This window comes from Pan troglodytes, chromosome 8 (assembly GCF_028858775.2).
Source record: "Pan troglodytes isolate AG18354 chromosome 8, NHGRI_mPanTro3-v2.0_pri, whole genome shotgun sequence".
NCBI lineage: Eukaryota > Metazoa > Chordata > Mammalia > Primates > Hominidae > Pan > Pan troglodytes.
Window position 1 is genome coordinate 126,547,633 of NC_072406.2, and position 514,214 is coordinate 127,061,846.

Here is a 514,214-nt window from a genome sequence, read left to right on the forward strand (position 1 = left end):
GACAAGGGAAGGAGGCTTTCTCCATTCAAGGGTTGCAGATTCAGAGATTCAAGGAAAAGCCCATTCCATCTGGAAGCTGACTTCCTGACCTGTTTTCAGAACATTTTACAGGAGGTACTCCTGCGTCAGCAACAGAGAAAGAGAGGCATCCTTGGACAACAAAGCTACAGATCTAGCAGCATTTGGCTGTCTTTAGAGAAGGACAGAGAGCTCTCTCACTTGTGCTAGGTGTGCTAGGAGATGCTCCCTCGTGCCTCTGCTGATGTGTTTGGGCAAAGAAAAAACAATGGCCAAAGAAGAACAAATTTATTTCTTACCACTGGAAAGGCCTTTAGAAATTGTTTTCTATTAAGAGATAGGGTTTTGCTATGTTGCCCAGGCTGGAGGGCAGTGGCTAGTCACATGCACGATCCCACTACTGATCAGCATGGGAGTTTTGACTTGGTCAATTTCCGATCTGGGCTAGTTTACCCCTCCTTAGGCAGCTTGGTGGTCCCTCCTTTCTGGAGTTCACCATATTGATGCTGAGCTTAGTATAGGCATCCAATCAGCATAGTGGACTGCAGCCCAGAACTCCTGGGTTCAAGCCACCTTCCCGCCTCAGCCTCCTGAGTACCCAGGACTGCAGATGGGTGCCACCATACCCAGCTGGAAAGAGCTTAAAGAACTTCAAAGCTTTGACAGAACTTTTTTTTTTTTTGAGACGGAGTCTCACTGTGTTTCCCAAACTGGAGTGCAGTGGTGTGATCTCGGCTCACTGCAACCTCCACCTCCTGGGTTCAAGCGATTCTCCTGCCTTAGCCTCCTGAGTAGCTGGGATTACAGGCCTGCACCACCACACCTGGATATTTTTTGTATTTTTAGTAGAGATGGGGTTTCACTATGTTGGCTGGGCTAGTCTTGAACTCCTGACCTCAAACGATCTGCCCACCTCAGCCTCCCAAAGTGCTGGGATTACGGACATCAGCCATCGTGTCCTGTCTTTGACAGAACATTTTGTCCCAGAGTGGAAAGGATCCATTTAAATACTGTGTTGTTGTTTTAATTACAAAAATTGAGAAATGGTGAGCGTAAAGCTTAGCAATTTGAACTGAGGCATCTTCTGGGAGCCAGAACAGACTCATTACAATAAGCTTTATGAACTTGGCATTTTGTATTGCTTAAAAATAACCAATTACAGAAAATAGAAATGAGATGTCAGGATTTCTATTTTAATTTTAAAGCAAATATAGTCTCTTTCTAGTGATTAATAATCAAACTTACTTCATACTTCAAAGGAACAGCCTAATTTAGGCAGTGTTTTAAAAAATTAATTTTTGAATTGACAAATAATACTTGCCTATATTTATGGGATACAACGTGATGTTTTGAAACGTGTCCATTGTGGAATGGCTAAATCAAGCTAATTGATATGTGCTTTACCTCACATACCACTTTTTGTGGTGACAGAACTTAAAATTTACTCTCTTACTGATTTTCAAGTATATAATATATTGTTATCAATACAATCCCCATGTTGTACAAGAGATCTCTTGAACTTATTCCTCCTACCTAATCTCCTAGTTAAGATTTCATCTTGATTCTTTTTTTTTTTCCAACTTTTATGTTAGATACAGGGGCACATGTGCAGATTTGTTACATGGGAATATTGTGTGGTGCTAAGGTTTGCAGTATGGATCCCGTCACCCAGGTGGTGAGTGTAGTACCCCATAGGTAGTTTTTTAACCCACCTCCCCAACCTTCTAATAGTCCACATACTTATGTCCCTGTGTGCTCGATGTTTACTTTCCACTTGGAAGTGAGAACATGCCGTATTTGGTTTTCTGTTCCTGTGTTAATTTGCTTAGGATTCTGGCCTCCAGCTCCATCCATGTTGCTGCAAACCACATGACTTCATTCTTTTTTTATGGCTGCATAGTATTCTATGTTGTATATGGACCACATTTTCCTGATCCAATCTACCATTGCTGGGCACATGGGTTGATTCCCTGTCTTTGCTATTGTGAATAGCACAGTGAATAGCACACTTGAGTGCATGTGTCTTTTGGTAGAGTTACATCTGCAAAGACCCTTATTCCAAATAAAGTCACATTCTGAGGTTCCAGGTAGACATCTTTTGGGAGACACTATTTCGACCCACTACATATGCACTGATATAAAGGCTCAAAACTAAAAACAGCCACCTTTCTGTAAAAGAAGAGTTTGTAATCACAACTTCTGGCTTGCTTGCTCTTAATCTCCCTCCAGCCAGGCCCTGAGGACAGTCACTAAGTTTCCCTGAAGTGACTGTCTCCACAGAAAACTTAAGACCAGCATTTATTATACTCACCCTCCTAACAATAGAACGAAGAGAACGAGAGTACATTGAAAAGGAAATAAGTTGGTACAATAATAACATTTCTAGGCCATTTTTTTCAATGTTCAGAGGTTTCTCAAGATTGTGAGGGGAGAAAGGGAGAATAGGATACTGGTGGATTGCTTTTCCTTTAAGCAACTGTGCACCTAACTGATTCTCTCATCTCATACTTTTGTATTTTACAAGAGATAATCTCCTTGCAAATAAGGTGACACTTGAGCAGACTGCAGTGGGATGTCCCGGGGGCATTCCGAGCCTTGCCGAGCTGAAGGAAGATGTGGGTGATTTCCCATGGAGGTCTCAGCGAGGGCAGGTTTCCCAGGCCTTGTCTGACTGTGGTCTTGTGAATTAGGGCGACAGTGATAACAAATCCTGGCAAGGGATGCTTGGTTCATCACAGACCAGCTCTGCCACTGACCTGAGATCCTGGGATGTGGGGAAGGGTTCCCAAACTTGGTTGATCATCAGAATTATCTGGAGGCTTTTATATTTTGTTGTAAGATTCAACTTCCCAGCTCCTAACCCAGATCTACCCAATCAAAGCCTCTTTGTGGACTGAAGCCTGAGCTTTGGGGTTAGACTTGGGTCCAGATCTTAGCTCCTTCCCCAAGTCTCCCTTTGAGCTTGGACAAGCCAGGCAGGCTCTCATCTGTGTATCGAAGGGAGCAACATTCACCCAGGTGGCTCGTGAGGATCATAGATCACGTCTGTGCAAGTGGAAGCCATTTGATTGAAAAAATGGTTAATAAATCCGAGCAATTTACTCTTGAGTTGTATGAAGCACCTTGTTTTTATGTAAAGGAGGGGCGTAATAATTGTTTTTTTCAACAGGAGAAGCCAGCTGACCCTTGCTCTTATCTGATGGGAATGTAACTGGCATCAACATTTTCTAACTTTTCATTAAGAAGCATATGTTTTAAGACAATAGCAGGAACGAAAGAACCTATTCTTTCTGTGCCAGCATCCGTCCAGCTTAGAACAAAATGTTATTCATGGCCAGGCTCCACCTTGCTGAGAAAGCCTGGTATTTGTCTTTGTAGACAATCCTTTTGACATCCTTAGAAGGCCTTGTGGAGACCCCAGAGAGCTGTAATTGCCTTAGGAGGAAGGTGGCATTTGGACTTGATGGGAGGGGGCTAGAATCCTACCCACTTGTCAGTGGGGCTCGCCCAGCCTTGGGTTTGCCCTTCTCAGATTAAACAAAATAATCTACGTAGAGTATTTAGCCCAGCACCTGGCACTTGGAGGCCTGCAAAGAATGTTCGCTGCTGCTGCCATCAGACCCCTCTCTTCTTAGTGCCTGGACTCACACACCTGGGGGTCTCAACCCGGCTAGATCTGGGGCTAGAAGCCCCTGAGGCTCTGCCCTGCCTCCAGCCCCTTCGGGATACTCTGGGAGGGCCTATGGCTAACATATGCTAGGGGCAAAGCAGGAACAGCCTCTGCTCTGAAGGGGAGGTTTTCTAAGCCAACTTTTTTCTTTTTATCTGATGGGAAGGGCTGAGTTAAGAGTGAGCAGCAGGGGACAGCACAAATAAATACAGAAAAACCTCTCCAGGAGCTGTGATTGTGCTCAGCACAATAGCAGGCCCTGGAGAGCAAGTTTTATCCAGTGGAGATTGGAAAGTAAAATAAATGTGGTCCTATTACCCCCTCTTCTGCAGACCCGACTCGCTACAGCCTATCCCTGAGCTCTGCCAGAGTAGAAGGGAAGTGTTTGTTCAGAGTGCTGGTCTCCTGTGGGGAAGAAGGTGCGGAAGTGAGTTCTTAGGGCTGGGGTCAAGATTCCCTGAAGTTTTGGGTGCTATTCTCCCAACCACCCTGGCTTTCTCAAACGTTGACAGCTCCAAGTCCCCGCCCTTCCCAGTGCTTTCCGGCCCACAGTGGGCCACCTCCAGCAGGGTGGGCCTGACAGACACACCCTGGCAATGACCTGTGGGGAAGAGTAGCCTTCTTCCAGCAACGGGCAAGAGGGGCTGGGGAGGATTGGTGGCTTTCTCCCTCAATACTCTCAGGACCAGCAGCTCAACTTTTACAGCCTTTGGTTGCTTTGAAGTGAGTCATACCATTGAAAAGATCTTTCTGGAACAAACACCATCTTTCATGAGAATGAGTCTCAGCTCTTCTGCAGGGAGTGTTTCTAAGCACCGCTGGAGTAGGCTAGGACAATCCTCCCAACCCAGGAAAACCCTCTGGAGCAGCTGAGTCCCAACCTGGCACCTCTGAACGCTTCCAGTTTGAGGAGTCTGCCATGCTGGGTGGCCACAGTGCTTTGGGGGCACCTGTGCCCCTCTCGGCATGACACTTGCCCATAGGCAGTGTTTAGGACTGCCTCAGCCTCCCGAGTAGCTGGGACTACAGTCGCCCATCACCACACCTGGCTAATTTTTTGTATTTTGAGTAGAGTCGGGGTTTCACCATGTTAGCCAGGATGGTAGCGATCTCCTGACCTCGTGATGATCCACCCACCTCAGCCTACTCAGCCCCACTACTCAGAGAGTCTCTCTGGGTCTGTTTCCTTAACTAAAATGGAAGCAACCTAAGGAAGTATATGAAAGAAACCACAGAAATTGTTTAGTTCGGGGCTGGGCAAACAGTACTTATTACATGGCAGCTACTTCATGAATAAAAGCCTTTTTTTTTTTTTTTTTTTTGAGACGGAATCTTGCTCTGTCACCAGGCTGGAGTGCAGTGGTGTGATCTCGGCTCACTGCAAGCTCCGCCTCCCGGGTTCACGCAATTCTGCTGCCTGAGTAGCTGGGACTACAGGCGCCCGCCACCACACCCGGCTAATTTTTTATATTTTGAGTAGAGACGGGGTTTCACCATGTTAGCCAGGATGGTCTCGATCTCCTGACCTCGTGATCCGCCCGCCTCAGCCTCCCAAAGTGCTGGGATTACAGGCATGAGCCACCGCGCCGGGCCTGAATAAAAGCCATTTTAAGTGCTCGTTTAGTATCATGCAGGCTCTCGTCCTGCAGGAATTCTCATAATAACCTTTTGTGGTAGGTATCATTATTATTCCTCTTTTATGGACATGGAAATTGAGGCTTAGAGAAGTTAAACAATTTGTTAGTTATACAGATAGCTATTGGTGGAGCTGAAACTCGAACCCAGGCGGCCTGATGCTATAATCTGCACTCGACTGCGGAGTAATACTTCTGGTTATTATTACTACTAATTAGCACATCTTCAGGGGATCTCTATCTTAGACTATGCTTGGGTGGAGAGACTGCTGTTGTTGAGGTATGTAAAAGAGGTCGTGGGATTATTTCAATCCTGGAGTATTTATATAAAGACTAGAAGCAGAATCCATGAGGAAGGCCCTGTGAACACAAACAAAATGACTAGAGGGAGGGGTAAAAAGCCCAGAGTGAAAACTAATTCATTCTCAAATGATTATTTAAAATAATACTAGTCCTTACTCAACCACCTAAGTGCTCACGTGCTATAATTTGGCAACAGTCTTTTGGTGGATATTATTATCTTGTCCATTCTGCAGATGAACAAATTGAGGCTGAAGAGAGGCTAAACGGGCTCCAAGACACACAGACAGTGAGTAACCCCCAAACTGTTCATAAATGCGCCTTGGTGGTAGTGTTGGGGCTCATGGCCACACTGAAGGGCGCTGGCCAGTCTCACACTAAGAACCCACTCTGTGCAGTGTGCCCTGGGAGATTCAGAATGTGGGACACAGTCCTTGCCCTAAGAAAGTCACAGGGAATGGGATGTGGAGGATAACAGCATGGGATCTGAAAAGGGCAGACCTGGAGAATTCTAGCTCTGCTGCTCACTGGCTGAGTGATTGGGCATGTTTGATTAGACTCTGAGCTTTGGTTTCCTACCTGTATAGTGGAGATACAATTGTCTACTTTGAAAGGCTCTCACGAGCAATATAGTTATGCCAAGCTAGGGTGCCTGGCGCTCAGCACAGAGATCTCATTACAGTTCAACTGAAGAGCAGAAACCCACGCAGCTAGCAGTTCGAGGCAACACTTGCTAAATACCGACCTTGAGGTTCAACTAGAGGCATGCAAAGAATTACATGCAGATTGGGCTGGGCCCATTAAGACAGGCTCATAGAAAGGGTGTGAACTCGGACTTGTCTTTAATTTGGAACAAATGGAGCCCATGGGAAATTCACATGGGTAACTCCAAAGAGCTGATGGGTAGCTGTTTTTAAAGAGTCAACATTGATCATTACTTCCTTTCCCTGGGGCCAGGTCCTCTCTGCTCCACCACCTCCTTGAAGAGTTGAGCATCGTAAAGAAGAAATACCTTTGATAAAGCTGCCTGGGAGGGAGCAAGCATGGTATGTCCTGGGAACTTGCAGTGGTTTGGCAAGATCTGAAGGCAGGGTACTGGGGGAGAGGCAGCTGAGCAGTGGGTGAGGCGAGATCCTTCCACTCCCAGCAAAGGCGGTGTGAGATTCGCTGACTAAAGTCTAGCAACTGAAGTGAGGCACAGGTCAACTTCCATTGGAGAGGTGGCCACCAGAGCCAAATCCCACAGAGAGTTCATAAGGACTGGAGATGACCCCTAGCTATGGTAATTATGGACCACAGCAGGGATGCTTTCCCACGGGTGGAGGCAGAGGTGAGCAGAACACAGACCTTGAGCTGAGGTCTCCCGGCCTGTTTTCCATGGTGGTGAACTAAAGATGCCAACTGTCTTGAAAACAACCTGCATCCCGCTTCCAGGGGAGGGTCATGTGAATGCCAGTGTGACTGGGTCCTGGGTAGGCTCAGCAGACACAGAGCAGAAGGAAGGCTATCGTTGGAGTGGGCCATCTTGGACATAGATCCTTGTACTTTCTGGCAAGCCTAAAATCTTGGCAGTGATGATAACAAGGAAGTTAACATCTACAATTTCTTCATGTAAAGTTTGATCATGCAGGGGATGCCCAAAATTGGAAGGATGCTTTTCTCCTACTGCATTCTAGCTTCTTACTAAAAAGTGGCCCACACTCATAGTGGCTCAGAAGCTTCAAACCTCCTCAAATCCCCAGCTTTGTCGAAATGATGGGACTATCCCTGCTGTGTCACAAACCAAATCAAACACCTATGACACAGCACAGTGTAATGGCTCTACTAAACATTTCTTTCCTTTGGACAGCTTGGTCAATATGGTCTGGGTTATTGGACACACAGTCCTGGAATATCCTGTTGTTATTTGTTGCATTTTTCCACCTGCATGATAAAAATGCATTCCCACAGCCTTGGGTTCATTCTGATTTTGTTTTGGTTATCGGAAGTTGCATTGGTGCTTTTTAAAATGAGATAGACCTTCAAAGGGAGCCAGGGAACGAGAAATGAAACACAGGTATGGAGGCATCTACGAATAAAGCACACAACTTTATTCACGAAGTTGTGAGTATGACAGTGATGCAGAGTATATGACAAAGGAGTGCAGTGAGTGCTGCTGGCAACAGGAGCGGGGAGCAGGTAGGGATCACAGGCACAGCAGCGCGGAGCCGGCAGGGCCACCTCCTCCTCTGCACACAAGCATGTGGCACTTAGCGCGCCAACACACACCTGCTCAGTTTCACAGGGAACACGACACAGCTTTTCAAAAGGAATTCTTCTAAACATTTGCTTTCATATTTCCAAAAGGGGAGGGAGGGCAGGAAGAACCACACGCCTTCCAACATTTGAAAAAATTCCATAAACCCAACTTAAAATCATAGAACTCAGAGAGCTTCAATGCGGAGTCATCAGCAACTCGCAGGAACCACACACGTGATTGGACAAGTCTGTACATAAAACCCCAAAAGAACATCAGTTTTGTGGACAATGGTTTCCTCTGCTGTAAAGAAACGTATGCATATATGATCAGTAAGCAGCTCACATCTTTCTGAATGTCAAGGTCTACAGGATTGTCTCTGTCCACCTTTGGTCAATGGGTTAAGGAAGTGACTCATGGGAACTGCACTCTTAGGAGAAACACTTTTGGGAATAATTTTATTGAATAACAACCACCACTCAATTACACTAAGCTTCAGAAATTGTTGGATTTGTTTAATTTTGCTGTGTACCTATACATTGTTTAGAAAGTTTCTTTTGGCTTAAACTGACCATTTCCCCCCTTCTTTTTGAGTTTTCCATGATTAAACTTGCCCAAATAAAAACATAACAATCCATATGCAAAGCATATCTGCCACCACCTCCCACTGCTTCCTGGGCGGCAAACGGAAAAATAAACAGTGATTAAAAAAAAAGCCAAAATGAAGGTTTCTCTTTCTCCTATCACAACATAGTTGGGTAGTTCCCTTAAAGTACATCATTGCTATAAGTTGGTATCACTGCAAATCTCAAGTCCCAAATAATCTCTTTTTCTGCATAGAAAGTTATTCAAAAGGGAGCACAAAAGAGCAAGCTTTGGGGCATACTGACAAACACTTCATTGGTTAGAAGAGAATAATTTTAAAAATCAAATAAAATTGAGGCTGGCATAGGAAGTACAGATTAAATACAGGTTAAATAGCTACCAGAAACACAGAAGAGGTGGTTAATAAAAACTGAGATTGCTTCAGAGGACACAGGAGGGTTGATGAGACAGTCTATTTTCCTTCCACCATCTTCCATGAGAGTCAGGAAACGGGTTCTGTGAGCACCCAACCTGGAGCGGTCACCTGTCTCTTCCATACACAGGAGGATGCTAAGACCCAGATAGCTTTAAATGGTTTTTAGAAAGACTTACTAGTCAAAAGTGGTTAATTTGAATTTTTCAAACTTGCAAAAGCATATACATTTGATATCATCATCTGAGAAGCAATTCTTAGAAAAAAATGTTTGCTTCAATGTCTAAAGAAATCCAGTGAAAGTTTTAGAAACATTACCAGCTAGACGTCTCCGAGTTAGAGTTGATTGATATACTGGATTGGGATGGAGAGGATGAGAACTGAAAAAGAACTGCTCCAGCCTCTGCCTCAGAAGAGGAAACTCAGCTTGGAGATGACAGAATTGGGTAGCGGAGTAGATGCTAGAGCCCATGACAGATAGAAAACTACCCCCATTTAAAAAAAAACAACAACTCATTAACTCTATCTCTTTGAGGTTTTGGAGAACAGGAAGTTTATGTGAAGTTATCGAACACGTCATATTAAGAACATTTCATAACTAACCCCAAACCAAAATGTAGATGCATAGCTAGCTGTGCAAGTTTCCCAATGCTCTTCCTATCTCCTAATAAGTCACACAGAAAGACTATGTGATAGCCTGGATTTTCTTGAAGAAATTTTAAAAGAACTGATTTTCCTATCATCATTGAGACCCCTTTTACTTCATGCCATCAGTACGCACTTAAGAGTCCCAAGGAAGTCAAATGTTCCCGATGTAGTACATCGGCACCAGGGAAGCCTGCCATATATACAATCCCCTTCCTAGGGTGAACAAGCTCCACCAGTTTGAGTGTGTTAATAACTGGAATTTTCATGTATAGTACAGGGTAGGGTAAAAGCAGACCAATAGCCATCTTGTGTGCTGTGACCAGGGTGGACATTTTGAGGACAAGCATGCTGAGCCCAGTTTAACTAAATGCACAGGCATTCTAGCCCACACATTCAATCTGGCAGTTAGCAGGAACCAGGTTGCCCCACAACCCATCCCTCCAGCTGGAGCCTTCTGCTGGGAAATGGAATAGGGGGCCCACTCTGCATTATGGTTTCCAGTGACCCCTCCCCAGAGCAGAGCACTACTCTGCTTGCAGATAGGAGGCTACTGGTGCTTTCTGGCAATGCATTTCTGCAAGGTGCAGTTTAAATGAACTCATATGGTACTTGATATGGAAAGAAGCTTTTCTTCTTCTCAAGTTGGATGCAGAACTGAGTTTAAAAGATACAAGGAAAGCAGGGTTTCATTAGTGGGAGCTGATTTAGGGTTCAGTTCTTTATCACTGCAATCTTAGGCAGGCCCCTTAACTCCTAGTCTCTATAAAATAAGGAAGGGGGTTATCCCAGTTTTCAGTCTAATGTCCCCATTCTATGACAGACCCATGTCTTCTTTATGTAGACCAAGGAAGAGGAATTTTAGCAAAACTACCTGATTATGCCCATGTTTCCCAAATACCTTGATTTTTCTTATATTGACATTTCATCTGCACATGTCTGGGTGATAATTCATTAATCAATGTAAAACATAGGGACCCTTTATTAGCTCCATAATGAAAAAAATCTCTCCACCAGCCAAGTGCTGGGACCCACGTGGCCACCATTGTTATTGACAGGTAAGGAAGCATTGGAAATGCACCATCCTCTCCATCCCCACACTTTCCAGAGTAAAGCAAGGATGAGGACACCCAGGCATTGTGCCAAGGCTGCCATTGCAGGAGGGCACAGAGAGAGGATGGGATAGAAAAAGCATGGAATAAGCAAGAGGCCACTGAGACACCAAAGGCTAAACTGCAAACTGCAGTGTGGCTTCCAACCAAGCAAGAGCTGGTCTCATCTGCTCATGGCCACCCTGTCAGAGCCATTTGCTAAACATGTTAGTAGATCCAACACACACACACACACACACACACACACGAGAATAGTCCTCATTCAGTGCATAGCAATGGAAGGCTAGGACAATTTAGATTCCTTAGGTAAGAGCACAGGAGGATGCTATAGAACAGTGACCGTTCATTCCAGCCCCCAAATGACAGCAGTGAGCCACGTGTCAGAGGCTGCAACACAGACTCAGAAACTAGTCTACTTGCTTTTTTACCACTGGTGTCAGAGAGACAGCTTGTAATCCTAATATTTGGTGCCAGCAGGAAGAACTTCAGAGCTTTTGTTCTTAGTGGCATATGAAGGTAAATTCAAATGTTTTCTTCTTTGGCTTTAAAACAGAGCTTAAATTCTTAAGCACAGCCCCAAAGCACGATAATAAAGTGGCTTACCCTCCTGGGTGTGGAGTTACACAAACTCTCCCTCATCTAACTCATGTCGGGAATCATGATGTGGTTTCATATGCACGCACGTGTTGGGGAAACCCTAGGCTCATATTCGAATCTAGTGTTGCAGAGCCTGAGGGACTCTCGTGAGATGCTCTGACCTCCACATCCCACCTCATCCTTCCTCTGTGGTTCCCAGTCTGATCCTGCCATGAGCTACATCAGGGCCAACACCTTTCCATGAAGGAAGTGATGTTGGGGTTGCAGTTTAGCCTCACTCTTGATCTTTGAGTCACACACACTCGGTGAAAATGTCTTTAGAAGCTGCAACACAGTGGGACAAACATTCAAGCAGAAATTAAAAAGCACATGCATGCTCACAAAATTACTCTGGGTGAGTGAAACCAACATGTGCACACACACCCATGAATTCGACAGAGCTGGGCAAGAAGAAAGCTGAAAAGGCCAAATTAAATACGTTTGAAGGAGTCTACTTTGGAGTTGCAGAGATTTAAAAGAGCAAAACATGTCTTTCCTTAGCCTATTATTGAAGGAAACCTTAAAAACCAACAACAGCATGGGCTTGATCTGATTCATAGGATGCCAGAGAGACAGCAGAGGATAACGACTGGAAGAACTAGAGTCAGTAGGACATGGGACTTGTTTTTGTTTTTTGTTTTTTGGTTTTTTTTGGCCACGAGTGATATGGCCCCTACGCAAAATCACCTAATGGCATGCCACTGGGCCAATCTGGGGGCAATTTGTGTTTTTCCTTTCTTTGCAAAGGTGGAGCTCCAGACAGCTCCTGTCCTAGGCGGGGAGCAGGAACCAGACCTGCTATGGGAAGCAGAAAGAGTTAAGGGAAGGTTTCCTTTCATTCCTGTTCCTTCTCTTTTGCTTTCGAACAGTTTTTAAATATACTAATAGCTAAGTCATTTTCCAACCAGGTCCCGGTGAACAGTAGAGAACAAGGAGCTTGTTAAGAATTAATTTTGCTGTTATTCACCCCATTCAAACAGAGCTGCCCTGTTCCCTGATGGAGTTCCATTGCTGCCAGGGCACGGCTGAGTAACACGAAGCCATTCAAGAAAGGCGGGTGTGAAATCACTGCCACCCCATGGACAGACCCCTCACTCTTCCTTCTTAGCCGCAGCGCTACATAATAAATATATTTATACTTTGAAATTATGATAACCGATTTTCCCATGCGGCATCCTAAGGGCACTTGCCGGCTCTTATCCGGACAGTCAGCACTGTTGTTGGACAACAGATAAAGGAAAAGAAAAAGAGGAAAACAACGCAGCTCCTGTTGTATACATAAGGTAATGTGAAAAGGTCACATGTGGACACTACTCTGTGTTTCGGAACATAGAAATTTCTACGCCATGCTTCTTGGCAAGTGTTACTGTTGGCTGGCCCAACATTTGACTCATGGTGTTTTAACCAGACTTTCTCTTTTTGGTGTTGCTGAGCGACGGTAGTTTGCAAATTCTCCAATCAAGTTTGGGCCTCAATATGACATCCTACGGGGCACCGCCACTGTCAGTCCTTTCTCTAATTGCCATTCACGAGTGGGACTTAGAAGAGTTTTGCTTTTTTCTTCATGTCGTTGCGTCTCCAAAGAGGTAACCTGTCAAACTCCTGTATGGACATTCCAAAGATTTCCCGAAACACTTCAGGGGCTAAGTGGCGCTGGGAAGAAGAAAAAAAAAAAAAGAGCTGCTGTCAGTCCTGATGGCCACACAAATGGCCTTGAGCGTTGCTCTATAGTTTATACAGAGTCATTCTGAAGAACAAGGCAGGAGGACGGGAGAGGAGCCGATCTTTAATGCTCGTGACATCAGTATCCCTTACCTGGTTGGGCCAGGTGAGGAGCCCTTCCCATCAGATAAAAGAGCTGGCAGAGTATTAATGGGGATTATAATAATAACACTGACTGGTGATGGGACACAGAGAGGTGATTTATTACATTGGAGACAACTCCATTCCAGGTCCTTGGAACGTTGAGAAGATGCAGGGAAAATGGACTATCGCAATAGAAAGCCAAAGAAAATGACCTCCAGCGTGGCCCCTGGGGAGCCCCGGGGCTTCCTCCTGGCTGAGGAATAGGGGTAAGGTGGATGTCTGTTCTACTGAGAAGACTTCCCATCAGTCATTCCCCCCTAGAAAAGCTCCCCCAAGATCCTGCAGCCTTTAGTCTCTGTACCTCTACACCAAGGTACTGCCTTTTGTCAGGAAAAAGTAAGCATTCTTTCTGAGACTGGCAGCCAGGCTTTTTCTTAATTAAAATCATTGGGATGGAAAACTATAATACAAAAATTAGTCTTCCATGTCTAAGGAGATCTTGGGTTACGGGTACCCAGATAACCCTTCAACAAGGAATGTGGAAACAGCCAAGAAAGAAACTTGTCCACTATAAATCAGTATAAATGTCTCTCCTGAGAGCCTTTGCCGCTCCCACAGCCTCCCATGAACTCAACCCCAGCTCAGGGGAAGATAAGGATCTGAGACTATCTCAAGAGAAATAGCGACTCCCATTCTGAATTACCAGCCATAATTATGGCAACATCAAGTTTCAAAGAAAATGACTGAAATCATTCTGTGTCTCCTGGGTCATTCTTTTTTTCTTTTTCTTTCTTTTTTTTTTTTTTTTTTTTTTTAGACGGAGTCAGGCTCTGTTGCCCAAGCTGGAGTACAGGAGTACAGTGGTGTGATCTTGGCTCATTGCAACCTCCACCTCCTGGATTCAAGCGATTCTCCTGCCTCAGCCTCCCAAGTAGCTGGGACTACAGGCACCTGCCACCATGCCCCGTGAATTTTTGTATTTTTAGTACAGACAGGGTTTCACCGTGTTGGCCAGGCTGGTCTTGAACTCCTGACCTCAAGTGATCTGCCTACCTCGGCCTCCTAAAGTGTTGGGATTATGGGCGTGAGCCACCATGCCCACCTCCTGGGTCATTCTTCTGGATATTACCAGGCATTTTTATGCTGATCTAAGTGAAAACCTGGATATTTTTTTTCTCCAAAGTTATTTCTTAGTTCTACCTATGACATGAGGGTGATCTTTTTGATTTTTTTTTTGTTTTCACTGAAGAAATAAAACATTGCTTAGGGGAGAGTTGGGGGAGTGCATAGGGATCTGCAGTTGGGACTGGATTTTTCGGTTTTGTTTTACCTCCAGCCTGGTTCTGTCCACCTCTCTGAGGATTTTGTTTCGCCCTCTGTTGGTCACCATGAGCATTTCATATGGAAATATCTGAGAAGAAAGAAAACACCTCTTCTAGAACACCACAGTCCATTTTATTAACAAGCAGAATCCACCTAAACGCTAGTACTCCCAAGATAGAGCTTCCAAGAGACTGTCATGACAGAATCCGAGTGATGGGTCTTCCTTCTGCAAGGCCAGTGGAAGCTCCAGTTTCCAGGGGACAGGGACAGAATCTTAGACATTCTCAACTTTCCACCAGTGTCTCAGGTAGCACTGAGCCTTAGGGGGGCTTTGTTGAGTGACAGAACACTAACTTACTATGTATTGGGATGAAGGTAAACATTAGAAGATAATGGAAATTACAGGCACGTGTTTTTTGTTTTTGTTTTTCTTTTTTTGTTTGTAGACAGGGCTTGCTCTGTTGCCCAGGCTGGATGCAGTGGTATGATCACAGCTCACTGTAGCCTCAACCTATCAGGCCCAGGTGACCCTCCTATCTTACCCTCCCGAGTAGCTGGGACTATAGGCACATGTCGTCATGCCAAGCAATTTTTTTTAAGTTTTAGTAGAGATGGGATTTTGCCATGTTGCTCAGGCTGGTCTTAAATTCCTGAACTCAAGCCATCTACCCGCCTTGGCCTTCCAAAGTGCTTGGATTACAGGCGTAAGCCACTGTGCCCAGCCAATGTGTTACCTTTTATAGGATGCTGTTATAGGGCAGGGTGCATTTGTGCTGGGGTTAACAATCTTATCCCATGACTAGCTCATGAATCTATGGGGCCAGGCAGGCCCAGAAGCAGTGCTCTGGCAACTGCCATATTGAAATAAGCCCTGGTTATGGTCACCAGGGAGCATGAGCCCTTGGACAACTCTGAAGGTACAGGGTGCTCTGGAGCTAGGGTGGCCAGTCACCCCAGTGTACCCAGGACTGAGGTTCTTGAAATGCAGGGCTTTCAATGGTGAAACAGGGTTGCCTCACCTACATGGTGAGTCTGCAGCCACTCCACCCAGCACCGGATATGCTCTGTAATGCACATGGCAGAGGCCAAGGGAATACCTTGGTCATAGGCAGAGAGGGACTGGCACCTCACTGTAAACACACAGCATCATGCCCAGTAAGGGTTTAACCTGCTGACCTGATGTGGGCAAAACAGCAGAATGGCAAGGTGCATATTCATGACATGGCTCACCTGAACACACCAGCCTACACCACTTTGAGAATGATGAAAAGATAGAACATCAAATCTGTTTAGGGTTACGCCATTCCCATATGAGAGGAAAAAGAACAGCTGCACTTGCCTTTGGTTCCAACATGTTGGGCATAGACACTCCTCGGTCCATTCTCATTGCAGGCATGTGGCCATCTGGGAGTGTCTGCAACAGAAATGCCAGTTCCAGGTGAGGCATGAAATAGTCTAGGAAACTGAAGGGAGTACTCTCGGGCTCCCAATTCCCTGTTGGGTCTCCAATCCTAACCACTATTTTATTTGTGTCATCTAAATGACCATGTATTTTTCAAAATGAGATCCTTGCTGTATAAGAACAGGAATACAGCTCTTTTGCAATCAAGTTGGGGAGAGATCTTGGCTTAATGGTTATGGACAAATTCCTGAATTAGGCTCCATGAATGAAAGTATATAGTACATTTAAAAGATGCCCAAGTCTATTATTGTTAGTTTCTTATCTTTAATCATGATTTTCTATGCATTTTTCTTCTTTTCTTATTCTCCATCACATTTCTTTCTTTCTTTTTTTAACAAGATTTAGGTTCTAGTGAGAAAGGAATGTCATGAGGGCAAACTGCTCTCTCCTATTGGCTAAGACATCAGTGTCTTTTCATTTGAGAACACGCAGGAAAAGGGTGGCCTAAAGTACTGAGAGATTATAATTAAAAGAAGAAAAACTGTATATGAGCAGACCCTTGATGCTGGTCCACTTCCACCCCAGAGAGGACTCTCCAAGGCCAAAGCAAGAGAGACCCCCTACACCTGGCCTGGTTCATGCAGTGTCCCCAAGGCCTGCAGGGAAAGCTTGACCCAGGCACCAGGCATGTCTGCTCTTCACGGCTATAGAGTAATGACTAGACAGATCAACCACAACAAGCATCTTCTCAACAGAAACTGTTGCCTTGGAGCCAGCAGTCTGGGTTGGAACATGGCTGTTCTATCGGTGTGGCCAATTCAAGAAAGACAAAGTGTTCCATACCTGGTAATCTGAAAAGGAAAGGAAAAGAAAATATCATAAGGGAAAGACCATGGAAAAGCAAGGAACCATTCACAGACTATATTATATTGAAATTCCCAACATATTCTCCCTATAAACCATGTTCTTTTTCTGCTCCCAGACTCTGCACATGTTATCCCATCAGCCTCCCTGAAGCCAAGAAATGCCTGGCCCAGTGTTAGTTAACAGTTAAAACATTTTCCCCTGGAAGCTTTCGCTGACAACCTAAAGGTACTTACTGCTTCCTTCTCTGCATCTCTGATCCCAATGTTCATCACACAGACCTTCTTTCTGCCATATGCATTTTGAGGGCAGGGGCCATGTCTCACTTATTGTTGTACCTCCAGTTACTTTTTTTTTTAAGAGACAGTCTTGCTCCGTCACCCAGGCTGGAGTGCAGTGGCATGAACATAGCTCACTGCAGCCTTGAACTCCTGGGCTTAAGCAATTCTCCTGCCTCAGCCTCCCAAGTAGCTGGGACTACAGGCATGTGCCACCAGCTAATTATTATAATTTGTTGTTGTTGTTGTTGTTGTTGTTGGTAGAGACAGGCCCACTTTGTTGCCCAAGCTAGTCTAGAACTCCTGGCTTCAAGTAATCCTTCCGCCTCAGCCTCCCAAAGTGTTGGGATTGCAGGCATGAGCCACCATGCCTGGCCTCTAGGTATCGGATAGAGTGCTCAGCACATAGTATGAGCAATGAATAAATTCTCACAAACTCACTTCTTACAGTTTGATTTCATTAGATATTCTTTGAAATTTTGTAAATAATTGCCCTATTAGCTCACAGAAGACAGATGTGATCCTACTCTAAGGATACAATACAGCATGAACACAGCCAGTATACTTGACTCTCATGAACCTCAGCCTCGAGGGAAGACGTGGCCATGCTCAGCCTGGCCATGGGAGCCTCACCTCGCACTCCCCCGCTGACATCCCCATAGCTGTTATACTGAGCGAAGTCGGTAGAAACAGGCTGAAATGAGGAAAAACAATTATTAGGAAATCTCCATAGTGATCGTTTTGGAGTCAGGTGAAAAGGAAGAAACAGTTTACAAAATCCTAGGAATTCTTCCCAAGCTAAATGCCAGACCTTCATTTTTTTTTCCCCTATGATTCTTCTACTGCTATGCCATCTCTTTGTCTTTTTTAGTGTACTAATGCCACCACTCAGCAGGCTCTTGGTAAGCAGGGATCTCTTGCTGATAAATAAAAATGCATTTTCCTACATAGTTACATAATTGTATCTGTTCCATCTTTTGTGAGGAGGATGGTTATAACACACATTCTTATATCTTTTTACAGCAAAGATAATGGTTCAAGTAATTACTTTTTGTTTCATTGTAAAAAATATTTGCCATACAGTTTTGCAATTTAGTTTTCCCATAATCATACACAGGCCATTCTTTTATCTAAAGTTAATTTCTCCTTCTCTCAATAGAAACATTTTATTTTGCCTGTAACTCAAATTAATTTACTAGGCAACCAGGGAGGTTAAAATTTTCATTATGTTCCAACACTGAGATCAAGAGTCAGACGTATTCAGGCAATGTGTCAATACTTCAGCCAGGGCCGAGGTGGGAGTAAAGGCAGAAACAATGAATCGGGGAGAAATCTTACCCGGTGAAGCCCATTTCTTCCATAGCCAGGGAGAGATGCAGTTTTAGATGATGGAATATGTGAAGCTGAGTAAGAAAAAAGTAAAAAACCAATTGTTAGGAAATCAGAAGGTCCAATCCTTTAATGAAATTGGCAGTATCTTCTACCTCACAGGATAGAAATACCAAAAAAATTCAAATCATATTGGGCTCAAATGTTCAAAAATATGCCATCATATTTGCAAGGAGTGGGTGGACAGTGATATGACTGAGGAGGGAAGGGAAGGAAGTCCACGCGGTTGAGTGGGGGCTGAAGCTGGCTGTGCTTCCTATAGCTCTGGCATGGAGCTAAGTGTTCAGCATGCTTTATTTCTTTGAATCTTCAATATAACCCTAATAACACTATGATTATTAGTTCCATATTACAGAAGGAGAAATAGGGGCTAAGAAAAATATCCTGCCAACAGTTACTAAGCTTCTAAACAGCTGAGCAAGGATGTAAATCAGGGATATCTGAATACATTAGCCCATGCCCCAGTTGATGAGGTAGCAGTAACTGAACTGGAAGCCAACCCTGTATGTTATCAAGATCTACCAGCCATCTACAGCTGGACTCCTGGGAGGCCTGATACAGGGTATCTGTCAATGATATGGAAGCCTGATAAGCTGCTGGGCTTGAGAGGGAGCAGCCCTGGGCTTGAATTCTGGTTCTGCAACTTAATACCTCTGTATCTCTGGACATGGTGTTTAATCTTTCTGAAGTCCTCATTTCTTCATCTATGCAGGTACAATGTTATACATTCTTATAGAGCAGAATCTCAGAATTCCAAGGAACTCTAAAGATTTGTAAACCACCGAATCCAAGATCAATGCCAGTGAGGCATCTATGAACGGTAGCGGGAATTCCAGGTAAGGGTGTGGGCTCCGGGGTTATAATATGTGGACTTCTAAATCCTAGTCTTGCTAGTTATTGGCAGTATCACACTGGGTATGTTAACTCAATTTCTATACCAGTCTCCTGATTTCTAAAATAGAGATGAAAATGCTGCAGTTGCTAATAACAACCACATCTACTTCACTGGCATGTTGTGAACATTAAATAAAATGTTTAGCAAAAGTGCTTGCATGGAGTGAACATTAAATGCATTTTTTTTTTTGAGACAGAGTCTCACTCTCACCCAGGCTGGAGTGCAGTGGCGCAATCTTGGCTCAATGTAAGCTCAGCTTTCTGGGTTCACGCCATTCTCCTGCCTCAGCCTCCCCAGTAGCCGGGACTACAGGCGCCCGCCACCACACCTGGCTGATTTTTGTATTTTTTAGTAGAGACGGGGTTTCACTGTGTTAGCCGGGATGGTCTCGATCTCCTGACCTTGTGATCTGCCCGCCTTGGTCTCCCCACTAAATGCATTTTTAAAGGAACTCTTAGAGGAGAAAATTATGCTCTAGCTCAGAATATGAGAGAAGAAATCTTGTGGTTTAAGAGAGAATTGGCTTATGACAGATAGATACAGGGGAAAATACACTGATAGGCTATTTCAGCCCAGTGTATAAGTCATCTTCTTCAAAAGTATCAAAAACACTGTTCATCCTCAGTTCTTGTATTGAAGATTTTTTTTCTTTTTTTTTTGAGATGGAGTTTCACTCTTGTCGCCCAGGCTGGAGTGCAATGGTGTGATCTCAGCTCACTGCAACCTCCACCTCCCAGGTTCAAGTGATTCTCCTGCCTCAGCCTCCCGAGTAGCTGAGATTACAGGAGCCCACCACCACGCCTGGCTAATGTCTGTATTTTTAGTATAGATGGGGTTTCGCCATGTTGACCAGGCTGGTCTCAAACTCCTGACCTCAGGTGATCCGCCTGCCTTGGCCTCCCAAAGTGCTGGGATTACAGGCATGAGCCACCGCACCCGGCCTCTATTGAAGATATTAATGTAAAATCATAATGCTTAGAAAATGTCTTATTCATGTTATCTAAAAAAAAAAAAAAAGAAGAAGAAGAAAAAAAAAGCATCATGTTTTTTAGAGGATTTCCTTTTGCTGCTTCCCTTGGAGATGAGTGTTCTAGAAGACAAACCTAGTATATGGGGATTGGCCTTCATGGATTTTGAGAACCTCCAAGGGTTCACCCATTTCCAGAAGAAAGGAAACACACATTTATGGAAGACCCATGACATGCTTATGAGCTCATTTGACATGGAGTGGGTTTCCCACACTTCCTTTCCCGTGGAATACTCTGTAGGTTCCACCACAAGTGAACAGTCAAGGCAGGTTCCTTACAAGCAGGTGGCTGGCTCTCCAATCAGGGAAGGTTGGGGGTTTGCTGCTCACCTGAGTTGATGGGCGAATCATAGCGACTGGCTAACAGAGATGACCTTTCCCGGCTCTCTTTCTCCATCTCTTCTTTCAAGATCAACTGTCCCAGGCCTGAGTTAAGCTATTCACAGAAAAAAGGAAAAAAAAAAAAAAAAAAAAAAAAAAAGAAAGCAAAGCTTGCAATTACTTTCATGGAGCTGCAGTTTCTTTGTAGCAGATCCCACAAGAAGTTTCTCTTGCTGGAGGGCCTGAATGCATGTGGCCCCAGAGCCTGGTAGTTCCTGAAGAGGTAGGTCAAGTTTGGGACCCTAAACCCTCTTAGCCCTTTCAGTTTCAAAGCTCCATTTCCCTAAGTCAGGCTCTATGTTAGAAGAACGTTTTCCTTCCTCTGCTTTCCCTAAAGAGCCAGGAGACCTCAGAAGGCATGTGTGAGTGTGTGTGGATTTTTGATGTGGGAAGGGAAGACTGGGGCTGGTATCCTTTAAAAAGAAATTGCCTTGATTTGTTTAAAAACAAGAAATAAAGGTAATACATGCTAATTTTACAGATTTTGGAAAATCTAGAAGAAAAGAAGAGTAACCCATAATATGTCACTCAGAAATAACACTATCTTTTGATTCATATCTATCTAGTATTTTTGTATACACACATATAAAACTGAGATCATACTATAAATGCAACTTTGTATCCTTTGACTAATATCACGTGCATTTCCTATATGCTTAGAAAACATCATTTGAAAGGATTCAGCAGCCTCTTGATTGATAACAGACTGTCCTTCTGGGCTGCTGCAGGCCCTTGCTACAGGAAGGAGGGTATGAAGAGGACCCCTTCATGGTGGCCGTTCCTTTCATTCCTTTTCTCCTGGCCCATATCCTGGGAAAAGACTTGGAGAAATGTTCAATCCCACAGTCATTCCTTCAGCAGAACTGCATGAGGGAAGGAAGGTGTGGCACTACCTGGGTGGATACCACCTTGCTCTGCCTGGCCCTCCAGCAGCCTTTCAACACATGCACTGCACACATGCCCCCATGTGGTCTCTCTTTCCTTCCCACAACAACCCAAACCTTCCACACCCCTCTGACCTCCAGCACCAATGCCATCTCCTCTAGAGCCCAGCAGGTATTCTGCCATATTCTAGTTACTATTAACAGATACCTGTCTTGCCTTGCCTGCCAGATTTCAAGCCCCTTGAAGACTGGGACCACCTCTTGCCTATCTAGATGGTTTATATGTAGTAGTCATTCAAAAAATATAGATCTTATGTAACTAGCATTGAAGACAGCAGCAAGGTAGTTTAAGGACAAACCTTCATTAATTGCTCTTCTTGAAGCTGCCGACGTCTCAGAAGTTCCTCATCATCTTCCTCTCTGCCACTAGATCTGCGTTTCATGTCAGGTCCTAATTCCACAGCAAAGACAACTTCTCACATCAGCCCCAAGACAAGGGAATCTTAATGGGCTAGTCCATCTGTGTTCAGTTTGTTAGGCTGGCAAGGTCAGCAACGGTCTTTAACACTTTTAAGTAAACAATACAAGAGAAAACAAAAATGCCTGCCACCAACTCAGCACTACTGGCTGGTTTCTCAAGAAAATGGCCCTGTGTGACAAGCCAGGTCAACGTGCAATGCAAGGAAGGCCTGAATTTAGGCCTCCCTGCTCAATTAGAACTGGGTTTGCAACTTAGTCTAAGTTCACTGGTCAGAGATCACTTTAGTAAATGGAAGGGCATCTCCAGTTGTTATTTTGATGTCTTTGAAGTGAATTTCCTTTTTCCTTTCTTTTTTGAGACAAGGTTTCACTCTGTTGCCCAGGCTGGAGTACAGTGATGCAATCATGGCTCACTGCAGCCTCGACCTCCAGGCTCAAGCAATCCTCCCACCTCACCCACCTGGGTAGCTGCGACCACAGGTGTATGCCACCATATCCTACTGATTTTTAAATATTTTTTATAGAGACATGGTCTCACTATATTGCCCAGGCTGATCTCAAACTCCAGGGCTCAACTAATCCTCCTGCCTTGGCCTCCAAAAATGCTGGGATTACAGGCGTGAGCCACCAAGCCCAGTCTCAATTTTCAAATAGAAAGAAATGCAAATTTATCTACATACCAACAGATAGGTAAGATAGTCATTGTTTTGTGACATGTGTTTAAACCTTGTAGTTTTCTCTTTTTCTGAATATTTAGAATTTCATAATACTATCACTCTGTCTTCTACTCTTAGTAAATTCAATAAAAAGCATACTTTTACTATTTCTTTCAAGAAATGGGTCTCTAAGGTTTTCTTTTTCTCATCCTTTGAAAAATGGTCACAAAAGAGTTTTATACTAATAGGTAAATAAAAAGCATTAATACAGGTACAATTTTACTTTGGAACAATATAGTAAATTGTGTTCAGTTTTTTAGCTTTCTGGAAAGGGGAGACAGGGAAAGGAAAGGAGGAATCTGTCTGAATGGTTGGGAGGTTAAGATAATTATTGTTTTCCTAAATTGCTTGGATTAATCTGGCTGTGGGAGGAAACAGGAAAGTTTGCTAATCTAATCAAAATAAACTTTAACTAATAGTCTTAGTTTTCAGCATTTTGATTAATGGACCTGAAATTTCTCCTCCTTTTGGAATCTAAAAGAGCTTTAAACTACTTAGTGATAATAAATTCAACAACAAAAACTTAATTCTCCCTCTTTCCAAAATGTAGCTGCTTTAATGTCCCAGTAAGCAATTTACTAAACTAGCAACCTCAAGGCCTCAAGAACTTCCTGAAGGGCATGGATTGGCATAGAAAAGCTGATGATTGGTTCTTAGTTCTTACAATTATAAATGTCAGTGTGAAGTTTCTCTCTTTAGTTTACACTAATGAAAATCAATAGGCACAAGTTTGCAAGGACTAGATAAATTTCATTAATATAATGTACACAACACTTGTGAATAATGAACTTAGGAGGTAGATTTTTCCTTAAACTCTTTCTATAAATATCAATTGATTTAAAATCCACTTGTATTGCTTGTGAAAGATATTCCAAAAATAACTTATTAAAAATAGCACAATGAAGATTAGGACATTTTGGAAAATTGAAGGCCTTTTAGGTTGTTAACAGAAATGTGATAAGATCGTATCTTTGTAAAGCTGACTCGCTAAATTTTCAGTATTAGCTTCTGGGTTTGCTAATACTTCTTTTTAGGCCGAGTAGGTTCACTACTGATAATATAGTAAAGACACGGACATAATTGGAAAGCATGAAGCAAAGAATGAAACAGCTGAAATATGACATTTTAGCACAGAATTCATGAAAATGGTAGATGCAAAATCACATAACTTCACAGAAGTAATATTTCAGAACACCCACTACTCTGCAATAGCCCTTTTGCATGATGGACAACGTGATCTCACAAGAAAAATGAAAGTGCTTCAGTGTTAAGATTGGTTGTTAAGAATTATAACTACAATCCAGAAATAGTCTAAAACAAATTTAACTGAAAGAAGTCATGCTTCTACAAACATTCGGTAAATTCACCCACTAGACTCTAATTATATAGAACAATGTTCTTGCCATAAGGCTTTCACTCAACTATGTTCAACAGAGTTACTGATTCTGCAGTATTAACTCTGAGAGTCCACGCAAACCATTGGTTTTAGACCAGTTCTGGATCCCAGTGGGTTTGGTTAGAACAAGACTCTGGTGGATGTGTTTTTGTAACTTTTAAGCGTTTTGTACAACAAGTTAATACCACGTTAGTTCTTTTCACTATGCTACCTCTTGGTCATACTTTTCTTTAAAATCTTCATAATAGGATACATTTTCTTTCATGTTTTTAAGCATGTCATCTTGAGCTCTCCTAGCAGTTTGTCCCTTTGACTTAGCCGTGACAGTTGCATACCTACGACAGCAAATGAGGGGGGACCAGGCCAGTGGTCCGTCTCAATCTTTGGTGTCTCGCTGGGGTCTGGTGCCTGGGCTGCTGGGAACTTGGAAAACTTGATGATATCTTCTGAGGACTTGCTCTGGGCTGCCAAGGCAGCTGCATCTAGATGGGAATCAGGGGTTGCTTAGCTATTGGTCTGTAAGACAATGGTGGTACAACCCCACTTACATAGTTTTCTTGTTCTCTGGCAAAAGTTTCAGTTCCAGAAAGTTCTGTTTATTACCATTATCCATGGCCCAGTCACTCAGAGGTACCTATTGACAAGTCAACTCATTTTCCTTACTTTACGTCAGAAGCAAAGCTTCATTCTACATGTGTTCTACGTCTGAAAAACCCTAGAGTGCTGCCCAGCACTAGCTAGATGAGGCTATTTAAACAAAAAAAATTAATACAATTAAAATTCTGCTCCTCAGTTTCACTAGCCATATTTCAACTGCTCAGTAGTCACATGTGATTAGTGCCTACTGTCCTGGCCAGTGCAGATATAGAACATTTCCATCCTTATAGAAAGTTCCAGTGGACAACACTCTCCTAGAGTAATTAGTAATCTAAAATTAAAGAGCTAAGTTGAAAGCATGACGCTGTCACTTGACTGTAGTTGTTAATCATTAGAGGGTTGGCTGGCTTTGCACTTTGGGCAAGAAGCCACAAATATGTTGGTCCAGTTCATTCTTTTATTATTATTATTATTATTATTATTATTTGAGACAGAGTCTCACTCTGTCGCCCAGGCTGGAGTGCAGTGGTACAATCTTGGCTCACTGCAACCTCTGTCTCCCGGGTTCAAGGGATTCTCCTGCCTCAGCCTCCCAAGTAGGTGGGATTAAAGGCATGCACCACCATGCCCAGCTGATTTTTGCATTTTTAGTAGAGACAGGGTTTCTCCTGGCCAGGTTGGTCTCGAACTCCTGACCTCAGGTGATCCGCCCACCATGGCCTCCCAGAGTGCTGGGATTACAGGCATGGGCCACCACACCCTGTCTGGTCCACTTCATTCTAATCCTTATATACTAAATACATGTGTCCTTGAGTCCTAGGAGAAATGGAAATTGGAAAATCCACTTTCAGCTTGCAGGAATTTGGCATTGAAACTTATGTTTGCCGTTTCCACTCATTGTTTTGTTCAAAGGTCTGTGCACACAAGTGAGTTATCCAACTTTAAAACAACAAAAGCCAAACTAGCAGCAATATTAGTTCACAAAGTTCTTATTGGCTATGCTTAGAGGAGGAGTCACAGCGTAGAGCCCCAGATCTAACCTACAGAGATGGAGCAAAACAAACCAGGTTAAATGGACAGTCCCTGATTCTGGCTAATTTTGCAAATCGGCCAGGGATGTCACTAAATATTTCAAAATGTATTTATAATGCCTTAAATAACTTTTTTCTTCTGGGCTTACATATTTTAAAATCTGGAAATAACCTTTTGAATCTTCAGCTCTAAGTCCTCCATTTTTCGGGTAACCTTCTGGGTCTCAATTTGCTTAAATAACTCAACCAAGGTCACCCAATACAAAGGGGTAGTCTTTTTTCCCTTCCTTGGAGACAGGGTCTTGCTATGTTGTGCAGGCTGGATTCTAACTCCTGCACTCAAGCAGGTCTCTCATTTCAGCCTCCCAAGTAGCTGAGACTATGGGTGTGGGCCACTGTGCCCAGTTTAGGAGGTAAAGTCTTGGCCAGGCATGAAACAGTGTTCCTCTGAATCTCTAACCTCATGAGAAAACCATTTCAGCTTGGAAAACACTACATAGGAAATCCCCTTCTTAAAGATGGACAAAACATGTTAGCATATAAGAAGTTCTCAGAAGTTCTGCATTATGAAGAACAAATGTGACTTGATTTAAATCTAGCCTTTCTCAAACGCATCAGGGCACAGACACCAGTTTTGGGCATAATAACTATTTCTTTGGCATGGAATGGCTGTTTTGCAAAAACATCCTTTGGAAAGCGCTGCTCTGGCTGGGCTATTTTTAATTAATTATAACAGCCTGAAAGACTTCAGTCAAAGTAAATATTATGAAAAGAAGTCAACTAATTACTTCCAAACAAATAATCTAACATTATCCAATCTCTTTAAATTTTAATTATTTGATTATTTTTGTTCAGAGAGGAGGACCTAAAGATAGTATTTTTTAAAGTCTGTAAGTTGACAAATCAAACGCTGAGAATTTTATTCTTAAATTAACAACAAAAGGATGACTTCAAACAGTACTTACGCATTAGAATTGGTGAAGTCAGTAGTTAAACATTCACATGTTAATGAGTGTGTGGAAAGACAATAAACCATAAAAAAACAAAAACAAAAACAACGTTAACAAACTTAAAAAGCAAGCGTATGGTTTAAAACCTCAAAAAAAAAGATGAGAAAAAAATCATAGCTCTAGAACCATTACGATACATACATTTCTCTTTGTCTTCCTGATTTTGGTCTAAAATTTTTTTCCTTATGCATTTTCAATGTTATTTGATTTTCACATCGTCCTAATTCTTCTTTCTTTCTTTCTTTCTTTTTTTTTTTTTTTGGCAACAGAGTCTCATTCTGTCGCCCAGGCTGGAGTGCAGTGGTGTGATCTCAGCTCACTGCAATCTCTGCCTCCTGAATTCAAGTGATTCTCCTGCCTCAGCCTCCCGTGTGGCTGAGATTACAGGTGTGCGCCACCAGGTCCAGCTAACTTTTTTGGTATTTTTAATAGAGGAGACAGGGTTTCGCTACGTTGGTTGGGCTGGTCTTGAACTCCTGACCTCAAATGATCCACCTGCCTCGGCCTCCCACAGTGCTGGGATTACAGGCGTGAGCCACTGCACCTGGCCTCATGTTATCCTAATTCTTAAGGACTCATGAATGTCAGCTGAATTCTAAAGGCAGCCTTCAAATTTCCAGGCACAATCTGTGTAGAATTTTCTGAAAACGCCTGAAGACCAGCTTTAGATATCTTTTCACAAAGATTTATGGTCGATATATCTACAGAGACTTAATAATGGTGGAGGAAAATGTGATTTACATAAAGTCATGTGAGTTCCTGAGTTAAAAAAAGGAAAACAGAATTATACATCCACGTCAGTGATTCTTAGTTTGCAGGGAGTTCAGAGTCAAACTGATCTAACTAACTGGTTTTTACAGAAGAGAAAACTGAAGCACAGAGAAATGACGTCACAGAGCCATTTAGGGAGAAAGTGGGAGCAGAGCCTTGACCTCTGTGTTAGCCTGTATCCTGTCCACTCCACTGTGCACACATCTTCATGCCCAATAAGAAACTGGAGACCTGGACAGCCAAGTTGATGTAGGCTCAGTCAAATTAGTTTTTCTAGGTGGCTGGTTTTTCACTAGTTTAAATTAGTCTCATCAAAGTTATTTTAAAGGGTGACTATAAAAAAGTCTTGCTAGGATGTTTGTGAGTTGCTGTGTGACCAGTACTTCCCCTTCTCTAGGAACGGAATGATACATGGTTTGATGGGCTCAGCAACAGGTTAGAAGCTTTCTAATCAAGCTAAGTCTCTCCATCCAGGAGAATCAATTTTACAATATTTACATCTTAGTAGACCAGAAAGGCATAATATGCTGGATGCCCCAGTTTTACTCTCAAAAGCAGCAGCAGGAAAAGCCTTTCAGAGGACAGCAAGGAGTTCAGCTGACTTTGCTATTTAAAAGCTACGCGGAGGAAAGCGGGTTTTACCATGCTGTTTGTAGATGGGTGGCTTTCGGTAAATGTTGATTCCTTGATCTGTGGAAATGAAAAGCAAAGGTGTGTGATTATGGGAACCAGTTCAGCGATGGGAAAAACAGATCAACCAAGGGGCAAATCAAACTGAAGATCTTGAACAAAAATAACCCAGAAGGTTAATTTCTGTATTACAAAGATTGAGTTTATTGGAAGAAAAATTATAGAAATGAGTGGCTTACTGTAGACAAGTGTTATGGAAGCCTTTGTAATACATCTTAGGATATATAAAGATGTGATTAACTCATGAGCCATTTATTTCAAATACACACTTCATTGAAAGTGGGATTAAAACAGGAAGAAACGCAAGCAGTGGAGGTACTCTTATGGTGAGAAAGACATAACCAGCTTGGGGAAAATGCCCAAATTGCTATTGTCTAGAAATTGAGCCCCCAGTAGATACCAGTGGCTCAATTTACTTTTCAACTAATGAGTGGAACAGTGGAAAGCAATGTAGAAAAATCAAAAGTTTTTTTAAAAAAAACATAGAAACTTTTTATGTGCAAGGCTAGCCTGGTGTGCTGATGGGATGTTCAACAAATCCTAATTTATACAGGCCAAATTTTTTTAAAAAAGAATGAATGAAAAAGAAAAGAGATGCTAAACACTATGTATATATTTATACAAGACCCCCTTGGATTATGGAACCATTTTGCTTTAACTATAAATACTCAGGAAATTTCAAAAGGTTTCTGTTTCCCCAGAACCGTGGGCACTGTATCTTGGTGGGGCATTTTTATGTGAAAAATCCCAAATATAGAACATTAATTTTCAAGATTCAATTAAACTTTTTTAGAAAGGACAGTCCCAACTAAGTGATATAAATCTCAGTGAACTTTCCTCTGTTTTATTAGGTAAGTTTAGAAGCAAAAGAAAAAAATGATTATAGATTCTAAATATGTACACTTACATTAATATAGTGGGTAATTTATTAAACTACTTTCAGTAGCTAAACAAAGCAAAAAACAATATACTGCTGGTAGAAATATAGTATTATTACCTCTGATGGTTAATCCTGTCCTTACAAAGTGAGCTGATTCTAAACATTAAGATATTATATTAATGGGCTCTGATTATTTCAGTTTCTGATGTCAAATTACTATTTGCATTATGACAGCAAATGCTTGTGACTACTAGAGCAAAGCTTGCAGCACCAAGCCTAAATTGCAAGATATCTTCATGGGCTATGGAGATGGCTAGTCTGTTATGCGCTGCAGGAAGACCAACCAATTCACCCAATTCTACATCTCTCTGAAAAGTCCTTGGAGAAAGTCTCCACATTAGAGAAAAACAGGAAATATAAAAGTATTCTCTCAGGTGATACTGTGGTTCAGTCTTTAGGATGAGAAGATAACTAGATTGCCATTGCCATAATTAGTCAATGACAGCAAACCACAGAAAGATATCTCAGAAGGCAATGATAAAAAGGTACAATTAAAATTTTAGTAAAAAACAAAACAAAACAACCCAACTGCTTTTACCCATCACCCACACTCTTCAAAAATTATTTTAGAAAACATAAACCTTCAACATAATCCTGGCATTTAACACATAAAACTTTTGAAAGGCCCCCTAGGTCAGATCCTGCAATTTAGGGTTTGTTAACTGTGCATCCCAATTAAAAGAGCATGAGAGATGAGACAAGACGAGGTTACAAGGCTACATTCTACACTGTGACAGGACACCAAGACACAGACTGTGTCAGCTCCTACCTGGAACATGGAAATGTTTAGGGGCCTGAGCGTAAGTTGGAGTTAGAGGGCGGCTGTCTGGCCGGTAAGGGAGAGGGGAGTTCCGGCCGCTGGACGGCTCATTGCCTCCAATGAGAAGAATGGAAAAAACAAAATGAGAGAAGGGAGAGAGAAACAAAGAAAACAAAGCAAGTGTAATAAAAATTCAAAACAACAGACTGGAAGGAGGTTCATCAAAAAGGAGAAACAAAAGAAACAAACTCAATTTATCAACTTGACTTGCAAAGGTGATATCAGGTTTAGTTTTCCGTTGCAGAGATTTGAACTCAGGTGGAGCTGGGTTAGAAGCAGCTAGCGGTCAGGTGCGTCATTCCAATGGCATGCATTGAAAGCTGTGAGCTCACAGCAAACTGATTAGATGGAGGGGACATTGGGAGCGATGGAAAGCTGCTTGCTCATGATTCAGGATCAGTTGTCAGGTGGTTAAATCCCAAGCGTGTAAAGGAGCGGGCTAGGCAAATCCAAATACAAATCACTCTCAAGCATGATGGCAGCAGCTGGCAATTAGCAGAGGTTTCTCCGATCTGAAGGTTAAGTCTGGGAACCCGTGTGGTTACCAAGTCCTTCCCCTTAGGAATACAAAGTGCCTTCAATTGCAGCATGTTTGCATATGTTTCTGTTTTCCTCACTTTGAAATATATAAAATAGAGTCAGACGCGTGTCAGCCAGGTATTTCACGACCATTTATACCTCTCCCCATCTTTCACTTCAAAGATGAGGCTCAACCCAGGCCAATGATTCAATCACTGAAACATTTATTGAACACCTACTATGGCTGGGCACTGAGTACTACTGAGGACAAATAGATGAATGAGATATAGTCCCTGCCCTCAAGGGACTTAGAGGCTATCTAAGGAGACAAACTTAAATGCCATATAATGACATGCAATTGTTTACTCTGAGGTATAAGAAAAATGCTATGAGACTCAGATGAAGGTGCCACCAATTCTTCAAGCTAGGTTTGAACTGGGCATCAAAGAGTAAGCTCACCAGGTGAGAGGGTAGGTGAATGGGAGGGTGGGAAGCCCATATTCCAGACAGCTGGAATGTCATGAAAAAGGAGGGTGTGGAAGGGTGCAGACTGGAGGAGCAACAGGACTGGCCACCTTGTCTGGAAGGCATGGTGCTCTTGGAGGAGAGAAGAGGGACCAGGGCAGAAAAGAGAGCAAAGGGGTGGCTGCAAAAGCTTTAAGTGCCACCATAGCCACCATCACTCCCTTCTGACCAGGAGAATGGCCAAGATAAACTAATTCAGCTTGTGTAAAATTAGAAAGAGATTTGTAACTGGCCTAAATTGTCCTCCTACCCTATGTCTGGGCAAACATCTTGTCTCAAGAAGACACCAGAAGATGTAGGACTATTAAAGCTCAATAAATGAGTAGGGGTAATGACTTTTACTGCTGAGTTGTAAGAGCTCTTTATATATTCTGGATACAAGTCTCTTGTCAGAAATAATATGAACTTGCAAATATTTTCTCTCAGTCTGTAGGTTGTCTTTTCACTTTTTTGGTGGAATTCTTTGAAGCACAAAAGTTTAAAATTTTTGACAAAGTCCAATTTATTTATCTATTAACACTAATAATTTTAAATAAATCATAGATCATCAGAAAATAGAGGTCTGGCCACTTGCTTCAGGTCAAATTTTTCTAAATCTATCCAGTCAAGTGTGAAAGATGTCAATTGTTACAGTTTGAATATACATTTAAGAGAATTTTAATGTCTCAGCATGTACATTTTTAAGTAACCAGAGTACAGATCTACACTAAATGGGCAGTAAGATATTCCAAATATGGGATCTGTGTCTATTACTGAGTCAAATTTAGATTTCTGGCTTTTGGTTATTGGTGTTCTGAAACTTTTGTCTTTTCTTCTCAAGAGCTGGTTTAGCATCCAGCCCCAAATACGTTATAATGTTGACTTTATTATTTAAGTCATATATTAGTTCCTAAAAATTATGAAATATCATCCCAAACTATTGATCTATTAAAAAGCTAATTTATAAAAATGTTATCTCATTTATCCCTCTCCTAAAGAGAAGTAACTAGTTCCTATCGGGAAAAAATGAGTATAAAAAACACAGAGGAAAACAGGGGAAGGAAGATTATAATTTGCATTTAGAAGGAAATAGTGTTTTAAACCTGTTGCTGAATTAAAACTCGGTCTCATTTATCATCATCAGTGCTCAGGGTATCGCCTGGCCAGGAGTAAGTGCTTAATAAATGTCTGTGAATGAATGATTGAAGGAGGCCAGTTAATTACCTCCACAGCTATTTATTGGCCTAATTTAGCAAGCACCATGGCAAGATTCACCATCAATTTTCTCTAAATTAAAGGAAGCCAGATGCTAGTGCAATAAGTCCTCACTTAATATCAACAGGTTACAGGAAACTGCAACTTTTTTTTTTTTTTTTGAGACGGAGTCTCGCTCTGTCGCCCAGACTGGAGTGCAGTGGCGCGATCTCGGCTCACTGCAAGCTCTGCCTCCTGGGTTCACGCCATTCTCCCGCCTCAGCCTCCTGAGTAGCTGGGACTACAGGCGCCCGCCACCGCGCCTGGCTAATTTTTTGAATTTTTTTAGTAGAGACGGGGTTTCACCGTGTTAGCCAGGATGGTCTCAATCTCCTGACCGCGTGATCCACCCACCTCAGCCTCCCAAAGTGCTAGGATTACAGGCGTGAGCCACCGCACCCGGCTGGAAACTGCAACTTTAAGCAAAACAACATATAGCAGGTCCTTGAAGAACGTCGTTTTTTTCAACCTAGGACACTGATGAGGGGAAAAACTAGTTTTTTAAATATTTCAATTCACTTAAGTCACAGTTTCCAAGTAAATGATGATGATAAGTAAAGACCTGTGTACAGCACTGGGCTCACAACAACACCCCTTTTATAAGTTTCCCATTACAGCTAATCCTTGACAACTCCAATTTAAATGTTTCACTGAAGAAAAATGATTTAATCCTATGAACATTAGAAATTAACAAGAGTAATCCATAACTGAAAAACAGAATCATTCTTACGGTCTTTTCTCGAAAGAAAGTATAATGGGTCTCAACTTTTACTACTGCTTCTGAACCCCCCTGCCGCATGCTTTTGTTCTTTCACATAGACCTCTACTGTCCTTGCAGAAAATCAGATGTTTCCAGGAAAGTTCTCATAGGTTTTGGTTATAATACACAATCAAATGAACCCCCATTAAATCAGTTTTTATCATTATTAGCCAGTGTCACGCACACACAAAAATATCTGCATATGCAGGACACAAACTTTAAGGTTATTAGAATTAGACATCTGTCCAGGGATTAAAATATTTCAATCAACAAGACCCTGTGTTGGCCAGTGCCTGTAGAAGCCCCTCACTTCTTGAATATGGTCAAAGCCTCTCAAAGGTTATGGAGTAGCTGTCTGAATTCCCAAGGACTGGATTCTGGCTGAATGCTGTCACCAGTTGGGTGTGGTTCTATATTAGGCTGGATGTCTTCAGCAAACATTCACCTCTCTAGTTGTTTAAAAAAAAAAACTACTTTGTTCAAATTTTGTAAGTAGATTTAACTATAATCATTTAAAACTTCCCACAAAGCATTTTTAAAAATCAGGTAAAGAGAGACCCAATAACACACCCATCTCAGCAATTCTGCAGAATGTCCTTTTCACATATCACAACCGCTCATCGGGGAATAAGTTCTTGGAATACATAATGTTGCTAGGTACCAAATTCTTAGCCCTTGAAATACCAAAGGCATGACAAATTTTGGGCATTTTTAAAAGAAAAAGGAAAATTCTCAAGAAGAGGCCTCTTTCCCTTTTCTAAATTAAACACCTTATCTGTATTTATTTTGAATTTTTTTTTTTTTGAGACAGAGTCTTGCTCTGTTGCCCAGGCTGTAGTGCAGTGGTGCAATCTCGGCTCATTGTAACCTCCGCCTCCCAGGTTCAAGCGATTCTCCTGCCTCAGCCTCCCAAGTAGCTGGGATTACAGACATGCGCCACCACATCCAGCTAGTTTTTGTGTTTTTAGTAGAGACGGGGTTTCATCATGTTGGCCAGGCTGATCTCAAACTCCTGACCTCAAGTGATCTGCGGCGCCTTGGCCTCCCAAAATGCTGGGATTACAGGCGTGAGCTACTGCACCTGGCCAATACCCTATTTAAATGATATAACTTTGAACCCAACCCTGGCAGGAAATAACTTATGGGGGCCCTAAGAGGCCATCTGTGCATAGTTCCTTACTTAAACAAAGTAATGTGTGACACACCAGATGAAATATCATATTTGGAAGATATCATTATTTTCATCATCATCGTTGTCATCATCTATCAACCCTGAATAAGATACTGTTTAAAAATAATAGGCCGGGCATGGGCATGATGGCTTATGCCTGAAATCCCAGCACTTTGGGAGGCTGAGGCGGGTGAATTACTTGAGGTCAGGAGTTTGAGACCAGCCTGGCCAACATGGTGAAACCCTGTCTCTTCTAAAAATACAGAAATTAGCCAGGTGTTGGTGGCAGGCATCTGTAATCCCAGCTACTCAGGAGGCTATGGCAGGAGAATTGCTTGAACCCGGGAGGTGGAGATTGCAGTGAGCCGAAATTGCACCACTGCACTCCAGCTAGGGCGACAAAGTGAGATTCTGTCTCAAAACAAAAAACAAAACTACTCTGTGTGTGTGTGTGTGTGTGTGTGTGTGTGTGCACGCGCGCATAATACAATAGTACATATATATATATCATACTCATAGCTATTTTGTCCCTTTAGGTCCTCAGATTGGGCCACCCTAAGTTGTTAGTGTTCTCATCTATTGTAGTGACACACTACTATATTTCTATCTATGTTTCTATTTCTATTTCTTGGCCTTCATTTTTACCTCCTTTCCTGTTAGCCTAGTAAGCCAATTTTTTAGACCTCAGGGGAGCATTCACTCACAGGACTCTCACTGTACTTAACACATTTAAATGCCCATCTCCACTTTCATTCTTCTTTTTGGCACGATGAGAGCCTGAGTGACTAATTCTAAGACAAGCGAATAGAGATGGGGGTGTGCAATTCTGCTGTGGGGACCTGTTGGAGCACTGCCTAGCTTTCTGGACTCAGAGTGCTTACATCCCCAAATATAAATGAACATCTTGAGGGAACCTTAAGATAAGTTGGCAGCATCCAGAATTTTGTGACAGTTTTAAGATTGCCGGTTCTTGTCTAAAGCATCAATAAGAGTTACGGTTTCCTTCAGCAAGTGTCAAATATATATTTACATCATGGCAACTCATATTTATAGCAAAAGAGGAAAGATTCCTTTCAAAGAAACTTAATATATGTAACCCTCCTGCTCAGAAATCCAATTTATACTTCATGGACACAGAATGTCATGTCTAGCAGTATTTCAAAGGGGAAGGAAGAGAAACTTAGCAGACACTTCACAAACGAAGCCCGAAACAAAGTGAAAATGGTTTTTCCAAATCTCTAGGCATAAGGTTGTCCAAATGGCCCAAAGATATACTAAGATAGAATGAGGCTACAAGGAAGTTTGGAGGACAAAAATAAAAATACACCCAACCAACAATGGATGTTATGGAAAATGAATGGGGAAGCCAGTGAAGGAGAGAAACAGTCTGTGCCGTGCATCTCAGCTTTACAACCATGCAGGCGTCCTCAGCTCAGTGAGCCCCAGGCCTGGGTCACATGCTGCAAAAACAAGGAACAGGAAGTGGACTTGGGCAATGGAAGGCTGGGCTTCTGGCTGCCAGAGTGGCAAAGGGCGCCCCCTGCCTCTGAGATGGACATCCTACCTTAGGTCAAGCTCCCAGCTCACATCCATTAAAAACAAAACAAAACAAACAAACAAACAAAAACTCCCTCAAGTTCCAAGACAAACTCCAAGATAAAAGTCAATGAAGGGCCACAGAAAACCCTGGAAGACATTGACTTATCTCAAAGATATCTTGGATGTGTTATCAATGGCCATAGGCTCCCCCCATTCGGAAATTTCTAAGTGCTGGAGAGGTCTTCCATGTAAATGGATGCATGTTTTTCAAAATAACTAAGACGTAATTCCTTGGAGAATCCACATTTAGCCAAATACACTAGGCTTTTAAAGCAATATCTTTAATGTACAAAATCTCCACCACATATCTTTTTTTTTTTTTTTTTACACTGCTCCCTGTGGAGCAGGACTGCCCAATAGGCAGTGTGCCCAAAGCAGCCAATGATTTATCTTTAAGGTTGGCAAAAAGCTCATATGATTGAAAAACTAAGTATATACTGTTATGTACATTACACTTTGCATCTGAAGCATAAAGACTATTTCATATGAACAAACTATAGGCACACGTCTAGTAAAAAGAAAAGGGGAGAGAGACTATTAGATGTTTTTAAGTTCAGGGTCACTAATTCCTTTTGGATAATGCTTTTTATCATTTAAATCCAGAACACCTGACGGTGTCAAACACTTCAAATGCAGACTGAAAACAGAAAAGAATGTATATCTACATTTTTAATAAAGCACCATTTAGGAACATAGGGGTGCTATAATTTTTATAACCATTTAATATTTCTATGGAAAAGTAAATATTTCTTAATTTTGTGATCTAAATGACTGAGGATCATTCTGGTCTAAGAGTCAATAAGAATGCAATTTTCCGGCTAAAAGGGATGAAAAATAAAAGTGTGCTTTAAAAATTATTTTCACACATATTTATACTGAAACGCATGGCCCTCATATGAAGGAGCGTTCCTGGGGAGGAGGGTACTTGGGTCTAGTCCAGCACTGCCACGTCCTAGTGGTGAGCCCCTGGACAGTTACTTAGCCAGGACCTCTGTACTTGGTCTCCTCACTGAGCCCATTTCCCAAGAATGCTGTGAAAAGTGAACAGAATGATGGCATCAAAAATGATTTCAGGTCAGGCGCGGTGGCTCACGCCTGTAATCCCAGCACTTTGGGAGCCCGAGGCGGCCAGATCACTTGAGGTCAAGGGTTCGAGACCAGCCTGGTCAACATGGTGAAACCCCGTCTCTACTAAAAATACAAAAATTAGCCGGGCGTGGTGGCGCACGCCTGTAATCCCAGCTACTCAGGAGGCCGAGGCAGAAGAATCGCTTGAAGCTGGGAGGCGGAGGCTGCAGTGAGCTGAGATTGTGCCACTGCATGCCAGCCTGGGCAACACAGTGAGACTCTGTCCCCAAAAAAACAAAAAAAAGCAATTTAAGAGCACCATGCTGACCAAGGTGGGTGTGCCCCACACCAAGACACTTCACCTCGTGATGTAGGAGTCTCATTGTTCTTGATTTAGAGAGGAGTCAAGTGACACTCAACAGGATAAATAAGCAACCCAAGGTGATACAGCTAGCAAGTGATGGAGATCATATCTGAACCCAGATTCCAATGCCCATGGGCTTTTCAACTCTCCACATGGCTACTCATGGACATGAAGCAGTATTAGTCATTGACCATTTATGGACACTTTGTGCTGTGTTATTTGGACAAACTGTGTAACTTTATAGGGCCTGTGACACTTTTCTTTCTACAAAAAGTATCTCTCTACAAGTTGAAACATATAATAGCCAAGTGAGGAAGTTTACATTTTAATGAATCAATATTGTATTTTTTCTTAAATATCAGAAATAACCAAAATCTTTGTTTTCTTTCTTTTGTTTTTTTTTTTTGAGACAGGGTTTTGCTCTGTCACCTAGGCTGGAGTGCAGTGGCTCGATCTCAGCTCACTGCAACCTCCACCTCCTGGGCTCAAGCAATCCTCCTGCTTCAGCCTCTGAGTAGCTGGGACTTCAGGCACGCACCACCATGCCCAGCTAATTTTTTTTTGTATTTTTGGTAGAGATGGGGTTTCGCCATGTTGCCCAAGCTGGTCTTGAACTCCTGGGCTCAAGCAATCTGCCCACCTCAGCAGAAATAACCAAAATCTTAATTTGGCTAATGGCTGTTATATTAAAGTCTCTTTAAAATACACAACTGAAGGGTTTTTTTTTTTTTTAAGAAAAAAAAAACAGCATAATTTCTTTATGATTTTATAAACATTCTCTAAAGTATAATCTTGACATTTTATAAATAAAAATTTTCCCCCAAAATACTAATTAGCACTTATAATTTAAAATAATCTGTCGGCTGAGCATGATAGCTCACGCCTGTAATCCCAGCACGTTAGGAGGTCAAGGCGGGTGGATCACTTGAAGTCAGGAGTTTGAGACCAGCCTGGCCAACATAGTGAAACCCAGTCTCTACCAGAAACACAAAAATTAGCTGGGTGCGGTGGTGCACACCTGTAATCCCAGCTACTCAGGAGGCTGAGGCATAAGAATCGCTTGAGCCTGGGAAGTGGAGGTTGCAGTGAGCCAAGTTTGCACCATTGTACTCCAGCCTGGGTGACAGAGCGAGACTCTGTGTCAAAAAAAATAAAAAATAAAAAAATAAAATAAAGTAAAATAATCTGTCAAGAGTTTTAGAGAGTGTTGCACCTATCAAAAAATTTGCTAATGGCAAATGGCACGTGTACCTTAACTCCAGGTATGTGTGTCTTTGATAAGCATGATTGCTTCAATAAGCAATATAATTTTCAAAACATAGAGAATGCTGAAATTAGCAAATTTATAAAATCACTGCATACTGATAAGTACAGTACATGTACTTTTTAGGATTCAGCCGCTCAACAACCAAGAGCACAAAGAAAAAGCTTCGGTAGACTGACAACGAAAATTCAGTAAACCAGAACAAGCTCCTCAATGGAAGCATCAGGGCCATGACACGTGGAGCAGCACATGGTTAAGAGTCCTTTAGGACTGTTTTAAGACCCGTGATAACATCTGTGCTTGCCTCCTCCTTCCTCCTTCAGCTATTATTATTGGTTTATTTGGTTCAAATCAAGTTCGCACCATTCTGGGAACTCCTACTTAATTTTAAATTATGACCCCTTTGTAGCCTCTTCAGGGTTCTCGGCTCCCCCAGTGTGGAGAGTCCCAACTGAGGACGGCTGCAGAAGCATTGCCGACAATGATGAAAAAGAAGGGATGGGGCAGAAATGTGAGGCAGGAACAGAAAACAGAAGGCAAAGCCTCTTTTCTGCATCATGTGGGAGTTAGGACAAATCAACAGATGACTGCTCTGAGAGTCGGCTCAAAGAGAAACATTGATGTTGCCATAGATCTTTTAATGCTGCCCAAACATGTTAATATGGTCATGGTTTATCACCGGTAAGACGTCTTTTGGATATCTGTTACTAAACACTGTCGTGTTTTGCTGAGACACGTTGCGTATTGAACCCAGGAAAATATTCCAATTATATATATTATATTTTGTTTCGATGCATCCAAAAACAAAATAATAATATATATATATATTTTCTTTTTTCAAAGTAGTGGATAATAAATCTTATGGTCTTAAACATACTTCCTGCTTCTTCATCTAGAGCCCTTAGAAGTGACATATTTCTCCCAATGAGAGATGCTATGCCCGTTCTAAGATAACTGTTGGGTATAGTCATGACACACGCAGGCATGCTGAGAGCTCAAAAGCTCGGCACTAACTCTTGGAGATACACCTTATTAGCCTTCCCAGGGTGCTAATAAATCTCCACTATGCAGGGTGCTGCCTGGAGAAACCTGCCTCCTTACCTTTGATATGGGGAATGAAGTGGTGTCGGAAAGGGGGGTTGGGGCGGGAGTCGCTGTGGGTGGGGCTGAGGCTGCTGGTGCGCAGGTACGACAACCTCTGCACACCAGGAGACAAAAGCTCTGTGCAGCGAGGAGTCAGGGGCAGGGCACAGTGGAAACAGAAAAGAAGAACAGAAATTAACACAGGAGCAGGGAAAGTGCCATCGTTCCAAGGGAAAACAAAATAAAGAATGTTAATCAGGAGGCTGAAAAGGGAGGAAGGAGAAAGGGTTAAGAGTGCACCTGCTAAGGCTGAGGCAAAGTGGGGGAGAGTTTGCAAAGAGGTTCAGGTGGGTACAGAGTCACTCTCTGAGAATAAATGGCTTTGGTGGGAAGAAATGGTCACCCGGATGGTCTCTGTTCAGCCAGTAGCAGGCACGTCATTTAGACTCAACAACAGCTGTTTTTAAAAAGCACCTGACAAAACAGAACCCTCTGAAATGCTTATAAAAAAAATGACATTGTATTTATATGTAAGGGTCAGGTTTTTTTTTTCTTAAGCAAACATCCCACTGTAAGTTTAATTTTATTTTGCCTACATAGAAGGAAAACCTGTTTGTGTTCCCTGTGTGGCAAAGAGGTCTATATGATCTCCAGAACTTCAGCAGGAGGACTGGAGGCTGGAAACTCAGTTATCTCAGGAAGAATGGACCATTCAAATTCAACCCAGACCGAGGGGGTTTTAAATCATCATCTGGCATCTAGAACTCGTGGAGTGGACACTTTGGGGTGTTCTATATGGATCACAAGTATGCTATCAGAATCCCTCCAGCTTCACTTTGGAAGGGCAGACTTCAAAATAATAACTCTAAAGCCTAACAAGTGGCATCGGGCATACATGTAATATATTGTGAAAGGAGAGAAGGAGAAGATTCTAAAGTCTATTGGCATCAGAACCATGATTGGAACAGATGGAAACTTTCTCAGTAAGGACATGAGCTTTTTGGAGAAGGAGTGTTGACTGACCACTCCCCTCACTGTTCAGGGGTCTTTGGAACAACAATGCCCCTATAACCCCACGCCACTCCGGCAACTCCATGGCTGGGGTCTCAGTGACCTCAGCATATGTACATGAGCAGGGTGGCAGCATAAAGGATTTCTTTTTTTTTTTTTTTTGAGATGGAGTCTCGCTCTGTCATCCAGGTCGGAGTGTAGTAGCGCGATCTCGGCTCACTGCAACCTTCGCCTCCCAGGTTCAAGCAATTCTCCTGTCTCAGCCTCCCAAGTAGCTGGGACTACAGGCGCATGCCACCACGCCCAGCTAATTTTTGTATTTTTAGTAGAGACAGGGTTTCACCATATTGGTCAGGCTGGTCTTGAACTCTTGACCTCAGGTGATCCACCTGCCTCAGCCTCCTAAAGTGCTGGGATTACAGGCATGAGCCACCAACGCCTGGCCCAGCATAAAGGATTTCTTATTACCCAAAAGGACAAAGGCTTAAATCGGGACTCACGTCCTGGGCATGAATAAAATGAATATAATAGCCCATGAAATAAAGGAAAAAAAATTCCTGAGAACTTTCATTTAATGTAATTCAATAAATAGCACAAACATTTATCAGCGTAGAGAAAATTATACATTATCAAAGAATCAAATAGTTTGAATTCTCTACGATCATTAAATCTAGGGTCTTAGAAGATTGCAGCTTTTTATCATCCTGTTAATTCTTTTGGTTTTATTTCTTGTACAATTTATTTTAAAAAAGGTAGCATATGGGTTTGCTCTCATCTATGCGTCCAGAAGCAAGAAGCTTAACATGAAGTCTTCACAGATGCGCACCATCACCATTAAGTTTTATTAGAGGCCAGAATCTTCCTTGTGAATCTATTTCTCAGGGAATCTTGGATCTGTACTGGGATCTCCATTCTTCTCCCACTACACACAGGAGACACCCACTGGTAGCTACAGAGACTAAATTCTCTGCAGATGAAGGTCCACTAAAATCTGCTACTTTGTGGCATTCTCTACGGTAGTGATGCCTAATAATTGTATATTTTCCAAGTCTGATTGAAAATCTTAGGGTTGGAAATGATTTTGTTTTCCAAGTCTGAGGGAAAATCTTAGGGTTGGAAATGATTTTATGTTTCCTAAGAATGACTGAAAATCTTAGGGTTGGAACGATCTTAAAAGTGATCAAGAACAGCCCTGAGTCCTCTTTCTAGAAAGTGCTTAACCAAGCATGCTTACTAACACCTAGATAAGGGAAACATAATCCAGCTGTTAAAAATGGCTAATACTGAATTTTAGATGATGTTGGTATGCCTAAAAAGCACATCAAAATATTTTCTTTGGGAGATCTCCATTTTAAGTCCCAAAGTGAAGAGATTTTTGTTAATCCTAAAAAAATTTTTTAAAAAACCCCTTGCTTCCAGTAGCTCGCTGTCAAAATATAATTATTTAATAAATCAAAATGAACACAGGCTTAGGATGACTGATGTTTCAAGAAAAGATAGAGCATAAAATATAGTTGGATACCAGTTTTCATTTTGCTCTGGGAGAGGGATGGAAATGTTTAGTCGTTGATTTTTCAATGTGCTATCAATAGTAGGGGAAAAAAATCACAGAAACACAGTTTGTTATATAGAGTGAATCCAGGAACAGTCACCCTTACCAGGTCTGTGGAAATGCTGGGGAGAGCGGGACGTGGTTGGAGTGTAGCTGTGGCGGCTGTACACAGGGGAGTTGATGGAGCCCTGGCTCGTGGACCGATGGATCATCCGATCCCGAACATCCTGGTACCCCTGGAAACAAAGTTCAACACATTCAGGCTATCACCATTCCTCAGTAGGAACCACGCTTCACAAACACTGCCAAGGAACCATCATGTCTACTTGTTTATATATATTTGATTAATATATGCACTTATTTTTATGTGCAAATTTTGCAGGTATTTTATATGCAAATAAGCATTCTGTGGCTAATATATTTTGTTCAAAATCTGCAGTACTTGGGCTTATTACAAAATTTTAAGAGCCAGGTGTGGTGGCTCACACCTGTGATCTCAGCACTTTGGGGGGCCAAGGTGGGAGGATGGCTTGAAGCCAGGAGTTCGAGAACAGCCTGGGCAACACAACGAGACCTTGTCTTTACAAAAAAAGCGTAAAAAATTAGCCAGGGATGATGGCACACGCCTGCAGTCCCAGCTACTCAGGAGTTCGAGGCTGCAGTAAACTATGATTGTGCCAGTGCACTCCAGCCTGGACGACAGAGGCAGACACTGTTTCTTTAAAAAAAAAAAATTTTAAGGATGAAAACATATAAACCTTAATAGAGATAGGGCTATGGGACAAGAGATAATAATTCCAATGACCATGCTGACATTGTACTTTTCCGTTTCATAAGTATGTTCACATACCTACCAGATCTGCATAACAACAAGAAAAGGTAGGTCACATACTATCACCTCCCTCCCCTACTAATGTAGAAACATGGTTCCAAGCTGGTAAGAGCCCTGTGTGTAGGCATGTAGTTGGTATGGGCAGAGCCTGCTTCGGAACCAGACTCCTGACTCTAATCTCTTCCTTCGTTCTGACCACCAACCAAACTGTACTGTCTACGACATTGATCTGGTGGCATTTTAAATAAATTCTCCTGAATAACAAGTTGATGGTTGCCATAAAGCCGGTATTTTACTTCTCACTTTGGGAAACATATCCCAAGAAAATAATTAAAAATGCCCTTTAAAAGGAGGAATAATTTATTCAAATACTTTCATAGTACTGCTATTCATAAAGGCAAAAATTTGCATTACATGTTCAACAAATTGGGGCACAATTAAGAAATTATGACATACGGGCCAGGCACAGTTGCTCATGCCTGTAATCTCAGCACTCTGGGAGGCCAAGGTGGGTGGATCACCTGAGGTCAGGCGTTTGCGACCAGCCTGCCCAACATGGTGAAACCCTGTCTCTACTAAACATACATAAATTAGCTGAGCATGGTGGTGTGCACCTGTAATCCCAGCTACTTGGGAGGCTGAGACAGGAGAATCGCTAGAACCCAAGAGGCAGAGATTGCAGTGAGCCAAGATCGTGCCACTACACCCCAGCCTGGGCAACAGAGTGAGACTCTGTCTCAAAAAAAAAAAAAGGAAATTATGACATGCGAATTCAATGGAATATCACAGCACCACTAAAATGTCACCTGTCTCCAAATCTAGAAAAGGATATATTAGGTAATAAGTACAAAAAACCACATGCACACAAACACAATATAAAACTGTCTAAAGAGTTGAAAGAGTACAAAGAATATTTTACATTTTAGGAATCTGTTGTCCTATGAAATTTCTACTAGCACAATAAAAGGAAAAAGTTTGAAAGAATGCATTAATAACGACTAAATGAACACCTCAGTAACCATAGCTTTGTGGAATTTGAGAGCAAATGGCAAGGGGAAACTTTGGCTTGATACTGGTTGTCTATAACTATAAATTAAATAAAACAACAACAAAACAAAAAGTCCCCAGATTATGTGCTTCAAGCTTGCACAGTTGGTCAATAGAAATTAATTCTTCATAAATTCAATGCAAATTATTAGAATATAGGTAGAAATTAATAATTCATAGCAGTCATAAACCATGAAAATATTATGGTATTTTTACTACTTTGAATTACAGAGATTCCCTAAAAGTAGTCCAGTTTCATAATATCCAGAAAGTTGCTTGGTTTTAGGATCCGATGATTGATTTCAGACTAAACAGAGTAACCTCCCATCAAGATGGCTCTGCTTATAGAATACGCCATGACGGCTGTTGGCCATTTCAGTATATTAGGGTTCAGAAAAATTAATTATAGATGCGGACAAAGAGCCCCACATTGGGACAAGTGACTTATGTTCCCGCAGACACTTTCCTTCCACTTAGAGGCACAGACACAGATTAAAGTGAGGCCATTTTTACTCCCTGGTCTCCAATTTAAGAGAAATTTACTGCTGTGTCTTACAGTCTCCTCTCTCACGGAGGTAATCCCCAAAGCCACCATAATCCCACACGCAGTTTTTCTGTTCTTTTGTATGTTATGTTCTTTTTCAAAAATCCCAGTCTAGGGAAGGGCCAAGCAATTCTCAAATTCCACCCATTAAAATGATAAAAAGAAATGGTACTTACTTCTGCTGATGGAGTAGGAGACAAAGTCCTCGGAGACTAGAAAAATAAAAGAGAATTTAAAGTCACAATGTTTGTTAACTCTTTGCCGTTTTTTTTTGTTTGTTTGTTTTTTTGAGATGGAGTCTCGCTCTGTCGCCCAGGCTGGAGTGCAGTGGCGCAATCTCGGCTTACTGCAATCTCCGCCTCCCAGGTTCAAGCGATTCTCCTGCCTCAGCCTCCCAAGTAGCTGGGACTACAGGCGTATGCCACCACCCCCAGCTACTTTTTTTATATTTTTAGTAGAGATGGGGTTTCACTGCGTTAGTCAGGATGGTCTCTATCTTCTGACCTCATGATCCGCCCCCCTTAGCCTCCCAAAGTTTTGGGATTACAGGCGTGAGCCACCGCGCCTGGCCTCTTTGCCAGTTTTAATTAGAGTTGTTTATCAGAGTCAGCTGCAAATATTAGCCAACATGTACCTGCCAGCATCCCTCCCCATCTCCCTGTCTTCTGATCAGGTACAAATGCATCTGCCATGGGGCTCAGACAGGTAGACTCTGACAAAGTTCCGGGGAGATTCTGGTGCACATCTCTGCCTAAGAACCATGAATAGGCCGGGCGCGGTGGCTCACGTCTGTAATCCCAGCACTTTGGGATGCCGAGGCGGGCGGACCACAAGGTCAGGAGATCGAGACCATCCTGGCTAACATGGTGAAACCCCGTCTCTACTAAAAACTACAAAAAATTAGCCAGGCGCGGTGGCGGGCGCCTGTAGTCCCAGCTACTTGGGAGGCTGAGGCAGGAGAATGGCGTGAACCCGGAAGGCGGAGCTTGCAGTGAGCCGAGATCACGCCACTGCACTCCAGCCTGGGAGACAGAGCGAGACTCTGTCTGAAAAAAAAAAAAAAAAAAAAGAACCATGACTAGATATGATTGTGATACATACTTAGGTGATTAAGCTAGACAAGTTGGAACCATTTCCCTTATATATTCAAACTACGCTCATTTTACTATGATGAGTTACAGCATGTACTGAAACATAGGATCTTGTTCACATGGTTGTTGACTAAATTACAACCACAGCAATCACCATAAAATAGTTTGATAACTAAAATAGGACTTTGGTGACCAGGCATGGGGCATCCTGCCTTGGCTGCATCGCCAATCTCACTATCATTCACCTCGCCAATCTCACTATCATTCACCTCTGGCTTCCATCCTCCTAGGCACACAGGCTTCCTTGGGGCCATCAACAGGCCAAGCTTTCTGTCACCTCAGGGCCTTTGCACTTGCTGTCTCTTCTGCTGCCAGTGCTTTTCACCCAGACACCTGCAGGGCTCATTCCCCATCTGCACTGATGTCTCCGCTCAAACCCACTGTCACACAGCATCTCCGTGACCATTCTATCGAGAGGAGCAACCCAGCCCCTGGTACGCTTTCTCTTTACTCTGCTTCATTTCTCCTCAAAGCCCTACCACTCTGTAAAATTATATTACATATCTCTTTCTTTACTGTCTGTCTCCCACATGATGCCACAAGCTCCATGAGGGCAAGGACTGTTTGTTTACAGTTACATATTCCCAGTGATGACAGCAGCTCCTGGGACACAGTAGTTGCTCAAGTATTTTCCAAATGAATGAAATGTTTACAATTAAAATGCAAAAAGCTTTCAAATAGAAATGAAATTCAAACAGAGCTATGGAGAACACAGCCAGGGGTGGACTTCTCAGTTTTAGAATTTGCCCTTTTCCCCACATTCTATAGTAAGTGGGCGGACTGTCTGTATTCTAAGCCTTCACAAGCTCCACGGTCTCCTCTGCAGCTACAGCCTGTCTCTAGGGGGTCTCAGCTGGGTGAAGGCTGGTCTCAAGGTCAGGGCCCAGGTCTGCACCTGCACTGACAGCAAGGCCCTGGAGGCACCAATGGCTGCACAGAACTAATCTGACTCTTGCAGTGTTTCTTAAATGGCAATATGTATAAAGGCCAGGTGCGGTGGCTCACACCTGTAATCCCAGCACCTTGTGAGGCCAAGGTGGGTGGATCACTTGAGGTCAGGAGTTCACGACCAGCCTGGCCAACATGGAGAAACCCCAACTCTACTGAAAATACAAAAATTAGCCCAGCATGGTGGCACATGCCCGTAGTCTCAGCTACTTGGGAAGCTGAGGCAGCAGAACTGCTTGAACCTGGGAGGCGGAGGTTGCAGTGAGCCAACATTGCACCACTACACTCCAGCTGGGTGACAGAGTGAGACTCCACCTCAAAAAAAAAAAAAAAAAAGGCAATATATATATGAGGTCTATAAAAGAAGTGTGTTAAACACTAATGGAATAAATAATAGAACAGCTTGTAAATTTCTCTCAGTTGCAAGATGCAAGTATTGGGAAAGAGTTCACTAATATATCTATTTCTGATCCCAGGGGCACCCTCTATGCATAGAGAAAACCATGGGACATAATTCCAGGTTATGACAGTAAGTGTGCTGATTACGAGAGTAGCCAGCATTTTTCTTAAGCACTTATTATGTGCCCAGTACTGTTCTAATGTAAATAGCTCACTTACTCTTTACAGAAAACTTCTAGCATAGGTATTCTTGTTCTCTATCTTGAGTTTGCAGATAAGGAGATTGAGGTATATAATTTCCCCAAAGTTATGTGGTTAGTCAGCATTGGTCTGGTTTTTCTTTTTTGTGTGTGTGTGTGTGGTGGTGGTTTTTGTTTTGTTTGCTTTGTTTTGTTTTTGAGACACGGTCTCACTCTATCACCCAGGCCAGAGTACAATGGCATGATCATGGCTCACTGCAGCCTCAACCTCCTGGGCTCAAGTGATCCTCCCATCTCAGCCTCCCAAGTTGCTGGGACTACAGGCGTGTGCCATCATTCCTGGCTAATTTTGTATTTTTTTTTTTTTTGTAGAGATGGAATTTTGGTATGTTGCCCAGGCTGGTCTCAAACTCTTGGTCTCAAGCAATCCACCCACCTTGGCCTTGGCCTCCTAAAGTGCTGGTATTACAGACATGAGTCACCATGTCTGGCAGAGTCTGGTTTTAAATGCAGAGATTTTCACCTCAAAGCCCAAACTCTTGAGTGCTTAATGTTTTACTGCCCTGATGGAGCTGCTGGGAAACGCACACAGACACGTACACTGCACACCATGAACCCCAAATCCTTAACACCATTAAAAACACTCACATCCCCTTGCTAGTATGGGTTAAACATTAGTAAATTCTCATCCACAGGGTCCAAGGCCAATCTCTATGCACTTTGTTCAGGAACTTCCCCTCGCCTCTTATGCCCTATGAAACTCTGTGGGGTTCAATGGCAACTGACAACCCGGGCCAATGCACCTGCGCTTGAGAGCGGCCGCAAGTGCAGCTACAGCTAAGTGACCACTAGGTGGCACTACATGAAAATGGATATCACTTCCTGCCACAGGGACCTTTTCCACGCAGAGCTATGCTCTGGAATAAAACCCAGATTAGAAAGTAAATAAATAAAAGGAACAATATATATAAAATGACAAATAAACATAAATATAATTATCAAATAATATTATACATCTGGAATTGAGAACAATTAAACAGAATCACATTTTCATGCCTTTTCTTCTCCAAGACCTCAAAGCACTGTGAGATGCTAGATTGTTTATATTCTGTTTTAACCTTTGTTGAACAGCTGATTTGTCAGCTATTTGTTAACATCTGTGTGGACTAAAATCAGTCTACAGATGATTCTAATTTAAAAAATAAAAGAGAAAAAAATGAGAGTGAGCCGATTGGCCAGGGGAAACGGACTTGGGTAGGAAGTGACCACAGAGAACCTTCAACCCTGAGATGGGACCGGGGAGGGGAGGACCCCAAGGGGCTGAGAGGCTCTGGTCCCGCAGCAGATGGGTCTGCAGGCCGAGTATTAACGAGCCCCAAGAGGACAGGTAGCAACAATGGTAGAAATTGCCACATGCTCAGTATTTCCCCCAACTCTGGCCTCTGATAATTGCTTTACGTAGATTAGCTTGCTTAATCCTCACTAACACCCTATGAGGTAGATTCTATCATCACCCTATCTGTTTTACAGATGAGGAAACTAGGACCATTTTTCTTATTTTTTTTAATATATATAGATGAGGTCTCAACTATGTTGTCCAGGGTGGTCTTCAACTCCTAGCCTGAAGCAATCCTCCGGCCCTCAGCCTCCCAAAATGTTGGGATTACAGGTATGAGCACTGTACCTGGCCCAGGAAACTAGGAGCAGAATGGCTGTCACATGGTCAAAGTCAAACAATCGGCATGTGGTGATCCCTGGGTTGAGACCAGGTAATTTGATTCCAGAATCCTGGCTCACACTCCCGTGCTAGACTGTTGCCCCATGCGCTCTACTTTATTTTTTCTTTCACATGCTAACTTTCTTAAGTTGCTGAAAACTGTAGCTACCAAAATTTAGGGGGTGTGTTCTCTCTCCTCATGATGCCATGAATATACTTAAAGCTTATCACTAGACTAAGACCCCCAGGAGACCCTCACTCCCTTATTTGCTCTGCCCAGCTCACACAATCCCCACCCCCTCCCCACCTCCCGACAGCTTCCATCCCAGCATGCTAATGCTTAGCCGGTCTTCACTGTTGCTTGATGTGCCATTGTTCTGTTCTCCCACTTCTCATGATGGGCTTCTGAATACCTCAAAGCACCTGGTCTAGAAATCTGCAAATACTAGGCAGACAAAAGACCACCTGATTTACCTGAACTCCAAATGGTAGTTATTACAAATGTGACAAAAGAGAAGGTAAATTGTTGTACAACTCACAACCAGTAGGAATGTATTACCTCTCCAAGGCTCTGTCTCTCCTGTTTGTCATCATAGCCCGAAGTGTAGAAAGGCTCATAGGTAATAAGATCTGGACGTTCAATGTCATAAATTGCCTTGACCTTGGGAATGGCTGCTAAATCCTTGTAATCCAGGATCTCATTGTCTACTTTTGCCTGGCAAAGTTAACCAGAAAGAACAATTACCTTGTAGTCTCACTGCTTTGGGAAACTGTAGTTGGCGCATTTCCTGTTGTTTAAAAAGTGAAGGCCTTAAAATAAACAAAAACCAAAACATCTTGCCTAACACAGTTCTACTCTTCAGAAGTTGCCCTTTATACCATATATTAATCATGTTTTTTTAAAAAAGTCACTGAACGCTTAGGAAAAAATCTGTGTAGAATTCATGAAATAGATAAATGTGCAAACCTTAAGGATAATTTTCTGAATTTATGATAGTAAAGGAAAAAGCTCAAACAGATGGTCCAATAATCCTCTCAGATGGCTAAAAACAAGAACTGCATAATTAATAAACTAAATATTTAAATATCTTTGTGGTAGAATTTAGGAACACTCAGTATCAGCTTCATAAAATATATATTTAATCCCCAAATATCTATATGCAATTTAGGTGCAAGAATTTTTTTTTTGAGACGGAGTCTTAGGTGCAAGAATTTTTTAAGTCCCGCAACATATTACTACATTTTACAGGTTGTCTGATCACTCTGTTGATGGTCACATATAAATGTAATTACCTAAAGGTAAAAGTGATTGAGGAGACTGTTCTACAAAAATGAAAATCAGGTCTCATAACAGAAACAGAAATCACTTTGAATTAGTTTTTGTTTTGGATTACCCATTCTGCTATTACAATCCACTAATTTACCTGTCCCAGAAATGTCACTTCCAGAAGTAGATACTTACATAGATAGTATGACCTGGTGAGCCAGGAATACTGGAGCCTGGTCTAGAATAAATACTTTCCGAGGATGCCCTGGTAGGCTGTAAAATAAACAGTGACTTGTAAGACTTCCGACCCTGGCTTCAGAATCTAGACTGTCCTGGGCCCTTAAGCTTTACTAAAAACTCAGCTAGTGAAAAAAAGAAACATTTATCACCTTTTTGAATAAGGTAAAATACAACCTAGAAGGAAAGGTAAATGCAAACTAGTTGTACGATCCAGTTTTGAAAAGGCATGGGGAGGCCTTTCTCTGGCCCTTCCTGCTCCTTGTCCCCTACGAGAATTTCTGGTTTACCTTTGAGCACACCTCAAAGCTTCCCGTTTCTCTCCCTCTCTACTGCCATAGTCCCAGCCCCAGTCACCACCTCCATTCATCCAGATTATTGCAATGGCCTCCCTGTGAGTTTTCTGCCTTCTCCCCTCCCTTCTTCAAATCAAATCCACCTGGCGGGCAATGGATACAGAGACCTTTTTTTTTTTTTTTTTTTTTGAGACGGAGTCTCACTCTGTCGCCCAGGCTGGAGTGCAGTGGTGCAATCTTGGCTCACTGCAAGCTCCGCCTCCCAGGTTCACACCTTTCTCCTGCCTCAGCCTCCCGAGTAGCTAGAACTACAGGCACCTGCCACCATGCCCGGCTAATTTTTTGTGTTTTTAGTAGAGACAGGGTTTCACCGTGTTAGCCAGGATGGTCTCGATCTCCTGACCTCGTGATCCGCCCGCCTCCGCCTCCCAAAGTGCTGGGATTACAGGCGTGAGCCACCGCACTCAGCCGAGAGACCTTTCAAGAACATAAATTGGATGGTCACTACTCTGCTTTTGTCTCCAGCATTGATATAGTTTGGCTGTGTCTCCACCCACGTTTCACCTTGAATTGTAATAATCCCCATGTGTCAAGGGTAGGTCCAGGTGGAGATAATTGAATCATGGGGCAGTTTCCCCCATACTATTCTTGTGATAGTGAATAAGTCTCACGAGACTGATGATTTTATAAGTGGGAGTTTCCCTGCACAAGCTCTCTTGCCTGCCACCACGTAAGACATGACTTTGCTTCTTATTTGCCTTCTGCCATGATTGTGAGGCCTCCCCAGCCATGTGGAACTGGAGTCCATTAAGCCACTTTCCTTTATAAATTACCCAGTCTTGGGTATATCTTTACTAGCGGCATGAGAACAGACCTAACAGAAGCATCCATTCAGAATAAAATCACAACAACCAGAGCCTCAGGATTCTATCCCTGCCTTCCCCTCCTACCTCGTCTCTCACCTGTCATCACTCACAGAACACAGCGCACAGAGCTGCCTCGGAGTTCTCATCCTCGCTTACTGCTCCCTCTGCCTGAAATGCCCTAGCTCCCAATTTTACTTGGATGATTTTCTTCCTTCAGTCTTGGCTTAAATATCACCTCCTCAGAGAGGACCTCCCTGATTCAATCCAGAGTTGGTTCCCCATGTTGTTTTCTCTCATAGTGTCATTCTTTTTTCCTTCATGAGTAAAATGTATAATTATATATTTATTGGTTTCCTTGCATCGTGTCTGTCTCCCTCATTAACTTTAGTCATGCTCTCTGCCCTCATAGAGTTTATTTTTTAACCACTGTCTATACCCAATGCTTTCCACAGGTACATAGAAGGCACAAATCCTAGTTGAGGGAATGAGCTAGAATTTATTATTTGTAAACAAATACTTAGTTTGCAGACACCTGACTTATGTTAATTACACGATTTGAGCCTAACTATATAGAGAGTCACTGAGGTAAGGCTGGTGGGTCGGCCTTTGGGAAGGATGAAAGAAACTGGACTTCACAGTATATACCTGAAGAACGTGGAGAGTGAGAGGTGGTTATGTGAGCAGGAAGGAAACCTATGAACTAGGATCAGCTGCCTCCTGCTTCTGTTTAACATATTCTGGAAAGCTCTGCAGAGAAAACTCAAGGCCCCATTTTGGAACACTTCCTCGCCTCTGTTGCAGCCATTTCCTAAAGAGAGTAACTTATAGTTCTACAATAGGAATAAGACCTTGCCTTCTCAGTACTGTTTCTATTGGTGTTTAATACCTTGAATGTGGGCACCACTGAGCCAAAGAAACTCCTTCAGACAAGGGTGTTGTCTCACTATGCTGTTCACAGTTGAAGCAATGAAGGCAAACATATCTGGCCAATTCAGGTCAGGCAGTGATTAGACTCATCGCTGGAAGACTGTGATCAGTCTTTTTCAGCCAATGCCCCTGGTATCTTTGAGATGCTAGGGTGGAAGTGGCTGGGAGAAATCACACCACACCCAGGTGGAGGTACACCAGGTGCATCATTTCTGGGCCTCCTCCCCAGGACCTGGCGTGCACAAGCGCTTTCCTGGTAGAGTTATACCAATCACAGGCATATCTCAATATGAGAAAATTCTACCTCTGAGTATGTTGAAAAAGGAAAGACTCACATAACACTATTCAAGAAATGTGCAGGCTGGGCGCAGTGGCTCACACCTGTAATCCCAGCACTTTGGGAGGCCGAGGCGGGTGGATCACCTGAGGTCATGAGTTTGAGACCAGCCTGGCCAACATGGTGAAACCCCATCTCTACTAAAAATACAATAAAATTAACTGGGTGTGGTGGCAGGCACCTGTAATCCCAGCTGCTTGGGAGGCTGAGGTAGGAGAATCGCTTGAACTTGGGAGGCGGAGGGTGCAGTGAGCCGAGATTGTGCTACTGCACTCCAGCCTGGGCAACAAGAGTGAAACTCTGCCTCAAAATAATAATAATAATAATAATAATAAAGTGCAATTTCTAGATCCATTTCCTAATCAAAATATAGAAGTGGCACAATCAAAATGTATTCCTCCTTTACAAGGAGATGCTACCCCCTGAAAAAGCTGAACCTGTATCCATCTCTGTGAGATAATTATTAACCACAGGTAGTCCTTCAGTTTCAAGTGGCCAGGATCTCACATTTTCCAAACTTAATGTCAAAATGAAACCTCTTAAGTAGCAACCCAAGAATATCGATGGCAACGAATGTCTACTGCCCACTTACTATGTGGAAGCCCTGTGCCAAGCACTTCCCAGGCTTAATCTCATGTAATCTTCTCGGTAACTCTAGGAGGTAGCTTCCATTATTATTTCTATTTTACAGATAAGGAAAAAGTATCAGTGCTCCAAGCCACACAGGTAGGAAAGGGAGGAAGAGTCAGGATTTGAACTCAGACACTCTAGGTCCACAGCCCAAGCATTTAAGCCCTGCACTAAAATTTTGCTGTATTGCAGGGCAAATGTGATCATTTATTTCCTATCAACATAACTATGGGACAAATGGGGTGAAACTAAAAGAGAAATATTGAGATCAAGTAGCAGAAAAGAATGCTTGCTAACTGAAAATATTTCTGTTGCGCTAGCTCTGTAAGAACACTGCAATAGCTCACTGGGTTGGGGTGGGGAGAGGGTGTGCGGCAGGAGCATCAGATGTCTTCGGTTACTGGGGTTGCTATGACAAAGGCCTGTTTTCATTAACAAGCATCCAGGACATTGTGTGAACAGCCAAAGTGTACACTGGGGCTTTGGGGTCACTCGTATGTTACTCATCCTTATTTTTGCCAAGTGTGGGGCAAGGATACTTTCAGCCTTTGCTGTAATGATGCACCTGGGGATGGCTCTGAATGGTTTTATTTGCTCTTGTACTGCATGTACTGGTAGAAACAGAGCTGAAGAACAACGCACGCACATGTAGGGAAGGGTCTTTAACAGCATCTTCCAGGGATGAAGAGCTTCGTGGGCAGTAGAGGCAGTTCTCTTGGCAGAACTAGCCTATTTCACTTCAGTTTCTCTCTCCCTTCCTTCTCTGAGACAGAGTCTCACTCTGTCGCCCAGCCTGGAGTGCAGTGGCATGATCTTGGCTTCACTGCAACCTCTGCCTCCCAGGTTCAAGCGATTCTAGTGCCTCAGCCTCCCAAGTAGCTGGGACTACGGGGACTTGCCACCACACCCAGCTAATTTTTGTATTTTTAGTAGAGATGGGGTTTCACCCCATTGGCCAGGATGGTCTTGAACTCCTGACCTCATGATTTGCCTGCCTCGGCCTCCCAAAGTGCTGGGATTACAGACGTGAGCCATAACGCCTGGCCTCTCCCTTCCTTCTTGACTGGATTAGAGGATCCTGTGAGTTATGCAGGCTTTCTTGGAAACATTTATCTTTTTTTATTTACACTATTAATACTATTGAGCTAAAGATTTTAAAAGTTATTCAACAATTTGAATTTTTTCAAGTCCCATTTGGTTTTTTCAAAGTTTTCAGATCCAAATTACCTCCAATTTGCATACACTTACCCCGAAGTTCTCTGATTCAGAAATAAATATTTTAGGTTTTAATAGGCAGTTTTCAAAGTCAGGTGAACTGGTCATGAAATTTGCTGATGTTCTGGCTTGTCTTAGAGCCATCCCTCTGCTACTCGCATCTTCAAACTTTAGTGTTGAGAAATGCCCTGATGTATCTTGGAGATATAGTTTGGCTCTGTGCCCCCACCCAAATCTCATCTTGATTTGTAATATCCATGTGTCCAGGGAGAGAGGTGATTGGATTATGGGGGTGGTTTTCCCCATGCTGTTCTCATGATAGTGAGAGAAGTCTCACGAGACCTGGTGGTTTTATAAATGGTAGTTTTTACTGCATTCACATGCTCTCTCTTTCCTGCCACCATATGAAGAAGGTCTTTGCTTCCCCTTTGCCTTCTGCCACGATTGTTAAGATTCCTGAGGCCTTCCCAGCCATGCAGAACTGTGGGTCAATTAAACCTCTTTTCTTTATAAATTACCCCGTCTTGGGCAGTTCTTTATAGCAGTGTGAAAATGGACTAATACACTTGGAGATTTGGAAACTGCTTTTTCTTTCACTGAATTTACCACTGTTTGTTTTTGCTTCATTCTGACCTCCTAAGTTTATGGTAAAATTTACTTCCATGGGCATCTTGTTTTGCGGGTTGAGTTGCATTCTTGCTTGCTTATTTTCTTACAATGGCCCAATTCTGTTTACCTGTCTATATTGAAATAATGAGATAAAACACATCTATGTATTTTATGTAAGACAGTGTAATACAGTGGACTTAAAAGGCTGACTTTGGTGCCAAATAACAGTTCAAACCTGGGCTCTACTAGTTGTTTGATGTTACATGAGTTTTTCTTTTTTCTTTTCCGTTCTCTTTTTCTTTTAACTTCCTTGAGCTTCAGCTTCTTCACGTACAGAACGCAGCAAGGTGTACCAGCATAACTATGTCACAGGGTTAAATGAGAGAATGCATATAAAGCTCCAAGCACCTTACTGGGCACATGGCAAGTAGTCAACATTTTCTAGACACTTGGGATTAGACTAGGTTTCTCAGGCAGTTAATCTCAAATAATGCCTCTGTTTTGCTCTTCATGAATATTCCTTTCATACGTGAGCTACATAGAACTGGGCTTCCCCAGCGTTCTCTACAGCTACCGCACTTGGACTCCTTCCCATCAGAACTCAGATATGTGAAGCAATTCATCACAGTATATGGGGCAGCAGTCCCGCCAGGAGCTGACAGATAGCCTTCCCCTCCTTGAGAACTCTGTGAAGTGATTCCAAATGCTCTTGGAGACAGTGACTGTGTCTCCACTTTGGTAATTAATGCCCTTCCCATGCCGATGACGATGACCTTGCACAGTCTGTCTTATCTGCCAGGACAGTTCCTGGTTTGTTGCCTACTGAACTGTGCTCAAGGCTTAAGTGACACACATGGATTGCCTGCTTTTTGCCACAGTCCCTAGTGTCTCTCAGAGTGTATTTGCTCAACTGCGGGAGGTTAGAGGTCTCTCCCTTATGAAGGTCATAAAATTACTTTTTAAAAATTGAATGATTATTTTTGGACTTTTAATCCTAGATACTTAGAATTTTACATTTCAATTTGAAACATCTAGAATTCTAAACATGTTGAATTTCAAATTAACATCTTGTTTATTAAAAGAACCCTTTTTATTCTTCCAGCTGTTATTTTTCTTTTCCTAATGAATCCATAATTTGCTGTTACAGCTAAGATATCTTCAAAAGGCTCAGAGCTGTTCTCCAACACATTAACATACATCCACTCAGACAGAAACCATCTCAATCTTGAAAGCACTTAACTTACTGACATGCTGTCCCACTTTCAAAACACACTGACAGTTTCTTCTTTACCATTAACCCAACCCTATCATCACCACTTTGGTCATCACAGAATTTTACAGGTGATCCTGACATGTAACTGATGATCCTTACATGTAGTTATTTAATCTAAATTACCATTTCCACCCATTCAGATGTCCAGGGTAACAACAGTGACCCAATAATTATGAACTGAACTCAATAACCCAATGGGTCAGAAGCCTTGTTTCTGGAATTCTTTATGAGAGTTACAGTAAAAAAAATTACTCTCTGGTCTATGTTATAAATGCATACAATTTCAAATATTTATCACCAAAGGTAAGCTCACTTCTACAGAATAAAGGAAACAGCAAGGACTTATGGCTAACATACTAAAAGCAGGTACAATTTATTTACTTTCATTTAAGCACATTTTCCTTGCAGAAAAACCAACTCGAAAGTGCAGTTGGAGAAATTCAGTTCTTCCTTTTGATGCTATCTTTGGCATCTTCTGATGCCATCTTTGGCAAGGAGGTGGGGTGGGGTGGGATGAAGAAAGCAGGCAAGGTAGATAGATAAAGAATTATATATGGTAGTGATCGCTCAGAGTATTTTGCCAGTAAGATGAGGCAAGTAGTTGAAACCTTATTTTGGCAAAAGGAAGAAAGGAGCCTTCGGTAAGAACCTTCTTGTTGATATGGCTGTTCTCATTCAGTCTGTCATGATGAAGGGGTCCATTTACTCTATAGTTATCTCCCCAGCACACTTTCACGTCTTTACGTTTGATTTCAACAACAATTTTTTACTTTCCACACACACACACAAAAATAACAAAGAGATGCCTCATCGGAAGACTAGCAGTTCAACAGGAGAGATAAAACATGGCATTTAATTACAAATAAGTAGCCAAATGCTTTAAAAAGCACATCTTTTTGTTTTCTTCATGAAATCTCTTTGAAAAGCCCTCTAAACACCTTTCAGCTATTTTTCCCCTATGCCTTGATTTTGTCCATCTGTCCTGCCATTCAGAAGGCACAGTCACAGAACAAAAATTAATTGAAGACACCCTCTTCCGTTTCCATTACAGGTCTTATTATTCTTCAAATACTAACCATTAAAAACACTTACCAGAGCTCTGCCGGTTGAGTAAGTAGATAAATGGCATTTTCCACTTACTTTCCATTATGATCCACCATGCACATGGGTCGCCTAGAAGGACAGTGCTGGGAAGCACTTTGTAGCCCCTGCCCTCCCCCCATTCAGCAGGAGCAGGGATGCAACAACTATATTCATCTAATTTGCATTTATCCAAAGCCATGCTCTAAGGAGAGAAACTACAGGCATCTGGCAACTAGATCAGAATGATCTTACGAACACTGATGGGACAACTACTGATATAAGGTGACTGACACCTTATACTAAGTCCTGTTGATGTGGACAGTACCTGCCTTGGGTTTTTGTTGAAGTTCACCAGACAAGGTGGGGATAACAGCTGCAGAAAAAGGAATACTTTTAAAACCTGCACATACTGAATGCCCGCTGCTAAGCAAAGAAAGAGTGAAATCAATTCCTTTGGAAAAAAGAATTTTGTGTTTGGAGAGGAGGCAGGAGGATGCTGTGGGCACACACCACTTCTCTGGGGACAGTTTCACAAATGCCATCAGCCGTTATTACATGAAATCTTTCCAGTATAAATCTTTACACCTCTACATTCAGCTGTCTGATGAACTGTAAAGACACGCTCAAAAGGATGAAATACTTGGACGAAATGAAAGCTGGGAGTAAAACAGTATGTATTGTAGTGACATGAACAAAACAAAAATCAAACACCACTAACATTACTTGCTTGTTCTTGACAGACATAAAGCCTCAAATTAGCTCCTTTAAAAATATACACATGGTATTTGTTTGGTATATTATAGATTGACAAGTGCATATGTTATAATTGGTGAATATTAGTTTCAAAGAAAAAAGTCACACCCATTTTGCAGGTCAGTCAATTCATGCTTTAACCTCCAAAGGCATGGCTGAGAAAAACTCCCTTTTAGAATGAAAGCAAGTGACACCCCCCAGATTATTACAGACTTGGTCCTGGGAATACCATGTGCTTTGTGTATAATGAATTACACATGCTCAGTACTGAGTTTTACCTGTAGACAAAATTTGCTATTCATAGAAAACTTCCAAGTGAGTGGAACCAGAATACGTTTTTCTTAGGTAATTCTATTTTCATCATTTTCTTTTACCTGTAATTCAGGCAAAAGGAAAAGATGGAGCTCATTCTCAATATAGATAACAAAAATGACTTTCCTGCTATAGATTTTACTTTCCTCTACAGCAAAACCAGGACTTATTTCTGCAGCACAGAGTACTGAATGTCCCTGCAAGGAAGACAGTTTATCTAATAACTGAGGGTACTGAATTTTAAGTGGTGGAAAATGAGCTGCTGTGTAGCCAAAAGTACTTAAAAGATAAAATATGTGTGACTTGAGAACTGCATTGCTTTGGAGTTTTCCGGAATCTTAAAGGTACTGGTGAGCCATTCTTCGATTGCCAATGGGTGAAGGGAGACCTTGCCACACAGCCCATTTTCTCTGCCAGGTCCCAAGCTGTTTACAACTTTCTGCGATGGAGCTAAAGTTGACTTCATTGATAGTTACAGCTGGATAATAGGAATCAGATGTCCCTTTTGAACAACAAGATAGGAGGAGAGAAGTTATTGAAAACAGACCTCTCTCGCTCCCTCTCTGTCTCTCAAGATGCTGCAAATCTCTTAAGCTTAAAGGTCTGGGGCAAACTAAAAAATTTCACACTTGATGATGGCATTTTTCTTCAAGTCATGAAAATGTATTACTTGGTTGTAGACACAGGCTAACAAAATGTAATACTATTTAACAGTATACTACTGGAAAAAATAAGAAAAAAAAAACTATTGAAAAAGTGGCTTCTTGCCAAGTGGAAGCACTTAATTCTGAGCAACACTCATTTAAAGTGGGGACAATCTTTGGCTGTTCCTCTGGATTCATGTGACTTTGACTTCACCGTGTGTGGAAACTCTGCCACTGGAGCTGAAACTTTAGCACAGAATGAAGATTGTATGAAAAATACATCATATCATAGGAACCCAGTATCACGGGACAACGCAAGGCACTGAGGCCTGGGGTCAAGAACTGAAGTGTGCAGTTGGCTTGCTGTTTATGACAGCCTGTGCAGTCTCAGACATGCTGCTGTATCTGTGTGTTTTTGGTTTTTTTTTTTTTTGAGACAGGGTCTCACTCTGTTGCCCAGGCTGGAGTGCAGTGGCATGATCTTGGCTCACTGCAGCCTCAACCTCCCCAGGCTCAGGTGATCTTCCCATCTAAGCCTCCTGAGTGGCTAAGAATACAGGCACGCACCACCATCCCTCACTAATTTTTGTATTTTTGGAAGGGTACATATGGGGTTTTGCCATATTTCCCAGGCTGGTCTCAAACTCCTGGGCTCTAGTGATCTGCCCACATTGGCCTCCCGACGTGCTGGGATTACAGGCATGAGCCACCATGCCCAGCCCATCCGACTTCATTCTATCAATGAGGAAACTCAGGGGGTTGACCTCTAAAAGGTTCTCTTCTACTCTAAGCTTCTATACTTCTGTCTTTTCCATCGTGCAAAGAAAGAAGGTGAAGGTTTAACAAAAATGGAAACTCAGACTCTTCTTATCCTTAGCGCAGTTCTGACAGGCACAGAATGTACAGGCACACAGCCCAGCCAAAGTGCTGCAGTGCAACCCTGAATTGTTAGCAGAGCTAGAGAACAGGTTTCATCTGGGCTGAGATGAGATTGTAGAAAGTCGCTTCTAGTTTAACAGGCCAAGGTTTCCGCTGATTCTCAGAGACCCCTAAAGACGGTCAGGTCTGTGCATGCAGCATAATCTCCAGCCTGGCTGTTCCTCTGCCGGGCTGGTTGAGTCCTCTCCCTTCCCCTGCAGGATGCCCCGGGCAGGTGGTGCTGCTCTCTTCCTTACACTCCATCAGTGGCCCCCTGACAACAGCCTTAGCCAGTATTTAATGTTCTCCTTCTTCTGCTTCTTTCAGGTTTTTCTCTCACTGTCCCCTTGCAGTATAGCAGGACGAATATGAGTGAAGGGCTCACGGAAACATGGTTTTCAATCCTAGCTCTTCCACTTACCAGTAGAGTAACTCTGGAGAAGTTACCTAACTATGATGGGTCTCAGTCTCCCCATCTGTAAAATGGGAATAAGATTAGCTACCTCGCAGGAATTCTTAGGGAGAGCAAATGAGATTGTATGTAAATCCCCCAGTCTCCATAGAGTAGGTGCCTGTTCTCAGTTTCTTCCTTTCCCACTTCACTGTTCTTTTGTTTTTTTTCTTGAGACAGAGTCTTGCTCTGTCACCCCGGCTGGAGTGCAGTGGCGCAATCTTGGCTCACTGCAACCTCTGTCTCCAGGGTTCAAACAATTCTCCTGCCTCAGCCTCCTAAGTAGCTGGGATTACAAGCGCCCACAACCATGCCTGGCTGATTTTTATATTTTTAGTGGAGACGGGGTTTCACCACGTTGGCCAGGGTGGTCTTGAACTCCTGATCTCAAGTGATCTGCCTGCCTCGGCCTCCCAAAGTGCTGGGATTACAAGCGTGAGCCACTGTGCCTGGCCTCACTCTTCCTTTCTTGAGTGAAACCACTCCCTACCCAAGCACTGCCTTTCCCAGCTGCACACTTCACATCTCCTCATCAGGTCCGCCATTTTCTCCTCATCCCCTCACAGGCAAATCTCAGCCAGCCTGCAAAAATCAACTCCAAGACCACTTCTCCCAGGAAGCGACCCTGGAAACCTTTTCCTCATCTGACATTCCAAGGAGCATGGCCTACGCGAGCCATAGCCTGGGATGGGTTTCTGTACCACCCTTATAATTATTTATCATCTTTTCTTGCCTATGAGGCTGGATCTGCCACATCCAGCCCAACTCTATACCCGGGTGCTGAGCAGATACTTGTGCAGTGAACAAACGTGGCAACACGGGACCAAAAGGCAGCTTCTGATGTGCTTGCTTGAACAGACACAAAGCTTTAGCTGCTGCTCTGAATGAAAACATCCATCCAAGAAGACAACAGCCAGAGTCAGTGTGAGAGGCGCTTGTGGTGTGAGAAAAGCAACTGCTTTCTGCAGGAGCCGAAGAAGTTATGTGAGGAAAGCAGCCCAGGGGAAAAGCAACAGAAGCCTGGGCCCAGGACAGTGGCTTCGAGCCCCAGCCTAGACACAATGCCAACCTGCAGAGACGGAGACCGTCCTGTGCGTCGAATCAGACTTTTGGGATAAAAGAAATCGGATGAAGAATGCCGAATGTTTGGCAGCTGCCATGAAACATGAGAAAAGGGAAGAACGAACACAGAAATAGCCTCAAATCAGAAGAATTATTTTAAAAAATTAAACAAAACAACAACCACCTTAGGGAAAACTAACTTGAGAGTAAACATCAAGTGGGATTCTTTCAATGATGTACATGTGGATTTTTGGGCCAATGTTTAAAAGCATATTAACTGGTCTTCAAGTTACAGTAAATTTATCTAAGCTCCAACCTCCTTCAATTCCTCTCCATTTATTTTGGTTTAGACATTCTTACAATATATAAAGGGTAAGAAGCCAGTGAAGCCAACTGAGAGCCATCCTTGAGAATCTGTTGTTACAAATGCCCCATGAGTTCTTAAATATAAAAAATGTGGACTACCCAGTGGGGTTGCTGAAAGATTCTTAAAACATTTTCATTTTGCTATGGAAACTGCACTAATGTGACATGCAGTGAAAGGCCTGGAAATCTTGGCTCAAGATTTGTGATGTGTAGACACACCCTTAAGAGAGCACAAGATGTATTTCTCTGTTCAAAACGTATTCCCTTTAAACCCTACCAACATCAGTGTGAACCCCGGCTCTGGGTACGTGGGAGCCTCTTCCTCACTTCTGGGCTTTCCAAAGATAGTGACCCAGAGCACTGTCCTGACCTCCCACGTAGTGAATGCTGGGTTTAGGAGAAGAGCTTTAGAATTCTCTGGAAGGCTTACTAAAGGAAGAAAACAATAGCTCCTCTTGGCCAGAATGGGTGGAAGTATTTCACTAGTTGTTTTCATAAGCTTATCCAGAGAGTTTTCCATCAAGATGTTATCAGAGTGTTGTTGGTTTTTAAAAATCATTTTAGTCACATGATTTGCAAACTCAAGCAATCCTGATACAGAAAAGACCCACATTCCACTCAGTCTGGCCTCATTAGCATTCCTCTCTTCATCTCCCAAAAGACTTCATCAGAGATGAAGTTAAAATGATTAGAAAACCTAAAAGCAACACTGGAGAGAGAGTACAAACTACTATAGCTACTGGGGTGGTTTCTGGGCAGCATCCTCAAGCTATGCTGTGAACTTTACATTCTTACGATAAAAGTCACAATAAGGACGATCATTTATGTTCTCATATTTTATAAAGGTAACTCATTTCCAAAGCATCCATAGTTTCTCAAAAATCCCAGAGTCTAGAGCCCACAACCAGGTGACTACGCCTGTGTGTGACTATCCGGCTGATGGACTTCAGGACTCTGTGTGTCAAAAACAGAGCGCGAAACCACCCTAAGCTTGATGGGCGAATTCCTCTTTGGCTGTTCTTACCTTTATTTAATTATTCAGAGAAAAAGCGTTTTTTTTTCCCCCTCAACTTAAGTATGTTCACAATAATTGTGCATTCTAAAAGCATTGCATTTGTTCAGGGTCACAGGCAAGGGACAAGTTCCTAAAATATCCAAATGGTAAAATGTCTCCCTCTGATTGATGGATGCGAATTGAGGAGGAAAAGAAAAAACAAAAAACAAAGGAAAAATATCTCCTGTGCATACGTGTGGTTCATTCAGAGAATAAAGCAAACACACCAGGAAAATAAGAGCTGTAATTCCCAAGGCGGCAGGCAAAGGGATCTGAAAAAAGGCAGAGCGAATGGGTCTCGTTGATAATCATTGCTCCAAAGCCAAGTCACCCCTTCACAAGTCACACATCAGTGACTAGACCCCATCAGTAAACTGGTCGTGCTGCTGCTGGGGATTGCATACATAGCTTCTGATGCCTGCTAATGGCAGATCGAGAAGAGATTACACTACGCACTAGAATCTGGCCTCCAAAATAAATCCAGGCCATTCTTTTCCCTGAGACAGTAAATAGGGTGAAGTTAAACTCCAGTTTTTCCATGGGTACCACTAAGTTAGGTTAACCCAAGGCACTGGGATTCATTCAGTCTGATTATTGCACTGAAAAATACTTCCTAGCCTGTGTGAAAAATAGGGCATCTGAACAGGACAGAGATTATGATCACAGTTTTACAACTGTGTACAGCGCTTTGCTTCTGAAACATAAAATACTGCCATCTGGAGGTGTTCCGAGAATTGACTAATTTACCTATCTTGGTTGGTTATTATTTTCCCCAAAGGTTTTATCTGACAAGCCATCAGCTTTTAGAGTCTATTCTGGTGAATTTGGATCCAGTAAATGAGAGACCAGTAAAATGTGCCAATGTAGAGCTGGGGTCAGAGTAGTGCGTTATAGACTAAGCACCAAAACAGTCTGGTGAGGTCAGCAGATGCTGCACCTGGAACCTGATGAGTCATTGTTTTCCCATGTGCATGATTTGACTTTTCTCTTGAATGCTTTTCTAAGAAGCTGACTAGTAAGGCCAAGGCTTACTTTGTCTAACACAAGCATTTGGAACAAAAACCACAGTGCGTTTAAGGTAAGAGGGGAACCCTTTCCCTAGCCAAATGGCCTTTGAACTTAGTTTGCTATAAGGGAAAAAGTCAGTAAAAAGTAATTTCACCTAAACCCTAGCCCCAAGAATTAGTGACCACGAGCGTATGGCCTACAAATGCAGCTGGCATCATGTTTTAATTGTGTCCTTACCCGCAGCTTTTCCTCGGTCTTCGTAGATTGCTTACAGTCGGGATGCCAAACGGTGGAGCCTGAGAAGACAGAATGCACTGCTAAGAGCCAGGAAAATGGAAAGATACAAAGTCCTCTGAGACAGCACTTCTGAGAATGGCTCCTATCCCTCTTTCCCCATCATAGGAAGGTGTTATTGCTTTATGTCCAAGTGAATCATAACACAAAAATCAGACATGTCCAAAGCCTAAGCGAGTTTTCCTGATCTAGCCCAAGCTTGTTTGATAAAGGTCATAATTCTAGACCACAGAGACCATCAACTGAGCATGAGTCTTTTGATGCAAGAGATATTTAGTTCTTAATCGTGTCTTGTTATTTTTAAACCTTATTATCATCCTTTAAAAGGAATGCCTGAGTGCTTACTACAAGCTGCATTTAATTTAAAAAATAATAGCCATTGTTTATATAACATCAAAACAACCAAGCAGTTTAGTTGACGGGAATAAAGTCAACCAGATAGTCTATGTCCAGAAGCAAGACTTACTGAATTTTTCATTGATTCAATTATACACAGTCACCTACAGAGAAATGAGAAATTAAACCAACTAGTAGAAAGGGTGAAAGTTAAATTATAAATCCAAAAATTGCCTTTGGCCTTCAATCTTTTAAGTAATTTTCTAAAAAGTCTTTGCTTTTAAATAGTGAAGTAACTATTTAGGTGTTATTTTCTGTTCCTGAGTCAACAGTCTCACTTTCTCATATTATGAAGCACTTTAATGCGTGGTACCAGCATCACAGAATTAAACAAAACACTTATCTCCAACAGAAGCTCTTATAAGAATCCAATGCCTGCTCATATGATTTTGTATGACTAGATACATATCAAATATGTCATTTATATGATTATGAGTAAGGCTGATATGTCCATGTAAGGACATATTCAAGTGTGGGGATGGACAGAACTTAAATGAGCACTTAAGAAGACTTAAGAAAATAAAGTTACTATGTTGAAAGCATAAATTACATAAATAAAATTCACAGTATGAATATCAGAGTTTCCACATTTCATGACTTAAATCTTTACCTCATTTTTTTTTCTTTTGAGACAGAGTCTTGCTCTGTCTCCCAGGCTGGAGTGCAAGTGGCACAATCTCAGCTTGCTGCAACCTCTGCCTCTCAGGTTCAAGCGATTCTCCTGCCTCAGCCTCCCAAGTAGCTGGGGTTACAGGCACGCACCACCATGCCTGGGTGATTTTTGTACTTTTAGTAAAGAAAGGTTTTCGCCATATTGGCCAGGCTCTTTGGAACTCCTGACCTCAAGTGATCCACCCACCTCGTCCTCCCAAAGTGTTGAGATTACAGGCGTGAGCCACCACACCTGGCCAAAATCTTTATCTCTTTTAAGCAACAACCTGTGCATACTTGAAAAGTAACCAAATTAAAATAACTCATGAGTTATTTCACACCATTGAGTTTAACTAATATTAAATTAATGGCAATAAAAATACATTTTATATCAGCATAATACTTTAATCCTTATTTAACAATCATTTTTTCCATCTTCTTAACCCAGGGCCAAAATAAACAAACAAAAAAATCAAACAAAAAGCAGACAGATGTATAGGTCCCTTCAGCACTAACTCTGGCTCAAAGGCTGACTACAAAGCACAGGAAATCCTCTGAATGCAGAGGGCCCAGGGGTCAGGTGCAGGCTCAGGAGAAGCATTCGCTGTGAAGGTTCTGCTGAGCAGGAGTCACTGGCCAGGACACCGGGTCTGCGCACAATGGCACTATTGTTCTCCAGAGGTCAGGCACACAAGGAATGTGACTCGGACAGAACATCAGATGCTGAAGAAGATGAAACTGCTCTTTCTTCAAAGATGTGCCGAGAGGGCACGCAAAGGCTACGGAAGCACAACTCCAGAAGGTTTAGAGCAATCCCTGGAATTCCAAATGCAGCCTCAACAGATAGCCATTTATTCATAGCCCGAATGTGCTGCATTTGTGCACTGCTTGAAACCTTCTCTCTCCAGCCTCCAGAACCACTCTGAATTGCAGAGCTGCACCCGGAGCCTCTGAGTCTGTTTCTAGCAGAGACAGGGTTGATTGGCACTCCTGTGTCTTTGCTTTTGAGTGCTAGAATTGACATGCTAAAATCTAAGCCCACAGACCAAATAAAGAATAAATCTGCTTTGTGCTAAGAAATGCAAAGTGACACCTGCCTATTGCCACTGCAGATGTAAGGCCTGTTGTCCTTGGGAAAACGTGTCATATAAATCCCGCACGAGGCCACAGATGCAGGTGCTTGTCACTTGCCTTCATAAGGCCTTTCAAAATTCCGTGATGTTTTTAATCACAGTTTTTCAGAGTGATCATTCTAAAGCCAAAAAGAAGTTTGGGTTGTCAATTTCTCATGTAGCTAGCCTTTTTTAAGGGGAGAGTAGCCAGGCTTTGCTTTAATACTCAAGAATCCTTTCTGTAGACTTTCCTAAGTTGCCTAAAAACAAAATTGAGAGAGCAAAGCGAACAACTCATTACAGGTACACATAGTGCCATGTGCAAAGAGAAATCAAGAAATGACATGCACAGGTAGTTGAGACCCAGTAATTACCACAACGGAACGAGCAATAGCTCTTATGGGTTTTGCTAATTTTACTGATAAACCCTTGTTTGATTAACAACTCTTTTCCAGCTAAAAATAGTAAAATGCTTACACAGATGGTGCTGTTTGACTAGAAAAGAATCCTCTCTTAAAGCCTCTCTGAGAAGTTCCAGAATTTCAGAGAACATAAAAACTGATCATATATATATATATATATATATATATATATAATCAGTTTCATAAAAACTATGATCATATATATATGGTCCTTTATATATATATGTATGCTTATTTTTTTTTTGTCTTTTTTGTTTTTTTTTCTTCCTTTTTGTGGAGAATGGGGTCTCGCTATATTGCCCAGGCAGGTCTTGAATTCCTCAGCTCAAGCTATCCTCCCGCCTCTGCCTCCCTGAGAGCTGGGATTACAGGCGTGAGCCACCACGCCCGGCATATATATATGTGTATATATATATATGTGGTCTATTTTATATATATATATATAAAATAGAGTTGAGGATTCCCTATGTTGCCCAGGATGGTCTTGAACTCCTCGGTTCAAGCAGTCTTCCCAACTCAGCTTCCCAAAGTGCTGGGATTCCAATGGCTCCCTGGTAAAAAGTACCTCTTTGACACCAGAAATTTCTCTTTCAGAGAGTGGGTTCTCTCTTGTTATCTCCTATTCTTTCTCTGTCTCTCTCTCTCTCTCAATATAAGAGCTAATCATCTTAATGGGGTGAAACAAGTCTGTGACATAATTCATCAAATATGAGATTTTCTTTTTGAAAACCCAGAGAACAGCAGCCTGTGAGGCCTCAAAAAGCCCTTCTCACAGGAGAGTAAAAGGAGAAAAAAAGTAGCCATCAAATAAGTAACATTTCTAGAAATTTCTAGAGATTCTTTTAATCTTTTGTTTCCTAAGCATATTCCTGGGGAGAGTTGGAGAGGAGATATTGCTGATTTTCACTCTTCTCTCACATCCGAGCCATCAAATGTCGACTTCTATTCATTTGATTAAGGCAGCATCACAAGTTCATTCGTGAACAGCCTGAGGGGCTCACTGCCAGCATGTCAACTGCTTGGCTGATTAATACTAACTGATGAGGTAACTTTTGGCCATAATCTTCTTGGATTTGGGTAGCCTCACAGCTAATAACATGCCTCCTTCTCTAAAAACAATCAAACAAACATAGCAAGATTTCCTTTCCCCCAGCAAGGAAAACTTCTAGTGTTCTTGAGTCCACCTCACCTTGAAGATACATTTCCTCTCCTTCTGTGAACATCTGGTTGCATCTGCTGCATCGTGCACAGCTGGGGTGGTAATGTTTGTCACCTGCCTGCAAGAGAAAAGGTAGGGAACGTTGAGTCTGCTCCTTGTCATGGATTCCAGAATCTTTTCTGGACTTGAGGATTTAGAAGAAAAGAGAGGATGCTGAAAAAGGAAAAATAATTGTCTAATTGACCAAACTTCCTACACCAACAGCCCTGGAAGCTAAAGCCAACTTCACTGAAATCGGGAGGAGCTCCAAGGCCAGCTACTCGTGGCTGCCTGGTGGGGCTGCCTTGCCTCTCGGTGTTTCTGGCTTCTATGTCTCCCTCTTGACCTGGATGGCTGCCACTAACACACCATATGCCTGAGATGAGTCACTCCATCTCCCCAAAACCCCACCTTGTTGGGAGCTAATGCTGTTTCTAACAAACCAACCAAAAATAAATGACCCTTATATTTAGCAGGTTCTTGCTTTCTTGGCTAAACAATCTGAAAATAATAAAATCTACCCCAATGGCATCAAGCTGAGAAAAGCTATAGTAAAATACATCATCCACTGTTTTTATCTCAAGGGGGGCCCTAAGTCTCCTCTATGCAGCTTGCAACAATCTTTTGCCAGTGGCTTACATGAAGAGTTTTCTGGAGAAGGCATTTTACTAAGGTGGCTGTGCATTATTCATGTGCATTTCACATTCCTAAATATGACAGATGCCATCACAGCAGGTGTTGACTTCCCCAAAGCAAAGCGTCACTGGATACAGGGACAATTTTCTAGACAGGTGCCAAATCACCTTAGAGTCATGCTCCATATACATGCTTGACAAGAACAAATCCTTTCATTCACAGCCTAGCAAAAAATCATCACCACCTAAGAACTCTCAGATGGACTCTGATTAAATCATTTCCATCAATCCACCATCAAAACATTTATTCTACATTAACCATGTACAAGGCAGTGGCCGAGAAAGAGTTAAAAATGGCTGTATCCTGCATCAGAACCTGCATGAAACTGCAACAGGAAATCAGATGTCACGTGGTAATTCCTTTCTCATACTTTCCTGTAAAAACTACAAGATCCACTTAGCAACCAGCACGTGAGGTGGTGGTTAGCCCTTTAAGATAGTCAGGTGAAAAAAAAAATTGTATTTAAATTAGAAGTTAGGAATAAAAATCTTTTCAGTGGTGCCTGCCAGAAAATTCCAGAAGTGGTGCTCTTGTCCTCGTCCACATGCTACTTTTTATTTATTTGTAAAATTTTTTACTTTTCTGCAGAAGGAAGGGTAGGGCTGGGGGAGAGTGGCGAGAGAAGGCGGGAAATATCAACACAAAGTAGCTCCTGCCTGTAGGACATCTGAAGTCAAATGTGAGCAGAAAGGAGGAAGAAAGAAGACATTACTCAGTCCTAAGTGCTCAGTTCTAAACCAGGTTCGCTCAGCTAGGATGCCCGTGCTGGGAGGCCCAAGTTAGTCCGGGCAATCTCTGGACTCTTAAGGAAAATGTTAAGTGAAAAAATAAAGCCCCCTTGGCAAGACCATGGTGTCGTCTGCAGTGAAAAGCATACCTCTTGGTAAGCTACAAATAGAAAGAAATGTCTTCAAGCTGATCAAGTGTATTTATCATATTTAGTGGTGAAACGTTCGAGGCATTCTCATTAAAGACAGGAACAAGACAAAGGTGTACACTTTTACCAATATCATTCTACATCATTTTCCTCCTGGCCAATGTGATGTCAAGAAAAAGAAGTATAAAGATCACGAATACAAAAATTAAGTCATATGGCTAGATGAAAAATTAACATATAAAAACCATTATTTCCTATTCACTAGCAATAAAAATTAAGTAAATGTAATGGGAAAATGGGATCCCATTTGTAATAACAACTAATAAACCTTCCAATGCAAGATCTACACAAAGCAAATTATGGAACTTAACTGATGAACATAAAAGACCTAAATAAAAATGTATGATATTTCTAGATGGAGAAACTAAATATTGTAAAGATGCTGATTTATCAAAAATGAACCTATTAATGCAACACCCAGTCTAAATACCCACAGGAATTTTCTCTATAGACCTTGACAGGCTGCTTCTGTAAGTTTACGTGACAGAATAAATGCACACACAAAAAATACACTTTTTTGTGAAAGAGAACAGCAATAAGGAAGGATTTTCCCTTCCTGTCATAAAATTTTTTTCTAAGTCTAAAATAATTAAAGTACTTTAGTATGGGCATGGGAGTAGAAAATAAATCAACAATAGAGAAGAGAGGAACCAGTTGCATAGCCATACATACAAGAGAATTCAGTTTATGATAAAGGTAATGGTTCAAATGAGCCGAAAGAATTGATTAATAAATAGAGAGGACAACTGGTTCTCCACTTAGAGAAAGATAAATCTAGATTCCTAAGTCACAACCTATACAAAAATCAATTCCAGTCTGGGCGTGGTGGCTCATGCCTCTAATCCCAGCACTTTGGGAGACCTAGGCAGGAGGCTCACTTGAGCCCAGGAGTTCAAAACCATCCTGAGCAAAACAGTGAGACCTTGTCTTTACAAAAAAAATAAACAAAATTAGCCAGGCATGGTGGCTTACGCCTGTAGTCACAGCTACTTGGAGGCTGAGGTGGGAGGACTGCTTGAGCCCGGGAGGCTGAGGCTGCAGTGAGCTGAGATCATGCCACTGCACTCCAGCCTGGGTGACAGAGCAAGAGTCCATCTCAAAAGCAAACCAAACCAAACAACAACAACAACAACAAAACCAGAAAACAACCCCAATAAAGAAGTACTTACAATACTGAATCACATGTAGCCATTACAAGACTGATGTAAACTCATATGTACACACATGGAAACAGTTCAAGCTAATATTACCAAGAGAAAAAAAATCAAGTGGAAAAATCATGCCTATAAAATAACCACATAAGCTAGTGGCCAAAGCTGTTGAGACACTGGGGTAAGTCTGATTGGATTCAAATCCAGTTTCAGTATTGTGTGATCTTGTGCAGGTGACAATCTCTCTAATCCTCAGCTTCCACATCAATAAAATGGGTAGAAATAATAGAACTTACCCCACGCAGTTGATGAGAGCACTATTAGGAACCTAGTATATTGCCTGGCACCACGTTAAGTGCTTTAAAAGCCTAATTTTCTTCAACCCCCTCATCAATCCTGTAAGGCAGACACTCTTATGATTATTTACATCAACGAGGACAGACATGTATATGTATATTGATCTTATATGTGTGCCCTTCTTAGAGAGAAGACAGCGAGAATATACAACTAGTTTGCTGTGGTTAGCTTTGGAGCAAGAGGTGAGAGTCAGGAAGAAGTAAAGGAAGGGACCCTCACATTCTCCTTTGCAGCTATATCATCTCAACCCTTTATAACAAAAATATATTTTTGTGTTGCTGTGTAATAAAATAAAGACCAAGAGGAAAAAAAAGTCCATTTCTTTTGGAGCTGTGACACCTGAACTAGAGTGTTTACCCCAGCCCGTACTGGAAATGGGATCTTGGGCAGATCACAAGCTCTTGGAACCTCTATTGTAAAGTAGAGATGATGATGGTGATGATGGTGGTGGTGATGGTGATGATGATAATGATGATGGTGAGTGGTGCTGGGTGGTAATGATGATGATGATGATGATGATGGTAGTGATGGTGATGGTGATAATGATACTAGTGGTGATAATGGTGAAGGTGATGGTAATGATGGTGACAGTGATGACAATGATGAAGACAATGATGGTGATGATGATGGTAATGATGATATTGTGGTGGTGATGATGTGGTGGTGATGACGGTGATGCTGCTGCTGCTGCTGCTGACATTGATGATAGTGCTGATGATGATACTGTGATTATTCTGTGTCAATTACTCTTTTACGTACTCCATAAACATTTAGTCAATTTGTGTCACAATAACCTAAGAAGGCAGGAAGTATTATTATCCTTATTTTAAAGATGAGGAAGCTGAGGCCTGAAGAGATTTTATAACTCCTTTACAGTCACAGTTAGAACTGGTGGGACCAGGATGCAAACCCAGGCAGTCTGGCTTTGGAGTGAGTGTTCTTACCCAGTACCACCACTAATAACCATACAGTATGTCACTGCTGTAACTACCTCACAGTGATACTGGTGTGATGACCAAAAGACATTTTGAAAATGGTGTGACACATTGCACAAAGTAATAACAATAACGATAGGAATAACAATGTAATAACTCTCTGCTCAGAGACAGTCCCAAGGTCATTCACAAAAAGAAGGCACATTAGTGTGGTTTGGATGCCAGTAAAAGGCTCTCTGGATGCCCTGGGCAGGCATAGGAGAGTCACTGTGTTCTATTAACTCACAAGATGAAGGGAAGTTACATCAACTTATAAGAGTTCTATCAACTCACAAGATGAATGGAAGTTACATCAAGGCCCCATGTGGCAGGACTTCGCTGTATAAATCATTAGTAAAAACACTGCTACATATACACCATGGAATACTATGTAGCCATAAAAAGGAATGAGATCATGTCCTTTGCAGGGACATGGATGAAGCTGGAAGCCATTATCCTCAGCAAACTAACACAGGAACAGAAAACCAAACACCGTGTGTTCTCACTTACAAGTGGGAGCTGAACAATGAGAACACACGGACACAGGGAGGGGAACAACACACACTGGAGCCTGTTGGGGGAGGGTGGCGGGGGAAGAGCATTAAGAAAAAGAGCTAAGGTATGTTGGGCTTAATACCTAGGTGATGGGTTGCTAGGTGCAGCAAACCACCATGGCACATGTTTACCTATGTAACAAACCTGCACATCCTGCACATGTACTATGGAACTTAAAATAAAATAATTATATAAAAAGAAAACACTGCTAAAAAACCTAACCCTAGCCCATTGTAATGCCGGGGATGTCTTGACCTATGCATTTCCTTCATCCCAAGATGCAGATCATGTCAAGACATTCGGTAAGCCAGAGTCAAAAGGCATTGAGGAGTCGTTCTGTTTTTGCAGCAGTGCAGGCTTGAGGGGCTCCAGGGTCAGATGCTCCAGACAAAGGAGCCCCTCCTTCGCATGTGTGAGCCACCCTTCTGTTTCATTTATCCTTACATAGGCACCCATGATGGTTCACAGAGAAGCCATGTGCACAAGGCCAGGAAAAGTAACAGAGCTGAACACAGACGGCAGTGCATATGCAAATTTACCAAAAATCAGATGTTGCTGAATCAAAATCATTTAAATTGGAGTTATTTTTAGGAGAAGAAGAAGTATTTCAGATCATGAGCAAAATGAAAGACTAAATAGCGCTCATATAAGAAACAGATAATAAGCTTGCAATTCATTGCAGAGAGGATGCTGTTGACTATAAACTTTTAAAGCCCAGCAGGAGCTTTGTTGTAGCAGACAACGGCATGAAGGTTGGTTTACCAGATACCTGGCCCCAGGCACACAACTGGCAGCCGTCCTGCCTGAGCCTGAGTGGCCAGAGGTGCTGCTAGAGAGCTCACCAGAGCGCCATCACTGCTCTTCCCCATCTATCTTTGTACCCTGCTCCTTAAAAAAAATCACGTCCCCATTTCTGGCCGGGCGCGGTGGCTCACGCCTGTAATCCCAACACTTTGGGAGGCCGAGGCGGGCAGATCACGAGGTCAGGAGATCGAGACCATCCTGGTCAACACGGTGAAACCCCGTTTCTACTAAAAAAAATATTAAAAATTAGCCAGGCTTGGTGGCGGGCGCCTATAGTCCCAGCTACTTGGGAGGCTGAGGCAGGAGAATGGCGCGAACCCGGGAGGCGGAGCTTGCAGTAAGCCGAGATCGCACCACTGCACTCCAGCCTGGGCAACAGAGCCAGATTCTGTCTCAAAAAAAAAAAAAAAAAAAAAAAAAATCACGTCCCCATTTCTGCATTTTCACATATTCAAAATGCTTTTATAAAAAGACTACATTGTGGCTAGCATGAAACTCTATGAACAACTGACAATTTGGTTATTTAGGTGAGTTTTACAAAGTGCCTGCCTACACATTTGAAGTGCAAAAAATTGTTTGCCTTTAATAGTGCTGGTTAAATCAGACATCTGTAGTTATTATTGCTATTTAGTTAATCTCTAAATTGAAGTATGAACTTTAGCATACAAACCAGGATTCTGGGGAAATAACATCTACTCTAATGCAAAATTTAGTGTAAGTCACTACATTTTTTATGAAACCCTTTGTCTGGAAGAGCAGAAAGGAGTTCCGAATTCTTTGTAGACATGAGGTACAGGGAAAGGGCTACAAGCTTTGGAATCAGGAAGTCTGAGAATCATACCTCAATTTACTATCCATAGGGCCTCAAATATGTCACTATTTAATATCTCCAAGCCTCAGGACACACATCTGAAAAATGCAAAGGGCCGGGCTAGACAATTTCAAGCCCTCTTCGGCTGTAAAATTCTATGTTTCTGTGTGAAATCCCATACCCTCTACAAGCTCACATAGTAGTGCTAACAGAAGAGCAATTTTGGTAGAGAAAGAACATTCTTGATGGCAGAAAAATGGAGTTTAACCAATGATTCCTCCGTGTCTGTTACCCAGGAGAAATTCTAATGCCCTAAGCCCTGAGCCCATGTAATATGCTCCTGGGAACAGAAAAAGAGAATTGTAATTCTAGAACCCATCCTTGGACAGAAAATCTGCTCATCTGATAACCTGCTTAGCTCCTGGACTGCTGACAGTCCCTTTTAGTTTCTTTCCTTTACCGCCTCCATTTCTCTAGGAGTGCTCTACTTGTGGCATGAGCCCAGGAGATGGGAAGATGGCCCTGAAGGTCAACCTTAATCCACTTATAACTTATGTTCTGCCTACTTTCAAAAAGGACTGGCTGATTCTTATCAGAGAAGGACATGATTTTAAAACAATTGATCAAGAACCTTAAAATTCAAAAGACCCAAGCTCAGGCAAACCTGTTTGTTGTGATGTGAGCTTCTTAGCAGATGAGGGCAAAAGAGGAACTGATAGGCTGCCAAAGTCTCACTGTTTGAAAAAATGGCCACACACACTTGTCACTACAGAAGCTAGGTTTCCTGATTCTAAGTTAATAACAGTCATTGTGGGCTGAAGTTCTATAAGGTCTTGCTTTGTGTAAGGCTTTGTATCAAGACTTTAAATGATTCACAACAACCCTATGAGGTAGGTCGGTGCTATTTTCCAGTCTTGTTCTACAAGCAAGGAAACTAAATTGTTTTACCCAAACCCACCAGTGCTTCCAGAAGACAGAGCTAGGGGTAGAACCCAGGTAGCTGACTCAAGGTCCACACGTTAACCCTGTTAAACTACCTCCTAAAAGGACCAAAGGAATTCTCATACAGGGACCCTCAGTTATGGGACAGAAAAACATCTTCCACAGGAATTTCACTGATGATAGGAAGTATTTAAGTAGTTGTTTCTCATATAGACCCTTGAGAAATACCAAAGACGTAGCACTGAAAGATCACTAAATGAAGTCACTTCCATAGAGGAAGTTAAACTATCGAGGACTACGTGTGTAGTTTTGTTTCTTGTTTTATCTTAAAAGATCTAACTTGATTCAGAGATGGTGCTTAGAATCCCCAAAGGAATAAGCAAATTGTTTTCCAGTCCCTAAGACTCTCCCAAACACAGCTCTGGTGGATGGTGATTTCAGACTAAGGATATACAAACACCTAGAGGCTGGTGGGTTGCTTTAGATCAGGAGTTTTCTAACATTATTGCGCATAAGCAACACCCAAGAAGCCTTTTAAAAATGGGTTCGATGGCCTTAAGGTGGGACCCAGATATGAGTGTCTTTATTTTATAAGCACTGAAATGAGTCTATGCAGATCACCATGAGATGGGAAAACACTGGTCTGGGTGGTACCAAAACCACAAACCTGAGGGTGGATGAAGAGATGAGGAAGCCAAAGGGAGTAACAGAGATGTGCTGCTTACGTGGCAGGTGCATGGGTGGAAGGGAGAGGCAGAATCACACAAGTTCCCTGTTATGCTCCTGCAGAAAGGCAGTGCAGAGGCTGACTCAGCTTTTTTGCGTCTACTGGTTTTTTCACCCTCAATTGGGAGAGGTTTCCAATGCAACTGGACTGGCTTGATCTCTAAGCTAAACACTCACCTGTTCCAGGAGGCTTTTCTCCTGATGCAGCATCATGAACAGGCAGGATTATGAGGGCGTGCCTTGGCCGTAAATATGTATTCTGGGCAAAGGTGAATAAATCAGTCTGCCCAGGCAGCTTTCACAAAGCCTAGAGGGCTCTATACAAGTCTATGCAAAGCCAACCTGTACAAATGAGAACATCCTGTAGCCCTACAGCCTTACTGACTGCGAGGCTTCTGAGCTCACAGACACTGCTTTAAACACGTGTGCTATGTCAGAGGAAGGGTCAGCAGCTTATCCTTCTGAGTAAGGGTGCATAAACTAGTTTAGGGAGAAATAAACCATTATACTCTAACTTTCATCATAGAGTAGAAAGACATGGGCTTTGGGAGCAAGAGAACCCAGGGCCTAAATTCTAGACTGAAAATTGGACTTTGGGCACTTTTCTGGACTCATTTCTTCACCTGTAAAAACTAGTATAAGAAAACCTACTATGGCCAAAGTGCAATGGTTTGTGCCTGTAACCCCAGCAGATCACTTGAGCCCAGGAGTTTGAGACCAGCCTGGGCAACATGGAGAAACCCCATTTCTACAAACAACACAAACATTAGCTGGGCATGGTGGTACTTGCCTATAGTCTCAGCAGCTGGGGAGGCTGCGGTGGGAGGATCACTTGAGCCCAGAGGTTGAGGCTGCAGTGAGACATGATTGCACCACTGCACTCCAGCCCAGGTGACAGAGGAAGACCTTGTGTCGAAAGAAAACAAAAAAAAAAAAAAAAAAAAGAAAGAGAAGGGAAGGGAAAGGAAGGGAAAGGAAGGGAAAGGAAGGGAAAGGAAGGGAAAGGAAGGGAAGGGAAGGGAAGGGAAGGGAGCCTACTATGTAGGATTGTTATGAAAGTTAAATAAACAAAGGCAAGTTGGTAGCAAAGTAACTGGTGCCAATCAAAGCAGGTGAGCTTTCTTCCTCTCTTTCCCACTAGGTTATAAATTCCCTTAAAGAATTGGGCCACACCTGTATCTTCATAACTCTACACCTCTCATGCTTCCCACAAGAAGGTGTTCTAGAAGTGTCCAGTGAATTAATATGCCAACAGAAACCTCTAAATAGATTTGCAACCATTCCCTATACAATTACTTTGGCCAAAAGATGAGTAAAAGATCAACTTCTTCTGTGCCTCAGCTATAGTTTCAGTATTTGCTTGTTTCCAGACACCATGATAGGCACCTCACAAACTTTACCCCACCTGACTCTCCCAGCCACAATGTGAGGTAGGTAATATGCCCATTTCACAGATGAGGAAATCAAAACTTAGAGAGATCAGGAAATCACCCAAGGCTACTCAGTTAGCAAGGGATGGAGCTATGATCTGAATCCAGGTCTGTCCAACTCTAGAGACTGCCCAGAGCCACTGTTGTTTTCCCAGGCCTCAGGAGCTCAGTTAATATTGGGAAGGCTCTAGTCAAGATCTGCACTGGCAAAGCAGATCTCCCATGACTTTATATATCCTCTTTCAACTTTTTTAAAGGATACAAATAAAAGTTTATTATATAAAATCGAGCCTTCATATTTCACAGTTTGGCAAGGCTAACGACTAGATCATGTTGTAAGTCCTTAACGAAAATTTTACCCTTCCCATTCCCAACTATTAAAATGGCCTAATCAAATGTTACAAAAAACGAAGCAAAGTACCACTATAAATAACACCAAGTGCTTTAAAGACAACTATTCCAAATGTATTTTTTAAAATTTAGCAGACTTTGTTAGAGCAGTTTTAGCTTCACTGAAAAATTGAGTGGAACCTGCAGAGAGTTCTCATATATCCCTTCTCCCATACACACAGTCTCCCCCACTAAGAATGTCCCCCAACAGAGTGGTGCATTTGCCACAAATTATGAATCTACATTGATACATCATTATCACCCAAGTCCATAGTTGACACTGGTGTTCACTCTTGGTATTGCACATTCTATGGGTTTAGACAAATTTATAGTGACATGTATCCATCATTATAGTATCATATGGAATAGTTTCACTGCCCTAAAAATCCTCTGTGCTCCACCTATTCATCCCTCAGTATTATTTATTGACATAGGTGACCCCCATGGTATGGGATGCTGTGATCCTGAATTCTTGCAAAGCATCTCTGACAGCTTTGGCCTGTCCATCATTTTCAAATTCAACAACAGCAATGTCATGTCTCCCAGGTACCAAACATACTTTGTTGAAAGCGGGAACTGATATGATAGCATGAAACATCATCCTCTCATTAGTCTCTTCTGGTAAGTTATTCAGGAATACAACACAGTCTGGAGGGTAACCAGGGACCTGAGGATGTGGTGTTGAATTTCCTTGGGAGTTAGCTGAATCTGATGTTCCCTGACCAGGCATTTCCTTTGCACTTGCTACATCCTGTTCTATAGAGTTTTTTCTTTTCTTCACCAGCAAAAAAAAAGCCATAAATTTTACATGTTATATCAACTCTCTCTTACAAGGTAGGTAGAAAGTCTGCAATACACCTCCCCCCACCTTCTTTGCAGGGGGAAAGAGGTATGCCTTTTTAATTATTTTATTTTATTTTATTTATTTTTTGAGACAGAGATTCACTCTGTTGCCCAGGTTGGAGTGCAGTGGTGCGATCTTGGCTCACTGCAACCTCCTCCTCCCAGGTTCAAGTGATTCTAGTGCCTCAGCCACCTGAGCAGCTGGGATTACAGGTATGCGCCACCATGCCTGTCTAATTTTTGTATTTTTAGTAGAGACGGGGCTTTGCCATGTAGGCCAGACTGGTCTCGAGCTCCTGGCCTCAAGTGATCCACCCACCTGGCCAAATTTTTAAGTAAAATTATTTATTGCAGTATAGCATTGAGAAAAATGCACAAATTCTAAGTGCACAGCTTCATAAGTTTTCATAAATGCAACATACTCTATAACTAGCACCTAAATTAAAAAAGAAAAGAACATTATCTGCACTAAGAAACCCCCTTGTGTCCTCTTCCAATGATGACTATGCCTTCCAATCACTATGTTGACTTCTAACCCCACATGCTAGCTTTGCCTGTTTTCAGTTTCCATCAATAGAAGCAAATATGTCTGACTTCTTTCACTCGACACTTTGTGAGAATTATCCATGTTAGTGTGTGTAGTCATACTTCACTAAATCTCAATTCCTTTGTGGAAATATACTAGATTTTATTTATCCATTCTACTATTGATGGGCATTTGGGTAATTTAAAAATTTTGGCTGCTTTTCTGGGCATGGTGCCTCATGCCTCGGCAGCAATTTGGGAGGCCAAGGCAGGTGGATCGCTTGAGCCCAGAAGTTCAAGACCGGCCTGGGTAACACGGCAAAACCCCATCTCTATAAAAAATACAAAAATTAGCCAGGCATAATGGTACATGCCTGTAGTCCCAGCTAATTGGTAGGCTGAAGTGAGAGGATTGCTTGAGCCTGGGAGGTCAAGGCTGCAGTGAGCCGTGATCATGCCACTGCCCTCCAGCCTGGAATAGAAAGAGATGTCTCCGAAAAAAAAGAAAAAAAATTGGTTTTGGCTGTACTGAATAGTGTTGCTATGAAAATTCCTGCCCATGTCTTTTGGTAAATTATATACATATTTCAGTTGTATATATATACATATATATGCATGGGAATAGAGAGTATGTGGCAAGGTCATAGGATATGTTTATGTTTCGCTTCAGTAGCTACTGCCAAACCATTGTCCAAAGTGGTTTTTGCTTTGTATTACAATTTTAATCCAAGAGGAATTTAAAGGAATTAAGTAAGAAGAATCATATTAACAGCACTTTGCCAAATGGATTCTCAAAGTGTTTTTCTAACCTCTGTGAAGTGAATGATCTTTATAAAATGGTCTCTAAGTAAAAGCTGTGCAGTTTAATCTCATCAGGTATCCATTATTCTAGGACCTCCAGAGTGCCACTGAACAATTTTCAATCCTCCTTTCATCTTCATCCTTCTGTTGCTGGTATCCTTTGAACTGATGGAGAGACGTGGATGGCATGTGAATAACCTCCATATTTAATTCCTAAATTGACCTGATATTAGCAAGCAAGGGTTGACATTGCAATAGTTGGATAACTTTCTGTAAGTGTTTGCCATGAAGCCTCAAAATTGGCTTCTCCTAGTCAGGACCAAGGCTCACTGAAAACACAAAAAAAATTGGGTTTAGAAGTTTGAGGACTTTGGCGGTGGTTACCAAACGATCAACTTTTTCCTCTCCTGATTGAGCTTAAATATTTCTTCCCTTATCAATTACTTTTGTTAACAATACCCTTTGTACTTGTTCTGTAGTTGAATGTTTAGAAAGTATGTTCACATTTAATCCATCCAACACTTGGTGGGCCCCTGTTATTCTTATGCCTGTCTGTGGGCTAAGAAAAGTCTCCAAAGTTACAGAGCTAGAGTTCAAATCTAAGGTTTTCTCCTAAGTCCATTCCCCACTCCCCCAACATCCTGCTACATGTTAAGGCTCAGAAGAACTAGAAATTACTTTGGTCATTTGGACAGTTTAAAGTAAGTATTCTTTTTTTCCTTCCATAAATTATCATGAGGGAATACAGAAGCTAACTGCCTGGTAAGATCCAGTGGATCTTCCTAAGGCCATCCCTTGAAAAATAGCAAGTCACTTTAAGTGATGATAATTTGAAAATGTGGCCAGGAAAAGGATTCTGGTCCCTGGGACCAGAAACAATGGTTTGTTTGATTTTTGACGTGTTATAAGGGCTACCCCAGTTTCTGCATGTACATCAAGAATGATAAAAAGCGGGAGGTCTGATCAATCTGTTAGGCTGGACTTGGCACTGAACTTTCAGGATGACTGGATATACCTGGACTCAGCTGTTTATATGCCCCAATGCTATGTACTTTCTGAAAAATCCTCAGACCATAATGTTAAAAGGGTATAAAGTAGTGGTTCTGCCTAGCTTGCGAGGTTGCTGTGTAGATAAGAGAAATGTTAATTCTTTATAAATTCACTTTGAGTCATATGACACGGAGACAGGATGAAGTAGGTTGCAAAACACCAGATGACTCTAAGCCATGTTCTTTCCAAACACTTACCTAGACTTCTAAAGGGGTCTCTTCAGGAAGTTGGACCCCAGAGAGAGAGACCCCAAATCCAGCGGAATGTGACATTGAGCAGGCTATTAAGTCGGCTGGTGCTGCTCAGCGTGTGGTAAAAAATATTAGCATAGTTCCAGGGAAGGAACAATGAGAAATTCATCATGCTTCTGGCTTCAGACAACTGCTTTCCAAACTCAGACACTGCCCTAACACTCAAGGTCAAAGGTTTCACATCCTTTCCTTTCTTAACACCAGAAGATAAATATTTGCCTTCAAGTTCAACACTCTTGAAATCTAACTCCAATTGGATAATTTTTGTCTCTTGTGCAAGGGCAAAAACTTAAGGTTTCTTCTTACTCATGACCTCATTCCTGGCCTCCTTTCCAACACAATAGCATGTTGGAGTCAGGAATGCACAATAACAGCAATCCAAAGAATCGCTCCCATGCCAGCTGCTCTAAGGGAATCAGTTCTCAATACACATCTCCCAGTTGCCAAATAGTACAATTAAGTGCATTTGGTGGGAAGGAATAGGGCAGTATCAGATAACATAACAAGTCCCCTTTATTTAATATCTTAGTCATGACTTTGTAAGTTGCAATAAACATTCAGAAGCCAGGCTTTTTAAGTTAAAAATGTTTAAACTTGTTTTACAGTATGCAGCAAATGGCTGATCCCAATTCAGTGGGATTCTAGTTTGTCAACTGCTTTTCGTCACCATATTGCTATCTCTAAAGTACATTCCAGCTCTGTGATAGTCTCCTTCCCCCATGAATTATAAATATTTTCCCATCCCACCCTGCTCTTATTTTCTTCCTCAGTATTTCTATTCTTAAAAAGGTCTTGTTTTCTCTTGACTTTTATTTTAGGTGCAAGGGGTACACGTGCAGGTTTGTCACATACGTAAATTGCATGTTGCTGAGGTCTGGTGTATGAATGATCCCATCACCCAGGTAGTAAGCATAGTAACTGATGGGTAGTTTTTCAACCCACTTCCCCCCTCACCATCTCCCCTCCAGTAGTCCCTAATGTCTACTGTTCCCACCTTTGTGTCCATGTGTATTCAATGTTTAGCTCCTGCTCATAAGTGAGAACACGAGGTATTTTTCTGTTCCTGTATTAGTTCACCTAGGATAACAGCCTCCAGCTGCATCCATGTTGTTGCAAAGGACATGATTTTGTTCCATTTTTGGCTGTGTAGTATTCCATGGTGTAGAGATACCACATTTTCTTTATCCAGTCCACCATGAATGGGCACCTAGGTTGACTGCATGTCTTTGCTATTGTGAACAGTGCTGCAAAGAACATACAAGTGCATGTGTCTTTTTGATAGAATGATTTATTTTTCTTTGGGTATATACCCAGTAGTGGGATTGCTGGGTCAAATGGTAGCTCTGTTTTAAGTTCTTTCAGGAATCTACATGCTGCTTTCTACAGTGGCTGAGCTAATTTATACTCCCACCAGCAGTGTATAAGCGTTCCCTTTTCTCCTCAACTTCACCAACATCTGTTTTCTGGCTTTTTAATAATAGCCATTCTGACTAGTGTGAGACGGTATCTCAGTGTGGTTTTCATTTGCATTTCTCTAATAATTAGAGATGATGAGCATTTTTTCATATATTTGTTGGCTGCAAATTGGCTTCTTTTGAGAAGTATCTGCCCAGTTTTAAATAGGGTTATTTATTTTTTAATTGTTTAAGTTTCTTACAGATTCTGGATATTAGACCTTTGCCGGATATACAATTTGTGAATATTTTCTCCCATTGTGTAGCTTGTCTGTTTACTCTGTCGATAGTTTCTTTTGCTGTGCAGAAGCTCTTTAATTTAATTAAGTCCCACTTGTCAATTTCTGGTTTGGCTGCAATGGTTCTAAAATAAATCTTAAAGGACTTCATGGGAGCTGGGTAGGACCCGGTGCTCTGTGGGTAGTTGATGCCTTAGCTTTGGAGTCTTGGGTGATCCTTTACAAGTTATTTCCACTAAAACCATTCCTCTGAGTTATCAAGACTGTTTTACAGATGGTTCAGCTCTATAGTACACTATCAGACTAAAAATATTTTTTCTTCCCCAGGGTTAGAGGAGCCTTCAGGGTGGGAATGAATATTGGAGCAGTCAGAAAAACACAGCTTGCTTTTAAAAACATCCTTGTCTGATTTCCTCTCCTATTGTGGCTGGACTTCATCCCCTTTAATAAACAACTATGCCTTCCAGCCTGGAATTTACCTAGCACAAATTCTGTGATTTCACTGGGAGCAGTGAGGAGTGGTGTATCTAACAATCATTGAGTAGTGGTTCCAATCATGAAAAGGAAGCAAAAAACCGACTGAAAAATAAATCTGAAGAAGGAACGAAGACATATGAAAGAATTCAGGACCCCCAAGCTTGGCAATGCCCCAAATGAGAATACTTTTAAGGCAAGGCTCACACGTTTGGATGACAACCAAAGAATTTCTGTATCCCACAAAGAAAGATACACACAATTCACATTCCAGACCTCTACATGCTGGGTGGGTGCCTGCCCTGCCCCAAGTCGTCTGGATTCTTCTGAAAGGTCAGGCCTCAGAGACCTGAGCCAGGATAAGCAGGGAGTGCTGTGCAAACGGGCACCCTGCCAACCACACCTGCTGTACCAGGCGCCAGTCACAGTCAGGTGACAGGAGGGCCTGTTAGAGGAGATCTAAGGACCGTGCCATGGCTGGACACTGAGACTCAAGGGAGACAGCCCAACCCACTTATATCAACAGGTGATTTGTGAACTGTGGGTTCCACTGTGTACAGTCACATGGCTGTTGGGGTGACCCTCCAAGTGTTAGGCTGTGCAACCTGGGCTGATGAAAAGTCTGTGTTGTACCTCAAGGCAGCAGACCCCTCTGAGTTCTGGAGTAAAGGCATCCAGGTACTCCAAGGCAAAGTCTGCTGACCTTAGTCTAAGTTAGCTGGTTCCTCTGACAACAGAAAGAAAGAAAAGCCCAGCTTCCCAGCCAAAGCAGCTGCTCTGCAAAGAAATGCTGGGGTACCTCTTGGGCCAGGCTTCCATCCCCGCTGCTCAGCAGTCTGGACTCAGAAACCCTTTACTGAGCCTTAAGGGCATTTAATTGAAATACCAGGCTTTGTTGCATTTCATGACATTACAAAATTTTTTTTCTACCTGAGTGGGACAAACGTATCACAAATTTACCCTGTTTAGGAGATGGCCCCAGTGATAAAGGAAGAACTTTCCAGGTCAAAGAGCCCTAGGATGAAGTCAGGAAACCTGGGTCCTAACTTGTGAAACCTTGGGCTGGGTTAATATCTCCATTTCTCAGGCGCCTTATTTGCAGGAGGAGATGGTTACATTAAAGGACCTTTAAGATACATTCTAGCTCCAAAATTCTATTTTCCTGAAAAAAGATAAAAAATATTGGCCAGATGCAATGGCTCTTGCCTGTAATCCCAACAACTTGGGAGGTCGAGGCAGGATGATTGCTTGAGGCCAGGAGCTGGACACCAGCCTGGGCAACACAGCAAAGCCCTGTCACTACAAAAAGTAATTTCAAAATATTAGCCATGTGTGGTTGCGCACTTGCAGTCCTGGCTACTCAGGAGGATTGCTTGAGCCCAGGAGTTCAAGGCTGCAATGAGCCATGATCTCTCCACTGCATTCCAGCCTGGGCAACAAAGTGAGACCTTGACTTTATGTTCCCACAAAAATATTTTTAAAAATAAGAAAGAGTAAAATGGGAATGGTTTAGGACATCTTCATAGGCAGTTACTGTGAATTAAACAAGCCTTATATAGGAAAATACTGCATTGACAGAGTGGTCACCACACAGTGATTAAACTTTGTCCCTGAGCCCTAAACTGTTGTATTTAATTGAAAGTTCTACAAACAGATGAAGATAGCAACAGTCAGTATCTGTGCTATGCTTTTCAGTTTATAAAGTACTTTCACATATCTCTCCTCACTGGATACTCACACCAGATCATGAGATAGGAACATCAAGTACCATTACTATCCCCCTGTTACAGATGAGCAAAGAGACGCACATAGTTGTCTTTAATGACTGGGAAATTTAGAATGAGAATAAATTCGTATGGAGAATGCGGAGAGCAGCTCAGGAGAGCAGGAGGAAAAGACAACTCTAAACCCCACACCCTGGAGCTACCCAGGCTACGACAACCAGGGTCACATAAGGAGGGCAAACTGCTTGATACAGTCAAGTGCTGGTGAGGGAGCAGCATGGAGAGTGCGGTGTGAGAAAGGACTCCCAGGACGAGTCAGGGTGAGGCGCCAGCAGCCTCCAAGGTACTGGACCCTGGTCTTTGTGGCCATTCGTGTCTTCAAGCAGTCAGGGCTCAGGCGGTATTTGTTGAGGCAACCAAGGAGCTCTTTGCTCCCCTTGTCCCACCGGTCGGTCTCCAGGCTCTTATTATCCTTCCTCCCGTGCTGTTCTTCCCAATCCTTTGAGGTTCCTCTGCCTCGGGGCCTCACTTGGACCACAAGCCACAACCTCTTCCTCTCCCTCCCTCCCAAAGATGTGCATTCTGAACACCAGGCTAATTTTTATTAAATATGATGTAGATCACAATACTCTGGATAAAAAGACTTGAATGTCTTCCCATTGCCTACTGAAAAAAGTTAAGTTTTCTAACCTTGGCATTCAATACCCTCTGCAGTCTGGTCTCAATCTACCTGTCCAGCTTCGTTGCCTACCTGGTATCCACACCCTCATCCATGCCTTGGCCATGTGGGCTCTGCGTCAGCCTCAAATATGTTAACCTGCCTGTATTAGTCCGTTCTCACACTGCCAATAAAGACATAGCTGAGACTAGGTCATTTATAAAGGAAAGAGGTTGAATGGACTCACAGTTCCACATGGCTGACACGGGGAGGCCTCACAATCATGGCGGAAGATGAAGAAAGAGCAAAGGGACGTCTTACATGGCGGCCAGCAAGAGAACTTGTGCAGGGGAACTCCCATTTATAAAACCATCAGATTTTGTGAGACTTATTCACTACCACGAGAACAGCATGGAAAAGACCCACCTCCATGATTCAACTACCTTCCACCAGGTCCCTCCCATGACATGTGGGAATTATGGGAGCTACAATTCAAGATGAGATTTGGGTGGGGACATAGCCAAACCATATCACTGCCTATACCTTCCCACATCTTAAATTTCCTGAGAGAAGCTACTCTCAAACTTCTCTGTGCATTAGAATCAACAGGGTAGTTTTAAAAAAGTATAGTTGCCTGGGGCCCCTCTAGAGAAAGTGATTGCAAGGTGTAGCCCAGGTTGAAAACTTCTAGACTGAAATGAGCCTTCTCCAGCTCCCCTGGACTTAGGCATTTTCTTTGATTTGCATGTATTTCTTGACTTGAATATACATTTATATATTCATATAAAGCATATGCCATTTATATAATGCAATGAATTATAACTGCTGGCTACTTAACAGATTTTTCCCCACTAGACTTTAATTTCTTGGGAACAAGGACATTGTCTCATTCATTTTTTGTATTTCCAGAGTCTAATGGGTGTTGAACACATATTAGGTATTTTTTTGTATAAAATAGTCTATTTCATATAACAAAATACCAATGCTCCGAGCTTCTACTGCTACCTTCTCTAGGGATTTTATTTTTATTTTATTTTATTATTATTTTTTTTTCGAGACAAGGTCTCACTCCCATTACCCAGGGTGGAATGCAGTGATGCGATCTTGGTTCACTGTAGCCTTGACTTCCTGGGCTCAGGTGATCCTCCCATCTTAGTCTCTTGAGTAGGTGGGACTATAGGCATGCACCACCATTCCCAGCTAACTTTTTGTATTTTTATTAGAGATGGGGTTTCACCATGCTGCCCAGGCTGGTCTCAAACTCCTGGGCTCAAGGGATCACCCGCCTCAGTCTCCCAAAGTGCTGGGATTACAGGCCTGAGCCATTGTGCCCTGCCACAGGGTCTTTTCAGTCTTAGCTGAGTGTGTTCCCTCCCTCCTCTGTGCTCCTACAGCATTTATTTATTCTGTTCAGGTAGTGCCTTGAACTTATCAATATCTTTGAAGTCTTCCACTAAAGTTTAAGTTCCATTAAGGTAGGGGTTGTCTTTTTATAATCGCACATTATAAGTATAATTATATAATCAGTTAACATAGTACAAGAATGAAATGTTAAATTCTTGTTTATAGAATCAATTATACCTCAAACTAGTATACAAAAAATGTAAGTTTATCACTGAGGAAAATTCTAACGTCACAGAACAATGGCAGAACAAATTTTTAAGAGCAAGATGTATTGCTGAATCCACGAGATTTTATTCTATTCTAAGCAATGTTTTTCATTTTAATTTTTTTTATACCCTTCTCACCTCTTTAAAAAATTTTTTTTTTGAGACAGAGTCTTGCTCTGTCACCCAGGCTGGAGTGCAGTGGTGCAATGTCGGCTCACTGCAACCTCCACCTCCTAGGTTCAAGTGATTCTCATGCCTCAGCCTCCTGAGTAGCTGGGACTACAGGCACGCACCACCACACCCAGCTAATTTTTGTATTTTCAGTAGAGACAGAGTTTCACCATGTTGGCCAGGCTGTCTCAAACTCCTGACCTCAAGTGATCCACCTGCCTCAGCCTCCCTAAGTGCTGGGATTACAGGCGTGAGCCACCACACCTGGCCCCTTCTCATGTCTTTCTAGAAAAGTCCCATTTCCTATCATTTTGTTCCCAGTGTATATTTTGGCAAAGACTTGTTCTAATTCTTTCAGTTTGCATCAAACAGGTCATCTGTAGAGACTAGTCTCAACTCTCAGCAGAAAAGCCAACTGTCCATATTCTCCAGTTTCCCCTTCCAGCTGTTCGGAGCATCATTAAGTTTAAAGACCTCTCTTTCCTGTGGACCCAGAAGGTCTTGCTCTGCAGTTCCCTCAAACTTGAACACGGTGGCATCACTTTCTCATCAACAAACAATCTCAGGTGGACAGATGCTCTCTCAGTGTCTTCCTGGAGCAGAAAGACCTGGATAATCCCCATCCAAGACAAGTCAATTTCCTTCTGTCCAATTAGGACAGTAAAGCTGCTTGGTACCACTTCCTTGCTGCAGGCCAGTCGTGCTGAGCACAAGATGACTCAGGTGAACTTTCCTGGGGGGAAGCTACTTATTCCAAAAGTAATGAGTCTATTAAAGACAGGAGCCCAAACAAAAGGATGTTTTTTTCCTGTGCGTAAAAAGGGCTGAAATTAGCGAACTGGGGAAAGAAAATGTGTTACAATCCAATGCAATGTGCACTCACTGAGTACCTCTTATTCACTCGTGACATGCTGATTCCTCCGGGGACCAGTCTGCAGAGAAGCCAAAAGGCTTTACGTAGGAACCTTATTCATCTTTGCATTCTCGAAGTGTGCAAATAGTAAGTGGACAATAGACATTCATTGAGTGAAAGATCCTGCTTCTGAATCCAGAGGAAGGGACAATGTCTAACTATAATTCAAGGGGTCAGGCAGGACTTCACGGAAGATATAACTTGTAAATTGGGATTAGAAGGATAGCAGAATCCAGGCCAGGTGTGGTGGCTCACGCCTGTAATCCCAGCACTTTAGGAGGCTGAGGAGGACGGATCACTTGAGGTCAGGAGTTCAAGACCAGCCTGGGCAACATGATGAAACCCTGTCTCTATTACAAATACAAAAATTAGCTGGGTGTGGTGGTGTGCACCCAGAATCCCAGCTACTCAGGAGGCTGAGGCAGGAGAATCGCTTGAACCCAGGAAGTGGAGGTTGCGGTGAGCCGAGATCGTGCCACTGCATTCCAGCCTGGGTGACAGAGTGAGACTCCATCAGAAAGAAGGAAGGAAGGAAGGAAGGAAGGAAGGAAGGAAGGAAGGAAGGAAGGAAGGAAGGAAAGAAGGAAGGAAGGAAGGAAGGAAGGAAGGAAGGAAGGAAGGAAGGAAAGAAAGAGAGAAAGAAAGAGAGAAAGCAAGCAAGCAAGCCGAATTTTGCTTTTATTACTTATATACCAAAACTCGAGAGTTTTTTCCTATCACTTACACTATAGTCAAGAAGACAGTCACCTGTACTCTCCATCCATCCTCCTCCATCCATCCTCCCTTTCCCGAGCAAACCAAACCAAACCAGACCCAGAAAACCTAAACCTTTGAGAAACTTACCAGATACTTTCTCACCTAAAGTTACTTTTCTGTGTAATTTTTCAGGTACAACAATCTGCTGAAAATTCATTTCTTACCCCTTGTACATTTAACTGATAAACGTGATGAATTTAGAAAGAAATGTGATGAATTTAGAAAGAAAGCATATCAGTTCTTCATTCAGAAATGCAGCTATCTTAGGAGAAAAATGTGTTTCAAATGTCCGCAAGATATGCTATAATGGCTCAGAACAGGAAGAAATTAGCTTCATTTCAGTAACAGCCAGTATTCTACCACCTCTTAAATCAAGCAAAAACATGTATCACATAAAAGAAAATAAAAAAAAAAGAAACCCCACTGGCAAGCAACATCCGGCAGTAACAATTTCACACTCAATTTATCCTGAGCAGGTTAATACCACACTGTGGCAATTTCATCTAGTCGACATGCTTCAGCTCACCCCTTTCTAACCTATTGTAAATGACCAGCAATCAAAGCCCAACTTGGTCTGTGTGCTGGTATGCTCAGGGTCAAGGTGAATTCACCTTGTTGGCGGGTAGGAGCAAAGGGTATCCCTCATTAGCCAGGAATGAAAGAACCACCAAATGAATTCTTAGTGCTTCCTGTCTAGCACAGAGCTAGTAGATACAAGCAATCGATTTTTCCGTGAAAGGTGTCGATGCCAACACTACCAAGAAATCTATCTTTTGCCAGAGAGATAACAGGGATTTAGTGCCCCTGCAAATTCTTATTGACTATTAAGATGTGCCAAGTTTGAGTCATACTGCAAATTTCCAAGATACATATACTCCTGAAAATATCATCCAAGGCTGCAAAGTTTTCACATGACACCATCACTCAATGACTATACTCAAGGAATAACTGCATCTGTGCTACAGGCTCCACAGGCATCACTTTTAGGATCTACAGATTAGTTATCTCAGGTAAGTTTCTCTACTGCTGCTCACCTAAGACTCACAGAATAAAAAAGTTGCTTTCCGATACTAGCTGGAAGCAAACATAATTAAGTGAAATGAGGCCAGGTGCAGTGGCTCACGCCTGTAATCCTAACACTTTGGAAGGCTGAGGTGGGCAGATCACTTGAATGGGAGGGGGAAAGGGGAGCCGGAGATTGCAGTGAGCCAAGATCGCACCACTGCACTCCAGCTGGGTGACAAAGTGAGACTCTGTCTCAAAAAAAAAAAATAAAGTGAAATGAGCATTCTGAATTATCAGCTGTTTTTGTAATTTCTGCAGTCATTCCTTTGAATTATTGCTTTTGTGAGATAGGGTCTCACTATGTCGCCCAGGCTGGAATGCAGTGGCGTGATCACAGCTCACTGCAGCCTCGACCACCTGGGCTCAGTGATCCTCCCACCTCAGCCTCCCAAGTAGTTGGGTCTACAGATGCATGTGCCACCATACCCAACTAATTTAAAAAAATTTTTTTGTAGAGACAGGGTCTCCCTATGTTTCCCAGGCTGGTCTCAAGCTCCTCGGCTCAAGTGATCCTCCTGCCTTGATCTCCCAAAGTGTTGGGATTACAGGCGTGGCCACCACTCTCAACCTGAATTAATTTTCATAGTTGAAATAAAACTGTCTTTTCTTGCAGACTGCATGAAAACCTATGAAAAGGTATTCAAAGTACAGGAAGCAGGCCTCCCACAGGCCATTTAGCAGAAGTTAAGACTATTTCTACACTACTGTGATTCTTTTTGGAAGTTTAAAAGCTTCAGATTGAAAACTAAAAAAGAGAGGAAAAGCACCTGTCATTGAGACCTACCCACCATGGTGTCCTTTGAGACTAAAGATTAAATTATTAGTATAGTCACCATGAGTTTCTGCCCGAATGCAAATGCACTGACCTTCCAGAGAAATGAAAAATCTAACACAACTTCTGAGATCTCCCAGAACCTGAAAGCAGTTTAGTCCAGGTCAATGCAGCAGGGGATGGGTGAGAAGGAGCACGTGCATAAAATCACATTAAAGGTAAGTCACGACAAGGGTCATTTAAGTGACACGTGACTGCAATGCTGCATTCGAATTAGGTTAGTTCTGAGATTCACACAAATTGGACCAGCTACACTGAGCTCACAATTCCCGCAGCGGCCATGTCAAGGCTACCCTGCTTTTGGTGTGCGGCAGTGGGATCTTTCCCCAAATCCAGATGTGGAAGCTGCCATTCCCTCCCGTGACCCTCTCCCTGGCCACAGTGAATGGTCTAGAGCTGGACAGGTGACATTCCGATGGAATCTCTTCCTGGGACTTCAGGATGTGAGCTGGGGGTAGAAGAGCCCTTTCCACCACGGTTGAGAATCCCTGAGCTGCAGCCTTATGCTTTTCATGCAGAGTGAGTTCGTGAGTGTGAATGACACCACAGATAAGCAGACAGAGCTGACAGGATGCTAATGACATCTAAGGCCCTGTCCCCTCCAGCGGCTTGGCTATGTGAGCCTCTTTTCTGCTTCAGCTGATGTTACTGGTTGACTTGTGTCCCCCAAAAAGATATGTTCAAGCTCTAACTCCCAATACCTCAGCGTGTGACCTTATTTGGAAATAGGGTTGTTGCAGATGTTAATTAGTTGGAATGAGCTCATACTGGAATAGGTTGGGCTGTTAATCCACTATGAGTGATGTCCTTATAAGAACAGAAGAGGGAGGGAGACAGACCAGGAGAACTCCAAGCAAAAACAGAGGCAGAGGTTGGTGTTTTGTTGCCATAAGCAAGGGAACACCTAGGACTACCAGAAGCTGGAAGAGGCCAGAGTAAATCTTCCTCTACAGGCTCAGAGAGGACATGGCTCTACCCACACCTTGATTTCACCAGCCTCCAGAGCCGTTGGAAATTAAATTTGTCTTTTTTAAAACATCCAAGTGGTGGTGCTTTGTTATGCTGGCTCCAAAATACAGCTGGTTTGAGGTGAGTTTCTGTCCCTTGCGACCAAAGCCATTGTCTAAGGGAGTGAGGTGAGCAGGTATCAATTTTAAACATAAAAAACATTTTGCGGCCAGGTGTGGTGGCTCACACCTGTAATCCCAGCACTTTGGGAGGCCAAGGCAGGCAGATCACTTGAGGCCAGGAGTTTAAGACAAGCCTGGTCAACGTGGCAAAACCCTGTCTCTACTAAAAATACAAAAATTAGCCACATGGTAGTGTGTGGCTGTAATCACAGCTACTAGGGAGGCTGAGGCAGGAGAACAGCTTGAACTGGGGAGACAGAGGTTGCAGTGAGCCGAGATCGCATCACTGCACTCCAGCCTGGGTGACAGGGCAAGACTCTGTCTCCAAAAAAAGCCAAAACAACAAAAACTGTTTCACATCCAAGTACCCTGTGCAACACAAAAAACAACTGCTTCCTTAAAGAAACTATTGAAAACAGATCACAAACCCAGCCACAATTCTTTATTTTTGCATTAATATAACTTTCTCCTGAGAAATAAAACAAATAGATGGTGTTGGTTTTGTGAGCTTCACACTGGATTCAGTCAACCTTGGAAACTCTTCGAAACAATAATTAATGCCAGTTAATCCCAGGGAAAGGCTGCCATTCAGCTAAAACTCTCAGGGCTTACAAAAGCACATTTTTCTTCCTCTGTTTCCTTTCAGTTAAACTATCAGATATGCAAACACTCTTCTCATTAGCCTCTTATTTTGCTGAATTCAGTAAGAAATTTCCTAGAAGACTTGCAGTTCTGGCTGGTGCTTTTCTGGGACCTGCGATTAACTAACAGTAGATGCCATTCCTTGGGACTCCGTTTTTTGTTGTTGTTGCTTTTTATCCTCAAAGAGCAGGGCTGTTGATTACGACAAGAACAAGGCTTTTGCCCCTTTCCTCACCTCCAGGAGGAAAAACCTGAGAGGGAAGAGCAAGCACTCCGATTTTTAGATGGGAGGGCATGGGCTGAGTTGAACTGTGGTCCCCCAAAGATATGTCCAACCTGCTTTGCAGATGTAATTAAGGTAAGGGTGTTGAGAGAAGGCCATCCTGGATTCAGGTGGGCCCTGAATCCAATGACAAGTCTTTACAAAATACAGGACAGGACGGGACCAGACAAGACAAGGAAACTGACCAAGAGGGCAAGCTGGACCCACGTGAAGATGAAGGCAGAGACTGGAGCGATGCAGCTCCAAGCCACGCAGCACCAAGGATGCTGCAGCACTGGAAGCCAGGGGACAGGATGAAGCAGACCCTCCAGCAGAGCCCCCAGAAGAACCCCCACTCCACACCGACAACACTTTGATTTCAAACTTCAGGCCTCCAGAAATGTGACAGAATACATTTCTGTCATGCTTGAGCCTCCAAGTTTGTGGTGATCTATGATATCCTTAGGAACGAATTCAAGGCATCAACGACAGCGCATACTTTAAAGGGCGGGGACGGGGGCCACAGTACAATGTGGGTCTGTACTTTTTTGCTATAAACTGTGTTCACAGCAGGACAAAAAACTTGGGATTTTTAGGATTTCACAGAAATTGCCTCATAATCAACCACAATGTTGAACCTAAAGTTTGTCTGAAACCTTCCTCGTCATGCAAATCTTTTATTAGCTCGTCACTTGTATGTGGTGCTGTGCTGGCAGCAAGTTAGGCTGAAACAAAACCCCCTTTGGAAACATAGTAACGCTGCACGGGCTGACGTGGATCCCCCTGGATGTGCCCAGCAGACACATGGGACCATGTGAGACGAACAAGACATCATCTGTGTCTGCTGGTAGTTATTTACACACATACTTTTTTTTGGTATTTGTTACGTTTTCTTAGTGTACGGTAAAGGATTTTACCACTATGTGGTCATTAAAAAGAATGTCATCATCCTATAAGCATCAACACTGAGTTACTGCCAAGGGAAGGAAATTGTAGAACAACATGCAAAAAACGGTCCTATTTGTATAAAAGAATACATGCCCTCCCACAGGTATCTATGTGCAAGAAACAGGAGCAAAGCAAGATACAGAACTCTACATCCTATATGAAAAAATTTACATGATCCAACCCCATATTTGTAAGTATCTGCATGCCAGTGACACTATAGACCCAACTCTCAACAATAGCTACCTCTGGGAGTGGGTTTTTTTAAAGTAATGTGAGCTTATTGTAAATAAATAACTGAATAAGTACACTTATTTGTACTTCTCTGAACCACATGCAATGGGCCAGATAGTACATATTTTCAGCTTTGTGGACTACGCTGTCTCTGTCTCAGCTACTCAAGGCTGGTATGGGCTAAAGCAGACCTAGAGACTATGTAAATGAACAGACGCCGTCCTGTGCCAATAAAGCTTAGGGAGTAAGTGGAGAATGTTTACTTTTTACCTGATACCAAGATTGGCAGCCCCTAGGTGAAACCTGGCCCACTACCTGTTTTTTGTAAATAAAGCTTTATTGGAACAGAACCATGTCTGTTCATTTACATAGTCTCTATGTCTGCTTTAGCCCATATGTAGCTGAGACAGAGACAGCATAGTCCACAAGGCTGAAAATATGTACTATCTGGCCCATTACATGTGGTTCAGAGAAGTACAAACAAGTGTACTTATTCAGTTATTCATTTATTTATTTACGATGAGCTCACATTACTTAAAAAAAAAAAAACTTTTAGAAGTTGTCTGCTCAGACAGTGGCAGGGGATGCCTGGACAATCATCAACAATCTTCCTAGAAGCAGGTGGGAACTTGGGAGTTTTTAGGATGAGACAAGAAAAGCTCCATAGGCATGGGAAAGGGAAGTTGTTTAAAAACAAAGTGAAATAAAGGTTTGAGCAAAAATCTTTTGAATATCTACTCAATCCCCATACACCTTGCCTCCCTGTAATGGCTTTAATATTCCAAAAGACTTTGAAAGATAGCTTTGGTTTGTACAGCAAGCACAGAAGTAGTTCAAGAGGCAGCCTGGGGGAGGTGCAGAGGGGATAGAGAAGCACTGAGCTGCTCTGAGGTCTACTTTTGCCTTACTAACCAATGGGCTGTGTGTTCCTAGGAAAATCACTCAGGTTTTCTGGGTCTCAGTGTCCTCAACTCTCAGAGGGTTAGACTAGATTAAATCTGTGGAACTTTCCTGCTAATGATATTTCTGGGAGTCCTAAGCAGGTATCACCTTGAACACAGAAAAGGAGGTAGAGAAGAGATCTTCCTGGTTGGTGCAAGGCCAGGTCCGGGAACCAGCCGGCCAGGTTGCAGCCTTTTTCCCCGCCCAGCACATGTTGGGTGTGAGTGAGTGCAGATTAGGCAAGGCCCCAATCATCCCTCGGCTGGGAGAGGCAAGTGTGAACAATGAATCAGTCAGAAACTCCTTTCCAATATCCTCATCACACAGACAGTTAAATTGCAAACCACAAGACATATTTATTAGTGAGTACATCCAAGGCCATCAGGCCATTTAAGAAGTTGTATTAAAAGGGCAAAAATCCCTCCGATCTTGCTCAGGGATGGTTAAAGGGTTCAGGGGTCCCTGCTCTTTGTGATGGATAGAGGAGCCAAATGACACATCAGGGTTCGCCCACAGATCCCTCATACATGCCATGGCTGAGCACTTCTCACTGGTCCTACCCCCAGTGCTGAGGGCCTTTTGAGTTTTTGACATCCATAAATAACCTGTGGGTACTACCTCCCTGCTTAGCTCACCGCCAACCCAGGAAAAAAGGAACCAGCTGGGTTACCCCCAAACCTGGGTGAAACTGGATTATGTGCCAAGGAAAGCTTTGACGGACCAGTCTGGCAAGGCTGCAGCCTCTGCCCTGTTGGAGCTGTCATCTGGAGTTGTCCTGTGCTGGAAAATTCAAGCTGTAAGACAACAAGGGACTCCATCCCTAGAGGCCAGCACAGGCTTCAGGCTCATGCCTGAAGACTCCCACTGCAGAGGGTACACCCTCAGCTGCTGAAGCCTCTGGGCAGGGCCATAGTAAACAGTCTCCACCTCAACTCTCTATAGACAGAAGTCTTAATCATTTTACAATTGGCTCCATGGAGTCACAGCTCCAAGCCAGCTTATAGCATTACATTTATATGTCGACAAGGGCTTCTGATCTTGGCCTTCTGTTCTGCAGTGGAACATCCTGGGGCCAATCAAACTCACAAACACCGGTGTCAAGGCAGGTGATGAGCAGCACTTGGTTATATTAAAAATGTAGAAGAACTCTGTCAGGTTTAAAATTCTTAGGCATTTTCCTAGTCTTTTCTGCTTGAAATTGCTACCTACAGTTGTCATGGTGGTTTCCTTGGTGTAAATTTCATATTCTAGGGGAAATCAGTGCCATCGTGGGAGCTAAAAAAAGGAGAACTCATTCCCAGGGCTGCCAATTGTAACCCTGGATTAAAGTGCCATGTGACTCAGCAGCTGCTTAACTTTTGACTAATAGATTTGTTTACATAAGAAGAATGAGAGGGTTTAAGCAATCAATGACGTCCTATCAGTTAAAAAAAGAAAAAAAAGAAAGAAAGAAAAATGACGTAGGCTGGGTGTGGTGCTTCATGCCTGTAATCCCAGCACTTCAGGAGGCCAAGGCAGGAGGACCACTTGAGGCCAGGAGTTAAGAGAGCAGCCTGGGCAACATAGTGAGACCCTGTCTCTAAAAAATAATAATAAAAAAAAATTAGCTGGGCATGATGGCATGCACCTGTAGTCCCGGGACTCAGGAGACTGAGGCAGGGAATCTCTGGAGCCCAGGAGTTTGAGGCTGCAGTAAGTTATGACTGTGCCACTGTGCTCCAGTCTGGACAATAGAGTGAGACCCTGTTTCTAAAAAAACAATAAAAATAAGTGACTTAAGATACAGCAGCTAGTTATCCTTAGAGATGTCACTGGATTATGAACCGATAGGCTCATGTTTATGTTTATAAATAGTATAAATAATATGTATAAGCTCAAATAATAGGGATGAGAAGGGAGGAGGTGAGGTCTTAGGTTTCATTCATTTGGCAAAAGCCTGTGATGAACCTGTGGGTCAGGCACTGGACACCTGATGAGGAGGAAAGAAAGGCTGTATAATCTGCGCTACCAAGAAGAAATCTGTATTCAATTCCTGGCCCTGCAGTAATCATCTGTACGCCTTTCGGCAACTGCTCTGGGCCTCAGTTTACTTACTTGCAAAACAAAGATGAGAGTCATACTCAAGCCATAGAGTTGATGAAAGGACTTTGATGAAGTATGCTTATAAAGTGCTAAGGCAATAAGAACAAACAATAATTACAACCATAACCACCTTTATTACACATTCCTGTCCTCAAGAGCTTAGTATGCAGAGCTTAGCAAACAGGTGACTGTAACTGGATAAGATGGTTAGTGTAATGTACAAAGTGAGGTGGGTGTGGGGAGAAAATTCTCCAAGGCTACTGTCTTGGGGAGTCAAAGAGGAATCACTGGAGAGAAGCTCTTGGACTTAAAAGAGAGTAGAAATTTACTGGGTAGTCAACCCCCCTCCTTTCCCCGCTCCTTCTTTCCTTCCTTCCCTCTCCTTTTCCCTCCCATTCATCCATCCTTCTATCCATCCACTCATCCTCTTATTGGGCACCAACCTTCTATCAGATGATGTTTTAGTTTCGGGGATATGATAGTCCCTGTCATAAGCATACATTCTTGCAATGAGTGACAGATACTAGACATGGATACAAGCAGATAAGAATTCCAGGTAGTCGGGGAACAGTGCCATGAAGAACCTAAAACAGAACGAGGGGAGAGAAGATGGCCTAGGGGTTGGGCAGGTGGAAGCAACTTTAGCTAGGTGATTAGAGGATACCTCTCCAAGTCAAAAGAGGCAGGTTGAATAATGAGAAGGAAGCCAAGATCTGGAGGAAGAATGTGCCAGGCTCAGGGAGCAGTGAAAGCCCAGAGATGGGCAGTGTCTGTGCTTGAGGGGCAGAAAGAAGGCTAGCAGGGCTGGAATGAAAGAGGAGGGAAGATGTAGGTAATCAGAAACTTAATCTCAGAGGGCTGCATAAGCCAGGAGAAGATATTTCAATAGATTTTCAAAATTCCAAGGTTTAAAGGCAAAACAAAAACCCAGTCAAACACATTTTTTCCTTATGCTTTAGAACTCTTTTCAAAACACAAAGGAAACCTGGCAATCCACCCCACCCCCCACTTATTCCCTAAACTTCGTTATATAAGGGCCAACATCTTCTTTCATCTGTTGCCAGACCAGATACATTTGGCATCCTAAACAAGTTGCCAAAACAAAGCAGAAAGCTCAGCTTAAACTGTTAGAGGATGTTCTAAACTTCACAAAACACAATTCTCTATCTTTTCAAGTATGTTTATTTGGACAAGGTATACGGATATGAGCACAGACATAAGGAACCAGCTGCACAGAACCAAGACAATCTAGTAAAAAATTACTATTCAGCAGTAAGGAAAGATAAAAGCAGTCTTAAGTGTAAACAAGTATTTTTGCTTCATCTAGTGTTTATGAGCAACAAATGGCCTCAGTGTGAACCAACAATGCTGAGAAGGACACAAACACGTATTTGCTAAAAACATTCCAGGTTTGGCGAATAATAAAGCAGCAGGGTTTGTTTCCTCTTTGATGAAGGTCCCCTCCCGCCAAAGGCCGCACCTTAAGCCTCTGCAGCTTAAGGCACAAGAAAGGCTCACGCTTGCTCATTCCCAGGGCTCTGCTTAGAAGCATGTAGCTGGGCCAGGTGCGGTGGCTCACGCCTGTAATCCCAGCACTTTGGGAGGCTGAAGCGGGTGGATCACTTGAGGTCAGGAGTTCAAGACCAGCCTAGCCAACATGGTGAAACCCCATATCTACTAAAAACACAAAAAACTAGCCGGGCATTGTGGCACACACCTGTAATCCCAGTTACTCGGAGGGTGAGGCAGGAGAATCGCTTGAACCCAGGAGGTGGAGGTTGCAGTGAGCCAAGATTGCACCACTGCACTCCAGCCTGGGTGACAGAGCAAGACACCATCTCAAAAAACAAAACAAAACAAAAAAACCCATGGAGCTGCGGTTGGTTTGTTAACCAAAGCAAGAGATTGAGAGGATCTTTGGCTTCTCTGTCTCTCACTACGGCATCTTTACATTCTGCACAGTCTGGAAACTTCCAATTTCAAGACATCTGCCCCATCTGCACCCCCCTTGCCCTCATAACCTGGTTCAGAGAACAAGGTAGGTTCTCTGGGCAGCACCACCTGACTCCCCACAGGACACATAGATCAACAAGGGCCGTTTTTTCACCTCTGATCATAAGCTCTTTCAACTGGCGAGTTTTCTTAAAGAGGTGGTAAATACCTTGCCTTTGGGTCAGACCCTATGGTTAGTGTGCTCTTTATCTTATTGAAACCATGAAGCAGCATTAACCTGTGGGGTTTATAATAAGAGCAGAAATTTAATTTCTGGGCCTTATGAAGGCCCAAATTCTACAACCCACAAACCCACTCTTCCTGCATCCTTCAAAGAGTTTTCTGGTAGCCCCTCAGACATTAAAACCTGCTTAGATGGTGACTGGATTTGTCCTCTTAAAAAAATTACAGAAATATGGACACAGGCTGCAGACATGTGAGCTTGCTGACCAAGCTCCTGGGTGGTCTTTCCATAGAAATCATTGACATTCATTTGTCTGTTCATCAATGACTGAGCAAATAGTATGAGCAGGCACTGTGCTATATCCTGGGGGCAAATAGACCTAAAATGCTCACATTTGCTGCACTCAGGGATCTTTGGTCTACTGAATGGGGGGAGAGGGTGAATTTTAATTACGAAGAACTGTTACTTAGAGAGCACATGGTGTGTGTCACATTGGTACCTCCAGGTGGAGATAAATGCAAGATTTGCTTTGCAATCAAAAGCAGAAACCACAGCTCTCTGATAACATTATGGGCCAGTCCAGATCTGTCACCAAGAATAGACTTCAATAAGTCAAGGTGTTTCCCTATCTGTTCAGCCAATGCTAAGCACCGCTAAGCACTATGCAGTGGTACATCTCATCTGGTTACGGTGGTGGTGGTAGCTCCTGGAAGTCACGGTGCTCAGTGCAATGTACTATATTCTTGGAGAAACACCAAGAAAAAGCGGCACACGCAGCTTCATGCATTTTGTAATCTGTAAACCTTTGAGAGCAAACAAGCAGTAGCATTAATGCTAAAGGTGTAAGAAAAATTTTAAACGGAAAAAATCCCAGCCATTGACTTCATCGTTATCTGTAAATTGGAAAAAAGCTGTGATTCTTCAATCGCACTCACAAAACAAGGCCCAATTCCTAAAAAAATCAAAACAGTTTGAGACCCACTGGTACAGACGGCGAAAAGAAAAAAGAAATGAAAGCATTCACTTGTAGATTCTAGAAGAAAAAAAACTAACAGGCATGGCCAGATTTACTAAAAACCCACATTACAAACAAACAAACAACAACAACAACAACAACAACAAAAAACCCTATATTTACAGAAGGGAAAAGTATGGGTAACTATTTACTTTATAAAATGGATCACTATATAAACTTCTTTTTAAAAAAACACAAAATAGTATATCCCCAGAATGCACTTTAGAATTCAATTGAAAGAAGTTTGACTACTATACCAATCATAGCACTGTATAAAATAAGTCCCACAAGGGCACAGAAGGAAAAGGGGGATAGAAGAATGTATATCCGCACCAAGTCCTTGAATCTGATACCCCATTCCCAAGATGTGATTTCAAACAAAACCCAAACAAAATAAAAACCAAATGGTCAGGCAAAAACACCTGTCCTGCCACTGTTCCTTGGACCCCGCCAGACCTCCCTGGGACTCCAGCCTCCTCTCATAGCCCCTTCCCCCTCATTGGCAGCAGTAGGCCCCAAGATAGGTTTCCCTCTAGCAGTGATTCCCAACCAGGGGCGTTTTGCCCACAGGGAATATTTAACAGTGTCTGAAGATATCTCTGGTTCTCACAGCTGGGGAGGGAGTGCTACTGTCGCCTGGTGTGTAGAGATCAAGGATGCTACTAGACATCCCACAGACAGTCCCCTGCAACAAACTATAATCCCATCCAAAATGTCAATAATGCTGAGGTTGAGAAACCCTGGTCTACAGGAGCCAAAATCATGACCATCCCTCCAGAAAGTCAGGTTGCAAGAACTGAGTAGTTCACTTTCTGTCCTTTTAGGTGAGCTATTGTTTATTGAAGAGAAAAATCTGCAGGCTTCTGTTGTCAGGATATAATATTCCCTGAGCTTACTGGATAAGCCACTGATGCGAAGATTAGACTCACTGACACATGAAAATGCTTAGGCAACCCCCTTGAAAACATTGGTCAAAACATTCATTCTAAGTGTTATAAGGGATGCTTGGCAAGGCCTCATGCTTAGTCTTAAAAAGCCTTCTCAAAAGTAATTTATACCAATGAGCCGTGGCAAATTCACCTATTCTATAAGTATGCAGTGACTCAACAAGCCTTTTGATCCATTTATAGAATGGCAACAATTATATTTTAATGAGTTATTTTCACTTACTTGTCAGAACCTGTTTTGGTAATCTAAATAACTTCACATCCTCTTAACATTCCTTATGAGGCTGTCTCAGAGAAAAACAGGCTCAGTTTTCTTTTAAGTCTCCAATCTCAGCTAAGTGACAAATGAAGCTGCTATAGCGACCACACTCCTGCTGGGTTATGGCCAAACTCACGTTTTCTTTTTTTCTTTTCCAACATCATAAATCTATTTTTTTCACAGATGAAATAACTTTCTGGTCCCATTTCTTCTTTCATGCTAGTATAGCACATTTTAAAACACTTTTCCCAAAAAAAAAGTCTTTACAGCATGATTCGATTAATAACTGGGTTTTTAGGAAAACTATTTTCAATATAAAGGCCAGAATCTCTAGATTTCTTTTACTGCATATCAAAGGTGGAAAGAGAGGCAGTTATCAAGCTCTTTCAACCTAGAGCTGCAATAAAACATGAATAACATCTAAACATTTTGTTTCCTTATTTTCATTTATTGGGTATTTCTTAAAGAAAAAAAAATCTCATAATTTACAGTAATAGCTAAATTTACTCATTCCCACGTGCCACTTCCACCACCAAATCCCCCAAACAGGACTCAAATGTAAATTTCACAGAGCTCTACAAAGCACAGACAAAACAAAACAACCCCAAAGTCTGAAAACCATAGTCTCCTTTCAATCTTGCGGGTAGCAGCCTAAAAAAACATAAGCCTTGTTTAAAAGGTCAACGCACTACACTTCTCAGTGAAATGAATAACCAGCCTTTCCTGCCCTTCAGTCTAGTTCTGTATCGATGAACAAAAGCTCCTGTCGTTTCTTTTGTATCATCAGGAAAACAAAAAGTTTACATAAATGTATGTCAGGGCAATAAAAGTGACTTCTGTCGCCAGCATCCAGCCACCACATTTGGAGGATCCGAGCGGCCTCCGACCTCACGAAGGAAGCCAGAAATCTCACATCTGCCACGCAAAGCAAAGGACATAGGTCACCTTGTGCAATGTCCGCTTTACCTCAGGCCAGGGTTCCTTTTCTTCTAATTCTGTTCCTTGGCTGTGCTGAGCAGAGAACTCCTCCAGGCTTCAAGTTCAGAACACGGCCAAGAGGCTTTGTAGATGCCAGACCTCAGCCCGACAGACTGAGGCTCCCACCCGCCTGGGTTATATATCAGGCTTCTCTCTGAAGCTCGGCTAAGGCAACGTGCATCCCTCTAGAGACGCACTCCGGAAACCAGCCCCGTGTCCGGCGGGCAGGCACGCTCTCTCACGCCTCCTCTCCTCGCTTTACTTACTAGTTCAACACACCAGCAACCACAATGGGCCAGTCCATGTTCCCAAAAAAGGAGGGGGAGTAGATTTACTTTCTTTCTTTTTTTAAATGCAGGTAGGAAAGTACCATTTCTTTGCATTCACTCACTATTGTCTGCATGTGAAACCGACAGTGATTGTCCCTGAGGCATAAGCTTGTACTGAAACGAGATTCTTAGGCTTTTTGAGTTTCTTTCTCGGATTTGAGATGATGGAAAGGTGCCTAGCTGAGCACAGCCATCACATAGCCTGCAGCCTCCTCGCAAGTCCCTGCTTTTGAGGTACATGTAAGGAACCCCTTATGCAAAAGTATAACAAAACTGAGTTCAACTTTTTATTCCCCTTTGTTACTTCAGAATTTCCATATTATTCTGCAGTACTGTCTGAGACAAATATGATTGAAAAACCTCTTATCAAGCTTTCTTGATTCATATTTTTGGTACATTTTGTATTGTGTGTTTTTAATTGTAGCAGAAAATTACTGGCTAGCTACTGGCTATGTTGCAGGCATTTTATACACACAGCGTCATTTTCAACGAAACCATCCCTGCAGAAATCTCAGGTGAGCCAATGACTGAGGGGAAGCTGCAGGCTGTCTATGCATGTGAACAGAGAGGAGGAACTGGAAGTTTCTCCAGTGATGGCACAGCCCCTTTAATGTACTCTTTCTTAGGCTGATGGAAAGATTTCTGTAACAATTCTTGTCTTTTTTTTTTTTTTTTTTTTTTTTGAGACGGGATCTCTGTCACCCATGCTAGAGTGCAGTGGCATGATCATAGCGCAATCAGCTCACTGCAACCTCCAACTCCTGGGTCCAAGCGATTGTCCCACCTCAGCCTCCTGAGTAGCTGGGATTACAGGTGTGAGCCACCATGCCTGGCTAATTTTTAATTTTTAATTTTTTTTTTTTTTTTTTTGAGACGGAGTCTCGCTCTGTTGCCCACGCTAGAGTGTAGTGGCGTGATCTCGGCTCACTGCAACCTCCGCCTCCCAGTTTCAAGCAATTCTCCTGCCTCAGCCTCCCGAGTAGCTGGGACTACAGGTATGCACCACCACACCCAGCTAATTTTTGTATTTTTAGTAGAGATGGGGTTTCACCACATTGGCCAGGATGGTCTTGATCTCTTGACCTTGTGATCCGCCCGCCTCAGCCTCCCAAAGTGCTGGGATTACAGGCGTGAGCCACTGCGCCCGGCAATTTTTAAATTTTTTGTGGAGACAGGATCTCGCTATGTTGCCCAGGCTGGTCTCGAATTCCTCACCTCAAGTGATCCTCCTGCCTCAGCCTCCCAAAGTGCTGCGATTATAGGTGTGAGCCACCCTGCCCTGCCACATTTGTCATATTTAACAAGACTAGGATGATTTAGGAAATTTTTTAGGGAGATTATTTGCCCACAAAGATCAGGAAATGAAAAGACCCTTTTATATAGACATGTGGAATCTCTCTAAGCTGGTTTGGAAGAAGTCCCAAACAGTGCTGAGAAAATGTAAGGTTTTAGCAACAAAGCCGTGCTTCTAAAATGAAGAGGAGACTATTGGCTTATACATTATAATAATGACAGGGGTCTCACTAAATTTCTAGTGCATTTTTCTTCTGAGGAGTCAGAAACCTCCATCAATGTGTCCTCACCACACCCTTATAGGGCCAGATCCTCAAAGTGGCATCTGTGGATTTCCCTGTACCAGAATCACCCAGGGCAGGGGTGCATGTTCACATGCAGATTCCCAGGCCTCCTGAATCAGAATGTCTGGGGTGAGGCCTGAGAATCCATACTTCATTATTCTTTAAAAGCATGAATAACTTCATTTTTATTGTGGTGAGAACACAACATGAGATGTACTGTCTTCAATTTTTAAGTGCACAATACAGTATTGTTAATGATAGGCACCATGTTGTGCTGGGAATCCATACTTTAAACAAGATATACAGGTGATTGTTAGGCATAGTGGTTTTAGAACCTCAGCCTTAGATGGTAAGATCATTTGGGGTTAAGGATGGTACCTTTTACCTCTGTAACCCCTGCACCTCACCTCATGTTTAAGACATTAGCATGCAATGTCTGTCAGAGGAGTGAAGGTGTCCCCCTTTACAAAGGTAAAATGGGACACTTACCCAGGCTTCTAGTCACATGGCAAGAAGTAACTTGAGCGTTAGAATTAGGCTCACTACCCATGAGTCTTCATCCTCTTTTTTTTTTTTTTTTTTTCAGACAGAGTCTCATTCTGTCGCAAGGCTGGAGTGCAGTGGTGCGATACTGGCTCACTGCAACCTCTGCCTCCCGGGTTCAAGCGATTCTCCTGCCTCAGCCTCCCAAGTAGCTGGGACTACAGGCACATGCCACCATGCCCAGCTAATTTCTGTATTTTTAGTAGAGATGGGGTTTCACCGTGGTGGCCAGGATGGTCTCGATCTCTTGACCTCATGATCGCCCGCCTCAACCTCCCAAAGTGCCGGGATTACAGGTGTGAGCCACCGCGCCTGGCCTCTTCATCCTCTTTCTACTCTCCTATATTTGGATGATCAGTTTCTCTTTTTGGATTTTATTTATTTAAGCATCTCTATGTCTTCTGGGTTGGGGTCAAAGAGGATGGGTCATCTTCAGATTTACTGAGCAAATTTCCAAATTCGTGAGTTTCCAGATGAAAAGAGTGAAGAACGCCATGTGGAGTCAAGAGGTTCAAGTCACCTCCCTAGTTGGGCAGCCCTTGGTGAGCGACCTGAGCCACCTTTCCCATTGGCATGCCTCCTGTGCACATGCATGCACACGATTTGGGGAAAGAACCTGAAGAGGAAATAATCCGAAGGTGGGCTGGGCGTGGTGGCTCACACCTGTATTCCCAGCACTTTGGGAGGCTGAGGCGGGTGGATCACCTGAGGTCAGGAGTTCAAGACCAGCCTTGCCAATATGGTGAAACCCTGTCTCTACTAAAAATACAAAAATTAGCCAGGCATGGTTGCATGCACCTGTAATCCCAGCTACTTGGGAGGCTGAGGCAGGAGAATCCCTTGAACCCGGGAGGCAGAGGTTGCAGTGAGCTGAGATCGCGCCATTGCACTCCATCCTGGATGACAAGAGTGAAACCCCATCTCAAAAAATAATAATATTTTAAAAAATAATCAAAGGGTGGGCAGAGGGATGTGTTTGAAGTGATGGAAATGTTCTAAAGTAGGATTGTGATGATGGTTGCACAACTCTGTAAATTTACTAAAGGTCATTGAATCATACACTTAACATGGGTGAATTTTCTGGTATGTAATAAAGCCTCAACAAAGCTGCTACTAATCACAGGTGTTGTTGGCTAAAATCTGTTCCAAAGGGACTCAGTGCTAAGGCTCAGGTTCAAGGAGCTGATATAAAAGCCACACTTTGGCAGTCCATAGAAGTTAAGAGACCTCTTCACCGTCATACTAAATACTGATGAAGGCCCAGTCTGGGTAAATGTGCTGGGTAGTATACAGAGCAGTTAAACAGACAGCACAAATCCTCCAGGAGTTTATACTTAAACAGATTATATCCAGCTAGGTGCAATAAAAGAAACATTAACAGAAAAAAATCACTTGGGCCTTTATTTCATATGTGAGTGAAATAAATATTTATTTATTTATTTATTTATTTATTTATTTTGAGAAACAGTCTCACTCTGTCATCTAGGCTGGAGTGCAGTGGGGCGATCTCGGCTCACTGCAACCTTCACCTCCTGGGTTCAAGCAATTCTCGTGCCTCAGCCTCCCAAGTAGCTGGGATTACAGGCATCCGCCACCATAGCCGGCTAACTTTTGTATTTTTGGTAGAGACGGGGTTTTGCCTTATTGGCCAGGCTGCTCTCGAACTTCTGAACTTAGGTGATATGCCCACCTCAGCCTCCCAAAGTGCTGGGATTATAGGCGTGAGCCACCACACCCAGCCAGAAATAGGTATTTAGTAAAGGGATGAGAAGTTTAGGCCTAAAGAGTATGTGAAGTCTTTAACATTTTTGGTTAAAGGACATGGCAAAAATTCACCATGGGAAAAATAATCATTTATCCACACACCTTTATTGAGCAGTTATCAGATGCCTGGTAAAAAAGTAATTAAAAATACACCATGAAACAATGGTAGATTGAATTTATGGGCATAAATGTGTGTGAATGTCTAAAGTTAAGCAATTTAAGAAATTTTCAAACCCAAGCATCAACATGACTGTTAACTTGTGTATCTGAAATAATCCCATATAACTACATCAGAGAGTAAACAGAGATGGGTGAGCCTGACTCCTTCATTCAAATAGGAAGCTGTAAGTTCATTCCAAATATTGGGCTTTTACAAAATCTGTGTTTTATACATGAAGAAAATGGAAAAAATATTTCTTGAGGCCCGGTATGTGAGGCACTGTCTCAGATGACTCTTACTATCTGTTTGAAGCCTGTACAAGGTAAGTATCATTGCCCACATCGTAATAATAAGAGGATGGGACATCTTCAGATTTACTGAGCAAATTTCCAAATTTGTGAATTTTCAGATGAGAAGGGTCAAGACCTATCCCAGCTTCAGGTGCCGGGACTCAACATGTAAGCAACTTGCTGAGAATTACTCAGCTTCTGTTTTGTTTTGTTTTGTTTTGTTTTGTTTTAGACAGAGTCTTGCTCTGTTGCCCAGGCTGGAGTGCAGTGATGCGATCTCAGCTCACTGCAACCTCCAACTCCCTGGTTCAAGTGATTCTCTTGCCTCAGCCTCCCGAGTAGCTGGGATTACAGGCACATGCCACCATGCCCAGCTAATTTTTGTATTTTTAGTAGAGACGGGGTTTCACCATGTTGGCCAGGATGGTCTCGATCTCCTGACCTTGTGATCTGCCTGCCTCGGCCTCCCAAAGTGCTGGGATTACAGGCGTGAGCCACCGCCCCCCACCAGATTACTTAGCTTTAAGTGTGGCTTCTGGGATCAAGTCCTGGTGTGTCTATGCAGTGGTGCCATCTCAGCTCACTGCAACCTCCACCTCCTGGGTTCCAGCAATTCTCGTGTCTCAGCCTCCTGAGTAGCTAGGATTACAGGTGCATACCATCATGCCTGGCTAATTTTTGTATTTTTAGTAGATACGGGGTTTCATGATGTTGGCCAGGCTCATCTCGAACTCCTGGCCTCAAGTGATCTGCTCACTTTGGCCTCACAAAGTACTGGGATTACAAGCATGAGCCACGGCACCTGGCCTGTATCAGTTCTTTCTGCTAATCACTGTTCTCTCCCTTCCACCTTACCTATCCAGGCCACATCAAGCTCCAAAATTCCAAACTCTATCCCTGTTTCCAAGGTGCCTGCAGCTTTGTGTTTTGCTATGGAGCCATTAACATAGTTCATGAAGAGTTTTCATTTGCAAGGCCACTCCAAAGTTTCCCTTTTCGGGAGGAATTTCTGTACCAGTTCATTTCCACTGGGCTGGATGGGCACCAGCCCTAACTCCCTCCACCTGACTAGCTGGCAAACTACAAGCAAGTCCATCTGCTGGAATTGGCATCATATCCTCCCCAAGGCGGGAAGCCACGAGGTCCAGGAAGCAAGCACATTCAGGTGTGAAACAGACGAGGAAGCAGCCTGTCCATGGTGGCAGACCCCTCAACGCAGCATCACTGGATCCAAAGGAACAAAATGCTCCCATTTTCCCTGAAGCACATGCCATCTTCTGGGCCCTGGGGAAAATTTCATATCCTTAGCCTGGTAATACTGTGCCCAGAACAGAAATTATTCTGCTGACTTTCGGATGGTACCATTTTTCAACATAGACCCCTCCAAGTTAAACATTCATGGAGAGGCCAAGCGGGTGGAATCACAAGGACAAAATCGAGCCAAGGTAGCTTGAGATGCCATCTTTGGTGTGACTTATTATGAACCCAAAAGCTAGAGAAGATTGCTGGAGGTAGTTGCAATGCCCAGCAGAGGCACAACCCAGATTCCAGGAGTCAGGCTGGCTTGGGTGTAGAGACCCACTTGTCTGTTTCTCCACCACCATCAGCTAGGTCAGCAGATACAAGTGGATTAGTAGGGTCAGTCTTTCAAATGGAGATTAGGTCTAAGTGAACCCCAAAAATTCTGTTTCCCTCATGATTAAGCTAAAATTAGCCTGTAGTAGAAAATATTTTTAAAAAATTTTTAAACTGGCCAGGTGCAGCGGCTCACGCCTGTTATCCCAGCACTTTGGGTGGCTGAGGTGGGTGGATCATTTGAGGTCAGGAGTTTAAGACCAGCCTGACCAACATGGTGAAATCCCATCTCTAGTAAAAAACACAAAAATTAGCCAGGTGTGGTGGTACGCGCCTGTAATCCCAGCTATTCGGGAGGCTGAAGCAGGAGAATTGCCTGAACCTGGGAGGTGGAGGTCGCACTGAGCTGAGATAGTGCCACTGCACTCCAGCCTGGGCGATGGAGGGAGACTCTGTCTCAAAAAAAATAAAATAAAATTTATAAGCTGACTACTGGTTTGGAATAGAAAAGGACATATTATTATAATCTTGCAATTAAATCAAACAGTACAATCAAATCACATGCTTAAAATCAAAGAAACAAGGTTGGCAAAAAGTGAACAAAGCCTTCAGTAACAATAGCAAACAAAGATAAATTTCTCACCTTGACTACCCATTCTTTAAGAACCAAAGTTGACTTCTTTTTAGTAATCACCAAAAATCTCTCTTGAACTCAGGACATTTACTGTGTGTGCCCATTACTTGGCCATTTAATACGGTGGGTCCAAAATTATCGTGTTTTTGTTGTTGTTGTTGTTTTGAGACAGAGTCTTGCTCTGTCCCCCAGGCTGGAGTGCAGTGGTGTGTGATCATAGCTCGCTGCAGCATTGCAGCTTCAAACACCTGGGCTCTAGCAGTCCCCCTGCTTCAGCCTCCCAAATAGCTGGGACTATAGACCCTCACCACCACATCCAGCTAATTTTTAAAATTTTTAGTAGAAGTGAGGTCTTACTGTGTTGCCTAGGCTAGTCCTGAACTCTTGGTCTCAAGTGATCCTCCTGCCTTGGCCTCCCAAAGTGCTGGGATTACAAGCATGAGCTACCACATCTGGCCCTGGATTACCTTGTGCACTGAGAGACACCACCAAAGATTAAACTCTTTTTCTGCTCCCCCAAGAGAAGGTCATGAAAATTCCCGTGGAATTCATTGAAGATCACCTCTGTCGGGTAGGTGGGGCACCCTGCAATCAATCATTTAGAAGAAGGGGCATGATCACCCCTTTTATGTCTATAGTGGTAAAAGAAGAGGTAAGCAGAGCCAGGGATGGGAGCTGGGAGGGAACAGCAGGAAGGGGAAGGGTGCTGCTCTGGGTCCCTGAGAAAGCAGATGCAGGAGTCCTTCTGATGCCCTGATGTGCTGGGTTCTGGAGAGGAGAAAGGACTACTCTGGGGACATCATTTTGGTGCCCAGAATAGTGGCCAGTCCGGGAACTCTATCCCTTACTGCACTTGGTGGTAACTTGTCCAGGCAGGCTGTGTCTCTCTGCTATTGAATCCCAGCCATTTCTCAACTGCCATATGCCCTGGGTCTCTGAAGAAGCTGAAACGGCCCTGGGCACTCATGATCCCTGAGGCGGCGTGGGGGTGGGGGGTTCCTGGGACACTCCAGGAGGTTTTCAGCTTGGATACTCCATGACTTTTAAAGACGCATGCCTTATCTCTCTGAGAACAAATCCTAAATCTTACATTTTCTTTTGTGACCCACCCCCCGCCACCACCCCGCCACATGTGGGGCTCCTAGCACATGCTCAATAATCCTGGTTGACTTCCTGGAAGAGTCTCACTTGACCTGCCGGGTCAGTTACTCCCCTGCTCACACATTTCAGCCATGAGCTAAACTCTCTGAAGTTAAATAATGCTGAAAAAAACAAAACATCCTTTTAACTCAAGATAAATAGAAATTCTTTTCAAACTGTTATTTCCAGATAAGAAAGCCCTTCCATTTGTGCTGACAGGAAATGGGGTGATTTTTCCATAAATATTAAATCTTTACTGCATGGGAATGCAGTCTGCTGGTGCCCTGGCACAACACATTTCCTCCTGTTGTGAAAGTAAGAGAAAGTGGCCAGCTTCGGGTGAATCAGATAGATTTTCCTCAAATCATTCATTCAATCAATGTGCTCTGCCCTACTGGGTCAATTCCCAACCTGATAGCCATGAAGGGGACAAAATATTAGCACCAGGTTGTTCTTCTCCAGTAAAGTGTTGCAAAACCAACTCATCACAAACCATACATTGGATTTCAACTTGAGTCGACTTTCCCAGCACTGGAGAGGTTTTACATTCACTAAGCTACACTCTACAATCAAGGCCATGTCCTGTGCAGTGTAACCTCTTGCCACACAAGAAAACAAAATTTAGGCTCCCACAGAGGGAAAGAGCCTAGAATAGAATCTTTTTTTTTTTTCTCCCTGAGATGTTGTCTTGCTCTGTTGCCCAGGCTGGAGTGCAGTTGCATGATCTTGGCTCACCGCAGCCTCTGCCTCCTGGGTTCAAGCGATCCTCCTGCCTCAGCCTCCTGAGTAGCTGGGATTACAGACTTACGTCACCATGCCCGGCTAATTTTTGTATTTTTAGTAGAGATGGGGTTTCGCCACGTTGGCCAGGCTTGTCTTGAACTCCTGACCTCAGGTGATCTCCCACCTCGGCCTCCCAAAGTGCTGAGATTACAGGCATGAGCCACCGTGCCTGGCCAAGCCTAGCATAGAATCTTGCATTAAGACGTTTATTGACTTGAATGGCCATTCTTGCATAGCTAGCTAGATAGGTAGATGTGTGTATGTGAAATTGAGAGATAAATCACATACCATACAATTCACCCTTTTAAAGTATATAATTCAGTAATTTTTAGTATACAGTTGACCCTTGAACAGCATGGGTTTGAACCACATGGTTCCCTTTCTTTTAACCAAACGTGGATTGAAAAAATACAGCATTCAAGGGATGCAAAACCTCTGTACACAGAGGGTTGACTTTTCATATAAGTCAGTTCCTCAGGACTGACTTTGGGACTTAAGTCTGACAGATTTACCAGGGGGATGGTGGTCCTGGAACCAATCCCCTGCATATACTGAGGGATGACTATACTTATTGAGTTGTGCAGCCGTCACCACTGTCTAATTCTAGAACATTTCATTACTCCAAAAAGAAACCCCATACCCATTAGCAGTCATTTGTTATTTCCCCCTTCCCCCAGCCCCTGGCATTCTCTAACTTACTGCCTGTCTCTGTGGATTTGCCTATTCCACACATTTCATACAAATGGTATTGGACAATTATGGTCTTTTGTGACTTTTTCCTTCTTTCTTTCTTTCTTTCTTTTTTTTTTTTTTTTTTTTTTTTTTTGAGATGGAGTCTCACTCTGTCGCCCAGGCTGGAGTGCAATGGCATGATCTCAGCTCACTGCAACCTCCGCCTCCTGGGTTCAAGTGATTCTCATGCCTCAGCTTCCTGAGTAGCTGGGATTACAGGTAACTGCCACCACGCCCAGCTTATTTTTGTATTTTTAGTAGAGACGGGGTTTCACCATGCTGGCCAGGCTGGTCTCGAACTCCCGACCTCAGGTGATCTGCCCACCTTGGCCTCCCAAAGTGCTGGGATTACAGGCGTGAGCCACCGCACCTGGCCCTGACTTTTTGTTCACATAATGTTTTCAAGGTACCTCGAAGTTGTAGTATATATCAGAACTTTGTTCCTTTTTATGGCTGAATAATATTCCATTTTCTAGATATACCACCTTTTGCTTAATTCATATTTAAAATGAAGCAATTTCTCCAGTTTATTGTCAAGTGATGGTCTGACAATACACAAGGTGACCAGTGTCTCAGTACTGACCCTGTTTCACAGGGCCTTCCTGACTGTCCATTGAGCTGCAGAGTCCGAAACCAGAGCTTCATGAAGAAAATATGCTCTCAAACTTGAGACAGCATCATCCATCCACAACATTCTCTAAGGGCAGAGCCCGGTGGCCTGGTGGAGGCTACAGATGATTCAAGGAGGCCAGACTATGAGGCACAGAAACACAGCAGACTCTATGAGCAAAGTCACTGATTTTCAGTGACATTTTACACTGGTAAAAAGTAAACCAACCAAGCAGTACATGTTTATTGTCCTGAGAATAGGTATAAAAGGGACACTGAGACAGGCCTTTGCCATCCACCAGGAATGGTAACTTTTGGTCCTTCAGCAAGTTATATCAAGGGGCAAATTATTTGTTTTCTGTAATGATTATTGTCAGGTAGATAATAAAGTTCAGGCTCACTCACTCTCTCTCTCTGTCTCTATGTGTGTATGTCCCTATCTTCTGAGAATTTAAAGAGACCTATTTTCCTTATTTTTTCTTTTATTGATACATAATATTTTACATATTTATGGGGTTCATATGAGTATTTTTTTACATGCATATAATGTATAATGCTCAAGTCAGGGTATCTGGAGTATTTATCACCTTCAGTATTTATCATCTCTGTCTCCCAGCTACTTTGAAATATACAGTATATTGCTGGTTAACTGTAGTCACCCTAGTCTGCTACTGAACATTGAACTTCTTTGTTCTAACTGCATGTTTGTATCCATTCACCAACCTAAGAGATCTATTTTCTAATCATGGTTCTGTCACACCAATTAGCTCCAGAGTCTCGGGCACTCAGTAGCCTCATCTGTAAATGAAGGTGACTAGTAACTAACTGCCCTGACCAGCTTGCAGGCCTGTGGTGAGAATTAAATGTTTATGAGATCACTTGCAGATGTTAAAAATATTATACAAGGTCAGGATACAGTGGTGGCTTACTGTCCACTGGGACATAGACCATCTCAACGAATATACTCAGATAACTTGAGGATCAGATAACATGATCCTCAAAAATATTTGGGTCTACAATTAATTAATTGGATGAAAGCGTGAATTCCTCTGAGCACAGTGAGAATGAGAAGAATGCAATTAGCCTTCAGCATGGACACGGGTTATTATTTGTTCCTTGCAAGTGTATGATATACACAGAACAAGAAAAGGGGAATTGACATGTCAGCTTCTCTTTTGCAAATTACATCTCTGATGGTGACAAAAAGATTAGATGTCATGCAAGCATCCTAGGATAACCTATGTTTTGCTCACTAGAGAATAGCTTAGCCCAGAACAAGACCTACTCACTGCTTATGATTACTGCCACATAACATACTTAAAATACCTATGCCAAAAAGAAGGAAGGGGACAAAGGCCTCCAATTTATAATGTGAATTCACCTCAGAAACATCATAAACATTTGCCCCTCAGCTTTGTGAAAAAGCAGTTTTTTTAATCAGTCCAAAAGCAAAACAAAACAGAGCCACCAGTTTTTAATTCCTCTGACAGCCAAGGAAAAGGATTTGGCTGAATCCCATTGTGATTCCATTTCCTTCACCCCAGGAGTTCAGCAGGAGGGGTCTAAAAGCGAGTCTAAATCCTGTCCTGCTGTCCACCCTTTCCAAGTTAACATATAAAGACAGGGGAGGGTGGCCTCGTAGGGCAAAATGGACAGGCATTCCAGGGTCTAGAGGACTTCCCTCGGCTCTGTCTGAGGCTCTTTCTTATGTGGTGGGTGTACAGGCTGTCACAGACATCACTGCACGTTCCCAGAGAGCACAGGTGGCACAGTAAATACCACGAGACACAAGGACAGGTGCCACCAGCCTGCCCGGAAAGACCAGATGAACCCAGGCCAACTGATTTCTGGGTGCGGTGATGTGAGGAAAGGGAAATCGTGGGACTCAGAGCCCCGCCCTCTCCCTCTGTGGTCAGAATGCACATAAGACAACTTTCCTTTCAGGGAGGAGAACAAAAGAATGCTCCCGTGCAGCCTGGCAGGTGCCTGCTCAGGGAAGTACCACTCTGCAGTGTGGGCCGAGGGCCGAGCGCCTTTGTCCTGAGTGAACCAGTGCAGTGCTCCATGCACACAGGTAGCCCCTGGGGGCATAGGAATTGCATAAGACAGCTTGAGAGGCCAAGAGAAAGTCAAGCCCACCCTTCGTTAGTCTGCTGGTAAAACAGCCCAAGACTAAGGGAAAAACACATGGGACAAAACCTTTTCCTTTACCCTCCAGGCTTCTGTTTTCAGTTTGACATTTGCTTTTTTTTCCAAACACTTGTCAAGAATAGATTCAACCTCTATCTAATCCAAAGAGGTATGGGGCTGGGCGCGGTGGCTCACGCCTATAATCCCAGCACTTTGGGAGGCCAAGGCGGGCAGATCACCTGAGGTCAGGAGTTCAAGACCAGCCTGGCCAACGTGGTGAAACCCCATCTCTACTAAAAATACAAAAATTAACTGGGCATGGTGGCGTGCACCTGTAATACCAGCTACTTAGGAGGGTGAGACAGGCGAATCGCTTGAACCCAGGAGGTGGGGGTTGCAGTGAGCTGAGATCATACTACTGCACTCCAGCCTGGGCAACAGAGCAAGACTCTGTCTCAAACAACAACAACAACAACAAAAAAGAGGTATGGGAAGTATTACATAAGAGTGTGGTGTTCCAGAGAAGATTCCATATCTTAAGAAAGCACCATCAAAAACAATCTACTTTTAGCTATGTGCCTAGAGATGGTTATACCTTTGTAAAGAGAGACCAAGAAACTCAGTTGCTGTCTTACTTAAATTTAGGGTCGGAGATATGAGACTAACCCCCTTATAAATTTGGGAGTCCTTACTTGATTACACCCACCATGAGCTGCCTTCATTTTGAAACTAGCTGTTGCTGTTGATAATAACAACCATTTTGTTGCTGTTTCTTTTCTTTATGAGGCTAGCAGGTAACCACCTGTACCCTGGAAAGGATGTCTGCTGGAGTGAGAGCTGTCCTAGGGCTATCTACCAAAGATGGGAAGAAATGCATTCCAAAGAGATGCCCCACTCCCCCATGACATTAGTGACCTAAGTCTGAAGTCTCTTCCAGCTTCCTGTTACCATTAGGCTGTTAGGCAGAAAGAAGGTGGGGGCAGGGGAAGGGGGAGGAGGAGGGGAGAAGGAAGGGGGAGAAGTTTGGAGAAAAGATGGAGAGAGCAAACTGGAGTATCTCACACTCATTTGCCCCTGCACTTCTTAATTAGGAGGCAGGTTGTAAATATCTTCAGAACTCTCCTAAATTTATAAGTTAATCAGCAGAAGCATTTGAAGATGTACCATTTATAGCAAGATCTCCCTAAAAAGAGAATCTTGCTGTCGAAAACAAAACTGAAAACAAGTGATGAGAAATCAAGCTACAATTTGAGTGTATGCTCTATGCTGAGTGCTACGTGCTGGTTTCCAGAAAAAAAGAACCATTGGCTCTGTCTGATCCCTTACAGCCAAGACATGAGAATTCTAGAACTCAGATCCTTAGAGCCGAAGGGACTCCGGGAGGTCTAGCAGCCCAAGTCTTGGAATTACATGTATATTTTCAATTCTTGCACTTAAAGAAAAGAAAACTGAGGCTCAAAGAAGTGGCAAGCCTTGCCCAAGGGCCCCCAGCTGGTGAGTACAGATTCAGATTGGCTGCCACCCAGAGCCTTTTCAACTGAGCCGCTGGTGCTCGGGCCCGCCTCCCCACCCGTTCAAGCTGATGTGATTTTCAGGGCTTACAAGGATTAAGGAATGACAGAGACAGAGAGAACTCGAGGGCTGCTGGAGGTTACATGCCAGTCCCTTTACCTGGGAAATGAAGACAGCCCCAAGAGGCTGAACAACCTGCCCCAAGTCACTCAGGAATGAGTGACACAGCCAGACCTGGAGCGTCTCTTCTCTATCATTGTCCAGTGACCTTTCTCTTTCTCAAAGGTCCCTCAGGTGTCTGGTGGCATCTCTGGTGACACCACACCTAGAGAGGCCTTAGGGTCCTCTTAGGGCTCAGTGAGTGTTAAATTAAAACCACACAGGGTCTGCAGGCCTCGCTGGGATGATACGTGCATGATTTCCCAGGCTTACTCAAGCGGGTTGAATGGTGACCTGATCATCACCAAAAGAGACTCCCTATCAATTCCCTGGAACCTGTGAATGCTAGCTTATTTGGGAGAAGAGTCTTTGCAGATGTAATTAAGCAAAGGATCTTGAGATGGGGAGGTCATCTTGGATTATCTGGGTGGGCCCTGAATCCAATGACAAGTGGCTTTACAGGAAAGAGGCAGAGGGAACTGTAACAGAGAAAAGGAGACAACACGCAAAAGGCGGCCATATGAAGACAAAGCCAGAGATTGGGAGGCTGCCACAAGTCAAGCAACACGCAGAGCCATCAGAAACTGGGAGAGGCGAGGAAGGGCCCTTCACTAGAGCCTTCAAAGACAGCATGGCCTTGCCCGCACCTTGCTTTCAGACGTCTAACCTCAAGAACTGACAGAACTCAGTTTAAGAACTAACCTCAAGAAACTCAAGAACCTCAAGAACTGTTTAAGCTTGTTGTTTTAAGCCACCACTGCTACAGCTGACACAGAAAACTAATACATTTGTAAAGGGATAAAATAAATTCATCTGTGGATAAAATAAATATAAAAAACCCACAAAACCCCAAGGTTCACAGTATTTACAACAAATCCACCATCATAATATTTCACCACCACCAAGACCCAAGCATGAGAGGCCGAGGGAGGAGTGTGTGGAGACCGTCCTGCTTTGTGTTGGTAACCAAGCCAAACCGACTCACAAGCTGTCACACGTCAGTGTGATAACCCTGCAGGACATTTTTCTAGCTCACACGCCCATCTGAGGACTACGTCTGCTGGGTGGAGGCTGAACATGGTGCAAACTACTCCCAGACGCCTCAACTCTGAAAGCCCCGCATGGAAAGTCTCCAAGTCTTAAGTCTCACAAAACGGCCTTCACAGAAACCTGAAGCCAATTTGAGAAGAGGCCTCTGCAGCCATAGTGAATGCCAAATGACTCAGGTCTTGAAGCAGAAAACAGAGTAAGCAGATGTTTCTTCCAAATGGCATGTTCTTGGATCTAGCTTTATTTTAGATTTTCTTCCCCACAGCTGTTGAGCTAAATCTGAAGGGAATCAACACACACACATACACACACTCACACACACTCAGACACACACACACACAGAGCCCTTTTCCCTCCCCAGCATGTTTTGGGGGAACACAGCTCCACATGTGGACTAAGAAGACTGCAAACACGGCTGTCACAAATGTGGGGACCACGTTCAGTATTTTCTCGCCTCTCTTTGTACAGCTGGACATCTGGGAAATCATTCTGATGTTCTATTGTTTCTTTTTATGAGGGCCAGGCTTGGTTGCTCATGCCTGTAATCTCAGCACTTTGGGAGGCTGAGGCAGGAGGATTGCCTGAGGCCAGGAGTTAGAGACCAGCCTGGACAATAGAGTGAGACTCCCGTTCTTTACAAAAAATAACAAAATTAGTTGGGTGTGATGGCATGCACCTGTAGTCCCAGCTACTCAGGGGGCTGTGCAGAAAGATAGCTTGAGCCCAGGAGTTCAAAGTTGCAGTGAGGTATGATTGTACCACTGCACTCCAGCCTGGGCAACAGAGCAAAACCCTGTCTCTAAAAAAAAGAAAGAAAGAAAGAAAAAAGAAAAAAAAAAGAAAAGAAGAAGAAGATAATAAAGAAGAAGGAAGAAAGAAGAAGAAGTAAGAAGGAAGAAAGAAGAAAGTTAGAAGGAAGAAAGGAGGAAGGAGGAGGGAGAAGGGAGGAGGAGAAGAAGAAGGAGGAGGACGAGGAGGAGGAGGAACAAGGAGGAAGAAGAAGAAAAAAGAAAGAAAAAGAAAAAGAAAGAAGAAGGAGGAGGAGAAGGAAATTTCCAAGTTGCTCCCAACTCAGCAGGTTTATTTCAGTCCTCCACAAGAGATCAAACTCAGGAATCCCAAGGGAAATGGTGTCAGGCCCCAATCAGGGCACTTCTGAGAAGAGCTCTCTGGTGAGGGATGAGGGATGGACTCAGGGCCAGGAGGGGAGGCACCAACCTCCTGTGCATCACACTCTGAGCGCTGTGATGGGACCCCTCGGACTCCAAGCTCCCCATCAGGTGGGTCCCATCCACCTTCTCCAACAGCCTTCCTGGGGATATGCTTCTTTCTCCCTGGTCAAGACACTAGTTTTGAAGTGTCCTTGGGTCAATAATTAAAGCTTTATTGGAAAGGCTATGAGAGAACTCTTTCCACCCTTCCTGTGTGTGCGGAGGGTGGGGGCCCATTTCTCAGGCTCCACTCCAGCCAGCACCACCATCATTTTGTGCCCAAAGTTCTGTAGTAGCCTCCTAGCTGGCCTGTCTCCACCCCAACTCCCTTCCCAGCCATTTAAAAAACATCTGAGCTGAAATGCACGTACTATAAAATTAAACATTTTAAAGTGAACAATTCAGTGGCACTTAGTACATTCATTCACAATGCTATGCAACCACCTCCTCTAATTCCAAAATATTTTCATCACCCCAAAAGGAAATCCTGTATCCATAAAGCAGTAATTTCCTATTTCCCCTTCCCCCAGCCTTTGGCAACTACCAATCTGCTTTCTCTCTGTATGGATTTACCTATTCTAGATATTTTATATAAATGGCATCATACAATATGTGGCCTTTTGTGGCTGGTTTCTTTTACTTAAAGGCTCATCCTGTGGTTGGCAGCACTGCTTCAAGGCTGGATAATATTCCACTAGTTGGATACACCACATGTTGTTATCCATTCACCTGCTGATGGACATTGGGTTGTTTCTACCTTTCGGCTGATGTGAATAGGGCTGCTGTGAACACGTGTGTACATAGATTTGAGAACTCTCATACGTTCTTTACACAACAACCTGGTCTAATCACATGACACTCCAGCTACAAGCAGTTCAATGGCTTCCCACCGCTTTTAGGGTAACACCCAAACTCCAGAATATGACTCTTGGGACCCTGCCCACTTCTCCAGCATCATCTGTCACATCGGTGCTCCTGCCCAACTGACGTTTCTTATGTATCCTGTGCTTTTCCTCACCTCTGAGCCTCTGCAGGTATTGCTCCCTCTTCCCAGAACCCTCTTCCTCGGACTAAGAGGCAACTGCATTTGACCACAACCACACCCTTCTCTCCCAAATGCAATCAGCTGCCCACGTCCCAGCACACAGCCAATGCTGGCCCCTCTGTGCTTCATGGAAAGGGTTTACAGTGGGATTTAGGGGGCTACACTGGGCCTTTGCTGTGAAACCCCATGGAAGAGACAGCGCAGCCCAGAAACACCATGGTGGCGGGGAGGGGGGCCTCAGATCTGTGTCTGTGTCTCTGAAACGTGCCCTGCTGGGAAGGTGGAACATGGCTCCGTGGATTTAGCAGCCTGGTGCCTGACAAAGCAAGATGACAAGCTGCAGCACCTGTAGTCATCCCCCTAGTTGTGGGGCTTCCTGACCCACCTCTGCTTGGGCTATACTCTCCACGCTGGCAGGTGGGCCACAGATGAGGCAGTCTTACTTCTTCCTTGGACATGGCTGACACCCCACAGGCCTGGGAGAAGTAGGGTAGCGACTCCTTCTGAACTCTGGCCCCAGAATTCTGTGTCTCACCCCAGAGGAACTGGCTCAGCCCAGAGGCAGAAGCCTGTGTGGCAGCTGCTGAGAAAGCAGGAAGAAAAGCTCCCTAGCTGGAGGCGGTCGCACCTGAACTTGACAGGCTTCAGCTCAGCCCCGGCCACAGGGTGCTCTGGGTCACACAGGATGTGGTTTTTGAAGTTTGGGGAAGCCAACGCCTCTACCTTTCCCCCACCCTTCCTTTCTTAGCTTCCATTCTGAGCCTCTGCTCCCTGAATCTGCACACGCCCACAGATGCACGCATACACATATGCACACACGCACACATGGATGTATACACACATGATTTCACACCCTCTTCATTTACTCTTGTCTAACTTCTAAAAATGAAAATGGTCTAATATAGCCTGTCCTACATAACTCCTACCAGAACCTTTATCATTCTTTTTTTTTTCCTTTGCAAATTCTCCATCATTCTAATTTCCACGTGAGCCTTTGAGGAGAGTGCAGCACCTTAATTCTTGAAAACAGTCACCTGCGACTACTTTCTTTCTCCACAGGTGAAAAAAAGATGGAGGAGGTGGGAAAGGGTCCCCTCCTGTTTGTTTCTGAGGGCCGCTGAGGAAGATGGCGGTAGCTATGAGGGAGCCGGTCTGCCACTTACCTCCAGGACTTTCCCTGTGATAAACTGGTGACACGCCTCACATTTCACCCCAAAGAGTCCCTGGTAGTCCTTTTCACAGTACGGAGCACCATCCCTGCAAGACAAAAACGTGTTCGGCTCCTGAGGAGGTGGCCAGGGGCTGGAGAAGACACCAAAACCACATTTCTCCAAGGTCTTTCCACAGAAGGGCAGGACATATTTCTCCCCCGCCCAGTGTTCACATGCCTGGCAATCCAGTCAGACCTGGCCAGACAGGATCAAAACCACAAACAAAACGATCCAGAGAGCGCTCTGCGGCTCTCGGTGCCACACAGGCGAAACAGCCATGTCGCCATATGGTCACCCTTGCCGATTTTTTTACTGTCTCAGAGCTAACTAGCAGAAAGCCTGGCAGCATTCTCTCTCCACAGGCCCCCTGGGCACGTAGGAGCACTGAGCCCACTGAGCCCACATAACAATAATTAATAAACCAGAGAAAGAATGGTGTTAATGAACCTGAAGAAGATACTGGCAAATCAATAGGCAATATCACACCTGAAGGCAAAACACTAGCAACAATTTCATTAAAACCACAATAAAGGCAAAGCTATAAAATATTGTTAATGTATATAATACATATAGTTATTAATATGACACTGAGGCCCTGCACGGTGGCTCATGCCTGTAGTCCCAGCACTTTGGGAGGCTGAGGTGGGTGGATCAACTGAGGTCAGGAGTTTGAGACCAGTCTGGCCAACATGGGGAAGCCCTGTTTCTACTTTAAAAAAAATACAAAAATTAGCCAGGTGTGGTGAGGTGTAGCTGTAAGTCCCAACTACCCAGAAGGCTGAGGCAGGAGAATTGCTTGAACCCAGGAGGTGGAGGTTTCAGTGAGCCAAGATCACACCATTGCATTCCAGCCTGGGTGACAGCACAAGACCCCATCTCAAAAAAAAAAAAAGAACACTGAGCCCATCAGATGTGGGCTCAGCATTCATCCCCCTACAAGGGGCCCACATGCCAGAGTACAGCCTCTGAACAGCCTGCAGACACCACCTCCTCAGCTCTCAGGAGGCCTCCGGGGCCCAGGGCCGCCTCCTCCAGCTCAGTCAACCTCTTTGGAGCACAGGAAAAATATTATATCCTGTGTGTGATTGCATGGAAAAGCTATAGAGTGCCACCCTAGACTGCCAAGTTACCCACCCCCTCATAGCTTGCAATGTTCCGTTAGAAGCCGGGCACCTGTCTTATTTTGTCCATAATGGTCACCTGAAGAGCTTCTTGCCTTTTCTTTTCTGTCTTTTTTTTTTTTTTGAGACAGAGTCTTGCTCTGTCTCCAGGCTGGAGTACAGTGGTGCGATCTGGGCTCACTGCAACCTCCGCCTCCCAGGTTCAAGCAATTCTCCTGTCTCAGCCTCCCAAGTAGCTGGGGTTGCAGGTGCCCACCACCACGCCCGGCTCAGTTTTTGTATTTTTAGTACAGATGAGGTTTCACCATATTGGCCAGGCTGGTCTTGAACTCTCAACCTCAGGTGATCCGACTGCCTCGGCCTCCCAAAGTACTGGGATTACAGGCATGAGCCACCGCACCCAGCCTTCTTGCCCTTTCAGTGCAGGTGTTTCAGCCTTACCCTGGGCCTGTAGAATTAGATTTCTAGCGGGTGGGGCCCAAGCAACCTTTTGTTTGCTTGTTTGTTTCACTATATTTTTAAACTACATTCATTAATATTTTTGAATAGGTGATTTCATGTGGTTGGGGAAATGAATGAATGAATTTATTTGTTTATTTTTTGAGACAAGGTCTCACTCAGTTGCCCTGGCTGGAGTGCAGTGGTGCGATAATAGTTCACTGCAGCCTTGATCTCCTGGGCTCAAGTGATCCTCCCACCTCAGACTCCCAAGTAGCTGGGACTACAGGCATGTGCCACCATGCCTGGCTTGCTTGCTTATTTATTTATTTATATTAGTAGAGATGAGGTCTCGCTACGTTGCTCAGGCTGGTCTCGAACTCCTGAGCTCAAGTGATCCTCCCACCTTGGCCTCCCAAGTGTTGAGATTACAGGTGTGAGCCACCACGCCCAGCAGGAAAATTTTTTTTAAGGCATGAAAAGGTATACGGTGGAAAATTTCCCCTCATTGCCAGGCTACATTTAAAAAAAAAAAAGCCTCACTTCCTTAACTGTAGCTATTAACCACTATTATTGAACATGAGCCCATTTCCTGGCAGGCTGTTTTGTGCAGTCCTAAAGGGCCCACAACCTAGGCTTTGTGTGTTTTTGGGGAGCGTCTATGAATGTACTCCAGCCGTGGAAGGAGAACAAAGGCTTACTAGTTCCTCATAGGAGAATGAACAGCAACAGGGAAATTATTAAATGCTTAATTGGTAATGACATACAGTGTAACAGTGTCAGCTTCATTAATTGTTAAATTAGGCAATGATTAACATATCATTAGGTTTTTAGTAGCCAAAGCAAAAGAATACAATTCTTTTCAAAAGTTTTATAGCAACAAGTTCATTATGATGGCAGGATGTGAACAATTTCAGCACCATTGATGGGGTGGGGCCCCTGAGACCAGGACCTGCAGAAGAACCACAACGCCCGGTGCCCACTGAAAGGAACGCGTGCCCGCGCCCAGCCTTACTTGCTGATGTACTCCCCGGTGAGGACCTTCCCGCAGGACTTGCATTTAAAGCACCCCAAGTGCCACTGCTTATCCAGCGCCAGCAGCGCCTGCCCATTCTTGATATCTCTTCCGCAGCCGGCACAATCTGAAAAAGAGCAGCCGCCAGTGGTTACTACACATTTCCTTTGCTAAATCCAAGCAGGCAGCCCAATTTCAACCCCACTGTGTGCCCATCACACACTCAATCAATATTTACTCAAGCACCATCTCGGGTCAGTTTCTTTCCCTGCACAAAATCTTTCTTGGTGAAGGCTCACACGCTGCGTCCTCGGAAGGACACAGAACGGAAGCTTCATGAACCTCCGTGGATCTAAGGGGATGGATGTCCTTCATCCATCTGCTTACTTGGGGGTTTTTTAATGCATCCTCTGAGCTACAGATCGCCCAGAGAATACTTAATTATAGTGTCTTGGCTGTGATTTTAAGAAAGTGCGCATAGGCATTTATTAATTGAGGGCACTGTGAACAACTCAGCACTTCATGCTGATGCTTCGCCTAACACTATATACGTGATTACTCCTGGAGGCTGCCCGTAAATCTCATTTTTGTAAATGGGACCCTACTTCCTTATCAATCCAAACCAGCCTTTCAAAGATTTGTGATCATCAATTAAATGGCTCTTAACTCCTTAGCTCTCAATTCTCCTTGGCAGGCTCCTGGAAGGATAATAAAGGAGAAATTATTTCTTCATGGTAAAGAGTGTGGGCCTGGAATAAGACATCCCATTGCTGAACCCCAGCTAACTCCTCGTTGGCTAGCTATGTGATCAAAGCAAGTTACACCCTTTGGAAGCCTGGGTTTCTTCTTAGGGAAGTGGGAATGTTATCAGCACCTGGTCTCAGCCCTCTGATGAGGATTCAGTGCATTTAATAGATTTAGCAGTAGATGGCACATTGGAAGTGACTAGAAACATTTGCTGTTATTACAATTGCCATAATTAATCTGATTATCGACTGCTTCATTCTGTTAGGGAAGTTGGGTATTAAAAAGAACCCAGAAGACTGTAAATTGGTGCAACCTTTCTGGAAAGCAACTTCAACAACTACAGACATTCCAAATCAATGTACCTGAGAGAATGAAAGCAAGCACATGTCAAGTTGGCCACGTGTTCCCAGCTGATCAGACAGAACACACACAGAATAAAGCCATGTCCTGGCAAGTCCACTTAGTGGCCAGGTTTGGACCAAGACAGAGTCCACTTGGTACACAAAGTGATGAAACAACCCCCTCTTCTGACCACATCCGTGACTGCCACTGCTTTTTCCTAATGACGCTTCTAGCCCAACTTTAATTCTCTGACCATCCAGAAAAACTTGAGACCCAATCACTGACCTGGTCCTCCTTCTTGACAACACTTAACCTAGAACTGCTTCTAATCCTTTGAATCCTCTTTAAAATTACCTAGCACTTGGGCTGGGTGCGGTGGTACATACCTGTAATCCCGGAACTTTGGGAGGCCGAGGCGGATGGATCACCTGAGGTCATGAGTTCAAGACCAGCCTGACTAATGTGGTGAAACCCTGTCTCTACAAAATACAAAAAATTAGCTGGGAATGGTGGCGCACGCCTGTAATCCCAGCTACTCAGTAGGCTGAGGCAGGAGAATTGCTTGAACCCGGGAGGCAGAGGTGCAGTAAGCTGAGATCATGCCATTGCACTCCAGCCTGGGCAACAAGAACGAAGCTCCGTCTCAATAAATAAAGTAATTAAATAAATAAATAAATAAATAAAATTACCCAGCACAAGCCCAAATGCTGTGAAAACTCCTCCAAACTGCACCCAGAGTGGGCTCACAGTTCCTCTGGCTTCCCTCTTGCTGAAGCTAGTTTAACCCGTTCTTTTTTTTTTTTTTTAATGACAGGTATATTTCTGGTGATCTTGGACAGTGGGTGTTCACATAACCTTGAGATCCAGTAATTATTTTATGTCTAAGATTTTATTCTACAAATATATTTGCAAAAGCACATATGTGCATGCATATGTTCCCTACAGCATTTCTCTAATAACAAAAACTGGAAATAGGCTATATGGACCATCAGTGAAGGGCCAGTTAAATAAATTATAGTATAGTTGATAATGGAATACTATGTGCTGTTCAAAAGAACGAGGCAGATTTGTGCTCTGGCATGGAAAGATGTTCAAAATAGATCAAGTAAAAAAAGCAGGCCATAGAACAGTAAGCATAGCATAAGCTCATTCATAAAAAAGTAGTAAAGAAAATGGTGTGTGTGTCCTAGTCCCAGAATAGAACATTTCTGGGGGAAAACATTAAAAATTCTTAAGAAACTTCCCTCTCTGGAGGAGGACTTTACTGTTTAACTTCACATCCTCTGTGTTGTTTGAATTTTTAAACCATGATAATGTAAAAAATTTGACTATTTATAAAATTTAAAAATATAAGTTCTGAATATTGCAAATTAGAATTTCTTAATGTATGGCCCATTATCTAGTACACATATGGGTGTGTATTAGATGGTCATATGCATATGAGTGTATATTAGATGGTCATAAAAGATTAAGCATTTTTTTAAAAGCTGGGGTTTATATGAATTCCAACATCTGACCAAAATTTTTATAAAAGGAACCTCACATCTGGTAGTTTACTATAAAGACAAAAATGGAAGGCCACGATATTAGTTTAAAAATATAATTTTTAAAGGTTAGGAGCACAGTATGGATGTAAGAAAACTGACAGTTTTTTAAAAAAAAAAGACTATTTTTAGAGCAGGTGTAGGTTCACAGCAAAATTGAGCAGAAGGTACAGAGATTTCTGATACAACCCCAGTCCCTCCCCGTGCACAGCCTCCCCCATTAGCAACATCCCCCACCAGAGTGGAACCATTGTTATAATTGATGAACTGATGAACTGACATTGACACATCATGATAGCCCAGAGTCCACAGCTTACATTAGGGTTCAGTCTTGATGTTGGACATTCTGAGTTTGGACAAAGGTATAATGACATGTACCTGCTCTTAGAGTATCATACAGAGTAGTGTCACTACCCTAAAAACTCTCTGTACCCCATCTATTCATCCCTCCCTCCTCCTAACTCCTGGAAACCACTGATCTTTTCACTGTCTACATAGTTTTGCCTTTTCCAGGATGAAATGGACAATTTTTTAATCCAAGTCTAACTGAAATTTTTCTTTATTCTTCTAATTACATAATTCCCACTAGGTGGCAGCAAAGATTTTAATAATAAGGAAGATGCTGTTCAATAGAATTTTTAAAAGAGAAAATCAACTTTCAGAGATGGCTTTTCATTGCTACAAATGACAATGGATGGGCTCAGCGAGGTTGACAGAGCTGTTTGCAGTCTCTCTGCTGCACCAAAAGTGAGGTCCAGGGAGGTGGCTGGTGTGGGGAAGGTAGGAGCAGCATGGGCATTGGTGTCAGGAAGACTTGGGCAAGTTACTCTCTCCGAACCCTCATTTCTTCATCTGTAAAATGCGGACAACAGCCATTGCCTAGGCTGCTATCAGGAAGAAAAGAGATCATGCACTGTAAAGTGTTTTGCATAATACAATGCTTGGTACATGTGAGCCACTCAATAGACTCCCTTTTTCCTCGGTTAGGAGCAGTTAGGTCTTGGGCTCTTTACAAGCAACTCAGTGCCCAGACATCCCAGAGCTATGAAATAAGCAAAGACACAATTTGAAAATAAAGACCACTGTTAGGGGATAGAAAGTCTTGAGGGCTTGGCCTGCAGCCAATCAGAGGCTGAAGCGGAGTTACACTCTATACAAATGAAGGACTGGCCCACGGCCAATCAGAGGCTGAAGCGGAGTTACACTCTATACAAATGAAGGACTGGCCCATGGCCAATCAGAGGCTGAAGTGGAGTTACACTCTATATAAATGAAGGACTGGCCCAGGGCCAATCAGAGGCTGAAGTGGAAACTTGACCTGCAAACAATCACAGACTGAAGTGAAAGATTGGCCCATGACCAATCAGAGGCTGAAGTTTTCCTTTTGATTTAATTCTAAGAAGTCAACTTCAGATTCGCCTTAGGCTCCCAGTCTCTAGACCCCATTTTCCTGCCTCACCGCTATGATCATTCTGTACTGAGGGCTTTCTAGAATCAGGTACCATGTGAGGGCTTTGTAAACATGGTACCATTTAGTTTTCACAATCATTCTAGTCAAAGTGCCTTGCAGACTGGAAGCTCTCTGACTTCACAGGTGGTATCTATACCATTGAGCTCCTCCATGCCCTGCACGGTGCCTCATGGGGGACAGCCACTCTACATGTTTTATAGAAAAATATTCACTGAATGCTCACCAGCCAGCTGGTAGGGTTGGGCTGCAAATAAAGGCTAAGGTTAGGCCTCCTTCCTGCCAATCCCTGTGATACACATCAAGCAAATCAACAAAGAGCACCTCCTAGATAAGGGAATACCAGCCCACGTGAGAATCCTGACCCGAAGTATTCTGGTGTATTTCACAGAGCCTACCCACTCCTGTCTGGACAAAGCCATGGTCTTCAGTCAAGCCTGACATTGTGCTAGAGAGAGCGGAAAAGATGCAGAGACAAAAGATTCATGCTGGATTGCTCACTCCTTCCACGCTCACTCCAACTAAGCTCTTTCATAAAGAACAAAATGTCCTACTCTGTATCTTCATGTTTTTCAGCTGTTGAGAAAATTGTTTCCACATCACTGAAGCAGCTGCCGATAAATATAGAAAGCTGGTGATTGGCACTGGAATTATTGCCAACGTCAGAAGTAGGTGAATATGCAGTGGCATCGAGGAAATAAAACCCAGGAGGAACTCGCCAGTGTCCTACCCAGGAAAAATAATGACCTAACATGGGAAAAAAAAAAAAAAAGAGAAAAGCCTGACCTTAAACACTTGACCCTGAGCCCTTCACTCTTGGCATCAAAAGCCAGAAAAAAGCAGGGATTTGGCTACTCACGTCCAGGTTAAATTAACATCCATCTACATAGCCGCTTCCAAATTGATATCATTTTGTTCAAAGGCAATTAATATCCTTGACAATAGGGATATTGCCTGTCACTCTTAATATATTTTATTTGTTTATTTATGTATTTTAGCATAGGGCTATGGACACTTGGGCTGCAAAAGTAAGTTGAAGAAGGGGACACGTTGCTTTCAGGAAAAAAGAAAAGAGATCATGCACGGTAAAGTGTTTTGCATAATACAATGCTTGGTACATGTGAGCCACTCAATAGACTCCCTTTTTCCTTGGTTAGGAGCAGAGTTAGGTCTTGGGTTCTTTACAAGCACCTCAGTGCTCAGACATCCCAGAGCTATGAAAGAAGCAAAGACACAACTTGAAAATAAAGACCACTGTTAGGGGATAGAAAGTTAAGAGAGAAGTCATCTCCTGGGCAGCAATTAAGCTTCTCTCAGCCTGGGCACCTATGTTCTCCTTGAGAACTATTTCCGCCTTCCTGGAATTTCTCATTTGAGATGAATAAGGGCCCCAAAGATGTCTTACTCTGTGAAGACGCCTCTCTGGAAAAGAAGGCTGAGGACATGGGGCTAGCTATAAAAAAAGAGAACCATGTGCTAGCTAAACTCCCAGCCACCGCTACCTTCCCAGGCCTGCATGCTTCGAATGTGTAGAGTCATTTATAAAGGTAGTAATTTCCATTCAGAGCAACTACCTAGCCAGGATCAAAACTTCCAGAATACAGAATGGGACTTTTCTTAATGTCTTGGAATTTTTGGCTAAAACCTCCGAGCTGAGAACGATGGGGAGAAGTATCCCATCTTCCAAGGAAAGGTGCTAGGAATATCCTTGCAGGACTTATCAAAAGATGGTAGACTCTGCCTGATGACTATCAACCCTATGGCCTACCCAACTCTGGAATCAGACATTGGAAAACAGAGAGCTGAGAGTCAGCAGCGAGCTCTTCACACAGCAGGAGAGTGGTGTTCCCCTCTGCTCTGCTGCAAGGGTTACAGGATCCTGTTAGAAGGAGGAACAGCCTCCCACTCTCTGCCTAGATGTTTACTAAGTGGGGAAACTCAGGCCCTACCGCTGCTGTGCCAGCCAAGAGAAGCTTTTGATGTATCCTGGAGCTTAGAAGCATTCATGGACAAAAAGTCTGGAGCCTACTGAATTGGGAAGGCAGGAAGCTGGCTGGAGTCACCCTTGATGGTAGGTGAATGAGAAGACAGAAGTGATGTGGTGTGAATTTCCACTGTTCAGCTCACTGGAGGTACATGAATGTCCCATGGATGGTACCCACATTACTGGGGGTGCATGAATATCACATGGATGGTACCCACACCCCAGCATCTTGATGAGTCCACCTGAGAAAGGTGCCTGCTAAGTAGGGGGACTTCATTAGTAACAAGCTATGAGGAGACCACGAGGAAGTAGGGGCTGATTCTGGGAAATGGAGAAGGGTGGGCTGCAAGAGGTTAATCAGAAATTTTGGTCAAATAACTCAAAATGTATGCCCCATCCCCACTAAAAATCTCCAGCCAGTGTTAGCAGAAAGAAGCACAATAACGCCAGTTATATAACACCTTGTCCCCTCAACTTCTAATTCCCCACCCCCTGTTCAAAACCCCAAAGGAACCCTGAAGGACAGAAAGGAGATAAGAAAGACCAGCCTCATTGCAGGTCTCCAATTTGGGTTGGGCCTGACCTAGGAAATGGTGAAGCTCTGAAATGGATGGGGGAAGAGAATTTTTAATAGGACTGGACTTTGAAGAGCTGAAAGTGACAAGAAAGCTATGTAATCTAAGATATCATCAGACTGGGCACAGTGGCTCACACCTTAAATCTTAACACTTTGAGAAGCCAAGGCAAGAGGATCATCGCTTGAGGCTATGAATTCAAGACCAGCCTAGGCAATATAGTGAGACCCCCGTCTCTACAGAAAATAGAATAGCCAGGCGTGGCAGCGCTAGGACTGCAAGTCCTAGCTACTTTGGAGGCTGAGGTGGGAGGATTGCTTGAGCCCAGGAGCTCAAGGCTGTAGTGAGCTGTAATCACGCTATTGCACTCCAGCCTGGGTGACAGAGTGACAGAGTGAGACCCTGTCTCTAAAAGATATAATTAAGGTGGAAAAGGCAGCTCTGATAGAGGATAATAAAAGTAGCAATAGGGAAAAATAAGTCTTCACTGTTTTGTCCCCTGTGTGTCTTGGCCTATTCTAGACACTAATTGGGCAACTCACAGCAGTTAAGGATTTTGGAGCTGAAGAGCACTGGAGTCAAATTCCAGCTCTGACACTGAACAGAGGGACCCTGGGCAAACTAGGCAACCACTGGGCTTCAGTTTTTTCGTCTGTAAAATGAGTAGGTTAGCAATACCTGCTTTCCCAGGCTGCGTAATATGTGTAATTACCGAGCCGAATTTCAGGCACATACATGTAAACACTTGGTGTCTCTACTGTCCTGATACCTGCGATAATCTAACATAACTTACATTTCCTCTTCCCTTTAAAACATTGTAAATGGCCCACTGTCAGCTTCTGGGGAAGGCATTTTAGATTCTCATTAGTTTCATAATCATCATAAGAAAATTAACATCTTGTGCTCTGAAGTTTGCATGTCTGTTATCTCAGTTTACCCTAGGGCTCCCACTAACCTGGGAGAATAGAGATTATCTGCATTTTACAGACCACAGAATATCTGAGAGCCAGAGAGACTTTATAGACCATCTGATGCAAATGCTTCATTTTACACACCGGAAACTAAGGCCTGGAGTGGGCCCGGGCTTTGCCTGCCCAATTAACCACAGAGGACAAATCTTCTTTTCTCAAATGCCCTTGAACCCAGGCTTTGATGCTTACAGGACTGCTCTCACTTTAAATCTACGATCATGGGTTTGTTTCTCTGGTTCCTGCCTCCTTCATTGTAAAGGGGCAAAAACAGACACTACGGAACAAGAGCATGAGGTGTTCCTTCAAAGGTAAAGACTATGTAGAGAACTATTGTGAACTGAATGTAAATCATTACTTTAAAAAACTAGGGAGAAACTTTATGCATCTAACCCATGCTTGCTGAGACACTGAGATAACTGAGACTTAGAAAACGTCCAGAGGGATTTTAAGACAGTTCAGAGCATGCCCTTTACTATAAAAATTTTTAAATAAAGCATTTAAAAAATCAATTTTCAGTATTGAAACTGTTGCCCAGGTATGTTCAAGAAAATTCAAGCTTTCCTTGGAATGCTTTTTTACAATAGATCTTAAAAAAAAACAAAAAACCATATTTGTCATAAACAAAAGTACAAAATAAGTTCCTGGCTATACACATGGATAAAAAATAAATAGAAACAAAATCATTTCAGATTTAGGTTGTTATTAATAGAAAGTGGAATAAGACTTTGGAGACCTTATAAAATATCCTTTTAATAGACTGTTAACTACAGTACTTTATCCCTGGCCAGGACTCAAGCTAAGGAGCTCCAAGAAAAAAAAAAACAAATTTAAGTTCTAGGGTTTGGGTAAGTTGAGGTCCTGAATTTAACGTCATCTATCCTGTCATTCATTTGTTCCTAGAGAACATGGATTTCCCAGTCTTGTGTAATAAAATGGTGGAGGTGGAATGTGGGAGAATACTCGTTCTATCCGAAAGAGAAAGAAGGGGCACAAGAGAAGGGTGACCTGAACGTGGATCAGATTCTGCTAACAAGCTGCCTTTAACACAAGCCTTCAGCATGTTAGCTCAGCCCCTGACATGTGGATTCCACCACGGGAATCACTGTTTAGAGACACGTGGTGACTGCTCACTTTATACGGGACAGATAGTTCCAGTCGGCAAGGGTTTCCATCCCTCCATAAGTGTGTCAGTTGCCACCTGTTCTCATGCTTGAACTGACCACTTGCAACTGTGTTACTAGCCTGGCCTTCCTAGGACCATGAGTTTGCAACACATGGATTAAAAAACCCAGACTTTCCTTATGTTATTTTTGTATAAGAGTTGGGCAGCAATTTCGACATCTTTGAGGCAGAAATGATTCAGGCACTTGAAAACCTCTCCTTGACCAAAAAGTCCCCATCATTAGTAGTGATAAGAATGTTGGTCTAGCAAGTGTATATTGTTGAATGTTGACCTTCATCTTCATCCAGGCTGTTCAATGTTGCCAGGTCCCAAATCAGACACCTAGGAGTTGACAAATATTGACTGGCCACAGTCCATGTTTTTTATTTAAAGCAAGTCACTCAAATGAGTCCACAATTTTCTTTTTTAGCATGTCATGGCAAACACCATGGGTATGAGGTCAACATAAGAAAGAATAGAGTACAAAACAGAATGTGAAACCGCAAATTTGTTACGCTAAGCACTTTTCAAGGATTATTTTTAAAAACTACTTTTTAGCTTCTGAAATTCTATGCTGCCATTAGCCAGAAAAGCAATACAAGGTCAGAAGACACATACTGGGTGGGGAAGTCAAAACATTCATGTGGGTGCAAAGTCTTCCCACTCTGGGGAAAAGGGGGTCCCAATAGTATACATATTTTACATCTCAGATTTACGAATAATGGCTCGATGATTTTGAAAGGCTTATGTGGAGCCTGAGTATGTAACCTTGAACTAGACCGTGCATAATCATCCATGTCCCTGTAGGTCAGTGGCTCACCTTGCTGTCTTAATGGCCATGCTGGACACACTGAAAGCCAGGGCAAGCCTCTGAAGTGCTATTTTAAGTGAAGGTTCTTGTTGTCTTTGGAAAACAATTACCGCACAACAAACAAGTTTTAGCAACAGAGTGGCCCATAACAGCAACAGAGGGTCAGCCTTCATCAGGAAAGCAGAAGGCAGGCAGGGCAGCAGCCATTTTCTAAGTCCTCTACAACCTGGTATTTGGCAATAAATCTTATCTTTCCTCTGTTTTAAGTATATATCATATATACTTAGAGTTTTAGTTACTTTGGTCATAGTTTTCATAAATAGAGGCCATTGCACATTTTGAATTTCTAATTCTTATTTCTAAACCAGTCCCACAGAATTCTGTTAGAAGTGTTATGGACTTGAAACTGACCCAATAGTTCCATAGTGAGGTGTTTTTTTTTTTTTTGGATAAATATAGAAATTGGCCCTTCTGGTCTTAAAGCTTGATAGTTAGGATAGTTCTTAGTGAACTCCCCTTAAAATGTAACAAGGCCCAAAAATAATTGTTTTATCTGAGTTCCTTTCTCAGAAAAGGACCCTTATGACTCTCAAAAAAAAAAAAAAAATCAAAGAATTGAAACTCACTAGATAACCCATCCAGACAATGAGATGCCAGACCCCTCATTCATCATGATTGCTTCCTTACCCCCTCCTTAGTTCCTGTTTCATTATACATTGTTACATTTCTTCTGTACTATATAAATCTCTAATTTTGGACAGTCAGGGAGATAGATTTGAAACTGATCTGCCATCTCCTTGGCTGAAGCACCCGATTAAAGCCTTCTTCCTTGGCAATAATTGTTGTCTCAGTCATTGACTTTCTGTGCAGTGAGCAGCGGGACCTAGACCAAACCCCTGGTGTTTCGGTAACCAATTCTCAAGGTCAAGAACCCTTCTCCTTTAGCTAGTACTGAGTGTTCCCCCTCCCCCCATACCCACGACCAGGATGTGAACAGGAAACTAAAAGGAGTCAGGTTGTTTTCCTTTCCTCTGGATTAACTGATTAACAATTTATTACACAGGAATCCCATGGCAAATGCTTCTATGTATGATGGTGAGCACAAAAGAAATAGAAGATAGTCTGTTGTGGACTTTATACCAACTCAGACCCCATTCCCAGAAGTATTAGAATTGAGAGTCCGAGAACTTCTGCTAATGACGTTCACAGGATGGCTCTGAATGGCCCCCACACCTGCTACTGCAATCAGGGCTGGACTCAATGGCTGATCTGATGAGCCCATGAGGGCTGAATTTCTCAGGGCCTGCTTGGAATAGGGTGAAGGATGCGGGTGCCTTCTAGAGAGCAAGTACTCCAGCTACTTGAGAGTATTCATTTATCAAGCAGAACATGTACTTTGAAAGGCTGTTGAAAACTAGCTAGGAGCTGAGAAATTTAGTATCTGCTTAAAGACAGTGTCTACTGCCTTGGATAAGAATCTCTTAAACTGCCTCTCTTCCATTTCTCTGAACAATAAATAGAAATAGTAATAAGCCTGTATTTCCTGGGAATGTAAAAGAGATTCTTTTATGGGAAATAAAAATACTAGCATAAAACATTAAGACTGTTTTGTCACCTCCAATATTTAAGGTTTCAGGTCCTGTCAGGGAGAACTAGTGTGTGTGTGTGTGTGTGTGTGTGTGTGTGTGTGTGTATACATGTATGTTTTCAGAACTATAACTAAAAGGAGGGGCTATATGTATAGAATGAACCATCACCCTAATAAATATATTCTTAACTTCAAAATGACCAGGTAACAATTTCAAAAGCCCAGCTGATGGAGGACAGGCCTGGAGCATCATTGCTTTCCAGTCCCTCCTCCATTGGTCTCATGTGGTTGCTCACATCATTTCTGAGGATGTAAATATCATAGGGACTGACCTGAAATCAAAAGAAGGGTTCTCTTTTGCCTGAAAATGCCATTTGCATAGCAAGAGGAAAATGGGAAGTTATCAAAACAAAGCCAAGCACCACCCAATCATGGTATGCTCTCAGAAAAGGCGATGGTCACATGGCAACCTTGAAGATTCTGATTTCCAGTCGGGTGTGGTGGTACATGCCTGTAATCCCAGCTACTCAGGAGGCTGAGGTGGGAGGATTACTTGAGCCCAGGAGTTTGAGACCAGCTTGGAAAATAGAGCAAAAACTCGTCTCTCAAAAAAAAAAAAAAAAAAAGAAAGAAAGAAAGAAAAAAGAAAAAGATACTGACTTCCAACCTTCATGGGTGAAAAGTTCTGGCCATGGCTGTAGTGGACAGGATGTGCTCACCCTGGGGTCTCCCTCGGGGCAGGGCAAGTGACCACCCACCTAGCACATGGCTCTACCAGTGCTTCCCTGTGGGCTTAGAGCAGTTCTCCCTTCTGCTTACAAAATATAATCCAGACATGCCTTGCAAACATTATGTGATCCCTGAGCCACAAAGGACTTTGGATCTTTTTGCAGGGAGACAGAAGTAACATGGCTGAAGCTTGAAGGCTGTGTTCTCAGCACTGTTGATACTCTTTTTTCTGGAAAGTTTAGAAAACCTGAAGTAAATTTCTACCAGCAGGCTAAGCAATGGCCATATGGTCCTCTGCTCAAATTATGGCCAGCAATAGAGCAGAAGAAAAGCAGTAGAAAAAGGCAAGGATCTAAGAGTGGGAGAGAAAGCAAACAAGAGAGGAAGAAAGGCACCCAGATGAACTCTGCTACCTGCCATCACCTAAGGCCATTCAATGGTGCCCATGCCATAGCCTGCCATGCCATAAACATTAGTGAGCAGCAGCCCAGTAATTTCTGGGAGAGCTTAAGAAAACTGGCCACCAATGCTTTCAAGATTTGGGATCATTCTTAGCAAACTCCCCTTAAAATGTACCAATACCCAAAAGGATTAAAAACAAGTACTCAGACAAATATTCATACGTGAATGTTCACTGCAGAGCTATTCATAATAGCCAAAGATGGAAATGACCTAAATACCCATTAACAGATGAATGGATAAACAAAATGTGATATAGCCATACAATGTAACATTATTCAGCCATAAAGAAATGAAGTACAGTCATGCACCACATAATGATGTTTGGGTCAATGACAGACTGCATACATGACGGTAGTCCCATAAGATTGCAACAAAGCTGAAAAATTCCTATCGCCTTGTGACACTGTAGCCTCCGTAACATGAAGCACAATACATTACCTTTTCTATGTATAGATATGTTTAGACGCACAAACACTTATCGTGTTATAACTGCCTACAGTATTCAGTACAGTCACATGCTATACAGGTTTGTAGCCTAGGAGTAATAGGCTATGCCATATAGCCTCGGTGTGTAGTAAGCTATACCATCTAGGTTTGTGTAAGTAGAGGTCACACAATGACAACATCACCTAATGATGCATTTGTCAGCACGTATCCCTGTTGTTGAGCAACACAACCGCACAGACAAATGGTACGAACTGGATCAACCTTAAAAATCATGATACTAAATAAAGAAGCCAGACACAAAAGGCTAATAGTGTATAACTCCATTAATATAAAATATCCAGAATAGGTAAGTCCATAGAGACAGAAAGCAGATTGGTAGTTTCTAGAGACTGGGAAAAAGTGGGGGAAGGGGAGTAACTGCCTAATGGGTACAGGAATTTTCTTTTGGGGTGATGAAAATGTTTTGGAACTAGATAGAGGTGATGGTTGTACAAAAGCACATTTGCAGTGAATGCATTAAAGGCCACTGAAACGTTCACTTTAAAATGGTCAATTTTATGCTATGTGAATTTCACCTCAATTAAAACAAATTGTTTCCAGAAAATTTGCTCTTGAGCTGATTTCCCTAATGTAGGTGTAAACTTTAACCTGGCGAAGAGGTTTATGATAAATCTTTAACTGGCTATGTTCACCTAGCATACCCGGGCTCTGGCCAAAGAGGAAATCATACTTGAGTTCTACGTCAGCTTCTCAGATTCATACTCATTAGCAAACCTCAGCTCATTTACCCTATTCCAAAGATAGGAAGAAGAAAAGAAGGGGCAGAATGTCACTTTTAGTACTTTCATCACGTGACCTGTCACTTAATACACACATGGCTGAAGGTCACAGCAAGGGCAGGCGTCAGCAAGACTTTGGAATGAGTCTTATTTTATTTTGAAAAATGAACATTATTTTATTTTTAATACAGTTTGCTTTTAAATAGGTAAAAACATAGGGTGGAAAATACACTAAAAATCATTTCCCTTCTCTCCCTGTCTCCCAGCCACCCAGTTCTCTCTCTCCCTTCCTAGAGGCAACTACTAATAGCAATTGCTCAAATATCCTTCCAGGAACAATCTGTATAAATATACAATTATAGATATACAAAGCAGTGCTTTTAAACAGCTAAATTTTTACTGTTACTTAAACATTAAAATTAAACTGGGAAATGACTGCTGTTCCAACTACTGAAATTCCAGTTCTACTGATAAGTTTTTAGATGTGGGCTTTATCACATAAGACATATAACTGCTGAAAGAAAAACAGCAAATAACAAAATGCCACTAGCTTTCCACCTACTGAAAGCACTTTTAAATTAATCCCTGAGTTGCACCCATTCCCTATAAAGCAGAAATTTTTCTTCCTTTCTTGAAACTTAGATAATCCAGGCTCAGGATGAGGGAAAAGATGGATCACTCTGGGATCTTGATGTCTGGGTCATAATTGTTACAGATTTCAGTAGGAAAAATCTGAATATTATTGTTCCTCTTTGCACTATACCTTGTCTCTGCAATGAACCTTTGGCTACTACGTAAGATTCCAAAGCCTCTCAACACCTCTCTCAATATCCAGTAGAGCAACATTGAAATTGCCACACCAGGTCACCCCTCCTCCAGGTCAGGGGCTGGCTCCCTATATGTTCAGAGAAGTGCAGCTGCTCTCCAGTGTTATACTCAAAGTTGAGGAGATCCATTCCCTGACACCTCTACCTTTTCTTAAAAACATGTTTTGGCCTGGCGCGGTGGCTCACGCCTGTAATCCCAGCACTTTGGGAGGCCGAGGCAGGTGGATCACAAGGTCAGGAGATCAAGACCATCCTGGCTAACACGGTGAAACCCCATCTCTACTAAAAATACAAAAAATTAGCCGGGTGTGGTGGCGGGCACCTGTAGTCCCAGCTACTCGGGAGGCTGAGGCAGGAGAATGGTGTGAATCCAGGAGGCGGAGCTTGCAGTGAGCCAAGATCGCGCCACTGCAGTCCAGCTTGGGCAACACAGTGAGACTCCATCTCAAAAACCAACCAAACAAACAAACAAACATGTTTTGATTCTGTTATCAACAAATTTATCAGAAGCAATAACTGCTTCCCCTGTTAAGTAAGGGGAAACACTTGTGATTTGAGAAAATAACAGAGAGTTTAAACATGCCAGTACACCTTACTTCACATGCATGCAAACTGCATCTTCATTCAAACAGCAATCAGACCTCACCATTCAGACCTGGGAGCTGAGATTTACTCCCTCAGAGGCTCTCCTGGGATGGTATCAATTCACTCACTAAATGAACATGTGTGTGCTTGCTAGGTGCACAGTGCTGTTCATAAAAGCCAAAAAGAAAAAAACCCCAAACAAACAAAAAAACCAGTCCTTGCCGTTCAGTAGCTGACGGTCTGGTCAGAGAGAGAAATATACCAGGAGGTAACAGGGCTATATGGTAATATGTTCTAATGGAAATCAAAGCACAGCTTTACCAGGACACACGTGAGCTCACCCCATTGCCAAGCAACCCAAGTAAATTTAAGGGTTTCAGCCTTTTGTGTGACACTCAGACGAATAAATGATTTTGGAAAAGAAGACATGCAAACAAAATACTATGGGAAGAAGTTATGTAAAACCGTGTACATGTCCGTAGCACTCAGAGCGATATTCAGAAGAATGTTCACCAAAATGTTAACAGAGGTCACCTCTCAGTGATGGGATTTCGGGTGATCTTTATCCCTTTTGTATGTTTCTGTAATATGTGTGTTGTTTTTCAATGAATACTTAAAATGAGAAGACTGTAATTAGCCCTGTCTAGAGACAGAGAAAGCTTTGATTCAATTTCCGGAACTTTTATCTAGGACTTTAAGTGCTAGGCCTTGTATAAGAAAGACAGACAACAGAGTTGTCTGTCCGTGAGTTTTCATTTTCTTGGTAGTGGAGGTGGGCACGCATGTAAACAATTAAAATGCAATTGGTTATGCGCCAATGCGGTTTCCTAGTTGTGACAAATGTATAATAGTAATATAATACGTTAAGTATATAATAAAGAATTTAGACCAGGACTGGTGGCTAATGCCTGTAATCCCAGCACTTTGGGAAGCTGAGGTGGGTCGATCATTTGAGGTCAGGAATTTCAGACTAGCCTGGTCAACATAGTGAAACCCTGTCTCTACAAAAAATACACACGCAAAAAAAAAAAATTATCCAGTCGTGGTGACACATGCCTGTAGTCCTGGCTACTTGGGAGGCTGATGTGGGAGAATCACTTGAACCTGGCAGGCGGAAGTCGCAGTGAGCCAAGATTGCACCACTGTACTCCAGCCTGGGCGACAAAGAGAGGCTCCGTCTCAAAAAAACAAAAAAAAAAAAAAAATTAGCTGGTGCCTAGAACAATGTCTGGAACACAGTAGGTGCTCAATGAGATGTTTGTTGAACGAGTGAATGGCATCCTAGATCTTTATAAACATGAGATTTTCATTTACCTTCCTCATCTTTTCCCACAGCCATTATCAGTAATACAATCAATGGTCCCCCCAACCTTGATCCCTGATCCAAAATCAGTGATTTTGCATATGACTCTCTCTACCTTAGTCTTTCTAGAACATTGTTTTCATCTGGTCATCCTCTAGGTTAAAATGATCCTCAGGAACTCTGTGTGGCCAAACTCCTCCAGGCATCCCTGGACCCGGCCTCGTTGCTCTATCTTCCAATTTCACTTCTCAAGACACACAATAACAAAGCCTTTGTTCTGGGTGGGTTTCCTCCTGCGTGGGTTTTTTGTTTGTTTTTTGAGACAAAGTCTTGCTCCGTCACCCAGGCTGGAGTGCAGTGGCATGATCTCGGCTCACTGCAACCTCCGCCTCCCGGGTTCAAGCGATTCTTCTCCCTTAGCCTCCCGAGTAGCTGGGACTACCGGCGCGTGCAAGAACACCTAGCTAATGTTTGTATTATTATTTTTTTTTAATAGAGATGGGGTTTCACCATATTGGCCAGGCTGGTCTCAAACTCCTGACCTCATGATCTGCCCACCTCAGCCTCCCGAAGTGCTGGGATTACAGGTGTGAGCCACTGCGCCCAGCATCCTACATAGGTTTTACAGGTCCCCTCTCCCCATTTAGACTGCCTTTCCATGAAGTGTCTTACTTTGTCATCATAACAACTCTTTGAAGCAGAGATTTTCCAATTTATAGATGAGGGCGCTGAGTTTCTGAGATATCAAATGACTTGCCCAACCCTACATGACTAGGAACAGGTAGGACCAGGATTCAAACCTAGGCACATCTGAAATGCAGAGCCCACACTGTCAACTGTTATACTGTGCTCTTTTCTTTTTTGATTTCTTTTCTGGTCCTGAGTATGTCTAGGCTCAAGTTCCTGGCTCATAATTTCACAACTTCCTTAAAGAATAATGGCCAACACATATGTGCTTCCTATGTGTCACCAATTTTCTAAGCACCCAATTTTTATTAATCTTCACAACTACCTTATGAGAAAGGAACTACTATTGTTTCCCATTGTATAGGCAAAGAAACAGAGATATAGAAAGATTGATTTCTCAAGGCCACATATCCTTTAAGTGCTAGAGCTGGAATTAGAACCAGTCAACAACTTGTCCAGAACCCCTACTCTTCAGCAGTTCCCTGCCAGGCCTCCTCTGCCATTGCATCCTATAGGGAGAATGTGTCTAAAGAAGGAGAGGCAGATCTGTTTTTGGAGATGCTGTCATAAAAACTCATCACTATGAGTCAAACTCCAACAATCCATGTGCTACATGTGTGGACGCATTCCTGCCTTTGTCAGTTTTTATACTGGTAGAAAATATCAAATGAGCAGAGAAAGGCAGCTGTCATGACCAGCAGAGTGACAAGAGCAGAGTCACAAAATGTGGGAACTGTCCTCCAAGAAAATTCAGAAGTCAGTGCCTGAACAGTAAATTACTGTTTTATAAGTACATAGCATTTTATTTACTCATGTAATCCTACAATGTAGGGATCTATGACCATCCCATTTCACAGATGAGGAAGTGGAGGATGGGGAAGTAAAGAGGTTGCTAGTAAGTGGAAGAGCCAGGACCTGACCCTAGGCACTCGGAAGCCAGGGCAGATCTTTCCTACACTCCCTTGGCAGACAGTTCTCACTCAACCTGACAATGATTTTTTTTTTATAGAGAACATAAAGATAAAAGAAAGTTATCTTGCATGTATTAAAGGCTACTGGACTAAATAGAAAAGTAAAATAAATGGAAATGTCTGCCTCCCCTTTGGAAACATGCACGTGATGCTTTATCTGAAATGATTTCTTTCTTTTTTTTTTTTTTTTTTTTTTTTTGAGACAGAGTCTTGATCTGTCGCCCAGGCTGGAGTACAGTGGCGTGATCTCGCCTCACTGCAAGCTCCGCCTCCCGGGTTCACACCATCCTCCTGCCTCAGCCTCCTGAGTAGCTGGGACTATAGGCGCCCGCCACCATGCCTCACTAATTTTTTTGTATTTTTAGTAGAGATGGGGTTTCACCGTGTTAGCCAGGATGGTCTCTATCTCCTGACCTTGTGATCCGCCTGCCTCAGCCTCCCAAAGTGCTGGGATTAGAGGCGTGAGCCACCGCGCCCGGTCGAAATGATTTCAATTCAGTCAGACTAGAGCATTTGTCTTGATACCTGTAGGAGTTCCAATTGCAGTTAGAATAATGATGTTGCACACAGAGGAGGGAAAAGAGAAAGATGAGCCTGCATGTGTTTGTGTGGGTGTTCATCTTGTCAATCCCCGCAAACCCACACGCCATCAGACACTAGTCAGACACCCTTTGACATGGAAAGGGTGACTGTAGACAGCAGCCCACTTCTGCTCAGATGTCTGAAATACACAGGAGCCCTGTAGGAAATGACAACCCAAACCCGATTCCCTACACTCTCAGTTGCCACACACAGACTTTCTCTCACATCCCTCCTTAACCCATGGGAATCCAGCCCCTCTCTCCATTATTGGTAAATACATGAAGAAGGGAGTGGAATGAAGCTTTCGAAGATTGTACTTAACCTTCTTGTAAAGCATGTCTTCTGGGCATAATATTTTTTAAAAAATATGAATCAGCTAATAAAACAATCTAGTTAATGTTCGTCAAAACCCTGTGTGCTTTCACTACTATCTTGCTTTCACGTAATGTTTATTGCTTATTGGATTCAAATTGCATTAGACTGGATGCAGCAACAGTTTTAAATAATTCAAGGCAATAATCTTTCACTGAAGTTGTTTGCGTCTATGAATAACTTCCTAATGATTTTGGCCGGGCATGGTGGCTCACGCCTGTAATCCCAGCACTTTGGGAGGCTGACGCGGGCAGATCACTTGAGGTCAGGAGTTAGAGACCAGCCTGGCCAGCATGGTGAAACAACATCTCTACTAAAAATACAAAAATTAGCCAGGTGTGGTAGTGCATGCCTGTAATCCCAGCTACTCAGCAGGCTGAGGCAGGAGAATTGCTTGAACCTGGGAGGCAGAGGTTGCAATGAGCCAGGATCACACCACTGCACTCCAGCCTGGGCGACAGAGCGAGACTCTGTCTCAAAAACAAAAACTGTCTGGTGGTTTCCATTCACCAACACTTGATATAACAGGGAGGCTGCTGTGCCTCCCATGTAGAAAGTGCACAGCTCTTGGAGTCAGGGCACCTGGATAATCTGCAGACAAATGTGCCACTGCTCCAAGGCTCAGCACTCACGTCTTTGAAAATCAGAGAGTGATACCTACATCATCAAAGAAATATCAGGGACAGGAACATGGCATCGGGAGCCAGATCACCTGGGTTTAGATCCCAGCTCTGATACTGTCTATGGAACATTGGGCAAATTATTTAACCTCTATGGACATTTGTGTCTTCTTCTCTGAAAAGGGGATAGTATTAGTGCCAAGCTATAGGATTGTTATGAGGATTAAATGAGTTAATAATGTGAACCAGTTACACAGTACCTGATATATCATAAGTACTATGTGAGTGCTTGATGAGGGAAATAAAACATATCAAGGTTAGAAGAGTTACTGCAAGGTGGAGGAAGCACTGATCAGAGCACTCCAGTGGGAGCTCTTCCTAAAGCAGAACAATACAGACATGGCAGCTGCTGAGCAGCTGAAAGAAAAAGGCTGCATCTTTCCTCAATAAGGTCAGAGACTCTTTCATATAAATGTCCACTCCATCTACTTTGCTCGTATTTCTCTACCTATCTGCTGTCTTCCCCTCCTATTTAGAGATGATGGGAAACCAGTCACAGAATGTGAAATAAAACTGTGGTTCAGAAGAGCAAACTCATTTCTGAACAGGATATTTCAAAGGAGAAAGAGGACCTTGGCCTTGGCTTTCTGGTAGATTTCACCAACTCTGTGAACATTATCAAGGGAGAGATTCACATTTAAAAAAGGCTACTTTCTACTTCCACTTAGGAAGCTTTACTAAGTTTAAAAAGGGAAAAGAGCTAAGGCATGCGGGACTTAATACCTAGGTGATGGGTTGACAGGTGCAGCAAACAACCATGGCACACGTTTATCCATGTAACAAACCTGCACGTCCTGCACATGTACCCTGGAATTTTTAAAAAAACATTAAAAATTTTTAAAAAGTCATAAAAGAGGAACTAAAGTCACACGGGCTAGTTTTAAAGTATAGGGCAATTCTTGAAGAGTCACGAATAGCAAACAAGTGTTTTCTAATTATGCTCCAATGAATTTCTGAAACTTGCCAGAAATTCCCATTGCTCTAATATTTGTGTGCCTGTCTAGTCTGGGTAATTTGCAAGTGTGTATCTATATAAAAGAGCTTTCTTTTTTATAGACACCCACACACACCCCATAAATGCCATTTGAGTACTTATTTAAATAGACAAGTACTTGTTAAAAATAAAGATGTCCTGACCAAAGCAGTTGCATAGAAATGGGATTTCATCCACTGGAAGCAAAGGAGAAAATACAACTTGGCCCAACAATTTGCACATAAGCAATGATGGTTAAATATAATATTAAACATGCAATGGCTTTGAGTTAGATTATATTTTTATGTTTTTAATTTTCACTTACATGTGCATAACATGTATGCCATATAAAAACAAAATATAGATAAAGAAATTTAATAAAAATTAGAATCAACATTTCGGTAGAGCTGTGACTAGGAAACATGTTCCCAAATTACATGGCCAGAGAGGGTTGGAAGCCTTAAAAGATATCATGCTTCTATATCTTAAACCAAACAATGAAGAGTATTAGATTTAAAAAAGAGAGAGAGAGCAAGCAAAAAACCAGGAGCCAAAAGACGCGCATCTGACCCTATCTTATTAGATAGCTTATGTGACCTTAAGTATGCCCGTGGGCCTCAATTTCCCCACCTATCAAAAAACGTAGTTGGACTAAAGGACTTCACAATGAGGACACAGCCATTCCCATGATGGGCCTTGTGGACATGTTCTCTGCTACAGCTATCACCATATTCTGGAACTCATAAAAATCATAAAAGCCTCTTTTTCTTTTTCTTTTTTTTTTTCTTTGAGATGGAGTTTTGCTCTTGTTGCCCAGGCTGGAGTGCAGTGGCGCGATCTCGGCTCACTGCAACCTCTGCCTTCCGGTTTCAAGGGATTCTCCTGCCTTAGCCTCCCGAGTAGCTGGGATTACAGGTACCCATCACCACGCTCGGCTAATTTTTGTATTTTTAGTAGAGATGGGGTTTCAACATGTTGGACAGGCTAGTCTTGAACTCCTGACCTCGTGATCCGCCCGTCTCAGCCTCTCAAAGTGCTGGGATTACAGGGCCTCTTTTTCTTAACTGGACAAGAATTCCTTCAAAGTTTTTGGTAATGTACTTTCAAAGCAAGCCCTCCCAAATAATGGGGTGACAATTCCCACTGGAGGTTACCTTCCCAGTGACCAGAGGCTAACTGTATCTCTTGTGTTTGGGGCAGGGTAGCAAGAATGGTGAAGGACTTGAAACCCTACTAGGGGTCTAGGATGGTGCCTTGCTTTGTAGCTATCATCCTACCCAAGCTGCTGTTATTTGTCGGCAGGTCACATAAATTCACACGCCAAGGATCCAGTCATGTGTGCTGAATAACATGTGCTAATATGTGTATTTTCTTCTTTCCTCCCAATGGTCAAAAATCCAATTTCTATGCAAATGCTTTAGTCAGAACATTCTTCTTTTTAACAAGTATAACACTTCTCTCTAATAGGAAGATTTGGAATCACTATTATAAATTGCACTGAATTTCTCTGGTGCAGAAGTGGTTTATCTCATCCTTACGTATTAAGACTCACTTAAGGGCTTAAAGAGGTTTATTCCAAATCTCCCAAGGACTGGCAAAAGCCACAGAACCCAAGGCAAACCTCTAGTTCACTTCCTAATGTCCCAGGAAAGAGATGGGAGTAGAGCTTCCTTGCTTGGTGCCCACAGTTCATAATGCAGCAACTTAAAATGTGTGTTAACTGACCTACTCGATGTTATTTTCCAGAAGAAATGGTGCAATTGGCCAGTCTTTTTATGTGGGGGTAAGTAGGTTCTCTATGGATTCTGACAGGTCAGACAAGACCTTGTAAATAATGACAAGTCCCCAGATATATGTGCAGCTTTTTCCCACACTTTCTTCAAACCTCTCCTTAGGTGTCATATTTGAGAGAAGTCTTCTCTGCCCCATATAAGTGCAGCTCTTTTATTCTGCTTTAATTTTATTCCTACTTTAATTTTTTTCACATATTAGATATTTTTGTGTATGCAAAGGAATTTCTGGGTCACATGGTAGTTCTATTTTTCTGGTTTTTTTTTTTTTTTTTTTTTTTTGAGATGGTCTAGCTTTGTCACACAGGCTGGAGTGCAGTGGTACAATCTCAGCTCACTGCAACCTCAACCTTCGCCTCCCAGGCTTAAGCTATCCTCCCATCTCAGCCTCCCAAGTAGTTGGGACTACAGACGTGCACTATCATACACAGCTACTTTTTGCATTTTTTGTAGAGAAGGGATTTTGTCATGTTGCCCAGGCTGTTTTTAAATGAGGCTCAAGCAATCCTCCCGCCTCAGCCTCCCAAAGTGCTGGGATTACAGGCATGAGCCACCACACCTGGCCTATTTTTAATTTCTTTAGGAGCCTCCATGCTGTTTTCCATGATGCCTACGTCAAGAATCTACATTCCTACCAACAGTGTTCAAGGGCTCCCTTTTCTCCACACCCAGGCTGATGCTCGTCATCTCCTGTATTTTTATAATAGCTATCTTAACAGGTATAAGTTGGTATCTTATGGTTGTTTTGATTTGCATTTCCCTGATGACTTATAACATTGAACACCTTTTCATGTACCTGTTGGCCATTTTAATGGTCATCTTTGGAGAAATATCTATTCAAGTAGATAGATGACTCTCATTTCCAGCTAACAGCGTTTCTCAAAAAGGAAGGTACCTGCCTGAGCTACCTCTGGACTACATAGGTATTCACATCAGCGGGTCACTGGGGCACTTACTGCTGGAGAAGGTGGTTTCTTTCGGACTGGACGACATCGGCTGTGCACAGAGTTGACAAAGGCAGTCTCTCCCATTGAATGTGACTCGGTCTCCGGGTGGAAACGGGCGCCTGGAGGCAGAAAGACATCGCCCTCAAGGTTATTGCAGCAATTTCATTCCTTTTCCTTATTCCTTCTGCTTGCTGCCCTCCGGTGCCCATTTATTTCTTGGAGAAGCAGCAGCCAACATGTCTGAAATGCAGTCATAACCAAGCCAGCCAGCTGGAGACAATCCAAACAAATAAATGTGCCTCATTTTGAGAAGAAAGGGGAATGTACTGGTTCTAAGGGCAACCAGGTAGTAAAATGGAATGATTTACCTCCATTCATTAGTGAAGGGATATTCCAGCAAGTGATCTAGCAGGGCACACAGAACAGTAAGTTTCCAAATGGAAAGTCCTTCATGAAAAAATATTTTAAATACCATGAATTCCCAGTGAAGCTTAAGGCCCTGCCCCAGGAGACCTGGCTACAGGTCAAGCAGTAAGCAGTGGGTCTTTCAGTTCCCTGGGACCGTGCCTAGACCTCTGTGATGATTATGCAGAATTAGACTTTGTGCTGGACACCTACATGGGTGAACGGAACATTTCATGGTGCTGGAGACCCAGTCCCTTATAAACTGGGAGAAATGGGACAGGCTGTAAATATCTGTTTAAGAATTCATATTAGCTTCTTTTCAGAAAGACAATTTCTCTTCATAGTAGATATTCATCAATAGCAGCACATTTTGCAAAAATATTGCCTTCTGCATGTAGATAATCAGTTTCTTCTCCCAGGTCACCAGGCAGACAGCCCTTTAAACAAGTCATTAATGAACAGACATATGACAGTTTCCATGCCCACTCACTTGCCCTTGGCCTATGTGCCAATAATCTTCATCAAAGTGATTTTTCAAATGTGTGATGCTGTCAATTAGGAAACGTGAAACTCACAAGCTGAACATCACCACAAATCTTAGTTAGAAGCAATTACTTAAGAGCAAGTACCAGCTTTTTGACATTCATTTTTACTTCCACAGCTGCTACATTCCCTTTAAGTTGCCCCTCAGTAGCCTAACAATTGGCGATTAACTGTAATAAACAACACATAGGTAAATTTGGACTTAACCCCACAAATGTGGCTGGCTCCAGTCATCACAGAGAGTTTTAAATTCTTACACCCTTACATTTTAGAAGTCCCGAGGAGAGGTGGTGTCCTCTCCACTTGTGATGCTGTGTCACTTTCGGCAGTACAGTGAAGGCTCGGAGAGGTGAAGTGACGTGCCTGGATTGACCAGCTAGGGAGATCAAGCCATAGGCAGGTGCAGATGGCATCCACCAACTTAGAACTTGTTTTACTTTTAAGAATCAAAAATAACCCTCTGCTGGATGCCAGTAGCTCTACTGCTTCACACTCATTAGCTAAACCTGAACAAGTCTTAAATCTGTTCTGTAAGGAGGGAGTCAGGAAGTTAAGGATCCATTCGACACAACACGCACAGGTTCTTTTGCCTCCGACCAGGCCAGGAGTGGACCCGGACACAGCGTTTAAAGAGGCACTCATGCTCTGTGGGTGACCCTGCACTTGCAGGACCCTGAGAATAAGTGCCCTTTACCTGTTGCATGCCCAGAGGCACCTTGCTTACCCCACCCAAGCCCAAGCCTTCCTTCCCATCCAAGCTTACTTTTTTAGACCCGAGTCCCACACGGATCCTCTATGGGACAAGCCAGAATCCAGTTCTCAACTTGGGCTGGGCCTTCTGAAGGGTGGGTTTTGTTGTTTTGTAAATGGCCCTTTTCAGTAATTTCCTCCCTCCCTATATCCTCTGCCCATACTGGATAACTTCCTTCTTTTATTTGCATGAATGTTTATAATAGAAAGAGACCTGGATTTAGAGTTAGAAAACCTGAGTTCTAACGTTAACTTGGGAATGTCCCTTAAACTGTGAGCCTCAAAGTCACTCATAAATAGAGATATTAACTCCTGGTTCCCTTCAAAGAATTGCTAAGAGGGTGAAATTAACTTCTGTATGAATATAACTTCTCAACTAAAAAGGAGGCCCCCAATTCAGACAGAATTATTGTCATTCGGCAGCAGTAGAGGCAGTAGCAGTAAGTGCTCCTTTGCTGGCTCAAATGTCCAGGGACAGGGCCATAGTTAATAAATTGTTTTTTATCATTACACCAACTTCAAAGCAATGACATCTCAGGGTCAGGATCAGAAGGGCTCTTAGAGTTTACTGGGAACACGGCCTTCCAACCTGGCTGACTGACAACATACATGAGAACCCTCCAGAAACTACTAAATTAGCATGCAGGTTTTGGGGGAAAATAGGCTAGAAATTGATCTTTGTGGAGAGACTCCCATCTCTAGTCCACTCCCACCCATCCAGGAGATTCCAGTGACCAGCGAGGCTTGAAAAATGACTCGCATCTAGTTCACAGCTTCTCATTCTAAGGTGGAGGCAATTGTCTGGAAAAAGCTAGATCACATAGGTCTCAATTCAACCTGGGAAGTAAGACTGGGACTTGGGGCTCCATGCCAGCCCAGGACTCTTAACCAGGCTGTGTGCCACAGCTTGGAAAGGGAAAAATCAGGGCAGAACTTTGCTTTTGATTAAATACAGAAAAATATTCAGTTCATTCATCCAGAATTATTAAATTATGATTTAAAAAAATGAAATGGAGAAATGAGCTAATACATAGCTATAAAGTTATTTAAATAATTTTATTATGAATATTTTGTGTCTTATTATGATTTATCAGTATTATCTTGTTAATTAATCACACAATATTGAATCTTCCCTTCTAGAGCTTACATCTCTCTGGCTTAGAAACATACAATGCTGAAAAACAGACAACACGACTCCTCTGAATTGGGGTTTTTAGAAAGGCATAGCAAATAGATCTCCACTTGAAAAGGCACTGGATTGCAAAATTGCCAAATTAGAATTGATCAATAAAGCAGCTGACCCTTGGTGGTGAGTCTCCTAGTTATAGGAATCAAACCTATCTTAAGTTTTATAACATGCAGACCTCAAAACACAAAAACCACAAAAAGCCCCACATTTTCCCACTCACACTTCACATAGTTTTCTTGTTCTCTGACTGATCATTTTATTTTATTATTTATTTTATTTTATTTTTTTTGAGATGGAGTCTTGCTGTGTCACCCAGATTGGAGTGCAGTGGCACGATCTCGGCTCACTGCAACCTCCGCCTCCCGGGTTCAAGCTATTCTCCTGCCTCAGCCTCCCAAGCAGCTGAGATTACAGGCACCTGCCACCTCGCCTGGCTAATTTTTTTGTATTTTTAGTAGAGACAGGGTTTCACCATGTTGGCCAGGCTGGTCTCAAACTCTTGAGCTCAGGTGATGTACCTGCCTCGGCCTCCCAAAGTGCTGGGATTATAAGGGTGAGCCACCACACCCAGCCTGACTGATCATTTTAATCAAGCTGGTTTGCACAGTTAAGATATAACCTTGGTAGATGACAGATACATAGAGAGCAGGGTTGGCAAATATTTCCCCCCAAAGATGAGACTGTAAATTTTTTAAGACTTTGCGGACCATATGGTCTCTGTCGCAATGACTCAACTCTGTTGTTGCAGCGTGGAAGCAGCTATAGGCCACACACAAGTGGGAGTGGCTGTGTTCCAATAGAACTTTATCCACAAAAACAGGTATCAGGCCTAATTCAGCCCATGGGACACAGTTTGCCACCCCCTATTATAGACGAAAGAGACCATTTTAAACACACACACATGCCTAGGAATTTATACTTCCAAATAAGCTTTATCCTTCTAAGCACTTATGCCATTTCCCCCTGATGTTTTTATTGCTCCAAAATGTTTTGAGACCCAGAGCTGCTTTCAGAATTAGTTTCAATCTACTAAAAATCAGTCATATTACTTTGTAGAGGACATCACGCATACAGTTTCCAACTAATCTACTTTTTTACTAGGACTGATAGTACAGTAAGAAAGAAATCTAAGGATAAGAGTATGTGCTACTCAAGACAAAAGGTGTATAATCCAACCTTTAACAGCCCAAACCAGCATTTCTCTGTTGGAGGAAGGTGTAGGCTTTGGAAAGATAGGCTCACTTACTTGCAGATAGTACAAGCAAAGCAATTGGGATGGTAGGTCTTGCCCAGAGCGGTCACCACTTCACCCTCCACGAACTCCCCACAGCCATGGCAGCGTGTCCCGTACATTCGCTGGTAGTCCAGGGTGCAGAGATACTCTCCGTTCTTTATGAAGAAGCCCCCTTGTGCCAGGTCACAGCCACACACTGTAGAGAGACAAGTTCACATCTAGTCATTATCTGCCACACTGCCGGGCAGCACTGCCTTTGACTGAATACTGACTGGTTGCTTACCCTGTGATCTCAATGGTTTGGGGCTAGGGAGGGGATGGGTACAAAGAGCTATTTATTATTGGGCTCTGACCCTCCCTTTGGGAGCTATGCAATATCTCATACAAGTAAAATCCACTGGCTAGGTCTCAACAGCTTTTGTGATATGTCTAAAATTCTGAGATAATCAAACAGTCTTTGATAGAAAGATACCCTTCGTTCAGGCTGTCTCAAATATGAGCAAAGGTGTCCCTGGCAGTGTGCTATTTAGGAAAGGTGCCCACTGCCTGCCCACACAACCGCATGGTTTGGGCCAAGATTGTTAGGAGTTGAGTAATAAATTTCCATTATACCAAAGGCAGTAGCTGAAATTTCCGATAGCTATATTTTATCACACTCTGGAACTACTTTCCACTGCTATGAAAAATTCAGATGTTTCATTTTTTCTTTGTGCAGTAAATAAAATAAGCCAATTATTTATATATTATAGGGAGATAAAAAACAAACAGGCAAAAGAGGAAAGACCTGTTATTTGGATGCTTTATTGTGTCTGGATTTTGGCATCTCCTTCCGACTGTGCAGCTGTGGATTAGGGAGATGGTGCAAACAGGCAGTGGGAGCTTGGGCCTGGTCAACGTGTTCAGACAAGACCAGAGTAGGTCACAACAATTTGTCTGCAAATAAAGCCTAAAGCAGTCCCTGACAGTAAAGATCTCTCTCTGCCAAATGGCTGAGAAGCAACAGCCAAAGCTGGAAATCTCTGACCTTAACCTTGCTATCCCCAAGGTCAACTGATTCCAATTTATAATTCCTTAGGCAAAGAATCCAGGATTCTTCTTGATTATTTGGTATTCAGTTGGGGTGGGGACAAGGTGAGTTCAATCAGTAAATTGCTTTCCTAAGGACCTGCTCGAATGCTCCCAGGGTTCATCTGCTGAGTTCCCATGACTCCTTAATTCATCTAGATGAACTAGGGCTTCAGTAAGGTTCTGATGAAAGTCACGACTCCCCCACCTTCAGTCAGGACTCTTCACTAACTACAAGCTACGGAAGACGTTCAAGGTGATCCGAAACCCACAAACAAACTTTCCGTTGTGGATTCATCAGTCTTTGTTTAGATCAACACTCCACAGCCATGACCTTCTTCTTTGCAATTTACAATTAAGTAACCCAAGATTATGGCCTGAGTCCATCATGCCTGAAACTGACCACCCTATAAATACTCCTGTGATCATATTATCTGGAAAACAGCTCATTCACCACCTGCTGCCTCCTCTCACCTGCCAACCTCTCCTCTGCCCCCACTGTTCTCCCACCTGCTTCTTCTTCCCCAGATGAGTCCTGTGGGTCAGGGGAACCCACGTGTGGACTGGCCTCATTCTGATTGCAAATTCCTTCAGCAACAATAGGCAGTCTGGGGGTAGCGGGTCACAGAACCTTAGAGTGTTTTCTTCAATATCTGTCTATGTGCAGATCTTATTTTTCTACAAGATGGCAAGGTATTTGAGGGGTGAGAGTCTTCTTTTGATTCTTCTTCAGGAACCTAATTGTATCTAATATAAAACAAGAAACACAATGTTTGAAATAAACTGAATCCTGCCTGAAACTTGGCAGGTTCCCACTGATTTCACTCCTCAGTGACATCAAGTTCTGATGACTCAGTTATTTTTCCAAACTTAGGGTTTCTCAAAGCCCTGAGAAGTGACAAAACAATGCATCCAGACTACTGGTAATTCCCTAAATTCTCTCCTCCAGTCAGCTATGGCTTAAAAATGCAGAGTCATTATACAAAGATGTGGTGTCAAAAGGGTAATCTGGTGGCAATACACAAAAAATAGATTGAGATAGTTTCAAAGCTAATTCTAAATGTTTTAGAAATTATTTGTATTTCCTGTTTTCTTAGGGCACCTGTCTGCAGCCTTTTCCAGATCACGTGGTTTTGTGAAATTGACATATAGTATCCTTTATTAATAAAGTCCTAATTTCTGTGAACATAACATAGCCTTAAAAAATGAATTCTTAACACTACTGAGAGATGCCAAGCTACATTCAAACTGTGCCTTATTATGATTTGATTTGGCTTTTTCCTTAAAGTAGTGCTCAAGGTGGCTTACAAACCATACCATTATTTCTGGTGGTTTATACAAGGAAACCAGTGTTTGATGTGACTCCCAGAGGCAGGTGTTCCTAAAGGCATATGCAACAAGCAGTAAGAAGGGGGGCCTATGATGCCAGTACCTAAAAGATACTTAACATTATTACATTTCCTGAGAATGGACCAGCTGTCACATCATTTCAGACTCTTCCCTCTCTTGCCTCCCCAGGCTTTACTTTCCTGTTTCTCCTCCTCTGTCTACTCCTTCTCAGTCTCAGCGGCCAGGCCCCTAAATGCAGGTCACTCCTATGGGTGCCATTTCCTCCCTCTATGATGTAAGGCCTCCCTGGGAACAGATCTCATTCACTCTCACAACCTCAACTATAACTTTATGCGAGGGATGCTCAAATTAATGATCTCTCTCTGTGATGTCTTCCCCAAGTTTTAGACCCTGATTTGTAGCTGTGTGCTGGGCACAGGCAGAGCCCCATGGCTCTCTCACACCCAGCATTTTCCAAACACACCCTTTCCTCGCAGTTTCTCTGCCATCCCCCATAAAACCTTCTGCTGTTCTTTTTCTATTCCCTTTCTCATCAAAATGGTAGCTGTATCCATTCTCCAACTCTTACATCAACATCAACATTTTCTGTTTTTTTTTTTTTTTTTTTTTTGAGATGGATTTTCGCTCTTGCTGTCCAGGCTGGAGTGCAATGGCACGATCTCGGCTCACTACAACCTCCACCTCCCCAGTTCAAGCGATTCTCCTGCCTCAGCCTCCCAAGTAGCTGGGATTACAGGCATGTGCCACCACACCCGGCTAATTTTGTATTTTTAGTAGAGATGGGGTTTCACTATGTTGGTGAGGCTGGTGTTGAACTTGTAACCTCAGGTGATCTGCCCAACTCGGCCTCACAAAATGCTGGGATTACAGGTATCAGCCACCACGCCCAGCCAACATCAACATCTTCAACTGGACCCAAATCCAACCCATTTCCGCAATGAGGTGTTTCTTTTTCTTTCTTTCTTTTTTTTTTTTTTTTGAGATGGAGTTTCACTCTTTGTTGCCCAGGCTGGAGTGCAGTGGCATGATCTCAGCTCACTGCAACCTCTGCCTCCTGGGTTCAAGCGATTCTCCTGTCTCAGCCTCCCGAGTAGCTGGGATTACAGGTCCCTGCCACCATGCCTGGCTAATTTTTGTATTTTTAGTAGAGATGGGGTTTCACCACATTGGCCAGGCTGGTCTTAAACTCCTGACCACAGGTGATCCGCCCACCTCAGCCTCCCAAAGTACTGTTATTACAGACGTGAGACACTGCTCCTGGCCCAATGAGGTGTTTCTTTGATCCATTCCCTCCTCTGCCTTCTTGCTATCACTACTCAAAACCTGGCCTTCAGCATGGCTCTGCTGTAGTAAAACAATTTTTTTTAACAACATTTGTATTGGCAGGAAAAGAAAAACAACAGGAAACAATCTAAACTTTCATTAGTAGAAAAATAGTTGAATAAATTATGCTATGTCCAGTCTATGGAGCTGGTATTAAAAAGAATGAATTTAGCCCTCTGGATTGTGGATATTGACAGCCCTCTATGTTGCAGACATTGATCTGTCTGTGATATATTGTTCAGTGAAAAGAACAAATGTCACAGAGTAAACGATTTTAAAAATTCCATTTTTAGATAAGTCTAGTTATGTTTTTATGAACTAGGTAAAGTGAGTTAACATAAACAGAACCATTAAATTGGTTCTCTCAGGAGGGTAAAGAATTATTAATTTTTTCTTCATATACCCACGTGTCAGTCCATTTTGTAATTTTATTTTTAATTGTGACAAAATGCATATAACAAAAAATTTACCATCTTAATCATTTTTAAGTGTACAGGTCAGTGGCATTAGATACAGTCACATTGTTGTGCAACCATCACTGCTATCCATCCACAGAACTCTTTTCATCTTGCAAAACTGAAACTCTGCACCCGTTAAAATCCCTTTTCCCTCTTCCTCCAGCCCTGGGCAACCCCATTCTACTTTCTATGTCTATGAATTTAACTCCTCTAGGTTCCTCATATAAATAGAAGTTCACCTTTAATCACAGTAATGTTAAGAAAAATTATCCAAAACTTGTAAACAAGGTAAAGGGAAGAAGGCATGTTCTTTAAATGTCATACTGGGGCATTGTTTCACAGCTCATACAAGGATTATTTCATTATCCGGGGGGACTAGATCGGTGTTGGACAAGCCCTTTCCTATTGACGAAAGGCCCAGACTTTAGAAGTTAATGTTAACTTTTTTATTCTTGTCCAGTAGAGATGCAGATGACTTCTGTCTGGTTTTATCATCGTGTTGAACCATGAATCAGTTTTACATCTAGCCCAGCCATCTCATTCTGACATTCCTTTTTGAATGCCTTTATAACCCACTCCTTTATTTTAATATTATATATTACATATAATATTATATATATATATTATATATAATATATAATATTAAAATAATATTATAATATATAATATTATATATATTATATATTATATAATTTATTATATTATATAATATAATAAAATAATATTAAAATATATATAATATTATATATATATATATTTTAGACAAGGTCTTGCTCTGTTGCCCAGCGTGGAGTACAGTGGCATGATCATAAGTCACTGCAGCCTTCAACTCCTGGGTGCAAGAAAACCTCCTTCCCTAGCCTCCCAAGTAGCTTAGGACTATAGGCATGTGCCACCAGGCCCAGCTAACTTTTAATTTTTTTGTATACACAGGCTGGTTTCTTGCTATGTTACACAGGCTGGTCTTGAACTCTCAGCCTCAAGTGATCTTCCTGCCTTGGCCTCCCAAAGTGTTGGGAATATAGGCATGAACCACGGCACCCAGCCAACCCAACTTTATTTCTCCTTGGAACCAACTTTAACATCCTGCTGGTTCTGTCATTAATAAGTTGAATAAATCTTTGATACATGCTCATTCCAGATTTGTATAAGAGTCCTATACTTTTTGAAAATTATACTCTGACAAAGGCATTACTCTTTTTAACCAAAAATATCTAAAGGTGAACATTATTTTTTTTTAACAAAATTTTGGTCTGTTTGATATTAACAACTTAGCAAATACTCTTCACTGGTGGTACAAAGCAAAACTTTCACATCTAAATGATCACAAACATCTCAATTAGTAAAGTCAAACTTCAGTAGGGTATATTTAGATTTTTACTTTGGGTGCTCCATTAGTCGTTAGCTGACAGTTAACATACGCCCAGGGAAAAGCATAGATTCCTTTCATTAAAAAATAGGGCTTCTAGTGAAAGAGATTAATTGCTTTCTTCTGATCAATTATTTAAAACATTCCCCACTCAAGGTGCCAACTCAATCCTGCCCTTTTTTGCCACCACCAAAGCCTGGCTATAAAAAGTCCTGTGCCTTGTGGATGCTATGCTCTGGAATTCATTCTCTAGAAACCACTGAATACAATCAACTACTAAAGAAGAACATGTACATCCAAGAAATTTTATATAAAAGTTGCAAAATTAGTAACAGGCATATTTTAAAAGCTGAAATCTTTTTAAAAAAGTAACAGGAGCTGCCCATGTAGTAAAAATACCATGGAACAGGAGGGGAACAAAGTATGGGGGTGTCCAATAAGGGTGAAAACAGAACAGTATTTTAATGGCATGAACAGGGCTGCAGTAGCAACTATTTCTTCAACCTTCTAAAAACAGTAGTAACATTTTATGTTCCAACAAATTCACTGCAGCAACACTCCATCTGCCTGTTCACTAGTTCATACTGCCAAACATTTAAGAGAATGGGTCATACCTAAAACTCTACCCAATGGTGGGTTTTGGGGGCAAAATGTCAAAGACATTTTCTTCATCCATATCAGTAGACTGAACATCTCTTTCTTGTGCTACTGCTCTCATACAGGTTTTAATCAATTTGTACCAGTAAGAGAGAGGGGGATGCTAAGCAAACATGATCAATGTTTTCAATTCAGTTTTGAGCAACATGAGCATTTTAATTGGGGTGCCAGTAGCCTTGGGTGGGTCCTTTCTTCTCTTTTCTAGGAAAACCCATCTAGCATGCTGCCAGGTGGTCAGCTCTTCTCAGGGAAGAAAGAGCCCTTCTGAATTTGCCCCATGAAAGTTCTGGGACCTGTCTTACACCCTCCTCATTTCCAGTGATGAGGGCCATGTGCTCTAGATGTACTAATTTACCCTTAGGCCAAAATCCTGTTCCACATACTTCAAAATAATAAGAGTTGTCTAAGACAAACTCACAGCCAATATCACACTGAACAGGCAAAAGCTGGAAGCATTTCCATTAAGAACTGGAACAAAACAAGGATGCCAACTCTCACCACTCCATAGAACTGGAAGTCCTAGCCAGAGCAATTAGGCAAGAGAAAGAAAGAAAAGGCATCCAAATAGGAAAAAAAGTCGTCAAACGGTCTCTCTTTGCTGATGATATGATTCTATACCTGGAAAACCCTAAAGACTCCACCAAAAGGCTCCTAGAACTGACACATGATTTCAATAAAGTTTCAGGTACAAAATAAATATACAAAAACCAGTATAATTTCTACACACCAGGAAAGTTCAAGCCGAGAGCCAAGAATTCAATCCCATTTACAATAGCCACACACACAAAAACACCGAGGAATCCATCTAACCAAAGAGGTGCAAGATGTCTACAAGGAGAATGAAACACTGCTGAAAGAAATCATAGATGATGCAACAAACAAAAAACACATTCCATGCTCATGGATTGGAAGAACCAAACTTGTTAAAATGGCTATACTGCCCAAAGCAATCTACAGATTCAATGCTATTCTTATGAAACTACCAACATCATTTTTCATAGAATTATAAAAATCTATTCTAAAATTCATATGGAACCAAAAAAGAGCCTGAATAACCAAAGCAATCCTAAGCAAAAGGAACAAAGCTAGAGGCATCACATTATCTGACTTCAAACTATACTACAAGGCTACAGTAACCAAAAGAGCATGGTACTGGTACAAATAGAGAACCCAGAAATAAAGTTACATACCTACTATCAGCTAATCTTCAACAAAGTAGACAAAAATAAGCAATGGAGGAAAGGACTCTCTATTCAATAAACGGTGCTGGGATAACCGGCTATCCATATGCAGAAGAATGAAACTAGGCCCCTACCTATCACCATATACAAAAATTAACTCAAGATAGATTAAAGGCTTAAGGGTAAGACCTAAAACTACAAAAATTCTGGAAGAAAACCTAAGAAATACCCTTCTGGACATCGGCCTTGGCAAAGAATTTATGACTAACTCCTTAAAAGCAATTACAACAAAAACAAAAATTGACAAGTGGGATCTAATTAAACTAAAGAGCTTCTGCACAGCAAAACAAACTATCAACAGAGTAAACAGACAACCTACAGAATGGGAGAAAATATTTGCAAACTGTGCATCCAACAAAAGTCTATTATACAGAATCTATAAGGAATTTAATTCTACAAGCAAAAAACAAATAACTCCATTAAAAAGTGGCCAAAAAACATGTCTTCTTAAAAGAAGATATGCAAGAAGCCAACAGACATATGAAAAAATGCTCAACATCACTAATCGTCAGAGAAATGCAAATCAAAACCACAACAAGATACCATATCACATCAGTCCAAATGGCTATTACTAAGAAGTCAAAAAGAGACAACAACAAACAAACAAAAAAACAGATGCTCCAAGGCTGTGGAGAAAAGGGAACACACACACACGCACACGCACACACACACACACATACACATACACACACACACACACACTCACACACATATATATATATATATATGTTGGTGGGAATGTAAATTTGTTAAGTCACTGTGGAAAGCAGTTTGGAGACTTTTCAAAGAACTAAAAATGGAACTGCCATTCAACCCAGCAATACCATCACTGGGGATATAGCCTAAGAAAAATAAATTGTTCCACCAAAAGACACGTGTACTCGTCTGTTCATCACAGCCCTGTTTACAACAGTAAAGACACGGAATCCATCTAAGTGCCTGTCAATGGCAGATTGAATAAGGAAAATGTGGTACATATGCACGGTGAATACTATGCAGCCATAAAAGAGAATGAAATCATGTCCTCCATAGCAACATGGATGTAGCTGGAGTCCATTATCCTAAGCGAACTAATGCAGAAACAGAAAACCAAATACTGCATGTTCTCACTTATAATTGGGAGCTAAACTGTGGGTACACATGGACATAAAGATGGGAACAATGGACACTGGGGAATGCAAGGGTGGGGAAGTAGGCAGGGAAAGGTAGAAAAGCTACCTATTGGGTACTATGCTTATTACCTGGGTGATGGTTTCAATCGTACCCTAACCCTCAGCACCACACAATACACCCATGAGCAAACCTGCACATGTACCCACTGAATCTAAAGTAAAAGTCAAAATTAAGAAAAAAGAAAAGAAAAGAAAAGAAAGTCCTGTTCCTTTCTGCCTGACTACACCATCCCTGCACCTTCCTAGGCTGTCATGTGCCAGAGCTGGGCTGGAGCAAACGCAGGGTACAGAACTCTCAAACACTTCACCCCAATTAGCACTGCGAATACCAAATGCTTCCCATCTTCTGCCTCTGTCCTCCAACTAAATTTTTTTAAAGTTTTATTTCATCCAAGATGTTAGTCTATTCATCAAACCCTATCTTCCTAGAGAATACAAGAGTAGACTATGACACAATGTCTTCTCAAACCACCAAAAATTCCATTACAGTATGGGATCTGAGTTAATCCATTTTTGCTCTGAAACCCAGAGCAGTGTAGCTGAAAGTACCATACACGGCAGCTCAAAAGTACCATCCACTGTAGCCCAGAGCTCAAAATAGCTGAGCAGAGACTCATCAACAATAATGTGAGGGGGCAGCTTCCCACCAGAAATATCTTTTGCTAATGCATTGTTCTGAAAGCAAATACTAAGCCTCAAAAAACATATTTTAAGAGTGTTTTACATTAACTTCTAAATGCACATCAAAATCAATTATCATTTCTGGGAAAGATGATAGTTACGAGCTCAACCAGATGATAAAACGGGCCCCACAGCCAGGCATTTGAGAGTTTGTATTTAATTCAGAGTTTGAATTTACAATATTAAGTAAAGAGCCCTGATTGGAAAGAAATCATTTTGAAACCTCTATTTATTAATAAAATCTTTGACTGCACAGTAAACTTGTTGTTTAACCTGCTGTAGAACTTCATGTGCAAACAATATTAATCATAAACAGCTCAAGAAACAATGATATCATCCAGAAATAAATATTCTCACTCAGTTTTTTTGCTTTCTAAGATTTGGCCCATAACAGAAAAATAAGTATTAAAGTCTTCTACCATGGCACAGATTACTTTAATATCAGGCATTAGGGCTGAAAATATGCACAAGAAAGAAATGAATGGCTGGCTATGCTTAATAGGAACGACCTTGCTAACCCCAGGGAATTACATTCCAAACTAGGCCACACATTTAAATTTTGGACTCAAAGGTAAGTTTTATTAAGGTCTACATTCTCTACTATTCCTTTCCCTTTTTTAGTCTCCAGATACACGACCATACATACATGGATGACAAGATACATAAAAGGTCATGTATCTTTGCCTTTTATAAACTCCAGGCACAAGAGACAGCCCCAGCCATAGCTATATGTGTGTCTATAAACTGACCTTATAAAAAAACAAAGGCACAAACACAATTTTTTGTCAGCAACTACAGGAAATCATTAGCATGGGGTCTATTATCCCTCCTAATGGGCTCTTTTTCTCTAGTTGCTCCCCTGCCCGATCTCCCCTGCTTACCTCTTCCAAATCAATATGGTAAAGACGATGCTTTCATCAACAGGTTTTCCTGCTCTACTTTGCCAAATGCTTTGATCTTGCATGTAAGCCCCCCACATCTTCCAAACATTCATCTGACTCTTCCCAAACACCAGCACTTTACTCCAGTCAATCTCCTCAGCACCCCACTGACATTCTTTTCACCACTCTGGTGATGCCAACTTCACCCAGGCTCCCAGCCCCTCTCAGGTTCACGCTCATGGCAAAGCTGACAGCCTCCTCCAGTCCCCCAGGCCTCTGCATCCTTGAGACACAAAACAATGATTGACATCTGGCCTTTAATATGATATCTTGTGATACTCCATCCACTGTCACTATGATTGTCTCCTCGTCTTGACTGCAAGCTTACTGAAGGCAAAGACCACTTCTTATGCTTTATGTCTTCCACAATACTTACAGAGATGGACAATTATTTTTCTTAACCCCCTATTTCATACTACTTTAAATCAGGCTGGTGTCTGGACCCTGTGTCCAGAGCCAAGTTCCTCTGGCATAGCATCAGGTAAAGGGCATTTCTGCATGACTTTAAGCCAGTAATTCCATCTTTGCCCCTGAAACTACCTAATTGGCATCAAAATAGTGGTGCCAAGGTAGAAACTTCACTCATCTTCCAACTTCTCTAGTCTCTTAAGGCTCTTCTCAACTCTTTCAGCAACTGAAATTGACCACAACTCAATAACCTAACAGACAATTTCCATTCACATATGCTGTGTATGGTGCTGGGCTATGCTCTACTTTGTGTTTAGCTATACTAAGAAGGCCCTGATTACAGAGAACAAGACTGTGGCTAGTTAAGTGCACCACGGTTTAAGGTGAATGAGAAGAAACTAGAATGGGATCACAGGGTAACAACAGGAATAATTAAAGGGTTGGGAAGGAGCACTTTAAAAAAGTAGATAGGATTAGACCAAAGAAAAAGAAGTCAGGGTAATGATGGTCTTTAAGTGTATCATGGGTTCTTTTAAGGAAATCAATGATCAACTCTTTTCCATCTGAGGACAAAATGGGAAAGCATTTGTTTTACATGTACTAAGAGATGTGGGTTACATAAACTCTAAACTTGAAGGCAATTGCAAATGAGAGCAGGCTCCGGAAGAGAGCTATTCTATCTATTTGGTTCAGAAATATTTATGATAGAATAAATGGCACATCTATCCAGGACAGCCAGTACACTCATCCTTGCAGATATGGACAAGATGATCATGCTATTTTCCTGACCTAAATATCTAGGTGAAATCCCAGGGATTACAAGCAATGAAAGGAAGTCCAAACTCATCATTTTAACTACTTTCCAAAACTCCATTTCAGAAATGATATATAGTTAGTTCTTATACGTTAGGAATTAGATAACACAATTTTACCTAAAAAAAATGAAACACAGAAAACCCTTAATCTGTATCTTCAACTGCCTACCCCCATCTTCATCCACTTTACTCTACAAATATCCATGCACTTTATAAGTTCACATGTCCTACATAGAATGATCCTGACCTGGTAAACATCTTAGCCTAAAATGGCAAAAATGGAAAGTACGATTGGAGATGGGATACTTTTCCCAAGCCTTTCATAGAACACAATCTTTTAAAAAGGCTAATTCTTGAAAAATGTATTCCAACTCATTGTTGTAATCTGAATTTTCTAATAGCTTTAGATTAACACTTTTGATATTCATGGGCTGTCTTGATGGATTGAAAATTACAGATAGAGAAGCAAGAGATTAAAGAAGCTATCAAAAGATATCATTTCCCACACCCTCTACACATAGTTAAGACTCACACTGCTAAGTGGTAACAGACTCTATCAAAATATCATTCTATTCTATATAAGGATTTCTGCTGATGCTACCCTGAAAGAAGAGCTTACATGATCTGATTTTTTTTTAATTTTCCACAGATGCCCAGTGTTCAGAATTCTCTTTAAAATAATATGGCTATAAATAACATACAAAACTACTTCCATTTTTGAAAGGGAATAATGTTATTCTAATTAATGTTTAAAGTGCCATCTTTTCAATGACAATAGGAGCATCACGGTTCCATTTATTTCTAGTAGAAAGTTTGCTTGTTCAAATTAAGGTAACTGTCAACTCTAGCCACACCTGTGTCCTCACCACCCACTGCCCTGAACAAGGCAGCCCCCACACCTGACTATGCCTACCATGCTCCCCTCTTTAGTCCTGGGAAGGCTATTCAGTTTTCTGGAGGTTTATGTTCAAATCTTGTTTCCTGCTTGGCAACATCCCCAGACCAATGAGACTGAGCTCTAAGTGGTCTCTGATTCACTGGCACCTGGCATCTGAACCGCTCACCTGCACCTGTCCTGCTACCAGCTATGCTTCCACTAGTAAGCACCTTGCTCTCCAGCTCACAGGTTCTTTAGGGGTAGGTACCATGTTATGTATACCTTTCAACCCATCATATTTATATGACCATTTGAATGTCTGATTAATATCCCTATGAAGGCAGAGATCACGTCTGTATATAACTTGATTATGTATAACTTATTTTTGAGTGCCTGAGCACTCAGAATTTATGCTATGCCCTAGCTTAACCAGGGTTTTCATCATTGATGATCATTTGATTTCAATTTTCAACTTTGAACTTCTGGGTGCAGAAAAATTGTACGATAGGGAGTTTCTCACTCTTGCTCCTTTGCTCCTCCTCAGAACCACAGGGCACATCTGGGTACCAGGACGTTTCCCATCTCCCCATAGCCAGTCAGGTAAGGGTAGAGCATGAGTTCTGTCTATTCTTTAGTTGAGTGTTTCTTACCTACATTCTACATTTAATGAGGCTGTTTTGAAAAAAAAAAGCCCAATTCCAGGGAATTTCCTAGGCCACAAAGGCCATGATCAGAGAACTTTTATCTAGATGGAACGGAACAGGTAGCTGAAATACTCTCCTTTTTTTCTTTTTCTTTCTTTCTTTCTTTTTTCTTTTTTTTTTTTTTTGAGACAGAGTCTTGCTCTGTCTCCCAGGCTGGAGTGCAATGGTGCCATCTCAGCTCACTGCAACCTCTACCTCCACAGTTCAAGCAATTCTCCTTCCTCAGCCTCCTGAGTAGCTGGGACTACAGGCAGTAACCACCATGCCTGGCTAATTTTTTTGTATTTTTAGTAGAGATGTAGAGATGGGGTTTCATCATGTTGGCCAGGCTGGTCTCAAACTCCTGAACTCAAGTGATCCACCAGCCTCGGCCTTCCAAAGTATCGGGATTACAGGCATGAGTCACCGTGTCTGGCCTGAAATACTCTTTCTTTTGTCCTTTTCATGGACCTATATTTTTTCCCCCCTCCATCACCCCACTACCAATTCAAGCTAGAAACTTCCTGCCCTATGTCCAACAAAGCAGTGGTTCTCAACCTTGGAATATTTAATTTATGTACCGCATAATGATATTTCAGTCAACAACAGATTGCCTGTACAATGATGGTCTCATAAGATCATAATGGAGCTGAAAAATTCCTATCACCTAGTGACGACTTGGCCTAGGATAATGTGTACATTTATGTTTTAGTTTAACAAAAAAGTTCTAAAAGTTTTAAAAACACAAATTTTAAAGATAGAGAAAAGCTTATAGAACAAGGATATTAAAAAAGAAAATTTTTTGTATAGCTGTACAATGCGTGTGTGTGTCTGTGTGTGTGTGTTTTTTTTTTTAAGAGACAGGGTCTTTGCTGGGCACAGTGGCTTATGCCTATAATCCCAGAACTGTGGGAGGCTGAGGCAGGTAGATCACCTGAGGTCAGAAGTTTGAGACCAGCCTGGCCAACATGGTGAAACCCGTCTCTCCTAAAAATACAAAAATTAGCTAGGTATGGTGGTGCACACCTGTAATCCCAGCTACTTGGGAGGCTGAGGTATGAGAATTACTTGAACCTGGGAGGAAGAGATTGCAGTGAGCCAAGATCACACCACTGCACTCCAGCCTGGGCAATAGAGTGAGACTCTGTCTCAAAAAAAAAAGAGAGAGAGAGAGAGGGGCTTGGTATGTTGCCCAAGCTGGAGTGCAGTGGCTAATCACAGGTGCGATCATAGTCCATTACAGCCTTGAGCTACTGGGCTCACTTGATCCTCCTGCCTCAGCCTCCTGAGTAGCTGGGACAACAAATGTGTGCCACCATGCCTGGCTCTTTCTTTTTTCTTTTTTTAGAGTTTGTTTTAAGCTAAATGTTTTACAAAAGAGTCAAAAAGTTTTTAAAAATAAAGTTTATAAAGTAAAAATTACAGGGAGCTAAGGTTAATTTATTAGTAAAGAAAAACATTATTTATAAATGTAGCATAGTCTATGTGTACAGTGTAGATAAAGTCTACAGTAGTGTACAGTAATGTCCTAGGCCTTCACAGTCACTCCCCACTCACTCACTGACTCACATAGAGCAACTTCAGCCCTGTAAGCTCCATTCGTGGTAAGTGACCTATACTGGTGTACCATTTTTAGTTTTTATACCGTATTTTTACTATACCTGATCTATATTTAGATATGTTTAGATACACAAATACTTACCATTGGGTTACAATTGCCTACAAAATTCTGTCCAGTAACATGCTATACAGCTTCATAGCCTAGGAGTAATAGGCTATACCATATGGCCTAGCTGTACAGTAGGCTATACCAGCTAGGTTTGTGGAGGTAGACTCTATGATGTTCACACACAATGGAATGACCTAATGATGTGTCTCTTAGAACATACCCCCATTGTTGAGTGACATAAGATGTACTTACTTAAGAAGCTGGTTGAAAATGCTAGACCCCAACCACGGAGATGCTGACCGTGAGACTGGAGGTGAGAGGTCAGGAATGTGAACCATTAATCAGCGTCTGGGTCACTCTGGGTTAGGTTCTTCTTGGTCCACACTTTATGAACTCTGCACTAAAGAGTTTTAGAAGTTTAACCCCTCTCCAATTAGCTTTTAAACTGTATACATAGTATTTCCTGATACATGATATCTACTGAGGTTCTCCGTACTTCTCACTAAAGGTTCTGCTACTTGTAATGTGAATAAGGAGAAACCCAGGGTTTTAGTTAGTTTTAGTTCTGCAGGCATAGCAGAAAGCCTGTCACTGATGCTGAGGTACATTGTAAATACTCTCTCCTGGAAGGAAAGTGAGATCCACCCTTTGCCTTGCCCAGGCTTCCAGGCTTTTCATGGCAGATAGTGGGACATTGGGGACCTACAGGGAAAGGATGAAGAAGTCAATTTGAAGGTACCCCCAAAGGCCACTTCCATCACAGAGAAAGCCTACTCCAAACCCTTCTGCATGGGTTTAATATGGACAAAAATTTTTAAGGTGCTTATTTCATTTGGTCTTGGTTGATCTTATCAAGGAAGCCTCCTTTTGTCCTCTGCCTCCCACTTGGTCTAGAATACCTCTCTAGACACCATCAAAATCCCTTCTCAGATTAAATGGAAGAAAATCATGGCCAACATAGAGTCAACTCTTACATCACACTTTTCAACTACAATACAAATTTCACTAATTCAATCTAATTAGTGGGAGACCAATCTCACCATAATAGTTCAACTGTCTCACTATATTTATGTAAGTGCAGTTTTTCTACTTCTCAATAGATGTCATGGCTATAATATGGTAAAGTTGACTCTGAAGACTACATTGAAAATGACCTCATCACTTCAGATGCAAATTCAAGCATGCCATCAGGATGGGTGTTTCTTGGAATTTCCCAGTTTCACTCAGATACTACCTTCACTGTTATTTGCCATAGTTTTTATCTACCTATTCTATTTCCTTAATTTAAAAAAATCAGTTTATGTTTATTAAATATGACTATTTAAAAAGGCAAATATATACCACTGTCATAAGTCAATAGCCAGTTATCATTTCCTCTATATATAGTCTGTAGAAACAAATATTAAATGGTATAATTAAATTTGAGCTTTGATACCATTGTCTGATAAAATCCCTGGGCCTGAAAGCTGTTCTATCTTTGTTATAAAGATATTCTGCTTCATGAAATTAGAAGGATAAAAAAAGGATTAAAGAGAGAATACTTTCTCACTGTGTGAAAAAATGCTGTGTCTGGGAACCACAAAAAAAATTCTTCTTTCTCATACTTAACAAAAATATTAACTGAAACCAAGTCTTAGCGACCTGGATTTAATAATTTGTAAATAACTATCTATAAATAGTACAGGGTATCCTCTCTTATCTGAAACACCTGAGACCAGAAGTATTTCAAACTTTGGATTTTTTTTCAGATTTTGGAATATGTGCATTATATACTTCCTGGTTGAACATCCTTAATTCAAATATCCGACATCCAAAACACTCCCATGAGCACTTCCTTTGGGTGTCCTGTTAGCCCTCAAAATGTTTTAGAGTTTTGGAGCATTTCAGATTTGAAACTTTTGGATTGGGGATATTCAACCCATATATCACTCAATGATAAACATTTCAATCATTCAAGTCAATAAATATTATTGAGTGTCCCCTATAAGTTTGGCCTTTTTCCTAAGAATTGTTAATACAAACTCCCTGCCCCACTGGTGCCTATATTCTTGTCAGGGGACACAGGCAATACACAAATAAACCATACATAACTTATATAATATATAAATACATATATATGTGCACACACATACACAGTTATATACACATACACATATCAGATGGTGTCAAGGATGGCCTTATTGATAAGTGACATTTGAGAAGAAACCCAAAGGAGGTATGGGAGGGCACCAAGCACACATATCTGAGTGAAGAGCTTGTCAAGGCAAAGAAATAGTAAGTGCAAAGGTCCTGAGGCTATTTGGTACTTGGTTTGTTTAAGAACGTTCAGGAAGGACAGCAGAATTCAGCAGAGTGAACCAGGAAGAAAATGGTGGGAGATGAGCTCAGAGAGTAACAGTGGGGAGGGGATTTGAAGGTCAAATTGAGGTCTGTGGATTTCATTCCAAAAGATGAGAAGTTTACTTGGGAAAGGTGACAGGATCTGACCTTTTTCTAAGGATCATCTTAGCTGTTGCATTGAAAATAAACTGAGGGAAAAGTGGGGTGGGACTGCGGGTAAAGGCAGATGCAGAGAGACCCGCTAAAATTCTTAATCCAGGCAAGAGGTAATGGTGGCTTGGACCAGGGTGGTTATCTTTGGGATAATGATAAATGGTCAGATTTTGTACATACTATGAAGATGGGGCCATCAGGATTTGTTGATGGATTATTTGTGGCACATGAGAGAAAAAGAGAAGTTAAGAATGACTCCAAGGCTCTTAACCTGAGCAAGTGGAAGGAAAGTCTTGATATCTGCTGAAATTAGAAGGCTGAAGAAGAAGGTTGGGGTGGGTATGGGGCTAGTAATCAGGAGAGTTTGGTTTGAGATGTCTACTGGAAATGCTGAGAAGGCTGTTGAAGATACTAGTCTGGAATGCAGAGGAGAAGTACAGACTTGGGAATTGTCAGGGAACAGATGGTGTTTAAACCATGAGACTGGATGAGGTCACTAGAAAGTAGACAGGGAGAAGAGGTCTGAGCATGTGGTACTCAATGGTTCAGGGCCAGGAGATAAGAAGAACCAGCAATATAAGTGGTGAAATGCTTATTTTAAAAATGATTGATGAAAATTTCAATTTTCTTCCTTCTATAGTACAAACTGTCTCATAACCTTGGTTGTACTAATCGTTTTCTTAGATAATTTGTTCTTCCTTGATAAAGCTGGGTGAACTTTGGCATGCCTTTCCTCAAGAAATAAGCATTCATAGACATGACCTTAGAGTTGTCAAGAACTGTAAAAGAATCTGAGATTTTACCCTACTTGCAAGCTAACAAGTTCACCTGCTCCAGTATAATGGATACTGGCAGAAGACATGAAACTCCTGGATCAGAAACAAAAGAATCACAGCACAGCAGGCAGCATGAGTTTTGTATTTGTTACTGGTTTCTCCATGCTGCCCAAATCCCTTGGGGCAACATTAGTAGGCTAGCTGGATGCTGCACTCTCAGTGGGTTTGTATAAGAGCTGAGGAAACCTGAGCCTAGGAAGCCCCACTCTTGTATAATGAGTTGCAAGAAAACCTGCCCAATACTTCCTCCAGAGGCAGACATTATCTTTATTGTACTAGACAGCAAACAAATCTGCCCTTGACTCTGGAGGGAAAAACTATTTCTATCTTCCAGGGCTGTTTGTTGTGCAAATGACCTTGAAAAGATAATTCAAAACAAAAAGTTATCAGCACCTTAGCTCACAAGAGACTCATGGATAATTATCTCCCAACAAGAGTCAAAATCAGTAAGCAGTGTATTTTGGAAAGATTACAAGACCTTACCCTGTTCCAGTTTGGAATTCAAAACCTAAATGTTTTAAAAACTAAATTATATTTATTTGACAAGGTAACACTTCAACATGGCAACAAATTCAAAAAATAAAGTACTCAGGATCATCCTTTACTAAACAAAGACAGTATGAAAGTGGGTTCCCACTTGCAATAAGAAGCGAGCACATTTATATCACACTTATGTTTCTCTCATTTTGGTTAACCTGCCTTTTAATCAGTTTTGTGAATGACTAAGATTCTCTAGATAGATAATAAAAGGATGAGCTCTGCTTTTGGAGAATGCAAGAAACTACTTCTATTTTTCTGGTGTTTCATCAGTTTTCTAGTTTTGCCCCAAAATAACCCATATCCAGTCTGTCCCTGTGAGCCCAGATGAGAAAGCTAAGGGTCTAAACCAGAGTGAAATTAAGCAGCAGCAACAGTTTAACCAAGAACTGCCTGAGCATATGTTTCCTTACCTGTGGTATCTGCCAGGCAGGCTTGTAGCTCAGTCATCTGTGATAGATATCTTTACTTGCACTCTTTCTTTTCAGAAGATAATGTTACTGTCTAGTAGCCATTTGAAGACATACATTATAGCAAAGCAATTGATAAATCTTTGTGACTAGCTATGCCATTAAAAACATTTACCAGGCTGGGTGCGGTGGCCCATACCTGTAATCCCAGCACTTTGGGAGGCAGAGTCAGGTGGATCACCTGAGGTCAGGAGTTTCAGACCAGCCTGGCCAACATGGTGAAACCCCATCTCTACTAAAAATACAAAAATTATCTGGGCATGGTGGCGAGTGCCTGTAATCCCAGCTATTAGGGAGGCTGAGGCAGGGGAATCATTCGAACCTGGGAGGTGGAGGTTGCAGTGAGCCAAGATTGTGCCACTGCCCTCCAGCCTGGACAACAGAGTGAGACTCTGTCTCAAAACAAAACAAAACAAAACAAATTTATGAATAACCAAGTTCTAAATAAACATATGGTTATTGTTCATTCATTCGTTCACCTTATGAGTACCTGCCATATCAGGCATTGTTCTAGGCACTGGGTTTATAGTGAACAAAACAGACAAAAATCTCTGCCCTCAAAGAGCTTACTCTCTAGTAGGAGGTGAAGATAAATTAATACAATGTATTAAATGATGAAAAAGAAAAAAGATAAGGCAGGGACATGTGATATAGGGAGTAGTTGATTTTATATATGGGACAGCCCAGGAAAGGATCACTGAAAACAGACAATTTGGCTGAACAATCTTGATTCTCTGGGCAGTCTCCTTGGTCCTTGGTCTTTTCTAAATGGTCTAGAACTTTCTGGCAAAAAAAAAAAAAATAGATCTTGGTCCTTACCCTGAAAAATGCTCATGATAAATGACAATAGTTATAATGAATTATAGATCAAAATAATGAACAAAATATATAACATGTATACTTAAAATGAACTATAATTCACATTTAAAGAGACACTTAGAAATGCCAGACAGTGCTAATTTGTCCTTTGTTAGAAGCAATTCCCCCAGAGAAGAATCTGCACAAATACCAACACATTCAAATCCAAATAGAGATGAATGCTTCCCTTTTGTTTTCAGGTTTCTTATTCTCTAATACAGTGTAAAATACAACCATGATACAGACAAAGTAAAACATTAAAAACCTATCACTGGAACGATATGACAGAATGAACAGATCACATTAAAACAACTCCTTTAAGTTAGTGAGATGAAGGCTGTAATGGACAAGGATGAAAAACAAAGTGAATACTGAAGATAGAATAGCTCCACTCAGAACCCTGCAGCCATGTTCTACTCCCACTGGGTTATTATAAGAAATACCATAAGCTTTTGGGATCTGCTTTTCATTTAATTACAGAATCCATCCATCAATTAAACCACTTTCTTCATCTAATTACCACCCGGGTACATTTTCTGAGGTGACAAATGGGAATTAGGTTCTCCTTCCTTCAGAAGCTGGCATCTTCCAGTATTCAGTTCCTGCCTTTTGCTCTTTCCCAGGGAAATTTCACACACAGTTTTATATAGCTTCAGCCATTATCCACATGCCAAAGGCTTCTGAATTCTTCTTCCCAACATAGACCACTATCTCAGAGCCATACTGGACTCTGGATGTACCATGTTACTCAACCTCAATATACCCCAAACTGAACTCATCTTTCTCCAGCACTGCCCTGCAAGGTGCTTCTATATTTTCTTAGTTGGTGGCAACTCCATCTATCTACCCAGGCAGCTCAGCTGGACATGTGGATCCCTCTTCACTCCTCCCATTCAGTCAGTCATCAAATTCTATCAACCCTAACTTTGTCTCTTAAATCTTCTATTTTCTATTGCACCTGCTACTACCTTACACTATTCCCACCTGTGGCTCTCCCCATCTCCATTCGAACTCCCCTGTGGCCCTCCTGGCCTGCATGCTATGCATCTCTCCATCACAGGACTTATTACTTGGTCTCATAAATGTTGCTTACTTGTATGTCTCTTCTAATACCCCAGGAGTTCCTTGACAACCTGGTATGCTGTCTCTATTATTAGCACTTAGCACAGTGTCCTGCATGGAGTGTGTGTTCAATTAACATTTAGTAAATGGGCCTGGCGTGGTGGCACATGCCTATATTCCCATCTACTCAGGATCAATTGAGCTCAGGAGTTTGAGACCAGCCTGGGCAACACAGCAAGACCCCCCATCACAAAATACAACATGTAGTAAATGGATGAGTAACTCATGAACCATCAGATCCCACAATGTCAGGCATTTTAGAAAGTGAGATGAGTTAACCAACACAATTTCTGCTCACCAATCCCTACCTTGTCACAGCTAAACCTGTGAAGTCATGGGGTCTGAAACTGATCTAAGTTTGTGCTATCAACTCTAACTCCTCCATCACAACCCTTTCCCACCTTCATATTTGTTTAGCTCTTGTGTAAAATGTTCAGTGTCCCCTTTCTCCTTTTTTTCAAAACCTATTTTTAGCAAAAAGAGTTCATCCTTGCTTTTCATTCCCAAATGCATTTACATCTTTGGCCTTTCTTTCTAGGGGAAATCAACCTCTGCCCCCACTCAAGAAATAGAAGGCTTTGTCGACAAGGTATACATGTGAAGGAGAGGCAGGTGGGAGGGAGGGAAGGGAATTCCAGGGAGAAAGCTTTGCTGGACTCGAGGTCACAGTCAGAACTGGAATGTGCCTCCTGTGCACTCAGCCAGGTCTTGACCAAAAGCCCAGGCTTGTTTTGGCACATGCTCCCCACCCAAAATCCTCTGTCCCAGGACATCAGCTCAGTACCTGAACATCGCCACTCTAGGTGAAACAGGAAGAAAACGAAAATATTGTTTTAGGACTTGGCTGCAATTGGGTCACTTGGGCTAGGAGGAAGACAGCATTCCTCAGGTAAAAGACTGCTATTGCTGCTGGGACTTATAAAAAGTAAAGACGCTAAGGAAATTCAGAGTGCTGATCTGATTAGGATGGAGAGAGAAGGGTCTTTGGAGAGAGAAGCGTCTTTGGAGAGAGAGCAAGCCCTGTCAAGATGGTGCAGATGAGGTTTGGAATAAGTCTGAAAAATGGCCCTGGCTTGTACTTTCTGATCAATTTTCCCATAAACCTAAAACTGCTCTAGAATGAAGGAAAGAAATGAAAGAAGGAAATGAAAGAATGAAAGAAAAGAAAAGAAGGGAAGGGAAGGGAAAGGAAGGAAGGAAAAGGAAAGAAATAGAATGGAATGAGAAGGGAAGAAAAGGAAAGGAAAGGAGGAAAGAAAAGATAAACAAAAAGAAAAGAAAATAAATGAAAAGAAAAGAAAAGGCTCTAGCTAATGAGAAATGTCTCGTGTCAGAGATGGCCTGAGAATACGAGGGCAGTTGGTGCCTATTCTGTGCTGTGACCTCCCACCATTAGCCTAGACCTTCAGTAAGTCTGCTGAAAACAGCTGCCTTGGGGTAGTGGTACTATGTAAGAGGAGAGAGAGGAAAAACGTGTGGGATGAAGCGATGAAAAAGGCACAGCACTCACAGGAGGAGACCAAGACTTTGACACTGGCAAGAATTTAGAGTGAGGGAACCACAGGAATGCACACCTCGAGGAATCTTTAGAACTGTGCTGTCCAATACAGTAGCCACTAACCACATGTGGCTACTGACCATTTGAAATGTGTCTAGTCCAGGCCAGGCACAGTGGCTCACGCCTGTAATCCCAGCACTTTGGAAGGCCAAGGTGGGCGGATCACCTGAGGTCAGGAGTTCAAGACCAGCCTGGTCAATATGGTAAAACCCCGTGTCTACAAATAATACAAAAAAAATTAGCTGGGTGTGGTGGCACAACCCTGTAACCCCAGCTACTCGGGAGGCTGAGATAGGAGAATCACTTGAACCCGGAAGGTGGAGGTTGCAGTGAGCCAAGATCACTCCACCACACTCCAGCCTGGGCAACAAGAGTGAAACTCCATCTCAAAAAAAAAAAAAAAAAAGGAAATGTGCGGCCGGGTGCAGTGGTTCACGCCTGTATCCCCGTGCTTTGGGAGGCCAAGGCAGGCGGATCACAAGTTCAAGAGATAGAGACCATCCTGGCCAACATGGTGAAAACTCGTCTCTACTAAAAAAAATACAAAAATTAGCTGGGTGTGGAGGTGCACACCTGTAGTCCCAGCTACTCAGGAGGCTGAGGCAGGAGAATCCCTTGAACCTGGAAGGCGGAGGTTGCAGTGAGCTGAAATCACACCATTGCACTCCAGCCTGGCAACAGAGTGAGACTCTGTATCAAACAAACAAAACAAAACAAAACAAAAACAAAAACAAACAAAAAAAGAAATGTGTCTAGTCTAAATTGAGATGTGTTAAGGTAGCATGAAAAAAAAGAATGTCAAGTATCTCAATACTTTTTATATTACTTGTTGAAATGATAATATTTTAGATAGGGTTAAATAAAATATTTTAATGAAAATTAACTACACCTTTCCCTTTTAACCTTTTCAATATGGCTATTAGAATATTTAGAATTATACAAGTAGCTTGCATTTTTTTAATTTATTTTTTAAGTTTTGGGGTGCATGTGCAGGATGTGCAGGTTTGTCACACAGGTAAACGTGTGCCAGCTTGCATGATATTTCTACCTGAAGCACTTCACCATTGCAAGTCTCCCCACAGTTATAGCAGTGACGACAGTGCTGCTCTAGAATCTTGGGAAAAGTCACAGACTCCCTACGGTATAAGGCATGGGGAACCTAAACCACTTTCTTCAGATATTAAAGAAAAGTGTGATTCCAGAATGTTGGGACACAAGATAGTAGCCATTGCCAGATTAAGTGTCAGAGAATATAAATTTATAAGGATAGATGACCCATTTATTTTAGTAACATTTTGTTAAATTGAAAAATAATTCCTACAGATAGCAAGTATTCTTAAAATAGAATTTAATTTAAACAAAAACTCAACTTTTCAAGAACACATTTATAGCATGAAACAAGATATATGATACAACTTTCCAAGAAGAGGAATTTACATTTGGTCGATAGAATTAAACTAAAAGAGAAAAAAAGCAAGGAGCTTTCACCCCACAGGGGATAAATGAATGTCTCTTCAAATACCTCGATGTGTTGAACAGTGAGTGCCCAGATCTGAGTCTACTACTTCATACTTTCAAAGTAGAAATATAAAATATATATAGAGCTTGGTGCAGTGGCTCACGCCTGTAATCCCAGCACTTTGGGAGGCTGAGGCAGGAGAATCCCTTGAGATTAGGAGTCTGAGACCAGCCCGGCCAACATGACGAAACCTCATCTCTGCTAAAAAAAAAAAAAAAAAAAAAAAACACACAAAAATTAGCTGGGCACGGCGGTGGCAGGTACCTGTAATCCCAGCTACTTGGGAGGCCAAGCCAGGAGAATTGCTTGAACCTAGGAGGCAGAGGTTGCAGTGAGCTGAGATCACACCACTGCACTCCAGCCTGGCAACAGAGCGAGACTCCATCTCAAATAAATAAATAAATAAATAATAAAATAGAATAAATAAAATAAAAAATATATGTGGCTGCAGTCATTTATGGATTGTATTTATTTCATACCAAATCTATCCTTTGAGCCATGTCTCAATAAATTTATGAGAAAAAATAAAAATACAATGCTGACTCCAAGTTAGCTAAACTGGATATAACTAGAAAACATTTTTTCTCTGATATACCCCCTAAGAAGCTCTAACTGGGTTCTATATTAATATACAATTATCTGGTATATGGAATCTGCAAACTTCAGACCTGGGATGATACAAGTTTCATACGGTCTAGTCTCCTTATTTTACAGATAAGGACACTGAGCCACAGAGAGACAAGTAACTTGTCCACAATCAGACAGCTGCTTAATGGCAAGGCAGGACTCAAGCCACACAACGTGACAGCCCAGTACCCTGGGTGTGACCTTGATATTTCCTCATGGCCATCTTGGGTTGGGTGAAAACTGGGGTTTATCATACCTACTCACAGGGGTTTTCAGGAGGATTAAATAATCCCTCTCTGAGATGTGGACACAGCATTTGTAACGCTTGTCATGCACTGAGCATTGAGCTCATTTGAGGGAGTTAAGCTCATGCCCTCCACTCCTTCCACCTTCTTACCCTAGCTACACATGCTAGTGTTCTTTCTCCTGAAAACTTTACTCTCAGTGTAAGGAACAGCTGTGGACTCCAGGAAAGCACTCCCTCCTCCTTTATTCATGTATTTCGTGGTCACTAGGAAGACTGGAACCTACCCAAGAGCCCCCATGGCCATGGATAGATGGCTTAGGATGACAATGCTAAGTCTTTGTGACGTATGACACTCAAAATGAAACCCAGTTTCCAGAAATGAAGGTGCGTACCACAGGCAGGGCATAGGAATGAGGGTCCTTACCCCGTGCAGGGCACAGAGTAAATCTACAGAGTGCACTCCGAGTCTCTCCTCCCTTCCTTCTCTGACATCCTTGAACCCCATCTTGAGCTACCCAGACATGCCCTCAGCCCAAGTAACCTATTTATCAAACAAACACACAAAACCATTCTTCTTCCTGTTTTTCCCCAGTTGGCCATGCCCTGGCTCTGAAATAACAGGTTGGCATATTTCATACAAAGATGCCAATCTTTGTAAACCCCAAAAGGTAGGCTTGTTAATGGAAATCAACACCAAACTGGTAGCTTCTTGGATGGCAGGTCTTTTTCTGCTTAGAGGTCTCCCAAGTGTTGTTGCTTAATTCTCACATCTCAATACACACACACACACACACACACACACACACACACACACACACACACAGAAGCCAGTGACTTGGCACCCAATCTTGCAAGCTTTCCAGGCCTCCTATAACTAATGGGTATTAGGACAAGCTACTTTGTAGTAGGAGTTCTTCATTTCAGAGAAAAAGAAAAAACAAGGCAAAACCCACAGAACTGTATTTTTACTGCTCTTTTTTTTTTTTTTTTAAGACGGAGTCTCACTCTTGTTGCTCAGGCTGGAGTGCAATGACACAATCTCAGCTCACTGCAACCTCCGCCTCCCGGGTTCAAGCGATTCTCCTGCCTCAGCCCTCCAGAGTAGCTGGGATTACAGGCGCCCACCACCGCACCCAGCTAATTTTTTTATTCTTAGTAGAGACGGGGTTTCACTATGTTGGCCAGGCTGGTCTCGAACTCTTGACCTCAGGCGATCCACCCGCCTCAGCCTCCCAAAGTGCTGGGATTATAGGCGTGAGCTGGCCTTTTTACTGCTCGTTCTCAGTGTTAGTCCCTTCTTCCAGGAGAAGGGGCCTCAGTGAGCACCCAAAGGCCCATGAATCACTGGTTTTAGCAGGACTCGTTCTCGCCCTAGAGTCTAACTGAATCCCAAACTGGCAGTAAATGATGTCAGGGCTTCTGAGGGCATTCGCTTATCATCCAGTTACCCGATGTGGAGTTAAGGGGATGGGCTGGACCCAAGGCAAGCCCCGACCGTGGCATGCCACTGAGCCACGAAGCTGGAGGCACCATACCTTTGCAGGTGAAACACTTGATGTGGAAATGTTTGGTCTGGACCCGAAGCACTTCACCCTTGCAAGGCTCCCCACATTTATGGCAGTGAATGACAGGCTTCTCTGATGGGTGGTGAGGGTCCTGAGGGTGGGCCACTGAAAGAAAATCAACAAAAGATCCAGGTGAGTAGAGAGCATTCCTGCAAAAGGTGTCATCATGGTATCTCTGTAATTTTGGTGTCAAATGAGCCACAGAGATTGATTCGACAGTGTGAACAGAGCAGTCCCTCCAAGTCATAATCCTGGACACACAAAGACCCATAAGACAGTTGTGGCTTTGACAGTCCAGGGGGGAAAACACCAGGCGTGTTCCTCAATGGAGCCTGCTGTCTTCTCCCTTCTTCCCAAACTTCTCTAGGATGACATCATTGAACTATTGAATACACAATCTTGCTTAGTTCAATATTTTGTTATGTGGACTTGTAATATGTCTTTATATTGATTTAGAAGGCACCTTCAGAAGGAGTTCACTGTGGACTGTAGGTCCTTGAAGATGAGGACCATTTCTTAAAGTTTATCCTTTTTGTCTCACCAGTTGTATTTCTCCCTCCTTCTCCCAGCTTCTTGGGACATAGCAGAATGTTCATGCCCCAAAGGTGCTCAGTAAATGTTTCTTTACTTATTAATTAGTATGTGCTGAACAGTTTCTAGCCTGCTTTACCAGAGGGTCATTCCTGATCATAAATGGCAACTCATCTAACCTGTTGCAGGCCTATGATGAGCCTCCCATTATGTGCATAGTGTCTGATACACACACTGCAGGCAGTAAATTTTTAAAAAATAAACTAGGAACAACATGGATCTCTCTGAACCTCAGTTTCCTTTCCCATAAAACAAAGGGGATTGGCCCAGGGAATTTATAGGGTCTTTTCAGACCTTAACATCACATGATGGGGCTTACAAGGATACTAAGAGAATACTAAAAGAATACTCTTAGTTTCCAGAGTGTGGCCTTCAGAGACTAGAAGTTATTGTGACTGCCCAGCCCTGGGACTGGGATGTACAGCCTCCCCTTTACAAAGGCCCGGAGAGAAGGCTGTGAGGGGACACTTGTGGCTTTGAGCTCACCAAGAGTCTTCATTTAACTTGCAGTTTCTCCAGCTAGAGAATGCAGATAGGCAGTGTTTGCTACCAAATTCCTTTTTTGATGTGGGGCCTCAGAAGGAGGAACATGGTGATATATAAAAACATACTCCTTAAGGAATGACATGAGCGTTATATGGGACAAGAACATTAATCAACCAACACAAAGATGATTTTCTCTCCAAAGGTAAAACCAGGTTGAGCAGGGGGTAGATGTGGGCAGATATTGCTGAAACTCAGTTCAGAAAACACCTTACAACAAGGAGCTCGCTGTATACCACAATATAATAGTTCACTGTTTCTCTCAGACCTCAGCAGTGTTCTCATTTTGCCTGGCAAGAGTTTGAACAAGATAGTCCAAATAATCCATTACTAGCTAACTTCTGAGAAACAAGGTTCTTCTTGTGAGATTCTGACTAGGAGCAGGTGTAGTTTCAGGTTGAACACCTGATCTGTGTTCTCTGCAAGGGACCCTGGGAATGGCCACAAAGATACCAAGGTTGCAATTCACCTGCAATTCCTTATCTACCTCCTGGGATCTCTCTTGAAAACCTGTATTTACAACATAACTCAGTTATTATCTAAAGGAATTAAGGAGGGACATGCTCTCAAGATCTGTAAACAATGACTGACTTTTAAAGTGATGTGTATGAAGGCCAAAAAACCTATCCCTTGCACATTAAAAAAAAAAGAAGAAAAGTTTTCCTTGGCTGGGCGCGGTGGCTCATACCTGTAATCCCAGCACTTTGGGAGGCCGAGGTGGGCGGATCACCTGAGGTCAGGAGTTCGAGACCAGCCTGGCCAACACAGTGAAACCCCATCTCTACTAAAAATACAAAATTAGCCTGGCGTGGTGGCACGTGCCTGTAATCCCAGCTACTCAGGAGGCTGAGGCAGGAGAATCGCTTGAACCCAGGAGGCAGAGGTTGCAGTGAGCCGAGATCGCACCATTGCACTCCAGCCTGGGGGACAAGAGCGAGACTTTGCCTCAAAAAAAAAAAAAAAAAAGTTTTCCTTAAAAATATCTGCCTTAAGTCCTTGTGTTTTTTAAGTTAATTCCTGCTTCTTATAAGAAAGAAGACAAGTGGTATTTATTGGCATCTACTAAATGCCACGCATAGTGCAGGGTGTTTACATAAGCCACTTTATTCTATCCTCACCACCCCTCTCTCTCAGTGAAGTGAGTAATACTGTTCCCATGTGACAGTTGACAGATAAGGAAATGGAGCCGCAGAGCTGAACAACCTGCCCAAGAAGCAGAGGAAGCTGAAAGATCCACGCCCAGGCCTTTCTGACTGCTAAGTTCATGCTCTTTCCATGCTGTTTGTATAAATCAGAAAATTGTTGTAAGTCAAAAATAATTATTTTTATAAGTATTATCATTATGCCTCTAATTTACATGGCAAGTTCAAGTGCCATTCTAAAAGCAGCAGCTAAGGCTTGACTTGTAAAGGGGACACACGTAGCAATAAGGTTTTTGATAACTGAGCATGGCACCCAGGTGTTAACACTCAAGGCAACTCTATGGATCCCCCAGATCAGAACCTTCTGTACCATGTATTAAAAATGCAGGTTCTTCAGCCCCAATGACTAGGAGTGGGAGTCAGGCATCTACCTTTTTAGTAAACTACTCAAGTGATTCTTACGCATACTCCAATTTAAGAGCTATTTCCCTTTAGAATTCAGACAATATGAATACGCCAGCTACAGAGAAGAGCTAGAATTTCAAAAGTAATTCAAAAGACCATCCTCTTCAGCAACAATATGAGAACATAGTGAATCTCTTGACTACACAGGGGAATGCATTTTTGGATAAGAAAATGCACTGCAGTTTCTCTTGACACTTGAATTTCTTATTGCTAAGCAAGGCAGTCATGCTGAGTAATGATGAGGGAAGGAAAATATCACTTCACTTCTTGGCTTTTCTCTATGTCCAAATAAAGGAGCCACTGCCAATGCTGGCACCAGCTACCAAGGTCAGAACTGGGATCAGCATCTGCATTTTGCATGAGTTTCCCTTTGGAAATATACATTACACCACAAAGTCCCCCATGCCCAGAGATGACTTGCTTTGCCTTCACCCAGAGACTAGACTATGTTTACTTGCCTTTCCTTCACACAACAGCCTAGGCATCTCAGAACAACCTATTTGTAAAGAAATGGGCTTTTCTTACTAGAGAAGGGCAGCATCCAAAGAGCAAAAGATTCAGTTCTCATTTCATCCCAACTCAAGTCAGTGTCAAGAAAGGAATATCTCTCCTTTTCCAAAACGAATAAAGAGGTTAACTTTATATAACTGTCTGTGACAGTCTGGTTATTACCACATGTATGTTTGTTGACTCGATGCTACAATTTTGAAATATGCTGAGTCATTTCCAATACAGACATGACATTGATTCATGGCACTCCCCTTATCTGCCAACTGGCTGTGCTGCAAAATTTACTTGACTGTTCCATCTTTCAAGGCCCAAGCGGTCCCTACTTATTTTACTGATAGGGAAACTGAGGAGCAAAGAGTTTACATTCCTTGCCCAAAGTCATCAGGAGTTACTGGCAGAGGCATACTTAGCACTCAGGCTCCCAGCACTTTCCACTGTACCGACTAGTCAATGATTTACCCTGGAACTTGAGCAGACACAGTTCAAACCTTCCATGGCTCATCAACTTTGTTGCCTAAATAAGGATTGTACAATGAAAAACCAAAAGCATGGTTGCACACTCTCTGAACAATGAGGAAATACCTACAAAGAGCCAAGAGTCTACCTGCCTGAAAAGGTAACGGGATTCCTCCACTGCAGAATACCCAGTTTGGAGGAATTCTCACTACTCAGCTAAAGCAGCCGATTGCATAGCTTACTGAGGAGTTTCACACTGTCTTTCAGAGTCAAGCAAAGCAGATCAGCCACGTCTCTGAACTCCAGTGCAGGACAGAAAGCAAAAATGCCATTTTTGATGTGTTACTTTTGGAATGTCTATTAACGATCTCAGGCAATGAGACTGGGGGAATGAGACCATTAAAGAAATCCCAGTAACCTTCAGTGCAGTCAAGCAGAGGCCATGGCAGGTCATAAGAGGAAGTCCACAAAGCTAATCAGAGTCCCTCTTTCCAAATCCAGAACTAGCCTCATCTTGCCCAAGCTACCTCTCTCTGGGGGACAGACTGTGGAACTAGACTGCCAGAAACAGAACATCTGGGAAAGCATATTTGAAATAAAAATCTCCTTAGCAGTAGCAGGTAAATATCACAAACCTGTGACAGAGTCCAATTTTTTTTTTTTTTTTGAGACAGAGTTTTGCTCTGTCGCCAGGCTGGAGTGCAATGGTGCGATGTCAGCTCACTGCAACCTCTGCCTCCTGGGTTCAAGCAATTCTTCTGCCTCAGCCTCCCTAGTAACTGGGACTATAGGCGCACACCACCACGCCCAGCTAATTTTTGTATTTTTAGTAGAGATGGAGTTTCCCCATGTTGGCCAGGATGGTCTCGATCTCTTGACCTTGTGATCTGCCCGCCGTAGCCTCCCAAAGTGCTGAGATTACAGGTGTAAGCCACCGTACCCGGCCCAGAGTACTCTTAGTTACAGCTTGCTCTGGGTCATCTGAAATACTCAGTATCTTGCAGGTAACATACACATTCTCCCTCTCAAGCCCCCTTCCTTCCCCACTGCACCATCACTCCCTAACCCATAAGCCTTTGGAACAACACGGTGCTTGATGGCTTCCAAAGCCCTTTCCTCTTCTCTATCTCATTTCATTCTCACAGGAGTTCTCAGGTAGGAAGAACAGGTACTGTCAACCCCTTCTTAGAAATAGACAAACTGAGGCTCAGAGGAATGAAGTGACTCACCCAAGGTGGCACAGCCAAGAAATAAAGAGTTGGCAGTCACCTAGTGCAGTGACTTCTAATCCAGACCTCTTTATACCAGAATAATCCCCTAATTACCAGTGTTTGAACCTTGATTCTGCCCTCTTTTTCATTTCCCACCAAATTTTGTCCACCTTCACATCCCCTGTGCCTCAATCCCTTTTCTCACCCCAGCAGCCCAGGCCCTCAACTCCTTTTTCTCAGATTACTGAAAATTCCCTACGCCCTTGCCCTCTTTTTTATTTTTCGAGACTGAGTTTCGCTCTGTCACCAGGCTGGAATGCAGTGGTGCGATCTTGGCTCACTGCAATCTCTGCCTCCTGGGTTCAAGTGATTCCTCTGCCTCAGCCTCCCAAGTAGCTGGGACTACAGGCGCGCACCACCACGCTCAGCTAATTTTTGTATTTTAGTGGAGACGGGGTTTCACCATGTTGGCCAGGATGGTCTCCATCTCCTGACCTCGTGATCCACCCGGCTCTGCCTCCCAAAGTGTTGGGATTACAGGCGTGAGCCACCATGCCCGGCCCCTGGCGTTTTTCTCCAGATGCAAACAGCAAAGCGTATTCTACCCAAGGAGGTGCAGCCTAACTCCCCACTCCTTAAGTATGGGCTGTACATAGTGATCTCCTCCCAAAGAGTACAATGCGGATAGGAAGAAAAAAATGACTAACTTTACAACAGAGAAATCTTACAGACAATACCCCAGCCACGTGAGCAAGGTAAACATCAACAGTGATAAGTCACGTTGACAGAATGTACCTTTGATATGATGTGATGAAAATGGGCACTTTGCCTCTGTGGTCTTCCTCCCAAAAACAAAACAAAACAAAACCCATAATCCCTATGAAATCATGAGAAAAATCCCAAATGGAGGGACATTCTACAAAACAAAAACACCTGACAAGTACTCTTCAAAATTGTAAAGATCATAAAAAACAAAGAACGTCTGAGAAATGATCACAGCCAAGAGGAGCCTATGGAGATGTGATGACTAAACATAATGTGGGATCCTGGATGGGATCCCAGAACAGAGAAAGAACATTAGGTAAAAACTACGGAAATCTGAATAGTGTGGACTTTAGTTCATAACAGTGTGCCAATACGGTCCAGTAATTATAACAAGTGTGTTACACCAATGCAAAATGTTACTAACAGGGGAAACCAAGTGTTGAGTATATAGGAAATACCTGTATTATCTTCTCAATTTTTTTATTCATCTAAAATGGTTTTAAGAAAATAAAGCTTATAGGCCGGGCACCTTGGCTCATGCCTGTAATCCCAGAATTCTGGGAGGCCAAGGTGCGTGGATCATTTGAGGTCAGGAGTTCAAGACCAGCCTGGCCAACATGGTAAGATCCCACCTCTACTAAAAATACAAAAATCAGCTGGGCATGGTGGCATGTGCCTGTAGTCCCAGCTACTTGGCAGGCTGAGGCAGGAGAATTGTTTGAACCCAGGAGGTGGAGGTTGCAGTGAGGCGAGATCGCACCATTGCATTCCAGCCTGGGAGACAAGAACAAAAGTCTGTCACCAAAAAAAATAAATAAATAAGATGGCCAGGGGCAGTGGCTCATGCCTGTAATCCCAGCACTTTGGGAGGCCGAGGCAGGCAGATCACCTGAGGTTGGGAGTTCATGATCAGCCTGACCAACATAGAGAAACCCTGTCTCTACTGAAAATGCAAAATTAGCTGGGCGTGGTGGTGCATGCCTGTAATCCCAGCTACTCAGGAGGCTGAGGCAGGAGAATCACTTGAACCTGGGAGGCGGAGGTTGTGGTGAGCCGAGATCGTGCCATTGCACTCCATCCTGGGCAACAAGAGTGAAACTCTGTCTCAAAAAATAAATAAATAAATAAACAAACAAACAAACAAAATAAAGCTTATTTTAAAAAGAAAAACAAAGGCTGGGCACGGTGGCTCACACCTGTAATCCCAGCACCTTGGGCGGCCAAGGTGGGTGGATCAACTGAGGTCAGGAGTTCCAGACAAGCCTGGTCAACATGGCAAAACCCTGTCTCTGCTAAAAATGCAAAAATTAGCTGGGTGTGGTGGCAGGTGCCTGTTATCCCAGCTACTCAGGAGGCTGAGACAGGAGAATCGCTTGAACACGGGAGGTGGAGGGTGCAGTGAGCCGAGATCGTGCCACTGCACTCTAGCCTGGGTAAGACTCTGCCTCAAAAAAAAAAAAAAAAAAAAAAGTTCCAAATAGCTCTCTCAGTCCCAAATCACCAAGCCTAAAGTTCTCTTCCTAACTTCAGAGATCTTCAATAACATGGCTCATGTCAGCTTTTTAGGTGTTTAAGAAACAACTACCTCTGCCGAGTACTTATCCCTGTGCTAAGTGATGTGATCGCAGACAGTCTGACTTTGCAGACCAAGCACTAAAATACTCTCCTATTTATTTGTATTAATTTAGAAATCTCCCTTGAGCAAGGCCTTCTGACCACTTTCTGGTCTAGCATCTTCATTCTCGCCAGTGCCTTCACTCCCACTGTAAACTCACTTGCTGTGGTTTCTCTTCTTCCCATTTGTTTAAATCAAACTTGACCCATACGGCATAGCCCAGGTCCTGGTGCTTCTCTGAAGCTTTCATGCTGGCTTAGATTGAGAAAATATTTCCTTCTCCTCCATGTCCTCCAGCACTGAATATCTGTACCATCACCAATGTTTCTCTTGGTTTGTGTTTCTTTTGCTTTTATTTCATAATCCTGGCCCTACAAAACTGCAAGCTCAATGGTCAATTCCTCCAAATGTCTGAAATAGTTCTGATATTGATTTCAAATATCAAATAGCCTGAGTTGTCATCTCTGTACTTCTCAGTTCAATGTTTGGATTAGGGAAAATAGGGTTATCCCTAATAACACCATAGGGACATCTCCCATGTGAAGGTGCAGGGTCCTGAACTTCTGACATTTGCAATAAATCACTCCAGAACACTACTATATTATTATAACAAGTAAAATGCACTGAATACTTAACGATGTTCCAGGCACTATAACAATTAATTGCTACTCACAATCAAAATAACTGCGTCACAGTTGCCGTACGAGGGACTGTTGCACAATTCCTGTTTTGCAGAGGAGGAAACCAAGGCTAAGAAGAGTTAAAAACCTTGTCCAAAAAGATACAGCTAAGAAGAAACAGTCTTACTTTGGCCACATTTGGAAGCACTCTGTAAGGGATTTCCACAGGAAAAGATTATCTAGCATAGGAGGAAATCAAGCTAGTCTAATGTCCTCACTAGGCCCCGGGTGCATGGCTCAGAATTGGTGAATGCCCACCTGCGTCATCATTCCAAAAGCAACACCTGCTACTCAATATGCGGATGAGGAACAATGCTTGAAGTACAAACAGAAATTCTTCCAGGCTGCAGCCATTTATGGGAGAAGAACATGTACAGAGTCAGGGTGAGATAGCAAGGAAACACGACCCACCATTGGGAGGACCCTCTCGGCCACCTCCAGCCTGAGCTGAGGCCAGGATTGGAAATCTCTCTCTGGTTGAGACTGGTCTGGATTTGCAATCCTAAGATGCTCCTCTGTATGGTAAGGTTGACTTCTGCTTAAAGACAGGAGTCCTATTCTCATGGCAGTCTACGTTTGAGAGAGACTGCTTCATTACCTAGAATATTTTCTCTGCTTCTACCCCATTGGTTCCCACTGAATTGTAAACACATATCACAGAGATGTGCGCTCTCCCACCTCCTACTCCCTTTCTTTGTGCTAGACTGGCACTAGTATGGAGCCCAGAAAACAAGAAACTCAACAGTTTAAATAAATGCATAGAGTGCTTAATTTGCAGTTTACCTAAAGGCCCATTTCCTGCTGTGGCAAGTGGTAGTTACTTGAAGCTACATACACAGTTACCCAGTCATTAGTTGTCCAAAATGATCCTTCTCTTAAATTGGCTTCCACAACCTCATTTTCTTATACCATGTGAGTTCGGTAAACAGAATTATTAGTTGGCACAAACACTCCCGGGGGATGGGCAGTACAATGGTGGGCTTCCCTGCCACTTGTGGCTTTCACCAGTTAAGATACCCTGATACTGGCTGGGCGCAGTGGCTCATGTCTGTAATCCCAGCACTTTGGGAGGCCCAGGCAGGCAGATCACGAGGTCAGGAGTTAGAGACCAGCCTGGCCAGCATGGTGAAACCCTGTCTCTACCAAAAATACAAAAGATTAGCCAGGTGTGGTGGCACACACCTGTAATTCCAGCTACTCAGGAGGCTGGGGCAGAAGAACCACTTGAACCTGGGAGGTGGAGGTTTCAGTGAGCTGAGATCGTGCCACCACACTCCAGCCTGGGGACAGAGCAAGACTCCAACTCAAAAAAAAAAAAAGATACCCTGATACTTGGCTGGGCATGGTGGCTCATGCCTCTAATCCCAACATTTTGGGAGGCCAAGGCGGGCGGATCACCTGATGTCGGGAGTTCGAGAACAGCCTGGCCAACATGGCAAAACCCCTTCTCTACTAAAAATACAAAAGTTAGCCAGGCATGATGGCAGGTGCCTGTACTCTAGATGGCAGCTACTCGAGAGGCTGAGGCAGGAGAATTGCTTGAACCCAGGAGGCAGAGGTTGCTGAGCTGAGATCACACCACTACACACCAGCCTGGGTGACAGGTGAGACTCTGCCTAGAAAAAAAAAAAAAGATACTCTGATACTTCTGATACTTGATTTGCCTTTTCCGTGGCTACATGATAGGTCCTTGCTATTCCTCCAAACATAAAAGATGCTGTCAGCAACCGTCAGCTGGACTCCTGATTATAGAAACAGCCTCTGCTCAAATCCAGTTAATCTGATTCCCCCAAGGCAAAGAGGTACTAGGATTATCATAATTCAGCCAGGAAATTTCCTCCTTATAAATCACCTGGCGCACTTGCCCTGATGTGCTGCACCTGCCTTCTCTATGTGAAGGTTAAGCTCAGAAAGGGATTTTAAAATCGGCTTGGTGCCTTTTCCTCCTCCTCCTAAAACCATGACTCCTTTGACACATCTTTTGATTGAGATGACTCACTGAAATGACACCCTTCTTTGACCTCTCCTAGCCTTTCTCTGACCATGTTCAACCATTTGTATACAACTCCCACCTCTTCTAATTGTAATTAGAAGGGACCTCAGATTAGGGGACTGGATTCCCAGTCCTGCCTTTCCTGACACATGCCTCAACCTCCCTGAGACTGTAAAAGGGGCCAAGAATACATGCCCGACCTTCTAGGGTGGTAGCGGAGACAGTGCGAGGCCATATCCTCCTAGGAGTCTTCTATGGTTTCAACGTCCCCTCCAAAATCCTGTTGAAATTTCATTGCCATTGTAAACGTTAAGAGGGGGACCTTCAAGAGGTGATTCAGTCACAAAGGCTCTGCCCTCATGAATGGATTAATGCCATCACAGCAGGAGTGAGTGAATTATCACAGGAGCAGGTTGCTGATAAAAGAATGAAGTTCAGCCCCTATCCTCGCTCTCACACCCTAGTTTGCTCTTCTGCCTCCACCATGGGATAACGCAACAAGAAAGCCCTTGCCAGATACAAATGTCTTGACCTTGGACTTCCCAGCCTCAGGAACCATAAGAAATAAATTCTGTTTCTTTATAAATTATCCAATCTGTGATATTCTGTTCTAGCAACACAAAATGGACTAAGAGCCCCCACAGCCTCAGCCTGGCACACAGATGCCCATGTCAGCTGAATGTCAGGAAAGACTGTCACTAACCTGTATGAGCAGGAATTTCTGAAGCATTACAAAAATCCCTTCTGAAATTTGATTGAACCTTTTAAGGTCACCCAGGGATCTCAAACTATCCCGGCACCAGCAATTCTACTTAGAAATTAATCCAGTCTAACAAATGGGCATTGGCTTCAGTCTAAACTCTGCTGGCAGAACATCACATCTTTATGGACAACAAGAGAGCCACATCCATCCTGATTCTGAGAGTAGGAGGGATTGTGGTCCCATCTGAGCCATTTACAGAAATACAAGTTAAGAGAGAGGGTCAGAGTCTATTGTCACATGGCCTAGGGTCTTGAGACAGGGTTTAGCTTAAGCATGGTACCACCATTACCTTCTACCCTCTAATTCCAATTCCAGACACCTCAGAGGAATTTGAAAAACAAAAACCAAAAACCAAAGAACTAAGATATTGATTGAGGTGTCTCTTTGCGGCACAAATCTGTCTGTCTCCAGCACAGGAAGTCTCCCAGCTGTCCTTGCCTTTTCTTTCTGGCTGCTTCTACTTCCAGGACATACTCAGAATCATTAAGTACTTAAAAACAGCATTTCAAACAAATTAATGAAAAAAGCTAATATATCTGTGGCACTTCACAATTTATAAAAGGTATTCAAAGATAATAACTCCTGTGATCCCATCAACCCCAATTATACTGATTCTGCAGATACAGAAATTGCACTTCGAAAATCTTAAGGGGGTTTCTGGGGAGAAGAAAATAAAATTTTAAGGGATTCACCCCTGCAGTGGAGAGCTCTAACCTGCTTGGGAGAGCCGGCTATGCCCAGCCCTTCCCAACTGTATGGTTGACTCCACCTTGGTAGCTTGAAATTGGCTGCAGTGGAAGCATTTATACCATGGAAACTGGCAAACTTTACAGATCAGGGCCTTCCTCTTCCTGCCCTCTGGAGAGCTGGTTGTTAAACATTTACTGGCACACCATTGTGCCAAAGGTTATACTGATTCCAAACTGCAGAGTGAAGCTTTTCATTCAAGTGCTTATAAATTTCAGAAACAAGAATGTGAACCCTTTCTGAAAAGGCACTCTTGCTCTTGCACTGTGAATAAAGACACAAACCTGCCCTCACCTGGGTCTCTCCAGTGTCTGCACACCCACTGGGAGATGAAAGCATGAGACCTGTGTTCACAGCATCCAACTTGCAATGTCAGACATTCTAGAATGTGTAGCATTCTAGAACTACTCTCTAAACACCTAGGCTCCTGACTCCTCCCAGACCTGAACTTCAGGCTCGTTCAAGCTCTCTTATGACCTAATTTTGCTGGGTGTAACCTCTGCAAGAAAATGCAGACACATATAATCTGTCACCTTGCTAGGTATTCTTCTGTTCATCCCGGTGACAAGGGAGCATAACCCTGGTGGTTGATCATTCTCTTATTTACCTTCAGAATGGCCTCTGCTTGAGTGGAGAAGAAAAGATTATCTCCCAAAGTTTAACAAAGCACTTAGTGAAGACTATGGCTTGAAAAGAAAAAACATGTTAAAGTCCAACATGGGACTGGGAGGAGAAGGGAGAGGAAGAAAAAATTTTTAAATCCCTCCATGGAACTCCTAAATGTAACCTTCCAACACTTGGAAAATAGGCCGGGTGTGGTGGCTTACACCTGTACTCCCAGCATGTTGGGAGGCCGAGGCAGGTGGATCACCTGAGGTCAGGAGTTCCAGGCCAACCTGGCCAACATGGCGAAACCCAGTCTCTACTAAAAATACAAAAATTAGCCAGGTGGGATGGCACACACCAGTAATCCCAGCTACTGGGGAGGCTGAGACAGAAGAATCACTTGAACCCGGGAGGCAGAGGTTGCAGTGGGCTGAGATTGCACCTTTTACACCTTATTAATGCTTGCCATCCTCCCCACTAAACTATTAGACATGTTTTTCACCAACACATCCCCACCCCAGCAAATGTCCTCAATATCATTACATCTCTGCTACCTTTTTAGGAAAGAGCCCATAACAAGACAGATATAAAAAAATCTGAACGAGATGCCATCAGACCAGTGCCCCACTCACATGGGAGTTTTCACAAACACAACTTGCCTAGAGGAATGTCAACACCAGTGTCAGCACCAGAGATTTGCCAGAAAATTAGAAACATTAGGCTATCCCTATGAGTAATTGATCCCTCACTAAAGTAAGGTGCTAGGAGGGGTTCAGGGCACAGCTATGAAAAACACAAGTGTGGGCTGGGCGTGGTGGCTCATGTCTGTAATCCCAGCACTTTGGGAGGCCAAGGCGGGCGGATCACCTGAGGTTGGGACGAGACCAGTCTGACCAACATGGAGAAACCCCATCTCTACTAAAAATACAAAATTAGCCAGGTGTGGTGGTGCACACCTGTAATCCCAGCTACTTGGGAGGCTGAAGCAGGAGAATCGCTTGAACCTGGGGGGCAGAGATTGCAGTGAGCCGTGATCATGCCATTGCACTCCAGTCTGGGCAATAAGAGCAAAACTCTGTCTCAAAAAAAAAAAAAAAAAAGAAAGAAAGAAAGAAAGAAAGAAAGAAAGAAAAACACAAGTGTGTATCTTCAAATAGTGTGGACTGTCAACTCATTTGTTAAATCCCTTTGCCATGCAACAACCAGAATGATCTTTTAAGTGCATAATATAAACAGATCACTCCACTAATCCTTCTTTCACTGCCCTATGGAAGATGCGCTCTGGCCCCACCACCTCTTCCAGCCTCTTCTCACACTCTTTCCACATCCTCCCAAGCTCTGGCTCTTGCTGCTTCAAGATCTCCAGGCATGCTTTTCCCTGCCCAGAAGGCTCTTCCCCAGCTGTTTGCGAGCCCAGCTCCCTCTCCTCCTTCTGGTCACACCCTCAAGCTTCTAGGTCACCTCCTCTGAGACTTCTCCCTGAACTACCTTGTTAAAGGCAGTCTCCCTCCGACCCCCATCTCAGTTTCCTCTCTTTATATTTACCACAGTCTAAACATTCTATTTCTTTTTTCTTTTCCATCTTCTCCATTACAAGGTAACTGCCATTGTATTACCAGGGTCTGGCACCATTGTATGCACAAAGTCAGCACTCTATAAATGCATGTTCAATATGTTCATGTTTTGAATACCAGCCTGGCTTTCTGTCTCTTTTCCAGAGCAACAGTCTTTGGGTGAAACTGAAAGTCAGAAAAATACCTTGGGTTCACCAACAGTGTCTACTATCAGTTAGGTAATTTGAATGATGTCAATACCACTCAACCGATGACAAAAGATAAAAGACTCATTTAAGTCTCTGACTCAGAAAAAAAAAAACAGCTGAAGGAAGGAGCTGATGGACCAGTCTCAAACCAACCCTGGCTAAGCTCTCTGAATGAGAACCACACAACAAAGCACAATTTCCAGCTGACCTGACTTGCAGGGAGGAGTTTGGGTGGCCCCAGAGCCTTGGAAAAGCTAAGTGGCATGTCCCCAGAACAGGACATGATGAGTAGTGTTCTACTCATATTTATTTATTTTTTATCAAAGTTTAGGCTAAGTGTGGGCAGTGGCTCACACGTGTAATCCCAGCATTTTGGGAGTACAAGGCAGTAGGATCACTTGAGCTCAGGAGTTTGAGACCAGCTTGGGAGACATAGCAAGACCCTGTCTCTATAAGAAAAAAAAAGTTTAAAAAACTCAAAGAAACAAATATGCTTATAATGCATGATGGTAATTGCCTGCCCCACTCCTCCCAACCCCTATAGCCAACAGCCAGCAGGGACTGCTGCAGAGCAGGTGGGCAGCTTCCTCCAGTGGGTGTCCTGAGCACACATGGCTTCCAGCCTCAAACACTTTACAACTGTTCATATGATGCCATCACGTTCCCGCATCAAAGCATCATTAGCCACCTCATTTCATTCCACAACAAAAAGAGCAGTCTCATTAGCTTGCTTGCCCAAAGGATCTGGGCACTGAAAATCCAACAGGTCCAGTTCCTTGGTGAATTTCTATCACTGAACAGTAGAGCTTACTGGCCACAGGAAGCCACTGATGTGGTCCTGGAGTACTGTGGCATGACAAAGGTGACAAAGCGTTGTTCTACTTAGGCAAGCTGGAAGACACTGTCCAGTGGAAAGGAGTGGACCCTCCTGGGTTCCTTGACTCACCTATCTCAGCTCTACTTACTTTCCGGGATCCTCAAACTAATCTGTTACTAAACTCCATCTCATCGGACACATTGTCCTGATTTTACTCAGTCGAAAGGAATGACAGTAGTAACAGAAGGAATAGCAATTACTGAGCTACGTGCCAGGAGGCAATGGGTGACCAGGCGTTGTTTTAAATGCTTTATGTGGATTAATTGATTCAATTTTCAAAATTACCCTATTAATTGGTACTATTATTGTCCTTATTTTCTGATGAGGAAACTGAGGCAACAGGAGGTTAAGGGACTTGCCCAAGGTGGCACAATTAGTAAACAGGCAAGCTGGATTCAAACCCATGAAGACTGGTTGCAGAGCTCCCATTTATAAACACGACTTACTTTTTAGGCAAACCTATGAAATCCTGAAGCTTTAGGGAATAATTTTACAAAGCCACCAAGGCAACTGAAGGACAGCTGTACCACAAGGGGCAAGTGAGAAAGAGAAGGATATATACTATAGTGAAGGGCGTTCAGCCTCTGAAAAATCCTGGCGAAGGCAGTTGAACACTGTCTCTCCTTCTGGTTACAAATTTAATTCTTCTCACTACCTACTTTTTTTTTTTTTTTTTTGAGATGGAGTTTTGCTCTTGTTGCCCAGGCTGGAGTGCAATGGCGCGATCTTGGCTCACTGCAACCTCTGCCTCCCGTGTTCAAGCGATTCTCCTGCCTCAGCCTCCCGAGTAGCTGAGATTACAGGTGAGTGCCAACACGTCTGGCTAATTTTTTTTTTTGTATTTTTAGTAGAGATGGGGTTTCGCCACATTGGCCAGGCTGGTCTCAAACTCTTGATCTCAGGTAATCCACCCGCCTCGCCCTCCCAAAGTGCTGGGATTACAGGCATGAGCCACTGTGCCCAGCTTCTCACCACCTACTTCTTAGTCCTGTTTTATCTGCAAGGGACCTCGGACCATTCCTTTGGCTCTGGGCTGTGCTTCTACCCTGATGCTTAAAGAAACTCCACAGACCAACTGACTTTCATTAACATTTATTGAGCACATGGCACAGGCCACATTTGAAATTTTCGCACACTGTTTCACTTAAATTAACCCTAACAATAAAGATATGGAGTGGGAAGTATGGGTTTTTTACCCCATATTTATTTATTTTTTATCAAAGTTTAGGCTAAGTGTGGGCGGTGGCTCACACGTGTAATCCCAGCTTTTGGGAGTACAAGGCAGTAGGATCGCTTGAGCTCAGGAGTTTGAGACCAGCTTGGGCGACATAGCAAGACCCTGTCTCTATAAGAAAAAAAAAGTTTCAAAAACCCAAAGAAACAAATATGCTTATAATGCATGATGGTAATTGCCTGCCCCAGTCCTCCCAACCCCTATAGGCAAATGTGCTCAACTTTTGGTGTTTTTTCTTAACACTATGCTTATATCAACTCAGTCATTAGCTACTGACATCCTGTTTCTGCAGGTGAAGATTCGGCTCTTACCGATAGGCCTACACCACAAATTTTGGTTAAACCCATGGTCACTGTTTTACACTTTGAGAATGTAATTATTGTTCTACTAGACTCTGTAGTGCTTCCTAGGAATCGATTCCCTTTCTTGTGCAATGGTTTTTGTTCTCTTAGATTTAATCATTTCCCTTTCTCCCACTTGCCTAGCTCCTGATGAATAATCCATCATGTTTTCTACCTATTTTGTTGTGATCTACTAATAATTCTTTCCAATGCTCAAACTCACCAGATAACTTCTCAAACCTCCTGATGTGGAGAGAAAATTGGGTGTTCTCAGTATTGTTTTAACTGAAAAAAACCCTGACTCTGAGACAGGTTAGGAGCTTGGCTCTATGTCCTCCAGGAAGTGGTAGAGACGTGATTTGCCCACTACCAACTGCAGCGCCAGCTCCCTGGAAGCACACTGCCCCTGGGTAAAGATGTGCAGGCTGTGGCTGCACAATTCCAGAGGGTGCTGCCCCCAACTCAGATGAGAGCAGTGCCCTGGGGAGGCAAGGCACAGGCCCTGTCAACAAGGTGCCTTCCAATCTCGTCTCCAATGCTGCTCCTGGTCATCTTGCACCACGCTAGCCCCCAACCTGAAAGTACTGTGTTGACTGCCGACTCTCTGGCTGGCCTTGCTTGCCTGATTCATGTTTAGTAGTTGGCATCTTTGCCTACTTATTATGCAAAACTACCATATTAGTGTTGCCTCACTGTGGTCGTGTGGTTTTCATGGCAGGGATGGCCTTTCCCTGGGGGTGTCTCCATCATATCAACTCTCTCCAATGGCAAGAAGCCACTCCTGGGCTCTTGTTGCAAAAGTCCAAGTGCTTTTTGAATCCTGTTGTATATTGCAAGGGTGCTTTCAAGTCAAGATAGGGGTGATGACAGACATGCCCTGCACCCAAGGAATGGTTAAACCTTTCCTGCTGCATGGAAGGCCTGCTGACAACTCACCTTTTGGACATTCCTGAGGGAGGGGTGAACTCTCTCCAAAGCCCTTAAATTATATTTTTTCTTTTTTTTTTTTCTTTCTCTTTCTTTTTTTTTTCTTTTTTTTTTTTTTTTTTTTTGAGACAGTGTCTTGCTCTGTCACCCAGGCTGGAGTGCAGTGGCACGATCTTAGCTCACTGCAACCTCCACCTCCCGGGTTCAAGCAATTCTCCTGCCTCAGCCTCCCGAGCAGCTGGGATTACAGGCATGCACCACCATGCCTGGCTAATTTTTTTATTTTTAGTAGAGACGGGGTTTCACTATGTTGCCCAGGCTGGTCTCGAACTCCTGACCTCAAACAATTCACCTGCCTTGGCCTCCCAAAGTGCTAGGATTACAGGCGTGAGCCACTGTGCCTGGCTGAAATGATATTTTTTTTCTGGAAAAGCTCTTACACGTCAAAAATGAATGCTATCCAGCATGTAATGCTCGACAATGTAGATGAACAGCTGGTCACTGAGGGATGGGACGATGCATGGCAGATAGTCCTGGTCCTGATCTTGCTCCTCCCTCCCTGGCTGTGATACAAAAGCAAGGAAACAAGGTGAGCGTGGTGAACACAAAGAGGACAGGCAGACTCATAGGGAAAAGTGATCCCAACTGAAAAAGCAATTCCAGAAATACCAGGCTTGAAAGCTGACATGGGCTCTACGAGTGTTTTCTTTGGACTTCCAGCTGGAATTCAAACAGTATTTTACTCTGAATTTAACAGTTGGGTTAGTTCTTAATTGTATCAAGCACCCAAGACAGATGACACCAAATTCCGGCCAACTTCTGTTAAGGATAAAGTGGCAAATGAAAGATTCAGACATTCTTTTGTCAAAACCTGTCCCGTTGCAAGTGAAGAAACCCAACGTAACCCAAACATACCTATTATCACAATAACAGGAGTACTCAGAATGGAAACATGGTTGCCCACAGAAGTACCTTATTCTGTTTCATCAATAAAAGTTTAATTAGTTAGTGTAGAGGGTCTAAGCCAATGCTTTTCAAACTTTGGGTCTTGAACCACTGGAACATAAAATAAGTTTAATGGATCATCACCGGCATACTTAAAAAGTAGAAAAGAAACTAGCAGAGAGTAAAGGTAAGTATTGCTTCATGTGAGTTTTATTTCAGCCATTTATATGCATGTGTATATGAATCCTGGGTCTTGCTGTGTAAAAGTGTGTTTCTTCCTGGGGTAGGCGTGGTGGACAGGTCATTAAACTCCAAACCATAATCGAGAGGCCCTTTGACTGAGTCCTACCCACAGACATGTTTTGTTTGGCCCACACAATATTTTTTTTTCTTCAGAAGAAGTCTCACTCTATCGCCCAGGCTGGAGTGCAGTGGCGTGATCTTGGCTCACTGCAACCTCCACCTCCTGGGTTCAAGCGATTCTTCTGCCTCAGCCTCCCGAGTAGCTGGAATTACAGTTATGCACCATCAGGCCCAGCTAATTTTTTTGTATTTTTAGTAGAGACGGGGTTTCACCATGTTGCCCAGGCTGGTCTTGAACTCCTGACCTCAAGTGATCTGCCCACCTCAGCCTCCCAAAGTGTTGGAATTACAGGCATGAGCCACTGTGCCTGGCCACACACAATATTCTTTAAAGAGAAAGTGAAATCATTTGCCAATATTTAAACATCTGGAGATTTTACATAAAAATCCCTATTTCTGGCTGCTCTTAAAAACTGCAAGGCCTGGCAACTTGACCTGCATCCCTCCGTGGGACCTAGGATGAAGGACAAAGTAACTCTTCCCTTTAGGGAGGGCCATGCTCTGTAGTTTGCCCCAGGCTCCACTCAGGTCACCTGCCTGATTCTCGGGGCATCCATACGTCTGACCCCAGTTCTAATCATCCTTAGCTCAATGCGACCCACAAAACCCCCCTACTTACCTTCCTTATGTCCATTGCTGTATGATGTGGCCAAAATGCTAAACTGAGCTGCTTGCATCTCCTCAGACAGGAGGCATACTTTATTGCTTCTGTTTTACCCACTTGAGTCCCTTTCTCGCCATCCTCTTTTTATCCACTATTGCATTCCTGTTCATCCTTCAAAGCCCAGTCTTCCATGACCATCCAACAGCATTCATCACTTTCTGTCCTGCAGTCCCATATTACTTTCATAGTTCCCCTTTGAGTACATTTCACATTGTATCATAATGACTTATCTATGTGTGTCTGTTTCTTGCTAGAAAGTGAGTGCTTTCAGGTCAAGAACTGCATTTTATGTGTTGCTATATCTAGATGGCTTATCTCACATTAGAGTCTAAAAAAAATTTCCCAAATAAGAATAACCATCTCCCCAACCCATACACCTCATTCATTCACATATTAGTTCATTCAACATTCATTGAGTGCTTACTATGGAGCAGACACTGTGTAATGAATATAGGTTGAATCAAACACCATCCCCAACATTAAGAAACCTACAGAACTCCTGAAATACCAATCTTAAATGCCCCCTTTTTCATAAAGCCTTTTCTGATTCCCTTGGGACTATAGCTCTCCCTTCCTTAGAACCCCCATAGAAGATTGTTCACCCCCGTTCTATCACCTGGTGTCCCCTCCATTTTGCGTTCTCCATCAGCATCCCTCTCAACACCTGCTAACCCATTCATCCACTAAATGTAGGATCTTTCCAGTATGTCGAGTTATTCTCGAAGTGCCTCACAGATAAGAGACCTCAAGAAAATTGTAATGTGATCAGGCCGCTACTAGAAGCCCTTCGCTATGGCTCATTGCTATTTCTGAGTTTTAGGCTAGGACCTCTACACATGCCAGAAGTGGTAGCATTTTCCAGGTAAGCAGGGACAGAGGGGCATCCACTCCTTCTTTAGTGCTCAGCATAACTGGGCTCTCGTCCTGCGGACTCCAATCCCCATCAGTCCTAAAACTGCTCCTTGATGGCCATTCAGAAGGGGTCCCTCAAGTGGCACATGGCAGCAGTCCAGTGGACACCCAGCTAGCTCATGTGTCACTATGAGATGGTCCATGGACCCAGGGACCCATAGCCCCTATCATTTTTCCAGGAAGGGAGTACTCAGCCTTCTCTCCCATTCCCCATCAGACACTCCAATGAGGAACAACCTTGCCACCTTTTCCTATCATCCACTTTTCTATTTTTTTTGAGACAGGGTCTCACTCTATTGCCCGGGCTGGAGTGCAATGGCACGCTCATGGCTCATCGCATCCTCGACCTCCAGGCTCAGATGATCCTCCCACCACTGCAGCCTCTTAAGTAGCTGGGACTACAGGAACACACCACCATGCATGGCTAATTTTTTTGGGGGGTGTGGGGGGGAATTTTGTTTTTTGGAGAGACAGGGTCTCACACTTCCGAGCTCAAGTGATCTGCCTGCTTTAGCCTCCCAAAGTGCTGGGATTATAGGTATAAGCCACTGTGCCTGACCCACTTTTCTTAATTCTTCTTAAACTTTTCCCTTCTCATGTTTCAAATAGAGAACAACAGAAATAAACAGAAGAAAAAATACAGACTACTAGAACATAGACAGAATGCAGTTGACTCTTGAACAACACGGGTTTGAACTGCACAGATCCCCTTGCACACAGATTTTCTTCTACCTCTGCCACCCCTGAGACAGCAAGACCAAACCCTCCTCTTCTTCCTTCTCCTCACCTGCTCAGCATAAAGACAAGGAGGATAAAGGCCTTTATGATGATCTACTTCCACCAAATGAACAGTAAATATTGTACAGTGGTAGTAAATGAAACACTCCAAGCCTAAACAACATATTTCAATTCCTCAAAGATTAAAGAGGGAGTGGTAGCCTTTGTGAGCCAAGATAGCTGATTAACTTTTTTCCTTTTTTTTCGTTTGTTTTCTGAGACAAGGTCTGGCTCTACTGCTCAGGCTGGAGTGCATGGCGATCTCAGCTCACTGCAACCTCTGCCTCCTAGGCTCAAGCCATCCTCCCACCTCAGCTTCCTGAGTAGCTGAGACTACAGGCATGCATCACCATGCCTGGCTAATTTTTGTATTGTTAATGAACTTTTACCCCAAAATTCCAAACAGCTCTACGATTCCAGGTAAACATGCTCATCTAAGTCTTGGAGACATAGGAGTGATGCCTGCAGAATATGCACACCTGTGCCTTCATTCTGAATTAATGTTGCCTTCTCCAAGTCACACTAAGCCCCAACTCGCCCCCATGAAAAAGTAACTTAAACTTCCTGCCAACCTTTGCTCCCAGTATCATATACTGACAGCAGTTTCTTGGCCACTGGGATCTCACAGGTCTGCTTCATTATGAAACATGGCTTTGTTTCATCCTGCTGGAGAGCCAGAGTGACAGTGATGATCTTTACCTTCTTTTTGCCATCTGTGCATGGTGAGCAAGATGATATTTGCAAAAGGGAATGAAGAAGATACTTGTATAAAAATTTTGACTTACCCACCTGTAGGGCTGGTCATTTTACCCACAGAAAGGACAGATTACCTGCACAGTGTCAAAATGTGGTCCCTGAATCAAGAACATCAACATTATCTGGGAAGTGTTAGAAATGCAAAATCTCAGGCCTTCTCCCAGACCTACTGAATCAGAAACTCTGAGGGCAGGGCCCAGAAATCTGTGTTTTCACAAGCCTTCCAGATGATTCTGATCCCAGTTGAAATTTGAGAAGCACTGTCCTAGACAGTAATTTCCTTAGAAGTATTAAAAAAGCCAGGATCTTCATAGTTAAATGCAAGTATTCAAACAAGCCAGCCTGTTTGATTGCAACAGGGACACACAAACTCACCCCTGGTCCACCCCCAGGGGACACTGGACCATAATAACATTAATTATGTCAGTCTGAGCACAAATACAATGTTTCAGAGAAAAGAGGTCATGCATAACAAATTTTCGCTCTCCCCACTGTTAACAAAATTTGCCCTTGAATACACAGCTCCTGCCAGTTTGGGATAAACATACCTCTCGGTATGAGTCACCATCAGACAAACACACAATGAAATAGGAAGCTGGGCTGGTTTTTACTGTGGTGCGCCCAGATCAAACTCAACCACAATGGGAAGAAATCCTGCACCACTCACTGATCACTGAACCTTCTGAAAAGTTCTCTGGCTCTTTAATGCTGGCTCAGGAAAACACTCAGCACTTTGACTTTGGCATAGGAGAAGCCAACAATACCAGGATCCTCTTTCTTGACCCCTAGGGCTGTGAATGCGATGGCAAAGAGGGCCACCTCCTCAAAATGAATCAAATGCCAAGATATGCTTCTTGGTGGGGTGAGTCTCTTGCAGTACATCTTCTGCAGGAATTTGGAAAAGTCAATTTGTCGTTCTTTAAAAGAAACCCTCTGTGATGCAATACAAGTTGTTCATCCTTCCTGGTCATTTGGCCTGGCATGGGAAAGGCAAGAAGCAATACCACCTCCAAAGTCTGACAGTAGCTAACAGTAGATGAGGCCCAACCTCCATTTCAGATGCCCACTGTCTACATATTCTTGACTCCATTCCTGTCATCAAAAATTGCCCTCAAGAGCCTTGAACACATTCAAGTCAATGTATTCCTTCTCTCATATTTATTTATATTGTAGAAATGACATCTTTTTCTCTCTGGATAAACATTTTTTAGACATCAATTAGTTGGTGTTAGAGGGCAGGAGATTTGCTATGATTTTTTTTTTCTTTTAAACATGTGAAATCCTTTCCTTTAGCTTTGGAAATCCCATTATTCAGACAGTACTTCTGGAGTGAAGCAGAGCCACACTTCCTGGTAAGAGTAACACTTTCATTTATAAAATAGTACGAGCAATTCACACTTGGATTGCTTTCTCTCAAGCAGAATATGATGACAAAAGCTGGAGCACCCCTCCCCACAAAGATGGGAAATTCACAGTTGAGTAGTGTGAATGTCACTGATCAAGAACAATTTATTCTGAAACTTGTAGCCTTGTAGTGTCTCCTTTAATCTATCACTTCCCTTTAGACCTTACTTAGGAAATGACCTTGTTGGTGGTATCCCCTTTAAAAGACTGGGGCTTTTGAAGTTAAGACAAATCCAAGGGCAGGTAGGGGTGAGGCATTAAACTTCAACCCGTGGCTAGCATATGTGAAAGAAGATGCCTGGATAGTGACTCAATAGTCATCGCACACATGAGGAATTATTACACCACAGTGAAAAACCTACTGTTCTTAGCCTTTCCTGAGGATGGAATAGAAGTGGGTATTGACTACACCAGGCAGCGTGCATGCATCTGAGTGGGTGGTGTCTGTGCGGGTGTGTGTTTTGGGAAGGCAGACAGCATTAGAGGCAGCAACACTTCACAGCTCCTAAGGTTGTTTTACAAGACTGCATATGAAGTCCAATACTTGAGAAAAAGAGCACTGTCCTAAGTTGCACAGGTAACAACTGTTGTTTATCTGGTGTTTACTTAGATGCACAGAGTAATTCTAGAAGAATTCGCAGAAGGGATGCGCCTTCAAGGAGCTCTATAAGGAAGCCAAACTTGAGTTAGATCTTTGATAAACACATAAAAGGGGGGGGGTACAGTATGTCTCACAAGGCAGGTAGACAGTATGACTGAGGTTAGAGCAGAAAATACCACCCCTGTGGTCATTCAAAAGGTAAAAGGGCTCAGGGTGGACATTAGCACTGGTTTTGGAGCCAGATAGGCAGAAAAATGGATAGAAAATTTAGCTTTTCTACATGCTAGCTAAGTGATCTCTGACCTCCTATGAGTCTCCTTTCCCTCACCTATTAGGGGGAAGATACTACCTACCTTGACGGGTTCGAAGATTAAAGACATTGTATATGAAGCTCTGCCATTTAGTATGTGTTCAATCACTGACAGATTTAATAATAACATTAAAATGAAAATAAAATAAGATTGGCTTAGAAGAACATTTTTTTAGAAGTAAGCAGGGAGGAGGTATTTTAAGGACTTGAGGAGAACCCCGCATGACAAGCAGGAAGCTTTGAACCTTACCTTGTCATTTATTTGGGTTTTTGAGCTGGGAAATGATTCAGTGTCCTAAAAGGATTACTTTGGTTCCAGGGTATAGGTCACATTTGAGACACAGTACATCACTGTTCTCAGGAGCTGCCAAGAACAAGGCTGCAGTGGCTTTTGGATGTGGCAGGAAGAGGCTACTATCAAACCATAAAGGGTGCTGGACCCAGCAGCTTGAGGCAGAAAGGTGTGGTGTTGGCTTCCCTGTTGATGCCTTACATCTGAATGCCTCCTGTTATTCCAAAGGGAAAGCAAGGCCTGTTTCTAATGTTATCTTCCTTAAGGTAGATTGTAGCAAGTTTGTACAAATCGGCCAAGAAATCTCAGAGTCTGCCTAAGAGGTACGAACTGGACTACTCACTTCTGATCACTCCCCAGTCCTTTATCCCCAACGCTGGCTTAAGGTCTATAAAACTGAGCTCATCTCCTTCCTCCCACCAACCTCCTCCCTTCCTCTTCACCACTAGAAACTCTCTCCCATCCACATCCGATTCCACTCTGCTCCTCTTCAGTTCTCCTTCCCAAGCCTAGCCACATCTAACACTGATGCCTGCGTGTAATGGGTTGGACTGCATCACCCTCCAAACTCATCTATTGAAGTCCGAACCCCCGGTATCTCAGAATGTGGCCCTATTTGGAGATAGGGTCTTTACAGTGGTGACCAAGTTAAAATGAGATCATTAGCGTGGGCCTTAATCCATTGGGACTGGTGTCCTTTTAAAAAGGGGAAACATGGAGTCAGATAGGCACACAGGGAGAATGCCCTGTGAACATGAAGGCAGTTGCTTCTATAAGCCAAGGAACACCAAAGATTACCAGCAAACCTCCAGAAGCCAGGGAGAAGCATAGGACAGATTCTCCTGACAGCCCTCAGAAGGAACCATCTCAGCCAACACCTTGACCTCAGGCTTGTAGCTTCCAGAACAGTGAGACAATACATTTCTGTGGTTTAAGCCGCTCAGTCTGTGGTACTTTGTTGCAGTGCCACTAGCAAACTGATACCTGAGCTACTTGGACTCAAAACTTTAAGATCATTTGTTCTGAATCCTCATTACAATCACCCAACCTGTTGTCAGGCCCCATCAATTTTAATATGGTGGCTTCTCTCAAATCTACCATTCTCTTTTCATTTCAATTTATTATATGTCCACATATCCCCAATCTTTAAAGCCTCAGTTTAAGAGCTGCCTGCTTCAGGGAGTCTTTCCTGATCGGCATACTTGGAAGCTAAGTCTCCCACCTTTGACCTGCCAGAGCACTGTACCAATGCCTCTTTAAACATCTACATAATATTAGTTATTTGTGAGCTTATTTACTTCCTCGACAGGTGGTAAAGAAGCAAAGGGCAGCTGTTGTATCTTCTAAACCCTTGAGAGCTTTCTGAGTACCCAGCACTTTGCCTAACACAGAAAGGGCAAGCAGGAGATGATAACGGAATAGGGAAGTTTCCTGACCAGAATGGGGCTTACAGAATCCTAAAGGAACAGAAAGAACTAAGCTAGAACATCTCTGTAGACATATCTACTTTGATGAAGAGGATTCTTCCATTTTCAACAACTGAAATGAGCTGGGAAATAAGGCCCATAAATAAGGAGGAAGGCCTTTATTAGTCCTTCTGTAGCTTTATTATTTGAAGCATCTGTTTCTGCCAAAAGCTAAATGGCATCAAGGAGGAGCTGTGGTGGTCTGATTGACTTTCCATACAAATTGTTCACATCTTAGCCCGGGCACGGTGGCTCTTGCCTGTAATCCCAGCACTTTGGAAGGCCGAGGCAGGTGGATCACCTGATGTCAGCAGTTGGAGACCAGCCTGGCCAACATGGTGAAACCCCGTCTCTAATAAAAATACAAAATTAGCCGGGCGTGGTGGTGCACGCCTGTAATCCCAGCTACTCAGGAGGCTGAGGCAGGAGAATCACTTGAACCTGGGAGGCAGAGGTTGCAGTGAGCTGAGACAGGGCCATTGCATGCCAGCCTGGGCAACAAGAGTGAAACTCTGTTTCAAAAAAAAAAAGACAAATTGTTCACATCTGTCACCCTCTGTGCTCAAGGGAATCCATTGATCTAAACCTTAAAGAGAACTGTGACCAAGGTGTCTTAGCACCCCACTGCTCTCTACAGCTGTAGTTCTCAAATTGGAGCAATCCTGCTCCCCAAAGGGCATTTGCTAATGTCTGGAGACATATTTGATTGTCATGAGTAAGAAGTCAGTGCTGCTGGTATGTAGAGGTCAGGATTGCTGCTCAACATCATACAATGCACAAGACAGAATCACGAAGAATTATCTCTCAAAATATCAGTGATGCTGAGGTTGAAAAACCTTGCTCTAGAAAAACTACTTGCCTTGTGGGTATGAGTATGTGTGCGTCCCTACACACATGAATGTCAGGTGGAAGTTGAACATCCTTCCACTTAGACACTGGAATGAGTTTCACTGGGTCCCGCTCTATACCAAAAGCAAGTTGGGCCATCCAGCAATGTCAGAAAACTTCCAGGAAACAAAACAAAACAAACAAAAAATGATGTGCCTAAACGTAAATTTCTATTTACCTTGAAGTTTGTCTTGTGACTAAATTCTTAGTCTTTTCACATGGTTCCCAAACCATAAGCATTCTTTATTATTTAAAATGAGTGTTTATAGAGCTTAATCTCTAATATTTGCTTATTTTTATTTTCTGTAACAAAAATAAATAATAAATCCCTTTTGTATTCTTAAAACTTGCACTATAACACCCATTCGCTAGACATTACAGCTTTTTAAATGAGTATAGTGGGCCTCTGGAGTATAGGTTGACGAGCGTGGATTTAGGAAGGCAGTTATTGACAGATAAACCTGCAGAAATCTCCTGTGCTTCTTTGTTACAGGATACAGCAAGGGTAAGGTACCCTTGAAGACATAAGAGAAATAACCATTTCATCAAGATTCCGGAATCAATAAGTGTCTGCAGCTGGAAGTGAATGGGTGCCTGGTCAGGAGAACAAAAGATAATGAGGTCAAAGGATGTCAGCAAATGCCACTCCACACTAGTGGAGGCAATCAGCCAGCGTGCTTTCTCTCCTGCCCATGTCAGCCCCGAACCAGGTATTTTATCCTAGAGAGAAAACTATGAGGCAAGCCAGTGTGAGCTCTAAGTGGCAAGCACAACAGGGAGTCTATGCCACTCCTCCTTGGGCCGGCCATGTTCCTCGGGATGGACATTGCCAGGACCTGAGCCTCCTCGAGTTGATTCCTGACAGCTCCACAGGGAAGGAAGGAGCTAGGCTTTTCTGGGAACAAGAAGAAATGGAGAGGATTGGAGAAGTTTCTGAATCAAGAAGGCACAGGTTCCTGTTCTTGCTCTGACAACGGGCCAACCTGTTTTGGTTGTTTGAAGATCTACAGTGAGGGAAACACTAGGCTATGCACTGGAAAGTTAAAGATGGAGACACAGTGCCACTTCTGAAAGGCTCACCATCTTGTGACAGAGATAGCAGCTGTCAACACACTGGCAATTGTGGTCTCTCATCCACTACATGGTGTGATGAGACACAGAGAATGAGTACTTTGTCCACAATCTGCTGTGTGACCTTCAGCAACCTACTTACCCTTTCTGATCCCCAGTTTTCTCATCTCTAGGATGAATGCCTGGACTAAACGATCCCCAGTGCCCTTCTCACTTTAAGGACTATGAAGAAGTTCCCTTTTTCCTATGGAAACCCTTGTGTACCTACCAAAAACAAACAAACAAACAAAAATGAAACGAAACAAAACAAACCTGCCTTTCTCTGTTGATGGCTGAGGTCAGTGCAATCAGAAAGCAGTGGTGTGGACTGGCACAGACCTCAAAATAAAACAGAACAGCCTTTAATCAGTGTCTAAGGGTTAAGATAATACTAGTATGTGACCTCTTGGTGGCCTGTCCAAAGTGTTCCAGTTAGAAGGTGGCCAGCGACTTGTAGAGCAATGTGAACCCAGGCAATCTAAGCTTTGGGAAGTCTCCAAGACTTAGAAAAAGAGCTGCTATGTGAGGACTACTGATCTATAATATATACCATATATAGCAAGGCTAGGTCTTCCAAGAGTCCCACAAGAATGGAATGAAGAAATGGCTTTGTAATTCCCTTTCCCATCACTCATAAATTACTCATATCAGGGAAACAAACTCAAATCCATTAGCAACAGAGATGAGCGCCATGTCATAGTTGGGTGGGAGCTACAAATGAAGAGATCTGAACTGCAGTAAATGTCAACATCTGTGTTTGGTACTGAGGGTTCCTGGAAGCACCCCCAAAAGGTGGAAATATTATTAGAAGCACCTTTATTCACACCAAATCATTTCACTCAATTACCATTTACCCACTGAAAAACCAAAGCTACAGCATGTGATTACTAAAGATCTATAGGAGCAGAGTGAATAGAGCAGAATCATGTTTCTCTTTTGTCCTGAGGTGCAGCCTTTACACTGTTAAGCTCTCAGGATCCTGTATGTCAATCCATTCATTAATATAATAGAATCAAACTGAGTTTCAAGCAACAAGGATCATCTTGAGTTCCGCATTTTCATCTTAAATCTATTCCCTATAGTAGCTTTAAGATAAAGTAAACACAGATAATTCATTGAAATGGTTCAAGAACGCCCTGAAAGAGTAGATGTCCGTGTTTGGGGAGGAAAGAATGTCCCCACGGTAAGAAAATGTGACAATAAATCTAAGTGTACTAGACAGCAAAATTAAAGAGTGGTTATTTACATTATAAAATCATTTGGTGAAGGTCCCTAAGACATAATAAAAGAGAAAAAAATAAGTTACAGAAAAACAATCATAGAATGATTCAATTTTTATATTCATATGTGTCTGTCTCTCTCTAATTCTGGTCTAGAAGGGTCTAGCAAGATACACAGTAACTGTTAACAATTTTATCTCTAGAGAGGAGAGGGGAATTGAAGCTGACAAGGCAGAAGTGAGGGGCTTTCACTTTCCCTCCCTATCCTCCTGCAACATTTTACTTTCTTAAGACAAGGTGTGTTTATATATTACTTGAATCACTCAAAACAAGCACTGCGGTGTTCTTTCACATTTCCCGGAGAAACAAATCATTTCAACTATCATTCAATTCTGAAAAATGTACCTTCCATTTCAGGACCACGCCTAGTGCATAAATGATGTACACCTGTTCAGGCCACACCTGTCCTCTCCCTTTTAACACTCTCCTTGTGATATGATGTGGTTTCCTTTGCCATGTGCAGCATCCTTTAAGAAGGTGTTTGGAGGAGTGATTAGGGATAATAGTGAAATGACAGGTTATACACGCAGAGCACCTGAAGCCTTTGAAACAACCCAGCTTCTCCTTTCAGCCGGATCTAGCGAGGCCTGGGCATGTCCCAGCACCACACAGCCCAGCCGTGGCAGGAAGGGCCCTTTCATGACATATCTTAATTAACTTATTGATTGGTGGGGCGTGGTGGTAAGAGAGGAAGAGAATGATGGCTGGGATGGGGGGCAAGACGGCAAGTCTCAAACACAACAAAAAATTCAAAATGCAATAGCAATCAAAAGAGACACACACCCCAGAGCTCAGCTGTGCTCCAGAAACAGGATGTGCTCCCGATGCGGTGGTGAAATTAAAGATTCTGAACGAAGTCTGGGTTCGATGGAAACCCAGACTTCACAATACGGAGCTTCTCACACCGAGAACATGTCCGCCCGGCTTTCGATTGATCATTCCCCGTTAGGTGGCCGAGCCCTGCGGTGCCATTCCAACTTCTGCAACCATGCACAGTGATCGATATTTATAATTACCTTTTTCCTTCACCATGGCAACCGGGTCCTCCGACGAGCAGGACTGAAGAAGGAACGAGGAATAAACTCTGGGAGTGGAAGCGCGCCTCGGCAGACAGATACGCGGGCGCTGGGGCAGCCAGGAGAAGCCCCGGCATCCGCTTGTGAGGTCCGGGGCTGTGGTCTCCAGTCCCGCCCCGCCTCGGCGGGCCCCGCTCCCACGCCCGCCCCGCGATCGCCCCCGCGCTCTTCTCCGCCCGCCCGCCGAGCTGCAGCCGCGCCCAGCTCGGGGACTCTGCCCTGCGGCTGAAACCACTCGCTACAGCTGCTGCTGTAACAAATGCAAAATTCCACTGTCCTAATCTCTGGTCACTGACACCACCTTGTATTCCTCGCACCGAGGACGGGCTATGAAAGGCTCCCGAACGCTGGCCCCCTCCCACAGTCTGATAAATGATTGCCAGGAGGAGGAGGACCGAGCACCAGCTAGAGACGGTTCCAATAAGTAAAACTAGTCAATGGTTAGCTTATTGGCTCCCTGTTACAGTCGCTTTCAATTTTTACTACGGCTTCTTTCAGGCAAACTGGATAAATAAAATTGGCCTTAATGTAAAACAAAAACAGAATAATGATGCTAATGGCAATTTCAAGTTCACTTTCTTATGAAAAATGAATAATGACATTTGGTTTGCACGGCTGCTCCCCGCTATAATTTACCTGAATGGGGCTGGGGGAAGGTAGAGACTGAGAGACAGCTGGGGAAGAGGATCTTTCAGGATTCTATTCCTTATCCGGGATCCAATTCAGGATCAAAGTTAAAATCTGATTTATCCATTTAGGGGGGATTTTGACTTCCCCCTTCTCCCTCTGTTTCATCGGAGTTTTTAGACAAGCCCCTTGGATGTGCATATACCAGGGAGGAACTCCAGTCACAATTAAGGGACAAACAGCCTCATCTAGTTCGGTCCACCACCAGGATCAGCCTAAGCCTGACCCCACAGCAGCAACTCCTCAGGAGGCTTTTGATTTCTGACCCACAGGGTCACGGGCTGTCCTGTGACCTGTCCTGCTGTCCTGTGAGCTGAGGACTTCTGGTTCACAAAGCCAACACCCACCTGACTCCAGCATCTGTCTCCCAAATCCAGCTCACCGGGTCCCGACCGCATGCCATATACATCCACCATGTGTGAGAAATGGGATGAGCAAGAGACAAAAAGACAGACATCACAAGGCAGGGAGAGCAGCAGATGGCTAACACATCTTTCAGAACCAGAATGCACAGCCAGTATTAGATGGTATTTACTGCAAATATTGTAACATGTTGAGTCTAAGAGAGCTAGGGGAACCGAAAGGAATGAAGTCAATCAACCTGCCTCCTCTTTGACTCAGAGGGTGTGTATGGCTGAAATAAACTACATTTAGTGGGTCTGGGGAGAAGGGGGAAAAATGCCCATTTCTTCACATTCATCTTGGGCAGGTCTTCATTGCTGGTTTTCTGATGTGTAACAGTAGCACAGCTCAGGCAGCTGTGACATTCCTACATCTGTGACTCAGGGCTTTACTATTAATAGCTTGGGTGTCTCAGGCTGTAAGTAAGAGCTAAGTCCCCTCCAGCCCCTGGGTTGTCTTTTCTATGACAACATACTTCGCCCACACCACTCCCCGCACCCATGGCAGCCCCATAAGGTCATGTTTTTCCTAAGTCAGCAGCCAGCTGGAGTGTAAGCACTGAAGAGCGTTTAAGCAACTTCTCTAACCTCCATTCATAAATATGAGCCAAGCACGAGAGCAGCTCGACTTCCAGTCCAGAGGGATGGCAGAGTTCAAGAGCATCCAGGAAACAAGCCCTTCACGTTCCCCAATTTTCATGGCTAAAACTGCACTTGTCTACTTTCCCACTCCAAATCACCCTCAGAGCCTTTAAGGAGATGCTGACAAGCAAAATTAACTGCAGAGAGCTGGAATTAGGCTGTGTTGTGAGCCTAGCAGGTGAATCTATTTTATTATATTTTTGCTGCTTAGGTACATCGGCATCTCACTTAAGCACTTGTCTCCAAAGCTCTCATGTTATTCAGCCCAAAGCTAAGGAAGCAGCTTTCTTTCTCTTTCCTTCTCCCACACCAGCCCCCACTCCTCCTCACCCCTTCCTTGCTACTATAATGTGACAGTAAAACACCATTGGTTTCTAGAGCAAACCCGATCATATGTAAGTGTTCCAGATATCGTAAATGCCATTAGCTCAATTTTTCTTTTACTTGGGATGGCAGTTTAAAACTCTGAGATTTAAGTTTACTAACCAAATTGGTCTCTTATTACAGTTCTGAACCTACCTGTATACCTTGGTGGATAAATCACACAGAAACAGAATTTGGAAAGGCTCTCTGGCAGCTTTGGAGACTAAGTTGGCAGAGTAACAGCTGGTGCCTATTCATTTTCAGAGAAGCCTTTTCTAAAGGAAAATACTACATAGTGGTTCAGAGAGATTTTCCCCCCGCCTGTGTTTTCCATGGAAAGAATTTTTCTGTGCCACAGTCAAAGTGAATGAGTCACCAGCATTTAGTTGCTAAGTAATAGTCACACGGCAAAAGTCCCCCCGCCAATCAGACGCTGCTACTTTGCAATAAAAGTATCCACTCTGCACTTTTAAGATAACCAAAGAGTGTATTACTAAAGTTATTTTTGGAATGTGGGAGAGTAAAACAAATTGTTTTTGCCTCTTTGCCTCAGGGCAGAATTGCTAAAGAGCTTTAAGAACAGAAGCAAAGCATAGACATTTTCTACTTTACAGCTAACGCTGCAAGAAGTGCAGCAAACTACATCAAGAATAAAAATGAAATTTATAGTTCATAAGAAAGAACTTTTTATTCTTATATCTTGAGATGATTTCCAAAGAATTTATCTCAATCTCATTCCACTCAGATGACATAAGTCTTCATAATATGGACACCAACCCACGGTTTTATTTGTTGTTTTCTGCCCCATCAGACTGACCCATTGCCTCCTTCTAATTCACTTACACATAAAGCAAGGGTTGTCCACAAGTGACCAAAGGACAGAAACCATTTTGTTGGAGAGAAAAGCTTGTTAGCATACAGTCACTCTTGGCAAAAATTCAAGCGTACATCATTTCAGTAGTGATGCCAATTAGGAGGGAAATGTTACAGCTAGAAACAAGCAACCCGGCAGAGTCCACTTCCTCATAGCTTATTCTCCTCTACAGAGCCATGGGTCACTTACTGTACGTGCACCTGTAGTGCAGGAATTTCAGGATCCCTCCGTGGGACTGGAACATCAGGTGTCCAGTTGCTACCCCCCAACACCACTGGACTCATTTTTGTTGTTGTTGTTTTGAGACGGAGTCTCACTCTGTCACCCAGGCTGGAGTGCAGTGGCACATCTCAGGTCACTGCAACCTCCGCCTCCTAGGTTTCAAGCGGTTCTCCTGCTTCAGCCTCCCGAGTAGCTGGGATTGCAGGTGCGCCACCACGCCTGGCTAATTTTAGTATTTTTAGTAGAGACAGGGTTTCACCACGTTGGCCAGGCTGGTTTCGAACTCCTGAACTCAGGTGATGTGCCTGCCTTGGCCTCTCAAGGTGCTGGGATTACAGGCGTGAGCCACTGCACCCAGCCCCCACTGGACTCTTTAGCTAAAAGCATGCTCAGAATCCTTTCTAGCAGAATTCAGCCAAAAGAAACCTGGAGAATGAGTTCCTATTTGCTTTCTACTTAGTGTTGGCATCAATCAATCTCATTTCAGATATTTATGGGACACCTGCTGCGTGCCAGGTACTGGGCTGGGTATACAAAAGCAAGAAGAGAGAAACCACTGCCCAGGAGGTGCTCACCATCTAGCGGAGGAGATATATGCACACACATATTCTCAATGAAATGAGGAAGGTATTAAGACAGGAGTAGGCACGGGGTGCAGGGCAGTGCTGAGTCCAACCTGGGAAGTCAGGAGGGGCTTCCAGGAAGAGTAAGGAGGTACGTAATGATGGGTCAAGTGCAGAAAGAGGGAAAGTCATTCCAAGTGGAGGTAATAGGGCAAGAAGGCATCCAGTAGTTCACTATTGGTGAGGAGCAGGGAGAGGCTCAAGATGAGGCTGGGTGACAGGTGACAGAGGGCCCTCAATGCCACTCTAAAGAATGGACCTTAGAAATGTTGTGGTTAAAGTCTCAAACCTAAGCTATCTATTTCTTTCTAAATGGAGTTCAAAGGCTCTGGCTGCATTTCAAGGTACAGCATGATCTGTTTCCAACCATATTGCCTCCTGCCTCCATTTGGATTGTGTTGGTGTGTGCATTTCTGGTGTTTAGCAGACAGCTTGACATGGAATGGATGCATAGGAAGTGTGTATCCATTTATTTAAACATTTCCCAGGTCAACAGAATAAAAAGCCATACATGTCTCACACACACAGTATTTTAAGAAGTACAAGGCATCTGGGATTGGCTTATCCCTTCTATTGTAATGGCTTCAAGTTCACAACTAGGTTGTAAGCTCTCTGAAGGCAAGGAGGGTTTCATTCACACTAGGCTGATAAGAGTGTGGTTTGCAGGGCTCGGCGCAGTGGTGCATACCTGTAATCCCAGCACTTTGGGAGGTTGAGGTGGGTGGATCACTTGAGGTCGCGAGTTTGAGACCAGCCTGGCCAACACGGTGAAACCCCATCTCTTCCAAAAATACAAAAACTAGCCAGAGGTGGTGGCGTGCACCTGTAATCTCAAATACTTGGGAGGCTGAGGCAGGAGAATCGCTTGAACCCAGGAGGCAGAGGTTGCAGTGAGCCGAAATTTCACCACTGCACTCCAGCCGGGGCAACAGAGTGAGACTCTGTCTCTTAAAAAAAAAAAAAAAAAAAGAGTGTGGCGGTTTGCAGATCACCAGGGATAGAAATGCAAGGGGTGCTTCAAATGCAGACACCTGGTCCCCACCTCAGGTCTGACTGATAACTCAGATTCTCTGGGAAGGAGGCCTGAGTGGCAGTCAGCTTCTCCGGTGACTAAGGACCCTTGCTAATAAGCTGGCTTGCAAAGCACGAGGATAGACTGAGATTTACAAACAGCTATATACCATGCCATCAGATCTGAAAAACAATCCTTATACTCTCTGTTGGCCAAAATAACAATCAGCTGGACATTCACTGCAATCTTAATGAGAATTTATTAGAAGTGGTGATTCCAAAGTTTCCTACAGTCTAGGACAAATTCCTAAATATCTGATCCCTCTTGATCCTACTCACTCTCATGTCCTCAAACGACAATTCTCAGGATTTTTTCCATATGAATCTCATAGAATCAACGCCCGGCAAAGTTCTTTTCCTTGAGTTCTTAAAGTAGAACTATTTTATGGTTGTATCCAAACTTCTCCATGGTCTTTTTCAAAAGCCAGTTCTGAGTTTGGACCCAAGCAATAGGTTGCACCTCAAGAAAAATCGTGAAAATTACTACGGTATATTTAAAGTTCCCTATAAACAAATCACTAAGGATATAAATGACAGAGTGAACAAAAAATAAATCATTTTCCTACAAGAGCAGCAAAAGCTATTACTAGAATTATAAGGATCTTGGGATAGTAAAGAGTTTCAGAGATTTTAGCCTAACTTCAGACTCACGAGTACACAAGTACAAAAATAGTTCTCTGAATTATTTGGGAAAAGGCCATTTTTAGAAACAGTTGACTACCAGCTTTCTCTTTTATTGTAATATTTTCTAGATAGAAATCCAGTTATTGGGATATAAAAATGGTTGCTTTCTATCAGGTAGAATTGCAATGCCTTCCCTGACAACACTCCCCTCTTTCTGGTACTTACCACCACCAAGTGCTCTGAAGTTGACTATGTTGTAATGAAGGATGGACATATATATTTTCGCAAAAGGCTGTGGGCTCTCTGAGGGAAAGGGTCACATGTTATTGTATCTGTACTGTATTCACATAGTAATACACAAAGGCACAAAGTAGGAATGCAATATTTGATGAATAAATAAATATTCCTTTTCATACAAATAGACTGATTTCAAAATCTAACTCAAATAAATTAAGAGTAAATTCAGTCTCTTAGATAAAAATAAATTTAATAATTGCTTCAAAGTATTTGCCAAGATACAAACCAATAATTACTTTGGAGAGAAAGTAGGCCAAAGAGGAACTTCATCAGGCAGTCATTTTACAAAGTCCCCTTTATAACCTACCCTCACAGCTACTTTGGTCACCATTAGAGCCCAGTATGTGTCAGCCACCATTCTAGTCTCTACATGTATCACCTCATCTTGTCCTCATAACAACTGGATGAAGTACATATTATTATACTTTATATGTGAGAAAAGAGGTTGGTGAGAGGCCAAAGCCATGGGCCCTCTCTTTGGGTTACTGGGCCTTCCCTTCCGCAGAGGTTGTTAAAGAGCCTCTCGTCCCATGCCCTGCCTACACACACACACACACACACACACACACACACACAAGCATTTTTGTAGGCAAGGTGCACTCAATGTACATCAACAGGCATTTCTAAAAGGCCTGGCCTGATAGCAATGATGCTGCCCTTTGCCTTGCCTGTGTAAAGCAATCCTTTTTCCAGATACCTTATCCTTCATCGGTTCTTGGACTTCATATGGAAGGACCTGTCAGGTGAATAGCATCATAACCTTGGTCTGTGGCACTCACCGTTGGCTGCACAGGGGAAGATAATGTACCCAGACCCACATAGCAAGACTTCAAAAGTGCAGTGTAATCATCCACCCTGTCTAATCATTCTTAAGGAATGGCATTTCTGTGGTTTATGTAGACAGCAAGTTAAAATTAAAAACAATTTTTTTGCAAGGTTTACAAAGCCTACATTTGTTCCCCTACCTCATCTGGCCTTATAATAAATTCTCCTAATTATGCCCTGGAACAGTCCCAGAAAATAACCTCTCTCTCATACTCTTGGATTTGTCAGTCATCATCGGAGGAACTAGCCAAGTAAAACATGCAACACACACAACCATTACTGCATTTGCTACCACAGGAATGGCAGCTTTGTCATCTAACACATCTCAGCAAGTTTCTCTAGTTCTTAGTACAGAGAAGAGACCATGCAACCCACACCCTGGTTTGTGGAAATCTATAACTTGTATTCATAAATAGGCATTAATTAAGATAAAAGCAGAAGTCCTAAAGCAGACGTGTCCATGGTTACACAATTACTTAGAAATGGGTCAAAACCCCTCACATCCTGCCGCCTACCCAGTGGTTATTCTATCATGCCACACCGGCCACACAGGGCGCCTGATTAAACACAGGCTGGGTTTGAATTCTAGCTCCACCACATGCTGAGTGACCCTGGGCACATTGTTTTCTCTGTCTGGGTTTCAGCAGTCTCAGCTGTGAATGGTATGAGACGTTCCACTTGTGAGGTTGTGGTGAGGACAGCGGCAGCTTCGTGGCATGTAACCTGCAGCGTTGCATAGGGTCCTATGCTCAGAAGATGTCTCTATTTGGTTTAATGCTTTGCTATTGCCATCCTGACATTTGTAATAATTCAGTCTTTGAACTTGTGTTTTGTAAGTGAAGTCTGATGGGACAGCGGAGCACACATGTGAACAGATGAGATGCGTGCAGTTTGTGTGTTTGCTATTCCTGCTGCCCGTGCACACAGAGTGTTTGCAACACCCCGTGAGCACAGGATTCCAGTGCAGTCACAATGTGTAGGAATTCAGGGAGACTCAAAGTGAGGACAAGGTGTGTTATATCCATAACTGAGTCACATTCCATTCAAACCAGGATGCTTGCTTTGAATGCACGGAGAAGGCAATGATGTTCTAGGAAATACAAACAACCAAGAAATCTTATTATATTCCTTCCTATCCATGTTAGTTCCCTGTATTAGCCAACCACTCACACCAAAAATGATGACATAGAAGGAAAGGGAAAGACAGGGCAACTAGCACTGTCTTCCTTTTAGCCCTTCCTTATTCATCAATAAGTCAAAGGTAGAGAACATTGGTAAAATGTGCACGTATCAAGAAGTGAAATGAAAACAGTTGAGGGCTGGGCACGGTGGCTCACGCCTATAATCCCAGCACTTTGGGAGGCCGAGGTGGGAGGATCATCTGAGGCCAGGAGTTCGAGACCAGCCTGGCCAACATGGCGAAACCTCGTCTCTACTAAAAATACAAAAATTAGCTGGGCATGGTGACGGGTACCTGTAGTCCCAGCTACTTGGAAGGCTGGGGCAGGAGAATCGCTTGAACCCAGTAGGCGGAGGCTGCAGTGAGCCGAGATCGCACCACTGCACTCCAGCCTGGATGACAGAGCAAGACACCATCTCAAAACAAACAAACCAACAACAACAACAACAACAACAAAAAACAGTTGAGTCAGATTTGTGTATGTATTGTGTATTTCTACTGTTCTAAAAAGAATAAAGTACATAACATCTATGACCCGTGTAATACAAATTGTGTAATTTCAGTGATTCCATTGAGTTAAAAGTTGTTGTATTTGCACTTCAAATTGGCTTTGCACAATAAAAGGTAAAATTCACATTAATAATTTAAAAATTTAATTTTACTTTATTTAGGATGACATTAAATAGAAAATAAAAACTACTGAGTTGAGAGAATCTGGGGAATAAAGAAAAAAGCTTTATATTTGAGTACCACTAATGGCACTTTCTCCTGCATTTTAAACAAGGGGTCCCACCTTTTCCTTTTGCACTGGGCCTGAAAATTATGTATCCTGTGTTGGGTGAGAATAACAGGTGTTCTATCCCAAAAGAAAGTACCTAGCACTAAGAAGGAACGCAGTTAAGGGTAATAACTATTGTTATTTCATTTCTCACTGCCTCATCAATTCACAATAAAACAGGATAAGCTTGAAAACTGTAAAATTCAAGTTTTCAAAAGCATTTGAAGGTATAAGGAGCCTTTTAATAATATCGAAGCTGGGGGATTTAACCTGTAACATCTTAAAGAATTTAGACCCCCTCCTGATATTTTGTTATATGACCTCTGCTGCCAAATGAGAAAGTCACTGTGAAGCCAATCATAAAAAAAAAAAGGTGGACTTCGATGTTAGAAAATCTTCCCAGGTAAGACATGGTTGTTATCTTCAGCCTATTCATTCATGCAACACATATTTATCAAGTGTTTCCTAAGTGTCAGGAACTGTTCTAGGTGTTGGGATATCACAGCAAAGAAAACAGACAAAAATCCTTGCCATGAAGGAGCTATGTCCTAGTTGGGAAGGTTGAAGTTGACATAATAAAATACATGAGTAATATATACATATATACAAATCTGTATGATTATATATTAGAAAGCGGTAAGTACTATGAAGAAAAGCAAGGCCAGGGACAGAGACTGCTAGGGGGAGAAGCTGTGGTTTTAAGTAGAGTAGTAGAGGAAGGCCTCTTTGAGGACGTGCCATGTGAGTAAGTACCTGAAGAAGGGAAGAGAATAAGCCGTGTAGATTCTGAGGAAAAACCACCCCAGACAGAGTAAGCAGTAAGTGCAAATGTCCTGAGACGGGAGCCCACCTGGTATGTTCAAGGCAGTGGAGAGGCTGGTGAGATCAGGAGGCAGACAGCAGGAGGCATGAAGTTAGTGAGGTGGAGGAGTTAGGGCCTGCAGTCATTGTAAAGGGCCTTGGCTTTTCCCCTAAGTTGTTTTGTTTTGTTTTGTTTTGAGACAAGGTATCACTCTGTTACCCAGGCCAGAGTGCAGTGGCATGATCATAGCTCACTGCAGCCTCAACCTCCAAGGCTCAAGTGGCCCTCCCACCTCAGCCTCCCAAGTAGCTGGGACTACAGGTGTGCACCACCATACCTGGCTGATTTTTAATTTTTAATTTTTTTTTTTTTTGTAGTGACAGGGTCTTGCTATTGCACAGGCTGGTCTCGAGCTCCTGGCCTCAAGTGATCCTCCAGCCTTGGCTTCCAAAAATGGTGGGATTACAGATGTGAGCCCACTGCACCCAGTGCCACTGCAGGAGTTGAGCAGAGAAAGTGGCATGATCTGATCGTCAGCTCCATGGGATCCTCTGCTGCTCTATGGAAACTAGAGTTAAGGAGAGTGAGCACAGATGCAGAGTGCTGAATTACTGCATGAAATAAAAAAGAGCTCAAGGATGAAATGATGACACAACAGGATTAGATGAAAAAGGTTAGAGAAATTAAGAAATAAAAACCAAGGACAAAGATAATTTCAACAGTAAGAATGGAAATATCAAAGAACAAAACAAACACTGATAAAATATCTAATTCCTAGCATAGAGAAACTTTGAAATGATTTCAATGAATGCAGAAGAAAGAGCCTCAAACAATGAGAGAAAACAATAGATGTGCAAGATGAAGAAAGATTTTTTTAAATGTATATCCTAGAAGTAGAGAACCTAAGAAGCAGATGTATTCAAAGATTAAATACACAAGAATACCTCTGAAATGAAGAGACAGCTGAATTCACAGATTTAAAGAGTACAGATATAATATATTTTGGCAAAATTTGATACAGAATGCTGACTCCAAGTCCTAGACTAAGCCTTAGAACTCCAAAAGATATCATTCTCCATATGTCCAGGCAGAAAACCCCTACTGCTCACAAAAAGAGAAAAACTCAGGCTAGCCTCAGACTTCTCAACAGCAACACTGATACTTAGAAGATGATGAAGAAATACCTGGATGTCTTGAGGGAAAGAAAGAACCTTACACCTGCCAAAATGTCCAAGAACCTGCCAAAAGAACCAAGAAACTTACACCTGCCAAAACGTCATTCAGAGATAAGGGCAATGGGCAAACCACCACAAACAGAAAGGTGTTCAGGAAGCACAACACCATGAACCCTTCTTGGGAAAACTGCTGGAAAACAACATCCAGCCAATTAAGAGATGAATTAAAATAAACTCAGGAATGCAAACACTACTAAAAGTGCTAGCAGTGAGCAGTGAATTCAATTAAATAGGAAACTGACACCACAATTACCCGATTATAGTTAGAGAGGAATATGGAAATGTTTTGAGCAAAGGAAAATGTGAAAACAACATTACAACTAACAAAAATCGGAGGTGAGTAGGAGACAACTATGAGAGTGCTGTTGTTCTCGTGTACACAGTAGGGAGGTAATGACTGGCACCAGACTGTACAAGATTCTTCATCTAAGCATCTCACAGAAGCAACCTCAGATCACATCACACGATCACTTCATCTTTGCTTAGAGATTATATAAAATCTCATCACTGTGTTTATACCCCAGTTCCTGTTTCTTGGACTTGGTAAGGCAAAGGGTATCATAAGGCAAATATATCTTCAGGATTTTTTAAGAAAAGGGAGATGACATAGCTTTAACTTTTTACTGATTATATCCAGATTCTTTTTTTTTTTTTTTGAGATAGTGTCTCACTCTGTCACACAGGCTGGAGTCCAGTGGCAAGATCATGGCTCACTGCAACCTCAAACTCCTGGGCTCAAGTGATCCTCCCACCCCAGCCTCCTGAGTAGCTGGGACCACAGACATGCATCATTATATCCAGCTAATTTTTAAATTTTTTCAGAGAGGGGGTCTCACTACATTGCCCAGGCTAGATTTAAACTTCTGGGCTCAAGCAATCCTCCTGCTTCAGCCTCCCAAAGTGCTGGGATTACAGGTGCGAGTCACTGACCCTAGCCTATATCCAGATTCTTAGTGCAAGAACCAAAATTGTTTCTAATTCATTAACATTTAAGATTTCTACAGCATGTTTCTTTCAGACAGACTGATGAATAAATAATTTTTTAAAAATACCGTGGTTCTGGCCAGGCACAGTGGCTCACATCTGTAATCCCAGCACTTTGGGAGGCCGAGGCGGGCAGATCACAATGTCAGGAGATAGAGACCACCCTGGCTAACACGGTGAAACCCCGTCTCTACTAAAAATACAAAAAATTAGCTGGGCGTGGTGGCGGGCACCTGTAGTCCCAGCTACTCGGGAGGCTGAGGCAGGAGAATGGCATGAACCCGGGAGGCGGAGCTTGCAGTGAGCCGAGATCACACCACAGCACTTCAGCCTGGGCGACAGAGTGAGACTCCATCTCAAAAAAAAAAAAAAAAAAAAACATATATATATATATATATATATATATATAGTATATATATATTGTATATATACAATTGTATATATACATTGTATATATATATACACACACATTGGTTCTAAGGATAATCACTTGGGGTTTTATTTCATATTTCTAGTTATTTAACCTGTATATTCATGAAAATGCCATGGAATTCTCAGGACAAGATTTTCATTCAATATGGAATCATTGCCTAGGTGTAATGATCTTTCTTGACGGACCTTGTCGCATTCATTGCTCGTCTGTCCCTGCTCTACCCATCTTGTGAGTAGGCACTGAGCCGTATGACTCCTCCCCTTGCCTATGGATGACTAGGTTGTTAGCAGACACTGGATCAGAGAGAGGCCCATACATCAGCTGGCCAACAGCTTTTTATCCAGTTTTGAAAAAGATGAACTGGGCCAATTAGATTTTTACTCCTAAGAATCTGAAGTTAGAGAAACATATAAAAGTCCCAGTCAGTGATGGATATTCACCTTAAAAGATAAAGGTAGGCCAGGCCAGGTGCAGCCATCACAGAACCATGTGTAGACCAAAGTCCCAAGGGACAGAGTGTCAGAGGAAGCCAGACAGGCGGGAAGAGAATAGGGCCTCCCCTCAAACTAAACTGCTGGTCCTGGAGCAGCCTGGAATTCTGTACTTCCTGAGGCCTGGCTGTCCAGCATTTCCTGGGTTCCTATCCCCCATCTCTCTACCTATTTTGATTGGGTTATTGAAAAGTATAAGTGGATTTCTGTTCTTCAGAAACAAAAGATCCTCCATTAGAATGGAGAGGGAATTTTTACCAAAATAATACCTCAGTTGGGATCATTTGCAATGGAATCTGTCAGCGCCCTACCCATACCTCCGTGGCACTCGCCTCTACAAGTCAGATGTGATTACTAGAAGCATCAAAATGCATGAGTTAATGTACCTGAAAGCAGCTATCAAACAATGGTGATGGGGAGGTGGTAGATAAATACCCCAGCTTCCTCACCCCTTGGTTGGGATATCTCTGCAGCACATCCCACACTACCTCTTAGACTTCCCAATGGATTGAGAATTGTTGCCTACACTGGTAACTGGCTTGATATTGCACCTTTTATTAGCCTCACTCCTCTACCAGTGATTCCTAGGATCACCTTCCAAATAAATTACTTGCTTTTAAGTTTTCCTCGCAGAGTCTCTTTTTTTTTTTTGGCAGGGAGTTCTAAACAAAAGAGAATCTAAGATCCATATTTTTATGCTAAAAAAATTTTGTCTTGAGTCACTGATCACTTTCATCTAAAGATAACAGAGACAGATTCTAAATAGAACAATGTCCTGAAAAGACCAAGCATGTTCATCAGACAGAATGTATTTTTTTCTCAAGAAAATCAATCATTAATAGGATCATCTTATTATAAGAACACAATGGAACTTGTATGCACACAGACTATGCCAAAGTACTTCTTCCTTTAAAATATGTAAAGGAGACAACTTAGATTAACTCTGGTAGCAGAGGTCAGAACTACCAACTGCCTCATAAATAAATATGCCCCCAAAATGTCTTTTTGGCCTGTGTTTATGTTTTAGGCAGAAGGATGTGACTTATGACATTTACCAAGCTCTATAAAAATGAGTCATTTTATAACATTTACACATATATTACATGGGCTCTCTTTTTACCATTTTAAACAGCTGCATATTGCTACAATTCGACCAAAGATTGTGCTAGTACTACATGCCATATGCCAAGTTGGCTGTACATTCGAAAGAGATACAGAAGGTAGGTCTCTTCCTTTCCTTTCTCTCACTATCTCTAGCAAGATGAAAACACTCCGCATATGTATTGGATTTGTTGGGATTTGGAGGAAATTAGAGGGTGGACAGGAAGGAAAATATTTAGAACTTAAATTCTTCTTGGTTTTGGATCTGGATTACACAATATTTCCTCTTCCTGAATAACATATACCAAGAGCACTGAGCATTTACCAATATGCTTCATTGGCCATTAAATTTGCACACAGGAAAAAAAGCAACTAAGCCACAAGATGAGCATTCAGCCATAGTATCCACAATTGAGAACTAGGTGGGCAAAAATCAAAGGAAAAAATGAAGAGAAACAAATGAATGTTGACCCATTAATGAGGCTAACAATATTTACTGAGCCTCTGCAATATGCGAAGTATCACCTTCAAGGAGCCAAAAGTGGTATAGAGATCAAAGATACCTAAACTAAGCCCTCAACAACCTTACATCTAAGTAGACCAAATAGCACAAGGACCTAAATAACTCTAAAACAAGGCAGAAAGGGATTGGAATCAGAGATACTGACCAAACGGTATGAAGATTCAAAGGAAGGAATGCTTGCGGCTCAGCAAGAGAGATAAGGTGAGCTTCAAGTCTAATGTGGTCTTCACAACTACAGGAAGAGTTACAGGAGGTTGGCTGGGCTCAACATCTTTTCAGCAGCTGCTGCCACATATAGAAAAATGAACTGGATCACTCTTGGTATGTAGATATAGAAGTTAACCAGGAAATGTGTTGGATCCTGTTTGCATCTTCTTTAAACTCTTAAAATAGACCAATTGAACCACGATCTATGTGAAATCAAGTTCAGTTGAAGTATTACTAAACAATTAACTTCACTTAGTATTCCCATCATGGATAGCACTGGACCAATTGGTGACCTCAAAGATTAGACAGTTTTTTAAATTAATTAATAAATTAATTAATATTTATTTATTTATTTTTGAGACAGGGTCTCACTCTGTCACCCAGACTGGAGTGCAGTGGCACGATCTTGGCTCACTGCAACCCCTGCCTCCTGGGTTCAAGCAATTCTTGTGCCTCAGCCTCCCAAGTAGTTGGGATTACAGGTGTGTACCACCATGCCCAGCTCATTTTTTTGTATTTTTAGCAGGGACAGGGTTTCACCATGTTGGGCCAGACTGGCCTTGAACTCCTGACCTCAGGTGATCCGCCCACCTCAGCCTCCCAAAGTACTGAGATTACAGGCGTGAGCCACCGTGCCCAGCCTAGGCAGTTATTAAGTAGCCACTGCCCCTATAATGCCACTGGCTACCAAGTGAAGATAGAGTCTGTGCCCTTTAGGGAAAAGAGCCCAAGGAAAGGATAACAGAACATATCCAGCTACACACTAGAATCACATGATAGCACTTCAGGGAAAAGACCAATATGAAACAGAACTGGGAATTGTCCCACAAGGACAGCAAATATTAAACACCCCAGAATATTCTAGTGATGTCAAAAATGACCTTACAAAATGATCCAGGTCGTGATGGACAGAAAGGGAGCTGGCTGAGTGCTAGCTGTGGCCCTAGCTATTTGACTTTTCTTCCCCAGCTCATCTTTATCCCAGGAGATCCTACTCTATGTTATGAGAATTCTCCCTCTCCACTTGGGCTGCAGACAAACCTTTGTGAGCTAGGTTTTTCTGGGCTCTGTGAGTCATAATGTCTCTGATGTCCTCTGATTAATTTTGGTTGTTATCTATGGCCACAGAACTTGGACGAGGAAAGACTTCTACACAGCAAACAAACAAAACTGGGGGGGGCCACAGTAAGGCACTTACAGAAAGTGAATTTAAAAGCCAGCTAAATGATTTCTCAAAGTAAAGGCCCCAACTTTCTTTATATAATGTTTGCAGACCTTTATGTTGTAAAGATATAAGCAGTTTTGAAGATTAAGATATAGGATGTAAATAGACATGAATGTACATATAGGATTTGTGTACATATGGGAAAACTGGTTATTTCACTTTGAGGGAATAGCTTTAATTTAATTTGAAATTGTAGTAAGTGATGGGAATGTAAAATAGTATAGCCACTGTAGAAAACAGTTTGACAGTTTCTCAAAAAGTTAAACGGAGAACTATCCTATGACCCAGGATTTCCATTCCTAGGTATATACCCAAGGGGACTGAAAACATGTTCACACAAAAACATGTAACAAGTGTTCATAGCAGCATTATTCATAATAGCCAGAAAGCAGGAACAACACAAATGACCATCGGCTGACGAAAAGATAAAGAAAATGTGATATATCCCTACAATGGGATACTATTCAGCCATAAGAAGGAATACGGTATTGATAAATGCTACCGCCTCGATGAGCCTTAAAAACATTATACTAAGTAGAAGAAGCTAGACACAAAAATCACAGGTTACATGATTCCAGTCAGATGAAATGTCTGGAATAGGAAAACCCACAAACACCTAAAGGAGATAAGTCGTTGCCAGCAGCTGAGGAATGTGAGTCATCGGGGATGTTTTCTAACGGGCACAAGGTTTCTTTCTGGGCTGATAAAAATGCTCTGGAATTAGATAGTGGGATGGTTGCACAACTTCGTGTTTCTACTAAAATGCACAGGCTCGTACATGTTAAAGTGGTGAATGTTATGGTGTACTACATTACATCTCGATTTTAAAATGTATGAAGTACCTTTACTTACCAAGCACTGTGTTATAGTCTGAAGAAACCACAGAAACAACTGTCCTGCCACTAAGGCACTTACTACCTGGTAGGGAGACATGGAAACAAACAGATACAAATAGCCAAGCATAGAGGTGCTTGGATGGGCATTTGTGTGGTACACAGCAGAGCCCAAAAGAGGAGAGGTCTGGAGAGACTCCACAGGAAAGTTTCACCCGAGCTGAATGTCCAACTAAACTTAAAAAAAAAATTAATAATCCTTTGGTCTTCTCATGTAATATCAAACAGGGAGAGAGGAGAGCTAGGGTCTTAATCTAACACTACCCTCTAATTATACCATAGACCTTAGGAAAGTCATTTACTTCTCTGGACCTCAGTCTCTTACTTCCTACAAAAATAAGGTGTTGGCTGGGCATGGTGGCTCACACCTATAACCCCAGTGCTTTGGGAGGCCGAGGCGGGCAGGTCATTTGAGGTCAGGAGTTCAAGACCAGCTTTGGCCAACATGGTGAAACCCCATCTCTACTAAAAATACAAAAATATTAGCCAGGCATGGTGGTGCATGCCTGTAATCCTAGCCACCCAGAAGGCTGAGGCACAGAGAATCGCTGGAACCCGGGAGGCAGAGGCTGCAGTGAGCCAAGATCACACCAGTGTGCTCCAGCCTGGGTGACAGAGCAAGACTCTGTCAAAATAAATAAATAAATAAATAAATAAATAAATAAATAAATAAATAAAGGTGTTGATATCAAAGGTTTATTTCTACCTTTGAGGAATATCTAGAATCCTCGTGCATATCATATCATAGTCTATCTAAAATCCTGACATACTTAAATCCTGATTCTGCAAAGGGTTTCTCTAGTATATTCTGGGTGTGCTGCTTTCTGAGATTGAGAAAGGAATCTTCCTGCTGGCTACCTCTACACACCCTAACAAACAGCACACAGACTATGCTTCCTTCCTGTTGGCAGCCTTCATCTTCCACCCCAGGGACAGAATCACCCATCTGCTGACCACGTATTCACCTTATATTACCTTCCTACTGATAGCCTTCGTCTTGTAGTCCATAGACAAATCAAGCCTGTGCTGGCCACCTGTCCACTCCAAGGAGTAACACACAATCCATATCCCCCCTCTTTTTTTTCTTTCTTTTTTTTTTTTTTGAGACAAAGTCTCACTTTGTTGTCCAGGCTGGAGTGCAGTAGTGCTATCTCGGCTCACTGCAACCTCTGCCTTCCAGGTCCAAGCAATTCTCCAGCCTCAGCCTCCTGAGTAGCTGGGACTACAGGCGCCCACCACCATGCCAGGCTAATTTTTGTATTTTTTAGTAGAGATGGGGTTTCACTATGTTGGCCAGGCTGGTCTCGACCTCCTGACCTCGTGATTCACCCATCTCGGCCTCTCAAAGTGCTGGGATTACAGGCGTGAGCCACTGTGCCCAGCCTCCACACAATCCATATTCCCTTTCTGTTAGCAGCTTTGTCTTGTACCCATGGCCGTCACAGGTCCATGGCTAATTTGCCAAGTTAACAGGAGTCCATCCATAATAATCAGCTCTGGGTCATGCCCCAGAATCATTAGGATCAAAGGATGGGAAATCAGGGATTTCTTTGAAAGTAAGCCACTCTTAGTAAGATTCAAATTTGTTTAAAGCCTGGATTAAAACAATGCCAAACAATAAACTTAAACAGACTGCTTTACCCTCTGACTTTAAATAAGATTAGTTTTTAAGTACATTTAATTAAAACGAATGGGGCATTGCAGCATATTTACTCACTCAAGGAAGTAATTTACATGGGAACATTTCATGTGAAAATAGTTACTTGCCCACATTCCTAGGACTAAAAATAAAATAAAGAAACAAAACAAAAAGCAACCATAAATAAAACAAAAAAAAAGCTGGACGAAGTAGATTCAGCCAGTGGAACTAGGTGAAAAGTGTCTTACTTCTACCTTTTTCTTTCCACTCTCAGATCATTGGGCTATTTTCCTTTTACTCGTATTTTGGGTAAATCATATCTATTTTACAGCTCAAATCGCAAATCCTACTTTCTCTTTCCCATCAGTGATATTTCTTTCCTTTGAAAACTAATTGTATTTGTTATCTAGACAATTATTCAACTTCTCACACATTTGGGTGAGAAGAAGAGGGGGAAGAATTTATTGAGCTCCAACTAAATGCCAGCATTTCTAAAATACGTATTTTCTCTTAGGGCTCATAATACCGCTGCAATGTGGGTAGTATTATCCACATTTTATATACGAGAAAACTAAGGCTCGGATATATTAAGTAACTTGCCCAGGTCACAGAACTGCAAAGAGCAGAGCTGGACTTTGAACTTGGCAGCGAGGTCTGACCCCATAACCCTGAATTTGCAACCAGTTTGCTTTGCAGCTTCTCCTGGCCTCAGCTACTTGAAGGCAGGGGGACAATTTAATGCCGAATTGTATTCTTCGAACATAGTGATTTGATTTCTGTGAACATTCACTCATTCATTTACTCATCACTCACAGCTTTTTTTCCATGCCAGGTACTATAATGGAATAAAAATAAGAGCACAGCTCTCTCCTTGCCCTCAGAGAGGACCTCAGTGATGAAAAGGGAGAAGCTTATAAACAGGCAACTTGAACAAAGATGTGCAGAGGATGCTATGAAAACACAGAGGAGGACGAGGCAAGAGGTAAGATCAGGCCTGCCCAGAGGAGGAAAAGCTTAACCTGCAGCCTGCTGGGCCTCAGAGAAACTGGGGAGACTATGCCAGGCAGCAGAATTGCACATACAAAGAGAGGCCCAACGTGAAAGCGTCCTTCAAACATCTGTGACAAAGAAGACTGATGCGGGTGTTTGGGGGTTAAGAGTGGGACGTGATAGAAAGGCTTAACCGTCAAGAGCTTGAAACGTATGATTCTGGGAAATATGATTAAACTAATGGAATGAGAAGCCTAGGGAATTGAACAGGGGTTATTGGTAACTATAAATAAAAAAAAAATGCAAACTATCTAATGCTTTCCCAAATAGCTGAAACCTCAAATCCCTTTCCATTCATGCCCTTGCAAGATGTAGAAGTAACTGGCCACCACCTATCATCTCCATCCTCAGGAGAACAAAAGTTAAAGTAAGACTGCTGTTTGGGGGGAACCATATCCCATCAACAAACTGGATGAGGCCCTGGGGACCCAGCATGCTGGAGGAACAGGAGGCCACAACACAGTGTGTCTCCTTGCCAGCAGCAGACGCCGGTCACTACTTTGCCTCTCAAAGTAGCCTAGTCAAAGCCATCAGTCAGGAGAGCAGGTCTGAGGGCAGGAACCACATGCTGGTCCTTCTTACCAACTTTCCCAGGATGTATTTTTCATGGCTAGCTCAAACACTTCTCTCAAATGTAATAGAGGGCCTTCACAGCTGAGTTTCAGGGTTTGCAGAGAATTAAAACCTTTTCCCTGACACAGACTCTCAATGTCACCAGGAAGATGCTATAGAAAAGCTCCACAGCATCTTGAAGAATACGCTGTCTTTTTGACAACAAAGCCATTTGGGGCCTATGGCCTACTATACCCAAGACGCTTCCCCTAGCCCTCTGACATACAGGTCTGGGGTTGTGGATTAGTGAATGGGGTAAGAAGGGCACACTAAAAGAAAAATATTATAGTGTTATATGTTCTGCTTAGTTTGAAAACAGGTTGGTATTGCTTTAAGAAACAATAATGTACCCAAGAGGCTCTCTCACTTACGTGATACTCTGAGTATCTGGGTCTTGGGAGACCATTCCGAGTGAAGACAACCCCTGGTGTGCTGCACGTAACAGAAAGGTCTCAGCAGGTGCCTGAATCAGACATGAACCACCTTTCTCTCTTCTGGGATATGAACTGCTTTTCCAGGGAGGGGACTGCCAAGTCTACTTTGGTCCCTGCTCTCCAGTCCAGAACATTCTGCTTTAGGATTTGGACTCAGCTGACAACATAATCACTGAATCCTCTCCAGGTATCCTTGGGGCTTTTGATAATAGTGCCAGTCTCTTGTTTGTTTGTCAAGAAGGTAATTGCCCTAAATATGTTCTTTCGTTTGTATGAGACCCAAAAGCTCCAAAGGACAGAAAGAAACACAGGTTCAAAAACTTCACTCTAATTTCCTACAGGAGAGTAAGGGAACATTCCATACAGACCGCTTGTATTTATGAGCTAGAGGAAGGAAATCTTAGCTAATTTTCCTGGCAACAGCAATTTACTTTATGGGAGTCTTCAAATTTGAGCTGCTGAAGTACATAATTAGCAATATTATTTACAAACTTTAGTTGTGCCAGTGTTCAGCGTACCTCATGAATGACCCACTCTTATGCTCCTCAGGCTGAGGCAGAGTGACATCATGGTTGAGACCACGAACCTGGGTGTCAGGCAGACCTAAGCCCAAATCCAGTACTTATGTGACCTTTGGCAGGTCTCTTAACTGCATATGCCCCAGTTTCCTTCTCTGAAAAATGAGATAAAAGTAATTCCTGCTTTGCTGAGTTATTGAGAATATCAAACATGGAAAAATCATGAAATACTTGGCACAGGCGAGGTATGGTGGCTTGCGCCTGTAATCTCAACACTTTGGGAAGCCAAAGCAGGAGGACTGTTGGAGGTCAGGAGTTTTAAACCAGCCTGGGCAACAAAGTGAGACCCTGTCTCTAAAAAAAAAATCAAAGAATTAGCCAGGCATGGTAGCATGCGCCTGTGGTTCCAGCTACATGGGAGGCTGAGGCAAGAAGATCACTTGAGCTCAAGAGGTGAAGGCTGAAGTGAGCCCTGTTCTCACCACTGCACTCCAGCCTCAGAGACAGAGGGAGGCCCCGTCTCAAAAACAAAACCAAACAAAAAAAGACACTTATCACAATGTTTGAGATATAGTAGGCCCTCAATGAATGACAGCCGTTCTTCAAGAACAGTACTACATCTACAGTCAGAAGCTGCAGAGGCTGTTTCGTACGTTTACTGATCTATTTCACTGATATATGCTCACTGATATATTTTTGCAGAAGCTATTTTGTATATTCACAGATCTATTTCACTGATATATGCCCACTGATATATTTTTGCGGAAGCTATTTTGTATGTTCACTGATATATTTGTTTTGCCCACTTTTCCCATCTTCTTGCTAACTCATTGCTGTTGTTAAGTGGGGGAAAATAATTTCTTCCCTTGCAACATCCAAGGGTTGTTTTGAGCTTTACAAAGGACACATACGCATGGGGACACTTGGAAAATCATGGAGTCCAGCACAACTCAAAGCAGGGATTGAGCACCAGACAACAACAGGAAGCTGCAGCATCGTGAGATCTTTCTGGCAGCTGGAGGAGACCTTTGCCAAATATTCCCAAGCACCCTGCCAGGAGCTGCTCCTGAACACTCTGGGGCTTCGTAGCACAGGAACATGCATGGCTGCAGGAGGGCGCACTTCCTCCAAGCACCTGTCCTAAACAGGATGCTCTGAGCACACAGTGGCTTTCTGGGAATCCCACGTCCTGTGCAGCATCTATAGTTCTGGGCCTCTATTGTTTCACAGCATGGAAGGCAAACAATAGAAATTATTTTTAACAATAATAAACAATTTTTTCTTCTTTTATTTTTTTAATTCAGCCTCCGTAGAGACTGTCAAAAATGACTAATGCTGACTATATTGCAATTCTATTATTATTACTGAAATTAACATTTAGTGGATGCTTTTGTGTGCCACTATACCAAACACTTTGATATGCACGTTCTCATTCTTTAAATTTATTTTTATCTTTTTTTACAATTTTTAAAATTGAGATAGGGTCTTGCAAGTTTGCCCAGGCTGGTCTTGAACTCCTAGGCCCAAGTGATCCTCCTGCCTCAGCCTCTCAAGTAGCTGGTACTATAGGCCCACACCACCATGCCCAGCCAGGTTCTCATTTAGTTCTCATAATCAATACTGTCCTTAGACACACGCAAGCAGGGCCCCTGCCCTAACCCCATTCCTTCCTCAAAAATGTCTAAGTGTGCTCTGGTACCTCGGATCGCTGGGGCCAGCAGTGCTGTCTGGATGGGGAATCTGAGACTCCTCTTCACAGATCTCTCTAGTGATCCTCTGCATCCCTCCCATACTGTGCAAGGGGTTGGCCAGGTGCCCCAAGGAGCCCCAGGAGTCATGCCAATGGGTTTCTTGGGGCCCTGGAGCTGGCTCCATTCTAGGGGACAAGCCTAGCAAGCAATCACTTCCTCAGGCTGGTGTGGCATTTCTTTCCCAAGACTGAAACAGATTGAGCTGTTGACACACTGCTTTGGGTGACTCAAATTGTTTATATAGACAGGAGCCCTACAAAAAAAATCTGCCCAGGGCCCCATCTACTCTAGGGATAGGCCTGCTCAAAGCAATCCTATAAGGTATGCATTCCCTGCCTACCTTAGGGACAGAGAAACGCACTTGGAATCACTAACTTCCCAAAGTAACACATTTAGTGAGTAGAAGAGCTGGGAGTCAAATTCTGGAATGTCCAACCTCAAAGCCACACTTAACTAATCTCCCAGATTTCCTTATCTGCCTCCACTAAGATATGGATATCCCAATGATGATTACCTTTCCTGTATCCAGAACTCTCTTGGATACTGTTAATTCTCTTGTTCCCTCATGAGGGAATCTGCTAATAAGTCATTATCCAGCATGCTTTCATTAAACTACAGTTTACCTGGCTTCCCCTTGCCTTCCTGCCTTCTCCTCCCAACAGATCTTATCTCTTTCAAGAGCAACAGTGGCTCTTTCCAAAAATATCTGATTTGAGTCTCTTTGAGTAGAAACATTCCATAGAAGCATCGAAGTCATTCAGAATGAAGTGTTAGCTCCAGCAGAAATCTACATGTTTCATTTTTATTCCTATTTGTGGAATAAAACATTTTTTCCTCAGTAAAGGGATTCTAGGTATCCACTAGTATGTGGATCTGATTTTTGAGGGAGGTGTCATTTGCTACAATAGGCATACTCAGCTGGTTCTGAACAAAGTCGTCTTAGCAGAGCTTGTAAGGGGACTGGGCAGAAGGCATGGCTTCTTCATCCCCGCTCCCTGCTCCCCTAAAAAGGAATGTGCCTGGAATCATGAAGAGAAGACTGTTAAGAGTAAGAGACAAGGAGCTGTCACCATCAGCAGCTGTTGAAGCCAGTATCCTGTCTTGCCTGAGCACTGATCTGCTTGTCAGCCCTCTCTGTCCCAGCCAAAGCTCTGTATAGGCACAGTGAGATACCGCTTCACACCCACTAGGATGGCTAGAATAAAAAAGTCAGATAAGGCCGGGCGCGGTGGCTCATGCCTATAATCCCAGCACTTTGGGAGGTGGAGGCAGGCAGGTCACCTGAGGTCAGGAGTTCCAGACGAGCCTGGCCAACATGGTGAAACCCCATCTCTACTAAAAATACAAAATTAGCCAGGTGTGGTGGCACATGCCTGTAATGCAAACTACTTGGGAGGCTGAGGCAGGAGAATCATTTGAACTCAGGAGGCAGAGGTTGCAGTGAGCCGAGATCACGCCATTGCACTCCAGCCTGGGCAATAAAGCAAAACTCCGTCACAAAAAAAAAAAAAAAAAAAAAAAAAAAGGCAGATAATAGCAAGTGTTAGCAAGGATGTGGAGGAACTGGGACCTTAATATGCTGCTGGTGGGAATGTAAAATGGAGTAACTGCTTTGTGAAATAATCTAGAAGTCCTTCAGAAGGTTAGACATAGAGTTATTATATGACCCAGAAACTCCACTCCTAGGTATATACCCAAGAACCCTGAACATATCATATGTCCACATAAAAACCTGTATATGATGATCCTTTTGATGTGTTCACACATGCGTGTGTGAGGTGAGCCACCCTCGAACCTTGTTATGACATTGGCACATTACCCATCTGACATGAAAAAAGAAAAAAAAAACCTTGTATATGGATATGCATAGAGGCATTATTCATAAAATCCAAAAGTTGGAAACATCCCAAATTTCCATCAGCTGGTGTAAGCAGAAACAAATTGTGGAATATCTATACGGTGAAATAGTATTTGGCCATAACAAGGAATAAAGTACTGACACGTGCTGCAACATGGGTGAACCCTGAAAACATGCTAAGTGAAAGAAGCCATAAACGAAAGACCACAGATTATAAATTCCATTCACATGAAATATCCAGAATAGGGAAATCTAAGAGGCAGAAAGTAGATTTTGATTTCTTAAGGCTGAGAGATGGGGATGAAGAGGTTGGGATGGGGAGGCGATAGCTAAAGGGTACAGGGTTTCTTTTTGAGGCAATGAAAATATATATGTAACATATCAGTTGCATACTAAAACTCGCTGAACTATAGACTTTAAATGGATGAATTTTACAGCATATGAATTATAACTCAATAAAGCTGTTGAAAGCTGATTGCAACAAAACAGAACATCTTTTTTTTTATTATACTTTAAGTTTTAGGGTACATGTGCACATTGTGCAGGTTAGTTACATATGTATACATGTGCCATGCTGGTGCGCTGCACCCACTAACTCGTCATCTAGCATTAGGTATATCTCCCAATGCTATCGCTCCCCCCTCCCCCGACCCCACCACAGTCCCCAGAGTGTGATATTCCCCTTCCTGTGTCCATGTGATCTCATTGTTCAATTCCCACCTATGAGTGAGAATATGCGGTGTTTGGTTTTTTGTTCTTGCGATAGTTTACTGAGAATGATGATTTCCAATTTCATCCATGTCCCTACAAAGGACATGAACTCATCATTTTTTATGGCTGCATAGTATTCCATGGTGTATATGTGCCACATTTTCTTAATCCAGTCTATCATCAAAACAGAACATCTTAACTCCAGTACTTCAGCTAAACTGAATCCAATTCAATTCTGGCTGTCCAAGAATGATGAGGAATGTGTTATGCTTCCTGGCTTATTTGACTTAACTTCATACATTCGTAGGGACCATGGTTAATCACCTTCTGCTTCCTGTACCAATTCTAGGTCTGACTTTGACAAGGTGTGAGCAGTTGGGTAGGTATCATCTTCATTAACAAAGGCACCATGATAACTTCAAAGTCTGAAAACTCCCAAGTGCAATAACTCTATCCTCAGAGTGGGCCTTCTCCACCTCTTTCCCAGGCAGAGGGATGAGTGACACGTTTTAATGAGCTTCACTGAAAAGAAGCCTCAACAAGTTCTCTCAATATTAAAACACTTTCTTTTTATTTTATTTTTTTTTAGAACATTTCACAAGACGAGCCCTCCCTACACAGTGACACAATTTGGACCTCAACTTTACTTATCTTTTGCTAGCCTCCATCTCCCTCCTTGAATATTTCCTTTCCATTCATCCTTTGTCATATGGAATAATAACATCTACAGATAGAGATCTTTCTTTTCCATCATACTTCCTATTACTGACAATTATTCATACCAAGTTTGGAAAGAGATACATTTGTTACTGAAGATCATAAAATCCTGGACAAAAATATCCTCGGGATTTAGCTCCGTAGCTATACTTATGTTACATTCTCCATCTCTCCCACCCTCACCCCCATTAATTATATATTAAGGATAGTGTTTCCTTTGAAGAACACATTACAGAAGAATGATCTGGATAGTACTCTCTTAATTATGCCAATCACAAAACACAAAACCATGTCCAGAGAGGGTTATTTTACTTACCAAAAGGATCAACGCTGTTACATACACGCCCACGTGGGCAGTAGTCCTTGGGACAGAGATACAGCAAATGAGTGATAGTGGCACGCCTATGAGCGGTGAAGGAGGTCCCAGAGACCCTCCGGTCCTCAACAATCAGTCTCTTTCTGTTCGAGCCCCTGGCACTGGTTCTCTCAGATGAGGTGACTTTGCTTTTCTCAGAGCTGCACAATTTCCCCAGACACTTTAGACCAAGGAAGGCAGGCATCTTGGCATGGATTTCCAAGCAATGAGAAATGGGGAGTGGGGGCCCAAGGAGCAGTGCTGCCCCACAATTCTCTCTGTTCCCCTGGCTCCTTACTGTCTCCTTTTCTCACTGCCCAGCAAAGAAGATTAAGGGAGATGTATTTAAGTGATTACCCTCAAGAGCTTAGGGCACCATATTTTCAGTCAGATGACTAGGTATAAAAACAGCCACTACCAGGAACTCGAGACTTTCAGTCTCAGACATGAATGCATATTTGAAAATCAGATTAATATCCAGAATAAGAGAAAGAATATAGCTGCAATATCTAAAAGAATTCTCCTGCAAATACTCCTAGAATATTCAGTATCATCTGGTAAGAGTACTGAGAATAGGGCTAGGGATATATACACATATTTTATATAATCTAAAAATGTCTATAAGAAAAATCCCAGGGTAATAATTCCAAGTTTTCCAGTATTTCAGATCTCACAGGTGGAGGTGGGGAAGGCTCGATAAAGATCCTCAGCTTCAATTCGTGACAAATCCAGCTCTCAGCCATAGTAAACAATCATTTCCTTTCCATTTTCTAGAAGGGGACCCCTCCCCTCAGTACCAGGAAAATCCTTCTGCCTCATTCCATTAAGCCAATGTTTACTGTCTTAATGTTTCATGGGTTTTCTGTGATGGCAGAATCATATGATGGAGACAGAATTAACATGTAGGTAGCTTCAGCTTTACACAAAGTTACAAGCTAGAAGGACCTTCATGGAATTAGTGTATTGATATAAAAAGGACAACCCCAGTAATTATCATTTACTCTTTAACATCCACACAGTAAGATGCAGTACAATATGTGACCGTCTACAACCATACAAAAGTCCCAGGTCAAAATGAATAAACTCACACTCCTTCTCCTGTCATTGGGCTATTATGTTCTAATATAAATTCCTTTTCATTAAAACCCTAGAATAGAATTATAGAGCTGACAAGGCCATCAAAGGTAATCTAGTCCAGTAGTTCCCAAATATTGCTGTGCATAAGAACAATCTGCAGGTGCGGTTGCTCACGTCTGTAATCCTAGCACTTTGGGAGGCTGAGGTGGGAGGATTGCTTGAGGCCACTTCGAGACCAGCCCTGGCAACATAGCAAGACTCTGTCTCTACAGAAAAAAAAAAAAAATTAAAACATTGGCCAAGTGTGGTGTCATGCATCTGTAGTCCCAGCTACTCGGGAGGCTGAGGCAGGAGGATTGGTTGAGCCCAGGAGTTTGAGGTTGCAGTGAGCTACAATTGTGCCACTGTACTCCTAGGACCAGGCAAGACTCTGTCTCAAAACAAAAAATCTGTAGAACTTTTGAAAAATACAATATATATATATGGGATTCTTGCACGTAAAGGTCAGGAACTTACATTTCTTTTCTTTTTTTATACTTTAAGTTCTAGGATACATGTGCACAATGTGCAGGTTTGTTACATATGCATACATGTGCCATGTTGGTGTGCTGCACCCATTAACTCATCATTTACATTTCTAAACGTTCTCCCAGACTAGTGCCAGCACTCAGGAAGCACTGATCTACGCCAGCCTTTAAGATGAGGAAGGTGAGTCTCAGAGAAGATGTGACTTTCTCAGGACAATGCAGAGAGCCTAGGGTGGAGCCAGGTCTTCTGCCTCCCATGCTGACTCTTCCTATCCAATAGTCAGGTCCTTCCACAAAGGCCCCAGGCAGATGAAGCAGAGAAAGGAAATTCTTGCTTATTTTGTTACAAGTTCCTAATCTATTGGCAACACAATTCAAGAACCTGAGAATTCCAATTTGCTAGAATTATTCTATGCCAATGCGAAGCACGGTGGGAATGGAAGAAACAGACGCTGTCTAGAGGCACTCAGACTGAGGTGGACTTGGGGAAAGTGGGAACATGGGACTTCTACCACTACCGAAGTCACACCTCAAAATTTCTGCTCCAAAATTCTGGGAATTAAGCCCAACACCAACCTCCAAAGTCTTCCTCTAAAAACAGTTTACAAAGCAGGTCAAACAATCTGTATGTGTTCTTTTCCCTGTTTGCCTATTTTGAGGAACCTTCAGATATACAATGTAAGATGTTCTATCAATGTTTCTCAAAATGAGGGTAAGGGATAAAAGACTACACATTAGGTGCAGTGTACACTGCTCGGGTGATGGGTGCACCAAAATCTCAGAAAGCACCACTACAGAACTTACCCATGTCATCAAACATCACCTGTTCCCTCCAAAACTATTGAAATTTTAAAAAAGAAAAGAAAAGAAATACAACTGGAAAAAAAAAGTGGCATTCATCCATCAAAAAAAAAAAAACCCCGTATTTCCCAAAATGTGATTTCTGGGCCAATTTGTTTAAGATGGAGATCCCCGAGGGCCACCTCAGCCCTACCAGGTTCTTCTAGAGTGTTTTGTAATAAACATCGTAGTGTGGGAACCCCTGCCTTTCACTGTTAATTCTTTCTTGCTGGGTTTCCTGGAGCTCTGCTCTTTGCAAACTGAGAACCTGAGCAGCTACTTGCTTATATGTGCTTACATGGTCTTTTGGTGAAATATAGATGTGTTTATATAGAGGAACATGATACAGCCACTTTGAAGGCAGGCTCTGGAACACAGTAACAACGCACAAACATAGACTTTGGACAGAAAAGAGACTCTTTCCTTCAAACCCAGCATCTTCCTGACCTGGAGAGAAGGTAACTCTTCCATAACAAAGCTGTTCAGCTTTCTTGGTCCCTAAACTCATCAAGCATTGCCCACAAAAACTATTTCCACTGCATTAACTCTACCTCAGTGCTTAGCCATTGTAGCTGCAGAGCATGCACAGAACACTCCTAAATTTTTTTTTTACAAGTTTACAGATCCATATATTTAGTTCAAGATGCAACTGTCTTCTAAGAGACTGCGAAAAGGAAAAGAAAATAAATTCTTATTCAATAACGGAATTATACGTAAGAATTTTGATACTTTTTTAGGTCAAGATGCAAAGCAAACTACATATGGATCATGAAGACGGCTAATGAGAAAAACAAATGGTTGCTTGCTTTTAAAGACAACCGAACTACATATAAATGTGAGGGGGCTGACTCCATTCTCAGGCAGTGGAGAGGGATGAGAGTTCAGATGCTGGCAGCAGTGACTGCAGACACCTGTGAACTAAGTTCCGCTCCCCAAGTGCTCAGAGCTTTTCACTTACCCTCCTCCACATGGCTCCAGTTAAATACCTAGCAGAGGCCAAGCCTCCAGTCTTAAAAATAGACTTGCAGTGGTATCTGCCTGACAGCAACCTCTTCACCCAGGAAAGCACAGTTGGGGAAGACCCTAAAGAAGCACCAGTGGATTCAGGTCTTTCACTGCTGCCTTCTGCCACAGCCCACATAAAACTACAGTCACAGCAATCACAAAGGAGTGCAGTGGGTTTTGTGACCGTTTCTATGGTTCTATGATATGATATCACAATGCACCACATTACAAAGCTAATGATAATTACAAATGTTGAACTTCTGCCCAAGATTTTGCTGGCCTGTGTATCTCATCAGATAGGAAATTCCTAATCTTTCTAGAAGCAGTTCCACTGTACCTACTCAAGCTCTTCTATGATAGACTATGAAAATGAACCATCAGTGGGAAAATTCACCAAGGGGCACTGAGGACACCCAGCCTTTGCATGCTGTAGGAGCTCAATAAACACCTGATGTGATGAGCCCCAGCCCAAAGCCAGGCGTTTTGGGGCTACACAGTGCTCAGCGAACAGATGCCTCAATTACTGCTCTTTCTTCGTCAGTCACAGTGATTCTCCACAAATGAACATGGACTTTATTCTATATAGTGATTTAAGTCTTTTTTCTCAGACAAGTATCCCCTCCCTGCTTAAATCATCTGCTAGGATCTACTTGCTTCTCACTAAAGAATAAAATTTTCTCAGAGAGCAAATTGCCACCTTATGACGCCAATATTTCTGGAATTTAGTTTGCTAAGGAAATATTCTGCAGTTAGCCTGTGGCCCCATCAGTGATAATGGGGTGACTTTTCATTTTTGTTGTTGCTTTTTAATCAAAATGAAAGAACAAAAAGAGCTCAGCATGCCTTCCAAAAACACCTGCAGTTGCTCACAAGTCAGGATGATCTTTGCTGCTAAACAGAACAGATTCAGTGGGGAGGCTTTGAAAAAGGGGTGCAATTGGACTTCCAGACAGCGACGACTCGGCCCATTTGAGGTTCTCCTGCTCAGCAGCGGCTATCCCTGCTCCCTGCTCCCCGCAAGTCCTAAAGTTCAGTCCTTCTGCATGGTCAGCCCTGGGCATCTTCTCTGCAAAGCCCAATGTTTAAAGGGTCTTACCCATCCCTCCAAAGCAGGCTGTGATTTTCTGAGCATACTGGCATATGCTCCGGTCTGGGCAGGTCTCCTCTGGAAGGCCTGCTTCCTCCATCCCTCTGCATGCAGCTGCTTCTCTTCCCGTAATGCCACTTGCCCAAGACCTGCTCAAAATGGAACAAGCAGCCAAACACCCTCTTCCATATCTTCTCCATTAATAATTCAGATACTACATAAAATCTGCTGAGCATTCAGGATTGAGAGCACTATGGCACTCTGAGGACTGAATCATAATTAGTTTAACAGGCATCAAGTGTCTCAAATTACTCTCTGACAATACTCTGCATAGGCAACGTTCCCAAAGAGGAATGAGAGGCAGGCTTGGAATGACTTCAAGGAAGCAGCCACAGATGAAGATCAGCTCAGAGTGGGGTCACAGGCACCCCCTGAGCTCAAACTCCATATGTTAGACAAGACTCTCCCATGAATCTCCTCCGTAGAATCAGAGCACTAAGTTGCTGCCCACACATCACAATCCACCAGGCTGCAGTCTTTGTCAGCGGCCAAACCTTCTCTATGCCCTCAACACATCTCTTCATCCTTCCCCTGCTTCTTTTGCTTTTCCTGAAATTCCTCAACCTCCTTCCCATTGGAACTTTCTGAAAATCGACCTGTGCTTAAAAATGCAGCTCAAACATTACCTCCTCCATACAGGCTTCCAGAATCACTCTGGCTAGAATCAATTTCTTTCAATCTTGTCCCCAGATAGCAGCTCTCCCATGGTATTTGTAATCCTGCCTTGCAATAAGGTTATCTATAGACTGTCTTATTTCCCCTGCCAGCTGCTAAGCTGCTGGAGTGCAGGAGCCTTGCCTTTGTCACCCTGTTTCCTTTACATGAGGCTCTGTACATACTTGGTGCTCAATGCCTTGTAAATAACATTTGGTAATTCTCTATAAGTCACTGTGAAAAGAGTAGCCAATACTTGAAAAGGCAGATATCAAAGACAAAACACACTCTGGCCATTATTAATGCTCTGCTAGGAGAGGAAAATGTACACATTCTATACCATGGTGTCTAAGAACTTCTATACCACATATACAGCTGCAAGATATAATTATCATTCCTCCTGGTTAGAGCATAGCTAAGTGCCACTGAACTGGAAGGCACTAAGTGGCAGGCACATGCCTGAGAGGCCCTGGCCAGCTGTGGACATAGCAAGCTGTCCCCATGGTTGGTAATTAGGAGACAGGCTGTCCTTGCTGGTGGGATAAATAGCTGAGCGTAGAACCAGAAACACCAGCATCAGCATTTCTCTGCACCTCCCCTGACGGAGTTGCTGACCTTGGAGCAGGTGCACGGTGCCTGCCTGCTCCAGGTTCCCCACCGTGGCTCTCCCAGGAGGAAAAATGCAGAGGGAAGCGTTTCTAATGGCACCATTTGAAGTATTTATAATTTGTCTCTCTCAACACTGAAAAGCTCTGACTCACTCTGGCAAACCTCATGTTCACTGTCAATTTACTAGGAAATCTCCAATACCCCAGATAATCTATTTTCTGATTATGCTATTGTCAGGGCTTCTCGCTCACTGGCTTCCTTTTTTGAGATGTTTCACCTGTGGACTTCAGCTTTAGCTTCACAGAACTCCTGTAGTTTATGGTCACAAGAAATGTAAGCTAGATAAGGAATAGAACAGGAGACTGGTTTAAAATCAGTGCCAGGCCCTTCTCTACTCTTTGAGACTGTGAGCCCACTAAAACATTCATTAAGTGCGTACAAAAGGATGGGCCAGGTGTCACCAGCCTTAATGATGAATAATGTAGGGGCCCACAAACAGCACACGAATTAGCAGGAAACCAGGCGTGGGTGTGCCTAACTACAGTGCAACTTGGTAAATACCATGCCAGTGTATCGTTACAGCAGTAAAAGTTTGGGGGTTTGGCTTAGAGTTTGGGGATATGGTTAATGATCTCTTTTAATTTTCTGTCTTTTAAATTTTTTTTAATGTTTCTCTTTTTAAAAATTTTTTTTTTTTTTTTTTGAGACGGAATCTCGTTGTCACCCAGGCTGGAGTGCAGTGGTGCGATCTTGGCTCACTGCAACCTCTGCCTCCTGGGTTCAAGCAACTCTCCTGCCTCAGCCTCCCAAGTGGCTGAGATTACAGGTGTATGCCACCATGCTTGGCTAATTTTTGTATTTTTAGTAGAGATGGGGTTTCACCATGTTGGCCAGGCTGGTCTCGAACTCCTGGCCTCAGGTGATCCGCTCACCTCAGCCTCCCAAAGTGTCGGGATTACAGGTGTGAGCCACGGCCTAATGTTTCTTTCGTAATAAAAGAAAATGTTCCACACTTTGGGAGGCCGAGTCGGGCGGATCACAAGGTCAGGAGATCCAGACCATCCTGGCTAACATGGTGAAACCCCATCTCTACTAAAAATACAAAAAATTAGCCGGGCGCAGTGGCAGGCGCTTGTAGTCCCAGCTATTCGGGAGGCTGAGGCAGGAGAATGGCGTGAACCCGGGAGGCGGAGCTTGCAGTGAGCCGAGATAGCGCCACTGCACTCTGGCCTCGGCGAAAGAGCGAGACTCTGTCTCAAAAAAAAAAAAAATGTTCCAGAACAGAGATGTGGTGTATGTTTCACATTTTACATGAACAACTTTATGTATTTCTATTGCATTCCCAACGATGACACGCACACACACAAGGCTTTCAGTCCACAAGGGGTGTGTCAAATGTGCTCCCTTGCATTCCCTCCATGCTGCATTCTGATTTTTTGAAAGAGCATGAGAGGGAAAGATTAAGTCACCCTGGTGCTGCTAGGATTGTGAAGATACTGGTGTTCCATCTGGGCCTTGAAGACAAACTAACTAAGGGAATAAAGAGGTTAGGGGAGGGCAGAAAAGAACATTCCAAACAGAGGATGCTCCAGAAAAAAGCTTCACTCAGATCGCACAAGTTGATGGGAAGGAGGTCAAAGGACATGGAGAAGCTCTTAGAAAGAAAAACCTATCCTTCCACATATAAACAACTCTATTTAGAGAGATAACATGGCATGACCTTTGAGCAGGCACAAAGCAAGCCTTTAAAAGCATACTCAAGTGTCATTCTTTCTTTAGAGTACCAGAATTCTGGGAAAACTGTTGGCATGGATCCACAAATACATTTCACACTGATTCAATATTAACAGCCTCTCTCAGCGCTTGTTTTTTCCAAGTACTTAAAACCACAAATATGTTAATCATAGCAGAAGTCCTGTGAGATGGAGCCCCCACATCTCAGACTGAGAAACTGAGACCCAGGAGGGTACTGCTTTTCTCTGCATTAAATCCACAGTCAAAATTAGATGTTTGAAAAGAACCTAAGCTTCCCAAAAGGGAATCCCAGGCCTTAATAGGAATAAAAGATGCCTTTGGCTATTTTGGAGTTCACAGTTATAGAAGGTTTTAGAATACAGTCTTTTAAATGTGGCTACAGAGAGACAATACCTTTTCTAACAATGGAGAACTTTCTGCTGTCTTCCCATAGCGTGGGCAAATCAGGTGACCTTTTTCCTGAATCCTTTATCTAGAAAGGACAATGTATTGGACACAAAATTGGCAGTCTCTGATATGAAAATGCTTTTGGGCAGAATCATTGTCCAGGCATCACTGAATCTATTGGCTGCCAAGACAGGGTATGCAATACCTACAACATAATTTTCTGCAGTGTGGAGAGAAAATTCTGGATTTCATATATATATTCTTATTCTTTAAGACTTTACCTATATGTTTAAAAGTGTAGATAATGGTAATATAGCACAAGTTTATTATTTACCAATAAATAATATACATATATATTATGCATTGTTTTTCTTTTTTACTGCTAGGGATGCAAAATCAATAGAGTTTGGAGACCAGGGATTACTCTACCAAAATAAATCACAAAGAAACTAATCAGAACTCAACCAGAGGTAAGTACTAAATTTTTACTCAACGATAGATGAAACTAAAGTTAAAAGTAAAAAAAAAACAACAACATGGTCAGTAAATCTAGGCTCTGGAAGTAAGAATAACCTAGTTCAAATCTTGGTTTTGCTACTTGCTGCTCAGCAACCTCAGCTGGGTTCTTATTGAAGCTTGGTTACTTCATCTGTAAAACAGATACAAGAATATCTCCCTCATGTATATATCAAATAGTTCCTGATATCCTTGATAGTTCCTGGTACATAGAAAGGGCTTCATAAATGTTAATCCAGAGGTTGCAAATTAAAATAGGACTGAAAGTAGAATTTTTTTTAATGGAGGCAGCAGATTGGTCCTGAGATAACTGTGAATGGTGGCATATATATAAAGTAAATTTTATCTTAATTTTATAAAAGGAGGAGCCAGTACTCAGATCCAAGCAATTATTGCTGTTTTAGAATCCAAGCCAGCCAGGTATTGCCAGATGTTCACATTTTTATAGGAAATTTCCCAAGTTTCAAACATTTGCAACTCATAAAAAGAAAAAAGCACCACTCTCCACGTCTCCACCCTCCAGCAAAACAGAACAAAACATGTTCACAGGCCTACCATGGCCTTTAGGCTATCAGTCTGGGATCCACATATTAGTTATTACAAAAGCTGTGATTTAAACCCTCCTACTCACCAAGTTTAAACCAAACAGTTGTGATTTATTTTGGGTACCGGGGGAAGGTAGCGGGGTGCAAGATTTTTAGAAGCATTGGAAGTTTCCACAGAGAAAACCTATACCTTCCCATTTCTAAAATCAGATTTTAATCTGCTGTGAACCACTGCAAAAGTGACCATGTAGTCCCAAAAACAGTGTATGATATTAACTAGTAGCACTTCCAAAGCAAATGTTTCCTAATAACAAATACAAGAGCATGTCTGCTCCTCTCCCTATTATATTATTTTGTTTATTCCTACACATACAGTCTTTTCTCTTTAACCACTAGTAGGATACTATTACACATTTTACTCTACAATTTTTCCCCTTGAATTAATTTTCTGTTTCTTTGATTAAATTAAGGTATAATTTACATACAGCAAAAAGCATAGATCTTAAGTATACAATTTGATGAGTTTTAACAAATGCTTTCACCTATGTAAACCACATGTCTGTCAAGATATAGAACACTTCCAGAACTGCAGAAAGTTCCTCTGTGCTCCTTCCCAGTCAATCCCTGCCCTCACACCATAGCCACTGTTCCCATTTCTATCATTTTTTGCACATTCCAGAACTTCATATAAATAGAACCATCCAATATGTACCCTTTCACCCAGCTTCTTTCACTCAGCATGTTTTTGAGACTCATCCATATTCTCCCATTGAGTTTTACCTCTAGCATGTATCCCAGTGCAAAAATAATCACTTCTCTCCAGTGTGTTAGAAATCATCATCTGGGTGCTATTACTTTGCAGTAAACATCCATTCCATGAGATTTTGGAAATGAGAACAAATGCAATGTCTACCTTTGGAGCCCCAAAGCATGCCAGTGTTGACACCATGTCATTGACTGGGAGGGGGTATGGTTGGGAGTCCTTCAAGGTAGGCAGTACTAGGGGATGGGCAGACTTCAGGTTGCATGAAATTGAAAGGGGGCAGTGCTTGGGGGAGGGAATCCATTGGAAGAGCTGTTTCTACAAATACTGAATAAAAAAAATTGTAAATGGGGAAGTAGTCAATTATGCATCAGCATTTGAGAGGAGGAAGAAAGGAAAGAACACCCAGCCTAGGTGGAGGTGGGAGGAGAGATGGATAAGTTTGATGACCAAGGGACAAGTGGAGTGAGACAGGGATATTAGCAGATAAGGAAAACAAGATCTAAGATTGTCTCACAAATAGTACCCACTGGGCCATTCCTTTCTTACATGGGTTCATATTCCCAGCTAAACTGAGGATGGGCACTATTTATAGGAGACAGCCCTAAGAGAAAAATGGCCAGAAGAAAAAGGACATGGATACTTGATAAGGGGGAAATCAATCTTTCTTTCTTTCATTTATTTATTTAGTTTTTAAGAGATGGGGTCTTGCTATGTTGCCCAGGCTGGACTCAAACTCTAGAGCTCACAGAATCCTCCCACCTTAGCCTTATAGGTAGCTAGGACTACAGGTACACACTGCCATGCCCAGCTTGAAATCAACCTTCAATGTAAGGGGAGGCATCAAAAAGAATCCCAAAGATTAGAGACTGACTGCAAAAAAGTAGAGCCATTTAGATAAGAAACACAGGAAAGACAATGAGTTTTGGTGGAAAGAGGTAACAATGAGCTAATTTCAGATATAATAAGAAGCTTAAGAGGTCATCAGAACATCCATGAAGTGGTGTCCAGCTGGCAGCTGAGAATGCTGCTCTAGGTCTCACGGAAAGTCAGAGCAGGAGGGATAGCTTTCGTAGTACCCATCCACCTGGAGGTGAGAGCTGAGCCACAGGCATAGATGAAAGAGAAAAGGAATCACTGAACTGTGAACTTCTTAAAAGCAAAGCTAGTCTTCCTCATTTCTATGTCTGTTTCAGGAGAACTGCTTTCCCAAACATTTATGAACTTCAGACATTAAAATGAATCTTTCATTTAGGTTATCTTGGAAAAAATATGAAAACTGCCCATCTAGGCTCAAATTTACTCAAATTGACCCTGTGCACATAAATGCTTGAGCCTCTTAGCTCATTGCATTAACTAAATGATCTAACTCAGCAGTACTTCCTAGCATCCTAATTAAAGACAGGTACATTTTATTGATTAAAATTTCCAGTAACACAGCATAATGCTATTACTTACCCTGTCAAGGAAAGGGAGAGAAGCAGTTTGAAAACAAAACAAACACAACAAAACAAACAGCACTCACAGAAGGCTTCCAGCCATCCTTGGATACCACAGAGAATTTGAAAATTTGGTAATTAACCTCACCTAAGAGGATGCAGATTTGCAAAAAACAGCTCCAGAAAATATTGGATTCCAGGGAATATTACCCCTTTCATAATCCATTTTATGATTATAAATGTGCAATCATCAGTAAAAATGTGCACAGAAAAATCTAAAATGTGGCACAGACCATGATCTGCATCAAGGCAATTCAATCAGCATTTATTGAGCATTTCTTTGTGCACAGCCCTGCAATAGGTATGAAACAGGAGAACAAAGTGCTTTGCTTTTCATTTTGTGATGGAAACCAATGTATTCTTTAAAGCTTACAATATAGGAATTTTCAAGACAAAGCTAACAAAAATAGCCTGCCTCAGGATGAAGTGGGTGGTAGATATCTTCAATAGGACAGATGGATCATCTGGAGCGCCGTGTGTGTGTTGTGGCGGGAGGGAAGGGGGATCTGGGGATCTGGGGTTATTTATTTATTTTGGGGGAGGAGAGAATGGCTTGGCACAATTAATTTTTAAACTCACTTTGGCATATGGTGCAGCCGGGAAGAAAAGGCAGCCTCAAAATAGAGAACAGAGCAAATGGTAATGCCTAAAAATGTAGAAGGCTAGGAAAAGAGCTTGTTAAGGATACAAATCATAAATGGTTTCAAATCACCATGTTAGAGTGTAAGAAAAAGCTAGTACATCCTTGAAGGCCCACAGAAGGGACTGCAGAACTCATGAACTAGATGGAAACAAAGTCAGACCAGCATAGGCTGAAGAACGCGGGCCAAAGGAAACATCACACAAGGTTCCTTGACCATCCCCCATTCCTGCTTTCATTCATATCCTTCCCAAAATGCTGTTCCAGTTCCCCTTCAGGTCTACCCCTCTGTGATGCCTTCTAAATTTGCCCATCCCTGAATTGCTATTTCACCCCTAAAATTTCAAACTTGATTTACAATTTCCTGAAATTATGTCAAAATCAACTCAGTGATTCTTTCTCCCATTTCAATTTTTCTGATATGGAAATAAGATACATATATTAGAGAAAACTTAAAAAACACTGAAATCTATTGAGAAATGGAAATACAATCCCTCCATCCAGAAACCACTATTAATTATTCAGCCAATTTTCTTTTTTTGTTTTTTGTCTGTTTCAGACAGGGTCTTGCTCCCTCATCCAGGAGTGCAGCAACTCGATCTTGGCTCACTGCAACCTCCGCCTCCCAGCTCAAGCAATCCTCCCACCTCAGCCTCCCGAGTAGCTGAGACTACAGGCATGTGCCACCACGCCCAGCTAATTTTTGTATTTTTTTGTAGACATGGAGTTTCACCATATTACCCAGGCTGGTCTTGAACTCCTGGGCCCAAGCGATGAGAAGTTCAAGTCAATCTCGAAGTGTTGGGATTATAGGCGTAAGCCTCTGTGCCCAGCCTTTCCACAGATTTTTTTCCATGAATTTTTAATGGAGTTCAGATCACATTACATATGCAATTTGTAACTTTGCTTTTTTGAAACTTTCCCCCATTTATTCAAATCTATTGTAATATTTTTAATGTTAAATTTTTTATTGAAATATATATCTTACCTACAAAGTTCACAAATCTCCAGTATATGACTTAGTGAATTTTTACATGTGTGTACAACCGTATAACCACTTCCCAAGTCAGATCAAGATCTAGAACATACCTAACACCCCAGAAGGTTTCCTTACACCCTTTTCCAGTCAATACTGCATCCCCATCCCTCCAGATAGCTACTATTCTGACTTAATCTCATGAAAGATTAGTTTTGCTAGTTTTGAACGTCATGCATGATTCATGTGACAGTATGTTCTCTTTCATGTTTAGCTCCTTTGGCTCAACATAATGCCTATGTGACTCATCCATGCAGTTGTGTGTATCTGCAGTTTATTCTTTTTCATTTCTGGATAATATTCCATTGAAAGAATATACCACAATTCATTTGTCCATTCTCCTGTTTGGGGACATTTGGGTTTTTCTAGTTTGGGGCTATTCTGGATAAAGCCGCTATGAATATCACTGTACATGTCCATTGGTGGACGTTCATGCTATAGATGTATAGTGTTTATGTTTATGCACACACACGGATGTATCATACAGGTGTATATAGATGTATAGAAGATGCATGTTTTGCTTCTGAAGGTGATGCCAAACACTTTTCCAAAGTGAGTTGTTCAGTTTATACTCCCACCAGCAATGTAGGAGAATTGCAGTTGTTTCACATCCTTGACGATACTTAGTATTGTCAGACCTTCTAATTTTACCCATGCTGATAGACATATAAAAGTTTGTAAATAAAGTTTTATTGAAATGGTGTCTCATTGAGGTTTTAATTTGCATTTCACTGATGACTAATGAAAGTGAGACTTTTTTCATATGCTTATTGACCATTCTGGATATGCTGTTTTGTGAAGTATACACCTATGTGAAGTATGGCTTATCTGCCTTTTTCTTATTGATTTGTAGGAGTTCCTTTTTCAGATTTTTTTTTAGAGACAGGTTCTCTCTCTGCCACTCAGGCTGGAGTGCAGTGGCACGATCATAGCTCAATGCAGCCTCCAACACCTGGGCTCAAACAATCCTCCCACCTCAGCCTTCTGAGTAGCTGAGACTACAGTTGAGTGCCACCACACCCAGCTAATTTTGTTTCATTTATTTATTTTTAATTTTTTAGGATAGGATCTGGCTATGTTGCCCGGGCTGGTCTTGAACTCCTGGCCTCAAGTAATCCTCCCATCTTGGCTTCCCAAGGATCTGGATTACAAGTATGAGCCACAACACCTAGCCAGGAGTTATTTATTTATTTATTTATTTATTTATTTTTATTTTTTATTTTTTTAGATGGAATCTCACTCTGTTGCCCAGGCTGGAGTGCAGTGGTGTAATTTCTGTTCACTGCAACCTCCGCCGCCCAGGTTCAAGCAATCCTCCCACTTCAGCCTGCCAAGTAGATGAGACTACAGGCATGTGCCACCATGCCCAGCTAATTTTTGTATTTTTAGTAGAGATGGGGTTTTACCATGTTGGCCAGAGTGGTCTTGAGCTCCTGACCTCAGGTGATCCACCTGCCTCAGCCTCCCAAAGTGCTGGGATTACAGGCATGAGCCACCCACGCCTGGCCAGTTCTTTTTATATATTGGATATGAGTATGTTTTCAGAAAAACATAATGTAACTATCTTCTCCTAGATGATAGCTGGCCTATTCATGTTCTTAATGATGTCCTTTGATGAACAACTCCTAATGTTAATGTAATTCAATTAGTATTTTTTGTCTTTTATGGCTAGTGTTTGGGTTTGGTCCTGTTTAAAACGTCTTTGTTTAATCCATGGTTTTGAAGGTATTCTATGCTTTATTCCAGAAGCTTGTTTTAGCTTTTATGTTCCATCTCAAATTAAATTTAATAAACAGTATAAGATAGTGATCAAGGTTCATTTTCCCCCCACATAGATATCTCATGCTCCAGCATCATTTACTGAAAAATCCATTCTTTCTGCACTGAATTGTAGTGGCACCTGTGTTGTAAATAAGATGACCGTATGTGAGTGGTATTGTTTATGGATTCTACTCTCTTCCATTTTAATATTTTAAAAAATCAGCCGGGCTCAGTGGCTCATGCCTGTAATTCCAGCACTTTGGGAGGCTGAGGCAGGTGGATCACCTGAGGTCAGGAGTTCCAGACCAGCCTGACCAACATGGAGAAGCCCCATCTCTACTAAAAATACAAAAATTAGCCAGTCGTGGTGGTGCATGCCTGCAATCCCAGCTACTTGGGAGGCTGAGGCAGGAGAATCACTTGAACCTGGGAGGTGGAGGTTGCAGTGAGCCGAGATCGTGCCACTACACTCCAGCCTGGGTGACAGAGCAAGACTCCAGCTAAAAACAAAAAAACAAAAAAAACCCAAAACTCTTTCCACCAACACCACACTGCCATTCAAGTTTACTTGTAATCATTTTTTATAATAGTTAAGATATCTTTACCCCATTAATTTGTATAGCAATGAGCAATGCTAATCCAAAACCCTTACTATGGTATGCAATCACAGGCAGGCCCTTGTTCATGTCTTCTTCCTTATCTCTGAAGCCTTCCTTCTCATTCACTAAGCTGCAGTCACAGTGGCCATCATTCATTCCACGTGGCACAGACCTCAGACACACTCTTCCCTCTGCAGGCAGTCTCTGTGGCTCCCAACCCCACCACACACACTCTTATTTATCAGCCAGGCCTCCGCTTCAGTGTCAGCTCCTTGGAGAGGTCTTCCTGGATGCCCCAACTAAATTAGATTCTCTTATTATCCTATATATTTTCTCATGGTACCACAATTTATAATTATGCAATTGTCTGACTTCTCAAAAGCCTGCAAGGAGCATCACATGAGGAGGGACCATATTTATTACATGACCAATTATTTGGACACGATGACAGGCTTCAGTAGTTGTTCAATTACTGATCTGAATCTTTTTTGTTTTCAATAAAGATGAAATCCCTAGAGTGACTTAAAAAAATAAAAGACTATTGAGAAGAGAGACATTAAGGGCAAAATTCAGGCAAATGTAATCAGAGGAAAAAAAAGTGGGGGGAACCAGGTTATCTAGTTAGCAAAATAGAGTTTAAGAGGGACCATCTGGTCCCAGTGTGGTGGCTCATGCCTGTAATCTCAGAACTTTGGGAGGCCGAGGCAGGCAGATCACTTGAGGTCAAGAGTTCGAGACCAGCCTGGCCAACATGGCGAAACCCCATCTATACTAGAAACACAAAAATCAGCCAGGCATGGTGGCATGCGCCTGTAGTCCCAGCTACTCAGGAGGCTGAGGCACCAGAATTGCTTGAACCTGGGAGGTGAAGGTTACAGTGAGCCAAGATCATGCCACTGCATTCCAGCCTGGGCCACAGAGCGAGACTCTGTCACACACACACAAAAAAATTAATTAATTAATTAAAAAGAAGAGAGACCTTTTGTACACACCTTTGGTCTCAATTCCTAAGAATCAGTTTAGCAGTTATTATTTTAAATGTACATCATAACTGTAAAAATGTTTCATATTCTCAGCCACTTGGTGTTCAGGAATTCAGAAGGTAGTGAGACATAAGTTCTGCAGTCAGAGTTGGGTTCAAGCTCTGGCTCCGCTATTTACCACGAAGTTGGGCAAGATTTACCACGAAGTTGGGAAAATGTTTTGTAAGTAACAGTTTCCTCACCTCCTTCCTAGAACTGTTAAGGCAATTAAATGAGATTTAAATTAGATAATACAATATGTAAAGACATAGCACAGTGCCTGCCACAGAGTGAGGACTCAAAAGATCTGAGCTATCTTAATAATTGTTATTCTTTTTTTTTTTTTTGAGATGGAGTCTTGCTCCATCTCAAAAGTGGAAGTGAAGTGAAGGGACACTGTTAAACCTTCAAAATCAGAAATTTATAAGAATGCTCTGAGAGTCATGAAGAGACTAGAAAAAAATTTTCTTCTTCATAAAGATGGAAAATCTTTAAAGATGAAAGTTTGTGGGAGGCTGGATCTCAGGCAGTTTCTGCCCAGAATTCCCTGACCTAATCTTTCTCCTTAGAACCTCTCTTGGCTCTCTTGCTATATGAACACATGGCTCTTTCCACGGCCATCATAAAATGGTAGAAAGTCCTCTGTATCAGCATGGTTATAACCAAATGCTCCCTATGTCCTGAGATGGAATATCTTGCCCATCCCTATGTCCCAGATGTTCTCTATGTTCCCTATGTTCCATTCACCCTATGTTGCCAAGTATCCACAATCATTGAAGAGCTGTCCTCATTGGGTAGAGAGCCCCATGTTGATGACTCCCAAGCTGAAGCCTACATTACAATAAGATGACAAGTATGTACCAGCTGATATGGTTTGGCTGTGTCCCCATCCAAATCTCATCTTGAACTGTAGCTCCCACAAATCCCCATGTTACTGGAGGGACCCGGTGGGAGGTAACTGAATCGTGGGGGTGGGTCTTTTCCATGCTATTCTCGTGATAGTGAATAAGTCTCACAAGATCTGATGGTTTTATAAAGGGCAGTTCTCCTGAACATGGTCTCTTGCCTGCCACCATGTAAGAGGTGACTTTGCTCCTCCTTCGCCTTCTGCCATGATTGTGAGGCCTCCTCAGCCATGTGGAAATGTGAGTCCATTAAACCTCTTTCCTTTATAAATTACCCAGTCTCAGGTATGTCCTTATAGCAGTGTGAGAACAGACTAATACACCAGCCACTAGCCTTTGCGTGTATTTACATATACAACTCCTGTCATGCTTACCAGGACCTTATGCATTAGCTAAGATGTACTAGTTTTCTGGGGCTTCTATTACAAAGTATCGTAGACTGGGTGGCTTACACAACAGAAACTGTCTCACAGTTCTGGAGACTAGAAATTCAAAGTCAAAGAGCGCAGAGTCGGTTCCTTCTGAGGGCTGTGAGGGAGAATCTGTTCCATTCCTCTCTGCTACTCTCTGGTAGGTTCAGGCCTTTCTTGGTTTGGAGATGGTTCTCTTGTTTCTTTATGCCATTTTTACCTATGCATGTCCATCTCTGCATCCAAATTTCCCTTTTTTTAACGACATCTCATGTTAGATTAAAGCCTACCCTCATGACCTCATCTTAACTTGATGGTCTGTTAAGGTGATCCAAATAAGGTCACAGTCACAGGTACTGGCGATTAGGACTTCAGTGTCCTTTGTGAGGACACAATTCAATGCATAACCAGAAGAAAGGAAATTACCTGACAGTGGGGCAAGATGACTTCTCAAGAAAAGAAGGAAACACAACTGGTATAACAACAAATGAAAAGAAAATGTGACTGGGCGCGATGGCTCACGCCTCTAATCACAGCACTTTGGGAGGCCGAGGTGGGTGAATCACGAGGTCAGTAGATTGAGACCAGCCTGGCCAACATGGCAAAATACCGTCTCTACTAAAAATACAAAAATTAGCTGGGTGTGGTGGTGCGTGACTGTAATCCCAGCTACTCGGGAGGCTGAGGCAAGAGAATGGCTTGAACCCGGGAAGCGGAGATTGCAGTGAACCGAGATCGCGACACTGCACTCCAGCCTGGCGACAGAGCTAGACTCCATCTCAAAAAAGACTCTGTCTCAAAAAAACAAAAAAAAAGAAAATGTAAGAGAACAATCAGTAACCATGAGAGTGGATTTATACAATTATGTTTCTTGGGGAAATGGTATTCCCAAGAAACTCGGGGGATTTCAGATTATTGTGTTCTCAAAACCCCTCAAGAATTCCTTTAAATTTTATTGCCAATCTCAGGTTTAATGACTAGGAATGGAGACTCCTAAGTCCTTTCACTGTGCGGTTTTATTTTAATCATATGTATGTAAAATCAGTAGGAAGTTTTTTTCTTTGAGATGGTGTCTCTGTCATGCAGGCTGGAGTGCAGTGGCATGATCTCGACTCACTGCAACGTCTACCTCCTGGGTTCAAGCGATTCTCCTGCCTCAGCATCCTGAGTAGCTGGGAGTACAGGCGTGCACCAGCATGCCTGGCTAACTTTTGTATTTTTAGTACAGATGGGGTTTTTCCATGTTGGCCAGGCTGGTCCCAAACTCCTAACCTCAGGTGATCCACCCTGCCTTGGCCTCCCAAAGTGCTGGGATTACAGGCATGAGCCACCGCGCCTGGCCAAGTTTATCTACCTCAAGAAAAATCCCTCTTACTTCTGAAAAGCCTGGTTCCCTCCCTCTGGGGGACCCTCCTGGAGCCCTTGGCATGCTATGGTCCACTTGTCTGCCACTGCTGCTGGCCTATGAGCTCCACAAAGGGAAGACTCATAGCCACCTTTCTCATGACTGTATCCCCAGGTCCTAGCATGGTGACTGGCACATAGTAGGAGCTCAGTAAATAATAGTGAAATGAATGAAATAAAACAATCCCCCTCATGCCCCTTCTTCTGTGTGTATTATGACATTGCCATCAGGACAAAAAACCCAGAAACACCTGAGAAAAGTATAAAGCCTGAGAAAAATCTTGATAGAATTAAGACTTTTATCCAAGGAGCATTCTGCCTTCCCACCTTTCCTAAAGCTACACTCCAAACTCTTCTGTATCTGGGTTTAATCAGCAGAAATCTGGCTAACTGGCTAGGTATAGTGGCTCACGCCTGTAATCCCAGCCCTTTGGGAGGCCGAGGTGGGAGGATCACTAGAGGCCAGGTGTTTAAGACCATCCTGGCCAACATGGCAAAACCCCGTCTCTCCCAAAAGACACAAAAAATGAGCCATGTGTGGTGGCACGCGCCTGTAATTCCACCTACTTGGGAGGCTGAAACAGGAGAACCACTTGAACTTGGGAGGTGGAGGTTGCAGTGAGCCAAGATTGCGCCACTGCACTCCAGCCTGGGCAACAGCCAGACTCTGCCTCAAAAAAATAAAAATAAAAAAGAAATCATCTAACTACAGGTTCCCAACTACAAGCTGACTGTAATTGAGTAAATTGGTATTAAAGATTTCTAGCAAAAAACTGTTCATTTTGTAACAGTATTCCAGGCTTCATTCTATCTCCAAATATGGAGAGGAAACACACGAAAGTTGGTGAGTAAAATCTAGGTGAAATACAACTGAGAATAGAAAAATACTCACTTGAATTTGCATGGTTTCCTGATGGTTAAAAATCAACCATTCTTTTTTAATTCCTTTAGTTCCTTTACACACATCTAGGTCATATCAATCAAATAAATGTTTTAAAGTGGCATAAAATCAAATCACTTTAATTAGGCATTTCTTTCATTTTATTTCTAATCCTTTTTTTCCCTCATTCTCCAGCTAAGCAAAAACATGAACGTTCTTAGCAAACAGGTTTTCAAACAGGGTTTTAGAGCAGAAATAATTAGTACCAAGTAATATTTTGAAAGAATGATGAGTTTTCATTATTGTTTTCATTCTGACTGAACTAACTACATTAACCTGTTAACAAATTTATTGAACAATCATATAATTGTTTTCTGACTTCATTTCTAAAGCATGTCTCATTAAGCTAAACTAATCTTTATCGCCTTTGAAACCACGGATTCTTTTTCAAGAAGTCTTCCACAGCTGACTCTTTCTTATTTCTTTCAGTAGTCTAGGGCAGTGGTCTGTAAACTAATGCCTGCTGCCTGTGTTTGTAAATGAAGTTCTGTTGAAAGCAGCCATGTCCATTTATTTATGTATTGTCTATGGCTGCTTTTGTGCTATAATCTCAGACTTGAGTAGTTGCAGCAGAGACCATTTGGCTCACAAAGACTTAAATATTTACTATTGTGCCCTTTACAGAAAAAGTATGCTTTAGGCTAATCACACAAAGCATTCAAATCTTGTATTTCTTAGCTTTTTGCTCTATAAACATCTTATTCATTGGTTTCATCTGTGTACCATTTCCTTGAGTTTGTTAGAAAGTTCCCTAGGGTTAGATTGTCTTTTTATTTTCTTTTTTAAACCAAGAATAAAGTATTTCAGGTTAACTGAGCATAATAATTTTATTTCACTGAGTCTCAGTGCGTGTCTATTCATGCCAGTACCACTGCTACTGCATAGAAACTATGGTGGATTATATCATTGGCTGAATTTATCACCCCTCCTTATATCCATGCCCTTTGCCATGTAACTTTGAATGCCCTCTCACTTTGAGACTGGAATTGATGATGTGACTCATCTGGCTTATAGAATAAAGAAGTGACAGTGTGCCAGTTATGAACTTAGCCGTCAAGCGGTCACGCATATTTCTACATGCTCTCTTGCCCTTCTGTGTCAGCATGATGAAAAAGAAAGAAAGAAAGAAGGAAAGAAAGAAAGAGAAAGAAAGCAGCATGACACCAACCATATGTCTCATCAAACCTAAAATCTTACTATCTGGCTCTTTACAGAAAAAGTGTGCTGCCTGCTCTTCTGAGGGCTTGCCAGACCCCTATTGTTTACTATTAATTTTCTCCCCACCAAACAGGCCAAGTTAGAAATATCTTAAACCTTGCCGGAAGTGGTGGCTCATGTCTGTAATCCCAGCACTCTGGGAGGCCTAGGCGGGTGGATCACCTGAGGTCGGGAGTTTGAGACCAGCCCGACCAACATGGAGAAACCTTGTCTCTACTAAAAATTACAAAATTAGCCAGGCGTGGTGGCGTGTGCCTGTGGTCCCAGCTACTCGGGAGGCTGAGGCAGGAGAATTGCTGGAACCCTGGAGGTGGAGGTTGCAGTGAGCCGAGATCCTGCCATTGCACTCCAGCCTGGGCAACAAGAACAAAACTCCGTCTCAAAAAAAAAAAAAAAAAAGAAATATCTTAAACCTTTTAATAAATTGCATGTTTATTCAACCATGAAACATAAAAATGCAAAATGTCTCATTGGGAAATGCCACATTCTGGAACAGAAATGCCCCAGTTTTCGTCATCCTAAGAAGTCAGGCCAGAAAAACTCTATACTCTTTGGCTCTCTCATTCCTTTGTCTCCCATTCATGCGAGAAGACACTATCTGCCTTTTAAAACTAGGAATATGGATTACTTTGATGAAAATAAAATAGATAAATAAAACAGCTAATGGTTGTTATCCCCTAAGTTTGGGCAGCGGTCAAAGGGAGCTTTTGCCTCTCATGTAGTGTTCGAAATTTTTACAATGAAAGCCTATTCTTACATGATTTTTATAATTAAAAATAAGCAAAACACACAGACATAAAACTAAAATAAAATTACCAAACTAGAATCAAGGCCTTGGATTCATAGCACTATTCAACGATATAAATAATTTGCAAGAATCTGAATCTCCCAGATGGAACTCTAATTGCCAATTATATAACCCATTCATTATTACGCGGGAGGCACTGTGCCATGAGTCTTATAGATATTCTCACTTCATCCTCACAATCTTATAAAGCAGACAGTATTGTTATCTCTATTTTACAGATGTGGAAACTGAGGCTTAGAGAAGTTGAGAAATTTGGCCAAGATTACACAGCTAGTAGGTGTCCAAGCTGCCATCTGACCAAATCTCTCTGCTTCTAGAGCTCAAGCACTTCACCAGTGCATCATGCTCAAAAGGAGCACGCTTTCCTTCTACAAGTCCATAATTATGCATTTATATTTGTTAAAATCACTTTGAAATTTACCAAAGAACAATCATGTTAGCAAGGGGAAAATAAATCCCCAATCCTCTGTGGCTCTGGCAGTGTGGAAGGGGCAGAAATGGTTTCTGAGGACAAGAGGCACCCTTCCTTCATACTGGAGCCATGGTGACCCGTGCTCAGATGTGCCCCTTGTAACCAGCGAGGTCATCTATATCCCGAAGGATCCCGCGGGCCTTCCCCAGCCAGCTTTCTAACATCTTTAGATGATGACACCCTCTCACATCGTTTATCCCAACACTTGCATTCTCCACTCTTGCTCAGGTCACTACATAATGTCTCGTGTTGGTTAGTTGCCCATATATGCCAGTGGACCTTCCAGGATTATCATTCTAAATGACAGAGATTTATTCTGAACAGTCCCTAGCATGGTGCCTGCCACCTGTTGAAAAGTGCTTGTAAATTAATTACAGCAGAATGTTACTTAACAGCTCCAATGCCAAGTATAGGGATGGCTCTATGACTCATCAGCAGACCCTCCCTGATGAAGCTACCAATTAGAGACAGACTATTACAGTGACAGTCACTCTAAATGTAAAAAAATAAAGATGTGGGTGGGGCCAAGAGCCACAATCAGTGAAGTGGCTGATTAATCCATGAATCTGCAGGTACATTTAGCTAGTCATACAACCAGCATTACCTTATATATGGAAAATGGGGCTACCAGACCATTTTAGCCATTTTATATACTTTTTATTTTAATTTTATATTGAGAGAGAGAGTTTCGCTCTTTTTGCCCAGGCTTGAGTGCAGTGGCACGATCTCAGCTCAACGCAACCTCCGCCTCTTGGGTTCAAGTGATTCTCCTGCCTCAGCCTCCTGAGTAGCTGGGATTACAGGCGTGTGCCACCATGCCTGGCTAATTTTGTATTTTTAGTAGAAATGAGGTTTCACCACGTTGGCCAGGCTGGTCTCGAACTCCTGACCTCAAGCGATCTGCCCACCTCAGCCTCCCAAAGTGCTGGGATTATAGGCATGAGCCATCACGCCTGGCCTAAACCATTTAAAAATAGTCACCAGGGATGTGCTTCCCACAAAATAATGCCACCCCATGAACATGCTGGCATTTTCCCAAGAGCACTGTGTATACTACATCCCCTTCTAACTCTCTACACCACTTCAATTCACATGACAGCAGGACATATGTTTCCCAGGCAAAATATTACAAAGAAGAGTAATAGCAGGCTTGGGGAGTTCCTGTTCCAGGAAGATATTCAAGGTACCCTGGTGTGGTCACAAGCCTGGGGAGCCTATGACTCAGACAGAAGCTCCCAAGACTCAGTCTATTGCTGACTGTTTTATGGAAATCCAGTGCCCAATTCTCCGAGCATGCTGCCTGCTCCCACTCCTGGGGCACGTTCCTGGCAATGTCATGCTCTGATTGACCCACTGGTCACCGACTGTGGCAGCGCTCATTTGCAGTGGCAGCTGTGACTGCCTTTGGAAGCAGGAAAACCTGTCTGGCATTTCCATTCTCTCATATGAAACCTAAAAGTAGTGCTAATCGGCACGATGCATTTTCCCTCTTTTTGGAAATGAATGACATTTAGTGATAAGTCTTGTAAAATCCCAATATTCTGAATTGCTATCCTGGCTACCACCCCAATATTTAAACTATGTTAACGATGGAGACATACATGTCAGCAGTCAGATTTTAATATAAAATTAACGGCTGACTATCTCAAAGTCCTAAATTACTATTAATTGTAAACAAACACTAGCTCTAAGTATATCCTTTAGAGCAGAAGGTTGTAAGTCACTGTATCAAAGTCTTAAATCAGCAGCCACCTAACTAGCTAATGCTTTCAAGGTGTGCCAGGAGAGAAAGGACAGGATGATCTTCTCTTACTAAAGAGAGATGGATGAACAGCTGCAAGCTTTGCTGTTGTTTTAAAACATCAGGGAACCAGCTACTGAGAATAATAAATAAAATGTAAGCAGGGTCAGACTTATTTATTACATATCCTTTCAAAATATCCTTTTGTTTAAAAAAAGCTAATTAAAAGTATTGCCCATATTCCCTATAGAGAGTACATTTAAAACAATGCAGAGTAGCAAAACCCCTAATGTTCCAAACATAAGGTGTGCCTGTTTTTAAGTCTGGGAATAATTTGCCAACTTCCAATTTAATTATGACTGAGCTTCAAGTCAACTGTTGAGTGTTCTAGAGATACGGTTTCTGTAGATTCCAGCTGGTAGCAAGTGGAAAGACTCCAAATACCTTAAAAATATGCCACGGAGTAGAAGGGAGGAGAGTAGTTAAAAAACAAGGAAGAGAAAGAAAGTTGTTCTTTCTGGCTTGACCACTAAAAATATAATTAGATGTATCACTTACTCTGTTTACTTACAGTCTCTCTGCATGTAAGATTTCTTCCAAAACCTGCCCTATCTTTCTGGAAACCCAAACTAAAATCCACTCTTTGTACAGTACAAGAAAAACAGAGGACTTTAAATTCATTTAAATAAAGACATCTAGACATCTTGAGATATTCTAATTTTATCACTAGGACCCCATTCAGTTGGAAAAGACATAGCATCATAGTTTTCCACTCTAAATGTATCAGGAATACACGAATGCATTCTAATTAATATGCATAGTGTCCTTATTAAAATTCAAATTCTATATTTGAGGAAAGTCCAGAATGTCAAAGAATCTTGTGTAAACCTGAGGTGACGTTATCCTTTAGAAAGAACGGGGGGGGGGCTGTTCTTGGCTGACCACCCACGTGGGGCCATCGTCCACTTTAAGTTTTCCTATTCTAATGTTTGTCAACTTTCGTCTTTCCAGTAAACGTCCAAGGCAGGTCAGTGAGGAATAGGAAACCACATTACTGGACTTTTAAATCAGCATAGTCTTTCAAAATCATGCTCATTTACAGGAGAAAACTGTGTGGCATAAAAAGCCACCATGAATTATTCATCAGTTACAGCGTGTGCCAACCTCAGATTCCTTTGTACCTCGTAACAAGTGTATACATGTGAAGTGTAGCAGACCCGGCTCCCCAGTCCTACCAGTCCTGGGTACAAAGGCAAACCCAAGCTCACCGGAGGTCCTGCGAAACAGAGAAGAGTGGCGAGATTGGAAGTGAAGGAGGGAGGGGGCCCAGCCTACCTGCCGTATCTGGAATTACCCACGAGTCTACTCTCCAGGAACCAAAATAAGTTACACTCTCTTATCTTAAGGGGTCCAGTATCAAAGGAATCAGCAACCGATCGCCACAGTCCCTAGGTTTCAATGGAGCAGCCTGTGAGACTGCGTGGGGCCACCCTCTGCAGTTGTGTTGGACGTGGTGTTGGCTGTCGGCCCCTGGGGATGCTGAGCAGGACCAGCCGGGGCACTCCTGAAGCCAGCCAGCCTCACCACGGAACAACCTCTCCCATCAAACACAACTGTAGGGAAAGCATCCTAGAGATGACATCCAAACTCAAACAAAATGCCCAGAAACAGGATCACAGGTGTTTGCCCACAGTCACTGAAGATGCCTTTTAATGTGCCCAAAGGACCAACCTACTCTTGGTTGAGTTGAGCTGGGCTACTGCTACAAAAGAGTCATGTCGATTTTAACATCCTATTATATTAAGAATATCTGTAAATATGTTGACAAATAAGATGTGCATTTTATACAGATATGTACTATCACAGAAATAGATTGTAAAACAATCTTTTACTTATTATCATAAGTGTAAAACAATTTTATCAAATGGAAAAGCCCTGCATCTTTCCTCATCTTTAAAGACACGGTCGACCCCAGACAGAATATATGCTGACTTTACAAAATGGACGGTCTAACCTTTGTAGTCTCCCATGGTGTGATGAGGGTCCGTGAGCTCAGTCATTTCCAAGGTCATTAACATGCACAAAGCTCCAGGGTTTCAGCTTTTCTTCACTAGGCATCTGGCACACAGAAAGGCTGCAACACTCCTCAAAGGAGAGGCTGGGGCCCTGGCTCTCCTCCCAGGAGTCTGTGGGCTGAACTGGACCCGAGGGAGGGGTGTGCCACCGGTGGGTGTGCCACAGCCAGCGCAGGAAGAATGAGGAGTTTCCTGAGTGACTCTGGCTCCTTCCTCATGTACAGATTCTGCATCCCCTTCTTCTCTCGACCCTGCCCCTACCACTTCTAAAGAGACCCCTTGCAAAAGCACATCAGCTCAATGACGCCACACCCACTGAAAACACTCATTTCTGGGAAGCCACTATTAGAACACGCCAAGAATGTTCCTAGGATTTTCCTGCATTCTGCACAATCCAGAATCCAGATTTTGATCACTATCATTTCACAATAACTGAAACACATGAAATAAAGAAAGAAAAGGATCGATTATTCCCCAGCCTTCCGCCTCCTCTTTTTCCTTAATGAATTACTATCTCAACCAGATGGGCTTTTAATTATTTTCTTCACTACTAGAATTTTTAAAAAATGCTATCACTTGGAGAGGCTTCTTTTACTAACAGCCTGATTATTCATTATGGCTTTGGAAACAGTTCCCTGACAAACTCCTGGTATGAGACGAGCCGTGGACTTTGAGCCTTTTTATATTAGGTATACAAGCTGTCTGAAAACAATGACCTCATCCGGAAAGACTCAGGAAAGAGGCATTTTTTTCCTTTCATCAGTAATGCCCTGATGTTGGGCTGGATTATCCACCACCCACAATCCAACTTTTCTCACAGTTATTTTTGAACACCGGGAATTTTGCATATTGGAAAAGTTATGAAGACAGTTTAAATGGAAAAAGACCCTTAGGACAAATATCCTTGGCATCAGATACACACATTGGCTAAGAAATAGGAGGAAACTGGCATAATTGCTTTAAACATGAGGGTAAAACATTTAATTCCTACAATAAAGATGTAACCAGCAGCACCCATTGTGAGATATTAATTTAATGTAAGGCCTATAATCAATCCACTGGAAAACAAGACTATTTGAAACACATTGGCCAAATGCAAAGTTTGATTAATTGAAGAGTCCTGGCTTACTCTCTTCCCCAGCGAAGTGGCTTTTTTATTTTGTTTTGAAATGACTCGGGTAGACAGTCATCCTCATGGGTCACCCTATGTGCCCTTCCCCTGGTCCAGGCTACTGCCTGGAACTTGGTGCCTCTGATAATGTCCTCCTGACTTGGCTGTAGCACCAGGCGCCAGACAAAGAGTCACAACTGGATTGCTCATTGATAAAATGCTTGCCATTTGCAGAGCTGTCATGTGTCAGCTGCTGCCAAAGGCCAGTCGCATCAACTGAAATCTTCTGATTACACCTAATGCCTTGCATTCTCATGATAGTGATTCCATATTTTAGCCTAATGTGTTTTTTGTTAGTGTCTTGGGATTTTTACCATAAGGATGGAAGTCTTTCATCGTTGCATTCTTTATTCTTGTTAGCCTGCATTTAAAATGTAATGGAGGCTAGTTTTTCCTACTCCTTTAAATCTCGAAGTATTATTCCTACTTGATATTAAATGAGAGAAGAAACCAAGTACAGAGCTACAGCTATTTTCAGGGGCTAAAATAGGGTGCTAGTTTAAAAATAACCTGCATTGCATTGGTTCCTTGCCTTTTACAAGGCAGGACAGGGGCAAAGTGGGGGAGCAGGCAATCCAATATTGAAACTTTGATTTTTTTGAATGTTAAGCAATAAAGTGATTCTTTCCTAATCATAGTCCTCCAAATTTGACTTGTGTTAGTTGAACCACAATTTGGTTGATGATTTATTATAGTCAAGAAACTGGCCAGGTGTGGTGACTCATGCCTGTAATCCCAGCACTTTGGGAGGCCGAGATGGGAGGATAGTTTGAGCTCTGGAATTTCAGACCAGCCTGGGAAGTATTGCAGGACCTTGTCTCTACTAAAAATTAAAAAAAAAATTAGGCAGGCATGGCGGCCTGCACCTATAGTCCTAGCTACTCAGGAGGCTGAGGCAGGAGGATTGCTTGAGCCCAGAAGATTGGGGCTGCAGTGAGCCATGATCACACCACTGCATGCCATCCTGGGTGACAGGGTGAGACCCCGTCTCAAAAAAAAAACAAAAACAAAAGAGGTGAAACCAACTGCCTAGAAACTTGTTTAAAATGCACAATTTTCTTTCTCTCTTCCTTCCTCTTTTCCTTTCTCCCTTCCTTCTTCTCTCTTTATCTCTCTTTCTTTCTGAGATAGAGTCTCACTCTGTCACCTAGGCTGGATTGCATTGGCACAATCACAGCTCACTGCAGCTTTGACCTCCTAGGTTCAAGTGATTCTCCTGCTTCAGCCTCCCGAGTAGCTGGGACTACAGGCATGTGCCACCATGCCCGGCTATTTTTTTTTTTTTTAATAGAGACAGAGTCTCCCTATATTGCCCAGGCTGGTCTCAAACTCCCAGACTCAAATAATCCTCTCGCCTCAGCCTCCCAAAGTGCTGCGATTACAGGCATGAGCCACAGTGCCCGGCCTCACACAACCACTTTCTAATTAAATAGCAATGGAGCTTATACCATGTCATTTTGAAATCAGAGACACGGTTGTGTGTTCCTTACCTTATCTGATTCAGTCATCTTAAAAACACAGAGCAGAAATCTTTCCCAACCACGCTTCTAGAACCCTTCACAGGAAAGTGACTGTCACTTAGCAAAACAAATACAAATGCTTAAAATTGCATCTTCACCTGTATTTGAGAAATGCTTAATTAAATATTGTTAAACAGTTTTCTTAACCATGGACTTACTATGTATTAATATGCAAGTGTGCCTGTAACTAAGAGATAAATAAGATAAGAAGCATTTCCTGAATTTATTCAACCAGAGAACCCCCAACCCAGTACAACTATGAACTTTTCACAAAACAGAGCTTGGAAAACATTTCTCTGAGGAAGGAGAGGGCTAGAAAGGGTTTTAGAGATAATTTCCATCACAGTTTCAAAGATAAGAAGTTTCAAAGCCAAAAATTTAGGGACTTGCCCAAGGCCAGCAGAGGATATATAAGGAGAACAATTCTCTTCTGCCTTGCAACATTTTGAATGGCTACAATAGGCCAACATGCTTGGCTCTGTTTGCAATTAAGGTATGACCGATAGTGATGCTGTCATACCCTGGTAACACAGATGCTGCTGTGTTCTTAGGCAAACAGGATACCTTACAACAGATTATGTTAAAAGACCTCGCCTAGGCCTGCTTTGCAATTACAGAATAGGAGACAAAGCTTACCACCATGTAATTTATGACAGGGCTGAGAGTGAAAAATAGCAGATATCAGTAACAAAACATTCAGAGGGCCTTGGCCTCATCTTTTAAACTAAGCAGAAGAGACAGAAACTTGAAGCAAATTGAATTCCACATGAAAAATGATTCCTTTGGGAAAGATAAAAACTAAATTTCTTAAAAGGTCAGATTCAATAAGGAAGAAGAAACTTCTAGACTTTATCTAGAAAGGCACAGGAAAAAAGTAATGATTTGGCATTTTCCCTGAACTTGTCTTCCAATTATATTCAATTATAAGCCCAAATCATTGGTCCCATCCCAAGCTCAGCTATACAACTTTGTTGGAGAGCAGTTTCCAGAACTATTAGGTTGGGGCAAAAGTCATTGTAGTTTTTGCCATTGAAAGTAATGGCAAAAAATGCAGTGACTTTTGTCCCAACCTAATAAAAGGAGTGTGCAGTTCACCACACACTTAAACAGAAAGCTTAACCTAGAAATGGTCCTTATAGGACACAACTACGTCCTCCGTGCTACTATTCATTCCAATTTCTGCTTATAATTTCCAGGTGGGTCCCGTGAAATTATTTTTGTGACTGGAAATGAAACTTCATGAGCTTTTCTGTTATCAACCCCTATTACATACGGTCCCTAAGTGCATTCCGCTTCTAATTATTCTTTTTATATGAAAAAACTCATGTAATCAAGAAACGTCTAGACTTTATCTAGAAAGGCACAGGAAAAAAGTAATGTTTGTCATTTTCCTGAACTTGTACGCCAATGATATTCAATTATAAGTCCAAATCATTGGTCCTATAAACTTCATAAACTGCAAAGCTTCATAAACTGCAAAGAGAATGGCCTCATTATTGTTCATAGCTCACATTGACCGAGGGCTCACTCTCTGTAGGCATTGAACAAAGATTCCCTCATTGATTTCTTATAACCCTCTAGGACAGGGACCATCATCATCTCCATTTTAAAGATGAGGCAATTAAAGAAAAGGTGAGAAGTTAAAGAAATTGCCCAAAGTCACTCCGCTAACAAGCAGTACAGTTGGGATTTGGACATAAGCAGCTAGAATCAGAGACTGTGCCCAGGATGCTAAAACTATTCTCAAGAATATTAAAACAGCTCTGGATGAATCAGTAATCAGAGAAGATGCCAAAGCCATTTTCATGCCTGAAGTAATGGTAGGGTGATATAAAAGACAAGTTCAGCAGTCCAAAAATTTAGCGTATACCCAAAGGCTGTTTATGCTTTTTCCAAAAAGTCTGAATACTCAAAGACTGTATGTGTGCAGGGAGGGGTTCTTATTACTGACGTCAGAAGAATCATTTTTCTGAGTCACATTCTGCTTTCAAGAGATTTTCCTGAATTAATCTCTTTCACAAAGACGGCTGATGGGTAGTCCCTGTCTCTACGGAGGCTGCAGAGAGGGAGGCCATCGTAGCAGGCTGCTTCTCTCACCTCATGGCTACTGTACAGGGCAGTTTATCAAGTTCAGGCAGAAGCTGCCATCCAGCATGTGCCAGACCAGGAAGAGGCAGAAGACCCAGCTTCGTGTCCTGGTCCTATCATCAGCTCACCAATGATCCTAGGCAAATCACCTGTCTTCCAAATCTGTAAAATGGGCCAATAATACCCATCCTATCTACCTTAGAATAAATGAAGATGACAGAGTTCACCCACCATTTTTGTTTTTTGTATATTGGTTTTTTTTTTTTTTGACAGAGTCTTACTCTGTTGCCCAGGCTGGAGTGCAGTGGCTCGATCTCGGCTCACTGCAGCCTCCACCTCCCGGGTTCAAGCCATTCTCATGCCTCAGCCTCCTGAGTAGCTGGGATTACAGGTGTGCACCACCACTCCCAGCTAATTTTTGTATTTTTATTAGCGACGGGGTTTCGCCATGTTAGCCCGGCTGGTCTTGAACACCTGGTCTCAAGTGATCCACCTATCGTGGCCTCCCAAAGTGCTGGGATTATAGGTATGAGCCACCGCACCTGGCCGCACTTTTTCTGTTAATTCTTTTTCTTTTCCTTTCCTTGCCTCCTTCCTTCCCTTTTTTTTTCTCTTTATGATCAGTATCTTTCAAAAAAAGATTCGAGGTGAAATTTCTAGCACACAGAAAACTGGACTCTCTACATTCAACAATAAGCTGGACAGGGAAGAGTAGTGAGTACATGGGAATCCATTTCCTGACTTGATGCTTATCCTAATCACTGCTTGATGCTGCCCCTTAGCATCTGCCACCACCACCCCAAAATGGGGCTAACTTTTTATAGTTATTTAGTTTTAATTTCATAATCATAAACTTAACTCAACTCTTCAATTCAGCTAGGCATAGGGAACAAGGAAAACATGGAACCCAAAGGGAACTGCAGCAAGAGCACAAAGATTCTAGGATACAGCGAGCAAATGGGGTGGAGGGTGCTCTCCTGAGCTACAAAAGGAATGGTCTGGTGGTTAAGATAAAACACAAGTCAAACTTACTCAAGTTGTCCACAGTCAGCAATGGTGATTTTCTTGCTGGTCTTGCCATTCCTGGACCCAAAGCGCCCCGTGGCCTCCACAATATTTATGCCTTCTTTCATCTTGCCAAAGACCACATGCTTGCCATCCAACCACTCACTCTTGGCAGTGCAGATGAAAAACTGGGAACCGTTTGTGTTGGGTCCAGCATTTGCCATGGACAAGATGCCAGGACCTGTATGCTTTAGGATGAAGTTCTCATCATCAAATTTCTCCCCATAGATGGACTTGCCACCAGTGCCATTATGGCATGTGAAGTCACCACCCTGACACATAAACCCTGGAATAATTCTGTGAAAGCGGGAGCCCTTACAACCAAATCCTTTCTCTCCCATGCCCAGAACACGAAGATTTTCTGCTGTCTTTGGAACCTTGTCTGCAAACAGCTCAAAGGAGATGCAGCCCAAGGGCTCACCATTGATGGCAATGTTGAAGAACACCGTGGGATTGACTATGGCTGATACTACAGGGCTCCTGGCGGCGGCAGCATCTGCAAAAACCTATTTTTTTTTTTTTTTTTTGAGATGGAGTCTTGCTCTGTTGCCCAAGCTGGAGTGCAGTGGTGCGATCTCAGCTCCCTGTAACCTCTGCCTCCCAGGTTCAAGTGATTCTCCCACCTCAGCCTCCCAAGGAGCTGAGACTACAGACATGCAACACTACACTCAGCTAATTTTTGTATTTTTAATAGAGACTGGGTTTCGCCATGTTGGCCAGGCTGGTCTCGAACTCCTGACCTCAACTGATCCTCCCGCCTTGGCCTCTCAAAGTACTGCAATTACAGGTGCGAGCCACCTCACCCGGCCCTGGCTAATATTTTTCAAATAGTTATTCTGAGTATAGTAAACATTTCTGACATGCATCTTTCAATTGTTCCTTCTAACAACCTTAGGAGATAAGGACAATTATGAATCCCTCTTTAAAAGATGAGAAAACTAAGCCTAAAGACAGTAATTTTTTTCAGAGTCACATCTTGTATGCAGAAGAGCACAGATTTGAACTCGGGTCTCTATGTCTTGATCTCTGTGCTATTATGAGACGCGATCAATGGCTCCACCTCAACATTCTCACAGCTTCTTCTTGTAGCTCTGCTGAAAGAATACACGTGGATGCCAATTAATTAATATCAATGCTGTTATTTGCATGAATTTTTTCATATAAACGAATAACTAGAAGCGGAATGCACTTAGTGGTATCCATAAAACAGTTTTTACATTTGCATACACAGCTAAGAAGTTTGCAGTGATGGACTTTCTATGTCTCTCTCCTCTCCCTTTTATCCATTTCATTCTGCCTCTCACTCCCTCCCAGTCTGCTATGTTAGAGAGGATTAAAATGCATGCTGTATTCCCTGCAAAAACAACAGGCATTTCTCTTTGGTGACTCATTTGATGCAAATAAGTTGCAGGAATCAGGGGATTCCACTCTTGGTGCCTTTGAAAAAGTTGTAATGATAAAGTCTAAAAGGAAACAAATTACTGCAGAACAAGGAGATTCTATGTTCTTTCATTGTAAACAGATGAAGCATTGGGTTAAATCATAATGACTTACTTTAGTGTGGATTTTTTATAACTTCCACATTCATTACCATTTTCATTTGGCACATGAGTGATACATGACCACAGCAATTGCAAAATATTCCACACATAGCTTCACCCCCAGAGAATGAAAGAGGATATTTACTGACTGTGCTATACCCAGAAGGCTACATTTAATACAGATTTTTGCTGTTGTGAAAGGGTAGGAAAACAGAATAAACACCTAGAAGACACATACCTGCCCAAGAAATGTTACTACATCATTGTCTCTCTCCTGCACTGTTCACTCAGTGTGTATTACTTCTAAGCTGTTCCACCACCTTCTCCATGGAAGCTTCATTCAAAGTCAGTGGGAAGAGAAAATATGCCATATTCTACTGAGAATAAGAATGCTACTCCAGATCATTGACTTCAATTCAGCTCTCCAGTTTAATTTGGGAGACTTCAAATTTATTTAACATTCTGTATTACCCTCTCTAGTTAACAATTCTGCTGACAGTAAAACATTCATACCTAGTCTCCAATGAAAGCAAGCATTTTATTGATGGTCTCAAGTGAACTAATTATTCCAAAGACTTTCAAAAAGACTTTCAAAGATTTCAAAGATTTCTGAAACTCTTCATGTCTTGTGTCTGCCTCCTTTCAACTTTTGTCTCTTCCAAGATTATTGCCTCAGCAAAGGAAGATGGGCTAGTCTGCTCAATACGCATCACAACATTACAGAGCTTGTCAAAAACAAACAAACAAACAAACAAAACCTTTCTACTCTGTTCCTTGCAATGATCTTCCATATTTCCCCAAAAAGCCTTTCCCCCATCATCCCCAAAACAAGAAACTTCCAGTCACAAAAGTCTAAATTCAAAAGGATAAAGTATTTTTAATAATAGAGTAAAAAAACGGGTCAGGAGTGGTGGCTCATGGCTGTAATCCCAGCACTTTGGGAGGCCAAGGCGGGCAGATCACAAGGTCAAGAGTTTGAGACCAGCCTGGCCAATATGGTGAAACCTCGTCTCTACTAAAAATAAAAAAATTAGCCGGGCGTGGTGGCGGGTGCCTGTAGTCCCAGCTATTCGGGAGGCTGAGGCAGGAGAATTGCTTGAACCCGGGAGACAGAGATTGCAGTGAGCTGAGGTGGTGCCACTGCATTCCTGCCTGGGCAACAGAGCAAGACTCCATCTCACACACACACAAAAAAAATGCATTTAAACCTTGCAAAATAAATAAGTCAACACCAAGGACACCTTGCTGAATCATTTTAGGGTTTATAATAACCAGCCGCTGGAGTTAGAAACAAAACTGCCTTTAGCAAATACTCCTCCCTAACACTGGCTTTCTGAAACCCCATGTTTTATTCCTTTGAGTGCACAGGCACAGTGTGGAAGCAAAAGGGAGGCTTCCTATTATCTAGGCCAGCTGTTTTCTAGCTAACAGAAGAAGGAGGCTGTGTTGGGATCGGTGAGGGATGCAGCGCGGGGAAGGCAGAGAGTTGGTTCTGGGTCCGACTTCCACCAAAGAAAATTCAGCTCTTATGCTTTATTTTCTGGGCTTCCAGGTGAGCCTTCATCTGAAGAAAGGGTTCCATAGCTAAAAATAAACACACATGTTGAAAAATCCCCAACCTACCCAATCCTCTCATTTTAGAAAGGAGGAAAATGAAGGCCTGTGAGTGTAAGTGACTACAGCAAGTGAGAGAATGAGTAGCCAAGGCAGGAGTGGACCAGCCACAGGCTCTGAGCAACGTGCTCTCATGCGTGCACTCTCTCCAGATCGCCAAGTACATTGCCCCTACAAGACGTGTCCCTGTCATCCATCATAGGGTTCAGGTCTATCCCCTGCAGCTCTTCCTCGCACAGCGCACAGCCATATAAGCGCAGGCTTGCAGGGAGGGTGTTGTTGCTGATATAATTTTAAGCGTTTTTTCTTTCTTTCTTTTTATTTCTTTTTTTTTTTCTTTCAGAAACAGGGTCTTGCTCTGTCACTCAGGCTGGAGTGCAGTTGCATGATCATAGCTCACTGTAACCTTGAACTCCCAGGCTCAAGTGATCCTCCCACCTCAGCCTCCCAAACAGCTAGGACACAGGCACATGCTACCATGCCTGGCTGATTTTAAAAAAACTTTTTTTTTTTTTTTGGTAGAGATTGGGTTATTGCTGTGTTGCTCAGGCTGGTCTCGAGCTCCTGGCCTCAAGCCATCCTCCCGCCTTGCCCTCCCAAAGTGCTGGGATTACAGGCATGAGCCACCATGCCCAGTCTATTTTAATCATTTTTAAAGTACTAGACACAGAGGCCACAGGCAGAATAGTAGCAAAAGCCCTGCCTATGTAAGATGAAAAATAAAAATATTCTGAAGTTTTCAGAAGTCAGTACTCCAGAAGTAAATCAATAGAAAATAATATTCGGTTGATAAAAATTGAATTTATACTCAAATTGTGAAAGAAGCAGGTGGAAAGGATGTGAACACACCCTACAGGATCTGTCTGCTGGCTGTGACCTTCATTCTTACAGCCTTCACTCATAAGGTAGCAAACCACAGCTGAGCTGTGTGGGTTCTGGCCCGGGTGCCACTCTGAGAAAACATCATGGACTTCCTAGACTCTGCAGTCACCTGGGGTTGCATTCTGGATGAATGCCACAGTTGCTGGCTCCTGGAAGGGAGGCTCTACATTTTCTAAAATGTGACAAAAACCTAAAGGGGCATAACAAAAACTGGTAAGGGGGGTGCACTATGCCAGCTATCCCTGGGGATTCTCATTTACAAAAGGGCTCCTTTAAATAAACTCTTAAAATAGTCCTGGTTTACCACTCACTAGTTGGGTGATTTAGCAAGTTATTTTATCTATACGTATCTCCATATTCTCACCTGTAAGATGGGGATAATTATGATACCTACCTCATGGGATGTTGTGGAAATTTAAGGAAACAGTTCCTGATTCCTGACAAATATTAGTCATTATTGTTATTATTCTTTAAACAAGAAAAAAAAAGACATTAAGTACTAAATAGAGAGGCCAGGGGCAGGAAAGTAGCAAGAGCTGGGGAATTTGACATGAAAAGCCAAAATGAAATGTTTCTGAAGCTTAATGTAAGTTGATAGACAATAATAACTGGTTGATAAAAAGTGGAACTTACAGATTGGGATCATAGCTAGCTCTACCATCTTCTCTGGGACCTCGCCGCTCAAATCCCGGCCATTGAGTCGCAGCAGCGCCCTCACCTGGGAACTTCTTAGAAATGCAGAATGTCAGCACCCAACCCGGACTCTCCAGGTACTGAATCAGAATTCGCATTTCGACAAGATTTCCGGGGAATTTATGTGCATGTTACAGTTAGAGGAAGCCTGCTTGATGGTATGTACTGAGAGTTTAGCATTTGTAGGTCAAAGGAACAAGACCTCATTCTCTAGTTACATCTCCATTCATTATCCTAAATCTTACACTGCTTTCCATTAGCTAAATGGTCAACTAACCATCTGTTAAGCAGATGCCCCTTTAAGGGACAGCATAATACTTAAGTATCTAAAGCAACTAACTCATCTCTTGTTAGTAATTTCAATAATTTTAAAATATCATCATCAAGTGCTAACATTTATAGAGCCCTTAAAACACGCAGGAATCAACGTAAGGTGCTCTCCATATGTTCTCATTTAATACTCACACCCCCCCACTGGTTACTCCATTACTATCCCCATTTTATAGAGGAGAGGACTGAGGCTCAGAGAGGCTACATCATTTTCTCAAGACCAAATTAAATGGGGGAAAGAAGGCCTTTTTGAAATCCATTCTCTTTCTACAAATTCAAACCCCACTCCCACAACATCAAAATAATGTATCTGTGCACTGGGGAGCAGCAATAATTATCCCCCTTTTCAGATAAGGAAAACTGAGACACAGAGAGCCAATGAATTATACAAAGTCACTGACCTGAAACTCAGGTTAGAACTGGGTCCATTACAATTCAACAACTTTTTCAAATTAAAGAATTCTGCTGCTAGAAATGGCAATGATAATGCAATGGCATTGGAGACAATGCCATGACATTTTATTTCTGTTGGAAATAAAACACATCCAACAGAAAGAAGGATTTCCATGTATGAAGCTTTGTACAACCAAACCAAGGCACCTCAAATTTTGATCTCTGATCGTAAGAGATTATTAGGATGTCAGTTTCTTTGGGAAAACAGAGTTTCCAGACTCTTATTGCCATCGCTACATCAATGTGGCAACTGATGCTTATCCACACATCTCAGCTAGCATCCTACATGACATTAGTTCTGCATGCCTGTGAAATTCTCCTAACTACAGCCTCCCTGATTTCCTCACTAGGTCTTTACCCAAGTTTGATATCCAAATAGTTTAGAACTTGGCAAGATGAGTCAAAAATCTTTCCTTGATAGCCCCAGTGTCTATGGAAAATCAGAGACACAGGTTTTAGGATCCAGTGATGAGGGCTCCTTGCCCAGCCTCCACCCAGGGAATGCCTCCCTCCTCCATCCCTGGAGAGGGCAGCAGGGAACAAAGCAGGATTTCTTGGCTAAAAATGCTATATTAGTTGCTAAGATGACAACAACAAAATACCACAGGCTCTAGAAGTCCAAGACCAAAGTGATGGCAGGTTTTGTTTCTTCTAAGCCCTCTCTTCTTGCTTGCAGATGACAGCCCTCTTGCTGTGACCTCACATGGATGAGCTTCATTGCACAGATGTGTCTGGTCTCTCTGTCTCTGTGCCCAGATTTCCTCTTCTTATAAGGACACCATTTGATACGGTTTGGCTGTGTTCCCACCCAAATCTCATCTTGAATTATAGCTCCCATAATTCTCATGTGTTGTGGGAGGGACACAGTGGGAAATAATTGAATCATGGGGCAGATTCCCCCATACTGTTCTCATGGTAGTGAATAAGTCTCATGGGATCTGATGGTTTTATAAGGGGTTTCTCCTTTTGCTTGGCTCTCATTCTCTCTTGCCTGCCACCATGTAAGACATGCCTTTCACCTTCTGCCATGATTGTGAGGCCTCCCCAGTCACATGGAACTGTGAGTCCATTAAACCTCTTTTCCCTTATAAATTACCCAGTCTCGGGTATGTCTTTATCAGCAGTGTGAAAATGAACTAATATACCATTCATACTGGATTAGGCTATTTTAACTATATTACCTCTTTATAGATCCTGTCTCCAAATATAGTCACATCCTGAGATACTGGGAGTTAGGGCTGCAACATAGAAATTTGGGGGACACATAATTCAACTCATAACAGATGCTGAACGGATCACTAAGTCCTAGGGCTATGCTGAGGCCTTCTGGTCCAGTCTGGGTTCAATAAGAACTAGAATTCACAGTAATCTGAATCTCTCGGCCTCATGACTCAGGACACTCTGGGGGAGGAAGGAAGAGAACAAAATTCCAGGTCAGACACAAAACACGCCCCTTCCCTTCTCATTTCTGCTCCATGGGATCAGAGAAAAACAATTCTCAGCCTCACTGTCCACCAACCCAACCCACCTTCCTTCCCACACTCCGCTCATCACAGCTTAAGTAAGGCCACTCTGGTTTTTTGAGAATTTAAGTGGCACTCATAAAACAGTCTGAGTCAGAGACACAACCAGTTACTCAAAAGTACAAACTAAAGAACTCAGATCTGGCAGCCTGCAAGGCTTCTCCTGCCCTGGGGCAAGTGGTGATCAGCCCTCAGGAGCTGGCACACGGTTTTCCGAGCAGCTGATCTGCCCAGCAGTAGGGGCTGGGGACCAGAGCCAGCCTCCGGGCCAGCCCACTCAGCCCGGGGCAGCGGCACCGTAAATGCCAGCGAGTAGGAGGGAGGAAAACCTGCACAGCGTGAACCTGTCAGGAGGTGCTCACTTCACAGAGGGTGTGTGCCAATGGCTTCTAAAAACAAATTAGGTATTTGGGGTTTATAGGTATCCAAACCATGACACAATAGAAACAGAACAAGAGTGATATTTGCTGTTAAAAAGAAAACCTATGCCCATCAATAAATCCATTAACTTAGATAGCCCTAATTTTCAATTTTAGTAATCTAGCTATTCCTCATATCATCAAGTTTTAAACTTGGTTCTCAAAATCTTCTCATATTAATATAAAATTATATCATCTTCCTTAGGGTTTTAAAAGATCATTTTGCCATTTCATTTGGTATGTGATAAATAAGTGCTTTAAAGTAATGATTTTAAATCAATGTATTATTGAATATACTGAAGATTACATTTTAGAGATCTCTTGTGGTTGCAAACTAATACAACAATAGAGGAAAATTACACCAGCAAAAAGACAGAAGGAAACATTAATCCCCCACATAGAAATCTCTGTATTAATCCCCCTATTAGTCAATTAACATATACCAAAAAAAAGAATCACTAAGACATTTAAGGAAAACAAAAGCACAAAATTGGACCAAGATGAATACACAAACACATGATTCTAGAGAAAATAGATAATTTAAGCAACAGAAGAAAAGAACTAAATAAAAATTCAAATTGATATCCTCTAAGGCATTTGAGAACAAACTGTATCCATGAAGCTAATCCGGGACAAAATTAAAAGAGCAATCAGAGAAAAAGAGAGTTTACAGAAATAAAAAAATAATAATTATGAAAATAAAAAGAAATGCAACAGACAGGCCAGAAAACAAAATGTCAAGAAATTCTCCCATAAAGTAGAGCAAAATAAAGGAGATTAAAAATGTAAAAAAAAAAAAAAAGAATTAAGAGATATGGAAGAGGTCCAATATCTATTGAATAGGAGTTCCAAAAAGAGAGGACAAAGAAAGTAAAGCAGAGAAACTGAAAAAAACAGAATTCTCCAGTCCTGAAGGAAGACACAAGTTTCAGAATGAAAGAACAAACTAAGTGCTGGACAGGATGAAGAAAAATGACAAAATAGCTAGACATACACTGGTGTAATTTTAGAACTCTGAACATACAGAGAACACCCTAAAAGCTATCAGATACCAGTTCAGGTTACCAAGAAGGGAAAAGGACTCAGGCTACCATGAGGCTTGGCAGTCACTGTGAAGTCAGAAGAAAACAATTCAGCATGTGGAGAAAATAAGAAATTTTCAGACAGGGAAGGATTCCACTTACCTCTTATGCACCCTTACTGAAAAAAATTACTTGAAGACTGACTCACACAGGAGAAAAAACTAATTCCCAAAAAGAAAACTGCAGATTCCAAGAAAATGTGGAATTCATTTAGAAATAAAATGGGATTAGGGGGAATCCCACAATGACAGCTATATAATAGATCTAGAAGCCAGTGAGTCCAAATTAGAAGATAGAGTCTCCAAGAAAACATCTTCAAGAAAGTAGATTTCATTCAACAAGTTATGATTCAGAGCCTGGACGATCTTAGTAATGCTATTAATAAATTCATTTTGCTTAGCAAAAAAAAAAAAAAAAGAATTGGAATTAAAAGCTTTATGTAAATTAAAAATCTGTATAAAAAACCATAATCTAAATATGAAGCAAACTAAAGAGTCATAAAATTTTGAGAAAAAAAAGGAGGTTGTTGGAAAAGGGCCCTTGGATGATGCTTTAATAATGCTTAAACATGTACTTTGAGCAAGACAGATTTAATGCTCAGAATAATTCCTTCTCTAAGGGTCCAGTCACAGTATCTGCTTCTGCAGTGAAGAATATTTGCATAATTTTAATGTTACAGATAATTTATATCGGTTTTCAGCTCTAAAAATCAACTTATAATAAAAAAGAAAGCATAAAAGTTAGATTTAAAATACATAAACCTTGACAATGTAAAAGTAAGGTGTCTTCTGACAGCAGTCAGAAGACAGAAAGTGTGGGTAGGAGAAGAGAAGTGAGGTGTAAGGGTGATAATGTCCTCATTCTACCTAATAGGGGTAAGAAGGTATTATGTAGAGTCAGATAAAAAATAACAGTATATTACTTAGAGTTATAAAATGGCTCTATATCAATGGTAGATTTAAAACTAATAAAACTCTGGAAGTGAACATTAAAACCAATTGAGAGACATTGTTGAAATAAATATAAATCCAAACATATTATTTAGAATTATAGTATTACTATCCAGAAGTAAAAAGTAAACTTTTATAAACAGTTATGTCTGCTATAAAAGGGCAGCCCAAAGGATCCTTGTGGTGATGAAACTGTTGTATATCTTGACTGAATTGGTGTCAATATACTGGTTGTGATATTATACCACAGTATTGCAAGATGTTGCCCCAATCCATGAGAGAATTAAGCAAAAAGTTATTTTAATGATTCTATTCTTTGTTTTTTTTTCAGATGGGGTCTCACTATGTTGTCCAAGCTGGTCTTTGAACTCCTGGACTCAAGCGATCCTCCCACCTCAGCCTCCCAAGTTGCTGGGATTATAGGCACAAGTCACCACATCCAACCTGTGACTCTACTCTTGATTCTACCAAAGAAGTCTAACAAGCTAATACATTTCCAGATGCATAAGCAATAAGTTAATTCATTACATATGAAGGATGCATTCGAGCATTATGGATTACTTCTCTTGTAAAACCTCACTGAGAGAGAATGATCTACATAGAACACTACAAATAATCACTGAGGTAAATTAAAGAAAACCTAAATTAGTAAAGATATATATCATGTCTATGGATTATAAGTTTCAATATATAAGATCCTTATTTCTCTGAAATTAATTCATGAATTCAATGTAACCCTAATAATATTCTCAGCAGGTGTTTTAGATAAAAGTTGACAAACTGGTTTTAAAATAGACATGAAAATGTAAAGGGCCTAGGATTGCCAAAAACAATTAAAACACACACACACACACACTCACACTCAAAGTTGGAGAACTTACTCTACATGGCATAATTAAGATGATGTAGTACTGCCATAATGAAAGACAAATTAATCATTGAAACAGAATAGGAATTCCAGAAACAGATCTACACTTACAAATGATTGACTGGTTCTTTGCAAAGGCCCCAGTGCAATTCAATGAGGAAGGGAATCTTTTCAACAAATGAGGCTGGAACAATTATATATCCCTGTGAAAAAAAAAATTAACCTCAACCCCTACCTCACACCATACACAAAAATTATTTTGAGAGGAATCATAGATGTAAACTTAAAATCTAAATCTATAATAGTGTCATAAAAATATAGAATACCTTTGATATCCTGGGATTAGGCAAAAACTCCTTGGATAGGATAATAAAATCACAAAAATGTATAAAAATTGATACATTAAACTTCACCAAAATTAAACATTCCATTCATCAAAAGACACTATTAAGAAAATAAACAGGCAAACCTCAGGCTGGGAGAAAAGTATATGCAAAACATAAAGCAGACATATAACCTGTATTTAGAATACATTTAAAAAAAAACTCCTACAACTCAATAAGAAAAATAATACAGGTTAAAAACAGAGGGGTAGAGAGACTTGAATAGATACTTCACAAGGTTAGATATGCAAATGACCATTATCCACATTAAAAAGTTCTCAAATAATTAGCCATGAGGTAAATGCAAAGTAAAATCACAACAAGATATCACCATGCCAAATTAAAATACCAAATATTGGTGAGGATGTGAGACAACTGTAACTCTAATACATTTCTAGTGAGAATATAAAATGGTTACAACAGGTTTTGAAAAATGTTTGACAATTTTTCTTATTATAAATATACACCTACCCTCCGACCTAGCAATTCCACATCTAGATCTTTTACCAAGAGAAATGAAAACATAAATCCACAAAAAAGACTTTTCCAAGAATGTTCACAGCAGCTTTATTCATATTAGTAAATAGCTATAAACAACAAGAATGTCCATCAATAGAATGGATAATCAAATTGTGATATACCTATATAATGGAATATTACTCAGCAATAAAAAGGAATGAACTACTCCCATACACAACAAAATGGAGGCATCACACAGACCTTACACTGAGTGGAAAAAGCCTTACACGAAACAGTGCATAGTATATAAGTCCATTTATGTGAAGTTCTAGAAAAGGCTAATCTAATTAGGACCTTGATTGTCTGGGAGTGAGAGGATTCACTGACAAAGAACACAAGAGAATTTCTGGAGATATGAAAATATTCAATATTGTGATAGAGGTCTATGGGTGACATAGGTGTATCTATCTGTAAAACTTCTATAGCCAAGATTCATACATTTCAATGTATGTCAATTATACCTTAAAAACAACTGTTAAAAATAAGAGAGGGTGTAGAAATTTAGAAAAAATAAGAATGGCAGAGTGTTGAAGCTGGGCGATGGGTACTTGAGGTTCATTATACTATTTTTTTATTGTTTATCATAGAAATATTCAAACATATGCAAAGTAAAAAATGTACACTGAATTTTAACTATGCATTACAGCAACATGACCAGATGTTTAGAATTCTAATAGTTTGGGCTTAAAAAATTCAGCTGGTCGATTTTCATTACTTTAAGTCTTTATGAATAGTAAGCTAAAACATAAGATTTCAGTTGTCTATTTGCAAATATTTTCTCTATAAATACCACATTGCAAGTGAAAGCCTATATTGCTAATAACGAAAAAGACAATCATTAATACATGATCTTTAAAAAATGTTGGCTTTTGAAATACTACAGATATTCTAATGAGTTGCAGAATTTTAATGAGATGAGTGAAACATACAAATCTGGAGAAGATCAACTTGAGAATAAGAATTTGCAGAATTAAAACAATTTCAACGATAAAAGTGATTTATTTGTATTTTAACATCAGTGTTTTTTTGTTTCTTGTCATTAATCACTGGTCTATCATGATTATACACTGAACAATATATAAGTAAGAACACTTTTTTTTTTTTTTTTTTTTTTTTTGAGATGAAGTCTCGCTCTGTCGCCCAGGCTGGAGTGCAGTGGCGCGATCTCGGCTCACTGCAAGCTCCGCCTCCCGGGTTCACGCCATTCTCTTGCCTCAGCCTCCTGAGTAGCTGGGAATACAGGCGCCCGCCACCACGCCCGGCTAATTTTTTGTATTTTTAGTAGAGACGGGGTTTCACCGTAGTCTCGATCTCCTGACCTCGTGATCTGCCCGCCTCAGCCTCCCAAAGTGCTGGGATTACAAGCGTGAGCCAATATTTTTTAATGACATAACACATCATAGCTAGAATTATTCATATAAATAATAAATCAACTCCACCAATCATAATATACTTTCCCTCGCTAGACATTTAGAAGCTCTCAAGTCATTTGTTCTTAAAAAGAAAAATATTTAAATAATTATTTTATTTGTTGATGTTTTCAAATAGAAAGTATATTAGAAACCACTGTCCCTTTCAAATACATAAACTTCGGGAGTACCTAGATGAATTAACTCAGACATTTGGAAACCTCTTAATAGGAAAATTCTACACTACATATAATTTTTGCTGAATGAAACTTAATAGTTTTGATACATGGAATCGCCTTTGTAAAATACTCTGAGTTTTACAGCCTTAGACATAAATAAACAAAATGAAACTGTCTATGTTCCTTCAGTTTGGAATGCCCTTCATACTCTTACAGACATCCTCTCCATCCATTGATCAAAAGAATTTTAATTACCTTCAACACTCATCTCAAAGGTTACTTTTTCCTTGAATCCCTTCTAATTACTAGTCCGAATGCATCACCCTACTCTGCTGCCACAGCAGCTTATCTAACCTTGACTATGGCATGTTCGTCTTACGGGAGTATTTGTCTGTGTGTGTGCCTTCCAGCAGGTCCCTGTTTTTAGTTTAGTAGAGGTGAAGTAAATGGTAGGCATAATTGTACCCATTTTACAGATGAGAAACCAGAGACTGAAAAAGGTGAAATAACTTCCTCTAAGATCACTTCACCTACAGTGGCAGCACCAGGATCCCAGTACAAGGTGCCCACCTCTCCAGCCCATTCTCTTAAAGACTACAAGTGGCACTGCCTTCAGGAACACCTCAGGAGGTCAGCATTCAGTCATCTTCAATGCCTCCAATGCACCCGGTCTGTGCTCCACACATTACATGCTCTATAAATGCTTTTTGGCCTTTGTTTACATTATGTACTGTGAGAATAAGATATTCATTTAAAATAGTTTATCAGTTCATTCATCTGAACAGAGCCCAGAAGGGTCGCAGATAGAGGCTGGGGGCACAGAACACTACCACCCTCTACTGGAGAATCAGTTTCTTACAGGAAACATTCACGTTTCTCACTACACGTGAGCTTCACTCCTTTTCAGCGTCAATGTAAAGGAGTGAATGTACTCACTAAATCTTTATCCCGGGAAAAATGTGTGGATTCTCTTTGTGGAAATAATATGCAAAGTGTAAACTGACATGCCCAGGAGTGCCAGAAATAAAGATACTGGACTTACGCTCTCATGAAACAGGAATCACTTTTTATTTTCTTTATTTTCTTTTTATTGGTGTGGTTAGATCAACATGGAGTGACTTTTGAATAATACAGAGAACCTATGTCTAAATTCAGCCGGCCACCTGCCAACATAATTTATTTGGCATTTGTGTGATTAGGCTTTGCTAGTTAGTGACTCGAACAATCTCTCTCTCTCTGACACTCTATCTGTCTCTCTCTCTCGCTCTCTCTCTCTATATATATATATCTCACGTGCGCGCGTTACATCTGTGAGGTATCTTGGAATAACAAGAGCCTAAATTGTTATCACATAAACTATTAAAATGTAACTGCACAGTGGTCTCAGTAGAACATTTTCATAAATGGGGATTATCTATAAATCTGCTTTGGCCAGCTACTAAGCCAGAATTTAGTAAGAGTATTACATATTGGCAGAGATTTCCCAATGCCCAGTTTCAAGCTTTCCTTAAATTGGTTATAGCTCATTTATGCTTCATATCACTTTCTATAAAGTGATTCGCAGCCAAAGCCTGGCTTTGGTCATTCTAAGGGGGGTGGGGGCGGGGAGAAAGAGAAAACGGGCAGAGCAAATGTCTCTCCCTTCCTGGGAGGCTGTGGGGTCCAAGGCCTTTTCTCTGGCATGCATGGGAGTGTGAAAGTCCTCTCTGTTATAGGGTATTGCTACAAAGAGAATCCACAGATTGTTTCCAAGGATAAAGATTTAGTGGATCATTGACTCTAATAAGGCATCAAGCCCAACTTCAGTGCATTCTGATTCTCAAAGACAAACTCATGAATAGTTCATCAGCTTAAGGAGAAAGACTACTTTAGAATTCCCTTCATGTATACCAGTCTTAAGACATTTTCAAAGGATTCTGTAGTCATGCCCCAAATTTCCAAACCCATGGCTGTGCCTTGACATGGTGAGGTTTAAGAAAGGGAAGTTCGAGTTCTTTTTTTTTCATTAGCATCAGGTCTAGTTCTTAGACTAAGCAAGTGTGGAGTCAGCTCCAAGAGGGGCCTGAGAAGTATCTGTTCAAGCTCCAACCCCAGGTAAAAGTGTACTTAAACTATCTTAGATATTAGGATATTTAAGACTTCTAGGGAAGAGCATAGGACATTTTTAAATGCTAAAACACAAGAAGTACGAAGAATTCTGACTTGACTAGAACCAACCAGTGTGAGGCATATTTTAAAGCAGTTACTAAAATAAAGTGTATTGATAAAGACTTGAGGTTAGGATACAAAACCCATAATAGTTGCTGGGCATCATCCCATATCCTAAAGTGAAACATGGGCACCCACAGGGATCTTGCCATGGCTCATGAAGGGATAGGTCACCAGTGGGCAGGATGCAAATGAAGAGGGCAAGGCGAAGACCTCAAACAGTGGAATCTGGAGGGGATGTTCTGAAAGCCACAGTTCGCAGAGGCTTGACATAACGAGTAAGGATGAAGGAAATGGGAAATGGAGATGGTTTGGGGATGGGCAAACACAGGAGACTGACAGAAAATACAAGAAGTCATTCATTCAACAAAAATCTACTCAGACCCTTGGTGAGAAAGGCTGGGCACCATGATAGGCACAAAAACTAAAGCAGTCTCTCTAAAATTCAGTGCAATGCCAAAGCAGAAAAGGTTAAGAAACTGTATCCCTACCTTCCAAAGGAAGTTATGTAAGATATTTTCATCAACAAAGACAACTTCAATAGAGAAAATCATAACAAAAAATTGAAATTTGATGATATATCTTGTTTTATGTGGAGAAGACTACAGTGCAAGGACAGAGTAGCGAAGTGGGAGTATGGATCAAATTACTTGTTAATACATTTCACCAGGTTAATTCCCAAGACAAATAGGCAACAGATCAGGTTTATCCTGAAACCTCTAATACAAGGCAGTCATCATTCTTACCCTAAAGAACTGGATCCTTTGAAAAATCACCAAGTCAAACTCAGATCTTTAAACCTCAATCTCAAGTGCAAGAAAGACTACAATCCTTCTTGATGACAATCTCAGAATCTGACAACCATGCAAAAGAATCTGTTGAGTATCTGCTGTGTAAAAAACAGTAAGATATAATTAGAGAAGGAGAAGGGAAAACTACATACAAATCAGTATAGCAAAGGCCAAGAGTTGGGAAGACTTTGGGAGTTCAACTGATTTAGGCACAAGTCCTCTTCCTAGGACAGACTTTGTAGCATTCTTTCACAAGGTTCATTTTATCACCCAAGTTACATAAACGATATTGAATTAACAGGAGTAGTACCAGCTCATCATCAGCTGATTGTCAAAGTTTTGTGGAATACGCTTATCAATAAATAAATCCTAAACTACGAGTTATTCTCACAAATTTCTGCTGGCAATGATGATACCAAAATTGACCCTGAGAAAGAAATTAATGCACAGTCCACATGCTGGAAGCACAAACAATAGACAACTATAAATCCCAGCACCAAATTTTTCCCTGGAGGCGGATGCCAGGTATGATTTAAGAGTCTGAAGGCGGAGAGAGAACTACATATTTCTCTCTCTCCACACCAATGTAATGAAGCCTGAGGCTAAAGACGTCCACAGCAACTGCTGAATTATAATCTGTGGAAGCAGGGTTACAAGAGATAACCTTTCAGGGCAATATTTTCCTAAAAGCTGAGAACTTGTTTTGTTGTTTTTGTTACATCCCCCAAGGGGTTTCATAATCCTAATACTCATTTCTTATAATGAGAACGGCCTGCTACTGTGATTCATTATGTTTCAGTTTTCTTCTACTTTAAAAAAAAAATTAAGCCCTGCCCAGTCCTAAAGAAAACCAAAACAACCTCTCCCGAAACTTACAGGGAGCCTGGAAGGCATCATTAATACACTTTCAGGCATACAGAATGGTGTATTGTAGACCAGCATTGTCAATGGAAATAGAATGTGATATACAAATAATGTAATTTAAATTTGTCTAGTAACTACATTAGAAAGGTAAAAAGAAACAGGTAAAATTAATTTTAAGATTTTTAAGATTTTTATTTAACTTAATATATCAAAAATACTATCATTTCAAATGTGCTCAATGACTACATATGATGAGTGACTACCATACATACAGTGCAATTAGAGACCATCATATCCCAAAGTTCTCCAGTAAGGGTTCAGTTTTTCGTTGTTGTTGCTGTTGATGGAGTCTCGCACTGTCACCCAAGATGGAGTGCAGTGGTGCAATCTCAGCTCACTGCAATCTCCGCCTCCCAGGTTCAAGCAATTCTCCAGCCTCAGCCTTCCAAGTAGCTGGGACTACAGGCGCACACCACCACACTCAGCTAATTTTAAAATTTTTAATAGAGACAAAGTTTCACCATGATGGCCAGGCTGGTCTTGAATTCCTGACCTCAAGTGATATGTCTGCCTTGGCCTCCCAAAGTGCTGGGATGACAGGCGTAAGCCACCACACCTGGGCCAGTTTTGTTTTAATGACAAATTTGCTAAACCATCAATCCCACTGCTCCTGGCTTCCTGAGTACTAGTCATAAAAAACTAATTACCGGCCGGGCACGGTGGCTCACACTTACAATCCCAACACTTTGGGAGGCCGTGGTGGGTGGATCACTTAAGGCCAGGAATTCAAGACCAGCCTGGCCAACATGGTGAAAACACTGTCTCTACTAAAAATACAAAAATTAGCCAGGCGTGGTGGTGGGTGCCTGTCATCCCAGCTACTTGGCAGGCTGAGGCAGGAGAATCACTTGAACATGGGAGACAGAGGTTGCAGTGAGCGGAGATTGCACCATTGCACTCTAGCCTGGGCGACAAGAGCAAAACTCCATCTCAAAACAAACAAACAACAACAACAACAACAAAAAAAACCTAATTACCAACAGTTTTCAATTTTGTACTAAGCCTTTATGCTAACCGCTGTTTTTCAAAGCCTGTCCTGGTGGCAGATCTTTTATTTGTTTACATGTGGTGCTGCAGACAAAACAGGTGCAACTCAACGGTCTTGATGATGGAAAACCTTGTTAAAACCAACCTTAGTCACTAAGGAAAAGAGCGTTTTAAAAAGGAGCCCCCATGAGAACGATGGCAAGCGTGAAATGCATGCCGAGCTACCTCTAGACAAAGTGATCCAGCTTCTGGTACATTCTGAAACAAAACGACCTCAACAGGCACCATTCCAAGGCTGTAATTATGATGGCAACACAGCTACACCCTCTGAAGGCCATCATGAATCTCTTGGCCTAAGAAAAATAGCCGCTGTTTCCCTGAAAGAGCTTCCTCCAGTCCTCTCCAGGCTACTTCTGCCACAGAAAAAGGAGTGTCCCAGTTCCCTCCTCCCTGCTTGGCAAGGAGCATGGAGGAAGGGACAGGTACCCTCCTTCCATGGGACCCCAAAACTATGTGGGGATGGTAACTAGAGGTAGACATGACACCCGTGAAAGTAAGTTGTGTATTTCTGGCAAAAGAAAGGAGCAAGGGGGGTAGAGGGGAAAAAATGGGGAGAATAAGAAGACAACAAAAGGAAAGCAAATGAACTGAGTAATTTTTAAAGGAGCTGCTATTCTCCATCTATATTTGGGGGATAAAAGCAAAGTTAAGAAAGAGGAAAGAAGAGCAGAGAAAATAACCAACTGAATAATAAAATCTACGTATCCTAAAAGTCAATTCTAGGTGATAAAATCCAGGGTCAGTTTTTTAATGCTTGATAAACTTTGCACAAAGCTGATCATACTTAATGTTCAGGGACCCCCTTCAAAGTCCTCATCTTTATCCACATGGCCATAGGTTTGTAAAATCTGTACCAAAAAGTGATATTTTAGTCACCATCTTTTAAGACTACCATGTCTTTCCATTTTGACCTTCCCTCTTGCAGGTCAGCATTGGAATGGCACTGGTATTGGTACTTTTTGAGAAGTATTTTTTAAGAACTTGGCTAAGGGGAAGTTGATTAGGGCTATATTTAGTTTTAGCTTTCATGGACCACATGTATGGCTGTATGGTCACTTCCCTGCATAGTTAAGTTACTGCTAGCTATTACTGCAAATTGTGGAAATGATTTCCAGAAACTTTTACTATTTACTATGGTGACTCATCTAGAGTCATGATATGGAAATGCAAGACCAGAAGCCATGCCGTGATAGGAATGTGTTCCTTAGCACCCAACACTGGAGTTAGATGGGAATGTGTTCCTTAGCACCCAACACTGGAGTTTGTTACGTAGTGGAAGAGAAACAAGGTTTGAATCGTATAAAGCAGAAAGCTGGTTTACAGAAAAATCTTCCAGCCATCAGACCTGTAATATTAGGAGCAGAGAATCCTGTTTTCATCAACATAGAGTCAAAACGGAAGTTCTCTCCTGTCATAAATATGCTTAAAACAGTTATAATTATAAATGCACCATATACATTTTTAATGGCCACCATGTGAAATGGAGATGATCAAAATTCCTATATTTTGATCTAAAATTCCTATATATGATCTAAAACTGTAGCAGTGAGTACACTTGTGTATGAGATTGTTTTATGTAAACCAGCTACCAAAAATAAAAGATAAATTTCAATAAACTATGCTAGAGGAAAGACGAAAGGTTCTTTTCTCTACATAGAAAAAACTACAAAGTTATTGTCATATGAAGAGGCAATCAAGGACTATGCTGTCAAAAATGTAGCAGGGAAAATATTATACAGGTGCGTCAGAACATGTTTATTAATCAGCTGCTTGTTAGTTTTCTGTATTTTATGATATTTAGGAATTACCACTTTTGAAATGTTGTCATTTGTTGTGACTTTTTTCCCTTCCTAAATATTCACTTTGATGTCTAACTTTGTGTTCATAATTTTTTATGCTTTTTCTAAACAGGGTTCTCAAACTTACATAAGCCTCAGGGTCCATAAAACCTTGACTTTCCCCTAATCTGTGATAATAACTACATATACCACCACCCCCACCATGTGCACACATGTGTACACACACATATTTACTTGGGCAAGAGTTGTCATGCAACTAAAATCTCCTATTCTTTGAAGTAAATGGTTACTCAGGTCCAAGATTTCCACTGGACTTGCTATCCACTTCTTTTACAGCTCAACTGCCCAACAGATCCAGAGTTAGAGTGACTCAGTAGGGCTTTGGCAACTATCAGAATTGTATTACAATGCAATCTTTACCAGCCTCGGCAACATGGTGAAATCCCATTGTATTAATCTGTTCTCACACTGCTAATAAAGACATACCCAAAATTGGGTAATTTTAAAGGAAAGAGGTTTAATTGACTCACAGTTCGATAGGGCTGGGGAAGCCTCACAATCATGGCAGAAGAGCAAGGGATATCTTACATGGTGGCAGGCAAGACAGAATGAGAGACAAGCGAAAGGGGAAACCCCTTATAAAACCATCAGATCTCCTGAGACTTATTCACTACCACGAGAACAGTATGGGAGAAACCATCCCCATATTAAATTATCTCCCACCAGGTTCCTCCCACAACATGTGCAAATTATGGGAGCTACAATTCAAGATGAGATTTGGGTGGGAACGCAGCCAAACCATATCACCCATCTCTACTAAAAATATAAAAATTAAACAGGCTTGGTGGCTTGCACTTGTAGTCCCAGCTACTTGGGAGCTGGGGTGGGAGGATTGCTTGAGCACAGGAGGTCAAGGCTGCAATAAGCCATGATGGTGCCACTGCACTCCAGCCTGGGCGACAGAGCCCACTGTGTCTCAAAAAATAAATAAAAATAAAATAAAGCAATCTTCACAGAACACATATTTTGGCTTTCCAGAAAGAAACACAAGGGACCATATTTGCACACTAAGTATTTGTGTTCCATTCTATCAGTAGAAAAGGCAAGGCTTTGGAGCATTTGCTTATCCCTCACGCATTCCAAAATCCCAAAGACATCTGATGGGTTCCACTCAAAGATGACCTATAAGCTCATGCTGGTTTATATGTGGGCCTAAGAAGGCCACTCCATGACTAGGACAATGTTCAGGATATTCCTACTCTTTTGAAGAATCTGTTGTCCCTGTATGTCTTCTGTTTCTGTCTGAGGATCTATGTTTTCCCCTATCAATCACAAGAACAAAAGAAGCAAAAGTCATCTTATTTCTGGTTGTTACACGTAAGGAACGGAATGGCTTCTGCTTTCCAGGCTCCCATTAGAAATTGTGTTTCACTAGGGGTTTGCATCATTTTCTTTTGCCATTTGTCTGCAGTCATCCCACTTCAACTTACCAAGAGCCCTCCTGTTGCTATACAGTGGCTTTTATAGGGTACTGGGTATGTCTCAGAGCCTCTTCATCCATAACCTTCCCTTGTCTTTTGATGTTCAGTTTCCATGGTGACAGTGTTAAGACCATTGAGAAGCCAACCGTAAAGCTTACGATAGACCCAAATCTCACAGTCACAGACACCACTCTAACACCAGGCGTGCCAGCCCCCACGCTAAACCTGCATATCAGCCAGAGTCTTGGCAGGTGACAGATGTTACAATCAAACTGGAGAACTTGAAAAAGGTTTAACAAAGGGGATATTTACAAAGGTGTGGTCAGGGTTCAGGTAAACCCACAAGGGGCATGCACTACCCTGAGCCAGCAACAGTGGGGAGCTGTTGCTTAGCCCTAGGCCTAAAGAGGCAAGGGGTGGAGTCGAAGCTAGAACCTGAAGTCAGTAGCTGAGTGGAGAGGGAGGGGGGCTTGTCAGGACCTGTGGCCTTTCATAGACAGACAACCAACGGTGACCTGGTAGAGAAGGAGTCCAGGGAATAAATACCCCAACCACATTCTCCTCCCACCCTCAGATATCCTGCTAAGTGCCCCCCGCACAAACTGGGCCCAACTTGAAGCAGAAGTCAAGGGAGCCGTTGCTGTAGCCATCGGGGTTAGTCTCTAGGAGCACAGCAGGGCAAAGGGTGGAGAATGGAATCGGAGGAGCATGTGGAAAATATTCAGCATATCCTGCCTGTGGGTCCCCAGGGTGACAGGGAAAAGATTTTCATTACAAAGTGCATTAATGGCTGGGCTCGGTGACTCACACCTGTAATCCCAGCACTTTGGGAGGCCAAGGTGGTTGGATCATTTGAGGTCTGGAGTTCAACACCAGTCTGGCCAACATGGTGAAACCTGATCTCTACTGAAAATACAAAAATTAGCCAGGCATGGTGGTGGGCACCTGTAATCCTAGCTACTCGTGAGACTGAGGCAGGAGAATCACTTGAACCCAGGAGGCAGGGGCTGCAATGAGCCGAGATCACGCCACTGCACTCCAGCCTGGGTGACAGAGCGAGACTCTTGTCTAAAAAAAAAAAAAAAGTACATGAATGCTATAATTAAAAGCCATAGTAGTTCCTTCATAAGACCTGAAAATTACAATATAGAGATAAAAGATGGTTTTCAAGCCAACATAATAAATGCATAAGAAGAAATTTAGGAACAAAAAAGACAACAGCCTATTATGGGCTACCCTCAGTTACATTAGCTGTATTTATCCAAGGTCACCTCCTATTTACCCAGCTCCCCGAAGCCATGCTGGCTTTCTTGGTTTGGTTTTCCTCTTCGTTGTCACCATATTGTGAGACATGCCTGCTAAGTGGATGGAAGAATTAGTTGACAGTCTGAGGCTACTAGTGAAAACTTTCAGTGGTATGTAGAACAACTCTGGTACAAAATGATCTATGACATGGGAATATTTGGAGTTTCTTCAAGTAATGTTGAACCTGCTCAGCAAAACTGTCAATGATTTTCTATAATTACTTCTTATTGATTACAAATAAAACCATAGGGCAATGGATTGCCCCGACTTAGAGCTCCATCCATTAATGAAACACGCATCTTCATGGCCAGGCACAGTGGCTCACACATGTAGTCCTAGCTACTCAGGAGGACAAGATGGGAGGATCCCTTGAGCCCAGGAGTTCAAAGTTGCAGTAGCTATGATCATACTACTATACTCCAGCCTGACAGACCGAGCAAGACCCTGTCTCTTAAAAAAAGGAAAGAATATACATATTCTGGCCCAGTTATTTCTATAACATAGCTGGGCAGAATATGTTGATATGTGGTTCATGATTTAACAAGGAAGAGAGGAGCAGCTAAAGAGACATTATCCTGGTATGAGAAAATGCCTGGGAAGAAGGAATTCAATTGCTACTGTATTGTCCTCTTCCTAGAGCACATGAGTTACTGACCAAGGACATCAGAAGAGCAGGAGGGAGGTCTTTGCTCTGGAACCAGGATAAATGGAATGGCAAAGATCCCACTTTTCATAAAATCCTTGCATTTAAGGGGAGCTATGTCCCTAAGAGACAGTGGAGCTGGGGTGGCAAATAGCATAGTTTTTAAGTTCACAGTAGTAAGATCCAACAATAAACTATACAACCCAGAGAAATCAAAATCAAGTGCAAGATGAAGAGAAAGGGAAAATCAAAAACAGGGATTGTCCGGAAGCTATCCCTCAGTGTTTTTCTTACCCAGTGAAGGGAATAAAAAGGCTTCTAACCTACCATTTCCTACCACTGGTATTTACTTAGAGAAAGCATAACATTTTCATTTGTGTTGGTCTTTTTTTTAGTAGCACTGAAGAACTTTCAGGGAGTTACGGGCTGCTCCCCATTTCAATCAGCCAATTTCATTCAGTAGGATTGTTTCCCATCAGGAGGCAGCCTTAAAGAACACTTCACTCCTTTCAGTTACAGAATAATAAAAACAGTGAGGAATTCACATACATCTTTCTCTAAATGCAAACAATAGTAAGAGCTAAATATCACAGTTGTAGAGAACATCGTGCCTCCTCACTCAAAAAATTTACACAACAGATTGAATGGCAACGAAGAGGGAACCAAGTGAGACAAAAACGGGAAGCTGACTCCAACCCTGTCTGTGTTAACTGCATTCTGTACTGGGAAGGTGTTGAATTCACAGGGTCTACACACCAACCTGGACTTGAAAATCATCTCCCAGAAATACCTAGAGAGAAACAGCCATGAAAATAATCAGTCCTCCCAAATATTTTACTTTGTAGAACATCCTTCCCAAAAGAACACTGTCTGAAGTGGCCCTTCTATGTTGTTTAGCCTGGAATTGAATGCCTTCTCTTCCTGTTTATTAATCGCAAGGCTGGAACTGGTTTTTTAATTAACTTCATTTAGATCATGAAATCATCCATTGGGGACCTCAGACTGAACATCTCATTTTACAGATGAGAAAACTAAAGTTCACGGAGGTTAAGTGACCTGCTGCAGATCAGGCAGCTAATCAAATTGAGAGCAGAGCACAAGTCTATGGACATGGAGTGTAGAGCTTTTTCAGCCATGGCACTCCTGGGTCGCCAGCCAAACACAGCCATTTAAAAAGAGGCTGTCAACAAGCAGCGCTGAAAGAAGCCAGTGATCCTGACATCTTAAGTTGAAAGCCGCACTTGAGAAAGATTTGGGAACTCTGGCCATGTGATGTCATTGTGACTGAGGTTACCAACAGATTCCCACATCAGAGCTGGATGTGTCCAATATCCATGTGCTACCAATGCTGTGCTATTCTTCAGCCTGTAACCAGAGCAGGCAAACTCCACAGAGGAATGCAAAATGCCGTTTGTTTACCTTGGGATGATACATACACTCAGAAGGGTTGATCTGGCTTGGTTTCAAGCAGGCTGCACGGAAGTCAATAGCAGATTATGGTATATAAACTACAGATTCAGAAAACTAAGAGAAAGCCTTTAGAAGACAATTATGCAGTTGCTGTAACAAGAAGTAAAGAAATTGACCCTACATATATTCTTATAATATATCTAGACGAGGGATTGTTATTTTTTTAAAAAATCAACTTCTGATTATCGCTCTCTGTCTCCCTTCTTCTCTCCCTTGTCCCATTCCATCTCCCTATTATGCCATGAAGGCAAGAGTGACTCCAATGTCAACTTCTAAGCACTCTCAAAGAAAGAAGGAGAGAAGGAAAGAAAAATAAAAGGAAGAAAAGTAAAACCCCCAAATCAAAGCAGAAAGTACATCTAAAATTTCAATAGGTTGAAAAGTTACTCATTTTTAATATAATATTATCCTTAATAAACTCACTAACTTTCATGTAAGTACAGAGTTTCTTCTTTGATGCAGGGAAAAAAGGCAAAAAGATTTCCCAGACAGGCTAAGGGCCAAAGGAATTAAAAGAGCGAGCCAAGAATGAAAATTCCAGTCATCTTAGTTGCTCTGCTTAGAGAATGTTACCCTTTCCTCCTAATTAGCTAGCCAAACACCATTAATTTTTACAAACACACCAAAGATCAGTATCCGAGCCCCTTCCTTCAATTCTTTCCAAGTAAAATCAGTCGCTAGAAAAGAACAAGCCTGGAAGTTTGGGAATCTTCTGCTCTTTCCTTAGTAAGAACCCATTTAGTGAAACCAAACAAAAACAAATTACACTTCTTAAAAGACACGTATTTCCTAACAATGCCTCCTCCCTGATAAGCGATCCAGGCTAACGTTGCAGCGCAGATTACCCTCCCTTGGCACAGTGGGTAAAACTGCCTGGCTGCTCACACACAAAGTCAGGTCGCCAAGGAAAAGAAGGTGCAGAGGGAACCAGCAAGCAGTTCAAAGAGGTCAACAACGTTCTTCCTGACCTCAGCCCTCACCGTGACTTTTCCTTTTCATAAGAAACATACAGCAATATACTTAATACATAGAGCGTTTGGCTATTGAAAGTTAAAAATTGAAGTACATATATCTAAAAAAAAATTTCTTCTGAACACTGATTTTTCATTTGCAATCAAAGATTATACTTCCATTTGCAAGAATTATTTCATTTGCATAAGGAAAATGTTACTAGAAATATACATGGAAATAAACCTAAAAAACATCAACATGTTATACACTGCCCTAGACATTTGTCCTAAGAGTTAGGGACACAGGTCAGCACAATCAGATTCCACTAGGCCATCATAGGGATCCAGGTCGCAGAAATTCTGTCTGTCTCTACCTTCTCCCGCTATTTGCTAACCCAAACAATCAAGTGTTTCCACAAAATGGTATTGTGAGAATAGGGAAGGAAATCTCTCTGGCACTCTGAGAAACACACTTTCCACCCATCCCAAGAGCTGACATTATATGTCTCAGACAATGATCTGGAGTCCTCCAGGCCAGGGAAGTAACTATCCAATAAGAAGTGGAGAAAATACAGAAGCTTTTGTCATCATCTGGCATGTTCCTCCACATAAGGAAAACTCTATGTTTTGCAGCCAGTGTTTCTGCAGCTCTGGTTGCCACTCTTCTGCTATATTAGCTAAGTAAGGTAGGTAGATGCATGAGAGGTATAAGAGTTTTTCACAGTTAGTGTTCTCAAATTGGCAGAGAGAAACACACACACACACACACACACACACACACACACACCCCTCCCCACAGCCTCAAAGAGAAAAAAAAGAAAACGGGTGTTAAGGTAGAACTTTTCCTCTGATTTGTCTTATGTGGGGACCACTATCTCCTGAACTTACAAGGGATGTTTTCTTAAGGGTAGTAAGTTTTCTTCCACTTGATATACTTCATCTGAACACACATGCTAACTGTTAAGATCAGTACACTTTTCAAGTTAGAATCATCTGGTCTAAATAATACTACCAAAGATTTGGGAATCTGAGGCAAAAGTGAGTCCTTTAAAACTCCAAGAACAAACAACAATCTACTTGAGAGGTTTCGTGCAGGTCTTCAATATTGAGTTCATGCTAGCTGCTTCTGCAGATGCCAATTATGTATAAATTTTACTATAATTGCTTGCACTGCCTGGAACTGTTAAAAAAAAAAAAAAGCAGCAGAGCAGGAAAACACAGGAGAAACAGTTAGCTCCATTAATGAGAGCTGCCACATGAACACAGAGCTGACATGGAAGTTATATTTACCATAAAGTCAAGTGTACATGTGTGCCAAATTTCTGCTCAGATCACTGCCCTAAGTCCATCCCACTGATGCCAAAGCATCATGGTATCTCATTCATTCATTCATTCATTCAACCAATGTCTACTGAGCCCCTAGTACTGCCTGGGGCTGGGGAACCTACAGCAAATAAGACAGGCCTCCTCTGTGAATGATTCACCAGTGAAGTAATTTTACCATTATCATTTTTTAGGAGCAAGTGAACTGCTCTGTGCTGATGTCTTTGCTTCTACTCGTGGGAAGAAATTCTGAGAATCTTACAGCTGGACGGAAAGTCTATGGTCTTCGGAAATATTTCAGCATTATAATAAATTACTTGTGGTCATTCCTGTCTATCACCCAAATACAAAAACAATAAGACTGAAATCATGTAGGGAGAACACTGGACTAACCTGTCAGCTAGGATTCTTCAATTGCAGCACTTTTGACATTTGGGGCCAGATAATATCTTGTTTTGGGGGGCTATCATGCACATTGTAGGGTATTTAGCAACATCCCTGGGCCTCTACCTAGTAGATGCCAGTAGCGCCCCTCTCCCAGTTGTGATAAAAACATCTTCAGACATTGTCAAATGTCCCCTGAGGGGACAAAACTGCCTCCAAATAAGTAAATAGGTGAAAGTACTCATTGAAATAGATGATCAGCGGGGCACAGTGGCTCATGCCTGTAATCCCAGCACTTTGGGAGGCTGAAGCGGGTGGATCACTTGAGCCCAGGAGTTCAAGATCAGCCTGGGTAGCATGGCAAAACCCTGTCTCTACAAAAAATAAAAAATAGTCAGGCGTGGTGATGCACACCTATAGTCCCAGCTACTCAAGAGGCTGAGGCAGGAGGATTGCTTAAGCCTGGGAGGTTGAGGCTGCCATCAGCCATGTTGCATCATGGCACTCCAGTCTGGGTGACAGAGAAAGACCCTGTCAAAAGGAGAGGAGAGAAGGGGGGGAAGGGGAGGGGAGGGGGAAAGAGAGAAAGAAGGGAAAGAGAAAGAAAGAAAGAGAGAAAGAAAGGAAGGAAGGAAGGAAGGAAAGAAAAAGAAAAAGAAAAAGAAAGAAAAGAAAGAAAGAAAAAAAAGAAACAGAAAGAAAGGCAGGCACTAATGCCTCTTTAAGCTAGGATTCTGTAATATTAAAAATGGCAGGTAACTAACTAGATGGTGGAGAAATAAGTATGTACAGTGTCCCTTCAAATAAAACTTCCAAATTATCAGCAGCCAGCCCGAAAGAGTTAAGTGATTTACTGCTCTCTCCATAGCCCACCCGCCCCCACACACACGTTTTCTCTACTGTATAGTAGTAAGCCCAATACATAAACACCTTCCTAATCACCTGCTGTATATTCTGAAAAGAATCATATGTGGTTCCATTTTGTTCAAAAATTTTCCTTCTCCAAAAACTATTGGTAATGAGGACAAAGAATAGAGCATTCTCTCCTGATTCAGGCGGGGTGATTGATTACCTCTGTAGAACAGCAATGCAGCAGCTGTGTCTGCCAAGTGTCCCTGGGACCCATAATTAACCCAGAAGGTCTTCCGGGGGGAATCAGACTAGAAGCCAAAGGAATATAATTAAATCCCTTGCAGTTTTAAAGGTGCTCAAGTCCTAGATTCTTAAACAAATTCATTTTTTGCATTGAACCAACAATGCTCTCATTTTTGCCCAAGACCTTCCAAATAATCTGGCTTTGTATCACTCAATATTAATTTAATATAAATTCCATGACAACAACAAAAAGCAAGGTGCAGAAGAGTATGTATGGTTGCTCTCATGTATGAAATGAATAAGATAAATATGCGTATACATGTGGGAAAAGTTACTAGAAGGTTTCCGAAACCAAAGAAACTATTAACAGTGGCTACCTCCAGGAGTATAAGTGGGGCCTATAGTCAGAGGATACCCTCATTGAAGAGTCTTTTATGCAGTTTGATTTTTGTTCATGTATGTATGTTATTATATAATAATGACCAACCGTCATAGGGTAAACCTGGCAAGAATGGCCTGGGTTACAGTGAAAAGTAGGGAGGATAATGTGAAGCCAATGGATTAAAAACAAAACCAAACAAAAAAAACACCATTGATCTCTCTGCCTTAAATGATAAAATTAATATTGGCTATAGTTTCATAAGAGTCTGAAAATTAAATATCTAAGATTTCTCTGTAAAATGTGAAATAAGCATTTTTTGACTGCCTGCTGTGGCCAAGATACTGTCCTAGTCCTAGGCAGTTTACACAGATGATCTCAGCTGAATTTTGAACAGCCCTGAGAAGGAGGATCTCTATTCACCTACGAACGGAAGGACCTTGTCCAGGGTTACTTCGTTGTTTAAACAGCCACACAAAGGCTTGGGCTGGATGCCAAATCCTATCCTTACACTTCACCACATTTCCAGAGTGCTAGGTGAAAGTACGCTATCAAGGTCACTGACCTCACCCTCTTCAGAATATTTGGGAAAGATTCGTGACCTTTGGATGGCTGGTGTCAGGCATACACTATACAGTTCTAGATATTGCAGTTATAAGGGCATCTCTCCCTGTGCCCAGGTTTAGATGTCACGCGGCTGACCTTAGGAAACAGAAAGGCTGATGTCTGTGCTTTGCTGGATGATCCCAGCAGCTTTGTGCTGGGTGTTCTGGCTGAAGTCAGGCTCCCTGCTTTAGCATTCTGGTGGCCTCTATGAAAAATCCCGTCTTCCCAGGGCTAATTAAACATTTTCAGAATCCCCTCTCTTTAATCAAATATGCCTGCCTTTTCCTCCATTCCTTCAGAATAATTCTCAATAATTTATCTTATAAAACTAAGCCATGAAGAAGTGTCTATGAGCATAAACAATCCAATTAACCTTTCTTAAGAAAATGTGTGCCACAGTGGTTTGCTGCACTTATCAACCCATCACCTAGGTATTAAGCCCAGCATGTATTAGCTATTTTTCCTGATGCTCTCCCTTCCCTCACCCCATGACAGGCCCCAGTGTGTGTTGTTTCCCTCCCTGTGTCCCTGTGCTCTCATTTTTCAGCTCCCATTTATAAGTGAAAACATGCGGTAGTTGGTTTTCTGTTCCTGCATCAGTTTGCTAAGGATAATGGCTTCCAGCTCTATCCTTGTCCCTGCAAATGACATGATCTCGTTCCTTTTTATGGCTGCATAGTATTCCATGGTGTATATGTACCACATTTTCTTTATCCAATCTATCATTGATGGGCACTTGGGTTGATTCCATGTCTTTGCTATTGTGGATAGTGTTGCTATGAACATACATGTACATGTATCTTTATAACAGAATGATTTATATTCCTTTGGGTATGTATCCAGTAATGGGATTGTTGGGTCAAATGGTATTTCTGGTTCTAGGTCTTTAAGGAATCACTACACTGTCTTCCACAATGGTTGAACTAATTTACTTTCCCAACAACAGTGTAAAAGAGTTCCTATTTCTCGGCAGCCTCGCCAGCATCTGTTGGAGAAACATGTTTTCACAGGACTCCTAGGAGATCCACAGACTGCTTCAGCCAATGAGAAAACGCAGAGAGAGATCTTTGGGAAGGAATGACTTCCAGTATCCTTTGAATCATAATCCTGAAACCTCCTTGTTGACGATTTTTAGCCAGGATCAACTATGGGAGTAACAAGACAGGGAAAAATGCATTGAAATAAAAAAAAAAACAGCAAGCATAAAAACAATCTTAAAGAAGAGAAGACAACCAAACCTGGTTTCTGCACAACATGAACAACCAAACACGGTCCTTATGTTCAATGTCAGACATTTGCCTGCCACTTACTTTCAGTCTTCACCACTCCAACTGTGCAAATAAACAAGCAAGAATAACTACTGGTGTCTAAATAAAGAAGTTATTCCCAGCAGTGGCTCAGAACCAAACCCACAAGGTCTGAGACCCCAGTCCCTACTTTGCTCTCAAAGATCCTAAGCCAGGGTCAGCACACCTGGTAAATCTGGCTAACATCAAATGTCACTGATTACTACATAAATGCCTGACCTGGAAACTCGTTGGCACTTGTGCTCAGTTGAGATAAGGAGGGCTGCCACACTGTTTATTAATAGACTGAGTAGCTTTACAAAGTCTGGTTTGGTGGCACTGGAGGATTAACTGTGTTTTTTTTCCAAACACGTTACTGGCATGATCCCTTTGGGGGCAGCTTCCCTAGTTAGCAGTAACTCCCTGACAGGTGAGATTCACCTCTGGGAGTGGAGGCAGCACAAGGAAATCTTGGCCTCAGGAATAAGTCCTTTCACAGCTCGTGGGTGATGGCTTATGGACTCAGCCTGGCCAGCAGGGCCCCATTGAGCATGTATGACTAAGGAGGGGCCCAGGTGATCGCTCCCTGCTGTTCCCAGACATATCAGTCTGGAGGGGCATCCTTGGTGAATGGCCAAGCAGGCCCTGAGAATAGCTAAATGCCCTGAGCAGATAATTTTTCTTTTTTGAGACAGAGTCTCCCTCTGTCACACAGGCTGGGGTGCAGTGGCAGGATCTCGGCTCACTGCAACCTCTGCCTCCCAGGTTCAAATGATTCTCCTGCCTCAGCCTCCCGAGTAGCTGAGATTACAGGCATGCACCACTACGTCTGGCTAATTTTTGTATTTTTAGTAGAGACGGGGTTTCACCATGTTGGCCCTTGAACTCCTGGTCTTGAACTCCCGACCTCAGGTAATCCATCTGCCTCAGCCTCCCAAAGTGCTGGGATTACAGGAATGAGCTACCACGCCCGGCCAAGTAGATAATTTTTAAGTCTTATAATCAAAGTTCCATGTTGAATTAGTCTGTTGTTGCAGTGCTGTAAAGAAATACCTGAAAGGCTTTTTTTGGGCACCAGTGGGATTCCTATAACCAAAGGCTTGGGGAAAAAGAAACACCAGGAAAACAAATTTTCTTCCTCACCTTGTCCCTTAAAATGTGTGCATGTATGTGTGTTTGCATGTGTATATGTGAATATGACATGGAAACTGGGTAAATGAAGACAATTTTACTTCTTAATTAAGGTTAATGGCTTGATTTAGAAGTTCAGATCTCTGGAATTTTATTTTAAAATGTGACTAGACATGTGATATAGTTTATAAGGAAAGTTTATGATGATAATTTATAATGAAAAGAGGTTTAGTTGGCTCATGGTTCCATAGGTTTCCATAGGTTGTACAGGAAGCATGGCTGGGGAGGCCTCAGGAAACTTACAATTATGGTGGAAGGCAAAGGGGAAGTAGGCACGTTTTCACATGGTCAGAGCAGGAGGAAGAGAAGGGGGAGGTGCTGCACACTTTTAAACAACCAGATCTCAAGAGAACTCACTCACTATCACGAGAACAGCCAGGAAGAAATCTGCCCCCATGATCCAATCACCTCCCACTAGGCCCCTCCTTCAGCATTCAGGATTACAATTTGAAATGAGATTTGGGTGGAAACACAAATCCAACTATATCACATGTCTAGTCATATTTTAAAATAAAATGCTAGAGATCCAAACTTCTAAATCAAGCCATTGTCTTCATTTACCCTGTTTCCATTTCATATTTACATATATACACACAAACACACATAAATGAACACATTGTAAGGGACAAGGTGAGGAAGAAAATTTGTTTTCCTGGTATTTCTTTTTCCCCAAGCATTTGCTTATAGGAATCCCACTGGTGCCCAAAATAGTCACTCTAAGCAGGTAATGCTTTGTCCTTGCCTGGGCAGATGCAGAGCCATGAGTGCTGCTAGCTGGAGAGGCAGGAGGACTCAGTACCTGGATAGTTCTTTTCCCTTTTTCCCTTCTTCTCTGGCAAAATCCCATTTATGCTTCCAGACCAGCTCAATGACATTTTAGGCTAGATAATTTTTTTTTTAAACCCAGCTCAAGCTGAGCTACTCCTTCCTTCTGTAATCATGGCTGGATGTGTATATAGCTCGCTTGCAGACTGAGCACATTGTACCATAATGATTATTTACATGTCTGTTTCACCAGTAAACCAGGAATTCCTTCCTGAGCTATTGTACCTCCAGCACCTAGCTCAGTGCGCAGCCACAGAGCAGCACAACACATATCCACTGAATAAATGAATGCATACCGGAATGTGGATTTGCTTATTCAATCCTTTCTAAGTGCCTGACCAGATTTTGGTGAGGGAGAGAAACTGACAGAACCAAAGCACAGGAGTACCCAGGAGAGGCCGGCTTAGGTGAGGACCAGAATCTCAATGTGCAGTGGTCAGAGGACAGCTATGGGTGCTGGAGGGACATACCGTGTTAGAGGGACATGCCCCTGTAAATATCCTCAGGTTATCTGAGAGAGGAATCTGTAACCTGGCCAAAGTCTGGGTTCTTTGGAAATGGAATAAAGGGGCAGGGAGATTTTAATGGCTGAAAAGGGAATAAATAAAAGCATGGGCTACTACCTTGGAGGACAAATTTAGGTGGGATTATACTGGGGGCACTGAGCCAGGCCAGCATAAAAGGGCTGAGGGGAAAGGGCAGAATGCACCTTGAACTTGACAAAACCTTGCAAAATGTCACCAACCTATTATTGGCTGACTCTTGCCCATCCTCCTCCTCTCCACCACCTAACATGCAGGCAGCTTTCACTGCTTTTGCAGCCCGCCTGACATGCCTACATTAATTGAGTAGAAATAATTTGTGGTTCAGTGGAAAAGTACGCTTTGTCTACACAGCACACACTTGAGGGTTATCTGATTCTAGCCCTGTTCATTGTCTGTGAGCTCTTTTGTACCTCTTTATATTGTAGGTAACTAACTGATAAATATGCAATCTTTGTCTTGCCTGGTAGAGATTCAATTATCTTTCCTCCTACCCTGTGGAAAAATCAGTTTGCCTCCATTTACATATTCATTTCAATATTGTGATCTAGAAATGTATGTTTTTCAATTCTCTTCTGAACTGGTTATAACATCTGCGTGGTTCCTTCATTGGTGGAGTAAAATAAAATCTTTGACCTATGTTCATTTTGATATCTGCAGGAGAGTCATGATTTTATTTATTTATGAAAAGCCTTTTAACAATTGTGATTGCCTCTACTCCAAAATTTTGGTTGCTTTATTAAAAAGAAGCTTCCTCATTTTGTATCTGGAAAGTGATTGATGATATTTACATTGCACATTCATTATTATTGTGCAACAGAAAAAGCCTGTAACAAGAGACTCACAGGGGTCCTCAGTGCTGCCACTTACTAGGTGTTGGTCCTTGAGTAAGTTGCTTAATTTATTTGGGGCTCAGTTTCTCCATCTGTGAAATGTGGCCACTGCAAGGATCAAGAGAGAATATAGATGAAAGTATGAGCAAGACTACGAAGGCTCTCAAATGAGAGCTATCCTCACTGTCATTACCACCTTTATGGAAGTAAGGAATTCCTGAAATTAGGTAAACTCGGCCTCTCCTGTTTCTGCCTCAGGCCATGAAACACGCAAAGTTGTCTTTGGCAGTGGACATTCCCTTGCACAAGGCCTGCCCTGAGAGTCACCCTGTCTTGCCCAACCTGCTCTCTCCCTCATCCCATCTCCTTCCCATCATTCCCTAGAGGCTCTACTGAAAGGTATTTATTTTGTAATTAATTCTTTCAAGGCCTTCCAAGGTGAAGATGGTCCCACCCTAATAAAGGCCAGGAGAGCTCTGAGAAGTCCTGCCTTCCTCTCACGAGAACAGCAGGCACCTTTCACAAAGACTTTCCAAGGGCCAGGCCCTCACCTGGACTGTCCGGCCCTAAGGACAGACTCAAAGAAGGCTATGAGGCCAGGGGACAGCTTATGTAGTTTCCCCACCCAGGGGAAACAGGTGAGTTGGCTGCAGGGTGCTCCTTGACCACACCAGGCAGAGCCACCAGATGCCCAATGTCTGCCTTGCTTCAGGCAGTAAATAGGCCTGCTTATTCTCTTACAGCCACGTGCAGTACATTCAATTAAAAGAATTAATTTAAACAAGTAAAATGATGTTTCTCTTTTCTCTTTTCTCCCTCCATCCCCAGCCACACAAAATAATTTAATACCATTTTTACAAAGGGAAAGGAAATCTTCCTCAACAAGCATCGGGCCCTCACTCCAAAACTAGCATTTAAGAGTGTATTTTTAAAACCTCCAATTTTAAAATTGATCAATATCCCTCCGAATTTAAAGAGCCCATAATTTGTGAACTAACAAATTCCACAACTAGCAATTTACCTGGTGGATATACCAGCAAAAACAGGCCAAAGATGTATGTACAAGGATGTTTCCTACAGCACAATTTGTAAACACCAAAACCGAACAAGAAACAGAGACAAAGACAAAATCCTAGAAACACTGAAATATCCATTAGCAGGAAATGTGGAGCTGGGTTTTATAAAATGTAGACCATCTATACAATAAATTCATATTTATGAACAAGGACCCAGCATACCTGTATGTGCCAACGTGACAAAACCCCAAGGGAGATTATCAGATTTAAAAAACAAAGCACAAAATGGTGCATAGAGTATGGTCGCTTTTGGGAAATGAAGTGTATTTCTTCTGGAAGAACACAAGAACTTGAAGAAACTGTTTTTGAGGAGATGCACTGGGAGTTAGGAAAGGAGGAACTCTCTGCAAGAACCATTCAGATGGGAGCTATGTAGGTATCAGGTTGGTGCAAAAGTAATTGCGGTTTCTACCATTCACTATACATAATATATATATTTACATATGATATATATAAAATGTGTGTGTGTGTGTGTGTACTTGCTCTGTCATCCAGGCAGGGCTCAGTGGTGCAATCACAGCTCACTGTAGCCTCAACCTCTCAGACTCAAGCGATTCTCCTACCTCAGCCTCTCAGAGCAGCTGGAACTACAGGTGCACACCACCATGCACAGCTAATTGTTTTCTGTTTTTTGTAGAGATGGGGTCTCGCTATTTGGCCTGGGCTGGTCTTGAACCCCTGGGCTCAAGTGATCTTCCCGCTTTTGCCTTTGAAAGTGGTGGGATTACAGGCATGAGCCACCATGCCTGGCCTTGTGTGACTTGAGTTCAAAATAATTTTTAAAAGCGTTTCCATATTTTTAAGAAACTAATAATTATTTTTAATACCTCCAAAAGATATGAGTGTGTGACTTGTAAAAAGTTTTAGGGAATAGGTTTAGAAATTTGTTGTTGTTGTTGTTACAAAATGAACCTGAGTAAGCAGAAAGTAATTTTCACCAAAATGTTCAATTTTGCCAGTAGGCAAAAAGGTTTTGTGAGTTTGTTAGGCTATTCTTGCATTGCTACAAAGAAACATTCGAGACTGGGTAATTTATAAAGAAAAAATATTTAGTTGGCTCACGGTTCTACAGGCTATACAGGAAGCATAGTGGCATCTGCTTCTGGGGACACTTCAGGAAGCTTCCAATCATGGTATAAGGCAAAGGGGGAAGGAACAGGCACATCACATGGCAAAAGCAGGAGAAAGGGAGACTGGGGGGAGATTTTAAACAACCAGAGATCACAATAGTTCACTCACCACTATCACAAGAACAGCACCCAGTGGATTACCTGAGGTCAGGAGTCCCAGACCAGCCTGACCAACATGGTGAAACCCCGTCTCCACTAAAAATACAAAAAATTAGCTGAGCGTGGTGGCGGGCGCCTGTAATTCCAGCTATTCGGGAGGCTGAGGCAGGAGAATCCCTTGAACTGGGAGACAGAGGTTGCAGGGAGTGGAGATAGCACCACTGCACTCCAGCCTGGTCAATAGAGTGAGACTCCATCTCAAAAAAACACACAAAAAAAGAACAGCACCCAGGGGATGGTGCTAAACCATTCATGAGAAATCTGCCCCCATGATCCAATCACCTCCCACCAGGCCCTACCTCCAACAATGGGGGTTACATTTCAACCTGACATTTGGGTAGGGACATACATTTAAACTATATCAGTGAGTTAGAGCAATTCAACTTGGTCTACCTTGCAGAAACAATGTTCAGTGTGAACCCATACAAAGAATAGCAATAAAGCAAGCCAAAGAATTCTACAGAATCTCAAAATGTCATCATCAAAACCTTTACCTTCCTTTGGAAATTGACATGCACCAAAGTATAAACAAATCAACAGGCTCATTTAATCTCCCTGCCACCTTTTCTGAAGTGAGTCTGCTGGCATACCAAGATAAATGTATGGTGTCACCTGCCAAAGCAAACAAATGCTTAAAAAGCCTTCACCCAGAAAGAATAGTTTCACCTTAGGAACAAGATAAAATTTCAAGTGACAATTCAAAACTTTCTGTTTGTGTCTTGATACAATATCAAAAGAGTATAATACGATATCTAGGAAGATGTGAAACAAATGCAAAAAAGTATTTCTCGGTCATCCAAGAATTGAGAATTTTCCCAATGTTAAAGTGGCCTCTTATCAATGGATTGCCCATGTCATAGAAAAAAGGCTGGATAACCACTTTACAATATACAAACAAATAAATTCCAAATGCATTAAAAATCATAATAGGAAAAGTCAAACTGAAACTTTTAGAAGAGAATACAGAATAGCTTTAATGAATTCATAGCAAGAAAGAATTTCTTAAACAGGTCAAAAAACTGAAATCATAAAGAAAATATTTAATAAAATTGGCTATATTAAAATTTAAAATTTCTGGCTGGATGTGATGGCCCACGCCTGTAATCCAGCACTTTGGGAGGCCAAGGTGGGCAGATCACTTGAGCCCAGGGGTTTGAGACCAGCCTGGGCAACATGGAGAAGCCCCATCTCTACAAAAAATACAAAAGTTAGCCAGGCATGGTGGCTCATGCCTGTATTCCTAGCTACCCGGGAAGTCAAGGCTACAGTGAGCCATGATCATGCCACATTGCACTCCAGCCTGGGCAACAGAGCAAGACCTTTTCTCAAAAATAAATAAATAAAATTTCTGTTCAAAAACAGCCACCATAAAATCAAACTGGGAGATGTGTAAAATATACAACAAAGAATGAACATCCAGAATTTACAAACAACACCTACAAGTCAATTTTAAAAAGACAGAGTAATCTATTGGAAAATGGATAAAGATATTAATAGTCAGTTCACAACTGAGGAAAAGCAAATGACTGTAATCATACGAAAATGTGTTATTCAGACTCATTAGTAATCAGGAAAAGGAAAATTAAAACTAAAGTAAGATTTTGCATACTCAAACTTGACAATGGCAAGTGTTGACAAACTTGTGGAGAAATGGGAACACTTTTATACTGCTGGTAATATAAACCCACACAGGCACTCTGAAGAGGAAAATTTTAATATCTAATAAAGCAAAGATGCACAAATCCGAAACCCCAATAGTTCCTCTCTGTTTACGCACGCTGCATCAGGAAGACACATGTAAGCATGTTCATTGCATCATTATTGTAATGGCAAGACATTGAAGGGAGGGAGTATCTAAATATCCATCAACATCAAGAACGGGTAAATAATGACATAGTCATAAAATATGATAAGGTAGTAAAAAAAAAAAAAAGAGTGAGCTATAGCAACATGTACCAACATGAATTACTCTGAAAGACATAATGGAGAGCCAAAAAAAAAAAAAAATAGAAAAAACAAAAAGCAAGCTGTGGATGCTTTTATATTAAGGGTAAAAATGTGCAAAGCTGTGATGTGTATTGTTCGTCTACATATATATGTGAGAATACTCTAAAAGCATGATAGTGAGAACACCAAATTCAATTACCTCTGGGCAGAGGAGATTAAAGCGATTTGGGAGGGGCCTGTAGGAGAATTCAGCTGTATTTGTAACATTTTATTTCTTAAAACAATCTGAAGTATGGCAAAACTGTAACATTCTATATAGCAGGGTGCATATCATGCTTTTTCTGTTCTTTTCTGTATGTTCCAAACACTTTTTATTTTAAAGTGCTCATGAAGTAATGTTTTCCAATATGCAGTTAAGGAGTCCATCCATGCATTCATTCATTCATTCAAATATACTGAGCATAAGCAGGCACCTTTCTAGGTACTGCAACAGTAACATTTACTCTGCGTAGCCAAGTTACAGGCCTGTGCTAAGCATCTTACATGCTTTAGCTCTTTTGATCCTAATTTCATCCTCATGCTCTCATGAGGAAAGTGAGGCCTAGGGAAAGTACTTGACCAAGGTCTCACAGTGAGCAAGTAGCAGAACTAAGATATGACCCAGAAGGACTCCAAAGCCAATGTTCTCCACCATGATGCTCCACAGCCAGAGGCTTAAATGCATGGATACACCCTGAGCTCCAAAACATGCTGGCCCTTCCACTCAGCCTGGCAGCACCACCCTGTTCTCACGCTGACCACACCATCAAACTCTAAGGCTCCAGGGAAATGAGGACTCTATTTTAAAAAGATTAAGGGCTTCTGGTCTCTCATGACCAGAGCTAATTATCTCTAGTATAAAAATACCCCAAGGGCCAAATCTGGAAGTAATTTGCACAGTCCAATTCCCAAATTGAAACAGAAGCTACTGAATGAGTGTTTAAGTTCTTTGACTGTGAATGACCATGACTGCCCTAAGGACACAGGACATAGGAAACTGTGCGGCGTGGGTAAGGAATGGAATCTGGACACAAATCCAGGGTGTTTCTGAAACCCACGACTGAGAAAATGAGACCATACAACCATATTTTGAGAAATAGGGAAAAGGCAATATTCTGATGGTACTGAAGTTTGCTAGGCAAAACTCCCTTCTAATGGTTTTGCCTGTGGTCTACTGCTCTGCTAATAAAAAGCCATATTATTCAGCTTGGCCAGTACAATTACTGGGTAAAAAATAAGCCAATGAAGAAACAACAGTTTTCTCACTCTTTAAGCCACTTCACTAGAATACAAACGTTTTGAGAACAGGGGCATTATTATGTCAGTTAACTTTCATTTCATTCAAATAAGTCAACCTAATTCAGTGGCTTTCTATTCTTCATCCAAAAACTCCTTTACTTTTCATACAAACGGTTGTATTTCTTTTCTGAAATAATGTGAACACAAAGAATTTATTCCGTAAAAGGAAAATGTAGAATATAAGTAGCTGGAGTGCTGTTTCCTATAATGAAGTACAGAATTCCACTTAGGAGCTGGGTGTGGTGGCTCACGCCTGTGATCCCTGCACTTTGGGAGGCCAAAGCAGGTGGATCCCTTGAGGTCAGGAGTTCCAGACCAGCCTGGGAAACATGGTGAAACCCCATCTCTACTAAAAATACAAAAATAAGCCAGGTGTGGCGATGCACGCCTATAATCCCAGCTACTCAGGAGGCTGAGGCAGGAGAATCGCTTGAACCTAAGCAGAGGTTGCAGTGAGCCGAGATCGTGCCACTGCACTCCAGTCTGGGCAACAGTGTGAAACTCCATCTCAAAAAAAAAAAAAAAAAAAAAAAAAAAAGAATTCCATGTAGAGAAGAAGGGCTGAGTAAGCACTATGATCAGTCACTAAGAGAAATCTGGAGCCACTGGACTTAATGAAACTATTGATGGATTATGTAACTGATCCCTAAATTACACAAATTAGAGCTAAGTTCATAGCCAACCAATGGCAAGTATATGGATCTTTAAAGAATAATACTGGTTTTATTCGTAAATCAATTAAATATCTATATGATTGTTTCAACTTTCTCATCGACTTTGTTTTTGAGATACAATGTACATATCAACTCACCCTTTTAAAGTGTACAATTTAGTGGTTTTTGGTATATTCAAGCAGTTGTGCAACCATCACTACTACCTAATTCTGTAATATTTCATCACACCAAAATAAAACCTGTGTCCATTTGCAGTCACTCCTCATTCCCCCTCCTCCAGGCCATGGCAACCACTAGTCTACTTTTTGTCCCTAGGCATTTACCTATTCTGGATATTTCATGTAGATAGAATCACACAATATCTGATCTTTGGTGCTGGTCTCTTTCACTTAGTGTGTTTTCAAGGTCCATCCATATTATAGCATGCATGAGCTCTACTTAATTCCTTTTCACTGTTGAATAATATACCATTGTACGGATACACCACATTTTGTTTATCCATTCACCAGTTGATGCATATTTGAGTTGTTTGCAATTTTGGCTATTATGAATAATGGGCTGTACACATTTGTGTACAAGTTTTTGCATAGATTGTTTGTTTGTTTGAGCTGGAGTCTCACTCTGTCGCCCAGGCTGGAGTGCAGTGGCACGATCTTGGCTCACTGCAACCTCCGCCTCCCGGGTTCAAGCAATTCTCCTGGCTCAGCCTTGCGAGTAGCTGAGATTACAGGTGCCTGCCACCACACCCAGATAATTTTTTTTTATTTTTAGTAGAAACAGGGTTTCACCATGTTGCCCAGGCTAGTCTTGAACTCCTGACCTCAGGTGATCTGCGTGCCTCGGCCTCCCAAAGTGCCAGGACTATGGGCGTGAGACACCGTGCCTAGCCATGTTTGTTTGTTTGTTTGTTTTTTGGAGATGGAGTCTCACTCTGTCGCCCACACTGGAGTGCAGTGGCGTGACCTTGGCTCACTGCAACCTCCACCTCCTAGGTTCAAACCTTGGCTCACTGCAAACTCCACCTCCTAGGTTCAAACCTTGGCTCACTGCAAACTCCACCTCCTAGGTTCAAACCTTGGCTCACTGCAACCTCCACCTCCTAGGTTCAAGTGATTCTCCTGCCTCAGCCTCCCAAGTAGCTAGGATTACAGGCGGGTGCCACCACACCCAGCTAATTTTTGTATTTTCAGTAGAGACAGGGTTTCACCATGTTGGCCAGGCTGGTCTTCAACCCCTGACCTCAAATGATCCACCTGCCTCAGCCTCCCAAAGTGCTGGGATTACAGGCATGAGCCACCACGCCTGGTGCATAGTGTTTTCAGTCCTCTTGGTTATACAGCTTGGAGTGGAATTGCTAGGTCACATAGTAACTCTATATTTAACTTTCTGAGGAACTGCCAAATTGTTCTCTAAAGTGGCACACTATTTTACATTCTCACCAGCAATGTATTAGTGTTCCAATTCCTCTATATTCTCATCAACACTTGTATTCTCTGTCTTTTTTTTTATTACAACCATCCTATTGAGTGTGAAGTGATATCTTTTGGGTTTGATTTGCATTTTTCTTTCCTTTTCTTTTTTCTTTTTTTTTTTTTTTTTTGAGACAGAGTCTCGCTCAGTCACCCAGGCTAGAATGCAGTGGCGCCACCTCGGCTCACTGCAACCTCCACCTCCCAGATTCAAGCGATTCTCCTCAATTTGCAATTTTCTAATGGCCAATGATGTCGAACATCTTTTCATGTGCTAGTTGGTCATTTCTATGTCTCTTTGTAGAAAGGTCTCTTCAAGTCCTTTGCAAATTTTAAAATTAGTTTATCTGTGGGTTTTTTGGTTGAGTTATAACAGTTCTTTATATATTCTGAAAAATAGACCCTTATCAGATATATGATTTGCAAATATTTTCTCCCATTCTGTAGGTTGCAATTTTGCTTTCTCAATAATGTCATTTAAAGCACAAAAGATTATGATTTTGATGGAGTCTATTCCATTTATTTTTTTCCTTGGTTGCTTGTGCTAAGAAATCGTTGCCTAGTCCAAGGTCATAAAGATTTATACCTATGTTTTTTTCTATCTCACTTACTTTTAGTTATGCTACCATGGTATCTTTTATACATCATTATAAACTGCCTTAAATTATTTCCAGAAAAAAAGGAAAAGATTAATAAATTAATTTTGAAGCCATAGTCACTGAAAAGGCCAACTATATAAATTACTTTAATACATGGAAATATCTACGACAAAAAATCCTTAAACACAAAACTAAAGAAGATAAAACTCAAAATGTAGAAGTGAATTTTTTGCATTGACTCATGCTCCAACTGAACTTCAGGTGATTTAAACCTCATTTAATGTTCAGATTCTCTCATCTATATTATTATGTCCATCTAGCGTAAATATAATAATTAAGAATGTGCTGGAATCACTGATTCCATATTATGAATCCTAAAAGTGGCTCGATTATGTTGTGGAGAGCCATGAGTGTAGTTACAGAATTTGGACTTTGCTCTGTAAGCAAAACTGCTTAGAAGGGTTTTCAGCAAGGAAGTGACACAATCTCATTGGTAAGTTAGAAAGATTGGGTGGGATGCCAGGTACAGTGTGAATCAGGTACTAGTAGGTGATAGGTGATTGATAGGTCCAGGGTGGAAGAACAGAGGGAACAGAGTCCTAATCAAAGACCACAGGGAAAACAGCAACTATTCTGAATCCTTTGAATTTTTATGCAATACAAAGTAGGACCAAAAAAATTGCCCTTTAGAGCAAAATAACCTAATGCTCATGTGGCTTGAGCATATGTAATTCAGCTACTGTAATGCTGTACCCCGAGCAAAAACATGCCCTTTGAAGATTTAAAGTTTAGTCTCTGAAATTAATTTAATCAGACATGCTAAACAATGTAAAAGTCAGCCTTCTTGTAGCATGCTGAGCTAAAGTTATTTATTTATGTTCTGAACTGGACCCTACTGAGATAAATCCTTCAAGATGTCACACCCCATTTTCTTCAGTACCCAGGAACACAGGTAGTGCCTGGGGAAATCAATTAATAACAACCAGATTCAGTATTCTTATAATTAGATAAAGGATGTGTTTGCTCCCAATAAGTCGCAGACCAGGTACATCTGCCAGATACTACCTGTATCAGAAACATACGCCTCCACTGCTGATTTGTTCTATAAAAATGTTTCTGGCATTTCATTCTTCTTTTATATTTTAACCAACAACTCCAGATTTGAGAACCTTGCAACTTTATTTTTTTTTTTAATTATTATTATTTTTTGAGATGAAGTCTCACTCTGTCACCCAGGCTGGATAGAATACAGTGGCACAATCTTGGCTCACTGCAATCTCTGCCTCCCAGATTCAAGCAATTCTCCTGCCTCAGCCTGCCGAATAGCTGGGATTACAGGGGTGTGCCACCATGCCCAGCTGATTTTTGTTTTTTTAGTAGAGATGGGGTTTCGCCATGTTGGTCAGGCTGGTCTCAAACTTCTGACCTCAGATGATCCGCCCACCTCAGCCTCCCAAAGTGCTGGGATTATAGGCATGAATCATCACGCTTGGCCATGACCTTGCAACTTTAATAGCTGGATTCAGTAACTCTAACCGGTCTTCCTGCCTTTGTTCCCTGCCCCAGCTCCTTGTCACCTAATCTAATTCACCCTATAACTGGTTCTCCACCAAATCTCCCTAAAATACCACTTAGATGATGGCACTCCCTTGCTCAAAACCTTCAAAATGGCTTTCTGTTTACACAGCTAAATCCATAACCTCACATTTGTGCCCTCCATAATGTGGTCCTAACCCAGGTTTCCAACCTTACTCCAATGACACTCTCCCAAAGTCTCCATTCTAGCCAAATTGGTTTCCTTCAGTTTCTCCCAGACACTTCTTCAACACAACACCCCCCCAACTCTCACACTTTGTTCCCCCAATCCTCCTTCTCTGGAAGGCCCATCTCACCCTCTGTTTTCCAAATCCTTTGCAATGATCTGCAAATATTTTCTCAGCTGAACTCCTTGGGGGAGGAAGACTTCCCAGACCACTGGGCACATAATAAGGTTGTGTGCTTTCCTGCCCGTGACATGATTTATCCTGGCACCAAATCCTCATCTGATAATTTTACATGGATTATTGAATTTTCAAAAGGGATAAATCCTCTTCACAACCAAACGGGAAGTTTCCTGAGGGTTGGGTTTCTTTGGTATGTATCTCACACTGCCCAACAGAATGCCCCTCATCTAGCGATAACTTAGTAAATAACTAATAAGTAAATATATTCAAAATAGGCTTACTAAATAGCTAATAATTAAGTAAACGTAGGAAAGTTCTTGGCTGGAAGAGCTTTTAAGTGAGAACATGCTACCTACACTGGTTCCAGCATGGACTTAAAGGGGCTTATGTGACTACATAAAATGCAGCAAGTTAGCAAGTACAGCCTTGGAATTCTTTTCTTTTTCTCTACCATGTACAAAATGAAATTCTAGGCACTTCAAAGGTTTACAAAGACAAGACAGATTCTTGAGTCCCTGACCTCAAGAAGTCCCCAGTCGAGTAGGCTAGCACAAGCCCCTGATTACTTACTGTAATATGTTTCAGACACTGGAATAACATGAAGAGAGGAAGGCAGGCAGATGCCTGGGCTAATGATGAAGAGTCTCAGTCTAAATAGCAATGGTTTCCTCAGGTATCTAAGATTATTATTTTGTAGCACAATCGAGTACAGATAGGCCTCTAGTGAAATGTCCTTTATTTCTTTGAACACAGATAAACAACAATAAAAAAATTCTAATTTCTGTATGTTAGAGGGATTTGGGAGCAAACTGGGAGCCAATCCCATGGTTTTTTTGTTTTAGGTTAATAAATGTGCTGGGTTTTGTTGTTGTTGTTGTTTTGAGACGGAGTCTCGCTCTGTCACCAGGCTGGAGTGCAGTGGCGCGATCTCGGCTCGCTGCAACCTCTGCCTCCCAGGTTCGAGCGATTCTCCTGCCTCAGTCTCCTGAGTAGCTGGGACTACAGGCACACGCTACCACGCCCAGCTAATTTTTGTATTGTTAGTACAGACAGGGTTTCACCATGTTGGTCAGGATGGTCTCGATCTTTTGACCTCGTGATCTGCCCCCCTCGGCCTCCCACAGTGCTGTGATTACAGGCGTGAGCCACCATGCCCGGCCAATGTGTTGGTCTTATCATGAAAAATGTTTCGGTCAAACTGTTGTTGTGGTCAAGTCAAAGTTATATTTATTATACAAAGCTGGAACAGGAATACAATAGTCAAAGAAATATTACAACATAGCATGTGTGCCTCTGTCACTAAAGAGACTAGGTGAAAGAATATGAATATGTGATCACAAATTTTTGTATTATTCTCAAAATATCTGACCAAATATCCTTTGAAGGGCCAGTAGATCTCCCCACATCACCATTTGTGGAGCAATATGACATCTAAATATGCTGGCAAGGCAATGATTTTATGTAATGTACCCCCAAAAGAGAGCTAAACTTCCTGCAGAAGAGATTTAGACAGGTGGTGATGTTTTTCTAGAATCATTTCCATAACCTTAAAGTGCCCCCCAGGAACCAGAAGGCATTGGTTTTGAAGTCCACTATTATACCATCTGTCACCTGTAAAGAATAGCCTGGCCCTAGAATGTGAAATTTAACACAGATACTGCTTGCATTAAGCAAAGACCTCATAAATAAGAATGTAATAAAATGGGCCATAGTGACTTAATTTTCACTGCCATTCTGGGTTTGATTATCAAGCCAATCCAAACAGGGACAAAGAATTAGATGAGTATATTGGCTGACTGGGTTGGATATTAAAAAACAACAACGCTAAGCTACCATTTCAGTCCCTACTTAAAAAGCAATAAAAGCAATGATTATACATATTCATTTACCATTGTTTAAAAATAACAAAGGAGATATTTATGCTGGGAAAAATATAAATGGTACATCCAGTGACAGCTATCTAAACATGAATCCAGGGACAACATTGAGATTAGCAGTACACTTGACAGGGTAGTCTGAAAATATTAAATGCCCTGAAATCTAGTGACCAACATATAGATAGAAATATTACTTCATATATTTCTGCTTTTTAAAACCCGATGTAATGCAATGATGCTTTAAATTATATCTATCTGAAATAGTTTGCAAGTATGTGTTGCTGAACATCCTACTAACTCTGGAAGAAGAGGGCACACCTGCATACCCTAGATTCATCTGTGGGGCTGTGGCAGTTAACATCAGCAGGAAATAAAAAAGAGGGACAGAAAACAGACAGGCTATGATCAGAATTTGGGAGAATTGGCCCAGTGCGGTGGCTCAAGCCTATAATCTCAGCTCTTTGGAAGGCTGAGGCAGGCGGATCACTTGAGGCCAGGAGTTCAAGACCAGCCTGGCCAACATGGGAAAACCCCATCTCTACTAAAAACACAAAAATTAGCTGGGTGTTATAGCACGCACCTGTAACCCCAGCTACTCCAAAGGCTGAGGCACGAGAATCACTTGAAACTGGGAGGCAGAGATTGCAGCGAGCCAAGATGGTGCCACTGCACTCCAGCCTGGGCAACACAGCAAGACCTTGTCTCAAAAGCAAAACAAAACAAAAGGAAAAACAAACAAAGAATTTTGGAGAACCACTTTTTCAAATCATCTGGCCTGTTGAACTCAAGGCCTTTTCCGACCTTGACCTTTGAGACGACATCACCCTCAGTGCTTCCTGACTCCTCGGTTTCAACACAATGGCAGCTCTAATTCCAAATCCCTCCCAACCTTCACCTTGCTCTCCTCCAGACCCCAAGTCCTGATCCTGTAAATGGGCCTGCTCACGTCCTGCCGAGTTCTTACCCCAGCTGAAGCAAGATTCTAATGTTGTGTGATCAACAGGTACAAATATCACTAAATTTTTTTTCAAGAACTTTTATCTCACACCTCAAGATGATGTACTAAAGGAACTAAGAACAGAGCATGTTCAAAGCTACCTAGTAAAGAAATCTCTTAATCTGTTGCTACCTAACACAGAAAACATTCGAAGAGTTTCAAATGATTATGGTCTCAGCAGACAGTGGCCAAAAAAGGAATGATTTCTCTCTTGCAGATTCACACAGGAAATTAATGTTTCACCAGCATCAGTTCAGCCTCAGAACCACTCTAGTAAAAAAGGCACTACTATAACTGTTCATTCTGGATGATGGATATATGGATGTTCACTCTACTACTACTTTTGTGAATATTAAAAAACTTTTACTAAAAAAATTTACTAAAACCCATCAAATTGTATGCTTTAAAGGTTGAAATTTAAAGGGTGAAATTTGTGATATATAAATTATTATTATTATTATGTATTATTTTAACAGGGCCTCACTCTGTCGCCCAGACTGCAGTGCAGTGGCGCGATCTTGACTCACAGCAATGTCCGCCTCCCAGGTTCAAGTGATTCTCACGCTTCAGCCTCCCAAGTAGCTGGGACTACAGGCAAGTGCCACCGTGTCTGGCTAATTTTTTGTATTTTTAGTAGAGATGGGGCTTTGCTATGTTGGCCAGGCTGGTCTCAAATTCCTGGCTTCAAGTGATCCACCCACCTTGGCCTCCCAAAGTGCTGGAATTACAGGCGTGAGCCACTGTGCCCAGCGGATATGTGAATTATATCTCAATAATCAAAAAATGATGCTTTCCAGAGAAGAGATGAGAGAAATTCAGGCATCTAGAGAAACAAAGTAACTTGTCCTAAGCCAAGTAGGACATTCATGGGAAAATGTACAAATGTGCACAAGATCTAAAGCAGCACTTTATACTCTCTAGTCATTCAATTAAGGAGAAAAAATAATGACAAAATCCATTTACTCTCATGCTTTAAAAAGAAAAACTGCAGAGACTACCAAAACAGAGCTCAAGAGATAGGCCACAGCTTTTGGTGATTTAGTTCGAGTAGAAATGGGTCTTTGCTAGCTCACTTACGCTTTAATAGATAGCTTTTACTGTGCCTCAAAACCGAAACAAATAAAATGGCAGCTTCATTCATAAACTCCTTGTTGGATCTATAAGAGATGGAAACTGAGGCACGATTAAAAAAAAGTAGGGAGTGCTAGTTGGTTAGAGGAAGGAAAGATAGACTTCTTGTTTTTCTAGAGTGGTCAGGATGCACAAGGACATGCTCTATTTAAGACAAATAAGCGAAATGATTCCCTTCAAATGATAGCACAATTAAGATGCTAAAATGTCTTAGTAATGGGGGGGAAAGTATTGTTTCTTCTCACGCACACAAAAAGAAAGGCACTTAAAATCTCCAGAATAGGCAGAGAAGTAGAAGAAAGTCATTAACTGAATAGAAACAAATGAAAAGGTGGTGATTTTAAGTAACTGGAATGTAACAAAAGAAAATCCATTGGATTTTAATGCTTTGAACAGTCTCTTTTAAAAACTACAGGTTTGGACACACAGAATTGCATTTCTCTAGTTTCTGATGTTTACAAATTAGTCTACAGACAAAGCAAGACAAGCTTAATTATAACATGAAAATGTAAATGTCAAATTTTGATTGTGTAAAAGTAGTGACAGAACTGATGGAGCTCAAGAGGTGGAGTGAGAGAGAAGCTGGGAATAATTAGGGACATTCTTCATCTTACATCCTGGCGAGTCCATAGAGTCCAGGGTTGATAGAACAAGAAGGCAGGACAGGGTTGGGAGAGGTAGAAGTTGAGGAAGTATGCTAATCTTTATCTTTCACCATAAGGAGTCTGAAGTTAATCAATGAAAAAAAGAACAATGTAGATTTTTAGGTATTACCATCTAGAACAATGCTTTCAAAAGCATTGTTTGAAAGTATTAATTCTGGTATGTAGAACCATTGAGGCTGGATTTTTTTTTAACTTAATACCATCCAGTATTTTTTTTAAAAAATTTCCCATCATATATGCATTGCTTTTATCATGATTTCTTGATTTTTTTTAAATCACAGAATCCAGAAAACAAAATAATTGCATAACAAATGAACACATTAAACACATCTTTCTGCCATCAAAAACATGAATCCATTGGATATAGCAATTTCCCACTTCCATTCAGATGGTTAAATGCCAACTTGACTAGCATTCAGGCAATGTTACATCTTTGCTTCAGTGCTAGAAAATAAACTGAAAACAGCCCAAAAGGATTAAAGGAAGCTCAACCAAGCTCTTTTCTTGTTAGGGCATATTTCTATTAATAAAACTAAAGTAAAAAGAAGCAATAAATGTCCTGGCCTTGAGTATACTAGATGGATTCCCTATTTTCAGCAAGAACAGAGATAGCCATTTCTTAAATAACAGCAAACCTGTTGGCATCAATTTTTAAGTCTTAATTTGAACATACAATGTGCAATTATAAGACGCAGAGAAAGAATGTTCGCCAGAAGTATCTAAGAGTGTGTCTAGGCTATACATGGAGAGTCTCTTACAATATAGCAGATGATAATTTAACATGCATTGACCTGATTCTTAACTAAGACTGGGAAATGCTAGTATGTGCCTCAAGATTTTAAGAGGACCCATATTTGTTAGTTATAAGAAGGACTTTAAAGAATAGGCATTTTAAGCTTTTCCTACTCGTAGCATATGCTACATACAATCAAAGCAGGCGCACTAACACAAATGGACAGTTACAGATTTGAAGCTGAACTTTCTTCCCCCTTCCCTACCTTCTCTTCGGGAATTTTTTTTTTTTAATTTTGCTTGGGACTGTGTAGGGGACTTCCACCACTTCCCTCGGAAATCTTTCTTACTCTACCCAGGAGGAAATCTGGGCATTATTAAATCCTGACTCCTTCACATCCTCCTAGGGGACTCAAAATGGAAAATGTTTGAGTATGGAAGGAAGTGGCTGCAGCCTAAAATTTAAATTTACAGGAAAATTAGTACTATACTGATTAGATACAGTAACTTGAGACAGTAACTTGGATACTATTAGATACAATAATTTCAATAGTATATATATACTATATTAGATATAGTAACTTGGGATAGCAACTTGGACAGAGCCTATATGAAAGCAGTCTTTAGAAATAATAAAAAGTTGGCTGGGCGTGGTGGCTCATGCCTGTAATCCCAGCACTTCGGGAGGCTGAGGCAGGAGGATCACTTGAGGTCAGGAGTTCGAGACTATCCTAGCCAACATGGTGAAGCCCCATATCTACTAAAAATACAAAACTTAGCTGGGTATAGTGGTGCGCACCACTCTCAGGAGGATGAGGCAGGAGAATCGCTTGAACCTAGGAGGCGGGGATTGCAGTGAGCTGAGATCACACCACTGCACTCCAACCTGGGTGACACAGCGAGATCCTGTCTCAAAAAAAAAAAAAAAGAATAAAGAAATAATAAAAAGTTGTGTTTCTGCTTCTCTGGGGTGATACATAGAATGAAAATCAGGGAAGATACTGTCTTAAGTACTTCGGAAACCATTTACCATAGTGGTATAGTATTTACAAGTCACCCTAAAGATTCTGCTTGATAACACCTTGATAGGACTATTCTTCTTCTTTTTTTTTTTTTTTTTTTTTTTCGAGATGGAGTTTCGCTTTGTCGCCCAGGCTGGAGTGCAGGGGCGCCATCTCGGCTCACTGCAAGCTCCGCCTCCCAGGTTCATGCCATTCTCCTGCCTCAGCCTCCGGAGGAGCTGGGACTATGGGCGCCTGCCACCAGGCCTGGCTAATTTTTTGTATTTTTAGTAGGGATGGGGTTTCACCATGTTAGCCAGGATGGTCTCGATCTTCTGACCTTGTGATCCGCCCGCCTCAGCCTCCCAAAGTGCTGGGATTACAGGCGTGAGCCACCTCACCTGGCCAGCCTATTCTCAATATGAATCCTTGAAGGTAATGAAAGAGCACTAGATCTAAAATCAAAAGAACTTCCAATAACTGAGAAGAAATATGTACACCATATGTTAGAAAAAATGGTTAATATCTTTAGGAAGAGAAAGGAGGAACATTCCCCGATCCCTCTACCCCTCCTCAAAATAATCAAGGAGTTCACAAAATAAGTATATGGATAAAGGTCAGATTTATGACTAATCAAAATCCTGCTAGTTCAAATAATAAGATTCTTTTTGTTCACCACAAGTAACTGACAGAGATTGTTTGTTGTAAGTTAAAATCCAGAAGTAGTGAAGGCACCATTACACATTGCTAGTGGAAAACAAGTTGGCAATGCCTTTGAATTATGGTATATTCACTCATTGGAATGTTATGCAGTCATAAAAAGAATCCTGTAGAAGTTTCTAGAGACGTGGAGAGCTGTTTATGGAAAACCATAACAAAACATAAGTACAGAATAATTACCTTTTTGTCAATTACATGAAACAAAATCCATAACTTATGGACTTCGATACTTAAGAATTTTTAGGGTAAAGCAAACCTTAATTCTCATAGATTTTGCTAACCTTGGCAGAAAGCTAGCTTTGACTCTCAAAGCTGACTTCCTTTTAATGAAATATGAATGCTCTAAGATAAATAAAAAACTACTCTTTTGCGATTTTGCATTATAAAATAAAGGCTCCATTAAGTATCCCTGAAAGACCCTGGATATTTTTAATTGCTACGTGTTAATTTCACTTTAAACATTATAAAAGCAGTTAGCTAACTGCAAAATGCCAAAGTCTCTCTAAGGACTAAAAATGGCCAAAAGTACACTTTGGATACTCCATCTACAAAAAAAGAGGGAAGATGCAATTGATCTTTGTGCCCCATCACTGCATTATTTGAGTTCATTTCCAACAATTTATAAGCAAAACAAAGATGAAAACATTCTCATCTGCACTCCTCATATCACCTACTTTCACAGGCAGAATACCCAGACCAGCAACTTGAATAAGAAAACAAATCTCTTCCTGATGCAGTGACTTGACTTAACTTCAGTGTGCCGCAGTTTTCTCATCAGTCAAATGGAGTAATAATATTATCTACCTCAGCCAGGCACAGTGGCTCATGCTTGTAATCCCAGCACTTTGGGAGGCTGAGGCAGGCAGATCACTTGAATCCAGAAGTTTGAGACCAGCCTGGCAAACCTCGAGAAACCCTGTCTCTACCAAAAATACAAAAATTAGCTGGCTATGGTGGCACACGCCTATAGTCCCAGCTACTCAGGAGGCTGAGGCACGAGAATCGCTTGAACCTGGGAGGTTGTAGTGAGCCAAGATTGTGCCATTGCACTCCAGCCTGGGTGACAGAGCAAGACTGTGTCTCAAAAAAATAAAAAAATAAAAATCTACCTCAAGGACAGATGTGAGGATTAAATTGGTTAATCTGTGTAAAAGTCTTAGAACATTGCTTGGCACATTGTATCTCAAAAAATGTTAGTTTGTTTTTGTAATTATTACCATTACTACTACTACTAATAAGTAGTATACGTTTAAAATTAATATGGTTATATTTGAGGGTATAAGTAGTAGCATTAATACGGTTAAAGCAAATTGCAACTAGAAAAAGCAACTTCAAGGTAATTTGCCTAAAAGTGAAGATTTAGAATAGCTTCTAGAATTAATGGTTTATATTCTACTGGTGTTGATTCTGGGGCAATGAGGTTAGATATTATTAGGGTTCTGGACAGTGTGCCCTCAGTAAATGGAAGAACTCTCAGAGTAAGTAACTCAATTAGCTATTAAAGGTGTCATATATTTTGGAACTCAGAAACATTAAAGGTCACTAGTAGAACCACTTGTACTTTTTGGAGTTCAAACTGCCAGATTCAGACACACTGCCAGATTTCTTGCATAAATTAGATATAACCATCTTGGATCTTTCTGTGGAGTAATTTGTTTTTTAAACTCAATTTTAAATCAGTCCAAGTGGTAGATAATAAATATTTTAGTTATTTGTCTTCTCTATTTTTTTTCCTTCTCTCAAGCATGAGGAGTTCTTGAACCTCTAAAAATCAAATCATTCCTCTTTCAAAACTTTTCTGGGGAAGTTACTGTGTTAGTCAATAGTATATCTCAAAAACGAAAACCTCAAAGTTGTGTTAAAGATCCAGCCTGGCTGAGCGAGACTGTCAGCTGTGGCTGCCTCCTGTTCTCCATCACAGCTCTTCTGTTGTAAGGGTTGATATGCAGGGGAGAGGATGGCTCTGGTTTTCAGCCTTGCCACATGAACAAGGTCTAACCTTCATAAAAAGATGGGCTAATGTAAAAGAAAAAAAAAAGCTGCCTTCTGGAGGGACTTTCCAAAACATACAAAACATAAAGCACACATAGGGCTTCCCTGGGAACCCAAGACAAAGTGAGACAAGAAGTTGGGGAGAAGAGTCTCATTTCTGTATGAACCACCAGGAATGCAGCCTGTAATGGCAGCCTAAGTTGGCCTCTTGGGAGACCATGAGATGTGGCCTGGGCGTAGAAGCAGAAGTTTCATGATGGGACCACAGTTCTGTTGGTGTTATATCACAGGCCTCATTCTGGGAACACTCTCTAGGGAGAAAGCAATATAAAATTGCAGTGAAGCACCTGTGCTTTGGAGGTAGACTCAAACTTAGTTAGATTGGATTCAAGTACAAGGAAAATCAAGGTTTTCCTGCTATCTCACTGGCCATTTATTCTCAGGCTCTATTCTATCTCTTCTTCCCCTGATCCACCTCTAAACTTTACAGCAGTGTTTCTCAACCATCTGGGGAGAAGAACCCAGGCACTGCTTTAATTTCCAATCCACCGCAGACTGATACGACCGGAAAAATGCAACAAAGAAACAAGGTATCAAGACAATGAAATCAAAGGCATACAAAATTAAAGTGATCATTTGCTGTAATTGCTATAAAAGTTTCTAAATGTTAGCTGAGCATGGTGGCATGCGCCTGGGGCCCCAGGGACACAGGAGGCTGAGGCAGGAGGATTGCTTGAGTCCACAAAGTTGAGGCTGCAGTGAACCATGTTCACGCCACTGCACTCCAGCCTGGATGAGAGAGTAAGACCCTGTCTCAAAGAAAATAAATAAATAAAAGTAATAAAGTTTCTAATACTTATTCTCGATTTCTGTTTTTATCATATTGGATGGGAGCAGGCAGGGCATGAAGCAACACCAGGCTCTGGGCCATTTTTGGGTAGCATCATTCTTTTAGAGAATGTGTCCCATCTACATGCTCTTCCTAGCTGACAAATTCCCAATTGAAAGCTCCCACCTTGACCCTCCCCTGACATAAGGACTCGGGTGTCCAGTTGCTGGCCTGACCACCCCCTTGGATGTCTCAGAGGCATCTCAAACTGGCATGTGCAAACAGAACTCTTGATGTTATTTGCACTCCAAAACCTGTTCTCTCTATTGCCCCTCTCCCCAGATAGGGAGAAACAGCACCACAACCCCTGCTTCCCTCTCCCAGGTGCTCTCTCTCTCCTTCAGTCTCTATGCACTCCACCAGCAATTGTTGTCAATCCCCCCTCCAAAATATGCCACTAATTGGTCTGCTTGTCCTCCTCCACTGCCCCACCCTCCTCCAAGCCACAATCCTACTTCCTCTCCATCACTGAAAAAGAGTCTATTCTCTTAACTACAATGCTATCCTGCCTGACACGTAGTGAGGACTCCACAAATGGTTAACTTAAAAATATTTCCTGGCCAGGCGCGGTGGCTCACGCCTGTAATCCTAGCACTTTGGGAGGCCAAGGCGGGCAGATCACCTGAGGTCAGGAGTTCAAGACCAGCCTGGCCAAAATGGTGAAACCCTGTCTGTACTAAAAATACAAAAATTAGCTGGGCATGGTGGCATGTGCCTGTAATCCCAGCTACCCAGGAGGCTGAGGCAGGATAATCGCTGGAACCTGGGAGGCAGAAGCCCCAGTGAGCCAAGATCATGCCACTGGCACTCCAGCCTGGGTGACAGAGCAAGACTCTGTCTCTAACATATATAAAATATTTCCTAATTGGCCAGGCACAGTGGCTCATGCCGTTAATCCCAGGACTTTCAGAGGCCAAGGCGGGCAGATCACCTGAGGTCAGGAGTTCAAGGCCAGCCTGGCCAACATGGTGAAACCCTGTGGTGGTGGCTTACGCCTGCAATCCCAGCTACTTGGGAGGCTGAGGTAGGAGAATCACTTGAACCCAGGAGGTGGAGGTTGCAGTGAGCTGAGATTGCGCCATTGCACTCCAGCCTGGGGAACAAGAGCAAGACTGTGTCTAAAAAAAAAATTCCTAAGCACCAGAAATACAATGAAAACATGACGTCAATCTCTATAATGCAAGGAAGATTATTACTGAATATTAGAGGCTCCAAAACAGCAGAGGAGGTCTCTCAAAATAAGAGAAAGGTCTTCTAGATATAGACAAATCATGTTTGTATATGTTTACTGGGTACTATGTGGTGTTACAAATTTGAATACAGTGTGGAAAGATTAAATTAAGCTATTAACATATCTATCACCTCAATATTTAACTTGATAAGAACATTAGAAATGTACTGTCTTGGCAATATTGAAATGTACAGAACTCAATTATTAGCTATATTCACATGCTCCGCCACTGATCTAAAAAAAAAATCCAACTGAGGCTTTGTACCCTTTGACGACTATCATCTCCCCATTCCTCTTACCATACCCCAGCCTCAGTAACCACCATTCTACTCTCTGCTTCTATGAGTTCAATTATTTTAGATTCCACATATAAGCAGGAACGTGTGGTATTTGCCTTTCAGTGTCTGGCTTATTTCACTTAGCATTGTGTTCTCCAATTCCATCCATATTGTTGCATATGACAGAATTTCTTCCTTTTATAAGGGTGAATAGTATTCTATTGTGTATGTATACCACATGTCTTTATTCATCCATCCCTTGATGAACACTTAGGTTGATTCCATAACTTGGCTATTGTGAATAGTGCAGCAATGATCATGGGAGTGAGGCTATTTCTTTGACATAGCGATTTCAAATCTTTTTGGTTCATGTGGTAATTTTATTTTTAGTTTCTCGAGGAACCTCCATACTGTTTTCTATAATGGTTGTACTAATTTACATTCCCACCAACAGCGTACAAGAAAGGGTTTTCACCACATCCTCACCAACGCTCATCTTCCGTCTTTTTGATAACAGCTATTCTAACAGGTGTGAGGTGATATTTCATTGTAGTTATAATCTGCATCTCCCTAATGAGTAGTGATGTTGGGCATTTTGCATCTGGTAATCATTTGTATGTCTTCTTTTGAGCAATGTCTATTCATATCCTTTACCCATTTCTTAATTGGATTATTTCTTTTCTGCTTATAGAGTTATTTGAGGTCCTTATATATTTTGGATATTAAACTCTTATTAAGGGTATTAATAAACCCTTATTTTGGATATTAAGCCCTTTGTATGACTTGCAAATATTTTCTCCCAAACCATAGATTGTTTCTTCACTCTGCTAATTGTTTTCTTTGATGTGTAGAAGGAAAAGTCTTCATAGCATATCAAATGATCCTTAAAAAACAGACACTATTTTTTCACAAATTGGTGAAGAAAAGGGCATTCCAGGTGGAAACAGAATCAAAAGCACAGTTTGGGAAAGATGAACAGTCTAGCTTGACTTAAGCAAAGATTCCAAAGACAGAAAAGTAAAGTGGGCCATCCAGGCCATGAAGATCCCCAAATGCTGAGATTGAGGAATCTGGAGGCAGCTCCACAGACCACGGGGACATGGAAGCTTTCTGCATGGGAGAGCCAGGCAGCCACAGCCAAGCTGTAGGAAGGTCGTATCTGCTGTGTGTGCCTGTCTCTCCGCTCTGCTCTATGTGTATACGTGCCCAAAGAGTTCATCTCTTCCCTCCTGGTACACATCACAAAAAAGCCCTGAATGCCAGAGTAGAAGAATCTGCAGCTAATTCCAGAGGCAATGGGGAGTTGTAGAAGCTTTTTTATATAGGGGAGTCACATGGTCAAGGCTAAGCTGTCGAAAATGGATTTGATAGTTATACACAGAATAGACTAGAAAGGGAAGAGACAGGTGATATTGATAACAGTTGTGCATGTATACAAATGATCCAGTTTACAATTCTAATTGCTTTCTTTATATGTCCTCAAAGTCTACAAAGAGCATTACATGAAGTTAATTATTTAAAAGCCATTGAAGCCTGGGCACAATGGCTCACACTTGTAATCCCAGCACTTTGGGAGGCCAAGGCGGGTGGATCACTTGAGGTCAGGAGTTCCAGACCAGCCTAGCCAATATGGTGAAACCCTGTCTCTATTAAAAATACAAAAATTAGCTGGGCGTGTTGGTATGTGCCTGTAATCCCAGCTACTTGGGAGGCTGAGGCACGAGAATCGCTTGAACTCAGGAGGCAGAGGTTGCAGTGAGCCAAGATGGGGCCATTGCACTCCAGCCTGGGTGATAGAGCGATACTCCATCTCAAAATAAAATAAAATAAAATAAAATAAAATAAAGTCACTGAAAACAATAGCATATAACATCTGAATCACTGAACCACCAAATGGATGGGAAAAAAATCACAAACCATAAGAACCCCTGTGTTTGAATAATTCTCTTTTTTTTTTCCTTGCTGTCTTCAGGAAAAAGAATAATTCTCATTTTAATAGGACTCATGAACTAAGTTTGGAGAAGTAGGCTGACTAGATTTATCTCTAATATTTTTGAGCTCTTAAAAAGCATACATAATGGTAAACAGACATGAAATTAGATACCATCTGCGGTTGGCCAGCTTATAATATGCAATCTATACAAAAGTGACCCAGAAGGAAGAGAGCAGTTCAATTCTGCAAGTATGCTTCTACTGTCAGACACACAGAGCCTGACACAAAGACAACAATGAAAATGTTATCTGTGCCTGTTTTAATATAGCCCTGAGTCTTCAGAAGGCTTATCTGCTGTGTGTGCCTGTCTGTCTGCTCTGTTTGATGTGTATGCATGTCCAATAAGTTCATTTCTTCCCTCCATTTTGCCTGTTTCAAAAAAAAAAAAGTAAAACATCCCAGAGCATAACACAAAATACCATGCAAGAACGGCAACAGAAGTTTTTTTTGTTTGTTTTTTTTTTAGTGATGAGGTCTTTCTTTATCACCCAGACTGGAGTGCAGTGACATGATCATAGCTCAGTGCAGCCTCAAACTCCTAGGCTCTAGCAACCCTCCTGTCTCAGCCTCCTTAGTAGCTGGGACTACAGACATTCACCACCACACCCAGCTAATTTTATTTTTTAATGTTTTTTGTAGAGACGGGGGTCTCCCTATGTTGCTATGTTGCCCAGGCTGGCCTCGAACTCCTGGCTTCAAGCGATCCTTCTGCCTTGGCCTCCCAAAGTGCTGGGATTATAGCCATGAGCCATCTCGCCCAGCAAGCGGCTGAGATTTTTGACAGCAGACATACCTGCACGTAATCTCTGTCCCAGGGGATTTATGTCTAGCTCAAATAACGTGCTAGAATTAAGAATGCCTAATAATTTAATCTATATACCATTCCAAAATTCATGAGTATACTGAAAACATAATGATTTATGGTCAGACACCTTGCTTTCTAAACTTAGTCACATACTTCACAGGGTGGTTATCTCACTTCGCAGCTTTTCCTTTCTGAGGCCAGAAAAGGAAGGGGTTTGCCTTCCTCTAGTATTTATTCTTCTGGACTACATCAAGTGCTCTAAGCCTGATGTTAGGCAATAACTGCCCATTAGCCATTGGCTACATTTGCCTCTTTCTTGTTCCAACAATATTAGTGATCTGTGGTACAGGACACACTTTTTGTTTGCTAGCTACAAATTCTAACAAAGCTAAGTTTTATTCATGTAGTTATTCACAAATTAAAACAACACACACACACACACACACACACACACACCACAAAACCCAGAGATCACCAAATACTATATAAACAAGCCCAAAGTCACAGATCAGGGGTACTCGTGATTTCTTTAAGGAGATACTCTCTTCAGGTCAACATTTAACCAAGTGGATTCCTCTGCTCAACACCCTTGAGTGGTTGTCGTGTCACTCAGTAAAAGCCAAAGTCCTCAAGGTGGTTCACAAGATAGCACATGACTGCTCCCCCACACCCCACCATCTCTCTGCCCTCCCCTCCTACTGGCCTCGCTGTGCCCTAAACACTCCAAGCACATTCCCAGCTCAGGGCCTTTGCAATTGCTCTTCCCTCTGCCTAGAATACTCTCACTCCAGATACTCCCATAGCTCGCTTTCCCCGCTCCTTCTCTTTGTTTAAATGTCACCTTCTCCATGAAGCCTTCCCTGATCATGCCCATCCCAGACCCTCCATCCCCGATCCCTGCTTTGTTTTCTCCATAGCACCCATCACTATCTGATATGCTATGTATTTTACCTACTTATATTTCATAAATATAACTGTTACATAAATAAAATAAAATAACTCCAAACATAAGCTGCCTAGAAACTTCCACTGGCAAGGATTTTTTTTTAAAAATCTGTTGTGTGCACTGCTACAGCTACTGCTCCTAAAACAGCAGGTGCTTAATAAATATTTGTGGAATGAATGTAGTAGGTGGTAGGCATACAGAGATGACTAAAATAATACTGTTCCTACTATTCAGGTGGTAACAGTATCCACAAATATTGCTCCCTAAATAAAATCAAGCCTGTCAAATTATCTCCACTATGGTCTTTGACAGTCTGGTGATACACTTAACTTGACTGAATCGTTACCAACCATTCTTTAGAGAAATAAATTTAAACACTTTCCATAATCTCCATAACAAGTATTCATATACGAATAATCTAGTTTAAGCAGAACACAAAACCCAAGAAACACTAGGAAATAGATTTGATAAGGACAGCTTAGGAAAGTAAAAAGGTTGTTGATAATATTCTCAACTGGGCTGAAGGTGGATAGAATATATCCTTTCTGCCATAGCTCTATTTGTCAATGTTCATAACCTCCAAAAGCAATCTACTGAATTTTAAAAGTATATTACATATGACAACAATTCCCTATAAAACATCTTTCTCCCAGCATTTTAACAAATGAAATATGTGTCCACTCAATGCCATCCCTTTTTTATGACCTAGGCAAACAGTAAGATAGTAAAAATATTTTTTTCCAAAGAAATTGTCCTAACAGGCATTAAAGTCTTATTTTATAGATTTCATTTAACATCTCACATCAAAATATTCATAAAGAACATTTTTCCTGCAATGAATAATACAAAAGTAGAAATCACTGTGTTTATATAGAACAGCCAATAAGTGTGTAAGAGCATTTTCCCCTGAGTTCTCTATTAATAATTCCTTTTCTTAATTGAGTAGGATGTTGTATAATTTGCCTATCAGGATTCTGAAGACTGAAGTGCTTAATGAAGAATCTGCCTTAACTAACAAATTTATCAAAAGGAAGAGAAAGAAAAAATATTCAGTCGCTGATGCTTTATTGCAAAGTCAAAAAACTATAAACAAGTGCTGCTTGGAATGTGAATGAATACCCAAAGAGGTAATCCTCACTTCCAAAATTCTCATTTTTGCCATTTTCTCATTGCTCTTTGCCAAAAAACGTTGGGGAGTTGTTTGTACCAGAAACATTAGGAGGCATGGGAAGAAAAAGAGAAGATACTGACATTTTTCTAGTCCTTTCTACTCCATACAAAAGATGTAATTTTTCAGGAAGATAGAAGTCTGAGAAAAAGAAAGAAAAATAAATAAATAAAATATATAATTTAAATTATTTTATAAATTACACACGATAGTCTTATATTAAGTCTCATCGGCCAATGCTTCTAAATAAATTCATTCAATAAACTTAATGAATATCAAACAATACTCTCCAAGAGAAAATTGGCCCTCTGTTAGTTTTAAGTTTGGACTCCCTAACTAGAATATGTCACAAGCATCATTAAAAATGGCATACAACACTTTGGGAGGCTGAGGCGGCAGACCACGATGCCAAGAGATTGAGACCATCCTGACCAACATGGTGAAACCCCGTCTCTACTAAAAATACAAAAATTAGCTGGGCACGGTGGCGCACACATGTAGTCCCAGCTACTCGGGAGGCTGAGGCAGGTGAGTCACCTGAACCCAGGAGGTGGAGGTTGCAGTGAGCCAAGATTACACCACTGCACTCCAGCCTGGTGAAAGAGTCAGACTCTGTCTCAAAAAAAAAAAAAAAAAAAAAGGAAAGAAAAAAAAAGGCATACAACAAACAAACTCATGCACAGGGGGGAAATGGAAAGACCATGATTACAAGTGCTCCCTTTCACTAACAAACTTTTCATTTCATGGGCTTGAGAATACCAAATCCATCGCAAGCTACTTGGAAATTGCATCAACTCTCCTAGTAAATCAGGAGTGCATTTAATCACACAGCAGAAATGTAGCCCAAAACCTTCGAGCCATGAATTAGGATGGAGCCAGCACCTTCCCCAACCCTTTGCTCAAGTAACATTACATAAGAGGCTGCCAGTCTCTCTCCTGTCTACTGGAACTCCAGCCAAGATGATGCATTACAGGAATTGAGTCAAAGTAAAATTGAGTCATCTGATCTGGAAATTCATTTTTAGTTTCAGGTCTTGTAAGTGGAAGAGTCTTCTGAGGTCATCTAAGGAATAGAGGGGACTAGGGATGGGGAATGGAGGTCCCGGAGGGCACTCTGTTGTATGGTGTGTCCATGACCACACAGCTGGAGGAGAAGAGCTCAAGCTAGAATTCAAGTCTCCTAACTCCTTGTCCAACTCTTTCCACTAGAACGTACTGTCCCCTGTTGAGTATGTGCCATTTTGATTATTTTTAAGTAGGGACCTTTGGACACAACCTTAAAAAGAATGAATTCTCAGGTTTCATTTATTTTTATTTTTATTTTAAGTTCCGGGGTAAACGTTCAGGATGTGCAGGTTTGTTACATAGGTAAACGTGCTCCACAGTGGTTTGCTGCACCTATCAACCCATCACCTAGGTGTTAAGCCCAGCATGCATTAGCTATTTTTCCTAAAGCTCTTCCTCCCCAACCCCACCTGCCAACAGGCCCCAGTGTGTGTTGTTCCCCTCCCTGTGTCTATGTGTTCTCATTGTTCAGCTCCCACTTGTAAGTGAGAACATGCAGTATTTGGTTTTCTGTTCCTGAGTTAGTTTGCTGAGGATAATGGCTTCCAGCTCCATCCATGTCCCTGAAAAGGACATGATCTCATTCCTTTTTATGGCTGCATAGTATTCCATGGTGTATATGTACCACATTGTCTTTATCCAGTCTATCATTGATGGGCATTTGGGTTGATTCCATGTCTTTGCTATTGTGAATAGTGCTGCAATGAATATATGCGTGCAACAGATTTCATTTTTTAACTGAGAGTAACAAGTGGCTGTGAATAAGAATAAATAATCCAGCCTTTGGGAAATATATCAGCATCAGCCTATAATGTGATTGTTTTGACCTAAAAGCCATAGATCTCTCGCTGTCCATCATTCTGGAAAAAATTAATCCTGTAACAGGCAATGAGGTTGGCTTTAAATGAAGTGAGGGGGAGTCAATATTCTTTTTTCTCTGGTATAGAAGTGGTCTCTCCCTTGGTAGAAACAAAGGAATCATCTATAATATTTTATAGTGCTGGAGAAATAAGCTGTTCCCAGCAAGGCAGAGACTACTTGGGAGCAAAACAGGAGATGGTACACGAAGAGCGCATAGGGCAAGACAGCCACAGAGGGGCGTTTGAGGAATTCTGTGCACCATGCTCTCTTTCCGTTATTTCTGAATCACCAGTAAAGCTCATTAAAAGTTACAGACTAATACTTATGGCTATGCTCTAAAAACCTCAAGATATATACACAAAGACATTCAGTGCAGCATTGTCTATAAAAACAAATGAGCAAAGATTCTATCAATAAGGGACTATTAAATCAGGTATGCTACAGCCATATGATTGAACATTATGCAGTCATAAAACATGAGCGATGTCTGTACATACTAATACAGAAAGATCTCAATATATATGTGAAAAGGCAAAGCAGCTTTTTTTTCTTTTCAGTAGGGGGGTTAGGAGATAGTAGTTTTATAGATAGTTAAATGGATTCATTTTCTACTTACATGGTATATTCATAACTTTTCTGTACATGGAATCTCCAGAAACTTTTTAACAGTGCTTATTATAAATTTCTACTTGGATAAAGAACCCAGCCCACCAACGAACACAATGAACAAGGTTAGAAGCTGCATTGTCCAAGCTGAAAAAACACAACTGTTTCTCTGGTCAGTTTGTTTTTTTGTTTGTTTGTTTTGTTTTTTGAGATGAGATGGAGTCATGCTCTGTCGCCCAGGCTGGATTGCAATGGCACAATCTTGGCTCACTGCAACCTCCACCTCCCAGGTTCAAGTGATTCTCCTGCCTCAGCCTCCCAAGTAGCTGGGACTACAGGCACATGCCACTAGACCTGGCTAATTTTTTTGTATTTTTAGTAGAGACGGCGTTTCACCGTTGGCCAGGCTGGTCTCAAACTCCTGACCTCAAGTGATCTGCCTGCCTTGGCCTCCCAAAGTGCTGGGATTACAGGTGTGAGCCACTGCGCCCAGCCCTCTGGTCAGGTTTAAGAGAACAAACCTATAAGGAAATGAACTTCTAGGTCATGTCTAACTTAGTAGAATTCAACTGAAAGGACAGAGAAATTTGTAGACTGTACCTTCTATTTTACCCCCTTCACCCTTTGCATAAATCTTTCTACGCCAGCAAACCGTGAATTTCTTAGATGGCAACGTTTCTCCTCCCATTTCTTTCAATAATTGCTTATTAAATATCTACTCCACTTCAGGACAAGGATCTGGAAATACACATGTAATATTTGGTCCCTGGCTTCACAGAATGCAGTCTAGACGTGGCTGGGGCCACCTAGACAGATGTCTCCCTACAGTTCAGTGTGTTGGATGCTAACATGAAAAAGTTTGGGTGGGAAGAAATGTAGTTATCAGAGGAAGAACAGAGTCCAATGACCAAGTTCAAAGTGTGTTTATTAGCAATGAATCAGGGGGAAAGGTTGCCTCCAAAGCAAGGCTCTGATGTAATCAAAGGAATTCAGAGAACCAGGGCAGGCTAATCTCCAAGAAACACTAATAAAAATGCTCACTTAAATCACATGTTCTGAACACGGCACATAAATACCCTTCTTTTAGTGTTTATCACTGTAGGCAGCTTTGCTATGAAAAGAGAAAAGGTTGAGATAAACGAGTTAATTAAGCTGCCAGGCCTAGTCCAGCCCCGAGAGATTCTTTATCCTCCTTTCTGGCAGGCAGTCCATCTCAAGTTTCCAGGAGCAGAGCACACTCACTGCATCCCCTTTTTTTCCTGTGGTAAAGGTGTGACAGTGTCATTCCTGAGTGGTGACAGCAAATGACTAAGAACTGCTCATTATTCCTACAACTATCCAAAAACCTCAGGCCAGACTACCCTAAGCAGTGTGAATGTTCTAGAACAGGGGTCCCCAGCCTCTGGGCCACGGACTGGTGCCAGTCCATGGCCTGAGGAACTGGGCCACACAGCAGGACATGAGCAGCAGGCAAGCAAGCATTACCACCTGAACACCACCTCCTGTCAGATCAGCGGCAACAGATTCTCATGGGAACACAAACCCTACCGTGAACTGTGCATGCGAAGGATATAAGTTGGGCTCCCTATGAACATCTAATGCCTGATGATCTTCTGAGGCGGGACAGTTTCATCCTGAAACCATTCCTCCCCAACCACAGTGCATGGAAAAACTGTCTTCCACGAAACCAGTCCCTGGTGCCAAAAAGGTTGGGGACTGATGTTCTAGAAGGCAGGAGAAAAACAGGAGTGACTATGGCCTTCCAATTCTGAATATTTCAGATACCAAGTGGAGGTCCAATATGGACTCTCTGAGGCAGGGACTATACCTTACTCATTCCTGTGCCTCATGCATGTGGTGCTAAAAGCTCTCCCATTTGTGGAATGAAAAATAATAAGAAAAGCTCTACGCGTTTGTGGCATGAATGAGTGAACACCACCCTCAGTACTTGTCTAGCGGCTTTGTACGGAGAGTAAAACTTCAGTGAGGTCCTCAGGTAAGCCATGACATTATCGGTCCAATTATCTGCCAAGCTTTCTGAAGGCACCTTAGTCGTATCCCACACCTGCCTCTGGCTCCGCTCTGTTATTTGCTGACTTAACTGTCCTGGGGCAGGTGGCCAGGTTCAAGCCAGCTCTGCTGGGGCCTTGTGAGAATCACAAGCCAGAATGCTGAATGTGGTATTTTTTAACCACATAGAAGTCTTATTTTTGCATAGTTAGATGTATCTACTTTTTATTTCATGACTTTCAGGCTTTGTATCCTGTTTAGAAGGTCGGGACACTCTCACTTATAAATTCACCCATGTTTTTTTCTAGGATTTCTATTGTTTCATTTATTATACTTAATTATTTAATCCATAGGATTAAATCCATTTATTAAATACTTAATTATTTAATCCATAGGAATTGTGAGTGTGTTTGTGAGTGTGTGTTTGTGTGTGTGTGTGTGTTCTAAAAGAAGTAAGAAAAGGATCTAGATTTATCTTTTCTAAATAGTTAGCTAGTTGCTCCAACATCGATTACTGGGGATCTTTCTTCTCACACTGATTTTTAAATGCTACCTTTACTATAAATAAATCCTATGCACATTTGTTCACTATACTATAACTAGACATTACTCTGTCTAATTTTTTCCAACACTAAACTCTTTTAATTAATATAGTTTCATATTGCTTTTTAAGATCTGATAGGGCTAATCTCCCTTAATTACACTTTATTTGTTTTTGGATTTCATATATTTCATTTTGCAAAATGAATAATAGTATCATTTTGCCATGTCCCTAAAACAGACCTTGTTGCCATTTTAACTGCAATTTTATTTCTTTTATGCTGAGATTTAGGGGAGATGAACATTTTTATAATATTGTGTCTTATTATCCAAGAGCCTAGTATGTCTCTCCAATGACTTAAATCTTTTATGTTTCTCAGTAGAGTTTAAAATTTTTCCTCATATTGTGTCTGCATGTTACATTTAACTTCAGATGTTTTATTCTTAATGTTTAATATATTTAATTACCATTTGTAAATTCTAAAATTTCCAAGCACCATTTCCTGTGCTTAGAATGCTTTTCAACCACTTCTCCATTTGGCAAATTCCACTTGTTCTTCAAGGCCCTATTTAAATATCACTTGCTTTGTAAAGTCTTCCTTGGCCCCATATCCAATCAGGATGCACTGGTATCCTTCCTCTGTTCTCCTGAACATCTTGTATGTAACGCCATCGTGCCACTGGACATGTTGTAGTGCAACTTCTGCAGACAGGTCTCTCACCTTCATCACTCTGGAACTCTATAAGGAAAGGAGCTAGGATCCCCTGAGCCTGGCTCATACCAAGCACTCAGTGCCAAATCATAGAGCATGCGTCTTCATATTTCAATAGTGTTTTTGCAGTGCTAACAATGATAATGTTGATAAATGGTATAATTTGGAATAATGTGATTATGGTTTATTTTTTCTTCCTTAAACATAAGCCATGTTTAAAAATGCAGAAAATTATCCCATAATGAGAAACCATAAATAATTAAGAAATGAAAAATAGATAGATTCTTTTCCTGGTATATTGCAGCTGAATGTAAAGAGGCAGCATTGTAACAGTAAATAGAGCATCCTCTGGCATGAACAAGACCTGAATTTAAATCCTGAGTCAACCACTTATTAGCTAGATGATGATCTCAGGCAAGTTTCTTCATTTCTCTATGTCTCATTTTCTCTAACTGTAAAATAGGAATAATAAATATTTTCATAGAAGGCTAAGAAACATTTCAAATGTCCAAAATACTTGATCTCCTCCCCAAACCTGCCCCTTCTATACTCTTCCTCATTGCAAGAAATGACATGCTATCCTCCCAGTTGCTGAAAGAATTGGAGAGATCTAAGATTCCCCTCTTTCTTCTACTTCATGTTGCCAACTCATCAGCAAGTTCTCTAAGCAATTCTTTAGAAACATTTCCAGAATCCAATAACTTCTCAGCACCTGCTCTCCTCCCATTTGGTCCAAGCCACCATCTTCTCTTATCTTGACCATTACGGTAGCCTCCTAACTGTTCTTCTTGCTTCCACCCTTGCCTTACCATCTACATGTTGACTGAATGATCCTTTTAAACTACATCAAATCATGTCACAACTCTGCTCAGAACTTTCACCTAACTCACTTAATCTAACTCAGGGAAGAACTCAAATCATAACAGCAGTCTCAAGGACTAACTGGACACCCTCCTTCCCCCAACTACCTCTCTGACTTCATCTCCATCCCTCTCCCGTACTCTCTGATCCAGCCACACAAGCCTGCCTCCTGGTCCTGACAGCTCTCAGGGCCTTGGAATTGCTCATCTCACTGCCTAAAAAGCTCTTTACCAGATATCTTCATGACCCCTCACTTCCTTCAGGTCTCTGCTGAAATGTCGCTCTATCAAAGAGGCCTTCCACTATCGCCCCATATGCAATAGCACATTCCCCACACTCTCACCTCTCTAATATTCTCCATTCTACTTTTTAAAATTTTTTTTCACAGTACTTTACACCACCTATCATATGTTTATATGGTAAGTGGTTGTCACACTCCAAAACCTAGACCACTTAGTAGGTGTTCAACTCATACTTATGGAATAACTGAAGAAATGAATACGTTCTTGACAACTACAATTCTACAGTTTATATAAAGCATCTAACCACAGAATAGATTCTCCTAAAATAAGTAGTCACAAGGAACTGGTGAAAAAAACTCACCCATCCCTGATGCCCATGCTCATTACTCACTCAATGCTTAAGTGATTCAAAATAAAGATTCCTTTGTTTTACACCAGAACAACAAGAACAAAAAAATTCTCCCTGGAATCCATTAGAGATTGCCAACCCCAAACCTCTTTTCTGCATTTTTTTGACTTTTAAAAATTATGGCTCTGTCCCCTCCCTCCTTCCCCCAGACTCTGGGACTCCTCTCCTTCTGTTCATTCCTATTTGGAGCTGAAAGCCAGAAATAGCTGTTTACCTCATTGTCCTCGTTTCCCTTCATTGTTACCATTCAGTTCTCTGGTGGCTTCCCTGTTGTGGATGTTTTTTAAATGAATTCCCAATAAGTTGAGAAAGAAAAGTATCAGTAAAGACCCTGGACACAGCCTAAAGTAAAAATATATTATGTGATATTTTCTTTAGGAAAAACTATTTAAAAATTGACCCTAACACAGGTAAAGTTTCTTCATTTATACATATATCATCTAATATTATTCTCAAAAGTAATAATGTTAAAGAGCTGGAGAAAGAACACACCATACAGAAGAAAGGACTAATTGTGTTTATTTAAAATATGAATAATAATAATTATGCATGTTCAGCTCTTCCTCCTACAAGCAAGCCTATAAAAATTATCTAACAAAGGACGAAAACAACATGATCGCCAATCAATCAGCAATCATTTTTGCATGCTCGACCCACAACTCCTGCTTTCATGTTTATTTTAATGCAGGGTTCAATAATACAAAGGCTTTTATAGGTTCATCAACTAAATAAGGATATACCATCCAAAACTAATTTTTTAACGGGCAATTTCCTTATAGTGGTAAATGCAAATTAGATAATTTTCCCATTAAAATCATACAATATGCTGGAAAAGATAAATCTCTAGCACATTGGCATAAAATCAAGTAGGTTGTGAGTCCAAAGATAACCACAGGTAAACCAAACTATACATTTTAAAGCTTATGTGAAACTATATTAACCAGAAAAAATAGAGCCTTTCCCATGATAATGAAGGTCCCAAAGGCACTAAGCATTTCCTTCCCATGATAATTGTATCTGGATAATTTAACCCAATAGAATAAAATCATCATGTGAATTACCTAAGAAATAAAAAACAAATATTCTAAAATTTTATTTTGATTTGACTTTATGCTAAACGTTGTTAGTCTCTGATAGTAATTATACCTCAGCACACCAACTTGCCATTTGGGAAAATAGCCCAAAAATGTGCTGGATTGAAGGGGAGGAAATAGGCAGCCCAAGATTTAAGTTTAAATTTTGAGGTAGATAATCTACAAAGTAGCTAATACTACAGGCAGATATTCAGCTATTGATCAAAAGTCGATCTTTTAAGGCCAAGGAATACACTGACACCATAAGGCATGCTGGCTAGAAACACTACCAGTTAGAAAGGCCACAGTCTCAATTTTCCTAGGATAGCCCCAGTATACACCTATTGTTCCAGTATCTCAGCAGGTTTAACATTTGTCCTAGATAGAAGCATCCCAGGTGGAATTATAACTTATATAGTATATGTAAATATATACTTAAATGTGAGCCATAAATGTCGATCATCCCATTTGTCCCAACCTTAACCACAAATTCTAATGTCCTTTAATCTTTTTCCACCCAAAAACCATGACAATCTTTACTGCGGAGGGCTCAATAACTATTTGTTAAATGACTACATTAATTAGTATATTAGCATCCTCAGCCCAGGAATAGACAGGATTTGAAATTAGTCTGGATGCTGCAGGAGAGAGGTTCAATAAATACTAGCTGATTGAATCTCGGTGAGAAAGGGTGACAGATTAAGAGTTCAACACTGTCTATTATATTGTTGTCTTGCTTGCTGTTAAGATATTTTCAGATATATGGTTGCCAGCTCTGTTTTGGGGAGGAGGGAAGAGAAAAAGCATATTGTTTCTTAATTGTTGAATCCCTTTTATATCTAACATAAATTACAACCCCACTGCCTTCTATTCCATTCTCAGCAAGAAGAAAATTTCTCCTTCACACACACACACACACACACACACACACACACACACACACACTGACTTAGTGCTTATAGCTCAAGAACTGATCTAAGAATTGGTTTTACTACAAATTCAAGGACACATATATCAAATGTATAAGAATAGTTGCCTATGGCAAAAAGGTAATGAAATTAAATAATGGAGATAAAATAATCAATATATTAGACCACAGCAGGTCCTGATGGACTGACAATGATAGTAAACCATTACCTGAGAAGTGTGATTAACTCAAGCTTGTCTACACAAGTTCCCAAAAATTAAAAAACAAAACAAAATATAATGCAGTTCACAGATACAATGTGGGAACAATTCAACCTTCTGAAAATCTTTGCTGAAACATATGACACTCCCACATGTGAGATATTGATGTCCAAAATGATCTCTCTCATGTAAAAAAGAAATCTGTTTATTGAATCAGAACCATTTATTTTAAATGCAAAAAAGAACTTCCAGGAAATGTAGTGTTTTGCTGCTTTGATATTAAATACTAAATCTAATAATGGCTAAACTTGGCTTTCAAAGATAGTTTCTCCTTTCCTTGATTTAATAAACTGCTTGGGAGCCCTGTAACTCAAAGAGAGGAGAAACTGTAGTTGATACAGGCCAGAAACATGGCCCCCATATCACACCAAATAAGAACTCTTACTGCACTAATCTTTACAACATCACCATGAAAGAAACCGATAAAGCTAGAGTGATGCTTGGGACAAGAGGCCCAGAGTGGTGGGCAGAAGTAAGAGAGAAGAAAGATGAAATGAAGAAGTCTCCCATTTATCAACTAGCAGATACATTTTAGGCTCTGCTATAGGCATCAAAGCTCAAGAAATCGGCAAAAAAAAAAAAAAAGTGTGGTTCTGATTCCTATTGTCCCTCCGCCCACATTCTAACCTTGGCCCCAACCCCATGAACAAGCCATGCTTAGCAGACAGCTTTGCTGCTACTCGAGGAAGCAGATGGCAGCCCCTATCACCTCTCTGCCCCAGCTTGCTACTGCCCAGGCTCTCGGCTCAGTCTGCAACCAAATTCCTCATGCCAAAGTTAGGACATTTCAAACTTGTCATGCGCAACCATCTCTCTCATTTCTGCAGTCTCAGCCATGGGAAGAACAGAGCCCTCCTCTCCCTTCTCATCCCGTTCTGCCCTGTTTCTTCCTTCCCACTGCACATCTCTCACCACTGACAACCTTCCACTGTGCTCTGGAACTGCAAGCCCTTGTCAGTGAAAAACCCTACATCCTCAGCCTTTCCCCAAAGTGCCCTCTCCATCTCCCAACTCCACTGAGATCTGGTTCTCCTCTCCCTGAAAAATATGTCATCTGGCAGCAACAGGCTTCCTAGGTTCAGTACTCACCATGCCACTTCTTTTCATGCCCTTTTCCTTGGAAAGGCCTTCCCTCCAGCCTATTCTTTTTTACCTGGCTAAGTCCAACTCATTCTTCAAGAAAACAACTCTACTTTCTTTAAGAAGCCTCACCTGATATGGTTGTCATGCCCACAGCTAACTCAATGCCACTCTTTGGTATTACCATAATTCTCACTCTATCCCATATGCTCTCTTTCTCTCTCTCTCTCTCTCTCACTCGCTCTCTCTTTCTCCACTCAGGATATCCTTTTTTTTTGAGATGGAGTCTCACTTTGTCGCCCAGGCTGGAGGGCAGTGGCGCATCTCTGCTCACTGCAAGCTCCACCTCCCAGGTTCACACCAGTCTTCTGCCTCAGCCTCCCACATAGCTGAGACTACAGGCGCCCGCCACCACGCCCAGCTAATTTTTTTTATTTTTTAGTAGAGATGGGGTTTCACTGTGTTGGCCAGGATGGTCTCAATCTCCTGACCTCGTGATCCGCCCGCCTCAGACTCCCAAAGTGCTGGGATTACAGACGTGAGCCACCGTGCCCAGCCAGGATATCCTTTTATAAATATGTATGTATTTGTCTTCCCCATAAAACTGTGAGCTCCTTGAGGGTACATACTGAGCCCTATTAACTAATTGCTGGCATGTAACAATTATTCAATAAATGTTCATCAGATAAATGAATAAAAATCTATGTCCCTGACTCCAATAAGTGAAATGAATGAGTAGGGATTAAGTGGACATTTTTCCTTTATTGGATTTTTCTCTCAATCTATTAAAGCTGTTCTTACTTACTACCAAACAACATAAAGATATAGCCAAAGAAAAGCCAACCACCTTCCCTCCTCACCCTTACCTTTGAGGTAGCCACTGCTAAATGCTTGTTATGTACTGTTCTATGATTTTTTCTCTGCTCGTGGAACACACACATATGCACACATAGGGATTTTTCTCAATTTACAAAACTGGGGTCATTTATGACATAGATTTTATTCTAAAACACACTCTTTTCACTTAACAATGTATCATGGCCATCCCTCCAGACCAGTGCATATGGGTCTCACTCACTCTTTCCAATAACTGTGTAATAGTCCACATGTATGCGCCACAATCTGGTCACTCATTCCCCCAATGGATGAGCAGTTAGGTTGCTTCCAGTTCTGTGGAAGTTCCGAAAACAACGTTAGCAAAACTGGTCTAAGATTTCGACAGCACACAAGAGTTATTTCCCTGCCAGTGCAATGGAATCTATCCACACACACCTGGGCCTTTTTCCTCATGACTCAAGCTTCTGAAAAGCCAGCAGTTTCATTGAGTGATTGCTTCTTTGTAAAGTGTTTGTTTTCTGCATGTGTCTTGCATGGTGTATGTATTTACTATTTATTGAATTGGACCGAAAGCTAACCAGATAGAAAATTGTCTGGAAGGGTTTATGGGATGCACTGTTTGCCATTAATTCTGAGGATTTGATAGGAAGGGAGAAAATAGGAGATTTTCATTTTTAACTTTGTATAATTCCAGCCTGTTTGAATTTAAATATACTGTATTAATTTATAATTTAATATTTTAATGTATTATATAGGTATGTTAACATAGTTTTGTTGTATTAATACATTGATAGTGATTTTTTTTTTTGAGACTGTTGACCAGGCTGGAGTGCAGTGACATGATCTTGGCTCACTGCAACCTCCACATCCCAGGTTCAAGCAATTCTCCTGCCTCAGCCCCCGAGTAGCTGGGACTACAGGTGCACAACGCCATGCCCACCTAAGTTTTGTACTTTTTTTTAGTAGAGACGGGGTTTCACCATGTTGGCCAGGTGGGTCTTGAACTCCTGATCTCATGCTGCCTTGGCCTCCCAAAGTGCTGGGATTAGAGGCATGAGCCACTGCACCCAACCTGCTTTTAATATATTACTTTTATAACTTAAAAATAACTTTTTTGAAAGCTTGCAGGATGATCCAGATCCGGCATTAGAGAAAATAAGCTCTAATTCAATGGCTCCCAAGTCTGCCTGTACATAAGAAATAACTGGGGCTTATTAAAAATGCAGATGCCCAGGCCTAACCTGAATATTCTGATTTAGTAGCTCTGAAGAAGAGGCTCTGTATCAGTACCTTTGATAAACACTCCAGATGAGTCTTATGATCCTGCCATAATGGGACACCACTGTAATCTAGTGGTCCTTAGAATCACTTTTCACATGTTTTGGGACTCTATCTTTAGTGTTTAGAAACCATTAGATCTGGAATGAGGCCTGGGAATCTATATTTTCAAAAGGTTGCCTAGACAATTCTCCCCAGGTATGGAAACTCTATTCCAAGTGTTATAATTTCCTCTAGCTGGTAATTCAAAAATCAAAATAAAATGGATCCGTTTTGGTCTCTAGTGGAAAAATACAACACCAAGTTACAAGTCTTTGATGAGAGTATCCTAAAATACCACAAGATGGGAATGTCTTAGCTTGCTCTATCATAAAATTAAAGAATGCTTTTAATTGTTAGCTTGAATAGAGAACTGGATTTTAATACTTTTGTCTTAAAATTTTAAAAATAAAGTTGCTTTTCTTATGAGATTAAATTGATTTATTTGTTTGTTTGTTTTTTTGAGATAGAGTCTCAGTCGTCACCCAAGCTGGAGTGCAAAGTCGCAATATCAGCGATTCTCATGCCTCAGCCTCCCGAGTAGCTGGGATTACAGGCGTGTGCCACCATGCCCGGCTAATTTTTGTATTTTTAAGAGTGATGGGGTTTCACCATGTTGGCCAGGCTGGTCTTAAACTCCTGGCCTCAAGTGATCCATCCGCCTCAGCCTCCCAACGTGCTGGGATTACAGGCGTGAGCCACCGCACCCGGCCAATTGATTTCATTGTTTTCTTTTCCTTTTTTTAAACCAACCAGGGACATTTAATTAAAAAAAATACAAGCAAATTATCCAGGACCTAATCTGCTAAGCAGAGTTCTCCCCAAGAGGATGAAGCCCTGCTGGCTGGCTCTGACATTCAATTCAGACTGAAAACACAGTAACTCCTCTGGCCCTTGCTGGGAAATGTCCTGCCCAGGCCATGGGCAGCACTCCAGCGCAGCTGACCTCCCACAAGGCCCCCAAACACATGATCCCACCAAAGGCTTGAACAGGGGAACCTCACAAGCAGGCAGAGAGCACACCTGAGACACAAGGACAAGTAAGTCAAGCAAATGGGACTGAGGTAGGCAGCCCCAGCCCCTGTCTCCATTCTGTGCCCCCTTAAGGGGGGCTGTTTTCTACTTTTTTCTTTTCTTTTCTCTTCTTTTTTTTTTTTTTTTTTTGAGATGGAGTCTCGCTCTGTCTGGCACAATCTTGGCTCACTGCAACCTCCGCCCCCTGGGTTCAAGCTATTCTCCTGCCTCAGTCTCTCGAGTAGCTGGGACTACAGGCATGCGCCACCATGCCCGGCTAATTTTTGTATTTTTAGTAGAGATGGGGTTTCACCATATTGGCCAGGCTGGTCTCAAACTCCTAACCTCATGTTCCACCCGCCTCGGCCTCCCAAAGTGATAGGATTACAGGTGTGAGCCACTGCGCCCGGCCATTTTCAACTATTAAAAAAAAAAAAAATTCTATTATTCCTACCATAATCTACAAGCCCAGATATTAGAAATAAGTAGAGATCATTTTAAGAATCAAGAGCATTTATCTTTTCAAGGATCTAAAGGACTTCCTATTGATAAGTTAGGTACTTAAGTAGACACATTAAGCTTCTGGTCCTATAAGCTTATTTCCCCTTTCAGGAGTACAGACAAGAGCAGATGACTGAATCGAAACACCATAGTGAAGCCCACAGTTTTGAAATCTTTTAAAAAATTAATGACAAAAATATACACATTTCTAGACAAACTCAACTCAGTAACTACTAAGCACTCTACTAATCTTTTAGAATTTTTTTTCAAATTCACATAAATAAAAGTGCTGCATAAAAAGATACGTAAAATCCTCAGTCTTTGGTAATGTCTAGGAAATTCTGGTTCTCAACACTGAAATAGGAAGAAAAAACTAGGAATATCAAATTAACAACATCTAGTATCAGTGGCCTTGTTTTCCACACTTTGTCATTACCAAATGCCTACCAAGATGTTTCTAAATGTATTGGAAATTCCAAGTTACTTATCAAGGCTATTTCCTTTCAATGCCATGTCTAAGCCATTCTCTCTCTCTTCTTAGCAAATCAATGATTGTGATGTCTATTACAATATTTGAAGGACTAATAACAGAAGTAGTAAAACAAAGTGGATGTGATCAGAATCAGATAGATTTGGGTAGAAATCAGGATCTGCCATTTACCAAGCTTAGCTCAGTCAAATTTTATAATCTCTCAAAACCTCAATTCCTTCATCTGTAAAATGGGGAGGTAATAACAATAGCTACTTGATTGAGTCATTGTGAGGATTAAATAATGTAACACATGTAAAGTACCTGACACCTAATAAACATACAATAACTGATATTTATTATTATAGATATTTTTCCCTCTACAAGATTAGTCAGACTTCAAACTGTTAAATGCAAGATGACCAACATGAAGTTTGAAGGGGAAATAAGACAACTGAATGAAATGTCTATAGCTGACTCCAAACCATCCTGCTTGAAACTGGGTTGAAGAAGAAATGTTTGAGAACTCAGCCCCATTCCAGGGCTTAGAGCCCCTTAGAATCTCTGGGGCCATCTTCATTTCACATCCTCAGATAAACCCGAGACCCTGGAATAGGAGGGGCCAGAGACTAAATGAAATTGTGTGACGGCCTAACAAACTTGATGCTTCCTAGGGCATACCAAGATTCCACATAGTTACTTGGCCCCTACAGTGTGCAAGGTTCTGCACTAACAGGTTTGGGTGCTGTAAAGCTGAATCAGAAGTGGACTCTGACCTCAGAGAGATTTACAACTTATAAGAGATATTCTCCATATGTTCCTTGTGGTACTTAGGACAGCGGTCAGCACTCAAAGCCTCAGTCTAAGAACATAGTTCAGAGATTGTTATGACTCCATCCATATACACACCAAGTCCCTTATGGTGTTATCTGTTCCATGCTCTTTTTTCGTTCTCTAATATACGTGAATAATTAGGCATGAATAGGCAGGTAGTATCTCAGAGCCCTATGTCACCTCTGCATCCTGGTATCTACAATATAAATTCTGTCATTCCACCAAGTCCTTTCCACCCCATTTCTAGGTACAGATCCAACCAACCATATCGCCAAAGCAATCATCAACAAAGATCAGATTGCTTGAAAAGGAATTAAAACACTCTGGATAGAGATTACTCTATTCATTATATGCCCCAGGATGAACTCTGAAAAGCAGCGCTTAATTATCCAACACATGTTATCAAATTCCTAAACTCCTTCCAAAAAGCAGGATTAAAGCTTCGGAGTTTAAAAAAAAAAAATAAAAAAACAACTCTGCAACTCCTCTTACAGGTTGCCTTCAGGGTATCAAAAGGGGTGGCACTTACTGCTTTGCAAATACACTTTCTAAAAATAATCAATATTTTCTTTAAATGCTTACGGCAAAGCAACCAATTCACTTCATTTTAATTGCTCGCAAGCTGCAGAATGACTTGATCTCTTTAATATTTCACTCATACTAGCAGCCACTGAGCTATGACTAACCCACTCTCCCCAGCATCGTCGCTGGCTCCAGATGGCAAGAAATACATTCCCTTTATTCTTGCCTGAAAAGCAATTCTGATTTTTTTTTTCTTCCACCCATTTCACCTGCAGTAATTGTTTTACTCCAGAAAGAAAATGGGTGGGGAGTGGAAGGGGAGATTCATGCAGAGGGTAGTACAGGTGGGGAATTTACTTTTTTTTTTTTTTTAATGGGGTGTAAGCACTGCAGCTTTAAATCGTGCTGCATCAAGCCCTGGATTTCTTCCATAGCCGAGCTGCAAAATGGTAACTAGAAAGGAGGAAAAAATACCTCTTCCTCTCTCCTGGCCAGCCCTTCCACAGCTCCCGGCAGGGCAGCCAGCGCGAGCCCATCCCCCACGCCTCCCAGCCCAGACGCGCGGCGGGCACAGGTGAGCGGGGCGCCGACTTTGGCCCTTAGGCTCGCCCACATCCGGGGATCAAGGTCAAGGGCGAGGGCTTCCTTCCCCTGCCCCCGGCCCCCGGCAGCCCCGAGCCCGGGGATCCGCTGCCAAAGTTTCAGGCCGGGCTGGGGCCGGCGCGGCTGTCGCAGCCCCCCCGCCCTCCCGCACCTGTTCGGCCCGCCGGGGTCAGTGGACGGTGCCCACCTGGTCCCCACTCACCTCTGGCGGACATGGTGCAGGCAGCGGGAGCCGGAGCTGGAAGGCGTTGGACAGCCCCGCAGGGCGCGGGGAAGAAGGCAGCCCCGGAGCGCCCGCCCGGCCCCGGCCCCCTCCAGCTCCCGGTGCGGGGACGCCGCCCGCAGGACACCTGGCCGCCCGCTCCGCGCAGCAAGGCCGACGGGCGGGGACGCAGCGGCCGCAGGGACCCGCCGGGCGCGGCAGCGCTGACACCCGCGGCCGCGCTGGGCGGGGCGCGCCTCCCCCGCCCCGAGCCGCCGGGGCCCACCCGGGTCCAGCAGCCGCTCTGCCGCGGCGCCGGGCGGGGCTCTGTCCCCGAGGAACGAGGGTCTGCGTCCTCCCCTCTCCCCGCCCGGCTTCTTAATAAGAAGAAAAATAACGTGGGTGCTCCGAATGGCTCTCCAGCTCTCTGGTCCCAGAGAGAGAAAGCAAGAAAGGGCCGTTCGTTCCTTCCCCTAAGTGATGCCCTTGACAGGAGAGCGAAGACCACGGTCGCCTGAGGGGGCTCAGCCCGCAGTCCACACGCGGGGACCGACCCACCAGCCCCTCCGAGTCGGCCAGGCTCTCGGAAAGCCTATGGGCGGGGTGGGATGGGGCGGGACTTTTCCTCCAGCGACCCTCGAGTCAGCGCTGGGCGTCAGGGTCCCCCCACCCAGCACCCGGTCTTGAGCCAACAGACACTCAAGGGGGGTCTGTGCATACACTTGATTTACTGCATCAACTCTGAAGAGTCGGGGCTGGGCCGGGCTGGTGACCACTCTGAACAAATCCCCTTTTTCTATATGTCAGGATAAAAAGGAGAAAATACAACAAAAACCTCTTAGTGCCCTGGAGGTTTATCAACTAGCGCTTGATGCTAATAAGCAACATAATAAAAAGCCACCAGATCCAGAAATTCTAACTAAAAAGGTGGGATTCCACTCTCACGCCCTGTCCTCTCTTCCTCTGTGCACTCTCAAAACAGATGTTCTATGGCCGGGTGTGGTGGCTCACTCATGTAATCCCAGCACTTTGGGAGGCTGAGGTGGACGGATCACTTGAGGTCAGGAGTTCAAAACCAGCTTGGCCAACATGGTGAAACACTGTCTTCACTGAAAAAAAAAAAAAAAAAAAGCAAATTAGCAGGCCTTGGTGACCGGTGCTTGTAATCCCAGCTACTCGGGAGGTTGAGGTATGAGAATCGCTTGAGGTGGAGGATGCAGTGAGCCGAGATCACGGCACTGCACTCCAGCCTGGGTGACAGAGCAAGACTCCATCAAGAGAAGAAAGAAAGAAAAAGAAAGAAAGAGAGAAAGAGACAGACAAGAAAGAAAGAAAAGAAAGAAAGAAAGAAAAAGAAGGAAAGAAAGAAAGAAAGAAAGGGAAGGAAGAGAGAGAAGGAAGGAAGGGAAGGAGAAAAGAAAGGAAGGAAGAAAGAGAAGGAAAGAAAGAAAGAAAGAAAGAAAGAAAAGAAAAGAAAGAGATGTTCTAGTTGTTTTCTATGTTGGCACTGCCCAAATCCATCCTGATGTGATGGGAATTGTATGGAATTGTATAATAGTTCTGACAATTCAGAAATATTAAAAAATAGGTGAACGTAATTCTTTCAGAAAAAATAATTGATGGATAATTGAGCATTGTTGAAAAAAACCCAACCAAATGATCATGTGGGAAAGGAAATACTAGAAAAAAGATTTCTAATGGGAATAGAAATTCTCAAATTCAAATGCCAACTACAAAAATCAACTCATTATTTATCCATCTTGACAACATCCCTTTCACTGTCTTTTAGGCAGAAAACTTGCCGGTGAATCACAATTCAGTTGCTTCAATCTCAAAACAACTCTCCTCTCCCACTATCGTCATTCCACTCTTAACCTTTCTCACCTAAAGCATGATCACAGGAATAGCCTGGTTGCCCTGCCTACATCCAGCCTCCAGCCTCCACTGCCTCCCTACCACCCACCCCCCAGGTTTATTTTGCCCATTACCTTGAGAATAATTTTTCTATTTATAACATGACTAGTTCATGTTCTACTATGAGGTTATACTCCAAAACCTCTAGTGGGTCCTCACTGATCTCCAGATACAGACTCAACATTTCAAACTGTCTTCATCCAAGCAATTAATTCATCCAGCAAAATTTTATTGAACACATATTATGTACCAGTCTCTAGGGTAGATACTAGGGTTACAATGGTGAACAAGATAGACATGATCTATGCCCACACAAAGCTTAGAGTCCACTGAAATTTTAAGGTCCTTCATAATCTGTGCTTTCCTACCTCGCCAGTGCCATCTCTAGCTACTCCCTACTCAAACATTTTACTGTAGACAGACTATTTTTCCTTCTGTTTCTCAACAAGATAATATGTTTCCTGTCTCCCTGCCTTTACTCATTCTCATTTTTCTTCCCCAATGTCCTCCTCCCCACCCAAGTTAACTCATATAACATCTTATGAAAGGTTCTCCTTCTACCTTAACCCACAGTGATCTCGTTCAATCAACTTCTGTGGCATTTACTTTCAGAATCACCTGTTTTTACTTAACACACTGCTTTCTGCTGCTGTTCAATGGTTTTGTTGTAAGTCTTTTCTATCTCCCCAAATCTCCTTGAAATCAGGGACTTGGCCAGTCTTGTCGAATTGAATTTGTTCTGGAAGTATACAGAACATATGTTATATCAGATATCACACTAGTAAGATAGAGAGGTCCCAGAACTGTGTGCCTTCTTTTTAATATTTATATATTTATTTGAGACAGAGTCTCGCTCTATCACCCAGGTTGGAGTGCAGTGACACCATCTCGGCTTACTGCAACCTCCACCTCCCGTGCTCAAGTGATTCTCATGCCTCAGCCTCCTGAGTAGCTGGGATCACAGGCACGTGCCACCACACCTGGCTAATTTTTGTATTTTTAGTAGAGACGGGGTTTTACCATGTTGGCCAGGCTGGTCTCGAACTCCAGGCCTCAGGCAAACTGCCCGCCTCGGCTTCCCACAGTGCTGGGATTACAGGCGTGAGCCACCGCACCCGGCCTATTTTTATTCTTTTAAGTAATATCTAGTCTTTTTCTCTAACTGCCACAATAGTTCTGGTTCTTATAACCTCATAGCAGAATTACAGATACAGTGGCAAATTCCTAATAATGAACAGATCTTACTCTTGTCCTTAAGATGCTTGTAATAGACTACACAGATGATTATAAAATTCACTCCTAGATGTAAGTCTCAAATAAGGCACCTTTCCCAATACTGTTAGGCACATAGCAAGTACTCAGTGCCTGCCTGACTGGCAGGTTGCAAAATGGTAAGTTTGCTATCAAAGGTCATCTTTAGCTAAAAAGAGGTTTCCCTATGTATTTAGCTTTAGTCTTCTTCAGGTTAAGTATATATTTTAAAATATATGTGATTTTCTTACATTTTGGAGTTGTGATATATGGCGATGACATTTTAGGGCCACTCACATCATCTCAGAATCTCTTTCTATAATCTCAGAAATCTGAAACCAATTCTTCCAATCATACAGCAACCAAGTTTGTTAATGGCTTGAATCTCCTAACAAATGTCTCATCTGAAATAACTGAGAATACTTTAGAAATCATTGTAAAAGCAAACTGTAAAGTGCAAGGAATTTTAGGAGACATAGTAAATGCCACTCTTTAAAATCAGGAAATAAAGTACAGTCTATTGGTTGAAACCAGAGGAAAAATTTATATAGACCAAAGGGATGAAACACATTCCAGTCTGTGTTTGAAAAAAAGAGGTTCCTATTTGACTCTTGCCAAAAATGCTCTTTTAATTTCTAATGGAAGGAAAGGTAATGTACATTATTAACATTTTTTTCTTTATTGATTTTTTAAATAATTGAATATTGAGTCTTACTCCCACAGCTTTTCAGCTGCCAACTCATCATCACTTCTCATTCTGAACCTAAGCTTCTCATGAGTAGCATGAGAATAATTCTTCTTTCTGCATAACTTCAAGCTTAAAGGCACACTGAACTACTCAATGGTTTTTAATCAAATACCTTTATAATACCTACTATGTAACAGGCAATGAGGAAGTCCTGGCAAACAAGTTAGAAAAGCAGTATACAAGGTGGAGAAGCTAAGCCTGAGACTCTTCATTAAGCCAGGCCACTAAAGGGGGATAAAATGACCCCAGATTAGTCATATCCCTGGCTCCCGAGAGAAGCAAACTAAAATTCTTTTTAAATACTTCTTTTTTAGTAAAAGCATCCAACAGTGGCTCATGCCTGTAATCCCAGCACTATGGGAGGCCAAGGTGGAAGAATCATGTGAGCCCAGGAGTTTGAGACCAGCCTGGACAACATGGCAAAACCCTAACTCTACCAAAAAAAAAAAATTTAAATTAGCCAGGTGTGGTGGCTTGTGCCTGTAGTCCCAGCTATTTGGGAGTCTGAGGTGGGAGGATCACTGGAGCCCAGGAGAGTGAGGCTGCGGTGAGCTATGATTGCATCACTGCACTCCAGCCTGGGTGACAGAGTGAGACCCGGTCTCAAAAAAACACAAAAATCTTCATCAGTGTAGACCCCAAGGATTCCACAAATAAAGATCAAGCAAACATGAGGTCATAATAAAAGATGCCAAAATACACAGGAAAAGAAGCCATGCTGAGTGAGAGTCAGCAGAAACAACAAATAGATACTAAGTAGTTTGGGTATTATAATTCCCAGATAATACATAAAAAACAAGAGATAAAATATATATAAAGTAACAAAAAAATAACAAAAGATACACATCACAAAACTAAGCCAACACCAGACTATCAAAAATGACCAAGTAAATTTCAAAAAGAACCAAATAGAAATAACAACTATCAACTATAGAAATTTTAAAACTCATTGGATAGATAAAACAGACAAACAGAACCAAAGATTTAGTGAATTGGAAAGTAGATATTAAAAAGCCACTAGAAATACAGCTCCAAAATATTGGGAGATGAATAATGCAAAATAGAGGTTAAGATATATTGACAATAGGATAAGAAGATCTAATTTGTAAATAATAGGAGTCCTAAGAAACAATTTTAAAATGGAGAAAAGACTACATTTGAAGGAAAAACAACTAAGAATATTATAAAATACATATATCAATAAAGGAAATACAATATATACCAGGTTGGATGAATAAAAAGAAATCTAGACCTAGACACACTGATACTGAAACTGAACAACACTAAAAACAAAGATAAGATCTAAAAAGCAGTCAAAGAGAAAGGACATAGCCTAGGAACAAAACAGATTGATAACAGACTCAAGGGAAAGGATAAAAGCCATGAGACAACAGAATTCTGATTAGCCTATAATTGTTCATTTAAAATTTCATGAATAGGCCAGGCGCGGTGGCTCACGTCTGTAATCTCAGCACTTTGGGAGGCCAAGGTGGGTGGATCACTTGAGGTCAGGAGTTCAAAACCAGCCCAGCCAACACGGTGAAACCCTGTCTCTACTAAAAATTTAAAAATTAGCTGGACATGGTGGTGCATGCCTGTAATCCCAGCTACTCAGGAGGCTGAAGCAGGAGAATAGCTTGAACTCAGAAGGCGGAGGATGCAGTGAGCTGAGATTGCACCACTGCACTCCAGCCTGGGCTACAGAGAGAGACTCCGTCTCAAAAACAAACAAACAAAACAAAAAAATTGCATGAACAGCAAAAATATCTTTCAAAAATGAGGGCAAGATAGATATTTTAAGACAGATATTGAGTGTACCACTAATAAAATTTCTGTATCATTTATATATAAATATATATGTAAATATATAAATATATTTATGTAGAGTAAAATGACCACCATTAAAAAGTATGAGATAGAAGCAAGAATGAGGAAAAAAGAAATTTGTTTACATAGAAATAAATCCAACTAAATATCAATACATTTGAAATGAAGAACTAGGATAAAATGTGGTTCTTTGAAAAGAATTAACAAAATGAATGACCTTTAGTGAAACTAAGAAAAAAAAGAAAGAATAAATAAAGAGTATTAGAAAGACACACTTAACTACAGTTAGAAGAGAGATTTAAATGAGATTATAAACTGGAATTCTGCTTTTGGCCATGATGAAGTAATAATTAGACTTGTCTTCCCAAATCAAACAACAAAACTGAAAAAAATACATGAAACAACTATTTTTAGGTATTGGACAACAGGCAGCCCAGGACAGTGGTTCCTGAGAAAACAGAAGCAAATAAAGTGAGTCCTATGAATGCCGTGGCTTCTGACTGGAGGAAACTCCCAGGCTACAGGTGGAGGGAGGAGAAACCCAGACAGAGCTCAGTGGTCTCACTGAGTTTAGGAGAAAACAAGCATGGTCCCGAGAGGCCATGGTGGATGGAAGTTGTGGGATAAGTGCCTAGAGGAAACTACGTGGAGAAAGAGCTACAGGAATCTACAGAAGAGTGCTCTTGAGACCTTACTGATTCCTAAGCTGCACATATACCAGGTGAAGTTCCACGAGGATAGGTAAAATGAACAAATGTTTGAAAGCTGCCCATTGGTAGGGCTCCTACAACTGAGAAAAAAGTTGGGCTGAAAAACAAGAGACAGAGTTAAACAGAGTAATAAGTAATCTAGTCCAAAGCCAGGGCAGAATGTGAAACTTGGAAGGACCTCTAACCTAGACATGAGGGCTAGGGGCAGCATATGGTAGAGCAGAGCAGAGATGTTAAATATTTTAGATGTAGGCTCTGTCATAAAGGAAATCAGTACAAGGGAACCAAGGCGGAGATAAGAATGAATTCTAGTCCTTAGCAGAAGCCAGGGGAAAAAAAGTACTAGGTGTCCAAAGGTGCCCATGCCAGGAACTAGTTTCCTGAAACAAAACAAAAAACACAGGTGTATTGTCCGTTCTCACACTGCTATAACGATACTACCTGAGTCTGGGTAATTTATAAAGGAAACAGGTTTAATTGACTCACATTTTGGATGACTGGGGAGGCCTCAGGAGACTTACAATCATGGAGGAAGGTGAAGAGGAAGCAAAGACCCTCTTCACATGGTGGCAGGAGAGGGAAAAATGCAAGCAGGGGAAATGCCAGACACTTATAAAACCATCAGATCTCATGAGAACTCACTATCACATGAACAGCATGGGGAAACCGCCCCCATGATCCAATCACCTCCCTCCCTCAAAATGTGGGGATTACAGGTCCCTCCCTCCACACGTGGGGATTACAATTCGAGATGAGATTTGGGTGGTGACACAGAACCAAACCATATCAATAGGGTATTTGAGCAGTTTGAGAATTAGATATGTGGGAGTTCAATGGAATATTTGAGGGATCAGGAGACGCAACTGGTTTATCCTCATCATCAAGGATTATTCCTCTGTTGCTGGATGGTGTCTCTTTAGTTCCAAGAGAGAGGTGAGGCATATTTTAGAAAATGACTGGATTATCATTCTGAATACCATAGATAGACCAGGAAGAGCACATTAGCCACAGTAAGTTCTCAGTGTTCTGCAGATGAATCTATGGGATTATTGAAAACACACGTTTTACAAGCCTTCTCAGTCATTTAGATACATCAAATCATAGTGAATGGAACCTACAACCTAGTGATGGCACTGATTCTTATATTATTGAACTGCTTCATTTAAATTCTTAAGTGACATACAGGATATATCATTTGTGACTGAACTCCAAATCTAACATTTGTAAGGCATGAAACATTTCTCTAACCACTAGGACATCAACACTATTTTACCCAAAAAAATCAGAAAAGAAGCATCTAATACAAATTATGTTCCTAATATATAGGCAGAGGGCTGTTGCTAATAGTCAATGGAATGCCAAACTCCTGATGGGATTACATTAACATTTTGATTTGATTGCAAATTAAAGCCAGTGAATAAAACTAAAGGTCACTTTACAGGAGTATAAAGCTACAGTGGACATAACGTGGCATAGGTGATCTTGACACCACAGAACTGTGAAGCCTGCAATCCTACAATATAGAGGGGTATGAGGAAGACATCTCAGGATACTGAAGAGTGTTGCAGAGGACCCACAAATAGTCCTGAGCATGAGATGGTGGACAACAAACCCATTTTTGGTGTGGGTAAAATCATTAGCGACATCTTTTTCTTTTTTTTTTTTCAGCAGTTTGAAGATGTGTCATTCCATTTATTTTTTCATAATTTCTGTTAAAAAGACTGCAGCTGCCCTTACTGTTGTACCTTTGAAGGTAAAGCATATTTTTTCCTTTGTTAAAAAACGTAGTTTTGGGCCGGGCGTGGTGGCTCATGTCTGTAATCCCAGCACTTTGGGAGGCTGAGGCAGGCAGATCACAATGTCAGGGGTTTGAGACCAGCCTGCCCAACTTGGTGAAACCTCATCTCTACTAAAAATACAAAAATTAGCCGGGCGTGGTGGCACGTGCCTGTAGCCACAGCTACTCAGGAGGCTGAGGCAGGAGAATCGCTTGAACCCAGGAGGCAGAGGTTGCAGTGAGCCTAGACTGTGCCACTGCACTCCAGCCTGGGCAATAGAGCAAGACTTAGTCTCAAAAAAAAAAAATGGATTTTTATAATAGAGTCACGTTCTCCCTCTTTCATCCAGGCTGGAATGCAATGGTGTGATCATAGCTCACTGGAACTTCACTCTCCTGACCTCCCGCCTCAGCCTCCCAAGTAGCTTGGACTACAAGAATGCCAGCTATGGGATGCCCAACTAATTTTCCTTTTCCCTGTAGAGGCAGGGTCCAACTATGTTGCCTAGACTGATTTTGAACTTCTGACCTCAAATGATCCTGCCACCTTGTCCTCCCAAAGTGCTGGGATTACAGGTGTGAGCCATCACACCCAGCCTAAAATGTTTTTTAATTTTTGGTTTTCATCAGTTTGACTATGATATACCTATGTATAAGTTTCTTTTATTCTACTTAGGTTGCACTTGTCTTTTAAATCTTTTAAATATTTTTTCTGCCCCATTCTCTATCCCCACCCTCTCCAATTATAAATATGTTAGACTGCTTGTCTATGCCCCACATGTCTCTTTTGCCCCATTTTTTTTCTTCCATGATTTTTTCTGTTTCAATTTGGATCATTTTTATTGACCTGTCCTCAAGTAGATTAACTCTTCCTTTGCTGTGTTCTGCCTGTAAAACTCACCCAAAGTGTTCTTAATTTCAGATAGTGTCCTTTTCATTTCTAAAATGTGGTTGTGATTCTTGCTAGTAGATTCTACCTCTGTTGAATTTCTCTCTTTTCATGTTTTTCCATATTTTTTCTATTTTGTTTAACTTATTAATCATAATTATTCTTAGAGTCCTTGTCAGTTAACTCAAGTATATCAACCATCTGTGGCTTTGCTCATATTGTCTGCTTTTTCTCTTGGTTATTGGCCATATTTTCCTGCCCCTTCACAAATTTTGTAATTTTAATTGCATGCCAAACATTGTATATAAAAGAATTCAGAGGTTTCAGCTAATGTCATCCTCCATGAAACTGGCCGATCACTTCAACCCAAATAGGGATCCTTTTTGTCCCTGTTCCTCAAGTGTGGCCCTCCTGGCCTTTGGTTAAAAGCCTGCTGGATCTCGGGCTCTTCGGCTCTTCAGAGTCAGTTCTGCTCTTCGGAGGTTTTGAGTTGAGCTTTTTGCCCTCTGATCCCAGTCAGCTTCAATATTTAAGAAATGCCTTGAGGGTAACTGGCCATGTATTTATGGCAGGATGCCTCCTCCTAGTGGGACTTTGTCTCTTAAGTACCATGAAATTGGGATATTTCTGGCCAAGTCTCCCAGCCTCCTGCATCACCCAAGCATCAGCATATGCTCCTGTGTGTTCAGTTCTACACTAGTTTATAATCTGTCAAGCCAGCCCCACGCAAGCACCAAGAGTCCCTCCTCCTAGTCAAGCATGATTCTTAGTCTTCACTCAGAACTGACAAAAATCCCCAGGGAGGAAAATGGCCAGAGATTGTCAGCTCCCTTAGGAAGTACTCCCCTCTCTCTGCAATGTTAGTTCATATGGTGTTCATTGTTTCCACAGCTCTCTCACTAAGGTCTCTCACTAAATCTTTTGCACTATGATTTTGGTAACTTATCCTTCTTTTTCTTAGGTGTTGCAGCAAGAGCACTGGCCTGCCATGATCTGCTACATTCTACCTGGAAATACAAGTCAGAAGTCAGCCTGTCATATTTTTTCAAAAGGTGACTTGTCAAAATGAGACTTCTTTCATAAAATCAGTCTGGTTGGGCATGGTGGCTCACGCCTGTAATCCTAACACTTTGGGAGGCTGAAGTAGGTGGATGGCTTGAGCCCAGGAGTTTGAGACCAGCCTGGGCAACATGGCAAAATCCCATCTCTACAAAAAAATACAAAAATTAGCCGGGCGTAGTGTCACACACCTGTGGTCCCAGCTACTCAGGAGACTGAGATGGGAGGATCACCTGAGCCCAGGAGGTTAAGGCTGCAGTGAGCCAGGATTGGGCCACTGCACTACAGCATGGGTGACAGAGTGAAATGCTGTCTCAAAAAACAACAACAAAAAATCTCTCAATCTGTCCAAATAGATTGTCTTCAGTAATCTTTCCATCGCGATCTTGCTTTGTTTCTACTACTACTCTGATGCTACATAATTAAGGTCACCAATCGTTGTCACTGTCTTTCCAAACCTGTTGTTCCTTACTTCCTCCGGCCATTCTTCCTTGTCCCCCTCCCATTCATCATCCAGACACACACACACACACACACACACACACAAAAAAAAACATACATTTTAACAATACCGAACTCCTTGTAGTTCCCCTAAATGAATCATGTTGTTTCCCTTACCTGAAATGCCCAATCCCTTTTTTATTTTCATTGCTAACTCCTCTCATCTTTCCAGAGTGTTCATGTCTACCAGGAGTGTTCTTGTCCCTCCCATTCCTTTCTACTCTAGCTCCACTCACAGTTCTGTGTAATCCCATCTTGTGGACTACCCCGTGTTAAAAAGATTTGTTTACTGATTTGATTCTTCCCTCCACTACACCCCCCCATAACACAAAATGAGCCCCTTAAAAGCAGAAATGTTGCCTCACTGGTCTCCAGCACCCAGTGGAGTATTTGGTATGAATGTCGGTCGAACTGTACTCTCTCCAGTGTGCATTTTGTTCCAGGAAGACTAGGTAATAGCAGGACCATTAGAAGCCTCATCTTCAGGGCTGTTTGACATTGATTTTTTAAAAAATACATTTCCTGAGGTCTCACTAGTGCCAGAATATGAAAAAAATAATCATTCTTCTCTGACTAAAGTGGAATCACCAGTGATTTATTCTCTCCTTAATCAGTAATACTAGCTAACATTTATATAGCCCTCACTAGGTCCCAAGCACTTTGAACATATCATCTTAATTCATGTCTATAACCACCTGCAGGTAGGCACTGTTGTTACCCTCCAATTTACAAAGGAGGAAACTGAAGTGCAGGGAGGTTAAGTAAGTGGCAAGCTAGAATCTGGATACAGGTTGTCTGGTTCCAGGGACCAGGCAGTTAGCCATTATGCTATGCGGCATGATTTCTTGCTTTCCTTGCCCTTTTTTCTTAAATGTTTAATTACATAAGTAGCATATCAATACATTTAAATTGTCAAAAATTCAGAAACAAAGCAAAAACTCACTACTATTTGATGGGTATCTTTCAAGATCTTTTTCTTTGTTTATGTACATATATACATTATGTGTGTGTACATATACACAAAGAAATATGTATTTTTATGTAACTGGATTATGCTTTATTTTTCTATAGATTTGTTTTCATTTAACAATTTGTCTTAAAGGTCTTTTCATATCGATGCATATTGATCTATTTTATTCTTTGAATGTTGCATAGTATGGATATATTCCATAGAATGGGTGTAATATAGTTTAGGTAACCATTTTTCTTTTGCGAGTCATTTATGTTGTTTCTGATTTCACTGTTACAAACGAGGCTGCACTGAGTATCCTTGAACATGTCTCTTCACATTCATGCAACTATATGTCTAGGAAAGATCCTCAGAAACAAAATTGTTGGGATGAAGTTTGTGTTGATTTTTTTTTTAATGGTGACTCACATCCTGCCTTCCAGGGAGGCTGTGGCTTTTATTGTTTCATCATTCACATATTAAAAGGGTTGTGTACACTTGGTTGAATTTATGGCAGAGTAAAAAATCATAATAAAATAAATAAAAGGGCTGTGGCTGGAGGTTTTCCAGGAAATCAACTGTCTATAAAAGCACTGCTCACACCCTAACATGCCAAGGAAAGCAAAGGCCTTCTCTCTTCTCCACCTCATCTTTAGGAAAAAGGAATTTTGGCCTGAGTTGCAGAATAAACAGGGTCCTTGAGAGCATACAGTGGGATTCCTGAAAAAGAAGGTGGCAGGCAAGAGGAAGGTGAAACTTTCTGTGGGAAGAAATCAAGTGGCTCTGTCAAAAGACAAAATTACAACCCATTTAGTTAAAGATCTTAATAGGCTTTTATCGGTGACTCTTGAATCAGGCAACAACTCAATCTGTAAATGAGCTGAACAGAGAAGTTTGGCTTTATAGACAAAAAGGGCTGGGGAAGCAGACATAGAGAACAAAAAGTGGATTAGTCATTTTGAAGTTGCTTTCTTCCTAAAGGTTAAAGCAGAGGGGACTTCCTTATCATGCCGGGTAAAACTGGCCTGTTTGGGGATTTGGCTCTCTCTCTCTCCCTGCCACCCCCAACCCCCTGATTCCTTGGAAGTTCAGATAAACACCTTGGTTTTGGTTTGGTGGTGTGAAACTTCAGCAGGAATTATTCCATTTTGCTTTGGTCTGTTGGGCCCAGTGCAGGAGCTCAGTACAAACCAACGGCCTCCTATCAATTTTCCTTCACAGGTCAAAGCTTTCTTACTTCTCTTAAGTTGTTCTTTTCTGTTTTTTGACTGCATGGTAAAACAAGGCCTAGGAGTTTGAGCCCTTACCCCTGAAAGACCACAGTGGACAGGGCAGGTTCAAGGTTAAAAGATCATGGAGTTCAGGAAAATTTTGTTCTAAGTCTTTAAGGGAGACCAAGAGACTGGAGAGGGTGAGACTACAGGTTTGGGAAGAAGTAGAAAGCAATTGCCTGGAGGGGGCTCCTTGAGCAGAAATCCTCAAGGCTACAAAAAGGTCACTCTGGTAGCCCCGTGGTTGTTAGGGGCAACAGAATCACTTCTCCTGAGAAACAACCAACAAGTATTTGAATAAATGTCTTGCCTTTAATGGTTTTAAAATTTGATGCCAGTACTAATGTTATATAAGTTGTGTATTGTTTGTGTGTACTCTTCTTAGTATTGTAAAGTGATGCTACTCCCTAAATCACCCCCACTTAAAAAAATATAATGGGCCGGGTGCAGTGGCTTAAGTCTGTAATCCCAGCATTTTGGGAGGCCTAGCTGGGCATATCGCTCAAGCTCAGGACTTAAAGACCAGCCTGGGCAACATGGTGAAACCCCATCTCTACCAAAAATACAAAAATTAGCTGGGCATGGTGGTGCACGTCTGTGATCCTAGCTACCTGGGAAGCTAAGGCAGGAGGATCACTTGAGCCTGGGAGGTGGAGGTTGCAGTGAGCTGAGATCATGCCACTGCACTCCAGCCTGGGTGATGGAGTGAGACCCTGTCTCAAAAAAAGAAAAAAAAAGAAAAATATGTGTGTGTATATATATCCGTGTGTGTATGTATATGTGTGTGTGAATATGTGTGTATATATGTATATATGTGTGTATATACATATATATGCACGTGTGTGTATATATATATGTGTATATATATATAAAATTAATGCACCATCCTTCTACTTGCCCTAGGTGCTCTAATGATTGAAAAGGTTTATTTTTAATAAAGATTAAAGTTGCAGAACTCTCTGATATCAAACTGACTAAATTTAGAAGCATATAACAAGAGCCTTATTAGTATCACAGTCTGACTGACCAATTAAATTGCCAAAATCTAAACATGCTCTTTCTGTATCTGTTTGATCAGGAAAAACAAAAGGCACTGTGGTCTGATAATTTTATTAGTGCTCTTGTCTTTTATCCTATTTGGATCTCCATAAATGTTTCAATTCCTACCAGCAAGATTCACTCCTTTCTTTACTAGTATATTCTTAATAAACCAAAGCATAAAAACTAGGGATGTTCTGCTTAAATCAGGTTACCCATCTGTGAAACTAGGAAGTGAGAATATCCTGAGCTTTAACACAGCCACCTTCCAGACACAAGTCTTCATTTAGGAACTACAGAATGCTATAAATTAAATTAAAGTGAAAAATAGTAGCAAAAAAAATTCTGATTTAACATATACCCTGCACCAGGCCTCATGCTAAGAACTTTTTAATACTTTTTCATTATTTATTCCTATTAGATAAATCCTTAGGAATCTTATAGATTCATTTATTCATTCAATCAGGAAATAAACAAGGGGCTGGAATAAAGAACAACAGAAAAGGCAGATTTAAATTGATTGGGTAATTAAAGGAACACAAGGAACTACCCACAGAAAGAGCAAGGAAAAGATCATTTCAGACTAGGAGTGTACCTTCAAAAGCTATACGTGAGATGGAGGGCAAGCCTGACACGTTCAGAGACTGGAAAGCCAAAGGCTTGAACAGAACATACATGAGCTTAAATAATCACACTTCAAAAGTTGGAGAGATAAGCAGAGACCAGTTCGAAAACCTGAAATTTGTTTTTTAAACTAAATGTAATGAAAGATCATTTAAAGACTTTAAGCAGACAAATGGTGTGATCTCCACATTTTATGATCAATTTTTACTGCTACATGGAGAATGGATTCGAGGGGAAGAAGAATTGAAGTTCAGAGATCAGTTTGGAGCTGTTACAGTAATTGGGCTGAAAGATGATGGTAGCCCAAAATGTGATGGGAATACAGCTGAAGAAAAAAAAATAAGAAGAACAAGATATTTTGGAGGTAGAATTGACAGGATTTGCCGATGGATTAGACATGAGGCTGAGGAACAGGGAAGAACCATGGATGATGCTTAGGTTTCCGGCTTCAGTGATCAAGTATATTGCGGTTCCGTTTCCTGAAATGGAGGATGCTGGGATGGGGAAGATAAGAAAGGGAAAGGTTTGGCCAGGCACAGTGGCTCACGCCTGTAATCCCAGCACTTTGGGAGGCCGAGGCAGATGGATCACTTGATGTCAGGTGTTCAAGACCAGCCTGGCCAACATAGTGAAACCCTGTCTCTACTACAAATACAAAAATTAGCTGGGTGTGGTGGTGGATGCCTGTAATCCCAGCTACTTGGAAGGCTGAGGCAGGAGAATTGCTTGAACCTGGGAGGCAGAGGTTGCAGTGAGCCAAGATTGCACTCCAGCCTGGGCAACAGAGTGAGACTCCGTCTCAAAAATAAATAAATAAATAAATAAATAAATAAATAAACATTAAAAACTAAAAAAAATAAAAGAGAGAGAAAAAGAAAGGGAAAGGTTTTATGGAACTAAGTTTTGTCAGTGAGTTTGAGATGTCTACTGTAAGATACCCAGTACAAGTTTAAATGAGTTGTTCCGTGTTTGAGTTTGAATCTTAGAGAGGTCTGGGCTACAGATACAAATCCAAAATTGATCCACATAGTGGTAGTATTTAAATCCATGGAAATTAGTGAGATCATTTATGGAGCTAGTGCATGAAAGGAAGAAGAAAAAGAAGAATGCTAACATGTAACGGTGGGATAGGGGAGCTAAGACAGAAAGAAAACCAGGAGGAGGTGGTATTGAATAAACAACAAAAATAGCATCCTGTGAAGGGAAAAGTGGTCACCTATCTCTCTCGGTGTGCAGGTAAATGTTTAGTATGTGGCTGTCAGGAAAAAAGGCCCTGATTTGTAGCATTTGCTGATTTTTGTGGTGTAAATACTGTCACTGTGGCTAATAATTTCAAGCTACCAACACTCCTTCACTGAACTTGGAAAGAAATGTTTGCAATAAGCTGTCCAGTATCACTCCTGCAGCGTGCCAGGGCAACACAGCTGCTGAGAGGGAGCACAAGATAAAGAAGGAAAATGTGCACTGAACTTGGCAACACGGAAGCCGTTAGTGACCTTCATGAGAGTCGTTTCTGGACAATGGGGACAGAAGCCAGATTGTAGTAGGTAGAGGAATGGAATGAGGGTAAGAAAAGACAATGCACACTTTTCTAAAGAAACGGATGGGCCGGGCACAGTGGCTCACATCTGTAATCCCAGCACTTTGGGAGGCTGAGGGGGGCAGATCACAAGGTCAGGAGTTCTAGACAAGCCTGGCCAACATGGCAAAACCCCGTCTCTACTAAAAATACAAAAATTAGCTGGGCTCAGTGGTGCGCACCTGTAGTCCCAGCTACTCCAGAGGCTGAGGCAGAAGAATCGCTTGAACCTGGGAGGCGGAGGTTGCAGTGAGCTGAGATCGTGCCACTGTACTCCAGCCTGGGCAACAGAGCAAGACTCTGTCTCAAAAAAAAAGAAAGAAAGAAAGAAATGGGCCGGGCATGGTAGCTCACGCCTGTAATCCTAGCACTTTGGGAGGCCAAGGTGGGTGGATCACTTGAGGTCAGGAGTTCAAAATCAGGCTGGTCAACATGGTGAAATCCCATCTCTACTACAAATACAAAAAAATGAGCTGGGCGTGGTGGCGGGCGCCTGTAATCCCAGCTATTCGGGAGGCTGAGGCAGGAGAATTGCTTGAACCCGGGAGGCAGAGTTTGCAGTGAGCTGAGATCCGGCCACTGCACTCCAGCCTGGGCAACAGAGGGAGACTCACCTCAAAAAAAAAAAAAAAAAGAAAAAGAAAAAAAAAATGGATGGTAGCTGGAGAAGGAAGACAAGTCAAAATTTGAAATAAACTCAGTGAGATTAAGAGGTTTACTGCAAGGTGCACTGAATAAGTGGAGAGGGTAGAATCTGAACCCAGATTTGTTTGATTCCAAAACATATGCCTTATTATGACTTTCCTGGACCATAAAGGAAAAAAAAGTCGTAAGCTACCTAAACATTGAATTGCAGATGATTTTTCTATTTACCCTTTTCTGTGTTTTGTAATTTTTTCATTGAGACTAATTTACTTTCATATTCATAAAATGATTAATAGATCTTATACTTGCAGAGTAAGTACCAGAATAGAGCAAAGTATAAGGAAACATTACTTAGTCAATTTCAAAAGAAATAGCATATTGCCAAACAGTGCCACCTCGTACAAAGTTTATTTTTCAGATTAATATTTAAACTTCCATTCTATTTTACAGTTTACAAATCAACACACATTAAAATATCTGTGAACTAAAACACCTAAAGGTGCTACCTTCGAAACTCATGTTCATAGATTCTAACTCCTAGGTGGCTTCTCAACATCAGATGTGGGAAGGCACTGTGTCCTGTGTTTTGTGTAGTACTGAGTACACTGTCACAGCTCAAAAGATAATGAATAATGGTATGAGGTGATGTAACTTTCTTTTAAAAGATTGAAGTCTCTTGTATTGAAATTCAAAAGGAATTATAATTATTCTTTTTAGAATCCAGTATGTAATAATGGAATAAGTTACTTAAAGACTTTATTGGATCTCATGGGGATGTTTTTTTCCTTTGGCTTTGTAAGAAAACAAATCTGTGATAAGAATAGCATTCTTAGTATAATGGGTAGGGGGGCATGGGTGTAGATGAAATAGATAATTGAGGTCCTATTTTTACATAATTCTATATTATTCATGTATAAATACAACTATAAGGTTACAATTATCTTTTTGGATTATAATTTTATATTGTTATAATAATAGTTTTGAGTGAATATAAAATCTCATACTAATGGAAATAGTTTTTGTTTGTTTGTTTGTTTTGTTTTTGTTTTGAGACCGATTCTCGCTCTGTTGCCCAGGCTAGAGTGCAGTGGCACGATCTCAGCTCACTGCAACCTCCACCTCTTGGGTTCAAGCCATTCTCCTGCCTCAGCTTTGCGAGTAGCTGGGATTACAGGTGCATGCCACCACACCCAGCTGATTTTTCTATTTTTAGTAGAGATGAGATTTCACCGTGTTGGCCAGGCTGGACTTGAACTCCTAATCTCAGGTGATCCACCCGCCTTAGCCTCCCAAAGTGCTGGGATTACAGGCATGAGCCACCGCACCTGGCCAGAAATAGTTTTATAAGAGTATCAATATAATTATTTCTTTTTATTCTTAATACCTGCATCTAGCAGAATTAAATTTAGTTTTTTAAAAGAGATTTATTGCTATTTGAAAAAGAGAGAAAAGTAAATTATTTGCAGATCATTTAATTGTCTACTGGAAAATCCAAGAGTATTTATGGTAATACTATTTGAACTAACAGAGTATGGTCTGAAACAAAAATAAACATACAAAAATCAATAGCTACTTACACAGCAGAAGTAGTCTGTTAGAAAATATGAGGGGAAAAGACCCCATTTACAATATCATGAAAAGCTACAAAATACCTCAAAATATCCATAGAAGTATAAAAGCACTGTACTTCACTAGAATGAGCTATCTAGATTTGAATATTCGATGGTAAGTTGTATAAAAGATGAGGACTGAATTATATTTAGTTTTGAGCACCTTCAAATTTATTTTTATTTTATGTAAACATTTATATAATTTTAAAAGCCTTATTAATAGATGGATTAAACAGTATTAAACTTGTACAGCACAATATTAAACACTTTTGTCATAGGTCTCTTGAAATTATTTGATAAGACTGCCACCTACAGGTGGCAAGAAAAGCAGAGTGGCACTGAAATGTATTTACCACTGACCATGTATCATCATCAGGCATTACATTAAGAAATCTAGTAGGGACTGGGCAAGGAGGCTCACGCCTGTAATCCCAGCACTTTTGGAGGCTGAGGGGGACGGATCACCTGAGGTCAGGAGTTTGAGACCAGCCTGACCAATATGGTGAAACCCCGTCTCTACTAAAAATACAAAAATTAGCCGGGCGTGGTGGCGTGTGCCTGTAATCCCAGCTACTACAAAGACTGAGGCAGGAGAATCACTAGAACCTGGGAGGTGGAGGTTGCAGTGAGCCGAGATTGCCCCACTGCACTCCAGCCTGGGCGACAGAGTGGGACTCCGTCTCAAAAAACAAACAAACAAACAAACAAAACAAAACAAAACCTCATAGGCTTGCCAGATAAAATACAGGAGGCTCACGTAAAGTTGAATTTCAGTTAACAACTAATACTTCTTAGGTAAGTATGTACCAAATATTGCATAGAATACACCAGTACCAAAAAATTATTCATTGTTTATCTGAAATTCAAATTTAACTGGGCATTCTGTAGTTTTATTTGCTAAATCTGGCAACCCTTAAAAATGAAGATAATGGCCAGGCACAGTGACTCATGCCTGTAATCCCAGCCCTTTGGGAGGCCGAGGTGGGCGGATCACGAGGTCAGGAGCTCAAAACCAGCCTGGTCAATATGGTGAAACCCCACCTCTACTAAAAATACAAAAATTAGCCGGGAGTGATGGCACGTGCCTGTAGTCCCAGCTACTTGGGAGGCTGAGGCAGAAGAATCGCTTGAACCTGGGAGGTGGAGGTTGCAGTGAGCGGAGATCATACCACTGCACTCCAGCCTGGGCGACGGAGCAAGACTCCGTCTCAAAAAAAATAAACAAGAAAAGAAAAAAGAAAAAATGCAGATAATAATGTTGACCATACTCTGCTAATTAAAACCTTTTGATGGTCTCTATGGCCTCAGGAGAGGGTCCAAGCATCTTAATAGGCATGTACGACCATTCATGTCTCTGCTACCATCTTGCTCCTTATTGCCTTAGTGTGAGCTTCCCGTTGACATCAAAATCTTTTTTTATAACTTTTACTTTAGACTTGGGGTACATGTACAGGATTGTTACATAGGTAAACTCGTGAACTAATTTACACTCCCACCAGAAGTGTATAAATGTTCCCTTTTCTCTGCAACCTCATCAGCATCTGTTATTTTTTGACTTTTTAACAGCCATTCTGACTGGTGTAAGATGGTATCTCATTGTAGTTTTGATTTACATTTCTCCAATGATTAGTGATATTGAGCATTTTTTCATATGCTTGTTGGCCACATGTATATCTTCTTTTGAAAAGTGTCTGTTCATGTCCTACGCCCACTTTTTAATCGGGTTGTTTTTTGCATGTATATTTGTTTCTTTTTTTGGATACAGAGTCTCACTCTATCCCCCAGGCTGAAGTGCAATGGCATGATGATCTCAGCTCATTGCAACCTTCACCTCCTGGGTTCAAGCGATTCTCCTGCCTCAGCCTCTGGAGTAGCTGGATTTACAGGTGCATGCCACCACACCCAGCTAATTTTTGTATTTTTAGTAGAGATGGGGTTTCGCTATGTTGGCCAGGCTGGTCTAGAACTCCTGACCTCAGGCGATCCACCTGCCTTGGCCTCCCAAAGTGTGGGGATTACAGGCGTGAGCCACTGGCCCGGCCTCAAGTTTCTTGTATATTCTGGATATTTGACCTTTGTTAGATGTATAGTTTGCAAATATTTTCTACTAACATCAAAATCTTTCTTTTGCTTAGGTAGTTTGGCCTGGAATATAGAGGTTCCTATATGTCTATCTTTTAATATTGTTTATGATAATTTTAATACCTAATCACATCTTCCCTTTGGAGTTTTAAAGTGAATGTCAAAATTATAAGAGCAGATTGTGATTAATTAATACATTACCTCAAGAAGAAAAAACTAGTGAGAACACACAACTTATATAAAAACATTATCTTTAAAAGACATTGGAAATTGTATTTCCTGTTTACTTTGTGTTCTTGTTTAAATGTCAAAGAGAGAAAAACCCTAGTGAATTTAAATTGTGTGTCTATGTGTTTCTCTGGCCATATAATTTTCAAGGCCCTATGGAATACAAAAATAAGAAGCGTCTTGCTCAAAAATTACTAAAAATTTCAACATGGTAACAGAACAGCATTAACCTAGGTGTGGACCCTTCTGAGTGCAGGGCCCTGAGTGCACAGGTCACATTTCCCATGAATCATTTTATTTTTCTCTCCAACTTAATTGGTTCAGAATTGAGGTTTCTCTAAGGGAAATTCCTTTTTGTTTACACTAGAAGCATGTGAATGACTTAAAATTCATGATGTGTTGAGAGCTTGCTAAATGGACCTACTAAAGAAGAAGAAAATAAAGCTTATAAGAACGTGGACTTTGCAGTCAATTCAAAATCTGACTTCATGGTTGCCTTGGAAGACTCAAGGGTTGGCTTCAAGGACACACAAATGCCCTCAAACTGTAATTAAAATTGTATGTATTTGTAAATGCATTTTTCAGGGAAGAACTTTTATCTGATTCTCAAAGGGATCAGTAACCCCAAAAAGCTTTAAAAACACTGTTCTATGAAATTATTTATCCTTTCTTAAAAAAAATCTGCCAAATCATGATCTGCTTTTATTTATTCATTTATTTATTTTACAGATGGGGTCTCACTCTGTCTCCCAGGCTGGAGTGTACTGGGGCGATCATAGCTCATTGCAGCCTCGGACTCCTGGGCTAAACTGATCCCGCCACATAAGCCTCCTGAGTAGCTAAGACTACAGGCCTGTGCCACTACACAGGGCTACTTAAAAAACAAAAAATTGTTTGTAGAGACAGGGTCTTGCTTTGTTGCCCAGGCTCATCCTCTGCTTTTAAAGGCCTCTGCTGGTGGCTGGTTTAAAAACTTTAAATACAGCAGGGCGCGGTGGCTCACGCCTGTAATCCCAGCACTTTGGGAGGCCGAAGCCGGCAGATCACGAGGTCAGGAGATCGAGACCATCCTGGCTAACATGGTGAAACCCCGTCTCTACTAAAAATACAAAAAATTAGATGGGCGTGGTGGCGGACACCTGTAGTCCCAGCTACTCGGGAGGCTGAGGCAGGAGAATGGCGTGAACCTGGGAGGGGAAGCTTGCAGTGAGCCAAGATTGCGCCACTGCACTCCAGCCTGGGCGACAGAGCAAGATTCCGTCTCAAAAAAAAAGAAAAACAAAAAAACAAAACAACAACAACAACAACAAAACTTCAAATACAAGGAGTTATGCAGATTTTTAAAATTACTCTTATTTCAATATATAAAAAGGAAAAACCATGAAAAGAGAAATACAGAATACATGAAGACCCCAATCAGAGAAATGAAATCTAAAAGGAACCCTTACACTCTAGCTGCTACCATCAGAAAACTTGAGAGATAGTAAAATTGACCTTTCATTGCAGTATGCCTTATGTAATAACATGTAACATGTATTAAGCACTTACCATGTGCCTGGCACTGTCTCAATAATCATTTACAACTCTTAACTTACTTAATCCTCTTAGCAATTCTATAATCCCCAATGTGGAAATGAGGAAACAGAAGCAAATAGAGGTTAAGAATCTTGGCTGGGTGCAGTGGCTCACACCTGTAATCCCAACATTTTGGGAGGCCAAGGCGGACAGATTGCTTGAGTTCAGGAGTTCAAGACCAGCCTGGGCAACAAGGTGGGACCTCATCTCTACAAAAAAGACAAAAATCAGCTGGGTGTGGTGGCACGTGCCTGTAGTCCCAACTATTTAGGAGGCTGAGGTGGGAGGATGGCTTGAGCCTGGGAGGGAGAGGTTGCAGTGAGCCAAGATCACACCACTGCATTCTAGCCTGGGTGACAGAGCCAGACCCTGTCACACACAAAAAAGAATCTTGCCCAAGGACACAGAGTGAATGGTGGAGACAGGTTTTGAATTGGTCACAAAGTCAGTATTCTTACAAGCTTTATTTCCTTCTTGATTATTTAGTAGGCCCACTTAGCAAGATATTGATACATCAGATAACTTTCATTTAATAGATATCAAGAATAAAGAAGTAGAATAAAGAACAGAGAATTTATCCTTTCAGACAACTTTTTCCTTTGGCTTCCTGGACACCACTGCTTTGTGGTTCCCCTACCTCCTGCTGGCTGCTCCTTCTTCTTTCTGTGGGATTCTCCTCTTCTCCTTCTCAGGTCTTGATCCTCTTCTTCCCTCCATCCATGAGGCTCCTTGGGTAAACCAATCCAATCCCATGACTGTTAATACTGTTCATATGTTGATGATTTTCAAATTTATATTTCCAGCTTGGACCTTTCCCTTGAACCCAGATTCTATATTCAGCTGCTTTATCAATGTCTCTATGTGGAGATCTGATATAATTTGGATCTGTGTCACCATCCAAATCTCATGTTGAAATGTAATCCCCAGCTGGGTGCAGTGGCTCATGCCTGTAATCCCAGCACTTTGGGAGGCAGAAGTGGGAAGATCACCTGAGGTCTGGAGTTCGAGACAAGCCTAGCCAACATGGTGAGATCCCATCTCTACTAAAAATACAAAAATTAGCCAGAAGTGGTGGCACATGCCTGTAATCCCAGCTACTCAGGAGGCTGAGGTATGAGAATCACTTGAACCTGGGAGGCAGAGGTTGCAGTAAGCCGAGATCGCGCCTCTGCCCTCCAGCCTGGGCGACAGAGTGAGACACCATCTCAAAAAAAATAAAAAGAAAAAAAGAAATGCAATCCCCAATGTTGGAGGTGGGGCCTGGTGGGAGGTAACTGGATCAGGAGGGCAGATTTCTCATGAATGGTTTAGCACCATCCTCTTGGTGCTGTCCTTGTGACAGTGAGTGAATCCTCATGAGATCTGGTTGTCTGAAAGTGCGTGGCACCTTCCCTCACTCTCTTGCCTTGGCCATGTGACGTGCCTGCTCCCCCTTTGCCTTCCACCATGACTGTAAGTTTCCTGAGGCCTCCCCACAACCAAGCAGATGCCAGCACCATGCTTCCTGTACAGCCTGCAGAACCATGAGCCAATTAAACCTCTTTTCTTTATAAATTACCCAGCCTCAGGTATTTATAAAAGCAGTGCAGCTTTATGCTGCACTTTATGCTGATAGTGCAGCATAATTGACAGTGGCCCCAGCTCCTGCACCTGAAATCTTGATCCCTGTGTTCTTGCTGAGGCTGGGTGTCCCAAGGGCTACTCCCAGCTAATGACTGAGTGTGGCAGGAACACAGGAGCAGGCCCATTACTGGGAGATGGGAGACTCCTCTGATGGGTGGTTTGGGCTCAAGGACTCCCCATTGGCCTTGCCAAACTTTCACAGAGCTGTACTGTAGTCTCCAAGTCTCCCGTCCATCCTTTTGCCCTCCCTCTGTCTATTACCAGGGTCAGACCTGCATTGCAGTCTGAAAGCTCTCAAACCCTATTCTGGCACCCTCTCCATCTCCCCTCACAGGTGTTCCTCTTAATAAATCTCTTGCACATCTTCTAGTTAGTTGGACTGCTTCTGCAGTTACAGTCCTGTAGTCTCTTCATGCAGCAGCCAGAAGTGATCAAGCTAAAACCAAATTCCTTTCCATCTCCTGTAGGCACCATGCAGTCTGGCCGCTGCTTCTCCATGGATCCCATCTCCTCTTGGACTCTGCTGTGGCTACACAAGTCTCCTGGATGTATCTGGACCTACTAGGTTTGGTTAACTTGCCTTTGCACTAGTCTTCCTCTCCGGAATATTTCTGTCCCAGATACATACATAGCTTGACCCCTCTCCTTATTCGTGTTCGCTATCCTCTTATCCTGCTTCATTTTCTCTTCACTACATTTAATCACCATTTGATATATCTCTTTTGTTTATTGATTCTCATCCCCAATTACAACGCAAGTGCCATGAAAACATAGACTTCGTATGTCTTATTTATTCCCATATGCCCAACAACCAAAAAATGTACCTGGCACATAATAAGTACTCAGTAAGTTTTGCTGAATGAATGAATGAATTTTTACTAAGAACCATTTATAGGTTCATTTAAAAAATCAAAGGAATTTACAAATGTAAGTTTGATTATGAACATCTGAGGTTTCTGAAAAATGAGACACAACTAGAAAAATGAGTAACATCAGTAATTGAGGATACATATTTGTGTTTTTTGGGGTTTCTTGATGCTGATGTTTTTTAATGCTGAAATTTTGTAAAATAAAATTCAAACTACATACTAATCACTAACCTTTTTAATATAAAATAGTACTTTATCTAAAGCAAGCTTGACCCACAGTTAATTAGCTGGATCATAGCCAGGAAAGTGCTAAAATGTCAAGGAAGTGAAAATTGTCTTTCTATGACTCTCAGGAGTACAAGTAAAACCAGGGAATAGCTGGCAAATCTATTTTTTTCAAGTATAGTGAGAAAAAATACAGGAAAACATTCAAGAATCTCCCTAATGCTGAGAATATATGACAGCAAATTAACTTCCTGGCTGTAATGAGGAATAATTGGACATACATCTGAATTTTTATGAGATTTAAGGAAATTGAAAGCTTGAACACACTTGAGATTAATTTTTTAAAAAACTCCATGTTCTAATGAAACTTAAACTGACCCTCTCACTTTTCTAGTTCTATTTTTAAGGAAGAAAAAAATAAAAATATCATATAATCACATTTTTAAAAAACTGAGACCCAGATTATAAATCAAAGGGTCACATAAACATTCTTTGACGTAATAGTCATGCGCATACAAATGGTAGCGTCTATGGCATGCAAATGGAAGACATAAAGTGCCTTTCTGGCAGTCTGCCCTTCTCTGAATATTACATTTAGAGGGAATAGGCAGAATGCAGACACTAGACCCTGTCACTCATTCACCGCACAGAAAGGTCAGACTTACATTGAAGTGCTTAAATGGGATAACTAATATCAGGTCCACTATGCCATCCTTGTCAAGTGGTCAAAAGAAGCCTAGTAGAAATTACACTTCTGGGCTGGGTGCAGTAGCCCACACCTGTAATCCCCGCACTTTGGGAGGCCGAAGTGGGCGGATCACCTGAGGTCAGGAGTTTGAGACCAGCCTGGCCAAAATGGTGAAACCCTGTCTCTACTAAAAATATTAAAAAACTAGCCAGGCGTGGTGGCACGAGCCTGTAGTATCAGCTACTTGGGAGGCTGAGGCAGGAGAATTGCTTGAACACGGGAGGCAAAGGTTGCAGTGAGCTGAGATCACGCCATTGTACTCCAGTCTGGGCAACAAGAGCGAGACTCCATCTCAAAAAAAAAAAAAAGAAATTACATTTCTGGTTTTACCACTCAGTGGTCGCACAAACCTGAATTAATCCTCTCAATTCTTCCAGAAATTGTGGCAAAAAGATATAAGCCTGCCTTAGAAATACTTGCATATTACTATATGGTAGGGATGTAAAATTACTTATCATACTAAATATTATTCCATATTCCATGAGAAAGCATGTCCTTGTTTTTATTTTATTTTGCCTATAAAAAAGCCAAACTATGACCTATTCAATATTTTCAGGTAGTTATTACCACCTCCTGAATTTATGGGCATCCACTACAAAAGGAGGCCAAGATATCCTCAGATATGTGTGATCTTACAGAACCTTGACTTGAGAGGCAGGAGCCCTGTGTTCTCACTTCATGTTGGCCACTAACTAGCTTTGTGACTTTGGGTAAGCTTCAACATTTTTCAGTATTATTTATCTATTGCTGCTTAACAAATTACCCCAAGCATAGAGGCTTAAAACAACAAACATATTATCTCACAGTTTCTGTGGGTTGGGAATTCAGGAGTGGCGTAACAGGTCCCACAGGGCTCAGGGATTCTCAAGAGGTTGCGATAAAGATGTCAGCTGGGCTCTCCCTCTCCCTCTCCCTCTCCCTCTCCCCACGGTCTCCCTCTCCCTCTCTTTCCACGGTCTCCCTCTCCCTCTCTTTCCACGGTCTCCCTCTCCCTCTCTTTCCACGGTCTCCCTCTCCCTCCCTCTCATGCTGAGCCGAAGCTGGACTGTACTGCTGCCATCTCGGCTCACTGCAACCTCCCTGCCTGATTCTCCTGCCTCACCCTGCCGAGTGCCTGCGATTGCAGGCTCACGCCGCCACGCCTGACTGGTTTTGGTGGAGACGGGGTTTCGCTGTGTTGGCCAGGCCGGTCTCCAGCCCCTAACCGCAAGTGATCCGCCAGCCTCGGCCTCCCGAGGTGCCGGCATTGCAGATGGAGTCTCGTTCACTCAGTGCTCAATGGTGCCCAGGCTGGAGTGCAGTGGCGTGATCTCGGCTCGCTACAACCTCCACCTCCCAGCCGCCTGCCTTGGCCTCCCAAAGTGCCGAGATTGCAGCCTCTGCCCGGCCGCCACCCCGTCTGGGAAGTGAGGAGCGTCTCTGCCTGGCCGCCCATCGTCTGGGATGTGAGGAGCCCCTCTGCCTGGCTGCCCAGTCTGGAAAGTGAGGAGCGTCTCCGCCCGGCCGCCATCCCATCTAGGAAGTGAGGAGCGTCTCTGCCCGGCCGCCCATCATCTGAGATGTGGGGAGCGCCTCTGCCCCGCCGCCCCGTCTGGGATGTGAGGAGCACCTCTGCCCGGCCACGACCCCGTCTGGGAGGTGAGGAGCATCTCTGCCCGGCCGCCCCGTCTGAGAAGTGAGGAGACCCTCTGCCCGGCAACCGCCCCGTCTGAGAAGTGAGGAGCCTCTCCGCCCGGCAGCCACCCCATCTGGGAAGTGAGGAGCATCTCCGCCCGGCCGCCATCCCATCTAGGAAGTGAGGAGCACCTCTTCCCGGCCACCATCACATCTAGGAAGTGAGGAGCGTCTCTGCCCGGCCGCCCATCGTCTGAGATGTGGGGAGCGCCTCTGCCCCGCCGCCCCGTCTGGGATGTGAGGAGCACCTCTGCCCAGCCACGACCCCGTCTGGGAGGTGAGGAGCATCTCTGCCCAGCCACCCCGTCTGAGAAGTGAGGAGACTCTCTGCCCGGCAACCGCCCCGTCTGAGAAGTGAGGAGCCCCTCCGCCCGGCAGCCGCCCCGTCTGAGAAGTGAGGAGCCTCTCTGCCCGGCAGCCACCCCGTCTGGGAAGTGAGGAGCGTCTCCGCCCGGCAGCCACCCCGTCCAGGAGGGAGGTGGGGGGGGTCAGCCCCCCGCCCGGCCAGCCGCCCCGTCCGGGAGGGAGGTGGGGGGGTCAGCCCCCCGCCAGGCCAGCCGCCCCGTCCGGGAGGGAGGTGGGGGGGTCAGCTCCCAGCCCGGCCAGCCGCCCCGTCCGGGAGGGAGGTGGGGGGGTCAGCCCCCCGCCCGGCCAGCCGCCCCATCCGGGAGGTGAGGGGCGCCTCTGCCCGGCCGCCCCTACTGGGAAGTGAGGAGCCCCTCTGCCCGGCCAGCCACCCCATCTGGGAGGGAGGTGGGGGGGTCAGCCCCCGACCCGGCCAGCCGCCCCGTCCGGGAGGGAGGTGGGGGGGTCAGCCCCCCGCCAGGCCAGCCGCCCCGTCCGGGAGGGAGGTGGGGGGGTCAGCCCCCCGCCAGGCCAGCCGCCCCGTCCGGGAGGGAGGTGGGGGGGTCAGCCCCCCACCCGGCCAGCCGCCCCATCCGGGAGGTGAGGGGCGCCTCTGCCCAGCCGCCCCTACTGGGAAGTGAGGAGCCTCTCTGCCCGGCCACCACCCCGTCTGGGAGGTGTGCCCAACAGCTCATTGAGAACGGGCCAGGATGACAATGGCGGCTTTGTGGAATAGAAAGGCGGGAAAGGGGGGAAAGATTGAGAAATCGGATGGTTGCTGTGTCTGTGTAGAAAGAAGTAGACATGGGAGACTTTTCATTTTGTTCTGTACTAAGAAAACTTCTTCTGCCTTGGGATCCTGTTGATCTGTGACCTTACCCCCAACCCTGTGCTCTCTGAAACATGTGCTGTGTCCACTCAGGGTTAAATGGATTAAGGGTGGTGCAAGATGTGCTTTGTTAAACAGATGCTTGAAGGCAGCATGCTCGTTAAGAGTCATCACCACTCCCTAATCTCAAGTACCCAGGGACACAAACACTGCGGAAGGCCGCAGGGTCCTCTGCCTAGGAAAACCAGAGACCTTTGTTCACTTGTTTATCTGCTGACCTTCCCTCCACTATTGTCCTATGACCCTGCCAAATCCCCCTCTGTGAGAAACACCCAAGAATTATCAATAAAAAATAAATTAATTAAAAAAAAAAAAGATGTCAGCTGGAACTGCTGTCGTCTGAAGGCTTGACTGGGGCTGGGGGATCTACTTCTAAGCTCACTCATGGTTGCTGGCAAGAGGCTTCAGTTCCTTGCCATGTGGGTCTCTCCAGGGTTGTTTGTGATATGTCAGTTGGCTTTCCCCAGAGTGATGACCCAAGAGCAAGAGGGCAACTAGACAAGAGTGAACACTAGCCTTTAAACCTAATCTCAGACATAACATACTTCTGCTGTATTCTACCCTTCACATAAACTGACCCTGGTACACTGCAGGAGGGTACTACACAAGGGTGTGAATACCATAAAGTGGGGCTCACTGGGGAATATCTTGGAGGCTGGCTACCACTCTCTGACCCCAGTTTCCTTATCTATAGAAGTCTTTGAACTACATGATCTTTAAGGTTGGTAATCTCCTCCCTCCCCACTGCTACTCCCAGACCTTGCTTTTCCACTGTCATGTCAAAATTCCTAGTCCTTTTAGCTTTAAGCCATTTGGCTATACCAACCTCCACCCCACCTTGTTGCTGTTACTTGTAGACTTCTGGGCCATGGGACAGTTGTTCTCCTCACTCCAAGTCCTGCCATCATCTTACGACCTGCATATCCTCATGGGTGACCCATCCCAAACCGTGAACTTTCAGCTTCTTGACCTCATCATCTCTAATGCCTTTCCCATACACTCCATTTCAATACCCATCCTCCACATCAACATCCTAAATTTGCCATCAACAAAACTGTCCAACTTCATAAACAATAAATCCAATCATCTCACTCTCTCACTGTAACTTCCTATTCTTCCAATTCTCTCATCAACTATTCCCAAGAGATGGGTCCCCAGATGTTGTTGGAACCTCAAAAAAATTGTCACATCTACTTTCTCCATATCAACTCCCTCCTGTTTTCATTTCCACTTCATATTAGATTTTAAGTTCCATCACTTGAGCCACTTTCTGAATAGATTCTTCAACTCCTTTAACTCATAGTCCCTTCTTCATACCTGAATGGAAAAACCTTAGTTCTGATTGATTTCAAATGACTATCTTTCTATTACCTACAACCAGGTTACCGAAGGTTGCTGGAGAAAATCACATAACAGTATAGATTGGATACATAGTCATCAAATTCCAAAGCTGCCCACTAGTTCCACAGTCAATGTTTCCCTAGGTAGCACTCTTACACACACTTAGTGTCTCTCTCATTCAATGGGCTCAAAATTCCATTCCCTTGTATCTTCTCAGAAACTCTGATTTTTTTAACCCAGTGCAATCTCACTTCCACCTTCCTGTCTTTCCTGCAGTAATCCCTTCCTTATTTTATTCCTCTATTGATTTCCTCCTTTGAAAAAAACTATGCTATTCAATATGGTAGCCACTAGCCACATGTGGCTATTGAGCACTTGAAATACAGGAAGTCTCAACTGATAAATACTCAGCAAGTTTCAAAGACTTAATATAAAAAGGTAGATTAGCTCATTACATGTTGATTTATGGCCTTCTGGGGCTAAAGTGGGACAGGACAGTTAGATTGGCCTATAATTCCTAAATATTCCACTCTGTGACCTGGTATTATGAAGTTATCTTATCTACTTTATCTGAGTAACATAACACATTTTTGTCCATATATACACAAGGTTAAATTTCTCACAAAGTTGAACTGACTATAAAAAAACTGTCATTATTTGTGAAGTAAAATAAATTACTTATTTGCTATTTTACTATTAACTATGTCCACAAAGCAGGTAACTGTGTAATGACTATGTTACTATGTTTTTATCCAACGAAGTTAAGTGCAACTAATTTGCCTTATATATTTTTTATATAATAATGTGCTATTGGCCGGGCGCGGTGGCTCATGCCTGTAATCCCAGCACTTTGGGAGGCTGAGGCAGGCAGATCACCTGAGGTCAGGAGTTCGAGACCAGCCTGGCCAACATGGCGAAACCCCATCTCTACTAAAAATACAAAAATTAGCTGGGTGTGGTGGTGCACGCCTGTAGTCCCAGCTACTTACTCAGAGGCTGAGGCAGAAGAATCATTTGAACCCAGGAGGCAGAGGTTGCAGTGAGCCAAGATTGCACCACTTCACTCCAGACTGGGCGACAAAGCAAGACTCTGTTTAAAAAAAAAAAAAATGGTAGTACAGGCTGGGCACAGTGGCTCACACCTGTAATCCCAGCACTTTGGGAAGCTGAGGCAGGAGGATTGCTTGAGCCCAGGAGTTCAAGACCAGCCTGGGCAAGATGATGAGACCCCCCCCCGACCATGTCTACAAAAAATTAAAAAAAAATTAGCCAGGCATGGTGGTGCACATCTATAGTCCTAGCTACTTGGGAGGCCGAAGTGGGAGGATCACTTGAGGCTGGAGTTCGAGGATGCTGTGAGCTATGCTCATGCCACTGCACTCCAGCCTGGGTGACAAAGCAAGACCCTGTCTCTATAAAAAACAAACAAACCAAAAGATAGTAGTAGTACAGTATATATGTATTTTTTTTTATTGATTTTTTTTTTTTTTTGAGACGGAGTCTCGCTCTGTCACCAGGCTGGAGTGCAGTGGCGCGATCTCAGCTCACTGTAACCTCCACCTTCCGGATTCAAGCAATTCTCCTGCCTCAGCCTCCCAAGTAGCTGGGACTACAGGTGCGTGCCACCAAGCCCAGCTAGTTTTTTTATTTTTAGTAGAGATGGGGTGGGTCTCACCATATTGGCCAGGATGGTCTCAATCTTTTGACCTCATGATCTGCCCACCTCAGCCTCCCAAAGTGTTGGGATTACAGGCATGAGCCACTGTGTCCAGCCAGTACAGTATACATTAAGTGCTTAAAATAGGCTCGGCACTAGCAATTATTATTGTATTACAGTCAGAAAACATAGTGCAGGTCAATGTTACTCTCCTATGCTGGCATCTCTGCCTCTTCCCAGCCTCCAAATCTTGGAGTACCTCTGGGTCATTCCTTGAACCTCTTCTCTTCCTATGAAGGAATGTGATCACCTCTTCACTCCCTTGGTGATGGCATCCAGTTCATGTAGTTAAAATTCCATTTAGGTCCTGACTACTTTCTCATTTATATTTCCACACTGACCTCTCCCATGAGCCCTAGGCTGGTATATCCAACTGCCTCTTCAGCATCTCCATCTGGATATCTAATAGGCATCTGACAGATTGAAAACAGAACTCTTGATCCCCCCCTCCAAAAATCCACTCCTTACCAGTATTTTCCATATTTACAAATCGCACCACCATTCACAGTTGTTCAGGCCAAAAATCTTAGCATCATCCTTTGCCTTGCTCTTTCCTCATTCATATCCAATTTTTCAGCAACTCCCACCTGTTCTACCTTTGAAATATATCCAGAGTCCAACTGCCTATCACCACTTCCTCCACTAGTCAAGCCACCATCACTTCTTACTGAAGTAATGTGAGCCCCCTATCTGGACTCCCTGCTTCCATTCTTGCCTTTCCCACAGTCTATTTGCCACATAGCATCATCTGGAATGATTTTTTTTTTTTGAGACAGGGTCTCACTCTGTTGTCCAGGTTGGAGTGCATGCAGTTGCATGATCTTGGCTCACTGCAACCTCTGCTTCCCAGGCTCAAGTGATTCTCCAGGCTCAGCCTCCTGAGTAGCTGGGAATACAGGCATCAGCCACCACACCAGACTAATCTTCGTATTTTTGTAGAGATGGGGTTTTGCCATTTTGCCCAGGCTGGTCTCGAACCCCTGAGCTCAAAGCAATCCACCTGCCTCAGCCTACCAAAGTGCTGAGATTACAGGTGTGAGTCACCGCAGCCAGCCCAGAATAATGTTTTTAACGTAAAAAAAATTGAGTGTGTTTGTTCAAAACCCTCAAATGGCTTCTAGTTTCACTCAAAATAATATCCAAAATTCCTATGCCCTTACCTGATGGTAAGATCCTGTGACAGTCTTAATGGAGAGGATACTGCCATATCCTAGGAGATGTTTTGGAAATTTGTGGAGGACTATAGGATTCAGGAGACAGTATTCGACATCCTGTAATATACAGGAAAGTCCTATAAAAGTAAGAATTCTCTCTTGTCCTATATAACTTTTACATCTCTGGCAGGATATCCATGTAGGTGAAGAAACCATTTACTATTAGGTGAGTATTTAATATGCAATACAATTTCCAGGAATGCACCATTCTGTAAATTAAGGGGAAATGGTACATTATTTTTTGGAATATTACCAAAAGTTGCTCACTACTTTGGAAAATAATATTATTTTTGGCAACACCACTCTTATTATTTGCATCACCAGTATAACATACCTGAATACACAGTTGACCCGTGAACAAATGGGGGTTAGGGGACAGTTGAAAATCCACATATAAGGCTGGGCATGGTGGCTAATACCTGTAATCCCAGCACTCTGGGAGGCCAAGGTGGGCTGATCATTTGAGATTAGTAGTTTGAGACTAGCCTGGCAACATGGTGAAGCCCCATCTCTACTAAAAATACAAAAATTAGCCAGGCATGGCGCATGCCTGTAATCCCAGCTACTTGGAAGGCTAAGACAGGAGAATTGCTTGAACCAGAAAGTGGAGATTGTAATCAGCCGAGATCATGCCATTGCACTCCAGCCTGGGTGACAAGAGCAAGACTCCAACTCAAAAAATAAAAAAATAAAAAAAAATAAAAAAAAAGAAAAAGAGAATCCACATAAAACTTTTGACTGCCCTGAAACTTAACTACTAATAGCCTACTGTTGACTAGAAGCCTTACCAATAATACAAACAGTTGATTAACACACATTTTGTATGGTATATATACATTACATACTGCATTCTTATAATAAAGTAAGCCAGAGAAAAGAAAATATCATTTAGAAAATGATGCCAGGCGCAGTGGTTCATGTTTGTAATCCCAGCAGTTTGGGAAGCTGAGGCGAGAGGATCACTTGACAACAAGAGTCCTAGACCAGCCTGGACAACATAGCAAAACCCTGTCTCTATTTAAAAAAAAAATTTTAAATCAAGATCATCATAAGGAAAAGAAAATATATTTACCATGTATTAAATGGAAGTGGATCATCACAAAGGTCCTTGTCATCTTTACATTGAGTAGGCGGAGGAAGAGAAGGGGTTGGTCTTGCTATCTCAGGAGAGGCAGAGGCAGAAAAAAATCCACATATAAGTGGGCCCACACAGTTCAAACCCATGTTGTTTAACGGCCAACTGTATTTACAGCTGCCCCACCTATAGATATGCTGACTCCACATATAAACATCTGTTTCACCACATCCTTTACTGTAACTGAGTCTCTGTAGTTATGTGTTAAAACACTCATAATTGTATTCCACCAGCTCTAAATCCACCCTTGTAAATTCTGCTTTGTGGTCTGGGTCTGGGAGCCTGCAAACTATTCCTTTTTTGCCAGGTAGTTCTCTGTTTGGTTCTGCCCATACTGGGTGCTAGAGTAGAAGGCAGAAGCCGGGACTGCCTCTCCTGCTCTATGCTGTTCCCATCAGTGTTACCTCAGCAACAGCACTTTCCTCTGTGCAGTGTTGGCTTTAGTCTCTCACTTTTTTTGGCACTTCCAAAATTAGCTTTAAGGTGCCCCCTCTGAGGTACCAGTACCAGCAGGGCAGGACCTCTTCCTCAGGGATCTAAGTCCTGGCTCTGTGGGGCCCTCTGCCGAGCCTCTAGTTTCTAAAAAACACTGCCTGTCACTTTTTTAAAGCAAAAATCCCATGGAACTCTTTTTTTTTTTTTTTTTTTTTTTTTTAGATGGGGTCTCACTCTGTCACCCAGGCTGCAGTGCAGTGGCACTGCAACTTCTGCCTCCTGGGCTCAGGTGATCCTCTGCCTCAACCTCCTGAGTTGCTGGGACCACAGGTGTAAGCCACCATATCCAGCTAATTTCTTTGTGTGTGTGTGTGTGTGTGTGTAAAATAAAAATACATTTTGCCATGTTGGCCAGGCTGGTCTCAAACTCCTGACCTCAAGTGATCCACCTGCCTCGGCCTCCTAAAGTGCTGGAATTACAGGCATGAGCCACCGCGCTCAGCCCATAACACATTTCTTATATTAAATTCTCTCTGCTGAAATGACTAGTGTGGTTTCTGTTTCCTGAGTACACCCTAACCAATGTGGTACCTGGTGATAGAGTACTCCCAGGAAATAAACTCTCAAAAAATGGGATTTAGGATTGTTTGGTTATGTCTTCAACTTTGAAAGCAGTACTGAACTCTTTGTTAATTGGAAATTGGAAATTGGAATCTAATGGTCTGCAGATATGCAGGGCATATGAGGAACTAAATTATCACCTGTAGTGGTTTGTGTGAAGTTTCTACTGAAACAAGTGGCTTGAAAGACCAAGTGGCTATGGCACTTGATGGCTATGGTAGTAATAAAGACTGTAAGAATCATGGGGTGGATTCGCTGCTTCTGACTACACTAAAGAGAATACAGAAAAAAAAATAACACAATCAGGGTTAGTGTTTTTTGTTTTGTTTTGTTTTGCTTTTTGTTGTTGTTTTTTTTTAATGGAGTCTTGCAACATTGTCCAGGCTGGCCTCAAACTCCTGTGCTCAGGGGATCCTTCCACCTCAGCCCCCTGAGTAGCTGAGATTACAGGTGTACAGCACTGCACCCAGCTTAAAACCAGGATTTTAAAGATTCATCTCAGGCTAGGCATGGTGGCTCACACCTGTAATCCCAGCACTTTGGGAGGCCGAGGCAGGTGGATCACTTGAGGTCAGGAGTTTGAGAGCAGCCTGGACAACATGGCGAAACCCCATCTCTTCTAAAAATACAAGAATTAGCCAGGTGTGGTGGCAGGTGCCTATAATCCCAGCTGTTTGGGAGGCTGATGCAAGAAATCACTTGAACCAGGAGGTGGAGGTTGCAGTGAACCAAGATCAGGCCACTGCACTCCAGCCTGGACAACAGGATGACACTCTGTCTCAAAAAAAAAAAGATTAATCTCAAATCACAAAGAACTACAGAGGATCCATGGTGGCCCTAAGATAATCTACTATCTTTTTTTATAGCTACAGAGTCAAACTTACTGAAAATCAGACTCAAAATTTAGTCGTCTGGGTTGCAAAATGATAACTTCAGTTGAATTCACAGACTTGTCATAAGACATGCTGTCTTATGTTATACTTATGACATTCAGAGGGAGTAGACCAGAGATTTGGAATGGGGTCCTCTCGGTGTAACTGAACAAAGTTGAAAATCTTTAACTCCCAAGTCTCTCCAAGCCTCTCTTGCAGGAAGAAACAGTCTACCCTCCTGCCGGGCGCGGTGGCTCACACTTGTAATCCCAGCACTTTGGGAGGCCGAGGTGGGTAGATTATGAGGTAAAGAGATCGAGACCATCCTGGCTAACACGGTGAAACCCCGTCTCTACTAAAAAATACAAAAAATCATTTGGGCGTGATGGTGGGCACCTGCAGTCCCAGCTACTCGGGAGGCTGAGGCAGGAGAATGGCGGGAACCTGGGAGGCGGAGCTTGCAGTGAGCCGAGATCGCCCCACTGCACTCCAGCCTGGGCAACAGAGCAAGACTTGTGGGGTGGGGGGAGGGGGGAGGGATAGCATTAGGAGATATACCTAATGCTAAATGACGAGTTAATGGGTGCAGCACACCAACATGGCACATGTATACATATGTAACAAACCTGCACATTGTGCACATGTACCCTAAAACTTAAAGTATAATAAAATAAAAGAAAAAGAAAAAGAAACAGTCTACCCTCCTGTGTGTCTGAGGAGAAGAGGTTTCCTTAAAGATCCTGTATAGCTTAGGGAAGACGCCTTGCAAAGAGATGCCTATCCTTCTCAAGACCCTCCCTGACCACCCCTGAATGACTCTAGACTCATAACTGGAGTCAAATATCAGGATCCTCTAAGGAGATGAGTGTTAAGTTTAACCCAGGAAGACATAGCTTATATGCTGAAAGAATTTCCAGATTTTTCTAATATGTAGAGAGACTGGGAATTATGTAGAGAAAACCTAGGAAATATGTTAGAAATGAAGTTGACAAGTGTACTCGAAAAGGAAAGACATAAAATTAGATCATATCAAATGTACTCACATGAATGCATTTACAAGAGATTCTGGGTTTAAGGTGCGTGAACTAGCACAGCTGGAAGCGGCTCTAACACTTTGCTTGGTTGACTGATTGAACTTTGGGCTCAACGTTCTAAAAGTTGACCTGTTAGAATGTCCTTGGCATAGACATGGAGGAGTGTACCCACAGATCAGAGGAACAGAATGCGAAACTCGTTTATCATTTGCAACATGCATATCCATCCCCCATTATATCCTTCTGGAAGGCTAAGAAGGCACTCTGTTCATTTGCCATAAGAAATGCATTAATGAAGTGAGAGCAAGCATCCTTGAAAATCTCCATGATGGTGAGATGATAGTAGGAGAGGCTGCCAATGAGACCGTGGAAACGATGGGATTCAGAAGAGATACAGGCCAAGTGGAAGCACTTAACTAACAGAAACATGGTAGAGGAAATTACTGTAATGACAGCAGAAAGTACTGGAATATAATCAAAATGTCTTAATCTAGCAGACTATGGATCATGATACATCTAGGAATGAAATAAATGGTCAGCCTACTGAAGTATCACTTGATCAATACAACAGTAAGAACTCTAGATCTGGTGGCTAGAAATCTGAATCAAATTACATTAAAGTCTTGGCCTCTTACCAAGTTTCTAGATGTTAGGCAGCTCTTGAATCCAGGGTCTCTTGAGTGATGGGGAGGCTAGGTCCTCTTGAGGAAAGACTGTACAAAAATGTCAAAGGAATATACTATACACCTTCCTCCAAGTCATTCCCAAAGGGGCCTGTGGACATTTTTCTAAGGTTACCATACACTAGAGAAAGAACACCCCAGTCTTTTGAGAAATTCTAGACACTAGCCCTAAACTGATACCATTTCTTGAAGATCTATAATAATACTGTATTCCACCAAAGTGGTGAACTTACAATGTTCATGTAATAAATAGTATTTTGGCCTAAGTTCATCTACATGCCCATCCTATGGTGATTTCCCCAGTCTCTGGCTGTATAATTAGAATAGACATCCTTGGCAACAGGCAGAATCCCTGCAATGGTTCCTTGACTGGTGAAGTAAAGACTGTTATGGTAGGAAGGTTGACGTGGAAGCCCTTGAAACTTTTTCTTCCCATCAAAATCATAAACCAAAAGCAAAACAGCATCCCTGAAGGTAACTGCAGAGATTTATGCAAAAATTAAAGATGTGATACAGGTCTGGTGATTACTATTATATTCCCATTTATTTCACCTGTCTGGCCTGTACAGAAGGTAAATAGGTCTTGGAAAATGACTGTGAATAATCATACACTTAATCAAGTGGTAACTCCAACCTCAATTGTTGTTCTACTCTGTTTTCTTTATTGAAGCAAATCAACAGAGTCCCAGCACCTGGCATGTAGCTATTGCTCTGGCAAGTGCTTTTTATTCTCTATTACCAATTTGCGAGGACCACTAGAAGAAATATGGTTTTTAGGGGCATCTTATGATTTTATCTTAGGGCTATGCCAACTTTCCTGCTGTCAGAATTTTTTTTTTTTTTTTTGAGACAGGCTAGAGTGCAGTTGCATGATCTCAACTCACTATAACCTCTGCCTCCCGGGTTCAAACGATTCTCCTGCCTCAGCCTCCCAGGTAGCTGGGTCTACAGGCATGAGCCACCATGCCTGGCTAATTTTTGTATTTTTAGTAGAGACAGGGTTTCACTGTGTTGGCCAGGCTGGTCTTGAACTCCTGACCTCAAGTGATCCACCCGCCTCAGCCTCCCAAAGTGCTGGGATTTACGGGTGTGAGCCACTTTGCCCAGCCTCCTGCTGTCAGCTTTAATCTCGTCTGCAGAAATTTCGATCATCTTGACACTCTATAGAACGTCACAATGATCTACCGCATTATGCTAATTTTACCTAATAAGCAAAGTGATGGCATTATTCTGATTGGACTTAATAAGCAGAAAGTAGCAAACACCTTAGATGTCTTATTAAGGCACACTAGAGACAGAGGGTTGAAGGTAACCTCCATGGGTATTCCAAGGCCTACGCTGAATTTCTAGGGATTCAGTGGTTTGGAACACGTCAGGATATCTCCTTCAAAATGAAATATAAGTTACTATACCTCGTATTGTGTATTACTAAAAAGAAGACACGATGATTTGAGGGCTTTCTTGAATTTTTGGAGATATTATGTGCTATTATTGTACGCCACTCCAACCCATTTTCCCAGTTGCCTATAAGGCTGTTGGTTCTGAGTAGAGAATAGAGCAAAAGAAGGTTATGAAGTAGATCCAGGATGTAATGCAGGCTGCCTTGCCCATTGGGCTTGATGACTCAACAGAGCCAGTGATGCTCAGTGTCTGTGGCATATAGGGATGTTATATGGAGTCTACGACAAACCCCAGTAGGAAGGTCCACAGGTCTCTGGAGCAAAGTCACACCCTCTTCTACTATAATGATTCCTATTTTGAGAAAAAGCTCCTGTATTACCACTAGGCCCAAATATGGGACATTAAGTAATCGTGCAACCCAAGCTGCCATCATGAACACTGGTATCTGACCCACCAAAGCATAATGTTGAATATGGATAACAGCAATCCTTCATTCAGTGGAAACAGCATATAAGAAATTAGGCTCAAGTAGGTTCAGAATGTACAAGTTGCATGAGCAAGTGACTCAATATCTTACAACACTTACTCCTGAGGTCTTGCTGCCTCTCCTTCAGTCCATGCCTATGGTCTCATGAGAGGATTCTTCTTCATCAGCTAAGAGGAAAAAAACTAAGGCCAGGTTTACAGATACTGCTTCATGACATGCTGGCACCAACCAGAAGAGGACTCCTGCAACGTTTCAACACCAAGGAGTGTCCTTAAAAAAGAAGAGAGAAATAAAATCCTCCCAGTGGGCAAAACATCAAACAGTACATTTGGTTGTTTTGCTTTTTCTGGGCCAAGAGATGGTCACAGATATGGATCTATACTGATTTATGAAGAGTATGAAATAAGACTGGAATGTCTTCTGCCAGAAAGCAAGAAAATGCTCAAAGAAGGATGGTGACATGTGAAAAAAAAAAGCCAGCCACCCTGGAGGGACTCCCACTGGCTAAAATTTGAATAGCAAATAATAACATGAAGACAAAGAAGAGGAAGAGTGCAGTGGCTCACGCCTGGAATCCCAGCACCTTGAGAGGCTGAGGCAGGCAGATCACTTGAGGTCAGGAGTTTGAGACCAGCCTGGACAATATGGTGAAACCCCATCTCTACTAAAAATACAAAAAAAATTAGCCAGGTGTGGTGACATGCACCTGTAATTCCAGCTACTAGGGAGGCTGAGGCAGGAGAATTGCTTGAACCTAGGAGGTAGAGTTTGTAGTGAGCTGAGATTGAGCCATTGCCCTCTAGCCTGGGTGACATAGAGAGACTCCATCTCCAAAAAAAAAAAAAAAAAAAAAATTACAAAGAAGAAAAAATAATAGTAATGGTTTATAACCCCTTGATTAAAACAAGAAACTGTAAGTCCATAGTGATAGAATTAAATTGAAAGTTTGACAAAGGACAGGATACTTACATACACAGGAAAAGCGTAATTTAACAGTGGAGAAGTCTGGCGGTCTCCACTTTAACCAAGAGATCAAATTGAAAATAGGTGGCCGGGTGTGGTGGCTCACGACTGTAATCCCAGCACTTTGGGAGGTCAATGAGGGCGGATCACTTGAGGTCAGGAGTTCGAGACCAGTCTGACCAACATGGTGAAACCCTATCTCTACTAAAAATTTTTTAAAAATTTAAAAATTAGCCAGGTGTGGTGACACATACCTGTAATCCCAGCTATTTGGAAGGCTGATTGAGAAGAATCGCTCAAATGCAGGAGACAGAGGTTGCAGTGAGCTGAGATCATGACAATGCACTCCAGCCTGGGTGACAAGAGCAAAACTCCATCTCAAAAAAAAAAAAGAAAGAAAGAAAATAGGTGCCACCTGATGGGATGTACAGGAAGAAAATATTTCTCTCTGATAGGCCTTCCAGGAATGCACATCTGGATCTAATTATGAGAAAACACTGGGAACCTAAATTAAAGGCCATTTGACAAAATAACCAGCCTATAATCTTCAAGAATGTCAAGTCATGAAAGTCAAGGAAAGACCAAGAAACTGTTCCAGACTGAAGGACGCTAAAGAGGCATGACAACTAAATATACCATGGGATTCTGAACTGGATCCTTTTACTATAAAGGATATTGAAACAACTGGTGAAATATGAAGTGGGGTCTGCAGATCAGATAACAGCAATTTCAACATTGATACTGATTTCAATACACAGATGCTGGTTATTGTAGTGCGTTGAATGGTGGCCCCCGAAAAGATATGTGTTCATCTTAATCTCTGAAACCTGTGACCTCATTTGAAAAAAGTATCTTTGCAGATGTAATTAACTTAAGAATCTTGAGATGAGATCATTCTGGATTATCTAGGTGAGCTGTAAATCCAGTGACAAGTGTCCTTATAAGAGACACACAGAGAAGAGAAGTCGCAAGATGAGAATGCCACGTGAAGAGGGGGGCAGAAATTAGAGCGATGCAGCCACAAGCCAAGGAGCGCTTGGAGCTACCAAAAGCTGGAATGGGCAAGGAAGGATCCTCCCCTGGAGCCTTGGGGCTTAGGGGAGGCACAGCCCTGCTGACACCTTCATTTCAGATTTCTGGCCTCCAGACTATGAGAAAATAAATTTCTGTTTTTTTAAGCCATCAGGTTTGTGGTAATTTGTTATGACGGCCCCAGGAAACTAATATAATTGCATTGCGGTTACGTCAAAGAATGTTCTTGTTTGCAGGAAATACACACTAAAGTACATAGGCGTGATAGACATAATGTCAGCAGCTTACCCTCAAATAGTTCAGGTGTTTTGAACTGTATTTACACCTCTATTATAATTTTTAAATTGTTTTGAAATTTTAAAACTATTTTAAAACATTACTAGAGCAGTTGCCAGATCATGGAGGTTAGCAAGATTGCAATTTCCCAAGACCACTCCAAGCCATGCCTTGGTGATGGCCCAGACTCCAAAGGATATGGGAATCACAGAGTATAAATAAAGAGTAATAAATCAAGTGTTGGAGTTTGCCTTCCAATATGTGTCTGCAATTCTAGACTACGCAAAAATTTATTCAAGCCATCCTAAGAAACCTCCTCTCGAGGGAGATAATGTGAGACTAGTGACCCAGTGTTGCGAAGACCTATTTCTCCCCCCAAGACATTCTTTACCAGATATTACTTTTGGCAGGCAATTCTCCATGGCATTTCAACTTACCCTGGACTAGCTTTACGAGGATGTGTGTGTAGCATAGTGTCTCTTTCCAGGTCAGAGGGCCGATGTGTTTCCTGACCAGGATAGTAGAGATAGAGACACCCAGAGACATTCCAGGATAGAAAAGTTTCCTTCTCCTCAGGAAAGATGTGCTTACATTCCAGAATACTTAAAGATAATGTCTCTCTCCAGAGAGGAGGATGGGCAGGTTTGCTAGCAGCCCCCTTATAAGACTGGAGGATTCCTATGCTTAGTGTTTCTCAGTTGTGACACAAACTTGTGTATGTGGCATCTACCTGAGGTTGATCCACACTGACTCCTGTGGGACTTGAGTGCACAGGAAACTGATGGAAGCATGAAGCCTGTTTTAGTCTGTTTTGTGTTGTTACAACAGAATACCACAGACTGGGTAATTAATTAAAAAGAAATTTATTTCTCATAGTTCTGGAGGCTGGGAAGTTCAATATGAAGACAATAGCATGTGGCGAGGGCCTTCTTGCTGCATCGTCCCATGGCAGAAGGTGGGAGGGCAAGAGAGCATGAGAGTGTGAGAGAAAGGGCTGAACTCCAAATCCTTTTTTTTTTTTTTTTTTTGAGGCAGAGTCTAGGTCTGTCACCCAGGCTGGAGTGCAGTGGCACGATCTCAGCTCACTGCAACCTCTGCCTCCTGGGTTCAACCAATTCTCCTGTCTCAGCCTCCTGAGTAGCTGGGAAACCACAGGTGCGTGTCACCACGCCAAGATAATTTTTGCATTTTTAGTGGAGACAGGGTTTCACCGTGTTGGCCAGGCTGGTCTCGAACTCCTGGCCTCAGTGATCCGCCCGCCTCAGCCTCCCGAAGTGCTGAGATTACAGGCGTGAGCCACCGCACCTGGCCTGAACTCCCTTTTATAATAATCTCACTTTGACAATAACCTACTTCTGCAATAATGACATGAATCCATTCATGAGGACAGAGCCCTCATGACCTAATCATCTCTTATTAGGCCCCACCTCCCAACACTGTTGCACTGGGGATTAAGTTTGCAACACATGAACTTTGGGGGCACACATGCAAACCAGAGGAAAGCTCATACTTCCTGCTGTGACCCAAGTAATAAAGTTTCTAATTCCCCCTTGGACTTGTTTCCTTCCCAGCCACATCTATGGAAGTATGACAAGCAAACCTATCAGCCTCCCAACACCCTGCTGCTTAGGAACCGCTTGACTTCTTAACCACTACAAGATGGAAAAATCAAACCCCTTTATTTATTGATTAAGCCATATGCAGAACCTAGATTGTTACCTGACAGATACTGCTTAATAGCTCCAAACTACAGACTGAAGTCCTCACTTTAAAAGGGATCATTCTGAAGAAGATCAGTTTCACAGCTAAGGGTCAGTGCTGCTAGTAGCACACCTACTACTGCTGTTATCTGTACCATAGCTCCTTAAACAGTGACAGCATCAATTCGAAAGTTCACAGTATAGATTTCACTTTCACAGTCCACACCTGTGAAGTCACTTCCTGCAACAATGGCAGTTCAAAACTGTTCTCATTAAGCCAACGGCAGTTCAAAACTGTTCTCATTAAGCCACCTAATATTGGGACCCAAAAATTCTTATCACCATCAACATAGTTTCAGGATAAAATGCAATGAATGACTCAAATCCATTTGAAAAGAAAATTCAATAAAATACAATGATAAGTACTCTACCACATGTAAAAACTATGGTCTCACCTTGATGCATTTCAGGGTAATAAAATGAAGCATGCTAGATCTCCTCAAGCTGTATCTTAGAAAACTTAAACGTAACTGCCAAAACCTATGACACTGGTTTTATAGGGTATGAGTGGAAAAAAAAAAACCAGAAGGAATAACGGAAGGAAAAAATCACACTTCCCTAAATACAATTTTACCATTTTGTATAGGTCTATGTTAGTCAATATTCAATTAGAGATTCAGAACTATTAGGACCACACATGTGCAGGTGGATTTATAACCGGGATTTGACCATATGCAGTAATGGGGGCTGATAAAGTCTAGAAGGCTGTTGCCTTCATATCTAATGCTGCAGCTTGAAGTCTGCAGGGCAGGCAGTTGGGAAGAAGGCTGTCAGGGGGTGCAAAGCAGCAAGGACAAGATGGAACCCATCTCAGGCTCTCTCTGTCTCCAACCTTCATGATGTGGGTATCCTGCAGGAGAACCTGGTGCTCTTTGTCACAGAGATAAACACACATCTGGTTGAGGATACACAGTCAGATGAGGAGTCAGTGAAGCTGAGGGAAGACCCAGCGAAAGATGGAACAGCTGCAGCCTGCTTCCTGCCCCACACCAAGGAGATAAGCCAGCAGATAAAATAACAATATGCATGGGCCACAAAAGCACCTGGAGACCTTTCCCCAGCCTCTGAGCACAAAAAACAATACTCTTGATATAGTTGCTCCTCCACTCTGTCCTCCAAATCTCACACAAGTACGTCTCTTGTGGCACACCCTTAACTGGAAACATAGGGAAGGGAATTATGGGAAATGTAGTTCAGCCTAACCAGATCAACACATTACAAAACCTCCACAGTCCAGCATTTGTCATCTTGGCATGTATCACTTTAAATCACAATTTCCATATGAAGACAATTCAAAATTTGGGCTTCTACTTAACAGAGTACAACTATCTTGTGTACAATTAACAACACATCAACTGTTTTTCCAAAAGAGGCTATAAAATCTCTCTCTTGGTCTTTGGGTGTTCTTTGAGCTAATTCATACTCTCCCTTTGATATTTTGTAGCTTAAATACTGAGAAGATAGGGAAATAAGAGTGGGAAGAAAACAAGTTTTTGAAAAAAATACAATGACAACTACTCTACCACATGTAAAAACTATGGTCTAGCTTTGATGCACTTCAGGGTAATGAAATGGAGCATTCTAGATCATTGCAAGTTTCTACATACAAACAGGCCAAGCATGGTGGCTCATGTCTGTAATATCAGCACTTTAGGCAGCTGAGGTGGGAGGATCACTTGAGCCCAAGAGTTCAGAACCAGCCAGGGCAACATAGTGAGATACCATCTCTACAAAAAATTAAAAATTAAAAAAAGTATATAGACAAACATATCCATATCAAAATAAGGAAGAAATACAACTGCACTAGCTCTCATTTCTACAACTGGTCATGTGGTCATATGGTCATAGCTAGTATATACCACCTTCCTTTTTTTTTTAATTCTTTTTTTTTTTTTTTTTTTGAGATGGAGTTTCACTCTTGTTGTCCAGGTTGGAGTGCAATGGCACAATCTTGGCTCACCGCAACCTCTGCCTCCCAGGTTCAAGCGATTCTCCTGCCTCAGCCTCCCGAGTAGCTGGGATTACAGGCATGCACCACCATGCCCGGCTAATTTTGTATTTTTGGTAGAGACGGGGTTTCTTCATGTTGGTGAGGCTGGTCTCGAACTCCCGACCTCAGGTGATCTGCCCGCCTCAGCCTCCCAAAGTGCTGGGATTACAGGTGTGAACCACCGCGCCTGGTCCATATACACCATCTTCTATCACTCATTCCACATCCCTTTGCCCTCAGCGAGCACTCAGCAGGCTGTGATTCCTTGGACCCAAACCATTAGGAGAAAAGCCTGAATTGCATTGTTATCATAAAAGGGACACACATACATAAGAATAAACAGGTCAATCCACCAGGAAGAGACCAAAAGTCAAAATCTGAACATACACATAACATAGCTTCAAAATATTAACATATAAAGCAAAAATCAGCATAACTAAAAGTAGAAAAAGTCACAATAGTGGCTCCACCAGAGTGGGAGCCAATCACACATCTCAAAAGCTGATAGAACAGGCAGACAAATAATCATTAAGGATACAGAAGATCAGAACAATATTAATAAACTTGACTCTGAGAACTTTGCCTCCGACAATGACAAAATACATACCATATGATCCCATTTATATAAAGTTCAAAACAAGGCTGGGCGTGGTGGCTCACACCTTTAATCCCTGCACTTTGGGAGGCCGAGGCAGGCGGACTACTTGAGGCCAGGAGTTCGAGACCAGCCTGGCCAACATGGCGAAACCCCGTCTCTACTAAAAATACGAAAATTAGCCGGGCGTGGTGGTGCATGCCTTTAAACCCAGCTACTGGGGAGGCCGAGGCATAAGAATTGCTTGAACCCGGGAGGCAGAGGTCACAGTGAGCTGAGATCGTGCTACTACACTTCAGCCTAGGCAACAGACTGAGACTCTGTCTTGAAAAATAATAATAATAATAATAATGAGATATAACAGATGAGGCAAATTAATCTATGGTGTTAGAAGTCAGAATATCCAGGTGAGATGTGGCACAAAAAGAGAAAAAATAATAAAATTAAAAAATAAAAAATAGGGCTGGGCACAATGGCTCACACCTGTAATCCCAACACTTTCGGAGGCTGAGGTGAGCGGGTCACCTGAGGTCAGGAGTTGGAGACCAGCCTGGCCAACATGGTGAAACCCCATCTCTACTAAAAATACAAAAATAAAAATAAAAAATAAAGAAGTCAGAATAGTGGTAACCCACGGCAAGTGTAATTGACCAGGAAGGGGCACAAAGAGGCTTCTAAGGTTGTGGTATCCTCTCTTTCTTGATCTGGGTGCTGAGTGCCCAGGTGGTTCACTTTGTAAAAATTCATTAAGCTGTACATATATGAATCTGTGTATTTTGTTACACTTCCATTGATATTTTTACATTAAGAAAAGGGGACTTTTGGATAGCATTGAGAATAAACTGCTCTACATGATCTGACATGGCTTCCTCTCTACCCGTATATTCAACTAATTTTTCTCCTCAATCACTTATCTACTCCAGCCACACTGGCCTTCCTAAGACATGTCAAACTCTTTCCTATCTCAAGACACTTGCACTCACTCTTCTTCTGCCAGAAATGCTCATCTCTTTCCTATTCACACAGCTAATGTCCTAGCTTCATTCAGACAGCACCTCTTCAGAGAAGACTTACCTGTCCACCTAATTTAAAATAACACTTCCCCAAATCATCTTCTATCCCCTTATTCTATTCTCTTCATAGCATTTATCACTACATGCAATTTTGTGTTTGTTATTGATTTTTCCCACTAGGATATAACTTCCATTTGTGTGGGCAGGTGTATGTTTCACTCAATTAATTTTGTTAAAAAAAGAATGTGTTTTTAGAATTTCCTTAGGTTTCCTTTGTGGCTTGATACATAATCAAACTTTGTAAATATTCCCTGTATGCTTGAAAATGTGATTTCTTTGATGTGTATAAATTTCTCCATAATGTCTACTTTGAGTTTATTACTCATGTTATTCAAGTAGCCCACATTTTTGCTTATTTCCTGAGTTTGATCTGTCTGATTATATGAGGGGTGAATTAAAAACTCTAAAAATAATAGTTTATTCATCTATTTCCCTCTGCAGTTCTGTCAGTTATTGCTTTATAAATTTTGCATTTATATTAGTAAACATGTTTATGACCATAAACATTACGTCTTCTTGATCTATTATTATTTTACTAGTATGCTATATCTGTCTTTATCCCTTGTGATGTTTTACATCTTCAACTCTATTTTGTCTGATGTAATTGTTATTCTAGTTTTTCTTTGATTACAGTTCTCTGTATATCTTTTTTGATTTATTGATTTCAGCCTTTCTCTTCCCTTTTAAATGTGTCTCTTCTAGAAAATATGTCATTTTAAAAATCTAATGTATGTATCTCTGCCTTTTAATTGATGAGTTAAGCTCATTTACATTTATTATATTAGAAAGACCTATTTTGTGTTAATTTTCCAGGCTTCTTTTTTTAGAAATAGAGACGGGGCCTCACTATGTTGCCCAGACTGGTCTTGAACTCCTGGGCTCAAGCAATCCTCCTGCCTCGGCCTCCCAAAGTGCTGGGATTACAGGTGTGAGCCACCATGCCTAGCATCAGGCTTCTTTTTCTAGTATCTTTTTTATCTTCTTATTATAGTACATTGGATTGAGCAAAAATTTTTGTACTAAATTTGAAAGTTATACTATGTATTTTTTATTTTTCTGGTAGTTACATAGAATTAAACATTTCATTTCCCAGCTTTCTTTTTTAACCATGATGTATGATTACATAAGTTCTGACCAATGAAATGTAAGCAGAAGTGTAGAACTTTCAGAATGGATTTGTTCAAAGGAAGAAGGTAATTCCTCCTTTCTCTCCTTCCTCCTACTACTGCCCTAAAAGTGGTAACTAGAGCTGTAGCACCTACATGGGACCATGAAGTGATCCTGAGTGTGACAGCACTGGACAGTGGTGCAGAAAGCTAAGAGTGTGGCTCTGTGATGATCTCATGGATTTGTCACGCTATAGTCATGACTACTTACAAGGCAAACTTCTTTTATTTGAAAAAGAAACTTCCTTAAGCCACTGTTATTTGGGATTTTTCTGATATGCAGCACTGCTCATTTCCAAGAGATGCTTCCTTTATTGTAATTTCCTAGCCTGTGGTGGGGGCAGGGGGCAGTGCTGGTGTATCTTCCTTAGCCTATATCCAATTTGTGGCACTCAGCCTTTCCCTCTAAGTTTCTCCCACTCCAACTCCCATACATAGTGGGTTTTCTCAAAATTGGAGCCTAAGACAAAGACTCAACTGTAGGAAGTTCACTGCAGATCACAGAGTGAGGAAGTAAGGAGAATGAGAGCAAAGGAGAAAAAGCGTACGAGGTCACCACTGTGGTCAGTGGGTACTGATCCCACAGGACCTCCTGAAGAGTGTTCCGGACACTTTCTAGATTTGCTTCCCACAATTGCCCACCAGGAAGACAGGGCACTGCAGTGTTTATCCATCAGATTCCATCCCCTATTGGCTAAGAATTGCCCCTACAGGATGGGCATGGTAGCTCACACCTGTAATCCCAGCATTTTCGGAGGCTGAGGCAGGTGGATCACAAAGTCAGGAGTTCGAGACTAGTCTGGCCAATATGGTGAAACCCTGTCTCTATCGAAAATACAAAAATTAGCCGGGCATGGTGGCACACACCTGTAATCCCAGATAGTTGGGAGGCTGAGGCAGGAGAATCGCTTGAACCCGGGAGGCGGAGGTTGCAGTGAGCGGAGATTACACTACTGCACTCCAGCCTGGGTGACAGAGTGACACTCTATCTCAAAAAAAAAAAAAGAAAAAGAAAAAGAAAAAAAAATTGCCCCTGCAGTGCTAACTCCATTGTGCTTTTGGAAAGAGCAGGCTTGTCTATACAGAGAATTTCCAGTGGCAAAAATTCTACAAAGGGATCATGGGATTAAGGTGAGACACTGTCACCATGAGGTGGGTCTGAACATGCACAGAACACACCAAGAAAATATGACACTGAACACCAGGGTTTTCATGGTTTTTATGAAAGGTTCTGAGATCCATCAGCTTCCCTTTTGTTTCTGTGGCAACTGCAGAACTGAGCTAATTTATCATCATACCTTGAACCAGCCTCTCAATTTTTGAAACTCACTTCTCCCTGAACTTCTTTACTATATGTTTTCCTATCTCTGACTGCTGTTTCTAAATGAGCTCTTCTTTCATTTCCTACTCTTTAAATGCAGGGAGTCCTCAAGTTTGCATCCATTCTGTCTTTTTCCTTCAACCACACCATCTCACTAAACTACCTCATTCTTTTCTTATATCTCCATTACCATGTTTAAGAAATGATCCTCCAGCTGGGCGCGGTGGCTCACGCCTGTAATCCCAGCACTTTGGGAGGCTGAGGCAGGCGGATCATGAGGTCAGGAGGTCGAAACCATCCTGGCTAATATGGTAAAACCCTGTCTCTACTAAAAATACAAAAAATTAGCTGGGCAGGGTGGCGGGCGCCTGTAGTCCCAGCTACTCGGGAGGCTGAGGCAGGAGAATGGTGTGAACCCAGGAGGCTGAGCTTGCAGTGAGCCGAGATTGGGCCACTGCACTCCAGCCTGGGCGACACAGCGAGACTCCATCTCAAAAAAAAAAAGAAAGAAAGAAATGATCCTCCAATCTTTATTATCAGCCCAGATCTCTCTCTTTACTTCCTAATTCAAACTCATCACCCAATACTCTATGTCTCCACATAGATGTAATTGTATAGATAATCAAATTCTAACATATTAAAAAATCCATCTCATCACCTTTCTACATCTCCATGGTCCCTATTCCAATTAATGGCATCTTCAACTAACTTCTTCCAAGCTAGAAACTCCAGCAACATCTTTCACTTCACCAAATCACTCCTTTTATCACTTGGAAAATTTGGTTGATCACATCTCATCTATCAAGACTACCATCTCCTTCCTATTTCTACAGGGATGAACCCTTATAATCCTTGTCTAAACTTATACAAAAGCATCAGAAATGGTTTCCTGCTCCTAGTTTCTCCCCTTGACAAACAAACTTTGTGTTACACCAGCATAGGGTTTAGTTAAGAGGTTTTACAAGGTGTGTTATGAAAGCTTCTGTCCTTCCTCCCAAACTCTCAATTTCCTGTTCCACAGAGGCAACCTCTTTCAAGACTTTTGAAAATATTTCGGGAAAAAATTGTATCTGTACTGAACATGTACAGGTTTTTTCTTGTCATTATTCCCTAAACAATAAAGTATATCAATTATTTACATAGCATTTGTTGTATTAGGTATTATAGAAACCTAGAGACAATTTAAAGTATATTGGAGATTGATGCCTAGGTTATATGCAAATACCACACCATTTTACATTAGGGACTTGAGCATCCTCAGGCTTTGGTACCCTTGGGAGGTCCTGGAACAAAGCCTCCATGGAGGATACCAAGGGATGACTTTTGATTCCTGACTTTCTTCATTGTTGGCTTAGGATTCAGCTTTCTTAGGTCGGCCACATCAGAGTTAACCCATCTTATGGCTACTTTCTAATTCTGAAAATGCTATTGCTGTTCTCTCCTAACTTATCCTTTTGGGCATATGCTTTGGAAAATCTCTTTACTGTCATTTTAGCGGGATTTGAGGAGGGAATGTTGCTAACAATTGATGTGTTCAACTCACAAATTCCAGAAGTCTGCCAAAATTTGGAAGTAGGTATCATCTAACTCTATTTCTCTTTCTTTTTTAAACTTTTATTTTAGGTTCAGGGAGACATGTGCAGGTTTGTTATATAGGTAAAACTCATGTCATCAGTGTTTATTGTACAGAGTAAACAGACAACCTACAGAATGGGAGAAGATATTTGCAAACTATGCATCTAACAAAGGTCTAATATCCCAGTATCTATAAGGAATTTAAACAAATTTATAAGAAAAAAACACAAACAACCCCATTAAAAAGTGCACAAAGGACATGAACAGACATTTTTTAAAAGAAAACATATATGTGGCCAACAAGCATATGAAAAAAAGCTCAATATCACTGATTAGAGAAATGCAAATAAAAACCACAATGAGATACCATCTCACACCAGTCAGAATGACTATTATTAAAAAGTTTAAAAAAGAGAGATTTATTTTTATCTCTTTTCTCAACACCATCCCAAATGGGTTCCAATTTTCTAGATTTTTCTGTGTCTTCACTAATTAAACTTCATTTTAGAAAAGGATTTAACAAATTCATTCCCCCTGAGGTCTAATGAATGACAGAGTTTGATGTGTTACATCTCCCAAGAGTATTTTCATTTTAACAAGGACTAAGTTTCTTATTTGCCTTAAGCCAAAGGGATAAAGGCATTAAGTTCTAACTGAGAAATTTCAGGTACCCACACCTAAGTGGTTTGGAGGCTAGGGGAAGGTTTTCTTGTGTTTTCTCAAATCACAGGCTTTGGGGCAGGTCTGATTGTGCCCATGTATTAAGCTAATTGATAATGTCAGAGTCACCGCAGGCATTCTAGGATGACAATCAGAAATAGGAATATCTGCTCAGTTACAATTCTAGTCCAACTTGTGTGTCTTGAAACCTAGACAGCAGGTAGATGAATCACCATCCTAAATATTGATATTAATCTAGAGCAAAACATATATTTTATTGTGTTTATAATAAGTACACAAAGATAGACATCATCAAATACACACAACTCTAAGTAAGACCTCCTCATACAATTAGTGGTTGTAAGGCATTTTGGAACTACAAAATGCCATATAAATGCATGATAATTAGATCATGAAACTAATTATGGTTAATAATATGACTAACCATCTTAAACTGTGTATGAATATAATAACAATAAGCATACATACGTGCTCTCAGTTGAAGCAGACACAGCCAGAATTTGGTAAGGGGCACAAAACAACAGAGGATGCCTCCAGCATTCTGGGGGTAGTATGTAGAAAATTAAGGTCGTATTTATCTGCCAAGGAGCACCGCAGGGATATAAACCACAAAAAAGGAGGGAAAAGAAGCCCAGTTAAGATCTCCTCCTTAATTCCTGATTTCTGGCCCTATTATTTTGCTAAATACCACTACCACAACTCAGAACAAGTATAAGTGTCTGTGCATCTCTTACTAGGGACTGGGCATTGTTAAAGTGTTTTACATATATTAATTAATTCCCACAACAACCTCAAGAGGTAGGTACTGTTCTCCCCTTTTGACATATAAGCAAATTAAAACACAAAGAAGTTAAATAACTTTCCACTGTGGGTGGCAGAGCTGGGACTTAGGCTACCCAGCCCCAGAGCCTGGCCAGTTACCACCACTCCATATGACAGCCACCTTTTCTCTGTTCCATGAATCAATTACAGATATATATACGTGTGTGTGTGTATACATGTATATATACGTATGTGTATATATACGTTTGTGTATGTATAAACGTATGTGTGTATATACATGTATGTGTGTGTGTATGTGTGTGTGTGTATTTTTTTTTTTTTTTTTTTTGAGATGGAGTTTTGCTCTTGTTGTCCAGGCTGGAGCGCAATGGCGCAACCTTGGCTCACTGCAACTTCCGCCTCCCGAGTTCAAGGATTCTCCTGCCTCAGCCTCCCAAGTAGCTGGGATTACAAGCATGTAATCCCATTACACCACCATGTTCGGCTAATTTTTTTTTTTTTTTTTTTTTTTTGGTTTTTTAATAGAGACGGAGTTTCACCATGTTGGCCAGGCTGGTCTCGAACTCCTGGCCTCAAGTGATCCTCCCGCCTTTGCCTCCCAGAGTGCTGAGATTACAGGCGTGAGCCACCGCGCCTGGGCCAGATATGTATTTTCAGCACTGGTTGTGCAAAACTCACTCCCCACCTCATCTTAAGAACTTAATGATCCTTTTGGTAAAACGCCAATACCAGCATAAAACAAATTTCTTCAGGATACAAATATTTTCATAATTTGTATTGACTCAACCAAAACTTTACCAGCCTGAACTGCTTCTTCAAGGCTTGATTAATACACTGTTAGGGAGTATTTTAAGCAGCCTCCACCCAAGGGCTTACCTTGTAGCTCTATTTATCTGCCTTAGGCATTTACTGGACTCCTTTCAGATTCTTTCCCTCGCTAATGTTTTCCGGTATCATCTGATAACTGAATAGAAAATGCTGTTCTGAATCACTACACCTCACTATCAACCATATCACAAATAAATTATGTTATATATTATATATAAATATTATAATGGGCTATTTAAACTAAGCCAGCCGTCTTACCATGTGCTCATGTGGGATTTCCTGTTTCAATGTTGAATAATAATATATTTTAAAGTTAGCAAAGCCATTTCACCTGCAGTCGAGTTGTTCAAAATCTGAGCATTTAAATCCATTGCCAATATTTGCTTAAAGAACACTGTTTTCTTAACGAGTCTTCCAAATCGGTCCTTACAGGAAGAACCTCTGAATACTATACGCATATATGGACGGCTGCGTGTCCCTACAAAGTCAGCCTGTTACTTCCACTGGAGAAACAAAACTCTTGAGAATCGCTGAGCTGTAAAAATGTCAGAAAGCCGGTGTCCCAGGCGCCCTGAGAAAGCCGGGAGAAGGCGGTGGCTGCCCACAGGCCGCCTCCAGCCCCGCGCGAGGCCGAGGCCTCAGCGCGCCCCCCGCCCCCGCGGCGTCTAGCGGCCCCGCCGCAGGGCAGGCCTGGCCGGGCCTCCCCGGGCTGCGGCGGCGCCCCCTGCAGGCCGCGGCGGGCAGAGCGGGCGGAAGGAACCCGAGCCGGGCTGCCACCGTGTCCCAACCGGTGCCGCCGCCGGAGCTTCTCCGGGCCCCGAGTCCGCGCCGAACGCCCTCCTCGCCGCCCGCCGCGTCCCGGCGCCCTCCGGAGCCGCCGCGCCGCCCGCGCACACCTGAAGCGGCCGGGCCAGGCCCTGCCTCGATCCTCAGCTCGTCCTCCCCGCCCCGCACCGGCCTTCACTCTGGAGCGGCCCCGGCAGCCGCAGCAGGGGCGGCGGCGGCGGATCGAGGAGCTCTCCAGGTCGTCCCGGGAGAGGCTGCTGCAGTCCCGGGACAGGATGTTCTCCAAGTTCACCTCCATCCTGCAGCACGCCGTGGAGGCGGTAAGGCCGCGGGCTGCGGGCGCACGGCAGGCCGGGGATGGCGGCGGCCTACGCTCCCCGGCGGCCTCGGGGACAAGCCGGGCGGCCTTGGCCCGGCCCTCGGAGGCCCTGTTCCCGGTTGGGGTGAGGCCCCAGGCGGGCGCCCTGGGTGGCCGCCGGGTCGTGGGGGCGCCCGGGGCCTCGGGCCTGGCTCTGCGCGGGTCCCGTCGGTCCCTGGCTGCCCCAGGCCGGCAGTCCCTGCCCTCCTCCAGGAGCCGGGGCGGGGGTGCCGGGGAGGACCCGGCCGCCCAACGCCGCTCGGTGGTCGCCTCATTCCTCTGATGGGGCCGGGGGTTCGGGGAGCACCTGGCGGGGTCGCAGAGAGCTCCCCCGGGCTCCCTTAACGTTAACCTTCTCCGGAAAAAAAGTGGTCAGCGTTGAGCAAGACAAAAGAAACGAGCAAGCACCGCTTGGGCTTGGTTCTGTTTTGTTTTGGTTTTCGGGGGTAGAGGTGGGAGAGGCATGGTCTCGCTGTGGGGCGTCCCTGGCGAGGGAGCAGCCGACCAGCCCCCGGGTTGCTGGCTTTTGCTTTCTTGGGCCTGGAGGCTGAACTCAGCTGAACCTTATGTATTGATCTGAAATAGGAGTTTGGAGGGTCCAGTCGAGTTTGCTTTCGACAGCTTCCAAGCTCACCGAGCACAGAGACCATCTGTTTCCTTTCTTGTCTAGCTCTCTTCCTGGACACTCTTCGTTTATCCTGCAATTGTACTCTCCTTTGAGGGTTTTAGACACCAGCATAGAGACAGTATTCAGGTATCCTAATAGACTAATAAGTGAAAAGAAACTAAAAAGAAAATGCCTTGTCACTGTTCTAGTAAGAATGCTAGTTGCTTCACTTGTTTACTTTATTCTGGGAGAACTGTCCAAATTGAAAAATGCATTCTGTGCAGAAACAATTACTTTGCTAATTTTTAACATGACATTCTCTTCCTATGTTCATATTATGTGATAGGGCACTTTAAAATGTACACTTTAAAAATGTCAGATACAACAATGATTTTTTATGGGCAGGCAAAAATGGAGTTTTTGCCTTCAGTAATAAAAACAAACTTTAGTACAATTGTTATTTAAGTGATACATGGGAAGCGTTAAAAAAATTTAGCTCTAGGGCAAGCTCTTGGGAAAATGTATCAAACAGGAAAAACAGGGTTTCATAAATGTAGAGCAGTATTACACGGAGGGAAATGACAGTGGTAGACTTCAAGACAACTTTTAGTTTTTTCTTGCTTATACACACTCTACTTTTGTGGAAAGAATTTAACTGCAGTTTATTAAAACATTTAAATTTTGTTTTCTTTAAAAATACCAAGAATCATTTAATTTTATTTATTTATTTATTTATTTTTTGAGACCGAATCTCATTCTGTCACCCAGGTTGGAGTGCAGGGGTGTGATCTCAGGTCACTGCAACCTCCGCCTCCCGGATTCAAGCGATTCTCCTGCCTCAGCCTCCCTAGTAGCTGGGATTACAGGCACCCACCACCACACCCGGCTAATTTTTTTTTTTTTTTTTTTTTTTTTTTGGTAGAGATGGGGGTTTCACCATGTTAGCCAGGCTGCTCTCGAACTCCTGACCTCAAGTGATCGCCCGCCTTGGCCTCCCAAAGTGCTGGGATTACAGGTGTGAGCCACCACACCCGGCCCGAATCATTTTATTTTAACCTTGAATATATGAGATACTTGGGAATACTTAATGAGATACTTGGTAATCAAAATTTACTATATTGCAGTCAGCTGTCTTATCCGTAGGCTCTGCACCTGTGATTCAACCAAACTCAAGTAAAAAAATATTTGAGGGGGAAAAAAATTCTGCAGCGTTCCAAAAAGCAAAACTTGAATTTGCCATATTCAAGTACTGCCTTGAATCCATGTGAATGAAGTGATGTGTAGGCATTGTATTAGGTATTAGAAGCAATCTAGAGATGATTTAAAGTATACAGGTATGCATAGGTTATATGAAAATATGCCATTTTATAACAGGGACTTGAGCATCCTCAGATCTTAGGGGTGGGAAGAGAGGTCCTGGAACTAGTCCCCCACAGATACCGACTATATTTATATCCTTTACCCATCAGGCTAGTATTTACAGAAATAAGTACTTAGAAAAAGAAAAACGGCTTTCCTGCTCTCCTAGTAAAGGCTCATTTTTATCCGGAGGCCTGTGTTTTCTTGTCCTCGTTATCTTTTTATAATTGTATATATTAGCATCTGCCAAATTATCTGGCTCCTGCTCTGTAATATCCTTAGCCTACTTTGCTGAGGTTAGTGAGAAAAAGTTAGAGTGGCTTGTGTTCACCTAGTCCTGAAATTAATGCATTGCATTTAGAAGTGTAATGTTTTCATTTGCTTAGACCTAATGTTTTCATTTGTGGCACCACCCATCTTATCTTGATAGGAGGTTAAATCTCATGAAAAATGTTTGATGTTCTATACTAACCTTTTTTCCCCCCTTTTAACATTCTCTCTTGGGAATGAACTCATATGCAATGATGAATAAGCCATCCTTGTGTATTTGGATAGTTTTTTCGTAGCCCAAGGTTAGTTTCCAGTTATTCAGTTCTGTTTATTAATTTGCTTGATATTTTCCTCTATGAACCAATCTTACCATTCCTCAGTTCATTTCATTAGCTCTTCTTTGTGTTCCTGTTCATGTGTATGCCCAATTAGCATTTCCTGATGCAGTATTCCAATTAACATAGTTATCAGGATTATACAGAGACAGAAAATACCTGGATGCTGACATGAGCTTTTTTCATTATTTTGTTGGATCAGTCTGTGGAGTAATGCTTTTCCAACCATTTTGGTATGATTACTTTCCGGGTTTCCTTATTTAATTGGTAAGCCTTCAAATGGGTTTTTAATTTTTAATTAACTATTTACTTATTTTTCGAGACAGGGTCTCTGTCACCCAGGCTAGAGTGCAGTGACATGATCATGGCTCACAGCAGCCTCAACCTCCAGGGCTCAAACGATTCTCCTGCCTCAGCCTCCTGAGTAGCTGAGACTATAGGCCAGCACCACCACACTCAATTTTTGAAAAAATTTTTTGTAGACACTGTGTCTCACAATGTAGACACTGTGCCCAGGTTGGTCTCACATTTTTGGGCTTGAGTGAGCCTCCCACCTCCATCTCCTAAAGTGCCAGGATTATAGGGATGGAGCCATCATACCTGGCCCAAATAGTTTTTTTAGTGTTGACCGGATGTATTCATTTAAGTGAGGCTTAAACATAGAGTTTTTCTTACTGTTTAATTAATGGTTTCTCCACACTCCCTGGCAACTACTTACAACGTGAAAAATATGACTAAGATATTTTCCAAAATTAAAATTTGAAAATGTGTTATTAAGCTGATAGACTGCATTTTGAGTATGGAAGATAAGTTCACACCTTCTTGATTAAAAGCAAGAACTGTAATGTAACTCCTGCCTCCCTTTTTAGAAATGACAGTCTTCTCTCAGTATAGAAATGATTGGCCAGTAAGAGTCTTATGAAATGAATCTGTTCGTTAGCCAGTTGCCACATGTCACAAGTCTGAATTCAGGCCTTTCTTGTAGTTAGTTCCGGGGTTAGATTGGATTGTTTTAACACAACTTCTTCAAAAGATAGATAAAACACTTTCCATGTAGTACAATTTGGTATTTGTTGAGAGCCTAGTCCTCACTAGGGAATGTGCCAAGGGCATGTTCCTCTTAAATTCCAACCAGTTCCACCCTTGCGGGCAGATTTATTCCAGAGAGGATAAAGGACAGTGTCAGGGAAGAGTTTTATCATTTTAGCTAATTCCTTTAATGGAAGTCATCTTTCAGAATGTAAGTGCAATGTTTTCTTTTCAAATTATAGTTAAGAGTTCATGATGATTGTTGAGACTAGCAATTCCTTAAAAATCTCCTGTGCCCTGGAAATTCAAACCACAAATCAAATGTATCTCATGTTTTCTCAGGCATATTCTTTTCCAACAAGTGATCTCTAGGTTCAGTCCTTCACTCATTCAGCACATGTCTTCTGAGTCACCACGAAAGCATGGCTCCAAGTGAGGGAAACAAGGTGGACTTGGTGTGCTTGTGTCCTTGGTCACAATGCTTACAGTCTCATATGGGAAACAAAACAAATATACACGTTAGATTACAGAATAAGGAATGCCTAAGAATGTGTTCTAGCCCATAGAGCCAGACAGAATCATGTTCCATTCCTGCCTCTGTCCCTTCCTTCTACACTTGGACAAGTTACTTGATATGTATACATTTCCATTTCTTCATTATAAAGGGAAATAATTAAACCTATCATAGAATTGTTGTGAAGATTAAAATGAGATAATGTACATGAAGTGCTTAGTGCAGTGCCTGGCATATAGAAAGTGCTCAGTAAAAGTCAACCATTATTGTCATTTGGATGATTGGTTTAGCCAGTGACCTCTATAGGAGAAGGGAGCAAGCATTTAGGATTGGAGTTGTTATAGAAGGCTCTCTGGAAGGAAGTGAGCAAGACTTTAGAGAGGCAGAGAAGATGGGGAAGGTCACTAGGAAAGCCGGGGGCAGAAAGAAGCATTTAAAAAATCTGGGAGTGGCGTCAGGCACAGTGGCTCACACCTGTAATGCCAGCACTTTGGGAGGCCAAGGCGGGCGGATCACCTGAGGTCAGGAGTTCGAGACCAGCCTGACCAATATGATGAAACCCCATCTTTACTAAAAATACAAAAATTAGCCAGATGCAGTAGCATGCGCCTGTAATCCCAGCTACTTGGGAGGCTGAGACAGGAGAATCGCTTGAATCCGGGAGGCAGAGGTTGCAATGAGCCGAGATCACGCCATTGCACTCCAGCCAGGGCAACAAGAGCAAAACTCTGTCTCAAAAATAAAATAAAATCTGGGAGTGGAATGTTGATGATACATGAGACACAGTAAAAGCAGAGGTGGCTTTTAGAACACTAGTTTTCATCTGAATTATCCATCTAGATACTTTTGTGTGATGGGTATATTGGACACAGTCAAGACTCCCAGTTGAAGGCAGTGTTTCCTTGGGTAAGTCAGTTAACCAATTTTGAGTCTTCAGAGTTTGAGCAAAATAGGTTTATCACAAGAGTTTAAGATCATACAGTATGTGCAAAATTTGCAGTATTACACCTGGCACATAACTACTCATTAAAAGGCAGTGACTTCTGTGTTATTTATGTATTATGTATTAGTTAAGTATTATCAAATACTTAACTCTGTGTCATGCCTGAGTTGGAAACCAGAGATTGAGTGATGAAAAAGATGATACAGTTCCAGCCCTCATAGAGCTGACAAGCTAGTGGAAGAGATGAATAATTAAACAATGACAAAAGTGGGATATGGGATAAAAGAGAGCAAGCCAGCTGGTAAAGAGTATCAAGGCATAGGCCGGGCCCGGTGGCTCACACCTGTAATCCCAGCACTTTGGGAGGCCAAGGCGGGCGGATCATGAGATCAGGAGATCGAGACCATCCTGGCTAACACGGTGAAACCCTGTCTCTACTAAAAATACAAAAAATTAGCTGGGCATGGTGGCAGGCGCCTGTAGTCCCAGCTACTCAGGAGGCTGAGGCAGGAGAATGGTGTGAACCTGGGAGGCGGAGCTTGCAGTGAGCCGAGATCACGCCACTGCACTCCAGCCTGGGTGACAGAGGGAGACTCTATCTCAAAAAAAAAAAAAAAAAAAAAGGAGTATCAAGGCGTATATAGGGACTCCATCCTAGGCAGGAAGAGCCTGGTCAAGCTTTGCAGAGAAAGCGAAGTCTAGTTAAGGGTTTCATGTCAACTTGGGGTTGAGATAGTCATTGCATGCATTTTTAAAAATTTAATTCTCTGTGTTGTAAAAAATTAAATTGGAATCTCTTGGTACTGATTCACACTTTTTTTTTTAACTCAGAGCATCAATATTTTTATGCAATGATAAAACAGGTAATTTGCATGTTAGAATTAGTAATGAAAGTTTACTAGAAAGTTTTACATAAATAAGGACATTTATTCATGTTTGAACAAGATTGTTACTAATCTAAGTTATTAGCAATTGAGAACTGTTTAACTCTCTAGTTAAATAGGTTTCTTATTTAAATCTAACTCCTGGAGGGAGGTATTCACAAAGTAACACCATTCTGCTTTGAATTTGACTGTAACCTACAACAAGGGTCCTGACACAAATGCAGTAAGACTTCTCTGTCTGGTGACCAGAGAATACAGTTTCAATTCCCTTGAAATACAGTTAAATCCCACTCCTGAAATAATCTGGAAAAAGGATACTGTAACTCCTCATATACCCAGGAGGTTGCCTTGGAAAAATTTAACAAATCATAGCATTTACACTTAAGAAATTAGGTACAGTTCCTGAAACAACAAATTTCATTTGGGTTTCTCCCACTCGTGAATGCACTTAACTGTATAAAGGTAGTCTATAGAAGTCAGGTCCAAAAAAATTAGGAAGAGGTTTTATTATTTTGAGAACATTCTAAAAACAAGTGGCTGATTAAAACTTTTTTTTATCTAAACATTTTAGGAAGATGATACTGTTTTCCCAAGTTAATACTTTGATTCTTAATTTTCTTCCTAATTTTTTCCCTCAATCTCCCGTAAGTTTTTTTCTCCCCATGTTCTCCTTGAAGTTAAAGTACTCCCAAAGATTTTAACTCCTTTCTTGCAGTCTTTTTTATTTTTATTTTCTTGAAAATAAGGTGAATATTTTATTCTCTTAACACAGTACGATTTACAGTGGAAGATATTGATAATTGTTGAAATATTTTCAGGTCTATTTTATTCCATAAATACATTTCATCTTTTTGATTGAAACACTTAAGGTGTTTATGACCAATATTTCTAATTTGGACAATAGTTCGGAAATTGTTTCGACAGGGTTGCCAGCTCTGAAGTGGATGCTGAGGACACCAAGAAATCAAAATGGTACCAGTAGAAGTGCAAGAATAACATGACCTCTTTTAGGTCATCTGTTTAGAGGAAGTCTATGAAAATGGACTCTGGAGAAGTAAAGAAACAAAAGAATGGGTACTCCATAGGCAGGGCAGCCCCAAGAGCTACTAGTTGGCTATTTTTCTAGTTATTAATTGATCATATGCTAAACAAGGGATGGCTTATTCATGAACTTTCTGGGGAAAGGGGTGGGCCATTCTCAGCCTTGAGAGTTCCTCCCCTTTTTAGACTATATAGGGATGGCTTATTCATGAACTTTCTGGGGAAAGGGGTGGGCCATTCTCGGCCTTGAGGGTTCCTCCCCTTTTTAGACTATATAGGGATGGCTTATTCATGAACTTTCTGGGGAAAGAGGTGGGCCATTCTCAGCCTTGAGGGTTCCTCCCCTTTTTAGACTATATAAGGATGGCATCTTTCAGACGTTGCCATGGCATTTGAAGGCTGTCATGGCACTAGTGGGAGTGGCTCTTAGCATGCTAATGCATTACAATTAGTGTATAATGAGCAGTAAAGACAACTGGAGGTCACTTTTGTGACCATCTTGGTTTTGGTGAGTTTTGGCCAGCTTCTTTACCGAATGCTGTTTATCAGCAGGGTCTTTATGACCTGCATCTTGTGATATCGGACCTGTGACCTCCAGTCTCATCGTGTGACTAAGAATGCCTAACCTCCTGGGAATGCAGCCCAGCAGGTCTTAGCCTCATTTTACCCAGCTCCTGTTCAAGATGGAGTTGCTGTGGTTCAAAGGCCTCTGACAACACTAGGACTAGGGGAGCTCTCACTTTCTTTCACTCTTTAAGGAAAAGAAATGTAGAAAGTGTATGCAAATCTTTTTCTATCCATTTAACACACATTTGAAATACTTGTAGGTTTGCTATAAGATGGCTGAGGGGATATAATTTTGGGCATAAAACTTCTGGAGTAAGTTTTAGAGCTAAAATGTTGAGCATTTTTGACTTTGTGGAATTTAAATTGTTAGTATCTTGTTCAAGTAGTTATTTTGCTAAAAATATGCACTGCCTAATCCAAGCTTAAAAAAGAAAAGATTTACATTTGTATGTCACTGAATGTAGGGTACAGTTTTAATCTGATTACGAAGTTGACTTTGGTATATGTTTTAGTAGTGATGATGTGGAACTAATTACATAGCAGCTTTTTACTGTTTTGCATTTCAAAGTCCTAGGTACAAAGATTCCTGGCTATTAGTAATTTCATTTACTGATATGTCAGTAATAGAATATTGTTTTGTTTTCATTTAATATACCTCTGAAACCTACTTTTTTTTTTTTTTTTTTTTTGAGATAGAATCTCGTTCTGTCATCCAGGCTGGAGTGCAGTGGCGCAATCTTGGCTCACTGAAACCTCCACCTCCCAGGTTCAAGCGATTCTCCTGTCTCAGCCTCCCCAGAAGCTGGGACTACAGGCGCACGGCACCACGCCTGGCTAATTTTTGTATTTTTAGTAGAGATGGGGTTTCACCACGTTGCCCGGCTGGTCTTGAACTCCTGACCTCAAGTGATTCACCTACCTCAGCCTCCCAGAGTGCTGGGATTAGGGGTGTGAGCCACTGCCCCCAGCCTGAAACCTACTTTTAAAAAAGTGTCAGGGGAGGAAAAAAAAGCTCGATACTGTAGTTTAATAATAATGTTGATAAATATGTTTTTCCTCTTCTTGATAACTCATTTTTACTTTCTTGGATTTGACTTATTTTGTTTCTCTTTAATATCTGACATATAAAAACAAAGTTCACCCCTTATTTTTATGCTACCTTTGCATTGTAATAGATAAATACAGAGTTATAAGTTATGGGAAACTTTCAATGCCATTTTCTTAATTGTTGTGGTCTTTTGTTTGTGTAGCTTGCACCTTCTCTTCCTTTACAAGAAGATTTTGTTTATCACTGGAAGGCAATTACCCATTACTACATAGAGACTTCAGGTAAGGAACAATGCTGATATTAACTGAAAATTTGTGAAAGTTAAACAGAAAATTTGTGAAATACTAAAATATTTTTAAGTAAGTCTTCAAAGTTATTTTATATTTAAGTTTATAGACAATCTTATCTTTGTCTTTAAGATTCAGTCACTCATTTAAAAATATACCTGTTGATCACCTACTACTGTGTGTCAGGCATTGTTGAGGCACTGGGGGATAGAAGAGTCAGTCAAACAGACAACACTGCTGTCCTCACAGAGTTTATGTATTGATTGGGAGGAGGCAGACAGTGTATAGACAAATACGTATAGTGTGTCAGATGATAAGCATCAAGGGAAAATGAAGCAGGCTAAAGAGTACGTTGGGGTGGTGGGAGTGGACAGTTGGCTATTTTAGGTTAGAGAAAACCTCATTGCCCAATATGACTTGTGAGCTGAAATCTAAAGGATAAAGGAACCAAGCCTGCTAGATATCTGGGGGAAGGATGTCTCGGGAATGAGACCTAATTCACAAACCCTCAGGCCAGAGCATGTGGCACGCTTGGCACATCCCAGGAACTTTAAGGAAGCCAGTGTGGATAGAGCTTGAACATTCATTCTTTCTTGGAGCGTTTGTGTATATAAAGGCTACAATTATGGGGAAAACACATTTTTAAAAAGTAAATTACAAGTAAGCTTACAAATCATCTTTTACTAGTGCTAGGCTACTCATTTTAGAATATGAAATGAGACATAACATTTCTTGAATTCTTTGTGCTAAGGACTGAGCTTTATTATTACATTGAATTCATATAACAGTACTCACTAGTGTTTATTAGTTCCATTTTATAGATGTTGGTGACTGATGCTTACATAGTTTGCACCAGTTCATCCAGCTGAAAGTGACAGAGCCAAGATTTGAATCCAAGTTGTCTAACTCCAGGGCCCATGCTTTTAACAACTGTCCCATACCATATCAAACTTGAGACATATGTCCTCCTGAAAACAAAGGTGACCCTTCTCTATCCATTGTTTTCTCCATAAGGCTTAGTGTTATGGTTTTCTGTGTTAGTATACATACAGACAAAGCAGCATATCAGTACATAGCATACCAGAATTGTGTTGTTCAAACTATAGAAGTACAAAGTAAATGAAAATAGAGACATAAGTAAAGAATTTGGCGCTTCCTAATGTATTTTGTATTTAAATGTTCTATAAAACTTCACATTTTTAAGAGTAATTTAACCTTAGTATAATAAGGATGGGTTGATAAAACCGTGGGATGTTTGAGTCTAACTGTGATATGTTAAAAAATATCACTAAATTTTTATTTTATTATAAGAAATTAATAATATTTAATAAAAATTCTCCTGAGAAGCAACTTTGAAAAACAGATTTTGGAAAACAGCTATACGTTAATGAGAGATGTCAGTAATTTTAATAGAGGGTTTTCCTTTTGGCTTCTCATTGTAATAGAAGAAAATGAATTAGGGATATTAAGTGACAGATTTCCCAATCCTACAAAGTAATGTAGTAGCAATCCAAAACAGAATCTGTCCTCTTCATATATCCCAGGTTATTTGCCTTCATGTTCAAGGCCAACCTATTTCTATTTAAAGAGACTTAAAGTTCAGATCTTCTGAACTGGCTAAGTGAAAAAAAATATTTTCATTATAAATACACATAGAACATTTTTGATGTGACATGTATTTTTCCTGGTCATGTTCCCATTTCCCACATAAATAGCTCTTATTTCTGAATTACTGTGGATAGATGAATGTTAGCTTATGGAATATATTTCAGACTTTTTTTTTGAGATGGTGTCCCTCTCTGTCACCCAGGCTGACGTTCAGTGGTGCGATCTCTGCTCACTGCAACCTCCGTCTCCTAGGTCCAAGAGATTCTCCTGCCTCAGCCTCCTGAGTGGCTGGAATCACAGGCGCCCGCCACCACACACGGCTAATTTTTTTGTATTTTTAGTAGAGAGGAGGTTTCACTATGTTGAACAGGCTGGTCTTGGATTCCTGACCTCAGGTGATCCACCTGCCTCGGCCTTCCAAAGTGCTGGAATTACAGGCGTGAGCCACTGTGCCTAGCCATATTTCAGAATATTGATTCAGTTTTGGGGTAAGAATATGACAAAATGCATCATCTAAATTCTAGCAGAAATAATCATACTGTGTTTATAAACCTCACTTAAGTGTGTAGTTCAGATTTTTCTCAGTTTGAATAGGAAAAGGGAAATACAGAGTATTTTAGGTGCAAATATGCAGTTTAAAAATGTTTAAATATTTGATGAGTGTTTTTTATTGTTTAGATGATAAAGCCCCAGTGACCGATACAAATATTCCATCGCATCTGGAACAGATGTTAGATATACTGGTTCAAGAAGAAAATGAACGGGAATCTGGAGAGACGGGGCCATGTATGGAATATTTGCTTCATCACAAGATCTTGGAAACATTATATACCTTGGGGAAAGCTGATGTAAGTTCCTAATCCACACCATGTTCTTGGGCATTAGTACATGCATTAATGTCTTATGAATAAAGAAGCTGCCAAATACTTGATTTTAAAGGTACGTATTGAACATGGCAGGATTCAAGTTAAGATTGTAGAAAAAAGAAAATTGTGTAGCCTATACAAATATGTCCATAGAGATAGAAAGATTCCAAACACTCTAGACAACAACTTGTACTTGGCTGCTTAGAATTCCAATGTAAACATTTATGAAAATAAACTCAAGTACATGAGCTCAGAATAAAAAAAGAGATAGAAGGAAGTCAGTTAAAATAGGATTGAAAAATAGGAATTATTTGTCATAGTCCTGAAAGAGAATGTCACTGATTATTTTGACACTAACTAAACTGTTAAGTGGAGCCAATTTATATTTTTTAGGCCTGATGAATTTTGAAAAATCTTTACAAAGCTGAAATTATGATATCAATAATATTTTATATTCCAAAACCTTCAAATTACTTATAGAGACAAGTTTTCCAGCCGTGTGGCCGAGTGAGGGAACGGGAGAGCCTTGGGTTCAGATTAGGGGCCCAGGCTTCCAGTCCTGACATCATTATTCACACACTGTGACCATTGTAAGTCTCTTTGGTTAATCTTCCTCCTCTTTAAAATCCAGGAAGTGTTTGCTAAGGGGCCTCCCCAGCCCTAAAAGTCTATATAGTTCTGTGAATTTCTGTGATATATGTGAAAAAAATTAGGCTAAAACAAAAGAAACCTGTAGACACATTTTCATGACAAAAAGAGTTATGAATAGTAGCATGCAAGATGATTTCCTTTTGTCTGTCTGTAATACTCTAATTTACTTTTAAGTTAAATTCACTCAATTTATGTTTTTTAGGAAACACACCTGCTCCCTAATATTCTACAACTCATTCTTCTCCTCCTTTTTCCTGTCCTTTGGAGAGAAGGATTGTTAATAATAAATTGATTAATTGATTTTTGAGCAGAAGTTAGTAATTGTACGTCTAGTAAATTTATTTTAATACAGGTGATTGTAAATATAATTTAGTGGTTTAAATAATGTAAAGTATTTGCTAGCTTAAAAATATTGTGCATAAGATTATAGTTTATACTATTTCCAGATAGCATGTCTATGATGATGCTTTGGAAATACTTATTTTGTAACTGTATTTGAAATGTGAAGCAGTATAAGCAGCTTAATTAAGGAACTTAACCTTGTTAATTCATTCTCTCTTAATCTGCAGTGTGAGTGATCATTGGGTTTACCTACTTTTCAGCAAATACATAAAACAACTGGCATGTTATAAAAACTAATTTATTAAACATTCTTTGCCTATTATAATCATAATGTAAATAATTTGATTTATATTATGATTATAATAGGCAAAGAATATTTACAGTTGACCCTTGAGCAACATGGGTTTGAACTGTGTAGGTCCACATATAGGCAGAATTTTTGCAACCAAACATGGATGAAAAATATAGTATTTCCAGGATGCAAAACCTGTCTATGCAAAGGGCTGAATTTTCACATATGTGGGTTCCACAGGGCTGACTACCAGAACTGAGTGAGTGCAGATTTGGGTATAACCGTGTATACCGAGGCACAGCTCTAATTTAAAATGATGTTAGGATAAAATCACAACAGTTTACACCACAGGTTTCCTTTTATTTACATGTATGTTAGGAGGCTTTATTTACTCCTACATATATATGATGGAAAGTTGTTGATGACATGTCTGTCATTAGTGTAAGTAACAAGATTTTGCCTTTGTTCCGGCGGGGTGTTAACTATTACAGTTTCATGTTACCCCAGCATTTAGAATATAAACAGGTTGACATTGACTGCACCAAGCTCTAATCTCAACAACATATTATCACCATGCTGTTTGTAACTACATGAGCCTGTGGTCTCACATGCTGTATTATGGTCTCAGATATACAATATTATTTCTAGAATACCTGTCATTAATATTTGATTGAAAATTTTATTCTGACAGTTATTAACTGGCCAGTTGCGTTGTCTTTTCAAGGTGGAATACATTCATATACATTGTCTCTCCAATTTTTTAAGCTTTTCAGTAAATGTGTTTGCATTGTCTGTTGTTTTCCTGTTGGCTTCCTTTTTTCCTATACCCAGTGTCCTCCGGGAATGAAACAGCAGGTTTTGGTTTTCTATACGAAACTTCTGGGAAGAATCCGGCAGCCACTACTTCCACACATTAACGTGCACAGGCCAGTGCAGGTATTTTGTTCCCCCTACATAAAATTATTTTGTTTGATTTCTTTTAATGTTGAAATAATTTTATATTATTTTTCTGAGAGTAAAAATAATGAAATTATTCCAAAATTAACATGCAAATTAGCAAATACTTGAGCTTTCTTTATGCATCACATAGCATTAAGTGTATTTACAGTGTACTTACAGTCTTTCTAATTCTCTTTAAAATTTTATACATGAATTTTCCTTGGATTTTACCTCCATGACATCTGAAGGAGAATTTATTATATAACTCGTTAATTATTTATGGTAATGAACTTGAAAATTTTACCACTAGTAAGTTTATTTTGATATAGATAATTATAAATATCATTAGTGTTCTGATTAATGCAGGATATTTGCATTATATGAAAAATTTAAATATCCTTAAGGTAAATGAATGGTTATTTTACAAATTTGTAAAAAGTAGCCTAAGTTTAAAAAGTTAAAAACAATTGTTTTCACAGAAATTAATTAGACTCTGTGGTGAAGTCCTAGCAACACCAACAGAAAATGAAGAGATTCAGTTTCTTTGCATTGTGTGTGCGAAGCTGAAACAGGACCCCTACCTGGTTAACTTTTTCCTAGAGGTATGATACACTTTTTATCAACTTTCAAACTGTAGTTATATTAAGATCATTATGAAAATTGAATTCTGTGAATAATATTAGAAGGAGCTCTGTTTTGCAGGTTATTAGCTTGTTTTACTTCCCAGAATTATTTTTCCTTTAATATCACTATTTTATTCTCCTGGGAGAAAAGAATTTCAAAGAATGCAGTTGAGCCAGATATATGAGGTGGTACAGGGACTGGACAGATACAAAGTCATGGCTTAAAAGAGGGCAGCTTGAAGGTTGAATCAGAGATAGACAAGTCACAGAAGTTGATATGCTATCATATTTTCAGCCAAGCTTGCCCTAGTATGTAACATGGGAAATCTAGCCTGGGATAAGGATGGCATGTGCAGATTTGGACAAGATGGAAAAAAGCACGAGTTATCTCTCCATCCTCATAGCAGTTGGGATTGCTGTAGTATTTTGTACTGTTTTGATAGCCATAGTCACCAAATCATAGTTTATTTAAATCAAGTGATATTTTGGATTTTACTCCTAGATTTAAAGTAAAAAATATATTTTTGTACTTTTTGCCTTCATTCACTTCTTTTTTTCAGCAGTGAAGTCATTTTGGAATATTTTAGAAAAAATGATTATGTTGTTTTTGTCCTTGTTTGTAATTTATTTTTATTTTTATTTTTACTTTTTTGAGGCAGCGTCTTGCTTTGTAGCCCAGGCTGGAGTGTGGGGGCGCGACCATTGGTCACTGCAGCCTTAACCTCTCTGGTTCAAGTGATCCTCTTACCTCAGCCTACCAAGTAGCTGGGACTACAGGTGTGCACCACCACGCCTGGCTAATTTTTTAAGTTTTTTTGTAGAGACAGTGTCTCCCTGTGTTGTCCAGGCTGGTCTGGAACTCCTGAGCTCAAGTGATCCTCCTGCCTCGGCCTCCCAAAGTTCTGGTATCATAGGTGTGAGCCACCACACCTGGCCTTCTTTTGTTTTTTAAAAAATATTTTTCTGGCCAGGCGCGATGGCTCACACCTGTAATCCCAGCATTTTGGGAGGCTGGTGCAGGTGGATCAGTTGAGGTCAGGAGTTCGAGATCAGCCTGACCAACATGGTGAAACCCCGTCTCTGCTAAAAATACAAACCTTAGCTGGGTGTGGTAGTGCACGCCTGGAATCCCACTTATTTGAGAGGCTGAGACAGGAGAATCCCTTGAACCCGGGAGGTGGAGGTTGCAGTGAGCCAAGATTGCAACACTGCACTCCAGCCTGGGCAACAGTGTGAGACTCCGTCTCAAATAATACAAAATACATAAATAAATTTTTCTTTTTCTTTTTTTGGATTAAGATATAAGTTACATACAATAGAATTCACTCTTTTCAGTCTGCATTCTGTGAGCTTGATGAACACAGTTGTGTTACCACCACAATCAAGATGTACAACAGCTCTGTCACACTACCCCATGATCCTTTGTAGTCATCCCTTCTCCACCCCTACGCCCTAGCAGTCACTGATCTATTTTCCATCCCAATAGTTTTCTCTTTCCCAAAAAGTCATAGCAATGTAATTAGCCTTTTGATTCTGGCTTTTAAAGTTAGCTTATTGCATTTGAGATTCATCCATGATTTTGTTCCTTTATGTTGTTGAGTACTATACCATTGTATGGATGTACCACAGTTGTTTATCCATACACCAGTGAGGGACTTCTGGGTTGTTTCTAGTTTTTTACAATTGTGAATGAAACCACGAAAAACATCACACACAGATTTTTGCGTGGATTTAGGTTTTCATGTCACTTGGATAAATACCTAGGGTAGGATCACTGGATCATATGGTAAGTGTGTATTTTCATAAGAAACCGCCAAACTGTTTCCCAAGTGGCTTTGTCATTTTGCATCCCATCAACAGTGTACGTGAGCTCCTGTTGCTCCGTGTTGTCGTCAGCACTGGATGTTGTTAGGTCTTTGTTTGTTTTGTTATTTTTAAATGTTAACCACTCCAATAGATGGGTTTGTTTTCTATTTTACATTACTAAGTAAATTAGGATTCTATTCTGGACTCTTAACTCGAATTAGGTAAGCAGTTCAGCTGTAAAATTTCATGAATTTAAATTTCTAGGTGGTGGTAAGGACTACGCATGCCCTTAACACTCATCATGCGCATCGTGTGTTGTTTGTGATGTGCGTTATATTTTGTATCATCTTTTGCAAATTTGCTTCAAAAGGGCTGGAACAGTCTTATGATTTTGGATTTCTAAAGATTTATAATGATATTAGAATTTTTTTTTTAGTTGTTTGTGTACTTATGAGAAATATCTCAGTTTTGCTGAGATTTTTCTTCTCAAGGTTCATTTTTGCTAAAGCTTTCTTAGATAACCTTAGTGTACTTGGAATGCATGTATTTTTTTCCCCAAACTTAAGCCTGGAGAATTTCTTTCTCAAAAATTTCTGAAACTTGTTTTCTAAGTGCATAGCATAGATCAGAAGCAGACGAAATATGTAGGCTTATGTATGTTCGTGGTGAGGTACACTGTATGTACCTGTCTTCGGAAAAACATTTACATTTAAACCTCACTACAGACAACACCCCTCAGAATTAGTGACACATCTGCTTTGTGCAGTGTTTTTATGACATATTTCTCCAAAGCCTGAAGTGGTGGGTGTCTGCATTTTTTTAACGAATAGGACTATTCATATGTGTTTAATGTCAGTTACTACAGTCCCCCAGCACTGGTTATTTAAGTGCATTTTATTTTCTCCTGCTAGTCAGTATGTTCCTTGAGGACAAGGATTCTGTCTCATTAATCTTGGGTCCCCACAGGTTCTCTAGAATCTAGCACAATGCATAGGAACTGCTCAGTTAACACTAAATGAATGAATCTTTAGGGAGACGCAGCGTTTTGTTTTTGTTTTTGCTTTTTTTTTGAGATAGTCTGACTGTGTCGCCCAGGCCGTAGTGCAGTGGTGCAATCTCGGCTCACTGCAGCCTCTGCCTCCCAGTTCAAACGATTCTCATGCTTCAGCCTCCCAAGTAGCTGGGATTACAGGTGCGCACCACCACGCCCGGCTAATTTTTGTATTTTTAGTAGAGATGGGGTTTCACCATGTTGGCCAGGCTGGTCTCAAACTCCCAACCTCAGGTGATCCACCCACCTCAGCCTCCCAAAGTGCCAGGATTATAGGCATTAGCCACCATGGCCAGCAAGAAATGCAGTTTTATTACTTATAAGTATAGAGAAGAACAAAAGTGCTTTGCAGTTCTCAAGCATATATTCCCTGAAATGTCATCTTTCTCTATTCATTACTGTCAGCCAATATTTGCATCTCCTATTGGTTAAATATATATGGTAGATGAGTTAGAAACAGTCTTTGCCGGCCGGGCGCGGTGGCTCATGCCTGTAATCCCAGCACTTTGGTAGGCTGAGGCGGGCAGATCATAAGGTCAGGAGATCAATCAAGATCATCCTGGCTAACACAGTGAAACCCCTTCTCTACTAAAAATACAAAAAATCAGTCGGGCTTGGTGGCCCGTGCCTATAGTCCCAGCTACTCAGGAGGCTGAGGCAGGAGAATTGCTTGAACCCAGGAGGCAGAGGTAGCAGTAAGCCAAGATCACGCCACTGCACTTCAGCCTGGGCGACAGAGCAAGACTCTGTCTCAAAAAAAAAAAAAAAAAAAAGAGAAAAGAAACAGTCTTTGTCCTAAAGGAGTTTACAGTCTGGTGAAGACAGTAAATGAATGTTCAGATACTGTAATCTAGAGTAGAGTAAGGTGAGAATCAAAGGAAAGATACAAAGTAAATTCCTTAAGTACTTATAGGATGGAGAGATTCATCAGCTCTAGGTCATCAAGAAAGTCTTCCTGGAAGAGGTCATCTTTGAAATGAGGCTGGGCGCGGTGATTCACACCTGTAATCCTAGCACTTTGGGAGGCTGAGGCAAGCAGATTGCTTGAGCCCAGGAGTTCGAGATCAGCCTGAGCAACATAGCAAGACCTCATCTCTATAAAAAATAAATAAATACAGACAAATGAGCCTTGACATGTTTAGAGTGGGTGAACATAAGGAATGAAGATATAAAAGTTTGTGGTGTGTTCAGGAAACAGTATAATTAAGATGTGTGGCAAGAAGCACCTGAACAGATAGACTAAGTATTGTCAAAGGCTTTGAATGACAAGGTGAAGAGTTTATTCTTACTTGTAGATACTGGGGAGCCATTAACTATTTTTGAGCAGGGATGTTATTATGTGATGGTATCTGTGCCTTAAGTTAAATTGGCAGCAGCCTTTTATATGGCAGATTCTTTGAGAGGAGAGATAAAATCAGGGAAACTAATTTGGAAACTGATGGAGTAACCCAGGCAAGAAGTAACAAAGACTACGACCAAGTTGGAAGCAGTGGGTTGGAATGAAATGCATAACTTCAGACTAGAGGTAGGCTCTATATGGCCTTGTAACTGCTCAGATGCAGAAGCTGGGAAAGGATGATTTGAATGCTGGAATTCCTGAACCAATAAGGCTGCTGCTAGTAGAAAAACAGGGGCCCCAAGGGAGCTGATTTTGAGGGGAAGATGATAATTTTGGTTCCAGATGCTTTGAGTCATCATGATTTCCTGATGGAGATAATTAGCAGGTATTCGGTATTGCAAATCTTTGATTTGGGAAGGAAGCTTAAGTTTAAGAGATTTAGAAGCTATGTGTGTGACTATGTTGTGGGTACTGATGAGATCCCTAAAACAGAAGGGCAACAGTTTTAGTAGGAACCAAAGTGTTAAAGCCACAGTTCCTCATCACCTAGGAAATTTTTCTAAAATGCACATTCCTTGGCTCCACCTCCAGATATTCAACAGGTCCGGATGGGACCCAGGAATCTGCATTTTTATCAAGCCCCACAGAAGACCAGGATACCAACAATCTTGAGTCTTACTTTGAGAAACATTGATTGAAGGACGGAGTGCTATACTAACATCCTTCCTCTTGCTGTTCTTATTTGAGACGCCTCTCCCAACAATATTACTAGTATTTTAAATTGAATGAAATGTTTTACTTTCATAAAGAGTATGATATGCCATTGGTTTTTTTTTTTTTTTTTTTTTTTGAGGTGGAGTCTTGCTCTGTTGCCCAGGCTGGAGTGCAGTGGCATGATCTCGGCTCACTGCAACCTCTGCCTCCCAGATTCAAGTGATTCTTCTGCCTCAGCCTCCCTGGTAGCTGGGATTGCAGGCACATGCCACCACGCCCAGCTAATTTTTGTATTTTTAGTAGAGACAGGGTTTACCATGTTGGCCAGGCTGGTCTCGAACTCCTGACCTCAAGTGATCCGCCTGCCTCAGCCTCTCAAAGTGCTGGGATGTGAGCCACTGCACCCGGCCAATATGCCATTGATTTTGTTGGAAATTGGCAAATTGTTTGGAGTATTCATTGAGTCCCATAGAGTTGTTTTCTTTTAATAAATATGTTCTGTGAACTCAATTCCTCAAGAAGATTGGTCTAACCTATGCTTTTAACAGCAATAAAAGTGATTTATAATTAGTATAATATAACTTTGGAAGTAGAACCCTGAATTCATTCAGCCTTTAATATGTTTCTATGATGATAGGCCCTGGGAGAAGTTAGTTTATGGTGAATTTTAACCTACTTGTGTAATTTGATTTCTGCTCTTATGTTCAAATGGAAAGCAAGATACTTTTGCCTTGAAGCTAATAATTTGCTAATTTGCTTCAGTTAAGAGTCTCTTTGTGTTTTGGTATGTGGATTGGGGGAGGGAGCACCAGCATTTCAAGCAAATCTTATTTCTATCCTAAAGACACTGGTAAAAATGTCCCCTGAGTAGTTTCTTGGGTTCTCTTTTTTTAAATTTTTTTGAGACAGGGTCTTGCTCTGTGCCCAGGCTGGAGTGCAGTGGCATGATCACAGCTCACCACAGCTGTAACCTCCCAGGCTCAAGCAATCTTCCTGCCTCACTCAGCCTCCCAAGGCCTAGGACCATAGGTGCAAGCCACCACACCCAGCTTATTTTATTTTATTTTTTTAGTAGAGACATGATCTCACTATGTTGCCCCATCTAGTCTCGAATTCCTGGGCTCAAGTGATCCTCCTGCCTCGGCCTCCCAAAGTGCTGGTATTACAGGCATGGGTCACTGTGCCCAGCCTCCTGTGTTCTTATAGAGTAGAGGTTTAAGGAAAAACTTAGAAAAGATGCTTATATATTTGAGAGAATTTGGGAGCTTTTGCGGAAACCTTCAGTCTAATGCTGGTAACTTTTGAACTTTAAAATATTTTTATTTGTAAGTTTGTACTTCCTTCCCTGCAAACCCCCCCCCCACCCTATGATCTTATAAGAATTAACATTAAGACTATGTAGTTACAGTAGTCCAGTGATGAGGAAAAGGTTAACTGCAATTGAAACCTCCTGAAACTTTTTTCCTCACTAACATTAGTTGTTTTAAGCAGTAGTCAAATTATCAGTAATACTGTTCATTGCTTATGGTCAGTGTAAAACATTTTGTAGTTAGTATGAGGAGTGTGATAAACTCCTATGCAATGGTAAAATCATTCTAAAACACAGTTTGTTAAAAGTCAGAATATTTTCATGTGACATAACATCTATTGCTACTTTGGCTAGGCATGTGGAATGTTATAGAAAAATCCATTAAAATATTATTTTTGGCTTAAAAAGTTATTGATGTGAATTTTATAAAACATATATTCCTTTTCAGAATAAGATGAAATCATTGGCTTCCAAAGGAGTACCAAATGTAATTTCAGAAGATACATTAAAAGGTCAGGATTCCTTGTCAACAGATACAGGACAGTCCCGTCAACCAGAGGAACTATCTGGTGCTACTGGAATGGAGCAAACAGAATTGGAAGATGAGCCTCCTCATCAGATGGATCACCTGTCCACAAGCTTGGATAACCTCAGTGTCACCTCACAGCCAGAGGCCTCGGTTGTTCGTCCAAATCAGGATTACAATTTAGTGAATTCTTTGTTAAATCTTACTAGAAGTCCTGTGAGTTATGGTCCTTACTTTTTTCCCCCTAACATTATTTCAATAATGTGCATTTATTTATTTTTTTAATTTTAATTTTTAATTTTTTTTTTGAGATGGAGTCTTGCTGTGTTGTCCAGGCTGGAGTACAGTGGTGCAATCTTGGCCCACTGCAACCTCCATCTCTGGGTTCAAGCAATTCTCCTGCCTCAGCCTCCCTAGTAGCTGGGATTACAGGTGCACGCCACCACGCCAGCTAATTTTTGTATTTTTAGTAGAGATGGGGTTTCACCATGTTGCCAGGCTGGTCTCAAACTCCTGACCTCAGCTGATCCACCCGCCTTGGCCTCCCAAAGTGCTGGGATTACAGGCGTGAAGCTCCACAGTTGGCCAATAATATGCATTTAAAATAGACAAAATCTATTTTTCTTTTAGTGTGAAACATTAAATCCTTTTATGTTGAATGTTTTCAAACAACCTGATGTATATACAATTCAAGAATTGAAGGGGGATTTTTTTTTCCTTTAGGATGGCAGAATAGCTGTGAAGGCATGTGAAGGCTTGATGCTGTTAGTAAGTTTGCCAGAGCCTGCGGCTGCAAAGTGCCTTACACAGAGCACTTGCTTGTGTGAACTACTGACAGACAGACTTGCCTCCCTGTACAAGGCCCTACCTCAGTCAGTGGATCCGTTAGATATTGAAACCGTGGAAGCAATTAACTGGGGGTAAGCACCGTTACTTGTATTTTCCCATAAAGGTGACTTCTTAACACCTACATTTTAAAATCCATTTCTATTTTGCAATGGTAGAAGTCTTTGAAAAATTGAACACCACTAGTGATCATTAAATGGGAATATTTTCTTGAAGCTTGTATTAAATTTATCAGTCAGTGGTAATGAATTGGTGTGGGAACAATCCAGCTGTTACATAGTTAAGATATTTTTATTTTGTCCATTTTACTGATCAATTTTTAAGGGCTTACATTAAAACCAATAATTTTAACTGATTATTAAAAACAAAAAACCCTCAAAGAAGGAATCTCCTTTTAAAATAATTTCCACAGCCTCTAGAGCAGTCTAATCTGTCTCCTGGCCTGTTTGTACAGAATCTCTTCTACCTCATTCTTTCACCTCTTCTTCCTACCTTTTAGACTCCCCAACTTGATTATCATAGGGAAATATGATTATTGCAGAACGTTTATAAGTTATTAAAAAGTATAAAGCAGCATAAACAAGTTGCCCATAGTCCCACCACCTGTAAGCAGCCTAAGGTTTTGACATAATCACCTTTTATTGTATTTCTCTGTATTTTTAATGTGTCTTTCTTTTTTCCACTCTATTTTCTGTCAACATCTATAGGGCAGACCCACTTGTTAACATTACGACTGTATTGCATTTTAGGGCAGGAAGAGAAGTAGTCCACTCGCTATTTCTGTTTGTAGATCCCCATTTACCGTTCTTTTCTTCCATCCCAGCAGCTGAGAACCTCCATCTTTTTGTTGATGTTACTTGGTAACATTTAGGGCAGGAGTATGAGGAGCTATCCCAGTGTTTTTTCTCCTGCAGCTCCACTGTTTTTTTGTTTGTTTGTTTTTTCTTTGAGATGGAGTCTTGCTCCGTCACCCAGGCTGGAGTGCAGTGAAGCGATCTTGGCTTACCGCAACCTCCGTCTCCCAGGTTCAAGTGATTCCCGTGCCTCAGCTTCCCAAGTAGCTGGGATTACAGGCATGAGCCACCATGCCCAGCTAATTTTTTTTTTTTTTTTTTGTATTTTTAGTAGAGAGAGAGAGAGTTTCATCATATTGGCCAGGCTGGTCTCGAACTCCTGACCTCAAGTGATCCACCCACCCACCCACGTTGGCCTCCCAAAGTGCTGGTATTACAGGCATGAGCCACCACACCTGGCCTCCTGCAGTTCCATTCTGCTTTAACCTCTCTTCTCCTACTTAATACGTGAAAATTATTTACAGCTCTTATTTAAAAGATTTTCTCTTATCTTTGGTTTCTTTTACAGAATCCTCTTCTCACTGTCCTCCAGCATTCCTGTGTGAATGTACCATACTATCTGAGTGTGTTCACGTGCCTTCATTTTTCCATACATTCTGAATAGGGTCCATGCTTTTGGATAACTTTGGACTTAGCAATTCTTCCTTGTCTTACAGCTTGGACTCATATAGTCATAAAGAAGATGCTTCAGCATTTCCAGGAAAACGAGCCTTAATTTCATTTCTTTCCTGGTTTGATTATTGTGATCAGCTCATTAAGGAAGCCCAAAAGGTTTGTAATTTTTTATTGTTTTTTGATCATTTTAAGATATAAATATCTATTAAGTGAAATTGGAATCCCTAATTTATATCCCAAATACATTTTAATTGTCTTAGAATACCATGGTTAGTAAAATAAGTAAACAAAAAAGTGTATATGTGTTTGTATGTGTGTATTACAATTCCAGAATAAATCAAAGTTCAAGTTCTGCCCTTTTATATTTCCTTAAATATTATGGTACAGTACTTTACAAAGTAACACTGATTTCCCTTCAGTCCTGCTCTTTGGTGAGATGTTAATACTATATGGACATTGGAATAATTTTTCATCCTATTCCTCTTATTCTTGGAAATTTAGAAAAAAGTGTAAATGACCCAGTAGCCAACATCTAATCTAGATTTATATGCCACCAATAAGAGGGTCATTAGGCAAGTTTTGTCTTTCCACATTAATTCAGTTGGGAGTCCAAACTGATTTATTGATGTTACAAATTAGTGTTTCTTTTATATTAAAAAAAATGATGTTCCTACTATATTCCAGACTGCTGCTGTTGCTCTTGCCAAAGCTGTTCATGAAAGATTTTTCATTGGTGTTATGGAACCTCAATTAATGCAAACGTGAGTAGCCTGTTTTCTTTTGAAAAAAACCGCATCACTGTGTCATGTTATTTTTGCCCACTGACTATCTGTTCATTGTGCTCAGTTCTGAGATGGGTATTCTCACATCCACTGCTCTGCTTCATCGCATCGTTCGGCAAGTGACCTCTGATGTTTTGCTTCAAGAAATGGTGTTTTTTATCCTTGGAGAACAGAGGGAACCAGAAACTCTGGCAGAAATCAGCAGACATCCTTTAAGGCATAGGTTAATTGAACATTGTGATCACATATCTGATGAGGTAAGCTACATAACGATTTAGAATTGGACTTAGATTCTTTGAAATACTGGTTTTAATGTATTATACTTGAGATGTTTTCAATACAACCTCTTTTATTGGCTTTAGAAATTGAAAGCATGACTCACAAGATGGTAAGAAGAGTCACTTATGTAAAGACATTTTTCAGTTAGCTTTTATCAATTTTGGTTTCAGATAAGCATAATGACATTACGAATGTTTGAACATCTTTTACAAAAACCCAATGAGCACATTCTTTACAACTTGGTCTTGAGAAATCTTGAAGAAAGAAATTATACAGAATATAAACCTTTGTGTCCAGAAGATAAAGATGTGGTAGAAAATGGATTGATAGCAGGAGCAGTGTAAGTTTCCATCCAACTCCGTGAGTTCAGCATTTCATGTAGAGATAGAACTTTCTCTCTCCTCTTATCTATTTCCCTTATCCTCAAAAGAAATACCTCTTACAGTTTAAAAGTTCTTAAAAGTAAAATTAGATGCATTGATACTACCATCCTTTTACATTACAAATAATATTGTGTATTCATTAGACCCAATAACAAAATAGTATAGAATGTTAATTTGCCTAGAAAATATACATAATTCCTTAATCCTTTATATTAGCAAAATTATGTAACATTTTCTAAGAACGTAGCAGAGAATCTTTTGGTTTAGAAAATGTCATAATAAAATAGTGCTTTTTATGTGTCATTAAATTTAACTTAGAGATCTGGAAGAAGATCCATTATTTACTGACATTTCACCAGAAAACACTTTGCCAAACCAAGAGTGGCTTAGTTCTTCACCTCCTGCTACTCCAGACCACCCCAAAAATGATGGAAAAACTGAAGTTCATAAAATTGTAAATAGGTGAGTTGCTATATAAAATTTGACTTCCATCTCTCTTACTTGTTTTTTGTTTTTGTTTATTAGTAGTAGTATTTTTTGAGATGGAGTCTTGCTCTGTTGCCCACGCTGGAGTGCAGTGGCACAATCTCTGCTTACTGCAACCTCCGCCTCCTGGGTTTAAGCGATTCTCCTGCCTCAGCCTCCCAAGTAGCTGGGATTACAGGCTCCTGCCACGTCACCCAGCTAATTTTTGTATTTTTAGTAGAGACGGGGTCTCACCATGTTGGTCAGGCTGGTCTCAAACTCCTGACCTCAAGTGATCGGCCCACCTCGGCCTCCGAAAGTGTATAACATGTAAGAGCTCTGCTCTTAGATGGTTACAGAAATCTCTTATGAACTTGATCTTCTTTAAAGATTATGTCAGTTTTTTGGTCTTGCTTATGTAACAAGTGCCAGGCTGCGGGCAACACTTGATACTAAGAGAAAAGCTCTACTTAATATTAACTGTGGTTAAATGAACCATCAAAGTTCCCTCCCCCACCTTTTTTTTTTTTTTTTTTTTGAGACAGAGTCTCACTGTGTCGCCCAGGCTGGAGTGCAGTGGCATGATCCCTGCTCACTGCAACTTCCGTCTCCCGGGTTCAAGCGATTCTCCTGCCCCAGGCTCCTGAGTAGCTGGGATTACGGTTGCATGGCTACTACGACTTGACCTCCCAGAGTGCTGGGATTACAGGCGTGAGCCACCGTGCTGAGTCATCCCATTTTTAAAAAATATAAACGGTTTAATTTTAAGTAATTCCCAATTGTAACAACATTGAGAATTGCTGGTTTGATAAGATATACTTATTAAACGTGTGCTAAGTGTTGGGCTATTCCTTTTTGTTAGTTCGTGGTTTTATGTTTTTTTAAAAGTGCCCTTTTCTGTGGCAATTTTTTTTCTCTCTTTTGCTTCCCTTGCAGTGTTGTCACTGATATACCTGGTTCTGGCAGGTGATTTTAGAGAAAAATTGCATGTGGCTCAAGATGCAAAATTAGGGTACATAAAAATCTCAAGTTCAATTACTTAAAACCAGTTTCCTGAGATTAACAAATATCATGGCAGTCTGTCATTATACAGCAATCTGAAGAGGAAAAAAATGTCTTTCTTAGGCTTATTTCTATTTTAAGTGGAATTGGTAATTTTTAAAACCTTTAAAATAATGAGAATATTTAATCAATGAATTGTAAAACTTATCAGGAATTAACAACATATAATTTCATTTCTCGGGTTTCCATTTGTATTAATACTTAGTTGAACTTACGATATCACTAGATGCTTTAGTACTTATAAAGTTATTATTGAATTATGAGAGTATTGATTATGGTCTTTTTCACTTCTACTTTTTCCTTTTTTTTTTTCATGCAAATGGACATCTTGCATAATTGTGGCCGTTTTCATTTAAGTTTTCTCTGTCTGGTACCGGATGACGCAAAATCCTCCTACCATGTTGAGGGCACAGGATATGACACTTACCTCCGAGATGCTCATAGGCAGGTAGGTGAAGTCACTAAATGTTGGAAATGAAATCTAAAAATAGACACATGCACACCCCTTGTCACACTGCCCACCACCACTGCTCCAAGGAAATGACTTCATTCTTATTAAAAATGAGACCTGGGCCGGGTGCAGTGTCTCACACCTGTAATCCCAGCACTTTGGGAGGCCGAAGCGGGTGGATCACTTGAGGTCAGGAGTTCGAGACCAGCCTGGCCAACATGGTGAAACCCCGTCTCTACTAAAATACAAAAATTAGCCAGGCATGGTGACAGGCGCCTGTAGTCCCAGCTACTCAGGAGGCTGAGGCAGGAGAATCGCTTGAACCTGGGAGGTGGAGGTTGCAATGAGCCAAGATCGTGCCTGGGCAAGAGAGCAAGACTCCATGTCCAAAAAAAAAAAAAAAAAAAGACCTGGTCTCTGCTATAACTACTTTTGCTTTGTGCAAGTGACCTTAGTTTGCACTTCACCGATTGTGTGTCTCCATCTCAAGATTTCTTTATGCTCTTTAATTTTTTCCCACTTTAAATTATATCTCACCCGGATCCATTTCTCCTACTGATCCAAAACATGATATCTTAATAATTCTACCCACCATGCACCCTTGATCCTCATACACAAGCCATTATCCTTTTCTCCTTCATTCTGATGCAGACAGTGATTCACAAGTATAGTCCCTCTGCTGCCCAGCTCTCACTCCTTCAGCCCCGGAATTTCACCTTTCTACCTCACTCAAACGACTTGCTCAAAGGTTTGCTTCTAAGTTAAGGAGACTTTTCTCATTCTTCTTTCCTCTTTATAGCATTTTACATCGTAAGATTTTAAAAATTGTATTAAAAAATTCCTCCTGCAAAGAAAACTTGTATTGAGATAAAATTCAACGTTTTAACTATTTTAAAGTGTACAATTTAATGTTTTTCAGTATATTCACAATGTTATGCAACCATCATCACTATCTAATGCCAGAAGATTGCTATCACCCCAGAAAGAAACCCTGTACAAATAAAGCAGTCACTTCATATTGACTCCTCCTCCCCGCCAACCCGCAGCCCTGGCAGCCGCTCATCTACTTTCTGTCTCTATGACTTTGCCTTTTCTTGACATTTCACAAAAATGGAATCATACTCTATGTGACCTTTTCTGTCTGGCATTTTTTACTCAGCGTAAGGCCATGTTTTCAAGTTTCATTCAAGTTGAAGCATGCATCAGTACTTCCTTTCTTTTTATGGCTGAATAATATTTTATTGTACGGATATTTTGTGTATCTGTCAGTTAATGGACATTTGGGTTGTTTCTAATTGTTGATTATTATGAATACTTATGCTGTGAATATTCCTTTTTTGTTGAATACGGGTTTTCCGTTTTCTTGGGTATATGCTTAGTAGTAAAATTGATGGGTCACATGGTAATTCTATATTTAACTTTTTTGAGGAACTGCCAAACTGTTTTTCACAGTGGTGGCACCATTTTACATCACACCAGCAGTGTATGAGGGTTCCAGTTTCACCATTTCCTTGCCAATACTTACCATTATTCTTTTTAAATTTTAGCTACCCCAGGAGGTGTGAAGTGGTGTCTCCTAGTGGTTTTGATTTACATTTCCTTATGACTAATGACGTTGAGTACCTTTTCATATGCTTAGCAGATACTTGTACTCTTCTCTGAAGAATATTTAAATCCCAGCCAAGTGTGGTGTCTCACACCTGTAACCCCAGCACTTTGGGAGGCCAAGGTGGAAGGATCACTTGAAGCCAGAAATTTGACACCAGCCTTCACAATCCCATTTTTACAAAAATTTTTTTAAAAAATTATCCGTGTGTGGTGGCATGCACCTGTAGTTCCAGCTATTGGGGAAGCTGAGGCAGGAGGACTGCTTGAGCTCAGGAGTTTAAGGCTACAGTGAGCTATGATGGTGCCACTGCACTCCAGCCTGGGCAACAGAGCAAGACCCTGTCTCCAAAAAATAAAAAAAAATCCTTTGCCTGTGTTTTAATTGTGCTATTTGTCTTTTTATTGTTGAGTTGTAAGAGTCCCTTACATATTCTGCATAGTAGATCCTTATCAGATACATTATTTACAAACATATTCTCCCATCTGGGAGTTGCCTTTTCACTTTCTTGATAGCGTCCTTCAACACACAAAAGTTTTTAATTTTGTTTTTTTGTTTGTTTGTTTGTTGTTGTTTTGAGACAGAGTCGTGCTCTGTCATCCAGGCAGGAATGCAGTGGCACGATCTCGGCTCACTGCAACCTCTGCCTTCTGGGTTCAAGCAATCCTCCTGCCTCAGCCTCCCGAGTAGCTGGGATTACAGGCTTGTGCCACCACGCCAAACTAATTTTTGTATTTTTAGTAGAGATGGAGTTTCACCCTGTTGCCTAGGCTGATCTTGAACTCCTGGCCTCAAGTGATCTGCCCACCTTGGCCTCTCAAAGTGCTGGGATTACAGTTATGAGCCACTGCACCTGGCCAAAAGTTTTTAATTTTGATGAAGTGCAACTTAACTATTTTTTCTTCATGCTTTTTGTGCCGTACCTAAGAAATCATTGCCTAACCAAGATTACATAGATTTTCACCTAAGTCTCTTTCTAAGAGTTTCATAGTTTTAGTTTATCCATTTAGGTCTTTAATCTGTTTTGAGTTAGTTATTGTATATAGTGTGAGGTGGGGTCCAGATTCATTTTTTTTACATGTAGACATCCAGTTGTCTCTGCAGCACTTAGTGAAAAGGGTATTTTCCGTGTATTGACTGTAAGTGTAAAGTTTATTTGAGGACTCTCAATTCTATTCCACTGACCTATGTACCTGTCCTTATCCCAGCACCACCCTGTCTCGATTACTGCAGCTTTGCAGTAAGTTTTGAAATTGAGAAATATGAATCCTTCAACTTGCTTCTTTCTCAAAATCGTTTTGGCTATTTGGAGTCCCTTGTAATTCCATATGAATTTTAGGATTACTTTGTCCATTTCTGCAAAAAAAAAAAAAAAAAAAAAAAGCAGTTGAAATTTTTGTAAGGCTTACATTGAATCTGTAGATTGATTGGAGAAGTACAGCCATCCTAACAATATTAAGTTTTCCAATTCGTGAACACTGGATGTTTTTCCATTTACTCAGGTTCTTTTTAGTGTTATTCAACAGAATTTCATAGTTTTCAGTGTACAAGTCTTGCACTTCCTTCATTAAATCTATTCCTAAGTATTTTATTCTTTATTGTAAGTGAAATTATTTTGTGAACTTCATTTTCTGATTGTTCTTTCCAAATGTAGAAATGCTGCTGGTTTTGTGTATTGAGCGTCTATCCTGTAACTTCGCTGAACTTGTTTAAACCACCTCCCACCTCCCACCCCAGCCCTGCCATTTCAAACTTTCTCCTTTCTTAAGGCTTCTGCAGCATCATTCTTTGCTGCTGCTGCTTTTAGGTGTCAGGTGTCATTTTTACTGTGTCCACCATATTATGATGTGGCCAAAAAACCAAAAATATCTATCAATGGCCCTCTTTTCTATCTTCATTCCTTTGATGTTCTTTTGGTTTAACATTCATTCTGTCATGAATTCTCTATCTGAGGTGTCCCCAAAGCTCTAGCCTCAGCCACTTAGGTGTTCTTCTAAGACCTCAGACTTTATCTTTCCAAAGCAGAACTTATGATTGATGCCTTTAACACTGCATCTGCTCCTTTGTTTCCTGCTGTGGTCAGTGGCATATCCATCCTCCTGGTCATTCAAGGTTTGTATTTCAGAGTTGCCTGGGATTCATTCATCTTCTATTCTACTTAGCCTCTAGTGTATTGCCAGGTTGTATCAGTTTTGCCCCTGCTATATCTCTCCTGTCTGCCCCTTCTCCATTTTTGCTTTTTGCTTTCAGAATCCTAGTTTACATCTTTATTACCTCTGCCAGATTGCAGTAGCCTCATAACTTGTTTCCTCAGCTTGTTCCTTCTGCTTAGAAGCCATTAACAGATTAATCTCATTGAAGTGTGGATCTGAGAACCCCTTCTTTATTAACTCATAAAGTATAAATACTTAGACATCAAATCTTAGAATTCAAGATCCTTTCGGATCAATTTTCCAGCCTGCTTTTCTATATTTCTTACTATGACTTTCACTTGCTATCGAAGTATAACATTTACGTGCATTTATTGATGCTATTCTGTTTGCCTACAAGGTTCTCCTCTTATTTCTCACCCACCATCTGATATCTATATTTCTACACTGTCTTCAACATCCAGATTAAATGCCAGCTTGTGATTTATTCTTTTTACCCTCTTCCTCCTCTCCCTTCCCAACAGTAAAGGTAACTACTCGTCTTCATGCTCATGGCATTGTCTCTAATCTTTTGTGGTCCTTTGTGTTTTCTTTCTTGCCTTGGGGTTATAAGGTAATAGTCAGTCTCTTGAGGCTAGGATTCATGCTTGATTTACCATTAAATCCCTCAAAATATGTAGCTTAGAGCTTTATACATTTTACAATATCAGTAACTATTTAGTATTTGTTGAATAAATAACCAGAATAAAATATTTCAAAATTTGAAGAGAATTTTAAAATTTACAGTCTAAATTTTAAAAATTCTCAAATCTGAAAAATGTACATTTAATTTTTATTTAAATTCTTTGTATTGAAGTATCCTATTATATATAACTAATCTGCATATGCACATAGTTAATTCATAATACTTTAATTCAAGTCCACATTAGTACATGAATTCGTCTGCATTAATACATGAATAAATTAATGGAGTAGCAAGTAACATTCAAATAACAATCAAGTAAAGACAATAAAAGTAAAATATATCTTTTGGCAGTACCGATTGGATTTTTAAACTGCTTTTATTCTTTCTGTAAAGTTTCATTTCCATTTTGTGATTACAAATGCAGTTATAATTGTTTCAGAAATATTAGAAAAACCAAAAGCTATAAGAAATTATAAGTCAGAATATAAGAAGTGTTAATGTAAAAATGATTTCTTAAAAATTGAGATTTGGGCCAGGCACGGTGGCTCACGCCTGTAATCCTAGCACTTTGGGAGGCCGAGGCAGGCAGATCACTTGAGGTCAGGGGCTGGAGACCAGCCTGGCCAACATGGTGAAACCCCGTCTCTACTAAAAATACAAAAATTTGCTGGACCTGGTGGCTCATGCCACTGCACCCGACCATTTTCTGTTTTAATTTCAGGTAATTTCTAAACTAGAGAAGTCAAAGTAATTTTGTTTTATTAAATAAGGAGAATCTGAAGAGGGAAGGAATATAGCAGAAAACAGTGCTTTAAATTTCTTTTGTTTCAATTCAAGTAAATTACATATTGGGGGAGACTTTTAAAATTCATTTTTATTATATGAAATAATCTTGTGCTTATAAATATTCACACTGTTTCACTGATAACTATCTGTAGTGAAAGACCAGGGTTTTTTTTTTTTTAATTTCCAATCTGTCACAGACCAACACTTTTGTAAAATGCAATAAAAATGAATTCCTGGCCAGGTGTGGTGGCTCATGCCTATAATCCCAGCACTTTGGGAGGCCAAAGCAGGCAGATCACGTGAGGTCAGGAATTCGAGACCAGCCTGACCAACACGGAGAAACCCCATCTCTACTAAAAATACAAAATTAACCAGGCGTGGTGGCACATGCCTGTAATTCCAGCTACTTGGGGGGCTGAGGTAGGAGAATCGCTTGAACCTGGGAGGCGCAGGTTGTGGTGAGCCGAGATTGTGCCATTGCACTCCATCCTGGGCAACAAGAGCAAAACTCCGTCTCAAAAAAAAAAAAGAATTCCTATTGTAGAAAAATGAAGAGAAAAAAAGACACAAAATACAAACCCTGATTATTTCATAGTTAGATTCAACAGACATAAAACTCTTCATAGTCAAATTGTTAGGAACTTTTTTAAGCGCTTGCTCTTGCTTTTTGTCCTCATCTCATTGTGGACGGTAGTGAACACTTTGAGGACCAGCACTGGTCGATGGACCACCTTTGAGTAGCACTGTTTGATCCTATCATAACATCATGCCTAGTGTGCTAGTGTGCATTCATTCTAGGAACGGCAGGCTTGTCTTCTCAAATAACATGCATCAGTTCATCTGTGGTATATACCATTTTAGAATAAATTTGAAAACTTGGCTAGGTCTGACTTTGCTTTTTAAATGTCCTCTAAATCGGTGATGAAAGTAACTAAAGAGTTAAATTCCTTTAAAGGAAAGAGCTGTTAGGGGTATTTTAGTAAAGTTAAAATATGTCTCTTTTTCATCAACTTATATTGGTAGCAGCAGTTAATATAATCTTACCTGTGCCCCTAGTCACAGAAAGATCTGAGTCATCTCTTCCCCCTCTCCCTTGGCACCTGAAGCATAGCAGACATTCTGCATTCAAATGGTTTTTTATATGCCTATTTGAGGAAATCATTTCTATTTCATCTTAATTTGTTTTTGTTCTTTAATGATTCACATGCTTTTTTCCCCCTAGTTCCGAGACTACTGTGCTATCTGCTTAAGATGGGAGTGGCCTGGGTCTCCAAAAGCATTGGAAAAGTGCAATTTAGAAGCCGCTTTCTTTGAAGGTCATTTTTTGAAAGTGCTGTTCGACAGAATGGGAAGAATTCTTGATCAGGTAATACATTTTAAAATACTAATTTTCATATTTTTTTTTGCCATTCACCACAGAATCATCTCAAGTCTTAGTAGATCTTCAATAAAGTACTTTTATTGTTTTCTTACTTTTTCCACTGGATGACTTTTTCATGAAGCTTGATTGCCAACAACTGGCAGATTTCTGATGCATTCTGTATGTTAAAAACATTTATTTGGCCTGACAGCTGCTTGTTTATTTTACTTCTCATGATAGGCCATTGTCTTAATATCCTTAACACATTTTGGAGATGATTAGGACTGCTTTTCTTTTTTGACTTGCTTAGCCTTTTAGTTAGTACATTTAGTACAAATACAGATGCTCAATTTGGAAGACCCTAAATGTCATTTCAGATTGAATCTTGAACACTGGTCTCAGTAAAATTACAGAATAGTGTTAGATGAACCTGGCTCTTTAGACAAAGCTTGTAAACGATACTCATTTTCATAAGGGAGAGGTGAAATAGAAAAGGTTAATGTACTCCTTTAAAGGTGGATAAAAATCACCATCAGCTGATAAGTTGCTACGTACATCTCATCTGACTGTTAGGAGAAATAAATTTGGGATTATGGAATCCCTCCTTCCATCTCTCATTGGCTCATAAGCTTAGTGATGAGAGAGCTTTGAAATGCTTGACTCATTAGAATCTAAACCTGAAAGAACACAACTAGCATAGTACTTTCCTCAGTGTGAAAACTGAGTGGACCAATTTGGAATTAATTTTCAACTGTATGTTAAAGTACGTGTTCTTTTTTTAGCATTTTAGTTAAATATTTATGTGAGCATAGGGAGTTGTAAAAGAAATTTACTAAGTAGGCTGTCTTCAGTAACTAGAAAGTCAAATAAAGAAATTGTAATCTAAGAAGTATTTCACATTGTTAGAGTTTAGTCAGCGTTGTTTCTGACAGTAATCTCTATAAGAGACCAGGTCCTTTTTTTTTTTCTTTTTTAACCTCTTAATAGCATTTGCTGTATTTCTAGTGTTGCTTGGTTGGTCGTTTTAAACCTGACAACCAAAGTATAAAAATCTGGCTATTAATAGGTATTGTGGCCTCACCTCATGGCTGTGTAAACCTCCTGGGTAGCCAGGATGCATCAGTTTATTGTGGTTTGTTTTTTGTTTTTGTTTTTGAGCCAGTTTGCTAGGCGTAGTTTAAATCAAGCTTGTTGCTTGATTAAGCTAACAAGCAAGAGGTAATAACAATGAGTATCAAGACAGTAATGTTTAGGAATTTTGACCGAAAGTACTAAAAAGGAATCTAAATTTTAAAAAGTAGTTTCTGAATTGAAAGATCTACCCTGAATCTTCAATCTTGAGCACTTTTTCTCTAGTTTGTAGAGTGCTGGCACAAAAGGATACATTGAAAACAGAATATCTGAAATACTTAAAATACTTTTCAATTTCACCAGATAGCACTTCATAGCACAGCGCTGATTCATAGACTGTTTCAGTCATTCTTCCTGTAACCGTGTATCATAGGCAAGAGAGATTTCTAGTGTTATTTTACAAATGAGGAATCTTTGGTTTCAGTTATGTGACTTACAGCTGGTAAGCTATGGAGCCCCGTCTGAAACCTTTTATCTTTAAAACTCTTGAGCCGGGTGCAACTGTAGTCCCAGCTACTCAGGAGTCTGAGGCAGGAGGATTGCTTGACCCCAGGAATTCAAGGCTGTAGGGCGCTATGATTGTGCCTAAGGATAGCCACTGCACACTAGCCTAGGCAACATAGTGAGACCCCGTCTCTAAAACAAAATTAAAACACAAACAAAAAAAAAAACCCTTGATTTTCAAAGCCTTTTGGGTAAGAACATGGTATAGTCTGATCTCAGAGATAAAACACAAGTCCTAGAAAGCTAAGCATTTTTGGCCTAGTTTTACTTTCTTTCTTTCCTAAACATTTTTGCCGAGAGTGATACTTGCTTGTAGTTTCTTTTTTTCTTTCTCTCCCTATTTCTTCTTCTTTTTTTTTTTTTTTTTTTTTTTTTTCTGAGACCGAGTCTCGCTCTGTCACCCAGGCTGGAGTGCAGTGGTGTGATCTTGGCTCATTGCAACCTCTCCCTCCCGGGCTCTAGCGATTCTCCTGTCTCAGCGTCCTGAGTAGCTGGGATCACAGGTGCACACCACCACGCCTGGCAAATTTTTGTATTTTTAATAGAGATGGGGTCTCACCATATTGCTCAGGCTGGTCTTGAACTCCTGACCTCAGGTGATCCACCCGCCTCGGCCTCCCAAAGTCCTGGGATTACAGGCATGAACCACCACACCTGGCCTTCTTCTTTCTTCTTTTTCTTTTGTTTTTCTCTTTGCAGGGCATTTTCTTAGTATAGATTCCTAATAGGGTCTAGGTAACTTGACTGAGATTAAAAATTTAATGTGAATAGTTTGGCAAGTGGCTAATGTCTTCATGCATAATTGAGAACTTACAGTATCAAGTATTCATAACACTATTGTGTTATCACAATGCTAATTTAAAAAAATTCATAATACATTTACTATTGTTTGTAATGGTGGTGATTTTAAAAAGATAGTAAAATACTAAAGCCCATAGCAGAATGTAAAGAACACTGGGAACATTGTAAGGAAGCCAAATCTTGTCCCTGCCCTGAGCGTGATGAGTTTGAATTTGATCGAGTAACTTAGCTACTTGTCACATTTTCTAATTGTTAAAGTGAAGTTGATACTACTTTTTTAAGTCAAAGTTTATTATCTCAAAATTTGAGTTCAGTCCAAAAACATGGGCCAAGTCCATTTGGCATGTCAGAGAAATCTGGCTTGCTTTCCTTTCAGGTAAATACTGTATAAAGTATAAAATAAAGGGACCTCAAGTAATAGATATAAACACTTAACTACCAACAACCACCAAAAAGGCCAGCTTGTTTTAAAGTTATTACCAATAGGAAGTAGAGACCATTTCAGAGTACAGTGAAACAAGTTTATCTTGTTGAAATTTATTTTCATTTTTACTACATTGAGAAATAATCTGTGTCAGCCTTAAATTTCTTAAGCAACCTATGACCTACATTTATGTTAAAATAAACTACAAACCAAAGTAACACCACACAGAGAAAATACAAAGTCTAAATAGTAATGTATTTGTTTAAAGCCAAATTGTACTGATTTATTTATTTAAGCACCTGCAGATGGCAAAATTTAGTGACCTAAAAATCTTAACTACCTGCAGTGAAGAGTCATGTACAATTCTGGACTTAAGTTGTATTTTAAATTTTTTCTACTTTTTTTTTTTTTTTTTTTACTAAATGCATTCTTTTAAATTATTTTTTGTAAATGATTCCTTCATACCTAAAATACAATTTAATGTGAATTCATTGTTTATTATGAGTTGAGTCTCAGAGAAGGCTATTCTGTTGCAAATATTATCAAGGGAGGAGGAATGGAGAGAAGTTGGTTAATGAGTCCAAAAGTACAGTTAGAAGGAATAAGTTCTAGTATTCAGTAGTACAGTAGGGAAATTAGTTAACAAAAACGTATTGTATATTTCAAAGGAGCTAGAAGAGAACTGTGATGTTCCCAACACGAAGAAAAGATAAATGCTGGAGGTGATGGATGTCCCAGTTACCCTAATTTGGTCATTACACATTACACATTGTGAAATGTATCAAAATATCACATGGACCCCCCCCAAAATAGGTACAATTATGCTATATCAATAAAAAATACCCAAAGCCCCCAAGTATTACCAAGTAGGAGAATTTGCTCTTAAACTATCCTTTACTGGGAATACATATTTCCTTTCAATTACCTTGCTTACAGCTAGATTTTGAAAAAAAATAATAAATGACTTGGAGCAGTTTTTAATTCTTTAAAAAAATCCATGTTCATGAATCTAGTAGTAAGTTAGACTAAAATGGGCCTTGTACAGCATAGGACTTGAGAGTTTCTGTTTATGTAACAAAACATGTTCATCGTAGCGTCTGTAGCTGTGGTGATTTTCAAAAGATAGTAAAATGCCGAAGTCTGTAGCAGAACTGGCGTGTGCCCGAGCATTCGCCACTGAATGCCAGAGATTGACTTCCTCATTGCTATTCACTGTGATCAAGGCTTTGCAGGTTGTTCAGTGGCTGAGAGTAAAACATTCCGCTGTGCTGGCTGATGTTGCACTTGGTCCTGACTCCCTCTTCCCTCCACTGTGCTGCAGTGTCTGTCTCACTCTTGCCACCTGGGTTCTCTGCAGCCTCCTCACTGTAGTTAGTTTTGTTGCAACCAATCCGTTTCCTTTGGCTGCTTAGAAGAAGCAAACTGGAAGGGGTGAGAAGTTTCTATTGAAAGTTCTGAGCAAGTAGTAGCAACTCCTTGTGTAGTGTGCCTTTTGCTTTGTTGACATAACTCTGTAAAGCCCCTTTCTGTGAAGAATAAACAGACAATTAGAATTCAAGTAAAATCACGATATTACATGTAAAACAAGTGTGAGGAACTGTACACAGATATACAGTTGTTTGGGGAAAGTTAATACTCATGCAAGAAATGAGATGATCCCTCTCTGTAATCACCATTTTGAACCTTCTCATCCACTTTGAGGCATAGGGTCGTCATCAGTTCTATCCCCAAGTACTTTCATTTCATTCTGGTGACAAGGTTCTGTGATTTGACTTTATTTTACTGTATGTGTTTTTGGGAATTGGCAGTAGTTGAATAATCTGAGGTGAGGAATATCACTTCTAAAATTACTATATTTAAAAAGGTGTAATATCTTCCCATCTTGTTTTTTGGTCTTATGCTCAATGGGTCCTCTGTAATTAATATTATATATGACACACTGGTGCTTTTTTATGACCGCTTGAACAATTTCATTAATTGAATCAACCTGCATAAAATAAACATTCTGACTCTGTCACATATTTGTCTTTATATGTTTATATACTTTTTAAATCTTTAAAGTTTTAGGCCTGCAATATATGTAATTTGAGATGATGAGAGTTAGTTTAGTTGTAGATATTTTCATTGCAGAAGAGCATGCGGAGCGGGGAGGAAAATGGTGGATTCTCCTTTCTTTTTTTTTTTTTGTTTGAGACAGAGTTTCGCTCTTGTTGCCCAGGCTGGAGTGCAATGGCGTGATCTCGGCCCACTGCAACCTCCACCTCCTGGGTTCAAGCAATTCTCTTGCCTCAGCCTCCCAAGTAGCTGGGATTACAGGCATGTGCCACCACACCCGGCTAATTTTGTATTTTGAGTAGAGATGGGGTTTCTCCATGTCGGTCAGGCTGGTCTCGAACTCCCAACCTCAGGTGATCCGCCCGCCTCAGCCTCCCAAAGTACTGGGATTACAGGTGTGAGCCACTGGACCTGGCCAGATTCTCCTTTCTTTAAAGGACAAATTGAAATAGTAAATTAAGCGCACCGGTATACATTATTTTTAAATGTCTTTCTGTTTTTTATCTCTCCATAGCCATATGATGTAAACTTACAAGTAACCTCAGTGTTATCTAGACTTTCTCTCTTCCCTCATCCACACATCCACGAGTACCTTTTGGATCCTTACGTGAACCTCGCTCCTGGCTGTAGATCTCTCTTCTCTGTAATTGTCAGGGTGAGTTACTAGTTCTGTTATATTCCCTAGGATTGATAAATCTGTACAATTAATATGTTAATATCATTGTATGCAGTTAGTGTCACATAATGAAAAATATATCTACTGCTTAAAAGTAATTATTATACGTTCTGAACTATTATTTTTTCAATTATTTTAAATAATATGTAACTTTTATTTTAAAGAATTAGGTATGAGTCCTTGGTTAAAGATAATTATATGAGTAGTGAAAGTTTACATTCTTTATTAAATAGTAGGGAAGGAAGATTTTTGTTTTTAGATCCTGAGGTGGTCTGTGTAGCTGATTTCAGGAACTGAAGTGCCTTGCCTCTGTGATGCAGGTTGTTGGAGACCTTATGCTTCGAATCCAGCGTATTCAAGACTTTACTCCCAAGCTTCTGTTAGTCAGAAAGCGGTTACTTGGTTTGGAACCTGAAGGCCCTATGTAAGTTAGTGTTTTACATTTTTTTAATCCAAAAATTTCAGTGAACTTAATGATCGGCTGATATCTTGAATTGATTTATTGTCCGTTTTTTCCTTACCAGTATTGACCACATCACACTGCTAGAGGGTGTGATTGTGTTAGAAGAGTTCTGTAAGGAGCTGGCGGCAATTGCATTTGTGAAATATCACGCTTCCTCCACACCATAAATAACATCTTTCATGTAACTGGGGGAACAGAACTACTGTGTACATTTCACCAAAAAAGACTCAGTTCCACCCAGCCACAAGAGGATAAAAAGCCTTTTTAAACGCAGTATTGCTGTAAACTGGACAGAACCATTAAGAACCTATTGAGTGGACATTCTTGGTGAAATGTTGTATAATGTTGTTTTCATTGGCTTTATCATAATGGTTCTATATATACAATTGCACATTGTTGAATCCAGGATACAATCAAAGGAACTTCAGGAAATAAGCATTTCTAATGACTGTGTGAAAAGCTGCAATATTTCCGATGTCATGACTTTGATGATATTTCTGTTATGTTAATGTCCTTTTAGGTAGCAAGGCATTTTGACATTCTCTGGGACTCAAATGCTTGTATTCTTTTGGATTAATAAGTAGCAAAAAAAAATCACTAATTTTATAACTTTTTAAGGTCAGAATTCTTATCAAACAAAATATGAAAACTGTAAATGAGAAAAAAATACAATTCAGAAACCATTGAATGAATTAATTATAGGCGATAAAAATGTGTAGAGCACCATTAACTTTCTTCAGCTTTTTTAAGAATAACAATTTAATATGATAAATTCTTGATTAATATAATATATCTATATTTTTAAAGAAATGTTCTTTTACTCTTTTGTGCACATAGCCATGTTAGTGATTTTCTTCATGTGTGGGTCCCAGTTTATTTAAACTGTGTCGTTTTCGCAACAGTGTTGAATTTGCTCACCATTGGTAGTGTTTGCTAAAATTGTATTTTTTTAAGCTAAGTAACATGTACTGGGTTGAGAACCTTTTTCCCCCCTCTCCCTCTCAGAAAATTGCTTTATAAAATTGCTTTATAATTTGATTTTCTTACTGAAACGCATGGTGGTGTCTAGGTGGGGAACTGACTGATAACCCTTGGCAGCAATCAAAGTGCCAGTGGCTCCTCGATGTTTACATTTTTTTCTATTTTGTTCAGTCTTTTGTTTTAAATGATTCTAAAGAGATTAAAGAAAACAGAGTTTTAAATGTCCTGTTTACATGTTAAAGGATTTGGGGAAATTGGGTATGTATGTGAATGGGTGTACATGTAGGAACCTGTAGTTCAGCAAAGCTGCGCTGGGCACAGCATGCTTGTACTTGATTGACAAAATCGTGTTTGCCAGTCCACTTTCTGTTTTTCCTTTAAGTGATGCTGATCACTCAAATAATGCTTTTAAGCTATTGTTTGTTTTTATTTGACATGTTAAGCCGCAGCACTTTCTTCTTCATCTTTCCATTTACTGATATTTGGGGGAACAGGCTATCAAAGGTTCCGGCTTGAAGGGAACTGTCACTACCCCCTCTAGGAAGTTATTTTATGTAGCATGTTTGCATATACGCATTGTGTGGCATGTGCATAGAGGCTTGTTTTACACCTATCTGCTCATTTTGTTGTGTTAGCTTTTCTGGTTTATTTCATAGTTTGTTCTTGCTATTTATTAAGAACAGAATATCAAAAGATTATGAATAGCCTCAGCTCTAGAATGCTTACCACTGTTAAAACAACAAAAAGACTAAACCTCTAATTTCATGCAAATCTTTGTTAGCTTATTCTAAGAAATTTATTAAGTAAAACAAAGAAAAAACAGAAGTGGGAGATAGTTATTTTGTGCGTAATTTTCTTTAAATCATTTTGAATGATGTGAAGGCATTATTCAGTTTGCTGTATTTTTTTAATCACTTCATACAAGGAAAACTTCGACATTTACATTTCTAGATGTAGAAACAGTCTACTTTGATATATGAGTCTTTAAACTAAGGCATTAAGAGATATTAGATATTTCTTAATGTTTTCATAGTGCTCAATAGGTGTAGTAGCAATGATATTACCTCTGAAACCAAATACTCTTTTATCCTTGATTCCACTATGGGACCTTATAACTAGTCCATGAAACCAAGCTCAGAAAAGCTTTAACTCTTATATTTGTGTATATGTATGCTGCTTCTGAAAATATAATTTTTCTAAGTTGTTGTAATGACTTTAATTTGTAATCAGCTAAGGCTTAAGATTTCATTTGTTTCTAAGTTTCTGTTTTTCATCCCTTCTTTTTTCTTTTATATTTAGTTCAGACCTAGAGCCAGTAGAAGCTCTCACAGTGAGTTCAATTTGTTAGTGAAACATTGTACTGCATCACTAGTTTTTCTTACCTTCTGTTGACAGCTGAATATTTCTGTTACTCAGTACTTGCAAAAACAGTGACTAAAATGCACTATGCTGAGTGGAAAGCACCGTCATAACAATTGATTGCCATAGCAAGTTCCAAAGTGAATTTCAGCCTTGCTTCACATTTGTATCAATAAGTATGCACATTTTTTAAAACTTTCTAACAATATAGTCTTTGGATTTGTTTTTAGTTATGAGCCGCATTCTTTACTTGATTGAACTCAGATTTGTCTTAGCCTATTGCCATATAGTACTCACCTTATAACTATGTAACTTTCTCGTAATGTATCTGTTTGTGCAATATGGAAGCTGTGAGTGGATTCATAGCTTTTTGGTTTAATTGTACATTATTGTGTGTGTATATATGTATATATGTATATATATAAGGACCAAAATTCTTAGCTCGCTTACACTGTTGCTAGTGTAAACATTGTTACACTTAATTTTACAGGGCACAAATTATGGAATTACTTCATAAATTCATGGTAATGTTTTCATAAATTATTGCATTAACATACAATTGCCATTTAATTATGAAGTCCATCAGTATTGACAGAAGACGTTACAGTGAAGTGCTAAAACCACATTATATGGTAATTATATTTTGGGTTATATAGTAAATCAAATATGCATGTCATTGTGACACTATGTGTTAAAACATGGTAGATAATCACATTTTCTGGGCCCTGTAAAATAGTGTTACTGTAATACTCTGTTTTGCCTCCTGCCTTGTTTACATTAAACAGGATATTTGGTAAATTTTTTTTTGTATTGAAAGTTGTGTAGGTTACTGACAGTGTTACCAACGTCTGGAATTCTTGGTCCATCCGTGGAGAAACTCTTCAGATGGTCATTGTGTACCTACTCTCTCTTCAAAGGAAGTTGTGATCAGGTTCAACTTTTTGTGCTAACAATGCATGCAGGACTAAGAGGGATGATCTAAAAAATAAATAATGTAATTTAAACAAAACGTCTTATGTTTTTGTAAAATTCTAATTGGGGACATTTTATCCAATGATAAATCTCAAACAATTCTTAACTTTTTGCACCCCCAACACACAAAGGGATATGGCACACTACAATCAGTGGGTCTCTATAGTATTCTAGGGAGAGAACAAAAAGCAATGTATCTATTTGTGGAGGAGAGATGTGTAGCTTGAAAAATTCCCCCAGGAAAACCTCCACTTCCCTTCTTAATAATCACTGCCCAAAAGGAAGGAATGTTTATGCACGTCTCAAAAACAATTTTTTTTTTTTTGAGGCAGAGTCTCGCTCTGTTCCCCAGGCTGGAATGCAATGGCACGATCCCCAGGCTGGAATGCAATGCCACGATCTCAGCTCACTGCAACCTCCGCCCCCTGGGTTCAAGTGATTCTCCTGCCCCAGCCTCCTGAGTAGCTGGGATTACAGGTGCCTGTCACCATGTCTAGCTAATTTTTGTATTTTTAGTAGAGACGGGGTTTTGCCATGTTGATCAGGCTGGTCTTGAACCTCTGACCTCAGGTGATCCACCTGCCTCGGCCTCCCAAAGTGCTGGGATTACAGGTGTGAGCCACCGCGCCTGGCCCAGAAAAACAATTTATTCTAAGCATTATTTCTTAGTATTTTCCTAACACATATAAAAACTTTTCTTTTTAGCTGACACTTAAAACAATTAGACTCTAGACTTACCCTGTTCACTTGAGTATTTGCCAGAGGTTCTGAATTGGAAACAAACATGTAATACACAGCACAGCCAGAAAGAGAAAAATCCAGTGATTAATCCCAACTACCCGAAGATTCTTTTCAAAACCACTTTAGAGGGAAATAAAGATGATAGGTTGAAAGGATGGAAGAGGCAAGGTTTAGACATTGAAGAGTTGAAATCACCCTCCTTGCCCTTCAAAAGAAAACTGTGTTTTGGGAATGCATAATTGGATCCCCAGTCCAAAACCTGCTTCAAACTGTTAAGAATTTAGCAGTGTTTTAGCTGGAAAACTAGTAATCCCAAGGGAATTTAAAGAATTAACATAAAGCTGTAAAAGTTGAAGTTTTGCTAGAGTAACTCTCAAATAAAATGTATACCTCTTTTCAAAAAAAAAATAGATATAAGCAAGCAGAAACACTGCATGTGAGTTTGTTTAATGCTGAATGATGCAGAAGAAATGGAGTGTTTTATAGTTGTTCTTATGGCAATAAAGTTGTCACCTAGGGACTACCTTGCAGAAAGTCAGTTTTTCTGTTTGTTTGTTTTTTTTAATTTAATTTATTTTATGTTCCGGGATACACATGCAGGATGTGCAGGTTTGTTATATAGGTTAACGTGTGCCACGGTGGTTTGCTGCACCTATCAACCCATCACCCAGGTATTAAGCCCCACGTGCATTAGCTATTTTTCCTGATGCTCTCCCTCCCCACCTCGCCCCCAGCACAGGCCCCAGTGTGTGTTGTTTCCCTCCCTATGTCATTGTTCAGCTCCTACTTATAAGTGAGAACATACAGTGTTTGGTTTTCTGTTCCTGCGTTAGTTTGCTAAGAATAATGGCCTCCAGCTCTATCCATGTCCCTGCAAAGGACATGATCTCCTTCCTTTTTATGACTGCATAGTATTCCACGGTGTATATACACTACATTTTCTTTATCCAGTCTGTCATTGATGGGCATTTGGGTTGATTCCAGAAAATCAGTTTTTAACTTTATTTGGTAATATACCCCACTACCCACCTCAGAGAGATCCATCTAAGCCTGTTTCATTCACACTCACTACTCATTGATTTGACTATTGTGGGCATTAGAAATTTCTCTGTTATATCATTTCTAAAAATGTATCAGAAATAGGACATCCACAAACCAAACAAGAATTTTGTTTATTTAACACATATTTCTCAAGAACTTTCTATGAACCAGGTATTAAGGTGCTAGGAACACAAAAAATGATTTCAGCCTTAAAGAAGTCAGTCTTGGTGTGGTGTTTACAAAAATAAATTATAGTGCACACTGGTGAACACTGTTAGAGAAACGAGACCCAAATGGTGTGAGCCCCAGGGAAAGGAAGATGGCAAATCATCTAAACAGGAAGATCTGAAATGCAAGCCTTGCCTGAATATTCTTACTTTTAAGTATGTTATATATGTATTATTCTTACTTTTGGGTTATAGTCTTACTTTTGAGATATGCCAGATAGTCTCAGAAGTTATAACCAGAACAGACGCCGGGCACGGTAGCTCACGCCTGTAATCCTAGCACTTTGGGAGGCTGAGGCAGGCAGATTACTTGAGGTCAGGAGTTTGAGACCAGCCTGGCCAATATGGTGAAACTCCATCTCTACTCTAAAACTACAAAAATTAGCCAGGCATGGTGGCACGTGCCTGTAATCCCAGCTGCTCTGGAGGCTGAGGCAGGAGAATCGCTTGAACTGGGGAGGCGGAGGTTGCAGTGAGCAGAGATCACGCCACTGCACTCCAGCCTGGGCAACAGAGTGAGACTCCATCTCAAAAAAAAAAAAAAAAAAGTTATAATCACAACAGAGTCAACCTAGCAAGAAACTTCTGCATCCTATTGTATTTGCTATGCTTAACTGTGGCCTTTCACTTCATTCTGATGTTGGTATAAAGCACTAGCCCAAAGAACAGTGCTTTGGGCCCATATTTTCTCAGCTGATGAATAGCAATTAGCTTGTGATTTATGATCTCTTTCTAAGACTATTGTATAGCGAGAAGGCACATAGTCAACTGAAATACTAAAACCAAAAGATTAAATTGGACTTTCAAAATGACCCAAAGATTAGGGGTAAGATTTGGTTCAGCTAAAGCATTTGTAGAACCATGCCTTTCTCCTTACTTTTAACTCAGTGCTCTTTTGACAGCGTTCTTTATTCTCTCCTGGTTTGGGGCACAAAGCAGCTTGCATATCCAATTAAGAGAGAACCAACCTAGGCTGATGGAGATGGTGGAGATGAATTCAGAAGCCACGTGCCAGATATGCATGGAGAGATAGGATGTGTAGACCTCCACTGGGTTATCATCCCACAACTCCCCCCGTTCCTGAAATCTAAACCTGGAGTCAGGCTGGAAGGCAGGTGGACAGGCCAGAGCTCACTCCTGCCAGGGAGCAAGATCAAGAGACTTCTGCTGCCTTCATACCTAGTCTTCTTGAGGTGGCTTCAAGGAATTACCTGATTTCCCAAGTATGAGTCTAAGGAGTTAAAATTCAGTGTGCTTTATAATTTTTTTTTTTTTTTTTTTTTTTTTTGAGACAGGGTCTTGCTCTGTCACCCAGGCTGGAGTGCGGTGGCACTATCAGCTCACTGCAGCCTCAACTCAAGCAATCCTGCCTCAGCCTCCTGAGTAGTTGGGATTACAGGCAGGTGCCACCATGGCCAGCTGTTTTTATTTTTGTAGAGATACAGTCTCACTATATTGCCCAGGCTTATGATTTTATATTATGACCTTCCTCTTCTCTCTAGTTCAGGGGTCCCCCAACCCCCGGGCCACAGACCAGTACCAGTCCGTGGCCGGTTGGGAACTGGGCTGCATAGCAGGAGGTGAGTGGCAGGCGACCACCTGAGCTCTGCCTCCTGTCAGATCAGCAGCAACATTCAATTCTCGTAGGAGCACCAACCCTACTGTGAACTTGCATGCAGGGATCTAGGTTGTACGCTCCTTATAAAAATCTAACTAATGCCTGGTGGATCTCAGGTGGAACAGTTGCATCCCGAAATCATCCCCAAGTCTGTGCAAAAATTGTTTTTCATGAAACCAGTCCCTGGTGCCAAAGAGGTTGGGGACCACTGCTCTAGTTGGACTAGTCAATATATTGAGGAACTGACAGGGAGTCTTTAAAAAAAAGTGGGGGGAATATATATTTTTTTTAAATATTAGGTAATACTTTAGACTTCTCTTGATTGAAGAACCACAACCTTACATGAAGGTAAAACCCCTAGCAGACTGCCAGAAATCTAAATACCACCATGGGTCACTTTGCTCTTATATCAGAGGGGAGAGTAAGGGGAAAGGTAAGATATCCTTTGAATTTTGTAGCTGTAAGTTCATAATGGTACCCATGTTGTGATGTACATTCATTTGCATCGTGATCACACTATTAATTTCTTCCAATGATGTGCTAAAGGTGTCCGGGATGGTATTCAGTTTAGAGGATCCAAACAAGCCAGGAACATGACCTGGGTCTGACAGCCACTCTTTTTCAAGGCTGAGAACTATAATCATAATTGCAAGCTGAAGAGCTAGATGTGGTTCAGAAAAAAGAACAAGAGACACACCCAGCCTGTGAGATTAGGCAAGACAAGCAAAAGCATCTCCAAGGCTGTTATTGCCTCAGGCCTGTGATTTATGAGTAAGGAATCATAAAATCAATTTTACTATAATGCAGAAAGATGAGATGACATACAAATTCACTATACTCTGGATAAAGCTATATTTCAAATCCCTGAAGATGAGACTCATTTATATAATAACATGAGAAATGTATTCCTTATTCCACTCACAAGTAGAATAGCATGTAGGGTTTTAATTGATTAGATTTCCCAAGAGAGCCATGTACTGGAGATTTCTAGGGGAGAAACAAATTAGCCATTCCTTAAACATTATTTTTCCATGTTTAAAGTATGCTCTTCTACTTAAATCTCTTTATCCTGTTGCTCTTATCAAAAATGTAGCAAGTCACAGAGCATTTATGGTTCTATATTCTTTGTGGGCTGCTTCAATTCTTTGTCCTGTGATCTTTATTTCCATTTTGTTTTAGAAATGATTAGAAAATAGACCATCATTTTCTTAAGCTGCGTTGGTGTTGGGCTCCTACAGAAATGGAGTTGAGAAGAAAACACCTACTTTTAAAATAAAATATTACCTCATTAGTAATGTAGCTTGGACTCCTTGACAACAAACAGGTTCCATTTCATAAAGACTTACATTTTCCATAAAATGATCCAATGTCATGCAGCTTCAAGTAAGCCTTTCCCTGAAAATACTGTTGGCAACAGTACATATGACTCATTGGAATTTGGGTTCAAAACCACATCCTAAAAATAATAAAAGCTATAAATGCAAACGTGCATAGCAATTTCTGGGTGTTTTTCTTTGGAATTTGACATTGAAATAAAAATAATTTTGCACAGTTCTTAATGGTTGGAGTCTTTTCATGCATAGCATATAATATAATTTATATTCATTGAGCTGAGTATTTCAAAGAAATTAGTCAGAAATTGCTGATATACATCTTGCGAAGTAGTGTTGCTCATTATCATTTTCCTTTCAATGGAAAGGAAAAGACTAGGGAAGTGTAATTAATTTGACATAGATAATTCTGGGCTGAGCATTTTAATATCAACACCATTTTAAGGTCATTATTAAAATTTCTTTGTCCTCATTGTACAGCTTGCCATTGCTATACTCTGATATAAGACCATTGTGTTTTGGCCCTTCCTCCAGTGATCTGTGTAATCAATCATTCAACTAATACCATTAACTTCTTCTAACAGAGATGCTGACTGTCAACCTTATTAGGTTAAGAAAGATGTTGGATAGGCGCAAATGCTGAGTTTTTCTACTGATTCCTGTGTTATTTTTAAAGACCTTGCTTTTATCTACAAACTCTTCAGAAATCCTTACATCACCATGGAAGCTGATCCCTGCCTCTTAACAATGATTTTAAATAAAAAAAAAAAAATATATATATATATATATAATATATATCTTTTACAGGAGCAGTTAAGCTCCCCTCAGTACCTCTATTCATCAAACCACTGACAGTAAGAGGCTACTCCACTTACACAAAGGCAGGCTTTACTCTCTTGACAGGACTTTCCTAAATGATCCTGCTTGGAGTGTAAAAAACTTTCCAGCTAGACACATAAAACACTGTAATTGAGTGCTGGTTTCATAAATGTTGAGGTCTGAGGTCCAAAATGTATTGTATTGTTGCAAGGCTACAGTAGTAACATCATCCATGATGTTCAACAGATATTCACCAAATCTTGTAGGGCTCTGACGAGGAGAGGGCATTTCAATAAAGTCCCTGTCTTGGAAAGGTTTGCTTTTTAAAGTACAAGGGATAAGGCAAGTTCAGTGGGGCTTACTAAGCTCTTGTCCTTCTGTTCCAAATCCACTCCTCTATGTACTGCTTTGTGTTGCTAGGCTAGGACGCTACAAACTACATTTCTCCTTTGCTAACTGGCTTTCTATTACATTTGGTTAATAAGAGGCTCCAGAGAAGGGGAACAGGAGGAGGAAGAAGCAACTTCCTTCCTTTGAGGTTATTGTTCCTATCTGTATCACCTCAGCAATGGGTCCGTAGCAATTGATTTTAGCCTCCACATATATATATACACACATACATATACATACATATAATTTATTTTTAATTGTATGTACAAATATATGTTTTTAAATATGTAATATATATACTGTTATATATATATAATATATATATATATACACATATACACAAACACACACATTTTAAACTGCGTCTCTGTTGCTATGTTGCCCAGGCTGGAGTGCAGTGGAACGATCATAGCACACTGCAACCTTGAACTCCTGGGCTCAAGCAATCTTCCTGCCTCAGTCTCTCCAGTAGCTGGGCCTACAGGATCATGCCACTGAGCCTGGCTAGGCTCTGTATTCTTTAAATCCTCCTAGAACCAGCCTCCTCTGGTCTCAAATGCAGCAACAGTAGCATGGCAGGCCCCCTCTTAGAGACCAGAGTTCTACATTTCTAGGGCCCTGGCCCTAAGCTTCTAGCTCTGCAACCCCAGCCTCTTCCCTTTGTTCTGTCAGCCCCAGTGGTAGTAGCTGCCTCCTGGGTTATTATTTCTGGATGATCTCAGTGAATAATCCATTTTCCTCACTCAGCCTTCCAACATTGATGTAACCAACTCCCGTATGAAATTCCCTCTGCTGAAACCTCTATTACATAATTGCTATTTTCCTGACTAGACCCATCTCAGTGGCAGCATCTTCCACTGTTAACCCCAATCTAGCGAGGGGATCCACCACAGAGCTTTCCAGGGAGGCTGGTACGCCCCTCATTCATATATTTCTTAGTACCTCAGAGAAGAGATTGTCACCTGCACCCCATCAGGAGATATGGCTGGGTGTTCATGCCCCCATGTAATTTTGCATTCCTATCTCCCTAAATCTATGGATTATTTTTTCTTCATTACCCCGGGAAGTTCTGTCATCTCAGCTCACTGAATGTAGGCCACCAATAAATATATTTTATTGACTCAACTAAGAAAACTGTTAGAGCCACTTCCAGTTGGATGAGCTAACACAGTAAGTCCAGACTCTGATAAGTCCACCCAAGTCCATACGTTGGCCTGATTTAATGTTATATTTTATCTTCCTTTGACACTTCTCAAATAATCCTCAGATTTCTGCCTAAATCAATTAGCAAGATGTTGTCATTCATTTGGAATAAAAGCTAATTCTTCCCAGGTCAGACTTCACTTTTTCCCCCTGGAACATGCTGAGATCTGACTCTAATTATAGACCTAAAAGACAAAAGCTTCTACTGTCAGAGAGGCCTTGGGTTCAAAGCTTCACAAGGCAGAGAGGCCTTGGGTTCAAGATTTTCAGCTTTATTCCCATCTACCCAGATGTGATCATTCAAAATCCTAGAGGCCCACTCACCCAGTCAATACATTTTCTCATAAGAGTCAGGGAAGTCTATGAGTTCAATTTACATTGTAATTTTATAACCCACACAATTTAATTATGGTTCTTTTTTGTATGAGATTGGCCCTATGACTAAAAAAAATACATTATTTTAGGGCTGCCATAGAGCCTCTCAGTGCTCTGTTTTAGACTTGAATTTAGAAGTTTAAACCTGAGCTAGTGATTTCCTTTCTGTAATCTCTCCAGTTGGAAGATGTCATCCTACTCCAATGCTTTGTAGTCATAATTACTACTGCCATTAGGATAATGAAGGGACAGTGACAGTTTATGCCTATTGTCCTTTTCATTCTTGGTGTAAAAGCTATATGGTCCCACAAGGCACTTGATTCCATAGGCATTTCATCTCAATCAATCACTGGTGACAACTTAATCACTATGCCTCCAAATGCAATGGAGTACTAGCATAGCAATTCCCATTGAAAAGATCTCAGCCCAGCATTTAAAACCAAGCAATGATCAAATCAACCTCCAAATCCCCATCCCTGAGGGTCTATTTCCTGGTACCAAGCACTGTAACAGGCACAGCTCAGTTTGGAAAACAGAAACCACACAAGGTACTTCAACAGAGGAAATTTATACAGGGAATTGGGTGTTGGGGGGTGGAATAGCAAAGGAGGAACATTACTGTAATACAGGGCTAAAAATAGCAGGAAGCAGCACCACCTCTAAAGCTGGAGGATTCAAAGGAAAGGAGTTGAGATGATCAGAGCCTAGAAGGTTAGGGGATGGGCTCTGCAGGGCTGGTGTTCAGACCTCTGAGGAGTGGTTGCTATTAGGCTTTCTGCAGTGTCTGCAGCTGTTCTTAAGAGTTTCCATATATTTTTGTTGATTTTGGCCGTTTTGAGGAGTATTGGTTGGGTATTTTGTAGGATGCCCTCTATTGGAATTAGTCTGATGTTTTCCTCATGATTAGACTGGGATTGTGGATGTTACAGAGGAGGAATACAGAGATAAAGTGTGATTTTAGTCATATCTTATCAAGAGTACACACTGTCAGCATGATGTTGGGCTTGATCCCCTGGCTGAAATAGTATTTGTCAAGTTTCTCCACTGTAAAGTTATTCTTTCCCTCCCATTTCCATACTGTATTCTCGGGAAGCAAAGTCATCGTAGATAGCTCACACTTCAGAAGTGTAGAGTTAATACTGTATCTTCTTGAGGGTAGAGTATCTGCAAAAAACTGTTTGGAATTATTCTGCAAGGAAGATTTGTGTCCCAAACCCTTTATTTATCCAATCATTTATATCAATACAAACTCATGGATATTTATCTTATACTTTGGGTTATAATCTAATACTATTTCATTGGTTTTGTTGCTCAAATTGTTCCAGCTTTGGCCTTTGGGAACAGTTTCAGTTGGTTCCTGTGTCTCTTTAACATACCCCCATCAATATATGGGTGTTTTGTTTGTTTCTTTTTGTTTTTTAGTACTTCCTTACTTTCGGAGATTACAAAATACTCCCAGCTCATCTCATATGTTTCCTGCCCCAGTCCTAGGATCAGCCATTTCTCCAAGATACATCAGAGTCTTTTAAAACACTGAGTTATTTAGGAATATTCAGGAGGGGGGGGAAAAAAACAACCCTAAGTTCTGTAGCACTGCATTGACTTGGCATGGTGCTTTGGGTCCAGATAGCCAAGGAAAGGGTATTGGACTAGACACGTGGTATTTATAAAGCCTTTCAACCTAAGCACTCTGAAGACAGGGTAGAGGACATGGATATGCTAACAAAACCATCCAGAATGAGTGACTGAGTGGGAAGCACAGCTGAACTTGTTTGGAGACAAGAGTGTCTATGTTAGCAGAAGGGAAACTTTCATAGTCATCAATATCATACACTTTAACACAGCCACACAAAAGATTTCTACTTTAGATCTTTAATTTTTTTCCAAAGGAATCACATCCTAACAGGTTAAAGAAGTTATTCAAAATACAGCTATACACCTGTGCCCATTACTTATAGCACACTAGGAATGATTACTTTTTACAAATCCTGTAATTAGCTAGTAACTAGCACAATTATATTGCATTATCTCTTTTGTGCTAAAAATATTAACTTGCTAATGATGAGCATTTACAAATGAACTACAAATTGTATAACCTATTTTAGTATTTTTTCGTTTTTCTTTTTGGAGATGGAGTTTCGCTGTTGTTGCCCAAGCTGGAGTGCAATGGCACAATCTTGGCTCAGTGCAACCTCCGCCTCCCAGGTTCAAGCGATTCTTCTGTCTCTGCCTCCCGAGCAGCTGGGATTACAGGCGCGTGCCACCATGCCCCGCTAATTTTTTGTGTTTTTAGTAGAAATGGGGTTTCACCATGTTAGCCGGGCTGGTCTCGAACTCCTGACCTCAGGAGATCCGCCCGCCTCTGCCTCCCAAAGTTCTAGGATTACAGGCATAAGCCATCGCGCCCGGCCGGAATTTTTTCATTTTAAAATTACTAGGAGACTCAAAAAGCAGAGGTGACTCAGGCCTCTCTAGGCCACAGAGGCCCTTGGATATAGATTTCTCCTTTCTTCTGACAGAAGCGGTTTGCTTAAATCTGTACAGATGAGAACACAATTATTGTAACACAGGAAAACCCACGTTGGTTTTGTACATTCGTGTTTGCTCTGTAAAGGGCAGCGCTCGTGCATCTTCAGCTGTATCTTGAAAGCTTTCCTGTTTCCGAAGCTTGCTTGCATTAAACATGAGGCGCCGCTAAGTGCTGTTGCCACCAGGGACTGCAGGCCGCTCTGCAGCCCTGGATGGGCTCAGTTCCGAGGGAAGGAAGGCGGCCGGCGGAGGCAGTGCTGTGCTGCGGAAGGGCTGCTGTGGATTCTGACTGCAGACGGGTCTGATTTGGATGTTTTTCATTACTTAAGCGATTGATCGTTTCTCCTTGCCATCCTGTGAGGAGTGAGGGCATGCCTTGGATCTGTGAGGGAGGAGAAAACCCCTCTTCTAAGAAAGGGGAAGTGAAGAAAGAAGAAGCAAGGATGGTGGAGAAGTAAGAAAGGAACATGGGACCGGGCGCAGTGGCTCATGCCTGTAATCCCAGCACTTTGGCAGGCTGGGGAAGGGTGGATCACCTGAGGTCAGGAGTTCAAGATCAGCCTAGCCAACATGGTGAAACCCTGTCTCTAAAAAAAAAATACAAAAAATAGCTGGGCATGATGGCGGGTGCCTGTAATCCCAGCTACTCAGGAGGCTGAGACAGGAGGATGGTGTGAACCCAGGAGCGGAGGTTTCAGTGAGCCAAGATTGCGCCATTGCACTCAAGCCTGGCAATTGAGCGAGACTCTGTCGAAAGAAAAAAAGAAAGAAAGAGAGAGAGAGAAAGAGAGAGAAAGAAAGAAAGAAAGAGAGAGAAAGAAAGAAAGAGAAAGAAGGAAAGAGAAAGAAAAAGAACAGAAAGAAAGGAAAGAAGGTAGGAAGGTAAGAGAGAAAGAAAGAAAGAAAGAGAAAGAAAGAAAGCAAAAAGAAAGAAAAAGAAAGAAAGAAAGAAAAGCTCTAGAAGGAAGAAAGGAGCCTGAGGGGAAAGACTGAGGAGGAAGCAGAAGAGACCCGAGGCCCCCACCCTCCCGCTCACCAGCGCTTTGCCTTGGTGGCTCTGACTACCCCCTGCCTGGTGGCTGGTCCTGCCTCCTCTCCCCTCTCTACCTTCTCTTCCTTCCTACGTTCCCACCTGACTCCAACCCTTTCCTCAGGGAGAACAGAAGGTCCCCAAGGAGCGCTGTGGACCAGGCATGCAGGTCCACGTCATCTCTGTTCCTGCTCCCACCTTTGGCACTGAGCCTCCTAATGCAGGATTTGGCTTGTTCCTGTGACAGCTCCCCCTCATCGCCCGCAACAGGGTACTGCAGTCCAGACTCCATCACTGCTCAGCTCTGGTGCTTTAGGCACCCCACATCACCTCCCCGAGCCTCAGTTTCCTTATCTGTAAAATGGGGATGGTACCATCTACCACAGAGGGTTGTTGTAAGGACTGAACGAGGGCACAGGCCTCCTTTCACACCTGCTACCAAGTAGGTACTGGATGCACGGCAGGCCCTGCCACTGCTTCTCAGAACCCTCTCGGGTTCCTAGGCCTCTTGAACCACAATTGATAGGAATGGGACCTGCCGGGAGCTTTCTGGACAAGCTTCCCAGGGGGCTCAGATGGACTCTCAAGCATTATTTCCAGAGATGAGTCTCTTCTCACCTGCCAGCTCCTGGGGCCAGGGCTCAGCACGGCCCCCTGGTCCTGTCTACCCTGGTGAGACTTCTTCTCTGCTGCCCCTCCCCACAGTGCACCCCACTCGCCTCAGACTTCCGCCCCCGCACAAGGGAAGGGGCTAAACGGAATGTTCTAAATGTTTTGCTATGAATTTACACTCTCCCTCCCTCCTAAACCCTGTAACTATTGACATGTTTATTTATTTTTTCTGTTAAGTTACCGGAATAATTCTAGTTGTGCTCAGCCTTCCCAGTATTGATGAGCAATTCTGCAGCTTTTATCTGCAACTGTTACTCCTGACAGTTAAGAACACGTCTGAAGTTTTGTTCTGTTTATGCCTCCAAGCGTGTTGCCGACACATCCGGGCAAGGACAAACGTACAACGAACTCAAGGGAGCTTTCACAGGCTGGAACGGGCTCAGAGCACCCCTGTTCTTAGAGGAACAATCAATGGGAAGCAAAGGTGTACCCAGGCCTCTCAACAGTTCCCGAGTGCTGTCACTGGAGGGCGATGTCTCCAAACAGTCTCTTTCCCCACTGGGAACGGCGCCGCCCGAGGGTTCAGGTCAAGCACGAGTTTCCAAATTCATTCAATTAGTAGGGCAACTGGAACCCATGCAGCTCCTTCAGAAATCCCGCAAAATATGGATACACTATTAAGCTGGAGACAACAAAATTACTCAGTATAGAATTTTGCATTCAATCAATTATACTGTCAGTATAATTATATAATTATATATAAGTCTCAATCCTGGCTGAAGGATCGAATCACCTACAAGGGATTAAAAACCATAGCGGTTCGGGCCCCACAAAAGGCCAGTTAAATCTGGAATCTGAAAGATGGAGCAGGGGAATTTGTATATTTTTAAAGCTCCCCAGTGATTCTATTGTTCAGACTACAAAATTCTAATTGAGACATTGGTGGTAGGCACCAAGGGAAAATTTATGGGAGAAAATTTTAATTTTAGACAATTCTATCATGTTTTCTCCTGCAAACTGGTAGAACTGCTTAGCTTAGTTCTGTAAAGGATCAATGGTTGAGAATTTCTGCATGAAGTCATCTTGCGTCTGGAAGCCCATTTTCAAATAATAACACCCTTGGAGAGCTAGCAAGTTGTTAACACCCGTGTGTGAATTATTTTATCAGATATCAAGGATAGCTAGGATTCTGAGAAAACTGAGACCAGAGAAGCAAAAATTTTTTAAAGGGAAGAGAGAAGAAAATCTACATTGGCTCCTTCCCCCTACTCCCACCTTCCCCCCAATATATAGACTTCTCTTTAACAGTCAGTATTAAAAACTATAAGAAAATTATCTAGAATCCCTCTATTTCTATTCACATTTTTATATATTTTCTTTCCAGTACTTCATGCATATATATTTTCTAATCTGTGAGGTCTACATAATTTTGTCTTATCCTTTTTACCTTAACATTATAGGATGACCATTTTCTTAGGGCTTAGAAAAAATTTTAGAAGCATTATGAATGGCTGCCTAGAATCACATTTTGTGAACATACTTCAAATCACAACTACAGTGGAACACGGAGGATCAGTTTCACGCCCACTGGCTAAGAACTCACTGAACTCCCTGGCCAAGCTTAAGTTGGGTGTCCTCACCTAGTCCAACCAACTGAGGCTGAGGATAAGAGGAGTGGGAGCAAAGTCACTCATAGAAGCTGCTGGAGCCCATTTTCATATCTTTGTGGATGGACAATGGGAATAAGGATAGATAAGTCTAGAAAAGAGAAGCCTTGGCTGGGCGCAGTGGCTCACTCCTGTAATCCCAGCACTTTGGGAGGCCGAGGCGGGTGGATCACCTGAGGTCAGGAGTTCAAGACCAGCCTGGCCAACATGGCGAAACCCTGTCTCTACTAAAAATACAAAAATTCGCCGGGCATAATGGCAGGTGCCTGTAATCCCAGCTACTTGGGAGGCTGAGGCAGACAGAAGTGCTTGAACCTGGGAGGCGGAGGTTGCAGTGAGCTGAGATTGTGCCACTGCACTCCAGCCTGGGTGACAGAGACTTTGCCTCAAAAAAAAAAAAAAAAAGAAAGAAAGAAAGAAAAGAAGCCTGGGCAGGTGGCTCATAGATGTCCTCTACAATCTGTTCTTTCCTAACTCTTTCTTGGCTTTTGCATAGGACACACTATGTTACGAGCTATGTGGGGATCAGGGACAATACTCAAAGGAGCTAAGAATCCAAATGAGGAAACATAACATATATGAAATGAGAAGTTAAATAATAGTAATATTTGCTACATTTTTACAGAGCAGCTATTATTATGTGCCAGGTTTATTATTTCATTTACTCTTCAGAATCATTCTATAAGCAAGCTACCAATATTCCATATTTATAGATAAGAAAACTGAGGCTGAGAGAAGTAAAGTCACATTTGTCAAAGGTAACCAGAATTTGAACTCAAGCAGCCAAAGCCCTCACTATTTCCACAGCACTGGGCAATCTCCCAAGACTGCATTGTGATCTGATCTTAATGGAGGAACAGACTCTCAGAAAATTGGGCATCATCTTACAGTGTCTCAAAAAAACAAACAAACAAAAAAATCCTGCAAATCCTTTAATCCCTATTTTACCTCCCTCCCTTGGGACATGGCTTAGGTAAGCTCCAAAATCAAGTTAGAGAAGGAAACAGATCTCATCTACAAAATGCAATTATACCACAGCCAGATGAATAAATCCATATGAATACTGAAATACACACATACTCTGAGCACTAATACTTTTCAAGAAAGGTAATGATGCAGGAAAAAAATGTCTATGAAATAGAGCATTTTATAGAGTTCCCAAATTCCTATCTGTTGAATCTCCCAGAAGTGGCATTCCCCTTTCTTGCAATAACAGATGATTGCTCAAATGCCTTATAAGGAGCGGTGGGCATCATCAACTGGGGGGCTTTGGTTTTGCAGAGGGACGGGTTTACTTTTGTTTGTTTGTTTGTTTTGTTTTTCAGACAGGGTCTCACTCTGTCACCCAGGCTGGAGTGCAGTGACCCCTGCTGATTGCCTGGCATAATCCAAGGCTGGACCTACAGGAAGACTGACTGTTTAGCTTCCTTCAAGCCAATATTCTTTTTTACTTTTTAGACACAGGAGGCTCTCGCGGTGTGCCCAGGCTGACTTGAGCTCCGAGGCTCAAGGGATTTTCCCACTTCAGCCTCCCAAATAGCTGGGACTGCAGGTGCACACCATCATGCCCAGCTATAAGCCAATATCTTTAAATATGTATTCCACACTTATTTAGAGGGGTGACATCCGGCATTCAGTGGGGAAGACAATAGTGGTGCTCTCAGCCTTTCCTCTGTTGCCTGTAACCAATTAGCTCTTGCTCCAAACTCACACACTTCACTATACGACCACATAGTGCATGATTCCATTTACATGAAATGCCCAGAACAGACAAATCTATACAGACAGGAAGGAAACTTGGGCTTGCCTAAGGCTGGGGGTTGGAGGCGGGAGGATTGGGGTGATGGCTAAGGAGAGCAGGGCTTCTTTTGGCGATAATGAAAATGTTCTGAAATTATAGAGATGGAAGCACAGCTCCGTGAATATATTAAAAGCCATTGAACCATACACTTTAAATGGGTGAATTGTATAGTATGTGAATTACATCTTAATAAAACTGTTAAAAACCCTTCAGGCTGGGTGCAGGGGCTCACGCCTGTAATCCCAGCACTTTGGGAGGCCAAGGCAGGCAGATCGCATGAGGCCAGGAGTTGGAGACCAGCCTGGCCAATATGGTGAAACCCTGTCTCTACTAAAGATACAAAAAAATAGCCAGGTGTGATGGTGCACGCCTGTAATCCCAGCTACTCTGGTGGCTGAGGCAGGAGAATCACTTGAACCTGGGAGGTGGAGGTTGCAGTGGGCCGAGATCACGCCACTGCACTCCAGCCTGGGCAACAGAGTGAGACTCCATCTCAACACACACACACACACACACACACACACAGATTCCTGGGCCCCTTCCTAGGAATTCAATATGTGTTGCATGGGTGTAGATATCTGTATTTTAAGGAAGCACTCCGAGTGATTCTGATGCTGTAGGGCATGAGACAGGCATTTGGAAACCACCATACAAGGCTTCGCTTCAGAGATAAGACAAAAGCTTCCTTTGTTTCCACATTTCCCTATCAGTCCAACTTCCTTGTAGAAGCAGCAACAGGGACCTTCCCTCCTTACAAGGCCATCTCAATTATTATATGGAAATTCCATTTTACAGAGGCCAGTGGTAACTTTCCAGTATAAACATAACAGAAAGCCTTGGAGACAGTGTCAAACTGCTGACCTGCTGGGCCTTTCTTATTCGCTGGATGAATCTGGGACTTCAAACAATCACTGTGCCTGAACTAACGAGGGGGCTGTAAACGTGCCTGCAAGTTCTCCCAGCTCCCCTTTCGGGGCCTGAAAATTTATCTCTTCGCAGTGAGCGGAAATATTTTCCTTAGCTGGGTCCCCTGTTTTATGCCTTTGATTTACAGAAGCTTCTCAACAAATAAATACAAGTTGACTGTTAGGTCACAGCCTTTTGGAGAGCTTTCCAAAAGCCTTCAACTGGAACAATATTTGGAAAATAATCCCAGTTGTTTTATCACTTTCCTGGGGGCTGAGACGCTGATTGGATCTTGGCCCCTCACCAGCACCCTATGAGGCAGACAGGGCTTCATTAGCTGCTTTCTGCATATAGAGAGAGGAGACTCAGAGAAGTTAAGAGGGTTGCCCAGGATTCCCCAGCTGGCCAGTAGGAACCTTGTCCGGGACCTTCATTCCAGATTTCAAGGACCTGGGCTTGCTGTGTTGCCTAACAGCCATAAATATTTTAGAGAAGCCTGCTGGGATGTAAGGAACTTCAGAGATTTTAGCCCCCACCATTTAGCCACAGAGCCTGGGTTTATGGAGCCACTAATTCATTCTGACACTGCCTGATCACCCGCAGAGCCTCAGCAGGGAGATCTACACATTTCAAGGATAGCTAGCTCAGGAGTTCTCCCCAATGCCCATTCTAGGCCATCTCAGAGCTCTGCTAGACTCGCTCTCCCTACCCTCAGTTTCTCCTGGAAAAAGCAAACATGACCAGGTTTATTTGTAAGCCCAGGTGGTTCATCCATTTCCAAGACAGTCAAGACCTGGCCATTAAATCATACTTGTGTTTGTGCGTGCACGTGCGCATGTGTATGTGTGTCTGTGTGCGTGTCTGTATGTGTATATGGGCTTTGTTTGTTTGTAATGACTTCGGTTTAAGAAGGCTGCTTTTGGATCTTCCTGTCTGGCCTGAGTGTGGGACACAAGCTAGGGCTTGCTGACCTGAATCAGCACTGTGCCGCTGTGAGCATAAGTCTGCTTACCCACGGACAGAAGAGAAGTTCATGGGCTTTTTCGGGAGCAGCCTCAGCTGGGTGGTAACTGTTGCTCACCTCCCAGAAGCTGGGGGAGCTTCAGCAGCCACCTAAGGCAGGCACCTCTCAGCGAAGAATGAGGCAGTCTGTCCCCAGACATTTCCACTGTGTCTCTAGCCACAGGAGTCTCTTGTGGCTGGAGAGCCCATGTGTGCTACGCTCTGTGCCTCTGTGATTTTCTCCTACCCTCATCACAGCCTACATGGTATATATCCCAATGCTCACCTATGGATGAGAAAACAGGCTCAGAGAGAGGAGAGAGGCACTAGAGAAATCCCTGCTAGTGCAGTGAGGACTACAAAGGACATTCCAAGAAGTGCTAGGCAGTGTTTGAAAGGCAGATTTTGTTTGGGGGGGTCAGAAAATGCCTTGTGAGGCTGGGCAAGGTGGCTCGCACCTGTCATCGCAATGTGGGATATGATGAGGTTTCTCTTTAAGCATTATTCCCAACACCAACACTTTGGGAGGCCAAGGCAGGCAAATCACTTGAGGTCAGGAGTTTGAGACCAGCCTGGCCAACATGGTGAAACCCCGTCTCTACTAAAAATACAAAAAAATTAGCCAGGCATGGTGGTATGCACCTGTAGTCCAAGCTACTTGGGAGGCTGAGGCAGGAGAATTGCTTGAACCCAGAAGGCAGAAGTTGCAGTGAGCCAAGATCGTGCCACTGCACTCCATTCTGGGTGACAGAGCAAGACTCTGTCTCAAAAAAGAAAAGAAAGAAAGAAAGAAAGAAAGAAAAGAAAACACCTCATGAGCAGCAGTTCCTTTTTCAGCTTGATCCAGAAGGATGACTAAGGGTTCATGAAGGTGCAAGGCAATGCCAGGCGGGAAAGAGCAGCCAGGAGATGGGCGGAGACTGGCGAAAGGCTTGTGACAGGGTAGGATGCTGGGCACTTAAAGAGCACCAGCATGATATGGGTAGAAGGAGAAATTACCAGGAAAGGAGGACAGAAGCCAGACTGGGGGAGGCCTTAGAGGTTAAAGATTTTGGATCATTTTGTGACATTACAGGGTTAGTTTTTCAGAAGAAACATGGAATAGCAGGACCTTATATCACACTCTTCCTATGAGGAAATATTCCAAGTTTCACACGCCTGCTTTCCAAGGGACTTTTGGATCACAGCAGCTGATTCAGGGGATGAAGAGTGGCTTTGGACGTCAGTTCTCCTCTTCTCATATCCACGTGTCTTCTCTTCCTATCCACATTGTAAATTCTTTGAGCTCAAAGACACCGTGCTTTGTAGAACATTCTCCCCTCACAACCCACTCCCCAACAGCCTTAATTATGTACTATTAAAGTAAACAATTTTTGATAAGAAGGATGGCATTAAAAAGATAAGGCATCTAATGGTTCTATACTGGATGAAAATAAATGCAATATTCTATCCAAGCTTAACATGATATACAAGAGATTTATTTTTTGTTTGTTTGTTTTTCTGAGACAAAGTCTCACTCTGTCACCCAGGCTAGAGTGCAATGGCACGATCTCAGCTCACTGCAACCTCCGCCTCCCAGGTTCAAACGATTCTCTTGTCTCAGCCTCCCAAGTAGCTGGGACTACAGGCATGCGCCACCACCCCTGGCTAATTTTTTGTGTTTTTAGTAGAGACAGGGTTTCTCCATGTTGGTCAGGCTGGTCTCGAACTCCTGACCTCAGGTGATCCACCCGCCTTGGCCTCCCAAAGTGCGGAGATTACGGGTATGAGCCACCATGCCCGGCCGATATACAAGAGATTTTCTTAAACTGCAGGGTCAAAACATGCTTCCCTTAGAAAAGGTGTGACCAGATAGTAAAGAGACTGGTTTCCATCCTCCAAAAACAAAGATTCATCTGATTACAGTGACATCATGTAATAGATGTAATAGAGTAATACATCTATTTCACTATGTAATATGCCAAGAATGAATTTACGACCTGCTCTATCACTGAAATTGCGGTGGGGGTTCAATTGGGATACACTAGGTTGTAAGAGTTAGAAACTCAACTTGAATTAGTTTAATAAAAAAGTGAATTTCTGGGAAGGATTCTGGTATAATGAGGAGAATGAGGGAGATGGGATGTGTATAAAGGCAGCCCCAACATGGTTAGAATGAGCCCTTCCCAGGAGAAAGATCTCTGAACAAAAAATCAGTGTCAACTATTAGGCATCTGCTATTTAGACTTTGAGACTTGTTTCTATAACGTTATTAGAAGAACACAGTGTGGTAAAAATGAAAGTCACTTTTTGGGGTCAGACAAAACTGAGTTTAAACTGCTGATCTGCCATGTACTAGTGCTAAGAACTTAGCAAATCACTTAAATTCTCTGAACCTCTTTCTTCTCAGCTAGGAAAATTACCATTTAAGGATTTAATGAGAGCATGTATAAAAGAAAATAGCTCTGTGCCAGACACTCACTAAGAGCTTAATAAACGTTGCCCCCATCCTTCCCTTCATTTGTCAGGGAATGAAGATTAACTACCTGTATTAAATGAGCCAATATGGCCGGGCGTGGTGGCTCACGCCTGTAATCCCAGCACTTTGGGAGGCTGAGGCAGGTGGATCACCTGAGGTCAGGAGTTCGAGATCAGCCTGACCAACATGGTAAAACCCAGTCTCTACTAAAAATACAAAAAATTAGCTAGGTGTGGTGGCATGTGCCTATTGTCCCAGGTACTCGGGAGGCTGAGGCAGGAGAATCACTTGAACCCAGGAGGCGGAGGTTGCAGTGAACTGAGATAGTGCCACTGCATTCCAGCCTGGGTGACAGAGTGAGACTCCATCAAAAAAAAAAAAAAAAAAAAAAAAGCCAATATATGTAGTGTACTAGGACAGTATCTGATATTCAGGGTAAGAATGCAATAAACATTAGCTGCCATTATCATCATTTTGATAATATTTCCATTTCCCTATAAGAATACCCCTAAATGAATCCAATGGCTTCTCATACTGCCCACCTTCCTGGGGGAGAAAAACATTTTTAAAAGATGACCCGGCCTGGCGAGGTGGCTCATGCCTGTAATCCCAGCACTTTGGGAGGTCGAGGCAGGTGGATCACCTGAGGTCAGGAGTTTGAGACCAGCCTGACCAACATGGTGAAATCCCGTCTCTACTAAAAATACAAAAATTAGCTGGGCGTGGTAGCAAGCATCTGTAATCCTAGCTACCCAGGAGGCTGAGGCAGGAGAATCGTTTGAAGCTGGGAGGCGGAGGTTACAGTGAGCAGGGATCGTGCCGTTGCACTCCAGCCTGCACAACAAGAGCGAAACTCCATCTGAGAAAAAAAAAAAAAAAAAAAAAGCAGATGACCCTTTTTCTCTATCCTGTTTTCATTTTAAGGCTGGGAATTGTTTTTGCTCTGCAGTACCCAAGAGGCCCTGGACACTTAGTCAATATTAATTAATGATGTTGTTGGTGGTGTGCCAGGTTTTTGACACTAAACATTTTTATGCCAACTTCGTTGAATTAAGGTAGAATTAAATAGCTGTGCTGCAATCCTGTCTCAGCTGTAATCACCATTTGCTTTGCTCATCTTTCCCATGCTATTCACCCCACCTAATCAGTCCAGTTTTATTGCATTTACATAGATTGTATTGATGCATCTGCTGAAGCTCCTGCAGGAATAATCATCTCTCATTTTTCTCTTCTGTGGCTGTGGGTATTGGAAGACCCTGTCTCTCCCTCAGCTAGGACCTGAGTAGAACCTGAGGTGAAGAGAGTGTAGAGAAAGCAATAGGCTTTGCAACCATGGTGAGTTAGGAATGTCAGGGCTTTGTTTACCCTGAGAGTTTACCTAGGTCGAAGGCAGTCAAAGAAAACTTTCCTTTAACGTAAAAGGGTGACATGGACATGGTTCCCTTAAAGTGGCTTCTCAGGTGGAAGATCACAACCTCGTGATGGCAGTGGCATGGAATAAAGCGTCTTAGTGTCTCCTCTAGTGCCTAATTTAGTCCCTTGATCAAATAACAACTACAGTAACAGGAGGAGGAGGAGGAATTAACACTTATGAAGAGCTAGGCATTATTCTAAGCACATCACATATTATAGATTATTTATGTTCAGAACAACTCTATGAGATGGTTACTATTATTATCCCCATTTTACAGATGAGGAAACTAAAACACCAAGAATTAAGTAACTCACCAAAGGCCACCCAATTATTATGTGGGGGACGTGGCTCTTGAACAACAGGAGCACACTTTGGAGTCCATGATTGTGGATGTTGGGTAACTATTTATTTGGCTATTTTTTTTAATTTTTTTTTTTATCTGTAGAGTGCCTTTTAAAGTTTTCTCTGAAAGAAAAAAAACAGAAACAGTCTATAGTGGGCCAAATATGGCCTTAGATGTTAACGCATGCTTTATTTTATTTAATTGTCAGATAATTCTGCAAAGTAGATGCTATTTTGCTATTTTTGTGTTTTGGTTTTTGGGTTTTTTTGAGACAGAGTCTCGCTTTGTCACCCAGGCTGGAGTGCAGTGGTGTGATATCGGCCCACTGCAACCTTCACCTCCCGTGTTCAAGCAATTCTCCTGCCTCAGCCTCCCAAGTAGTTGGGATTACAGGTGCCCACCACCACACCTGGCTAATTTTTGTATTTTTAGTAGAGACGGGGTTTTGTCATGTTGACCAGGCTGGTCTTGAACTCCTGACCTCAGGTGATCTGCCCACCTCAGCCTCCCAAAGTACTGTGAGCCACTGCACCTGGCCTTTTTTTGTTTTGTTTTGTTGGTTTATTTTATCCTCCTGCCTCAGCCTCCCAAGTAGCTGGGATTATACTTGCAAGCCACTCTGCCTGGCTCTATTTTCTCTGTTTTTACAGAAGAAGGCTCAGGATCAGAGAAGTAAAGAAGTTTCATGAGATTACACACCTAGTAATGGGGAAAGGTGAGACTTGAAGCATCATGTCTGTCCAACTCAAAGGCCATGATTCCATGCATTTCCTACCACTGCCAGCTTTGCACCAGGGATGGAAAACATTGAGTCATTTTCTGCAAAGTTTTCACAACACTTTCCTTTGGGGTATATTCACCAGGCTAAGCAGATACTATTATCCAGGTGCACATGGCTAAAATTACTGTACAGGGAGAGTACTGTCCAAAAGACCCAGAAACCTCTTTTCTAACAGTAGACAAGCAGCTCTATTCCAATATGGAGCACAATTTTAGCCATAAGTAACAATACCAATCATTACAACACCTTATATTTTTACATTATAATTTCATTAACAATAAGCTCCTTACATTTTTATGATACTATGTGCCTGACACTCTTCCAACCATTTCATGTATATTCAATCACTGAATTCTTACAAAAACCCTATGAGGGAGGCCTAGTTTTCTTCCGTTTTTAGATTGGGAAACTAATGCACAGACAAACAATTTGCCAAAGGTCACCCAGCTAGGAAGTGGTAGAAGCAGACCTGACCCTAGGCAGTGTGGCTGTGAAGTCTGTGCACTCAGCCACGGGCTATGTTGCCGTTCATTAGTTAATTATTTGGGAAATGTTAGTTCCATTCCTCTCTCCATAGATTAGGCAATGGGGATTAATATGAGAATTAACGATGTGTACTGCATCACCTGATATGTGTACTGAATGATTTAAAGATTTCTTTATAGGGTGTTTACATATACAAGGCATTGTACCAGGCTGTGAGAATGCCGCACCTGCCTTCAAGGAGCTTAAATCAGCAAACCAGCAAATACAACACCATGTGATGAAGAATTAATATGGGAAACGGTGGCTATTCTCCTTTCACCGTCTATTCTCTGTATCTTTCTGTCAAACTCAAGGCTCCCAGAGAATGGCCTGGGCTTTCTTGCCCTCTGACTTCTGGTTAGGTGCAGCCTATGGACAGATATTGGAAGGAGAGGAAAGGAGAGGGACATCAGAGTATTCATTCCCCAGCCCCATCTCGGCCTTCTTCAGTCTAGCAGTGCCGATGATCTTCTCTGGCTATGACTTCTGCTGGACGACTCTGCTTCTATGGCCCCAGCTCCCACGAGGGTATCAGTAACACCACTCTCTCCATTTGCTCCTTCAGGCTTAGGGGTATGAATGGCTTCTCAAGTTTTCTGGTTCCCAGATGCCCCAGCATTCCTTGTTGGTTTCTATAACTCTGAGTGTACCGTTTGCTTCCTGTGGGGCCCCTGACTGTTATGAAGGGTAAGCAGAGGAGATAATAAGAGGAGCATTCAGGAAAGATCCCTAATCTAGACTTGGAGGGAGACGGGAGGCTGCTCAAAAGAAGTGAAATCTGTAACTCCTAAAGGATGATCAGGAATTATCCAGTTTGGGGAAGTGGAGGTAGGAAGAATATGCTAAAAAGAGAGAATGACAAGTGGAAAGATACGAAAGCAAGAGCATAAATACTCCCAAGAACTACAAAGTGTCCGTAAGATACCGTTCAAGGTAGAGAGCGGTGAAGAAGCTTAAGTAAGCACCTCCAGATCATGAAGGTGGAACTTTTCTTTTTTTCTTTTTTCTTTTTCTTTTTTGAGACAGGGTCTTGCTCTGTTGCCCAGGCTGGAGTGCAATGGTGCGGTCTTAGCTCACTGCAAACTCCGCCTCCCAGATTTAAGCGATTCTCAAGCCTCAGTCTCCCAAGTAGCTGGGATTACAATCACCCGCCACCATGCCCGGCTAATTTTTGTATTTTTAGTAGAGATGGGGTTTCACTATGTTGGCCAGGCTGATCTTGAACCCCTGAGCTCAAGTGATCTGCCCACCTCGGCTTCTCAAAGTGCTGGGATTAAAGGTGTGAGCCACCGCGTCCTGCCAAAGGTGGAACTTTTGAGGTTTGTCTGAAGTTTGCTGATGAAGTTTTGCTCTATGACTTGTCATGTAATCTTCCCTTTGATTTCCTTATGAAGCATTCAGTGAAATCTATATTGCTTACCAAAAGTTCTGAAGTTGGGTTTCGGAGTAGCCAAGATGAAGTGCTGAGGCTGGTCTGAAGGAGCTCTCGGAGGTAATTTAGCAATAGGTTTGAGATTGCGCTGTCAGATTTTGAAGTTTATGAGGCCACCCGCATCATTGCTAATGTGTGCTGTGTGGGTGGAGAATGGATGAGGCCAAAAAAGTTTAGGACAAATAGTTTGGAGATGGAGAATCAGCAAAGAAAAGGTTGAGAGGAGAAGGCAGCTAGAACTCAAACGTTATAAAAGAAGGCTTGTTCTCCGCCTCTGCATAATCCTTAGTAAAATACGCCTGGGTTACAGCAAATGCTATTTAAAAAATAACACTGAGTTCTGACTAGGAGACGTGAGACAGGCACTCTCTCTCCCTGCTCCTTCATTCTTGCCTTTTTTTGTGGTTCTAGATATTAAGCACCACCCTTGTTGGCACCTGTGTTGCCCCTACAGATGCCTTGCTCTATCCGTTATCTCCATAGCCCCTTGTGGGTCAACACCCCCTTCCACACTGCTAGTCATTACACTCATTACGGCCTCCTGGCTTCTGGCGGTTAAGCCACCTTACCTCTATTACTTCAGGGCTCCATCATCCCTATCCACATTAACAAGCCCAACTCAGACCATCTTCTCAATGGCTGACCCTGACCTGCAGTGCAGCACCACCACCGAATGTATTAGCAGTGCTGATGCCCCCTCACCAGCACATTCCAGTGCCCTGGCTGAAGGGCGTGTCCTTTGGGCCCTCCAAGGGTTGCTCCTCTGGTGGATCTTCTAGCTTGACATGAAATAGCCATCCAAGCATCCTACTCGCCTTAGCCTCTGTCCCTTAGCGTTCCTCCCTCAAGCATCTTCAGGGCAACTCGGGCATGTCCCTTTGCCTCAGTGTTGGCCATTGCTTTGCCAGTTTCCCGGAGCCAACCCCACAGTGACCTTGCCCCATCCCTGGAGGCTGTCTGTACTTTATCTCAGCCTCTTGATTGTCTATATATTTTCTTTTCTTTTTTTTTTTTGAGACAGAGTTTCACTCTGTTGCCCAGGCTGGCGTGCAGTGGTGTGATCTCAACTCACTGCAACCTCTGCCTCCCAGGTTCAAGAAATTCTTGTGTCTCAGCCTCCCAAATAGCTGGGATTACAGGCGCCCACCACAACGCCTGGCTAATTTTTGTATTTTTAGTAGAGACGAGGTTTCGCTATGTTGGCCAGGCTGGTCTTGAACTCCTGACCTCAAGTGATCCACCCACCTTGGCCTCCCAAAGTGCTGGGACTACAGGCATGAGGCACCATGCCCAGCCTAACCACCTGTATTTTTGAAATTACTTGTGGAGTTTGATACTGGGAATACCTTTGATTGTGTGAGTCTAACTTGAGAACCCAGTGATTTATGATTATATATATGTGTGTGTGTGTGTATACACACACATATATTTGCATATATTATATATACAATGTATACTATATATGACATATATAGTATATAAAATATATGCTATATATGACATATATAGTATATAAAATATACGCTATATATGACATATATCGTATATAAAATATACACTATATATGACATATATAGTATATAAAATATACGCTATATATGACATATATAGCATATATAAAATATACACTATATATGACATATATAGCGTATATGACACATACAGTATATGAAATATATACTATATATGACACATACAGTATATGAAATATATACTATATATGACACATACAGTATATGAAATATATACTATATATGACACATACAGTATATGAAATATATACTATATATGACACATACAGTATATGAAATATATACTATATATGACACATACAGTATATGAAATATATACTATATATGACACATACAGTATATGAAATATATACTATATATGACACATACAGTATATGAAATATATACTATATATGACACATACAGTATATGAAATATATACTATATATGACACATACAGTATATGAAATATATACTATATATGACACATACAGTATATGAAATATATACTATATATGACACATACAGTATATGAAATATATACTATATATGACACATACAGTATATGAAATATATACTATATATGACACATACAGTATATGAAATATATACTATATATGACACATACAGTATATGAAATATATACTATATATGACACATACAGTATATGAAATATATACTATATATGACACATACAGTATATGAAATATGTACTATATATGACACATACAGTATATGAAATATGTACTATATATGACACATACAGTATATGAAATATGTACTATATATGACACATACAGTATATGAAATATGTACTATATATGACACATACAGTATATGAAATATGTACTATATATGACACATACAGTATATGAAATATGTACTATATATGACACATACAGTATATGAAATATGTACTATATATGACACATACAGTATATGAAATATATACTATATATGACACATACAGTATATGAAATATATACTATATATGACACATACAGTATATGAAATATATACTATATATGACACATACATATAGTATATAAAATATATACTATATATGACACATACATATAGTATATGAAATATATACTATATATGACACATACATATAGTATATGAAATATATACTATATATGACACATACATATAGTATATGAAATATATACTATATATGACACATATAGTATATGAAATATATACTATATATGACACATATAGTATATAAAATATATACTATATATGACACATATAGTATATAAAATATATACCATATATGTCATGACACATATAGTATATAAAATATATACTATATATGTCATGACATATATAGTATATAAAACATATACTATATATGACATGACATATATAGTATATAAAATATATACTATATATGCATATATTATATATGTGTCAGGAAAATATGAACACTGACTAGATATTTAATAATATTAAATAATTATTGTAGAGGTTTTTGGTGTGATAATAATCTTGCTGTTAGGTTTTTAAAATATATGCATATACAGGCTGGACATGGTGGTTCACGCCTGTAATCCCAGCACTTTGGGGAGCCAAGATGGGAGGATTGCTTGAGGCCAGCTGGAGACCAGCCTGGCCAACATACTGAGGCCCCGTCTCTACAAAAAAATTTTTTTAACTAGCTGGGCATGGTGGTGCCACTTGAAGGCCCCAGCTACTGGGGAGGCTGAGGTGGGAAGATTGCTTGAGTCCAGGAGTTCAAGGCTGTAGTGAGCTATGATCACATTGCTGCACTCTAGCATGGGCAACAAAGTGAGACCCTGTCTAAACAACCATAACAACAACAACAACAAATATATATATATATGCATATAGAAGTGTTTACTGATTAGACTATTTGATGTCTGAGACTTGCTTCAAAATAATTCAGTGTGAGAGAAAGAATGGGGGGCATAGAGACATAAGATGGGCCATGATAATTATTGAAACTGGGTAATGTGTCCATGGAGGTTTATTATAGTATCTTCCATAGTATTATATACAGTATATAAAACCTTTAAAAGTTTGAAATTTTCCATAATACAGAGATTTTTAAAACACTAAATCAAATTTAAAGCAAATAATAAGATACCTGAAATGCCACAAGGGTGAATATATATATATGTGTGTGTGTGTGTGTGCACGTGTATGTATGTGTGTATATATGTGTGTGTGTGTGTATATACATATTTTTTTTTTTGAGGTGGAGCCTTGATCTGTCGCCCAGGTTGGAGTGCAGTGGTGTGATCTCAGCTCACTGTAACCTCCGCCTCCTGGGTTCAAGCGATTCTCCTGCCTCAGCCTCCCGAGTAGCTGGGATCACAGGCATGCACCACCATGCCTGGCCAATTTTGTATATTTAGTAGAGATGCGGTTTCTCCATGTTGTTCAGGCTGGTCTCAAACTCCTGACCTCAGGTGATCCGCCCACCTCAGCCTTCCAAAGTGGTAGAATTACAGGCATGAGCTACCATACCCAGCCAAGGGTGAATATATTTATATGGAGTATTCTAACAACCATATATGAAAATATGAACTTGACTACAGAAAAATAACATAGTTCATAAATAAGACATTGGTAGAAGGAGAAACAATATTAACCACAAAACTGGAAAGCAGTTTTCAACCCTCCACTCAGTAAAATACGAAGTAATATAGAAATATTATATTAACTCTTTCTATAAAATAGGCAAAGAACAGAAAAAATATTGAGGCAAAGTATTTCATAGGGTGAAGAAAATTCAACAGTTTAAATTTTTATCTTTCTGCAAACCATTTTTCCAACATACTTATCAAAAAATCTTAAAACTCTGCCCTACTACTTGACCCAAAGTCCAGCTTCTGTGAAATTATTCTTAGACAATAAACATAGATATGTGTGAACATTTAGGTATACATATGTGCCATAAGTCATTGTTTAATAATAATGAAGGCCGGGCGCGGTGGCTCACGCCTGTAATCCCAGTGTTCGAGGTGGGTGGATCACCTGAGGTCAGGAGTTGGAGAGCAGCCTGGCCAACATGGTGATACCCCATCTCTACTAAAACCACAAAAATTAGCTGGGCGAGGTGGCGGGCACCTGCAGTACCAGCTACTTGGGAGGCTGAGGCAGGAGAATCGCCTGAACCCGGGAGGAGGAGGTTGCAGTGAGCAGAGACGGTGCCACTGCACTCCAGCCTGGGTGACAGAGCGAGATTCTGTCTCAAAATAATAATAATAATAATAATGACAAAAATTTAAAATAATATAAGAATACTAATTAGGATTGAACAAAATAAGGATGAAGGGTGACCTGCATATGCAACAACAGAGAATCGTTAAAGGAATTGTGGTATTATATACAGATAGAAACACACATTTTATCCAGACATTACATGAGACTATGTAATGACAAGGAAAGATATCCAGGAAAATTAGATAAAGAAAGAAAACTGGAAAGGAGGACTACCAGAATTTTTCATTTGTGTTTCTTTTGTAGTTCTATAGAGGAACAACAACAAAAATGGAATAGAAGAATAAGCTCTAAACATTAAACAGGGATAATATGGTGTGGAGAGGGGTAGCTTATGGATGTTTTATTTTTCTTCTTTTTATATATCTTTATTTCCTAAATGTTCTGTAACAGACTTGTATTACTTTAATGACATTAAACAAAATCATCTGTTGATTCACCAATCCACTTCGAGGAATCTTTCCTAACAAAATAACCAGGAATATGATCAAAGATTATTAGCATAGTCTCTGGAGCATTATTTATAATAGGGGAAATATTGTGAGTAATCCAATTATCCCATAATAAGGGAATGATTAGATAAACTATTGTATTAAGAATTTTTTAAAATCGCATATTTCTGGGAAAAGGTTGATTGTTCTATAACCATGGTAACAAGTACCATTATAACCAGGTTTTAAACTCTATCAATCAATGCAACTTGCTTCAGTGAACATGCTTTGACAAATCAACCAATCAGTGATAGTCTCTTACATATGCAAGTCAGCCAATCGGGAATAGAGTTAGTCTAATAGATGAGCTTCTGAATGCCAACCAATCAGCAACAGTCTCACTGGAGTAACCACATTTCTAGAGTTGACGTCAATCTACTTATATCCCTGAAAATCTTCCAACCCCTGAACTCTATGCTTCCCCAAAATCCAGCATAAAATCATTATTCTGCTAAGCCAGATTCTACCTGACCAGCATGGCTCTTCCTTACCATAATAAGCAATAAATTCAGCTTTGTGTTATGTGGTATTCTGTGTGTGTGTGTGTCCATCCCTGTATGTGTGTGGAGTGTGTGTGTGTATGTATATACACACTGAGGGAGCACACATACACATATATACGAACATAGAATTTCATACATTCATTGAAAATTTTGTTTTCAAAGACCACATAATGACAAGAAAAATATATTCAAAATATATTATGTGCAAAAGCATTGAATACAAAACTGTGTATTGTACAGTCCTAATGAGAGAGAGAGACAGGAGAAAATACACCAAAATTTTAAAAAATATATCTGGGTTGTGAGACTATGGGTGATTTTCATCTTATTTTTTCCGTATATTTTCAAAAACCTCCATAGTGACCATTTATCACTTTTATAATGAGGGGGAAGACTTTCTTAAAAAGTCTTGGTTTAGCATTATAGCCCTAAACCAGTTAATTTTAAATGTCATCTGAAAAGTTTAGAACCTTCTTATGAGTTCTTCTTTTATGATTCTTTCATTGATAACAGGTATGACATTAAGCCAAAGGCCTCCATTCCAAATATTTATTGTGTGCTTGTGTGCCAGACACCAAATAAGGCACACAGACAGCTGCTAAGATGATGTAGGATGAAGCTGGGCATGGTGGCTCACGCCTGTAATCCCAGCACTTTGGGAGGCTGAGGCAGGTGGATTGCTTGAGCCCAGGAGTTCAAGACCAGCCTGGGCAACACAGCAAAACCCCATCTCTACAAAAAAAAAAAAAAAAAAAAAAAATTAGCCAGGCATGGTGGCACATGCCTTGTAGTTCCAGCTACTTGGGAGGCTGAGGTGGGAGAATCACCTGAATCCAGGGAAGTCAAGGCTGCAGTGAACTGTGATTGTGCCACTGCACTGCAGCCTGGGTGACAGAGTGAGACCCTGTCTCAAATCATCCCTCAGATGATGATGTTTAATGATGTAACACCTTCCTGAAAACTATATGGAAAAGGACATTTTCATTAATTGGACTGAGCATAGGAGACTGTGTTTTCCTATCAAGTATGTTCAACGCTTATTATTAGTGGGGACTATCAATGCAGCAAGTAAAGGCAAGAAATGCAGTCTAGGTGTTTGTTAGGCAGGACTATGAGTAATGGTCTATAAAATACAACGAAAAAACTGGGAACGACCTAGAGTGTGTAGTAGAAAGTGAAAAACAAATGTTAATTTCTTCTACTATCTTTTTCTTTATTTTGGAGTAGAGAGCTTTGGCTTCTTCTTTTCTTAATAAAAATAGTGTCAAGGTCCTAATTGCATTTAATTAAGCCATATTTCTAGCACTGAGAATGCAGAAGGATGCACTGTAGCCTGCTGTTCTCCATTTCCTAATGCATGCAAGCAGCTCTAAATGAGTAAGAAATGATGATTGAATATTGTGAACAGGCACAATAGTTAATCTCATGTGAATAGACAGTAGGAGTGGAATGTGTTTGTCTTGGGTTTGTTAGAAAGATTTTCATGATCAAACACTGAAAGAGGATTTTCCCCATTTTCTTCCTGCTGACAATGCATCACTGATAGTTTGACTTAATGAGGTTCTTAGATTTAATAAAATAGAAAAAGGCAGTGAGCCATTTCCCAAAATGACTTGAAAGAAATATTTGGCAGAAATAATTGAGATTCAGAGAGTACTGGTCCATAGAACCCTACCAATTCCTACCACCCTGGACTATGCCCTCTTGCTCTACATTTTCTGCTGATTTTAGAAATCACCCCATCGCTGCCTGGGTGGCAGTAACTTCCCTTAATAGGGCCATTTATCATAAACTATGAGTTGCTAAGGAATTAATCAAAATTTTCCATGGGTAAGCAGTAACTTGAGAGTCTGTACAATCCTTAATAACGATACCTTAGCTTTGTATAATCTGCTGGAGTTTACGTAGTGCCTTCATGGACCTTTACCCATTCAGATCTCATTCTAATCCTGTCAAGAGGGGACCAGTATCCTGACTTTACAGTTGAAAAAAATTGAGGCTCCGGAATCCTTAAATGAGTTGCCTAAGGTTTTGCAGTGAGTGAATACATGGTAGCATTCAGACCTAGGTCTTATATCCATGTCTGGTGCTTGATCCAATCTAGCTGAACAACTATCCCTAAACGAGCAAAAAAGATTCTGATTTGAGGTCTGAGGACCAGGGATGAAGTCCTGGCCCTTGCCTCTTGGTAGCACATGATGTAAGGCATATCAATTAGCCTCTCTGAATCATAGTTTTCTTATTTGAAAAACAGAGACAACTGTGCTGCTATCAATTTATTCTCATTACTCAGCCCCAAATCCACCCTTTATTGCCTGCTTTGTGAAACTGCAGCTTCCTGAGAGATGCAACTGCCACCTGGCCATTTGGGGTGACTTGTGCCACTGAGCCAACCAGCAGAAAAAAGTGTTACTCCATGGGCTACAATGATTGATCCCAGTTACCAAGGGGGAAATTGAGCTGCTACTACACAATGGGGAAGAGGAACCATGTCTGGAACACAGAGGATTATCTAGAGACCCTCTTAGTACTTCTATGCACAATAGTAAAAGGTAATAGAAAACTACAGAAACAAGCAAACAAAAAAAAAAAGCAACATGACTGAGGACTTAGACCCTTAGGGAATGAAGGTTTGGGTCATTTCACGCGGTAAAGAACCTTAACCATCTGAGGTTCTGCCTCAGGGTAAAATGAATATAGGATGGATTCTGGGAGGAGGAAATCATAGATTATTCCATGGCACCTTACAGAAATCAGGACTGTGGTCATGTGAAAGGAAAATGTCTTAGGCCCCCAAAATCACTAAGGAAAACTCAAGCTGGAAACTGCTTAGGGCCCACCGGCCTCCCATTTTATTCAAAGTCATCCCTCTGCTCACTGAGATAGATGCATATCTGATTGCCTCCTTTGGAAAGGCTCATCAGAAACTCAAAAGAATGCAACCGTTTGTGTTTCACCTATCTGTGACCTGGAAGCCCCTCCCCGCTTCCTGCCTTTGCTTCAAGTTGTCCCACCTTTCCAGACCGAACCAATGTACTTCCTACACATATTGATTGATGTCTCCTGTCTCCCTAAAATGTATAAAACCAAGCTGTGCCCTGACCACCTAGGGCACAGGTCGTCAGCACTTCCTGAGGCTGTGTCCTCAACCTTGGCAAAATAAACTCTCTAAATTAACTGAGACGGGTTCACAGTAGCTTTGCAGATTTTCTCCTTACTTGTTATATGTGTATGTAAAAAGTAAAGTAAAGGTTCCTCTTCAAAGAGACTCTCCTCCCTGACTAATTAGGAATATAGTAACTTCTCTTAGAAGCAAAATTTATTTAAAGACCTGTGCTAACATTCTTAAATATCTGCTAGCCATAATAAAAAAAGATCAATGTACTTTATGTTCTTAGCTCCCACAATTTAGCCTCAATATTTGCCCTGGCATGCTTATACTGGTCCAAGCAAGCATTAGGTCATAGCCTGTTCCTCTTCCATATTTGGCGGTGCTTTTACCTTTCTCAGCATTCCCCAAGTTACTTCCTCCTTTCTTTGTTCTTCTCTGCCTTTGCCTCTTTTAGAAAGTTCTAAGTTGCTAGCCAATTGGGACAAATAGAGAATGTGAGGTCTCGTTCCAGCCAATGGAAACCGGACATAGCAGTAGGGTGGATGCGTCAGGTTATAAATGATCCTTTATTCGGTGTACTTTCATGGCAAAACTGCTGGCAAGTGTACCCTTTCTGCAGAAAGTAAAAATGGCCTTGCTGAGGAAATTAAATGTATGTTCAAATGCTATTTCTTTACGGCACTGGGGAACAAGCATTTTATTACTAAATAAGCATTTCAAACAGTATATATTCATTTGTATATTATAAAAATATTCTTTTCTCTCCTTCCCACTGTTATTTTATATCTAAATTGTCGGAGGTTAACTTTATAATTTAGTGTTCAGGTAACAAAATATTCACTGGGGCCCAGCGCATTGGCACACCCTGTAATCCCATCACTTTGGAAGGCCAAGATGGGCAGATTGCTTGAGCCCCTGAGTTTGAGACTAGCCTGGGCAACATGGCAAAACGCTGTTTCAACAAAAAGTACAAAAATTAGCCAGGCTTGGTGGTGCACACCATAGTCCCAGCTACTCAGGAGGCTGAGGTGGGAGGATTGATTGAGCCTGGGAGGTCAAAGCTGCAGTGAGCCATGATTGCGCCACTGCACTCCAGCCTGGATGACAAGACCCTATCTCAAAAACAAACAAAAATTCATTGGGACTGTGACTGAACTTGAGAATTATTACTATTGGGAATGTGTGTTTCCTTATTTTGAGGAAATGGTGAACACGTGTTCATTTTTACAAAGGGAAGCTGTATTAGGTTAGGTGAAAACATAGAGGTGTTTTATTTTCATGAAGGAGTTCAAATGTTTGTAAAAGGGTGCATATGGAAGCGAAGAAGCCAAAGAGATGGACAGTGCCCCTTTTCAACTGATCACTTTTCAGTTCTCTTTGTTGTTCTGCTTTGTGATACTGTGGAGCTGGACCCTATACATGTTGACCTCTGTCAGCCAGCACTGTGTACAGCTTTGTCAATAGAGAGTGCCATAGGGACTCTGCAGGTGCAAGAGGCTTCTTTTTCCAGTTCCAGTGTTATTCTTTCCCACTTGCTCCTATGGCACATAGGATGCATGGCATGCATATAGAATGGCCAGGGACATTCATACTCTTGCAAGTTTGGCTGGCACACTGGTGAGAGACTCATGGTTCCCTGCTCACCAGCCTCAGCCCACCAGCTGATAACCAGCTCTGGCCTGGGACAACTCAACAAACTTCTCCTCTATCTACTGGGCAACAGGCACACTCCTACCTGCCACAAGGTGTGAGACTTGGCCTACCTTCCAAGTTTGTTCTTTTCTTGGTCACTCTCCCCAACTCTTAGGTTATTCTTCAGAGTTCTCTTTTATCTCCTCCCAGTCCCGGTTGCTAGTTCCTTATTACCAGTTGATAACTCTTTATATTACATTTTTTCTCTTTAAATTTCTGATGGTATTTCTCTCTCCTGATTGCAGCCTGACTGATACAAAAATGATATTGATTTTGAGTATTTCACAGGGTTATTATGATGCTTAAATAAGCTAATGCACAGAGAAGCACTTAGAAATTTTTTTAAGAATTTGGTAAATCATTGTATAAATGGTCTCAATGTATCATCCTTCTTTTATTCATGCTACTTTATAGCATGAATCACTGATGCTAAGATTGGTCATAACATTTGTTTTGGCCGATGGACATCTACACACATGATATAAGTAGAAGTTTGGTAAGCATTTGTATACTGACATGTGCCCCTGAACACTGCCCTGACATTGCCATGTGAAGAGGAATAGTCTAGCCTCCTAGAGGATGGACAACCACATGCTGAGCGAAGCCCAGCCCTAACCTGGTAGACCAGTGGGGTGCAGCTTCACGGGTAAGCCTAAGCAAGGCCAACAGAAGACTCACTCATTTAGCCCACAGAATCACAGAAAGAAAACATTGTTATTTTAAGACCCTACATTTAGGGGTGATTTGTTGCATAGCAATACATTACGGATGCAAGTATAACTGAAACACTAACTGAAAAGATATATAAGTTAAAATATTAGTAAAAACTTTTTCTGTGGTAAGTGACTGAAATCTAACTTAAGCTAGTGTAAGCACAAAATAATACGTATTGGTTTACATAGTTGAAAGTCTAGGAGTTGGTTAAGCACATAGTTAGATCCGTATGCTCAGGCTACATCCTCAGGGATAAGCCGTCTTACCTTCATTTCCTGATCTTCTTTCTTTTATCCTCAGGCAGGCGTTGCCTTCATGGTGGTAAGAGGGATTCCAGAGTCTCTTATGTCCTCAAAGCTTCAAGCTCAGCCAAAAGAATCTCGATGGTTTCCACAAAAAATCTTGGGCCTTGGATCAACTGCCCACCCTTGAACCAATCCTGGTGGCCCCAGGCTGATTGGCAGACCTGAATCACCTATCCCATTCCCAGAACTTTGGCTTGACCAGGCTCATCCAAAACAAGGGAATCCAGAGTGTTTCCCCAAAGAAAATCAGGGGGCTATTACTGGGAAAAAGAATTCCACCACAAGTATAAAAAATACTGTTATCAATAAAACATCACCTGATACTTTGGTTCATTAAAGATGTATTACTTTGGTTTTTCTTGGTTGGGAATCATTTGGATACCAAGAATATAAATACTCTTGACTTAAGAAATGAGAAAGTTTATCAGAAGCATGCAGGATACTCCTGAATCCACAGGCAATGTGGCTAGGTGTCATGAAGAATTATATCCAAGAACTAGAAAGTCATAAGAGAGTCTTTTCTTTTTTTCTCTCTCTCTCCCCCTCCACAATTACATGGTCTTTTTTTCTCTGCTTTTCATTGATATTAATTTTTAACTCTCTAATTTCTGTGGGGAACCCATTCTGCGAGGTTTGGTTAAAGCTGACCCAACTTCCTGCCACAGGGGCAGGCTCATCTCTCAGACCAGCCAGTCAGGGTATATCATCTCCCTGGCCACAGTGATGAATCTAGCTTGATCATGTGATCCAAGCTAGGTCAATTGGAGTCCTCCTGGGACCTTTCTGCCATAGTGATCCTGAGTCCTTTTTCCTCAGGGGTTCCTAAGTTAATTCGATGTGTATTGAATTTCATGGCCATCATGCTTGGCATATGGAAGAGAGCTTGTTTGCGAGCAGAGAGAAGAAAAACAACCTAATGATAGAATTTGAGATCTCAGATCCAACCATGACGTGAAGCCTTAGGTCTTTTAATTGCTTGAGCCCTGGGGTGGTGCTTCAACTTGGCCTAACTTCTCAGAGTCGGCCTAACTTTGCTCAGTTGCTCTAAGGTTGTACTATTTCTCTTGGGAACAAAAATTCCCAAAGGAAAGAGAATTTATGAGCAGTAACTGTGGAGGAGTTAATTTTTTAAAAAACGTCCTCAAAAAAAAGGTGTAAAAATATTTCTTTAGTGGAGAAAGGCTCTTTCCTTTCCACCTGGCGGCAGCCATCCATTAAACCAAGGTGGATGCATACAAGCACATCCAGGAGCTATGCAGGAAGAAGCAGTGTGATGTCATGCACTTTCTTTTGAGGGTCCGCTGCTGGCAGTACTGCCAGCTCTCTGCTGTCCACAGGGCTCACCACCCCACCAGGCTCCACCGCAGCAGGCCTCATAAAGCTGGCTGACTGGGCTACAAGGCCAAGCAAGGTTATGTTATATGTAGGATTCGTGTGCGCCGTGGTGGCCAAAAACGCCCAGTTCCAAGGGTGCAACTTACAGCAAGCCTGTCCGTCATGGTGTTAACCAGCTAAAGTTTGCCCGAAATCTTCAGTGTGTTGCAGAGGAGCGAGCCGGATGCCACTGTGGGGCTCTAAGAGTCCTGAATTCTTACTGGCTTGGTGAAGATTCCACATACAAATTTTCTGAGGTTATCCTCATTGATCCATTCCATAAAGCCATCAGAAGAAATCCTGACACCCAGTGGATCACCAAACCAGTCCACAAGCACAGGGAGATGTGTGGGCTGACATCTGCAGGCCAAAAGAGCTGTGGCCTTGGAAAGGCCCTTAAGTTCCAACACACTGTTGGTGGTTCTCGCCGTGCAGCGTGGAGAAGACACAATACTCTCCAGCTCCACCGTTACTGCTGATATAAGTAAAGTTTGTAAAATTCCTTCCTAATACACAATTTAAGACAGTCCAAAAAAAATATTTCTTTAAAGAGGCCCTACTCTTTAAAAAGAACTCCAATGGAAAGTTCCTCTTATATTCCAGTTGTATTAGTTTCCTATTGCTGCTATAATCAAAATGCAACAAAGTTAGTGACTTGAAACAGCACAACTTTGTTCTCATACAGAGGTCAGAAGTTACCAGTGGGTTGGCAGAACTGTGTTCCTGCTGGAGAATTGGCTTCCTTGCTTTTTCCAGCTACCAAAAGCTGTCCCCATGCCTTGGTTCAGGGCCCCCTTCCAGAAGTGGCATCATCCCAACCCCTGCTTTCATCACCACATCTTCTTTTCTGATATTGAACTTCCTTCTTACCTCATATAAGGACCCATTTGACTACATTGGGCCCACCCAGGATAATCTCCCCATTGCAAACCCCTTAATTTAGCCACATCTGCAAAGAGCCTTCACCATGTAAGATAACAAATTCACGGGTTTCAGGGATTAGGATGTGGACATCTTGGAGGAGGGCATTATTTAGCCTACCACACTGGTGGACTTATTTATTTATTTATTTATTTTAAAAATCTGTGTTACCCCCAAAATGTTGTAATATGAATAATGAGAAATTTGGAGTCACCTGTTTAGAGGAAATGTTTGTCTTCTAAGTCAAAGTGTATAACTCAAATAATCTGTCATTCTGCTTTATTCTGGGTGAGGAAAGACACTGGAATTTCAAGCACATTTAATTCCTTTGTAAAGATGATACTGCTCCTACTTTTCTTAAAATATACTCATTTTAGTTTGTATTTGTGCAGAAAAGTAAAATGCAGACAGGGACAAGAAAAGATAGAAATACTTGAGAAAAATGTAGAATAGAAAGGGCAAAAATTCACAAGCAACTTCTTAGCACTGCTTCAGAAAGGGAGGGGGAGAAAAAGAGAAACAGCAAAGACATACCACAAATATTTGCCATTCTCATAAAATGGAACTTGAGTGGAAAGTATAACCTCTGACTTGGTGGATGGAGAGGGCCAGAGAAAGCTTCTTTTTTCTTTTATCTGACCACATTTCAAAACAATACCAGGCAATAATTGTCTCTTAGAGTAAACGGCAAAGGGAATTGATTTTTAAATTACTTTTAAATCATAAAATCCCACAATTGTAACTGCATTTTGGGTAGTCATCCGGCAGTATACCAGGAACTTTATTGGAGAAAAAAATCCAGGAAGGCATTGAGAAGCACTAACAAAGCATGTCTCTGTTGAATTGATGTTAACTCTTCTCCTTAGTAATTGAGTTTTCATCCTAGGAAAATATTATTTATGAGAGGTGAACATTTTTTTTAAAAGGCTGCCCTGAAAGAATAGCAGAAACTATGACATTTTTTAATTTTATAAAACCATATAAAGAGATGCCTGACAACTTTGATGATTGGAAGCTTTAAAACCAAATTAAATCTATAAGCAGGTTTTTCTCAAAAAGAAAAGGCTTGAATTCAATATACATGTTCTACATTTATGTCAATGTTCTTTCTTTTTTTGTTTTCTTTTTAAATTTATTTTTATTTTATTTATTTTTTGTTTTTTCTTTGTAATGTTCTTTCTTCATTAATGGAAACTGAATAATTTCTGAGTGAATTATCTGAAAATCAACTTGCCAAATGCCAATTTACAGAGATTTAATTTACCCAATGATAATTTGCCAAATATGCAATTCTCCAAATTTATCGAACATATGGATTTATTTAAAAAAACTTGCTTTTAATAATTATTTCAATGTCATTTCTTACTTTTCAAACACTAAATTAACATTAAAGAGTATCCTAAAAAAACAAGAAGTAGCTTATAAAACCCTACCATGTAATAAATGCTAACATTTTTAGTTCTAACCAGGAAAAATTGTATACATAGACTCAGTAACAGTTTGCAGAAGAACTCAATGTGGAAAAGGAAAATTATTCAACTTACTAGAAAGAATACCTAAAAGGGGTTAGCATAACAGACTGTATGATTAATAGTTCAAACTTGAGTTACCTTAACCATAAACATGAAATTGTAGGCCCGGCATGCTGGCTCACACCTGTAATCCCAACAGTTTGGGAAGCTGAGGTGGGTGGATCACCTGAGCTCAGGAGTTCAAAACCAACCTGGGTGACATGGCAAAACCCCATCTCTACAAAAAATACAAAAAATTAGCTGGGCGTAGTGGCATGTGCCTGTGGTCCCAGTTACTTGAGAGGCTGAGGTGGGAGGATCGCTTGAGCCCAGGAAGTCAAGGCTGCAGTGAGCCGGGATCATGCCACTGCACTCTAGCCCGGATGACAGAGGGAGACCTTGTCTCAAAAACAAACAAATAAACAACAACAAAAAAAACCCACTACCACCACCACCAACAACAAACTGTAAAGGAGGAATTTAAAAAGGGTTAAAAAAAAAAAACCCTTAAAAGGCTAAATGAAGAAATGAACCAGACAGTGATGAGAGCAATCACATTATATAATAAATAAGGGCTATGGATAATAAAAATTACAAACAAAGATTGATTTGTTACTTGAAAAGTAATGGAGAAAGTATCTTAAAAGTACTAAAATATTAGAAAATTAAACTTTAAGAGTGACCTAAAAAGAGTTAGAAAGAAATTAATATAAACATAAAAATCCCTCAATGAAACATTAAGGTGTTGGTTAGAGTTGATTTATGATATTAAATATATTCATCAGAATACTAAACCTCTCTATAATTTGTGGCCATTTGACTATCTGGCCATTGCCTAATATGCTGCTAGGGAGATAAAATCAGAACCAGTCAACAAAATCTTCACAGGAACCTTCAAAAGCTGTTAAAAGTACTGCATTCAATTTGAGATGCTGCAAGACAGGGAGAGAGCTCTAAACTTTATACATAAATTTAAATAAATAAATTAAAAGAACAAAGTTTTGGTCAATGTTTAAGTTTATTGAACAGGTCATCTTTTGGCAGACCACAAGACTCATATCATTGAAATCCCATAATGGCACCACTGTGCTCTTAGAAAAATCCAATCTCTTGCCATAGCCAATCACATCTCCCCTTGGAAAGCTCCCACCTACTTACCTGTTCTCATCTCACCTTCAATCAGACGTGCTGGCTCCTTTATGTTCCAAAAAGTCCACTTCTGCCCGTTTTGGCTTTGAGATATTTGCTTTTGATAGTCCCTCTGCCTGGAAGACTCTTCCTTCACTTCTCACGACTGTCTTCTCATCTTTCAGGTTTTGGTTTAAACATGACTTCATCAGGATGGCCCCGCATGATCACCCTATATAAAACTTCCTTCCCCAGTATGTGAATCTGTTTTGCCTTGCTATAAAGGAATACCTGAGACTAGGTAATTTATAAAGAAAAGAGTTTTATTTGGCTCCGAGTTCTGCAGGCTGTCAAGCATGGCACCAACATCTGCTTGGCTTCTGGTGAGGTCTCAGGAAACTTGCAATCATGGTAGGATATGAAGGGGGAGCAGGTACATCAAATGGTGAGAGAGGGAGCAAGAGAGAGGAAGACGGGAGATCCCAAACTCATTTTAAACAACCAGCTGTCTTGTGAACTAATAGAGTGAAAACCTCACTCATTACACAAGAATGGTAGCAAGCCCTTCATGAAGGATCCACCCCCATGACCAAAACACCTCCCACCAGGCCCTACCTCCAACACCGGGGATCACACTTCAACATGAGATTTGGAGGAGACAAACATCCAAACGCTATCACCCAGTTACCCTCCAATTACCCTATTCATTTCTTTTAAAAAAATCCAAAGCCTATCACTACTGGAAGCTGTTAGGTTTATTTGTGCCCTTCACTTCCTTATTATCTATCTTCCTCACCAAAATATATGCTCCATGAGAGTTTAAAGTTATACTTTAAACCTAGTGCCTCTTCCTACAAACATTGATTTGTTACTTGAAAAGTAATGGAGAAAGTATCTTAAAAGTATCTTCTGAGTAGCTACTAAATAAATATTTGTTGAATGAATCAAAGGATACATTTATCTTTGAGAACAGACTGCTCCTTAATTTTTTAAAAAATCCACTTAACTGCATCTTTTAGCAATGTGAAAATAAAGAGATTTTGCAATGGAGTCTTTTGAGACAACACATTTTCTGCCAGTCATTTTTACCCCATGTCCAAATGAATGGAAGATTCCTTTTCCACTAGAAAAACATTCCCCCACCTAGTGGAAAAGTACTTGAATCCAGAATGCACTGACTACAGGGATTTGGAAGGATCTATAATAGGCTGTCTATGAAGAGTCCATGTAAGAATGACTCATAAGAGTTGTCATTGAAGACAAATCTGTGAGGGTGTAGGTGCATGGATCAGCATAAATCAGCCAGTAGTCCATCTGGGAATTGTGTCTGCTTGTATACATCAATACCTTCTTTGGGAGGCTTGGTTTCAAAGGATATTTTACAGATAACAGTATTAATCCCTAGAATTAGCACAGAGGAAGAGATGAAAGGAGTCCAATTACTTTTGCAACCTAGGTGCCCCACGCAGCCTCTCCGACTTTTTTTCACTTTCCACTAACTCTTGTCCTTGAAGAAAGGCTAATTAGAAGTTAGAAAGAGGTTGAAGTTCCCCCAAAGACAGAATTTCAGAGAATTGGGAAAACTTTTTCAAGCTTGGCAATAAGAAATGGTTTTGATAGCCATTAAGGTGACCTCATGTTCACCTTCAAGCAAGATTTTGAGAAAACTGGGGTAAGCCTCAATCTATTTTTACTCAATGAACTGAAAGATAAAGGGAAAGAATGTAGACATTCTGTTGCCTGTCCTGGGTAATCAATAAGGAAACTGCTCTTTTTTTGAAGAGTTGTATGGGCTTAATGATCCTCAGATCCTGAGTTCAGAATTTAAAATACATATGTATATAATTGTTGCATAGCCCACTCTGAAGTACTAGTTGCAAATAAAAGATTCAATGAAAATGCATGTGGAATGCTGACTATAAATTATCACACATATTATCATCATCTAGTCAAATATTTATCTTTTCTGGGGACTCTATGGTCATGGGGATTGATAATGAGATATTGAGCCTTTTGCCATTAATATTCTGTCTCAAATTGAGCCCACCTTTACAGAGGAAAAAAAAATTGTTGTCATCTCAGTTTTCGCCGCCTGCTCTTTGTAAAGAGGCAGGAGGATACTGTCAGAATTGGCTCTAGGGAAAATTGCAAAGTCAAGGTTGGCATTCACTCTTCCTTTTTCCTGTTTGTCACCCCTCACCCTGAGTCTCTCATTTCCTGTTATCCTCCCGCCTTCCTGAGAGTTTGCAATATACTGTCCCAATCAGGCAGCCCCCTTTGCTGGGACCTCTACCTTCCTCTCCTCTGTTTGTTACTGCACTGTGGTCCTCAAGCCTTAGAAATGAAGTTGCCCTCAGAGAGTTAAATTCTAAATGAATTCCTAATGGATCAGAGCAGAGATTAGCAAGTACCTTAAAGCGGTCAAGTGGCTCCCCAGGCAATAAGAATGGACATTAACCAGATTGAAGATATAATAATGTATCTAACAAAAAAAGGGCAGGGAAGGATTTGGTCAGCCAAGGAGATAAAAATCACTTGTCAAAGACAAGACTAGCAGCGTTCATCTAAGCACTGAGCATAGGTGGAGGCCCTTCTGTCTTCTTATTGTAGTCCTGGGTGGATGCTACCAAATGTTCAAGTTGTAAAACTCCTGCCTCCGATTCCCCTACCTCCAGCTTCTTCCATTCTCTCCAAGCAACTGTCTGATAGTTTGACGTCCCATGGAGCTTGCCTACATGGGAAAAAATGCAGTGATCAAGCCAACACAAACATTATGCATGTCTAATAATTGTTTTTCATATTGAAAATTTGCAAGCAAGTACCCTGATTATATGACAGTGTGGGATGAGCTATACAGATCCTTCACCTCTAGGACTCAACGAAGTTTCTGAGACTACCAGGCTAGTATAGAAGGAATGCCCAAATGGGACCAGTCCACTGTGGTCCACTGTGGGTTGTGTGTAGAGAAATTGTAGGATGTCACGGGATCTGTAATTAAAAGCAATGCAAATTTCTTACCATTAGGGGTTGAATTGCATCCCCCAATAGATATGTTAAAGCCTTAGCCTCCCAGTACCACAAAATGTGACCTTATTTGGAAACAGAATCATTGTAGAAGTAATTAGTTAAGTGAAACTGAAGTCATACTGAAAAAGGGTGGGCTCTTAATCCAATATAACTGGTATTTTTACAAGGAGAGAGAAATTTGGACATAGACTCAGAGGGAAGACTGCCATGTGAAGTCAGAGGCCAGGCTGAGTGGTGTTGCCTCCAGGCAAGGAATACCTGGGCTACCAGAAGCTAGAAGAGGCAATGACAACTTCTCCCTTAGAGACTTTGGAGGGAGCGTGGTCTTTCCAACACCTTGATTTTGGGCATCTAACCACCAGAACAAATTTCTGTTGTGTAAAGCCACCCAACTTATGGCAATTTGTTATGGCGACCCTAGGAAATGAATACACAAACGTAAGAAGAGAAGGCACTTGGTGGCCTCACAACCCTGCACTGTATGAAGTCAAGTGTGGCAGGAGAAAACAGTCTGTCAGACCTAGGGCTTAGTCCAAAGGGGAAGGGGAAGGATAAGAGGATTCGAGATGGAGAAGTTGGTGAAGTCCTGCCTTAGTCTGTTTGGGCTGCTATCACAAAATACCTTAGGCTGGGTAAATTATAAACCACAGACATCTACCGCTCACAGTTCTGAAGGCTGGGAAGTCCAAGATCAAGGTGCCAGCAGATTCAGTATCTGGTAATCCCATTCATAAGGACTCTGCCCTCATGACCTAATTATCCCCCAAAGCCTCAACCTCTTAATACCATCACCTTGGGGGTTCAGTTTCAGCATATGAATTTTGGGGTGACACAAACATTCAGACCATAGTAAGTCCCCTCTCAGAAATAAAGTCTCAAGGCACAGAACCCATTTGGGCCTCTGTTTAGCATGAATGAATAAAATAAAGGAACCAGGAATTAGAATTTTAAAAGTTTTTATTATCTTTCTGACTGGGCATGTGGCTCATGCCTGTAACCCCAGCACTTTGGGAGGCCAAGGCAAGTGGATCACCTGAGGTCAGGAGTTCAAGACCAGCCTGGCCAACATGGCAAAACCCCATCTCTACTAAAAATATGAAAATTAGCCAGGAGTGGGGGCGTGTGCCTGTAATCCCAGCTGCTTGGGAGGCTGAGGCAGGAGAATCACTTGAACCCGGGAAGTGGTTGCAGTGAGCCGAGATCACACCACTACACTCCAGCCTGGGCAACAAGAGCAAAACTCCATCTCATAAATAAATAAAAAAATAAAAGTTTTTATTATCTTTCTGTTTTCCTTTTGTGATTCAGCGAAATCCTGAAAAGTAATGTAGGTAGCAAGAAAGAGGAGTCAAGAGGGGCTGTAGTCTTGAGTTAGGTAACTGGGAAGATGATGGCACCCCATAGCCTAGTTTTGGGGAGAAGATTCCCAAAGAAGAGAGATCATGGACATAGGAAGAGAAAACTGGGTGTTGGTCCCATAGTCTCCCCTTGCCCAGCTTCCTTAGAGGTGGATCCTGGGAAACTGCTTGAGGATCCCGACTTCAGTGGCCTCCTAAGCAATCTTTTCTTCACTTGCCAAGTCTTACTCATGTCTGTAAATTATACAACTACTCCCTCCATTACTCAAGCCAGAAACCTAGGAGTCACCCTGGATTCCTCCCTTTTCTTCACTGTCTCATCCCTCATATCAGGGAATTCCACAGAGCTTACCTCCAAATAAATGTCCTTTACTCACCATCTCCACAATCCCACTGTAGTCCAATTTTGCGCCATCACTTGCCTGGAGCCCACAACAACCTTCTAATTGGTCTTCTGACTTCCGCTCTTGCTCCTTTAATTGTTTCTTCACTCAACAGCAAAAGTGATCTTTTTAAAACAATAATCTGATAACTCCCTGGCTTAAAACCATCCATTTCAATGAAAGTAAAACCCTAACTTTTTATAATGGCTTACAAAGCATTTTACGATTGAATCCTGCCTCTCTCTCACTGTTTCCTCAGTTCTAGCTGCACCGTCCCTTCAGTTTCTCTACCAGAAACTCTTCCCACCACAGGGCCTTTGCACATACGGTTACTTTTGACTGGACTATTCTACCCACAGTAGCATGACTAGCTACTCCCTGTTCTAAGTTTCAGCTTAAATGTCACCTCAGAGAGGCCTTCCTTGGTGACCACCATTAATAGACATGAATGCATGTCTATTAATCTTTATCTCAGCACCTCATTTGTTTCTCCATAGTAAATATTTAACTTGCATTTACTTGATCTCTGTCTCTCATCTCTGTCAATATGTAAGTCCATAGATGTAGGAACCGTGATTGTCTTTTCTACCACTGTATCCCTGGCATATAGCACAGACCCATAGTAAGTATCCAATAAATATTGTTCGAATGAATGAATATTTAGTGTAACCACAGCTGAACATGGCCCCAGGACTGAAAGTTGGGGGACAGGGAGCAGGATGGGGTGGGAGGATGGTTAGAATGATTTGCTGGGAAAAGGATTTTCTAAAATGAGCATGAAGAATAATTTCACTCAGTATAACTATTTGCAATCCAAAATGCAGAAAAAAAGTATTATCAGTACATGTTTATTGAGGTATTATTTACAATAGCAAAAAAGTTAAATGATCTCTAGGCTATAAGTGGAGAAAATGTATATTTGTGAAGACAATACTAGTCATGATATTGAACTTTAAGAACTTTCAATGAAGATATGTAGAAGCAAATCTCAGTGTGGTCTTTATCTGTTGTTATTTTGTCACATAAAAGGTCAAGTGTTTTTGCTTATGTGCATAGGGTTTCTTTTCTTTTTTTTTTTGAGACAGAGTCTTGCTCTGTCGCCCAGGCTGGAGTGCAGTGATGCAATCTCGGCTCACTGCAACCTCCACCTCCTGTGTTTGAGTGATTCTCCTGCCTCAGCCTCCCAAGTAGCTGGGATTACAGGTGTGTGCCACCATATCCGCCTAATTTTTTGTACTTTTTGTAGCAACAGGGTTCCACCATGTTAGCCAGGATGGTCTCAATCTCCTGATCTCGTGATCTGCCCCCATTGGCCTTCCAAAGTGCTGGGATTACAGGCGTGAGCCACAGCACGTGGCCAGGGTTTCTTAATTATTTATTTTTTGTATTTGTGGTTTAAAAGAATGACAAATGTATCTTTGGTTAACAATTGTATCATACTTTTTTTTTTTAGACAGAGTCTCGCTCTGTCATCCAGGCTGGAGTGCAGTGGCGCCATCTCAGCTTACCGCAATTTCTGGCTCCTGGGTTCAAGCAATTCTCGTGCCTCAGCCTCTGAAGTATCTGAGATTACAGGCACGTGCCACTACACCTGTCTAATTTTTATATGTATTTTTTAATAGAGATGGAGTTTCACCATGTTGGCCAGGCTCTCTCCAACTACTGACCTCAAGTGATCCGCCTGCCTCGGCCTCCCAAAGTACTGAAATTACAAGTGTGAGCCACCACGCCCAACCAATAGTATTGTACATTAATCCTGATGAAACCTAAAGAGTAGACACATCTTTCATACACAAACACACACACACAAAATACAAGTGGATTCAGAAGTTTTTAGAAGGATATTAGTGGCCCAAAGTCATGGCAACTGCCTTGTAGAGGGAGAACCTAGTGGTTCTTCCTAAGATATAGCCTAAGCAGTAGAGTTTAAAGTGTGGTCCCCAGATCAACAGAAACAGCGAATTCTCGGACCTACTGAATTAGAAGCTCTGGGGGTGGAGGGCAGCAATCAGGGTCTAAACACTCCTTCTGAGTCATTCTGATGCACGCTAAGGTTTGAGAACCACTGGTTAAAGCAACATTCTGATGACCAGATCTAGGTTTCCGAGATCTGCCAAAGGAAGGAAGTTCAGTTTCCACTCTTTGTGAGCAAGGTTGAAGCCAGTTTCCCTGAGGATCCTCTGTAAGCAGAAGGGCCCACCCATCCTTCTCTACCTTGAGCAAGCCTCTGATCCTGCCAGGAGTGGTGAGACTTACACCCCTTAAGCTCCTACCTTTGGCCAGGGCTCCTCCCTTTTTTCCCCACTGGCTCTTAGGAGGATGGGATTCAACAACAAAGCTTGTTTTATCCTGACTCTGTCACTCTGTGTCTCTGGGTAAAAGGCTGCTTATCTAATGGGAGAAAGCTGCTTTTAGTGCCGTCTCTGCAACTACTATAGAAGACTTATTTTTAACCTAGAGTAATAAACTCCCTACACCTGTCCTTGAATTAGATGGAATGAAACCAGATCTAGAGTTCCCCAAAGCTAAAACCGAGACTCCAGACATTCCCATTATACATTTTAACAAAGGAGGGGACAGAGGCCCAGACAGTGGATGTCTCTGAGGTTACACAGTTTGTAAGGGACGGACCTCAGATTAGCCCCCAGGTCTGCGGCTTCTAATTCAGTACTTTTGTGGCTGTACTTTATTCAGTGTCCTTTCTACTTCCTACTCAACAGCCCAGGGCTTTACTCCACATCTATGAGGTAGGGCCTGGGGATTTGGGCTGCTATGAATACTTTATGCAGTTTTGTACTGAAGAAGTCAAAAATATGCCGCCCCAAAATACACTGCTCTGGCATAATGACTATTTTGAATTAAAGACGCTTTTACAAAAGCAGCAGGTGCAAGAAGATCACTCTGACCTTCATTCTGTTTCTTAGAAGCAGAGCATAAAAATCCCATGTGAAAGATATCTGCCTTGTACCAAAAAGAATAACATTCTTATCATCAAGGACAGGAAGTTGAAGCTGAGGGAAATTTGTACAAACCAACCTTGTCAAACGAACCCTTATCTGCCTCATCACTTCTCTAGCCAATTAACTACCCCAGCTCAAGCCCCTTTGCCTTCTTACATTTCACAACTTACTATTATTTGTGCAATTCAGTGTGTGATTGACTCTCTCAACTGCTTCTTTGGGTCTTCATTTTTGTATGAGGGCTCCTGTGCCATGTAAAACTTCTATTGAATAACTTTGTATGGTTTTCTCCTGTTAATCTATGTTAGGTCAATTTAATCCTCAGGCCCAGCTGGGAAACCACGAAAAAGGAGGTGGAATTTTGCCCCCACTACAATACTGATCAAAGAGGTCAGGATGCAGAGAGGGGAGTAAGGGTAAGGCACAGCCTGAGCCAAACCCCAACCTCTGCCCTGGGGCTGCATCTGTCAGAAGAGAGGCCCTTTTACAAATGCAGATGCCTGGGTCACACTTTAGGCTAATGAAATCAAAAGCTCTAAGAAAGGGGATTGCCATTAATACACATATGTGCATGTGTGTGTGTGTGTGTGTGTACATATGTATATATACACATATATATATTTTTTGTTTTGTTTTGTTTTTTGTTTTGAGACAGACCCAGGCTGGAATGCAGTGGCGCAATCTTGGCTCACTGCAACCTCCACCTCCCTGATTCAAGAAATACTCCTGCCTCAGCCTCCCAGGTAGCTGGAATTACAGGCGCGCCACCATGCCTGGCTAATTTTTTTTTTTTTTTTTTTTTGAGACAGAGTCTTGCTCTGTCACCCAGGCTGGAGTGCAATGGCATAATCCCGGCTCATTGCAACTTCCGCCTCCTGGGTTCAAGCGATTCTCCCTCCTCAGCCTCCCGAGTCGCTGGGATTACAGGCACCTGCCACCATGCCCAGCTAATTTTTTTTTTGTACTTTTAGTAGAGACAGGATTTCGCCATGTTTCGAACTCCTGACCTCAGGTAATCCACAAGCCTCGGCCTCCCAAAGTGCTGGGATTACAGGTGTGAGCCATAGCGCCTGGCCATAATTTTTGTATTTTGAGTAGAGACAGGGTTTCACCATGTTGGCCAGGCTGGGCATAAACTCCTGACCTCAAGTGATCTGCCCGCCTTGGCCTCCCAAAGTGCTGATTACAAGCATGAGCCACAGCACCCAGCCAATACAATATTTTTTGAGACAGGTTTTGCTATGTTGTCTAGGCTGGAGTGCAGTGGCTGTTCACAGGTGTGATCATAGCACGCTACAGCCTTGAACTCCTGTCCTCAAGCTATCCTCCTGCCTCAGCCTCCTCAGTAGCTGGGACTACAGGCATGCACCACTGGACCTGGCTCATTAATAGTTATTTTTTAAAGCTTATCAGGTGATTCTAATGTTCAGCCAGAGTTGAGAATAACTGTTTGAAATTATTCCCAAGCTTCCTTTACTATACTGTTGCTTAAGTGTCCAATCCTAACATTGTTATCAAAAGCAAGAGACTGTAGATTGACTCTTATAATTCAGGCTAATATAATCCGGTCATCTCCACAAAAAAGCACTAGTTGATGAAGTTAAATACTTTCTCCAACTGTGAGCCAGAAATTCAATACTGCATCTCAAACAATCTTAAAAAAAAATCTGTTTTAAGGAGAAAGACTATTTCTATTTCCATCCTTAAAGTATGATTACTAAAAACTGAAAAATTCAGTTCTCGTTTTGCAAAGCAGTGAGATATTTACGTAGGTGGGAGTCATTTTCTCCTCCTGGCTTTTCAGCCTTGGCCCTCAAATTAGGGACTTCCAGGCTCTTGGAAGTGTTGGATAAAGGCTTCTGCCTTCCTTCTTTTGCAGGCTTTTTCCTGCGGTGGGATTTATAGAGGTGCATTGAGCTACTGGCATACATCTTTTCTTAGCTAGGCTGTTCACAGGACACAAATATCCTTTATTTCTTCAGGAGACAGGCACAAGGGCAAACCCTACCCCTGCAGACAGCTGGTCCTCAGGCGTATCTATCTAGGAGAACTCAGAAAAGAGAAAGAGGAAGCCTGACTTTGTCATAGATTCAAGCCCCTTATTCCAGTCCAGTTTTATTAGCAATAAATCTAATATTTTGACCTCCATTTGACTTTGGGCCTATTTCTCACCTGATTCAGAATGAGCCCCCTTAAATCCTAACAGTTAAGTCAATCTACATGACCAAAATGACCAGCTTGACTGTCTTATTTGTTGTGATCCCACTAAAGCCCATGCTGCAAAACATTCACTGCAACTTTATTACCCTAGCTTTCAGTCAATCTAATAGGTTTTGGCTGAGAGAAATAAGGGCTGGATTAGCAGAGGCTTGGTCATCCTGATTGTACTCCTGTGTTGAGCTGAGGCTAATTAATTCAGTAGAATGCTGCTTTTGTGATGTTTTATAACGATTCTGGGCTAAACACATGAACACAGCTTGAATTGGTTTATAGCTCCCATGAATTGACAGAAATTAGTTTGTTGTTGTTTTGGGATGTGGTAGTTAGAATTGGTAGAGTCAGGATTACCTAGAAGTCTTCATGAAACTTTATAGTCTGACTTTCACTATGATTCTTGCTCTACTGGAAAGAAATGGTTGCTTTATTCTTAGAAAAGAGATGAGATGCAAAAGGTCTAGTTTTTTTGACTAGGACAACTAATTTAACCTTTTATTTTACTGATGTGTTTCCACCTATAAAAGAAACTGAGTAATTCTGTAATCATTGCTACCATGGGACTTATTAATATATTACTAAATAGCTGCAAAACTAGTAGAATATTAATGACAATTTGTGCCCAAAATCCATAAGATGAGAATTTTAAAATGTATAATAACCTTAGATGATCTAGATACATAAATATATGTACCTAGAATTAAAGACACTGCCTTGATTCTAGAAGCTGCAAATTAACATTTAAAATAATGACTCACCTTTGTTCAAGTTTGAATCTTATGATGAAGCTAAATTTCTCAGGTTTTAAATCCTGAGGACTGCACTCAGAAGAAAATCAGATGTTTTCAGCCACAAACATTGATTAAAATAAATTTCTGGGAAGAGAATATATTGATAGAAATTATGTAGTCAAAGATTTAGATAAATGTATGGGCAAAAGACTTTTTAGTGTCCCCAGCCTACATGATTAATAATTCAGAGCCAAATTTAGGGGCACTCCACCCAGAAGGAATTACATTATCCAATTTCTGTTATGTTATCCTGAAGCGTAAGCAGCAAGCTCATTAAAAATGAATGAGGTAATCAGACAAATTCTATGACTATGCGTGAGCTTCTCATTAATGTTTTACTAGACAGCATTAAGAAAGACTAAATAGACTGCACTTGATCTAGAAGTAATAAATGGACTTCAAAAGCAAAGCAACTTAATGACCTTCCAGTAAACAGAAAGACTTGAAAGGGAAAGGATGAAGGATTTTAGAAACCTATCAGCTACACGTTTTGGCTGCATCTACAATGGAAAAGCGAAATGGAGTATGATCAATTACCTGCTTAATTTGATGAATCAACAGGCCAGGTTTAAATATTACTTTGAAGCCCGAAATAATGGATTGGGCTGTTATTAGCAGGTTAAAGTTCCTAATTCTCCCTTCACTGAGTACTGTTTGACTAGCGCACAGTTTCTCAGCAGTGACAGTACCTGTGTTTTGGCCTGGGTAATTCTGTTCAGGGGGCTGTCCTATGCATTGCAAGGTGTTTAGCAGCATCCCTGGCTTCTACTCACTAGATGCCAGTAACATCGCCCAGCTGTGACTACCAAAATGTCTCCATACTTTGCCAAATGTCCCCTGACATTTATACCTGAGCCTGGTGAAAGGAGTCACACCTGTTACAGAGGCAGAGAATTCCAAGAGTACCAATATCCCATTTCCAATCAGAGTGGGAGGCTGTACAAACCATTAAATGAAGGGATTAACTTGCAATTGTTTGGTCAATTTGGACTTTGCAGACAATTAAACTAGTTAATTCAGGTCAAAATTTTTTCTTTGGGATTTGACTTATCAGGATTGGCATCTAAATTAATTCAATTAGTGGATTTACTGCTAGGCATATTTTTAATTTTGACTTGAGGTTTCAAGCTCAGAAATATCTCAAGTGCAATGATCAGGGTTCAGAAACAGATGGAGCTGCCTCATCAGCATGATTGTATTTGGGGGGCTTTGTTACTATGAGCACACACAAATACACACATACACACATTCCTCTAAGAATTCTTTCCATTGGTTTCTGGTTATCTGTTTTTTGCTCTGGTATCTACACCGCTTCTCCCCTTTGCATAAACGTCATTCCAGCTTGACTTAGCAGATAGCTTGATAATTAAAAGTGTAAGCTTTAGAGCCAGATAAAATTGTGCTTGAATTCTGACTCCAGGATTAATCAGTCCTTCATCATGTTAACAACAACAACAACAACAAAAAGAATCAGTTGTAATAGTACTTCCGAGGTTGTCAGAAATATATGAACTGGTTAGGAGGTGTCAGGGCCATGACTATGCCAAATGTCATGCCGAGCTGAGCCAAGCCATGTCCAAGAGCGCCTGTACAGCAGAAGCAGGGCAGTTATACCTTTTGAAACAATAGTGGCTCCAAGTCAAATATGCGCTTACATAAACAGGTTATATAACGAGTGGAGGTGTGCACCTGCGCACCAATCCCGCTGAGTCATGCAGGCCTGAATGTCTGCCTTGGCCTATTCCTTGACCAAAGCATGCCATGTCCTTTACAGGAGGTTAGTGCTTCTGTCAATAACAGAGATGGATCGACAATGCTAAAAAAGGTAAGGGTTAATATCTCATGTAAAATTCTCGATGGAGGGACCCCTGAGCTAGGAACTGGAGCCCTTCCTATATTCCTGCTCTGTAATTTTTAATGAGTGGTTCTCATCCTCAGGATTAATAGATAGCTGTTGGACTTCCAGACATGATTTCCTCATTTCCAGCAGGAGGAAGGGAAAGCCCAAAGAGCATATGGCCTTTTTCTAAAGCCCCTGTTGATGACTTCTTCTTTTCATTGACCCCAGGTGTAAGAAAGGTAGGTAATGCAGTGTTTAAGGCAGGTACAGCTGCCTCTGGTAACTTAGCAGTTTTGTTATTTAGAAAGAATGAATATTGGATAGATGCTGGTAGTTTTTGTCACTTTGAAACTCCTTCCCAGTCTCCATTGGATCCTAAGCATCCAAGAATTTACTTGACTTTAAGAAAATAAGGACAGCCTGGATTCCACAATAACTACCATCTTTCCTGATGGCTTCTTCAACTATATGCTCTGTTGCTGGGCACCAGTGCTTTGGGTGGGCTTCAAAAATCCTGCCACAGAAACTCCCATGGGCCAGAGGCTGCTCTCCAGGCCACAGTACTGGGGATACGATCTCCATACAGGCATATCAGACAACTAGTCAGCTCCAAAGAGCTGGGTGGGAATGCACCTCACACACTGTAGAACTTGCCACCATGTTTTACTCCCCTACTCAGTCCCAGGGAATTTAACTCTACCATGTTTGCTTGTCTCTGCCTCAACTCCCAGAAACACCCTGGGGCTTAGGTTTTGAGTCCTTAGGTTTTAAACTTCTGTGGGCCTAGGGTTTGAGAACTTTAACACCAAATAATTCTTCCTGTAGCTAAGGAAATTCAAACCTTCAACATACAGAGACTGGGCTGCTTTATTTGGGGTAAGAGTGGGGAGTACGTACAATAAGGCTCACAAACAAGGTTATTATGGAAAAAAGAAAAGACTAATTTTACATTGACCAGTGAAAGTCCTTAGGGATTTAAAGAGAACATCCAATAAAAATGTATGATCATCTCTGTGGGAGAATGCAAATTATTTGATTGTTATTTTAATTTTAAAATAATGGATCCTTTTTTGTCCTTTTCCCCCAATGCCATTGTAATGCTAAAAGTGTAACACTTTATGAGTACTACTGCTATTCATCAAAAGGTAGCTCCCTTTATTTTTCTACAACTTATAGAAATCTGCACCTGTGAATTAATGTTTAATGATTCATTCATTGTCTGCTGTCAGGCTTGTGTCTTGCCCTTTTGAAAGAAAATACTATTTAAGTAATGAGTGAGGTATCATGGAATTTCCTAAATATGTACAACTCAGAAGAACAGTTGTACATCACTGCGTTTTGTAAAACAGATTATGTGTGGCAAACAGGAACTTTTATGGATCCAATAGCCACTCCTCCCCACTTTCCTGCCTACCTCTTTTCTTCCTTGATAACTGAGCCCTGGTTTTGTTCAAGTATTTACCTTCCCACATACTGAACCCCGGGAGGGAATTGTTGATGAGTCAGTCTAAACCACTTGTTGTAATCTATTACTTTTGCTAATGATTGGTTTAAGTGTGTGCATGTGATGCTCACTGAGTCTGGTGGGAGAAATTCAGGGAAGGTTTCTTCCTGGAAGGAACACGAATGAGAACTTGTGCCTTCCCATGTTCGGATGTTGTAATGTGAGGGCATCCTACAACCATTATGGTCTTTCTTTTGACCATAAAGAAATACATTGTTGGTATATTATGACTGGCATAACAGAAAGATGGCAGGTACCTGAACCTTGATAACATTTGTTGAGTTGCTGCACTAACCCTGAACCACCCTTCATTTGTAGGATAAAAGGTACTGTGTAAGCCATTTATTCTCAGGTATTCTGTTATTTGCAGCCAAAGCATTTTAACTGTTAAATAAAATAATTTGCTGCTACTTGTCTGCACAATATCTGCTGTCCTCTTTTATCTTGATTATATTCTTGATAGCACTGACCACATTTTTCTAGCTTCCCTTGAAACTACAGCTCAATTGAGATATAAACAGAAATTGATGGATGTGGGTTCGGGGATATTGCTCCCTACAGGGCACTAACTCAGCCAAGATGCTCTCTCTCTTGTCCTTCTCTATTTCTGTCTTTCTTCCTGTTTTCTGTATGAACAATATGGAGGTATAGGGGAGCACTCCTGCTGCCATATTTGTACATAACTTTAAGAATAGAAGGCACACGTGAAATAAGGTAGAATAGAAAGAAATAAGGAGCTTGAGTCTCCAATTGACCATGGAATCACCATGCCACCACTGGACTACCTATTTCTGGACGTTTTCTTGTTTAAGTCACTATTGTTTAGGTTTACTGATATATGCAACCAAATCTAATCCTGACTTGACTGTTGCAGCTGCTGAATGACATTTAAAGTGATCCTTTATGAAGGAAATTAATATAGAAGCAGAAGTCTTATTTCTTAGATTGATTTTTTAATTTAAAAATTGCCGTTTAGTTATTTTGAAACAGCAAAGATCTACTCAAATTGTATTTGATATCTCTATTTTTTCCATAATTATCCTAAGATATTATCTTTTGAAGCTGATTGAGAAAGCAAGGAATAGAAGTCATTATATTACTTGTTACTATGTTTACAGGTATGCCCAAAAAAGGAGTCCAAAACTGGGTCACCAAATTCATCCCATCTCCATATAGTTGTTGAGCACATAAAACGTTAGAGACACTATGTTAGGCACTGTGTGTGTGTGTGTGTGTGTGTGTGTGTGTGTGTGTGTTCGAGAGATAGAAAGATATAGGTCCTACTATCAAAGAACAAAATTAGTTTAGCTGGCAGAAAATAATACAAAACGATACAGCCAATTTTTTAGAAACACCAAAATAAAAAATACAAAGAACTGCCTAACGAATTGAAGGAAATAAGCGAGAATGTTGACTTCTGTATCTTATATGGTTTTTATTTCCTTTTTTTGTATTTTTTCAGACTTCCTATAAAGAACATACGGTTTTTAGTAAGAAAGAAAAAAATTTTGGCCAGGCATGGTGGCTCATATCTGTAATCCCAGCACTTTGGGAGGCCGAGGCAGGCAGATCACGACATCAGGAGCTCGAGACCAGCCTGCTCATCATGGTAAAACCCCTTCTCTACTAAAAATTCAAAAATTAGCCAGGTCTGGTGGCACGTGCCTGTAATCCTAGCTACTCGGGAGGCTGAGGTAGGAGAATTGTTTGAACCCGGGAGGCAGAGATTGCAGTGAGCCGAGATTGCGCCACTGCACTCCAGCCTGGGTGACAGAGCAAGAATCCATCTCAAAAAAAGAAAAGAAAAGAAAGGAAAAAACTTTATAAAATATTTTTATTGCTCAAAAAATGTAGTTGTTACAAGTAAGGAATTTGGAGCCAAAGCTCCTCCACGCATTATGTCTGGGGAATTCTCAGCTTTCTGCAGTTCTCTCCCATAGCTACTTAAAATTCTTCATTTGATCATAGTGGGTTTAGTTGCAGGTTTTGGACCTATTAAAATGCAGAATCTAATGGAAGATAAGTATAATAACTCTTAATCAGAAATGCTCATGAGCTTTTTAAAAATCAAAATTCCTGGTTCTCACTCCCAGTGACTCAGGTTCCTTGTCTGGCATAGGGCCAGACCATGTGAATCTTTACTCCTCATGTGATTCCTGGTTGAGATCTCCTGGTTGAGAACCCCAACCCAGGTTAAGTTTAGGTTGTTATCAGTTAATTGAATGTTAGTATAAACGAGGATCCAAAGAAAAGTGTGATGGAGGTAAGGGGATGTAAAAGCACAGTAGCACCTGAAATTGAAAAGATGTGAGACAGTCAGCCTTAGAGAGAAGCACAAAAGCTTGCAACTTCACCATTCTCCCAGGGCCTTGCCTGCAGAGATTATAAAGGAATAAGATGTATGAAAATATACATATACCTTTTGGCCAGGCGCGGTGGCTCATGCCTGTAATCCCAGCACTTTGAGAAGCTGAGGCAGGTGGATCACCTGAGGTCAGGAGTTCGAGACCAGCCTGGCCAAGATGGTGAAACCCCATCTCTACTAAAAATACAAAAAATTAGCTGGGCGTGGTGGCATGTGCCTGTAATCCCAGCTACTTGGGAGGCTGAGGCAGGAGAATTGCTTGACCCTGGGAGGCAGAGGTTGCAGTGAGCCAAGACCACGCCACTGTGCTCCAGCCTAGGCAACAAGAGTGAAATTCCATCTCAAAAAATATATATATACCTTTTAGGGTATTTCAGCTTATTGTGGCAATGAAACCACCATGTCTAGATCTCAGAGAGGTAAAACACAATGAAGAAAAAGAGAGAAAGGGTTTGAATCTCCTGATGAACAATGCAAAATCATCTTGAATTTGTCTCCTTTTTGAAGGCTGATTAATTTAGGACCAAAAGTCACAAGAGGGTCACTGTAGGTATATCCAGAGGGTAGGATCTGGGTGTCTCCAGATATCGTTAAAAATTGAGATTATAATTAACAATAATTTATTGTATACTTTATTCAAAAACTTATTGAATTATCACACGGTAGCCCCTAAATATGTAAAATTATTGTGTGTAAATTTAAAAAAGAAAAGCAAAAAAGAAAAAAAAGAAAAGGAAAAAGCAAACAAAGAAAAGCTGTGCTAAAAAAAATGAGAGATGGTGTTAAACACAGGTTACTGCTTCCTTATGCTATTTAAGGGACATATCTGGGGGCCATCGCAGTTTCAATACAGAGCCACATTCTGTGCCATGGTTTTTATAAACAATTCCCACTACAAATGTGTGTATATGTGAGGATAGGTCATAGTATATCCATCTTCGTTTATCACTGACAAAGGAAGATAACTATACAAATCATTTTCTCTTTTATATCTTGCTAAAACAAAAGAAGATCTGTCATGGGCCCTAAATAACCAGTGGTTTCTATTGATAATTTTTTGAAAGCTCTTAAAGCTCTACATCCCATTGTATCCCAGTAATTTCTTCCTGAACTCTTAATTAGAGTATTACTACTTGAAAAATGAGCATAATTTTATTGCAAGAGGAATGATAATAAATCTTATAATTTTAAACTAGGAATCAAAGCCCCTCTGAGTTAGGAGGAAATCAAAGGGCTGTAAAATGTATTTCATTCGTTTTCCCCTGGGTGGTCTGATTCTTCTAATGTCAGACTCTGCCTGCTGTCTTTTCAGAATGGGCTGAACTATGCAGATATTCAAGATGAGACATTACATTTGTATGTTACTAATTATACACATAGAATTCTGATGCTTACAAACGTTTAATGCATCAAAGGGCAAAAGGCCTTTATTACATACTTTTGAGTTTGTCAGCTTCTAGGACTTAACATCCTCTTGGATTTAGTTTAGAAAGCTTTAGCTAATTGAAGAAGTAATTTTTTAAAAAAATCAGAGTTAAAGAATGCTAAGGAATTTCCTAAATCCAACATGATGAAAATTAGAATTCCTTGTGGGAATGGAGACTGATTCCTTAGTGTCCTGGTAAGCCTACATATTTTCCTTTACTCATCCCTAGAAACAAAAGAGAATTACTTCACAGAAAAATGGTCATTTTCAATTCTATCCAGAGAAGGAATTACCATATTAAGTATTTGTACAGCACAGAGCATTGTATTATTGCTGGTAGGTGGATATTTTACTTTATTCTCAGTAAAAACTAAAATCTTTTCCTTATAGAAGCACCAAACTAAGTACTTTTAAAAATCACAGAAAAGCAGTTTTTTGTAAGTGCAAGAAAAAGAGCTTTGTGTTACAGACTTCTACAGAATATTGAAAATGGCCAAATGTGATTTTTTGGAGGAAAACAAAATGTACTTTCTCCAATGGCAATTCTTCCCACAAAAGGAAAGTGAAGAAAAGGTTGTAGTCTTAAAATGAATCATTGAACGCTAATACCCAGTTACAGGTTTTATTGCTGTAATCTCAAAAGGCCAAAGACCAATATCATTTCCTATCACATCTGTAGCCAGGTAACAACCTTTTAGAAAAGATCATGGTCCGGGAACACACACCAAAATAACTGATGTATTCTGCAAAAAGAAATAGTACTCTGCAGTGCCCATCAACAATCCTGGAGAGGGATAAATAGCCTCACTCAGCCTATGCCACCATTTCTTTTTTTTTTTTTTTCTTTTTTGAGATGCAGTCTCACTCTGTCGCAGAGGCTGAAGTACAGTGGTACGATCTCAGCTCACTGCAACATCTGCCTCTCGGCTTCAAGCGATTCTCCTGCCTCAGCATTCCAAGTAGCTGGATTATAGCCACGCACCCCCCATGCCCAACTAATTTTCATATTTTTAGTAGAGATGGAGTTTCGCCATGTTGGCCGGGCTGGTCTCAAACTCCTGACCTCAAGTGATCTACCTGCCTCAGCCTCCCAAAGTGCTGGGATTACAGGCGTGAGCCACCACTTCCATCTGCAAAGCAAACTCTGCTATGGTAGGGCATCCTGTGTAATGATACCCAGCTAAAGTTACACATTAGTGATCACTGATAGTCTTTCTTTATATTTGTCCATAAAAAAACGCTAAGTATGTCTCCTCTTAAAGCTATGAACAATTTGTAGTTTTCAAGAGCTATCAAGCTATGTAATCTTTTTTTATCTCCAATTAAATAGGTGTGTCCCAGAGCCATGCTACTCCACACTTTGCCTGCCTAGCACTGTGCTGGCTACATTGCTCAGTAAGTACCCACTGAAGGACAGTTCAATGACTGTGGTGTGGTGGCTAATGCCCAGTGAAGGATAGTGACCTCACTTTGAACCCTCACTGGCAGCTAACCAAGGAATTTATGTCTCACCCATTCCAATTTCTGCAAGTTATTAATATAATGAAGCACTTTCTGGAACTCGTTAAAGTGAGAAAACCCTTCAATTTTTCTCTGCTGGCATTGCCATTTTCCTTTGCTTCCTTTTTTGTTCTCTTCCTTCTTTTTTACTACTTCCCTTCCTTTTCCTTTCTGTCTACACTCATAAGCATTTATTGTTGGGTGCTGAGCTAGAAATTGGGGCATATACAAAGAAAAAGATGTGGGTCTCTTTTTTCCACAATCTGCCTTAAAAGGAGCTCCCAGTTTAGTGAGTTGCCATTTATAATGATAGTTCCATTTATTGCCTATTCACTTCATACAAGATACACTTTATACATTGTTGCATTTAATCTTCATAACAGTCTTGAGAGGAAATTGTTATGGGCACCGTATGTTACAGATTAGGGAAAAAAAGCTCAGAGTGGTTAAGTAACTTGCTAAAGAGCCAGTAAATAACAGATCGGATTCAAACCTAGGTCTGATTCCGAAACCTGTGTTTATTCCACAATATTTCATTCCCAGAAAGGAAAAGATGAGTTCCACATTGGCGGATATATACCACTGAACTAACAAGGTACCTTTCCTCTTCTGAGACAAAATTTCCTTGAAAAAGTTTGCATCTCAGTTTGATTTCAATTTATCCAAGCATATAAGGATATATAAAGCACAAAAGGCAATGGTTCAGGTCGTGTTACTTAAAGCCTGACCTATAAACCTGCACCAGTGAGTGAACTATGTCTCAGTCTGTCATGAGATAAATACAGAAATTGAGAATAAATATTTGAGAACTTTTATAGGAATTTAACACAGTATAATAATAAATATGGCATTGTATTATGGGCTTTAAATTTTTTAATTAATTAATTTTTATGTATTTATTTTTTAAGGCAGGGTCTCCTTTGTCCCTTTGTCGCTCAGGCTGGACTGCAGTCCACACATGATCATAGCTCACCGTAGCCTCAACTTCCCAGGCTCAGGTAATTCTCCTGCCTCAGCCTCCCAAGTAACTGGGACCACAGGCACACACCACCAAACCCAGCTAGTTTTTGTATTTGTTGTATAGATGGGGTTTTTTCATATTGCCCAGGCAGTTCTCAAACTCCTGGGCTCGAGCAATCCACCTGCCTCTGCCTTCCAAAGTGCTGGGATTACAAATGTGAGCCACCACTGTGCCCAGCTTCTTTTTTTTTTTTTTAGTTTAATATTTTTAGTAGTTCATTTTCATTGTGTTTTATAAAAGTATGAGTGTACAATAGATTGGGCATTTTTAAAAACTTGTCCTTTTCCACAAGTAGTTTGTGAAGCACTAGTTTATATAAATATGTAACATTTAAATAATGTTAATAAATTGTCAATATGATTTTCCAGTGATACCACTAGGATTCCCAGAATAGATAATTTCCCTTTCCTGGGCCAGCTACTATTGTTCTTGTGAGCTCTAGGAAGTATATTTGCCCCAGAACTTCTTTAGCATGGAACGTGAAACAAAGGCTCTGTTTTCAAGAGGTGTTTGATGAACGTTGAATGGACCAATCAGTAACCAGTGACCCCTGAGATAAAAATGTTTCCTGAGTGTTAATTTATATTTCTCAGTGAAAAAAGAAATGTGGACACATTGGTGCACCTTCCAGTAATTTTGATCATGAGACTGAAGGACACACGTTGAAGACAGTTTTGAGTGGTGTAATTTACACACGACATTGACCCAGAGTTGTGTCCTTTACCCTACCACAGTGGAGTATGTCAGGGAATAATACACAGCGAAAAGATTCTCTCAGGGCTCTTCTCTGGGCAGAATATAGAGGTATAATTTGGTACTTGGAAGAGACATCCTGGACAATTTATGTACCCAGGAATCAGAATTGGCTTATTCATGACTTCTAAGGGAAGTCATGCATTTAAGGAGTTAGTTATTGCAACTGATGATAAAATGCTGCTGCTGGCAGAAAATGTTATTTTATGAAAGCTTTTAACAGAATTCTTCCTCCAGAACCTGAATGATAATATATTTAAGATTTCAATTGCAGGTGTCATTTCCTTATTTTCACAGCTGTGTCCTGGCTGTGAAAACATCTTCTGCCTACAGTGACACCTTAACTGGAGTTGATAGGGTTGATTTTCTGCTGGTTGGTGACAAATGTGAAACCATGGAAAAATCTGCAGTTGCGGGCTGGCCCTGTCCCCAGAGACCAGCAACTCTGGGCCACAAGACTGCTCTTTTATCTATGACTAAAGAAACTAACAGGATGACTCAGAGGCCAGGGGAAAACATGCTCTAGGGATTTCTTCTCTCAGACCCCTAAAATGGCAGGAAGATTAATGGCTGGCAAAGTCACACTGCAGGTTATAATTCTCTTCCAGCGGGTTATAAAGGTGTACTGACAAACTCTGCAAGGTGGGGGAGATGAAGAAAAGCAAAGGCTATATGGCTGCTTTCAAAGCTGTTTATCAGAAAAGAAGATATCTCTCAACAAAATGACACCATGTCTAAAAATGCTTGCCTGGCATCCCTATCTGTTATATGCTGGAGTGTGAATTACATGTGCCTTCATTGTAATCAGAAAATAAGATGTATGCCCATGAAATATGTAAATGTTAGATATGAATATGTGCTTAATACAACAGACTGGCTATAAACTTTGAAATGGATCAAGACTAAAACTTTATATATGAGCTTGCCCTTCTGTTTGATGAATTGTATAGACTGGTAGCTTTGTGGATTCTATAGGTATCCCAGCTTTCTCATAAAATGTGGAATATTTATTATGTAATATTGACAGCAGGATATTAATATTATTCTAAAAACTACATACAAATGCTCCTTGACTTATGATGGGGTTGTGTCCCAGTAAATCCATCATAAATTGAAAAGGTCATAAGTCTAAAATGCATTTAATATACCTAATTTACTGAGCACCATAGATTAGCCTAGCCTAACTTAAATGTGCTCAGAACACTTACATTAGCTTACAGTTGGGCAAAAGCCATCTAACACAAAGCCTATTTCATCATAAAATGTTGACTATCTCATGTAATTTATTGAACACTGTACTAAAATTGAAAAACAGAATGATTGTGTGGATATTTGAAGTACAGTTTTTACTGCATGGGTATCGCTTTTGCACCATACCACCTCTTTCTTTCTCCTCATATATATAAATATATATATATATATATATATATATATATATATATATATGATGGGAGGAGGAAAGAGAGAGAGGGAGAGAGAGGGGGGAGGGGGGGAGGGAGAGAGAGAGAGAGAGAGAGAGAGAGAAAGAGCGAGTTGTCCCCCCTGGAATAGTTCTTGGTTATCAAAGATAAATTTGTTAGGTGAGATATACCCTTTAGCAGAACAGGATAAAATAAATCAGTTCAGCTACTGACTGAGATGTCATGACCAATCACAAACCAGATATGAACTTTAAGTTCCCGTGGTACAGATTAAGAAACAGATCAAACCCCAGCAACACTGAGTTTTGAGTGTGGTCTTAAATGAACTAAGAAAGTATTGTTTTCTTTCCTTTTAGAAACTCCATAAAGTAGAAGTAAATTTTATTTCTGGGGCGATAAAGGATCAGGTGTTCATGGTTAATTAGTGCTGTTGAAAAGTACGACAGTAGAATAGAAAAGAAGTCAGAAAATAATGTGTATTGTGGACATAGGATGTGAGTGTAGGTCAGAACTCATTCTTGAGTTTCCTATTATGAAGTTCATAGAGTAATAATCTGCAATCCAATGTGAAGAGTAAAAAGTAATTTTGGGGTGGGTAATCAAGATTTGCTTTTTAAAATATTTTTCTCTACTTAAAGCTAACCATAAAGATCAAGACACTTAGGCAGATATGCCTTGGCTCCAAGGATGAGAACATATTTTTATTTTCTAACTTGGCCAAAACATTCAGATGTTTCTTAAATTGTGGAATAGATACCAAATCACAGATTAGAAGGAACATATCCAAACCTTCTCCAGCCAGCACCCCCCGCCCCCATCAATTTTACATTTAAAAGCCTGTAAAATATTTAAAAAGAAGATCATGATTTTCTAAATTCAATTAAGTAGTAATAGGAAAGGTTGAAGCTTTCAGTTTTGAGATAAAAAATGACAGAGGGTAAAGCCTTCTTCCTCGGTTCGCCTCTAGGCATAGACAATGCTAAATAAGAGGCTTTTCATTCAACCTGGTAATGGGAGACATCCATCACCTCTGTCTCTGAAGCCGGACTTAAACCCTTCCTCAAGTGGAGAATATTATTAAATGTTTAAAGAAAACTGAAGTCACAGAAGGACATTTCCCCAACCTATGATAGTGTAGATTAATCAAGGAAGACAATTTGCTCCTTATCTTCGAAATGTGAATATAAAATGGTTTTAAATATTCCAAATCCTCAGAGCCTACTTAAGAACAGATACTGATAGCACTTCTCCAAACTGTTTATAAGAATGCCTCTGTTTGCAGCAGTGCTCAATATGAAAGTTATCTCACGTGTCCATTACTGAGCAATTGCATAATAAATGTTTGTTATACAAATGAATGTTAAATAACATAAAAACAGTCATAACTACTGTGTTATTTTGGCAGCATTAAAGACAACATTTGACCAACTCCAGAGTAGTCTGTTCTATTGTATTTGTAATGTATCCAACATATATAATCACACATATTTAATATGTTATGTTATAAATATTTATATTAATGTAATTTAATAAAAATTGAATATTTGTAATTGTATATATCCGTTTAATTTGAGACTTTATTAAATGCCCTGAATGTCCCTGTATAACATTCTGTACATTGTAGAGCATCAATTATGCCCCAAGAATGAATGTTCTGAGGGCTCAGGAGTAATTACAGGGATTTCTTTATGGACTAAAAAGGAAAAAATTCTAGTACTCGTATTTTTATATATTGTAAAATATCTTCATCCTCCTAGGCCTCTGCATCCTGTTCCCTCATTTCCACCTCTTTGCCCTTTAAAATGTTCACATTTGTCTTACTCCAAACTCCTAAGTTGAGGGAGAGAGGACATGCTGTCTCTTTTTGCTTATTAATGTGAAAATGTGCTATATACTTTTTGATAGAGAGGGTTGTGTGAGCCAGCAAATGCACTGGCAGGTGGACTAGTTTTTGCTGCCAAATGAGTCAGCTGAGATAGGAACAGTAATTTATTCGAATGGACATGGGTTGACAATGCCATAAAGAGGTACTGGTATAGCTTAATGGAAGAAACTGTCAAGAAAATGTAGGTTGAGCATGGTGTGATTCAGCAAGCATCAGAGTGTCTCCATGTCCACAAGTGTCTGCCCTTCCTAATCCAGGCCACTGTCTTCTGGATTCCTCGGCAAAAATGCAAATACCCCTAGAGGAGTGACACATCAAATGATTATCAGGTGTTAATATTATGTTGAAATCACTAATATTAATTTTTTTTTTTGAGACGGAGTCTCAACCTGTTGCTCAGGTTGGAGTGCAATGGCACGATCTCGGCTCACTGCAGCCTCCACACTGGGTTCAAGCAATTCCCCTGCCTCAGCCTCCCGAGTATCTGGGATTACAGGTGCCCGCCACCACGCCCAGCTAATTTTTGTGTATTTTTAGTAGAGACAGGGTTTCACTGTGTTGGCCAGGCTGGTCTTGAACTCCTGACCTCGTGATCCTCCCACCTCAGCCTTCCAAAGTGCTGGGATTACAGGCGTGAGCCACCGTGCCCAGCCAAGATTGCTTTTTTAACAAAAGCAGAGGACATGGCGTCTTTGAGACAGAAAAAGACCTGGAATATGAACTGTTGCAGAGAGTCAGCCATGTTATGTTATCAGGACCTGATAACAATGCCCTCATTCTAGACACGATGAGTCTGTTATTGCTGTCAAGATCACATTCGCTGTTCTGGTGGCCATTTTATATTCACACAAAGCTTATATTGCACTCATGTAAGGCTCATTCTAGACTGAAATCCTCAAGACTTTTCATTTAGGTTGACTCTAACCTATATTTTCTATGACCTGATCTTGAAAATTATTTTTTAGCATTCACATGTGAGGGCCTAATGGTCCATTTCTTTAAAAATTCAGTTGCATGTGGGTTAAATGAGTTGTGCTAATCACCATGGCTGACATACGCTAAGTGCTCAGAATTTACCATTCTGGAAGGTCTTTCTGTTCTCAAATGTGCTTACTCTTTTTTCCTAGCTTCTTGTCAATGGTAAATGATGTAAACATACTTTCTATAGCTTCATCCAAGTCGATGATACTTAAATTTTTGGTCAGAACAGGGCCCCAGATGCTGCCCTGTTACACAACACCAAAAATCTCTTTTGAGTGACATTAATCCATTAAACAGCATCCTTTCCCAGTGGATATTCCATGTAATTTTTCCTACAATGCCCACATTTCATCATCTTGTTCTTAAGAATATCATTATAAACCTTACCAAATAGTTTGCTTAAGTGCAGGTAAACCATACCTGCTGATTTCCTTCACTTACCAGTCTAGTAAACTTATCAAATAAGGAACTGTGTTAGTATAACATGACTTGTTTAAAAGGAGTTCTGAGGGTAGGAACTTTTCCTTTCACATCTGGCACAGACGCTCAAAACACATTTGCAGAATTCCAAACTCTGTACTGCTAAATCCCCAACACTTTATACATAGTAGATTCTTGATAAATATTTGTGGAATTAGTAACCCATTCTGGTTTGTTATGACCGCAACTTCCTTTCTATACAACTTTTTTTATTTTGAGACAGAGTTTCACTCTCATCCCCCAGGCTGGAGTGCAATGGTGCGATCTTGGCTCACTGAAACCTCTGCCTCCCTGGTTCCAGCAATTCTCCTGCCTCAGCCTCCCAAGTAGTTGGGATTACAGGCACCCACCACCACACCTGGCTAATTTTTGTATTTTTAGTAGAGACAGGGCTTCACCATGCTGGCCAGGCTTGTCTTGAACTCCTGACGTCGTGATCTGCCAGCCTCGGCCTCCCAAAGTGCTGGGATTACAGGCATGAGCCACTAGGCCCAGCCTATACAACTATCTTATAAGGAACTTATGTTAGAATTTTGCCCACATTTATTGCTTGTGGTTCACTGAATCTGGCTTCAATTCCTTTTGAAAATTGAAATATGTACCCAATTTGTGTCTTCTGAAATTACTCCAGAGGTAATTCTTCACTTTGCTCTAAGATCTTTGGCAGTGGGTATAGCAGGCTTTGAAGGATTTGGAGGAGGCAGGGGTTCCAGTGCCAGCTTCTTTACTGTGCAGTAAAGGGTTAAGGCCATGTGTTGGTTAATATTAAGTGTCAACTTGATTGGATGGATGGATGCAAAGTATCATTTCTGGGAGTATCTGGGTGTTTCTGGGTGTGGCCAGAAAAGATTAACATTTGAGTCAGTGGACCGGGAGAAGACTCACCCTCAGAAAGACCCACCCACACTGTGGGTGGGCACCATGCAACCGGCTGCCAGCATGGCTAGAAAAAGCAGGCAGAAGAAGGTGGAAGGAGCCAACTTTCTGAGTCTCCCAGCCTTCATCTTTCTCCTGTGCTGGCTATTTCCTGCCCTCAAACATCAGACTCTATGTTCTTTGGCTTTTGGACTCTTGGACTTACACCAGTTGTTGCCAGGGGCTCTTGGGCCACTGGCCACAGACTGAAGGCTGCACTGTCAGCTTCCCTACTTTCGACATTTAGGGACTTGAACTGAGCCACTACTGGCTTCCTTGCTCCTCAGCTTGGGCCTATAGAGGGAGTTTACTTTGTGACTGTGTGAGTCACTTCTCCTTAATAAACTCCCCTTTATATATACATCTATCCTATTAGTTCTGTCCCTCTAGAGAACCCTGACTAATACAGACAGTAAGCTTGGGGTACTCAAGTTCTGCACATTTCAAAGAAATGACTGACCCTTTACTGGCTCCTGGGAGACAACCTCTGAGCCCGTGGAGTATCCTGTCTGATAAAAACATTTTCGTGTACCTAAGGCCCTGAGCTACTGCTATATCAGTTTGATCTCTAGGGGACTAGAGACTGAGTACCTAAGGTCAGTCATGGAGGCACTGTGTCTACATGACTGATCCCCAGTAAAAACTCTGGACGTCAAGGCTCAGGTGAGCTTCCCTAATTGGCAGCACTTCATACACCTTTGTCACACTTCAGTGCTGGGAGAATTAAGCACTGTGCATGTGTCAGTTGAGAGAGGATAACTGGCCTTCATCCCATGTGCTTTGCCTTTTGCTGATTTTAATTTGTATCCGTTCACTATAAGAAGCTATAACCATGAGTATCACAGCTTTTCTGAATCCTTGAGTTTTTCTAGTGCAGCCAGCCTGAGATTGGTCTTGGGAACTCCTGACATATCCACTTACTCTATGTTAGCAATGTGTCCTTGGTCATATTATCTAATCTTATTTAGTTTCAGTTTCTTCACCTATAATATGGGGATAATAATAATAACATCTCCCTTGTAGTGAAGTTCCAGCACCCAGCCTACACTTTATTTTCTCCACAAGTATAACTTGAGAATTGCTATAGAAATTATAAGAAAGTGCTATGTCAGCACATAGTGGATGCTTAGCAAAAGTCTGTTTCCCTAAGCAATCCCTTTTGTAAGTTCTCATATTTCCCCTCTCCCCCAACCCTAAGATATAATTGTTGAGACCAGGAGATGTCATCTCAGCTAGTCCAAGGAGATGTCCTCTTCCAATCTTTTCACCCTTATGGACACCATTCTCTTTTTACCAATTGTTTGCTTTTTCCATTTCCATCCAAAAATTGTTCTCTCTGATGAAGAAGACAGGAAAAGTCAGAGCTTTGTTTGGCATTTGTCTTCCATCACCTTTATCTTATTGGCCTTAAGCAGTAAATCTATCTCTTTTTCCATCTTTTTTAAAAGTTCAGTTTTGTTTTATTCTACTCTCTCTGGGATGTTTTCCTATTCCCAGATCAATTGGATGTCAGCTTTTCTGGCCTTACTCCTACATGTTTGTGATGATTCCTGGTATTAGTTTTTTTTTTTTAATCTACCCTTCCTTTTTCAAAAAAATAAAAACATATTCTTTACTTAATTTTAAGATTTATTTTGTTGCTATTACTTTTCCTAATTACAAAAGGAATGTATGGTCAAAATCAAAACATTACAGATATTTGTACTTTAGAAAGTAAAATTTTCTAGAAGCCTACCTCTAAAGATATCATATTTCCTTTAGACTCTTCAGTTCATAGCGAGTTCTTGTGCAACCAGCCACTGGTTTCTTTAATTACCTTACCATTTTCTTCCCTGTTAGGAGAATTTTCAATTGCATAACAGAAGTTATTTTTAAAAGCGTTCCAGCTCTCTCAAATTTCATTATGGAAATCATGAAAAGATGGATCATGTTCATCCTTTTCTCTGGACTTTAAAACTATGTCTTTCTCAAGTCTACACACAGGTTTGAGCATACTCAGCTTTCTCTCCCTGGTTTTCAGGAATACCTTTTCGTGCTTCTTTTTTTAAATGAAGGACTTGGACTATGCGGTCTAAAAGCACTCATCATTTGCTATTTTCTCTGATTCTACCATCCACAGAAAGCTGCACAGGTGAACAACATTTGAACAAGCCTTTGTGAAGAACAGCTTTCCCAGGCATACATGCCTGTGACAGGGATCAGAGAAGTGCCCCAGGAATGCAGCCATAGGGGAGCTAGTGACAAATTTGGAGTAGCTAATTTTTGAATCTTATTAATTAACGACCCTTTGAGGTACATGGGTGGTTGAAGGCAGCATGGAAGCTGGTCTAGAAAGGTAGAGTCTTATTATATGGCTTTAGGTGATATTATTCTCTTTGCCTCAGTTCCATATATGTAAAATGAGATAATGGAAATTGAAGCCCGGTGTGGTAAGCTACACTGGTGACTCACATCTATTATTTGATGTGTTCAGCACTCCACTTTTCTGGGAACAGGCACTAACTCGCTGTTTTAGTCAGGGTTCTTTCAAGGGACAGAACTAATAGGGTAGACGTATATGAAGGGGAGTGTATTAAGGAGTATTAACTCACAGGATCACAAGCTGAAGTCCCACAATAGGCTGTCTGCTTGGCTGAGACGCAAGGAAGCCAGTCCGAGTCCCAAAACTTCAAAAGCCGACACTGGAGCCTTCAGTCTGTGGCCAAAGATCCGAGAACACCTGGAAAACCACTGGTGTAAGCCCAAGAGCCCAAAAGCCAAAGAACATACAGTCTGATGTTTGAGGGCAGGAGGCATCCAGCACAGGAGAAAGATGAAGTCTGGAAGACTCAGCAAGTCTGCTCTTCCATCTTCTCCTGCCTGCTTTATTCTAGCTGTGCTGGCAGCTGATTAGATGGGGCCCACCCAGATGGAGGTGGGTCAGCTTCTCCCAGCCCACTGACTGAAATATTAATCTCCTTTGGCAACACCCTCACAGACACACCCAGGAGCCATAGTTTGAATCCTTCAATCCAAGCAAGTTGACCCTCAGTATTAACCATCATACCCGCCTTTATAGAAGTTTCATTCATTCATTTATTCAACAATATTTATTGGCTGGGTGCTGTGGCTCATGTCTGTAATCCCAGTACTTTGGGAGGCTGAGGGAGGCAGATCACCTGAGGTCAGGAGTTCAAGACCAGCCTGGCCAACATGGTGAAACCCCATCTGTCTCTACTAAAAATACCAAAAAACTAGCCAGGTGTGGTGGCAGGCACCTGTAATTCCAGCTACTTGGGAGGCTGAGGCAGGATAATCGCTTGAACTTGGGAGGTGGAGGTTGCAGTGAGCAGAGACTGTGCCATTGCACTCCAGCCTGGGCAACAAGAACAAAACTCCGTCTCAAAAAAACAAAACAAAACAAAACAAAACAACCCAGTACTTATTGAGTGCTATGTCTGACACTATTCTAGGCCCTGGAGATATAGCAATGAATAAAACATTCCTGTCTGCATGAAGCTGATATTCTGATAGAAGGCAACAGACATTAAAGAAAATTAGTAAAATATGTGGTATGTATTAGTCCATCTATGTTACTATAAAGGAATATCTGAGACTGGGTAATTTATAAAGAAAAGAAGCTTAATTGGCTCACAGTTCTGCAGGTTGTAGAGGAAGCATGGTGTGGGCATCTAATTCTGGTGAGGGCCTCAGGAAGCTTCCAATCATAGCAGGTGAATGGGAAGCAGGCACGTCATATGGCTGAGAGTAGGAGCAAGAGAGCAAGGGCAGGGAGGTCCCAGACTCTTAAACAACCAGCTCTCACATGAACTAACTGAGTGAGAACTCATTTGTCACCAAGGGGTTGGTGCTAAACCATTCACGAGGGGTCCACTCCTATGATCCAATCACCTACCACCAGGCCCAACCTCCAACACTGGGAATCACGTTTCAACATGAGATTTGGAGGGAACCAACATCCAAATCATATTCATGGTATGTCAGGTGAGATGTGCCATGGAAAAAAATAAAGCCAGAAAGTTAGCTAGGAAAGTGCCATGGTAGAGGGATAGAAAGAGTGAGGTATTATGTTCTGTAGGTGGTCAGGAGTGACTTCATCCAGAAGATTTTTGGAATTGGATCAAAATAGGATGGTTTAAAACAAGGATGTGGAATGAAGAGTTAGAATAAAAGGCCTGTTAGAAACAGGAAAGAGGAATAAAGACACAAGTGGGCCAGGCGTGATGGCTCGTGCCTGTAATCCCAGCACTTTGGGAGGCCGAGGCAGGCGGATCACCTGAGGTTGGGAGTTCATGACCAGCCTGACCAACATGGAGAAACCCCGTCCCTACTAAAAATACAAAATTAGCTGGGCATGGTGCCACATGCCTGTAATCCCACCTACTCAGGAGTCTGAGGCAGGAGAATCATTTGAACCCGGGAGGCAGAAGTTGCGGTAAGCTGAGATTGTGCCACTGCACTCCAGCCTGGGCAACAAGAGTGAAACTCTGTCTCAAAAAAAAAAAAAAAAAAAAAGACACAAGTGAGTAGCATAAAAGAAGGATGTGCAGCCAGAGACAGAGAACTTTCTAGGTTCTGAATAGTGTGCCAGTGTATTTCTGATAAATTGTCTCCCCCTGTGCCCCCCAAGCTGGTATGAATCAGTTTTCTGTTGACCAAAGAGCCCAAACTCATACATGTATTGGAGCAAAAAAAACCTGTGAATTCAAGGCCTGCCCAATGTGGGAGATGTTGGTTACCTTAGAAAAACAAAGCTTGGTTCTTCTGATCCCAAGAATGCCGATATAATAGCAGAGTAGCATTAATTTTGTTGTGTCCTAGCATCCCAGAAATCAAACATGCAAGAAATATACATTTCTTCATTTTCTTTAAATCAAATTAACTCTAGTCCTACACTGGGCTGATGGAAAATTCAAATATAAGCATCATATGTTACCCCTAGTTCTGCTCTCCCTCTGCATCCCTCACCCCCAGAGCCACAAGAGAAATAGGGAGGCTTGCTGATGTCCGGACAATTGGGAAAAGGCCTCTAATCTCCAAGTGCCTTGGAGTCATCCAAGTCATCATTGATCAAGCCTT

The 514,214-nt window shown here is 41.6% G+C and overlaps 3 protein-coding genes, 1 non-coding gene and 1 pseudogene across 35 annotated transcripts; 3 read left to right on the top strand and 2 right to left on the bottom strand.

The window, feature by feature from the left end:
* Positions 1-7,691: 7,691 nt before the first annotated feature.
* Positions 7,692-344,379, bottom strand: ABLIM1 (actin binding LIM protein 1). 30 transcript variants are annotated; one of them, XM_063782134.1, is made up of 25 exons: positions 344,136-344,310; positions 178,075-178,209; positions 151,576-151,759; positions 147,452-147,561; positions 124,117-124,243; positions 121,495-121,588; positions 68,329-68,416; positions 64,502-64,560; positions 61,844-61,927; positions 50,419-50,496; positions 49,516-49,671; positions 44,718-44,753; positions 42,225-42,354; positions 39,574-39,693; positions 29,919-30,023; positions 28,162-28,209; positions 24,446-24,586; positions 21,878-21,969; positions 20,584-20,689; positions 18,281-18,345; positions 17,576-17,636; positions 16,644-16,651; positions 15,738-15,812; positions 14,406-14,486; positions 7,692-12,922 (listed from the first exon to the last, which is right to left on the bottom strand). In XM_063782134.1, the coding sequence occupies exons 1-25, from the start codon at positions 344,146-344,148 to the stop codon at positions 12,809-12,811; spliced, it is 2,310 nt and encodes a 769-aa protein (XP_063638204.1). In that variant the 5' UTR covers positions 344,149-344,310; the 3' UTR covers positions 7,692-12,808. The 30 variants fall into 30 exon arrangements, with proteins under 30 accessions (XP_063638204.1, XP_009457569.1, XP_508051.3 ...); XM_009459294.5 differs by lacking the exons at positions 39,574-39,693; positions 344,136-344,310 and adding an exon at positions 260,597-261,310 and having other exon boundaries at positions 24,446-24,592; XM_508051.9 differs by lacking the exons at positions 39,574-39,693; positions 344,136-344,310 and adding an exon at positions 260,597-260,732.
* LOC112204703 (small nucleolar RNA U13) lies at positions 232,391-232,490 on the top strand. Its single transcript, XR_002938370.3, has one exon. It is a non-coding gene; the product is annotated as a small nucleolar RNA U13 (small nucleolar RNA).
* LOC129136228 (peptidyl-prolyl cis-trans isomerase A-like) lies at positions 266,381-266,928 on the bottom strand. Its single transcript, XM_063782152.1, has one exon. The coding sequence runs from the start codon at positions 266,840-266,842 to the stop codon at positions 266,465-266,467; it is 378 nt and encodes a 125-aa protein (XP_063638222.1). The 5' UTR covers positions 266,843-266,928; the 3' UTR covers positions 266,381-266,464.
* Positions 344,380-398,466: 54,087 nt separating the features above from the next.
* Positions 398,467-477,715, top strand: FHIP2A (FHF complex subunit HOOK interacting protein 2A). 3 transcript variants are annotated; one of them, XM_016919428.3, is made up of 18 exons: positions 398,467-398,874; positions 407,712-407,790; positions 410,083-410,252; positions 412,387-412,491; positions 412,974-413,096; positions 419,785-420,078; positions 420,586-420,782; positions 422,219-422,333; positions 422,862-422,938; positions 423,024-423,216; positions 423,409-423,578; positions 423,940-424,083; positions 425,506-425,596; positions 432,049-432,192; positions 437,616-437,756; positions 438,098-438,201; positions 440,521-440,551; positions 441,398-441,589. In XM_016919428.3, exons 1-18 carry the CDS (start codon positions 398,830-398,832, stop codon positions 441,560-441,562), a joined length of 2,388 nt encoding a protein of 795 aa, XP_016774917.2. In that variant the 5' UTR covers positions 398,467-398,829; the 3' UTR covers positions 441,563-441,589. The 3 variants fall into 3 exon arrangements, with proteins under 3 accessions (XP_016774917.2, XP_016774919.2, XP_016774918.2); XM_016919430.3 differs by lacking the exons at positions 440,521-440,551; positions 441,398-441,589 and adding an exon at positions 477,373-477,715; XM_016919429.3 differs by lacking the exons at positions 440,521-440,551; positions 441,398-441,589 and adding an exon at positions 438,302-438,881.
* Positions 477,716-477,852: 137 nt separating this feature from the next.
* Positions 477,853-479,235, top strand: LOC100615271 (large ribosomal subunit protein eL15-like; annotated as a pseudogene).
* Positions 479,236-514,214: the final 34,979 nt, after the last annotated feature.

What these genes read in the sequence shown, in the direction of transcription:
- ABLIM1 (XM_054659925.2), bottom strand. Translation starts at nt 234,507, where the DNA reads ATGCCTGCCTTCCTTGGTCTAAAGTGTCTGGGGAAATTGTGCAGCTCT. An exon ending in TAACAGCGTTGATCCTTTTG is followed by an intron (nt 178,210 to 234,263) that starts GTAAGTAAAATA and finishes ATTTTCTTTCAG; the next exon opens with TGGCCCACCCTCAGGACCCT. An exon ending in TTTGCTTGTACTATCTGCAA is followed by an intron (nt 147,562 to 151,575) that starts GTAAGTGAGCCT and finishes TTCTGCCTCCAG; the next exon opens with GCGCCCGTTTCCACCCGGAG.
- LOC129136228 (XM_063782152.1), bottom strand. Translation starts at nt 266,842, where the DNA reads ATGGGAGAGAAAGGATTTGGTTGTAAGGGCTCCCGCTTTCACAGAATT.
- FHIP2A (XM_016919428.3), top strand. Translation starts at nt 398,830, where the DNA reads ATGTTCTCCAAGTTCACCTCCATCCTGCAGCACGCCGTGGAGGCG. An exon ending in TGCAGCACGCCGTGGAGGCG is followed by an intron (nt 398,875 to 407,711) that starts GTAAGGCCGCGG and finishes TTGTTTGTGTAG; the next exon opens with CTTGCACCTTCTCTTCCTTT. An exon ending in TTACTACATAGAGACTTCAG is followed by an intron (nt 407,791 to 410,082) that starts GTAAGGAACAAT and finishes TTTATTGTTTAG; the next exon opens with ATGATAAAGCCCCAGTGACC.